At 36.4% G+C, this 568,346-nt stretch overlaps 45 protein-coding genes, 1 non-coding gene and 1 pseudogene across 61 annotated transcripts in view; 23 read left to right on the top strand and 24 right to left on the bottom strand.

The window, feature by feature from the left end:
- LOC148957322 (multiple epidermal growth factor-like domains protein 8) overlaps positions 1-23,821 on the bottom strand; it is a 30,502-nt gene extending 6,681 nt beyond the window's left edge. The window contains exons 1-24 of the mRNA XM_089115603.1: positions 23,089-23,821; positions 22,420-22,583; positions 21,101-21,313; positions 20,621-20,801; positions 18,684-18,772; positions 17,953-18,166; positions 17,132-17,321; positions 16,468-16,616; positions 15,498-15,803; positions 14,389-14,951; positions 13,684-13,872; positions 12,464-12,700; positions 11,397-11,740; positions 10,962-11,192; positions 10,057-10,208; positions 8,972-9,182; positions 7,965-8,526; positions 7,296-7,601; positions 6,518-6,613; positions 6,180-6,354; positions 3,012-3,175; positions 1,599-1,749; positions 600-1,334; positions 1-145 (exon numbers count right to left, since the gene is read on the bottom strand). The exon at positions 1-145 is cut by the window's left edge and continues 101 nt beyond it. Coding sequence (XP_088971729.1) covers positions 1-145; positions 600-1,334; positions 1,599-1,749; positions 3,012-3,175; positions 6,180-6,354; positions 6,518-6,613; positions 7,296-7,601; positions 7,965-8,526; positions 8,972-9,182; positions 10,057-10,208; positions 10,962-11,192; positions 11,397-11,740; positions 12,464-12,700; positions 13,684-13,872; positions 14,389-14,951; positions 15,498-15,803; positions 16,468-16,616; positions 17,132-17,321; positions 17,953-18,166; positions 18,684-18,772; positions 20,621-20,801; positions 21,101-21,313; positions 22,420-22,583; positions 23,089-23,434 — 6,113 coding nt within the window. The 5' untranslated portion in view covers positions 23,435-23,821. The remainder of the gene's footprint in view (positions 146-599; positions 1,335-1,598; positions 1,750-3,011; positions 3,176-6,179; positions 6,355-6,517; positions 6,614-7,295; positions 7,602-7,964; positions 8,527-8,971; positions 9,183-10,056; positions 10,209-10,961; positions 11,193-11,396; positions 11,741-12,463; positions 12,701-13,683; positions 13,873-14,388; positions 14,952-15,497; positions 15,804-16,467; positions 16,617-17,131; positions 17,322-17,952; positions 18,167-18,683; positions 18,773-20,620; positions 20,802-21,100; positions 21,314-22,419; positions 22,584-23,088) is intronic.
- Trnar-ucg (transfer RNA arginine (anticodon UCG)) lies at positions 5,047-5,119 on the top strand. Its single transcript has one exon. It is a non-coding gene; the product is annotated as a tRNA-Arg (tRNA).
- On the top strand, positions 23,804-41,613 carry LOC148957321 (neurocalcin homolog). Of its 3 annotated transcripts, none has more exons than XM_089115613.1 (3): positions 23,804-23,896; positions 39,854-40,143; positions 40,581-41,613. In XM_089115613.1, exons 2-3 carry the CDS (start codon positions 39,903-39,905, stop codon positions 40,895-40,897), a joined length of 558 nt encoding a protein of 185 aa, XP_088971739.1. In that variant the 5' UTR covers positions 23,804-23,896; positions 39,854-39,902; the 3' UTR covers positions 40,898-41,613. The 3 variants fall into 3 exon arrangements, with proteins under 3 accessions (XP_088971739.1, XP_088971737.1, XP_088971736.1); XM_089115611.1 differs by lacking the exon at positions 23,804-23,896 and adding an exon at positions 34,106-34,265 and having other exon boundaries at positions 40,581-41,612; XM_089115610.1 differs by lacking the exon at positions 23,804-23,896 and adding an exon at positions 35,753-35,999 and having other exon boundaries at positions 40,581-41,611.
- A 3,281-nt stretch (positions 41,614-44,894) lies between these two features.
- On the top strand, positions 44,895-51,863 carry LOC135684560 (2-acylglycerol O-acyltransferase 2-A). Its single transcript, XM_065200173.2, has 4 exons — positions 44,895-45,512; positions 48,884-49,103; positions 49,598-49,797; positions 50,733-51,863. Exons 1-4 carry the CDS (start codon positions 45,083-45,085, stop codon positions 50,888-50,890), a joined length of 1,008 nt encoding a protein of 335 aa, XP_065056245.1. The 5' UTR covers positions 44,895-45,082; the 3' UTR covers positions 50,891-51,863.
- Positions 51,864-55,967: 4,104 nt separating this feature from the next.
- LOC148957320 (nucleoside diphosphate kinase 7-like) lies at positions 55,968-64,463 on the top strand. The gene is made up of 14 exons (XM_089115563.1): positions 55,968-56,118; positions 56,259-56,369; positions 57,731-57,835; positions 58,282-58,343; positions 58,797-58,837; positions 59,992-60,061; positions 60,450-60,500; positions 60,786-60,874; positions 61,059-61,124; positions 61,527-61,579; positions 61,898-62,128; positions 62,413-62,514; positions 63,085-63,192; positions 64,326-64,463. The coding sequence occupies exons 1-14, from the start codon at positions 56,116-56,118 to the stop codon at positions 64,356-64,358; spliced, it is 1,125 nt and encodes a 374-aa protein (XP_088971689.1). The 5' UTR covers positions 55,968-56,115; the 3' UTR covers positions 64,359-64,463.
- A 4,699-nt stretch (positions 64,464-69,162) lies between these two features.
- LOC148957319 (uncharacterized) lies at positions 69,163-74,609 on the top strand. The gene is made up of 2 exons (XM_089115536.1): positions 69,163-69,317; positions 73,748-74,609. The coding sequence occupies exon 2, from the start codon at positions 73,797-73,799 to the stop codon at positions 74,607-74,609; it is 813 nt and encodes a 270-aa protein (XP_088971662.1). The 5' UTR covers positions 69,163-69,317; positions 73,748-73,796.
- LOC148957318 (thioredoxin, mitochondrial-like) lies at positions 74,510-80,288 on the bottom strand. Of its 2 annotated transcripts, none has more exons than XM_089115538.1 (4): positions 80,195-80,288; positions 78,516-78,697; positions 77,340-77,463; positions 74,510-75,933 (listed from the first exon to the last, which is right to left on the bottom strand). In XM_089115538.1, the coding sequence occupies exons 2-4, from the start codon at positions 78,695-78,697 to the stop codon at positions 75,820-75,822; spliced, it is 420 nt and encodes a 139-aa protein (XP_088971664.1). In that variant the 5' UTR covers positions 80,195-80,288; the 3' UTR covers positions 74,510-75,819. The 2 variants fall into 2 exon arrangements, with proteins under 2 accessions (XP_088971664.1, XP_088971665.1); XM_089115539.1 differs by having other exon boundaries at positions 80,200-80,267.
- Positions 80,289-80,439: 151 nt separating this feature from the next.
- LOC135684758 (uncharacterized) lies at positions 80,440-81,878 on the top strand. Its single transcript, XM_065200408.2, has 2 exons — positions 80,440-81,070; positions 81,374-81,878. The coding sequence occupies exons 1-2, from the start codon at positions 80,440-80,442 to the stop codon at positions 81,595-81,597; spliced, it is 855 nt and encodes a 284-aa protein (XP_065056480.2). The 3' UTR covers positions 81,598-81,878.
- Positions 81,879-81,975: 97 nt separating this feature from the next.
- Positions 81,976-84,794, bottom strand: LOC148957317 (uncharacterized). Its single transcript, XM_089115535.1, has one exon. The coding sequence runs from the start codon at positions 84,589-84,591 to the stop codon at positions 82,942-82,944; it is 1,650 nt and encodes a 549-aa protein (XP_088971661.1). The 5' UTR covers positions 84,592-84,794; the 3' UTR covers positions 81,976-82,941.
- Positions 84,795-84,954: 160 nt separating this feature from the next.
- On the bottom strand, positions 84,955-87,684 carry LOC148957316 (matrilin-1-like). The gene is made up of 2 exons (XM_089115537.1): positions 87,530-87,684; positions 84,955-87,100 (listed from the first exon to the last, which is right to left on the bottom strand). Exons 1-2 carry the CDS (start codon positions 87,618-87,620, stop codon positions 86,511-86,513), a joined length of 681 nt encoding a protein of 226 aa, XP_088971663.1. The 5' UTR covers positions 87,621-87,684; the 3' UTR covers positions 84,955-86,510.
- Positions 87,685-88,792: 1,108 nt separating this feature from the next.
- LOC148957315 (collagen alpha-5(VI) chain-like) lies at positions 88,793-92,946 on the top strand. The gene is made up of 4 exons (XM_089115615.1): positions 88,793-89,913; positions 91,618-91,653; positions 92,082-92,318; positions 92,774-92,946. Exons 1-4 carry the CDS (start codon positions 89,325-89,327, stop codon positions 92,944-92,946), a joined length of 1,035 nt encoding a protein of 344 aa, XP_088971741.1. The 5' UTR covers positions 88,793-89,324.
- Positions 92,947-92,985: 39 nt separating this feature from the next.
- LOC135684754 (uncharacterized) lies at positions 92,986-98,865 on the bottom strand. Its single transcript, XM_065200403.2, has 7 exons — positions 98,538-98,865; positions 97,227-97,588; positions 96,650-96,893; positions 95,675-96,040; positions 95,172-95,405; positions 94,064-94,247; positions 92,986-93,659 (listed from the first exon to the last, which is right to left on the bottom strand). Exons 1-7 carry the CDS (start codon positions 98,590-98,592, stop codon positions 93,650-93,652), a joined length of 1,455 nt encoding a protein of 484 aa, XP_065056475.2. The 5' UTR covers positions 98,593-98,865; the 3' UTR covers positions 92,986-93,649.
- Positions 98,866-100,893: 2,028 nt separating this feature from the next.
- LOC148957314 (uncharacterized) lies at positions 100,894-105,550 on the bottom strand. Its single transcript, XM_089115572.1, has 6 exons — positions 105,327-105,550; positions 103,555-103,712; positions 102,668-103,013; positions 102,298-102,525; positions 101,460-101,735; positions 100,894-101,182 (listed from the first exon to the last, which is right to left on the bottom strand). The coding sequence occupies exons 1-6, from the start codon at positions 105,394-105,396 to the stop codon at positions 101,133-101,135; spliced, it is 1,128 nt and encodes a 375-aa protein (XP_088971698.1). The 5' UTR covers positions 105,397-105,550; the 3' UTR covers positions 100,894-101,132.
- A 2,026-nt stretch (positions 105,551-107,576) lies between these two features.
- On the top strand, positions 107,577-117,026 carry LOC135684749 (coadhesin). Of its 2 annotated transcripts, none has more exons than XM_065200397.2 (10): positions 107,577-107,729; positions 108,719-108,952; positions 110,541-111,152; positions 111,549-111,719; positions 112,045-112,146; positions 112,615-112,662; positions 112,947-113,090; positions 113,475-113,668; positions 114,290-114,455; positions 115,551-117,026. In XM_065200397.2, exons 1-10 carry the CDS (start codon positions 107,597-107,599, stop codon positions 115,757-115,759), a joined length of 2,013 nt encoding a protein of 670 aa, XP_065056469.2. In that variant the 5' UTR covers positions 107,577-107,596; the 3' UTR covers positions 115,760-117,026. The 2 variants fall into 2 exon arrangements, with proteins under 2 accessions (XP_065056469.2, XP_065056468.2); XM_065200396.2 differs by having other exon boundaries at positions 108,719-109,078.
- Positions 117,027-118,267: 1,241 nt separating this feature from the next.
- LOC148957313 (ubiquitin carboxyl-terminal hydrolase 4-like) lies at positions 118,268-133,816 on the top strand. 2 transcript variants are annotated; one of them, XM_089115565.1, is made up of 21 exons: positions 118,268-118,442; positions 120,196-120,275; positions 121,193-121,444; positions 122,787-122,953; positions 123,548-123,676; positions 123,809-124,089; positions 124,529-124,592; positions 124,838-124,931; positions 125,411-125,471; positions 125,850-125,991; positions 126,789-127,088; positions 127,451-127,524; positions 127,859-127,943; positions 128,380-128,514; positions 129,201-129,341; positions 129,971-130,062; positions 130,429-130,545; positions 131,024-131,175; positions 131,529-131,608; positions 132,203-132,260; positions 132,942-133,816. In XM_089115565.1, exons 2-21 carry the CDS (start codon positions 120,203-120,205, stop codon positions 132,959-132,961), a joined length of 2,517 nt encoding a protein of 838 aa, XP_088971691.1. In that variant the 5' UTR covers positions 118,268-118,442; positions 120,196-120,202; the 3' UTR covers positions 132,962-133,816. The 2 variants fall into 2 exon arrangements, with proteins under 2 accessions (XP_088971691.1, XP_088971693.1); XM_089115567.1 differs by having other exon boundaries at positions 118,268-118,466.
- A 127-nt stretch (positions 133,817-133,943) lies between these two features.
- On the bottom strand, positions 133,944-138,624 carry LOC135684753 (succinate-semialdehyde dehydrogenase, mitochondrial pseudogene; annotated as a pseudogene). Its single transcript, XR_016145250.1, has 2 exons — positions 138,511-138,624; positions 133,944-136,237 (listed from the first exon to the last, which is right to left on the bottom strand). The product of XR_016145250.1 is annotated as a succinate-semialdehyde dehydrogenase, mitochondrial pseudogene (transcript).
- A 36-nt stretch (positions 138,625-138,660) lies between these two features.
- LOC148957312 (uncharacterized) lies at positions 138,661-147,628 on the top strand. Of its 3 annotated transcripts, none has more exons than XM_089115574.1 (15): positions 138,661-138,701; positions 139,241-139,302; positions 139,922-139,989; positions 140,412-140,457; positions 141,271-141,377; positions 141,798-141,841; positions 142,104-142,210; positions 143,489-143,575; positions 144,024-144,095; positions 144,288-144,356; positions 144,889-144,933; positions 145,359-145,450; positions 145,696-145,772; positions 146,139-146,237; positions 146,654-147,628. In XM_089115574.1, the coding sequence occupies exons 1-14, from the start codon at positions 138,671-138,673 to the stop codon at positions 146,198-146,200; spliced, it is 969 nt and encodes a 322-aa protein (XP_088971700.1). In that variant the 5' UTR covers positions 138,661-138,670; the 3' UTR covers positions 146,201-146,237; positions 146,654-147,628. The 3 variants fall into 3 exon arrangements, 2 of the variants coding, with proteins under 2 accessions (XP_088971700.1, XP_088971699.1); XM_089115573.1 differs by having other exon boundaries at positions 144,021-144,095; XR_016145251.1 differs by lacking the exon at positions 146,654-147,628 and having other exon boundaries at positions 144,021-144,095; positions 145,359-145,462; positions 146,139-146,200.
- A 902-nt stretch (positions 147,629-148,530) lies between these two features.
- Positions 148,531-172,036, top strand: LOC148957311 (serine/threonine-protein kinase mig-15-like). The gene is made up of 31 exons (XM_089115564.1): positions 148,531-148,791; positions 150,217-150,282; positions 151,672-151,728; positions 152,226-152,270; positions 152,464-152,544; positions 153,029-153,077; positions 153,430-153,491; positions 153,988-154,151; positions 155,112-155,169; positions 155,768-155,822; positions 156,055-156,136; positions 156,425-156,506; positions 156,858-156,945; positions 157,585-157,666; positions 157,967-158,061; positions 158,184-158,254; positions 158,631-158,977; positions 159,327-159,385; positions 159,704-159,777; positions 160,249-160,344; positions 162,665-162,841; positions 163,473-163,536; positions 164,171-164,236; positions 165,451-165,528; positions 166,140-166,207; positions 167,952-168,021; positions 168,174-168,274; positions 168,981-169,074; positions 169,284-169,499; positions 169,683-169,822; positions 170,267-172,036. Exons 1-31 carry the CDS (start codon positions 148,753-148,755, stop codon positions 170,345-170,347), a joined length of 2,907 nt encoding a protein of 968 aa, XP_088971690.1. The 5' UTR covers positions 148,531-148,752; the 3' UTR covers positions 170,348-172,036.
- A 4,416-nt stretch (positions 172,037-176,452) lies between these two features.
- LOC135684751 (anion exchange protein 3) lies at positions 176,453-189,015 on the bottom strand. Of its 2 annotated transcripts, none has more exons than XM_065200398.2 (2): positions 188,787-189,015; positions 176,453-178,417 (listed from the first exon to the last, which is right to left on the bottom strand). In XM_065200398.2, exons 1-2 carry the CDS (start codon positions 188,847-188,849, stop codon positions 176,528-176,530), a joined length of 1,953 nt encoding a protein of 650 aa, XP_065056470.2. In that variant the 5' UTR covers positions 188,850-189,015; the 3' UTR covers positions 176,453-176,527. The 2 variants fall into 2 exon arrangements, with proteins under 2 accessions (XP_065056470.2, XP_065056471.2); XM_065200399.2 differs by lacking the exon at positions 188,787-189,015 and adding an exon at positions 181,274-181,412.
- A 3,767-nt stretch (positions 189,016-192,782) lies between these two features.
- On the bottom strand, positions 192,783-200,686 carry LOC135684405 (anion exchange protein 3-like). The gene is made up of 3 exons (XM_065199954.2): positions 199,500-200,686; positions 196,306-196,633; positions 192,783-195,682 (listed from the first exon to the last, which is right to left on the bottom strand). Exons 1-3 carry the CDS (start codon positions 200,006-200,008, stop codon positions 193,784-193,786), a joined length of 2,736 nt encoding a protein of 911 aa, XP_065056026.2. The 5' UTR covers positions 200,009-200,686; the 3' UTR covers positions 192,783-193,783.
- A 3,415-nt stretch (positions 200,687-204,101) lies between these two features.
- Positions 204,102-215,291, top strand: LOC148957310 (succinate--CoA ligase [ADP-forming] subunit beta, mitochondrial-like). Its single transcript, XM_089115570.1, has 12 exons — positions 204,102-204,261; positions 207,811-207,991; positions 208,456-208,552; positions 209,934-210,024; positions 210,503-210,574; positions 211,637-211,727; positions 212,072-212,236; positions 212,694-212,855; positions 213,234-213,376; positions 213,965-214,085; positions 214,497-214,585; positions 215,001-215,291. The coding sequence occupies exons 1-12, from the start codon at positions 204,187-204,189 to the stop codon at positions 215,073-215,075; spliced, it is 1,362 nt and encodes a 453-aa protein (XP_088971696.1). The 5' UTR covers positions 204,102-204,186; the 3' UTR covers positions 215,076-215,291.
- A 12,808-nt stretch (positions 215,292-228,099) lies between these two features.
- On the top strand, positions 228,100-233,903 carry LOC135684406 (uncharacterized). Its single transcript, XM_065199956.2, has one exon. The coding sequence runs from the start codon at positions 228,751-228,753 to the stop codon at positions 230,374-230,376; it is 1,626 nt and encodes a 541-aa protein (XP_065056028.2). The 5' UTR covers positions 228,100-228,750; the 3' UTR covers positions 230,377-233,903.
- A 9,319-nt stretch (positions 233,904-243,222) lies between these two features.
- On the bottom strand, positions 243,223-248,789 carry LOC148957309 (succinate-semialdehyde dehydrogenase, mitochondrial-like). 2 transcript variants are annotated; one of them, XM_089115568.1, is made up of 2 exons: positions 248,472-248,789; positions 243,223-246,412 (listed from the first exon to the last, which is right to left on the bottom strand). In XM_089115568.1, exons 1-2 carry the CDS (start codon positions 248,492-248,494, stop codon positions 244,888-244,890), a joined length of 1,548 nt encoding a protein of 515 aa, XP_088971694.1. In that variant the 5' UTR covers positions 248,495-248,789; the 3' UTR covers positions 243,223-244,887. The 2 variants fall into 2 exon arrangements, with proteins under 2 accessions (XP_088971694.1, XP_088971695.1); XM_089115569.1 differs by lacking the exon at positions 248,472-248,789 and adding an exon at positions 247,423-248,211.
- A 3,188-nt stretch (positions 248,790-251,977) lies between these two features.
- Positions 251,978-265,608, top strand: LOC135684393 (tyrosine-protein kinase HTK16). Its single transcript, XM_065199937.2, has 13 exons — positions 251,978-252,663; positions 254,033-254,279; positions 255,305-255,372; positions 256,877-257,014; positions 257,914-258,165; positions 258,724-258,805; positions 260,007-260,131; positions 260,324-260,377; positions 261,599-261,691; positions 262,287-262,472; positions 263,171-263,262; positions 263,585-263,711; positions 264,521-265,608. The coding sequence occupies exons 1-13, from the start codon at positions 252,085-252,087 to the stop codon at positions 264,713-264,715; spliced, it is 2,238 nt and encodes a 745-aa protein (XP_065056009.2). The 5' UTR covers positions 251,978-252,084; the 3' UTR covers positions 264,716-265,608.
- Positions 265,609-266,447: 839 nt separating this feature from the next.
- LOC135684392 (uncharacterized) lies at positions 266,448-278,112 on the bottom strand. Its single transcript, XM_065199936.2, has 12 exons — positions 276,713-278,112; positions 275,801-275,971; positions 275,344-275,517; positions 274,193-274,372; positions 272,494-272,598; positions 271,778-271,873; positions 271,111-271,272; positions 270,630-270,755; positions 270,059-270,146; positions 269,656-269,802; positions 268,434-268,499; positions 266,448-267,648 (listed from the first exon to the last, which is right to left on the bottom strand). Exons 1-12 carry the CDS (start codon positions 278,030-278,032, stop codon positions 267,518-267,520), a joined length of 2,766 nt encoding a protein of 921 aa, XP_065056008.2. The 5' UTR covers positions 278,033-278,112; the 3' UTR covers positions 266,448-267,517.
- Positions 278,113-283,071: 4,959 nt separating this feature from the next.
- Positions 283,072-298,193, bottom strand: LOC148957308 (ankyrin repeat and MYND domain-containing protein 1-like). The gene is made up of 14 exons (XM_089115485.1): positions 297,478-298,193; positions 296,387-296,533; positions 293,133-293,603; positions 292,281-292,596; positions 291,303-291,711; positions 290,808-290,979; positions 289,581-289,760; positions 288,538-288,645; positions 287,720-287,851; positions 287,314-287,421; positions 286,738-286,906; positions 285,610-285,882; positions 284,880-284,990; positions 283,072-283,893 (listed from the first exon to the last, which is right to left on the bottom strand). The coding sequence occupies exons 1-14, from the start codon at positions 297,697-297,699 to the stop codon at positions 283,583-283,585; spliced, it is 3,129 nt and encodes a 1,042-aa protein (XP_088971611.1). The 5' UTR covers positions 297,700-298,193; the 3' UTR covers positions 283,072-283,582.
- Positions 298,194-299,047: 854 nt separating this feature from the next.
- On the bottom strand, positions 299,048-301,658 carry LOC148957307 (DNA-directed RNA polymerases I, II, and III subunit RPABC3-like). Its single transcript, XM_089115488.1, has 3 exons — positions 301,522-301,658; positions 300,724-300,985; positions 299,048-300,174 (listed from the first exon to the last, which is right to left on the bottom strand). Exons 1-3 carry the CDS (start codon positions 301,592-301,594, stop codon positions 300,057-300,059), a joined length of 453 nt encoding a protein of 150 aa, XP_088971614.1. The 5' UTR covers positions 301,595-301,658; the 3' UTR covers positions 299,048-300,056.
- Positions 301,659-301,690: 32 nt separating this feature from the next.
- LOC148957306 (ribosome biogenesis protein BMS1 homolog) lies at positions 301,691-316,765 on the top strand. 2 transcript variants are annotated; one of them, XM_089115484.1, is made up of 25 exons: positions 301,691-302,075; positions 303,074-303,153; positions 303,425-303,613; positions 304,037-304,179; positions 304,731-304,852; positions 305,292-305,437; positions 305,584-305,649; positions 305,999-306,097; positions 306,795-306,829; positions 307,487-307,705; positions 307,754-307,811; positions 308,181-308,268; positions 309,410-309,511; positions 309,783-310,046; positions 311,222-311,408; positions 311,740-311,824; positions 312,069-312,257; positions 312,798-312,978; positions 313,121-313,179; positions 313,345-313,467; positions 314,129-314,224; positions 314,366-314,417; positions 315,381-315,556; positions 315,772-315,930; positions 316,320-316,765. In XM_089115484.1, the coding sequence occupies exons 1-25, from the start codon at positions 301,736-301,738 to the stop codon at positions 316,533-316,535; spliced, it is 3,474 nt and encodes a 1,157-aa protein (XP_088971610.1). In that variant the 5' UTR covers positions 301,691-301,735; the 3' UTR covers positions 316,536-316,765. The 2 variants fall into 2 exon arrangements, with proteins under 2 accessions (XP_088971610.1, XP_088971609.1); XM_089115483.1 differs by having other exon boundaries at positions 307,487-307,811.
- A 112-nt stretch (positions 316,766-316,877) lies between these two features.
- LOC135684326 (protein O-mannosyl-transferase TMTC4) lies at positions 316,878-330,392 on the bottom strand. The gene is made up of 18 exons (XM_065199850.2): positions 329,175-330,392; positions 327,314-327,401; positions 326,795-326,910; positions 325,840-325,938; positions 325,144-325,296; positions 324,324-324,526; positions 323,217-323,391; positions 321,895-321,951; positions 321,529-321,600; positions 321,216-321,295; positions 320,577-320,628; positions 320,415-320,470; positions 320,035-320,098; positions 319,396-319,473; positions 318,682-318,796; positions 318,195-318,307; positions 317,920-317,989; positions 316,878-317,322 (listed from the first exon to the last, which is right to left on the bottom strand). The coding sequence occupies exons 1-18, from the start codon at positions 329,727-329,729 to the stop codon at positions 317,186-317,188; spliced, it is 2,283 nt and encodes a 760-aa protein (XP_065055922.2). The 5' UTR covers positions 329,730-330,392; the 3' UTR covers positions 316,878-317,185.
- A 145-nt stretch (positions 330,393-330,537) lies between these two features.
- LOC135684325 (conserved oligomeric Golgi complex subunit 3) lies at positions 330,538-346,225 on the bottom strand. 2 transcript variants are annotated; one of them, XM_089115486.1, is made up of 24 exons: positions 345,953-346,175; positions 344,988-345,098; positions 344,555-344,616; positions 344,089-344,254; positions 343,425-343,499; positions 342,762-342,851; positions 340,786-340,920; positions 340,505-340,579; positions 339,774-339,817; positions 338,962-339,088; positions 337,789-337,880; positions 337,209-337,314; positions 337,009-337,042; positions 336,335-336,414; positions 335,501-335,578; positions 335,131-335,179; positions 334,461-334,555; positions 333,783-333,872; positions 333,217-333,420; positions 332,994-333,035; positions 332,478-332,652; positions 331,331-331,458; positions 330,942-331,040; positions 330,538-330,695 (listed from the first exon to the last, which is right to left on the bottom strand). In XM_089115486.1, the coding sequence occupies exons 1-24, from the start codon at positions 346,094-346,096 to the stop codon at positions 330,669-330,671; spliced, it is 2,328 nt and encodes a 775-aa protein (XP_088971612.1). In that variant the 5' UTR covers positions 346,097-346,175; the 3' UTR covers positions 330,538-330,668. The 2 variants fall into 2 exon arrangements, with proteins under 2 accessions (XP_088971612.1, XP_065055921.2); XM_065199849.2 differs by lacking the exons at positions 330,538-330,695; positions 330,942-331,040; positions 331,331-331,458 and having other exon boundaries at positions 332,484-332,654; positions 332,995-333,035; positions 345,953-346,225.
- A 1-nt stretch (position 346,226) lies between these two features.
- On the top strand, positions 346,227-350,075 carry LOC135684339 (signal recognition particle 9 kDa protein). The gene is made up of 3 exons (XM_065199867.2): positions 346,227-346,369; positions 348,168-348,236; positions 348,548-350,075. The coding sequence occupies exons 1-3, from the start codon at positions 346,286-346,288 to the stop codon at positions 348,635-348,637; spliced, it is 243 nt and encodes an 80-aa protein (XP_065055939.1). The 5' UTR covers positions 346,227-346,285; the 3' UTR covers positions 348,638-350,075.
- LOC148957305 (soma ferritin-like) lies at positions 349,688-350,778 on the bottom strand. Its single transcript, XM_089115487.1, has 3 exons — positions 350,551-350,778; positions 350,340-350,432; positions 349,688-350,134 (listed from the first exon to the last, which is right to left on the bottom strand). Exons 1-3 carry the CDS (start codon positions 350,653-350,655, stop codon positions 349,814-349,816), a joined length of 519 nt encoding a protein of 172 aa, XP_088971613.1. The 5' UTR covers positions 350,656-350,778; the 3' UTR covers positions 349,688-349,813.
- Positions 350,779-353,145: 2,367 nt separating this feature from the next.
- On the bottom strand, positions 353,146-365,882 carry LOC135684328 (glypican-6). Its single transcript, XM_065199854.2, has 6 exons — positions 365,538-365,882; positions 361,817-361,975; positions 356,969-357,663; positions 356,318-356,466; positions 355,341-355,478; positions 353,146-354,855 (listed from the first exon to the last, which is right to left on the bottom strand). The coding sequence occupies exons 1-6, from the start codon at positions 365,695-365,697 to the stop codon at positions 354,321-354,323; spliced, it is 1,836 nt and encodes a 611-aa protein (XP_065055926.1). The 5' UTR covers positions 365,698-365,882; the 3' UTR covers positions 353,146-354,320.
- A 6,495-nt stretch (positions 365,883-372,377) lies between these two features.
- LOC135684333 (ras-related protein Rab-6A) lies at positions 372,378-387,435 on the bottom strand. Its single transcript, XM_065199859.2, has 7 exons — positions 387,254-387,435; positions 382,477-382,535; positions 381,543-381,596; positions 379,337-379,442; positions 375,569-375,680; positions 373,990-374,083; positions 372,378-372,802 (listed from the first exon to the last, which is right to left on the bottom strand). The coding sequence occupies exons 1-7, from the start codon at positions 387,315-387,317 to the stop codon at positions 372,665-372,667; spliced, it is 627 nt and encodes a 208-aa protein (XP_065055931.1). The 5' UTR covers positions 387,318-387,435; the 3' UTR covers positions 372,378-372,664.
- Positions 387,436-389,427: 1,992 nt separating this feature from the next.
- On the top strand, positions 389,428-408,101 carry LOC148957303 (neo-calmodulin-like). Of its 2 annotated transcripts, none has more exons than XM_089115491.1 (5): positions 389,428-389,660; positions 404,972-404,999; positions 405,834-405,977; positions 406,862-407,110; positions 407,756-408,101. In XM_089115491.1, exons 1-5 carry the CDS (start codon positions 389,562-389,564, stop codon positions 407,845-407,847), a joined length of 612 nt encoding a protein of 203 aa, XP_088971617.1. In that variant the 5' UTR covers positions 389,428-389,561; the 3' UTR covers positions 407,848-408,101. The 2 variants fall into 2 exon arrangements, with proteins under 2 accessions (XP_088971617.1, XP_088971619.1); XM_089115493.1 differs by lacking the exon at positions 389,428-389,660 and adding an exon at positions 404,516-404,623.
- On the bottom strand, positions 389,654-393,240 carry LOC148957304 (uncharacterized). The gene is made up of 2 exons (XM_089115489.1): positions 393,083-393,240; positions 389,654-390,558 (listed from the first exon to the last, which is right to left on the bottom strand). Exons 1-2 carry the CDS (start codon positions 393,107-393,109, stop codon positions 389,707-389,709), a joined length of 879 nt encoding a protein of 292 aa, XP_088971615.1. The 5' UTR covers positions 393,110-393,240; the 3' UTR covers positions 389,654-389,706.
- Positions 408,102-408,165: 64 nt separating the features above from the next.
- On the bottom strand, positions 408,166-415,304 carry LOC148957302 (BOS complex subunit TMEM147-like). The gene is made up of 7 exons (XM_089115490.1): positions 415,125-415,304; positions 413,403-413,472; positions 413,068-413,133; positions 411,192-411,297; positions 410,896-411,011; positions 410,068-410,189; positions 408,166-408,549 (listed from the first exon to the last, which is right to left on the bottom strand). The coding sequence occupies exons 1-7, from the start codon at positions 415,199-415,201 to the stop codon at positions 408,420-408,422; spliced, it is 687 nt and encodes a 228-aa protein (XP_088971616.1). The 5' UTR covers positions 415,202-415,304; the 3' UTR covers positions 408,166-408,419.
- Positions 415,305-415,354: 50 nt separating this feature from the next.
- LOC135684327 (uncharacterized) lies at positions 415,355-426,517 on the top strand. Its single transcript, XM_065199853.2, has 7 exons — positions 415,355-415,552; positions 418,190-418,283; positions 418,869-419,102; positions 420,410-420,542; positions 422,514-422,741; positions 423,387-424,597; positions 425,302-426,517. The coding sequence occupies exons 1-7, from the start codon at positions 415,356-415,358 to the stop codon at positions 425,341-425,343; spliced, it is 2,139 nt and encodes a 712-aa protein (XP_065055925.2). The 5' UTR covers position 415,355; the 3' UTR covers positions 425,344-426,517.
- An 849-nt stretch (positions 426,518-427,366) lies between these two features.
- On the bottom strand, positions 427,367-435,273 carry LOC135684330 (dynein regulatory complex protein 9). The gene is made up of 14 exons (XM_065199856.2): positions 434,929-435,273; positions 434,129-434,266; positions 433,671-433,736; positions 433,459-433,531; positions 433,228-433,294; positions 432,698-432,826; positions 432,304-432,385; positions 431,394-431,489; positions 430,891-430,956; positions 430,477-430,551; positions 429,240-429,323; positions 428,976-429,023; positions 428,001-428,102; positions 427,367-427,603 (listed from the first exon to the last, which is right to left on the bottom strand). The coding sequence occupies exons 2-14, from the start codon at positions 434,249-434,251 to the stop codon at positions 427,478-427,480; spliced, it is 1,137 nt and encodes a 378-aa protein (XP_065055928.1). The 5' UTR covers positions 434,252-434,266; positions 434,929-435,273; the 3' UTR covers positions 427,367-427,477.
- A 1,556-nt stretch (positions 435,274-436,829) lies between these two features.
- LOC148957301 (peroxisomal membrane protein PEX16-like) lies at positions 436,830-439,216 on the top strand. The gene has a single exon (XM_089115508.1). It carries the CDS (start codon positions 436,956-436,958, stop codon positions 438,096-438,098), a length of 1,143 nt encoding a protein of 380 aa, XP_088971634.1. The 5' UTR covers positions 436,830-436,955; the 3' UTR covers positions 438,099-439,216.
- A 551-nt stretch (positions 439,217-439,767) lies between these two features.
- On the top strand, positions 439,768-481,339 carry LOC148957300 (dedicator of cytokinesis protein 9-like). The gene is made up of 55 exons (XM_089115507.1): positions 439,768-439,973; positions 442,410-442,526; positions 444,481-444,570; positions 446,488-446,570; positions 446,952-447,030; positions 447,262-447,363; positions 447,515-447,586; positions 447,841-447,903; positions 448,511-449,143; positions 449,512-449,717; positions 450,667-450,733; positions 451,221-451,276; positions 451,672-451,745; positions 452,300-452,487; positions 453,973-454,131; positions 454,886-455,012; positions 455,668-455,704; positions 455,915-455,984; positions 456,180-456,269; positions 456,686-456,772; positions 457,138-457,253; positions 457,898-457,967; positions 458,396-458,512; positions 458,757-458,846; positions 459,353-459,472; positions 459,890-459,922; positions 460,446-460,529; positions 460,710-460,794; positions 461,461-461,540; positions 461,824-461,928; positions 462,189-462,507; positions 462,751-462,889; positions 463,492-463,545; positions 463,888-464,018; positions 464,246-464,367; positions 464,942-464,986; positions 465,182-465,274; positions 465,745-465,801; positions 466,378-466,422; positions 466,761-466,838; positions 467,493-467,600; positions 468,138-468,215; positions 468,496-468,633; positions 469,036-469,093; positions 469,415-469,530; positions 471,878-472,000; positions 473,000-473,113; positions 473,400-473,537; positions 474,101-474,142; positions 475,746-475,914; positions 476,343-476,419; positions 477,053-477,166; positions 478,401-478,501; positions 479,263-479,398; positions 479,729-481,339. The coding sequence occupies exons 1-55, from the start codon at positions 439,869-439,871 to the stop codon at positions 479,789-479,791; spliced, it is 6,063 nt and encodes a 2,020-aa protein (XP_088971633.1). The 5' UTR covers positions 439,768-439,868; the 3' UTR covers positions 479,792-481,339.
- Positions 481,340-486,592: 5,253 nt separating this feature from the next.
- On the top strand, positions 486,593-499,100 carry LOC148957299 (ankyrin repeat and SAM domain-containing protein 3-like). 3 transcript variants are annotated; one of them, XM_089115543.1, is made up of 14 exons: positions 486,593-487,151; positions 488,868-488,989; positions 489,273-489,354; positions 490,759-490,897; positions 491,740-491,809; positions 492,425-492,534; positions 493,251-493,285; positions 494,203-494,254; positions 494,617-494,641; positions 494,995-495,225; positions 495,759-495,840; positions 496,456-496,503; positions 496,788-496,960; positions 497,679-499,100. In XM_089115543.1, the coding sequence occupies exons 1-14, from the start codon at positions 486,810-486,812 to the stop codon at positions 497,893-497,895; spliced, it is 1,728 nt and encodes a 575-aa protein (XP_088971669.1). In that variant the 5' UTR covers positions 486,593-486,809; the 3' UTR covers positions 497,896-499,100. The 3 variants fall into 3 exon arrangements, with proteins under 3 accessions (XP_088971669.1, XP_088971671.1, XP_088971670.1); XM_089115545.1 differs by having other exon boundaries at positions 486,986-487,119; positions 488,868-488,931; XM_089115544.1 differs by having other exon boundaries at positions 486,986-487,119.
- A 478-nt stretch (positions 499,101-499,578) lies between these two features.
- Positions 499,579-513,075, bottom strand: LOC148957298 (centrosomal AT-AC splicing factor-like). The gene is made up of 15 exons (XM_089115546.1): positions 512,904-513,075; positions 511,985-512,148; positions 510,889-510,987; positions 510,540-510,606; positions 510,144-510,200; positions 508,000-508,079; positions 506,833-506,877; positions 505,637-505,690; positions 503,908-503,977; positions 503,211-503,241; positions 502,044-502,084; positions 501,432-501,483; positions 500,936-501,017; positions 500,196-500,245; positions 499,579-499,827 (listed from the first exon to the last, which is right to left on the bottom strand). The coding sequence occupies exons 1-15, from the start codon at positions 513,018-513,020 to the stop codon at positions 499,760-499,762; spliced, it is 1,077 nt and encodes a 358-aa protein (XP_088971672.1). The 5' UTR covers positions 513,021-513,075; the 3' UTR covers positions 499,579-499,759.
- A 16,713-nt stretch (positions 513,076-529,788) lies between these two features.
- LOC135684380 (ketohexokinase) lies at positions 529,789-532,492 on the top strand. The gene has a single exon (XM_065199924.2). It carries the CDS (start codon positions 529,804-529,806, stop codon positions 530,740-530,742), a length of 939 nt encoding a protein of 312 aa, XP_065055996.2. The 5' UTR covers positions 529,789-529,803; the 3' UTR covers positions 530,743-532,492.
- Positions 532,493-532,641: 149 nt separating this feature from the next.
- Positions 532,642-545,073, bottom strand: LOC148957297 (uncharacterized). The gene is made up of 3 exons (XM_089115509.1): positions 543,993-545,073; positions 535,997-536,051; positions 532,642-534,532 (listed from the first exon to the last, which is right to left on the bottom strand). The coding sequence occupies exons 1-3, from the start codon at positions 544,925-544,927 to the stop codon at positions 534,350-534,352; spliced, it is 1,173 nt and encodes a 390-aa protein (XP_088971635.1). The 5' UTR covers positions 544,928-545,073; the 3' UTR covers positions 532,642-534,349.
- A 1,526-nt stretch (positions 545,074-546,599) lies between these two features.
- On the bottom strand, positions 546,600-561,926 carry LOC135684378 (solute carrier family 9 member D1). The gene is made up of 11 exons (XM_065199921.2): positions 560,377-561,926; positions 559,868-559,960; positions 559,081-559,264; positions 558,153-558,359; positions 557,340-557,457; positions 556,328-556,400; positions 553,842-553,931; positions 552,568-552,628; positions 551,676-551,755; positions 549,772-549,918; positions 546,600-548,818 (listed from the first exon to the last, which is right to left on the bottom strand). Exons 1-11 carry the CDS (start codon positions 561,316-561,318, stop codon positions 548,672-548,674), a joined length of 2,142 nt encoding a protein of 713 aa, XP_065055993.2. The 5' UTR covers positions 561,319-561,926; the 3' UTR covers positions 546,600-548,671.
- A 1,798-nt stretch (positions 561,927-563,724) lies between these two features.
- Positions 563,725-567,841, top strand: LOC135684440 (rhomboid-related protein 4). The gene is made up of 3 exons (XM_065200013.2): positions 563,725-565,544; positions 565,967-566,035; positions 566,182-567,841. Exons 1-3 carry the CDS (start codon positions 564,851-564,853, stop codon positions 566,586-566,588), a joined length of 1,170 nt encoding a protein of 389 aa, XP_065056085.2. The 5' UTR covers positions 563,725-564,850; the 3' UTR covers positions 566,589-567,841.
- Positions 567,842-568,346: the final 505 nt, after the last annotated feature.

Below are 568,346 nucleotides of genomic sequence, written 5' to 3'. Positions count from 1 at the left end.
AGACTACAAGGAGTTGGGCAACTGCGTGTGTCATTGTAAATGAGACCACAGTCTCCAGACATACAGGCAATGTACCTCATGCTTGGCGGGAAACAGAGGTTGAGCTTTTGACTCCAAAAGCAGGACTTGGACCCTCCTTCTTCACCTTAAATGAGCAAAACGAATGTTTTTTTATATTATGCTTTTAGCAGGGGAAAATACTCGGCATGTAGATGTTCATTTCAAAATAATACCTCATCTGACACATTGCTAGAAAAAGCTTGATTCATTCAAACGCAAATCTTAATGTACAAAGCATAACGTGTAACAATTTGATAATGCGACAAAAAATTACAAAAGTGGATTCAAAACATCAAGTAACGATGTTGCTTTACAAACTGATGAATGGAATATTGATGAATGGAAAACTAACAACAATTACCAATGACAACCCAGGAAAGGTATTCCGAACATAGGAATATAACAGCCATTTCATCATTCACAAAAATGCTAAAGAAGAGAAATAAGATTTTCTAGTATAGAAAAAAAAGGAAGATAAGTACGATGGCGATGATGATGATAATACATTGAAAGCTAAAAATTAATGCAAAGAGAAGTACCTTTTGAAGATAAACAAGCACCACAATTTTTGTAGGACGAGCACTTTGCAGGGCATGATCTTGGCGGTGATTTGTCATGAGCAGGAAAAGTTAGTTTGCCATTGTATATTTCCAAAGCAGTGCGAAAGCAGTTCCAAGGAGATAAAGCGCGGGCATCAGCTGTGTAATTCCGACGAACCTCACTTACATAGACGAAGTATTGCGTCCACATACATAGAGATTCAGTTTTGCAGGTTTCACAAGATGCTGCTTCGCATGTGCTGTCAAAACAGTCAACAACGTGCTTCAGCTGCGTATTGGTACAACTATCGTTAGAGTTTCGGCAGCCATGGAAAACACACCAAGTACAGTGTGACTCGCTCGTCCCTGGTATTTTCGAAACACATGCACTACAAGTCTTAAACGATGCGCAATTTACATTCTTCAAAGATGCTTCTGTGCAAGGAACCCCACTTTTAGTATTTGTATTATTGCAGGACAATGGAGGTGTTGTGTCGGTTTTAAAACAGACTCCAATGCCAGACGATTCACACCAGCTGCATCCAAGAAAACCAAGACACTCGCTTTCAATTTTGAACACTTTGCAAGTATCACTTGGTAGTGTGATCTTAACCATTTTGTTCAGCGATTTAACATTGAAGCCTCCAAAATAGTAGAGAGTTTCGTTGATGGCTGTCAGTGACTGTGCTATTGATGGGAAATATACAGTCTGGGATGCTGGCAGACCTAAAGAATCTAAAACACAAGATAGAGATTCACGCAAAACTGAATTAGTTTCCCATATCAGTTATTCTCCGTTATGTAGTTTAGAGAAAATTTGCTCATTAGCTGTACATGTACATGATCTAAGTAAACATAAAAAATATAAGCATGAAATGAAAAAAAGAAAATAACGAATTTAATATTACTTTTTAATTAATGTAAATGAGTTGGAAATAACTAAAAATAACACTTAAATTTAGTTTCTAACTTGAAGGAGTATAATTTTACGACACGTACCATTTAAAGACACCATAAGCCACTGGTTGCATCGAATATTCCACAAAAGTAAATCGTCATTAAAGCCTTTATTATTAACGTCTGAGTAGCCTCCAAGTATGTACATCGTGTCGTTGATGATAGAAGCAGAATGGCCATACAAACTGACAGGCTAAAATGCAAGATTGATTCATAACTACTATTATAATCATGATTACATTGGCTGAGTATGGTGGAGCTGGCAAAAAAGGGCATATCAATTCCAGTTTGATAAATCTGTGTATAATCATAATGTATATGAATCATCATAATGTAAGAGCTCTTGTTTCTTTCGGCACCAAATTTGATGATGCAAATTGACAGATGCAAGATGCAATCTTAATGAGTCGAACTGAGGATGCAATTTGATAGGAAAAGATAGAAACAGACCTTCAAATACTGGAGAATACAAGGGTAAATTTATTTTGATTTCAGAAAGAAATGATACTGTATTTTGTTGCAGTTTTTGAGATTCAAGTGATCCCTTGCTTGGCTTGAAATTTACTAAAAATTAACTGTCTTAAATTACGTAGAAAGAAAGATAGGGCCACTAGGTCTGAATCAACATATGGTATATGTGGGGGGAGGGGGGCTATTAGACTTGCAAATTCAATCGCCAACCTGATTTTGAATAAAACTGTGAACTGATTACATGACCCTATTATTTCAGAGAAAAAGATCAGAAAAGGAAAGAAAAAGAAAATGAAAAGAGAGTAAATTGTTCATCAATTGGGAGATACAAAATTAAAAAATCGTAGATTTTAAGTTAAATATTGAAACAAATTTGGAGTGAAATTCGGAGTAAAACTCGGAGTACCTCGATTTGAAGTAAAATCAAGAAAACATGTACCTTGCGTGTAAATTTTCTGAAGCATATTCTGACAACTAATGGGACCCAATTACCTCCCTTCCTTCCTACCTACCTACCTACCTACCTACCTACCTACCTACCTACCTACCTACCTACCTACCTACCTACCTACCTACCTACCTACCTACCTACCTACCTACCTACCTACCTACCTACCTACCTACCTACCTACCTACCTACCTACCTGCCTACCTACCTACCTACCTACCTACCTACCTACCTACCTACCTACCTACCTACCTACCTACCTACCTACCTACCTACCTACCTACCTACCTACCTACCTACCTACCTACCTACCTACCTACCTACCTACCTACCTACCTTCCTTCCTACCTACCTACCTACCTACCTACCTACCTACCTACCTACCTACCTACCTACCTACCTACCTACCTACCTACCTACCTACCTACCTACCTACCTACCTACCTACCTACCTACCTACCTACCTACCTACCTACCTACCTACTTACCTACCTATCTACATGGGAAACATGGTTTTTCTCAATAGAATTTCATACCTTCGTATTTCTAGTTGGCTGGATTTCATTCCACGAATTTCTCATTAGGTCAAGTGCCCAAAGCCGGTTTGATTCACGTGAACCAGTCAAAGAGAATGCAACGCCACCAAAGACCAATATGTGGTTTGTAGTCGCATCGTAAACTGCACTGTGCGCAAAGATGCCTGTACAGAGATGTATTTAGGTAATCAACAAATGAAGAAAATGTTCCTTTTCATACAGTTTCATGTGCCTACTTCTTTTTTCACCCATTTCGCATTTGACGCTAGGTTTATCATAGTGTAAATGACTATCCATCTTGACTCCATATCAATCTTCTCAATCGCTTATATATTGGGTAAAAAACTTGAAGATTATAACGTATTTTCCAATAACGTCCAATGTGAAACGGGCTTAAATATTTACCGTACATGTATATGTTGTATTTTACTGTGTATGTATTATTATAATCTAGTATCTGCATATGTAGTGTTCTAATTTCATTATTAGTTATATTTAGATACATGTCATATGATGAAATGGGTTTTGGGATTCATATCTACGAGTAAACTATGCAGCTTATGCATGATCATCACATTCACTTGCAAAAAAAATGGTACATTCCGCTGATGCAAATCGACAAAGAAAAATAAGCAAAACTATAAACGATTTGGCAGTCATAAAATTTCAAATCAACTGAAACGTCAACCGACATGCTGGTCACAAAATAAAAATCATCCCAGTCATCGCAGTAACTATAGGCTTATTACAACGTGAAAGTTTGAATAAAAACTCTACGAGTGAAGAAAGCAGAGTAGATCTTGACTGAAGCAAGACCATCATTCAAAGCTTGGTAAATTGGAAGGGTTTTCCAACAGATTTTAATTTCATTTCATTGCAATTTCATTATAAATTTGCCCATAATATATTTTAGCATTAATAGCTACTATATTATCAAATTAATAGAATACACGTTTTGGCCACTGCAAAATTGTGTTGTGGGGAAATTCTAAAAAAGGAACGCTCCCGATAGATGAAACAAACGAGGAGAGAGTCTCCCTATTCAGTTATGAAAATAAAGCAGGCATGATGGTCACAACATTAAAATAAGGAAGCGAATAGTGAAACGCAACAGTCATTTGATAAAATATGGTCTTTGTGCGCTTCACGACATTCTTCCAATCATTGTAAACGAAACTTTCGAAAAGCACAATGATATCGAGACAGGAGTTGGAATTTTATTCTTCCTACCAAAACCAGGAAAAGTTAAAGTTCCTGTCAAGAATTTGAGACCAGTTATATTGCTACCGATGTAGAAAAATGTTGTCAAACATTGTACTAGAAAGAGCAAAGCTAAAAGTAGAGAAATTTCCATCTGAATCACAAAGCGCATATAGACAATATCGTAGTACCTCCAACATAGTTTGGGCACATCAATGGCTCAAAGCTAGAGTTCAAGTATATCAAGAAAATATCTACATAACAGGGATTGACATGAGTAGTGCATTCGACACCATAAAAAGAGATCAGCTGTTGTTTTGTTGGAAGTAGATGTCAGGTTTTGAAGCTAAGGTCACATTTCCGAGCTAGATTTTTAGAAATTTCAATGAGATGATGGTTCCAGGAAAATGCCCCTTTTATATCTTTTGCCCTAGATACAGGTTTATTGCCTATTTTGATTTGAAAATCCGTTGGTTTTATTTATATTTAGAGAGAGTTTTTTCGCATCAGGCCATCAAGCTGTTTATTAACTTTGTTAGAAAGCTTCTCAAAGGATTTAGAAATGTTTGTGTCGTCAGCAAAAAGAAAATATTTTAAGTGTTTCAAAACAGTCGGTAAATCATTAATAAAATGCGATGGTCCTAATGACTCACTTTATATTACTTAAAAATAAGCATCATTTATGAATATTATGAAAAATTATTGCCAAAGGCTGTTTGATTATCGATTGAATAAAAACTAATCGAGAGCATCAGAATTCCCTTTCCCACCTTCCTTACAATATACGAACATCTGCGGATGGTATATTCTATGCATGTCGAGTAGATTATTCATCGGCCGCGTGGCCTAATGGATAAGGCGTCTGACTTCGGATCAGAAGATTGAGGGTTCGAGTCCCTTCGTGGTCGATCTTTTCTCTGGATTCCCAAAAATTTTATTTGTTACTTTTGCACTCAATTAACATTACCAATAACTTTACACTCCGTTTACAAGAACATTTTTTTAATATTCAGGCTTTTGAGAATGTTACTCACCTCATTTTTTAGCAGTTGCCTGATTTAAAATGTTAATAACAAATATATCCAATCCAGGCTCATCAAAACGAAAATTTCTTAAGAATATCGATGCTGGAAAAACTTATAGTATTCTTATTCAAAAAGAGTGTATTAACATATAAGAATGTTTGCTTTGCACGGCTATACGAATTCAAATCTATATTGATATAATTATGATAAGCTATTTGTTTATCAACGTGATTCTGCCAAGAAAACAATCTTAAATCTAGGTTTTTTTGTACAAATTTCGAAATATGCAGGTAGCTATAATAGAAACATTTCCTTCATTTGAGTAGAGCCTTGAATAGTTTTCATCTGCTTGATTTTAGGCCAATAAATAGATGGATCTGCAGTCAGTCATTTTCGTAATGCAATCCCAATGTTTGTGTCTATAAGTATCTGCTGACTATAATTATTTTTCTCTGTTAATTTGAAGAATGTTTTCCCTTCCAAATTGTTTTCAACAGAGACTGTTCGTGATACTCGTTCAACTGTACAATTCATTATTTTTTTTATTTTATCTAGTATGATATGATAGCTTGGGGCCTTACACATGATTTTCATATCAAACTTTTTTTATCTCCTGCAAATGAAAGTGGTAAAAGCTCCTCCTAAAGAAATTCCCCTGCAAACGACATCTTACGTAATCGTAATTCATTTTTATTAAGTATTTTTATGTAATGTGCTAACATTTTATGTAATAATTAGCTGTAATGTAGAGTAGTAACATATTGTATGTAGAGGAATGTTAAGATATAACAACTAAAACTGAAATTTGAACTTTGCTTTAGACAAATATATGAAATTTGGGTTGCAATATTCAATGGAACCATTTTGAAAGAGCATCATACACGTTAAATGAGGATTAAAGGAAAGCTCAGATTTTCTATCGCAAAGAGAATAATTTGAATACCTTTCATGGGAAATTTCTTAATTTTCACCTCTTCCCAGGTCCAGGTTGTGAGGTGAACTGCAAGAACTGATTCATGTATCCCCAATGGGCTCCCCAGGTAGCCACCTATGATATACAATACATCTCTAACCAACGTACAGGTGTGACCATAAACATCAGGAAGAGCTGCAGTTTTCTGGAAAGAGACAGTAGTTACTCAAAATACAGATTCACTGAAAGTTTACTGAAATTTCATAATAATAAAGCAGGTTAATGAGAAAAGGAGGAATAGAGCTGTCAACGTCATTTTCGAGGCTGCGTTGACTTTTTCAAATATTTATCATTAAGTATGAGCAAACCATTTCGGATTTCCATACTCCTCCTTTGATGTCGTATGTCAGCATCTCATTTGACACATTGTACGTGGTTTTCCCGCCATAAATTATCATTTTGCCCTACAAAGAAATACGGGATAATAATTTAGAGAGCAATAATAAACTTTAGCTAAAAGGACAAAAACCCATAATTTAGCACGTTGTCCTCCAGAAATACATAAAAATCCTAATGCTATAACCGGGAAAAATCTAATTTAATCTAATTTTCGAGTGACAATTTCGTAAACAAATTTGATCCAATGCCAGGATAACATATAACGCGTGTTCGTCTTAACATATAATTGTGCGTGTTTGTATTAACATGTAAAAAAAGACACTCGAGAAAAGAGGTTTGTTTGTGAGCATAACTTCGTTAATAGGAGTATCTACATCCCCTGAAACAATTGCCAGGCTCTTCATTACCAATTACAATTCCCTTTGCCTGATAAAACAACAAGTTGGTTTTCTCCCGCTTCGTTTAATAGAAACCCTAATCCATCAACTTAAATGCAGTTAAATGTTAATGATGAGTTCAGTTCTGCATGCTTTCATCAACAAGGAGTTTCTAGCACTTATTCAGGAAGTCATCTTTTACAAGAAGTTTCTACTGCATACCACTAAGGTTTACAGAAAGAAAAAGCTTGCATCTGACGCTATTTGATATTCTCATAATAACTTTGTATAATGATATACAAAAATTTACAAAATTATTCATGAAACATTTATGTTTAATGTTATACGTAAAAGTGCAAGAAAAAGTCACCTTGTAAATCACTCCGCAATGATAATACCTCCCGACAGGCTGATTTGTTAATTGGAGTTTGGCGCATGACTTTTTAACAAGATCAAATGTCCAGATGCTGGGGTCGAAATCGAAATCAAGGCTACGACCACCGTATATGAGCACTCTACTTTGGTACTCTTGGTCTACCAACATTGTATGGCCAAAGCGTGATGGGAGAACATTGTTTTGACATGTCATGTCTTCTAAGAGGAAGGAAGTGTCATTGCGGAGCTGACTGCAACTGGTACCTGCGAAGCCGGGAATGCAAACACATTGTCCAGTCGCCTGCAAATAAGGAGGTTTCACAATAAAAAATATTCAAACAGGACAATTTCCAGACACAGCCTTATATTTGAAGATTTAACGAAGGACCTGTAGGATCATAACTTACTCATGAGCATCTCAAGACAGTATCACTCGCGTATTTTGAGGGCAATAATTCTTGAAAGACATGAAACTGAGCTTGGCATCAGTAATGAGGACCCGGAGAATGCCCAGGGAAACACCCCAAAGGGAAAGTTATTCAAAAAACAGAAAGCTGTTGCATTGCATTATACTTTCCAAGACTTTGCACAACATGTTTTGGAGCAATGCTTGTGGCAAGAAAAACCAGACAGGAAATACAAGGTTTCAAACAAAAAAACTTACATAATCGCAATATCCCTGACTTGTTGCGTTGTTGCAATTTTCAGGGCAGACTTGAATCTGGCAGTCGGCACCAGTCCATCCTGATTTGCAAAGGCATCTGAGGTTACTATGGTGAGATCGGATGCACTCACGATTTCCAGTGCAACTGCTTTCACAAGTATGTACATTGAACGAAGCGTAGAACTTGACCTTTGCCGAAGCAGCAGGCACCCCTTCATATTTAATTGTCATAACACCAGACCGCGCCACAACGGGCTTTGCAATTTGAACGTCATAACCACAAAAAACTGCGATTAATGATGCATTGGGTTTCCCTGGTATGCCATCATACACGTATAAATGAGCATCAATGCAGGACATATCCATATGCTTCATCTGAAGAGTGATGGTGGAATCCATGCGTGAAGGCAAGTTTGAAAAGATGACATCACGCTTAGAGGCGTTCGTAGCCGAAATCATCCAGAGGCAATTTGACCCAGACTCTCCAGAAGCCAAAGTCCCAAATAATTCGTTCTTGATGAATGTTAGCGACGAGCAACCGTGGTAACAAATTCCTCCATTTCTACCAATAAAGAAATTATTACATTAAGAATGTGACTATGTATGTAAGAAAAAAAACCCGCATAGACTTTGGTAAAAAGAACGTCAATGATAAAATTTCGAGAGAGAAGATTGAATTTTCCGAGACTTGTCACTTTCTTCAATGCAGTCACTACATATTTGCAGGAAGCTGCTCAAATTTGAACACATGGTATAGAAAACATAGTAGTAAAATTTTAGAGGACAATTGGAAACAAAATAAATTTAAACACCAGGTCAAAACCCCACCTTTTCTTTGTGTTCTTGATAAGGCTTCAGAAGCTTAAAGAAATTCCCTATAGAAAGGATGAACACTTGCCTGGACTCTGCGTTAAGTACTGGATACTGCCGATTACATAAATCTTGAGTTATGAATGCTCAATATAAATGGCTTAGCTATAATAATAGGCCAAAAAGCTGATACGAACCTTGAATCACCTGAAAGACCAGGTCTACATTTTTCGCACATGTCCCCAGTAGTTTGATCACGGCAAAAGCATTTTCCAGTTCCTTTATCGCATGTGCCTTTATCCAAGTCACCATGATCATTACAAGTACAACGCAGACAACCAGAAGTATTTTTCGGAAATCCATAGGAACCGTTAACGCATTCATCACAATGGCTTCCAGTTGTATAATCTACACGAGGATTAAAAAACAACTTAACATTTCAATAGCAAAAATTTAAATTTTGGTGTCAAAATTTCCTTATAACTACATCAACAGCTGCATCATCGAAATCTACAAAAAAACATGCATTAGGCCAACAAAAGCTACGTAAGAAATGCCTCAGTTGCCAAATTGAGTATTGGCTTTAGCTATCTCTAATTAAAATATGAATCAAAGGTGTATATACGTTCATAAGCAAGTTCGACATAAACTATAACAAGCTTGCAATTTCAAAAAGGCCTATAGCTAATCAAATCTTTTAAATAGTCAAGACAATACATGCATTCAGCAAAATACCAACAAATGTTTATATGATCATACATTAAGTTAAGGACTTCAGTATGAGAAAGATTCTAACAATAAGAAAAATATTTGAAATATATTGGCTCTTGATAGAGTGAACATTAATGGAGAACTATTTGCCTTTATTTGGTCATGTCAGTAAAAGGCTTTGGAGCCTAAAGTGAAGAGAGGAAGGAAAAATCAAGTTTACTAGTTTTAGTTTTGAATAATTTCAGGTTATAGGAGTCAGGGGAGCAGGAAGAAGATAGAGCATTCCAAAGTTGTGTACAAGGAAGGGTATCTGGTATTATGTACATGTCCCAGGGAACCAAGGATCATTTCTCTGACCTCTTATGGGCAATTCAATGTAATAAAGATATTTTGATGCCCAATTCAGAGCTTCGTATCTCAGCTTGTCAGAAAAAGAGTTGAAGCACCGAGGCCGAGACCTTGTGAGATCCAAAGGCTACAAAAGTTATCATGTAGTTGATCTTTGGGTTCCTCTTTGGAGAGGACCTATGGTCAATATAGCGCAGTTAGTGATAGTGATTGCAAGACTTACTGTAGCACTTGTCACAAATTCCAATACCAGTTTTGCAGGTACTGTGTCCATTACATAAGCAATCGGTGGAGCAGTTGACACCTTTCCAACCAAGATCACATTTACATTCATAATCTGATCCACAATAGCCATGTTGGCACTTATGGTAGCAACTACAAAGAAACACCCCTGTGCTCTAAAATGGGTGATGTAAAATACAAAAAAAATTTCTGACAGCTACTTGTAAATGTCAGATATCAAATCAAAAAGCAACTTTTAGGGCGAAAGCGTGGATAATGTAGGGATTTTGACACGATGATGTCATGAACAGTAAAACAATACTAACAAGAAATCCAATTTTTTCCACCTTTCGATGAACCTTTATGCATATAACCTTATTTGAAAAAAACAACCTTAGAGATAATAACATTGTGGTCTGACTGTATCTTACATTTGGTTCAAAGTATCATTTCACTGATAATAGTATTTTGAGCCATCTTTGCTGTCCAGTATTACTTGAACCTCAATTTCTAGCTTTGACAAAGTGTTCGATGGTTTATGGGATAGCAACGGCAATGAATTGATATTTGATATTTGATATGCAAATTTTACAATAAAAAACTATTCAAGAAGCTCCAACGACTTACTTTGCATCTATTAGAAAAGTAAATATATATCCAAGAGATTTGAACTGCCAACAACAATAACAATCCTGGATGCAACTTTGAAAAAAGCTCAGTCGCATACCGGAATAGCCGATATTTGCCTTCTTTCCCAAATTCAAAGATGAAGCACGTGTTTCAAAAGCAGGGACATCAACATTGAATATGAGGGAAAATGCAAAGTCTCAACACCCCCTGTACACGATCTTAGTTAGACTTCTCTTAAAATCTTTACGTGCTGACAATGTTTAAGTGGCTACTCACGTCTTATTGCAGGTAGTTTTCCCATTTCCCGTAAAGCCACGATTGCATTGGCAGTTATAACTACCATCGGTGTTAAAACAAGTAGCATTTACATGGCAGTCATCGAGTTTCAGTCGACATTCATCGGCATCAGGACAACGATCGTACGCCCAGCTAACTGTCTCGTTTACTGGCAACAATACAGAGCAATTCCCGTTGTCCTCTGGACCAGAAAAGTCACCTTGATGACAGCTAGTGGAATAGAAGGATACAAAATATAGCAGTAGAATATGAGGTGTCAAACGCTCGGCGTGCCGTGCACTATGCAAGTCCTAGCAGAAAAAACCTACCGGATTCCACAATTCAAAACCCTTTATTTGCAATATATCAAACTAAATTTCCAAGCTAAGGCCATAGTCATTAATTTAGACTAAAGAAGATTAAAATTCAATGCACCTTCCAGTTAATGGGTTGTTCGTGGTTGAGCACCATCCACAACGATGATGAGCCAAGCATGAGGCACAATTTGTAAAGGTTGAGCAGTTGTAACACTGGTTGCTCCCCAGATTTATGCTATATACATGGCACTGTCCTAGCGGATATCTTGGCATGTGATAAGAAGGTGGAAAGCACTCCTGCTTTTGATGACACCATCTACAGGTATCATCCACCAAACAGCTCGAGCAGGACAACCGACTGTGGCACGGGCTTGGACAATCTGATGGTGTTGTTATTTCACGAGATCCAAGACCTTTTCTTAAACAGCTTTTATCGGTACCAGACCATGAACAGTGCCGATTCTATGGAACAACATAACTTACAGAGCAAGAAAAATAATTACGGATAGCTTATTGGAATATCTTTGATTTGACTCAAACTAAAATAAAAAACTTCACTATCATTAGGAAATCACTAAATTACATGACACAAATCTAAAAATGAAAAAATATTACAAAATAGAACAAAAGAACAAGTGCTAAGGCAAAAAATTCAAAGAATTAAAAGCTGGGCTTCTACAATATAAAAAAAATTACTAGCAACGTGAGTATCGAAATAAAATACGAATCAGAATTTGCCCAATTCTTTAAGCTTCTGCCATTAAAGATATGTTGAAAACTCAACGAACAAAGACGCAAGCTCCAATAACTCTAACGAGCCTTTCATTGGTGCGGCAGAGCATTGTTGATTTGCAAAGATAACTGGTGTAGGCAACCAGGCAACTAGGGAGCTTTACAATCTGCAGGGTCCTATCCCATGCACGATAGGCCCACAAATTCAATGAAGGTATTGAGATAAAATTTGCAACGGTAAATATCTAACATGCCAAATATTTTATTGGTCGGAATTGCATAATTACTTACCCTTTAGTTTTCATATTGAGTATTTCTCAATGATTCCAGTCTAGAAACACTACATCATATATGCATAAATAAATGCATAAATCTTATTTTAAAAATGAAAAAGACTGGAAAAATACCAGCCAATCAAATTTTGGATGCTAAATAAATACAGATAGGGTTTACCTCCAAGCAGTCAATGCAATCATAAAGATCAGAGCAAACAGGACACAACGCCTGGTTGGTAACAAGGTGTGTTAGGTTCGAATAGCTGTCTTTGCACGTGGACCAACTGGATTTTCGAATGCAAGAAGATTGTACCGTGCACCAACCACATGCGGCATCAGTAATGCATGCCATGCACGTGGTGTAGCCAACACAGTTTTCAGAAAAAAACGGGCGCAAGTATTTTGAAGGTATATGCTAAAAGACAAAGCAAACAATGAAAGTCTATACATCATCAACATAAGGAGACTCATAAGAAAATGAGTCTAAAAGAGTTGTTTTGTATCTTGACTACAATAACAGATCAATTGCAAGGCATCTTGTTGAGGCACGCTAGCGACTGTTTCTTACATTGTTAATCTTTGAGCCATTTGCTTAGCAAAGACAAAATTGGGTCCAAACATTAGCATTTAACCTTTCGCTTAGTAATTTGTCAATCTAGTCGAAATGAGGGTAACTTTCACGGGTTGCATCATGGCCATATTCACGCTGAACACGCTCTCGTTAGACACTTTAGTCACCATTATTATTAAAGTTTCTGTCATATAGCAGAAAACCATGTAAAAGAATGGTACTTTTAGGTTACCTTAACAAATAATTTTTGTTGTTACATAACCAAAAGTATAATCATCATAGCACAGGAATAATGCTAAGAGCTATTTTCAAATTCAAAGAAACACAATCATCAACAAAAATTCAGTTCCTGTAGGTAAATGATCGCAAGGGTAACCAAAAACTTCCCCTCGACACTTCATTGATTTAAATTGAAAGTGAAAATCTCTCTTTTAAGCTAAAATTACTTGAAACTTTGCTAGTTTCAGATTAAACACAACATTGTTCAAGAATTTCTTGAAATGTTCTTTTTATTAACGGGTTATGTTAGCGAGATTCTTGGAAGCCTACAGCAAAGCCCTAATAAAGGGCGGGAGAGGCTAAGAAGATAGGGAGGCGAAATCAAGTTTGTAAATTTAAGATTTAAAGGAACAAAGATTATTAGAGTCTGGGAAGCAATTAAAATAAAACTATAAAATGCTATGCAACAGTATCAACAATACGACACAATTCTTTTAGGGAAAAGCTCTATTGTGGTTTCAATATTGTTCTATGAAAGACAGCAACCTATGGTAAAATATTCAGGATGTTACTGGTTTTTATACTTCCACAAAAAAAATTGTACAAACCACGTCTATACTTGTCACATTCCAGAACAATTCCATTTTTCGATTGAAAGATAATTTTGTAGAATTCATTCCACATTGTAAGTAGTAATACGCAGAAAGAGCAGGCGATGGGAAAAGTCTAGTTAAAGTTTTAGACTTTGCAGTGACGATGGTCTGTGACGTACGAATCGAAAAGAAAGCAACCTCTTCCTAAAAACACAGAGGTCAAAATTTTAAACACAATTTCACAATGATTTAAAGTAAGCAGACATAAGAGAGTTAAGAATGTAGAAAATACTCTTTCAATCGATCCCCCGATCTCCACCCACCTTTTCCGAAATAATCAAACAGAGGCTGAAACATTACGCTTAAAGTCTTCTGTAAACTAGACATTTGGGTATTTCTCACTCGTCTCTGGTCACATACCAAGATGACAGCCACCGCTGTACCGCTAAGGATTAATTGGAGAGGGAAATTCTTCTAGCGCATGGTCATTACCCATTGTTTTGCAGTCATACATCATCGATAATAAATATTTACTTCGATGCGTATGCTTTCCAAGTAAGGGAAGGGGTGGAACTCCTGTTCATAAAATTTAGCCGATCAGCTCGAATATCAGAGCTGGCACATAATTTCTCTGCAACTGTTTCGAGCTGCACAACGAAACCTTCTGGAAACGAAATCAGAGAAAATTTTTGTGAACTACAAAGAACCAAGAAAGCTCACCTTGTGCAATGGAGACTGATCTTTTGATACAAAAAGTCTTGCTGATAGGTATATACCGGATACTATAACTTTCCTTGGTTTACTTGCAGATGGATCAGCTTCAAATAAGTAAGGATAAACAAAGCCAGTTATGAAACTCTTCTCGTTATATTTCAGTTGAGATGGCTCATTAATCTTTGTATTATCTAATATAGTAACACTGTCTGGCATTTCAGAATTGAATGGATCACTGTAGCGAGTGTAAGTTATACCAGGAGGCTGGTTATCGATGAAACACTGCTCCAGATCCGTAATAACTTGACCATCGGATCCCCACCATCCAGATAAAGAGCAACTGTCCTTGATCGATGCAGAATAACATTTTCTACTCTGAACACACCATGTGCAGCCTTCAACAGATGTATTTCCAAAGAGTAAGCAGGAATCACACGATGTGTATGCTGCGCAGTGGCTTGTGCAAGAACTCTTATCAAAACGCCCACTACACTTACTTGAGTCTTGAAGTGACAAGCAGGTAAGAGGTTCAAAACACCATCCGCAGGCGGGGTCTGTGTAACAAGAAGCTACAAAAAAAGTTTTCAAAATGATTTAAATCATGTTAGAAAATATCTTCAGCTGTAAAAATAATAGGAATGTTAATACAGATTTCGACGTCATCAATGCCAATGGCACTGTAACCAACAAGAGGTCTGTTACAACCACATTTGTTACTTGATTTAGGCATATATATGCCAGGTACTTTCAAAAGCTGGCACAATCTCTTTAAATGCATATCATCATAATGGCATATGAACTTGAAACAAGAATAAAGCAAAATCTTCAACATGTGTTGACTTTCTTGACGATCAAATAGGACTCATTTTAAAATGCGTAAAAAATACATTTATTTGTGCAAATAGGGAAACTTTACGCAAAGTCAAAAATCTTTACTTCTAAACAAAAATGGCTGAAGGGCAGTATTCACAATGCCGACATGTTTAGAACTGGCCCATTAGTACAAATTAGAATAAAGTGTCAATTTTATTTTGACTGGAGGTGGGATAAAAAGTATTGCTCTGTATTTTGTGCTTCTCAGTAAGCAAAATCCTCATTTTGAAAACTAAACTTACCCTTCTCTGTATGACTCTGGCATTGCTTGCCGTTAACTATAAATCCAGAAGAATTTTTGAAAATAACTGCTTTTGGCAAGCGATAAGCATGTACATCTCCAAACATCACACCATTGAACCCACCGACGACCACCATTGTTTGGTCGTTACGTAGTACAGCGGTGTGGGATATTCGGCCGATTTGAATGCTTCCCGTCTTTGAACTGGCTCCCAATGTTGACGCAGGTACCCATCGATTACATTTAATGTTATAGAACTGAATATCGTTTGAAAAGCACATCTTTGATCTGGTCTGCACGATTCCACCTACAAAAAGGCAAAGAAATTGCACAAGGATCAAGTGGAGATAGCTTCAGAGACAGAAAATTGTAGAGTAAATTTAGAAGACAGTGCCGGACTATTACGTCACTTCGTTATATTCGAAGGCAACCTTTGAACGTATGCCCAATGTTTGTAATTGAACTACTGACGAACACTAAATTGAGGTTTAGCACGCAGTTATTGATAAAACAATGATATCGAAACAGGGCTACTAGCGATCTCTCGAGCTCAAAGACCATCCCTTGAGACAACATTCCCTATATTTTCCCATGAGTGCGCATCTTTCTCTTTCGCTGGGCTCAACAAATTATTTTCGGAGGAGATACGATGTCGTACACGTGCCGAAAAACTGCGGACGTGCGGGCGTGCGGATGTGTTGACAAGTATCAGATGCGAAAACTTTTAATTTCAAATTAATACCTTGTGACTTGTATTGCTGTTTTCTTTCCTTGGTGGTTTTACCATGCGAAGTCGTTCTTGCTACTATATTTTCACGTACGATAGTTTCAACAATAGGTATGATCGTATGCCTGTATGCCTTTTAAGCCCTATTTCTGTGGTTAAACATTAATTCGGCTATGTTGCTGTTTCACAGTAAAGTTTGGAACTAAATGACCTAAATATAGTATCAAACACAGTATTAACTTACCATATACTACCATATAATCTCCAGCCACAACTGCAGAATGAAATGCAGTAGGAAGAGAAGTGGAGCTTCTTTCATCAGGAACTATATCTGTCCACAGGTGATGCACTAAATTGAACGATACTATCCGATTTTGCTTCACTGAATTTCGCCTAAAATGAAAGCCATTTTGGGTTAGCAAATAGATGATCTGAAACGAATACCTAAAGAGATTTGTTACAGAACAAGACACAAGAACTCCAAATATAAAATTTTGTGCGTAATCAGATAAAGAAGCTGACAGTCTTCTTTGGGTATGATGTCATAAAGCAAAACAAAAGCACATTTGTGGTGCCTTGACCAAGGCAAAACTGTTGGTGCCTTGACCATGCTTTGGAAGCAAAATATTTATAAACCAAGTCTATTTTCTGAATCTGGGCCTTTTAATCTATAATTGATATTTCACCATAAATTATCACCTGTGATATCATAATAAAGCAGTACTGTACAAAATGCGTCTTGAAAAGTAGAAATATCCTTTCAAAATTGAAAAAGGTGAAACTGTTCCTTGCACGGCACATTTGGCACTTTTCATGAAAAAAGGGAGATTTTGCCTAATGCCGCCCTCTGGTTATAAAGCCTGTCTGAATGCTAAAAATTGAAATTCTTTAGATATAATACTTCTTACCCAATCGAAGAAGCAACTTCCCCACCATAAATAAGCAGAGAATTCGTCTCTTTGCAATAAACAGACGAATGACCATAAAATCGGTATAAAGAAGGTTTCCCTCCACGAATGTGCATCTTTTGCCAGCCAGACGGTGTCTTTAAATCAAACTTCCAAATATTGGTTGAAAAGGCACCATGCTCAGTACGGCCTAAACATAGAGAAATAGATTATAAAAACATGCAACCGTAATGAATAAGTTGAAATTTTGAGATAATGATACAATTTTATCCTTTTTTATTTCTTACTAAATAATCTGTTTGGTTCTGTGTTCCGCACCCGAGGATCCATTAATCTTTGCTGTGTAGCAGTCCGCAAAAATCAACAATTAACTCGTTGTTTGTCAGTCATTTGAGCGCCTACGCTTTGCTTCAAATTCCTGGATATACGAAGGTAGATTGGTTTTTTATTCATTTAATACATGCATGGGTTTGTTGATGCTTTTATACTTCGATACCCTTTTAAACAAAATGTTATTACTTTAAGACATTTTTAGCATGAATTCAGTTTCTTATTTTATGATTTATTTCATTATTTGCATACAATTTGCATAAACTTAGTTTCTTTTCTTCAGCCTCAAATTAGTTGCAGATATCAATCTGAGAGAAAAGGGAAAAGAAAGAGGCTAGTCGAGAACAAGGATTAAGAGAATTTATTTTGCTGCAGATAAAATAAATGGTAGGCTTTCTCACTGTAAGCATAATTATCGAATTTGACTGCAAAATTGTTTGTGTTTACAGAACACAAGCCGAAAACAACTAAATGCGGGTATAATGCCTTACCACCAAATATATAAAGCTTGTCACCAACAATATTTGCGGTATGTCCTGCGACCTTGTTTGGTTTGTTAATTTCATGTCCAGCTGGTTGACTCCAAAACTTCGAGACGGGGTCAAACACCCATAAATCATTCAGCAACGAACCATTTGCCATTTCTCCGCCAAAAATAACGAGTTTATTCTTGTAAACATCTCCCGCGTGAAGGAATCTCTCCACCTTGAAAAGACAGAGTTTAAACTTTAAATTGGAAGGCCATGAACACAGAATAATATTGATCACGACACAAGGGGTTGTTCAGCCACTGGGATGGCAGAAGAGGTGCCTAGGGGTCTTGTAGTCCTTAAAAGTACCTTGACAACTTATTGGGTTCTCTGAGCTCTCACTCTTAGCAGTAATGAATCAGATGTTGATATTTTCTGTTTGTTGACATGGGCGTAAAATCCATAGGCCAAAAGTAAAATAAACCAGCCATGCTAGTGTAAACAAAGGGCGAAATGATTTGGATCCAATGCATCACTTGAAATCACATGCAGTTTATGCCCTGAATATCCACGCTCACATATAGCAAGAAACAAACAAGTACCGCAAATTTCCTGTTGGTTGTTCGTGCCAGGTTGGGTCACAGCTAAGCTGAAACCAGCGAACATTGTGGCATTGAATGAACGTAGGCCTAAAGGAACAATGTAACATCTAACGCCTAAAGTAACATTTATCATCTAATTAGTAGACTTACTGGCCCTGATGCCGATGTAAAATTGAGCCACGAATTTGATGAGATGTTGTAAAGAAGGACATCGTTGAAAACCTCATTTAGGGAACGACCTACGGATAAAAGTATTAGAATTTAAATAGTAAAAATGTATAGGTAGAGTGAATGAATAATTGGATAAGAAATTTATGTGGGTTTGATTTAAAAGATGTCACCTATGATCTCTTAACAAGACGAGCATCACACCCCTCCCCCCCCCCCCCCTACCACCCTCCAAGTTTGCTCTCCATAGTTTACGCAATGATTCTACAGCTAGCACAATAGTTTTGTATGCTAACGGTTCACGGATAGAGCCAGAAATTTAATGTGGAATTTGGTGCCGTCTTCTTTGTTGTACACCAAGCAGTGGATAGTTATCTAGGCTACACTCTAACTTATGCTGCCCTCTTACTTAGGCTGCCCTCTTACTTAAGCTGCCCACAACTTTATTGAAGTCTACATTATATGAACGATCCATTTAATTTTGTGAGCATTTTCTATTTTCTGGTATGCATATTACTAACGGAGACATGAACTTGATACACATGTCATAGGTATCCGTGTGAATCCCAGTATCAGCACCCTATTCTTTGTATATAATTTCAAATGCTTGGACAAAGAATATCCAAGAAGAACAAACACACTGAAAAGTCCAGGCAACGAGATAAAGATTCAGATTGACTACATCGTTGTGGTTACCAGGTCTGCAGGAGCAGTAAAACATTTTCAAGTGCAGGTCATGTCGCTGCAGTTTGCACATTTGATCTCACTAGAGAAGTCTAACTATAAAGAAAGTCCAAAAAACGTGTAGAAGCTAGACTTCGAGTAGCTGTGCAAGGTGGATATCTGATGCCAGTATTCTGGTCATGTGAGAAAAAAGCTTGACTACCTAAATGATGAATGCAAATAAATTATATTGGGAGACAATTTAAGACATCCTCGTTGAAACAACTCATTGAACTTCTGTCTAATTGAGCAACAAGGATTAATTTTAGGGATTTTACTCATAAGGGCAAGAAGAAGGCTTAACAAAGAAAGCAGATAAGATTGTGACAAGAAAGGGGTGTGATAGCAGAAGGATGCATAATGTGTTGCATTAATTACACCAAGCATTCAATAGAGCACAGTATAAACATGAAAACCAAGACTTGTATGGAAAGGACCTTTGATTATTGCAGAATTTCTACTGGAATCAAACTGCATGAATCAGGGACTTTGAGAGGAGGTATTCAACAAATGAATTTCACAAGGATTCGCAATGTCATTTCAGCTACTACTGAGGATAATTTCAAGAGAAAAAACGGGACTTTGAGCTAGCATGTGAAATATGACAAAAATCAAATATGCAGATGGCACAGTTGTAAAGGCTACTGGAAGTTGTTGACAATGATAAAACGTCTGCCTACCAGTGGTAGTAAAAGAATGTCTGGCCATCCCTTAGAATTAGGAAGGGTCCACAAAAAGTAGGATACAAGATGAAGCAATATCTTGCATACAAGAGTTTGGGAAATATATTACCAGGGGGTGTCTGGTGCATAACAGGAATGACGAGCATATAAATCCTTGCATAATACGGATTTGGATGGCATTTGAAATTAGCACAAAAATCTCTCTTTTTTGCATTATTTCTAAAATCTTGGATGACTAGAAAAGAACTTGATAAAGTTGAGATACCTTATGATAAAGTTAGAAACAAGGCTGCATATTCTGAGTGGTTACCAATAACCATTGATTTATATCCAACTGTGGGCAAGCAAGCATCCTGTTTTCAAAAATTTGAAAATTTCAGCATTGCCTTAACATAATCTATAAATATCCTTCTTCAAGTATTAGGGACATTTTTTGAAACTTCAAACTATTGTCCCACCTCTAAACATTGGTCTAACTAAGCCCTCAGTATATTTTTAATCTTTTTTGCTTACCTCCAAATATTGCAATAGTGTCTGAACCGTTCAGGTATCCCATTACATGATCAGATCGTGGATTGAATTTTGATGATCTTGATGCAAGCAGATGCCAACTATTTAGATCTGCATTTACTTGGGATGGAAGAGAGCAACCCTCTCCAGTAAACCCATGATTGCAGCTGCATTTCTCAAGTCCCTGAAATAACAGACAATCAATCAGAGTCAGAGATAACAAGCAAAGGCCTTCAGATTATCTTAATCAGGTAAACTTTTTCCATTGATAAGAATGCATGCTTCAAAATACAAGGTTTTATGGCAATGTTGCCTGTTAATCAAATATTTATTTTAATTTTTAACCCTTTAGGACTTAATGCACAAGATTTCCAGAGATTTTGTTTCAATGAGTGCTTGAAAAAATCATCAATTCAAAGATTATACAGCTAAATAACAGCTCCTGTCAAAAGGCATTTCAAAGCAGAGATATAACAAACTCACACTATCACATTTGCCTCTGGCTGCTGCTTCATTGCAACTTGAAGGACACCATTTGTCTTTGCAGTCAGCTCCACTGTAACCTGAGCTACAAACACACTTGCCTTTGTCACAAATACCATTTCCCGAACATTTTCCAGGACAATCTGTAACCTCATATGATAACTCAAAGCCATCCTTTCTTTCCGCATAATCAGTCTGAAGTACAACCAAGACCTGAAAATGACATAATGATAGCTTACCTTATGATGATATCTTATCAACATCACATAATGATTATCTTTTCCCTGTAGAGGGACAACAATCATGATGTGTCTTTCTTCACCAAAAAGCAAAAAGTGACATCAAAAGAGAAAAACGAATATAAATTTGTTGATTTAAGTCAGCATGCTCTATTCTAACAAATGATACCAACAATGGCTTATGCTTGTTTAATGTGGATGTAAAAGTCAATGAACTACACCATGTTAAAGAGACAGTTCAATATCATTTTGACAAAACTTCCAAAAGCACTTGTAAATTAAAGGATTAAAACAAAGGATATTATTAGAACCTTCACATATTTTAAAACATAGATTTCTATCAATCTTTCTTTCTGAATGTTTATAAAATTTACATAACAAGCTTCTAAAAGCCAAAGTTGGCAAGGTAATATATCAACAAGATGTCAATTGAAAAACAAAACATTTGTCAAAGGTAAAAGGAAATAACATCAACTTTGTGCCAGATTAAGGAACAATTGTTTGAAAAACTAATTATACTAAAGATAATTTGTTTCAACTTGTCTCAAGTTATCCAAGCGATTGTTATTATGACAATTACAAAAAGGAATAAACACAGCAAATGGAAACTATAGCAGTGGCAAAAATTATGGGGGGCTAGGGCCCCTCCCCAATCAGTGATCTCGTCAAAAAATTCGGGCTCTTGTCGGATAATTGACAAATGTTAAACATGTCAAAATTGCTCCAAGAAATCTTTCTTGATTTCTAAAGGAGCCCGCCCAAAAATCACCTGTTTTCATCAAACTGTGCAGTTTCTTTAAAATTATACACGATCCGAGATGTTATCTTGTTGGAAAATCATAGGCCTGATGCCCCCCCCCCCCCCCAATGAAGGCCTGAATTTCTGCCACTGAACTATAAAATTGTACCAAAGATAGATGGTTTGCATGCTCTTGGTAATTAACATTGACACACAGACTATAATAAGAATGGTTCCATTATACTAAGGACAAATGGTTCCATTATGCTAAATTCTCATTTAGCTATCTTATCATTTTCTGAAATCATTTGTTTGAGATGAATAATGCAAAATATACATACCTCACTTGCAGTAGAAATGATTTCAGGTAGAATGTCATATCCAGAAATGCTAGCAAGAAGTGGTGCCTTGTATGATCCACCATCAAATATATACAAATAGTCATACTGACACTCTAAATTAATACTTTTAGTTTTTATGGTTATTGTCTGGTTCTTGAATGGTGCTAGAAGAGACAGAAAGGTTTCAGTTACATTAGAACTTTTTACAAATTATTCAGTATTGCTAGGAGGGAGCTTTTTGTTGTCATTTTTTTACAGTTTTCTTCCATCAAATCTACAAACTGCCAATCATGAGTCTCATTTTTTGCAATCAAAAGGTCTCATGATATGCACATAATGGTTCTTGATATGTTATTGCTAAAGCAAACATTTAAATGTGTTTAACATGGTTTTGCCATGGTCATTACACAGGGGGTCCCTTCTCCACACTAAAGGTGGTTGACTAATTTCAATCTACCTTTTCTGAAAAATTTCCCCCCTCATAAATTTTGAAAATCATTTCAGGCATATAAATTTATACTCTGTTTGTCTAAAGATGCTAAACAGACGTTCTAACAGGATAACAAACAAATAATAAAGAACCCGATTTCATACAGAAGAGTGGGCATATCTGTTTAACAAAAACAAACGCCAAGACCAGAAACGAATTAGCAAATTAAGCATAGTCACCTCTAATAAGCCATTCGCAGCTAACTTTGTTGCTGTAGAATCCATCGCCGTCTTTGATGGCGCCGCTCAAAGATGTTAATATGGATTTGTGACCAAAACAATGTTGTGCATTCGCAATATCCAAAAATAAAAAAATACAAAACAAAAATAACACCAACATGGTAAATCTCGTGTTCCATGGAAATTTCCAATTGAAAGCTTTTCGATGCCCTCTTGAATCTATTGGTTTTGTTTTGGCTCTGGTATAAGATTCTTTCGGTTGATACATATTATTGGCAAAAAATCCGTGAATTTTCCTAGGTCGAAAATACATGTTGTTGGATTCCGACGCAATCACTTTCAACATTTTCTCAAATTTATCAGTGAACGACTTTCACCCACTTTCTTTTGCATTAAACTGGATTCCCATTTCTGTTGATTGATCAAAACGGTTCACCGTTGTACTCGATTGCATACTTCCATCCGGGTTGCATTATTGTATTTAAATTCAGGACTAAGATTTAGGCCCACCTACACACCAGTCTAACAACAGGGTTGCCAAGCGATTCAAACCAACCATGAAATACAAGAAACCGCAACCATTATCTTCCCTTAACACACCATTTGCTGCAGATTTGCTTCATGAGTAGTGAAAACTGCGTTTATCAAACGAGTTTATAACTATTTTCCAGCAAGATTCCCGTCCTCCATTTTAGCACCAAGGTCAGTTCAGCATATAAAATTTCTTACCGCAAAATAGAAAGCTGCTGCACAGCACAAACATGACACCAATAGCCCAGTGAGAAGGAGGAAGACGGAGGCTGGAATGGTAAATTAATTAATTCAAAAATATTAATTCAACTTCAACCTATCTGTTTATCTTTTGATACATTTAATACATGATAATAAAGTGCCTGAGGACAGAGCTGTACTGTAGACACAATTTGGGGTGTATTTAGGACCGGGTGGTTACTCAGAATGCCATCATCAGGTAACGGTTGTCTCTTTGTTTATGCGTACCCTCTTCTTTTTATAAGAACACGAGCCCCAAAATTAGTAGAAAGTCAAAAGCAAATTAAAAACAAGAACTGAGGCTGAGCTACTGTAAAATGTAATTTGTCTTTCAAAATGTAATTTGAAATACACCTAAAAAGAGTTGCTTTTTGTCATCTAGGGGTGCTTTTGCGGTGAATTTTCAAACCTGTCGGCAAATGAAGGATGTTTCGCACTTTTCCTTGACAAATTAGACCTTAAGACCATTTCGAGTACAATAGCTAGCTATTTCACCACTTACACCCTAATAATCTAAGAACAAATTAAGAACAATCCAGTCTCGGATTTTCGAAAAAATTGAAAACAGCCAGCCTGAATTTCAATTTACTGGTTTTTTTAAAAAAACACAGAATATCTTTGGTTAAGCAATTATTTTTCGGACATAACTCTCTCTCTAATTGGAATCAATAATCAGATAGAACATCACGTGTACCAGAACGCATGTACGATGTATAAACAGGATCAGATACGAAATCACTAACTTCTAGTTTCCTCATGGGTTGATCTAAGTAAAAAGTGAAAATTCTGTTTTAAAAAGGCATCTATACCAGTTGATGATTGTTTATTACACACTTCCATTTCAGCAATAGATCAAACAAGTCCTTTTGGTACTTGGTAGATAATTTTGACTGCTCAAAGTGTTTAATTTACCATTGCTTAAAATAGCAAACAATTTGCCTTTATTGTCTATTTTCTTGTAAGACTGTTCTGCCGTGAAACGACACAAGGGGTGCCCTGTTTCCTATGTTCCACACGTAGGTGCCACCCACCTATGAATTAGTCTAAAATTCTGAGTGGCACACAGATATCATAAAGGAAGCATTGATTTGAACATTTGTTGCAGGCTCTTAACAAAAATGTTATAAATATAACCAAATAGCAAATTTTGAAAACTTTTTATGATCAGAGTCATTTAGTGAGAGTTGGAGGCAGTTTTCTTTCTACCCCTTGAAGGGCCTTTTGTTTCTCAAAAGTCGTAGGTAAGCAGGACAGTGGCTACATGCCTTGAAACCTCATGCCGAAAACGTTGGTTCAAGTGCTGCTGTAAAGTAAAATGCTGTTTTGTGGTAATGACGATGGTTAATGGAAATAAATGATTCAGGCTAAATTCTTTGCGATCTTCAACCAAAAAAGGCTGCTTTGGTAAAGCTTCATAACATAAAAAATAAGACTGTGGATAGAGAAATCTTGAGCAAGATACCAGGAATCCATTTAATCGCTATATGTTAATGCAAACATTTAAGCAGGGTATCATAGAAATTTTCTCATGGGTTGAGGTTTCGTCTGCCAATGTGTATTAACGATTTTAATCCATATTGTTGGTATATTGTGTAAATTGGTTTCTAAATACGGCAGGTTCCGAGCTAAATGTTCGGCAAAACTTCAGAATGACACAACAAATAAACACAGATATAGTTTTCTCAAACGTATATCGTTGTACGACTTGTAGCACTAAGCCTTTCACAAGAGCGAAGTGTACGTGCTCATAATGTTAGCTCTAACTCTTAACTAACTCAGGATTCGTAGAAAACGATATATATATGTTAAACTAGTTCCTTGTACAAATAAAAGATGTAAATGTGCTAATCTTAGGTGTCTACATAAGAGGAAAACAAGCTAGAAAAACAATAGGAATGTGTCTAGATACGTATGTATAAGCTGAGTCAATCCCTAGTGTAGTTCTTAAAATAATACTGTAAAAGAGGGTGGGTTTCTCTAGTGAAAGTGTTCCTACTAGTATACGCAATGCAACAAAGAGTGCGATGCCAGTTGACGCAAAAGAATATGCACAAACAAGTATGACTAACGCTGGGAGAGTGGAAAGGCCGACCTCCACTTGGCCGCGCGTACGGAAGATTTAGGAAACCGAAACCACGTACGTACGTTCAACTGGAGATAGCATGACCACCAGAATCACGAGAACAGCTTTGAAATCCCTTCGAAAATTTGCAAACAGACTTGGCAGTTGTAAATCTTTGAAGAAAGTTGTTGTTAGAAAGTGAAGAAATAGAACGTCATTTATATTCGAAACTTGCCAGAAAAGGACGGTATTGCGTCAGGAAAATTTACCAATAACAAAAAGTTAAAGGCAGGCCCGTCAAAACCGGGGCCCGTCGGAAAGTTAAAGGCAGGCCCGTCGGAAATAATTGTCAAACTGTAGTATGATTCCTTTATAACAGTGTACTGAATGAGAAGGAAAACAATGGGCAGCCCCCCCCCCCTCCCCCAATATGAATTTCGTTCCGACTGCACTGAAAGGTGAATACAATTTGCTTATTCGACAAGCACAAGTGTCGGATACCGAATTATTTTGAATGATGTTTCGAATGTCAGCTTCAAATTTTGAAGAATTATTAAGATATGTTGCTCCTCATTTGATTCGGAAATCAATAAAAAGGAAACCAATTCAGCCTCTCCTGAATGTGTGTGTGTTACATTGCGTTTCCTTGAAAAGGGTGATGCATTCAACACTACCGCTGCCAACTATCGTATGAGCGGAGGTTTTTAGTCAATCTGATTGGATAAATGTCAGTGAACAACAAGCGGCCGCTCTGAAAGTCGCCTTGAGTTCGACTGTCATACGTGCAGAAAACTGTCACGGACGGCCGCCTGACCTGTCAACGTGATTGTCAATCTATTGCCTTTGAGCATGCGCCAATTGAATCGCGTCGTACGCGCGGCCAAGTGGAGGTCGGCCTTAGCTCTTGGAGTAGCGGTATTACATTCCTCCCGGGGCAGGGGAAAGAATCGCCCTTGATTCTTGTGACAATGTAGCCACTGTACGAACTAGCAAGTTTTCTTATTATGTAACGAAGTTTCGAATTCTTTTAAGAGCTCACCACAGTGCAAGTTTTTGATAGGCTCCCACGATGGCTCTAGACTGTCATCTTCCCACTGGATGAGATAGTAGGTGTCGCGTCTCCCTGATCGATTTGTCACTATTTTCTTGTCCAGAATGGCCTTAACTACTAGTTCAGCTGGATCTGTGTCGCTCTCATCATCCAAACAAGCAGATTCCTCCTCCTGGTTGCAATTGTCAATATTTGGGGAGCATCTAGATTAGGCCTATCATCTGCTGAAATAAATGGCATAAGGCGGTTTACGTGAACGGTTTGGATATAATTACGCTCTTCGTTAGCACCGAGGAGATAGTTTCCTGGAGATTTCTTGGCCAGTATACGATATGGGCCGTGCCAATTGTGAGTTAGTTTAGAGGAGAGACCCTTTCTGTTATTCGGGGTGTATAACCAAACCTGTTGTCCTATATCGTACGTTACGTCTTTGGCAGTTTTATCATATTGGCTTTTCTGTCTCTGTTGGGCTAGTTCTATATTGTCGCGTGTAAGTTTCCGTGCGTCTAAGAATCTACCTGCAATTACTCCACGATAATCTTCAGTGTTACAATAAGTCTCTTGTGTTTTCGTTAGGGAGACGTCTATAGGAAGTCTTGGATCTCTTCCATACATAAGATAAATGGAGTCTGGTTTGTACTATAGGCAGTTCTATAGGCAAATAAAGCGTAAGGGGTGAAAAGGTCCCAGTCTCCATGATGTTCTGACACGTACATAGAGATTATGGTGGTAAGTGTATGGTTAAATCGTTCAACTAGTCCGTCGCATTCCGGGTGATAACTTGTGGTGTTAACCTTAGACGTGTTAACCATCTGACAAATACCCTTCACTACTTTAGCTAAGAAGTTCTTACCCCGATCCGATAGCAACTTTACGAGGAGCTGAATGTCGGCACAAGATCTCCTCAACGAATAATTTGGCGGTGGTTGGAGCATCGGCATTTGTGACAGCAAATGCCTCAGGCCATTTGGTAAAATAATCGGTAAAAATTACTACATACTTATTACCACGCTGCGATGTTGGAAACGGGCCTAAAACATCTACAGCCACGCGATCAAACGGCCCTTCTACAGGCAGTGGCTGTAAAGGTGCTTTAGCTAAATTTCGCGGCGTTTTCTTAGTTGCACAGTCTACACAAGAAGCCCACCATTTCTCAATTTCTGTGTACATACCTGTCCAGAAAAAGCGTTGTTTAATTTTTAGGTATGTCTTAGTTAGATGACCAGAAGTTATTTCCTCATGTAAAGATAACATAACCTCATCTTTAAGAGATCTAGGAATTACTAGCTGCTTGGAAACGTTGGTTCTCGACCGTGCTCGACCTCGGTCTAATAAGTAATCTTCGACCGTAGCCATAAGGCGGCGAGCTGAGATGGAACCCTCGGGGATATCCCCCTTTTCGAAATAATTTATAAGGTCTGTCAAAGCAGGGTCTTGGTGTTGGAGCTCTTTGATGCGTTCTAACTGCAAACCTGGCGCATCAATAGCATAAATCAAAGCAGGTAATTCCTCCCTTGGGGGTTCCCTATCCGAAGTCGATTCTGGCATTCTAGACAAAGCATAGACAATCCCGTGTGACTTGCCTGACCTATGCTTGATTGTATATGCATAACTTTGAAGTGTCAAAGACCAACGAGAAAGTCTAGAATGGGGGTCCCTGGCATTATCCAACCATCTTAGGGGGTTATGATCCGTTACTACATCGAAGTCTCTACCATACAAATATGGACGGAAGTACTTGATACCCCAAACCAGGGGCGGATCGAGACATTCTCAACATTCTCAATTTAGAATGTCAGATTTTCCCAGTTTGATTATTCTAAATAAAATGCTAAAAGCAATGAATGAGCTCAGATTTAAGATTCAAGATAAGCATACATCTTTTTATTATGTATTTTAGGTATTTATTTCTACATAATCGTCGTATTTGCTATATTTTACTCCGTTTTGCCTTTGCGAAACATTTTTATATCTTCTCCGATGAAAAACCAAATTCTCCTTCATTGAACCTAGAACCCAGGAGAGTAGTAAGAGGCTGCGCCGCGTCCTGTATCTAGGCATGATTTTTAGAAAGTTTATCGACTGTTGCCATGCATTTTGAGAAGTTCCTTCGCAATTTTAGAAAGTTGCACGCAGTTTCTGCATGCGCACGCAGAGAATTTCAATTCATTTTTGTCACTTAGAAGAGGTCGACCTGAAAGATTTTAACGAGAGGAAAATTCGCCAGAATGACGTATTAAACCCATTCACTTTTAATAGGGTATATCTGGCATATGTTTAACATATATTTTATGAGGTCTTGCCTACGTCGCAGTTTGAGAATCTTGAGAAGTTAGTGGGCTGGTCCACAAAGTAGCTAAATTTGACAGGGAACACCAACTTCACGTGATCAAGAATCCACACTCCACTCCAGACTACAGTGGCTGTGGCAGTGGCAGTGCCTGGTAATGATTTGTGTTTGTGCTTGATTAGAGAATAATTTCACAAGAACCCATTGCAAGTATGGATGTATTGGAAGAATTGAAACAGTTATTGACCGATTGTGCTTTGGATACCATCGAGGAGTATTTTTTTTCGCTGACTAGGGAATGGTTACTTACAAGTCTGCCGGGAGGGCCTAGGCGCCAGAACCAGATCGTAACACACAACCTTCGACATTTATTGTGGCAAAAGAATTCTTTCATTTTGATGGCTGAACCTTGTTGAACGAGAAAGGGTCAGACTTTGAGGTACTGCTGAAAAATTTTATATAGGGGTTCATTTTGTGCTGCTGCTACTGGGCCTAGAGGCTCAGGTGGTAAATTCTGCAAAAAGTTTGTTTTGTTTGCAGACTGGCCCCTCTGGATGCTGGTAAAATACTTAATTTAACACCGATACCTTACCATTGTCTTTCTGTTTTTGTGTAATGTGATTTAAATGTAGAATTCACAAAAATTACACTGTTCTGAATTTAACTAGAACTAGAATATTCATTCAATGATTAAATGGTTGCCTATCTTTGTAATATAATGTTTATGGATACATTTTAGTTTGTTTGAATAGCTATTTAATTTGTTTTAAATAACATGTTATTTATTTGCAAGTTGATTTTCACTTTTGCTGTAATTTAATTTAAAGAACTAGCTGTAAAAAAGTTAAGAGAGATTTTAACAGTTAGAGAAGTCATTACTTTCTTACAGTCTTGTTACTGATATTGTTACCAAGCAGAATAGGATTTGTTGTCACAGCCTTTGGTGAAAAGTTTTATGCTATGGTGGGCTGTTGTGTTCTATTTTGAAACCATTTGACATGTTGCATCTTTGGAAATTTTATGTGGTTAATCATATGAGATACATGGGCCTATTGTCATACACTGCACTCTTGTTTTGGAGATGCATCTCCTTTTCTGTTTTATTGATACTAAGCCAATAACGAACAAGGTTTATTGAGAATGCAACACAGAAGTCAAAATCTTGAGATATATTTATTTGAGCAAGGTGGTACTAGGAACTGGAAATGCTGTCCAATAAAGTATGTTTTACATTAAGTTAGTACACACAGTAAAGGCAGATAGAATCTGTTTTTAATGCATGTTAAAATGCAGTATTTGGTATGATGTAATCTAGTATGGCAGGAGTTGGAGTAATGGAGTAGTCTTTCAACAAGAAAAATGATGAGAAATGCATTTGTTTGCTTATTTTAGCAAGCCTATTACCAGACTAAGTTTTGATGGAATTGTGGTTTGGATAAAAAGCTAATTTTGGTTAACATTCCTGTGGAAGGAAATATTATGAAGGCAAAAAATTATCATTTTCTTTGACAAAAGAAAGTGCATCTGAAAGCTAAGCAAAGGGAAGTTTAGTATAAAGTGTCAGGTCTCAGAAGATTCAAATTTAAATTTGATGGATCTTCTAAATAGACAGTCATCCCAAAGTAATTTTTCTTCCATGTATTTCCAAATGATGAACAACAAATCTGAAACAGATATACAGACTTTGACTTTGATGCAGAAATATTTTACTCTAAAGCAGTGCAATTATCATATGCCAAAAGATATGATGCATTTAAGAGAGTTAGCATCCAGAAAGAAGTTGACTAGCCTTAGCAGTCTACTTTTGTTGCTAGAAAAGGTTTTTGCCCATTTCTTTGTCCAAGTTTCTATGGCTTGTATACTCTGAAAGTGCCTGCATTTTTAGTAATTTCATTGGTCAACTTTCGTTAATAATTCTCTTCTGTGATGAGTCTTGTGCCCTTAAATTTTTATCAATCATTTGGATGTCCACAAAACTACACTTCTTTCTATAAAATTCCACATGTTAAACCATTAGAAAACCAAGCACAATTTGCCACACACATTTTGTCTTGATCTTTGTGTTATTTTTCCCTGCATTACCCAATTTTCAATTACTAGTGTTGCTATGCTTATTAAGTAATTCTTTAATGTTGCATCATTGTTGTTTTTTGGGCAATAATATGAGGGGGCAAGCCTATTTTTTTGATAAGATGACATCACATTTGTCCATTCTTTTTAGAATAAAAGACCTCTGTCTTCCCAAAATGTTGGGGAACAACTACCTCCCTTCATCTCCCCTGGGTGTCTGCCACTTCTTATTGTTTGTTTCAATTTCTCCTCTTAAAATTTCAATAATTTTAATCATTGCATCCATAAAAGACAGAAAACAATTTCTTGGGCGTTTCCGGGAAATGGGCGTGGTCGGTCGGTCATAATGGGTTTTGAGAATGTCAAATTTTTGTCTGGATCCGCCCCTGCCCCAAACTAATGCAAAGCATTCCCTTTCAATGGTTGCGCACTTACGCTCGTGAGGCTTTAAACTACGACTAGCAAAAGCTATGGTCTTTTCGATACCATCTATGTTCTGTGCAAGAATTGCACCCACACCCATATTGCTAGCGTCTGTATAAAGGCAAAATCTCTCTTTAAAGTAAGGGTATGAAAGGATGGGTGATTAAAGTAAAGAGTCCCTTAGACGTTCAAAAGCAACCTGACATACGTCGGTCCATTGAAAATTAACTCCTTTCTTAAGTAAATTATTCAAAGGGCTAGCAATCGAAGCAAAGTCTTTGATAAATCGCCTGCAATACGATATTAACGCAACAAAACTACGCACTTCATTACAGTTACGGGGCACTGGGTATGTCTTAACGACATCCACCTTATTTGGGTTGGGTTTTATTCCATCCCTACCTACAACATGGCCTAAGTATAAGACCTCCGGTTTACAAAAGTGACATTTCTTAGGCTTAAGCTTGAGACCTTCTTTTCTAAAGCGATCGAAGAACGTAAATTCGCTAGGTATTTTTCGAATGATTTAGAATAAACGATTACGTCATTTAAATAGACCATACAGATTTGCCATTGTAAGCCACTTAATACCAATTGCATCATCTTTTGAAACGTATAACTAGCATTGACTGATCCCATGGGCATAACGCGAAACTCAAAATTTGTTTCTTAGTGATGTTGTTTAGCCTTCGAAAATCGACACAAAACCTGGGCGAGCCGTCTTTTTTAGTTAGGGTTGAGACCAAGGACTATTAGTTTCCCTTAATAATTCCCTTTTCTAGCATGTTGTCTATATGTTTATCAATCATACCTAACTGGCTATGAGGAATTCTATACGGACGTTGATAAAGAGGGGGGGGGGGGGGGTGCACCAGTGTCGATGTTGTGTGTGAAACGCTTGGCAAGACCTGCCTTTGTATCAGACTTAACAAACACATCCCTATACTCGGTCAACAATTGCAAAAGTTGTTGCTTTTCATGGCTGGAAATCGAACAGTTATCTAAATCTATTTCATTTATCCACACATCTGAACAGGGATGGCGCCACCGGGGGTGCCTGGGGGGCAGGAGCCCCCCAAAAATTCATTGAACCCCTCCGTCGGCACTTCAATTTTTGAAAAATTTTAACCAATCTCGGCACTTTCATAGCTTCCACTTCGTGATTTTTTTTTATTTTTTTTCATTGTTTGATTTTGTTTCATTTTTTTTCATTTTTTGAACAGGAATTGCCACAGCGGAAATGGTGTTATATTAGATCTTTGTTGGTGGTTCACGCACTGTCGGCACTCTGACATTACAGCCCCCAGCATTTCTTTTCTGGCGCCATCCCTGCATCTGAAAAGGGATTGTTAGTATGGGCGTCACCATTTTGCGACTTAATACGTGTCTCGTCTAGATTTTCTGCCATCCCAACGCATGTTCCTGAAAAAATCTTGACTGGAAAGTCATTAGCATTAAAAATCTTTACCGGAATCTCATTATTCAATACACAAGCAACAGATCTAGCAGGATACAATAAACAATCATTGCTTGCTATTTTGTACCTAGGCTCGACTAGAACAGTACCCTACAACCCATGAGTATAAGCCACGCTAACAAAACTGAAAAACTGAAAAAACCTGATTAGGTACTTAAACCAATAAAATTGACGCTAGATTATATCGTCCGGCATGGGATCATCAAGAAATATTTCTAGATTTCTTGACCTAGTCTTCTACATTGTCACCCTCAAATTCAAGGTGGCAGGAAGTCCTGGCAAGATCTAAATAAAGAAATGTCAGCCACCCTCGTTTATAAGCCGCCCTTGATTATAAACCGCAGCAAAATGTGCCAGAAAATACCGTAAATCCTCGAATAAGCCCCGAATTATTTATTTTTGATATTTTTAGATGGAGGTTTATTCGAGGAGGTGGATTATACGAGGGGGGGCTTATAACATTATTGTAGACATTAAAAATACAGGTTTAAAAGACCTCGTTTATTTAGTAGGAATTTCTTTATGAGCATTTCATTAATCACTACCAAAAGTATGAATTTGTTGTGGTAATTCAATAAAACGTCACAGGCAACCTCAGATGGCAAAAATCATCAGATGGAGGGGTCCAATTCGAGATTTTACAGTAGCAGTGGGGGCTTATTCGAGGGGGCTTATTGACAATTTGTAGTTCTAGGGTGGGGGCCTATTCGAGGGGGGGCTTTTTCGAAGGGGGCCAATTCGAGGATTTACGGTATTTATAAGCCACGGTTTATATTCGAATAAATACGGTAACTCGCCCTATTCATGATACGATTTTATTGTACCGATAAGGTTTTTTGTAATGAAACCAGTACAACAGGTGTCTAGTTTATTTAGCAACTCTCTTTAAAGCATTGCACGCAACAGGTCTTTTATGAAGGCGAAAATGACAATATAATGCTTGGTGTACCATGCAGCTGTCCTACCCATTAGCCTCAGGGTCTTCTCGAAGATATTGAAATAATTAGACTCTGCAGTAACAATATATAAGGAGGTAAGCTCGTTTCTTTACTTTATGAAATAAAAGGCTATTGTCAATTGATACGGTATTCAAATACAAGTCTTCTGGTAGTCATGTTTTCAATGTTTTAAGGGTGAGCAATATTACATAGACATATTTCATGGAAGCAAGCGCAGAATGATTGTCAGACAGCTTGATCTGAAGGGGTATGAATGACAAAAGTTACAACAACAAACATTTTATCTGCTATGCTAAATATACGGATCTATACAGCGCTAATCATTGTATATAAGATTAGAAAGATCGAATGTCGCCATAAGGAATTAATCAAAAATATCCTTTTGTTATTTTTGACGTATAAAATTTACCAAAGGTACATTTACAATACATCAACTGATAATGCTAATGAGAAAATATAGCACTTAAATGTTTCATGGGTAGCATTTAACCCTAATTATCTTTCACAACTCTTAACATCTTAGAATCTAGTAAACAGCTTTTGGAGAGCCTTCGGGTTTGGACAAAAGGAGATCAACAAGTAAAGGGGTAAAACCAAATCATGCCTGAGTTGACAAGCATTCTGCTGCTCTCTGCCATTTCGAGAAAGGAGATGGTGAATGTTATCCTAGCCTTTGTTTCCCTGTTTCAAATCCCTCTTTGGCGTTGCAAAGACTTGCTATACGTCATTGGGAGCCGAACGCCCCCAACGATGAACAGCTCCTAAAAAACGGACAAATCTTTTTTGGCCTAAATTTTTTTAGGATTCAAAGCCTTACAGAAGACACCTCCCGGGAAGACACATCCTTAGTTAAAAATGTCCTGTGAAGTCTATACAAGTTGTCTGTGACAACTAAACATGACCAAACAATGACGCTACAAGTAGGATTTGAGCAGGTGCATTATACCTGGTTTAAAAAAGTTTAATCTTTTCTGCAATGTATCCTGCAGTTTCTTTCATTCTACTCCATGTGGTGCTCTGTTAAAATATGAAAGAGACCGGTGCTTAAAAAAATTTTATTGTGAAGGGTTAGGGATTCCAGGAACGGTTGCAATAAGTCTTCACGGTGGCTTAATGATTGGTCGGCCAATGAGTTTATTCGTTGCTATCTTCTTGTCATCCACAAATGATAAGCAAATGCAGATAACATATCACTTTTAGCGGCCGACATAACATTGTTGTTCCATTCTTAAATGAAAGCCAAACATTATGGGAAGGGAGAATCATGAAAAATCACGAGAATGGAGGATCATGGAAAAGAATTATATATTCTCAATTCAATGATTCCAAATGTCTAGCTTAAAGCTGGATAGCTTGTCTGGATATTTAGAAGATCTCAGAAAATGTTCTGCGTTTATCGTTACTATCTGCATTTGCCCCAATTCTAGGATAAAATTTCCCATTGCCAAGTACAACTTATCATTAAACGTTTCGAAAGCTCGTTTCAACTGCACTTCGCTAACAATTGCATTTTTCAAACAAATAAGAAGAAACTAGAAAGTGTTTGACCTATCTGGATGGGGTCCCATTTAGTGTCTTTGTGGATAAAAAGCCATCAATCGCAAAACAGGCTAATAATCAAAACAAATTTTCTTTGGTAGCTGTTTTTTTTGCAAATTGAAAGACAGCTTGTATTCTTAATGCTAAATTAAATATTTATGCGTGTGATAGTAAAGCATTCGCAGGCTGTAATGGGAGTCCAGTTCGATTGTCACATACCTGCCGACTAGTGTAAAACCAAGTGGCTTGATTGACAGAAAAGCTTCACGGTATGTTCTTACTCTTATACGTTATGCTTATAACTTAATAAACTTTCTGAAACTTAAGCACTATATAAAATTTTTGGACTAGAATTTAGGTAACAATAAAATTTACAAAAATTTCCTATTTCAAATCCTGAAAATGTAAGGTATTCTCAAAATAGGAAGTTGAAAATTTTCGTTTTTAATAAGTTCCCATTTTATTCAAAGCCAGGAAATCTTCTTCTCCTTTGATTTTCAAAGGAAATAAGATTTTGCCAAAGTTGGCCAATACAAAAATGCAATGCTGTCTTCTGAGTTGATAAGATATATTGTTCTTCAAAATCCACATAAAAACTTCCAAGTAAATAGCGCAAGACACATGGTACAAAAGAGTGCAGCTTCTAACAACGTCCTCAATGAATATGAATACGAAAAAGCTTATCCTAGAAAATCACGGTTTTTTGCCGCAACGCTCCATCTTTCTTTTAAGGCGTCTATAAAATAAAATAAAGTAAAACAAGTAGTATAACGGTGAGGACAACGCTGAAATAAACACTGTCCCGTTTTTATCTTATTTGCTACCAATGTAGCAATAAACTGGGGATGAGGGGTAGCAGAGCACACGATTAACAGCACGACCGTAAACACATTCTTTATCTGTAAATTTCTTTGTCAGCGACAAAATGGTTGAAGGCGCTTCTTCAGAGTCTTATACGACGTCAAGCTATGTGCAATGAATAGTGCATACGTCATCCTATACACTCCTTTCGTTTGGGGTTGGAAAGTTTTCTCGAAGCTCTATCATTGAGGTAGAATCTGGGACAATTTGTCTTTTTTCATCACCTGCTCTAGCGATTATTAGTTCAATCCACCTGCAATCTAAGAATGCCGTATTACACAGAGCTTTTATTTGTTTGCACTCGGCTAACAAGCTGTTAAAGGAGCTCATCTAACTCCACCGAAAATATCAATCAATGTTGATATATCTATCAAATCCTATAATACATTCTCAGCAGCACCGAAAAGCTTTCTCGTTTAAATTAATTCATCAAATCACATCAGGTATATCTAGAAATTTAGATATTGCGATATTTTATCATATATCGTCGGGTTTTTTTCCGTCTGTGGGTAGGAAGCAAAAAGATGAAGTGGCGAGAGGGTTCCTCCCAAGGACGGATCTACCGGGGTGGATGTGTAGGGGGTGCGACATCCTTCCAATATTTTTGCATCCATCAGCAAATTTCACTTCGATTCGGTAAAAAGCATCTTTTGGTGGTCAGCAGTAGCCAAAAGTACGCCAAGACGTTACTTTGTTTATCTTCGTGTCTTTCTTTCTTTAAGTAAAAAGCTGAAAATTGAAATTGGGCGTTTTCATCATTATCCATTCACCTAAGAGATGTGGCACCAAAATCCAGTTCTTGTCTACAATCCTGGTCAAAAATAATTGAGACTTTACTAAAAAACCTGATGCAATCTCCTTCTTTTGAAAAATAACTCCCACCACTCCCCTGATTCAATATTGAGTATATGCCTTTGAAGCAAAAATTATAAAACTACAAATCCAACATTGATTTAGGGGAAACGTGGGTTTTTTAAATGGTATTTTAATTGTAATTGTATAGAAATGGAATTTTTAAATTGAAGGTAGTCGACAATTTTTAGCTTAAAAAAGGCACGGGAGAGAAGCAATAAATTCACGATAACTTCCGAAGGTTTTTAATGGCAAGAAATAGTCTAGTACAAGTAGCTAAAATACCTGCCATTGCTTCTTAGAACACCTTGTTTCTATATATTTTTCGTTTCCTTTTCCTAATACTGATACTCCTTCCCTCCCCTTAGAAAATATCATATCGTTGGGAAAGTCCATATCTAGATGAGCTGGAGCCCCTCAGGATTACAAAAATCCTATGTAACATCAGCGTAAATATCAACTTATCTAAGAGCGCTGTTATCGTTTTGGATCTTTAAGAAGCATTGAATATAGCCTAAGATGTCTTTACATTTTATTACACAATTGAATACAAGATAAGCAACCAGGGTCCGTTTGGATGTATCTATCAATAAAACCTAAATTACTTAGAGCACAGTGCACGATCTTGTCAGCCACCAAAACTTTGTTTAATTGAAACAAACTTTCAAAGTCATGTACTGGGAGTCCATGGCTATTTGCAGCCTTGATTGCTTTCGTGAAAGAATTCTATAGAAAATAGCTGTTTTATGTAGGACATGACTCGTGAACAGGCCTATTGCAGGTTTTTCTGAATTGCTGTGTAACGTTCGTTATAGATCTTTTGAAAAATTAGTTGGTGCATTACAATTAAAACAGAATTCATTTACCATAAACATTTAATAGTTTATTGCATGCTGGGCAAAGCCATCTGCTACTGCTCTTGTGACGCGCTTGAAGCGCCTTAAGTGCGAATAATATTCCTTTTCGTGCTTGCGGTTACAAAAGAAACTGTTCTTAAGTTGCAATATCAAAATACAACAGCTCTATGAGGGGCTGCACAGTTTAAAATAAAACATTTTATGATGGACCGCCCTTCACAAATGATAAAAGAATTCCACAGTCAAATGTGCATGTTATCGATGAAATATCTTTAAAAGCAGATGTGGAAACCTAAAAGCAGCTGCAAACGTTCAGGATAGTAATTCGGCTGAAAGAAAGCGGATGCAGATACACTTTTTTTAAGCCGAGATACATATAGCTTTTATTTAAGTATCAGAGACACAATAATCTAATCAAAAAATCCCACAAGCGGCACAGATAGGCCACTTTTAGAGAAATAATTACGATTTGAAGCCACAAATATGTAAATCATAGCACGGTCCGAGACTAAATAAACTGCAGCTCATTGTTGTCGTTGTCGTTTTTAACTGCTAATAATAAAGTTTATAAAATCCATTTCCTTCTTGCGATTATACATTTACGTAATTGCTCTTTGCATTCAATAGAATATGTCCTTGCTAGCAGACGCCAAAATGACATTTATTTGATGGCAAAAATTTATTATCTGAAAAGTTGTGACTTTCCGAAACGAATCAAAACAAGAATTCTCTTCATAGCTATTAACAAAACCATCGACTATCCTTTCTTAAGTCCGGCTACCAGCGTAGACGCAAAGGAACTAGAGCACAAGGTACTAGAGTTTTGATAAGGTTAATTTTAGATTATTGTCCCTAAAAGTTGGTATTCCGCATTATTTAGTGAGAAATCTATTGTCTGACTTCACGTAGAGGAAAGGTAAAGCAAGGCTTGGCTCGCTCTTCAATACATTAATGCCCGTGTGAGTTTTTACAAAAAAATTATTTCAGTTTGACACTACTTTCGTTAGGCAGGTGAAACTTTGAAAAACAGACTGCAATTTTCGTTACGTAGACAACACTGTTGTTACGCAGGCATTGCCTTTCTTTACGTAGATGACTCTGTTGTTACGCAGGCACAACTTATCGTTACGTAAACGACACTGTTGTTACGCAGGCACAACTTTTCGTTACGTAAACGACACTGTTGTTAAGCAGACGTTAGTTTTAGTTACGTAGACGGTACTGTTGTTACGCAGGCATTGCTTTTCTTTACGTAGACGACACTGTTGTTACGCAGACGTCGTTACGTAGATGATACTTTCGTGTTATTGCCAGATGATACTTAAATAAATCGTGCAGCACTTTTATTCACACATCCCTTGGATCGGAAAATGAATAAAAGTACAACGCAAATTTTGATACACCAATGGTAGAAGGTGACAGTTTTCCAAACACTCAACGGCTCAAATTGAAAATTCGAGTGGTATTATCAATTTACACAAGAAAAAGAACAAAAGAACCCTTCATTTTCCTTTATGCTTTTATAAAAGATTTCAATGTTTTATTTTTTTTAGACTACATTTCAAATAGACAGTGGATCAATTTGATTGAAAAAGTTTAAGAATGGGAGGACATCACGCCAAGATACCACCTAAGGAACTCTGTGACCTTTGCAGCAGAACATGTTTTGATGAGAAAGAACTGAAAATGTGGCATGATAAATTCAAGAAAGAATACCCCAGTGGAAGCATTACCAAACAGGACTTCATTAAGCTGTACCGAGATTATTACAAATCAGGGGATGCTAAAAGATTTTCAGAACACGTTTTCAGAGTTTTTGATGCAAACAATGATGGAAGAATTGGTATGAATATCAATTTCTTTACTAATTATTGGTTTAAAATTTATAATCTTAATGAAAAGCTAACAAAAAATTTATTTAAATTAGTTAAATCTACTGTAAAGAAGGGGGTGGGATCACAGAGATGTGATATTATATCATCGGTAGGTGAAAAATAATCATAAGACAAATCCAATGCAAAGAGCCTTCATTCAATTATGCGATTAATTCTGATATTGATACATAACTTAAGCATGTGTGTAGAGGTTCAATTGTTTGCTGACGCATCAGCTAAAAACATTAAGAATACGTAAAACTAAAAAAAGCCACGTTTTCCGTTATTCTTGTTCTTATTTAGTGTCTATTGAGTTCCTGGCCATAGTGCACAGTAATGTTTTCATATATCTAAGATACATTATTAATCAACTTGGCTACTTCTATTCTAATATTTTTCTTCAAAGACTTCAAAGAGTTTGTCTGCGCCCTGTCGGTGACAACACGAGGGTCTCCACAAGAGAAACTACGTTGGGCATTTAGTATCTATGACATTGATGGAAACGGCTGCATAACTGCAAGGGAACTGGTGACAATAATCAAAAGCATAAAATCAATGGCAGACGCTTTAGATGATCAAAATATATCTGATGAGAAGATTTTGGAGATATTTAAGACATTTGATTTAAATAAGGACGGTGTGTTAACGGCAGATGAGTTCATGATAGGTGCAGGTAAAAACCCGCTTTTCATGAAAATGTTGGAAGATTACGTAGCATCATAGCTATCATGTACTCTGAAACATTTTTTCGACTGCAATTTCATACCATACAAGTACTGGTGTTGGTATTCAGCATCAACTTATATACAATTGCGCAACTTTGCATATGATGAATTTTGCTAACAGACTGAAAGGGTATTGTAAAATTGCTTGATATACAGAAGAACAGTCTCTGGCTGACTAGCAGCTCCATAGACAAATTTATCATTCAACCACATTAAGAAAATAAAATATCTTTTAAGACCTTTTTAAATTTGTTTAGAATTAAGAAGCATTTGATCTTATTGCTGTCCGCTGAATACGTTTGATTAAGCTCAATAGCAAATTAATTCTATCTTTCTGTATTTTCTTTGTTATTTACTTTCTCAAAATTAGAATGAATAACATTGATACAATTTCAATCGACAGTTCTATTGTTATATCTCAGTTCAACAACTAAATCAATGTTGCAAGAACGTTCACGCCACGTGTAGCCAAGAATTGATAGCTGAAATATAAACTTTTAGATTATATCATTAACTTTGTCCGTTATACGAATATTGCTTTAAGACTCAGATGTCTTTCCTTCTGACATATATTGCAAATTAAACTGCTCTGATAACAAGCAGAATGAATGGTATGATGTGTCCTGAATTTGGAAAAGGATCCTTGCGTTGTTGTATAGCTTGACCACCTTGCCCATGATATAAAAAGTAATACTGTACTTTCATAAATGTGTTTATAGCTTGCCTACTATTCACATATTTATAGGAACGGTATTGTGTTTTAAGAATTGCCATGGTCCCTATCTTGTTTCTTGTGACTTTACATCGTGGTGATGGCATGATCGATGAGGAGTAGGAATATGGCCTATACGGTTTTGTTTCCGGGGTCTTCAGAATAAAGCAAACTATAAAAAGACTTCATCTTGACGAGCAATTTTGGTATTAGCGGATTCGATTAAACGTATGATATGAACTTTGGATCCTAGATTTGGATTTGCAAATAATTTTCCTTCAACAGAACAGGTACTTTCAAAGACACCTTCAAGGCTGCTGCAATTTTGACTGAGACTTAGATACATTTGCATGAAGATCAGCAGGTTTGAACAGAGTCTCTTAAGGTATTGTGATAAACAGATAAGTCCTGGCAAATCTCTTTCAAAGTAAGCCTTCAAGGTAAGCTCTAAGAAAATAAAAAACTGATGGCAATGAATATGTTTTCAGAAGGATTAAGGAGAATACTATAATATATCGGTGGTAATTCATTTAAGTGATATGTATGATAGTTCAATAATATGATCTCCTGCAACTGACATCTACAGCAGGACATTTGGATGCCGTGCAAATGAATTCGATAAAAAGGCAACTCCCAAATTTCCTTCTCCATGGTTCAATCAAAGATTTGCAAGTGGCTGCTATTGTCTCTCGGGCTCATACAAAAATCAAAAATCCGAGAGACGCAAATAACGCAATAGACGTATTACTGATAATCTTGTTCTTACCAAAGACAATAAACTACAAATCATATCCCCTTTTGTGCTCAGCTTGACTGTCAAAACTTTATATTTTGCTAAACGATAGCTGAGTTGCAGCTGCCTTTGAATCAAAGAGCAGATCTTGTTCAGTTGTTCTATACCTCAAAGTACAAAACGTTTTATGCCAAGCAGCTGAAACCTTGATTAATGGTAATGACTGTAGTTGTGTTGTTTGATATCTGATTACTAGCTAAAAGCATTGATTCAGCATCAATATGCATTGTGACGATAGTATACCAATAATATTCAAACTATATTGAAAAGACTAGAGAATTAATAGCAACCATCGGAATTTCAGCAACCAAAATAGCTGCAATTTTAGCAACCATCGTCTCAAAAATTTTCCCCGGACCCCTTAGAAGGGTTGCCTCCGGTGGGCCTTGCTTTTATCTTCCGTTTAGACCCGAGGCCCAGAAATCCTTTCCGCAACGTTGAGTATAATCATCAGAATGTAATATCAAGAGAAGTGCTATCCAGTCTGTTGTGACACCATATACGGCCAAATCTTCTCTATACAAGAATAGGCTACTCATTAGAATAATTTTTATTCTTATGATGCCTATTTGATGCCACTGCAAGATATAAGGCAGTCTTTATGATGGCCTCGTGTAAGAATTGGTGGTAAAAATACAACAGACTGCAATAAAAAACTTGCAAAAGATTGATAACCTTTTTGATAGAACTTCATTCATTTCATAGGCTAAAAAACATTACAGAATTTCGAAAACATGTAAAGGACATCTAAAATTAAGTCAAACCTGAAGCCGTATATTCACAAACCAAAGCCAGATTGCCGATACATGAAATATCTTTAAGCTATGACTTTGTTCACTAAGGGAATGGCAGAAGTCGAATGATGCAAAATTAAGCTCTAAGAAAGATGGCAATAACAATGAGAGACCAGATTTTTGCTTTAAGGAATAGAGAACAACCTTATTTTGAGGAGAAATAAAAAAATATAAGTTGACAAGGAATTAAGCGAAGTTGTAAAGCTCTCAAATCGCGTATGCTCAAATCATAGAATAAAAAAATTCTTGACCTCACATATTCTCTACTTTGTTAACTCTATCGACTTCGAAATGTAAAAATGAAAAGAAGTCTAAAAGCCAATCAAAACGCCACTTCAAAAGAAAAAAGAGGTGCAACACCCTCAAAAGATTTAATATGTGGAAATTAAAAAAACACAGTCAAATTCTTATATTTTACTTACTAGCCCTTATTGAAATACCTGGACAATTTCTTCTCAAACCTTTAATAAAAGTTCACAATGAACCCATGCCATAAAAAGCACAAAATCGCATTTATATATATATAACAAATAACAATTTCACATATAATGTATCAAGGGCCGAGATTGCAGAGGCTAAGGGCCTTGAGCTCCACTTCAAATTTTTAAAGATACACTAAATCTCAAAAGGTATTTTTGCGAACCTCTTGTTCTATATAATGGTGGAAATCCAAGCCCCCTGCAAATTTCGAAACCTTTCTGTACCCTTTGCCATATAACTTTATGATAAAAAATCTTCACATGAGTGGAAACCAAGGTCTGAAGAATTATACTGGTCATTTACCTATAAATCCACTAACATCGAGACTAGCTGAGCTGGTGTGTCTTGTACATGTCATAGATGTGCAAAACACCTCCGTTCTCCAGCAACAACAGTTAAAAGGATTATAGAAAATAAGAATATGCTGTGATAACAGGTTCTTCAGTTTCTCTCTTATCTGTTTTTGCTGTCTTTGTCCAATTTAAAACGAATTATAAAGCGCATTTTTATTAGCAGATCATCCAGCTTACAATCTTTTATAACATTAACAAAGCTTGCATTATTTTTACCTGAAATTGTCTCACATTATTTTCAGCAGAGGGATGCCACACCCACACCCCCGGTCAAAAAATCCTCCAATTTCCAGCAACCTATCATCAGCTTGTTTGAAGATGTACCAAGGGGCATTCGGAGATTCGGTACCCCCCCCCCCCACACTTTGTCTGTCGGCACTTTAAGGAATTTTGCCGGCCAAAAGAAGCAATTTTTGTACTCACCCTGTAGCTCTTTTTGCAACATGTGTAACGATAATACGTTAACATTTCTGTGATAGCTGAGTTTGCAAAGTATGGCATTGAAGAAAGGCATAAAAACAGCATAAAAGAGTATTCATATTTGACCACATCCTCAAAGAGTGAGACATGCCCTTTTTTGTCGGCAAAATGCACTTCTTTACCCATCTGAAATTTCTTTGGCTTTGCCCCTGGATGTACCGTCTATTGCATAGCTTTATTTCTAAATGTTTAACATTCTTCAATGCAAAATGGTCTGTTTTACAAGTAATGCCCTTTTCCTTGTAGTTTCCCTCTATCAATGTTAATCATACGAAAAATTTGAAACACATTTTTTCGAGGTAAATTCTTTTCAGGGGTTGCTGAACGCTTACCAGGCTCACTCCAGGGACGCTGCACCTTCCAGTTGAATATGATGCTGTTGTTGTTGTTGTCAATATTTAAGGCATCATTGTGGGTCAAGGGTCAGTTGACTGGCCTAACCCTGGAAATATAACATATGTTGGTAAAATGCGCCCCAAGACTTCCTTGAGGAACTTCAGCTGTATCAGCAAAGTTTAAGCATTGTATAAGGATCAAGCAGAGATTCAATCTCATTAAGTTAATTGGCAAAATGCTCCGGTTTTGTCCGCTCACCATACCGTTGCCCAGACGCTTACAAACAGCTGCAGTTTGTTGTGGTGCCCTTTTTATTTTTTTGGGGCATACCATCGGATGCCTACTGTTTCTAGCTATTTTCTTGTCAAGGTTTTGGCTGATTGCTGTCTTATATGCTGTTTGGATGATTTATGACCGACGGGTTTCGTCCCAAGGAGGTAGACGATTGCAATGGTTCAGAAAGCTGTCAATATGGCGTTACCTAAGAGATTACTTCCCTGTCACTCTCGTGAAGACTGCTGATCTCGATCCAAGAAGGAACTATATTTTGGGATATCATCCACATGGTGTTATTGGAGCTGGTGCCTTTGTAAATTTTGGGACTGAAGGAAATAAATTCTCTGAAGTTTTTCCTGGAATCACTCCTTACCTTCTAACATTAAAATGTGAGTGATAATTTCTTTGAAACATCATGCTTAGTGATAAACGATAAAAAAATACATGCATACTTATCCACAAAGGTGCCACTGCCCCCAAATCTGGAATGAAAAGTGTGACACTTTTGGTAGGTCTTGCTGGATAAGTATTCCCAAAACATATTAATCATACACCATTTGTTAGTTACGGCAAATATTCTGAGCCTGCCTGTCTGAGACATACAACATTTTTTGGATAGGCTGAGGCTTCCATCAATTGTTTTTTTGTGTGTTGAAATAATTTGTGTTGTATAAATCACAGATGAGGCAGACTGAAGGTTGACTTGTGAGGAGGAAGAAGCTTTTTAATGATAGGAAATTTACATTGAAATTTAGCAAGCATTATTGTTGTTCTTGAAAAGGGCAAACTTTAGATTAGTGATAAAAGATGGATATTTTCATTGTTACAATTGGATCAGTGCAAAGATCAAGCAGCTGAAACAGAGATTCAAGCAACTTAAAGATAACAATCAGTTTCCTGGGAGAAATTAAAAAACTTCTCTTAGATGCAGCCCCTCACAAAGAAAATCCTCACAAGGAAATTGTTTCCCCCTATTCTAAAGTTTTTGCTCTTCTCCTCATTCTAAAGGTTTTTATCCGGTTATTTTTTTACAACCTGTAGATCTGACAACATCTGAAAGTGATGTTTGCAAACAAAGTTTCTATTATATGTTGACCCTGCCATTATCTCTATTTTAATCACATAGCAAGAGGGTATCTGAGATTTGGACATTGAGGGGGGGGGGGCAAAAAAATTTTTTATGCACATATAGAAATGACCATATTAAAAATAATGTACAGAGGCATCATACAGACATGTACAAACCAACACAGTTATGTGCGAGAGTATTTGATCATAGCCTTTACATGTCACTTTTGTAAATTTTCAGCACCTGTGGGATGTCAAACTAGCCAAATTTTGCTCTGGTTTCTTGTTCACATGCATGTTGCCTCTTTTTCATAGTTTGACTTGGGCAAACCCCTGTAGGGCGTAGGATTTCATTAGCACCATTTTTCTTGAAGAGTTTCCCATGCTTCCCTGTCTTGCTTGTCAGCACCTTATGTTGATTTTCCACATTTCCTCCTAATAGGACAGCTGTTTGACAGTTAGTCAGACAAACCAATGCATTATTAATTTGTTGCTTTATTAAGATTATCATTCTCCGAAAATTTTTTTTTTATTTTTTGTTCAATTTTTGGTCATGTTCTAATCTCCTACCACCATTTGCTACCATCATTTAAACTGTTCTGTCAACGAACAAAGAGCAAAGAGACCTTCTATGGAAAGGGTTATGCTTGAGTCTCTTCAAGATGAAGTAGGGGGGTCAGTTCAAACCTCCTGGCCTCTAGCCCTTCTGACTCCTGACCTACTACAACATCTACATTTTTTCCTTCAAAGCCAACCCAACACAGATTTCACTACTGCAAGTTGGACTTCAAAGCCAACCCAGAGGAACACACCCCAATACAGATTTCATGAAAAAAGAGCTTTATTGGATTACAGATTATCTTTTCCACCGGTCAGTGGTTGTGAATTATGACAGCTATCAATCCAATGCACATGATGTAATTACATGGGTGCCACAACGATCAATTTTGGGTCCCCTTTTATTCATCTTATTTCTTAATGATATCACAGATGTAATAAGTAGTGCAAAAATCATTAAGTATGCTGATGACACAGTGATCTATGTAGCCGATAAAGATATCAAGATAATTAAGTCAAAACTCTCCAAATATATGGATGCCATCTGAAAAGAATCAAATATCTGAATAGAGGAAAAACCAAATCCCTCCTTTTTGGAACATCACAGAGGATAGCTAAACAAAGTGAGACATTCAACTTTATGTTTAGAAGCTCCAACATATCAAATACCACCCATTACAAATATCTTGGCATCCACATAGGCAGCTCATTAAGCCTTATTTCTCATTTTGAGAAATGTTTTAAACGTGCATCAGGCAGACTAATGTTGTTGACAAAACTCAGGGATTACCTTGACATGTCTGCTGCAAAGACCATCTATCGCTCTAATGAAAGATTTGTATCGTTTTTTAATCGTTTTTTAGCAGAACAGTTTTAAGTATATATGTAATGTTTTTATCATCCTTGTAAATAGTTCATAATCAATATCAATGTAACTTTGTTTTTAGCGATTTTCCTATAGTAGGTTAGGTTTCTCTGCTTTTACTTTTTCCATTTAATTTAATCAGGACACACGTTGATAACAATCCCCCGTCCGGTTTTCTAGGATATACAGCATCAACTCATATGTTAGCCAGCACGCTCTCACAAATTTGAATATTTTGTGTTTGAAATATTTTATATTGCTCAAAACAATTATATCTATAAAGACTTCGTAAACGGAGAAAGATTTTCAGCTTACATCGTAGGACTTGAAAATCACCAAAATTACGTAAAAAACGTAAGACTTGCCGGATATGGGTATGTGGTTATAGGGTGAGAAGTGATTTTTTTCTAGATTTGAAATCCATTAGTACGTTATAATACACTCTTTAAAGAATATATTAACCATTGCTAGTTATTAACATTTTTGATGTGGCATACTAGATCATATCAGTCAGAAAATGCTTGTACTCTAATTCGTAATATCCTGCATATACATGAGCTAACAGCCAACACCTTTGGCTGGAGATTGACAAAACGAAAAGAACAGATCAAAAATTATAAAAATAACTGTTGAAAACTATTCTCTTCTATAAGCCCTGTTCCCCCTTGAGCAGCCTTCAAGAAAGATGAAGCAGTTTTTAAAGTTCCGGAAATTCTAAATAAATTGGGAAGCCTTGTACAAGACCGAATACACTTTCTAATAATTTTTTATTTTACCAGTCATAAAGATAGAAAGAGCGAACTACTAGTTTTATGAAACTAATTTGTCAATGAACTTTCAGATACGACTACTCGTTGGGAGCAATAGGTAGAGATGAATTAACTCCAGACTTTTTTCATTTCTTTTGGAATAATGTTTTGGAGAGCAGCACAAGTTTCTTTTTCTTGTCAATGGCATAAGTAGGCAGTCGAGAAGGCTGGCCTGAAAGAATAATTGGTTTTGCATTTAAAGAATTGCAGAAAAGGATGACAAATGACTAGACCTTTGTTTAGTTTTTACTTCTCATTCGTAACATGCACAAACATAAGTCAGGGATGAAAAATTTGGTATTGTGCTTCCGCTGCATTCGTAGCATGTAAGACTCTACACAATGTCCTAATACAGTAATAAAGCCTTGCACGGCAAAGCTTATCTTGTAGTGCCCTGCCTTTCGATTGGAGTCGTTTTGAATTTTCTTTATTTACAAGAAAACATTCTTTCTCTTTTCAGTGTTATTCAAGTTTCCGTTCTTCAGAGACATTTTACTTGCACATGGTATTTGTGATGTTTCTAAAGAGAGCATAACACATTTGTGTACTGGGAAAGAAGGTGGAAATGCTGTGATAATAGTTGTAGGTGGAGCTGCAGAATCTCTAGATGCACATCCTGGAGAGGCCACGTTAACTCTTAAAGATCGAAAAGGCTTTGTAAAGATGGCTTTACTTACAGGGTAAGCATCAGATAACTGCTTCTTCATAAAAATCTCAATCATTCACCTGCAGCCTGTCATTTTTATTTGGGAAACACTTATTTTGATGTGCATTTGTTTCGTTCTAATTGCTGTTTGTTAAGTATTTAGCCAGACAAAATGGAGCCAAATGGCGCCGTTTTTTACTTTTTCTTTTTTAATAATAAGATCAAAAATTTTGGTTCTTAAATGATAACAATAAAATATTTGTCATTTTATTTGTTTAGGTACAATCTTTACACTAGATCTGGAAAAATCCTTCTTATTAATCTCGCTTTAAAGCACTAAATCCTGTCTCTTCCATTTTTTCTGTCATCTGGAGCGTTTGTTTTAAAGAAGCAGCAGGATTTACTCAATATATGAACCCTTCACTTCTTTATCTTATCGTGCTGTTTATAATTTATATTGAAAAAAAATAATTTTATTCATCAGCACTGTCTTATAGCCCCTGATAGCATTCCTATCTTCCAATTTAGCACTGCCCTGGTACCCGTTTTTTCATTTGGTGAAAACGACCTTTACTGCCAAGTTGATAATCCTCAAGGCTCGTGGCTTCGGCGGTTTCAAACAAAGTTTATGAAGATTGTATCCTTTGCACCAGTGCTTTTTCATGGCCGAGGAATATTTCAGTATAATTTTGGATTTTTACCGTACAGACATCCAGTAACTACAGTTGGTGAGTACCACTTCATCAGATACCAAAATATCATCTGTAAAAATACCAGCTGATTTAATGATTGTTAGTCCGTAAACTGACGCCATGACAGTGGCAGACTGTTACCAGCCCAGACTAATAAAAACTTAACGATTTTAAAATCAGACCATCATCTATTCACATTAAATACTCAATTAAAAAGTATTTGCATTCAAAACCCCCACCCTCTCGCTACAACGCTCCGAGGTCCCTCTAGAATGGTGTATTCTCTTAATTTTGCGTCCCTTGATTTCGTTCTCAGTAAAGCAAGCAATATTTTACAGATTAGATTCTTGAAAAGAAGCAATGAACTTTTTTATGTCTCCTAAAATACTGCAATTAATCAACTTTCGATTTTTTAGAATTGAAAAGTGATTATTAAAAAGTAGTTCAACATACATGGCTTACAATGTCTATGCATTAGAGTGGAGGGTGATTTATGTGTTATCCTATTTGAAAACATTTTCAGATAACACGTATGATGTTTAAATGGTGTAAATAAAAAATATTAATTATCAGGAAATATCAGATCAAGAAGGGATATTTATCAAGCAGCTACAAAATCACATTTGTTGAGCCATTCCTATTGTCTGAAAAATGACATTTTGCTACTGTCTGTTTCGAAGATGCCATCTTTAAGTATCGAGTTATCCCTAAAACGGTGATTTTTTACTTTCTTCACAGTAAGTAATCATCTCAAATCATGGCTTTGTTAACAATCATCACATTAAAAGCTATACTGCGATTTTCTCAGATCAAAGTTGGATTAGCCTCAGTACTGCAAGATTTGCAGTCTAAATCTGAGAAAACACGTTGAAGTAGAAGCATCGTTATGCTTTTCATGTTCTTATCACGTGAGAAAATGCACATATGCATGTCTATTTTCGAACTGATTCAATCATATTCTTATTTTGCAGTTGGTGCCCCTATTCCTGTTTATAAGAGAACAAATCCGACGATGGAGGATATAGATAGAATCCACCAGAAATATATTCAAAGATTACAAATCTTGTTCGATAAATACAAACCAAAATATGCTGCAGATCACCCTAATTCTAAGTTAATGATTCATTGACATGTCTGACGTGTCTGATTACGACATGTTGTTATTGTTACTTTACTAAAACAGACGTATTTCTGAGTGAAGATTTGAATACTCTACAATGGTTTGCGTGAATGGAATAAGGCATTTAGTTTTTTTATGCACGAACTGACGTGATTGAATACACAAATTATATAACCGATTTTAGATAGAAATTATACAACTTGGTATCGTTGTCATTGTCAAGAAGGGCACTTGGTATCAAGTTTAGTGTGTTTTTTATAATTAAATATTTGCAAGGTTTCTGTCATTTGACTGGACTGGAGATTATTCCAGGACCAGTCGGTAAACTTGGATACGTTTACTAATGTGGCTAATATACGGATTAACTCTCGCAATATTTACTACGTTGTGTTAGCATGATTTTAACCTTGTTTCGTATTCTGGGAAACACTACAATAGGCCCTAGAAAAATATGACTTTTTACTGTTGTATCGTTGCAGCAGCAATTACTTGGGGAAGGTTTGTTTTGTCACAACAGCATTTTTCTATAGCCTGATAACCAGCCCATTATATATGTGAAAATTGGCTGGTTATCAAGCTGATTCCCCTGGGACAGTTACGTCGTCGTCCAACAAAAGAAATAATTTTCAAGCAAAATGGTTAACAATTATTACGTTTGATCCTTTCAAAACATGTCTAATACTGAAGCTCTGTATAATCTATAAAAATGTTGGGAAATCTATCCCTCTGTGCTTGCCCTGTCCCTCTGTCTCAAAACCTCTTTACTCCTATACTTTAGATTTAGCGTAAAACTGGCAAAGTACCTTCGAAATTTTTCAATAGAATATAATAATATAAGTACTGAATGTAATTCATAGAATTAAATATCAAATTATTCAATGTATTTTGTAACTAAGCGTATATTTTATAATTAATTTGCATTTGAAATGAGATGTCGATACGTATGTTGAGCATTTTGAAATTTTATATGGAATTTGTAAAACGTATCTTACATGTCTCTTCTGAAATCACTGCTAAGCTGTTGAAACCAAATAATTTTTTAAAACACAAGATACGAGGCAAAATAAGTAGACACATGCATTTTCTTAACCAATTTGGTGGAACTGGAATGAAAAATTTATTTTGTACGCTTTTTGTAGTATACAAATGTGATATTGCACAGAAAGATCAACGTTGAATATACTGCTTAAGTTAATTCAGTCAGTTTCAATGCAAACTGCAGCTGTCTAAAATCCTGAAGGTTATCTGACAAAATATACAATAAAACAAGTTGTACCTGTCTAAAAAAGTTTATATTTCTATAATATGTTGAATTCATTTTTATTTTTACAATAAGTTCAAATTGCAATAAAAAATCTCAGCCAACAACCTCGTTATGCTTCACTGATTTTCTATGATGTTCTTTGAGCCTAGGGTTAGCAAGATTTTGCTATGAGGAGATCGTCATAATACTTTGTCACGTAAGAGTACAACCATTCTGCATACTTAGCAGTTATATTCAGGAAATTCGCAACAATCCTATCTTACATAAGTTTCTGAAACCTTTAGTTGGTTTGCAAGTTTTATGACATGAAAAGACTCTCATAGCTAGTTATGCGTCTGCTCAAGTGCGTGAACGGCCCTCGCAGGGACAGATTTCTGCAGACACTTTTCTGCATCGATTTTTATTTTTCTTTATTATTGCTTCTATGGCGCCAGTTTGACACTCAATTGCCAAAATCAAGTTAGCTGTTTATCTTTTTCTCCCTATTTCCTCTTGATGAATCAGATCACTTTCAACTAACTGTTCAATCGTTTTTCTCTGAGCAAACTGTAATGACTTGAAAAACTCAATCGTGTAGAATAAGCTGGCAAAAGCAGGCTCCTTAAAGCTAATGTCGTCGAGCATGGCGTCTGGGAACTATCGCGTTAGTGCAAGTAAGAAAAATAAAGTGAAATGCAGAGTATGTATGTCTGAACTTTTGGAGCAAAATTACAAGGTACACCTTCAAAGAATTCACCCAGAAGAAAATTCTGGCGATTCGCGACAACACAAACAAGCCTCTATTTTTTCAATTTTTGGAGTGAAAGCGGGAAAGAATAGATCGCCCAGACACCGTCACTGATTTAGAACCGGTTGCAAAATGAGCCTTAGATGAAACAGATGATTTATAAGTGTGCCGCTGTGATTTATAAGTGTGATTTATAAGATGATTTATAAGTGATAAAAATAAAGTAAAATGCAGAGTATGTATGTATGACGTTTTGGAGCAAAATTACAAGGTACACCATCAAAGAATTCACTCAGAATAAAATTCCGACGATTTGCGACAACACAAACAAGCCTCTATTTTTTCAATTTTTGGAGTGAAAGCGGGACAGACTAGATCGTTCAGACACCGATTTAGAACCGGTTGCAAAACGAGCCTTAGACGAAACAGATGCTTTATAAGTGTGCCGTTACTTCAGATTCACATTTGGTTTCTTGCTAACAGTATTCTACACTGACAGATGATTCAAACAAAAAGGGTGAATGGTTGGGTTCATCAACCCACACAGAAGGAAGGCAATGAGGGTGTGTATTCGGACTTGCTTATGCAGTTAAACTGAAAGCTTGGGAACATGTCTTCCAAATTCGACGAAATTCATGAAACGATAAGCGATAAAACTAAGGAGAAAGAAAAGCTAACAATAGCCGTCACTCAAATAGTTGATCATCTGCTACCTGAGAGCTTTGCAATGGGCAGTTGTCGTTCATTAGCTGAAATTCTTACAAAATTTAATGAATTTCGCTATGAATAAGAAAAGAAGTTGGTTATTTGCTCTGTGTGCTCTCCACCTGAACAGCACCTACCGCAGCAGCCGATTCGAAGTAAATTTGCTACATTCAGCTACGAAAGTCTTGAAACTCCGATAATATCTGAAGGTGTAATGTCAAAAAAATTTCGAAATTTGAAAACACATCTAAGCTCACATCTGAAATTTGCTAATCACGTCAAGAAAGTCAATACAAGCAAAACTGCTGATGAAGAAGTTGAGAAATATGACAAAAGGGAGCGCTCAGTGGGGAAAAAATTGGCCAGATATGCTACTACCTTTTCAAACTAGGGGAACCTGATATAGATTTTAAGCCACTCGTATACCTCCATTTTGCGAATCAGTCTGATATTGGGGCCATTAACCATTCAAATAACTTTCTTGCAAAAGTTTTGCCGTTTATGTCAAACGAAGTTAAAAATCGCTTGAAGTAATTTCTTGCCTCCCCCTTAGAACAGACAGGGTCAAACGTCATAACGGTGAAGGGGTTACTGAAAGCATTACAGAATGCCTGCAAGAATATGATATCGCACAGCCACAGTATCTTGGAAGGTCATTTGATGGTGCGTATTTCTCTCTTGGCGTTCCCGATCGACTAGATTTCTATTTTGGGCTCAGCGTGGACAAGAAGAAGCACCATGTTGGGATCCTCTCCATAAAAGCCGGACTGCAAGACACCCGCATACGAAAAGATCCACAGTATGCTTGGTTGGTTTCTTGCACAAGAACCATCTGTCAAATTTTTAAGGTATTCAATTTTGGCAAAGAATTTGAGAATTTTTGATGTGGCCAAGCAAATGAAAGAGGAAGGAGAAGTTGACATCAACTTCAAAATGCCCAGTGCCTTTTAGGAAACAAGGTTTGCAAATTATTCCCTTCTTTGCCCTTCTTGGCACTTTGTACGACGATCAGAAAGTGTAAAAGATTCTATTACACCAAAAGTCATCAGTCGTAAGATAAATGCACAACCAAAACTGCCATTTATGTCATGATTATCGCTTTATACTGACATCAAACGGAATAAAATAGTAGTTGAAGTTACATAGAAAAAAACTGATCAATGGCATGATTGTTTAACTTTATTTAAAGAGACAAATCTTAGAACTCTTTTTAATGAAACGAAGATATAATCATGTAGTCACCAACCTTGAAAAAAGCTTTAAATTGAACCAATAAACAGCTTAATTTAAAGTGAAACATTTAAAATATTGGAGAGTCTTTTTACTGAAGATGTCTTTATTTGATGAAACACATTACTTATTGTTTTCTTTTGTACACATTATTTTATATCACTTTCAGCAATTGCCATGCCATCTGCTAAGTTTTACATGCAGTTTAAGCTCATGATAATACTGATATGGTTTTGATATACGTTAATAAGTTGCTATAACACTAAGTGCAACCAGGAAATCAGATTCAAAATTTATCTGTATCTGACCGATATTTGTCAGTATCTGAAGCTACACCCTATTTTATTTGCAGGCACATTTTTTACTCGGCTTTCCGCTCGCAGGCACAATTTTTTAATGAGCCCTATATGCGTTACATGTCTGGGTCCTTTAAAACAAAAACTGTACTTTTGACACATTTAGGTGCAACATAAATTAAATGACCTGAAATATTCTAGGATTGAGATACACTAATTTTTTGTGAGCAACTTACTAAATTTAACACTAATATCTTCGGTAATAAATCTATAATACCGCGTCTAAAGTGAAAATTGAAACAGGCAAAAAATTTGTTGGTTGTGGTCCCGGTTGTGGTACTTATCGAGAAACGACTTTTCCTTTGGTTCGTACTACGGTATAAGAACTAACTACAATACTGTATAGTATAGTAAGCAAATAAATTGAGAACCAGAATGAAAATAAAATAATTTAATTGTTAAACAGTCATTTTAGCAATCAAATCATTTTATTTTTATTTTCATTTTGGTACTCAATTTATTTCTTTCCTATACCTATTATCGTTATTTTGGATGAAGTACCACACGCAACGTACATATTTTTTAAGAACTAACTACTAGACAATCATAAAGAATTCAAAACGTCGACCTTTGTTTTCCTATAAAAATGGGCGTAATTTCTTAAAAAAAGCCTGAAAAACTATTTTCAATATATTCTTCCAAAGTAATCAGTCCTTTGATTATATCAATGATCGAGATCACTTTGAATCGAACAACTTTTCAGAGGAACGAGCCCTGCGCTGCGATGGGAAGGAGCGCCAGACTTAGCAACAGCAGCAATATGTTGTAGCTACGGTACGTATGTAAATTACGGATCGAATTTGGGGCCTCCGATATATTCCTTGTCAAACAGAAATTTGAGTCCGCATTTTATGCAAGCAGTTCTGGAAAAGAGGCAATAAGATTGCCACTTGATGCTTTAGTTTTGTACTTCAGTGATGTTATTTTATTGAATTGACGAAGAAGTCTCACAATGGTATGCAAAAAACAATACATATTTTTAAAGAATTTAAACATCTTTTTCTGTCAGCTCTTAAACTTATTTTTGCTTGTTTAGTACAAAGTTAAGCAACGTAACTTATCAAGCAAAATTAAGTAAGTGTTATTTTCCTACAGGCTAACTATGATGAAAGATATGCCTTCATTGCTGAGTGGTATGATCCAAATGCGGCACTTGTTCGAAGATACCAGTTGCTCTTCTACCCAAAAGACCAGACACTGGAAATGGTAGGACATTGTGTTAAAGTTATAAGTAAAAATATTAGGAAAAACGCAGCAGTTTGATGCCAAAAATATCATCTCTAAATGTTAACTTTGAAGCAACGACAAGCTGTTATGTGATAGCAATTTTTATTTCAAATTTTGAGGTTTTTCAGAATTATCTGTTTAAAATGATTATTCATCCTCAGGCAAGTAATTTAGTTCTATGTTAGAATTAAGCCGACTCAGAGAAACAAGCCAATTTTTATAAAGTCTGGTTCATAATGACAATTACTGTTTACTGGTCTTTCATGAAGTACTTGATGCTGTAAAGGCAGAGTTGTACATAATGTTGCCCGATGATCGCATTAAGCTTTAAACTTGACACCATCCTGTTCTATGCACTAAATGCAAACTTGGTCATAAATATATTTTTTGAAGGAGCAACTTATTGCAATTCTTAAAAAAATTTTTGAAGCAGTTTCACAAAAATAACTCCTATCTAAGAATGTTTGTTCATGAATCAATAATAGCAATGTTTAGTATGAGAGTATTGGAGTTTTTATGAGATCCAGTATATACACAGTTATTTGAGCTAAGTTTTCTGCATGCAAAATCCCCATTTCATAATTGTAAAGTATAATGTTCCTAAATGTATTAGGTCTTTTGCTCTACCTGATTTTCTTTAAGCTCAATGTTTGTATTGTTCTTTATTTTGTTTCTCCTCTCTTTAATATTTTAGATTCATGCAAAATAGACAAATTTTGGCAGCTCTACCTTTACCAATCATTCTGCATTTTGGTTTACCAACCAGAATTTTACAGTAACAGCCCAATAGTAGATTTGATGTATAACATTGAAATTTTGACATGAAACACTAAATCAACATTGTGTGTGCATCTCTACCTACTGGACTGTAGCCACACCATCGAAACAGCAAACTTCTTTCTGTTGAAAGGTGCAAGCAGTATAAATTGCAGAGACTGCAATCTGCTGCAAAATCACCAAATCTGTATGCCAAAATTGACAACATGGTTGAGGCTTTGGTGCTTAAAACCTGTATTAGCTTCCTAAATCAAGGGCAAAAGATCACTTTTAAGTATTGCCTTAAAGACCTGTTTACTGTTTCAATAGTTTTGTTATGTCTTGATGTTCTAAAATATACTAAAATATTTTTCAATAACAACAATTAAAAAGAGTAAATAAATTAAGTAAAAAATGAAATAGTCTGTTGAAAACACAACTGTTTTGAGCATTTACTTGTTATCAAATGTTCATAACATCATGTTTTTAGCAGTCTATTTCATTTCAGTGCTGAAATTGTTTGCTCAGTTAGATGATTGGATACAGAACCACATGCAGCTAACATATTTTGTAATATTTTTCAGTATGACATAAAGAATAGAAGAGTCTTTCTGAAGAGATCAAAGTATGAGTCTATTGCAAGCAAGGACTTGTATATTGGATCCATAGTCAATGTACACTCAAGACAGGTTAGTTGTTCAGTAAGATGAATTGATAAAGCAATTTTAATTATTTTAATTGCTGCTGGATGTTAGTGCTTTCTATGGTTTATTTTTTATCCTTAGTCAGGAGTGACCTAATTGATAACAAAGGTAGAAATTGTAAAATCTAGTTACCTAGCTATGGCTATATCAAACTGTTCACTTCATGTCTCATTTTTGATTCAATGAAGTTATCAAACTGTTACTTTACTTCATGTCTCTTTAATCAAGAAATGTCTTCTAACATATCTTTCATTCAAAATGTGACCTTGATTTCCCTCAGTTTCTTAGCATATTTATTTTTCCATGTGCATAAATCACACCTTTGACACTGTTACCAATTAAAATAATTTTATTCTAGTTCTTATAAATGGTAGAAGCTACATATTGAACATTTCTTTTTAAAGTTTTTCTTGTATATTCTATATTTGCAGCTTTCATTGGTTGAATATGGTGATCAGTACACAAAAAATAAACTTGCCACTGTTCATTCAAAGTATGTCATTCTAAATTTACTGAAATTATTTGAAATAGCATTATAAACTCCTATAAATTGACTTGCATTGTAAATTTACTGAAACTATTTGGAGGACATTATCAACATGTTCAAATCAACTTGCACCAAAATTTTAAGTCACTGTGAAATTTAAGCGGTGCTTTCTGGATCTGTCAAAAAGGCCCGTAATTCTTTGTTCTAATAAAAAGTTTTAAAACAGCAATTGATTTCAAAGGTTTTGCTAAAGCTTGTATCCTTGCAACACTCAAATATATTACATACTTGAAGAAATGTCATCACATAATGTTGCTTTGTATATTTTATTCAAACAAAAGCTTTTTAAGTTGATATGTGTTTGTTAAGCCAAAGTTGATATGTTTGTTTTTGTAATTTTCCAGCTAAGTGTTTCTTTATCACTCACATATACATCACTTTGTTGTTTTTTGATTGAAGGACTTTGGCAATCATCAAACCCGATGCCTTTGCAAGAATGGGTATGCTATCAAAAATCAAATATTTTCATAGAAAGTGCAAAACTTGTTTTCAAATCTGAGGTTTTCTTTTGCCTGCAAGCTTAATATATCTGATATATTTATCAATACTAAATATGTTATGCTATATACATTTATTTGTATCATACTTATACTTAATATACCATAAATCCTCAAATTAGTCCCATGGGGGCTATTTCTTTTGGTTTTTTATGAGGGGTTATTCGAGGGGGAGGCTTATCAAATTATAGTAGACATCAAGAAGACATTATAAAAGAGTGTCCAGCTAAAGCAAGCAACTCTGCAGGGGTTTTCAGAAACATGTGATTTTTAATGTCATCACCCCCTAGCCATTACAGTCGATCTGTTTATCTACCCTGCTACCAGGTTAGCTTTTCATGTGAACAGTTTTGCATTGCAAGAATACTGACCAATCACATGCCATTATTTTGATGTTGCTTGACAAGTTTGGTATACGCAGTTTTTTATATGGACACATTACCTTTAACATTTGATTAATAATCATCAAAAGTTTGAATTTTTTTGGTAATTAAGTAAAACATTTAAGGCAACCTCAGAAGGCAACAATCAACAAATAGAGGGGGCCAATTCGTGGATTTAAAGTGGCTTATTGAAAATTTGTAGTTCTAAGGTGAGGGCTTATTCGAGAAGGGGCTTTTTCAAGGGGGCAATTCGAGGATTTACAGTATTTAAGAAATAACAGGCTCTTTAAATATTCCTGAATTAAATATAAATTTCCTTACATGCCTTTTGAAGTTATAAACTAGATATAATCCTGAAGGTCAATTATTTTTACTTGCTAGCACAAGAAAGTGGAAAAATAGTTGTTGCTGCTTAGTATTAGTTTGTCTTGAATTGACTAACATGGAAGCCAAAATTAATTTATATTTGATTTATATTGATTTATATTTTACTTTATATATTTAATGTTTAATTATAATGTATATAATGTGATTTTTAACTTTCTATGGTATGTATGGCTTTAGAGCTATAAAACGACTTTTTGTAGATATTTTTAAACTTACAGAAAAAATTTTCTGTACCTTTTAGAAATTTACCATCATTTGATGATGTCTATCAGATCTATTTTATCATGCAAATTTTTTCTTAAATCTGAAAGGATGTGTTTTATCCAGGTGAAATCATCAACATCATACAAAGTGAAGAGTTTGTTATTTGTCAAGCAAAGATGGTTCAGCTCTCAAGGTTTTTAACATTAGTGTTTTGAATTTTTTTCTGCCAATGTCTAGCAATTTGTCTTATGCTTTGGTTGTACTTTAGTAGTTATCCTTGTTAATGCCTTTATCGTATTTTTGCTAAAACAAGCCTAATTTGTGAATTCCATAGTTCAAAATCTTCCTTCCTAGAGGGTTTGGAAGTCTTTGACCTTGTTTGTGGCTCAATTTAGCACAGTGGCATTTTCCAGTATATTCTCTTAGATGTTATGTAGACATGGTTTCACAACGATATTATGTAGGCATGGTTTCAGAGAGAAGATGAATATCTTTATTTCTAAAAAAAGGGGAAAATAGCCTACAGATATAAACAATTTGAATTTTTGTTAAATTTCTTATATTTATTATTTTTGCTCTAGGAGAGAAGCAATGGAATTTTATGCAGAACATGAAGGAAAACCATTTTTTGAGTAAGCATTATATCACTATTTAAGTGTGTCCTGTATTCAACTATTTGCAGGGGGTCTCATGAATTGGTCTTCTGCCTCTGTCAATTGAGATTGTACTGTGGTATAAAGCAATCAGAGTCAAGCACTTATCTTGATATTGCTTTAAATTTTTAATGTTTAGGTATTTATTTTGGATTTTATAAATTCAAGCTGCACAGCATATTTGTTGCTTTGTAATATTTTTATCCTTTCTTCTATCCGCTTTTTAATTGCTTTATATTTAACCCAGCAAATTGTCTTTGGCAGGGGCTTGGTAGATTTTATGACCAGTGGGCCAGCTGTTGCTATGGAATTGATGGCGCATGATGCTATTAAAAAGTGGAGATCTTTGCTTGGTTAGTTGGTTCTTTTATGAATTCGAAAGCTTTTATTAATTTGGTAGTCGTAGGCATATTGTATTTCAATGGCTGACAAAATTCGCAGCTCACATTCTTCTCATTATCGTAAGAAAACTACATTAAAGTCGAAAATATTTTTAAATTATAAAGAACTATTATATTTTGTTGATTTACTTTAAAGGGCCAACAAATACACTAAAAGCAAGAGAGGAAGCACCTGGGTCCATTCGCGCCATCTTTGGATCTGGTGAGACCAGATTTTGATATAAATTGTTTGTTCTCTTTAGCACCATAGGACATATTTTGTGTATCTTCAGTCGTTTCGTGTGTATCGTTGTCTTGAGAGTTTCATATACAAAATATAAACAACTTTAAGCTTTTGGTTAACTTGAGGTTGTCTATCTAGCTCAGTTATTTTCCGCAAACTCATTGATTCAAAATAACATGGCAGTGAAAAAGACGCGACAAGCTACATTTCAGAACCATTTTCTTTTAGAGCAAGAGAACGTTGCGTCATTAGCATGTTACTATCTTCATCCCTATCACTGAGGCATTACGCAACACTGTTAATTAAGGTTGTTTGTTTGTCGCTGTCTTTTCAAAAATCTACCTTATCAACAATTCTTCATTCTTTAAATTTGTGTTACAGATGGTACAAGAAACGCCTGTCATGGTTCAGATTCTGGTGCTTCTGCCGAAAGGGTAATCATCCTTAAGCAAAATCTTGGAGCATTTTATTTTTTACTTACTTGCGCGTTTAGATGATTTATGATATAAGGTAAAAAGCATAGATTTTCAGGCCATAGCTTTTTTAAAATCCCTTCAAGAGTGATATCCTTTACAGCATTATGTTCCAGGGAAGATTGAAACGTTGTCGAAAATCATTGAAATTTTTAGAGCTGACAGTATGTACAAAAGTACTTACTGTACATTTCCACGTGGGAATGCAGCTCAAATTCCTATTTCTTCCCTATGCCGAAATCCATCAAGTGATCGTTTCGAATTCTTGTACTCTTTTAGGAGTCGAACTTCTTCTTTGAGTTCAAAAAAGGAAGAAATACTGCCATATTTGGTGATACTACTCTTTGTATCATCAAGCCGCATGCTATAAAAGAACAACTTGCTGGCAAAATCATCACAACTATAATGAATTCAGAATTCAAGATAACCGCATTGAAGATGTGTCATTTGGAGAAGGCAAATGCAGAGGAGTTTTTGGAAATTTACAAAGGAGTTGTCGGTGAATACAGTGTATGTGCCTTGAAGTTTGTTCTCTTCCCTAAGTAAAGCCTGGCAATTTCTCTGTAGTATTTCAATGTAAATTAAACGCCACAAAATTTTTGGTTCATGCTTTTGGCCAAATTTTATCACGAATGTACCATATGGTCCATAGAACCTAAACAACAGCTCTCTACGTGGCCTATTTTGTTCATATCATTCCTGTTGGTTCAAACACCTGACGTTCAAAAACCATCTCAATCTTTGCATAACTTCATTAGAATATTTATGAGCATTTGCCCGGCGTTCTCTTCTAGGAAATGGTGAGTGAGCTTTGCAGTGGCTCCTGCATTGTTATGGAGATCTCCTACCCAGATCAGCCGCAGGAGTTCAGAGAATTTGTAGGACCAGCTGATCCGGTATGTTCACAACACTTGTAACTCCTTTTTTCAAAGTGCGAGGATACATTAATACCGTTATAAAGTTAGTATCAATGTTCATGTTAACTGCACAGTATACATTTTCTTAGCTTAGAGCATTAGATTTTGATACAAAATATCTTTATGATAAAATTGAAATTTTCTAGCTTTATTTTATTACGCAATCTACCAGAGATCTTCGACTGCCTACTCGGGGACCATGAAATTTCTAGGGCATTCTAGGTCTGAGGATTTGAGATTCTGACCTTGAAAGCTCTATAGTCTCGAGCAATGTTTCAAGAAGGGCATTATGTTACCTTTTACATTTGCATGGCAAGAAAATAGAAGTTAGGAGGCCTTTTAAATCCAGAGCCAACATACTAGGTAATTTGGCTTTTGTAATAAGATATTATCAGTTGCTAAGTCAAAGATATTTTAATCCTTGCAGTGTTCTACAAAACCTCTATGGAAGCCCTTAAAAGAGTTGAAAGACAGTAAAAATACAGTCAAGGCACGTTTTTAGTCGAATGCCGATATAAACTGTAAAACTTTGATTCCATTTTCTTGCAGGAAATAGCGAGGCACCTAAGACCAAGAACTCTGAGAGCCCGTTTTGGTATGGATAAGATAAAGAATGCCATCCACTGCACAGATTTGCCAGATGACGGACCCCTTGAGGTATGCATTGTTTCTAGTGTGCTCTTACTACACTTTTCGTAAGAGTAGATGCTTGAATTCAGGATTTCATGAGGATGCCATGCATGTTTGTTAATAGAAGCATTACACAAACCACCGAAATGTACACTGGAACAGATAAATGCCTTTTACCTGCCACACTGTCTGCCAGGGTTTTTTAATGTGCAGTTCAACACAAAATGTGCAGTTCTAAAGAAAAATCTGTACAGTTCTAAAATTTTCCTTTAATAAACAAAAAATTCAGGAAATTGTTGTAGACACAAACAAGCAAAGGTTAAATGATGAAACATAAGAAACTTGTGAAGATGGCGCTAAAATTAAACAAACACCTTTCGGGATATAAAATTAAAGATATAGAAATACATTCGATGGTGAAGAAATTTTATGTTTATGGAAATAGTCGTTATTTCGTTTTTTGAGTCACATTCACGAGACCCGAAATTGACAGCGTCAAAGTAGGAGCCTTGTTAAGCTCTTAAATCGAAGAATATTGAAAAAATAAGAGCCAAATAAATCATGTCGAATTTAAATTTTACAGTTGTGTGGCCAAATGAAATGGGCAAAAAATTAATTGGAGGCAATACATTTACTTCTAAAGTTGTTGTTCAACTGCTATTTATACCTTGCCTTATCGTCATTAATATCGTCCGTCTAATTGGCATAGCTCGAAAAATAAAGACGATATTGAAGTTTTGTAGACACTATATATTACAACGCTTTTAAATGTCGTTCTACAAACATAATTTCGTTTCTTAAAATTCTATTTGGTTGAGTTTGGTTTTCTTGTGATTATATATAACAAAGAACTCAAAATATTTTCAAACATTTGGTTTTCTTCTATAATTTCGTAGCATATTCATTATTTACACACAGTTCCATATTCATTATTTAAACGCATCGCTCCGCAGAGAGAAATGTGCAGCTCTAAATTTTTCTTAAAACACCCTGCTGTCTCCATTTCTCTGGAAACATTTTGTAGCATCTTTAAAGCGCGGTTGTTCATTTTAACAATTTTGTTGCCTGCATGATACAATCACTTGCTATTACAATTTTGATAATTTTTTTTCTATTCACGTAAATATGTCAAAACTAATGATGCGTATAATTTTTTTTAGGTTGAGTACTTCTTCAAGATATTGGACAGTTAGTTTGATGGCGAAAATGGTCAACTATATTGTTAAGTCAATGTAAATATTTCTTTGTAAATAAGACGGTTGTCTTTTACTATAATTCTGTTAAAGCTTGTAGAAGAAGTTGGTCTTTTCTTTCCTATTTATCCTGTTCTTTGAGTATATAATACAAACTTGTTCAAAGAGCTAAACTGTTGTTACTTGCTGCTGTTTTAATTATGCAAAGATTTCGTATTTAAAACCATAAAAAGATACATTGGTTAACATTGTAGAAATTTGAAGATACGAAACATTTGAAGCCCGGGGCAGTTGCATTTTCAAATTGACGGCTGTCCGTTACAATTCGAGGCAATTTAAGTTTATTTTCAGTGATAATATCCATTTTGCTACTATAATTACAATATTATTCAGTTATTTTTCCTCAAGGCAAATAAGAGCTCAATTTGGCCAAGAAGGCACTTTTGTCTAATAGATAGAGACTGATAAGTTAAAAAAACTAACGTAAAGTTTGCTAACAAGTATTAAATAGCAACTCAGAATTTGAATTTGATGATTTGGATGTCTAGGGAAGCAGTTATAATTTTAGAGTGAAAAGACTGATTCTAAATTATGGTTAAAAAGCGCAATGCAAAATCCAAATCTTTGCAGTTTTGTTAACGCTCTTTCACGAAAACATAGCGGAAAAAATTAGAAATGACAACAAGGGTCCTGAAAGAAAGTCAGTTCATTGTGTGTCTGTTTCCATAAATTATATTGAGAGATTTCGATGGATTTTTAAACTTGTGCATGTACATACTCTGAGTAAAGCGCACTTGCTCAGTCTTTGTCATAAATAAAATAAGATTTGCTTTGTAAATCACACGCTTTCAGTATTCTATGCACGTGATTCACACTATTGCCTATCTGGCTTATAAGTTGCTAATAGAGGGTTGAACGAAAATACAATGGCCGCTTCAAGTACAATGCAATTATGTTTTTATTTCAGAACATAAATGTCAAAAGATTTGCTGTTTCTTGTGCGAATTTGTTTCACTCTTTAAGCTTAGTTAACAAAGGCAGGGCTGCCATTTAGCCGTTTTGACAGTCAAAATCCAAACACGAAGTTGGCTAAATAATACAAATTTTTTAGATTTGGTTAAATAATACAAATAAATAATACAGATTTTGCTGATAAATATTTAGATGTTTTGTTAGTTGTTTTGGCCTAAAAGGCATTTAAATACTCCTGGACTTTTATGAATGACATTTTAAAGCTGAAAAAAATTTGTCCGACTTTATCACATGGCTGCTAAAATATCTGATTATTTTGTGGTGATAATTTCTGGTGATAAATTCTGGTAAGAATGGTGATTTTTCACAAGATTACAGTATCAGCAAGTATCCTATCCATTCATCTTGTTGAAGGACTAGTAAATTAAACTGTAGTACTGGCATTGAAAATCTTCACAAATTTCATTCAGTAAGTTCTCAGAACTTTGCATGTTACGATTATCTAGAGTTTTTTCGTTCGCTGAAATACGACATTTCAATAACATTATTGTAGTAGATACGACACCATGATTAATTTCATGAAGATTCAGTCGTTTCTATGCGTTGGCCACATGGTAATAACTTTTCTCTTCTCTACTGTTATTCGCACTTCTGGAATCACCTTTTCGATATATTCGCAGTTTTATTGTGAATTTTGGTGACTCAGCTTCTTCATCTCATCCGGTAAGAGTAATTGACAAGGTCAAATTGAAGATCAGAGGGCAGGAAAAACAATTAATATGCTTGTTCTTCGTACTATAATATTGAAGATGTTGTGCGCAGGTGAGCGTCTATTTCAACGTTATGAAAAAATATTTATCTAAAAACCAAGTGATATTTGCAGGCTCATTGTATGACTGAAAAAAAATCAGGCTAACATTTTGAATATGAAACTTGTTTAGGCCGTAGAATCATCTACAAAAGTTGTTGCAGAATATTAAAAAATTGTAGGTTTCTGAACGATGATGCTTATAGATATTATGTAACAAGAAAATTTTTGTATCTAACGCTGTATAATAGTATAAATGAGAAAGGGACTTGATTATGTATTTAATGACTTCATTTAATACGCAGCTTGCTCAATATTATCTGCATAATTTTTGTATTGTCAGTGCCAATCTAAATTACCGCTAGTTGGTTTGACTCTCTTCTTTGTTTTGGAAGTTCAAAACAATTGTTTTGTCTACATCTATAAAGTCTTTTGCTTGAAAGGGCTGTCTTTAACCAATTATTGAAACTCTTTCAGCTTTAATGACACTTTTATATAGATTGCTAGTAATTTAGCTTTTAATCAACTCAATACTTTTATAAGAATTTGAAAACTTGTATGTCATTGTTAGAAAACAGAAAGAAGAGGTCTATTTTAATCAAAAGCAACTTTCTAAAGTATAGTGGCCCCTAGAGAGCAATTTGATGTTAGACATATGCTTTGTTGCACAAGCAGGCATACAATAGACTGCTTTGGATGGAGTAGAATGGAGTTGCTGCAGGTAAACCATTGTAGAGTTGGCAGTGTAGAGAAAGATAAATAGCAGGCATGCGGTAAACCATTAAATAGACGTGTTCAAGGCCTGTTTTATTTATTGTAAACTTCTCAAGATACACGTGTCATCCTGGAAGTCGGTTTGATATAGCAATCTAGTAGAAACGTTGCGAAAGGTAAAACCAGCGACAAACAGCTCACATTTATCAACAGTTTTACGGACGATTACAAAACAGCTGCGAATCTTATAATCAAAGTCTTCAAATCTTCACTCATTTCTTCCTCTTAAGCCGAAACTATTGGCAATTAAGAAATAACAAAATAAGTTTTATAGCAATTTAAAATGTGCGTTTTAAGCATTCTCGATGCTCTTCTTATGTATCTCTGTTTTCATCTTCAATATGAAGGTGCCTTTCCTTCCAATTCTTTTATGCCATAAGAAAAAATTTCAGCAGTGTTCTTACAAAATTAATTGTTTTGAAAGTTTACAATATTCTTATAAACAATGATTTAGATGAAAATTTTACGATTAAAAGAGCTTTTAAAAGTCTGAATAATTTATGAAAAAGAAAACAAGAGGGGCGATTACATAAAATATTTCTGTTTTCGGATTGACAATAATCCGAGATAGGTACTGAATTTCAAACTGTTTTTTGATGTTTATTTGCCACAAAGCAGCGATGTTGTTATTACGTCATAGATTTTTTCTTCTGAGAAGATTCAACGCTACTCTTTAGTAATAATCCGATTGACAAATGACAGTCTTACCATGTCTACATTATAAAATGTTATCACACATGTTTTCAAATACCTATGGATTTTGAAAATCGTTTGTCGGTAGCTTTCTGAAGAATTCAACGTCTCCTTTATAATTAAAGTCCATTTTAAATTAGTCCTGTTAAAGCAGAGTCAATCGTTTCAAATCTTAAGATTACCATTGGTTTAATTTTGCGTGCACATTTTAAGTTTATCTGATCTGACTCCGCCACTGATTTGCCTCAAGGGTTGATTAGAAACTGGGAAAGTAGGAAGAATAAAGTTCAAGTTGCATTGTTGATGTCAACCTACCGCAAAGTAATGACTTTTTTTTCTTTTAGTGCAGAAAATTTACTAAAGGGACCGAATATGTGCAAACGAATTTCTTCCTATTATTAATGTTCCAGAAATTTTCTGGTCTTCTTCCAAATCTGAATTGGCAACTAGGGAACACAACAAAACTTCTGATATTTTTCTGTTTTAGTGCAGAATTAACGCTCTAACAGACCAATATTTCCACATAGATTTACTTTCTTTCATTACATTGATCTTTAATACCTGAATTTTCAACCTCGATAAATTTCAGGTATAGCCTTGCCATTATCATGCAGATGACATAATTTGCAACGCTTTATGGGGACAATTGTCACATGTTGATGCGCAATCTGCCGTAGGCGGAGAAGGCGGACGATGATGAAGGAATTATTGTTGCTTGATTTTTCATAATTGAAAGAAAAAGATAACTTGTTGTATTATGTAACCTGTTGTCGACAAACCCTACCTTATATAAATCCAAAACTTTCCTCGAAACCAGGTTTGTAGGGTTTACCCAAAACACAATAGACAAGAAAGAAAGCCAACAAGTACAAAGTTCGAAGATCACAATGAAGCTTGCCTTCAATAAAATCATAGCTTGTGAAACTTCTTCTGTTCTAATACACTCATGGGCAGGCAAACTGTCAACAAAATCTTTTTTAAATATGCTATTTTCGAAGCTTTGTTTCTGAAATGATTCTGATGAGTTATGGAACAAAATTGACGTCAAATGATACCACAATTACCCTTCGACTTAATATTGGTAATTCAGCTCCTTCAGGTATGCTGGCTAAATAGTCTTTTGCTTTGCTTGCTTGAAAATATTTACAGAGGCATCTCGGATACCTCCTAATTTTGGTTTTTTTTATGTTTATAACACTGAGAAGATTAACTTCAGGCTTGTTAAATCTTTGAAGTTCATTTTCTTAATTCAGAGATTCAATACGCTTGTAGCCAATGTCAAAGCGATAAGCATTATTTCAATCTAGAAGGGAAAAACGTATTGAGTTATGCTGAAGAAAGGCACCCACATGTACGCTTAAACCCAGGCTGTTTCCGAACTCATTCATTGCTTTGCACATCTGCTGCAAATTATGATTTTCAAATTAGTTATTCCTTAGCTTGTTGAAATCCAATGTTGTCAAAAACTGGTCATTAAAGATCAACACCTTTTCAAAACGCATGAATAATGAAAACAGGTAAAGAGAGACACATCTGTTCCCAGCTTTGCTTATAATATGCAAGATTAATGAATTTCGCCATCAAAAGATCTAATCTACTTTGCCTGCGTGGGTGTAAGTAATGCATAAATAGGTAATAGCAATTTTGCTGTTTGCATTTACCACATTCCTTCACTGGTTCTGGAGCTAACTAAAAGGCAACGTCAAATCAAGGCAAGTATAAAACAAATAAGTATTGCACCTAGTCAAATTACAGTTCTTTAAGATCATTGTAATTATGTTATATCTTCCCTTGGTAACAGAACTAGAGGTAATTTGAAGCATCCACATAGGTAAAGAAAAAGAAACGTTTTCTTAGCGCTCTGAAAGGTATAGGGTATTGTAGAAATCCAGCAACTAACATGCAGAGCTGTTGTACACTGCCAGTCATTCCGTCTAAAATATCACGATGTCATTAAACATCAAGATTAAGAATTGTCTGCGATTTCGCTATCATCTTCATTACAGAGATAGGTCAAGGTAAATGACTAACGATGGAGCAAAAATGACTTTAAACTTCATCAAAACTCAAAGCTGCAGCTGCAAGACAAAAAATTGATTAAGAACATAAGCAATGCAAAAAGGAAGAACATTTCTTCTTGACGGCACACAGGAGCTTTTTTCGTGATGCAAAACGTGGGAGGCTTCTTCCTTTGTGTTCTAATACTAAAAAACGAACTTTCTAAAACTTTTTCGCTAAAGGAATTTCACTATGTTGTACCAGAAGTATTCAATAAATCAAATGAGAACAGGTGAATCGAGGCAAAAGTTATTGACAAGCTATTAGCAAAGCTCTTCATCAAGACGATAATGGGAAACAAAGGACAGCAGATTGTATTATTCATCTTAAAAGAAGTCCTGCCTTTGCTTTAATTGTCGTTTGGAAACAAATTATCGCTAGGTTGGTGGCATTAAAAGGCGCACTGTTACTTATAGCGCAATGAAGAACTCTACGTCTCCTGAATGACATGATTTCTTTTGGATTCTATTTTCAGCATACTAGAAAAATATTAAGGAACAATGAAGTTAAAAAATGTTGGAATCAATTCATTTCTCAAGGAATGTTATTAACAACGAAATGACAACATGAATTTATCCGAAATTCCGTAAACATTGCTGTTAACCGTTGGCAAAAAATGTTGAAATACAAACGATGCGGTTGAATGTAAACAGCAAGGTTCGAATGCGCTTTAGAATGGTACTGTGAGCTTTGCTAAGACTTGTTACGCGTAAAGAATAAGTGCGGCAAAATCTCAATAGAAACTACAAATTCCATTAATTTATCTTGGAAAGATAGGAGGGTATAATCCTTGTCTTGATGTAAACTGGTGTCTGTGATAGTAATAATGCGGACTGAAACAGTGAAAGTGAAAAATGATTGATTTTTGAGAGATAACTTTTCAGAGCACTGATAATCCTTTGTCTTTAGACAACAGCAGGGACACGTTATAAATCAATACAGCAAGTAGAAAAAAATCACCGAAGACCATGTATCTTATTCCATTTTCTTCACTGTTACATAGCCAAATTAGTCACCTATTAAAACTCACCCGGGTCAACGAAGGAAATGCTCCCTAACACAGACGAGAATAACAACCAAAAAAAGAGTTTTTGAGTCTACTATCTCTGTTAGTGTGTATAAGTTTAGCGAATCAAAATTGAATATTGATTTATCTATACGTTCTGATACTTTGTATCAGATATTAAAGCCAACAACTGCTGATCAGGTCACAGCCAGAAGCGGACTGGCCCACCGGGACACCGGGAAATTTCCCGGTGCGCCCTCTGGCCCAAGTTATTTTTTTCAAAAACATGAAAATTTTCAAAAGGCAACTAATCTTCGCAGAGAACTAAAATTGATTACAAACATCAATTGCCCAAAGTACGTTTGCATAAAAAGTTTAGCTTTACCTTTAAGTTGAGCAATATTAAGATTGAATGCAAAGTTTCCCAATCTGCAAATTCTGCAAGATTTTCTGAAAACCTTGTAAAGAACATATTTTGCTTTGATAATGACTTTCAAAAAAGAAAATATTTTAAACATACTAGAAGCTTTTTTGACTGAAACTCCTCAGAGTATAAAACGTCTTGTAATTTTGGTTAGCTTGCAATTTTTTCAAGCAAGTGCACAATATTTGGATTAATTCGATTTCTATTGAGGGGGTAGTAGGGATTTTCACTAGTTATCGATGTGTTGGCTATTGGGTATGGGAACGTTCACATATTATGCAATCAGAGATGGGGAGGGGGGATTTACACAAACGTTATGGTTATTACGGTTATAATGGCCATTTGTTAAAGTTTGTTAAAATAGTTGTTTAGGTAGAAGGGGATTTTTCAAATATTGCCGTTATATGTGCATATTCCTTGTGTTGTCTCTCTTGAATAATAGTCCTTTTTTTTTGAGCCATCAACTATCTCCTCTAAGGACAATACTTCCTGTCCGTGGCAAGCTATTATGTTTAGCAATTCAACTAGCAACTCATAGGCATCCTGGTTTTTGTACGTTAAAACCAGGAGTTTTGCACCAAAAGGAATTATCACTAACTGAAATAAAAAATCCTGACCAATTTTTAAAAAAAATTATACAGAATTTGTTGAGGATTGATACCCTCATGTAAGAACCTTCTAGGAAACTTAATGGAAAGTTAAACCTGCTGTTTTGAAAAAAACTGGTTTCAAATCTACAACTAGCTATTAACGTTTTCCAATCTTTCCTCAAATTTTTATCCCGGCAAGGAACTGTGCCTTTTCTTAAGAAATTATTTATCCTTTTACCATTTCTACGCACAGTTTCTCATAGAGAGGGAGCCTATCAATCTGCAAAATCATCAATTTGCACAAAAAGGATGGCAGCAAGATCTCTTAAAATCCATTGTCCAAGATATGTTATCAGATATCTTTCAGACAAGTCTTCAGTTTAAGCACATGTTCAATACCTGATCATAATTCCGCACGCTGATGAACTGGAATCATATCTTTTGTAAATGATATGTAACTGTGGCGTGGAGGCAGGAGCAACATAGTCATTAGGCTAGCAGGTGCTGAGGCACCCCTTTACATTTCTCAATGATATACTGCAAAACTTTCAAGAAAATTTATGTTACCGTTTGATGAAAACGAAGTCATATTTCGTCAAATTTTTAAAGATTTTGAGATCGAGTTTAATCGAAAAAAATCTCGTCTCCCAGGCCAGAGAAGCTGCTTTCTTTATAAAGTCTTGGAAGGGAGTGTCTCGCTAACTGAAAACGGGCTTTGATTTTTAGTCCAACTTTCAAAATCTATCATTTCATATCATCATTTGGTACATAAAATTGAGGACAATACGTCACTAGATACCTACAAATTTGACCAGCCGTGTAGACGTTTCAAATACAGTCAATTTGACAATGAGTCTTCTTCATGCCAATGCCAATCGTTCCGACATTCTAATTAGGGTGTTTTCAATCGCAAAGGATTTTAAGGATGAATTATGGCAAAATTTTTCCGGGCCCGTTCTACAAGCCCCAAAAATAAGCAACTTTAACACCTATTGGCACCCTTTTGCTTACTTTTCCCTGTGGGTCAAAGGGTAGCCAGCCCGCCACTGGGTCACACAGAACCATTTGACACAGTTTGAGTTTGATTGAGTTGCAATTTGGCTGTTGATGCTACGTTTCATGTTATGAGTGTTGTATCACTTTACTGGGATCCTGCATGACCGCTCCTTGTTAATTGTACGCTACTAATCACTTAAGAATAAAAAAATAGGCCAAATGCTAGCTTTTGTTCGACATCAATTTCTAATTTTTTCTAAAGAGGTCCTCAAGAGGGTCTGTGTTCCCACGTTTTCAAATATTTCTTTAAAAAGTCTTTCAGTTTCCAATAATTTTTCTGTAAAAAACCCTCAAGATCTTGCCAAAACGTTGCCTTGATCTCCGTTAAAACATGAGATGTTCCTGTGTCCAATTAAAAAATAAAGATTTCCTTGTTCCCTATAACCCTTGGAAGATCATTCCTAAATATTAATTTGAGCTGTAAACAATTTTCATCTTTCTATGGACGAAGATGTTACAAAACAAAAGGACAGCCCTATTCTTAGTTTACAGCAATATCCTATACCTATAGGTCCCCGCATGGCTCTGTTCTCATCGTTCCCCCTAAATTCGTACGGTTTTTCCGTCCAACGTCCTTGAGTTCTTAGATTAAGCAGCCCGAATTTTCATTTGGATTCCATGACTCTATTCGTTCATCGTTATAATAACCAATCCAAAAACTGTAGAACTGCCAAGTTACCGAAATTAAAGCTTTTTTAAAAATTCAATTCCATCTTCAGGTCCCATAAATTCTCGGCTGGTCATCTCTGTTTTTTTGTAATGCTTTTAAAATGAAAATTTAAGTCCTATTCCCGCTTAACAGCACCTTTAAGTCTCAACATAGTTAATAGAGATAGGACTTTTTATCTCATCTCTATGGTTGTGTTTGTTGTTGGCGGCAATGGCACTCAAATTATGCATAACCAGCGTAACTACGAAGCTAGTTTGGTTCACTAAATCTGGTGTGTGCTTATTGCATTAAACACTTCATAACAAGGACAGAATAAAATTATAAAGCGTCTTTTCTAGATCTGAGAAGAGTTTTATGAAGTGCTGAGAAGACCAACGGCGAATTACAATGACAAAGAGAGTTTTTCTCTGGACTGCTCCGAGATGCGTCTCAACTGCATTCGAACGCTCGGTAATGGAGCTAGAGAACAGCAAGATATTCCACGAGCCTTACTCGTGGGCTTACTATTTTGGGCCGCAGCGACAAAGCAGTCGGTATGAGAACCAGACTCCTGTTGAAGTGCACAATTACAGGGCCATTGGCAAAAACCTACTCAAAGAATACGACGGTATTGACTTGGTCTTCTCAAAAGATATGGCATACGCTGTTGATAACCATTTCAACGATTTACTCGGCGACGGAATGAGCAGCTTCCAGCACACATTCCTCATACGTGACCCAAAGAAGACAATACCGTCTCTGCACGCTGCATCTGTGAACAAACAGCTAACGGGATGGGACTACTTTGACCCGAAGGAAAGTGGCTTCAGGGAAATGTATGAGCTATACACATTTGTTGTCAAGCACATAGACAAGTGCCCTGTCATAGTTGATGCAGACGATTTGTTGGAAGATCCTGAAGGCATAATGCAGGCATATTGTGAAGGCATTGGCGCCAGGTTTGAGAAGAAAATTCTGGAATGGGAGCCAGGACCAGTGCCAGACTGGGATGTGTGGGCAGGGTGGCATGAAAACGCACTGAAAAGCTCAGGCTTTCAGAAACAGGATCCCAACAAATCCAAGATCGATGCCTCAAAGAAAGGCGAAGAGAAGTTACCAAATGTAGTTATGCAAACGATTGAGCGTTGCATGCCATTTTACGAAGAATTGCACAAAAACAGAATACGGGCAAGCACCGCTAAAAGTCACCAAAGTCGTTGAGGGAATATCAACGTGTGAACAGTGGTGGTTGCTGTGTAAATACAACTTTTTGCCTCGAACTGGTGGAGAGAAAACGAAATATCTTACACGAAATAATCAAGTAATCTAATAGTTAGTTGTACATAATATGAACTGACGCTTTTTAGTTTCAGAATCACCATTACTTTTGTAGGCAAAGCAATATTGTCGGTATCTAATTTGTTTGTAGAATAGAATCAATTGAAAGATAAAAAATGCTTAAGTAAACACTCGTTAACTGGGCTGGAAACACTCTAATGAAAAACTAAAAATGATAGGAATCACAAAAGATATATTTACAATGAACCCAAACTTAACTTAAATTCTTTAATTTTATAAAGATTTCAGAAAACATTTCAATTATGAAATAATTTCAAGAAATATTTCAATTATGATTAAGGAAACATTTGGATTCAGCATCGACAATATACGAACAAATTTTTGTGACCCACTTTTACAATCGTATTTGAATTACTGCAAATTAGAATAACAAAGAAATTTTGAGGTACGAGGTAGGCTTGAAATTTTGAATTTCAAAATCTTTGGTAGCGTATCTTTTACTTGGTCCAGAGTTCTAAGAGTAAAATACGAAGAAAATTTGTGACAGTAGTAATAAGTTCTTGCAATGATTGAAATGTATAGATATAAATCAGAAATTGAATCAAAACTATACAATTTTAATTTTGGATAGATTACTAACAGTTCTTTCTCTAACAACAAAACCTTGAAGTCAATCAGAAAAGAAAAGGAATTAATCTTCAACTGATAAATACATTAACTTCAGCTATAGATTTAAGCAATATTTCTCACATACAATGCTAATGATCAATTTTTACCTCAATTAAATCAGATAAGAAGACACATTGCAGGTAGTATAAAAAAATCTTAGGGGGAAGGCCAAAGGGGGTAAGCTCCCTAGTGAAAAATCACGTGGCAAGGCTACTTCTAGCGCTTGAAATCATAAACCAGAAGCAAATACTATCTAGAAAAATTTGGATATTTCATGAAAAGATGCATATCTGTAAAAGGTGGGATAGAATAAAGAGGTTCTTTTTGCAGAAAGCAGCAATGATTTACGCGACAAGCAATTAATGCTTACAAACAGATGGATTGTTGATGACACTCAAAACTTCACAATATGTCCATCTTCCAATGTTTTTCAGTGAAAACTTTAACAGGTCTTATCTAAAGCTCAAGAAGCCACTTTACCCACAAACTCTTCTATTTTTTCCTTCTCAATAAGACCAACAAATTTATCAGTCAATTTTCCATTTTTGAAGGCAGCAACCGTTGGAACTGACATAACCTAAAAAAGGATTTTTTTGAGATAAAAAATGAAACACAATAGATAGGGGTTTAGCACAGCTTTTTATTGTCTTTTGTAAAATATGTTATCAACTACTATTTAATAGCAAAGTAAACTGTTGGAAAAAAGTTTGTTACAATGAAAGTGACTTTTTATTTACTGCAAAATGAGGCCTGATAAGGTAAAAGCTTCGTTCAAATATTCCTAGCAACTTTGCAACGAAATCAGACATTTTGATGTACAGTCCACCATAAACATTTTGCTACATAAAAAACAGACTCATCTCAAAAATTTTATTTACAGACTGAGCTTACATACAACATTTAGAATCTTCATGGATAGGAAATGATGGTCAAACTCTAACACATTCCTGAGAATTGTGACAGCTTTCTTGACTTTGTTTATTTAAATTTTGGAAAATTGCAATAGCAGGCTTGATTATGCAGGCAGTGCAATAACATTGTTAAAATGTTTTTACAAGCAAAAATAATCCAACAATATAAGAAGTTGACAAATTACAGCTACAGAAGTTTAACATTCCATTCAGGGCCTAAGGGTATTAAATGCCCACAACTGCCTTGTGTTTAGTTTTGTTAATGTATGATGACCATCAGTTTTTAAACAAACTTGTAATAATGATTCCTGACAAATGAAGGTTTGCTTTTATAAGCAGTTTGACATTTCATTCATGAAAACTGCGATAAATTACAGTATTTCTGTAAATTTACACAAAACTAGTTTTTCCTTAAAATTCTCTTCATGGCTCTGATGGGTGAGTCATGTTTCTGTGAAGGTGGCCAATAGCCTGGGCCAATAATCTGGGGAGGGGGCTGGTGAGGGCTTTAGCATATGTTGAAAGAAAACGCCTGGAAAACAGGTTACAGTTGTGAGAAAGAGAATGTTGGCCCAAAACTTGAAAATAAAGAAGAGATCTTGGAAATCAGGCTTGCTACTTAGAAAAATTAAAGACAAGTTTGTAAGGTCAAGCTTCTTAATAGAGAAAAGCTCACAAGTTTTAGAATATTAGCCTGAAACAGTTTTGATCAATTTTTTAACATCAACCATTAATTTGCTCTATTTTCAAAGTGTGCTCTTGAATTTGTAAGCTTAGATGTCATAGCTATGTTTATGAAAGCTAAAAAGGAATACTGTTTTGACAATCATCATAGGAAAAGTGATGCATGAATACACAAAATTTGGAATATATAGTAATTTCATGAAGTCTACAAACCATGTAATGTCAACCCACTTTCTATTGCTGACATACAAGCCAAAAAGTAAACAATGGAAGGCAAAAATGACTTTATTCCAAAAAGATTCTATTGGATAACTGAAATAACAGCTGAGGGATATTGGGCACAACTTGGTATCATTCAGTGAGAGGCCTAAATAAATTGCGTATGTACCTCATATTCCATTGCAATATCCATAAATTCATCAATATCAACTTTTGCAAAGTCAACTTTGTCAGAATAGGATTCCATGACTGAACTAAGCCTTGGTGCTAAGGCCTTGCAAGGTTGACACCAACTGGAGAAAAAAAATATAATTGAAAAACTGGGCAATTTTGAACCACACCATCAATAACACCACACATTTTTTCTATTTGGTACAGAACAGATCATAATTGATAATGACATGAAAAGATATCAATGGCAGCTGGTTAAAAGAGAACTGATACGCAAAAATAAATTTATTTGGCTCATTTGATGCAGAATGTGTCGCTGACTTCAAATCTGCTAAAATTTTTTTCTTAGATTCACAATTTTACTGATATTTGCACTTTTATCTGTCAATTACATCACAGCCAGGATAATCCCACTGCAGTTCTGCTAAAAGCTTAGAGTCTATTTCGTAAATCAAGATTTTTTGACTGCTTCAACCCCTAAGTATCAGTTTCCGAAACCCTTCATGCCCAGTGAAAATGACATTCAAGCTTTCAAGCCCTCTTTAGTATTTACTATCGAGATAGAATTACCGTGTTTGACACATTAAAATAAATTCATACAATGTTACATTGATGATTGGTAACTTGCAATTCCGTTTAGGTCATCATAGGCACTTGAGAGAATTAGCCCCATTAGGCTAGACAGACAAAGCAGTCTGGACAAAGACATCACAAACTGACATGAAATTCTAGTTTTACGATACCTGATCTCATTTAAATTGTAGCAAAAGTAATGTTTTTAACAGAAATTCCATATCAGTTTGTACTTCCAGTATGTTCTTTGCTCATAATATCGTCACTATTGAGCCATTGGACGACGTGGGAGCGCTATATATGTAATAAAACTACAATTCAGAGTCCCAGTCCATTGAAAAAGTCTTGTGCGCCCACTTGTGATGATTTTCGCCTCAAGTCTCAAATTGTCGGAACAACTGTCGTTTGTCAACTTTAGAGGCTTGTATTTCAAAAACGATAACTGTGATTTAAAAATTTTTTTTTGATACCAGAATTTGCTTGTCACAAACTACAATATTAGCAAAATTTATTTTTGCGCGGTAAGTTCTCCTTTTAGAAAGTTTTGTAATTATTCCATAATCAATGGTAATCTTTTTACTAATAACTGAGTACAACTTACGAAGCATGGAAATCAACAACAACTGGTTTGTCTGCTTGCAATATTTTTTCTTCAAATTCTTGTTGACTCTGGACATCAAAGGTTGATTTTCTTGTCAACATTGAAGTGACTTTTGATGCATTACCGGCAATATAATATGGAGAGAAAAATGCTCTATGACTGGACATCAAGCGATACGCCATCTGCAATAAAAATTTAAATGGCATTTACATTAGCAAGCTTATTCTAAGAGTAAAGACTCAACAAAGCTATCTTATTACAGGCTCAAATTATAGGACTAACAAATAGAAATAACATTGTCCACATATCAGCTGCAAAATGTCAAGATTTAAAAATAGGAACAGACTCGTGATAGTATTAATATAAGATGTAATTAGTTATGCAAAGTTCACCAATTCTAATGTCATGCATGACTCATATTATGAAATTATACATTGCTTATTAGTTATGCAAAATTGCTGTTTACAATTTCCTGTGTCTTCGACAGGCTGCATAGTATTTTTATGAGCAGGTAATTATTCCCTTGTGCTTACATTTGCAGGGGAAAAAATTATGTTGCAAAATGGCATGTTAAAAGCTGTAGGAATTTTCTTTTAAATAGCATTTGTAAGTCTTGTGGTAAGGCTGTGCACAAAATTTGCACGAATGTTTGTGCTGCAACTTTGCAGATTAATCTATATTTTAAAATATGTGTGGACGAGATTTGAGGACAAAATTAATTAACAGGGAATGCTTTCCCTGTACATCCCAAACTTTGCAGTCTGGTCTTTGGGCAGGATTTCTAAATAACTTAAGTTCTGAGATGAAGAATAATGAGGTTACAAAACTTTTTTCAAACAGACTGCTTTTTAATTTTCTGTATGCATTTGTAAACAAGCACAAAATAAGCTCTTATCGTTAGCATTTTTATGAAGATGAACTTTATAAAGAAAAAATCTGTGCTGCAACTGAGCAGATTATTCCAAATTTGAAAAAAAATCTTATCAAAATTTCAAATACTGCCAATAGAGTTCTCAAGTGTGACGTCACAAAAAACTATTTGAGAACTTTCAAATTTTGACCACTTAACACGAGAGAACACCATAAAATAGTCCCATATATGCAAAATCAGTTAAATTTGTCAACAATCAGGTGAGCTATGACCAATAGAAGATTTGAAGTTTTCTAACGGGTTATTGTTATTTTGGCTCAGTTCATAAAGTTATAAAATGAGACCAAATTACAGAGGTTTGATGAGACAGGAGTTTGTGCTCATCTGGATATATCTCAGCCAATTCGAAATACCTTTACCTGATTTTGCAGATTCAGAGGTATTCTATGATGCTCTTTCCGCAAATGGGAAAAAATTTCAAAAATTCTAAAAAAAGATTTTTGTGACTTTACAACTCTATGTTTGGTATGTTGCATCAGCTGCTTACAAAAGCAGTCCAAGTTACTTAAAACCCTCAGAAAAGAAACCAGGCAGTTTTGCCAAGAAGTAGTGTGCTAATCTAATAAAGAGCAAGAAATAGTGTCAATAAACAAACAAACAACGAGAATTCAAATCGCTAATAAATTACACCCGGCAGTTGTAGCTAGCATTTTTGGTCTCTCGTCAATCAAGATGCAAAACAAGAATAAAAGGAAAGTTTTGAAGAAACAGAATATGTACGAAGTGGCCATATCATCAAAACATTTACCTTGCCTTAAAGCTTTATGATAAAAACAATTCCTCTACAAAATGTCGCCGTTCAAGAAAGAATCGTGCTTATAAAAGGAAGCCTCTCTTAAAATTTGCGCGAAAAAGAGGATGGTCCTTGACGACAAACAGCAACAACAAGCAACAACCCCAACGTGAACAAAAGAGCATCAGAAAATGAACAATCGGCAAAGTTCCATTTCTTGAACCTTACATTTTGAATCATTTAACTTAATTTTCTTCAGAATGAAAGAGTCTGTTTTTCTGCCAGAATCCACGCTCAGAAATGTCGACGATTACATTGCTTCTGAGATGTACACCATGACAGTTCCACGGACAAAGGGTGGAAAGTATGTTCCAAAATTTACTGTCGATGGGCACGGAAGATGGAGAGAAGTGAAAAATTTGAAGGATGAAGATCAAAGTAGAGATCTTCAAACAAGAAACCTTATCTACCATGAACTCTTACTTCAAGGACCTAACCAATCAGAAAGCTCTAAACGACCACTATCGATGGTAAGGCATAGTTTGGATTCGGCATCTTCAAGTGTGATGAATATGTCGGAGACCCCTTACACTACCCACCCATCGGGGCACTTCAGGCCAACCACAAATGAATCTTTTCGTAGCTACAAACACTTGTCCACCTCTTTGAGATCCAACGTTTTCCCTGGGCTCGGGAAAGAAAAGTGGGAGAGCTCCTCAAAGAAGGAGTTTGTTCCAAAGCAAATCCCAGGCCAATGGCAGAATGAAATTGAAGACTTTGGTGTCAAAAAAGATGCATACATGAAATGGGCGGAGCATGATGTTTACAGACAGAGACTAATGAAGGCTTGGGACAAGTACATCACAGAAGCACCAAAAGTGGAGAGACAAGGTTCTCAGAATAATTTACCTATGAAGTTTTCAATCAGTTTTATAAAGAGAAAGTTTTCTCCACTTTGAGCATGCTAGCAACATATTAAAACTTTAGTTTATAAAGCTTTTGCTAAATGTAAGCAGAAAGTTTTGTACATTTTACTTTTTTGTCATGCAATGTTTTTATATTGGCAAGCATCTTGAAATATACAACAATTTTGATAAAAAACCCTAATGTCCCCAGTAACACTTCTATTACCATAATAAATATACACTCCCTGTTTTATATGGTTAAAATGTTTCTTGGAAAAATCATTTTTAGCACTTCCAAAGGTTGTCAAGGAAGAGAAAAGCAAACCATCGCGAGACGGTGAAACAAAGAAAAAGGCGAAGGGAAAAAAAGAAGCCAAGAAAAGCAAGAAAGAGGATGAAACCCCTACAAAACAAGTCATAAATGAACTCCAACCTACAAGAATTGAAGTACAGCCAGCAAAGTCTGATGATGATTTTTGGGACTTTTATGACAAGCCTTTTGAACAGTCTTAAAAGCTGTATCGGTTCGGGATTTTAACATTTTAGAAAAGAAAATTTTATTTTTATGAAGCAAACACTCAATAGAAAAATTAGACTCCATAAAGTCAATTGTTCAGTGATGATAAGTTTAAAAATTTACTTTTATTCATTATTTGATTCTAAGTGATTGTGGTTCATTAGGAAAAGTGAGTTAAGGGTAGAAAGAACAAATATTAAGACTATAGCTTTTCTTTGATATTTTTGCCATTATTGATGTAGGACTGTTTCTTAGAATGAAAAATCACTTTCAGTGTTGTTTTAGTCATCAGTGGTGTATGCATGGGGGCAATTGGGAGGGGTGTCTGGATCTCCCCACTTTCTAAAGAAATGGTACTCAAGATCTGTCCAAAAATATCAATAAATTGTTAGGGGTTTGTGTAGGCAGATCCAACACATTTTAACAACATTGTGAAAATGCCTATGTGTAATTAATAAAATGTGATCAGCTCTAAAATATTTAAAAAGTTTCCCAAAGTTTTTAGGACATGACTGTAAATACTTTTTTCGGGGACACTGCATCAAGACCCTTTATCGAGGTGCTGTGAATGCCACTGGTAATAATTACACTTGGGTGAATGCAGGGAATGAATTTTGAATTAGCCTTATTGGACATACATGAATATCATTAGGGCTTGTGAGTCCAATCTCATTATTACAAATCTATTTAACTACACAAAAAATATTAGTCTTTGAATACTTTATCCACACGACAGGCTAAGTATAACAGTCATGAAATGTATCAAAACTTTTGGAACTGGTGTATGTATAAATGCCATTATATAAAACAGTGTTAGTTTGTAGCATTTTTAAAAGTACTCATCATTTACATATACAAAGATTTCGCTTTGCACAATATACATTTTTACCCACATCCTCTACATGATTTACAAACACTATCTTGAATTTTTTCACGTCCAGCGCAAAAAACAAAAGGTGTCAAAATTGAGGGGGGGGGGCCTTGGAGCTCTACTGGGAAATTTTTAAAGGGGTTCAGCCACTAATGACAACTTTTGATACAGCAAAAAGCAGTACACTTTTTCTTTTCAAAACGTGAAAAACTGTGCTTTAAGAAGTCGAGATTTTCATTTAAGGTGACCTTTTTTGCTCATTTACTTGTCAGTTTTTGAGATCGAATTCAATCGTTAACCTTTGAAAACTTGAAAACAGAAGGTACATTTATTATGAAAATACGAAAATACTTTTATCTCAAATCCCGAGCCATCTTTGATAAAATCTCGAGCAACCATGAGAAAACAAAAGCTGGCGCCTATCTTGAAGAACCCCTACCAAAGATCCACAGTTCTTAAAGTGAATACATCAACTCTCTGTGTCAAGTACTGAATCGATTTGCTCAGAACGATCAGAGTTTAAGAATCTGTTATTGACGAGATATATTTCCAACAGCTTTAGCGTGTCATCTTTGCCATTGCCAGTGTTTCCTGTCACACCAAATAAGGCAAATTTGCTGTTTCGCTTTTGCATCTTATCGCAAAGATCTCGAATCGTTTGGTCTGCAAAGACTCCTTTTACATGCAGGTGGGAGAGAGTTTCATTGCATTGTTCTAGCAAGCTCTCCAATAGCAGTATTAGCCCGTTCGTTCCAATTTGGTTATTGTCCAATCTAAGGACAGTCAGAGAATGGTTTCCATCCAGTACTGAAACAAAGTGTTTTATTCCTTTCAACGTCACGAAGTTATCAGATAAATCAAGCTGCTTCAGGCTGCGTCCTAGGCAGTTCATTTGTGCAAGGATTTTAATACCTTTATCCGAAATTTCATTACAAGCTATGTCCAGCTTTTCCAATGAATTGTTTCTCATTAGACCTTCAAAAATAAAACTCATTCCTGTGGGACCTAAATTGTTTCCAGCAATATTGAGATCTTTAAGCCCTTTATCCTCAGATAAGAATTCTCCCAGAGTTTTCCCTACCTGAGGCGTAAAACAGTTGAAACTCAAGTCTAGGGTCTGTAAATTGCTGTTGCTATCCTCCAAACTGCTACACAGCAGTTCCAAGTCGGTATCTGTCAGTTTGTTTCTAGATAAAGATAAAACAGTAAGAGTTTTATTAGCATCAAGAAGATTGCCAATGGCTATAATTCCTTTTGAGGAGAATCGGTTGCAGGATAAATTAAGTTGCTCTATGTTTGTGTTTCCACGCAAAATTATTCCAAGGTCCTCAATACCGATGTCATTAAGCAAATTTCCTTCTAAATCGAGTTCAGTTACATCGTTGTTATTCTCGATTGTGTTGCCTATAACTGAGAGAGCATTGCCATCCAAACCGTGATTTCTCAACTTCATGCTTGGTTGCGGGTTATCCTCTAACATTAGCAAATATGTGTGGCTAACAGGGCATAGTTGCTTATTCGTATATTTCGTTTCGATCCCCTCTTCTTCGACTTTTTCCACAGGATATTCGAAATACTTTCGGGTTGCCGAGAGAACTCTTGGCCGTTGCGGCTGCTCACGCTCGATATATAAATTCTTAACATTGTGTATATCTTTGCAAGCCCTGCTTCCAACAAATAGAGATTTCGCTCGGTTTTGAGTATAAATTCCTTTTTCTCCACGAAGTTTGATATCGTTTGTTGAAATATACGGTAACCCCTCCGATGCAGGTCTATCTTGGCTTACCTTTTCCGCGACGAAACGAGTGGTGTTTCGTGGTTTGCTGCGAGAAGCTGCTTGTGTTTTAGGTCGCCGGGCTAGCATCTGTTTACGACTGGAGACATTACTCCTTTGATCCAATTTTTCTACTTCCTCGTACGCCTCTGTGATCTTTTCAACTTTGCCTTTTGACTTGATCAAAATTTTCTGCAAAGACACAACTTTTGATAATTCTGGCCATTTTATTTCAGGCTGGATCTTTCTATCCTTGGCTTCTTTCAGGCTAGTTAGATTTTTATCAGCTCGATGTTTTTGCGAACTATTTGGCACTTCAGAGCGTGGCATTTTCAGAGAAGACATTCAAAAGCTGGCAAAATGCATATTTTACTTGTATGACGTTCACGACATCGCACATTTCTCTCTCACTCAAGTGAATAATCATTCAAGATTTGTTTCCCACCGCAGATATCTTGATTGTATGGGCTTATTAGAGAATTGAATAAGATGCGGCCATGCGGAAAAAGAACGACCTACTTCTTTTATTCTACAACAATCTTATTAAGAAAGCTATCATGGCAACAAAGCGTAACACAACATTGAGAATACTGTTTTGCTTTGCTTTACACAGGCACCTGCAACTATCGTTTCATTTGAAATCATTTTCATTGAGTTTTCAAATAAGAAGATTGATTATATCAATACATTAAATGATAAAGAAATCGCTTTTTTATCAAGGAATAAAATGTCCAGTTCATCGATGAATTTTTAATTTTCTTTTGAATTCAAGATACAAAATTCAATACCTTTGGAAAAGACAAGTAATATTAGATAAAAACAGATCAAAAAACGATCCAAACACACATGCAGCTCTACATGGATCAATTCTGGGCCTTTAATTATTTGGAATGCTCTATAAAAGTTTTAAAAAGAGGCAAGAGGATAGATAGAGACAAAAATTCCTTTAAGATATAATTTCTATCATTTCATGGTCAGGTACTAGGAATTAAAAAGAACAAACAGCTTTACATCAGGTTTGGCTCTTTAAAAAGAATCTTTTTACCGTTTATTATCATAGGTTTTCCAACATTTTTGCCATAGATTCAATGAAACATTTCCTTGCCGCGGTTCCAACAATTTTTTTGAAATCCTTTGAGATTATGACCACATGTGTCTTTAAGAAGATGACAGTAGAACCCAAGCTGAACCCAGCCGCCAACAGTGTTTTTGTTTTTTCTTCACGGTGTATTCTATGATTTTTGAATCTGCCGTTGATCAAACTAGACTAACACATAGAGCCCTAATCACGCTATACGAAAAAACACACAGACTTACATGTTCCATAAGTAATTAAAATATATTTGTACACAGGTGTTCCTGTTATGCATCGGACGATGCCAGTATATTTTTTCTACTTGGCAGTTTGCTGATCAACAGTTTGAGGTACAAAACTTTTTACGCAAAAGGCTTTTCAAATCTAGTTCAAATTGAATACCAATGACCATCATTTGAATCAATAGCAAATTGCTTCTTATTATTAACATCACGTGGATTGGCTCGTGCCCAGTCCTCGCTGTAGGTGTGAAATCAGACACGCGGTCTTTTATGTTAGAATTTTGAGAGTTGTAGTGTGGACATCATCGAGATCAGTCATGTATTTTGTTAAATAGATTTGTTTTGTATATATTTGATTAAAGAAAAGGAATATGTTCTCAATTCTTCAAGAATCTGCGTTTTCAATCTAGTAGTACACAACACTTCTATTCAGTTTCACTGTGACCAAGCACAGCTTCGTTTTATTCCCAGAAGGAAAATTTCTTTTTCACAGGTTTTTTGCATTTGTTGCGTGTAAGTATTTTCTGGTTCTTCCCAGGAAATCTCTGAATACATGAATTTCATCCGAGTGTCGGAATTACAGTGTTGAATGAGTATGTTTATTGCAGAGGATGTCCTTCCTTATATCTTTCGAAGCAATTTTCTGTTCTGTGCGGCACATCTGCCTGCCGCCATTGATTGAGCACAAGGAAAGGAAGTTCAATTATATGGATTATAATTGGGCATATTGTCTTGTTAATCGATCTGAATGTCTGGATCAAAATCGACCTATTGTCTAACGTAAATCATGCTAAATGTCTGAGAATGTTGTGTTATTTTTCTCTGAACTTCTTGCATTGACATTGACTCGTTCTCTTCAAAACATGCTTTTTAATCTGTTTCAAACATATCTGAACAGTGTTTGTATGTTTCGTACCAAGATAAAAAATACGATTGCTGGATACAATTTAACAGGCTCTCCATGCCAATGTTTGAACAGCTCTTGCCAGCTCTGGCATATCATTTAATGTATAGATATGCTCCAATTTCGGATCGCTTACAAGGCTCAAAATGTCCTCTTCGCCAATAAAGCGACCAAATTCTACAACAAAAGTTTTAACATCGTCTTTACGCAGCATTGTGGCTGCTCTTTTGTTAAAAGTAAAACCTTTCTTTCCGAGACGATCCGTTGTTCTTCCATCATAAAATACTATCAAGACCTTGCTGGCCTCCCTCACTCCTTTACTTCTTTGAAAAATATTCGAAGCTTCTTTTAGTGCTTCATCGGTGAATGTCATTCCACTCAGCTGTATTTTATGCAAACCATCAATAACTTTCTGAATTTCTCTGACGTCAGTTTTTTTGTTAAGTTCCTTTGCCACGCGGGGAAGCTCGTCAAACGTCAAAATGCCCAAACGATTTTGTCGTTCTGAAATTGGATTCAGTCCCCGGAGGAGCTCCTTGCAGAATTTGACAACTGTCTCCCAGTCTTGCTTTCTGGTTCTTCCGGAAGCATCCAGTGCCAAAACCACATCCAAAGGACGATGACATTTTAACCCTAGAAAAAATGAGAATCACTCTCTGATGAATCTTCATCTGTCCTTAAATCTTTGATCACGTAGGCTCCAGCAACCCAAGGCGGAGAAGAAATAAAGAATCAAACAATTTGCTGATGATCATATACATTCCCTCTTGGTCTGAATGTCCTATACTAACCAAATCGTTTATTTATCTCTTAGCATACTCCATAGCCATCAATGTTGAAAAGTTGGCAATGCCTTTAAAGCGATTTCTAAGAGAGTGGAAGCAGCTAAAGCTCTTGTTTCATTGACTGGCCGTTTATGCTATCTTACGAGTAATTTCTCAGAAATTTGTACATTTAGCTCAATGCGCAAAAAAACAATTAGTTAAGTTATGAATCTGTTATAAATCTCATAAATGACGCTAAAACTTAAGTATTTTAAAAAAAAGATTTATGTAATCCTACCTTTTGACTTACGGTCATATGGCTGCGAGAAGACGCATCTTTCAAATAAAAGTATTGCAATTAGAGTAGAAATCTTCCACAGCATTACCATCTTTAATGTTTGTCGCAAACATTAGGAAATTATTAAATTCGAGAAGTTATTTTCCTGCAGGTGCTATTATTGTTCTTTTTCTGATCATGTGCAAGAAAATCACTGACCTCCTATTGCTTGCTAATGACCGACTATTTACGATACTGAGGCTGGTCTCAGTTTATCACCTATTGTTGATGTAAAGGCTAAAAAACAATGCTACTCAAATGCAAATACCAACAAATCTCTCTTTATGCAAGTCAACTTTGGGCTCTTGTCACACCATAAACTATTTTGACACTTATTTCCCTTTATGTATGAAGGCATAATGGATTTAACTTTTAAAATTCTGTGTCCTGCCGTCCAAAATTTCGGAGTACCTTCAGGTTGTCTAAATCAATTAACGTCCTTTGACCTTGAAAAACCCACTGCAGGGACTGTTGAAGCTATAGACCCTCCCCCAATAATTTCCGAAATGTACTAAAACCATACAAAAATTCACCCTGCGCTTGATTCTTATCATGTTTACCCCCAAAAGTCACCCCCAAAACGCTTTAGCCCCCTTAATCCGTAATGTTCTCTGCTGTCCTTGAACCACTGCTGTATAATGTGGAACTACGATATGGGCGGTTTAAAGTAGAACTATCTTTGTTTTTGATATGCTTTACGTATCCTATCAGAATCGAGTGCTAGTAAAATAAAAGAATAACAAGTTTTGGAGCACAAGAATTGTTAACATCTATGTGGAATTGTGACGTTATTCAATTCAAGTAGATGTACTGCAAAAATTTCATAAACGGACATTTTCAAGCAATAGACCAATGAAAATCTCCTAAATTTCCTTTCCCATTGTCAAAAGCTTGGGCAAGTAGCTTTTCGCCAGCGAAAAAATCTTTACAGTGGACACCTCCCTTCAACGGACACCTCTCTACAGTGAATATCTCCATAAAACTAACAACTGCACACAGCGAACACATCCTTACAACTGACAGTTCCCTACAACGGCACCTCTCTGCAACGGACAAGCGACACCTATTTTTATCTATGACAGAATCCTACAAACCATCCTATAACAGACAGTATCAATAGCTTTGGTCTCACACGAATCAACTAACCCTATATAAATAAGCTTAAATGACACTCTATTCGATGTAAGGCTGGAAAATATTTAGGCTGGATAGAAGCTTGTTGCCAACTGCATGCTCATTTTTTGCAACAACAAAATCACAAAAACCTCTTGTAGTCTTCATGAGAAAATTTCAATGAAATCAGTTTCTGAATTCAGATTTTGTAAATATTTTACCTAAGCAAAACAAACGTAATCTATCAAAACATTTATCTAGGGTTTATTTGAAATTCTCACTGTGACTATTCAAACTTCACAAGACCAAAATGGCGTATGGCGTCTTCTATGGGATTTCAAGATTTGCCTTATTGCTTTATGTGCTACTTCTTATGAGTGCCAGAAAGGGTTGCCATTGTCGTAAGTAAAAATAACTGTTTTATATAAGAACTGTATCAGCTTGAAATGGGGGAACTTATATACTTAAATATAACATTTGACGTAGCAAATATGCTTGAAAGGGCAACTCTAGTGCAATTCAAGATTGTTAACTGCTGCTAGCCCTAGATGCTGATCTTATGTATTTCTAAAAGTTAAGATTCAACTGCTCATGGGAATGGGATTATGGTCTTTAGAAATTAATTTGTTTCTTTTGATTAGATATGCCATTGGATTTGGTTTTCGCTTTTGATAGTTCCAAAAGCATGAGTCAGGACTATTGGTTCCGGCAAGTTGACCTCGTCGAGAAGCTGTTGCATCAAATCAAGATATCGCATAAAGAAACACATGTTGGAATCATCGACTTTAGTGATCACGTCCATGATCGAGTCAAACTTGTTGATGGGTACCAAGGTGACGTCATTTTCCAGAGACTAGAGAAGCTGAGACTGGAATACGAAGGGGGCTCGCATACCTACACCGACCAGGCATTGCTTGATGCTGCTAATCTTTTCAAGCACAGCCCCTTATCGCGCAATGCTTTGTCTGTACTTGTTATGTTAACAGACGGAAAAATGACTCTTTCTGATCATTTCATTGGAGAATCCAAGGTCAGAGAAAGGGTCTCTGAGTTAAAAGCATTAGGAGTAAAGATATTTTGCATCACATTTGGCGATACACTGTACATTGAAGGCCTACATGCTATAGTGGGGGCGCACAACACTGAGTTTATTTACCAGTCCGAGTCATTTAATGTGTCGCATTTTATTCAAAGACTGCAGCTCGTTCTACCAAAGCAAGAATATGAGCCTGGTAAATCAAAATTAAATATTTCATTAGGACTTATTATTTGTATTGTTACTGTTGGGGTTTTCTTCCTTGCATTTATCATCTTCTCTTCATTTCGAAAATTTCTAAGAAAACAAGCCGTTCAAATAGCAGCAATTCTGCATGCATATTTTGTACAATAGCTGTTTAATCAATGAGTTATTTGAACTTTTCTTTCTTTGAGGAACTAAAGATTCCTGATAAAATTATGAAAGAGGTATAGATAAAAATGAGTCTAAGTTTGCAAAAATATGATAAGTAACATTATGATGATACATTGTCAGATAACATGGAGCTTATATCAGAAGGAAAAGACAAGTGACGGGGAGCAATCCAATACAAGTAGCAAAGGGGGGAGGCCCCGCAAAAGGTGGCCTGAGGACCCTAAATAACTAAACGCTCCTGCTCTATGGACCCTTTAAATTCAAAGCAAGGGCCAAGCTATAGAAGATAAAGATTTTTTAACAAACTTACAAAGTAAGGAGCAGTATTTTATTTACAAAGGCTTAACGAACTTTCTTAGACTTATGGCTCAAGAAGCTGTTTTTCTTACTAGCTTTGTCATATAGGATGATGTCGTAAGAATGTCTCTGTAGTTTAAATATACTACAATTGTTACAAATATATCTGGCGAAATACAATCAGGCTTAAGTTGCTTGCTATTGTCGCTTATCCAAACCAAGCTGGTGACGTCAGTTTAACAAAAACATATTTACCAGTTTCTACGCATCAAACCATGATTTAATGATATAAAACGATTAAACTGTGCTGGTTTAAACTGTGCCTTATATCTACCTGTGCATGCAAAAAAATGCTAGTTTTAGTAAGAACTGTTGTCACCAATCATCTTATGCTTGATAAGAACAAATGAAATATGGAGATAAAGCTGAACGGAGTATAAGATAGCAATGTTTATAAATAACAGTGTCACAAAAGTTTTTTCTCAAAACAAACTTTAATACTTTATATTGATTTACATTCTCACACTTTTTCATGTTAATTTCACTTTACGTAACAATCTGCTTAACCATATGAACAACACATGGCGTGGCACTTTGAACGCTCGCGAACGAGATTTTTGAGAAGCCTCTCCTCCCTACAAAATGTTACAGATTTATTGATTCCTGGCTCCAAATTGATGGCTTTCTAACACCCTTCCAAAAAAAATATACGACTATAAAGAACTTGGTAGTTAAGTAGCCTTGATCCATTCATCGGCTTACGAGCAACATCAAATTGGAAGCGTTAGTCTTGTGTTTTTAAAACTTTTGCTACAATATAACAATCTTTTTGCCAGTTATTTTGCTAAACTTTGATAAATGTTTTAACACCAAGGGGTGCTGCTCAACCACTCCATACGCTTATGAATCTATTTTAGGGATGATCAACTCCTAATAACCTTTTGTTTTTGTTAAGCAGTGGTCAACTCCCAACAAGCTCCGTCGATTTTTCATTTGCTTTTAGAAAGCTCCTCACAATACCTTTGCTGATGACATTTCACGTTCATTTTTCGTCTATGTTAAACACCATTCAATACAAATAAGTTTTTAAACAAAATTAGTAAATTTAATTAGTCAAAATAAGCGCATAGATATTAAAGCTAGAAGATGAAATGTATATTTTTACAAATATTTACTGAAAATCGCAAAGATGATGAAGGACCATCAAATGATTTTGAAATCATTCCAGAAAATCAAAGAAATGATACAAGAAATTTTGAATACGGTAAGATGTTCTAGAATTATATTTCATCTTCTGAAAAGAGGCATTAATTCTATTCATCGAGCTTTTATAACACCCAGACTCGCTCCTTCATTAGCAATTATATTTTTTATGAAAAATAAGCATATAAATTTATTGCCGTTTAAACCAATTCTTGATAATACTGTCTAAGATTCATTTTGAACTCTTTAGTTCATAGAATAAGCATTCTGGTGAAAGTTTTTTATTCAGAAGGTCTTTAAAACCCTGACCTATCTATACTTTCAAGATGTCCGTCTAAAGACAAGAATTATAAGCCTTCTTATTGCCAAGAACGGTGTAGCATAAAATCTTCTCAGGATTTGTTATTCATAGTTTTGCTACAAGTAATTGAGGAGAAGGACCATATAGTCATGATATAACTTAAACAGTTTTTATTAACAATACCTTAGTGGCTGACAAACAATGCAATGAGACGTATCTTCCCATTGGCTGCTTCTATGACCACCAAGTCAGCCCCCGGCCTATGCCAGACCTGATACTTACTGATCGCGATCCGAATCATGCAAATTTTTCTGGTACAGAAATGGATCTTTCCAACTGGAACACATATATCAAGGATGTTGTATGTAGATGTGCGCGCAGGGCAAGGTATCTCAATCTCCCACTGTTTTCAATTCAGTTTTATGGTACGTATTTATCATCTCAATTTGTAAGCTTTCTATTATTGCATATAACATTAATCAATGAATACATTAATACATATGGTGATGAGTAAAGGGCTAGGGATTGGGGGGAGGTGGTTCAAACCACTGCCTTGAAAAAGGATGATGAAGTTTCAGTTTCACACTTTGAATGAACTTGGTGCATTAATTCAATAAAGTTAAGATGCAACTGACTGATATCAAAGCAATTAATTCTGCACCAAAGTTTGATGCTGTTAATATGTCGCAAGGCATATGTAAGAAGGGTATAATAACAAATCTTTCCTTCTCATGTATTTCGATAATATTCCAGGATGATTTTTATCCCGTCTCTGACTCATGATGGTAAACTTTCAGAGACAAAAGTGTTATTTGTTTTTTAATAATCTTTCATATGTAATGGTTGTGGTTAATTTTTGGAGCTCTTTTGACAATTTCAGGTGAATGTCACGGAAAAAGGGTGGAACATGGTTTCGCCAAAGATGGTCCTGCTTTGTCACCAAGAGCCTGTCTAGGAGCGGATTTCAAATCGTGCGGAAACAGTTTAGATAGTGGAGCTATGTGTGTTGGAAAGCAGTTCCATAACTTTGTTTACATGCTAAAAAGTGCTTAGAATATGTTTAGGTGAATGAAGAAGGGAAAGCCAAAGACATATACTGCAAGTAATGATTAAATCCAACGCCGTGGTTTAACAAATTCCATAGAAAAATATTATCAATCGTTAAATGAAACACTCAAATACTGGATAAAATAAAGCTCATTAGAATGATACTAGATTGTAGGTTATTTTGTCTATTTATTTTCCTTTTTCAAACAAATATATCTAATTGCATAGTCGTTTAATAAAAATTGAATGTGATAAAATGAAAATATATTTCAATTTCTCTTGAAATTTATAATGCTTCTTGAAAACAGAATTCAAGATTTTTTTTTCAATCTCTACCTGTCCATTTGCCTATGAGTATCTAAATTCTCATTAATAGATCACCAATAAACATGAGACAAAGAGGTGATGCATACAGCCTTCTATAGAGTCGAAAGAGAGATTTGCGCATAAGTCTTATCTTTTACACAGTTTGTTGCAGCCAACATGATACATTTAGCAGCAGCCTCCTTGACTGATTGCGCCACCTTCAATCTGCATGTCTGATATTAATATATCTTCCGCATTGAAGAGTTGTTCGTCGTTTGGCAGCACTCAGAGTGATGCCTATTGACTGTTTTGCAATTATTCTACACCAGAATACATAATAAAAATAGGAGCAATTCCACATTCTGGTCATCGTCTAGTTATTGCTTGGCTGTTAATCCAACAATCAATCATACCTGGAAGAGAAGGAAACTTTGTTTAGTTCTTTGAATTCTAGACTGATTAGTGCTATACGCAATGATTAAAATGCTATATAATGCATGATTGCTTAGGTACAAGAAGGTACTCCGTGGTTGGGATCGTGGACTATAAATCCAATGGTCTGTGCTTCAAGTCACTGACATGAACAGTCGCTAGCTCTCGGTAATTTTAGGGTGGGGTTCATGAGGTGTGGTCACATTGAGAAAAATGACCAGGACACTCCTCAATAAACATCACTTCTCTGTGCCTTAAACCTAACTTCTTAGTACAAATACAAATAAGAACACATGAATAAAAGAGAATATTAAAAACATTAAAGTAGTAAGAGTTAAGTGGCTAGAGGCTAGAAATGAAAAGGACTAATCAATAGCGAACTTACTCGATTCGAACAATCGATACATGTGAGTCTGAAAGAACAGTGTAAACGAAATTCGTATTGGCCTCTCCTGAACAGAAATTCGAATTTTTTTCGCAGTTGTTTCCCATCTCATCTTTGCATTTTGATGGCTCAGCGTCGCCATCTTCATCGTACCGACCTTCGTCGGGGCCAGAATAGCATTCATCTATCAAAACAATTTAATCCAGTCATCGAGGATCAATAAATATTTCTATCATCTAAATTGAACCAAATGATTCATTGAATACACAACTAGGTTAAAAGCACCATGTCTAGAAGTATTTTGGTGGTCACCGAAATTTGCATTGGTTGGATTATGAGCTATTGTTGACATTTAAAATAGGTAACTCATAGCTAATTCTTAGTGATTTCTCAATTGCTAACACGAACATTTGACTGATGGGACAAGGTGTCCTAAACTGTTGCTTGACCTCTAATTTCACGAAATAATTGACTGGAAAATCTTTTCAGACAACTAAAGTATGTTTTTCCTAGTCATACTCGTTTTCCATCAAAGCTTCCTGACACAAGAACAACCGATTTTGTAGCTTTCTTGCACAGTCAATTGAAGTTTGAAAATTGTCCAGATTTTATTTTGAGGGGGTTTAGCAGCTCACACGATACCAGTTGTGCGGTTATTTATTGGCCATTCGGAGATTGAGAGATTTCTTAAGAGCAGTTTACAGATACATAGGTGGCTTAGGCCATCTTTCAATCAACTTTAGTCAATTAATAAGCATGTGAGTGAAAAAACGTTTACTGATTGGCCAATAATCAATGGGCAGATCAGGGATGGCGTCAGAAAAGAAATGCTGGGGGGCTGTAATGTCAGAGTGCCGACAGTGAGTGAACCACCCATAAAGATGTAATATAACACCATTTTTGCTGTGGTAATTCTAGTTCAAAAAATGAAAAAAAAATTAAAAAAAATCAAACAATGAAAAAAAAATAAAAAAAATCACGAAATTGAAGTTATGAAAGTGCCGACATTGCTTAAGAATCTGTTGGAATCTCTTAACTGCCTTTAAGCCACTTTAGTATCTGTCGATTGCTTTCAATAATTGCTCAACCATGAAGAAGAGAAACGTACTATAATTCTGTATTGAGAATGTCCAGAACTTCATTTCCCTTGTCTTCTTAGCGCACTTGCATATGAACTCGGGTAAAAAATTTTCCCAAGCCTGTTTATCAAATGATGAGCTTCTGATGCCAACATGAAAGTTATTTTCTTTCTCTTCAAGTACTTTAATGGGCAACGGCCTTGGAACCTGGCCTAGATCTCTGTAACATCCCACTTTTGTTAGGTTTACACTGCATTGGTGAGCTGAAAAAGAAGTGAGATGACTTTCATAAGTCGTGTTAAATTTAAGAATCTTCAAGAGAATTAATGTTGCTTGTTCGTTTGCAAGAGCATAAAATTGTTTATTAAACAAATATAAATGAAAACTCTTCACTTCGATCTCTTTCTATTTGATTTTATATGAAACACTATAGCAATATCGGGTAGATAAAAAAGTGAAAATGCATTATGCATCATTCATATTTTAAAAAAAAAGATACAAAAACTTAATAGCTCAAAGAGCAGAAACTGACCAGGTTTTGCTACTTTTTGCGAACTAACATGGTCTTGCGTGTATTGATTCGCGCCTGTTTCTTTGCCTATGCTGAAGTCTTTATTGGAAACAGGCAAATTCGGCAGCGGTTGGGGTGGAGGGTTTTCAGGGTATGATTGCTTGGGGTTGCCAACTGGCTGCTGGAGGTTTTGGTGCCAAGCTCCCTCCTGATACGACGTTTGCTCTTGCGGTTTCAACTCAACGTTCGATGACGTTTGAGTTTCTTTTGCTGGTTGTTGCTGCTGTTGCAAGCCAGCTTTGTTTTCAACTTTAATTATAGTCGTACTCTCTGTTACTTTTGCATCACTCTTTGTTTCATTTGTATTGTTTTGTGTTTGTGCTTTGACTGTGAATCATCAAATAACTGAGTTGTTAAAATTGTAAATCTCATGTATATTTAAGCATGTTTGTTTTAATAAATTGATAAATACTTACAAAATAGGCTATTTGCAAAAAGACCTATTCAAAAATGTAAGCATGGGAATGGCTATGCGATTTAGTAGTACATTTACTTTGCTTTTGGTCTAAAAGCAGTCTAGCAACAGAGACTAAAGCTAAAGATATTCGGTGATAGAGCAAAACAAAAGGTCTGTAGGTATGAGAACAACTTATAGAAAGAAGCACCTTACAATGAATTACCTTGGTCTCTCAAAATTACATTATGGTTTGCAACATAAAAGTGCAGAAGAATGTAATATCAGGCTGAGAATTAAGGAAATAAGAGTTCTTGACAGAAAATTCAAGCAAGAAAATTCGCATTTTGAAAAACAGAATTGAACACTAGGCTGTTTTGACCAAAGAGACATATGACGTATATATCTATTGATACAAATCATACTGAATGTGCATCTAGGATATTAAAAGTTTTCATCATATTGCGATCGTAGATTTCTTATCCAACTGATATTTTTATGTAAATACAATTATGAATTATTACGAGGAAAAGCAAACTTACCGTTGCAAATGGAAGTCGCTAGAGATTGTGTAGCATATGGAACGTTCAAGGAATTTGGCGTGAGGCTAAATCTATGATCATTAAGAGGCTGGCTCGCCATTTTTTTAATTCCATCTTCAACCAAGTCATCTCCTTGGGCAACCACAAATATTTCAACATTTAGAGATGTAAGATCGCCCAATATTTGGTTGAGCTCATCGTATTTTCCACTTGTCAATTCGCCATCTGTTATGAGAACCAGTACCTTTTGAAAATAACGATACAATAAATAGCCATGAAAGAAGACGAAAAATTAAATATGTAGATTTGAATCTCTCAGTAGCAGCTTTGACCCGCCCAACTCCACAATACCGAGCGCATGCTCAGTAGACCCGTTAGCAAATTCCTTATTGCTGCATTTTTTGGTGTTCTGATCTATATGTTTCGTAACAAGTTAAACTTCGAGATGCTGAGTTCTTTTAAAGGATGCAAGAGAAAAAGAAGTTAAGTAATCAATTACTAGCAATACATGTAGCTGAAGGATGGTGATCATGGCCTTTCTTGGCACCTTTGGCGAAATCCCTGTGAGATAGCCTACCTTTGGCACAGGTTCAGCTCTCTTAGAGGCCAGAAATACTCTATAAGCCAGGTTTAATGCCAGGTCCGTGTGTGTCTCTCCATTTTGTGGTCTGGATCTCAATTCTTCCAGGGACTGGTACAATCGACCAAGATTGTTTCCACTATCCAAAGGAATCAAAGCATTTGCGACCATACTGAACTCGATTAGACCAACTCTGACTTGGTCATCCGCTATGTTGAAATTACTAAGAAGCTTTTCACAAAAGTCAATTGTATGGTTCCATACATCGGCAATGCTACCCGAGGAATCAACAACCAACATCAAATCCAACTGTTTGTTGCAAATCTCGATATCATTCTTTCGTGGATTGATAACAGCAGCTGCGCAAAAGATATTTGTATCAGAATGGAATGAGACGTAGCTTAAAACGCTTTCTGTAAGTAAGATCTTAAAACAATATGCTTCTGTATTGAATTTGGTGAAGACTTTAAATCTGCAGTGACAGCAAGAGTCAATGGCCTAAAAATTTACATTTCAATATTAGAAATGCATGAAGAGTTAAAAAGTTCTGGAGGGACCCAACTGTGTTATACTTACTGTCTTCTTCCACAGATCAAAATATTTAAACATTGTATCAGCTGTTAATTTACTGTTTCCAACTCTTACCTTAGAAAGCGAGAGTAGGGTTAAGATAATTAGAGCATCTATTGAAAACGAATGTTAAACATATAAGAAAAGGACTATCATTTTATTATTCGTTGAAAAATTGGGAGTCAAATAGCTCAAAAGGAATGCATATTTACATGTAGAAGACATTATAAAATTTGCATTTTTGAATTTGTTTATGACAGTTTTAATTAGAGAATTTTTAGATAAGCAATTATTGAAACAGATAGAAATTGTTGACAAAGGAATGATTTAAAGAGATCTGTATATGTATTTCAGCAAATATTTTGTATTATTGTTTTAAAAGATTGAGATTCAGATTGGTGTTAACCCTTTCTGTTTTTATTCAATTATGAGTTCATACCAAAAACACACAAAACCGTTTTGTTACGTACTATGGTCTTTTCAGTCCAATAAGCAATGAATTTTAAAAACATTTAAAAACTATAGTTTCGTGAATTCTACATCGTTATGCAATGATTTAGCTGTGATGCGGCCTCAGTTTTACGAAAGGGCCTAAATGCTAAAAAAGAGCAATGGCTGCCATAAAATTGACAATGTGCGCGTTTTAATTACTAAAGAAAATTGTTGTTTTTAGCTTCAGAATTAAAAAATAAGCAAAGAGAAAGCACGTGTAGTAATGGATTATGTTTTTATGCTTACCTTCAGATATTAACAAAGGTATTCCGAAGAGCAGCAACACCGTGGTGTAAGCCATGTTGAATATAAACCTGCTTTGTCTGCAGTAAATTAGCACCAAACTTTCAATTTCTTTTTAAAAATCTCAAAATTAAAATTTTCTGCTCACAGTATATTCCCTGTTCATTGGCTTTTTACCAAGCTGAACGTAAACATTGACGATTTTTTTATGCATGAAATGTTTGATGGCATCAAGCATTTTGATTCGCTGCATTACAAAAATACGTGATGCTCATTGGTCGGATCAGCGTTGTCGAATCTTCGCGTTGTTTCATTGGTCATGCAAAATAGCATTGAAAAGATGTCCTATTTGGTCCTTAAGGGTTGCTCACAAAGGCGTAGTGAAACCAGTTGTGCACAACCTCTTACCTGCTGTGTCTGACCCTGGCTTGTGTTGTGATTATTCATGGGCATTTTCATTACTCTGATTAAATAAAGCCACAGCTAAAGTACTGATAAATTGGAGATTGTAATTAACGAATCAGTGTTTCTTTTATTAGAATACCAGTCACCTCAATGCAAAATTCATAACCAACGAAAATGAAATTCATTTTTCAAAAAGACTAGTCTATTAGCAGACAATACAATACTAAATGCCTTATCTGCTAGCAGTTATTGATTTATTTACGAATTAAAAATTCGTTTTCTTGATTAATGAGACGTATGGAATAGGATCCTTTTAATTAGATTTGTGTAAAATTGCCCTGATGATACATCGACTTTGAGAAAAATAGCCTTTAGCGTTTCATGTCACAAGCATTTTTTCAATTTATCCATAGGAAACCATATTTTTCAGATATAGAGTAAAATTATTTGTGCTTTTTAGCTATTTTAAGTGGCATTTTGAATTATACATACCGGTGAGGTACACGAACGTGCGAGGGGTTATGTTTCAAAAGTAAATTGTGTCTTAAGGTGTACATTGGTTTGTTTCACAATAGGCTGTTACGACATGCATACTAAGAAAACAGTAGCTTGCGCTCAATGCCAGTAACAATTGCTTGGAACACAGAAAAGTTTTTGTTTTATATTTTTCAGTTCTTTTCCAAATATTGCCAATCCCACTCCCACCTACGAGCAATGTTGACATTTTAGGCAAATGTCATATAGGTTACACGAAAGTATGACCGTTCTAATCACCTACGTCGTTTTGTAGTAAACCAACATTGTGGCGAGAAAGAATAGGGGAAGACTGAATTAATGTTCTAAGAACTTTGGCAGGAGTTATAGATGATTGATTTAAGTAGATGTTTCTAAAATGATGTATCAAGTCTAGTAGAAGAACAAGGGGGTATCACACCCCAGATTCAACTATTATGTTTTTATGCAAATATTGTTTTTAAAGGTAAATTTCTTATTCTAAAAAAAAACTGACTAAGATAACTTCAAAAAAGCATTTGTATTGTTTGAATTTGACTTGCAATTGGTTGAAATAGACTTCTTCTTTATTGAATAGATTGCTTATTTTAATATACCCTTTATATTTTAGAAAAAAGGACAAAGTAGCAATCAACAAACAATATTTTGTCCTTAACGCACAAAATGAGTGTTCTCCCTGCACAGCTCCTAAAACCTATAGAATCATATAAAGCTCATAAGAAAAACATAGTTTTCTTAAAATTTTCTTTTGTATTTACTCCAGTTTATTAAATAGCAGTTAAAGCACACGCATTTTTAAATATAATGTTTTTTCTATGCAAATATAATTTTTGGATGCTGCCTTAAAAAATATAGTTGGAAAGCATATTTAAAATCGTATTTTTATAGCACGAGTGTCTGCAACAAGATTCAAATCTATAATTTATTTTGTAAGATTTGATTTCTTTGTTTTCTTTAACTTTTCTTTTGGAGACAGAATTCAACTAGCATCTAAAATGACGTTTGCTTGACGTGTTTGTTGGATACATGATTAGCAAAATTAAACTAACTTTCATTAACGCCATTTGAATTAAGACAGCTTGTTCTTTGTAACTTCACTTGCTAGTAAGAACTTAGATCCAGCACATTGCTCTTGTGTACTATTCTTGACAAGTAGCTTTCAAAGCAAATAAATTAACTCAGGTAGCAAAAATCTTCACACCTGTCAAATTTAGCATGGTTCTTGATTCAACTTGGCTGTTTGTTTAATCTGGAATGCCCTTTTGATGGGCCTAGTATAAAAAACATGTTTTGAAACTAATTCATTAAGGCCCTGTGCTAGATTTTTTATTGACGGTGCCAAAGCCTTAGTTTCTCATAATAGCAAACGCTTAATATTGAGAAAGAAATTGCAAAGTGTTTTTTTGACTAAGCTTTGAAGGGCTCACAAGAAAGACATCCATTTATATTTTTGCACTAAGAAATTTTTCAAAAATTGCTACAAAATTTCGACAACAATCATTAGTATGGGTGTTAATTGAAGATTATTTTATCTACGATAGTCTTCGGGTGATTTCACATGAGAATTGCATTTTCATCTCATAGAGATTCTTCACAATCTTGGAATGAATGACAACTAATCAAGCATTTCTCCTGTGATGGGATACTGGTCGCTCTGCAAGATGGTGTTCCTCTTATCTTTTAAGCGTGCTTCTTGCCATGCTTCTTTCCCTTTCTGCCTTTCTTTCCCTCTGAAATAACAGATTTGGCTTTATCAGAACAGTTGTTTAGCCAATTTGATTTATAAATTAAAATCAATCATAGGGTAAAAATTCATAATGACATTAATTGCAAGATTATCAAGGGCGGCTGTAGAGATCCAGAGGTAGAAAGGAGCAAGGTTAGGAGGGATTTAGGTCTATTAATAAACAGCGAAATGAAATACAAGAAATTGCTAAAAACACGTTACTAATAGCTGTAGCATGTCAGCTTCGTAACCTCCCTCTTCTCAAAGAAAAAAAATCATACTCTTCTTCAATTTTTTGGCAGCTGCCTTCTTCTTTGCTTCTTCCTGCTTCTTCTTTTCAGCTTCTTTCTTCTTCTTCAGTTCTTCCATCTCCTTCTTGGCCTCTTCGGCAGATTTTGTGTGTTCAGGTACATCGATGTAGTAGACGAAGTTAGATCCATTCTTCCCAGCGCAAAGAGAATCTTCCTTGTTGCATTTGTTCATCCCAAAGCCAACACAGTTATCTGATTGTCCGTCTCTGTCGTACTTTGCATCATCCGGGCCAGTCCAGCATTCAGCTTGTGAAAGAGAATTTTAACAGACATTATGTTAGCTAGACAAGTAGACTAAAACTGTAGAAACAAAACCTTAAAAGCAAGTAGTAAACAATGATTGTTGTGAATCTTAAAAGATGGCACGAGAATTGATTCGGGAAAGTGAGTATTCAATCACAAAAAGGAAGGTAGAAAATTGTTGCACTACTTCTTCTTAAATGAAGCAAGAAAATAATGAAACCTAGTAAATGGTATGTAGTAAAAAAGTATATGAGAAGAAGCTGAAATATGATGTGTTTAACTCATGTTTAAGATGAATATTTAATCCTTTTAGATATATGGAAGACATCTTCTCTTTGAAAATTAGTAAAAAGGTTTCACATTGCTAATCAAATCCCATTAAACTTTCTGTAAAAATTATAAAATCTTATTTTGTCACTATTTGTTCATGATGAGAAAAATGATTTATCTATAATGTTTAGTAGAATAATTGCGAATGTATTTTCACGTCTTATTTAATTGTCACTAATCGCTATTCTTCATTACTAGAAGACAGAAGCCTAAAGTATACAAAACCATGTCTTACCGATGTTCTGGATTCCAAAAACAGCATTTCCGCGGTTAAGTGCCTCGTTTGCACATCGACAAGCAAAATCTGGAAGGCCGCTATCAAAGACGGCGGATTTTGTTGTGAGGCTCTTCTTTTGGAATGATGCCATCTTGACGTCTTTCATAACGTAGAGGCCTAATGGTCTTTCTTTTTTCCCTTGATCCTTGAAGCAGCCAACCTTGGTGAACTTCAGATTGCACTTGACTAAAAAATGAAACATCTTTCTTAATAATTTATTCTTAATCAGTGATGAAACTTGCAATTTAATTTGAATTTCAATATGCCGATTGCTCAATAAAAGCTAGCATAAAGCAGAGTGTATTAAAGAGCCACAGTTTTAACATACAGGCTTTTTTGTCGTCTTCCTTCTTATCTTCCTCTTTGTCTTCGTCTTTGCTTTCATTGTTGTCATCCAATTCTTCTTTGTTTTCTTCCTCAGGTTTGGCCGTTTCTTGTTCTTCCTTCTTCACTTGCTCTTGGTTCTCTTCCTTATCTTCTTCTTTCTCCTCCTTCTCCTCCTTCTCCTCCTTCTCCTCCTTGTCTTCCTTATCTTCCTTTTCTTCCTGCTCCTTTTCTTTCTGCTCAGCTGCAGCTACTTCTTCTTTCTGCTCTGCCTCAGCTTCTTGTTGCTCTTCAGCTTTGTCTTCTTGTTGTGCTGCCTTATCTTCTTCAGGTGCAGCTGCTGGTGTATCCTGTAATTTTGATGTTATACTTGGTTACATTATCGCTAGGATTTTTTCGTTTCCTTCAAATTTACGGTGAAAATCATAAAATGGCTCTGACGATTCCTAATTACTCGTAATTACTCGCTTGTTTCTACAAAAACCATAAATACAAGCCACTTATATCAGTTATGTTATATGAATGAATCCGTTTATGATGATGACGGATTGACTATTTCTAATATTTTTTAATTGATTGTTGAAAAATTCTCTAATGGGTCGGTAAGTTTATTTATTCTTTCATAGTCAAAGCAAGGACAGCATTGCTCCATAATAATGCTCCATAACAATGCTTTCATTGATAGATCACTCTTCATGAAGTCCCTCTTAGCTACCCCTCCAAGCCCAGTTACCCCTCCTTTTTCAGCTACCCTATTCCATTACAGCTACCTTCCTCTCAGTCAGGAGTTCCAAGGAATACCATTTCATTAGTATGGTTTGGTACTTCATTCAAAAGTCACTAACTATAGCATTATTTAGTTGCAAAGGATTTAGATCTTCACCCACTTACTTCATCTTTCTTTTCTTCGTTAGCGTTGGCTAATGCAGGATTTGCATCAGTTTTTTCCTCTTCAATTTCCTTTTGTTGCTCTTCGTTGTCAGCATTTTCGGCATGCTCTTGCTGCTCTGCAACCTTGGGTTCAGCTGGTTTTTCGTCTTTCTTATGAGCTGAAGAAGCATGAAATACATTTTAATTTCATATTCGCTAGTTATTATTTTCATCAGTCTGTTTGTTGTAGTAGACTCTAAATATTTACTCTGTCATCGAATATTCTGTACAGCTAAGATTAAAGTTTGTTTTTCATTCTAGCATATTTTCTTGTTTAACTTCACATACTTTTGGGAATCTGTATTGGCCTATCATCTTCCCGAAACAATGGAAGATTTAGAAACTGAAACACAGAAGTTAGCTATTTACTAGAAAACATCTAGTTCTGCCTAAAATCATAATGGCAACATGTTTCGCATAATGAACAGAACCCAGTCGTTGTCTCGCTATACAATTTTAAAATCTGTCGAATTATAAATCATAGACCGTAGGAGTCTGTTTTTGCCAGTAGCAATATTTTATTAAAGCAAGCAGTTCTAGATGACAGGCACCGCGCAGCCAGGGGGTGGCAGGGGCTATAGCCCCCCATCTTTTGCAGTAATAGGCTAGAAAAGTTTTTTCAAGGTTTTCTCTAACGCAACTTTGAGCCAGAATTTCTATAAAAATTGAGAAGAAATAAGCAAGTTTTTTCTAAAAGGGGCTTTTTCCGACGTTTGCGTGGTCTCAAAAACTTTTTTGGTCAGACCCATTACGGCCTCTCAACTTTTAGACTGGTGCGCGGTCCCTGCTATCTGGGTTATCTTAACTACATCCAACCTTAAATTAACGATCCTTTTCCGGAGGTTTATATTCTGAGGTGTGTCAGACAGAGAACTTTTGAATGTCCTTAAAAGTTTCCTTTTCGTAGAGCATTTTTTGAAAATCATTCTAATTGACGTTTCTTTTAGACAATGAATGACCTTAACGTCTACTTGCAAAAAATCTATAGACAATGACGTTTCAATAACCTTAGAGTACTCATGTGGATGACAAAGAAGTAGAGACAAACCCGTCTGATCTCAACACCTGTGGTTGATCAAATAGCCAATGCCTTGCTTAAAAACACCAAACAGACTGTGATTCGTTTACGAGAAACCAGTCGTATACCTGTTCTTTCAAGGCACCTACCTGATTTCATCGGACACCTTATTTCTGGAATAACCGGGTTTCTCAAAACACCGTAATTCTACGAGACTTTTTACCCCAAACTTTCAGGCATTAATGATTATAGGATTGTTCCAAAAATTTGGCACTGATACTTGGCACAAAAGAGAAGAGACATGTCATTCAATAATTTTTTCAACTGCATTGTCTATGAAACAGACAGTGCCAAGAAATTCATTTTTTTCTCTGTAAAATAAATAATATTTTTACTAAGTACATCAGTGCAGTTAAAATAAATATCAAAACTCTATTTTTCCATTCTTCAAATTCGTGATCCATAATTTTTGATAGAGTATTTCAGTTTTGTTGGTCAGAAAAGGAGCATAGTTGTCTTGCATCAGCTTAACCAATGCAGAAATACTATTTTTTTGCAAGTAAATCCTTCAAATAACACAAGAAAAGATTGGAAATAACTTCTATTGTAACAAGCACGAAGTTTTTCTTTAACGATTAATCTTAAATGTTACTTTGTTCTAGAGAAGTTTTAGCGAAAAGGAACAATAAAAGAGAATGCATAATCTAAATCATACCTTTCTTTGCGTCAATGAAACTGGCAGCCAAAAGGCCAACAACCAAGAGAAGAATGAGTGAGCGAGCCATCTTTGAGCCTTAGTTGGGCAAGTGTGGCTTCAGCTTCAAGCAGTTGTCAAAAACGTGTTACCAAAGCCTGTTGGAATCCTTGTGCTCCAACTTTGCCAATCGTTTTGTGGCTAATGCTAAATGATTAATGTGAACAAAGTGACGCAAGGTGTACACTTGAACTGCGCTTGCAACAGGGTAAATGGTCATCCTTTGTCTTTATACGGCCACCAACATCTGTATTTGTCCTTGTGCATAAATAAATCGCAAATAAGAGACAGGTCAGTGCTGCGCAGATTTGTTTACTAGAACGTTTGTGAACAGATGACATATTGGGCATCTTGGACTGAAGAATTTTCATTTTATTCGCTTGTTTTTTATTAGGTAAAATTTTAGTTTGTTGTCACTCGTGAAACAATACTGTTGCTATTGAGTTTCATTCTAATTTTAATCTCGTATACTCTCTCTGCAACGAGCGAAACGATTTCGTAACATTTTAGATCGTATTGCTGTAGCTCAAGTGGATGAAATTTTTATTAGCTTAAAAAATGAGATGTAAGAAGCTTGTTGGTTTCATTTTGCGTCCAATGAATTCGGTAAGATGGATACTAGTATTAGAAAACTGAGAAACGGGCCATGTCAGCAAGACTACATTATCGAAAGTAAATCACCGAAAGCCCTCCTTTGGTTGCTGAAAAAAGTTGCATAAAGAAAACATTGTAGCTTGTGAAAGTTTCAAGTTAAGCGCAGATCAAGGATTGATGGTCATCTTTATTCCAAGAAAATACATATCACTTCTGATTTTAAAAGAGTTTTGAGAATTTCAAGAAAATACATATCACCACAAAAAATTGGAAGTTACTACTTAAAGGTTGATAGGGATCCCAAAAGACATAGGGCTCTAGTATTGTTAGGTGGAGGGATTTACTTTTCACAACACATTGTTTTTTTCAAGTTATGAAAGAAAATTTGGAAAAACAGAAAGAAGGACATAACTAATATTGAAATAATGTGACTAGCAAAACACAACTCTTTTCCGCGGATGTTTATCTGCTGCTGAAAAGGGCTTAAAAAAGGATCCAATTTAATGTCGTTTGCCAGCTAATGTTTGATTGAAATTAAGCAACAGAGTGGACCTTATTTTCTATTGGCTGATTTGTACAAGAAAGTATAATAACTTTGTTATACATTTCAGCAAAAAGCATCGTGATTTAGATTAAAATTAACCAACAGTTTTTTGTTCAAACATTGATTATGGATTCAAAATAATTTAAAAAAAAATGATCACTTAGGATGACCGAAACTGGTCGCCTTTTTGGAGAAATCTTTAGAGAAAAAAAGTTTGCAGGGTAGTTTGATACTGTTTAAGAAAACATTTCTTTGGAACTTGTATACTTTTTAAAATACTTACTATTCTAAAAAAACTTTGTGTTTAATCTACAAATTCTACGGTTAAAGGCGCAACATACACACCTTTTTGACCCTCTGGTGTGAAAGTGATAGAGTTCGTAAGGGATATCTCAATTCCGTAAAGTAGACTCCCGGTATTTCTAAATAGTAGCAAATGTATTGCTATAAGTCACCTTATGAAAATCGTCAAAATATTTTTAGGAATGCTATTATGATTCACATTTAAAATTTAGCTTAGCAGGATGGCTTCATTGTAATGCTACTGTGTAACAGCTAAGTATTTGGTAGATAATTCTGATCATTTCGATTATATTATGGATGAAAAAGAGACAGTGTCTTGATTTTTAAAACATTATCAATTGTTTTCCTGTATTCAACATATCCCTTTGCTCTAGAAATCATTCTATTGACAGTTGTAACTGAGTACAATTTCATCCCCAATGCAATTTCATCTCCAGTGCAATTTTATTTCAACTCTAGTTTTCGCAACAACCAATAAACTGATAACTTCTCAGTGCTGCCTGTTCAGACTGCTCTTTTGGCCTACTCATAAAATTGATGATTTAGAATTAACTATAGTATTGATAAAAAAGTACTAGCCATTGATATCAATTTAAAAAAATGTTCAAACTTCTGCAGCCCCGTTTGAACTATTTAGTGTATCATAAAGAGCAGTTAAGCTTTGCAACTGCCGACGAAATCTAGAAAACCGTGCATCCATGCATGAATGATCTCGAAAAATCTTTTATGGCCACCAGCAAAAAGGTCATGCTGGAGTGAAACGCCTCACAAACAAGAAAATGTTTTCAAAATGGCGGATCAGTTAACATATACTGTAGCTTCTACTTTTTCTACAATTTTTATCTTATTATTGATCATATGTTCAGCACAAGGAAAAGAAGATTCGGTAAAAGCAAAAGCAGATGAGAAGGAGCATGAACCAGGTAGGGAAATATCTTCACAATTCAGTTCTATGTGGTATATAGATATTTTAAGCAATTCATTGTTCTGTAATTCTTTTCGAAAGTTTGAAGAATTATAAATGTCATGGATCATATTAGTTATCTGCTGTACCTAGAAAAACCTGTGCCAGCTTCACGAAAAGTTTAAGCATTGTTAATAGTTTTTGGCTGGAGGTAGCTAGTAGCATTAAAATGAAAGTACAAAAACTTAACAATTTCATTTCTGAACTAAACAATATTTGCCTGTTTTTAATGATAAAATGACTTACAGAATTTCCGAAACAAGAAGTAGCAAGCATTTTAGTACCCTTTGAGCTATAAAATGGTCTACCAACTTACCTTAGCAAAAAGCCTCAGAGGAACTAGAATAAGTTCATATGGGGTTCGTATCAATCTTTTGAAAATGGTTGATTCCTACAGAAAAGATAGTTGAGGAGCGGATACAAGGCTTTGCTTAAAGTATAACCTTTTTATAGCTATAAATTTTAATATGTCTACTATTTTAAATTTGATATCAATGAATTTGTTGCTGCGAATAATGCAAAATTTCATAAATCAAACCTGAATAGTTTGACATTGTAGAATTAAAATAGACTTGAAACACATTTAGGCTTTGTTTTGTTCTTTGAAATTTCAAGAGTGAATTACAAAATAATTACTTTATCAAAAATAAAGAAAATTATAATAAAGTCGTGCATCTTCGCTGTACAATCAAAATAACCATTCGGTTTTGCCCCAGGGCTCTCCGAAACCTCTCGACGGCCCTGATTAAGCGTGAAATTCGGATTAGCAACTTAGAACCTTATATCAAATAGCCTTTTGAGTTTACATCATTTTTAGCTTTTTTGCTTTTTATTTTTGAAAATTTCTGTTTAGATTGAAGGATCGGTATTTTTTGACAATTTCAGGCCAGGGCCGAGTTTTTATGATAATGATGATGATTGATTACTTAGTCTCGTTTCTATACACAGGGATTCAAACTAAAGAATTGTCAAAAGCTAAGGAGCCTGTAGGCCAAACAACTTCGAAATTTAAAGCAGACCCAGCACAAGCCTCTAACAATGGGTCTAAGCAGGAGGACTGGTCTACAGCTCCAGCTGAGAACATTCTCTTTCCAGAGACCTACCTTTCTTCCATCAAGCGGGTGCTCGAAAATACATCAATGCAATCCAATTCGTCCCAACCTATCACAAAGAATGGACTAGGTAAGAAAGTATCTTCAAATGGTGAGAAATCCGTGAAAGGTAGTGTAGATGAAGAGGAAGATGCTGAAGACAACGCAAGCAAAGTTCGCCTGGAAAAGGAACACGAGTCTACTAAAAATAAAACTGGTAGCATTTTTTCTTCAGTGTTCTTCTTCTTCAATTTGCGATCAGATCTCCCCCCTCCCAGGGGCGGATCCAGCCTGCCACAAGCCCCTTTCATAAGGCAGTCAAAATTTTCAAAAAAGTACAAAAATTTCCAGCTGAACCAGGCTAACTTGAGAAGTCTTAATACTTTATACCTTCCCCCTTTTGTGCAACAGTTTTATTTTTGCTGTGGCACAGCAGGGCCCCCAAAAAATCTCGTGCTCGAGTTGCTAAAGAGAGACATGTCAGTTTCATTCCATATTTGGCTACCCTTTTGTAATCTCTCTTATTGGGTGGCTTTTCCAACAATGGTCCGGCTTTGTGAAGCTTTCAAAGTTTTAATGTGCTGCAGCTAGAAAATTATTGTGCTGCTGCACTAATCCATTGTGCAGTGATAGGAACAATGTGCTGCATCCAGAAGTTTGAAATGCAGCGCAAGCCATTGCTGGAATTTTGAGATTCCACACAATTGATTTCCAAGAAATATGATTGATTTGACATCTTACACAATCGTTTGAGTAAAATGTTTCAAAATGTACATATTCATCAGTTGAAACGGTGACAACCTTGTGTAAATGGTTACCAATTTTATCAGTGTAATAATGGGTGGTTCTCTTTTATGATTTCTCAAAGTGGGCTGTTTTGAAAAACTAGAGGGTGTGGCAAAAGAAAATTTTTTGGGGGCTCTGCCCCATGGTCCCTCTTATTTGTGGGGTATTCAGGATTAGTTCTGGATCTGCCCCTGCCCCTTCCTGTCATGTTGCCCCTCTTTACAATTAAAACTGATTCAATTTTACATTCAACAAGCAAATAAAACTAACACAATTCTATAAGTTTTCCATTAACTACAAACACATAATTTGTTGGATACATTACTTTTGTTTGTGAAACTGAGCCAGTTACCTTAGACCTATTACCTCTAAACTAAAACATTTGGATAAATTTTAGACTTTTAATTTTTTAATTTTATGTTGAATGAAGCTAAATGATTCATCTGAGCCAGCAAGGTCAAGCTAGTAAAATATTTATGAAACTTATTGTTTATTCAATATGTTAAATTTGAGTTTATTTGCCATATACTTGTTTGTTGTTGTCTAAAATCTAGCTTTTTAATCAAAGGTATTTATGGCTATAATTATACTAGCTTAAATGCTGTAAAATGTAATCAAATATAACTAGGAATTAAAGTAAAATTGACCAGAAAAAAATAGCACACATATTTCTTTTCTATCCTTTTACATATGTTGTTCTATTCCATCTGTCAAATCCTTTTACTTTTTTAGTTCTATTATTACTTTTTATTTTCACTTGATAATGTCCAATACATTGTTAATAAATTTACCATTTTTTTCTAGTACAATTTTTCTTTTATTCCTAGGTATATTGTATTTATAGCTATTTAGTGAAAAAATCTATTGCTGAATTTATGAGGTTTTTGTTTCAGGTGGCCAGTGCTCAAAGGCTGTTGATCTCATCTTTCTTTTGGATAGTTCAGAAAGTGTAAAGTATGAGAACTGGAATCAAGTTCTCACCTTTGTGAAGCATCTTTGTGACCGATTTTCATTGAGTCTCACCAGACTTGCAATTATTCGCTATGATTCTGAGGCAGAGATTGCCTTGCCTCTCACACATTTTCCAGACACTCTAAGCAGAGATCTTGCGATAGACAACATTTACTATAAAACAGGTGGCACTCGTACTGATGTTGCCCTGGAAAAATGCATTGAAATGCTGCACACTGTAGAGAGAAGAAAGGCAAGCCAGGTTTTAATACTGGTCACTGATGGTCCATCTAATAAACTGGAAATAAATCGAAATAACTTTGTAGAGGGTAAAGATTTGGTGCATGCTCCAGCACAGCTTTTAAAAGAGGAAGGAGTTGCACTCTTTGCAATTGGAATTGAGCCAGACAGCCAAACACCAAAGGAGAGAACTGATATGAAAGAGGAATTGCAAGTGATTGCCTCTGACCCAGTCAAATCTCACATCTTTGTTGCAGATGGATACCGTGAATTGGAAAGAAAAGTAGTATCCATTAGTAAAGCTGCTTGTGTTGGTATGTGCTCAGAACTTTTTGACATTGTTTGCTTGTAAAGATTGGAGTCACCTTAAAATTTATTACAAAAGCAGTGCTACCTTGAAAGGCTATAAATGAAGAACTGATAGCCCATTTATTTGTAGGCAGAACCAACTTTTCTTTTTTCCCATTTGCTTTCAATAAACCAACAAGGGTTTGATCAAATGCAATTTGAGTCAAAAATTGTAGAAACTGCTTTTAGACTGCCAAACACTAAAAAGCCATCATTTTCTATACCAACCTCCTCTCTGAGATATCATTGCAAATAATGTAGATTAAATCAAATTAACTGCTGTTTTGGTTTCTATCTGTTCTGGTTTCGTCCTAAAAGGCCTGGAGTGAATATCTTGTTACTTTAAAACTGTTCTTATGTAGTAAATGGTGGGTGGAGTCTGTGGTCAGAATACAGTCCTTGTAGTGTGACATGTGGCAGTGGCACAAAAGTGAGAATGAGAACTTGCACAAATCCTGTGCCAGAAAACAATGGTGCTGAATGTACTGGGGTACGAGTTGAGACACAAAGCTGTGACATGGGTCCATGTTCAGGTCAGCCAGCTTGAAGTATATATGCAATTTTTATTCCACTACTTTCGTTTCATTTTTTTCAAATTAGTGGGAAGTTGAAAAGGGCAGAATTGTAAATCTTTCACCATCAGAAGAAGGATTTTACTTTTGATCAATATCGAATAATTTTCTTTTAACAAATTCTTTTTTCAAAAGCATTCTATGATTTGCTTTGGGAAAAACTTTAAATGGTCAAAAGCTAGAAAAAACAATTTCCTTATCTACATTTAAGGGTATGAAAACTTTGATGCAACGCTTGAAAACTGATAGATGAAAGAATCTTGAGAAATTGAATTTTACTTTTTAGCTCTCTCATCACAAGTGGGTCAAATTCTTAAACTTTATTCAACTGGAACTACATCCCCACTTGCCCCAGGACAAAGCACCAGTTCTGGTGTGACACAAAATGGTAAATCAATTGTTTTGCTTTTTTCTTTTTGAATAAATAAATTAACAGAGCTAAACTGTGAAATTTTGCTGAAGCCACAAAGCAAAACACCATTGACCTTGGTTTTTTTGTTAATAGGCTGGCCAACAGAAATACTTAATGTCTGTCAGTAGATTTAAAGAAAATTTTTGCAAGTGTTGCTAATTTTGGGAAAGACAAATACATGCACTAAAGCACCAACTGCTTCACAAAGTTTGGTTCCATAGTAGAATAAACATGTGCAATTGTTTAAAATATATTTGAATCCTTACCTTCTACAATTATTTTAATAAAATAATCTTTATTCTAGCAAAGAAACACCCTAAGCTTGTTTACTCACTGCAGAGTTGTTTTTATTTTCTTTTCTAACACCGAAATTTAAAACCAAGGCAAACCAACTGAAGCATCTTTACTATAACTTAAAGTTTTTTAATTGTTATCCCACTACAGGTCAGCAGAATGTTGTGGAAGAAAATCAGCTGAGTTCTAAAAAGTCAGGTTGAAAAATCTCACTTCATTATTTTTCCAATAACTTAGATCTTAGTTCTACCATCGATTTTATTGTACTGTATATGTATATCTTTGTTCAATTAATTTGAATCCATCTATATTAAGTTTTCTTCTATTTTTCTACATAATTTTTTCTAAGTTTTATATTAAGCTGTTCTAAGGAAAAAAATTCTTCTTCTTTTTTCAAATAAATCTCATAGTGAGACTTGAGAATTTTGTTGTTGTTTTTAATCTATTCAAATGTTTTAAGAAATTATTATCGTTTTCTGTAGCCTGTCCTGGAGGGTATGAAGAGATTCCTGTCCAAGATGACCAGTTAACTGCATCTTCCGTCTTTGCTGGGAATAAAACAGAACATGACTCAGAACGAGAATATGCAGCAACAAATTCAAGGATCAACAATTCTGTCAACAAAGGTTAGTGTTAGTTTTTTCATTCTTGTTATTGTACTGGAACCTACTTTATCAAAAGTAATTTATATGATAAAACTGTTTTGCTTGGATTTCCTTTTGGTGTGTTTGAGAGAGATTCAAGTTGTTGGTCGAACCATGTAAGGGGCTCAGAGGCTATGCTTTCAATGCCAGGATTCATGGCATATAGAGGATATTGACCTGCTTTTCTGCTACATACAAGGCGTATTGTTACCCAATAACAAGTTACCATTATGTTATTTGCAGGCGGTAAAATAAATAACACCATACTGCCGAATTTTCATTTTGTTAGATTGCAACATTTATAAAAGCAAACATGACGTTATATTATTTCTAGTCATCATTGAAAATACGAGTTTGACATTGTAGGCTCTTGGTGTGCTGGTCAAAATGTCACTGCTCCAATGGATAGTCAAAATCAGTTTCTGCAAATTGACTTGAAAAAAACGGATTTGATAGGAATGATTGCAACACAGGGTAGTCATTCAATGGATAGATGGGTTAAATCGTACTTTTTAAGATACAGTGAAGATGGGTCACACTGGAATTTTTACAATAACAAGGTATGAAAGGCCATCTTCCTTTCTTCAACCTTTTTGTGACAGATAGAAGGACAACGTTTCAACTTTGTCTTAGGTGTTAACACTCGTTCTTTCAGGGATTCAATGTATCTTTTCTGGGACTTAGGAGGGCAAGATCAAATAACGTATCTTTTATATACAGGTTTGAATAAAGATGAATAATTAGAAAAAGGGAAGCAAGAAGCCATAATCCATATCAAATACCGTAATGTTTCTTTCTGTCCTTTCTCTTCTTTGCAACAACAGAATAATAAGCTACCTGTCCCAAGTAGTGCAGTTCTTGTAAGAATCCCGAAATCCTTCAGACACATAATTTCTCTATTTTAGACCCCTTTTACACTGTCCCATTCATACAAATAATTTCTCTTTTAACAACTACCTTTAAACATCCAATATCAATCGACTTTCAAGCATAGTGTGGACAAAAAGACCGTAATATCTTTTCTATTTCTTATTTTTGCTCAGTCACCCATGCTTATGAGATTTTATGTTTGTTTTACCTTGGTAAGATGTATAATCAAAACCAAAAGTAAATCTAACTCAATGAACATTCAAAATGGTTCTAAAGAACAAGCAGCATCAAAATGGTCTTATTTTTTCCAGACCGCATTGACTGGCAACACAGACCGAGACGGCGTTGTCAAGACAGCCCTCAACCCACCAGTAAGAGGGAGGTTTTTCCAAATCAACCCGCAAGAGTGGAATGAAGAAAATAGCAACCAGTCACTACCTAATATCTGTCTGAGGACAGGTGTTTTCCGTTGCAACGGTAAACTTTATTACTGAATCTGTTATATAAAATAATATAGTGGCAGAACCAAATTATTTCCAGGAAATTCACAGATATGACGATGAAATATCCACCAAAGATTTCTTTATAGCTTTATACCCTTCTATACATTGCTTATACTCAACACTAACTTAGTAAACAATTGCTTTGCAAAAATGTTTTTAGAATCAAGTGAGAGGAATAAGTAGATAAATAGAGCTTATGTGTACATAAGGTCTTTATTAGATGTTTGGTGTTTGGTGTAAGAAGATTGTGATTCCAAAATAATTGACAATACGTATTAAGGGAGAGGCTAGGTGATGCCATAAACAGCTATATTTTAGGTTTTTTCTTTGAAAAGAAATCTAATGTACGAGTTTTTTAAATGTTTTGCGTCATGTTATGAAAATGTGTTTGTTTTCAAAGACATTTGGTAATAGGAATTGAAGTCCAAAGCAACAAGCTACACAGCAAAGCAGGTTAAAGAAGTTTCGAAGGATGAAAGAATTTCGTTTTGTTTTTTGTTCTTCAGTTTTATATCACTAGTCTCACAAATTGGAAGCTCTTCGCGGTAGTAAAGGCATATGCTGCGAAAATAGACATTTTTGTTTACATAATTGTTTTAAGCTTTTCCAGTATTTCGTTTTTTATTTGATACTGTTTATGTTTCCATTTTTGAATCAAAGCTATCTAATATAATTGTTTGATTTTGCATGTTCAAAATAAATGCGACAATGGAAATTTTAGCAATTAGCCTAACTTTTTTCTGCGTAGGTATAGCATTTTAGCTTTCTTGTTACTAGGAAATCCTATCTTTACTCTTCTAAATTGGCCCTTATTATAGCGTCTCCAATTCTCTTTGCTCTTTTCATCAATATTAAAAAAAGCAAAAATGAGTGAGATAGAATAGGGTAGTTCTAGCATCTTTTTGCATTTTTCTGCATTTTGTGAACATTCCTAACTGCAAAAAGTTAAAGGGGGTTCCTAACTGACCTCAATTCCCCCTCTAGCGTACGCCTTTGTTTAACAATTTTAAAATAGCAAAAACAAGCTAGATAACATAGGCTTATTGCTATCTTTTTCTTTGCATTGCAGTAAAAGAAATTCAGAAAAGGAATATTGTGCCTGGAAAGACGAGGAGAGTGCACATGCATATCACAAAACACAGAGGGCAAGAGTTAACGCGGAGAAGTCCCTTCAATGTATCAAATGGTGCCAAAAGGATTTTGAATAAGCTCAGAAGAATGGCAAAACATATTGTTAAGAAAATGAAAAACAGAGCAGGGTCAGTTCCATTAGGCTAACCTACCTTAACTAGTTTAATCGACTTATCAATAAGTAAAGATTTGTGTCATGTAGATAATAACAAATTTTTGGGTCTATTGCAAAGTTTCGATTTACTTAAATCAGCTATTGAATGCCGACGCTCTCTCTGATGATTTGTTGACTAGATCAACTGTTCAACTGATTTTTGTCTTATGTAAAGTTGATATAAGAATGTAATTTCTTCGTGCATCATTGCAGAAAGAAGGTAGTTTTAAAACGTAAACATAGGTTGTCCGCTCAAGAAGATGCTGACACTATCTGTCTAAATGCGTAATAATTTGTGTCTTTACATCTTTGTGTCTGTAAGCTAGTAAAGTCAAACTAAGCCCTGAAAATTTAGCCCCCTTTCTCAAGTTTTGTTCCGTGTAGGCATGGCAACAAATCTCATCATTCGCAACATAGAAAACTCTCATCAAATCTATTGATACAAGGCTTCAACTGTTTTTTAAGATAATTCTAGATTAGGGATAATGTTTCTCAGGGTATTTCCAAGATTTACACCGACAGATTCGTCATTAAGTAACAAAGTAAGGCCTAATATTCCCATGTTCAAATACAATACTGGCATACCGGTTTCTTTATTCAAAGGTAGATCAACAATGGTTTCCATTCTTCAGTTTTCCTCATTAAGCACTGCCTTTATCAACTTGTCTGTAAATTGAGCCCTATTTGGGAAACCCAGGTTTACGAAATGCGACGAAAATCACTTCATAGGACCAGCAGAGGTTGGCTAAATATGAATAATGTTTCAAAATCTGGGCGACAAATTTCAATTGATTATTAGTGACGCAAACTCTATACAGAACTAAGCCTTGTTAAATTATGTATAGATTAGCAAAAAAGAATTTTGAAATTGAGAAAGAAACCACTTTTGCTTTCCTATTGTTAGAAATATGTCGCATCAATTATGAAACAAACTTTCATCTTTTGTCAAAATCTGTTGTTCCTTTGTCGTGATTTACGTTGCATTTTTATACCATAACTTACTGTGTTTTGTGCAGGCAGGTCTGTGAGAGAAAAAATTGCTTGCGCTGTAAGGTTTAGTTTTTTTCACTTCAGAACCCATTTTTCAAGCGAGAAAATTCACAAAATAATTAAGATGTGTATTATTTAGAAATACTATAGTATTTATAAGTAAACTGTTTTCTTTTAATCTTCTATTGTTATTGATTGTATTACATAGCGTGTATTTTTAACATTTTATAGAAGTATATTTATTTTCCGGAAATATAGTAACATTGCATCCATGTTGAGTTTTTTTATTAAATTTACTGTTAAACCTTGTTAAATTTTCGAACATTGAGTTAAGTTGCAATAGCAATACTGTTTTGTAAGATACTAACAAATTTCACATTATCAGACAAAGATAGGTTCCAGGGTTTATCAAAGCACAAATTATTTCTAAAGGTTCACCAACTTGTGGAGTACCTCTTTGCATATTCTGAGAAAAGATTGGGGGTATGTTGGCAGAATCTGGTCTCGAAATGAGCAATGGCTATTTCAAGTCAATTATCCGCTCCTAGACCTACTTTTCTTACTCTCACTTCCCACAGCAGAAAATAGTAGACATTGACAAGCATTTATCAAAGTAAAAGCCAATCAAGCGTGTCGCATTTGCCACCAGCTTTGTTCCAATTTTTAACTTGGCACCAGTTTTTTCATCAGTTGGTCTTATCTGCAATTTTAAATGCTTTATGTCTACAATTTCGACTTCTTCTTGCTGACTAAAGTTGTATCAGAATGTCCAGTTACGTGCAAAGTAAAATTAAAAGCTATTTTGAGACTCGAGCCCTTCCAAGGTCCATAATAGAGAATCTTTATCACAAATGCAAGTTTATAGGGTGTTGCCATTTGTGTGGTCTCTTGGGTGTGGCTTCTAGAAATTGCCTACAGCACAGCCCTGCTTTCACTTTTCTAGAACGGCAGGGCACCCCAGAGAAAAGGGGAACACAGAACAGAAACCATATAGGGAGAAAAGCTTTACAGTGATGATATGATAAAATACGGTGGAATCTTTTTAACATCACGTAAAAGTTTGTGATGAAATGATTTGGTATTTTATGCTATTCTATCTTGCGAAGAAGCTTATCAACTCTTTCTAACTCAGGGGCGGATCTAGAGCAGATTTGAAGGAGGAGCAGTTGGTAGTGGAGGCGCTGAAAAATTTTCAAAAATTGGTTACGAGAGTACGCTGTATACAACAATTTCAGATACCTTTTCAGAATAAACAACATAACTTTGAGGTAACCCTTGAAGCAAATTAACCTATCGGTCCAAGAACCTTTTTCATCTGATTCTCATTCTTCAAAAGGGGCGCACAATTTCCAAAAAAGGGGCACCAGACTTGCTTCAACTCGTTGAGGCAGGGGCAACTGCCCCTAGTTGCCCCCCTTAAATCCGCCACTGACCTAACTAATGATGATTTACAATTAACTTATTTTATTTACTGCTTTCTGCCCTCATCTATCATGCGAAGTCAGAGAGAGGTTGCTGCTGCTGTTCATCCGAAGTTCGCACGTCCGTTTGAAACATATGTTGGATCTGGATCTTGGATCAGGATCTCAGACTCTTGGCCTGCTCATTAAAGCTTGATTCTTCATTTCTACAAAAGGTCACACACCAAGTCACACTGCAGATATCAAGTTTCATATCTTTGGCAAGGTATATCCACTTCGTAAGAACTTTGTAAGTCAATCATAACACAAATATATAAATAAATCATTTCTGCAATAAATTATGTTCTGAAATCCGAAATGGAATCAGTTCTCAAAAATTCAACTTTCTTTCAATATCATTGTCAGTCCATCAAAAAGTAGTAGGAAGGATGCGAATTATTTTCTGCTGAATTATTCGCATATTTTCAGTTGGCCGGTGCGGCAGATATGAATAATAAAACCACAATAGCTAGGTATTTTTAATTCAGGAGTATGTTTACCTTGACTTGAGCTAGTATCCCATGAACAAAATTTTATATCATATTTCTGTTGGGGGAGGGGAGGGGAGAGATTTAACCTTTAAGAACAATTCTTCCTCTTGCAGTCCAGCCGTTTTGCTTCCATGTTGATGTTATCCACTTATGCACCTGCACACAGCTTTTTGTTAGTGTAACATTTTGAACAAAGGCCAAAATATTGATTGTATACAGACCTTCAAATACACCAAAGTAGATCTTCAACATAATGATTGCTACATATTAGTTCAGTCTAATCGTTCGGGCAACCAAACTTGTGAGTTTGGTCATAACATCTACCACTTTCCTTGTTTCGTGAATCTACAGTTTCTATATCTGAGAAAATACTCATTTTAAATGTTTTAAACCTCTTGTGAACATTAATTTCATATAGGAAGGCTTAAAAGTCTACATCCAGAAGTATAAATTGTAAAGAAAAATTGTGACAAATTTATCAAGATATGATTCAAGGCTGATTCAAGGTTTCTACATAACCAAAAATCCTGACAACAATAAAACTGCATTTTCAAACAATGAAGAAACCTCTCTGCAAACTGAAGATATCTGCAAAAGGCCCTAGAGCAGACTCCTTATTCTGAATTTAATCAAATTAAACTAAAGCTTGAATGTTATTTGCATCTGGTTTGTGAAATGAAAAATCAATGAATATAGTTTGAATAACAATAACAAACAAATAATGATGGGTGATGGATGTCTAATGATAAGATTCAAAAGTTACAAAAGTTTTATAATTATGATTATAAAATTACAATATCCAAATCAGAATAGAAATATTATATTTTTAATAAGAAAAAGCTATTATTCATGTTTTTCTTACCAAAGAAAATATTTGCATGCATTCACCAATTTTTTTCTTGAAAAAATCTCCAGCAACTAGCCTTGACACAGATCCAACACCTAAGAGATTTCTAATCCAGAACTACTTGGAAACATGTTTTATAATTGGTTTCAATGTTGTGATCAAAAACAAATTTAGTGGTTAGGAGTTAGATAATACGATTTCATTTAGCAATAAACTTTTCTATATATGCAATTCGCAATCATTAATTATTTTGCGGTACAGAATTTGAAAATGGCTTTGAAAAAAGCAAACATTTTACAACATACTAAAAGCTTTTTCGTCACCAGTTGGTTGAGATTCTCAATCTCCTGTTTAGTGTACCTCTGCTTGAAAAATGTGAACAATTTTTTTGCGGTACAGAATTTGAAAATGGCTTTGAAAAAAGCAAACATTTTACAACATACTAAAAGCTTTTTCGTCACCAGTTGGTTGAGATCTTCAATCTCCTGTTTAGTGTACCTCTGCTTGAAAAATGTGAACAATTTTTTTAGGGGAACATGATATTATCAAATTGGTTATTTGGCCTAATTTTTACTACAGAAATACATGATCTTTGTTTTTCTTTTATCTTCAGGAGATTATTATTTTTTGTTTTTCTTTAGCTGGGACATGAGTAGTACAGACGGAAGCATTGAACAAGAATTGGATGCTGACTTATATGGATCTGGGTCAAAATTTTCTGGTATTGTAGATTCATTATCTGTTACCTTATTTTAGATCTAAGTGTCTGTCAGATAATTGAATAAATATTGGCAAGGTCATTAGTATGATTCTAAAGATTTGATTCCAAAATTATAAAGACAAAGATGGCAAGGATGAAAGTCAAGAACTGCAAGAATGAATGTTGTTGTTGTTGTTGGCCACTGTCAACTCGCTGGCGACTTAGCTATCCCCTGAATGAACAATCACCATTCTGTTCTGTCCATTGCTTTTTCATAGCATTGATATAAGGATATCCCAAATAATTTTTGCAACTCATCTAGCCATCCTGTTTGTTGCCTACATTGTCTTCCTCTCTACCCTTTTTACTGTAATAGCTTCACAAGAAATGTACAGTTCAATGAATGATGCATTGGAAACATGGCTTGCAAATCCATCCATTTTTCAATTTTCTTTCTTTTCAGTTACAACTTACTTAGACCATGTCATTCAAGTTGCTTCATGTGTTGTTGCACAATCAATTAATTCTTGCATGAAAATGAATAATTTTTCCTTTAAGTTCATAAGAAATCTTGTAGTTCTTTATAATTGCTCATCATCTCATAAATTTTGGGAGTATTCATGTAACAAGTTTGTGCCTATAATGCCTGTAACCTTGGGCACAGTTGTTGTGTCAAATTTCTAAACAGATGCTTGGTAGCATAAGTGTTTAGTCCTATGTTTACCTCCTTCCTCCATTCAAAGTTCAAACTTGTGCAATTTTATAGCAGATAAATCATTATTAAGCTAGGGGAATGAGGTTGAAAGCTCAATACAGTCTGTCTAAAGGAAGTATGTTTTTAGCTAAATGTGGTTTTACATTGATCAATTTTGCAGTTTGATTTTATCAACAAATTTCATTTTTTGTTTTCTCTCTTTAATGAATTGATTTTCTTCCAGATGACAGTGGCATTGAAGATTCTTGGAATGAAGAATCATCTACCATGCCATCAACAGCAAGCACAAAAAAACAGGGCGAGGACAACATTGATGAAAATACAAAACTAATTCCTAGTGCTGATGAAAACCCATACCCACCATTCTCCCAACTCACACCACCCAGTGAACAAGGCACAGAAGTATATAGGCCATTTAATATTTATCCAACAACTTCACCAGAATCAACTGACATAGTCAGATGTGATGTTAAAGGTACCTAAAGTTTCATTACCTATTTAGAAAAAAGCAGTGATCACTGTCAATGCATAAATTTTTTTTTGCAGAATTTCCACCTGCAGAATTTAACAATCAACCTAAATAAAGAAACCAACCTAAATAAACAATCAATCAACCTAATTAACAATCAACCTAAATGAAAAAAACCAGAAATTATCAGATCTCCTTTCTGTTTCATTTGAAAATTGATGCCACAAGTTAAAACAGGAAAAATAGGATTTGCAGCCTTACAAAAATGGTCACAACTGTTTTAGTTTTGGTGGAGTTGTCAGTTTATAGTGTCCACTGCAAGCTTTATCCAAAATAATGGAGAGATCCAAAATATTCTGATAATTAGTCTTCAGGTGATCATATCAGCTAGCAGTTTTCAAAATAATGGTATTCAAAAACAGCTATATTCTTGGTCATTTTTGTCTTGACCTGATATGAGTAATCATTTGCCAAGATAAGTCTTGCTAAATAATGGCTAACAAGTTTTGTCCAAATATCAGCAATTGCAAATCTCATCATGTGGATGTAGAACTGCTTATATGAATCAAATTATTTTATTTTGTTGTTATAGAAAAATTTAATGATTTATGCATGATAAATACAAATTGTGTAATTAATGGTCCTTAGATAGCCATTCTTGATTAGAGCAATATTGATTAACTTACTTCAGCTTGAAGTATTAAAACTAATTTAAGCCAACCATGCTACAAATGCTTCAAAGCCTAACAAAGCAAGGTTGACTTTTCCGTTTTTCAAAGTGGTGTCATTTTCAGTTCATCTTAAAAGCACTTTATGTCATGCAAAACAGGGTATAAGAGTTTGGAAGGTAACTAAGATGTGTAAATTTTTGATATCTCAGAATGAAGATCTGGTGAACAAAAATTCCTATTTCATGTTTGATGTGATTGAATTTTCCTATTAAGTAAACAAACTCTTTTGATCTGTAGCACAACAACATTAGTGGCTCTTGGCCCTCAATCTGATGGATGCAGTAACATTCAAGCAAAATGACAGTCTTATCTGTTAAATTCACCAAAATACCTCTTAGTTTAATCTGTGCACATTATACCATTGTACCCTTGCAACATTTGCATGATTAACATTTGTGGAACATTTTTAGGATGGTTTTTTTCGAATTTCTTGTCCAATTGCTGGCTATATATGTCCTATAGTATATCATATGCAAACTTCAAGTATCAAGCAAAAACTTATGGTGTAAATTTTCATTTTCACTTGGAGATCCTTTTTTTCCATCGGGTTCTATGATCTGCTATGTTCTTTGGTTTTCTGTAAGAATTACTTTTAGTGATGTCTTTTTAAATCTTAGATGCCAATGCAGTGGAAGGGGTGTGTGGAATTGAGAACCTCGGCAACACATGTTTTATGAATGCAGGGCTGCAATGCATTTTTGCTTCTACTCTGTTCCAGCAGGCTATGCTCAAGGAAATGTCACTAGGGTCATGCCAGATGAATCCAGAAAATTCTCAATCTGTGGTAATGTCAAAAGCATTTTGCAAATAGTTCCATTTTTTCCTAAATTGTTTATTTTGCAATCATCAAATTGTACAAAATTGTCTAGAAAGGTGCTGATTGTTGATTGCCAGAAAATTTTAATTTTTTTTAAATTTTATCTTGTCCTTGTTTTTTTATTTTTAAATTATATCTTTTCCATCAAATTTTCATTTTTTTTAAATTTTATCTTTTCCTTGTTTTTTTATTTTTAAATTATATCTTTTCCATCAAATTTTCATTTTTTTTAAATTTTATCTTTTCGTGTTTGATTTTGGATACTACCACTTGCTTTCTAGCAATTGAAAATGTAGATTGTATTTATCTCATTGGAATGTGCATGACTCTCTTGAGTCAACTTACTTATTAACCAAAATTGAAGTAGTAATTAATGTTTAACCTTGATTTTGTAACGTGAATTGTGTCTGCTGCTTTGTGATCGAATTAAAAGTTTTTATTATTACCATTCCTGATAAGAAGATGCATAGAAATAATTGTCTTTACTTTGAAGTTATCGGATTTTCTGTATATAGTGATGTATCTGCTAGATTGGTATCATTTGTATTCCTTCGATTGTAGGTACGAATGGTTGACAAATTCCTGGAAATTTTCATGAAACTCATAAGTGGAGAGTATGCTTATTTGTATCCAAGAGACTTTCACAGTGCTTTGACACAGGTCCTACCGTTATTTGGAGATAGAAAGCAGGTAATGTTCTCTGGTGATATAAAGCAGGAGAATCTTCTTTTTATTATCAAATTATCTTTTAAAGCAGAAATCTTAAAGTTACTGATGTTTTTTCAGTGTATTCCGTTCAACAGTAGCTTTATCTTTCCGCAGCACGATTGCCAGGAGTTCGTTTCTTTCTTATTGAACACACTCCACGATGCCTTTAACAGTGTCAGCCCATTGAAAAAGTTTTCGCCGATAAAAGAGATAAGGGAATCGTCCCCCCAGATGTCGAATCTCAGACTGGAAGGCTCTTCGGAATCCGAGAACGACGATGCTCAAGATACGGGAGAAGAAGTTCCTAAAAGAATGAGAATGGATCAACTTGATTCAGAACCAGATTTTGGCGTTGAATGTGATGAGAGACTCAATCCAGCCCAAACTGCTTGGAGGTAGTATTAACGTATTTAAAGTATCCATGCATTTTGAATGATAAACACCAACTTTAACAAGGTGCAGGGAATTCGTGTTATTTAAAGGGTAGCAAACTATCCTTGATTTTGGAAAAGTTGAAGCTGTTTTATTTTGCAAACTTGGGTAAGCATATGATTTTTTAGACATTGGCAAAATTTTGTATTTTTGTCAATGTTTTTCTTTTGTTGCCAGCCATGTTTTAGAAACGTTTTAGGACAAGTTCAAAATCTGGAAGGAAATAGTTGAGAAAATTCCCAGAAAGGAAATATACCTTTAATTGAAATTGTTTCTGTTCTATGGATTTGATGTTACAATCCCAAGCCATCAATGAAAACGCTAGTTTCAACCTGTTGTCTTGTTAGTTCATATATCTATCTATCTATCCGATTTTTTTAATCATAATTAACTCTCTTTCAGAAATTACGTTGAGCAAAACAGATCGTTGATTGTCGATACATTCCAAGGTCAATTTAAAAGCATGGTAAGAAATACTTAGGAATCTTCATCACAGGCATGAATTTTCTGAAAACTATCTACTAATGTTAATGAACAATGACTTGCAAATGCCTAAATGAATTTCTAATGTTCATTTATCCGCATAATGTGCAGAATATTTAATTGTAAACCTTAATTGTTTATTGATGCAGGAAAATAAACGTCTGTTATAATTCTTTCTTCATTTGTTATTGCAAGAATTACTCTAAACGCTTTGAAAATCATTTGCAGGTTACATGTGAAAAATGCCACCATGTCTCGGCCACATTCGAACCTTTCATGCACGTGTCTGTCCCAATTCCACATGCTAATGAGCAGCAAGTCTGTAAATATTGACACCTTTTTTTCTCTTAACTTTTTTCGGTTCTCCTTGAAAAATTTTCCTGATGGTCTAAATGCATTTTAATTTGTGAAAAAGAAAGAAGAAGTATTAATCATTACTTACATTATGTTGCTTTTTAATTGAACTTTGTTAGTTTTCATAATAGTCGAATAATAATTGTATTGATGTGAAATTGGGTGCTTTATCTAGTTTCAAATACCTCAAAAAGGGTTGAGTTAAAAGTAAAAGACAGCTAAGTATGTAATAAGATTTCAGAGTTTGCATCCATGTAAACCACTATTGAGAAAGTGAACCCTGTTGGTTTTGCCTTTACTCTTTGTCTCTGAATGGCTCTGATGAGTAATGGAATACAGTAGCTTTTTATTGTTTTAATCCTCAAGAAAACTTTTGTTTACTACCACCATGAGCTGTAACTATTTATATCAGGTTTTTGATTAAGATAATATTTTCTCATCTTTCAGTGGTAACATGTCGGCTGCAGACACAATGTGTACCAAACAAAACACGCCTTCAAACCCAAAGGTAGGTTTTCACTGTACATTCATGGCTCTCATTGCATATGTCAGCCACTCTGGTTGCTGTGATTTCTTTATTTTTTGGTTTTTTGTTTCTTCGTTTTATACGTTGTATTATTCAAGCTATCACCTAGTACTGTTTTTGTTCAGTCTTTTCCGCTAAACAATGTGAATTAAAGACAAGCTGGCTTAACATGAAGGGATTTATTTTAATAGGAGTGAAGAAAGAAACTTGCCTCCCTGTCTCACTATGCTTTTGTCTCAATACAAGTGCCTTCTCGAACAGGCCCTCTCTCTCTACGTGCGATTCTTTCATGTGACTCCACGTTACTTTGGCGATTGCTTGTTTTCAAGTGCCTGTTTATCTTAGCTGAAATCGTTTCAGATTCGTAGTAACGGTGAGTAAAAATGCAACGGTCGGCAATGTGAAGTACCAGCTCATGAAGGCAATAAAATTTGACCACAAAGTGGAGGAAGAAGACTTGATTATGGCTGAAGTGGCGAATGGAACTTTACTCAGAACACTTGTGAGTCTGCCTAGTTTTATTTATGTGCTTGTGTATGCTTGATATATTCTAAAACAATCTAATATTTGCTGTCGGATAACAGATCTCGTTTATGGACAAGAGTTATTCAAACGAGAAATAGGGGCGAGGTAGGTGAAGGTGAAGTGATATGAAATTCCTATAAATCATTAAACATAACAACGCTTGTTTCTTTAAAGCCAAACATTTTGGTTCTTTTGTCTATTACGAAGCAAACCTTTGCTTTTCCATCTTCTTGGCCGGGCCATTTTGCAATTTTCCTATTAAAAGACACTTAGGCGAAATCGAAGTGTAGTTAAATGCAAGACTGGTGAAATTTATCGGAACCAACATTTTTAGAGTTGCTAGAAAAACATAGACCAAATTAAAAGTTATGAAAGCATTACCAAGAATTTAACTTCAATTAAATGCCATTAATATTACGGCAAAGATAAATTATATCTTAAGTTATTATTTCAGCAAGGGATAAGACAACCGTGAAGCTTTCAATTAATCAAAGTTGCAAACCAAATCCAAATTAAGAATTCCTTATAATTCTTTTTGTTTCCAGTTTTTGCAGAACTTACTCGTGCAATGTTTTCAATATTTTCATTCATTTATTTTCAAGAATAATAGGCAGACAGCTATCTGGTAAATCTAGTAAGACCACCAAACGGTAAAAGGGTGAATAGTATTCATTATCTAACTACTGCATCATTACCTTACCGTAGTTTTACAGCAGAAAAGTTTATCAAGAGCTATTTGCACAAGCATTAAACAGAATTGATCTCTTTTTACAGGTCCCTGATATGGGTCTGCAGTTTCTTAAGCTAAAAGAAAACAAACAGTTGTATGCAATTGAGTGCCTGAAAATGAAACCAGTTGAAAATGATCCTGGTTTAGTTAAAGAAGTAATGGGTGAAGACAGTGGAGGTGTACTGCCACGTGAGGGTCCAACGGGGTGGCACACGTGTGGCATTTGCCTAGAGGACATATTTGATGACGATTTGATGATCCATGGCATCTGCGGTGGGGTTCTCTGTAGTGATTGTTTAGAAGCAACTGCTTGCTATCACTCTGGGAAAAGCTTCCCCTGCCCGGTATGTAACTTGATGCGAAATAGATGCTCTTGAGATATTTGTAAACCAGTTGTCGGAGTGCTATTTAATTCTGTCCACAAACCTAATTTCTTTTAAAGCCGATATTTAAGCATTCATGAATGAATTATAAGCTTGATAAACATATGTACGTAACTTACGTATAAAGAGATGATCCCAAGATATGTAAGCAGAGACTGGATGTCTACTTTTAAAGTCGGTTTGTTGGGTGAATCCACAGATAAAGTTTTTTCGAAGCCATTTCACTAATCGTTGATGAAATGATGGACGGTTTCGAATTATGCCATTTTGCTAGCTCTTTGATTTTATTGTAAAGTATAACCTCACCTTATGCTTTTATGCAGGTTTGCAATGCAACTGTAGACGAGAAGTCTTTCAGTGGTATTACCAAATCCTTAAAAGGTGCAAATGTAAAAAGGCAAGTATCCTTTATTCTCAGACATTAATGAATGTCGTTGATCAAGAGAAGCAATCAAAATTTTTTTTGAATCTGTTAGCTGTTTTTCAATAGTCACTCTATCGCGTGCCATTGGATTTTGCAGTTGTTTATAAATCGAAGGATGTAATTTTCAGGATAGCCAGGGTTGAAGTGGTAAAGAACAGTTAAAGATTTTAATAGATCTTCTTTCAAACTTTTTCGGGCAAAGTGACCCCCATACACCCTGCCTCCAAGTTTTGGATAGTTCCTCATTCAAAAGGCTTCCATGTGCTTTTGCTTTCGACCTGTTATTCAGATCTTCTTCTATTCACAGAACAGTCCTCATTCCAGTACTCATGCGCAACGTCACACAGCCACTGCAACAGGGGCAGGATGCCAACGTGTCTCCAACAGAAAAGGTTGGAAAGTTAGCCAGCTAGAGCTTATTCCATATAGTTCATAATGTTATATTCTGTCTTGCAGCAGATCTCCTTGTAGTTATTTTTTTCAGCTAACCGTGGAAATCCTCTATCAATTTTTCCTACAATATTCTTATTGCATATTGCCTTGTTATCAGGGAAAAAAAGTAGCATGGTATTTTTCATTGTTCATTAATTATAAATTTTTACTTTGATTTGAATGTTTGTCGATTAAAGCTGTATGTTTTATGACGTCTAGCACAACATTCAAGATATAAGAGTGTCTGAAATATTTATCATTGAAATCGTGATATGCTCTTGGCATCCTGCTCATACAGTATTGCCTAGATTTGACTTGTAAGGGTTCAGCATAAAGCTATGTTATTTAATGATCTTATATACAAGTCTGGTAAAGAATTTTTTTAAACCATTGCAGTTTCGTGCACTCGGGCACCCAGCTGTGTTTTTATTCCCGCATACCATTAAGTCCAGTGACATCTGGCAAGAACTGAAGCGAATTGCTCCCAGCGCAGAAGGCTTGGTATTATCTCTCGTTTTAACAGATGCTCAGGTGTGTTTTAATTGTCGTAGCCATCAAGTTTTGCGCCTACCAATTTTCCACTGTCATTTATCTATATAGCTTGAAATTTTGAGAGACGATGAAATAGCATTTCATAACACTAGGACCCTGGAATTTTAGAGCTGGAGAAAGTGACGGTTGCAGTCATGCCTCATCTCATATTTTTCAATGCACTTTGTTTGAAAAACATGTATGTATAAAAATTGATAGACCAAAAATGTTTTCATGTTCATCTGATTAATGGCTTTTTGCACGAATTGTACTTTGCTTGAATTTTGATGCCTGATTATCGCCTTAAGCGTGAAACTCGGAGTAGAAACGTCCTGTTCTTTACACCAAAAAGCGTGTACAGCTCTGCCCGTACGATTTCGAGCACTTTATGACAGACCGGTAAACATTAATTTTCATTACATATGATAAAATTTCATTTCTCGATTGTCTTTTGGATGATAACTTTATCTCTTATCAATTTGTTTTGTTTTATGATTTCTTTAAATACATTTCATGATATATTCATCTGTCTTTCCTGTCGTATCCGTGTAAAGTAGGATTGCATGAAAGACTAGAAGCTTAAAAGTTTAAATAGCATGAAAGGGTATCTGCTTTGACACATTTCTTAGATGCAAGTCCTTTCTGCTTCCTACGATATTTATATATATTATCATTTTCAATCCAAGGGGATGTCTTGTTCTCGATGTGACACCTTTGCAGACTGTACTGGATGCAACATAGAAGATGATGACAAAATTATTCAATTTAAACCAGGGGATCACATAACAATAAGTTTTCAAAAGATTTCTCCAGAACTGCTAAAAGAGGTATTTGTATAACATTCTTGCTTAAGAATAAAATCCATTAAAATCGTTCGTGCATAACTGGTCAAAAGATTGCAATTTGTCACCTATTTGCTCAATTGCATATGCATTTAGGTTCCCAATTACGTTAAAAACACAGTTCGCTAATGATCGCATTATTAAGCGTGAATTTTTGAAAGCGTGTTTGACTAGCTCTGTTTATATGGCAGCAAGCATTCTCTGACAAACCTTTTAAACAATAATTTTCATTAGATGCAAAATTAGTCATATTTTGTTTGTTATGCAAACTTGTTATGTCCTGGTACGTTATGGATAAAAAGCTGTCACTCTGAAAAGGGTCACTTTATTGTGCTTTACATATGCTTTACGGCGATGTTTTGCTTTACATACAGTGAGTGTTATTCAACTTATGGTACAAGCACATCTGATTGTGCTATGGACTGGAAATGTTTGGAGAAATGTTTGGAGAAATTTACGTAAACAAATGCCGAATATAAACGATAGAGTTTCTTGTATATTCCAAGTTGATTAAAAGCTCTTATTCCAGTAATGGCTTTCTTGGTAGTATGACCATTTGTCAAAAATATTATGCAGGGTTATATTAAATCTATGCTTTTCATTTACGGTTGTAGCTTTCTGAAGTGAAAGATGATGTGTCAGTTAGCTCACTCAGAGATGGTGACATGGTCAAACTCGGCGAGTGTTTTGAGTATTTCTGTGAGAGGTATGACGTACACGATGTTAAATTTATTTCAATCAGCGTTGGTTACTGGCTCTGAGTGTGTAGAACAGATTACTGTTGATATACAGGATTCTTTGGAGTCGCAAATGACTTTTTCTTGTTTTCGTTGTCAGAGAATGAGACCAGTGTTAGGCTGTGATGCTCGCAAAATATGAACTTAACTTAAAAGGATTCTTTCTCGTGAAAGTGCTATCAAATCAATGAATGTTGTGCTTAAATTGACCTTCTTTCATTTAGAATCAGTATTTCAGCTTTTGAAAGCAAATTACTGATTTTCAATGATTTATCGCATTTTAATGAAAAATTAGTCCGTTACAGTAACTTATTTGTCCTAACCTGTTTGTTAAGTGAAAATCTTGGTGAAGAAAATCCTTGGTTTTGCCCGAAATGTCGGCGCAACCAAAATGCCACGAAGTGTATTTCCATTTCAAGATGGCCAGAGGTACTGATTGTGCATCTTAAAAGGTAATCTATAATTGTATTTTCTGTCATTAATTTAATTTCGTTTGTTTAGATTTTTCTGTTTCACTTTCAACGCTGGAATATTTCACTATATCAGAACTTATCTATTATGATAATAAATTCAATCAAAAACTCATCATTATTATCTTTAGGGTAGTCAAATTACATTCATTTAAGAACTGTGAATTTTATTGCTTGCTACTCTTGTCATTGGATTTCCTTTAATGCTTAAGAATGTCGGTAATGCTTGCCAGAGATTTAGGAAATTTTCATAAAATTCCTATTTACGAAATGTTATCGTATTTTCGGAATATCAAGAGTTTTAGGCCTATAAAATGTTTCATGCTAGAACCTTAGAAATGCCTGTAAACTTGATATCTATCGTTTTAATAATATGAAATTCAAGGAACAACTATGAATTGTTGTTTTTGTATTTTCTTCTGGAAACAAGTATTATTTGCCTCTATCCTTCTTTTTGCAGATTTTATTTTGAGGGCCTACAAAGTGCAAAAGTGAAGTCACCGGTCGATTTCGAGCTAAACAAGTTCAATTTAGATCTGGTTTGCAGCACAGAAGCTTTATCTAAAGATAGCTGTATCTTTGACCTGACTGGTATTGTCTGCCACAAAGGAAGTATGTTGAAGTTACCGTTTATTTCTTTCGTATGCTATTGAATTTGTGCTGTTTATGTGAAAGACATTTTCCTCAAGAGTATTTTAGCTATTCTACAAACTGCTTTCTTTCATTTCGATGTTTTTGCATTCATAGCAGAAAGACATTTGCAGTATTTATACTAGGCAATATTTATCGTTTGGATGGAAAACCTGATGCACTGCTTATTGTTGTTTTCATCTTGTACAGTATGCCTGTCACTGATTCAAGCCCAGGAATTTGTTAACTGACTTGTGGTCAGAGCTTGTGTTTCGAAGTCAAATTCTAACAAGTTAATTGGTCTTCGTTGTGATAGTCGTTGCCTTTTTCTTTAGGTCTTACCAGTGGTCACTACACTGCTTACTGTAAACATGACAATACATGGTATTTTTTCAATGACGAAACCACCTGTGAGGTGAGTTGGAATATAAAAGTTCGTCTAACAATCTATGATTAGCATTTATAGCCTGATAGTCGATTTTAGGAAAACGAAAGCTTATTTCTAGGTCTTTTGTTATCTACTGCTCCCTTTAAGGATAAAAAATATATCCAAGTTTGAATTGAGCATGAAGCGAAATTCGTATTTTATGCTACAGTTACGGAAATATTTGGTCATTTCTTTGTTTTAAGATAATTAATATAAACAGCTAAAATAACACGACTCCCACCCTTTTTTAGAACATCGAAGAGATAGTGCTTGAAGTGAATAAGAACGAAAATTTGTATAGCCTTATTGCTTCAAATAAAATTAGTCTCCCTACACCAGTGATGTTTGAGAAACCTAAGTAACAAAATGCAGTTTACATATCCAACAAAGCTACAAAGATCTTTATTTTCAAACATTCAGGAATTTGCATTTTTTTTTTTTTGTTAATATCCCTAATGTATTAGACAACAATCAATATTATTTACTCAATTTACTTTCCATTATTTTAAGCTAAATTTTAGTGGTGTTGTTATGCAGTCCGCAATATGTTTGAGTCTGTTTTATGATATGATCAACTTTTAGGCGGATATTTCATCGATCCAGTTAGAGGATATCTATATGCTTTTTTATCAAAGAGCCGGTAAGACATAAAATTTCTTTCTAATTTTACCTTCTTTTAAAGTTATTACTCATTAGTGTTTGTTACTCCTTTACAGAACTGTGCAATGATAAACTAAGCTAAAAAGGTTTTAAGCTTTAGGTGTGTTAAGTATTTAGAACTTAAATTTAGTGTCAGTTTTAAACAATATCATAACTTTCCAAAAATTACTATTTTACAATATATTAAGGACAATTCTGCGCAGACTTTCTTGAGAAAAATTCGATTAATTCTAGACAAGATGAGAGAATTACTTTTATATTCAAAAACAAGATAACGAAAGAGAGCAAGATAAAATATTGTAATGATTTGATAATGCATGTGAAAGTTTGCAAGTTTAGATTGTTTATCCACATTTTCGGCTACATTGTTGCGATTTGATTCTTGGTTTTTAGTTTTGCTTTTCAGTTTTTGCTTTTCAGTTTTTGCTTTTCAATTTTTGCTTTTCGATTTATTCATAAAACATAAAGAAAATAAACATATTTAAATTCCGGCTATTGTAAAAGAAGTAATTTAGCGGTATAGAAGGACGGTGTGTTTGGAAACAATAAACGTTTCTTTGTTATTGGTCATATGTTTATAGATATGACAATCGCGCTCTGCTACACCCGTTGATTCTTTAGTAGGATAGTTCTATGTTGTGGGTTTTTATTTTTCTTTCAGAAGTTGAAAGTGCATCCTAGTGGGTTACTGGAATTACTTGGAGTTGTGCAACAACAGCTGGTTTGTTGAGTTGCTCAACAAAAGGGACGTTTGATTTTAATCAGAAGGACGGAGAAGAACGTCATTGAACAAGCGAGTAATGAATGGGATTGTCAACCAAGTAACGTTACTGACAAACATGATTATCAGTGTTGTTTATAACTATGACGTCATCAAGAACAGCCACCCTGGGAAGAAAGTGATATCCCTTCAAAATCCCACAGTTGTCCATTCATATTATGTAGACAAATGGTATTCTGTCATTAAATGCAAGCACCGTGCCTATTAGGGAACATAATATCTCTCTGAAGTCACTTAACCTGTGATTGATAAAATGTAAAATATTACGAACATGCCAGATTATGTTATAAAATAAAGAGTATTCTGGACGGAGCAACAAACAGGCAAATCTTTGACGTCCCCTGAAAAGTAAGAATTTTCCAACAAGCCCGACATATTTCAGAAAAAGGAGCGTCATCTTGTCACGGTACTACTAGATATATTATCAGTCACTTAGAGTTAACCCGCAACAACGTTGGCAATCACGGGAAATTATCTTGAAAACATCGATGCTTCAATGGACACACCTTGTAAGGATAAAAGCCTAAGTTGGGCACCCTAGAACAAGCCTGCTATGAACAAGCCATAATTGCAGTCTAGGGTAAAAAACCAAAGCCAAGCTTAGACCAGTTACCTACAGAGGTTGATGTAATGTAAATGGATTGATACATTTGTACCAAACAGGCATTATCAATCTAAAACCTTTTATCATCATATAGAATTAATTGTTAAAAAGCAAAAACAGTATCATATCATTAAGCAAAGATTCTTTCAAACCCATGCAGCACTTTAAATGTCAGATTCTTGTAAATCTTTTTAACCAACTTGTAAATGGGTCATTATCAAAATTTTATTCTCCACCAGCATTTTCACATCCAATTTCTATCTTATCATTGATGCTGATACCATGTTCAAATAAAAAGATAGACAAGACAGTTCAGAGTCTGAGATTAGCCTGAGGTGTAATGTGACAAGACAGTGAATTTTCTGAGCTTTTTGATAGAACAGACTTCTATTTCCTATAGAAAAATATTCAAGGGTATGTAGCAGGATGCAGCAACAGACAGGGCTCATAATTACAGGCAGTTTACCTAATTATACTAGGTAAAAAAGGTACCATTTGTGACCATTTGTGAATAAGTCTAATACCTTACCTGCTAAACCACAAGAGCAATATCAATCACCCCTTTCATGAAGGCTTTCTTTATTGTTTGCAATTTTCATAGCCATGAAAACTACACCTAAATAGCCATGATTTGGAGTCAATGGAGGTGTGAGATTTTGCACCAAAGTACATAGGCATCACCAGTGAGAGAAAAGACTTTAATTGCTCACTTTTAAGCATGGCAAGTTATAATTTTATATTGGCATTATATCACAGCCAGGAATATTCCATTACAATTAACATTACTATATTTACTTTATGATAAAAAATGCATGCATTGTAGGCATTTTCAAAATGGTGAACCATTTTGTTTAGTATTATAACAACTATGCATTAATTTTAAGAGATGTGAATTTCTGTATTTGGGATACTGTCTCAAAGTTTGACCAAATGACTTTTTAAAGAAATATTCAAATTAGAATACTGATGGCAACATATTCAAATAAGGGGTGAGAATAGGAAAGGGTCATTATCAAAAGGGGTATACAAATATTAGAAAATAGGATCAAAAAAATTTTGGACTACCTATTTCAGTCCTCCAAGAGAGACAAACTTTAAGTCGAGATATTCATCTATACCATACTTTGATCCTTCCCGGCCAATGCCTGACTCTTTGATTCCACCAAATGGAATCATTTCACTTGAAATAGCACTATCATTTATTCCCAACATCCCTACTTCAATGTTTTCAGACAACCTGAAAACTTGATCCATGTTTTGTGAAAAAACATAACCTGCCAGACCATTTTGTGAGCTATTTGCAAAGCCGATAGCATCTTCTTCAGAATTAAACTTCATTACAGATATAACTGGCCCAAAAGTTTCTTCTTTCATGACAAGCATTGTCTCATCACAGCCATCAATAATACTGGGTTTGTAAAAGTTTGGGCCTAGACGATGTCGTTCACAGCCAACAAGCGGCAGCGCCCCTTTACTGATTGCATCCTGGACATGAGTCTCCACCTTTTTTAAAGCTGCTTCATTTATCAGTGAGCTGACATTTGTATCTTGATCAAACGGATCACCCACAACAAGGCTGTTCACAGCTTTTTTCATTTCTTCAATAAACTTTGGATGAATTTCCTCTTGGACAAGAAAGCGATTAGCAGCAATACATGTTTGACCATTACCTCTAAATTTGGCTAAAAGTGCTGCATTGACAACCTGGCTGATATCTGCAGAGTTGAATATGATGAAAGGGGCATTTCCACCAAGTTCCAATGACAATCGTTTGACATTGGAAGCTGATTTCTTAAGAAGGAGCTTACCAATTGCTGTAGAACCAGTAAAAGAAATCTTGCGTACTGTCTGACTATCACAAAGTTGATCTCCTACCATTGGGGTGCTTTCCCTTGAACATGTAAGTACATTGACAACACCAGGTGGAATGCCACTTTCCTCTGCAATGGCAGCCAAAGCTAAGGCTGTTAATGGAGTTTCCTCTGATGGTTTAATAACTGAAGTACAACCAGCAGCCATGGCAGCTCCTAGTTTTCTGGTAATCATTGCCAATGGAAAGTTCCATGGAGTAATAAGCCCTACAACACCAACTGGCCTTTTCAAAACAAATCTTCTGTTCTTGTTGTTTGCAGCTGGAATCAAATCACCATATATTCTCTTGGATTCTTCACCAAACCACTGCAAAAATGAAGCACCATAATCAACTTCCAGCTTTGTCTCCTTGATGGTTTTACCACATTCTGCTGACATGATCTGTGCCAATGGCTCTTTGTGGCTCATAACATTTTCATGGAACATATTCAAGTGAGCTCCACGCTCTTTTGCACTTAGCATGCTCCAGTCCTTTAAAGAATTAGCTGCTGCGTTGATTGCAAGCTGGACATTTTCTTCTTCAACATCGCCAACATCAATAAGATGCTCACCAGTCGATGGAGAATACACTGGAAAAGTCTTCTTGCATTTCATCCATGTCCCATTAATAAATGGGTCAGATCTGGTAAGTTTGTTGCCGCTGAGAATTTGAGATACAGCTTTCAAGAATTTGCTCATTTTCCACAAGCTGTTTTGTGTCCTGCAAAAGTAAATCAAATTCAATCGAAGTAAATTCTAGAAGTTAATTCTCCCTAAGTTATCATACATACCTTAAAATACATTTACCTATCACACATCAGGTTATTCATAAAAAGTACTTTCTTATCAGAAGAGAAATGCAAGGGGGGGTGGGCTTACCCCCTTTGCCAGGGCGGAATCCATACAACTTACTCCAGAGATGGACTTCACAGTTTCCTTGGCATACTGGCATAAATTTAAGAAAAGTTAATGTGTTGGTGTAAAGGATAATGGATTTGCTACCCGTTTTTGGAACGGTTTATGACATATAAACAGCCATTGTTTGCAAAAATAGCGATTGATAGTTTCCTTTTGATGTTGATATTGACGAAACAATGTTTTGACGTTTCCATTACAATGTAGAACCTTCTGGGCAAGCTCGTAATTTACTTGCCAATATCCGGTGTGAGGTTTACATGAATTCCACGCAGGTGTCTTGATAATGACCAAAATGTTTTGCTATAAATTCATTAGTCCCATTGAAAATCAATTTTAGGACCTGTAACATATAAGTGCACAAGTTCAAATCAATCTTCTTATACTAAATAAAGAGATCTTCTCAATATTTAGCTTTTAAAGTCACTCTTAGACTTTAAAACTACAGTCATACAACTAGGCCTTTCTGTATCTTCTAAACTTAATTTGAAATCTCACATTTCTTCAATCACTAAACACTCCTCTAAAAAACTTGGGTTCCTTTCTAGAGCACATGGATTCTTCTCATCATCAAAACTCTCAAAATTTTAAGTCTCCAATCCCTTTGTCGCTGGAGTATGGCAACTGCTCCAAGGCCAGGGTGCATTCTTTGTGCTTAAACCCGAAGATCTTCAGCATTCACTAAGGTTTTTTGGCGTTCTGTGTGGAATCCATTAAAAGAATTTCTGGGGTATGTTAAATTTTTTGTAAGTTGGCATGCTAAACATGAAGCCAGTTAACATGAAAAAGAATAAAATAAAGAGTAATTTTCTCCATTAATCAATTATCCCTGTCTGGTGTACAATTCACCGTTCTAGGTTGATATCATCAATTCTGTATCTCGCTATCTACAGATCTTTCTAAAACACGCACTTCAGATTTGATATCTTCATCTTGAAATTAGTTTATATTGAGAACTTCATATTGTTTAGACTGTTCGGCCCTGAGTTACTTTGTTTTGAATATTTAGATATATCTTTAGACTTGACCGGAATTTCGCCGCTGAGAAGCTAAATTTTGAAAATGGAGTTATTTGCTGCCTGACGACCCAAACAACATGAAAATTTTTGATCCTGTGATCCATCTTTGGCAGATACTAAGATAAAAAATTGCCCGGAACAGAGAATGTTTACAGCTTCACTTACAGCTCATATTTTTCGCATTCCTGAACAAATGACTCAGTGGACCTTCGGCGTACATTTGACATGAAATGAATCCTGGCTCTCTGGAGATCAGAGAAATGTTTCCAGGTCCTCTGAGACATAAACAAAATACCAGACACCTTCTAGTGCACACCCTTTCCAAGTCTCATTGCCAAACGCTCAAACTTAATCCCACAACTCTTCCTTCCTCCCTAGATCTTATAAACGTTGGAATGCCCTACCCCCTTCCTGTTTCCCAGATTCTTACAACCTGTCATAATTCAAAACAAAATTTAACAAAAACTTGATCTTTCCTCTCTTGCTTCCTAATCCTTTCTCCTTTTCCCTTGCTAGGTCCTAGCTACATATAAGCTCATGAACCTTCCCTTTACATGTGTGAAAAAATGTCAAAATACACTCCTGTAGCCACAGACCTGTCAACTCTCCCGGTTTTGCTGGGAGGTTCCAGGTTTTGCTTGCTTTCTTCTGGTCTCCAGGCTTTTTACGATTTTCTCCCTGTTTTCAGCAGAGGTTTTCTTGAAACAACAATGGTTGAAATTACTTTCTTCGTGACAAACTTTTTTGGTAGTGTTTACAAATGATCGAAAACGTTAAAAACCAACCCATGATAATTGTTGCCATTAACTGTTTGTCCAACATGGCTTTTTGACAGGTATATTGTTTATAAATTCAACAAATTCCAGGGATATCCCTGTTTTGGCCAAATCTCTCTGTTTTTCTCAACAAAAAATCTGAAATCTCCAGGTTTTGAAAATTTTAGGTTGACAAATGACAATGACAGGTCTGTAGCCATCCCAGCTCACGTAACACTGTTCATTATTGTCAGCTTGATTACGATCAGATGATAACGAAAAAGAATTCACACATTTCAACCTACCTGTCTTTTACTGACCTTTACTGAAATAGAACCGATTTTACATTCATATATGTCATGATATTGCAATTTTTATCTGTCTGTGGTAAATGTATACAACGACAACAACAAAACAAGAAAGGAGGATGCAACAGCAACGACAACAGCAACGATAATATCGAAAATGGAAGCAACGAAAAGTTTTACTGAAGACGGTAAGTGAAAGTCAAATTATAAAACCAAAAATAACGCCTTCATTTCACCTTTAATCAATAATTTATTTTATTGCTAACTCGTGATTCTCCATAAACTATCCAGTTTTGGTTCGATAAGTTTTGCGGCTCTGGCTGCTGGCTCTACAAGATCAAGACTTTAGACTCACAGCAATTCACACTAGAAATATATCAACTAACAACTTAAACCGTATAAGAGTTGTTATTGTATGTCTAATCAGATTTGTGTTAAGAACAAAATACCTTGAACTAAAACACAATAAGCTATAATAATCAGCATTAACAAATTGATTAATAATTAGTACAATATTGTAATGATCAGCCAAATCTAAGTATAAGTTTGTACTATGTATAGTTATTTTTATGTATCTGATGTGAAAGAAGTGTGGTAGCTTTGAGTCTGATAGCCAGAGGGACAGTAAAGTAGAGCAGAACATAGCAGAATATTCTTTTTGAGTTTCACAATTGAAGAAAACACAATGTCATTTGCAATATTACATGTTTACTTTATTTGCTTTCAGGTATTACAATATTAGATGGTGGTCTTGCCACAGAACTCCCAAAGATTGGTTTTAACATAGACGTAAATTTGAATACCATTTTCAATAATTTTTTTATACATCGGGTGTTTTAATTACTTTCTAAAAAAGTTACCTGTATTCTTAAAAATTAGCTAACTTTCAAATGCTCAAATGCTAGAATAAAAGACCTTATTTGGGCTCATGAAAAATCAAAGCCAGGTCATGGTGAAACAATGGATGAAAATGAGAAAATATAATATTTGGCATTTCATGAAAATACTGTATATTCCAAGACTGATATACTGACTTTATTTCAAATTAATTTAAGTGCATAAATATGAGCACTGTAGGATGGAGCGAGGGCTCTTAGGCATTGAAGACGCCTTGAAATTCAAGGACTAAATCAAAAACTTTTCATGATTTTAGCCTTTTCATTGTAAACTATCCAAGCCCAGAGAAAAAATTGCACATAACGCCATTCATTCATTTTGCCATGCCATTCATTTTCTTGCAATCATTTGCAAAATTTTGCTATTTTGAGGCATACTTCTGTTATGTTTAAACAAGTTTAGACCATGGGGCAATCTCTGCCTGCTCCCCCTTAAGGCACCATGCACTTGGTTTCAAAGGCCTTGTTAATTATAAGTCCTTATACAGTTATTTTACTTTCTGGTGGTTTAGAATGATCCATTGTGGAGTGCAAGAATTTTAATGAACTCTCCAAGTTCAATAAAAGAAGTTCATAAGAGGTAATTTTAATGGCTATCGGATTAGCATATTTTGGATTCAGTTTACTTGTTTGTTTCATGCCAAATCAAATGGCTAAAAGTCTCTTTGCTTTTTGAATCTTTATTTAGATTTCATTCTTTTTTGAAAAATATTTTCATTTTGTCATTAGCCTTGAGTCATTTTGCAGCAATTGAGCCTCTGTGGCCCCTCTACACATTTATTGCACAGAACTGTGTTTTCCCACCTTGATTTAATGGATGATGCCACAAAGTCCCAGCTTTCTCTGAGTGCTGTATTCAAACAATTTTTGTTACATTTTGATAGTTGATATGTATTGAAAGAAATTAAAGAATTGTTAAGTCATTGTTTTCCTTATTTAGCAAACTAATTTTGCTTCTCAAAAATTATTTTTAATGTACACTTTTATTTTCTTGACTTTTAGGTACCTGGAGGCTGGTTCAGATGTGTTAATAACTTCTTCCTACCAGGTAAATTATTTATCTGATCTGTTTCATAGAAATTTTCCAATAAAACTTATATGTATTTAAATTTCAGGCAACGTATTTGACATTTGCAAGTAACTCTTTATCCTTTTAGTATAATAGTTTTCAAATTTGACAATTTTGTAAGAGTTCATGTCAGTAACTTTCATCACTCATCCAAACAGTACATGTAAAGATAATATACTGGACTCACAAATTTTTATGCAAAGAGTTCATTGATCAGAACAATGAACCAATGACAGAGTGTACTTGATAGAGTGTTAATCCTGACAGAAAAGTTACCTTTTTGGCTACAAATGATGAATGTTGATATTTCTAATGATATATTAATAATATTAAACAGCTTACAATCATCCAGAGAAAGAGTATAAAGATGATGATGATGGCTTTCAAATGTGTTTTTAGTTTGTTGTTTTTGATGTACAGTTGAAAGTTTGTTTGATGAGTAGATTTAGGATGAATTCTGAGAAATAACATTAGGACGTTCACTGCAACCATTGATGTACACAGCCCTAAGGAAAACCATGCACTGTGTGCAGTATTCATACCCTATGTACCCCAAAAAGGAGATAGTGCCCTTATTGGAATAAATAACGTTATTGTTGAGATTGTAATAAAGTGTCTTTCAGCGGCACTGTGATATAATGGATCTGTCTACTCCTGTTCCCACAATGGGAAGGGCTATATTATTCAAATGAGAGGACTTTGGACTCTCCATTCCCCATGCCTGTGCTACTGTCTGAAAAAGGCTTGTTGACAGTAACCATTGTTAAATATGGAAATTATTTTATTTCACAGACAAGTGTTCCTTCATTAATGAAATTTGGGAATTGCTCAAGAGAAGAAGCACTTGGTTACATAAAATTGTCTGTAACTGTTGCCAAAGATGCTTGTGAAGAGTTCTGGTATTACTGGACCTGATCCTCTTATTGCTTAACACAGGGCACTATTTCTTGTCTATCTTTAAGATTTATGCATGATAGAGTACAAACATGGTAGATCTATGATGAACTCAAAAAATTATATCTCTACCTTTTGAAAAAAACAATGTAAATTTAGCTTTTTTCATTCACAGGAATTTTGCTTTGTTGATTTGTGTATTCTGTTTTGATATTTTATTGAGTTGCAGCAGTTAATGCACATCAGTAATGGTTTCTAGCCTGAAACCTGTACTGCATCTTAAAGTTTTTTTGTTTGGCAGAAAATAATAATTTGTTGACTTATATTCAGCAATGCATAGGGTTTAAAGAACAAAACAAATTTTTGATTTTGCAAAAAAATTTGCCAACAGAAGCTCAGTTTTAAACCTGAATCATTTTTTACAGGCGAGGTAATACATGCAAAGAAGATTTATCAGGCTTTAAAAAAGGTCTGTGAAGCTTTTTCTTTTCTCAGCTGCTTAATAAAATTATCACTATTTGATTGCTTTCAGGTTGCATTTTAAATTGTTAAAGTGTTTTCTTTTAAGCATTTTTTGTTGCTCATGATTATTATGATTTTATTTTGAGCAATTTGTCTAACTGTTTATGAAGTTGCCTGATGATCGCATTAAGCATGAAATTTGGGGTTGCAACTTGTTGCATACAATAAACTGTATTTTGCTGTTTGTAATTCTTGTGATTTTTTCGTAGCTTTGAGAAGATTCCCTTTGGTAGCTGGATCCGTTGGACCTTATGGTGCATGTCAACATGATTGTTCTGAATACAATGGGAAGTATGTAGACAGCATGTCTCTTGAGGTGAATTTGATTCATTGAATGTTACTCATAAGGTATCAAGCAAAAAACAACACTGCTCGCTATTAACTGATATGAAGCTCATTCTTCGGCCATTCGATAAAATGTAGCCAATTAAGGGCAATCGACGGATAATGAAGTGGCTTAAGCCTTCTTTCAATCAACTATTGGCCAACCAATAAACATGTAAGAGGTATTTCATTAGTGGACTGGCCAGCTGTAAATGGGAGATGGCTTAAGACACTTTAGTATCTCTCTATTAACTTTAATCGCTCACAAATGTGATGGTTTAGCAGGCAAGCTGGATTCTTATTTGAAAGTGTTCTTCGCTGGCGTTTGTTTCTACAATCTCGGAAAAAATTGCGAAGACAGAATGCAATTTTTGCAATGTTCTCCTTTACGTTACCCCTTGAAATTCGAATCCCTCTTCCACCCGAATCAATGCCGGATTAGTAATTGTATCATTTGTGCTTCAAAACACGCATACAACATTGAATACGAGGAAGAGGAAAAATCGTTTTTCAAAGGGAAGAGAGAACATCAACTTTTCTTGAAGACTCTTTACTATTTTGTCCGGAATGCATCGTCAAAAATGGAACAGTCATTTGGATGTTTGTTTCTCCAATCAATTCATTGCCATGTACTCTCAATCTTCTTTATCTTTGTAATCAAATATGGTGAATTGGTCTCCTTTTGTTTGGTTCGGTTCAGCGTGAACCAACAGAGTATCAACATAGGCTATTTATTAGAAGCTTAGACGAACAGTATCTTTGTTTGTCTTTTTCATGTCGTAAGAAAAGTGTTCATAGAAAATTTAGAGTTTTCAGTTAATTTGAGTCTTACACCTAAAACTACAGGCGAAAATTTTAAACAGTATAGTTTTTCACTGTATAATAGGCTGGTAAATAGTTACTGTTTTCTGGCTACATTCAATGGTGATCAACCAGACCGTTTAATTGTTTGCATTTAATTTGTATTAGTTTCATCCAATTTAGATTTTTAAATCTCCGTTTTTCAACAACTTTCAAATGCTCTAACTTTTTTTATATAGTCTTTTTATCCCTGTCTTTATACTGAACAAAAGTGCTCTAAGTTTACAAGGCTGTTGCCTGTCGCTCTCTTTATTAGGCCAATTGTATTTACTATTTAAAATGTAGGAAAGATTCTCCTTTTGATAAAGACAGTATTTATTTAGAACATGGGATTTGAAAAAGCTCTTAGTATCCATTGAATATAATACAAGCTGTTTGCTAAAAACATTTTAATTGTTCTCTACTTCAGGAACTTATAGAATGGCATCGCCCTCGAATGGTTGCGTTGGTGGAAGCTGGCGTTGATCTACTGGCAATTGAGACGATTCCTGCTTTGGTGAGTCTGGCTATATTTCTAAATGTCTTTCAAGTTGGTCCAATCACCCTTAGCACTAATAGTAGATCTCAGAACTACTGCAAATGCTTTATTGTTTCATGTTCAAAGTATCATCATTCAGCAATCAAAGTTTGTTGAAATTCGAGCAGCCTACATTAAGTTCCATCTTTGCTTTAATATGCTTTAGTCTGTCGTCTAAACCTACTGTTATGAAAACAAAAAAACTGACTAATCATCTTTTTCAAAGATCTCACCCTTTCTCTTTCTGGATTTGCTGCAAAGTAATTGGTGCAAGCCTTTCCATTCAAGTGGCAATCTAAATGAAAAGATTTGTTATCATATTATAGCATATTATTGAATCATATTATTTAGCATATTATTGGATCTTTGGAAAATGACAATGTACCATTTAATGAGTTATTCTAACGCTGTTTTTGTCTTCTAGAAGGAGGCCTTAGCACTGTGCGACTTATTAAAAAGTTTTCCAAGTACAAAAGCATGGATATCATTTTCATGCAAGGTCTCGTTTTTGATTTGACAGTTTTTCAATTTCTTCTTTTTTGAATGGACGTTATATGAACTCTTATATAAAAAACATGACAACATTCTGCTTTGATAAAATGTTAAGCGGATATAATTAGGCAGTAAAAATGTCGATGATAGAGTTGAAAGTTTCGTTTTCTTAAAAGTTTTTTGCTATTGTTTGTTTTAGGACGAACAGACGCTATGTCACGGGGAAAAGTTCACTGAAGCAGTTTCGTCGCTTTCTTCCTTTGATCAGGTACAGCCAATTTTCTACCTTGTGAATGTAATTTACTTCCTTATTTTGAAACGGCTTTGTTTCTCGAGAATTCGTTGATGCATCTCAATGCTTTATTATGTTGTATGAATTTGAAAAAATTATTTAATAGACAGATTCAAAGGTGTGATACGAACTTTTAGGGAATTTGCCCTTTCATTCGACACCCAGGTTAGATGTCACTAAAGCATCCTCTAGAGAAAAGGACAATTTTTCATCGAAAGTTTCACAAAACACTGACTACTTGACTGTTACTTGAAATCAAAAAGTTCTTGAAGAAAGCATGACTATTGTCTTGCCGTCAGAAGCATGCATAGAACTCCTCATTCTCCTCCAATCCGCAGTCTTTCTTCGGCTAGTTGACATTTTAGAAATAACATTGATGGGTTTTCTTGTTCAGAAGTTATAACTGAAAGCAGGGAACTAACGAATATTATCTAAAGCATTTCTACTTCACTATAGAAATTTTACCATCTCATGGCCAATGTTTTCTAATACTTCATAGTTGTTTTAGGTTTTTGGTGTTGGAATCAATTGTACCAAACCTGAATATATAGAGGTAAGTAGAATTTCCAAATTTCTTAACCTTATATTTAGTAGATAAAGAGTTTTTGAATTTAAGTTCTAAATATTTCTCAACAATTTACATATGCTGATGACGTTGCAGCTCGAAAAGTCTTAGATGTTACAGATTAGATTGGACAACTATATCGGTCATGTGCTTGCGTTTTTTTGATTGGTCGATTTCGATCCAGAACTGGGTATATATTTTCTATCGCGTACTTCCTGGCCCTTGTTATACAGTGATGAGTATCAGACGAAAAACTTCTTAATTTGTTGTAAAATGTTTGCTTTTATCAAAGCCATTTTCAAATATTGTACTGTCAAAGAATTTTTCGTAATGGAAGCTGTTGCTTGGTTATTGTAGTATTGTTGATTTGTATTGTGTTTTATTGATCAATGTTTTTACTTTGGTATAATTAGCCTCTACTTAGAGGTTTGCAGAAGAAGCATATTGCAGAGGACAAGGTCAAAGTTGTATACCCAAACAGTGGTGAATCTTGGGACAAAGGAAGGTGAATAGAAAAGTATAAAGCTCTTTTTTTGTCAAGTTTATCATTTGTTGATTTAATTTATTGAGACAATCTTGCTGATCTCTATCCACCAAAAGTTATCTTTTTATAACCATCTGCATTTGTTTGTGTATGATTTTGCTGATCAAAAAGATTTTACCTACCAACTAATGAAAAATTTGGGGGATGTCAAACCCCCTACACCCCCTCATTAGATACTTTCCTTAATATTTGTACTGTCTTTTCAGCTGGCTGGAATCAGATTCACCCAAGAAGCTTTGTCATTATGCTTCTTCTTGGATTGATGCTGGCGGAAAATGGATCGGTAACTATGCTTGCTTTTCAGAGCCTGCAGTATTTGACTGGTAAAGCTCCTATTCGTGCAGGAAGCTGTTAATTTTCCAAAACAGTGCTCGAGTTAGAGTTTTTGTCAATTACTTCTAAAAGACGTATGCACCGAAACTTTTCAGGCAGTGATGGGTTACATAGTATGAATGAATTTGTTCGAAAGTATGAATGAAGCAGTAGATGGTTACTTAGAGTCGAGAGATTTTTCTTTATTTGTCAAGAAACCCAAAGTTTGGGGATACAGCACCCCTCCATGTACCCCCTTTTGCTACACCTTTTTTCACTTTTTACGATATTCATTCAAAAAATGGAAAAATATAGACAGCACATTTTCTTATTCTAGGAGGATGTTGTCGCACTTCTCCAGATGATATAAGGTCTCTGCGAGAATCGTTAAAATCCTGAGCTAGAGCCAAGGTCAGAAGATTTCCCAAGCAGCGAGGTAATCTTCATTAAAAACATTGATAGTTATTATTTGAATCAAAGCTTTCAGAAGCTATATTTTATGGACAGATCTTTGACTTAGAAGCTAGTAAAACTAACAACTCTATAGGTTATCAAGTTTTCACGTTATCAATTTTCTTTGTTTTCCATAGAACAGGAGACTTGAGGTTGATTTGTGGTTAAATATTTCTTCAATTTGGCCACATTTTTTCATTTTTCTTTATCCAGTCTTAGCGTCTCTAGAAGAAGTTTGAAAATTTCGCTAATTGGTTATATTCAAAAATTGGTTAAATGTTACGTCATAAAAATAGTCTAAAGTTTCAAATTATCTTAGCAGATATAATGCTTGCTATTAAAGATACAGTTGATATTCATTTGAATTGACGTAGTTATTTTTGTTTCTGTGTGGTCTAGATCAGCAGGAACATCTTCAGTAGCCAAATGCTGATATTCAGCCTCTTCATCTGTCGAGTTTTGATTGAAGAGAAAGGCCTTGGCGTAGGACACTGCATTTGTTGGAGTGTCGAAACAATGGCGAGAATTGAATTTGCTTGTGAAACTTTTTTTGCTTAAGCTTGTAATTAATCACCTAGATAACTAAACCAGACTAACGAAAGGTAGATGATAAACGTTTGCTTCTATTTCTGGTCACCAAAAATGGCCTAAGGCCAATAGCTGAAATGGTCTATTCCTTTATAACGGGCTATGCTTGAAACGTCGTTGATAACTTCGCTATTTTTTCTGCTACAGTTTTACTTAGATTCCTAGTTACATTATTTGATATTGTACAACACGCTAGCTAGTATAGTGATAGGGATAGTTCGTATAGAAGCGTATTGCATCTCAAACAGAAAAATTTTGCTCTTAAGATTAACACAGATTAGCAACTAATAAACTATTTTAGTAATAATGTTTAGCAATAACGGTTTACGAAAGAGACTTATTATTGAGATTTGGGTATCAGCCAAAGCTTTCTCGGTTAAATTCTATTGGAATACCACGGTATTTTGGTTCACCAAAGTCGGGGGTGGTTTCTCTTGCAGAAAAAAAATTGTTTAGAACAAAAATAAATAAATTTCGCCAGAGGCAGTCACATGGGTAAAATGTAAGGTTGTGTGGTTGTAATAAGTCTGCCATAGTTACTTCATATACATTTCATTAAGCCGTCAACGTTCTAACATTTGAAAAGAAATTCAGAAAAGCTGTAACACTCTTTCAACAGCGCTATAAGCAAATAACAAGGCCACCGAGAGGAGATAATTTTACTGAATACTGCTATTAGTGCGAAGGGCACTGAAATTTGCCCATGCCCTTGAGGCCTATGGGTTCCCATAATGTAAAGAATTCCATTTTAAGAATTGTGCCTAAAAATAGTAAATTGTTTTGAACTTTTGCAAGAGAATAAATATACTAAAATGCGTGCGGTACAATATGATGAACTTTAATAACGATCAATGTAAGTAAATTGTACCAGGAAAATTTTTTTAGAATAATTAACAAATAAATAATTATTTTAAAAAAAATTTTCCTGGTACAATTTACTTACATTGATCGTTTGCAAGAGAATGGCTAGAAAAAATATTCTGAAATGTATTTTAAGCTTATCTTGAGGTCGTGTTCGCAGATATTTTCTGCTCCTTTCGCTCACAGTCTCGTCTTCCAGTTTTTCCAAGGGCCTCCCAGTTAGTAATACGTTTATTTTAACATAAAGGCGATAGAAGACGGGATAAAGGTGAATAGCTTCAACAGGCTTTTCTTTGCTATTCATTACTATTTGAGGGTTAAACTGAAATGTTCTCTGTGCAATATCTCATTCCATATGAAAGACATAAAGATGCGCTTTAGTATGGGTTTTAAGGCTACTCATTTTATCTCTTTCGTCTCAAAATACGACCGCTGGGTTCACACAAAATTGCTCGTAGCCACAGGCTTTAGAAATTGCACTGAAATGTCATAGGATAAATGTTTTAATAAATTTGCCGTGAATTGATTTACTGTTCGTTATAATCGCTATTTAATTGATGTCTAATGATATGAAATTGAATACAAAGCGTATTTTCTTTCGGCTTCCTGCTGCAGATATGTTTTTTATTTGCAATTTTCTTTGCTACATATGTAATTCTTCGTGTTCTCATTTGTACGTCGGTGTAAATTTTGCATTCGCACACGAATTAAAATTTGCAAAAGAATAAGGAATATGAAAGGACGCTCTCTGATAATGAAGAATTCATTTGGGAGGTCTGGGTCGGCTCTTGACCAAAACAATATGCATATCCGGTGGTTGAGCTGAGAAAGAAAGGAAATGATGGTCTGCCAGAAAAGGTGTGGAGCTGCGACGAATTGTTAATACTGTTCTGGTCATGGAAAATGCTTGAATTTTAGTTCAATGGCTGTTTTCTGAATATTATATAAATCATTTCTTTGTGTTCGTAACACTATTTCTTATTTCGTATTTATGACTGTTGGAGCACTATAGCTGGCAGGAAAAGCTGTGCTTAGGCCCATTGTGAAAAATGTCGAGTTTGGACGACATCGACCTGTCTAATTTGAAGGTAAGACCTAAATCTAATCATAATTACTTTTCTTATATAGAAGTTTTGGAAGTACCTGACTGTGGTTATTATTTGCTTATAGACATGCTGAGCATCAATAGCTATGGAGTTTACACTTGAAAATATCAAGCATGGCAATTGAAATATTATACAGACCTTTCTTGATTAGGATTTGCAATGAGAAATTCAAAACATGTGTTTATTTTCGTAATTGTGTCTGCGTTTATCCGCTGTACTGTAAAGTTTATCGATTCGTCAGACTCTAAATAGACATAAATCAACATGCATAAATTGCCATTAAAATTTTGTTTGCAATGGCTTCCAGCAATTTTCAGGACATCGGTTACCGTTGAAAATTGATAACACGTTATTTTTATTGCCATCAAGGCCTTTCATACCAATCTATGAGGGTTTCAGTAAAACACTATTACAAACACGATACTGATCTCTCATTTTATAGCTAGCCAGAGATTAACAAGCAGTGCCAAACTAAGGACTTTTTATCCTAAATGTTTAGCTAAAATTCATTTTTCTCTAGATTTGAAAATTTAAAGTTTACTATCATGTTTATTGATGTAATAGTTATTTGTCAGTAGCTGAAAGTTTAACAGAATATCTCAAACATGTATACAGATTAACTTGTAGAGGGAGTTTTGTAAGAGAAATACATTCTTTATGATAAAAGGATACACCATTTTGGGTATTTTGGGTTTGGTGGTGCCATTAGCCTATTAGGGACAAAATAGCAGATACTGTCTATATCACAATTCTTTTAATAATTGCTTCCTGCCATGGTAAGGCCTCTCTTCATCTCCACTTCATTAAATGTTTGTATAGATTACAAGTCTGTTTACATCAACAAGAGTTTTCATGCGATATCAATCCTACTGTAGCCTCTATTCACCACCAATTTTTAGGAGTTTGCCCTTCTTGACATTTTCAAATAAATACTCAAAACATTTCATTCACAGCAATAATTAACTACTACATTTATATTTAATACTTGAACCACAAATAACAGTTATTTTTTACAAAAAAGGAAAACTACATATAGTAGGTAGTTCAAAGTTTAGTATGTTTGCTGTCGGACATATGAAAAAAACTCACAAGGAGCTATCTAGGTCATATTTTTAGAGAACAAAGAAAAAATTCCTCTGGCATCGTTAACCAAGAATGGTCTATTAAAATATGTATTATGATTATGTTTTTTTAGACTTTGGTCTTTGAACTTTGAATTAACTTTGGTCTATTGAAAGTTTGTCCATCATGTTCTCTTTAACATAAGCAACATAATTTACACAGTGTGTCACTTAATATTTCTGTCTCATTCACCCGGGCTTTTGAAATGTGAAACAAAATGATTACAGATCAGAAGTAGGTAATCCTCTTGAGCATAAATAAAGGTCCATATTTTTTCTTTTTCAGGAGCCTGCAGGCTATTTTGACCTGGTTGAAGTTGTAGGAAATGGAACTTATGGGCAAGTTTACAAGGTAATGTGTAAGATTTCTTGACATTGATTCCACTGAACCAGTCAAATCAAACTATTGAGCATTCTCACAATGCAACATATAGCCTCAAAAGTTACAGAAGAGAAAGATCTAGTCTTGGGAGTCTGAATGTTTTTATCAGTTGTTTACCAAAATTAAAGCATTGGCAGAGCTAGGTCCTCACTTCATCTACTTTTTAGAATCTTTTTCTAAATTTATAAAGGAAAGCTGGTATTTTAAGACATGCAGTAAGACGTGTGGCTCTTGATGGTTAAACAAAGTCCTTCAGGACCTGAGGGGGGATTAGGGTATCAGGGAATTTAGGGTATTTAGCTAAAAAGACTCCAGGAAAATCCTTGATGACCCTGCAAGAAGATGTAAATTGAATAATAGTGACAACATCAATTGTGACATTTGTTGCTAACTTTTTCCTAAGTGTTCTACTTTTCTCTTGTGAGTGGTACATGTTTTGCGAAGGGGGTCAATAGCCTGTGTCAATATTTTGGCGAGGACGATGGTGAGGGGGAAGGGTGATCATCCACGTGAAAAGAAAGGCCTGGCATCAAGTTATATTTCTTCCCTACAATTAATATAGATTTGGATACTTCTCTTTCAACAGTGAGTCAGATTTTTGTAAAAGACAAATTTTGTCATGCTCTGAGAAGTGTCAGGCCAAAAAAGCTTTCAACCAATGATAACACTGTTTTATGCAATCTGGAAGCTTTTGAGCTCTAGAGAGTGGACCATCTCTGACTGAAAATTTTAATCAAGGAAATATAAAAAGAGTGTGTCAGGATTTTGCTCTTTCTAAAATTGTTGATAGACCAGTGTGTCTCTTAAATACCCCGTAGCTGTAAGTAGGTAGCCACACTCATACACTAACTTTTGATTTATAGCTAACAGCAAACTAACAACATTACTGGTTGCTAGTTTTAATAGTATTTAAGTAAATTGACAAATCTTTACTTGCTGTTTGATGTTTTAAACTCTTCTGCTCTCTCCCATTCCTCAACCTTGTCCCAAATAGAACATTTTAAGTTTTGTACTTTAGTCAGTGGAATCATTCTGTAGCCAAAACAATATTTTCTACAAGTATTAAGAACTTACAGATACACAGGTGATCAGTCAATATGGAGGCATTGTAGGTTAAGCCATTTTGTAGAGCTGGATTATTCAAAGTAAATGTCCAGATTGACAGAGGATTAAATTATGACTTAGATATTTAGATAACTAGATTATGTAAAGCGAAGTTTATTTAAGGTTTAAATTTTATATCAAATTTCAAACAATCCAGTAATCTGACAACTGTAAAAAATTGATGATTCATACCTCTTTAAGATTTCAGAGAGTATGGATATTGTTGATCTTATCAGTTTATATCCCCTGATTTAGGGAAGGCACAAAAGAACTGGACAGTTGGCAGCCATCAAGATTATGAGTGTTACGGAGGTTAGTAGTGATTAATCTGTTTTCTTGTTTTTTTTATCTATTTTCTGAGAAATTGTTAAATTGATAGCTTATACATTAGGATATATTCCAAAGTTGTATCTAAAGTATGTGTTCATTTAAGCTATATCAAAGTAATATACTTTTTGGAGTATTGGGAAATGATTTGCCTCTTCAAATGGTGTCATAAAATTCTGCTTAAGTAGAATATTCAATTCTTTTCTTGGACTTTATCTGACATAATGACCTGAAGTAAAATTTCATATTGTCATTGATGGTCCGATATTTGTATGCAGAAATCTCTTCATTTGAATTGAAAAACAACTATTCCCTTTTGCTTCTATCATAAAATAATAACTAATCGCAAATTTTGGAAATAATTATTGGAAATGATTACAAATTTAGTTAACAATAGCCATGATGGCCATGTTTTACAGTTTTGTAACATAATATAGGGGTGTAGAAGAGCATTTCTGATTTGAGTTTTCTCTCATTCACAGGATGAAGAAGAGGAGATCAAGCTTGAGATAAATGTCTTACGCAAGGTATATTTTTACATTTTTGTGTTATTATTAATAGTGAAACATCTGGGTAATTTTTTTGGCCTATGATTGAAGTGGAGCTGATATATTTAGTGCTTCTCTGTTAGATATTGTTTTTTGTTTAAGCCTATTTGTTATTCACTTGTGATTTTAAGTTACTGGATTTTGAGCAAGATTGCATCTTGTTTCATTGCAGTATTCAAATCATCTAAATATTGCCAGATACTATGGCGCTTTTATCAAGAAAATGATGGAAGGGCAAGACGACCAGTTATGGGTGAGTTCAATCATTAAAACCAGAAGTGACATTTGCAATGTCTATTTTTGAAATCAAGCTAATTGGTATTAATTGCTCCTTGTTTAATTACTGCTATGTCCACCAAGAGAGAGTTTTATAGAGTTTGAGGTCCATTTAAATGCCGTTCGATGGCACAAATTAAAGAGTTTTTGAAGGACAGTTTTAACAAATTGTTATGTCTCCATTGATATTCTATAAAACCAAGAAGCACAATGATAATAATGATAGTACAAAAGCTTAGTGGTGTATGTAATGCTATTGCTCCTTGTTTCATTGTGTAGATTCACAGTTATGAAGGTGACAAATTTATCCTACTGGAGTATGTGCAGATACTTTTGAGTCCAAGGCTTTTGTTAATCAATTCATGCTTTGCTTACCATCTTTGTGAAATTGGTTTCTGTTTTTTGGGTTGTCAAAACAAGTTGGTTTAACAGTGCAATAATCATGTAATAATCTTTAACAGCTTGTAATGGAATTTTGTGGAGCTGGATCAGTAACAGATCTTGTTAAAGGTGAGTAGGTCATGATCTGTTTCCCAGTAATGACAAAATAGATTTAGATAAGTTAGAGTGCCAAAGAAAAATCATTACAAAAAAATGTAAATAAATAATCACATATCTGTCTACCATTTTGTTTTCTGTATTTCCTCCAATAATCACCCAGGTCTTTGGCAGTTTTTGGTTTGCACTTATGATAGCAATGCTTGTAAGGGGGTTTGCTTATCAGAAAAGTCACAAAAATTCCAACTTATACTAGAGTAAGTGACATTCTACATTGGGTGAAACTTTCCAAATGTAGTTTAACCAAGAAACATGTTAATCATCTAGAATCTAATTATTCATTACACATCATGTTTTATTTCAGCAACAAAAACAAAATCAGTTAAAGAAGACTGGATTGCATATATTTGTAGAGAAGTTTTGACGGTTTGTAGCATTTCTTTCTATTGTGTTGCTTACATCTGTATCCTTCTTACTTCTTTTTTGAAATTCCGTGCATTCATTTAGTTTAAAGCAGTTCTTGTGTTCTTGTCTCACCCCATTGCTATAGATTTTTCTTGTAAAAGTTTGGGGGATTTATTTCTACATTTAGAAGAATTTTTCTAATAATCCCCAATACGTTTTTTTATAGCCTCAATTATGAGATCATATTTTGTTACTTTTTGTGCAGCTTTACATTGACAAATTCTTATCTGAATGACAAAAATTTCGATTTTTTCCAAGTGGACCACCTTATTTGCCTTTTCTCTCAATATTGATCGAGTTTTGGGCCTAAGCTAAAGTTTAGTTCGGTCCTTTAGAAACCAATAGAACCAATTTTCAAGGTTTTTAATTTCGTATTTGTGGCTTGAAAACGCTTGTCCAGCTCCTGTTTCAGGGGGTTTTCTATTTGAATCTAACAGCAAGGAATTCTTTTTTACAGGGAGTTCAACATCTGCATCAAAATCACGTCATACACAGAGATATAAAAGGACAGAACATTTTGCTGACTGAGAATGCTGAAGTCAAGCTAGTTGATTTCGGAGTAAGCGCGCAGCTTGATCGAACTGTAGGGAGAAGAAACACTTTTATCGGCACGCCGTATTGGTGAGTTTTCATCTTTTGTAAGCAACTGCATGTTATAACAGTCCCTGCAACTACATTCGTTACTTTTCGATCATGCAAGTACTGCGTAAATCTTTGACTCATAAAATCGTAGGACTGCTACCTTCTCTATTTTTCATTTTTTAAAAGTTGCAAATCAGTTTTTAAAGAATGAAAAACCAATTCCTAAATCATTAATTTCTACATGGTAATTATTGTTATGATTTTTGAACTGATTATAATTTAAAGTATTTTGTCAGGTTCTAGTTTTGTATACTTGGTATATTTGCATAGATTCTGTTTATGTGCGTGCCTAGGAGTATAACTCTACTCTGGTATACCATTTCAATTGGATGTTATTGTCAAATAGTGCAATGGTCTTAGATTAATGTGGTCAGGAGTACCACACCTTTGTATCTATCGTGCATCGTATTCACTATCAAGATTGTTAAGTGCCATTGGATAGTAATTCAAGACAACAGTGTTCCTTACGCCTAAACCTTAAGACAGTAGTCTTTACTGGTGAGAAGAGCCGGCTCTTCGAGATCTCAGGCATAGGGATCAGACAGGCGTATGGGCACATTGGAATAGGAATCAGACATAAAAAGAGACGTATGGGAAAATTGAGTACATTTGTCCTGCACTGCTCGTTGCTCAGTACATCGTGAGAAGTATCATTGGATGCAATGCAGTGTAAAAGAAAATAGCAATCGAGTCACTTTTGTTTATTGTTTGGCTCTGTATGTAAGGTATCATTGTACTTTAACCTCTATCTCAACATCAAGCAACAGGAAATAGTAGTAGTTTGAAGAATAGGGAGCTTTCTTGTGAGTTTTCTTGTTGCCTTTTAAGGGATCGATCAAAATATTTGATGATTGAGAAGTGGAAATATCCGGTATTTTAAGGTTCAACATAAATTATTTATAAACATGATTTCAAATTTACCTAATATTCTTTTGTTAGGATGGCACCAGAAGTCATTGTTTGTGATGAGCAACCAGATGCCACATACGACAACAGGGTTCGTATCTCGTATTTCCTTCTTTCTCGTATTCCCTTCAATTCAAGCAGCCTTAGTATCTCGTATTTCCTTTAAATTTTCTACAAATCGATTCAAAGCAAAACTGGCATTCATCATTGAGCCCATCTTTCTCTACTTTGACAATTCCCTTTATGGCCATGTGGCTTCTTGCCTGCAAAGGGATTGTTATCTTCATAGTTGATTGTCAGTTTTTTCATTTTCCTTGATCCTAGAAAATTTTTTGTTTCCGATTTAATTTTTGTTTAGAAGCGAACCATATTTAGCTTGGCAAGCTGTAGATGTAAACAGAAAACTTTTTATCATTTGTTTGAGTGTTATTTTATGCGTAGAGAATTAGTTTTAAGTCTTGTTCACTAAAATTTATTGGTGGACAGCCTTTTGCAAGAAAATTAGCAAAAATGCACTATACAAGGAGCTATATTTTAGGTAGAAATGTGTTACCTATTTTGCTGCTCAGAAAACATTATCTTTTTTAAAGCCTTATGTTCTACTAGTAGATTTTCTATGATACTAAAGTGTTACTTTAGTTTCCAAAATTGTTGTTTGCTAAAGTGTAATTGATTTTAAACTTTTTTAGTGTGACATGTGGTCAGTTGGAATAACAGCAATAGAAATGGCAGAATCCCAGCCTCGTAAGTTTCCAGCTATTTTTAAGTGAAGTTCCAGTGACTCATACAAGTCTGATACCTATGATATCAAATGGCAGTATTATTTGATAAATGACATTTCCTATGATGACATTTTTTCACAATACATTTTGTCTTTGTATTTTTCTAGCCGCTGAGTAACTGATGATGCTTCCTTTTCTGTGATGTTGACCTATCGCCATTTTCATAAAGGCTCTATATAACTCCTTTTTTCTAGCTCTTTGTGATATGCATCCAATGAGAGCCCTCTTCCTTATTCCGAGAAGTGACCCACCTAAACTAAGATCAAAGAGATCATGGTCAGTATTTTAGTGTCTTCCCGTATATCTTCATGGCCATTGTTTGCTATCATTATCAAAACTCTTTGTTGTTACCGAAAGCCTGCAAAACCGTGACGTACAAATAAACTGCCTTTTTATGTATATAGTTTTTTTAGACAAATTGTTATCTTTGAGTATATTTTCTATCATTTGTTCGCATATATAAATCTCGATCTAAATATTTTATTCAAAATTATTCTTTAACATCGTAGATTATGACAATTTTCAACAAATTTTAACATAGTGATACATTCGTTTTCAATCCAGGTCAAGAAAATTTCGTGATTTTGTCACCGTTTGCCTTATCAAGGATTACCTACAAAGGCCTACAGCGGAACAGCTGCTTCAGGTAGAGTCAGTTTCATTCTCAGGATTTGATCACTCATTTTAACAAGTTTGCCAATCGTTTTTGAAGCTGTAAATACTAATTAGTCGTTTGTAAGACTTGTTGAATTTTTGCAATTTTGCTGGTCGCTTAGCTGGGTTATTGTGTAACCATAGATTTCATTAAAAATCAACAAAAAAGATTGTTGGCTTTTTTTGGCAGTAAAAAGTTCAGGACTTTTTGTATTCCTACTTATCAAGTCAACTCAATTACCGTGAATCGTTATCCTCGCCTCAATGTTTCTTACCTAATAATTCTAGAATATGGGGAAAAGATTTCTTTAGAATGGTTTTTGCAGTTTCCTCTTCTTTTCAGCATGACTTTGTTCGTGGCTTCAAACAACAGGAGAGGAAAATTAGGATTGAGATTAAGGATTTCATTGACAGAACAAGAAGGCGAAGAGGTAAATGCTGTTGGATTTATGAAGAAAAAAATATCGTTAAACTGTTTCAAACTGATAAACCCGAGAACCTATGTTTTTTAAATTATTAAAAGTTCTTTTACTAACAATTTTACTTCATTCTTATTCTTCTTCATTCTGATGAGCAATTGATTTCAGCAACCCTAAACAATGACCTTCTTGTTGTTAGCCGAATATCTTGTTCCTTCTGATAAAGTATTTAAGATGCTATGCTTAAAGGCAATCGACAGATGCAAAAGTGGCGTAAGCCATCTGTCAATCAACGTTAGCCAACGAATAAGCGTTTGAGTGGAATCACACTCACTGATTGGTCAATTCTTGTGTTGGCTTAAGCCACTTTAGTATCTGTCGATTGGTCCAATGAATTTTGTTTAATTTAAGGGTTGTTCCAAGAGATTTAGTTCTTGTATTGATTTTTACAATATCAATTTAAACTACTAATTTTTGTTGAGACTTTTCGGTCTTTTCGGTTTGGTCGGAAGCAGTTTGTTCAACACACGCTCTATGTTGTCTCATGTTTCCTGTTTAGTGTTTACAGTGAATGAATCTAGCTTTTTATCGAGGTAATATTTAAGCTTTTTATGGAAGCTGCGGTCGACTATCAAATGTTGATTTTTTCAGGTGAGCTTGAAGATGAATATGGTCCATATGGAAATGAAGGCGATGACTTGGATTTGGCTGCCATTCTTGTAGACGAAGAGCAGTAAGCTTTTTGACCTTTTTTGTGTAGTATCAAAGTTAGCTCTACCTTCTTAATTTTCGTTTTTATGAAATATAAGTTACAGAATACCCTGATTTCGCATTTGAATTCGATAAATCAGAGAAAATTTCGATTTTAAATTGTAACTGATTCCTCTTTTCTTCTAATATTGTAGTCCAACTTGTCATTGCAAGCAACTTTTTTGTTGTTTATTACATATTTTAGTAATGTTAGGTTAATAGTTTCTTGAATTCGTTTCGCAAGTTTACCTATATGAATAAAGTTATGATTATTATTTTTTAGGGGTGACACCTTGATTGAGGGTGCTCCTGGGGCAACGTTACGGCGAAATCTGACAATGATGCAAGGTGGAGAGCCAGCCTCGCCTTCTCCTCGTGGTACGTTCCCGCAATTTTCAGACTAGATTTTCTCTTACTTTTTCATTTTCTGGAAGCTTGCTATTTCAATATGGTACATTCTCTCTCCTTTTTGTTACTTTAATTATTTTTCTTTTTTTCAGATAAAGATTTTGATGCACCACCATTTGCTGCAAAGAACGAAGAAAGTGATCAAACTATCAAAAGAAACAAGGTCTGTTCAGTTCCAAGCTGCATTCATGATGAGGACATTACTCGATCCTTTTGACCCCTTCACCTTAAATCAGAAGTATAGATTGCTATATATTATTGCTGGAGTAACGGGCTGCGTCGAGGATAGTGTATCTATGTGTGATTTATTGTTCTTTTCAATGTTAGCTTCGAGGTTACTTGAACAGAAGTTATCAACCTTCTTCTGTGATTTCTTAACACCATTCATCTTTATTTTATACAGAAATGTCCATTATTGCAGTATTCCAAACTTTTTATTGGGAGAATTCAAGTGTAGCTCTTTTGGGTATAAGAAGAACCTTTTCTTTCTTTTCTGTGAGATTTGTACGTGATGTTTCTTCTTCTTTTCATCCTAATAGATGGAAGAATCAAAATCATCGCAACTACGCGTTCCAGAAGCGCGGCCGGCGCCATCGCCAGTACAGCAGCAAGCTCCAAGAGCACAGGCCTCTAGACAACCACCGCCACAGAGTGACAGTAGGCAGAGTGACAGTAGGCAGAGTGACAGTAGGCAGAGTCACCGGTCTCATCAAAGAGAACAAACTCCGAGACAGGAGGCAACGCCAAAGTACCAGCCTCCGCAGGAACGTCAACCAGTCAGGGCGCAGCCTGCTCCACAGCCTGCTCCACAGCCTCAGAGGGTGGTACAGCAAGAGGCACAAGACGATGGGACACTGCGTCGAGACGTGCTGCAGCCACCGGATTAGTAAGAGCCTTGTTTCGTCAGTTCTTAGTAGGTTGTCCTTAGGAAGTACTCTGACAGTAAGGGGCTTAAACACTCTGATGCCATTGATGAGCAACTGTAATGTGAGTTCTAGAAGGAGCACAAGTGGGTTGTACAAATGTGCAAATAGTATGTTTTTAAGGCAGCTCGTGTACAATGTTTGGTAATATTGTAAAGATCAACGATAGAGTTATGCATAGATGTACAAGAATGAAGGATCGAATTGTACTTTTCCTTACAATTTGCACTGTAATTTATGTCTTTATCCCGTGTAATTTTTGTCTTTTACAATTTCATGTGTGTAAGCTAGATATTCTTTTTCGATTTGCAGTGTTGCGCCTCCATACGAACATTTCGATACTTTGAACAGGCTTGTGAGCGAAATGGAAGGTTGGTTACTGATATCAAATTGTCCTTCATATTGCCGGTTTTAACCTTCGAGTTAAAAGTTAATATATCCCTTCATCTTATTACGTCATTAAGAATTTTATAACAGTTAGTCATGTTTTCCAACTTGTTCTGATTTTAGTTTACTTATTTGGAAGACACTGTTTAGAGGGGCTATTTTTTATGTTCCCTACTTAAATTGAGGTTTAAGAACAAATATACATTGTTATTTGTGTTTGATGACTTGCAAAATCCTATCTTATCTAATTCATCAAGGGAAAGTTGCTGAGATTTTAGAAACATCTTATTTACTTTTCCTAGCTATAAACATGGCTGAGGATAACACGATAAAACAGCAATCGAAACGTCGACAAAAAGACACTGAAGATTCACAGGTAGATTTGCCACTTCTGTTTGTGTAATATAACCGCCCTTCCAATAGCTGAATCAGACCGGACACTGTTCATTATGATGAAGCTTCTCACGTGGTTTTTGAAGTTATTCTTAGACACTGTGGAACATGGTCAGAAAATAACAATAATATTGAATATTTAACATGAAATTTAAACTGGTCTTAATTTGCCTCATTTGTATCCTTGATGTATAAATTCTATGCAACTTTTAGGAATATTTAATGCTTTCTTTTTTATTTTTATGAATATTTATTTTTTTATTTTTGCATCTAATTCATGTCTCATTACACATTTTGCATTCTTTGATATTGTGTTTTTGAAAATAAAATTGTATAAAAAGGAACAAATATATCAAAATTATTTGCAATAAACTCTTGCTTTTGGTGGTTATCAAACCTGAAAGTTCAGGGACCAGATCTTGTTGTTGCCAACTGACTTTATCTTGGTTTCTAGTCCATCACATCTGATAGCAGCCTTGAGGGTTTGATGGCTAGGCCTTTGACGAGCAATTTGCCCGATGTTCTGCCAATGCAACAGCATCATCTTCAGGTACATTATTTATCATTTTTAGTCAGCAGTTTGGTAGCTTATTCTCGCTTATGTAATTGTCAGAAAAATGTCTTTAGTCTCCTCTGATTTAAGGATGTTTGTTTATTTTATTTTTTAGAATTGTCAATGTTATTACTTTTGACTTTTTTCAATATGTTTAACACAACAAGACTTCGTATTACCAGATCAAAACAGCACAACTTGTAAAATTCCTTAAGGAAATTGATAAAGAGAGCTTTTAAATTGGTTATCAACCACTTGCTTATTTCTATGTTTATTTTTTTTTAAAAACCGAAACTCGCTGATGTTCGTATCTTCTTGAATGCCAAACCTTGGCTGCTTGCAAAATGATTTGGAATTCTTTGCAATTCAGATTTTTATTGCTTTGTGTTATGAATACCAACACGTCTGTTCTTCAAGCTAAACACTTTTATTGACAATCCAGTCGCCCTTTTTGGCCATCATTGATAGATAATGCTCCAAACCCTATTACCACAGTGTCTTTCGTCACAGATCAAATCACCTTTCGCCCCAGGATTGACTCCTTTCCAGTCTCCTTGTTTATTCCATCAATATAAACCCACACATAAGAGACCTTGTGGTGCTTTGTTTATGCAACTGTTTAACGTCGCTTCGCTTGATCACCCGGCAGTTCTGCCGACATACATGTGGTTGTTGTTCTATCACATTTAACTATGAAACTTTTGGTTCTAAATGACGTCAAAAGAGACATCATGTAGATAATGAAAAAGGTTTGTAGAAGAACCTTTCGACGTTTCCTGACAGAAAATTGGGTATAAATAAGTATGATGTTTAACATAAATTGCCTTTAGAACTTTCTATGCTTGGTATATGATTCGTTTGACTCTCTCCAGAAAGAATTCTAGAGCACCCTATTCAGTTTTGAATAAACGTGTTTTGCTTTTGCCAGCTTTCCTATGTATGTCTATAGACACGTATAATCTCACATTCAGCTATATTTTCCAGAACCAGACCGAGATTGGGGTATTTTCTTGTACTGGACGAGTTTCTATGAGCCAAAATAATCTTTTGGCTTATTTTCCTGTTGTCAGACACCTAATTCCACTCAGCCATCCGATTTCTTTTAGACTGATGAGGTGTCTGGGGTCTATTTGACTGATGATGAGGTGTATTGACCTGCACATTTGTCATAAATCTGTCTTTATCCCTCTTTTGTCAAGCGTTAAGAGATGACATGCTTGATATATCATGTTAGTCCTTTGGTCCTTTTGTAAACTTGTATCAAGAATTTGCATTAAAATACAAATAGTGGGGTTTCTTTCTTCATTGCACCGAATTAGAAGAATTATTTTCACTTTTGGACTATGAGTACGTATTGAAAATAGATCAGAATATAGAATGACACTGGCCGTTAAGCAGCGGACTGGATTCACAGATGAGCTTTCCGTTTTCTGTCAAATGCGTAAATGGTGAATGGCCAAACTTGAATTTTCACAAGGTAATCTGAATTGGTTGGTAACGGAACAGCTTTGGAGACAGCGCAGTCCCTGGTGTTTGCTAGCCTTTGTCTAAATGAGAAAGACAACATGAGACATGTTCACCGATTGTTCTGGGATTTAAATCATCTATATGCTGCCTACGCACATATTATTGAGACAAACAGGAAACATTTCTCTCAAGTGATGTGATGATAACACTATGAAACGTTAAACCTGAAATTTTTCGTAGCTAGCTACGTAGTGCCAAGCGTCCTTCGTATATCTTGTTTTGTTTTGAAAGTGTTTCAGGCGTCTGCTTCACTTATTCTACTTTTTGTAGGTTTTTTAACATGACCCATTGCTATTAGCTTGTAATCCTTTCAATTTTGTAAAAGAAAATTTCCAATACGCGATGTTGCTATTCCTGAAACTGTCGTAGACATTGGATCGAATTTTGTTTTTAGTTTAGGTTTTGTAGGATAGCATTTTCCTGAGAGCTCGCGCCATCATATTACCGTCAAACTTGATAGTTGCTTCAAGCAGCACTGTTTCCCCCTGAATTTCACTTTTTCATGATTCAATACGATGACTAGCCTATACTACTACTTATCATTTTTTAAAGAATTTTCTACCTTTGAACTGTAAAGGAGCACTTCTCATTGCAATAATACCTTGATTTTCAGCATCCAGATACCTGTTTGGTCTCAGCAACTTGCATTTGTATGCATTTAAGCCTCATTATTACGTATCATTATACTTAAACCACAAGGTATATCGACAAAAAACCGTATTTGCGTTTAATCATATTGTTTAGAAAAGCACAGGATTTCGTTCAACCCTTGAGTTTTGATTCTTTGCAGGCTCGAGGTGTGAGTGCATCGGTTGGAAACCTCTCCACCGATTCATCATCATCTACCCAATCAGATGACAGAAAAAAGGTTGCCAAGCAAGCATCAAGAAGGGCTACTACTCCAGAACCCAACATTTCTGTCAATGTTTCGCCTGAAAGAGCTTCGGTGGCAATCGACGATTCAGCGGTATATAGCTTTTATATTTGGTTTATTTCATTCCAAAGCTCCTCAAACTTCTGATGGTTGCATAATGCACAAACTCACTTGGTTACAACTTAACAATATCTTTTCTGCATACCCTGTTACCATACCCACCCCCCTTGTGAAACTATGCGATTAAACGGTTAATAAGAGCATGTTTTTTGTTGACTTTGACATCTTGAATACCACACAGGCTATTTGCTACTTGGATGGAGACTGTAGTATCCCCACACCACCCTACAGCAACTCTCATAAGGATTGCCAATCAATAAATGCCACCATCCTTTATTGATTCAGTGATTGTAGTACCCTTGACTGCTACGTGACACACAGAAGGCGAGAAAATCTGGTCTCTATGTCAATTAAGTGCCCCCGAAGCAAAAGTTTCGTTTAGCTATGAGCCTTATGCAGTTTATGTGGTTCTTTCTTCCTATTTGTTTTGTTTGTAATTTTGTGACCATTGAGCTAGACATAATTAAGTATGTAAAGATACGCTAATCAAATTTGATATAAGGATCCGGTTTTTTATTTCTGACCTGGTCGTTAAATTGCAATAAATTATATATTTAACTTACGTTGAGAGTCCTTACTAAAATATTCATATTTTCAATTTTAGATGCCACAAATAAAAAAGTACAAGTACAAATTCAGATCTGACATTTTATCAGCCGCTTTATGGGGTGAGTATGTAACCAGATCTGGATTATTAGCGATGGATAATCAAATTCGGAAAAAACACCCTTGATAAACTGAAAAATGTTGTCTTTTGGCCAAGTTCTACCAAAACAAATAATCAGTTTACTTTGAATTGTTGCACACATTGCTAACTTAATACTGTGGTATGGTTTAGTATTTATCCCTGTTTTGTCGTTTTTTCATTGTTAGACAGACCTCTGCAGCACAATGTTTTAACAGCAATAATGTAATACAAAATGAATGGCACAACACCAGTGGAAACCTTTTAAAAAAAATAGTCTGGCACTGGAACTCTTACCAATGTTAGACGTTTTACGTCTGTTAATTCCTCGAACATTTAATGAAACTTAAGAGGAATTTCAACCCTAAGCAGAAGATCAAATTTGTATCAATGCAACAAAATAATCATGTTAAACTATTTAGACAAGATTCCCGTCCCAGGTCATCATTTTCAGAGCATTTTTGTCTCGCAGTAAATATCTTCAGTAGGTATATCAGTTTTTGTATCCTTTAATTGTTTTGTTTTATTTTGTGGATTCTTAACACTTTTGCAACTAAATGATCAACGTCATACGGCCCTTCCTATTTGATGACGTCATCTGCTATCTATTCATGCAGGAGTTAACCTACTGATTGGAACGGATAATGGGCTTTACCTTCTCGACCGTAGCGGCAACGACAAAGGTATTTTGATTAGTTACGGTTTTTTCTAAATACGACCTCAACGGTATGTGAACGACAAGGTACCTTAGATTGATTCATCATTTTAACCATCCAGTCACTGTCTTGAAACATTATGCCTGTTTTCAATGTCGAATTCCGCCATTTCCTTCCCTACTTGAAACAATGTCTGGTTGCTATAAAATGACGAAGTATATTATGAAGTAGGTTTTATCGTTTGACGTGTATGTCAGCTATCAAAATTGTTCATGGGGATTGGGGAACAGAAATAATAGCATATGCGAATAGCAATAGAATACACTCATTTTTTATAAGAAACTGGCTATAAGAAACGAGTACTGGACAGTCACAAAAAATTAAGAAACTTCAGTACTCGAAGCAAAAAAATTAAGAAACTCTTAAATCGTGGCAAAACCGAGAACAACGAAATTTTGTAAAATCCAAGAACATGATTGCCCAGATGGCCTAGAAATTAAGACACAAGGGATAAAAATATACTTCCCACGTCTAAATACAGCATCAGAACGGAAGCGAATCTCTTGACGTGAAAAAAGGTCACGAACATTTCATACCATCATTCATAACATCATAATTAAGAAACTCTTAAGAAACAGTGAGTATTGAAATTTCCAGAACATTAAGAAACTAGAGTACTCAATATCGACCTTTGTTTCTTATAAAAAAATGAGTGTACGATGAAAACTATAAACGAAACTCAAGAGGTCGGATATTCTAGGTATTTCAGCTGAATGCTGGGCTGCAAGGCGTAATTGAAGTAGCCAAAGATTATTTATTTGACTTGCATTTCCTTTGCTTCACTTCCTTTTGTATGCTTGGTATCCAGCATATTCAATATATTTATTCGAAAGATATCATGAGATTACACGTCGGTACCAACATGAAGTTGTTATGAATAAGAAACATATTACATTATTCTAATCGCGAAAATCTTCGTTGCATATGGTTTGAGACAGTCAATCAACTCCATGATATGGCCCCACTGTAGTTTTAGCTATCGGCTACTCGGGGTATCGTTCCCCCTATTGTTGTATAATAGTTTTTGTAAGTAATGTAGCCTTTAGCATGTATTGTAATCTTTTAGTGGAGTGTGTCAAAAAATACATAGCACCAATGACAACGAAGTTCATAAGCCATTATTTATATGACTTGCATTTTCATACATATGATACACATTGATGTTCACTTTCTCATTTCAGTTTTTCCTCTGATTTCAAGACGACGTTTTCATCAAATAGATGTTATCGAGAACTTAAACGTTCTAGTCACGATTAGCGGTGAGAATATTTCTTCAACAACTTTAACGTTTTATCTGATACGCACTTTTCGTGACGCTAAATTGTTCTTGCTGTAGTTTATTAGCACACACCCAAGGGTTTTGGGGGAAGGGGGCAAATGACCACGTCACCAGAATGGGGCCTTGAGTAAGTTGTAAATTTATACGCCTTTTGGTAGGTTGCTAATCATTTCTTTTTGTTAGTCTATCTGCATTATCTAAAATTGTGTTATAGTCTATACTGTATTTTAATCTACCTATTAAGTCATATCAGTCGAGTTTTTACTGTGTCTACGAAATCTAATACTTTTTGATAATGCTTCTTATTCAAATTGCCAAAATGAAATTTTACTTTTCGATGGCAAATTGGATGAGACCTGGTAAGAGTCTAGCCCAAAAATACCTTATAGACTCGTGTCTTCAGTTGAAGGTGGCTAACTAAAAACTTAGATGAAAGTTTCGTAATGAACAGTTCTTTAAAAACATTATTGTTTCAGGAATATCCATTTCACAACAAGTCCCATTTCTGTGAAATGATATCACTGAACAATATGCTTTTCTATGACGTGTGTTCTCTTACTAATATCTTTATCGCATTATTAACATTTTTAGGCAAGCACAACAAGCTGAGAGTTTATTACCTTTCTTATCTAAAGAACAAAATTGTGAAAGGAGAAGAGGTACAATATTTTCCTTATTTGTTGACTTCTTTTGTTCTCATTCCGGTAGAAGGGCTTTTAAACCCAACGTCTTGTATGCATGGCTTTGTGCCAAATACCATAGCCTACTTCATCTAGTTTCAATCCTAAACAAATAAAATTGTAAGAAATGCGTTTACCAAAATGGTTCGTCTTCTCTCATGGACTCCATAACATGTGTGGGGCTAGCAGGTGCTGATTGGTCAAAAGCAAAGAACCAATCAAACGCATCATTCTTCCACTAACGTTGCTTTCGATCCGCAGCTGGGTAGAAAATGTCTAGATGCAATTGCCATTACATTTTCATCGTAGATGCTATAGTACAAGTGGCATGTTTTTTTACAAGAGGCGTGTTTTTTTACAAGTGCCAGTTTTCTTTAAACCAGTATTTACATAGTCTCAACAAGCATTATTTACATATCAACCTAACAAAGATTGTCAGAAATGAAATTTTCAATGCAAGGAAGGCGCCACATTATTCTCATTCTTTAAGCCCACCTATTTGTCACCTGGAGTCTTTCAGCAATTTTTAAAATATTTCAAGTCATCGTTTGTACATCAGTGCATCATATCAACAGGCTAGGTTTTATAGTTTTCGTTGTTCTGCCTACCTTATAATATATAAATAAACCCTTTTTTCATTGACAATATCGAATCAACGGCTTTCGCCTGGGTGCAGACCAAATATTCAATACAAATGGTATATTCGTTGTCTGGCGTGCTTTTTCAACTTTCACTTATGTCACATGTCGAGGAGCTGGGGTGAGAGGTTTCGCGCCATTTTCCGCTCCAAGTCATTGTTCCAAAGCCCTCGACTCTCAATTACTTTGGGGTAGACACTTTACAGTCAATGCGTCTGGTATCTGGTTACTTAACGACTTGAGTTAAAAAAATACCATCCACATCTATACGTTTAGGTTTGAAACGAATGCTTCTTACATGTTTACCTCTTCCATCCACCTTTTAACGGCGTTTAAGGTCATTACACAAAGATACTTTTGAAAACGCTTTCCGAAGTGGATGGTATGAATTTTATGCTTGTAGATGGTCGTAAACGGATACTTTTGTAAACTGTGACACAGTCTCTTGCCAATTTGTATAAAGAGGCTAAAATGACAGTAAGCGTCAAGGTAAAAATATAACCTCATAAGTTTACTCGGTTCAGGACAGTCTTTTGTTATTTTTCTTTTGCTTGGCTTTATTTCTGCATAAATTTCATACATCATAACCAAAATTGCTATAATTAGGTTGCACGCGGAGTATCTGAAAAGAAGATTCAATCTTCTTCAGCTATATTTATTTCTCTATGCAAGAAAGCCATTAACACGACTGCAAAATAAATAAAGACCTTTGTGTGCAAATATCGACATAAATTCAGCTTGCATAGAGAAATACTAATCCTCAGACATATCGACATTAAAAAATAATCTATCAATTCAGTTGAATACATAAACCGAAAGGGTAAAGGTTGTAAGAATGTGGCCTAATTAGTGGCATAAGAGGTAGTTCCTGCATGGGCATCAGGTTCAAGATCATGTGATGTCATTTTCTCGCTTTAAGTCCTTTGGGCGTTAGCGTGTGGACAGGCAAAAACGCTCTGTTAGCGACCAAGTGGATTGTCGTAAACGATCGTAAACGTACAGATGTTGCCTCTTGAAGATAAGATGTAGCTTGGTAGCTTGGTAAGCAACTGTTCATCGCGAAGTTCATGTGAATTTTTTTTCAGTCGGAGAAACAGCGTCAACGACAGTACACAACAGTTGGTGATTTGCAAGGATGCACCCACTATAAACTCGGTAATTCACAAACTTAGTATTCTTTTGGCATAGCTTCTTGATTATTCCATCGATCAACTATAGTAGCTTTCCTCCTTAACTTACCCCCTCAAGGTGATAGACAGCTAATGTAAGGATTGGATCTATATGATATTTTTCTTTTTGCGTTTCAGTGAATTTTCACAGAATCAAGTTTCTTGCAATTGCCGTCGATTTTGCCATCGAGGTTTACGCATGGGCCCCAAAACCGTACCACAAGTTCATGGCATTTAAGGTAAGTTTCAATTCCATTGAATCTGTTTCCGCATAAATACCGTTGTTGCAAAGTGATCGTTTCACCATTGGAGCTTGACGGCAACGCTTTTTAGGTGTTTGTAATCTTATTAACTTTCTTTGTCTGTTTTAGCTATGCTACTTGGATGCATTTCAAACATCTCCTACAATATTTTTTGTCTTGCCAGGGCACGTTGCCTCCCATATCTTCGTAGGCTTCCATTTTTGGTTCAACTGTTGCTAACACAGAATGTAGTGAAAACAATGTCATAGCTCTTGTTATTCTGGAGTACCATAGCTCCTGTTATTTCAAGTTCCTGTCATTTTACATTGGATTTAAGTTGTATCTAAGGACATTACCACGGATTTCATTAAAAGTCCGCCGCTTACTCACCAAACATTTGCCGCCTACTTTTACCCTCACTTTAGTAGGACTACACAATGTGTGCCTTCTATTTCAAAAATCAATGAAAGCCCTTCATTATTGTTTGAAGTGTCTGGTAACAAAGAAGAGTTTTTTTATGTCTAATTGACTATTTCTAGCTATGGATTAAACCAGTTTTATATTCTATGATTTCCTTTCGAAAAAACGAGTCTCTAAACTTTTTACAAGCTAAGCCAGGCTAAAGATGGCCTTGTGCAGTGTCATGTGCACTAAATCAAGTAATATTTGATGATATTTAATCTGAGTATTTACTTCTCTTTAGTCCTTCAGAACGCTGATACATCGTCCTCTTCTGGTTAATATGGCAATAGAGACAGATAATAGCAAGCTTCGAGTTGTATACGCTTCCGAAATAGGTGTGAATGCTTGAATCATTTGATTACCAAACGATCATTTCTTTGTAGTAATTTGCTATTTAGTTACTGAATAAAAGTCTGGACATTTTCGAAACATTGCAAAAATTCTAGGAAATCTAACGGATTTCTCGGAAAATAGCATTTTTTTATTCAATTTGGGTACCAAAAGTAATTTTTGTGCCATGTAATATTCTAATTGCTTGTTTCAGGTTTCCATGGTGTCGATCTAGATTCAGCCTCGGTTTACGACATTCATGTTCCATTACGAGGCGAACCGATTCGGGCACATTCCATTATACCACTCCCTGGAAGCAACGGGCGTACAATTTTGTTGTGCTACGAAGACGAGGGGGCCTATTTCAGTACTGCTGGGAAGAAGGTTAAAGATGCAACCATAAGATGGGGAGAACCGCCTCACTCTGTTGGTAAGACAATTAGACACTTAAATCTTTATCATTTATTTAGCACAAGCTTTTCCTTGCGTCTTTTTGGTACGGTTTGGAACTACAGCTAAATGAATGTTCTTCAGTCTATTTTGGCAACCCTAAACAATAATCGTTACCTTGGATTTCTATTTTTTATCATCATGATTTGTTTTTTCTTTTTAGCTCAAGTTGGTTCCAATCAGATCATGGGCTGGGGCGAAAAGGCTATAGAGGTTCGTAATCTGCAGACTGGAACGCTCGACAGTGTTTTTATGCAGAAAAGAAGGCAGATGTTCCGGTTTTTATGTGAAAGGAATGAAAAGGTAGGAAATAATTGGCATGCTTATTTCCGAAATTCCTTTTGCTAGCCATTATATAGCACACTTGTTTACTTAATGTTGTGTCAATGTTTGACTTGGAATAGAATGAATTCAGAACTCAAGTGACTGAGGCCATCCTCTGTAAATATTTGTATTATTATTATTATTATTATTAATAACAGCTTTGCAGATAAGGCAGTGCTCGCCCGTGTTATTTTTTAGCAATAGTAAATACAAGAAGAATACAAAATTGTAAATGGTTTCTTGACTACATATCCCAATGTTTTAAGAAATGAACTTAAATCTGATGATGTTACTAATCAATTCATTAGCGCCTGGTTGGGGGTGGGCGGAGCAGTAAAAACCATCACCAACATAACCCTCTAGTTCATCGGGTCTTTTTTCTTTTGATATGTCATCTGCTGACGTTCAGATATTTTCTTACAGGTGTTTTTTGCATCGACATCTGGTACTGGCTCTCAAGTGTTCTTCATGACTTTGAGTTCTGAATTCAAGAATTTCGTATAAAGTGACAGACAGGTTAACACGACTGACGAGAGAAGAATAGGTAAGGTTTCCATTGGTTGCATTGAAACGGAGGTGACTGCGATGGAGAGTGGTTGTTGGACGAATGTATGACAAATAAAGATGATCACACAAGATAGAGTTTTACGTAAGCTAGAGACAGAGTTGCAGTGAAATACCTTTATGCTTTTCGAATGCAAGTTATGTTGTGTCTGTCTAGTTCTTTTCACCCTCGATTGAGGTTTCATTACGTAACTACTCAATTGGTCTTTCTGATATAAAGACATTCATTTCTGGCACCTCGATCTGCTTTATGTAGCTAATGAACTTCTCTCTAACAATTCTCAAGAAGAGGAGCTTTGTGCCGTTTAGTCCATTGTTTTAATGAAATGGGTCATTTAGTCCATTGTTTTAATGAGAGACAAACGTAAAGCTCTCTCACCTCTCAAGTGGACCAATACAGACAGGCAAAACCTAGTATCTCGCATTTTGTGATTATTTGCTTTTGTAAATAGAGTAGGTTTACTTTATACTTTGTGTAGTAAGAATCCCTTTAAATATTTAGTAAACAAATCTTAGTTTTATCTGTAAGTTTGCATTGCATACTGTGCTTAATAACTTATAGCATTGTTTTAATCCGATAAACGGGATGGTCGGTGACAAGTGCCTAAGTCATTTCATTAATTATCTTAACGTAAGTTTTAAGTTTAGTCTGACTTGTGTTTATAGCATTTAGTTTTGGTTCCATAGTAATTGTATTGCCCCTAGTAATCTTAGTTTATCCCTTGTAGGTTCCTTGGTCTAGTACTTTAAGTCCAAAAGATCCACAGATATGTATCTAAAGAATCACGCATTCATTTCCAAGCGATATTTCAAAACAATTGCATGACTTCTTCTTTTTATCTAAAAACTTTGCAAAAGTTGCAAATACCGGTTAAAAAGTTTTTGTAAGTGTGAACTAAGTGTGATATAAAAAGGCCTTCGCATTTTCAGTTAACCCGAAGTCTGTGAAGAGATTTTGAGGATAAAATATAATTTATTCATCCTGTTTACAGCATACAACGGTTGAGCTATATCCTGAAAATATCGACACACACTCCATGGTACATCCATCTTCCTTCTGTAAATTATAATCTTAATAATTTGGTCTTTGATAAATTCTTTATGTTTTCTGCGTCGTTATAATCGCTGTTTTGTTAATGTGGTTTCATGAAGATTGAAGACAAGTCAAAGAAATGATGTCATCTTTGCAGACTTTCTCTTCCTGTCACTTTTTTGCATACCGTATTTCCTATAATGAACGTCGCACTTTCAGCCAATCATTTGTAATTTACGCCGCCCTCTGACAAACGCCACTTGCTTTTAAACGCCGCATCTTGAATAGCAGCGTTTATTTCAAAACAGACCAAACAAGAAATAACGAACAGTTAAGGAAGCTATGAAAGTTTTTGTCATAAGACGAGGACTCTGACGGAGACGACAGTGAGATTGACATTCCTTGACACTTTTATATCGCGAACACGCCATTTTGCGAACATTTTTCACAAAATCGTTTTTACATTGTTTTAAGTTTGTTTTTATCTTTTTTGTTGCACTTTTCTTGTTATTTTTCATTTGACACACTTTTCATTTTGTATTAAAAGCCGCCCTCTGATAAACGCAGCATCCAAAAGTAAGAAATGCCACGGCGTTCTTTACTTTCAATTCCGTTTTAGTCAGGGCTGTTAGCCTCAGATTTTGAGAGAGTTATGCAAAATCGCATACCAGCATGAAACTTCGTCCACAAGGGTAGTTTTGGGCGCTGAACAAGATCAGATGCAGACCCCAGCTGAGAAATGCCCCAAAATGCTATTTTTAGACTGTTGTACTTGGTCCCAGGCCCCAAAAGCGTTAATTGTAAAAATACTGCCGCTAGTTGTGATAACAACATGAAAGTTAGAAGAAAAAGGCAGTTTGATATGCTCGAAAAGATAGGATGCAAACCCCAGCTGAGAAATGCCCCCAAATGCTATTTTTAGACTGTTGTACTTGGTCCCAGGCCCCAAAAGCGTTAATTGTAAAAATACTGCTGCTAGTTGTGATAACAACATGAAAGTTAGAAGAAAAAGGCAGTTTGATATGCTCGAAAAGATAGGATGCAGACCCCAGCTGAAAAGTGCCCCCAATTGCTATTTTTAGACTGTTGTACTTGGTCCCAGGCCCCAAAAGCGTTAATTGTAAAAATACTGCCGCTAGTTGTGATAACGACATGAAAGTTAGAAGAAATGGGCAGTTTGATATGCCCAAAAAGATAGGATGCAGACCCCAGCTGAGAAATGCCCCCAAATGCTATTTTCAGACTGTAGTACCTGGTCCCAGGCCCCAAAAGCGTTAATTGTAAAAATACTGCCGCTAGTTGTGATAACAACATGAAAGTTAGAAGAAAAAGGCAGTTTGATATGCTCGAAAAGATAGGATGCAAACCCCAGCTGAGAACTGCCCCTGTGTGCTATTTTTAGACCGCTGTCCTAGGTCCAAGTCCGCGGAAGTGGTTATCCTTATTACTTTGATAAACTCTTTTATTTTGGTTTTCGAAGGAAATTAACATAGGGAATTAAGAATCTTTTTTCATTCTCCTGCAGAATATTGATAAAGGTTTTGTGCAGTCTAGCTTAAATAATTTAAAAAAGTAGTCGAACAGAATTTTAGTGGAAGAAATCTGATACCTTCCTTTTCAAACCCAGTAAATGAACCGGATGTTGTAATGGTTTCATTCCATTTCCTTCAAAAGTTTACTTTCGTGATAGGATCTATTGTCTTGTTTAACAATAGCGATGGGGCCATCGAAATTGCAAACAATTCATATACGTTTTTTTGAGAAATAAGACAATGATACGTGGAAATGTCTAAGAAAATATTTCAACTGGTTAACCCCCATAGCGAGTTGACCAGACCTAGTTCAATGAGCAAAGAAATACTGGAGACAAATTGGGAAAGTTGTTTTTTGCCAAGAAACGACATCAGAGGTACTAGAATGTCCAGCAAGGAAAGGCACTCACTCCGATAAAGGTTCAGGATACAAAAGCATTGCAGAACAGCTTAAAAGGTTTCAGGGCATTGGTGAGCTTCCTTCTTTCCTTGATACAAGGACAGGCTTAACAAGCAACGAGATATTAGCTGGCAATCTTTTGCAAAATGAGGCAAAATTCCATAAGCGTTGCAAAAATAAATATAACGACTACCATTACCAAAGGGTATGTAGGAAAAAAGAAAGAAACAGCTGATGTTGAAATCGCTCAGGCCCCACCTAGCACACGCCAAAGGTACAGCGCAGATAATTTCAAAGTTAGGTGTTTTTTTTGTAAAAAGGATGATTTGGAAGTGAATTTGACAAACGCTCAAACACTCGTGACGCGGTAAAAGAGCTCTTTGATGAAAAACTCTTAGCCAAGTTAAGCGAAGGTGACATGGTAGCAGTTGAGGCCCGATATCACAAGCAATGCCTTGCCGCTCTTTACAACCGTCTGAAAAGCTTTCATCGAACAAAATCTGTTCACGAAACAGAGGACGCTATTAGAAAAAGGGCAGTGTTGGCTGAGATTATTGATTATCTTAGGGACATGGTAGAATCTTCCAAGAATATTTCCGTATTCAAGTTAAGCTGTATCAAAAAGCTCTTTTGCGATCGTCTTGTGGCGCATGGTGCTACTGCAGAAAGTGTAAAGAATGTGCACAGTACTCGTTTGAAGAATGACATCTTACATCACATCCCAGAGCTCAAGGAAGAAAAGCAAGGAAACAATGTTCTCCTAACACCCAAGGAAGAAACCGGAACCGCGATTTATCAGGCATGTCTAGAGAATGACCAGGATGATGGAATTTGCCTTTCTAAAGCTGCCAATATCATTAGAAAACATGTATTTTCGCATAAGATTGAGGACCCTTCCTAATTTCTTGCATCTCAAAAAGCTTCAGTACCCCCATCTCTTGTCACTTTCATCAGTATGCTCATTAGCGGAACACGCATAACTGATTCATTACCTACATCAGCACATAAGGCTTCACTCATGCTGGTATCACAACTAGCAGCAGTATTATTAGGATAAACGCTCTTGGGGCCTGGGACCAAGTATCACAGTCTAAAAATAGCATTTGGGTGCATTTTTCAGCTGGGATCTGCATCCTATCTTTTCGAGCATATCAAACTGTCAATTTCTTCTAATTTTCATGCTGGTATCATAACTAGCAACAGTATTATTAGGAGAAACGCTTTTGAGGTCTGGGACCAAGTATCACAGTCTAAAAATAGAATTTGGGGGCATTTCTCAGCTGGGGTATGCATCCTATCTTTTTTAGCATACCAAACTGTCCCATTTCTTCTAATTTTCATGCTGGTATCACAACTAGCAGCAGTATTTTTACAAAAAACACTTTTGGGGCCTGGGAACAAGTACAACAGTCTAAAAATAGCATTTTGGGGCATTTCTCAGCTGGGGTCTGCATCCTATCTTGTTCAGCGCCCAAAACTACCCTTGAGGACGAAGTTTCATGCTGGTATGCGATTTTGCACAACATTTTGGCTAACAGCCCTGACTATTTTGTCTCGCCTCGATTTGTTTCGTTTCGCTGATTATAAATTTTTTATGATCTTCATAATAATGGAGACTTCTTAAGCTTTACATACCTTTAGATACTTAGCCTGGAGAGATACAGAGTGGGTCACGTGGTGACCCTTTTTTACAAGAATATCAGAGGTCCTTCACATGAGAAATTTCAGGCCGGTTTTAAACTCGGACCGGTTTGAAACTCACGCAGGTCTGAGTTCAGTTAGATATTTCATATCGGCAGGTATGAATCTGTGAACACTATGTTTGCACAAATTCATGGCAACATAAAAACTGGCACCAAATTATTGATTATTTTATTTAAATATCTTATTTTGATTACAAGCAATACTTTAAAAGAGCAATAGGTTAATAAACTTTTGATATTTGAGGCAAACCAGTTATTGGTCGATAGTTCCCCTTTTCAATGGATCAAGCTTTTTAAAGACAGCCGTAACATTTCCTTTATCGGTTTAGAAAGAAATATTTCTTTATTGATAGAATAGTTTAAGAGTTTTTGTAATATATCAGAGAATGATGATAATATTAATTATGATCTCTTTATTTACAGCTGGTTTGCAAGATAGTTAATATACATAGATATTATATCATCATTATTATATACCAGAATGTTTGTTTAGAATCCTGTTAGAGATGCTGTCAATCAGAGATGCCTTATCTTATTTTGTTTTGGCTCTTGTACGTCCTCTTTTATGAGTTTTATACCAAGACGAAAACGGTTTTCTGATGGAATTTCAAGTGGATCTAAAAATCAATCCATAAAGACCATATTATCATTAGATTCGTTAATTCCAATTGTAAGGTTTAAAAAAAGTCCATATAGATTTCTGTTACTTCTTTGTCCTCAGTAATTAGTGTGTTACTTTCCGTCACCGTAACTGTTTACAAAGTATGTAATTTTTTGGAGAAAAGTGGCTTAGCACTTTTCCAAAAATTTTTGATTTATTTTAAATATCTAAGTTTTTGTAATAATTTATTTTGGCATGTCGTGAAAATACTACACAAAATTTACGTTGTTTTCCGAACGCAGAAAAGTTTTCACGACTTTTATCTTTACTATATTTGTTAAACCCGATTTCCATTAGCCGAATTCTTTCGAACGAATCGAAAAGATAGTCGTAGCGATAGAGTAGGACCGTGATCTACTTTCTGCGAGTCGAAATTTTTTCGATGCGAAATTTGAGAACATGACACCACGCATGCTCGCATTTGCGAAAATTCGATTCGCGCGAAAAAAATCGCCTAGTGGAAATCAGCCTGTACGCAGCTTGAAACGGCCGCTTTTCCTAGGGTTTGTTGTCATGAAGGGGCCATCATAGGCACACATATTTTCTCTTGGTGGATGCATCCTCATATTGCGCATGGACGGGGATTCAGCCATTCCTTGTTCATGTTACAGGTTACAAAGCTTTAAAAAAGTGCTAGTAATAATTCCTATGTTCTGTTTCGCGCCATAAATGTATTCATTGAGCGTGAAACGAATCTTGAGAAAACAATAACCAAGTTAGCAGCCTCTCTTGCAACCATCAGATTTTTCTTAAAGCAAATTACATGAAATAAAATCAGTTCCGCTTCAAATTCAAGCTGGCACTGAAACACGACCATTCTCCACCTCTTCTGATACTCCAAGTTCGTCCTCGTCTTCTGTGTTGTCAAGGTTTTCCAACTCTTCTTCGCTGAAGAAAACTCTCAAACACTTTCTTAGAGGAACCAGGCATAGAATCAAAAATGGGAAAATAGCAGCAAGTTTGGTTTCCTTAATAACGGCCAGCAGGACCACGCAACATAGCTGAATCAACGTGAACAAATGAATTTTAAGTGTTCTTACTTTGCGCACTAAGCGTGTGTCGGGTTGCAGTTTATATGGTATTAGAAGCAACTGCATCCGGTGAATGAACTCCATCCTTGAAAGTGATGTAAAGCCAACATAGAGAAACACTCCATATAAAACTGCGGCTGGAATCCGCTCAAGCATTGGTGCCAGCAGGAGGGAGCTTCCAATGAGCACGTGGATAATAATGTTGGTAAATCTCTGTTCTTTTACTTCGACGATGTATGGATGGGTGCCGGGGGCATGGTCGGAACTCAGCACCGTTAAAGTGTGGAAGTTGGACAGTGAATTGACCGGAGATGTGCAGATCCAGGGCAAGCGCAGTAAGGAACCAGCGCCTACTAGAATGGAAACAACAAGCAGATCTAGGTGGTAGCCAAATCCCTTTTTGAATTTATGTTCTTTTTTGTCGAGCATTACCCCTGTTATTCCCGTCTCTATGAAAAGAATAATACTGATCAGAAAGGCTGGGATCACGGCCAAAAAAACGTATCCTATGCCCATTGCCTTGCTCTCTCCGAACGGATTCACAAACCATTTCCTGACAAAAAGGTCCTGTTTTATACTCAATTTTTTTGTGAAATTATCGGACAAGGTGTTGTCAATCAAGACAACGGCGAAAACGGAGAGGATGACTCCAAAATCGCTAATGATGCGACGAATCCTCACCGTGAAGTACATGCTACTGCGCACCTTTCTGATGTATAAAGCGAAGACGAACGTAAGAACTATAAGAATTGTCGTCATAAGTGAATAGCATGGATGCCTCTGATCAGGATTGGCGGCAGTGGAATAATTCTCTTTCACCAAATAAAACGTCGCATTGTCTAGCAGTACAGTCCTGTTCAAAACATGGTCAATATGTAAACAATGTTTTGGTGGAACATATTCCCCCACTGGATGATCAATGAACGTTTTAACTATGAACGATATAGCCTTCTGTATGAATATGATAGACACAAGAGCGGCAAATATTTCTTCTGTGAAACAGGTTACCTGTCGTATCAATCCACAAAGGTCAAAGGCAACGAAAGCCAAGCAAATTATCACTGTCCAAATGCCGATGCAAGCTCTCCATGGCAAAAATTCAAGTTCCATCATGTTTGCTAGCTCGTATATTTTGGATTCCATTATCAACATAGGCCCAGTTGCTCCAACTACCAGCAGAGGTTGTCCAGAAAATAGAGAAAATAGGATACCAGAGATTCCAGTTACTATTATCATCTCGGAAATCCCAATTTGTCCGTTTGTATTCTCAGAGAGCAGACCTCCAAAGGTTATGCATGGTGCTAGTGCAGCGAAATATATGAATAGAACTGCAGCTAAACAATGTACATCAAAGACAGGAACGAGATCACTGATGTAAAACAGCGCTTTGCGTCTAATGTCGTTGTAGAGGCAGCCGAACAATTTACCTGTACGGCTCAGTGGATGTGCCAGGTCCTTTGACCCGATAATCCCGGACTGTAGAGCAAATTTTGCTCCTCTCTTGACTTTGGTAGCTCGTCCTCCCTTCGGGAAATTCTTTCTCCATCTTGACATTGATTGAATGAGACTCTTTTTCGTCCATTCCCCGGCACCCACAACGACACCTTCATCAAGAAATCGATCGATGCCAGAGAGAAGATCTTCCTCTACCTAGAAATCATAATAATAAATAATCCTCAATCAGCATTTGACAAAAGATGATGTGAGGATGGTGAGATTGTGTCCTGGAGTTCTAGAGGTATAAATCACGAGGTGTGATCACTTAATGCTGAAGGACCAGGACATTGCTTGATAAGCACATCTTCTCAAACATGCACTTCATTTTTAACAACCTGCGTTGTAAATGAAGTAACAGCCTCGAGGGACGAATTATTTGTAACGATAAGGGTTCTTGTTATGACGGTGAAGAACCAGGTCGTTGGCTGAGCGATGGGCTAGGCCAAAGGGCCTAAGCCCCACACAAGTAACGCACGATAGATACTACCTCTTTGATGTTATCTCTAATGCTTCGATCAGAAGACTAACTTATATCGTGATCAACACATACAAATAACATAAACGGAATCTAATTAACAGGACAATACGAGCGTCACACTACATGTTGAAAGACAAACACATTTCCATAAAAAGGCGTTCACGAACACAACATGTGACTTTAACAAGCAACGGGAACATTACTAAATTGGTTAAATACGAAAGCCAAACTGTTACATATTGAAGAGTAAAGTCGATAATAAGAAACGTACGTCGTGTTGTTCTATTCACCGAAACCAACTAAACTTTCTAAATAAACACAACAGTATATACAAGCAGCAAACATAGCATGGAAAACACAGCGGGAACAAAACAATGCGAACAAAGGCTTGGATGTTATCACTACAGTACCTCCCGCCTAGAATGCAAGTACGAGAAAGCATTTGGGATAAAAGCTAATAAAACATATGTACGAATGTTCAGGCATGTCCATGTCCATATCTGGCTTGGCCCTCGTTGAAGTATGGATGATGGAGATGATGTGTTTCGGGCAGTTGAACGTTGAGGATGTGCGTCGGTATAGGCGACTTTCAGACAATCTATGCTTATTGTTTGTTGTTTTCCATTAAAATCTATGAGAAAATGTTTGTCAGAGCGCTTGGGCATCATATGGAGGTTGAAACGGCTTTCTAACAGCATCATGGCCAACAAAAAGGTGCGTACATGATGGAAGATTAGCTGGGATGTGGGTGTAAGCTTCTAGTGAACGGGGAGGAGTTGGTTTTAGTTGTTGCATAAAACTTTGTAAACGATCAACAAAAACAGAGGGATCAAGGGCTGTTGCATCAGATGTCGGAAATATGAATTGACCTGGAAGATGAAGTGTGGAGTCATAGACAAGTTGGGCAGGTGAACAGTCGAGATCAGCTTTAATTGTGTACCGAAGTCCGAGGAGGATGAGTGGTAGAATGTCGATTCATCTTGTGGAATCCGGTTGGAAATGCTCAACCATGCAATTGGCGCAAGGGTGGTAAAGCCTGGTTCCAATAAAATCGTAAGAGTCGGGAACGTGTCACCGATCCCTCCTTCCATCTTCCATAACGATCAAAGAAAAAGTGTTCTCATTGATTGGAGAGAAGTTGACAACTGTCGGAAAGCGATGAAATATCTTTGCAACAAATAATCTTGTAAGGTTCGTTGACTTGGGAGAATGAGAACTTTGCTGTTTCTCAATTCTTCATAGCCAGCAGAGGACTTTGCAGATAATGATAGGCAAAACCTGAAAACCATAGGATGGTATCTGATCCCCTTTGTGTTTGCTAAGAAAAGCTTTTTCTGCTGTTCCCAAAACAGTTTCATAAATGGTGTCATTTCAGTGTTCGATTGGACAATAAAAGTCTCTACTTAATTCATAATCAACTGGAACACTTTATTTCAAAAGCTCTGCTTTCATTTGACAATTTCCTTTTGCTGCTGTGCACATTCTATTCTTCGCGCTTGAAGAGTGAGCTTTATTCTCCAAAATCTTGTCTTTGAAATTGGTGCTTTGGTTATTCCAGGTATCATAGATCTTAGTTTTCTTGCTGCCAATGGTAGAACTCTCATTGTCTACTGACTGACAACTTTTGCATTGTTGAACTTCGTTGATGAGCATTTCACAGTGAACAGATCTCCATATAGCCTTGCAAAGATATGGTTGATGTTCCTCTTTCAAAGTTTCAAGGTCTTTGGAATGATAGGCATGATGATATTTGTTGCATTGTTTGTTCTTTGGGCTCCAGAACAAATAGAGGAGCTTCTAACTTGAACCAAGAGGTCTGAAATCTTTATGTTTCTAACCGATCTCTTTTTCATGAAATAAATTTGGTGGTTCTCAGGTAAATACCAGCCAAACACAGATATGCTAAAGGTTGTTTTGCCACCCAAGGCTATCACTGATTATCAAATTATAAGTTGGCAAAAGGAATGGTTCTTCTATAAAATGTATAAGGCATCTGGCTGTCTTGTTGATAACTGAGTATCCATCTGAGGATGCAAGCTTCTTCAAACTTTGTTGCACTTCTCCTAGCGAATTCAAAATGTGCTCAGGTGCACTTGGAAACAAAACAATTTTTCGCTCCTTCCTTATAGTTTTTGTTTCCATCAGTTTCAATGCTCTTCTTTGGCATACAAAGTGAAGTAATTGTACCAAAAATTGGTTTCTTTAATTTTTAGTTTTCATCCTGTTCTTGGTTCACAAATTTTCTTTTTAGAGTGTAAAAGTGAGCCTCTTTTCGTTAAAAGGATCTAGTTTTGAATAAGCAGCCCCCCCTTCAAATAAGCCCTCCCTCTGTAATAAAGGTACTTATTTTTTCATGCTAGGATAGTCTCGCGTGCCAAAATTAATGTGCTATTTATTTGCACGGTCAATCAAAAAACACATGCATCAATTTCATTATTGACTATGGCGAGGCCTGCTCTATAGCATCGTGTTTTTGAAATCATGCTTTAGTACTTTTGTACTTCATTATTTTGGTAGGTTTTAGTACTCACAGATTTTTATTTCCTCAGGTCTGAAGTGCTTCTCGCTCGGGCATTCTTTATTCGCTCTTTGAAATCTTTATCAACAACACGGCCCTTAGTTATTTCATTCAACCAATTTGTTCTCAAGTTCTTGTATTCTTCATTTTTTGCAGCTGGCAACTTGAAAATTCCAACTCCTTTGGTCTTTCTACTTGTACCGCAACCAAAAACTGTGCAGTTATCACCTGGCATCTGCAGAATAATAACGTTTTCATGCTTAGGCCATTTTGAAAATTAACCATTTCGCGAGATTCCTGAGATAAAACGACTGACGTACACTTAGATAGATTTGAATAAGCCAAAAAAGATCAATAAATCGTTTCAAAGTACTTACCGTACAAATAGTGACGGAATGTTTATTCAAAGTCAAGTCCTTGCTTCCAAATTCCCGAAAAAATCCTTATTTGTGCTAAAAATTCCTTCCTAAATGTATGAAAAATCCTTCCGATTTCCTTCTGCCCTATTGCTCAATTTTTTATTGCCCTATTACCTACGTTCGTTCTAGAAATTGTAGGTTTCGACGCCACAATGGTAGTTACATCTCTATGGGTAGCTATCAGCTATGCGGAGGATAATTTATTGAGTACCCTAAATTCTTGCCCCAGGGGGCTTATCAATTTGGACAATATTTAGATTGGGGCCTATTCGAGGGGGGCTTATAAGAGTGGGTGCTTGTAAAAGCAATCTCCAAGTTTCCATACAAATAGCTCGTTTTGTACATTTTCATGATGTTCAAGATCATTAAATTTACAATTTCACTTAATTACTTTTTATATTTTTGCTTCAAAATCATGCATTCAACATTGAATAGGGGGAGGGCAGAAGCTATTTTGCAAAGGAAAGAGAAAATATCAATTTTACTTAAAAAGTTTCAACTATTTTTGTCCCAGATTATAGCCTGTGCTCGTCATCTCGCATCAAATTTGTGTGACGTAATCATTTGATAACTTGGTAAAAATGTAATTTAATAGGTAGGGGATTTTCTCAGACAATCTGAATATCAGCCTAACCGAAAATGGTTTTCCCGAATCTGACTAAAAAGACCACGTAGATTCCAAATCCGAGATATAACTTTTGAAATTTTGACCGGAAGTTGCAGATTTTGATGACGTCATTAAGCAACAATAACCGACAAATTTTACAGTTTAACAGCTTTGTTGTAGTAGTTAGAGCAAAAAGAAATACATATTTACAATCAGCATTCAACCACGAAACGAATGATATCGAACTTGATATAATTTGCACGCATCAGTAATTTGAGTGATGACGTCATCATCTTACTGAACTGTGTTGAACAATAATTATCTTTTGTTATATTGATTCGTATCTACATCCGCTTCCTGTTCCGCAAAAGCGGTTATACATCATGTGACTGTAATGAGTTTAGTGTGTCTCGCTTGCTGAAGTTGTGTTCGCTATTATTATTGAGTTTTGTTATGTTGTCAGATATACACTCGTGATTTCTTTACGCTATTTCTGCGAAACTCGACATAACTTTAAATTAACAGGTTATGGGCCCAGACACTTTTCATAAGTTTTTTCGTCTGTACATGGCTTAGATATTTGCTCCGTACATAAATAAATCAGAGGAAGTCTGTTGGAATATTTCGCTGTAATCATGGCAGCCGAAGACACTGGTTTTAAAGTTGAAAAACTGAATGGAGAGAACTATCATAGCTGGAAGTTCCAGATGAAAATGTACCTTATCGGAAAAGATTTATGGGAATTAGTTACGGGAGAAGAAACCCTGAATGCCGCAGCAAATCCTGAACAGCAAAGGAGATTTCGAAAGAGGGAAAATGTGGCCCTCGCGACAGTGTGCCTGTCTGTTGAAACAAGTTTACAAATTTATGTTCGATCTGCTAAGAATGCTAAAGAAGCTTGGGACAATCTTGAACAACATTTTGAACGAAAATCGCTATCACAAAAAATATTCTACCGCAGGAAGCTATATTCTGCACGAATGGGAAAAGGAGCGAAAATGATCGACCATATAAATTATATTAAAACACTTGCCGAGCATTTGGAAGCAGTGGATGACGAAATAGCTGAAAAAGATTTGGTTATCATTTTAATAAGCAGTCTACCTGAGGAATACAATTATTTGATCACTGCTCTAGAAACAATTGCTGAAGAGAAATTGAGTTGGAACTATGTTCGTGACAGATTAATTCACGAATATGATAAAATGCAGGGCGGAAATGAAGGGACAGTGAGTACTCCAAAAGCTGAGGCGTGCCAAGATGCATTATTTACAAAGAAATTAACAGAACACAAGAAAATAAATAATTGCAAGAAATTTCAATGCCATTATTGCAAAAGGCCCGGACACTTTGCCAGGGATTGCTTTAAAAAGAAAGCTGATGCAAAAAATAACCCCAAGAACGTAACAGCAAGTATGGCAGAAACAAAACAGGAAAATAGCAAGGTAAATGAAGAAACAGCAACTGAGATTGCGTTAGCTGTGGGTAATACTCCATCAGATAAAGATGACTGGTGGATAGACTCGGGGGCATCACAGCACATGACCCCTGTTAAAAAGGGGATGTATGGATATACACCATTCAAGAAACCAATAGAAGTGAAGCTTGCTGATGATACTGTAATTTTTGCTTATGGAAAAGGGGAATTGCAGCTTGTTTTGTATGATGGCAAAGACAAGGTGAATGCAACCCTGAAAGATGTACTTTACGTACCAAAAATACAGAAAAACTTGCTATCTTTGCCTTCTATCACTGACAAAGATGCAGAAGTGCAGTTTAAAGGTCAACATTGCAAGATAATCATCAATGGCAATGTATACAGTATTGGCCACAAGCATGGAAAACTGTATAAATTGAATGTAGATCCCGAGCAATCATGCTGTTTTGGATCAACTGTTGCAAATGATGACAATGCACTTTGGCATTATCGCTATGGACACCTTGGTAATGACAACCTGAAGCTGCTGCACAACAAATCTATGGTAGATGGGCTGAGCTGGAAACCAAATGAGCAAACTGATAGAAAATGTGAAGGCTGTGCCTATGGGAAACAAAGTCGCCAACCATTTTCAAAGAACTGTTCACAGAAGAATACTCAGCCTTTAGAACTCATACACAGTGATGTGTGTGGTCCCATGAATGTCACTTCAGTGGGAGGTTCAAGGTATTTTGTCACCTTCATAGATGACTGTACTCACTACACTACTGTGTACATGCTAAAGAAGAAGAGTGAAGTACTGGATAAATTTAAAGAATTTGTTGAGTCATCTGAAAGACTGATTGGAAAACAAGTAAAGAAGCTTAGATCAGATAATGGAGGCGAATACATTTCAGAAGAATTTGCTGAATATTGCAAAAGTCGTGGAATACTGCACGAAGTCACGGTTCCCTACACACCACAGCAGAATGGCGTTGCTGAACGCATGAACCGAACAATCATAGAAACTGTAAGGTCAATGCTACATCATGGTAATCTTCCATTGAGTTTTTGGGCAGAGGCTGTGTCTACAGCAAATTACATCAGAAACAGAAGCCCAACATCATGTTTGAAAGAGAAAACACCACATGAGTGCTGGTATGATGAGAAACCTGATGTAAGCCATTTCAAAGTATTTGGCTGTAATGCTTTTGTCCATGTGCCAGACCAAAAAAGAAGCAAACTGGACAAAAAGTCTATGCATTGTATCTTTGTTGGTTACCCTTTTGGCTGTAAAGGATACAAGTTGTACAATCCTGAAACAAAGCAGATGATAAGAAGTCGTGATGTCATATTTCTGGAGAATTCCTTCGAACACAAACTGTTTGACAATGAAAAGGGATTAACAGAACTGTTAACTACTGACAAGAAAGATTTATCGTCTGATGCTTTGCATTTCAAGGCCGTACAAGATGCCAACAAGAGTAAAGATAATGAAGAACTTGCAGAGAATCAAGAAGAAGAAAATGCTGTACCAGAAGAACTGCATCAAAGACCTCAAAGAAACAGAGTTGCTCCTGAAAGATTAGGAAGTATAACGGGTGAATGGTGGCAACATGAAGATTTGGACTGTGCAAGTATTGCAGTGCAGGACAGTGAAGAGCCTAAAAGTCTACAAGAAGCATTGAACAGTAAATTCGCAACACAGTGGAAGGACGCCATTGACAGTGAATATGAATCATTAACCAAGAACAACACTTGGGAGCTAGTTGATTTACCACCTGACAAGAATGTTGTTGGCTGCAAATGGATTTTTAAGATCAAGAGGAATGCAGATGGTAGCTTCAATCGATTCAAAGCACGCCTAGTGGCTCAGGGTTTCTCCCAAGAAGAAGGAACTGACTACAATGAAGTGTTTGCACCTGTTGCGAGGTATAACTCAATTCGAGTAGTTCTAGCTGTTGCCAACACATTAGATCTCGAGCTTCACCAAATGGATGTTAAGACTGCTTTCTTAAACGGCATACTCGAGGAAGATATTTACATGGCACAGCCCGCTGGATGCGTTAAAGAGGGCGCAGAAGGAAAGTTTTGCAAGTTAAAGAAAAGTCTGTATGGCCTGAAACAGTCGGCTAGATGCTGGAATATGGAAATCGATAGATTTCTAAAGGATTCTGAGTACAAGCAGAGCAATGCAGATTCATGCATATACACAAAAGTGGTGTCCAGCAATGGAAATCAGGTATCATTTGTGATTCTTTCATTATACGTTGATGATATCCTGATTGCTTCCAATGATAGCCAATTGCTTGTGAAGGAGAAGCAGATGTTATCACAAAGATTTGAAATGCAAGATATGGGACCTGCGATGCAATGTTTAGGAATGCTTATTGAGCGCAGTCGAGAAAATAGAACTCTCTTTGTAAATCAGAAGGCATATCTAGAGAACGTCCTTAAAAGATTTGGTATGACTGACTGTAAGCCAGTCTCTACACCAATGGAACCTGGAAAGGTATACACGAAGCTATCTGATGGTGAAAAAGCGTTTGACAAGAAAGAATATCAAGCAGCAATCGGATCATTAAACTATGCCATGATTGCATCAAGACCAGACATATGTTTTGCTGTAGGAGCTCTGAGTCAGTTCATGTCAAACCCTTCTTTAGATCATTGGCAAGGAGTTAAGAGAATATTCCGTTACCTGAAAGGAACACTTGACTACTGCCTTACGTTTGACGCAAACAACGCAAGTTTAAAGTTACAAGGGTATTCTGATGCAAATTGGGCTGGTGACGTTGATTCAAGACGATCTACTTCAGGATACATGTTTCAACTAGCAGGTTCTACAGTTTCATGGAGAAGTCAACGGCAGAGTGTTGTTGCGCTGTCAACGACAGAAGCTGAGTACATCAGTCTCAGTACAGCTACGCAAGAAGCTATCTGGCTTCGAAGATTGATAGAGAGTTCAGGAATTGAAACATCGGGACCCACAACAATATTCGAAGACAACCAAGGAGCAATCGCTCTATCAAAGAACCAATCCAGCCACTCACGAACAAAGCATATAGATATAAAGTACCACTTTGTTCGAGATGCTGTGGAAAAGAAACAAGTAAATCTAAAGTATTGTCCATCAGAGGAAATGATTGCAGATATCCTTACTAAAGCGCTGCCTAAAGAAAAGTTTGAAAAATTGCGAAACTTGATGGGTCTTAGATTAAAGGACTAAGAGAAGATACTCATCAAGGGGGACTGTTGAACAATAATTATCTTTTGTTATATTGATTCGTATCTACATCCGCTTCCTGTTCCGCAAAAGCGGTTATACATCATGTGACTGTAATGAGTTTAGTGTGTCTCGCTTGCTGAAGTTGTGTTCGCTATTATTATTGAGTTTTGTTATGTTGTCAGATATACACTCGTGATTTCTTTACGCTATTTCTGCGAAACTCGACATAACTTTAAATTAACAAACTGCCGCTAAAGCCTAGTAATTTAAGCCTGAAACTCGTTTTAAAGACTCTTTGCAAAATTAATCCTCAAAATCATTAAGTGCATGGAATAATTTGTTTCATCAACTTGCTTATATACTAGTTATTTGAGTGATGACGTCATCATGTTCATTTTAATTCTACTGCAGTATTCTTACGAAGATTTGGATTCTTCTTAATTGCAATTAACTTACATTTAACTTAAAATAAAAACTACGGTAGAGAACTATAGTTCCCTAGTAAAGAAGTGATTTCAATTAAGTCTAGCAATAATAAATTTAAGCATGACAGGATTTTCATATTTTGAGGGTAATCTGTCAGAGGCTTCGTTGCCACTCTCTGATCCACTTTCTGCAGACTCTCCGAAAAATATAAAATCAAGTTCAGCGTTTGAAAATAAAATATCTACTTTGCGTTCCGTTTCTGAGTCGGTATTCGCATCATTTCACTCCTTTGATTTCATTTTCAATTCTTTAAACATGATAGCCCATTCAGCAATGCTGATTTACAAGGGACCATGCGTCTTTTTAATTGAACCTTTCCTGGTATAGTGGATGAGAAATCTTTGCACATCGAAAGGGTAGATGAATTTGTGTATCATATTTTTAAACAGGGTGCTTCCCAACAATCTTAGCCCTCTTATTTTGCCCCTACCTCCTCGGATTTCATCACCTTAGGGAGCTGTTACTTTTGAATAAAAAGAAAGGGCAGGAAGCATTTCAGATTTTTGGGCAAGATATTTCAGACCCCCCCCCCCTCTCCATTTTCCTTACTAAATACTTCCATGACACACAAAATTTACCCTAAGAAATGTTTCAGATCTTTTCGTTTGCTTCTGCCAAGGTTCCTGCAATAATTTATGTCTCCTCTTTTATTGACGACAGGAACTAGCAGATGCTGCCTAAAATCCTAACCAACATTCAACATAGCTCTGGGGGGGCACGTAAGGTCAAAATAGAACCAGCTCTTCTGGGGGCACCTCTGTTAGCTGCAAGTAGGTACTTAACCACTTTTCTGAAAAAAAATTTGCACGTACCCTATGTGGGGTTCCTACATCTATGGTCTATGGTTTTTCACTTCCATCTCTATGACTGAGCTCAGATTACAGAACGTAATAAGCATGTGCTGATGGTAGTTATGGTAACCAAAAAAGCTCCGGCGCAGCAACCTCAATATTAGCACCCACTCTTTATACTTTTACATCTCTGCTGTATTTATTGAGCATTGCTGAAGTTTTTGACACAAGATTTGCCAGAAATATAACCTCCCGAATTTCTGCCAAGATTCGGTAAAAAGTCGTAACTAATGGAACTTTTGAAAGATTTGAGTAGATTTAGGATCACAAGAAGATTTGCAGGGTTTTTTCGATGTCTAAAGGATTTTCGGATTTTTTGAAGTGAAATGCCCCTCGCTTTTGATGTCTGCCGTCAAAATGTCGCGTACCTCCTGTGCAATTTCAGGCTGGAGAGCGGATATGACATAAGCAAATTTTGTAGCCTGCGAGGTTATATTTCTGGTGAAAAACTGGGCTTCCACTTGTGCAAACCAAACAAGGGGTCGTTAGGCCAAAAAGGTGGAAGTTTATCACTTACCGAAGTAACTGATGCTGGTTCTGAAGTGCTGGTTGACGATGGCGTGTTGGCGTCCGTATTCATGCCAAATTGTTTGTAGGCGAAGAAAAAAATAACGTTACCACCAATTTAACAACCTGTGTTGTTAATAAAATAACAGCCTCGAAGGACGAATTATTGAAGAGCGAAGGTCGTATTCACCGAAACCAACTAGGCTTTTCTAAATAAACACAGCGGTATTTACGAGCAGTGAAGCGTAGCGGGAACAAAGGCTTAGATTTTATCACTACAATTTCGCTGGTGGTTTGAAAGGTGGAATACACTAGGCAATTAATTGACTTTTACTAAAACAGGGAATGGGGAACCGAGGAATCGGGGAACCGGGGAATCGGGGAATATTGAAACCAGTAAGCCAATCTACCAGTTTATGCCTTGTACGAAAGGTCTTTGCGTAAATACTTCATCTCTAAGAATAAAACATACATCAGCGCAATACAGTTGGTTGGATTTCAAGAAATACCAAAACTCCAGCTAAATAATGAAAATTGGCATGCATCCACGGCTGTAGCTTCATACAACTTTTCAATACCTGAAAAATGTTATGAAAAAACGCAGTTACCGTAAATCCTCGAATTAGCCCTTATTTAGTTTTGATATTTTTTGGATGGGGGCTTATTCGAGGGGGGGCATATACGAGGGGGGTAGCCTATAGAATCATTGTTGACATTAAGAAGACATTATTAAAAGACCTCATGTATTTTAGTAGAAACTTCTTCATGAGCTTTTAATCAATTACTACCAAAAGTATGAATTTGTTGTGGTAATTTAATAAAGCGCCATAGGCGACCTCAGATGGCAAAAATCATCAAATTGAGGGATCCAATTTGAGAATTTATAATAGCAGTGGGGGCTTATTCGAGGGGGGGCTTATTGAAAATTTGTAGTTCTAGAGTGGGGCTTATTCGAGGGGGGGGGGCTTTTTCGAGGGGGGGGGGGTAATTCGAGGATTTACGGTATTTTAAGATATATGTTTAAATATGTAGGCGTTTCCTGCTTCTGACGATCAATGCAAATTATAAGATGTACAAGAAAATGTGACCTTCACATTTCGCTACTTCTGAATGCCGACAATCCAAAGTATCAAAAATGTTAAGTACCCTTACTGCATTTTCAAACTGGAACGTATTGTGCTTTCAGCCTTCAATAGGTAGTTCTTCTTTGCTTCTCTTGAAGGCCTCTGAGAGGAGTAGTAGCAATCCAGAGATTTAATATTCACTTTCTTTTATATTCATACCAAAAATATTAATGATTTATAAAACAAAGCTTGTAGAGGCCTGGGCTCCAGTAGTCCATTCTAAAAATAGCATCAAGGGTAATATTTTATTTGCTTCTGTGTTATACTTTTATCGTGTAGACTTGTGTTTAAACCTTTACCTTCATGGTCATTTTAAAAGTTAGTTAACTACGTATGGATGAAATCCAAAATGGAGGACTGGGGTCAAGTATCCCAGTCTAAAAATAGCACTTGGGGACATTTTTCAGCTCGTGTCTGTTCATCATCATTATCAACGTGTCAAATTGCCCCAGCGTAACCATTTTAATGCTCGTACCACAATTTGCACAATTCAACTCAAATACAGTGCTTAGAGCCTAGACTGTGAAGGTAAAACCCAAACTTGAGAACTGGGTTCCAGTACGCCATTCTAAAAAATAGCGTCAAGGAGTAAGATTGTCAATTACATCTTTTCTTATAACTTTTCAGTTTGTTTAAAGAATAGAGAAAGCTAAATTTCATATTCATATAAAAGTAATTATTTATTTAGAGAAGTAATCTTAATATTTATTTATTTAGAGTAATTATTTAGAGAAGAATGCTTAAATAGAGACATGGGTACCAATATTAATCTTTTATTTCCTTTTCTCTTAATATATTTTGATATACGATAATGTACCTAAATCTTTCCTTTTGCATTTTTTTTACAAATCAATAACGAGATATGGAGATTGACCCAATGTGGGGACTGGGGCCAAAAATAGCAGTTGGGGGCATTTTTCGGCTTGTGTCTGTTCGGCATCGTCATCAGCGTGTGAAATTACTACAGTGTACCCATTTTTATGCTGGTATCACGACTTGCACAATTCAAGTCAAATTCTGTGCCAAAAGCCCAGACTATGTCTTTTTGAGCATATCAAACTGCCCATCTCTACCAATCTTGGTATCAGGGTTGGTAGATTCTTTTGGGGCTGGGACCTGGTGAAACTCTAAACATAGCATTTGGGGGGATTTCTCAGCTGGGGTCTACATGCTGCGAAGCATGCGCTGCGAGGGAAATTCATCCCACGGTCACATTACATTGTTTTATGCACTAATGACACATTACAATTCCCTTCAGTATTTGTATTGTAATTAATTTGAATTGTTGCTGAGCTAATGTGTGATCTTGAACGGTAGATGATAATAAATCTTAACACATTAACATTATCTTAATTTTGATTGGTTAATTTATAATCTTAGGTGTGTTCGTTCGTTTAATTAGATTTCGACGATGATATGTTTGAGGGAGTTGTTGGGAAGTTGCTTTAGACCCCGTTTACACTGTGCCAGATAAAATTTATCCCCATAAAACTTGTTCGGATTGATTTGCTTTTACACTGTGCCGCACAAATTTTGTCCACTTTGCTCTCCCGTTACCCTGGGTACCAGACTCACTTTATAAAATAATAGAGAGTCTGGTCTAGTGCGCCCCATTCTCGTTCTGGTGTACTGACATTAACCAATCAGGAGCGAGTGTACAGATTTCTGTACGTCCAAAGGTCACAGCGAAACAATAAACGTAACTCTGGTGTAAAACATTGAACAGAACACAACATAAATAAATGCTAGCGACGGTAACAATTGAGTTTGAAGATGCTGTTAAAACTGTACTCAAAGAATATTTTCCGCATGAAGCACAGAACAGCATTGAAAGCCTTGTTTGTAGAGAGACGAGACACCTTCGCCATATTGCTACCCTGGGTTCCAGAGCGTCAAGTGTAGCAAGTGGGGCATCGAGGAAATAGGGGGTTGCGGGAGAGTGCGGAGGAAGAGAGAAGAGAGGAAGCCGCTCTGGTTCCATCATAGTCAATAGAAAAAAACTACTGAGCCTAGTTTTGGACGAGGACGTGCCATTTTGGTTAAAAATTTAGACCCATATTTCCGCACATATCTGAAAAAATGTGATCCATAATTCCGCAAACATGATGAAAACTTTACCCATAATTCTGCAAAGCAAATAACATTCTTAAAGCATAAATTAATAATCGAACAATTTTTGCATATCCTTTACCCAAAATCTCAATATTACATATTTTTCATCTGTAAATCCCAGTAATTTTGCAATGTTTTCCCAAAGTGATACCCATAATTCTGCATTTTTTCTAAATGGTACCTATAGTTCCGCACATATTTCAAAAACTGATACCGATAATTCCGCACTTTTCAGAAAAAAGTTACCCCTAAATAATGGCACGTCCCCGTACCTTCAAACATGCTAAGATACAACCCCCCCGAGGCTCTCTCACCTCTCCAGTGGACCAATACAGACAGGCAAAAGCTAGTATCTCGCATTTTGTGATTATTTGCTTTTGTAAATAGAGTAGGTTTATTTTATACTTTGTGTAGTAAGAGTCCCTTTAAATATTTAGTATAAAAATCTTAGTTTTATCTGTAAGTTTGCATTGCATACTGTGCTTAATAACTTATAGCCAGGGGCGGACCCAGAGCAAATTTGAAGGAGGGGCAGTTGGTAGTGTGGGCGCGGAAAATTTTTCACAAATTGGTGACGAGAGTACGCTGTATACAACAATTTTAGACCCATTTTCAGAATAAACAACATAACTTTGAAGTAGTCCTTGAAGCAAATTAACCTATCGGTCTCCGAAACTTTATAACCTGATTCTCATTCTTCAAAAGGGGCACACAATTTCCAAAAAAGTGGCACCAGACTTGCTTCAACTCGTCGAGGGAGGGGCAACTGCCCCAACTGCCCCCCCCCCCTTAAATCCGCCACTGCTTATAGCATTGTTTTAATCCGATAAACGGGATGGTCGGTGACAAGTGCCTAAGTCATTTCATTAATTATCTTAACGTAAGTTTTAAGTTTAGTCTGACTTGTGTTTATAGCATTTAGTTTTGGTTCCATAGTAATTGTATTGCCCCTAGTAATCTTAGTTTATCCCTTGTAGGTTCCTTGGTCTAGTACTATAAGTCCAAAAGATCCACAGATATGTATCTAAAGAATCACGCATTCATTTCCAAGCGATATTTCAAAACAATTGCACGACTTCTTCTTTTTATCTAAAACCTTTGCAAAAGATCCTAAATAAAATTTACAAACGAATGGTGGGAGGCCTGCAAGAAAATCAAAGGTCCTTCGCATGAGAAATTTAAGCCGGTTTTAAACTCTCAGAACGGTTTGAAACTAACGCCGGTCAGAGTTCAGTTCGGGTGTGTTGATTTCCTTCGCAGATATTTTATATCGGCTGGTATGAATTTTTTGATACTGTGTTTCCATCATAGAGATATGATTATATGGCCTAGCACTTTTCCAAAGCATTTTTGATTTTTTTTCAATATCTAGGCTCTTGTAATAATTTATTTCGGCATGTCGTGAAATATTATACAAAAATTACGTTGTTTTCGAAATGTAATTAAGTTTCATGACCCTTATTTTTTATACATTTCTTAGGGTGCCTTTCCTATGGTTTGTTGTCATTGACAAAAATATATTTTCTCTTGGTGGATCCGACCTCACATTGCGCATGGACGGGGATTCAACCATTCCTTGTTCATGTTAGAGGTTACAAAGCTTTAAAAAAGTGCTAGCAATAATTCCTATGTTCTGTTTTGCGCCATAAATGTATTCATTGAGCGTGAAACGAATCTTGAAAAAACAGTAACCAAATTAGCAGCCTCTCTTGCAACCATCAGATTTTTCTTAAACCAAATTACATGAAATAAAATCAGTTCCGCTTCAAATTCAAAATGGCACTGAAACATGAGCAATCTCAAACTCCTCTGACACTGCAAGTTCATCCTCGTCTTCTGGGTTGTCAAGGTCTTCCAACTCTTCTTCGCTGAAGAAAACTCTCAAACACTTTCTTAGAGGAACCAGGCATAGAATCAAAAATGGGAAAATAGCAGCAAGTTGGGTTTCCTTAATAACGGCCAGCAGGACCACGCAAAATAGCTGAATCAACGTGAACAAATGAATTTTTAGTGTTTTTACTTTGCGCACAAAGCGTGTGTCAGGATGCAGTTTATACGGTATTAGAAGCAACTGCATCCGGTGAATGAACTCCATCCTTGACAGCGATGTAAAGCCAACATAGAGAAACACTCCATATAAAACTGCTGCTGGAATCCGCTCAAGCATTGGTGCCAGCAGGAGGGAGCTTCCAATGAGCACGTGGATAATAATGTTGGTAAGTCTCTGTTCTTTAACTTCGACGATGTATGGATTGGTGCCGGGGGCATGGTCAGAGCTCAGCACCGTCAACGTGTGGAAGTGGGACAGTGAATTGACCGGAGATGTGCAGATCCAGGGCAAGCGCAGTAAGGAACCAGCGCCTACTAGAATGGAAACAACAAGCAGATCTAGGTGGTAGCCAAATCCCTTTTTGAATTTATGTTCTTTTTTGTCGAGCATTACCCCTGTTATTCCTGTCTCTATGAAAAGAATAATACTGACCAGAAAGGCTGGGATCACGGCCAAAAAAACGTAACCGATGCCCATTGTCGTGCTCTCTCCGAACGGATTTACAAACCATTTCCTGACAAAGTGGTCCTGCTTTATACTTAGTTTTTTCGTGAAATTGTCGGACAAGGTATGGTCAATCAAGACAACGGTGAAAACAGAGAGGATAACTCCAAAATCGCTAATGATGCGACGAATCTTCACCGGGAAATACATGCTACTGCGCACCTTTCTGATGTATAATGCGAAGAAGAACGTAAGAATTATAAGAATCGCCGTCATGAGTGAATAGCATGGATGCCTCTGATCAGGATTGGCGACAGTGGTATAGTTCTCTTTCACCAAATGAAACGTCGCATTGTCTAGCAGTACAGTCCTGTTCAAAACATGGTCAATATGTAAACAATGTTTTGGTGGAACATGTTCCCCCACTGGATGATCAATGAACGTTTGAACTATGAACGATACAGCCTTCTGTATGAATATGAGAGACACAAGTACGGCGAATATTTCTTCTGTGAAACGAGTTACCTGTCGTATCAATCCACACAGGTCAAAGGCAACGAAAGCCAAGCAAATTATCACTGTCCAAATGCCGATGCAAGCTCTCCATGGCAAAAATTCAAGTTCCATCATGTTTGCTAGCTCGTATATTTTGGATTCCATTATCAACATAGGCCCAGTTGCTCCAACTACCAGCAGAGGCTGTCCGGAAAAAAGAGAATATAGGATACCAGAGCTTCCAGTTGCTATTATCATCTCGGAAATCCCAATTTGTCCGTTTGTGTTCTCAGAGAGCAGACCTCCAAAGGTTATGCATGGTGCTAGTGCAGAGAGATATATGAATAGAACTGCAGCTAAACAATGTACATCAAAGACGGGAACGAGATCACTGATGTAAAACCTCACTTTGCGTTTGATGTCGTTGTAGAGACAGCCGAACAATTTACCTGTACGGCTCAGTGGATGTGCCCGGTCCTTTGACCCGACAATCCCGGACTGTATAGCAAATGTTGCTCCTCTCTTGACTTTATCAGCATGGGTAGCTCCTCCTCTATTCGGGAAATTCTTTTCCCATCTGGGCACTGATTGAATGAGATTCTGTTTTGTCCAATCCCCGGCACCCACAACGACACTTTCATCAAGAAATCGATCGATGCCAGAGAGAAGATCTTCCTCTACCTAGAAATCATAATAATAAATAATCATCAATCAGCATTTGACAAAAGACGATTTGAGGATGGTGAAATTGTCGCCGGGAGTTCTAGGGGTATAAATCACAAGGTGTTATCACTTAATGCGGAAGGACCAGGACATTGCTTGATAAGCACATCTTCTCAAACATAATCTTCATCTCGCTGATGGTTTAAGCCATCTTAATCATAGTCTATATCATTCGATACATAAAACAAGCCTTTAAACACTCCAATATTATCTATTCCATAAAGAGATGTAACTACATAGTCAGTCAGTGACGGAAATGGACCTTTTTTGTGGTGAAGTTAGCGTAGCGAATTTTCAGTGCTTCCTGTTAAAACAGCATTTCTCTTCTATTTTCTATCAAATACGAAAATTATCCTTTTATTTGAGGAACGTTCTCTGAGTTATTTCAGTTGCCCCACCACTGTTGTCAGCATGACATGTGGCATCAAAAGTTGGCCTTTGGCGCATTGAAGAAAAGTGTGATTCTACAGATTTTGACCAGATATCAAAATCGATTAAGGTGCCAAATGGTATGTTATGAATCTAGGACACTGAACTGCTAAGATTGTGGAAGCCAAGCAAATTGACCATATGTGACGTACCTCGCAAAAATATGCAAGAGTGAGAAACTGGGAATTGGACATCAGAGTGCCAAGGCAGCGACCGATTTGAAAGTAGTCAGCAATATCTTCATGTGGAGGCCCGGCAATGAAACAGATAAAACGAGCAGGCCATGAAACTTCGTTCAAATTATCGAAATGTGCAGCTTCTTTCAATTTAATGAAGATGGCCATCGGTAGCTTGATGAAGTCGAAAGTAGCTGTAAGTATCGTCGTGACTTCTGTATTTGACGGCAGTTTACTTGTGATGTCAACTAACTTAGCTCTACCACTGCGTGCGGATGAAGAAGATTCATTTTCTTCGATTACACTGGAAAAGAAATATGAAACAGGCATAGAACTATATATCGACCGATTGGTAAATAATCAAGTATCATGCTAGTGTTTTTAAATTGTCAAAAAGTTGTGTATCAAACATGAACTTGCAAAGACTTACAAAGATTAGAAGACGGAGTTGGTGCGGATGACGTTCGCTGTATTAGATCGAAAACATATGTTTCCCTTTCAAAGCTGCTAACTACTTCGTGTATCTAGCAACTAATTCCGATAGATAAAAGTATTCCCAGTGTTACTTAACATTGTCTATTTTCCCTAGCTCTGTGATTGCCGTGTCTTTCTCTTTTTTGTCTCAAAGATTATCGCAAAAGACAAAAATCTTTCGATTGTGACCCTGCACACTACAGATTGTTGTCATAAGAGACAAGAATCTACGTCTTTCACGATAAAAATCTTCTGTATGCGCTAGGCTTAAGCGTAGCATGAAAAATACAGCGGGAAAAAAGCGCTACGACCAAAAGGCTCAAGCCCTGTCCACTTTTATACGGGTATTTTTTAATCCGCAAAATTTTCTTCGCGGAAAGGGGCTCACGTCCACACGCATTTGACGAATTCGTTATCGCATTCACAACTTTTCGAGTTCGCTCTCCAGACTGGAAATTTTTGAATACGTTCTGAATCCGATTAGGGAACAGAGTTGGCAGCGCTCTGGGTCATATAGGGAACGGATTTTGTATGCTTCAATCTACCTTTTACAGATTCTTTTATAATACAACTGCTGTAATTTTAGCGGAATAAATCGCATCGGTTCCTTAAATGCTTAGCATTAAGGCGCGGCTCCTCCGTAGCTAAAGGAGCAACTAGACAAAAACAGCTCGAAAAACATCGTTTTAACTCAAAATAAAAGGCAGATGGGTAAAATCACAAAGAAAAATACGCATTTTTTCATATCAATCCAAATTTTAAACATTCTGCGTAGAGGTTACAAGATTTCTCAAAATAAATCAGCTAAGTGATCGACGCGCTTTGAGTCAATTAGGGAAATCGACATTTGGGGTCAAATAGGGAAGACTTGAATAACAGCAAGGAAAAATGCTAAAAGGTAACGAAGGACACAATCTTATTCGATCTGTTGTTTAAATTCTTTTGCTTGTTAGAAATCAAGTTATATCAGTAGATAAATTCATTTCAGTCAATGAGTCTCACAAATGTATGACCCCGTTCCCTATTTAACCGCGAGGCTGCCAACATGATTGCGCATGCCCTGACGACGTTCACCGGAATTTCGCGAATATGATGATGTCATCACCACACTCCATAAGGGAGGTGATCTTTTATCGGCCCTGGAGACTTGTTGTGCACCTTTACGAATGGTCTTTATGGGCTCGGGCGCACTTGCACTTGAAAGATGATAAAATCGTGACAAACGTAATTCTTATTGTCTTTTAACAATAGGTGTTTATCTGTTATGTAACGTTCCTAGTGCGCCCAGCAAAATTCCTTCTTGTTGAATTTGTCAACTTTCACCTAATCCCAGTGTCAGAAAGAACATCATGGCCCCACAAGGTTGTCGAAACAAAGAGAAATTTATGAAGGTGGCCAAAAATTTGGAACCTAGAGGAAGTTGAAAAATGTTTATAGCCGTCTCTGGTAAAGTTTTGAAAAAACAGAGTTACCAGGAGAAGTGATCAAGACTGGCTGTGTACCCCCATTTAATGTTCCGTCGTTCTAGCTTGAAGCAGGGCATCCTGGAAAAACCAGACCCTAATATTTCGCCCCGGCATATGGAGTTTCATCAGAGCTGTCCGTCGAGCAGCTTGCTACTGTGACCTTGCCTTTATTTGGTGGAATCTCTTATAGTTAAGGGTCCTTTTTGTGTTCAGTACTGAAGGGTTCAGGGGTCCTAGGGTTTTTCCAGGAAGCCTTGTTGGAAAGGCAACCCCCTGGTTCGATTTCACATGATAAGCTGTCACGTGACAGGAACAATTTTGCAATCAAAACCAGTCGAATGCCACACCTTTCTCCCAAAAACTCGAGACCGTACGAGCAAAAGTTATGGTTGTCATGATTATCGCCCGTATATCGCTGTACGAATCCTTTATCGCAATCGATTTTAGCTGTACCCGTTCTATCACGTGTCCATTTTCATACGTCTTTGTTTACTTCACGAAAACGAAAAATAAATGTCAAACCCTCGAAAAACTTCATGATTTTCAAAAGGGTGTTGGACTTAAATCAAAAGCAAACTGAACACCAAAAATTCTTGATAAAAAGAATAGTTTAGCATGAACTACAGGAGCTGTTTTTATAAAATTGTGAAAACCGAAGATGGCGTCTTCTTCGATTGTCCTGACCTAAATTTTCAAAACAGTCATTATCAAGGAACTAATTGTTTGCGGGCAGTACTAGCAAGAGCTATTTCTAGTATATAAAATATCAAAAAGACAACATAATTGATTTTCTATCTCAGGCCCTCCATTAATAATCGATTTACAACATGCCTTGAAGCAGGACGAACTCATGACAACGGACAACGTACGAACTCTTGACAACGGAAATGACCCCGCTGTTTGTCAAAGTGGAAAAAGTTCACCTTGAGTTTCAGGTTTGACAAAGCCCTAGATCCGTCTGAGTCTGATCTCAGTCTAGGCTAGGCGAAGATAATAATTTAACTTCGATACAAGTGTGCCCGAGCCCTATCAGTAGTGGAAAAGAAGCTTGTTAAGTGATTGGGTAAGCAGAAAGAATCTTTATAGTCCATTGTTGGAATGGCCTTTTTTTTACATTTAAATAGTCAAATAATTTTCTTGGTCGTATCAAATAATAACAAAATAATTTTCCACCGCTGGTCTTTACAAGAGTTTTTTGTCTCAGGCAGAAGATTTGAAATAGCAACATACGTTGGCATGTTGTAAACCGATTGCAGCTCCAATGAAACAATCGTATTTCTTCTTGAAGAAGGATATTTTCCACGCACTGCAGACAACCATTTTTGACCAAGATTCGGGGGGTCAGCTTTTTTTCTGACGTGCTTGTGCTTTGCCATAAGAACACTTTCAAGATGACTTGCATTTTCAGGAGCTATAAGATGGCGCTCCAGCATCTTACGAACGATTGTTCTAGATATGGACATCATGCATGAATCCTGCAGTCCAATGCAAACAGATCCATTCCGAAGACATGCCTTGAGCTCGGATACCGCTTTCAGCGATAGCACTGGTACATACGGCTGGCACCATTGGTTTGTCACATTATCGACATCTTCTTCGAATTTTATCCAGCGGGCTCTTTCCACCCACTTGAAACCATTATCAATTCTCGTAAAGCTCTCTAGCTCTACAAAGGAGTGGTGAAGATTCTGTTTCAAAGATTTATCGAATCGGCTGTCTACTTTGGGGACATCTGCCATTATGCCAAAGTATGTCGTTGTTTACGATCCTCACGACATGGTTTGAAAGAAATGAAGGCACGACATGCAAATCGCAATTACGTCAGATCAGTAAACTGTCGTACTCCTTTTGGTGACGTCAAAATTGCAGCTTCATGTTGTGTTGTTGTGTTAACGGTGAATTCATATACGTTAACGTAATCCATGTATCGTCAAAGTAAAACATACAAGACTGGAAACAAATTAAATGAATTCAAAAATGTCAATCCCTTGGAAGTTTGGGAGGAAATCAATAAATTAAACAACTCCAAAAAGACCAGCGTTGGGATTCCCGTTGAAATCGTTGAACTGATATCAGGGTGTTTTTTAAGATATATTAATCCCCCGGTGAACGAAAGCTGGCTTCCGTCTCACCGTTTTTTCATAAAAAAGGCAAACTTTCGCCCAAATAAGTGTAATAGCGCGGTAAAAGCAGTTCCGATTTGTAGAAGCGTGTGCCACAGATCTTGAGCTTCAAAATAAACGGTATAACGCTGTTTGAGGAGTGACTTTCTTCTTCTATTTATCTCAATCCATTCAACTTGGAGATACGTTGACAACCAATCTGAAAATTCATTTGAATTTATTGGCTAATATTGCGACGACCGTCAAAGGTCTGACGAAAGTTGAACTTTTCTACTTTACTTTTCGTCAAGATAAAAGGTTCGTCGCGACGGTACGCTTTTGCCTACTACGCATGAGCTGTTGCGATGACGATCGTCTTAAAAATCGTCTAGTGTAGATCCGCTTTAAGGCACATCTCCCACGAAATTAACTCAAAGCTGAACTTGTAGCGTATGGGTTTGGACTAAACAGTCTATCGCTAACACCGAAAACAACGTGTGAAAGTGGGTTTAAAATTTAGCGAATGCCAGGAGATGTTGTCAGTAGTTCCGCAGGGCTCAGTTCTCCGTACACTCTTCTTTAAAATTTTTGTTAATGAATTCTTTTTAGCTAGGTATTTTCATGTCTGCAACTTTGCAGAACGATAATGCTATCTGTGGATGTGGCAAAGTTTCGGAACAGCGGCGACAAGACTTGAGGATTAAATCTCTAGAGCTCTTGACTTGTTAAAAGGTAAAAGAATGCATGCAAAAGAAGAATTCAAGTGATGTTCCTTAGCCTGAAAAAACGTCGCGAATTTTCTTAGAAATACAAAACAAATTAATTAATGTAGCAAAATCTGTTAAATTACTTGGGATAACTCTTGAAGACGAGCTAAAACTTGACAAGCACGTAAAATCAGATGTGAAAATCTATTTTGAAAAGTCAGTGCATTTCAAGGGTAATATTTGCACACCGTTTTGTTACTTAAGGCCTGGCCAAACGAATCAAGCATCCGTAAAAAATTGCCCAACATTGTTGTACCAGCATTGTTGCACGATGTTTTATGACCTAGTAAAACGAATCAAACAATTGTAAAGTCATCTGTGGCGATCAAGCGCTGCTGCACAGCTTCCTACGGTTAGTTTGTTTTATTTACCGAATTTCAACCTACCGCGCTTGCGTGAGTAAAACAAATGCTTTAAGGGGTGGCCAAACGAACGCAACATTGTTGATCCAACATAAGTAACCAAAAGATGAACACAAGAGAACGAAACATCACAAAACATCGCAAAAGATCGCAAAAGATCGCAAAACATCGCAAATCATCATAAAAGATCGCAAATCATTGTAAAACATCGTTGAACATCGCAAATCATCGTTGAACATCGTAAAACACCGTAAAACGTAGTGGCCAGACAAACAAAACATGTTTTATCCAACAATGTTGGATGATGATTTATGCCGATGTTTGACTCGTTTGGCCATGGCTTTAGGAAGTTCGAAAGATATGCCGCACTTGTAGACGTTAATAGCCGATTTTGCTGTCGTCATCACAACTGACATAAGGTTGTAAGATCACCTTATTCCTTCGGCATTCTGTTCTTTGAGGCTTCAGTAGCTTTACAATTTGGAGTCGAACCAAGGCAACCCGTAGTTGTATACACTTTAACGGTGATGCAGCAATTGTCAACTTTCATTTGATTGGTTACAACAAACAATTGCATGGGTCAGGTTCCTACTGGTTGCATCTAACGCAGCAAAAGCAATCTCGGCTTCTTATTTGATAAATGAAATCTACACTCGCGCTGAATCTTGCAGACGGAAAATACACATTGGCTTATAAGACACTTGCATAGGTCAAGCAAGTGGTGATTGGCTCTTGGGTAAAAAACAAGTTAACGTATTTATTCGATTGTAAGCCGCCCTTGTTTATATACGCCACCCTCGATTATAAGCCACAGCAAATTGGGCTCATAAAAGAATGTGCGCGGCCCTTGCTTATAAGCCGCATCCACCAAATAACAGTGGTGGCGCTAGAAATTCTCCGAAGGAGGGGCTTGACCTTCCGACAGGGGGCTCGGCAATCGGAGTAAAAACATGGAATCCCAGTTGAAAAGGACGCACAAACATTGAGATTACGACAAGATATGAATTCAACAAACAAGAAAGAGCAGATCTTTAAAACGGGATTATTAATTTTTGTGGGGACTCACTTTTTTAACAAAATGTCCCTAAAAGAAAACAGACATATTAAAAAAGCTCTTTGTAGATCTTTTCCCGTGATTTTTCAATATTCCCAACGCTCTAAATTTTTCTGGGTAAGGAAAAAGACATCATTTAATCATTACACAGAATAGGGACCAATTTTACTTAGGTAGGTTAGGTCTTTGCTAGCTTGCAGATGCTCGTGTCGCAATAAACAAGTACACGAAAGTTACTACCTGAGGCGGCACCATGGTTGCCGCAGTTTTGATGATTCCACTTTGCTGGAGAATGTCTCATTTGAGCAATATTTTCTACCTTTATCATGAGGCCCGTAGGCACTGGTGGGGGCAGGGGGGCGATGCCCCCTCTAATAGTTTGCGAAATTGGTGTTTGAAGATCTTATAAGCGCAGCTTGATCTGACAGTATTACGTAAGGCAGGTATAGAAAAAGCTATATTTCTATCCATGCCCCCCCTCCAAACACAGATTAGCAAAAAACTTTACAAACGGTAGCAAAATCTTGCTCCGACAAAATTATAGATTTTCTTCGTATATCTTCCGAGGGGGAGGGGGCTGTAGCCCCCCTGCCCCCCCCCATCTGGCGCCACCACTGTCAAATAATGCAGTGATTCTTGGTTTGAAATGACAGACCAAAAACTGAAAAAAAACCAGATTATGTACATGAACCAAAAAATAGATGATAGAAGCTCAACCTACAATGATTTCGTCCAGATGATAGATAGATACAATGTCTGCAAAAAGTACTTGGAACACCCACCAATTTACGCTGCATTTGATATCTTTCATTCCTTTCATGAAAAAAAATTGCTACTTCCGCCCCCTTCCCCCTAAAACAATGTTGATGATTTAGAGAAATGTCATAAAAGAAGCTCAAAAGAAAGTGCTTCCTAAAAGCCTAACCCGTTTTAATAGTAAACCAACATTGTTCTGTAGGGGATAGGGGGATGATTGATTTTGACCTTGGAAATTGATGTCAGTGTTCCAAGACTTTTGGCAGGCATTGTAGATTCCTGATCGAGTTCCTGATCGTTTGGCTCTACATAATAGCAGCCTTTTTCGTTTGTATGCCAATCGATTCCAAAACTGCTAGAAGATAAGACGACCGTGCTCTGCCAATTATCTTAAACATGTTGCATTATAGAGTTTTGCACAATCTGAATTGTCTAAAAGGTGCTGTCCGATGGCAGTGTCACTAGTTTTTATTGTGTTTTAGACCTATAAGATCGAGGAGACTGTTCCCTTCGAGGATCAGTTCTATTGGAAGGAATATACTGTTTTATCCTATCCCCGAATCTTTGGGTTTGGGCGTCCTACGTAGCCAGTGAGAATAGCGAAACAAACAATAAAAAATATACAGATTGTTACAGGAGATTCAAATGCTATACAAGAACAGAAAAACAAACCAATCTGCAGGGAGGGAATTATTTGGATAAGGAACTCTTTATCTCTCGATAGTCAGCTGCACTTTCAAGCCAAGTCTCCAATGATATATATCATTGGAAGTCTCCTGCTCGGTCTCAAGCGAGGTCTCCTGGAAACGAGGGTCAACGGTTCACTCACTCTACAGACCTGTCACCATTGACAGGGCAAAAAGTTTTGGCATAGAAATGGCCTCTCTGGGACTGAAAATTTGTAGAAGGTGCAGCCAGTTGGCAGACAGAGGCATTTTGAAAACTTTTAAGGTACTTTTTCTGTTTACCTAAGGATAAGGCTCACTTTTCTGTCGATTCTAGGTTTATTCATAGAATCTGGGCGGGAGGCCTAACAGGCCTAACACTTGTCGTCCAAATATATAAATTAACTGGAGTTTTATTTTTCATGTTGTGGCAGGGGGAGCTGCCATTAAATCACTGTTTTGTTCAAAAATTTATTTTGTTTTTAAACCATGTCCAGATTTTAATTGGGAACACGGACTCTTGGGATTTTATAATATATTGCAATAAGTTTTTGTGGCTATTACACTTAGGAGAGGGGGAGGGGTGGGGGGCGGGTGGTTGTGAGGGCAAGCGGTGATTATGCCCTTGGGCCTTAAAGAGTGATTATGCCCTTGGAAAGTCTTTATGTTAACACATGATGCAAGGAAATTTAGAAACAACTTAAGAAAATTAACAATAAATTGAAAGAGAAAAACAATTATGAAGCAAAATGTTGCACTGCCTGTGCAATAAAAAGCACATCTGGTGTTTTTGGAGGCATGTGTGTATAATCGCACCCCTAATGTTGTAAGAATTGCACTCCTTGGCCAGCTTCCCAGATAATTTATTTTCAGATTCCATATTTATTTCCTTTGTTTAAGCCCAAATCTGGCACATCCTTTTCACAGGTTAAAAGTAAGTTACTTCACAAGTCTTGAGTTTTCAGATGCCACAATTCACCATTTCTTGAGCAAGTTTGCATGCTTCTTTGCTTACTTAACTCAACTTTGATTGTCAGTTGCTGTTCTGTTGAAAATGCAAATAATACAGAAACACCTTTCCAACATGATTTATGGGCTTCATGGAAATTAGAAGGCAGGGAAAATTTTTTAAGAGGTTAGAAGTGTGCATACAAAATTATAGGAAGGCGGAAATTGTTTTAAACTAGACATGTGTGGAAAAATCTTTAGCTTATAACTAATTCCCTGTGTATGGTGGATTAAAGGCATTGGGTCATGATAAAAGGCCAGGGTTTACCCAAACGTACCCAAATCTGTCATTATTTTTGTGCCACAATGCTATTGCTTTACCTATAATTGGTCACATGAACTCACCCCATACTAATTAACAAAACAGTGTCCATCAATAGCAAGATGTCAACAACAGATGCCGATATCACAATGTAAGTATAGCGCTCACACTGAAAGCAAATGACCTCCTATAGCAGGCCTCTCCGTAATTGTTTTAGCAGTTTCTTGGCTGTTTGCGCCTTGTAGCATAATTTTTCATCGAGGCATGCAATTCATAACTTTCGGTTTATATTGCAAGGAAAAGCAGAATCATCAGTAAAATGGATGTTACCGCATTCTGAGGGATTTTAAGCTTTGTTTAACCAAAGTAGCATATAACTATTGTCTTTCAAGTGATAGACAGTCACAAAATAAGCTTCAATTATTTTGATCCCAATACATCACAAAAATTTTATCAAAAAATAATATTCTTAGATTAAACATTTGATATATTATGAATAATAATATTATGATAAGTATTTTGCATCATCGGATGACTCAGATGATGTTGATCGGTACACAAGCATTTCTTCTTTGACAGGCCTTTTGCCAACCTGATCAAGGCAAATTTTCCTCCTCCTCTCCAAGTATACTTAAACAGCATGGTTTGCAACCATTTTCCTCCCCAAGGGCGTCCATAGTCGGTCGTTTGAGTTGATTACCATCAAACCTTTCATAGAACTGTTTGCAGTGGTAAGTTGTTTTTCTTCAGTTTTAACCCGACCACATGGTCTTTTCAATTTTTTTGAAAAGTTACAAACTAAACTGGATTGCCCTTCCACTTATCCGCCATTTCAAAAAGCCCACCACTTACAAAATATTGTTATCAATCTCTACATGCATTGATGCTTGAATGAATGACTAAGATAAGAACAAGCAACATTATTGTAGTAACCCGGCTCATTTTCCTGACAGGAAGGTCTGAAACTATTAACATGTTTTTAATTTATAATTATTTCCTGTAATGATAACAGTGGTGATGCACACTTAAAGCGGCTTCATCCTCACACATCAACACTTACTGTGATTGCAAGGCAGTTTTCCATTGATTAACATGTAAATCATGTCATGCGATTCTCTAAAAGGTGAATGCTGTTATTGAAAATTGATTCCTGGAGCAATACGAAAATTTTCTGATGAAAATCAATCTTTACACAATGCAAACAGTTGAGGTGCTCGATATCACTTGTTTCCGAAAAGCAGGCGCGTGGCAAAATGCGTACCTTGTCTCACAATTAAGCCAAACCCCCCGCAGTATTGCGCTCTGGTGCACTCCAAATCCAAAATGAAATGAAAACGGCAACAAGTAAACAGACAAACATTTTGTGTCAGATTGGGAAACTAAATACAATATGAAATAAAAAGTGTTATCGTTTAAACAGGGCCTAAGAATGGTAAATCTAAAGGTGGTAACTCATAGCCTTGATAAGGCGTGCGACAAACTGCATTTCTTGGGAAAACAAATTGGGTGCCAAGGTGTGCCTGTGCAATCGCACACCTTTCCTGAGGATGGCCTGCATAGTTTTTGCTGCTAGAAGCCCAATAACACAGCAAGCAACCATTTACTGTGTTTATTGAATCAGAATCTTTCTTTCTAGACCTTACTTAAAAGAGAGGTCTGCTTAAAGTGGAAAAGCTAATGTGTATCTAAAAAGGGCCTATAAATGGTTGTGTGCCTAACAAAATTTGTTGTGGTTAAAAGAATATCTTGCAAAAATTCTTAGAAGATAGCCTCAATACAATTTGTGATTTTCCTCACAAAAGGCTGAAGTCTTGACAGAATGAATTTAATGACCATACAGCAGTCAAGAGAAAAAGTAAGATTTGCTTGAAAATATGAATTTGAGGATCTCCACAACCCAAGTGGACCTCCAGCCCTGCTTAACCTCTAGAGAACAATTTCTGAAAACTAACTTCACTTCTTAACATGATTGTTGTTTTTGTTATTACTTCATTTTCTGGTTGGGCATCTACATAAATTTTAACACAGGCAACGTACCCCTGGCCAGTCCATAGCACTTTTTTAAAAGTTTGTGTGATCTTCTTAGTCTGCGCTCCAGTCCACAAATGCTGCTATGTTTATGGACTCTGCAATATTGATAAACATTCTGTCCAGACAGAGGGCTGGGTCTAGTTTATGAAATTAATTTTATGCAATGAAACCATTCACACTTTGCAAGAAAAATCTTTTTGAAGAAATATTCACTGAAGCTAAACAGGTTGTAGATGGTGCATGAAGAGTTCAAAGTTTTACAAGGCTGGAACCATTGTCAATTTCAGCTAATTGCATAATTTTTAAGGGTTGCATAAATTACCACCAGATCCTGGTGGAAACTGTGGACAGGATACTCATCAATATTGCGCAGTCCGTAAATGTGGCAGCATTTGTGGATATTCTAGGATCCTTTGTTAAGGATTATCAGCCCATAAAATAAAATGCACCCAGTAGATCAGAAACTTACTATCTTTAATATCCTTTGATTTTCCTCTACCAAAGACACTTCTTTTAATGTTATGCTAATTCTAGGGATCCCTTGGTGGTGCAAATGTGCTGGCATCAAAATGGTCATTTCAGAAACAGCAGCAAAGATCACTGTCTGTTCATGAGTATTTGAGCATGAAAATTCTTGAGGATCTTAACATAAAAGTCCCAAACGGGAAAGTGGCCAAAACTCCAGAAGAAGCTTTCCTTGCTGCCCAGGAATTGCGTAAGTCTGCTGCATGTGTTTACCTATCACCATTATTAGTTTCTTCAATAGCTCTGTCTTATCTAGTTTTGCAATAACTGAACTGTTTGCACTTTTCCTTCATCCGTCTTAAATCCACTCTTCCTCAACACATAATGGACCAGCTATTTGAACTCATTTTTTCCATCACCCTTTTTGATGAGCACCAACTGAATCTACCTTAGTCTTTTATTACTTTGTAACAATATGATATCATTAATAGTTGACAACAGAATATAGTTTTATTTCTATTGTGATTTACCTATTCACTTGCTCTGTGTCATCCAAATTTCTGGTAGATAGAGCATTTGTGAATTGAGGAGCTTGATTATTTTTCTGCAAATTGCCCTTCATAAATCTTATACTAAATTATTAAAAAACAATAGTTTGAGAACTATATTTTCTTTTAGAATTGTATCAGTAAACATTGTATCTTTCTCTTGAAGAATCCAATGATTATGTTGTGAAAGCGCAAGTTTTGGCTGGTGGTAGAGGAAAAGGAGAATTTGAATCTGGACACAAAGGAATCAAGATTGTCTATTCGTATGTTTGATTTGCCATACAACTTTCCTTATAATGTATCTTTCAGCTGATTCTGAATTTTTATGCTAGACAATATTTCAATTGAAAGTTGGCTAATCTATATCTCGTGCTACTGTTCATGAATATTTAGTCCCTTTTTCATTTCTATGTTTTTTTTTAATTTTTGTGTTCACTTTTATTGCTTAATCTAGTTGCTGTTCTGATATTCTGTGTTATTTTTCGAACATTGTTTCCTGCATTTAAGATTAAAAGAAAGAAAGTTTTCCTAATTATTAAAGATGGTTGAAATTTAAAATAAAAAGGCAAATGGAAATGACTGACTTGTACAAAATTATGGTCTCCCCACCAATCATTTCTGTAAAAGCTCATCTTTCTGTAGCCTGCTTAACAGATCATGGTCCTGTTTACATCAGTATGGGGTGGATTCCACTCCAGGTCAGATCAACAGGCTGTAGTAAAAAATCCATGTTTACATAAGCCCAGGTCGTGGTTTCTTTAGATGGTTGACCTCATCTGGATAAGCTTAACTTGTTAGCTCAAATGTAACAATTACCCCAAATTTGCTACTTTGAAATGTTTACACTACCCGGGGTTTAACTGGCTCGACTTCACATCAGAAAACTTCAGAAACCCGTCTCAATTGGTCAACCCTACCGTCAAGAAGGAATGACCCAGGTTGGCTGCTGTTATCATGTAAACGTTTGAAGAGATTTGACCATAGATAGGTTCACCCTCTCCGGAGACAAGCAGAAACACCATGTATCTATGGTAGACGAAGTGCATTGTTCCTGAAGCCTATTGAAGATCAAACGGCAGAAGTGTTTTAGATTGTAAAGAAAGATCAGATATGGGAGCTGGTTAAAATTTTACCAACTTTTTGTTAACATACAGAGCGGAAAAGACATTTCTGGAAAAGCTTTCTTACTGCTTTCTTACATAAATCATCTTCTCCCAGAGTTTTTAGTTTTTTTTCACGTGATGGGACAGAGTTTTGTTGCACAAAAGACAAACCAAATTGATATTTGATTTTGTCTGTGATGCAAGCTAGCTCCATTCATAGTAAATAGAAAAGATCCATTTTACTATGTTCAATTTTAGCCTATCACTTGCTTCTAAACTATATCGCTTTGTAGTCTAGTTTGCAACTGATGTGGAGGCAGTTGCAAGCAGGGGTGTAGTGCTCTTTTTTTGGCCCTGCACTACACCCCTGGTTTCAAGCTGTATAAATACATATGGCTGCAGCGTCTAGCATAACGTGTAGCTCCCATGTCCTTTCTGCCTCCATGTTTTATATTTTCATCAACCTTGACTTTTGTAACAGTATCGAATCTTTGTAGCATGCAAGATAAGTTTGTTTTATTTTTTCTATTTATTTTTGCAGACCAGATGAGGTTAGAGACTATTCAAAGCATATGCTAGGGAAAACCTTAGTAACGAAGCAGACTGGAGAGATGGGCAGACCTTGTAATGAAGTAAGCATTTCTCCTAATAATATCTTTCCGAATAAGTGACATTTTGTTGACCAGCAGTGGATAGTTTAGGCTTACTGTTTGTCTCCAGATTATTCGTTTAAATTTTCTCTACATTACTTGCAGTTTGATACCTTTTCGAATAGGCTTTTCAAATTTACTTTTGCTGTTGGCAATTTTACCATAGTTTTCTGTTACAGTAAAGAAAATTTCTTCATGTAAAGCACAAGTCAGTCTTCTGTTTATTTTCTGACATTATCCGACATTTACACTCTGATTTTGTCAGACGAAAAGTGCTTTATTAAGATATGTCTCTGCATTTTCGCGGTAAGTTCAAACACAAGTTTTAAATACTTTAATTGTTTAATATGACCCATTTTTTTATTTCTTGTTGTGAAGCTTTTCAGGTTCTTGAAATTTCAAGTTGTTTATCAGGGGATTCTAGGGTTTTAATCTTATCATTTCTTTTCTTATACTCAAGATTCTTGTTTGTGAGCGGCTGTACCCAAGAAGAGAGTATTACTTTGCAATCACACAAGACAGGAAAGCAAAGGTGATGACCGTTTGTCTCCATACCTTATCATTTTATGACTCATTGGTGCTTACTGTGATAATGTTTTTGACATTTTCTTATATAATTGTAAGTGGTTTTGAAAAAAGCAATCATTTCACAGCTTACTTAGAGCTTTTTCGTCTGGCACTCCTCAGAGCATAAAACATCAGAATAAGGGTCCGAAAGAACACGATGGAAAATATATACCCAGTTTTGGATCGAAATAGGCCAATCAGAAAAACGCAAGCACATGACCATAAGCATAGTTGTCCAATCAGTGCTGCGTGCCTATAGAAAAATTAGCAATGGAGTCCAAGAGAGAATACGAACTCCTTCTGTCTACACAATAGCAGCCTTTTTCGTTTGTATGTAGATCGATTCCAAAACTGCCAGATGAAAATTGTTTTCCTATTTAATTATACTACACAATTTTGATATTTCACGGAAATTATCAGATTGGGCAATTGGACTATGTTGCCTAGAATTTCTGAGATTTGCAAATTACTTAAGTACTTCTGGTCCTCAGAAATAGACGTTGGGTAGTGACTTAAAGTAAGCAGACATTTATATCCAGAAGCTGATCGAAAAGTAAGGTCTGAGGAGTTTTAGTCATGATCCGAACAGATTTGCGTTCAATGTTTATGCTCTGAAAGTGTCGGACAGAGAGTACTAAGTATGCAATGCTACTCCCGCTATGTAATGATCAATTTTTCTAAAAATATCTTTTAAAGAAAAGTTTAAAATTTCTCGTAAAAAGTTAAAAAATGTTTCTGTTTATACCAATGAAAATTTAACAAATTAATAGATAGTTCCCTTTATTCGTTTCTCTGCTTCCAATTTTCTCTCTCTCCGTCTATAATTTAGCCAGTCTGTCAATCTAATGCATGGTTTAAGAATTGCTTCGAGTTTTCAATTGAAGATAGTAACGTTTTGTTTATTACTATGTGTGTGTTTGTTTGTGTTTGGAAATAAGCTGAGTTTGAAGTTTCTTTATGAAAAATAATCTGTCAGTAACCCCAATGTGAGTTCATGGTTGAATGATATTGGTGCGATTCTTCTCAGGGTCCGCTTATCATTGGCAGCAGCAGCGGTGGGGTGAACATTGAAGAAATGACTGACTCCATCGTAACTGACCCGGTCAATATTGACGATGGTATGTGTACTTCTCCTTTACTCAAACAATTATTCTGGGTTTCATCTGTAACGATAAACAGGACATTACCATATAACCCTCTATAACCCAAGTATCGCAAAGTTTCTCAGCTAAACATAGTTTGTCTTTTGTTACATCATCATAGCAATGGTAAGTTTTATTGTGAGTTTAAAAGATACCTACTTTTTCTTTTAAGATTGTCTGAGTCCCAGTTTCCGCGTGTTAGGCCCAGTTTTCCAAATATCCCCAGGTTTCACTCTGCACATCCCACCAAGATGGATAAAGTTTTCATAAAGCAGTTTTTGATTGATTTGTGTATTACTTGATTTTTAAATTTTTCCTAGGGCTAAGCATGGACCAGGCAATACGATTCGCTTGCCAAATGGGCTTTGGTCCACACTGTGTTGAGCCTGCAGCCGACATTTTTGTCAAATTGTACAATTTATTTATTGAGAAGGATTGCACATTAATTGAAATCAACCCGCTGACAGAGATCTCCTCGGGCGAAGGTATACAGCGAAAATTTTTTGCAGCAACAGTGACAACTCGTAGATTTCACAAATGATGAACTGCGCAGTCTAATATTCATTATGCATTACAAGATTCGTGAAAAATTCGCATAATTCTAATATCATGAATCTTTCTCCATATCTTAATATCAAAGAATACCCATGTTATTCAATGACAGATATAATTGCTTAACTAAAAGATTACAAGATAAATTCTGTTAGTCATGTTTTACGTTTCAATGGTTTTCAACACATGAAAATCTTTTCATTTCTTAAACAGACCTTAATGCTATTTGCATGCTAGGCATTTTTGTTGCCTTGCAATTACATTCACAAATGCCTGGAGTAGCAGCTCTTTAAGTGCACGACCAAGTAATGTCAATCAACGAAGTGTATGTAGTATGAAATAACAGAAGAAACTTGTGTATGTATGTTTGTACTATCTATTGTTTTCCAGTGGTTTGTATGGACGTCAAAATCAATTTCGATGACAACGCCTTGTATCGTCATCCGGAAATCGAAGCACTCAGAGATCCAAGCCAAGAAGATCCAAGGGAGGTTGAGGCATCGCTCAAGCAGTTGAATTACATAGGGCTTCAGGGTACCATTGGATGTTTAGGTTCGAGACGTTTTTGCATCTTTTACGGCGTTTTTTATAACATTGATATATATATATTTGTATTTAAAAAAGAACCATATCAGCTGCTCTTCAATTTCATCGTTGCTGCCTTTGAAATGAGCTACACAACTTTGGAGTTTAAATACTTATTGCTAACAATTGCAGCAAACTTCTATAGATTATCCAAAATTGATTTAGGACTGTCTGAAAATGCATTATGGGATGCTTGCGCAGGGCAGTGGCTCATTGTTAGCAATGAGTTTTAACTATACTCTAATGGCTTTACGTTTTGTTTAAAAGATTCACGCTCCATGGCAAAATTTTATCTCAATTACTATGCATCGTGCATTTTGCTTTATGCTTTTTGTCTTTTTCTAGTAAATGGTGCAGGTCTTGCCATGGCAACAATGGACATTATAAAGTTACATGGTGGATCGCCTGCTAATTTTCTGGATGTTGGCGGAGGAGCAACTGTAGATGCAGTAACGACGGCATTTAGGCTCATTAGCTCAGATAAACATGTAAGCCGTTTTGTGTAATCAAAACAACGATAACTTTGATGATATAAACACCCTAGTTTCAATTATCCTGAACACACTTCTTCAAGCATTTTAATATTTTGTTATCTCAAATTGGCCTTCTTTTTGGTTGACCAGCACCAACTATATGCTCATATATATCAAAATGATAATTAAACCTCGATTATCGTTATTTTACATAAAGAATCGGCTAAAACCATAAATTAAATTGCTAAGGAGTTACCTCACTATCATCGTAATATCTACCAGTTATAAAGATTAATTGCTAAGAATGAACATTTTTTTGGCAATCGTATTCGAAGAAATGTAAAAACATTTTAACAGGGTACGAAAATGTGACTTCATCAAAATACAATTTTTTTTTCAATTTTTGACAATCAGCCCTCATAACTTGAAAGCACACCATTAAATGTTGTTTAGGTTAAAAAATCAGAAAATATGATGCAAATTGACTGAGGTATAGCAAGCAACAATAACTAAGTGTTGCTGTTGTTAATTTCTGTTGGATGCTGTTGATAATTTCTGTTGGACAGATTTTCATTGTCAGTAATCATATCAAACAAAATGCAGGTCAAAGCAATTCTTGTGAACATTTTTGGTGGTATCATGAAATGTGACGTCATCGCTGAAGGTATCATAGAGGCAGCCAAAAGCCTGAAGTTGTCAATACCACTTGTCGTAAGACTGCAGGGTGCGTAGAAAGTATTTTCTCTCGTTAGGATTATATATTTTAGGCATATACGTTTTGGTGTGTTAAGCATGGCAGGAAAGCATACATAGTCCTGCATATATTGGACGGAACACTTTATCGCCGACCGCTATACAGTAATTTTCAGCATTTGAAAGATTGATATACATTTTAACTTTTAAAGTAACAGCTCTTGATTTGGTTACCAGAAAGCTCAACAGTATTAAATGATTCAACAATTCTTCTAGAAATCTGAAAATAAATAACTTTTTAATGTTGACTTGCTCCTAACCGATTGTCCTTGTTATCTGTGTCATTCAACACTGCATTTTGCCATAGATAGGTCAGCCTTTATCAGCTGACCTAACAGAGAAAAGTTTTCTGCGCTTATAACCAACATCCCAACCTCCACAGGTACGAAAGTCGATGATGCCAAGGCACTCATTGCCACCAGTGGACTTCGAATTTTACCTGTAGATAATCTAGAAGATGCTGCAAGATTAGTAAGTATCTTGGTAACATTTTAGCCATTACCTATTGCTCCGTTTTTTTATGTTTTTTTTAGGTTTTCATCCAGATAGGAAACTGTGAGTTTTTGGCACATTCTGGTTTGGGGCCACTGCCTTTAAACAGTGTATGATTATCGCGTGCTGGAAGTTTTATGACTGGCTATGACGTTTATGGAAGTCAAATAGTATCTTCATGGAGACCTCATGGAAATTGTTTCCAAGTAGCCTGGAAGTTAGGGTTCAAATATTTCTCTTGAACTTTAAAATATAAATTATATCTTATCAGGTTGCTTTTTTCCCTAATTATCTACCTTAACAAGTATAGTCAATTTGCAGCAACCCTTCAGCTGAAAGTTTGAGCAAAATTTGCTTCGTTTATTACTTTCATTGGTAATATCATTCTTTGCAGGTTGTTAAACTTGCCAGCATCGTCGAACTCGCACAGGCCGCAGATGTGCATGTCAATTTTGAACTTCCAATCTAATCTTTAAGTTTTCTCAACCCGAAATTCGTGGCAGTTTCATAACGAACATTGACAGTGGCTAATTGGTTAGCTGCTTTATCTTGGCGTGCGATATTTCATATACTGCAGAATGTTACATGGCTTCCAAATTCAGTGTTATCAATGTCAATCAAAACTAGCGAGGTTTGCCTATTGTATGTAATCTTAATTTTATGTACATTCTTGCGATCATCTTCAGGTAATGTTGTCTCAGTGTTTGTTCAGTCTGCAACAGGCGTGCGAAGCTGCCGGAGTCTTTTGTTCAACAGAGTGATCCTTGGTTCTAAGAGAACTTCACGGAGCAGTTATTTTCATCAAAACCTGTTTTTGTTGATTTCGTATTTTTCTTGATGATGGTACTTTGTTCAGGCCCTTCATGAGAATTCCCTTTTTCCGAAATCATTCTGTTCAGAACTCATTTGCAAAAATTGAGGTTCCACTCAACTTGTTTGAAATTTCTACTGCTAATGTTTAAATTTGGTATGTTTAAATTTGTATTCCTCGACCAGCTGAACGAATAAACCAAATATTCTTTGCTGTCTTAGCTTCAATTTTGGGGGAGGGAAAGGAAGTGAGATGCAATAAAAAGATGCTCAAAACTCTAGTGTAGCATCAAGCCCTTTGACAGGCATTTTCTTGATGGCGACTACAAGCTAACATTAACGACGTTTAAGTCTACATACTATTAAGTCTATAGTATAAGTCTATGTCAAGAGGAGTTACATGTTAAGTGCAAGGAAGGCTCAATGGTTAGGGTCACTGACTGCATATCCAAGGTTTGTGGTTCGAGCCCCTGTCATGACCAACTTTAACTCAGAGTAAGGAGAGCCAGCTTGCTGTAGTTCCAGGCGTAGGAATAACGAGGTGTGGTCACATAGAGAGGAAATACCAGGACACTACAAATAATGATCATTTAGGATATGTCTGATTGCTATGTTGCTGAGTTGAGATCTTTCAGTTTTATAACTCTACTCCTCTTCTTCCTTAGGAATCCGGTTTTAGATTATTATTTGTTTCTAAATAACTTAATGTATTTAGACAGACGCTTGGGTGTATAGAACAGGACGATTCAAAGTTGCAGCTCCAAGTTTTACACGTAATGAAATCATCAGCAAACTGTAAAAGACATCTATATTTGTGTAGATGTTTATAGTTGTTTGGCCAGGGTTTGGAGGGACGAGAATAGGAACAGTGAATTGGGAAATTCTATACACCAGACCATAGGCGGTGACTTTCATCAAGACTTGCCATTTAAAAATGAAGAATAAAAAGTTCGTGGATCCTCACCTAAATAATCAAACTTGTTCTGTCTAATTTTCTCGGTGACTGTCTAATTTTCTCGGTCGCTAAGGCATGGACAAGAGTTATAGAGCAATGTGAACGTTTATTCGTTTAATAAATCAGCATGTACTATACAAGAAATAAGAAAACTGTGAGCCTATTTTCATGTGAAAATTCATGTTTATCAGTGGCGGCTCCAGCCCGGGCTGGGACAAAAGGACAAAAAATGGGAGGGACAAAAGGGGATCCGGGACCACGCTCTTGTGGACCACGCCCTTTTCCCGCGAGAAGCATTTTCTTCCTTAGAAACCAAGAACTGCTATTTAATTTACCGATGGTAATGAACACTTTTGCCTGAAACTTAAATAAAAACTTTAGGTGTGTAAAAATCATGAAAAGACCTATGATCAAGTGCTACTAGTAAAATTTTTCAAAAGCTTTACTGTCACGAAATCTTATGCAACGATTTGTTCAAGGTAAAAATAGTTCACAAAAGTTTTTGAAAAGATACCAAGTTTTAATCGATAAACCAAGTTTTTAGCTGTTTATAATTATGGACTATAAGATCAGCTTCCTCGATTGTTTCGAAGAGTTGATAAGTCAATTATGCTGGAAACATCTCTCTCGCTGCATATTAAAAAAAGGTTTTACAGCATTTTAGTAAATAGCAAGAAACAAAGAAAGGTACTCTACAGAATTACTGACAAGTTGATAATTGTACATGGAAAATAATGTTATGGCTTCACACCAAAATCAGCTTCTGACGATCCAGATAATGTATACCCCCCATGTTTTCTCATCAGATTTGCAAGAATCTCAAGGACCAACTTTCTGAAACAGTGGGGGAATCGTCCCCCCATTCCCCCCGTGGCTCCGCCACTGATGTTTATCATTTGACGGCAATTAAGAGTGAAAGATTTGTTTCATAGGCTGATTTTAGCATTTATATTGTAGCATCCTACGAGAAACTATACTTCCCAGCTAAAGGCGATTTCTTTGTGTGGCCAGAATTCTGTTTTAAAATCTTAAGGATATCGAGACCATTTACATTAACAACAAAAAATTTCGTCAGATAAATTTTCGGCGGATAAACTTCGTCGAAAAAAATTTCCGACAACTTTTCAGAATTTCGTCGTGGCAAAATATCGTCGTGGATTTTCAACACAAACATAGCAACATATTACCAAAATCTTAAGAGGCAAAACCATACAGGTTGCTTTATGTTCAATCCCATAGGTACCGACTTCGTGGAGACTTAGGGGCTTGAGTACCCGTTCGGAATTCGGCTCAACCCCACAGGCAGCTTTTTCACACAAAACCGCATGTCAGGAGCACCAAATTAAAGTGGTATATTGCACAATAGGCCATTATTGGGTGGACCGCCGGCCCGCGACACACCGAGCCAGTGGACCGCCGCCCCGCGGCACGCCGAGCCAGTGGACCGCCCCCCGCAACACACCGAGCCAGTGACCCGCATGCCCTCCCCAACCCGAGCTGCAAATTAGCAAAGAACGAACTAACGCCATCCCAAACACACAAAACCCCCCTCGCACAAAACCCCAACACACACGACCTGCCCCCCGCTGAGGCGTGCCCCCAACAGAGGCGTGGCTGCCGCCCAAAAGAGGCTCCCACCAAAAAGAGGCTGTGGCGTGCTCCCTCGCAGAGGCTGAGAGAACCACGCCCTCTGCCATCACAACGTTTTCCCTCAAAAAAATGTGCAAAAAACACTCGCGCTCCTACGCGATTTTTACTCGCACGACTGTCACTGGCGCTAGAGGGCGGGGAGCAGAAAACGGGGAGGAGGAGGCTCCCCGCCCTCTAGCGCCAGTGACAGTCGTGCGAGTAAAAATCGCGTAGGAGCGCGAGTGTTTTTTGCACATTTTTTTGAGGGAAAACGTTGTGATGGCAGAGGGCGTGGTTCTCTCAGCCTCTGCGAGGGAGCACGCCACAGCCTCTTTTTGGTGGGAGCCTCTTTTGGGCGGCAGCCACGCCTCTGTTGGGGGCACGCCTCAGCGGGGGGCAGGTCGTGTGTGTTGGGGTTTTGTGCGAGGGGGGTTTTGTGTGTTTGGGATGGCGTTAGTTCGTTCTTTGCTAATTTGCAGCTCGGGTTGGGGAGGGCATGCGGGTCACTGGCTCGGTGTGTTGCGGGGGGCGGTCCACTGGCTCGGCGTGCCGCGGGGCGGCGGTCCACTGGCTCGGTGTGTCGCGGGCCGGCGGTCCACCCAAGCAAGACCCCGCTTTGGCGGGGTCGCTAAGAAAGGCTAGTTTATTTCTATTTTATAATAATAAATAACAATGACATTAAATAAACTCTTTTAGGAGGATTATAATATATTTCCATAAAGTGATGGAAGTTGTGACATATTTTATGTGATAAATTGTAATTAAGAATTAGAACTCTTTCGCTGGAAGGGTCTGGGCAGTATTGTTTGTTGTTTCTGGTTAGTTTAAAAAATCGTATCAAAAAAGGCCTTTGACCCTTTTGATTCAAAAGTATGAGTAAGGTCTAATGCAGTCATTGCTTTAAATATAAAAAAATTGGAGTTTCGTGTGGACCGTATTTACCGCGCAGGTGTTATTTGATGCATCTAAGCCTTAGCCTAAGAAATCTACTCGATAATGGATATATGAAATCCATCTAAATTCCTATGCTTCGTCAGCGTAGCCAAATTATTTGGTTTAATGTGGGAGCCTTGTTACTGTACTGACTATAAATGTAGGTGAATCCTCCAAGCCTCAATGAATAAATTAATTTGTCAAATAACTGTAATGGAGACGTTGTTTATCAGCAAATATGATTGACATGTCTCTTGTGAGCCAAGAGCCCAGATATCTGGACCTGATGTCATGCACTGCAAGGGCCTGAGTAGCATTGTTCCCTCATGTATAATTAGCAATAATAGATATAATGGCTGTGTATGTGCCAAGAGCCCAGATATCTAGACCTAATGTCATTCACTGCAAGGACCTGGGTAGCATTGTTCCCTCATGTATAATTAGCAATAATAAATGTAACGGCTTTGTCTGTGCCAAGTGCCCAGATATCTGGAGCTAATTTAACGAAGTGCGAGTCGATGTGAAGGATTGCTTTGTCGTTTGCCAAGTGGCCATAAATTTTGAGAGACTTTTTAGAGAGGGTGGTTTATTACTGAGAATACCACGGTTTGTCCTTTTTTAAATGTAGGGAATATCCGCAATATTTCTTTGTTTTATGCTGAATTAAAAAATAATTCTTTATCTTTATAAAAGCTTTTTTAATTTTAATTGGATCAGTGATTATCAGGGTTCTTTATTGTTGGTAATTTTGCGAATCCCTTATTGTTTAATAAAACTTTAAGATATATGCTTTAGTAACTTCGAATTTAATAATATAGGAGGCAGAATTTCGATTAGTCAGGTCCCCATTATGCTTCTTTGGAAGGGCCCTTTGAAGTAGTTTTGGAAATTGGTGGCTAGTTTAGAAAATGTCACTCAATGGCAATTCCCTATTCGAGAAGACAAAATTTTATATTTCCGCCTCATAAGTTTTAACCGCGCCTTAATTGGATTAACAGTAGTAATTTTTCGTAAGGGCGCTAATTTCATGTTTCGGGGTCCTCGTTTGGCATCAGGTGAACAATATCGGAGGGCATTTTAAAAAAAGGGTTGGTTTTGAAACCTCTCACCACGCAACTTTTGGTAAATGACGATTTGATGATTAAAGGATAAAATTTCTATAACCCCTTCCTATTTGTTCAAAGGTAAATCAATTCGCATGATTGGGGTTTATTTTCGTTGAAAAAGTTCAATTGGAATGGAATTTCGAATTCAAGTGGCACTTTTTTGATGGTATATCCTTTCTAACGTAAAATGCTCTTAAAACTGCCAATAAGTGTAGATTATAAGCCAGTGGGCCCGAAGTGATTTGCCCCGCTGTTCTATAGCTTGCCTTCACATTGCAGTCGATAGTGGACGATTTAACTCGAGAGTGTTGTCCGCATGGCTAAATGATCCTCTTTAATGTTGGAGCCACGTTACTGTACGGATTATTGGTACGTGAGTTAAGCAAAACTAATTAATCAACTTGGCAAAAAAGCAATTTCGAAGCCATTCCAAACTGGTCTATGATAATTGCACTGCATACGGGGCAGTCATAGGAGGGCCACCAAGCTTATGGCCCCTTTGGCTTGAATTAAGGGCCTTTCTATGAGTGGATATCGCCCTTCTTCTCAAAAGCGACCGTGAATAGAAGGAATAGCCCTTACGTATCAAAGTAAACATAATCATCATCCAATGTCACGGAGAAATTTTTTTAAAGATAAGCTTTCAGTTTGTTTTCGAAATGACTAAAGGCAATTTTTGCTTCATGAAAATGAAGTCTAGTCATTTTTTATGCCTAAAACAACGCCGGGGCAAGCTATGACGCAGCAAGTTTAGCAAATCAGAAAAGTTGTCTTTCCACAGTGGTTCTTTCAAGAAAGAACGGTTAATGGGTACCTAAGTATCGCTAACGACCCGCACTGACAATCAGGTTGACGCTTAATGATCGCGCCTCATTTGTATAGTTTGATCAAGAAGGGAAAGGTCCTGCATCCTTCGCAATCAAACAAAATGAAATTGTAAAGATAAGCTTCCAATTTGTTTTCGAAACGACTAAGAAAGTTTTTTCCATCATAAAAATGCTGTCAACCGACTTATACTGCGTAAAACAACGGCGGGGCAAGCTATGACGCAGCAAGTTTAGCAAATCGAAAAAGTTGGTTTTTCACCGCGGAGCTTTGCAGAAGGAAAGGTTAATGATCGCTAACGATCCGCACTGACAATCAGGTTGCCACTTAATGATCTCGCATCAATGCTATAGTTTGATTAGGAAGGGAAACATCCTGAATCGTCCGCAACCAAAACAAACTTTCTTGTAAAGTTTCATTTTCGAAAATTTCGGCATTTTTACGTCCGTGTTAACTTCAATCGTATGTTTGGAATGCTCAGTGAAGTGCATGTGGATAGGAAATTCTTGTTGATTTTATTGAGCGGTCAATTCTTTGTTGCAATGATGGGGGATGGCGGGGCCCGTACCCCCACTCGGACAGGATTTGGTTAGCTTAATTTTTCGTTTTCTGTGTGATTTTAATTTAAATCCAACGCCCCTTATAAAAAATCAGGAAGAAGTTTTTCGAGGGTTTGACATTTATTTATTTTAACAAAGATGGCAAAGAGAACGGACACGTGATGTAAAAAGTAGTACAGCTAAATTCGAGCATGATAAGCATGAGCGTCTAGTTCAAACAATGAGATCGCATTCTTAGTACTTATAACGATCAAACTTTCGACCAATCACGGTCGAGCCAGAGCCCCAACACAAAGGATTCGTACAGTGGTGTACTGTACATTACAGTACAGGGCAAAATCATGACAATCATAACTTTTGCTCGTACGGTCTCGAGTTTTTGGGAGAAAGGTGTCGCATTCGAACGGTTTTGATTCCCAAAACTTCGAATCGAAACTTCCATCCAGAAGGGAGAAGCGAGCCGTGACGCAGCACCGTTTTCGTGCCAAAAAAATCGACGGTGATTAGCAGAGCCTTGGCAGAGCAACTCTGCGGAGATAATTGCCCTCCGCACAAAGAGGTGGCGGTTAACGACCTCGCTGACAAAGCCTAACACGCTTAACGACCCGATGTAACCTTTTCTCTGGAAAGGCAATCAGGTCCGCAAGCAAGGCAACTTCCGCCGAAAAAAAGTTTGTTTTGAGGATTTTCGACCAGGAAAACCAAGACAGAGGGAGAAAAGAGGCAAAATCCCAGACTCCCACCGACGGACGGGGTCGAGTGGAGAAAAGAGCGGGACGTTGGCAGGGCGCCTTTAAACCGATCTCACACGAACAGGGGCGAAGTAGCTGCGACCGTGATCACCGTTGCTTGCCCCTTATTTGCATAGTAGCATTTTAGTACATTGAGATCCTTCTCCTGAAATATATTAAGGTTTGCCCCCGCAGCTTATTTCCCTTGGAATAGGCTATGAAAGTGGGGTAAAAAATGATGATGCTTTTAGCATTCAACGAGTATATTTTATAGTATAAGTGTCAATATAAGTATAAGATACGGAAAAAATAAGACCATCTCCAACACGAGAAATGGTTCTCGAAGTTTGCTTCCTGTAGAGTTAAAAATTTGGGCTGAAAAGTGCAAATACCTTAAAAGAATGAACCTCCTAAAAAGACAGAGGTCGAATCCTTTGAAACCGGCGAGAAAACACAGTTAGAACAGTAGCGTAGCCAGAGTGGTAAGATTGGAGGAGGAGGGGTTGGGTTGGACAAAGACGATTTGAGCAAGGAACATTGGGGTCCACACCGTTTTGGACACAAGATAACGCACTTTTCCAACCAAACCAAAGATATTTTTTGCCATTGGGGGTGGTGTCCGCCCCCTCGCTAAGCCACTGAGTTAGAACTATCTTTATAGAACGATGGTGAAAAAGAAGTTAGTTCAAGAACCGACAAGATGATGATGATGATACCTACGATAAAGATAATTATGAAGATGATGTAAATGAATAGAATGACGTAATTGACATCGAATGGTTTAAAAGGATACATAAATTTGAATCTTGACCTCACGTAATAGATTTTCTATGCTAATTCTCAAAAATCTTAATTGCAAAAAAATTCGTCGTGATAAAATTTCGTCTCCTTTTGAATTTAGTCCAAGAACTTTTCGTCAAAATATTTGTCCGAAATTTTTTCACGACGAAATTGTTTGTAGTTAATGTAGTTACTACAAGCCTGGCAATTATTTTCGCAAACAAACAAATCAATTATGTTCTAACAATCAAGGCAGGATCTCTCTATAAGAATGGCTTAAATCAGTGGCGAAGCTAGCCAAAAATTGTTGGTCCTGCTATATGGACAGGGCCACGCCCTTATTCAATAGGAAAAGCCCATGGACAAAAATTCTATTTTGCAGATGAATTTTTTCTTAAATTCAGTAAAAAGCAAATTTTAAATCGATGTCTATCTTTTGAAAAATAAACCCATACTTAAACTTTTCAAACAATTCTATCTTAAATTGTAGTAAGCCTCTACAGCTGAAGTAAAAGTTCAAATTGGTGATAACTAAATTTGACGATAAAAGGGGGGTAGGGGTGGCATTTGAAGTTGCATATAATATATTTGTGGTATTCCAGATTTTGGTCGTATAAACCTGACCAATCTAGATACTCTATTAAAGTAATTTTAATAAACAACAGAGTTTAAAGTCTGTAGTGGCAAGTTCACATATTCTGCAGAACAATTTTTCTGCAGCTTATAAAGAGAGGTACAATCGAATAATGTGTCGCATTATCAATGAAAACAACTTGATTAGATAAACCATTAGACGAGAAAACAATTCAGGTAGAAAAATGCAAATTCCGCTGAAATTGGTTTATTCTCCAACTCAAAACTTTCAATCACACAACAGTAAATTCAATTATGCTTTCATCGTCCTTGTCCAAGTCTAAGAAAGTTCTATTCAGGCCACCATGATATACCGTGCCTCAAACGATCGTACAAAGGGCCGAAATCAGAGTGCCTCATACAGCCAATTCTTGTTGATTGCATTTCTTTCTTGCGAGCTTTGGACTCTGTCTTGTTACAAATAAAATTTATGCAGCTCAACTGAGGCAAGTTTTGCTGTCAATAATAATATCATTGGTATTGCCAAAGCAGCAGAAAATCCGCATTCACATCGCCTCACCATAATACTGGCCTCCTTGCTAGTATCTCATAGCAGAACGAGAATGCACAGGGCAATTCTTGCAGTCCTGCTCTCAGAAATAGCAGGACCAACGGTTTTCAAAACAATGCTCTTTGACCTACGTAGGTGAACCCTCAACCAATCAAATCACAACTACTTACGAAATTCTATCAAAAACAATTTGAAACTTTCTTTTTGCAAAGAAGAAATTGTTTATTGTTTACAGTAAATCTTATCTTTGGAAATTCTTGGTCCTGCTCAGCAGGACCAGCAGGACCTTTGGCTTCGCCACTGGCTTAAATCAGTCTAGAATCTGTCTCTGTCTCAGGAAACTGTTTTTGGTTCAGGATCCAATTTGGCTACATTTTTAGAACCGTGACAAAACGGTCGTAGTTCGCCCTTGTGGAACCGGGATGATTTGCTAACCCTGTGATCGAGACTCCTAACTTGAAAGTCGACCCTATACTTTCAAGTTAGGGGTCTTGGACACAGGCTAATTTTGCTCTGCTATCAGGCAGTTTTGACCCTGGTATGAATGCGAACGAATTTTGTACCGTCACGGTTCCGTTTTTGAAAGGGGCAGTGTAAACGGGTTCTTTGACGGCCAATTACCGGAATATTAGACATTGCTAGTAAATTGGTTAATAGACGAGTCTAAGGGTGCAATTTGTAGGATTCAAAGATGCGAGCTGGTTATAAGCTGTGGTTAAGTGTGTTGTCATCAAAATGCAATGCCAAGCAATATCCAATAGGATACATTTAAAGACATTGGGATTGGATGCATTTAAAGCTAAATATGAAAAATGACTTTGGAAGTGTGTAGGTTGGATAATTTTGTCTAGACATTATTCCATCAAAGGCCGATTCAACAAAATTAATGGGGAAAAATTGTAATCTCTTGACGATATTTTTGCATTGGGAGATCTGGATAAGTGTAATTAGAATCAAGTGGACCTTTTAAATGAGTGTTAATTGGATGAATACATTCATGTTGGTTTGTGACATTATCAAATTACATTTTTGCTTCAAATAACAGCTTCTTGTCTTTCAAATAAATCCACGAGGACTGCGTAATTCGTTTCTGACATAACCCTGATACTTTTGAAAAATTGCATTTTAGAACATAATTCATAGTTCGTTATATCGTGAGTGCGTGGGAACCTGAAAATAATTCGTTATATCGGGAGTTCGTTCAACCGCAAGAAAACGTTTTTTAGGTCTTTTCACAGTTCACGCCTAAAAACCTGCGATGGGGCTGTTTATACTACATCCAACTTCTGTGCACATTTAACACAAAAAACCAAGCTGAATTCAAATAAAAATACTGACTGGTCCTTGAAGATGAAAATCTTTATGTTCCTCTTATAATTTGGGACCAAGAGATTAGCAAAGCTGGTATCACTTTACTCGAAGGCGGGCTGAATGACGTCTTCGATTACTTCACCTTTTTTTTGTCTTCAGCTTCTCCATCTGGGTCTCTCGATAAAAGTTTGTGGTTCCACTCATTGCCAATGTCTCTTATGTAAAAAGGTATTCGGTAGTATCAATGTACTCATTCGCATTAATTTTTGACGCGATCAAACTTTCATCTCGTGCTCTGAGCCTATCAGCCAGGGCTTGTAATGTATTATCAGCATGTTTTGCCAGATGCCAATAATGATTTCCCCCAAGAGAAAGTGATAACTGAACATAACAAATAAATAAATGAAAATAACAGACGAAACAAATGTGAAAAGCTCGTTATATTGAGGGTAATTATGATGAAGGGACCCAACCTTTGGTTCATAATATCGAGAGTTCGTTATTTCCGGGGTTCGTTATACCGAGAGAGTTTGTATGGAGTTAGGTAGAATTCAAGGGACCAGACATATAGTTCGTTATACCGAGAAGTTCGTTATATCCGAAGTTCGTTATTTTGGGATTCCACTGTATTTGCAAACAAGAAACAGCACAAAATCACACGTTAAAGAAACACTAACTTTCTTTGAAAATTTCTTCAAACAAATCATGAAAACTGTTGAAATTATCAACCTACAAAATGAATTTGTTATGCAATATGATTACTGACATAATTCGAATTAGCCTGCGGTCATTCCTTGCTGTTTCCATCACATCACACGATTAAGTTGAATCTTTAAACAATGTGGTTGCCTACCGAGGAAGCAGCGGGGGCTGCACGTACGCTAGATTCGAATACGCTGGCCCTTTTTTATCTCGCGTATGGTCGTGGAATTTTGACCTGCTTCAGCCAAACCAGACCCCCATCTTAACTTCTGACCTGCTTTTTATAAAACATAGCGATGTTACTTAGAAGGTACCCAATAGGTCCCCTGATTCCAAAATTCCTGCTGAAGTCCCGAACAAGCATGCTAACTTCTGAGTAGATTCTTAGAGATGCTTATTAACTTGAAAATTTTATTTTGCACCTTTTTAGAAAATCCTGTTTTCACGTGACCGATGACGTCATTTATGGCATGATTTTAGTGTTTAAATGGTAATATCTGATAATTCTTATAACAACACCTATCGATATTCGACATATGAAAAAAACTTTCATATAATGGAAGAACTCTTAGAGCCAGGGTTTATTTTAACGTGGAGTGATAACCAATTTGTTCAGTGATAAATCGTCAAGCTTGGGTGAGAGCTGGTGCATTTCAATAATTTCAGATACAGTTAGTTTGATGTTAGTTAGTTAGGTGTGGTCATGAAATTTTCAAAGGCAACAACCAAATTTTCGAAAATTTTTTAATTATGCAGCGACAAAAATTCCTCTAAATAAACCCTGCTAAGAGCTCTTTCGATTGATATATACGTTTTAACGATTAGCAGATATCAGCATTTTTGTAACAACGTGACCTTGAAAGATTTCTTTAATTTTCCGTGGCTTTCTTGACCAGGGCAATCGTTGTTGTTATTAAGGTATTTGAATTTTATTATTAATAATCATTATTTTCATCATCATAGATAATTTGGGTAAGACCCAAAGCCCCCTCAAAGGTCTCGTATGACCGTGCTCATGGCCCGTTTTCCTGAACTTGGGACCTCTGTTCTGAAATGTAAATCACCCCTCTTCACAAAGGTAATCGTCATAAGAAAGAGATGTGAACATATTTGAACATGTTAGCCATCGACAAGGACATAGCTCGTGCATCAAGAGGTCTTACTAGTGCCTGCAACCGCAATTATCTTTATGCATAGCTCCTTGAACATCGGTTTCAAATGACAAATACAAATAAATGTAAATAAATGGAGATTTAAATAAATCACCATGCTCCATGCTGCACCAACTGACTCATGAGAGATCAGCTTTGTAAAGTCTGCACGCAGGCTACTTTGTTAGGAGCGGCACAGAAAACACTAAAAACCAGAATAAACATTGAAAGCTTTCAAGGTCATGTCCATCCAAAGAGTTTGAAATCTCTTGGTTTGGGCGTTATGAATTGCCATGTAATCTTCCCTTAAATGTCTTGAAAACTCTCTGTTGCAGCACCCCTTCCTACTTATTTCATTAACAGATTTGCTTTTTGCTGGCATGGCACAATACTGCACCTCTCTACCAGGGGCGGCTGGCATCAGAAATAAATTGTCATTAGTCAGCCAAGCAGTGGTAGGAATTACAGGGGCATTGAAGACATAGAAAGAACAGACCATCCTGGATATAAAAGAGCTCTAAACAATACTTTTAAAAGACTTAATAATATTACCTTCTGAAAATTTCCCAGCAAAAGACCCGGGCAACGAAAATAAGTATTTTTTTTCTTCCCCGCAAATCCATGGGAATGTCTCGTTAACACTGTAACGATCTCTATTAGAAAAGAGAAGTATTTGGGTAGGCCATCGTTTATAGGCCAAACAGTTGTTCATGCATTGGACTACAAGTTGAAATTGCGGGGAAAAACTTTAGAAACAATCCAGTGCCCAGAACAAGTTTGAATTGTGGTAGTTATTTTGTTTGCGATTTTGTTTCACAAAGTAAGCGGCCGGTACCCCGAAATGCGTTATAAAACCGAGGCTAATAACGTGCGAGCTGCGGTGCGAGTAAAGTACAATTGGTTTACTCCATCTCTTTGCTTCATTTCCTGTTTTCTATGACGAATGGTCACATTCACAAGGGAAATGGCGATTCGCGTTATTAGAAACGCAATCCTAACAACGGAGATGTTAGCATATTTAAAGGAAGATTGAAGGCGAAAGAATTTCAATAAAAGTCTATTGACATGCGATGCCTTGAGCACGAAACCAAATCAGGGTGTATGAAAATAAACGATGACGCACACTACAACCCTATAGCATTGAAAAAGTATTGTTATTAGACTACGTAATAACATTGATAACGCTGTAAGCCGCCCCGCCCCTGCCTCTACTCTCCACCATTGCGGTGGAGAGATCACTTGACTGATTAGTGGAGATTCAATTGGCAGCTATTTATTCACTGGCCATATTGCCTCTAATGATAGTGTCTAGTGTCTGCTTTGGCTTGCTTATTCAGTTTCGGATTTGAAGGATTTTGCGCGACGTTCGTGAGCGAGATCTCAACTTCCACCGCCCATCGTTCCATTCGCGAGCACAGATCTTCTTAAGTTCCGTTCTTTGCAGCAAGGTTTCGTATTACAGCAAGGGAGTTGACCGAAAACAGTCCTTTGCAAGCAGTGAAACAGGATGGCGTTGAAACTTCCAGCAATAACTGTTGAACCTTTGATGTTCCTATGCATGCAGTCATTCTTCCTGCATTTGGTTGCACTGCCACAGATTGTTCTTGAGAACGTGTGCTTGAAAAAGCACAATGAAACGAAGTGTGCAGCCATGTACACTGGCTCATTCAAAAAGGAGTATGACACAGTTCAAGAGGAGTCGACCATATGGTTCGGTGCTTTGTTGGTTGCAGCTTCATTTGTGACAGTTTTGTCTCTGCCCGTTGTTGCAACGTTATCAGATGAAGTTGGAAGACGCAAAATCATGAGTTTGTCTCCACTGAGTCAGTTAATCGCGAGCGTTATACTCGTGTGTATACTGAGTGCAGGAATGCGTTTCCCTACATGGCTTTTGGTTCTTGTTGGATTGATACCTACTACAGTGGGTGATGTCAGTGGCCTGTACGTCTTCACATATTCATACATATCAGAGATAACGACAGAAAAAACAAGGACTTTGCGAATTAATCTTTTAGAAGCAGCCTCGATTTTATCTGGTTTTGTATCATCGTTCTCGAGTGGGTTCATTATTGAACGCTTTGGATATGTTGGTATCTATGTCTGTTGCCTAGTAATAGATATTTTAGCTATTATATATCTTCTGTTCTTTGTAAAACCCATTGACAAATTAACCACGAGAAAAGATATGGCTGCGCAGGACAACGTTGAATTGGATTGTCATAACTCAAAGACCAGTTTGGAGGAAACAGAAGCCGCACAAGATGACAATGTAGTGAAGAAAGATGTTGAAAATTGCGATAGTGCAAGAGAAGAGAGTCAAAGTTTGATGGTTGCAAAAATAAGTGACACTGAAAAATGCAAAATCAAGAAAACAAACAGTTCTGCCAACAAAGAAGATTGTGGTAAATCTGCGAGACTTTGTGGTGAAACAGGAGGAAATTTTGCAGCAAAACTTCTTAACATACTGAAGGCCTCAAATCCTATCGGAAATTTGAAGAGAGTTTGCCAAGTCCTGAAACTGTATGGTCAGCTGACATACGGGCTTTTATTGTTCCTTCTTATGATACTTGCAGCTATAACATATTCAGGAGAACTTGCCGTTATTGTTCTTTATTTAAAAACCGACCCCTACTACCTAGATTCAGTAGAAATAGGCTTTTTTCTGGCATTTCAAAGCGGAGCATTGGCTATTCTCGGCCTTGTCGGCTTCAACTTTCTTTTTGCACGTTTCCTTAAACTGAACGATCATACAATTCTTCTAGGGACAGCATTAGCCTACGTGGCCTACTGTCTTCTGCTAGGGTTGGCAAATTCGACTTTGATGCTCTATTTAAGTCAAATAGTACACGCTATGGCTACATTGAATGTTTCCACAATCAGAGCCATGATCTCGAAAGTGACCCCTCCTTCTACAGTTGGCCTTCTCTTTTCGGCAATGCTGATCGTTGAAGTATCTTCCATTATGATCGGTGCGATAGTGGGGCCTTTGGTCTACTATGCTGTTGTGTCGACATACCCTGGTTCCATATTTTTCATAAACGCTGGCTTTATGTTTGCCAGTGCATGTATCTCTCTTTACCTTATCTTGTCAAGACGCAATAAAAACAATCTAAATTCGGCGGCCGAAGTTTAGCATCTTAAATCTTCGCAAGAATGGACCAACACAAGCAGCAAGGCGCTTTTGGGTGTTAAATAAATTGCACTAGGGTCGCGTTCGTAATTAAACAAAACTTATATATGATTATAAAAAGGATTGGGTAATTGATATTTACCCACTCTTAGGGACTTGATAAACAGCCCTCCACTATTTAATTATTTGGTCATTGACCTTGAAGTTTTACCGGGAAAAAAATATTTTTCTTACGTCTATTTTTTGCTTTTTTGTCAATCGATGTTCTCCCTTGCATTTTGCATCTTTATCCCATAGAAAGTTTCATTTCGGTATTATTTTAGATCCTCGATCCCTCCAGTTTTTCCTAGTCCCACACACAATAAACTTTTTCCGACCCCTCTCTCGTTTTTCAGAACCCTGTCTAGAGTAGTAATGAAAATGAATCTATTCACAGAGGTCTCAGATCCCAAGATCGGGTGTACGCTTTTCAATGGTAACAGTGCCAAGGCCCCCTCGGCCCCCGGTATCTCGGTCCTTGCACAGGGCTGTGTGGGGTGTTTGCTGCCTACATTCCTGGATTTCCTCAGCTAGCATTTCATTGAGAATTTAGCTTGCAACTAACTTCATTAATCATGAATTAAATATAATAAAGTATCCTTTGAATGTTTTATCTAATTTCGATTTCGATCCCATCAGTGATAAGATATTGTATATTATGTAGTTCTGTGATATTGAATCGCATTTTGATTGCATTTACCGTAAATATAGAAAACCTTAGCTATATTGCAAACTTCTGTAAAAGAATTTGAATATACATAAACGGCATTCCCTTGTTTGACACTGACTGAGATGACGTTAAATATAAATATAAGCAAAGGCATGGTCAGAAGTGCTGCCACGCCCAACGTATCAGCCTTAGCTTTCCATCGAATTTTTTGGATGTCCCCAACATGTTTCCATGTTACAATTCATATAAATTTCTAAAAACAGTGTTACTCGAAATATAACTAAATCTCTAATCGCGTTTCGGATAAGCTAATGAAGCTAAAGTAAAAGGCAAAAACCTTTGTCCTTTGTTTTTTACATGAAGATTTAGTTTGATTGTGTTGATTGAAGATATATTTCTCGTTTCTGCACAATTTGCACACCTTATGTTGGAATCCTAGTGTTCCCCAATTGAAGATCTTCTTGTGTCAGGATCCATGGATAATTTGTGTTCTGATTGCGATTTATAATACTTAGATATGATTGGATTAATTTTTATTAGATGTTTCTTTACGGTTATTTCATTTTCAATATGTGTTTTACTCTGGCATAGATTTTTCCCGCGTTTTCGCGTTTTTTGTCATATTTCTGTAATAGATTCCAAAGAATTGCAGCGCCAAATTTGAGTATTGTTGAACCTTATTAGGGACAAGTCTTATTACTCATTTTTCTCTTTGTTTCTTTTGGTGATGGTTGATTGTTTAGATTATACTTTGAAGTTATATTTTTTATTAACATAATCTCTTTCTATTATCTTTGCTGCTGCGTTTGCAAAAACTTTGTAGCCAGGCTTTGGGTATATTATGGCTTGTCCTTAATAATGCATTTCTAACTTTCTAATACTAATAATATTTATTTAGCTAACCATTTTATAAAAGCACGATCCTCAAAATTGGTTAACATTATAGAACAAACTAAAAACAAACTGAGGCTGAGGTACTGTAACATGTAATTTTGGGCAAATCTCAAAAACCTTTTCTGCCATCATGGGCAGGGGCGAAAATCCCGGGGGTGTGGGGGTGTGGGGGTGTGAGACCCCCCAATCTAAAAAAAGTTGATTTTGCAGGGCAATCGAAGATGAGGACAAGGTTGGGTCCAAACAAATAATTTAAGTTTTAAATTATGTTCATGACAGGCAGGGCGCGACTGGAGGGTTAGGGGGCTGAAGGCTCCCACTTTGGTCAAGATGAGAATATTGTTACCCTTTTTTCAAATACTTTTAAAAACAGTGTATGAAGTAAAAAGACAATAAACTGCTTAGATGCCAATTTTGTTTGGTCTATTTACTAACTTATTCACGTATATGCCTATTATTCTTTTTTTATTTGCATTAATTCAGCAAATTACTTTCTGTATCATTGCAATGTCTTCATTTTGGACGCGTAAACATGGCCTTCTCGAGACAAGAAACTGCACATTTCTGTTCAGGAAATGAAATTCTCCCAGTCAAAACAAAATCTTTCTCTGTCATTCATATCTATTTGCAATCTGAAACGAAAGGTTACTGTTTCTTTATTTCCCCAACCTCTGTCACCAGAGTTTTAGCATGACACCTCCCCTCCCAATTTTTCCCAATAAACAATAATCAGTTTTTTTCGAGAACCATCGAATATCTTTCCTAAGCAGTAAAGTATTTTGCTAAATTTTAGTCTGGGAGATGCTTCTTAGCCCTTTTACAACGTATGATTTCAAAAGTTTTATTTAACGTCGGACCCAACCATGGTGGGTCTTCCTACCTCACTAAACTTGATTCTTAGCTCCCCCCCCCCCCGGGCTCAATTTCGTGCGCGCCGTCAACATCATGTAGCAAAAATCATATGCCATAATCACAATTTACGCTAACGTAGAGATATGGATATTCCATAGGCAATTTAGTTTCAAATTTGTTTTTATTGCTTAGAAATTTATCCTTGGTAAAACTAATATATAAAGCTAAAATATATAAATGTGCATTGGTAAAGCTTTCACTCGTAACCTATAGACAAATCTTTGCTTCGAGGTCTGCAGGGCACAACTCAGTTTTGCAGGGCAGAAACCCTTTTCACCCCCCCCCCCCCAACCTATTGGCCAAGTTATGCCCCTGATCTTGAGGTTAGGTGCTTTGTCGGTGAATTTACAAATTTTTTTGTAAATTAAGAATGGCTCACTTACTTTGTTGGCAATTGGGGCCTGAACAATCCCCTTGGGCACGATAGCTAGCTATCTCACTGATTAAACGCTTAAAATTTAAGAGCTCATTAAGAACAATCCAGCCTCAAAATTTTTTGAAAAATTAAGATCAGACAGCCTAAACTTCAATTTTGCTGGTTCTTATAAAAAAGATAGTGTATTTACCATAAATCGGTGCCTTTAAATACCGTTGTGGGGTTTGTTGATTCGACCAACTAATTTTGTGCTGGGTTATTAGAGAGGCGGGATTATCAGAAAGGCGGGATTATCAGAGAGGCGGGATTATCAGAGAGGCGAGATTAATTTTTCAACGTTCCAAAGTGTATAACTTCACATTTTTGAGAAAAAAATTTTGACGAAGAAAGCATCTAAAGAACTAGAGAATTCATCTAATGAACAAAATGTAATACTTGCTATATAACAAACACAAATTTTGTTACTGGTGAAGAAATAAGTTCTGAATGTGGAATTTTAACACCCTCATAAAGTCATTTTTGTTTTTTCCCAGCTCCAAACAGTGCCAAAAGCGCACCACCAATCACTGCCAAAATGCCTCCAGTTGTCGCTTTGGCAACATCTGAAAATGGTGCATTATCGACTCCCAAAGCCTCTAACAGATTTATGGCGTAATTTTGGCAATTATTAAATACCTTTTTGTATTCCCCGGCATTTATGAACCTTTGAAAGGTTTCGGTTGCTTTTGCGACAATCGTGGAAGCAGTTGTCACCACTGCCTTGTAGAATTCAAGTTTTGGCACATGTTCGTCCTTGATTGTTCTAGATATGAGAGCAGTTTCTTTTCCACGTCTGGTATCACGAATAACCACTTCAATGGATATGTAGGTCTTCTGATCGTGAGAAAAGACAACTGACATATGATCAGCAAAGGCCTTTTTCAAGGAGTATATTTTATATTCTGCTTCCTGGTTTAATGCAGGGATGGCTTGGAAGTTAGCCAGTCTTTCCCACAGTTCTTGCATGGAATAGACATCCTTCGAACATGTCACGTAGCACTCCTCGCTCATTTTGAAACTGTTTTCTGCAAGCCGATCGAAAGTTCAAGCGAATGAAATATACAAATAAGTAATTGTTTCAGCCACCTGCTTTTTTGTGTTTTTGTTTCCAAGAAATAACTAATGGTGGAAGTTTCTCTATTTCAGACTGGGCTGCCACGCAGAGGTTGCTGGCTTCTCTGCTTGTTAACGCAGGTTCAATAAATGATTAGAGTAAACTGTAAAACCTCTTAAAATGAGGGTTTTACAAACGTGAGTTCTTTGTAGGCAGAAATTCTCAAAAATACGGCAACGGCAGATAAGATCAAAATTCTTCTTTTATGGCAATGATACGACTAACGGCTAACAGCAAGTTCGACAAATAACGACACGGCTTCAAATAACGACACGGCTTCAAATAACGACACGGCTTCAACAGGCACGACAAAACTAGCGGCAGAGCTCCAAGCAGTACGGCAAAACTTTCGACAAGACTACTCCTAACTTATGGAACAACCCTTTATATAACCTAAGCAAACCTTAAAATAATAATTACGTAATACAAAAAACATATTTACAGACGCTGATGCAATCACAGCGCAATGGTGCAATTGTCACGTAATACTGTCCGTAAGGGAACCCTGTGTCGTTACAAAACTCTTAGAGAAAGACAATCTAGACGTTTTCAGTATTTTCTGCTCAACAATGGCGGCGCCAGCCATTAAACTCTGGGGGGGACAAACCAAAAAATTTAAGCCACGTCCTCCTATCAACAGGGAACGCCAATTTTATCCAAAAGGAACGCCTATGACTAGCTTTTGTTTGAAAATTGTCAGTTTGAAAATCATAGGAATACATCACAAAAAGTACGGTGTCAAAATATTACCCCTCCCCCAACATTTTCTCATAGAATTTAGACAAAATACAAAATCGATTCCCCCCAGTCCCCCCCCCCCCCCCCCCCCCGTGGCGCCGCTACTGCTGCTCAACACAACTCAACGTACATCGTGAAAGAATCTCTCTCTACGAATTCCAGCTTGTTTAGACCATTGTTTAAACAGAGTTAATCCCTAATCCCCCGTCGGAAATGGCACCTCAGCCTCATAATAATGTGGCGGCTAAAGGAGTCTGGGCCCTGGTGTCCGGGACTTTGCTGGTAGGCGTTCTAAGTCTAACTCGTGCTCTCTGGTTAGGCTCCCTCTTGGCTCTAAGCTTGCCACAAATGGTTGTTTGCCTTTAAGGAGCGATTAAAACTGAAGTTTCCCTCCCACCCACCCACTGATTCTTACTACCTTTTCTTCCTTCAACCTGGCTGTCATTCTTTTCCCGAACACCTTTTCGTCTTTTGGGCTGGTGCATCAGTCGGGAGAATGTCCTTTAAAATTTAAAATCCGTATTCTCCAGGCAGTATAAGGGCTGGTGCACCTAGCAAGCTCACTTCCTGGAATTTAAGTCAAGATTCAAAGTTTTAGATCAAGTTGTAGGCTAGTTCTGGCTAAGTCCATCCCTTGTCTTGTTGACCCCTCTTCTACCCATTTTAAGTAACATGTTTTTCCAGTGTCTTTTAGAATCGGTTTAATCTGTTTATTGTTGAGGAGGGTAGGATTAACAGCTTTTATAGAAGCAAACAAGGAACTACAAATTTATCCTAGCCAGTCAGAATAAATTTTTACTAGTATTCAAGCCAATAAAAGTTAAGAATATGATTGACGTAGTTAATTCTATTACAATAGCTTGCTTCCAGAAAATTCTGGCTGGATCCATAATCTCCTGTCTCAGCCTCAAAGCGAGGCTTTTACGCAAATTGTAGAGTTTCGCAGTTATGTAACAAAAGCATACACAATAAGAAATAAACGTGTTGATTTAAGAATAATAAATTTAGGAATTTACTAGAATACCGAAGAAAGTGCGATGGGGATTTTACGACAGTCAGGCCCATAGCCAAAGGGTGGCATGGGGTGGCAATGCCACCCCTGGAACATAAAGATGCAAGCTGTTTGCCACTCCGAGAAATTTGCCTTTAAATTTTTTCAAAGTGTCTTTTTCGTCGTTTTATTGGATTGCTATGGCAATTTGAGTCAAGCCAACACTGATAGTTTTTTATATCGGAATTGAAATAGTTTTCCGATGCTAAACAAAAACTTCCCAGGAAAAATTTGAAAATTTTCTGATATATTCCTGCATTGGAGTGAGATGTTCAAATTTGCAAAGTGCATGCTGATGGACATTCTAAAGCCAACAAACATAATTGTGAAGCAGCTTCAATGTAACGATGTAAAAACTCGACTGAGGACCAATGTTTGAGATGGTTGCGGAGTTTTCTCGATTAATGTGGACCTGAAAACAGAGAGGGAATGCAATCCTGCATCCCTGGCATTTGGAAGTAAGATTTTGATAGAAGACGTAACATTTGAAAGTTATTTAGTTTAATGGAAGTTAAGTTGTTTAATTGCTGAAGAAATGTTACAGCCTTTTTTGCTTGTTTCTTACTAACCACCGCCCCCGCCCCCCTTGTACAAACACTTCTCTTAAACCTTGCCTGCATTGGACATTGGGAGTCTGCCACCCCTACTCCACTGACCTGGCTACGGGCTTGTTCCTTGTACCCCCACTTTTTGCTCCTGTCAAATTTTTTTCTGGATCCGCACCTGATAAATTATTTGTTTACAGCAGACATATAACACACAACCAAGATAAAATAATAGCTATTGTCAGAGTCCAGAAAAGTCCTCAACCCTCATCCGGTCAAATTTTCCCCGTCAAAACCTTCATCCAGGGCGTGGCTAGGGAGTGGCTACGGCATGAGGGGCTACAGATGCAATAAATCGAGACAAAGTTATGTGTTTTGGTCGATGGTAATTATCGCATAAGATAAAACTTTGCTAGAATACTAATCACATTACAGCTCAAGAATAATATTTCTTTTTAAATGTCGAATAATAAAATCAATGGAAACATGATATAATATTTACTGAAAAATTTCAAAACCATGGAAGTCAAACATATTCTCTTTTCAGATGTGTTTTCTGGCGGTAAAAGGCCTAAAATTGTTTCGTCTGTTCGTGCCACCATTCGACTCGCGACAGATTCAAAGTATGTTTTAAAAGCGCAACAAAGAAACAAGTGCGAAATAAGTTGTCTTAATTATTTTTTAAGTTCTATTTTACCAAAACCTTCTTCCAAATTTCTATTGTTTATCAAACCTTCCTCCGGTCAATGACCGTGCGACTGTAATGTTTTCTGGAGTCCGACTATTGTATCTATTATTTTATCTTGATCAAACCAAATACTAACAAATCTCCATTTGGATTTTATGTAGGCTTTCTTTCAAACAGTGGATTTTATATCATTTTCCAAGGGTGACTACGTGCACCAGAGAAAGGCAGGGGACACACTTGTGAATAGTGCACCAAAAATTTACTAGATGTACCAGTTTTCCATGTATTTTATATGAGCATACTTTACTCTCACTGCTGGAGGCTTCCTTGTCATTGACGATGCAGTACCGTAAATCCTCAAATTCAATGACTTCAGCCCGGGATGACTTCAACCTAGGACGATTTCAGCCCGGGACGACTTCAACCCTGGACAACTTCAACCCGGGCTGATTTCAGCCCGAAACAACTTCAACCCGGGCTGATTTCAACCTGGGTCGACTTAAACCTGGGCTTATTTCAACCCGGGCTGATTTCAACCCGGGCCGACTTCAACCCGAGCTGACTTCAACCTGGGCTGACTTCAACCTGGGCTGACTTCAGTCAGGCTGATTTCAACCCTGGCCGACTTCAATCTTGGCTGACTTCAACCCATGAAGACTTCAACCCAGGCCGACTTCAACCTGGGCTGACTTCAACCCATGAAGACTTAAACCCGGGATGACTTCAAACCTGGTTGATTTCAACCTGGGCTGACTTCAACCCGGGATAACTTCAACCTAGAATGCCTTCAACCCGGTTTGATTTCAACCCAGGCTGACTTCAACCCAGGACGATTTCAACCTGGGATGACTTCAGCCCGGGCTGGAGTCATCCCAGGTTGTCATGACTTCAAACCAATGTATTGACAATGCTGGAAAGACATTCCTGTAGACAAAAAAAGGTCGTCATCAGTCAAGATGTTTCGTCAGAAACTGAAAACTTTCCTGTTTGAGCTTAACTATTGAATCAGATTATTGATAGTCAATATTTACCCATAGTTTCTTAAAATTTATCTGAAAAGAGGGAGTGCTCTCTCCTCGATTAGCTTAGCTATTGAGAGAGTTTCTCCTTAAGAATTCCCCTTCATACAAATCATTTGGTGTCATGTATCTTTATCCCTTTATGTGTGCTATTGTCTTATTAATCTATATGTAGTTATTGTAAGTTTTTAACTTACAGAGTGTTTGTATGTAATCGAATTTAAAAATGAATGAACTGAATTGAACTGAACAGAACTGAACCCAGGCTGACTTCAACCCGGGCTGATTTCAACCCTGAGCGCAAAAAATCGTACAACTGCAGTTATTTTAAGAGAAAGATACGCCGCATTTTCTCTCAGTCGAATTTAGCAATTTTTTCCGTTACTAACACAAGCATCAATGCCGACAAGAAATGATTTTAACATTGGCTTGTAAAGGTAAGTTCATATTAGTTAATTACGTGGATAAACAACTTTTAAGATTTAAAACTGTATTTTTTTATGCTCCCTCTCCCTAATTATTTTAAGGGTTTGAAAGAGACAGTTTCAAAACTTCATAACTATCGATCGCGGAAAAATTTTTACTGAGTACAACGGCAGCTTTTTCATTAATTTATCAAAGGTTTTGATTTTCAAAAGAAAATTTAGGTTATCTTTCAGCGCATTTTACACGTTAATTTTTCCTTGGGTAGTGGTAAAAACGTCCAAAATAGGCTTAAATCTTGCTGCGAGGCACGTTGGTTGTCATATTCTTGAATTCTCATAATGGGGTAACGAGAGTTTAGGTTGCTCAGCCAATCAAAGTTTTGGAACCTATGCTAGTGCAACACACAATAACATAAACAAGCAAAGTATCAGCAGTGTGACCAGATCTAGCATAATATTATGCTTTTAGCATAACTTTGGCCAGAAATCTTCCTTTAGCATAAAATTTGGCATCGTTGGAAATCTAGCATAATTCTGGCATGATTTTAGAATTTGTTAAGAAAGTGCTTGTCTCCATTGATAAGTGATCCGCTGTCTATCGAAACTGCATGCAAATACATTACATCCACATATGTGGCTAGTACAAGGCAGCAAGGGTTTTTAATCCCTTCTTTATGTGGAGATAGTTGATTTGTTACTGTCTAAGTTGGCAATAATGGTTTCCAGAAATAGCTCTGCCAGTTAAAAAAAAGGGCCATCTTTATTCAACATATACATAACTACATATAGACATATTTTATGATTAATTGATTGCATTAGTTTTCTTTGCTGTTTATATTCATTTTGTAAAGTGAACATATTTTGGCCACTCTTTCTAATTTGCGCATGCGCCAGCCTCCTCTTTTCCAAATACCATAGCCTTGATGTGAAATTTAGCAAAAAGTTTTGTAAATCTAGCATAATTTTATGACAATTTTTGCATAATTCTGAAATTGTGATCTGGTCACACTGAGTTTCAGTCACTTGCAAATTTATAAACAATAATTAATTAATCTTATGGGTATTTCAGATTAGGTTTAAAAGTTTCAAATGGCATGTTATACATCTTAGTTTGGGAACCACAAATAATTTTACTAATTTTAAAAGGTTAGAATCATGAAAAGGATTACCTTACTAACGGTATAAAATCAAATTGCCAGCAGAATTTCTCATTTAGAAGCTGAAGCTGACAGAATAAAATTAACAAAATCATACGCAGTAGGAAATGAAATATCTCATTCAAAAGCAAATCCCTAACACAGTCAAACTACCTACAGGTTGGTGGTAATAACAAAAATATCTAGAACTCTAAAACCAGCATATTCGAATTCATCAAGATAACTATAGTAATGACATTCCATAGAAATGACACATCTTGATGAAAAAAAGTTTTGGAATTTGAATGTAAAAAGTTGCTTTTCAAGTTGCTTTAAAAGAAATGACACATCTTGATGAAAAAAAAGTTTTGGAATTTGAATGTAAAAAGTTGCTTTTCAAGTTGCTTTAAATTGCATTGGTTTTTGTTATTTCAAAAAGCGAAGGCACTTCAATTAAAATTTTATACTCATATTGCAACTCAATTATTAGTAGCCATTTTTTAAAAAGTTTGTTCATAAAGATTTTGAAATTTCTCAGATAAATTGAGATAGGCAACTGAAAGTAAAGACTTTGAAGTGTGACGGTCACACTAGTCACACCAGATGAACAAATAATTGCAGGGGTAAGCAAGTATTTTTGGAATAAAACATTGCCAAGATATAGAATGGCTTAAGGGAATTCGATTATTGTATCACAAGCTTTGGAAAATAATTCTGACTTTAGTAGTCAACTAACTATGTGTGTGACTTTGTTACGCGAGTCGCTATGGAATGGCTGAGAAAATCATTCGTAAGAATGCTACATCATCATTATCAAGATGTACCCGTTTGAACCCTAAAAGTTCTGATTGACAGCCTGCATAAAATTGGCTATTTACCTTAAAAAGCATCACGTATTCTTCAAAATATTATTTGAGTCTGAATCTCTGTCTAAATAACGTCCTCCATCATGAAAAGGAAAACATAGGCAAAACTTAGGCAATGGCATGGTTTCGGTGTCTTAGTCAATATACGCGTATCAAATGAAAGTCAAGGATTCCAAATTATGATATCCGGGAGACCGCAGGGATCCAATGCAGTAACATTCAGGGTATCTGTAAGACTGATGGTTTTTTGAAAGTTCGCACAAGCATCAACCCACCAATCAAATTGTGCGATTTTGCGGCATAGGTGAGATGTATGTTGTGTAAATTCATTTTGCTGCCCACCACCCCGAAGGACCCTTCCCAGTGCAAGACCCGGTATTTTGCATTCAATGTTGCAGACCTGCCAAGTACCACGGTTTTGCCGTGGGACCCACGGTTTTTAAAGAAAGCCCACGATCTCACGGTTGGTCAGGAAATTCTCACGGTTATTCATAAATCAAAAAAATCAAAAAGTTTCTCCCAATTTGCCATCTTTAACGAACAAATGCTAGTGTATCTGCATATTTAGCTCACAGAACTGTTCTGCGATATTCTAACGATGTTGTATCCTAACTTAATGTCAGCTATTTCAGCTGATGAATTATATGAAGAGTTTACAGACTACCAGACACTAAATGATAATGATTTTGAAGAGAGAGCCTGGGAAGAGGCACGTGTTTCTGAAGGAGTGAAGAAAGACATGGATGGTGAAATTTCATTTCATTTTAGAATTGATGTTTTGTGGAGCTATATTGCAGATATGAAAATTCCGGGCTCAAATGCCAAGCGCTTCAAGTTTCTGCCAAAGCTAGCTGAAATCATCTTGATCATCCCTTACAGTAATGCTGAATCGGAAAGACTTTTCAGCATTGTGAAGAAAAACAAATCGTTAGAAAGGTCATCGATGAAACTAGGAGGGACATTGTCGAGTATCCTAGCGATGAAAACAATGTATCCTGAGTCCAACACGCCCTGTTATAGCTGGAAACCCACAGAAGAAGTCTTGGAAAGTTCCAAAAAAGCAACCAACAAATACAATGAAGAACACAAATAGATAGCCTACTTTTCATTTGGAATTCATGTTTCTTTTTAGTTCTTTTAACTTTTTATGATGTGATTGAACCCGTATTAAGACCTTTTTGTGTTTATAAAATCATTAAAAAAGTTGTTTGACTTTTCTCAAGGTTTTTCTACAAAACTCAAGGTTTTTAAAGAAATTTTTAAGAAATCTCAAGGTTTTGCACCCACCAAACTTGGCAGGTCTGATGTTGTTGTGTGGAAAATTTGTGATGAATATCGTGAAGGACATGCGGTTGTTACAGGTAATAAGAAGGTAGCAGTGGCGAGGTATTCAAGTCAAATTTATTTGTACAGCCTGCTTATTACCGTCTTTTTGAAATTTTTTACACACTACCCTTTGCTTTGGTTAAATTTCATCAACAAACCAAGCAACAACAACAGCAACAGATAGTTTGGGTTGATGGCTCAAGGGACTTTCTGAGAGACGTTGTTAGGTTTCAATTAAAAAGCTTGTAGCAATTTCTCATTTCTGAATGCTTAGTTAGGTCCAAATAATTTGACTCTGGTACGAACTCTCTCCTTAGTGTGGTTCTGCCTTCAGATTAATTTCCTGAAGTGATATGATGAAACACCCAAAAAGAAGGTAAGTGCAGCTCTTTTTGCCATTGAGAAAAAGTGGAAGAAATGACGTTGTACTGTTAATTTATGTAACCATGTAATAATATGAATTTATTCAGTCTTTCTTGTCATCTAAACAAATCTTTAAATTGCTAATATGCTTATATTTTGAAATACCTTCATGCCATTTTGCTTTACACTCTTGGAATATTATTTTCCTGGGTTTGATTATTTTCTGATATCAGAGTATATATTTACCTCCTTCCTAATTTCAAAAAGATCAGCAATTCGTTTGACCCCTGCTCTACCTATCTGCTGATATCATATATGAATGTCCCCCAACCCCAAGCATTAAAAGAAGAGAACAGTGACATGGAAAGAAACTTCAATTTTCCTGTTCAAAAGATCATGTATTTTTGGAATGTTTTTTTTTGAATTTGTAGAATTGAATGATATATAGGTTTAATACAGAGATGCCATGGATTACTTCTGTTTAGAAGCCATTTTTATAAAAAACCTTTTATCATGTCTACCATGTCTTCATTCATTACATGATAAATAGTGTAACTTATTTATAAATGTTACTTAAAAGCTTTTTAAGCCAATTTTGTGTTTAATCAACAAAATAATTGGCAGCTAAGGAGAGCCTTTTGTGAACTATCTTTTTCCATTTATGAAAGAGTTGCCTTTGGAGATAAAATAGTTAAATTTTCAAAATTCTGTAGTTTAACATGAACTAACCATATAAGTTGTTAAGATACTTATAGCAGCATCATTGCGGTTAATTGCACCAAAGAGCCAAGACTTCCTTGTAAGGTCAAAGGGTAAATTGTGTTTAGGTGGCCCTCTTTAATTGCAAAAAGGGATCGTTTTCAACTGAATGTTCTCAAAAATGGTTTTACCTACGGTTGTGAAGCAAATGATGTTACTTGTGTTGTATCTAAAAAAGAGAGATCCCATTTTCTCCTCTGCAGAGGCTTAACGGCTGCCTGCTAACTGTTTCACCCCCGTTTTCACCCCCGTTTTCACCCCCGTTTTCACCCCCGTTTTCACCCCCGCTTTCACCCCCGCTTTCACCCTCGTTTTCACCCCTTAGATCCCAGCAGATCACCGCTCACCATCACTTACTTAACCCCTACAAATGTGGATACTTGAAAATAACCACAGCAATTTGTTCGCTTTCAGGTGGCACCTCAAAATTAACCTGGTCCAAAATTTTCACCAGAAAACATAAACCAAGCCAGCGGTTCAGGCCCCCTGAGAGTTTTCGCGACCGTGCCATTCAGATTAGCTTAAAATGCATTTCAGAACCTTTCTCACAGTTGTTCTTCTGCAATAATTTAAAATGTTAAACTATTTTAGAGATACATTGCTACGTCTGATTAATTACGAGTATACGAGTGCCCCTAGACCCTGAGGCCTTGGGACAATTTGCTCTCATTGCCCCCTTGCTCCCCTCTCGGCAGCTTTGATCCTCCAGATATACAGTCCAGTCCAGATATACAAGAGATAAAGAAACAAATCTTTGTCTCAAAAGTTCTTTAACTTGACAATGCTTAAAATTGGATAAGTAGCGATAAATAGCAATTCTACTGTCTAAACTAGACCAAAAGAAGTCTCTAAATGTCTAACTAAAAAAAGATTCTTAACAATTCCAAAGACGTTATACTCGAAAACCATGCATAGGTGCCGACTACGCAGCAAAGGTGGAAATAATTCATTTATACTAACCCTTTTTGAAACAATATTTTTTTCAAAGTTTGAGCCATCCCCGGCAAAAATTAAAGGTCGACCCCCATGTATCCAATCCATTCGTATCTTAACAATAATATAAAACGTTAAAAATCTTATGGGAAAACAAATTTCCGAATGCATTAAACAATAAGTCGTTAATTTTAAAAATAAATTTCTACAAAACCTATCGAAGATAAAATGGTTTTAGTAAGATTATAAATGTAGAATGTAAAAAGTTAAAAACACCCCCCTCCCCCCCCCTCAATTAATTCTCCAATTATTGACTTGAGGGCGAGAGAAGTAAAGTGTACAATTTTGCTTTATGCTATACTTTCCCCGAGAGGGATGAACTTTAGCTAAATATGCTAATTCAAACAATTAGATAAATTGATAAACATTAAGATTGTCCTTTAATGAAAAATATAAATTTGAGTACTGAAGTAAGGACGTATAAATGGTGGGTGTGAAAATACTACAAAGACGGATGAAATATAATTTCAGACAGGCTAATTCAGCCTCCTTAGAGACGTGAACTTATACTCAAAATTGTCATCAACCCATACTTCAGTCCTTCTCTGCCTATCCCTGGCTCTAGAGAGATGACTTCAGTCCTCCAAGAGAGACAAATTTTAAGTCGAGATATTCATCTATACCATACTTTGATCCTTCCCGGCCAATGCCTGACTCCTTGATTCCACCAAATGGAATCATTTCACTTGAAATAGCACCATCGTTTACACCCAACATTCCTACTTCAATGTTTTCAGACAATCTGACAATTTGCGCAATGTCTTGTGAAAAAACATATCCTGCCAAACCATATTTTGAATTGTTTGCAATGCGGATAGCATCTTCTTCAGAATGAAACTTCATCACAGATATAACTGGCCCAAAAGTTTCTTCTTTCATGACAAGCATTGTCTCATCACAGCCATCAATAATACTGGGTTTGTAAAAGTTTGGGCCTAGACGATGTCGTTCACAGCCAACAAGCGGCAGCGCCCCTTTACTGATTGCATCCTGGACATGAGTCTCCACCTTTTTCATACCTTTTTCATTTATTAGTGAGCTGACATCTGTACCTTGATCAAATGGATCACCCACAACAAGGCTTTTCACAGCTTTTGTCATTTCTTGAATGAAGTTTTGGTGAACCCCATCCTGGATAAGGAACCGTGTAGCAGCAATACATGTTTGGCCATTGGCCCTAAATTTGGCAGAGAGTGCTGCCCTGACAACCAGATCGATATCTGCAGAGTTGAATACAATGAAAGGGGCATTTCCACCAAGTTCCAGTGACATTCTTTTGACACTGGAAGCTGACTTCTTAAGAAGGAGCTTACCAATTGCTGTAGAACCAGTAAAAGAAATCTTGCGTACTGTCTGACTATCACAAAGTTGATCTCCTACCATTGGGGTGCTTTCCCTTGAACATGTAAGTACATTGACAACACCAGGTGGAATGCCACTTTCCTTTGCAATGGCAGCCAAAGCTAAGGCTGTTAATGGAGTTTCCTCTGATGGTTTGATGACTGAAGTACAACCAGCAGCCATGGCAGCTCCTAGTTTTCTGGTAATCATTGCCAATGGAAAGTTCCATGGAGTAATAAGCCCTACGACACCAACTGGCCTTTTCAATACAAATCTTCTGCTACTGTTGCTTGGAGCAGGAATCATATCACCATATATTCGCTTGGATTCTTCAGCAAACCACTGTAAAAATGAAGCACCATAATCAACCTCCAGTCTTGTCTTCTTTATTGGTCGTCCACATTCTGCTGACATGATCTGTGCCAATGGCTCTTTGTGAATCATAACATTTTCATAAAACGTATTCAAGAGAGCTCCACGCTCTTTTCCACTTAGCATGCTCCAGTCCTTTAAAGAATTAGCTGCTGCGTCGATTGCAAGCTGGACATGTTCTTCTTCAACATCGCCAACATCAATAAGATGCTCACCAGTCGATGGAGAATACACTGGAAATGTCTTCTTGCATTTCACCCAGGTCCCATTGATAAACGGATCAGATCTTAGTAGCTTGCTGCAGCTCAGAATAGGTGATACTGCTTTCAGTGATTTGCTCATTTTTTCCTGGATACTTTTTACCTGTCTTTCTCTATTAAACAAAAAATTATACCACAGTCACAAGTTAGTTTTAGATTACACATAACAAAAGCAAATTTCAATCAGAATATTACTTGTTGCTGACTAGAGCTATTCCTTACAAGTTTTAAAGACAACGGTACAATGTCAAGTTACAGGGAAATTTAACATCGATTTACCTATATATAAACATTTAAAGGCGCATTAATATGCTTGTATCATTTTAAAAATAGAAAAAGGTTTGAAGTCACGATGGAATAAGAAACAAGATTATTGAAACAAGTTTTGTCTCTAAAATCAATATGGCAGTACATTTTCAATTGCTTTTAGCAATTGGGATTTTCTGTTAAAAGAACCGTCCTTATATCGTTATACTAAGATGAAAATGTATCATTAATTTTTCCAGGAGAAGTAAAAGCTTCAGATTTCTTTTCATGCTAAAAATATAATCCAAGTTGAAAAGGGGGGTAAATTGACAACTATGGTGCTGGTTACCTAGCCTTTGGTGAAACGCGAAAATCGAAAACCTTTTATTTTCGAGACCAAGGCGAAATTGTACGAGTTGTTTTACTGCTGCGCGGGGAATTTTCAGTACAGTTAAAAGAATGAAGAACTACCTTCGCAGTTTCACTTGTTGATTAGCGAAAAGGATCTCATTGACTATATTGATCCTACCAAGGTCGCTTTTAAAAAGAAGCCTTGAAAAAATCTAATAACTTTTCGTAAAACATCATCATATCATAACATAGCTTGCAACCTTCTCGAACCCAAGTGATTGTTCTTAAATTTTTCGAAAATCTGAGGCTGGATTGTTTCTAATTTGTTTTTGAATTTACATGATATAAGCATAACTGGATAACTGGTCAAAAGTTAAGAACAAATTAAGAACAAGCTAAGGCTGAGCTTCTGCAAAATGCAATTTTGAACATCGTTTTTTCTTAAAATCGAGGATTTTTAGCAATGTGTGGGTGCTTTTTCGGTGAATATTCAAATTTGTCAGCAAATTAAGGCTGTCTCACTCACTTTGTTGACAAATGAGGCCTGAAAACCTCCTTAGAGCGAAAAAGCTAGCAATTGCACTGCTTACACTCTCTTAATTTAAGAACAAATTGTAAAATGTTGCTTAAATCGATTGATTCTCAGGACCTTTAAAAAGCAGAGGATGGCCAATAAATGATGCGACGTAAATCGGTTAAATCTTTCCTTCTTTTCTTTCGATAAAATCGTCCCGGCAGCTACATAACTTGCATGCTAACAACGGCATAATGATTAACGCGTGACATGGGCATAATCTTTCTCAAGAACTATCCCAGAGGTCTTCCAAAACTGATATATCTTCTATAAATATTTCAAAACGACGAAGGCGACAAGATCTTTCACAAGCATCTTGCCCCTAAAACGGTGCATGCCTAAACTGCTTTCTCTTGCTGCTACTTTTCCATAATTCTTACTTCCTAAGATAAGGTACGGGGCCCCCATATATACTGAACCAAAAACAATAGACATACGTAAATAAAACGGTGAAAGGAAGTAATCTACTTAGTAATGAGCGGGGTGGGGTAGCGCGATATCCTAAAATACTGGGTTGCTATGACGATCTACTTAACATGCTGATAATTGACGTAGGTATGAAGTTACTCATAATAAGACAAAGATTATCCTAATACACGTGATAGAAAAATGCGGAACGAGCAAGGAAAGTTACAGATAAACAAGAGTGATTCGGTAAGGAAAATTAAACGAATGGACTAGAGAGTAAGGCCTAAAATTAGCAGTATTACAAAATTAAAAACATTCCAGCCTCAGATTTTCGAAAAAATCAAGAACAGTCAGCCTGAATTTAAATTTACTGGTTCTTTTAAAAAAAAGAGTGTATTTCCAAAACGTTAATGATACAATTTTGTCGACGCCGAAAAAAGTCAATTTTCAGAATAAAATTATAAGAAGTAAAAATAGGTTCTAGATCTGCAATGGATAGGGCGTCAGTATAAGAAAATATAGCAATCAAAATGAGAAATTGTATACTTCAAGGAGACAAAGCAAAGCATATGTAATATTTCCTTAAATCTCACTTGAGAGTGCCGGGCAGAAACATGTGAAACAGCAGCTCAGTTCGCGACTTCTTCGATTGGAGTTCAGCACGTAATAAAATAGGCGTATACGATCGTGAACTATTTCTTCTCCAAGATCACGTGACTAGAGTGGGTCACCAAACTTTTTGCAGACTGCAGGCTTCTGTTGTGAGTCAGTTACTGATATAAAATCAATTAACTGAGATCCAATTCACACTTATGCGGATATTTCTCAAACTATTCTCTAAGGGGTTCAAAAACTTTTGGGTCCACACCTAGCGTATTCAAATCGAATCCGGCCATCCCCACACCTTCGGATTCACTGTAGTTTTCACAGGTCTTCCGTTAATATTTTTGTCAGGACATGCACAATCAAGCAGTGTCTCGTCAAACCGTAAAACACGTCCGGATCCGAGCATCAACACGTCGAATTCATAGTGTATTTAAAAGTTTCTATTCCGGAGAGCGAATTCGAGAAACGCGGAGATTTTGATTGAATTCGTGCGAACAGGAAGCCCCATCTTCAAAGAAAATTTGCGGATTCAAGAGTGTCTATTTACGTGTGGACTGGGCAACATTTTACTAATCATCTAGCCTGAGTTCCAGACCCCAAACCCCCAAACATGGAAAGCGTCAAAAGGCACATATTTTTACTAAGAAAAGAGCTATGAGCCTGTGCGTTATTCAAAACCACATTTATGTTTTAAAACGACGAAGTAGCCTTTTGCAGGGCAAATGTTTTCTACCAATGGATCTGCTTTTCTTGTTTTTCTTATATAAATGTAACAAGAAAGAAGGATATGCTTGGAATTTACCTATTCTAAAAGTAAAATGATACAGACTACCAGTGACACGAAATAGAAATTACTAGCGTAAGCCTGGATGTAAAAGATTTCTAAATAGATTCTGATTTTCTTTCACTGTGGACTTAAGTTTTACACCTTTGATCAATATTTGTGTCTATTTGTGTGAGACAAACGTTGCTTGCCAAAAAACTAAGAAAAAATGGTTTAATCCCAACCTGGCGTTGCCACACAGCCTTTTGCTGGGAGAGATCTGGAATCCAGTTATTTGCTAAAAAAGTGTGCCCAAATGAAAGCGGCGTGTGTCAGAACAGAAATACTATTGTACACTACTGTTATAGTCACATCAAATATTGCTTGAAAACTAGTGACTGTAAACCGAGTATGAGACTGTAAACGGGGCTATTTGGGTCTAAATTTGATTGAATAGTTTGGCATATTTGGATCTAAATTTGATCTGACTGTAACCAATAGTGTGACTTTAAGCGTAGTGACTATAAGCAGAGTCGACTGAATACTGTTTTTAATATCTATTTACATTTTGTTGAAACAAGATATGTTTTTCTACTGTTGTCATGAATATGTTGGCATAATTTGGGGCAAAGGGTCTCCCCATTGCGGTGCCTCAAGGGAGGTTAATTATGACTCCCCATTGCGGTGCCAAAAATTTACCATTACATTCTTTTTTATATGAACCAGTAAGTTGTAGTTCAGGCTGGTTGTTCTTAATTGTTTCGAAAATCTGAGGCTGGATTGTTCTTAATTTTTTCTAAAATTATTGAAATATAAGCAGTGCAATTGCTAGCTATTGCGCTCTAGGGAAGTGTTCAGCCTTATATGCCAAAAAAGTGAGTAAGACATCCATTATTTGCTGACAAGCTTGAAAGGTCACCGAAGAAGCACCCCTAGATGGCAAAAAACTCCTCGTTTTTGAGATGAAACATTGTTCAAAATTACATTTTACAGTAGCTCAGCGTCAGCTTGTTCTAAACTTTTTACCAATTTTAAGGCTCGTGTTCTTATTAAATTGTTCTTATATAAAGAGAGTGTAAAGGTAATATGATTAATATCACCCTTTGTTGTATTTTATATGCAGCGGGTTTCCCCATAATGATTTTTGATGGATACCCTCATCTTGAGAAATGTTTGTGTATAGTGATTTTACATCTAGTGTGACGAAATCAGTGGGATGCTGGTGTGCATATCGAAAGTGTGTTGTAAAAGATGAGAGCATGCTCTTTGACTCCAGAATGGAGGGTTGCCCCACTCATTAAAAAACTTTATTTTGCTTGTCTCCCCAAGGTTAGGCAAACACATCAGTGAATTTGTGGATGCAATAATCAAGGGCCTAAGTGATTGCGACGAGAATTATTCTTATGTCACGGAAACCGAGTGCAAAAGTTTTATACAGGGCAAATATGCAACCACCCCCCCCCCCCCCCAACAAAGCCCCCCACCCCCAACGAAAGGTATGAAGTGCCTACGGGCACGACCAAGCTAACGACAAGACTGAAGCTGACTTATAAAACCCCCACCCCCTTTTTTATACCCTTAACAGAAACCTAGAAAAACAATTACGTAATCCACAGAACACATATTTATAGAAGATAAAGCAATCACAGTGCAAGAATGCTATTTTCATTTAATTAAGCCTGTAGCCTGTGTCCTAACAATTGTAAGGCATACACTTCAAATGAGTGAAATATTCAATACTTTGTTATTTTTAATGCTCAAATACGTAATGCTTTTAATCTGCTTTAAGTTCCATATTTTCCAATATTATGTTATGTTGTTGTAGTAGATTCAGGGCCATTTCTGCCTGAATATCTACTATTAAAACTGCCAGTCACATTACATTCAGTGCCAGGCACGTAAATATCTAGGGGTGTTGAGGGTGGGGGGGGGGGGGTAATAGATAATTAAGGTATTTTTCAGTTTAAGTATTTGAAGTGTTAGTATCATTCTGCTTCTTTTGCATGTTAAGGACATTTAACTTGCTACGGACCTGTCCAAAATAGGTTATGCTTTGACCTGTGTAAAAAAACCGAAGCATGCCCAAAACAATTAGCTAAAAACTACAAATTTATTTTATATCTTGTTCTTTTCAATGAAGGTTTCAGAAATTAGGGCTCAAAATTAATTCTGTTGCTATATAAAAGGCAGTTTTTCGTTCTGTATCTCAAAGAAAAGGAATAATGTTTAACATAATAGGCACTGCAATGGCGTGGGTCATGTCTGGGCACATTACACCCCTGGTGTATTGCTATGAAAAGAACAAAGGGACCCTTAAATAACAAAATAACAAAAAATAACAAAAAAGAGGAAAGGAGAATCTTGCAGCCCCTCTGAATCCTCCAACTCTACACATCTGACTACACCTGCTGGACTTGTGAATTTGCTTTCTACCTTAGTGTAGCAATTGCAACTTTACCCACCTGGCCCGAAATAGGTACCTTTAAGTCCCTTTATGCATATATACTGTATTTTAAGTTTTGGGAACACGAAGACTTGCAAGAACCACAAAGTTTATTCCACTAAATACAGTTCTGGTCGTGCTTCCTTTCCACAGTAATGAATGCAGGTACTTAACTTCAAAGAAGTTTCAATTTAAAGGGGGCTATTGCCAATTGGCCCCTTTGCAGCAGTTTATAAACACGGAAGTAGCTCTGTAGCCATCTTGCATTTCTCGTAGCGCAGAAGAGGCTACTCTTCCTATCTATGTCGTGTTTGCAGTAGGCCAGGAAGAAGGACAAGGAGAAAGACGCAAATGATCAAAAAAGCGAAGGGAGAAATACTGTGAGTCTAACAAAATGAGAGCATCTACTGAAACTTTGTATTGGTATCACGGAAGAATAACAAGGGATGCAGCCACCCATATTCTGCTGTCACATGCAAGAAGCAACTACCGCGATGGCTGCTTCCTGGTTCGAGACTGTTCTAGTGCCCCTGGGGACTATGTCATATCAATCCTTGCACACAATCAAGTACTGCACTTCCAAGTCCATTGTACAGGAGATAATCGGTTTTCCATCGATGATGGGCCCATTTTTCATGGGTTAGATACCTTAATTTTACATTACCAAGTCAAATCAGACGGGTTGCCTTGTAGATTAACAACTTTTTCAAGAGGGTCTTTACCACCTCTTCAAGCTTTAAAATATGGAATTGACACTCCATTGCATGTAGCCTGTCTGAATGGAAATGCTTCTGCTGTTACTAAATTACTGTCAGAGATGTCTACTTATCAAGAAGTTAACTCGAGAGACGAAGAAGGAAGGACGCCATTGCATATTGCAAGTTGCAAAGGCTACCAGGATATTATTCTCCTGTTGTTAAATTATGCCGCAGATGTTAGCGCTTCAAGTAGCACCGGAACAACTCCATTACAGGTACAATTAAAACATGTGACCAATGTGAAGTTTTTTTTAATGATTTTTTGTTTGCCTTGCAGGTCTTCTCATGTGTCACGAAAAGTAGCTAACGGGGCAATTGGATGCGATCAGAGCTCTGTATCTTTCATTGCTTCAATCAAAGACGAACTTGCAGCTGATAGGGCACTTATAAACTCTTCAAGACAGCTTTAATGTGATTGTTTATCTTAACTGAAGAATTTTGTTTGAGATACTTTTTCAAGTGCTCAAGTTTGGTGCAAAATTGAAAAATATTTTAAGCAGTTTTGTTGTTTGAAGTATCACATTAACAATGACGCATATAAAGGCTATGGCCTGTTGCTTTTAAGATGTGATGCCAGTTTTATGCCATGCTTTTTAACACATGCTCCAGAGCATTCTGCTTGATAAGATTTCTTACCAAATCTTTGGCAGGCCATGCACTGTGCCAAATATATTTCTAAAATATGCAGTTAGTTTCACTCTGGTCTTCATGCAGGTGCTAAGATTAGATCAATATCATCAAATGCCAAAATTTATGTTAAGCATAATAGCAATGGCAGTGATGGCAATTTATCAGTGGCGGCTCTTGCTAATGGGCATCTGGGGCAATGTCTCCTCAAAAAGATTCAAAGGAAATCTATGATATTCATATTTAATTTTATAGATAGTCTTACTGTGGTTAATTATATAAGTTTGTATCTCTTCTAGAAAAAGCTCCTTGCTATCCCGTCTCGTCCTTAGCCTCGCTTCTGGCCCGCTAGTGCCTTGAGCGATGATGTCATTTTACGGGCAAAGTTTTTTTTGCCCCTTGCCGACATGCGCACAAGCTAATTTTCGACCTCGAGCATTGCGAAACGCAGCCTGTGATTGGCTTATTTGGAGGAATTCGGGGCAAGAAAAATTTTGCCCATAAAATGACATCATCGCTAAACAAAAACCACATCTATATATGCTTTTTCTTCTGCGCTCCATGACGATCAACATCGAACCATGAATACAGTGAAAAATTTGCAAACTCGACCTTTCTATCGATTATCGCAAAGAAATTGACTAGGCTTGTCCTGTCACCCTAAAAGCTATATAATTTTTGTCCCTGCATATTTAGTAGAATTTTGTGCTATCACTATGAAGTAGCAAAAAATTTTAAAACCTGTTTTTCTCTAAAATTACACAGTAGAATAGTAATTTTACAACACTAGTTTTTTTATTGCCTTCATACTCTTTTGTTCATTTTGTTTATTTTGATGGCTACCCAAGTATGGTTTTTAGAACCTGTATTCTGGTCACTTAGCTCAATTACAGAGGTTCAGTGGTTTTGTTTGTTCAACATGCAATGTGTAGTGATTGTTTGTATTTTTGTTGTTAGGAAGCATGTGCTGCAGGCCATGTTGAGGCAGCTAGGTTACTTATCACTCAAGGTAGAGCAGATGTACAGGAAAGATCTCAATCAAATGGATGGGTGCCATTACATGAGGCAGCATTAAGAGGGAACATTGACTGCTGTCATCTTCTTTTATCACATCATGCGTCCATGAATCCACGAACAATGGAGGGAGACACACCAAGAGACCTTGCATTGAGATATAATAGACTTGAAATTGTGGAATTTTTAGGTATGAGTTCCAGTTTTGTAATTCATTGTTTGAAATTAGCCCCTATTCAAGTTATAAATTTGTTATATTGACTTGTTTTATTTTATGTAAGCATTGTTTTATGAAAGATTAACTAGTACTTTTTAACTTCCTTGATCATCAATTTATAGTGTGAGGTGTGTTTGACATTTATAGGAAATTCATTTTGAGATTCTTATCTAGATGGCCAAGAAAGATCTTTAAATCCATGCATTGACTCCAAGAAATTTTGTTATTTTCTTGATTTATTTTAAGATCTAATTTTGTCTCATACCCAATATCCTAAAATCCTTCTATTTAGGGTGTACCAAAATACCAGATTTCCATTAAGTGCTTTAATTTTTGCTGTATGGGGTGTAGTGCTATGAATAATACAAAAAGGTGTGCCCCAGTAGTATGTATCTCTGAAAGCAATACTTTGAAGTAGATTCTTGACAATTGTCAGCATTAGGATGGGACCCCTGGTCCTGCATACTGTCACCTAATCGGACCAGATATGACCATGTTTTTTATGAAGCTGTTCTTCAAATATTATAATTCTAAAAATAGATTGCAAGGTCCACCTTGGTCAGGTATGCAAACACTAATACTTCAATTGATTTTAAAGATTGAATTGCAAATTGGGCTGTTATTGTGAAAAAATTATTTTGACTATTGAAATACAGTATTTGTATCTATGGGCCAAACTTGCTTCATCTTATAACCTAAAGAAAAGTTCTTTGCAACTTTTGAACATTGGTTTTTCCTAATTCAAGGATTAATGCAAAAACCTCCTTAGATCCATGTGTAAAAGATAATCTGAATTTGCCTGTTGGAATTTTGGCCTTTTTTAAGTTTTACGTCTGATGATGTTTTAAGTTTTATGTTTTTTGTTGGTTTTTTGACATATCACCTATTAACTCTAGAGCATGTTATTCATTGATGTGTATCAAAACAATGGTATTGTATCAAGTCTTGTTTGCCAGATACAAAATGACAGTTTTTAATCAACATATATGTCTGTTTAGACAACTTTCCTATGCCACCACCAAGGACAACTCCTAGTCAATGGCTGCATCAGAATCTAGATAGAGTGGTGAGTAATGTCCTATTGCCAACCAATGTAGTTTATGTTGATAACAGGCCTTGCAAGGAAAGGCACTCAAGCTCAACCTGCACCTCCACACGCACCTAGAAAGTTCTAGGATCTTGATTGATTGAGCACCTAGCATGTTATTGATCCCTAAAAATTAAATGCGAGAAACCAAATTTTGTTTTGATGATATTTTATGATTCTCAATCGAGCGCCTAGAAAGCTGAAAGTGCTCATTTTGTCAAGCACCTCACAAGGCCTGGTTGATATAAATACATTTTTTACAATAAAAATTACTTCTTACCGGGTTGTCATAAAGTGCTTGCAACTCTGAGTGTCATGTTTCAATGCTCAACCTTAGATTCTAGTAGTGAAATTCCCAGTGATTTGCCTGTGACCTTATCCTACCGACTTAAACCATGACTTGGATCTTATAACATAATGGGCACATAATTGGAGAATATCATTAAACCCGGATCCTCAAAAACAAGCTGTTGCATTAATATTTTCAAGGTAATGTTAGGAAATAAACCATCATGTGATCCTTTTAAAGAAAACACCCTTAACAACAGTTGTCCAGCAAAAGTACTTAGGCATAATACTCAAGCAATTGGAATGTTGAAGTTTATGTCAAAATATCTGTCTAGTGTCTAGAAGTATGTTAAATAAGTTGTTTAAATCACACGGAAGATCCCCTCTAAACTACAGTGATGATCTATCATATACCTCAAAGAGATGCTTGTTCTGAAAATTATTTGATGGAAAAACTTGAATCTGTGTAGTATTCAGCTGTTCTAGCAGTGTCAATAAAAATTTTCCCTTGGAAGTTAACAAACCAAATTTTAAGTCTCATAATTAAGTTTCTTTTTGAAATATAATGCTTCGATAAAAGTTTGCTTCTCATAGACTAACCCACCCCCTTGTATCTTTAAGTATTTGGGATTACGTATGTGTGTATTTTTTCCCTCTATGTCATGGCTCTGAGGTAGTCATAGTTAAGGCTCCCTGGGGTATCATCTTTGTAGGGTATGTAAATTAGTATGTATTTAATGGTATTTTAGTAACTTGTCATGTAACCATATTGGAATGTATACGAAAAAGTTTCATGTTTGACATACAAAAAGTCATATTGTATCCATCTTATTCCAATGGAAATTTTGGATTGCTTTCTTTCTCCTAAGAAGTGAGGGTCCCACTTGAATTTTCCCAGACCAATTGTGAGAGGTTTATGTAAGAGACGAGAGAGATGAACGTGATATCATACTACAAAGATCGTATTTTATAATGACATTGCAAATCTGCAGCAGATGGTGATAGCATCCTTGATATCTCTTCCTGCTACTGAATTCATCTGTATTTGTTGTCGTGACCATTTCCTATTCATACAGATAGAATGAGTCACTGCTACACATATCTTTCTTGTTTATATGTATAAGTTTGATAGAGTTCTAAGTTTTAAGATTTAAAAAAACTTCTACCCGCATTTGTTTGTGTCTCATTATTATAGGGAGCAGTTGCTATGCTGAGAAAGTATGGCATGGAAGATGGGTTGTTTCTGATTCGCAGCAGTATCAAATGCCATGGATATTATGTTCTCTCGATGGCTGTTGGCGGTAAAGCATATCATTTCCAAATCAAAAGCAGGGTAGGCAATAATCAGAGTTTGTTTCAAGAGCAACCAAGCATTGCATCCTGAGGCAATTAAACTCTGTACTCTCGTGTCAGTGTTGCTGTTTATACAGAAATAGAGTGGCAGAAATTGCGGGGGGCTCTGCAATCCCCCAGTTTGCTACAGCTTAAAAGTTATATCTCTAAAATTGATTTTTTGTCTCGGGAAAAAATAAAAGGCATCTTGAGCAAGAGATACATAATTAAGCAAGATATACTGAAAATGTATACTCTCTAACTACTCAAAAACGTATTTGCTGCCGCAAATGTCTAGATTTCCATATTTTATCTACGATATTTGCGATATTTCACTTTTAGCATATTATATAACTCAAACATAGCATTTTATGGGAAACATAGTACGCTATTATGGTAATTTTATATCTACAAGTAATACATAAGTATGCATATGAAGTATTGGACTCACATCTGTCATTGACCTTGTTTTTAGAAAAATCTATTAAATGCGATCTAGGGTACCTCTACATCAAACTGTCAATGTTTAATTTTTGGTTTTTAACTAGAAGCATTAAACCAATTAAGATATTGTTAAGACTTGAACAGAAAATATCAACTTTATAGGACTAGCCTTTTATTTATTAATCTGTTAATATGCAAAATATTAATGCTTGTGTCATAGGAAAAACATCTTATCAGGTGTTTATTTTTGTCAAAATTAATATGGGCTATTTCTGATTACTTTCTCAATCGTCTAGTGCTTTTGTCATTAAATGAAAGCTTTCTCATGCTATTGGAGGTTTAATTATTTGTCGTATTACGAATTGACAGTCTTTTTTTGTAACTGATGGCCTAACCTATTTTTCGTGGCCAAGAAAATATTCAACCTTCATGGTAGTAATTTTCTTTGTTTCTTAGGCCGATCGTTGGTATTACATAGACGATGGCCCTTTGTTCGAAACTTTACCACACGCAGTGGACCACTATTCGACGCATATGGATGGCTTGCCAGTGCTCCTTCGCGAAGCAGTTCCACCGAGCACAGAAACACGTCCTGCTCAAGCCCCTCCTTCGCGTTCTGGTCCGTGGAATTCGGCAGCTCCAAGAGCCTTTCCAAAACCGCCTGTTGGAAGCAAGCCGCTGCCCATGCCAAGAGCAAATTTAAAACATGTATGTGATTGCCAGTAATTTCTCAAATATGAAATTCTGTGTTTCTCCGCTTACTGCTGTTAATTCGACGGTTCTAAGAGAAATAAGCCTTGCTTGACAAAATCTTCATGTAATGATATTTACTTGCCTTTCAGCAATAGATGTGATTTGTAGAATCTGCAGTGAATAGTGTTTGATTTTTTCATTTTGAAGAAAGATGAATCAAAATTAGTTCTAACTACACTACAGATTATCATGACACTAGACTGCAAAGGAAATTTTCTGTGCTCAAACTTCAGTTTTCAACGCCTACAACGCTCTCGTTAATCTACTACTCGTTAAAGTACTACTCGTTAGTCTAACTCTTTGCATCTCATTCTCCACTATTAAATATATTTTTTTCAGGCAAACATCACTTAGTGATTTTGTTACTTGCTCTTTAAGGAATTTCTCAAGATAATCAATAATCTGGCGCCAATTGTAACTGAGTTTTATAATTTAGCTTTTTATAAAAAAGGGAGAATTGTTTCAAATCTGCTAGATTCAGTGATCAGGTGCCTTTCTTTTCATGTTATGAAGGTAGAGGATGACAATGCTGGCGATTTCAATAGAGCTTCAAGTTGGAAGAACGATGCACCAGCTGTTCCAAACAGAACAAAAGGTATTGAAGCCAAGACTCCAAAATTCACGCCTGTTGATTTTGGAGATATGTGTAAATGGTCGTTAGTAATCACCTAACTCTGAAAAGAATTCTAAAGTAGTAAAATCTTAAGAATCATTACATACCGTAAAAGCTCTATTAAGCCCTCTTCTCTCTCATGCCCGCTCGCTATAAAGCCCCCTCTCTATGAAGCCCCCCTCATTAGCCCCCGATTTCAAACAGAGGGCATTGGGTGGTCTCTTGATGGGTGTGATGCCGATAAGATCGTGTGGATTAAATACGGCCGATGTAAAGATATCCTTGTGCGCCTTAGAAGCCAGTCGGAATTTGTTTAGAAGGTGTCCTTATGGTTATCAATTGATCCTGGTGACTCTGAGAAAGATGAGGACATTATAATTGATTGATTTTAAAAAAAAATCCAAGCTGCTAGCAAAATTTTTTGAGAACATTTGTATGACATTTTCATGACAAAAAATGAATAAGGGCATTTTTATAACATTTTTTACATTGAACTATGAAAAAGCCCCCTCTCTAATAAGCCTTCTCTATTTTTAGCCCCCCTCTAGGACGGAAAAGAAAAAAAAGGCCCCTCCAAGCTTGTTCAGTAATCTAAAAAAGTTTATAGATCGATCAGTCTTGCCTTACTGCCCAAACCTACGCTGGTATCCTTTAAGCAAAGTAAAATGTAATTACGACGTTAAATACAAAATTTAAAGTGGTAATTCTTAAGCTCTACTTAAAGTCTAGAATATTTCCCCTTTTGAGCTTGATAATTTTGTGTTGGTTTATGAGTTGCATCTTGATTGTACTGAAATTTCCACTTAATAAACTGGAATTGTATTGCATATGTTGTATTCTTTGCTACCTACTTTACGAAGGTAGTTTCTGGACACTGAAAAGCTATGCTTATCGAGCAATGTCCTGGTCCTTCCTCTCGCCTGGAATAACAGAGAGCTAGCGACTCTCCTCACTCTGAGAGAAAGTTTGGTCATGTCAGGGACTCGATCCACGGACCCTTGGATCTGTAGTCAGCGACCCTAACCACGGAGCCATTATAGAGTAGTGTGATCTGCGTGGTAACAATCTGATCGGCAAACAGGTTATTGACTCGGGGAAAGAATAGCTGTTTTTCACATTATAACTAACATTTACACCTATAATCCTGATAACTCAAGTTGTGTTTTTTTGTTGCCTGCTTCAGGGTCAGATGAGACAAAGCAACAGACAATAATTACACGGGATTCATTAGAATTGGGAAAAGAGCTCGGGCAAGGTGAATTCGGCTCCGTGTTAATGGGAGTCTGGATAAACCCCAACGGCGAACGGGTATTTTTCTTTGCCTCTTATTTCCTTCAATTGTTTGAAATATCACAACTTTCACTACTTTCGATTCACTGTTTTCTTCCCTTCAGTAACAGCCCTTAATTAAGTTTTTAAACTTTGAAAGTAACTCGTTTTTGGGTTTTTTACACTGAGCTAAGGCGTTAACGGTGATTATCATCTGTTTTAAATTTCCAGGTCTCTGTGGCGTTGAAGACACTACACGAAGATAAGTTAACACAAGGAGAGCAGGTAAAATTCTTGAATGCATTGTATTTACTGTCTGTTACTTGGTCCCACCGATTGAAGCCCTTTTATTTTTGAACAGTAAAATGCTAACTTCATAATTAACAGTTGCATCCTAACAATTAGTTCACCAAATCAGTGTATTTTTTATATTTGGTACTACTTAGCACCTGAAGAATGTTTTGGGACACTGAGAAACTATCCTTGTCTAGCTGTGTCATTGCTGTGTCCTCTTGATTTGGCCCCATCTCTTGATTCCTATGCCTGGAATTAATACGAGATGGTGACTCTCTTCACTCTGAGTGAAGGTGGGATTCTGGCAGTTCGTTGTCTGCGACTTGACCACTGACCCATCCCCACTACATTCCCGAAAGTCGTCTTTTACATGAGTATGTTATTTTTCAATTTGAAGATAGCACAGAAACGTAGCATCCAAAAGTACTTTTCTTCGTCCAAGCATTCTGGACAAGCTCTAATAACTGATTTGATTGATTTAGATACATAGGCCTCTTGATATAAGCCAAATACTCATCCTACTCATATTAAAGAGACCAACTTTCTAGGCAAGGGCCTAATTTTGCTGAGTTGCTGTCTACCGCATTGACCATAGATATCTGCAATTTGTCGTATTACGATTAAAGCTCCTCTGAATGTTGGTACCAGGGATTATCTAATCACTTTTAAGGGTTTTTGACTTGAAAGTCACAAATAGCAGAAGAATCTCCTTATTACAAGGAGAGAGACATTATTTGCTCTGTTTCGTATTGTTTCCTAAAGTTGCGGAGCTCCATATGGGAAGGAAAAGCTGAAATAATGAGGTAATTGGTGGTGTGAATGATGCAATAGGTATAGTTGAGTTTATGTAATTGATTTTGAAAATTTTATTGAAAGAATCCATTAAGTAGGAGGAAGTTATTCTTTTAAAAAGTTTTATTCAAAGAGTCTGTTTGTTCCTTGGTAGTGAATCCTACAGAAAAGTTAGGGTTTGTTACCAGTAGAACAAACTGTCAAACATTTACTTTGATAAAATTCCACAAAGTATGGAGATTGTAGTTGTCTTTTGTTCAGCGCATTATTCGGTGATATTTTGTAAGTATCGTATCGAAAAAGCCAAGAGAGTTTCTGTTATTTCAACTGATGCAAGATTTCTTCGTCGATTAGACATGCGAATTTTATGCACATAAATTTATTCATTAACTTAATTAATGTAATTCATCTCTTCTATAGGAGTTTCTCAGAGAAGCAAGAGTTATGTCCAACTTGAATCACCCTTGTATCGTAAGGCTTTTGGGAGTCTGCCTTGGACCACCGATGATATTGGTATTTGTGGACTTTTTGATAAAATTTTCAACATTTAGACAACATAGCTCTTGTTGATCTAAAATGGAAACAATCTGTTTCGCAAGATTTCTAATAACCAGTCTAAATGTGTCGATTGAGCTAAGACGAAACAGTTGAATGTTTGGATTTTGTGATTTTATGGAAAAAATTTGTGACATAGTTTAACCCTCTCAAGAGTTGTAAACAGTTTTTGTTATATTTCTTACAGTCAACATTGTGCTCGTTCTTTCAGTATCATTGCGTAGTGCAAAACTCTCATGAAGCAACATCGTTAAAAGTACACTCACATGCTTAGAAGCAACACCGTTTTGGTCGCTTTGTTAAATCATCTACAAATTTTCCACCAATTCCAAACTGCCTCTTCCACATAATAGACTTAATATAGCAAGGCAGTATACTCATTGCTTTATTAAAACATGGAACTGAAGCTAGATTGAAATACTTTATATCATTTCATAGATATTTATCTGTTACCAATTGGCTGGATGCATTGTTAATGTTTTTCAAGGTCAAGCCTTCCTGAGCTTAGAAATACCTCTAGTCATTTAGTCATAATTTTTAATCACTGTTTTAGGTTCAAGAGCTTGTGTCTATGGGGGCATTGCTTGATTACCTGATTGATCACCAGTCTGAGATTTCACAAAAGAACTTAAAAGTCTGGGCGGGCCAAATTGCTTGGGGAATGACGTATCTGGAAGAGAGGAGATTTGTTCACAGAGATCTTGCGACGAGAAATATTCTTTTAGGGACCAAAGACCAGGTACTTCGCTCTTATCAGCAATATGGCATTCCTAGTAGATCACTTCAACGTTTTACAGAATGACTTTTTATTATGGCTTTTTCCTCGGGTAAGGTTGTGCCATTTTCAGAGCATTCAATAAGGCGTAGATCCTCTTTTTTCGAGTTATCATATACTATATAAAGAACAATCCGCAAAATATACTAACGTTACGCGCATCAACTCTCGTGTTTCTCTTTTCGGCTTATTGTAACAGCTGCTCGTGAAGAGCATTGCAACTCCTAGGCACACTCTGAGCTTATAGCATTTCAATTGATTGCCAATTCTATGTATTACGTATTGGAAATCTTGCTGATCACTGTATATGATTTGTTTCATATTTAGCATGGCAAATTCCTTGTTTTAGCCCTTGTTCACAAGAATGATTTGACGTATTAGATTTTGTCTTGATAGGGCCTAATTTTTTTATAATGAGAAACGCTTGTGTCATTCATTGTACAAGGGTGGTTTTAAGGGGGGGGGGTCCAGGGGGCCTTGACCCAAGACTCCCCTAATGGTAGTCAGATAGGTCGCCTGCAGCTAAGAGAAAAAATTATAGGACAAAGGGCCTCGCAGGTGTTTCTGGCCTCGGACCCCGCAGCCCCTAAAACCGCCGCTGACATTTTAGGTCGGTGTGCCAATTTGAAATTGACATTTCGTTGTTCCTTTATCTCGTATAGGTTAAAATAAGCGACTTTGGCTTGTCGAGAGCGGTTGGTGCCGGTAGCGACTACTACCAAGCGAAACAAGGTGGCAGGTGGCCAGTTAAATGGTAATTCTTTGAGACAACCTATTGCTGATACTGAGAATAAATTTGATTTTGTAAGAATCGATTTAGATCGATTAGACGAAGGTTTATCTTAGTCGTAAGATTTATCAGGAAAAAAAATAAATATTTGATATATGATGGTGTTGTATATTTCTAGCAGTTGGGCGAGTAAAGTCTTTATATAATGCAACAGGAAAATACATCTAAATTTGCATCATTTGCCATTTCATGTCTTGCGTATCTGCTCTCCTGCCCGATGATTTCATGTCGATGATTTCTTGTGTTGTCTCAGTGCTATTTCTGTTGAAGGCTGACTTTTCTTTAGGTACGCTCCTGAGTCCATAAATTATGGGACATTCTCTCACAAAAGTGACGTTTGGAGCTATGGAGTTACATTGTGGGAGATGTATACTTTTGGCGAGTTACCCTACGGAGATATGGCTGGCGCACAGGTGAATATTTCAATAGTTTCCTTAGTAAGGAGGTTAGAGATCCTCCTCGATTGTTTTCATCGTGAGGTCTTTTCACGGTAGAGGTTACTTCTAAGGGCTTCCAAGCAAGTTCACTTTTTGCTAGAGATTTAGTTGGAATAATATGCAAAACACAAGAGAATTATCCACACGCAGTATTCTTAAAAACTCGAATGCGATTTTGGTAAGATTGGAGGAGTAAATACACTTTTTTAATACAAGCATTTCTGTTGTCAACATGACCTGTATATTAATGAAGTGATTTTTTAGATTTGAACTGTATAAAACCGCTATAAATGCTTGGAATCATTTGGTGTTCAGTATTTGGCGTTTGAAACTGCTGAATGTTTGTCATTAAACGTTTGAAATTGCTAAACATTTTTAGTTTGAAACTGCTGAATGTTTGTCATTTAACGTTTGAAACCGCTAAAAGTTTGTCATTAAACGTTTGTAACTGCTAAACATTTGTGGTTTGAAACTGCTGAATGTGTGTCATTCAGCGTTTGAAGCTGCTAAGCGTTTGTAGTTTGAAACTGCTGAATCTTTTTCATTAAAGTTTGAAACTGCTGAATGTTTGTCATGAAACATTTGAAACTGCCAAAGGTTTGTGTTTTGACGTTTGAAACTGCTGAATGTTTGTCATTCAACCTGCTAAACATTTGATGTTTCACGTTTGAAACTGCTAAACCGTGGTTTTATTCAACGTTTGAAGCTGCTAAACGTTTCATGTCTGATATTTCAAACTGCTTTGCTTAAAAAATCTGTTGCAAGCTGTTAAACTTTCTCCGCAGGTCATTGCGTTTCTCGAGCGTGGCGAACGACTTTCAAAACCGATGGACTGTCCAGAAAAAATTTATCAGATTATGCTAAGTTGCTGGAATGCTGAACCAGTGAATAGGCCGTCATTCAAGAACCTTTATGCAACGTTTATGAAAGACCCTGAGTATGGAACTGTCCAGTCCGGTCGCAACTCTTTGAAGCATTAATCAGATCAATATTCTCTGCAAATAATTAAAATGTTTATAGCATCATATTTTAGATACTTAGGTATGCAAAAATTAATCTACCGTATTCATTCGATATTTTTTGGCACGTTTGGCTGGCGTTTATTATCAAGGACAGTTTTTAAACGTGGGTGGCTTACATTATTTTATCCAGATCTTGTCAATATTCCTGCAACCTTGAAGCCGAGGGTGATAATATAGAAGATGAGAAAGAGATACTTCTGGGTGCTATTGATGGTCCCATACTGGAGAATATTGTTGTTGGTTGAAACGTCCAATGTTTTTTTGGTTCAAGTACAGAATCAGGTTTTTCTCAGTGTATGAATCCGACATTGCAAACCAAGTATCTATGCATGGTTTTTTGGGTGCGGCTCACATTTTTTATGAACTCAATTTGCCGCGGCTTATAAACAAGGGTGGCTTATGAACAAGGGCGGCTTATTATCGAATAAATACGGTATGACTTACGATCGTGGTTCCACGGTATCCAGTCGTCGAGATGTTAATAAATTTAGAGAATCAGAACCCCTTGACATTTAGGTAGTTTATATTCTCGAGAGCCTAGTTAATTTACGAGCTGTGCTGATTAACTCGGAAATACTTGCCTCGGGCGCGAATGGAACTGCAAGCTAGGACTATCCAAGGTTTTCTCTAACTGAATTACGTTTTCAATGATTATAACCCAAATGCATTTTGTATCATTTGTTAAAATTGGTAAAATGTAAACATTTTTAGTAGAAATTGGTACCTCTTCAAATATTGAACTATTGTAAATTGTAGCTGTTTCTTCCTCGTATAATAGTACATTAAGTAAAAATTTATAGTAGGATCTTATGGTAGGAGCATTTATTTTCATAACAAAAATTCAATGTTTTGTGTTCAAGTTTCAATTCAAAGGCTGCTTCATTGTATGCTAGTTTTTCAACAATGGTTGAAAAGACGTTTACCTTCCTGCGAAGAGACTTCAAATTCATCCTTCATTTTTTTCCAATTCTTATCACAAATAGTTCCCAAAGAGCTGATACTCAGAATACTTTCCAAAATATTTGCTGTTTTATTTATCATTAATGTTTTACCCAATAGCAAATTCAAATTTTTTTTTCTTTTGAGTTTTTATAAAACGTTTTCGTACGCAATCTAGTCCATAAATGGAAGTCGGGATGGTTTTAGAATAACACAGTCAACTAGCATTCTGGGTCAATCTTCGTAAGATTTTTGCGTCAAATGGAATTTAGAATTTAATAAGACAGAAAAATAATCTTAACTATTTCCCTTCCTTCTTTTTACACTCGTTTCCCCCTCCTTTAGCTACTCCTTTTTGCATTATTATTCCATTTAGGCCTTTCCTCTTTACAAGTATGATTTCTCCATTCCCTAAAGAAGATATTATTGGTGCAAGAACTTTTTGTAGAATAACTTCTTGCGATTTAGGACCTAAAAATTGTTTGTTTGTGGAAGAGGTTTTTGCGGATTAGACAGACCCTTGTCCCTTAATTTTTCCAAAACTGATTTTTAAGTATGAAAACTTTCCCTTGAATTTTTAAGAAACAGTTTTTGCGATTGACAGCTTTCTGCCAGACATTGTGGGAATAGAAGTTTGTTATTAAAAGATTATGATATTGTAGCTCTTCAAAAATTCTGTTTCTTCTTTCTCAGATCAGCCAAAAAAGTTAAGGAATTTTTATGGTTCACCAATTTTGAAAAAAATTTGCCCCCCCCCCCCCTCTTTTATCTTACTACTTTCTTTTCTTTTTCTTTTCTACCAGTCCTAAAATTATGTTTACTTTTCTTTCTTTCAACACTTCCCTTCTTTTTCTTTTCCTCTTTTTCTTTCCTCCTCTTATCTTCCTCTTTCTGCTTTTCTCTTTCCTTCCTCTTATCCTTCCTTCTGGACAACTGAGCTTCCTGCGAAGCTGTTTCGCGTCTTCCACACATTTTCTCCACCTCTGCTTTTTAATGCCACCTCTTAATAGCCAGAGCAGAACATCACTGTGACAATATGAAGGAGCAACATGGCAGCCATTCATTATAGCTAAATAATTCTACTGGTTCCACCATACATTTGATCCTCCTAAATGAACACACTGCCAAAACCATTCATTTCAGTGAAAAATACATCAGGACGAGGATAGTATCTAATAGCATATGGTTGAAAATATGATCATAATTTAAAGATTTATTACAACACTGTCCTATTATAAATTAAATAAAAAAAACTAAGGAATATTTTAGATACTACGAGAAATAGATTGGCAAAAATGACTTGTGCAATGAAATGAAGTCAGGATTTGTTAAGAGATTGGGATTTTATTTCTTCCTGTAAGTGAATGTCTACAGATCTCATTCTAGCAACTTTTTCGAGCTCGAGGTTCAGCTATACATTTTAGATAGGAATACGATGTATTCAAAATAATTGACCAAGGTAAATAAATTAAAGAAAATTAGAAGCTAATAAAGATATCTTTGTAAGATCTACCCCTGCGAATGCTTGTTCTTAAATTCAACGTTTCTATAAAGTACAAAAATACCGCATAAAAATATCAAATATTAAAATAGCTGCTACATAGAAACCATGAAAATAAAATAAAGTTTTCACATGAAAATAAAAAAATGAGCACTACTGCGAATCATGTATACAATGCCAGAAATACGGCCGTTTTGTTTTTTACTAAGAGCTTGCTAAATACAGACTATAATACAAATTTATAAAATATTATCTTCAATATATTACATTGGGGTTAACCTTTAAATTTGGGGTTAACCTATCAGCTTTAATAGAATTAATCAGTTAAAGAATTTTCTATCTCTGAGAGACTGCGTTCGCCTTAGCCTCAGGCTCCTTCTAATTGCACCTGTTCCAAAATCCTGGAATGGATCCGTTAGAGATTTTCTCCTCCTGTGACCTTTTGTCATTTCTAAATAAGGGTGAAAAAGAAGTCTTGAAAGATAACACTCGAATTTAACAATAACTCTGACCACAAAAGCACATCTTTATAATATGGTTTTATACGGCGAGGACTGGATTAAATGGATTTTGTTCTTTTCAAATTAATAAATGAAGTAGCATTATTGTTTAAAGTGATCGCAAAGAAATTTTGAATTTTTAGTGACATGGTTTCCTTGATAAAATTGGTGCTAGAGCATGGAAGACGACAGAAACTATGTGAAAATTTTAAATTAAATAATGTGTTACCAACAGGCACATATTGGGTGATATATCATGTGTGGAAGCAAAACTGAGTCACCGTAGCAAAGCTGGGTATCAGCATTGTCGACGCCAAGGGTGGTTTGGGGGTTATTAGCCCCTCCCCCTACATTTGTCAAAACATTGTCTACATATTTCTTCTAAAAACGGATTAAAAAACGCTAGGTAGGGGTAATCCATATTTCCTAAAGAAAATTAACCTGGTACAAAGCACTGAAACGAGGCAAAGAGGGCGTGGTCAGTGAGACCCTCCTATTACACTCTCACTCTGCAGTAGCTGGCGCCGCCACTGGGTACCAGGGGAGAAAAATTAAACCTTTTTTATAAAACAGTGTCAGGGAGTATAGGAATCTGTTCAAAACATCATAGCAAGGGGCCATAAAATCATTAGCCCAATAGAAAGGGAGATGTAGAAATTCACAATTATTTGTGCATTCATAAAGGTGTGGGATTAAACAGGAAATCTCTGAAAATTTAAGATAAAGTTTTTCTTACCTAATTTGTTTTTAGACCTTGCTGAAGCCATTGCCGCCCGCCGAATAGACATTGGAACGGTAGTTCCTTGAATAAATCAGGACAAAAAGTGTTAAGTAAAGCAAAATAGCAAGTAAAGTAAAAATAAGCAGAGAGGAAACTCATAAATGATTTTAGTGTTGGAATTTTCACTCTTTCCCAATTTGCTAAAAAAATTGCTTATCACGCAGTTTGGTTTTCTTTTTGGTTTTCATCAATTTTAATAATGTATATAACAATGATCTGGCTACATAGACCGGTATATAGAAATGCCCAACAAACCGGTATATTTTAAGGCATAACTGTTATTTTCATAATATACATCAAGGCATGATTTGACCATGTGACCATGTGACCGGGCCGTCATAGGACATTTTTCATGAATAAAGTCCTGAAGGAATTTTTTTAAAATAAACCCTTTGCAAAAAGCACCTTTGTTTCATTCATGTTCTTCAGTAGAAAAAACACGAAAACGGAAGCAAATGTATCTTATGTATGTGCCTTGTAAAGATTAAAATGGTTTTTCCACGTAAGAACCCTTGGGAATGCTTTTAAAATTCATGTTTGATAGAAGTTAACAGTTTTTCATCATGCCTAGAATCTTTGTTACATTTTTTAGAATTCTTGAATTCTTACAAATTATTGCTATGTTGTATATTTCGCATAACAGTGAGTTTTGATGATTGAAACAAATTTTCTTTTATGCTTTTTGCAAATGTCGTCTTCTCGGAGCTTGGTTATATCTTTTTAAAAATAGTTTGTTCAAAATTTGCATGGATACAAGGACATCCATCATATGATCAATTTTTTAGGCTAATTTTTCAATGTTGTTTATTTTAATGCCTACCCCCAGCACCCAAATACTTTTTCATCTGCATTCTATCAATCTTTAAATTCTGATTGTGAATATTCTCAGCAGTTAGGAGGTTATTATTTTAGCTAAGCCCTGATAAACATACTACCGATTGCTCGAAAGCAAGCTACATTTGCAAAATAATGGAAATAGTGCAAAAGAAGTTAAAAGAAAAATCAATTTATTGGTCAGACAATTTCGATATTTCCCATGGTTCACAAGCGTGATAATTTGAAAAAAGAATAGCATAGACTGGGAGCAAGAGTTATTTTATGTGCCATTAAAATTCACCCAGATAAAAGAGATACAACTGCACATGGACAGGAAAAAATTTTAGTCCTCGTATATTACCACTTTGTTTCATAGATTCAACTATTCTCCTTTCTCGTTTGAAAGCATCGTGCCAACTATCCAACTCAATTTTGCTGCCAGCGCTAAACCAGAATGTGTTATTGCTTGCCAGGCTGCTCACTCTGATGACGTTGGATGACTTTTGTCCTGAAAAAAGTAAAGAAAGATTATAAATTGATATATCTAGCGAAAGTGGTTTCAGATCAAATTACCACCCGAGAGCCAAATTTGGTCGAATATCCACGTGTTAATAAAACTGTCGACGCACTAAATATTCATACAGAAAGAAAGCAAATTGAGCTCTTTGATCTAGATACATCGAATTAGTTTAATGTTAAATAGCATGGTATAGTACAGGCTTTGATAATGGATGTATAATTCATTATAAAACCAATGATGTTACCTGCTACGTCACCAACGATATCCACCCGAGCATCATCTAAGTCGAATCTACTGTAATAAACTAACTGTCGCTGCTTCTTCGATAAATCCTAGAATGAAAATGCGAAGATGTAAACGACACTCAAATGGGAGCACTAATAACGAAAGGGAAGGTTCACAAATTAATTCTTCATCCCCTTTCCATCCATTGCATGCCATCTCAAAAACCAGCTTCCTTTCACCAAACAAGAAATTTTATACATTTTGGGAAAAGTCTTAGGTTAAACGACAAATTGATGACGCAAGACCGACAAACCACTACCTTATATGCGAACGAAACCTTCATTTCACCTTCAAAAAGATGATATCTCCTCCGTCTGATAATAAATATTTACATAGTTCAACTTAAGAAAAAATTAACTTGCTATTTCTCGCAGGCTCGGGGTTTTATGTGCTGTAAAAACTCGCTATCTGTTCCCTAGGCCCTATATCTCTTAGTATAACAAGAATATAGTTCTATTGTTGGTTGGGCCTCATCTTCTGATAGTGACGTCATGTGTCGTATGGCAATGCGAAGAGACTGAAACGCTTACCACTTTGCATAAAACAAGAAGATGATCAAACAAACTCAGGAAAATATTCTCTCTTTTTCCACCAAAAAGGCTTTCTACAACACCAGTCTTGACCTTTTCACAGCTCACTTCCAGAACAGCATCGCCCTACGGAAATAAAATCGTTTTCTTAAGAAAAAAAGTTTTTTTCTGAAGCAGAAAAGCAGAAAATTCACTGTTTTAGTACGGCATGGATAAAAAATCATTTAGTAGCACCGGTCATTTTATGTGACAAAGGCCTGCAGAAAATATCCATAATGGCAGACTTCTGAGCCGCATTAAATTTAGGGTAGCCTTTCTTCGGAATTTGGGGAGATGGTTATAGCCTATGTATACTGGGGGTTTTTATACTGCTCTTGTTAGCTTCGCTTTAGTAAAACTGCAATTGATGGACTATGAGTGATTGCTACTTAACCTAATTCTTTAATCAAAATACGACAAATCAGCGAAATTTTTTGCCAACCTGCCAAGCTTCAACACTCAGCTGCCACTCAGCAATGCTGTTCAAATCTTCAAATTTCTTTTTCCTTTCGTTTATTAAAGATGCAACCTCCTTCATTTCGTGTACTGCTAGCTGTAGATGGCCATAGTCTGGGTGTTCTACGGGGGTGTGCTTCAGTAGTTCCTTGAACAATAAAAAAATCAAATATTGAGAGCATTTGAACAAAATTCCTTCTGACAATTCAATAAAAAACATTGTAGAAAATTAGATACAAAATCAAAAGCATATTGTCTAAAATCAAGGTCGAAATAAAAAAAAATTGAAGAGGAGGTTTCATCGTTAGGTTAAAAATGGTAGAGTTTGACTTGCTGCTGTTGGTTCTTTAAATTTGAAACGAGTGGCTGTAAAAAGAAACAATAAAATCGACTGCTCTTGGTTTTATGCACCTTAACGAAGCTGCATAAGGTACGAAATTTTTCCTTTTGCAAATAATTAGGCTGCATCTACTGACAAGTGAATAATTTCTTGAGCGTTTTTCTACTAAAAATAAGAGCAATGTCATTTCGCTGCCGTTCAAAATTTTAAATGAATTATCAAGGAAAAAGAGAATTTTCTAATGATATACGCTAAAAATTAAAACTTTTTTCCATGCATTTACCATTAAGGATAGATAGCATATAGTTCTTACATTGAGTTGCAAAGGGTACTTGCATATCTTTTGTACCGGAGTGAGCAGGAAAGCGTCAATTGACAATGGGATCATTTGCTGTATCAATCTACAAGACTTAATAGAGATAGAAAGTAAGCATAAGTCTTTCAAACTGCGATAAATGAAATCGTTTATCCAGAGACGGACCCAGGAATACCGCCAGAGAAATGCCTACTCTAAGAAGATTTACAGCCTCTTCAATGGAGCACATCACCCAAAGGCCGAGCCAGGAACACCCACCACCCCAGTCGAAGAAAAATCTCTATTTAATCAGAGTGCGTCATATCGAGAGGGGCCACCCAATCTGTCGGCGAAATGCTGACGGCACTATTGGGATCTGCGAGGAGCAAATCAGCTTAAAAATCCAAGTTTCTCCTGCACCAATCAACCCCCCTTCCCCCCCCCCCCAACTCTCCTTCCTTCCAGACAAGCGCTTGTAAGAGCGAATCCGTTACGTACTGGACAATTAATAACATGAAAATCTTGAAAAATAAGCAATACGAAATAAGTAACTAGAACATTTACTAGTAATTATTAATCATAAATACTTTTGCTGAAATTAATCGCTTCTTTGCCAAATCTCAACCCGTCAGTTTTCTCTCTGCAGCAACAAAGAAATTATGATATTGATAGAGAGGTGGCGTCAACGTACAAATAGCAGAGCAAATGAATACTGGAGAATAGAGGTGGCTTACCTCAAAAAACAATTTGTATCTTTTCTCTCTCTGAAGTCCATGCAAGCGAATATTAGCATTGGGATGATTGTTGCAATATTCAGAATAAAGATCGAAATCGTTTTTCTAAGGCAAATTAGATAAGATATATATCTTAAAATTTTTTAATAAGAAACGATTAATGTTAAAGAAAATCATTAAATTATGTTTCTGTTATGAAATCTGTGGTTCTTCATTGAAATCAATGAACAATGTGGTCTTATTCTTTTGACAGAAACCGCATTTCTTGATAATTATGCAAAATAAAATCTGCACAGCTGCATAACATTATATCAAATTTTGCTGTATGATAAATTCAACTTCAAGTAGAAAGACAAACGATGAAGAGGCAGCAGGGTAAAGTCTCTAAATTCACTATGTCGTTGCGCTTTTGATACTCGTGAATTAAAACCATGATATTGAAAAAATATTATCCCCCTCACTAAGAGTTTAGCAATAGGACAAACTTCAAAGTGGGTAGGGCACAAGTACAAAGGGCATAATGTAGCTAAATGGGGCGCGATTCAAAAAGTTTTAAAAAGAGAACTCCCAAAGAGGGGGACTTTCCATAAATGGACAGAGATGTACCGCTGGTGGTCCCAGCTGTGACATCCTTGCGTTTAGATCTACGCCGTTAACTATTTGGACTACAACTAGGCCCTACAAAACACATTAAAAGCGATGCACTTTGAAAACGCCGAGAATACATTAAAAATAATAGCTAATACAAACAAATGCAAATCTCAGACTATTGCATTTACTTTGAGATTTAGTGCATCAAGGACACTTGAACATACTTGAATGCAATTTTTCTTCCAAGGTTTTTTAAATTTAAGTTTAGTAGAAAGGAAAATGACTATTGTCAACATAATCGATGAAATTTTAATCAAAAGATACATTTGAATCACAGTGGCACCATCGTTTAATTTAAATTCTGATTTGAAAAAGATTCAAAGATATAAGATTGATCTTAGAGCGCCAGTAGTTGACTCGTATGCAAACATTTGTTTTTTGAAAAGTGTTCAATGAGAATTATGGCGCCGGAAGTGCAAATCGCAGGCTTTTGAGAGGAGAAGAGGCGAAGATACATTTGCGAAAAGGGGCGCAATGATTAGAGAGAGGTGGGTACCAAACTGCCTGATCGTTGGCCCTCTCTAATTCAACCCTGCTGGGACATAAATTGGTGGATACTTTTTGGGAGGGTGAAGGTCCAATTATTCCGACTGACAATAAGCCAATTATTATTCTGAACTAAAATTGCACTAACTAAACTTATAAGCCTTTACTTAAAGAACCTTATACGGTTCGATCACTTCCTTTCTGAATTGAGAATATTCTCAGCAATAGTGTTATGATACTCTCTGACGTAAACAAGCATTGGAAAAGTGACTTAGATTTTCCGATTACTCCTAAAATTTAGACTAATCCATGGGATTTTTAAAAGATTGGGGGTTTGACACCCCCTTCCTCACACCCTCGTTATTAACGTGCTTGCATCACTGGATCGGTATAGCCGTATTTCGTTATTATTTGTAGGCGAAGAGGTGCAATATCTCAACTTGTCTTTGGAAGATTGTCGTACAAAAGCTTAAGTTCTTACAGAAAATGCCCTAAACTGACACTCGTGTGACATATGGATAATAAATACTAGAAAAATAAGCAGAAGAAAGTTGTCACTTACATGCGAGATAAAAAGATCTCCAATCTCAGTTTTAAAAAGATCTCTCTTATTAACTCGTCTTCGAAGCTTTTCGAAAAACTCTTCGTGCAGCTTGAGAATATCCTCAATATTGCAGAAAATAATGGCGATGTCATCTTGGCTAAAGAGGTCTGGACGCTTGCGTGACTGTTTCAAGTATCCCTACGGGAAAATCAGCATAGCTTGAAAGCATTGCATCTGCTGTTTTCTTGATACATCTACAGTTACTCCAAGCTCGTCATAAAAAAAGTCAGAAACCAGAATCAAAGGAAAAGCAACCCTTTTTTATAAAAAGACAATTCATTACGCGTCCCCTTTAACCTTAACTGGCATTAGTAAAAACTTTAGCTAGTGGATGAAGAACATAGGGGGCTTGGGGGGGGGCTCAGCCACCGTTGTTGAAATAAAGAGAGATTTTGGGGATGATTTCATATACCAACAGATAATTTTCAACCCAAATGCAAGTATATAGGACGTGGTTATGGGTGTGGTCCTGGGTTTGGCTTCTTGAAACTCCATACGGCACAGCCCCTCTCCCTAATTATTTAGGACAGCAGCCCTGGTGATGAGAATTCAAAAAGTAACTTCTATTCAAACAAAATGTATACCAAATCAAGTCAAATACAAAACTATTTGTTTCTACCTCACCCCAAACTAAAATGCAATGGCTATGTTTCTACAAGAGCAGTCTAGCAGTAAATCATTTTGATACATTTTTACAAGATCTGTTTGAAAAGGTCTTTGGATACAATTTGCATCTGGAAGGCCTGACAAGTTCCAATCACCAAAACCAGTGGCGGACACTTGGGGGGGCGAGGGGGGCGACCGCCCCCCCCCCCAATACTTTATAGGACAATGGTCTTTTGTTCTAAAACAATGGGAAATGTGACATCATCTTATTAAAACAATAGGCTTGCCCTACCCCCCCCCCCCCAATATTCTATCAAGTGTCTGCCCCTGACCAAAACTTTATATGAGCATTGAATCACACAACAAGGAAGCTACCTGCAAATAGCCATCACAGGCTATTTTTGCTAAGAGCAAAGAGACAAAACTTTTCATACTTAAAAGTGATGACACACATACACTATATTTTTCTGCTAGTTAGAAGGCTGAAAAACAATGAAAATTACCTCAGTTACATCTTTGAGTGTTTTCACATAATCTTTTTCTGTAGTTAAGAGCTCATTGATACATTTTGATCTCACTTCACCTTTGCTTCGCATGGTTGCTTGTATTCCCAAGACTGATATTGTGTTATGATTAGCCTTTGGTTCAAGTACTGAAGATTCTTGATCAATCCTTAACTACAAGAGATAATGACATAAATCACCTTAATTGTTACCTCTTTAATCTTATAATCAAAGTTGTGAATTATTTGCTTCACTTTATTCTGTTACCAAACATAGCAGTATCCTTGCTTAGTGATAAAAAATCACCAATTACCTTTCTGGGTGAAAAAGAAATGGACCCCACCAAACATTCTAATCACAAAATATAACAAATCAGCGGAAAAAACTACACTACATTTTGCATGGCATTTTCTGTTTTTAACAATTTTCATGCCAAAGATAGGCTATGGTTACTTACTCTAACATTTGAAGCTGGAAACCACCCTTTGCCATTCCCAGCAGTGCCCCACCACCAACGTTTCTTGCTCATGAAATACACTGCAATAGTCTCCTCTGCTCTGAAACTCAATTCAGACTTTTTTTCACCAGTGTAGTCCCACAATGCTTCACCAAAAGCCAATGGCAGGTCCTGGATGCAAGTTAAAATTCTATTAGACTATGCAGACTGGTAACATTGATCATAAATAGGTAAAAGTTTTAGCTTACACAAATATTCAGTGGTTAAATATAAATGGGTTCTATTTCATACTTTCCAAAAAACCCATCAAAAGTATTCTTTTTCCAACCCTTTGTAATTTAGTTTTCTGTCTCTCACAGCCTGAGATTTCCTATCTAATTAATCACTTCAAAAGTAAAATGTTGATTTCATTTAAAATGGCATTATTTTGCATCCCTTCTCCTTTAGTTATCCAAAAATCTTCCCTATTTATCAATGTCAAGCCTGATTACCTTCCTATCCCTTAGACTGGAAAACTTGACAGCACACATTTTTGACACATTTATGCTTAGAAGAAATATTTTCTAGAGTAACTAAGCTTACTGGAAGCACGTATATCCAGTTGCATTAGCAAATCCATTTGTGATTCTTTTTTATTATTCAGTATAAATATATTTTACAATACACAAGAAAGATTGAATTAAAGGGAAGTGTGTCAGTCTTCCATGCAACCTCTCTTTAACCAGTTTTGAAAACGTTTATGATTTTGGATATATAAGCTTTGAGCATATACTTATACAAATGGTAATTTTAGTCAGGCGTGGGTGCAAAATATCTAGCTACAACATATTGAAGTCAATTAAGTGTGGCTACATATATACACGTTTTATAGCCTTGTCTTTAAACCAAATGAAACAAATTGAAGAACAGCACCTTTGAAGGCAAGCTTAATTGGTCCTCTGGAGCAGAGTCCTGGTCACTGTCATCATCACCATTACCATTATCATTCTGTGCCTCACTTCCTCGCCTTTGACTATCTTCAAGAAAATCTAATGATGAGACGCTTTCATGAACAGAATAAGGTCGTCTGTGAGAAGAGTAAGGTACTGTACGTTGATCATGAAATGGGATGTTTGGAGCAACTTCAGTCTGTGACCGATCTACCTCTAGCATATATGGGCAGCTAACGAATCTTCCAAGTCTTTTGTTTTCAGGGTTGATATCTTTTCTATCCTTGGTTTGAGCAAAACTAGATTTTTTGGTTACATCTCGACTATAAACATATTTCTGTCTTGAATTAACATTAATATTGCTTGAAGAACGTTCGTGGATCCCATGAATTTGATTGTCCAGATCTTGAAAATTGCATACAGTTGAGAAACAGTGTCCATCATAGGCCAGAGGAAGACTTGGATTCTCTTTAAACACGTTAGGAGATGAAAATGTATGCAATCGATTCAGATTTCTCTTTCCAGGATGGGGTGAACGACCATCGTTTGTTCTCACAAAGGACTCGACAGTTTTAGTATTCTCTCTCAACTTAATGTATTGCCTTGACTCAACACTTTTTGCTGATGGAACGCTGCTCGATAAGATATCATTAGAATGGCAAACTACATCTAGGTCCAAATCAGTTGCTTGCAGTATGTCTCTCTTTGAAGAAGACTGTTCTAAACAATCAAATTTCATGAACGAATTTTGCACCTCAGAGACTGGGAAAACCAAAGAAGCTCTAGATCGACGAAATGAACCGTGTTTGTTGTGGACACCAAGTGTTTCTGTTTCCCGAAGACTGTCTATTGAAAGCCTTTTCAAACAAACTAAGTTAGGACTTGATAAAGAGGTGGTTTTGTGATAGGCCAGTTGATTGTAAATTTGGTCACTTCCATCATTGTAAACAATTTCCTCGTTATGTGACGAAGCTTGATTATTTTCATCTTTAGAGACGAAATACGTATTTGTAACTTTATCCTGTGCGGTAGGGCTTGAATTGCAAGCACTTTGCGCCTTGCCCTTTTTGCGCCTGAATAGCAACAACCGTGAAAAAATACTCCTTGGTGCTTCTTCCCTCCCAATGCGAGGTAATACACCGAAACTTTGTCGTGACGACGAGCTTTGGCCAATATCGTTCGATTGTTGCACATTATTACCAGTATCAGAACCATCCAATCGAATCTTCTTTTTCCTTCTAAAACTAAATTTAATATCCATAATTCTTCTTCGGTTTGCCCGACCTCTCTCCGCCTCAACCATGTTTTTAATAGAGAGCGTACAACAACAGCCTTTATGGGAATACCAAAGGTTGCATGACAACTACTAATCTCCTATTATAACAACCTTTTGTTTACACTGAAAGTTCTCAGTAGGGAGACAATCGGCTTTTTCAACCGATTCGTTTTACATTATCCGGCAGACCGCAGTTGACCTTCCTCCATCAGCAATCCATCTTGAGTTTAAATATGTAACATTGTCTAAAAAAACATTGGAGATCGTAAAGCTTTTTTACGCAAAAAAAACAATTCAGGGATAATAGGAGCATCCCTAAAATTCAGGGACGTGCCCCCCTTAGTGAATAAGGGTGATGATCGAACGAAAAATATTTCATTTCATTTCATTTTCATATTAAAATTATTTACCCAGGGTACAAATTCAGTCTAAATACTGTTTTACAATTGACCCTGCAAAAAAAATTACTCACAAAATTAAAACATTATACTGTATACAGTAAAATTTACAATGAAAATAAGAAAAATGATAATGATTAATTCCTATCGGGGCCCTTACGACAAACTTTGCTATACTTAGAAACAGTTTGGCATATGCTCTAAGCCCTTGAGGGTCTTTTCGGAGCTGCAGCACCGCCCCGCCCCTCCCCTACCAAGCCACCCTATCAGCCACACTCTACTTTCAAGTTATGGGTCTGGACCTGCAGCACTGGTTAGCCACATGCACTATAAGAAATGGTCTTACTTATTTTTGCTCATTTTGTTTCCATACAAAATATATTTGCTTTCGCTTCATTTAACATACAAATTTTTAGGGCCCACACCGCCGGGGGGCGGAGGAGCCATACTCCCCACTTTTTTGGTAAGCAATATAAATTCAAGTTCAACTGATAGAACTTGGCCCCTCCAACTTGAAATTCGTGGCGTGGGTCCTGATTTTTGAAAACCAACAAGAGAACTTTCTTCTCAGGTACAAAGTATTTATTGATGCAACATCCTTTTCAATATTTAAAATCTGTAGCAACTCGCATGAAAAACATATCTAATGAATCAACCAGAATATACGACAATTACAAAGAAGGGCAAGGCCCCAGTCATTGAAAGATGCAAATGTAGATTATTGTGTCACACAGTGTCGGACTGGCTCAGATTTTTTAATCGGGCATAAAAAAATGAGGGGGGGGGAGGCTAGGTGGGTGTGGTCTGAAAATTGGGGCGTGGTCAAGTGAACACTTTATCAAAATCGATCAATTTCTAAGCAACAAAATATATGTAGCAGGAATTTGAGCTGTTGATGACAAATGGGTGCAGAGCACTCTAATTGAAATTTAACATTAAATAATGAAAATTCGGTCTAGTTTGGATTTCAGTAATTTTTGCGCAAGATACCTTCTCGTAGAAAACAAAGTTAAAAGTAATAAGACAACTAACCTCAAAGGATAGTAAGTTTAAAATGAAAAAATATCTGAGGTGTGAGGAATCCTCATCCCTACTGAAGTTTAAACTAAAGATGTCAGACCTAATAGCAAACTACAAAGGAAAGAACACTGATTCGCTTTGCAGAGGGTGTGGCTCCCATGAGGAATACATTGAACGCCTTTTGAATTGTCCAAATTTCTATCAAATACCGAAAATGGAAAAGACTTGTTTAGCACCACAGTTCTCAAGGAAACAACAAAACACTACAAATATTTCTGAAACCAAAGGATTTACTAAAATTTCAGACTTGATACGTGCTTACATATGATATTTTTTTTACAAAACTTTAAGGTTTATCATTTCGAAAAACCTTTCCATTCAAATGCTATCAGAAGTTGCATTTCTTTCCTTTGCATTCCAAGAAACCAGTGATCAGTCCTGTCCCTTTTTTGCAACAACATTGACTTCTTTTATGAGAACCACTTGCGACTCAAAGTTTGTTCATCCATTATGTGCAATATGGCAAATTCTTGTCATTTTCTTGACATCTTTTTTATGTCAATTTTTAAATCCATGAGGCAATACCTTTACCCGCTAATGTTTCACACTAAACAGTCAAGTGCAAGCAAAAGCTAGATTATTCGGTAGAAGAATCTTAAGAAGATACAGCAGTCCCCGTTGAAGTATCATTCGCATTGCAGTATCTTAATGCCATGGCTTGGGAAAATAAATAATTAACGCTGAGTTTGTTTTGAAGTCAACTACTGAATCGCAACTCCTTACTTTGTTGCTAGCTTCGACCCTCACCACTGACAAAAATTAAAGTGAACTCTACAACTAATTTTGTGCATAAAAACTGAGCCTGGGTCTATGAAAAATCAAAATTCCAGAAAATTCCATCATATTAAAAGTTCCAATTCCCTATTTGCCTCCCATAACTTACAAAAATCATACTTTTTTAAATTTTGACCCAATCCTATTTACAACCACATGCAATGACGCTATGTTCAACCTCAGTGTTGATGTAATCCATGACGTTTATCATTCGTAATGGGACATTGTAAGGCCTCACATTCCTAAAATGGGGCCCTTCTTCTGCCAAGATGGGCCCTTTTTGCCAGATTTTAGAGGGGGCCCACCGGCCACGGGCCGATGGGCCGGTGGGCCAGTCCGCACTGGTGTCACAGTTCCAGACAGATTAAGCAGAAACGAAATACAATAGTGGCCGAAGTTATTTCAAATTACATTACGAATACAGTCTGCTCTCGATAAGTGGAACCCCAGTCTGCTCTCGATAAGTGGAACCCCGGATAAGTAGAACTTTAGTTTAGTGGAACCAATTTATTCGGTTCCTTGGATTTGCATTAACAAACATCTCTTATTTTATTCGGAAAAGTGGAGCCCTCGATAAGTGGAATTTTCGATAAGTGGAACCATTTTTTGGTCCCATGAGCAATAGTTATTCACATTAGTGGAACGTTTCCAAAAAGAATCATCTTAAGTACATTCGAATCATTTTAATCAATACATTATTTATTCGAAAATCCTTGCGAACATTCGAAATATAACAGCAGTCACATTTCAAAAATGGCAGCTGTGCAGTCTTCGAAATAAAGGCTTGCCTGTTTAACTATAGTCAACAAATACAAGGCTTTAAAAGAAATTGATGCAAACAAATCTATTCCCAAAGTGAATTTATTAGATGCCATGAAAATTCTCACCGTTTGTTGGGAGGACGTAACTGAAGAAACAGTGAAAAAGTGCTTCGCTAAATCTCACATTTTCCCCTCAAGACCAAACAAGCGCACAAGACGATCTAGATGACCCGTTCATTGAATTAAGAAGCGATCTGGAAAAATTTAAATCTCTTGGCGCTGATAGCCTGTGCTCCAGACCCTTAACTTGAAAGTAGTTTCTCTACTTTCAAGTTAGGGGTCTGGAACACAGGCTAGGCGTTGACGAATACCCTGAAGAGGTCTCACTGGAAGAATTTGCAAGTTTTCATGATGAGCCTATGTTATCTGACGAGTCAATCTTTGCAATAGTACGTGAAGTAGAGGAGCCAATCGAAGTAGAGGATGATGAAGAGGATGCCGATCAGTGGCGGAGCCACGGGGGGAATGGGAGGACAAGTCCTTCCCCCCCCCCACTTTCTCAGAAAGTTCGTCCTTGCGATTCTTGCAAACATGATGGAAAAACTTCGTGGAGGGGGGTATGTACGTTATCTAAATCGTCACGTTAAAATGGGAGATAAGAGGTGTTTCCTCCGGAAGAAAATGTTTCAAACAGGGGAAAAAAGGCGTGGTCTAAAGGGCGTGGTCCATGACACACCCTTTGTCCCCCCACTTATCCCAGGCTGGAGCCGCCACTCTGGAATAGCCTACATCAACACAATTAAGAAGTGCCATTGAAACCCTATTAGACTTTTTTATAGAGTCAGATAAGCTTCAACGCTGTACCATGGAAATTTCCAAATTAATTGAAAAGGAATTTTCACAAACTCTAAAACAAGCGTGTATAAAAGATTATTTTGCATAACTACATTGCTTTAAAAACACAATCATATGGAACATAAACACTTATAAAGCCTTTCTTTTGTTCCTTTCCCCCTGTTTTTCATTATTCGTAAATGAACCGTTCTCTAGAGAAATCAGACAAGGAAGAAGTTCGATATGTGGAACTTTTTTTCCGTTTCATGGAGGTTCCACTTATCGAGAGTAGACTGTATATATCTTCAATGATGAATTGGTTTCTTGTTTAAATCATAGGTCTACGCTTTAGAAATGCCCATTTTTTTAGAGAATGCCGTATATTTTTCAAAAGAAAATATTTCAACTGTTTTTATAACGCTTGTTTGCTCATAATGTTTCTATTCCATTTTAAAAATAATAGTTTTGCCATATTGCAAGATTGCGAACAGCTGAGCTTCAAAACAACATTTGATCCAAAGTAAGGCTTTTCACGAAGCATTTAAACAAGTTAATTGTAAGCTTCGACACAAGTTGGAAAGTAGGGTAAGGGGGGGGGGTGGCAATGGCAAGTTAAAGACTCTTAACAAAAGATTTTGCAAAAAAGTCGCGGCTTTGTCCCATGCCTCGGGGGCCCCTTGCATAATGCGACCATTCCAAAAAAGCAGCTACGTCTATAGCCTTACCACTAGCCTGGGTTTAAACTTCTAGTTTGGGGTCTGGAACTCAGGCTAGTGGGAAGGCTGCCTATGTTACAAGAAAATGGGATATTGAGGGTATTGAAAATGGAAGTGATCTTCCACGCAAGCACAGAATAGAGAAAGACTCAGTATAGCTTGTGAGATACAGAGAGTAAAACAATGCTAATAGCCCATTACAGTAATACTAAGCAATAAATATTGTTAATGGCACAGCGATTAATTGAGAGGGGTTTTGTAGCACAACTATCCGTCCGCATCAAATAATTCTAGGTGTCGGGAGGCCTATACCCCCTCTAATCAAGAACAAATTATCTAATCCAGACTCCGTTGGGCAATTGAACCCCAATGAAGTGATAATACTCGGGCAAGCTTGATACTAAGCCCCCCCCCCTAACGTGTACCATCTGCTGCGCCCATACATAATATCATCAAACATTTTATCAAGACACATTTTATAGCATTTGGCAAAAAGACACTTCTGTATGTAGCCATGCTCAGATGGTTAGTTTATATCTAAATTATTCTTCCTTAGGATAAATATGTTATACGTCATACATCGAGCAAAATAACCTTTTCACTTATGCGCACTAAGGGGTCATTCACAAAGGACGTCAATTATGAAGGGGGAAAGGGGGGTTTGGCGAATCCGGATGAATTCGGACATAGGGGGAGAGGGTGTTAACGCAATCAAGACGTCCAGGTTTCAAGATATTGGAACGAGGCATTTCAAGTCTCAGTTTGCATTGACCTTATCGTCAAATAAATCAAATGTATAAATATATTGATGACTGTGGGATCAATTTGGCAATTTTTATATAAAAATTTTCACTTCTGTTTATTATACAACACAAAACAAACAACAAGAATTGAAACGTTCAGGAACTGAGGCAACCAAAGAGAACAAAGAACACGTTTTCACAAATGAATTTCATATAAGAAAAAGCAGACTGTTTCACGCTTCCATTTACAAAACACACTATAAATAAAAATTTAGCTTTTTGGGTGGCTCGATCCATTATAAACTTCTATCGATGACCTTATGCGATGAGATGATGACTTAAGCGAGCTTGTCTTTGCAGAATGTGCCTTGGACGAAGCAATTTTTGACGATGCAGTTCCTTGTCTTTTGACAGACAAAGTATGTCCTGTCTTTGCTAAACCATTCTTTACTGATTTTTCGGTTATTTGGTCACTAATCCTTCTTGATGGACTTTCGGGCTGCAAAGTAGTGCATTCAGCGTCAGTAGTTGGTGTAGCTGTGCCAGCCGCCTCCGCATCGGCAGCGTTTCTGCTACGTCGGCCTAAAACAGTGGATTTTAATAAAAAAATAACGAAACTAGCAATCAATATTGCATTGAAATATAAAAAAAAGTTTGCTTTGATAATGATATTCAGGAACGTACTAACTAGCGGGAGGGGGGGCCAGAGACACCTTTAGGAAGTTACTAAAAGAGCATTTTGATTTGAAACGTGCTTTTATCAATTGTGCAAATGTATTTTTTAATCTTAAAAGGACAATTTTGATATCTGAAATAATCAAATGATGATTTCTTGCCAGAGCATCGATAATCCTCTTACATTCAGGCACGGATAATCTTTTAACATCCTGACTGGTGGGGCAAATGCTTCAACAGAACCAACAAGCTATGGTCCCTTTGAACCAGCATCGCCTTGTTTGAGACTGGGTGTGGTCCATGTGCACTGAAATTTCTGCACACAGTCAAAATCTAAACCAGAATACAGCCACACCAATATATTCAATAGGAATAATTACAGAATGATAGCAAAAAGAAAATATACTGTTTCGTCATTAGGAATAAGTCAAGAGGAAATGTAATTGAGTGACAGAACAAGCACATAGGTCGACCCCGCAACCAGTCTTCTAAAAAATCCTTTTCTTGCACTGACATTAGAAATATAGCCATTAAAGCTGCAAGTATAACTAAACATAGAAGTGCATCTAGAAACAAAGCAACAAATACGATCTAAACGGGAGACTTTCGATGAACAGCTGCTGGAACCAAAAGAGGCAGGCTCTGAAAACGTATTTTTGCTGTAAATCCACATCGTACATGATAAAAAAGACATAGCAAAGACATCCTTGTGAAATTCAACAAACAATGACATACACAACATAGTAAAAATTCAGTTTATGTTAAACCGTTTTAAGCAAAGAAATGGAAAATAATTGAATCCTCTGCTTGTTGAAACGATAAATATTTTTGTTTCCTGGAATTTATCAATATGAACGAAAGTGACATTCAAATACTTCAAGATAATTTTTCACCTGAAAAACGAGCACATTCTTCTTTATGTCGCATGTTCCAAGCTTTGACTTTGCAGTTTTTTGAGCAGTAAAATACCTCCTTACAACGTGTACAGGCTGCAAGTCGCACCCCTTTAAAGGAAAGTTGCATTACAAGATTACATGAATAATCAAAGTATGACCAATCAACTGACCAATCAAATGAAAACTATGGTGTAAAGAGTTCGTTACTTATGAGAGAACAGCCCTTTCAATTTCAAGCTTGCCAAGGAGCTTTTATCGTCAACAATTCAGTAATTTTCAACTTCAGTTTCAACATAAACAAAATTAGTCATTGCGCTGGTCATGAACCAGTATAGTTTGAAAAGCAAGATACAGATCTAAAAACAGCGGCATTAGCACAGCACTAGATCTTCCGTACACAAATATATACACATTTTGATGCCAGATAAGCAGATAATAACCAAATAAGTGCGAGGTTGGCTAAGTGCTTAAGGTCGCTGATTTCAGATCCAACGTCTATGGCTCGAGACCTTGACATGACCAAATCTTTCACTCAGAGTTATGAGGGTTGTCAGCTTTCTGTAGCTTATCGAGAAAAAGATCCAAGACACTGCTTGATAATCACAGCTCCCAAGTGTCCTAGGTGCTAGGTAGCAAATACATACAAACAAATTCAAACAAAGCATCAAGTAACGCTTGGAATACTCTGTGTTACACAACACAAAACAAGGGACTGGACACCACTTACCGAGCAGTCGACCACACTCATAACAGTAACGGAACCTCCTCTTCGCCTCAAGTCTTCGTTGATTGGCTGCATTTGTCTCCAAGGCAGCAAGGGTTTTCGCATCATTTGATTTAACGATTGAAAAGGGCAGTCCACAGTTGGGATCACGCTTGGGTGACCTGTCTCCAGAGTTCTCGCTGGAAACCTTCTTACTAGTCTCTTTTTTTGTAGATGGATTTTTTGCAGAAATGTTTTTACCTAAATCAGCTGTGGCTACATTTTCATCCACTCTTGCTGTAACAGAAATTTTACGTGAAAGAAGTTACGAGAAACACCTTGCAAAATATCAGTATTCTTTTGATGAATTTGATCAAGTATCGGGACAGAAATCAGAAAGATTTCCTCTACTAGGCATTTCAAAGGTGTACCACTGAGATAGCACTTGAAAAGTAAAAAGTTGCTATAAAAAATGTCCCAAGAGGGAATAATCGTAGCATAGAATTCTTGAAAAAACGTTTTCTTTCTTGGCCATCTCTGCCTGTCTTCTGAACATTTTTTCTGATAGCGAAGTTGCAGAACTAGGTGTGATTACAGTCATAAAAAACCTTGAATGTTCAACATGGTTGGGAAATTTTAGGGTCTATATCTATATCTTCCTCCTGTTGCACATCTTTTATTGACATTTTAGAGAGTAGAATTGCCATTATTTCAAAATGCCTACCAACAATTCAATAATTTGTGTTGTAGTTTATATTTTTCATTACATTTCTCTAAAACTTCTACTTCAGCCTTTTTCCCCCTTACTACAATATCGAGAGTTCAGTCAAATACCAAACAAGTAAAGCAACAGAAGGTACTTTCTAATCTCCCATGTCTTTCAATATTTAACCAACATCTTTACCTGGGGGAGAGGGGATGGCTGAATCTAACCTTGAAAACTGACATCAGGGTCCCAAGACTTTTGGCAGGCATTGCAGATTTGGTAGAAAAGCCACCTCTTTCTTGAATACAGAAAAGTAGCTAAACTTGAATGCTCTGATTACATACTTCATACAAGAGAGAACCAAGTCAATGCACAAAGATGTGACATCAAAAAAACGAGGTTTAGTTATGGAACAAAATTGAAGTTAATAGAAAGTTTGCAGTTACCTGCTTCGTTGATGTTCAAAAGCTCAGCTTCAAGCATGCTCCTTTCTCTTTTTAACGCAGCAGTGCGAAGCAAATAGCCAAAATGTTCAAGTAATTCCTTCCGTGTGTTGTGACAAGCTCTTTCATGTGCACTGAGGGCATGGTATGGGGTATGGGCTATTCTTCGATCCTACAATAGGAAAAATTTCACATCCAGTTCGTCTTCATTGAATAAATCCAGCCCTTGCTTGTACTTCAATCTTGTAGAAGGAAAACAACAGAAGTAGAAAAGGAGCCTTGTAAGAGCCCAAAAATGCTTTCTTGTGAGCTTTGATTAGAAAATTTATTTGAAAACAAAACCGACTTTACCCACAAAAACAAGATCTTTCTACCAGCAACAACAACTGGTGAAAATTAACCTCATTTTTTCTTTGCTTCTCTTGTTGAATTGTCGGTTTTTGACTCAAAAGACGGCAATAAAGTTGAGGTTCAATTTCAACCACTCATGCCTTAGAAAGTCCTACAATATTTTCCATCTTTCGTTCCAGCCCCATAAATTCACGAAAGAAATGTACAATTAACGCACGTGATTCATACCTGATTGAACACATGATAAGCATAATCAACAACTGTTCCAGGGGGATACTTGTCCAAGATATGAATAGGAGCCAACAGGTCGGCACCTGCCTTCACCAGTTTATCAATCTTATAGAAGGAAAACAACAGAAGTAGAAAAGGAGCCTTGTAAGAACCCAAAAATAATATAACTGAAAAATTTCAAATCTATTAATCATAACCTTCAACATGCAACACGTTTGTCAACTCCCAACTGCATTACAAAACTTGAAAAAAACGATAACAAGTCATAGTACATAATTGATCAAGATGTTTTGCATTTGAATGTAGAAGAGCAAAGTTATCAAAAATGTTATCAGCCAGTAATCAACAGGATAAATAAAATTTTCGAGCAAAAATGAACTTGAAGAAAATAACTTGAGCATACGACTTTGACTCTATCACTTGGTTGTCTCCTTCTTTCTGCAGTAAATGTTGTTGCTGCGCAAAGTGCAGATCCGACGGCTTTCCCTAGTTTCAAATTTGGATTGGCAGTATGCTTGAGGAGTACATCGACCACCTTGAGAAGAAAAATTGTTTATAATTTGGCGGGCATTGATTTTTATCACAGTTTATGCACATATTCCAACGTCGAAGTGTGCATGAATAGTACAGCTTATTTTGATTCAGAAACATTTATTAAGATTAGATAAAAAAACCAGAAAAGAATAATCTTATGACGAAAATACCAATAGTAACGATAAAAGCAAATTATATTTACAGTAGTGTAGCAATAGTGGCAAGATTGGAGGGACACATGCAAGCAAAACGAGGCTACTCAGAGGGGTCTTGGAGCTTTCACTAGATAAAGTTTTAGACCATGTCTTCTTGGATAGTAGAAAATGTCCCTTTTGAAAAGCATTTTGATATAAGCTGTCAATGGCTCTGTATAAACTTCCTGCGGACAACGAGATGACAAAGATGTCTCACGAAGACACTCTAGAGATTTTGGGTCACATAGAGGAAGGCTGAGGAAACTCGAAGAAAACCTTTTGATTTGCACAGCTAGAGTGCCTGCGCTAGCACAACAAACGTGTTATTGGTGGCAAAACGACTTAACAACACTAAACAGCACTAAAACTTTTGGCTTTGCTTAAAAACACTCAACACGTTTGTCACTAAACAAACTTTTCATTAAACAAACGTTGAGACAAATGGTTAGTGAAATCTTTAGTCGTTTTGCAAGGGCGTTAGTTTCAGACTTACAAAATCATTTCCACTGCAGATTGCCAATGACAAAGGCGAATGGCCATGACACAGCAAATTCGGATTTGCTTTGTGCTTAAGCAAATACAAAGCAACACTCTGTGCATCCTACAAAGAAAGCTTCATCGGTATAATTTCAAATCGACGAATGAATAAAATTTTGTGCTGCATTGATGAATATGGGAATTCTGACGTAGAGACGTTTACTTAGCACATAAAATGTAGAAAACAGTCTTAAAAATGCCGTCATCAGCCAAAATTATCAATGTTGGGTGGGATGTAAATAGGCCTATACAGAGTTGATAATACCAGAAGATCAATGAACCAGTTAAAGAATAAGAAGTCTTTCTGGTGACAGATCTGATGCGAGACTTCCAGGCTACAAAGGCACCTATAATTAATTGTTTCAGCGTTTGCTAAGTTTTGGGAGATTAGATTAAGATTAAACAGGCGATTTTTCATCAGAACACCGAAGCATTACTATCTACGGTTCAAAATATGTTTGGTTATGCATCACTATCTATAAATTGACTGTTTGCTTCGGTTCCCTTTTACTGCAAGCAAGGAACCTTTGAGCTGGTTGGGCACTAATTAAAAAAGATATTTCGCTGAAAGTATAACGTCACAAAATAATTATTTTCAGATATTTTGATTGTTGGCCAAAACACACGAAAGAGCACCATAAAATTCCTCAATAAGAAAAATTGGTTAGATATGGACATTGAAATATCAGATATTAACCAACAATTATTTTGGTTTTGTTCATAAAGCTAATAAATGACAACAAAATATGGAAAGATTTGATGAGAAAACAGCCCGTGCCCACGTGGACATATCTCAGCCAAATTGTAACACATCTAGCTGACTTTTGCACACATTGAGAGAGGTGTGTTATGATGCTCTTTCATGCTCTCACAACATCATCTTATTAGAAACACAATAAAGAAGTGAAAATGCAGTAAAAGTCATCGGTAGAGATGCAAATTATTTGGCAGCCTAAATTGGCCCAAGAAAGTCGACCTAAGAGAAGGATGAGCAATCACCTTATCGTTGTCCTCTCTCGTGCAAACAATGTGCAGAGGCGTCCTTCCGCCTACAGATCCTTTGAACGCCATATCTTCGATATCGGGATCGGCATTGGCCTCTAATAATAACCTCGTTATGTCGACACCTTCGGCGCACGGCAGCGACACTGCTATATGAAGTGGTGCAAGGCAAAGACGCTAAAATACAACAAAACGGCTCGCTAGTAGGCTGGGGAAAATGATTTTGTTGGGACCACTGTTAACCTTTAATCAACTAACCAGATAAAACGATGAGATAGAAACAATCCAGAGAGAAAATTTATTCATGTGATTCTTGCAATATTAAGAGCATTATTTTCGATTCTCGCTTCACTTTTGCTAAAATACCTGATAAATACCTATAAGAAATTTAGCAATGTCTCCTATGTAGAGGTTCAGCTCGGTGGTCAAGTTGTTTTCTTTGCAAAAAGGGATGAAGATGCCATAGTTATACACCAACTTGGTTTTGTAATAGATAAAAAATGAGACTCTGTTAGCATTCTCATGTGTAGAATAGTCAAATTCAAGTTAAAGTATGGAACAGTTTATGCATTTCCATAAAGAGTCTGAACGTGTAAGTGTTAGTGAGGAATCTATCATTGAGTAGATCACCATCGTTGCCTTAATGGATAATGTTTAAAGTTCAAATTTGGATGTAAAAATCTATTTTGGATATCGAACCTCCTTTCCCCGCTTGAAATACGTATCTCATAATGCTGAAAAGATTGTGATCCAAATCAGTAAAGAAAATTTTGAGCAAGATATTTGGGTGGTACATTCAAGTTCAAAGAAGCAGAACATCGTGTAATCTATTGACAGCAGGAAGGAAACAGTGATCTTCAATAATTAGGTGAAAATGGTTTGTTGAGAAAGGCATGAGTGAAAGACGTATTACGGAAAAATACACCATACAGGAGAAAATAGCATCAAAGAAATCGAACAATTGGATTCTTGTTCAGTAGAAGATGAAGAAGAAGAAGAAAGAGAATAAGAACGAAAAGGAAGAAGAAGAAGAAAGAGGAGGAGGAGAAGAAGAAGGAAAGAAAAATAAAGAAGGAAGAAGATGAATTAAGAAAATAAGGGATTGAGAAGAAGTAAGAGCTAGAGGATGAAGAAAGATAAGAGGAGGATAAAGATGAATAAATGAAGAGGATGGAGGAGAACAAGACGAAGGAAGCTGGCAAAAGAGGCTAAAGATGTACTCACATTCTCGTCTAATTTGATGGATGTATCAGCTCCTTTAGCGAGAAGTGCCTCGCAAGCCTTGATATCCGCAGCTTTGACAGCAAAAAATATCACAGGCATCGGCACAGAAGATGAATTTGGGTCGGCCCCTCGGTCCAGCAATAATTTAATGGTTGACTTCAGATGTGGCTTTCTACAAAGATATCATAAAATTCTAAACAGATTCTAAATAAAGCTATTAAGGCTTACAAACAGAAAGTTAAATTTTACATGATCTTTAGGGCCTAGTCTATGCCTTACAGCAGCAATACATAAACGCATTCAATAAAGCGCAGAAGCTTGATTCGACGAGCAGTCATTGAATTCACAAATGCCAAAATCCTTCTTTCGTATTCCTTACCCCACCAATAACGACTTGGCCCCATGGCCCTGTAACATTAATCATTAGAATGTTCCCTTTAATTCACAACAAAACATCAATTTACAATTACTTTTGCAAGCTGAAGAAAAGTCTACCTCTCGCTATTAAGCAGTTTTTCTTTTGCATCCCCAGTGATTGCCTCGATTCCTGGCGCATGTCCAAAACTACTGTCACCGCAGTAAATACTCTCGTTTGATATATTATCTTTACTCATCTTGGCAGCTTCGTTTTCACCCCCAACCTCTTTTGCAACTTGCTCCGCAGCGAGCGCAGGCAATGGCACGGGGTCTAAGTCATCATAAATATTTTGAAAGTCAAAAGGCCTGGCTTTCAGCTCTTTGAAGCTTCGATTTATCATGTCCAGCTCCTCACCTCTGCTGAGCGTCCGCTTAAAATAAGTTAGTTTCCAGTTTTCTTGCGGAATATCTTGGTCTTTTCGATCGTCCGCTCCAAAAGAATCCGTTATGGTGTCTACTTCAGGACATTTTTCATTCACTATTATGCCTAAAAACAACAGAGGGAATATATCACTCAAATACACAATTCAACTCAATTGTAGAAGTAAAAAAAACCCAAAATAAACTTGTGTGAATTCTTGATACTACGTAGAGGAAGAAGATTGTATCGGGTATTGAAGAAAATTGCAGTTCTTTGCTTAAAGATGTATGGTTAAAGAAGCATGTTTAAAGAGGATATGGTTCTATGATTAAGAACAAATTTAATGCTTAGTAGAGACAAGTATTGCACACAACAGCGAACAAAAATTACAAACAAGAAAACTTCAGTACTGCAAATAATGGTGCCTTGCCTTCATAATGGCTTGCCATATTATCACGATTGAAATTATTGTTGATCTGATTTTAAAATTTTTCTAATAAACACGATGTGTCACAAAACATATTCTAGAGTGGCTTTACAGTCTCAGGTTTACCTCGCTCAGTCAGCTTTGTTCGACAACTACTGGGTGCAATTTTCTTTAATTCTAAGAAAACTATAAATTTAAACGTTTATCAAAACGCATTAAAACAAAAAAAAACTTGATGGTCGACAAAAATTGTCTAAAATGAAAATACCTTGGGCTGAATGCAGAGATGCTTTGCTAGGATTTTTTCCTTTGAGTTCATTGCTTGAAGAGCGAAAGGCCCCATGCATTGCTAGAATGGCTTTTCGGTCATTTCGGTGAATAAAGCAACCACGCTGTTTGTCCCATTCTGTACTATTAAATGTGTTTTCCTTTGGAATGTTTTCAGCTATATTGTCAACAAAATCTTGATAGGTATAGAGAAGGACATGACAGGCAGCTAGTGGAGATAACCCTTCAGCATTCAGTATGTTAACGTTTGCACCATAATCAAGCAAACAGTTGATAACATCAGCGTGGCAGTTTACCTAAAAAGGTTGAAGAGGTTTGATTAAGTGTCAGTGGATATTTTAATTCAGATAAATTATCATGCAGAAGTGTTTTAACTGGAGGGGGGGTCGATCTGGAGTAAAATTATGATTTCAAGACAGTGAATTGCTCAATCTGAATGAATATTCATTGGCTGAAATTGTGATCCAAAATGAAAAAATCAAAAAATTTTCATCTAAATACACAGAATCATTAAATTAAAATTTCTTTGGAGATACTTTTGTGACAATGTCTCTCCGAAAAAATTGTTCTTTAGCAACTCCTAGAGGGAATTTAGATTCTAGAAGATCTTGTAGATTCAGGCTGAAATAAGCTGAGAATTCATCCAACCTTTAAAGAATAGGATAATATTGGCATTAAAATTCATTGGGACGTCAGTTGATAAGAGTCTTTAGAAAGGGCCAACGTGTCAATGGCTTATCTTTGAATCAACAGAATTCAAACACAACTTTCAACGTAATCAGGCTAGCAATGCCTTATTATCGTAATTTTCAAAGCTAAGTGAGTTTCTTACAGAGGCAGCCATCATTGCGCCAAAGCCAGTGGCATCCGTTACATCAGGGTGCACATCTCCAGACCTCAACATCTGCTCAATAGCCAAGGTGTCTCTTTTTCGAGCACAATTGATAAATTTTTCTGAAATGATTTCCAATTTGCCCTTTGGACGAAACTCCGATCTCCTATTGTTCAATATGTCTTCATACTGAAATTCTTTTGGCAAGGTGAGTAAAATTTCATCGTCAATTTTCCAAATTGTTTTTTTATTGTTTCGATTTTTCTCCGCTTTTCCTTCTTGGGGTATTCGTCCTTTTTCCGGCGATGCATTAATCGAATGGCGTGAAAAATTTTTGTAAGTGAAAGAGTGTGGCAGGTAACTGCAGATCCTATAAATTTTTTCGTTGATCCAGAGGCCCACATCCTGAGTGTCATCCTCAATGTAGTTTAGAATCCCTGGTCCATGTCGCACGTCATCCACATAAATACCCTAAAATGAAGATCGCAATATGGGCCTACTGCTCAAATAGAAAGTTTCTAGAAGTATTAGATTCAAATTATCATATATTCAATTACATAGATAGGTCATATTTTATGAAAACTGTTAGATTCTGATTCTGCGTAGAGGTTTGAATTTCAAATACAAATTTTCAATGTTTCTCGTTAACCTTCAATACTCATAAAATGTAAAGTATTATGGTGAGAAAAATATGGACAATCGTGAAGATTTCCCCACACTATTCGCCAACAGAAGATTTAGGCAAATGTCTAAATTCTTCCTGGGAGTATTTCTTGCATTTTGTCATTTGTTACATAATGTTATTTGTTTCGATGTCTTCTCAGTTCTGGAGAAGCATAATAAAACAAGTCAGATGCGCACATGGCAGGTTGTTCTCCATTCTGTAACAGCTTTAGACTGTCAAACGACATTCGAGATTTCTCAAAAGTATTTGGATCTGGAAATCTACAGGCAATACCTTTTCTAATTGTCTTCATTACAGAAAATGAAATTTTTATGATTAAAAAGATACAATCAATCAACAATATAAAGTAATAATTTACAAAAAGCCTTCGTTGTGATGAAAATAAAAGCAGACACATGCAGGCAAAGTCTAACGTATCCAACATTTCACACAACATGCAGAACACAAATGTTGGATTAGGTTTTCGATGCACTTAGCAAATCCTCGTTGGGTAATCAAGCATTCGCAAGCTGGTGTTGGGCGAAGTTTGATCGAGATAACAAAATTTTGTTTCCAGATATTGGATGGGATATTTGATGCGTTCGACAGCTGCCTTTTACAATTTGTCCGTGCAGAGGTGATGCTCTTTAATTGAAGTGTTGGAGTGAATGTTGGAAAAAATGATTTTTTCTTTGACCAACTCTTGTTGGATCTGTATTTCAAACCCATACCTATTGTTAACGTCTTTTAATGACTGTAATGACTGTTACGTTTAATGACTGTAAGGTTACTGTGAGGGTTTGAACATAATTTCTTTATTGGGTAGAAGTAATAAGCTACGTCAGAAAATGCTGACAGTCAGCAAAGCCTTGCAAAAAGTCGGTGAAAAATGAATAGAATTTCAAAGACAGCTCGACATACTTTCTGAAAAAAGATTAATTTTGGTGGTTTTGTTTGTTTCACAAAGATTTGAATCGCTGGAAAAGCATGGCTTTTGAGACCACGCCCCCTAACGGAGCATAAAACCTCAAACTGCTAAAAACTAACCCCAATGAAAGCTTCTAAACAACTTTAAAAAGAAGCCTTGTTTGAATAGCATGCTTTGTTTTGAAAATATTTCAATGTACATAAAGCGTATATTTTAAAAATTGCAATAAAAGTGGGATGTGGTGCTTTCCAATGGGTCAAAACTGATTCTGGCTACCTTTGTTCATAGAAGGTATGAGCATTTGCAGCGATGTGCCTAGAAAATTCAGCTTTAAGGGGGGGGGGGGCGGGGCGTTCAGAAAAAAGTGACCAATTACACTTTTTTGGCCAACTATTTCTCCTTAATAAATGTATTAAAAAGGAAATACATTATCACATACACAATAAATGATAAAAAAGTTAGAGCAAATAATGGCGTAAAAGTATAAGGAAATTAAGTTCGCAGAAATAAATTTTTATGCATGAAATAAATTTAAAAATATTCAAAATAAATGTTTGTAGATTTCGCGTTTTTGGGGAATCAATAAGTTTTTTTATGGGAAAAACTACAGCTTCTTTGAGCTCCTCATAAAAAAAATTTGAAATTATAAATATATGCAGTAGTTAGTTATTAGTCTGAAATGTTCAATTGATTGCATCTTATAGCAGTTAGTTATGGCAAGTTATTTGCAATATTACCAAAAAGAAAGCTGAGTAAGACCAGCAATGACCAAAAAATAAATTAATTACGAGTTGAAATTTGGTCAAACTTTCTGATTAACAGTAAGGTCCCCACTGTATGACCAACTTTCTTGGAGACATTGGGGGGCATGGGGGTGTCCCGATCTGCACAACCCTGAGCATTTGTACTTAATAAGAAAATTGATAGTGTCATTAAAAAGTTCGTTTTTGACCTTGTTGTTGCGGTTATAAAATGTTAATTTTGTTGTGTGACATAGCCCAGGACACAGATTGTGAAATAACTTATTAATTAAATTGCTCTGTCAATAGACATGACTAATCAGGGACAAAACTGAAAGAACATTTAGGGAAGTTCAAATTTTCTAAAAAAAATGCTTGTATTTTGGGAGTGGTCATTGACATTCTAATATACATAGCAGATGAAACTAGGTCAGGGTCACAAAGGAGGGTATAAATCACTTTTAGCCAAAATTCCACATCTCAAAACTGTTGATAGATGTTGATGACAAAAAACCAAGGTTTTAAGAGTTCCTTTTTTTATAAGATAACAGATGAAGAATACCAAAATCCTTAAAACTTTGTAAAAAGTTTGTTTTCTGTTTATCATTTTCATAAAAATATGCATCCAGCATGTGTAGAGAATTCTGTCATTCTGTCAAGAAATTGACAATCATATTTTACCACATTTATTAAAGCCTCAAAATAAACAATATGTGCACTTAAACATTCAGAATGATATCATGTTGGCCCAACTTATCCAGGCTAACAGTGAATTGTCAGGATGCCAAATATGTAATAAGTTGGTCCCCACGCATAAAAGGTTGCCCATTGCTGCTTTAAATCAAATATACTACCATATGATTATATGATTGACAAACATATAAGGTCAATAAAAGATAAAATAGCAGTAAGCTTTACAAACCTCGAACACATTTCCACTGACGAGTTTCAACTTTCCATATCCATTTCTTTTGTCTGCCTTGAAACTGCCTTCAAATTGTGATCCATCAGGCCAAAAGTAGCTTCCTTTACCTTCCTTTTTATCATTTATAAATTCACCAATATATATCTATACACAGAAATTATGAAATGCTGATGAAAATAAGATATGACATATCAATGGAAATGATGATCCAAATGATTTTCTATAAGCTGTGACCTCAACTTATTTGGTTACTTAATTATATAGTGTCAATTTTCAGTCAAAACCTTGGTAAACAAGCCTTGCAACCTATTTTCAGATGTGTTGAAATAAAAAAAGAGGACAGTTTGCTAGAAAGAGATGTTCAGGAATGAGAAAGTAGGATGATGGATGCGTATGCCTGAGGGGGGAGGGGCAGCAGGGGCTGTGGCCTCCTTGCCCTTGCAAAATTAGGCATTTCTTGTTGTTTTGCTATTGTTGCCCTCATTGCCTTCTTCGAGTGCAGGCTTTTCTATGCAGGATAGGCCAGCATTTAAGGTAATCTGTTTTTGTTCAAAAGAAGGATCAATGATATTTGGATGCAATTTTAAAATTTAGACATTCTGCTCTCTGGTTCGATTATAGTAGGCAGCTTCTTTTTTAGGGGTGAATTGAGTTGTTTTTGCTTGCACTTGGCCAATCAGATATGCTTACAGACCAGGGATATTTTGGGATAGCAATATTCCAAATATGATTAGAAAAATATGAGGCCAGACCAAATAATGTCAAAAAATTTTTATATTTCTTCACACATAATGTGAGAAGTTAGATAAAAATAATGTGCGAGATTTTTATTTTTCTTTGTCTTTCGGTAAAACAACATTATTGGAAAAATGGTCAACTAAATTGGCAACGGGCTTCAATGAAAGCAAATATGTGATGCTTGAAAATAAAAAGTTATGGCTCATCCCACAGAACAAAATGAAAGGCTTTATTATTAGCTTAGACTATTTAATAGAAATTAATTTAGAATTACGGAGATGTTTAATTAGGCCATGAAACAACGTGGTTTCCAGAAGCAAATGAAAAAATGTGGAGGAAGTCATCATCACCTCTCCATTCGGCCATCTTGCTTCTCCATGACCATGTCGATGTCCATCTTTATATTCACCAGAATAGACAGAACCATCAGACCATTCCTGTGAGCTTTCGTTTTCTCCTTCTTCTTTCCTGCTTCGATGAAAAGTCGATTTGGTCATGCAGGTACTGGGACCAAAACCAATTCGACTCTGGCGTCCATAAGTAAAGTTATCGAGCATGTCACTATATGGCATTTGGATTCGGTATACGCGGATTTTAGACTTTGGTCTCGAATTCTTTAAAGGGTCATCATTCCCTGTGTCATTCTTATAAGGTTTCAACTGCTCATCTGACTTTTACCATTGAAACTGTGTTTTGGGTAAACAAAATGTTCTTTCCCGCCAACAACAACAGCAACAAACTAAGATCGGTGCTAAGCAACTGAGCAAGCGATCAATAACAAAAGAATTTTGGTGTCTTTGGCTTTGCGAATGTCGATCTGACCACAAACGTTTAATCCCTTAGAGAATTACACAGAATTGAATCATAAAATTGAATCTTGACGCAAATATTGTGACTTAAATTTGAAAAATTGAAATTTTTATGTTGAGTATATATCAATTAAAATCTAATTTCTTCTTCCTTGAGCTAGAAACTTTTATTGCCGGTGTCATACGCGTTTTGGTACCCTATGCAAAAGTGTAACATTGTGAAACACAATGTGTTTCAAATCAAGTGATTTCATCATAGTGCGATATTATGATACATTATTATTAACAAATAGAACACAATTCTTTTTTTGTTTAAAATTTCACACTTTTTAATCAAGAAAACTTTGGAGTCGCCATTAATGTTGTACTTTTTTGCATAAACTTAACAAGGGAAATCACAGCACCGCTTCCTGTTAGTACCCCTTTGTTAGAAATAGTTCGATTGTTCTTTACATTCTGAACATTATGAATCAGAACATTTGTGTTCCCTGACCAGGTCGCATGCTAAATCCCTTCATTCGTTTCAGTTCTCTGTTTTTTTAAAAGCTTGGATACGTTTTTGTATAAGCAAAATTGTCATGCGTTTCTGTACCAGGACCGTTTTGCATGCTAAATTCCACCATTCGTTTTGGTTTTGGTTTAAGTGCTTGGGTATGATTTTGCATAACCAAAATTGCCATGCGTTTGAGTACCCAGACCGAAATGCATAAGGTTACCGAAACGCATATGACACCAGCGCACTCAGGTTTTCCACCTGCGCACTTTTCCATATTGCCAGCGCAAAGTCCCTATTTGAATACATTTTGCATCATTAACAATACAAATATCTTAAAAGTGTGTGATTTCAGGCGCAAAGTCTCGCAGTCAGGCATGTGAAATTTCCCCCACAAGAAACAGAGCTTCCAATCTGGGTTGTATAATATTGTCATGTGATAATTTCACATGACTCAAAATAAATATTAAACACACGAGAAACCCTCAAGGTGAGTTCTCAAATATGAGCAAGGTGGAGAGGCCTGGTCATGAGCAACTGAATTTTGACAAATAGTTGATGAAATTTGCAATGCTCATCAAATCATACTTGTTTGCAGCAATTTTCAAATGGTTTTTTGAAAGGGGAGTGCTGTCATAAAATTTTGCATTAGAACTTTGAACTTAAACCAAACAACTTAAAAAAAGGCCATAAAATATTTGTCTAGAATGAACTGAACTCGTCAACCTCTTTTCTTATAAACAAATAAGCTACTTGTAGATCAGATATTGCAATATCAAAGAAAGACATAAAAAATAATAAAAATGTTTAAAAACAAAATTCAGTCACCAAATAAAAAAATTGAAAGGAAAACAAACACAATATTTTCAATCATCTGAGCAGAGAACTTCATGAGTTTCCCACTTAATGGCATTTTAAAATTCAATTAGGCCCCATCAATACTACACAGGTCTTCCTTGTATTACAAACCTAACTTACACATTTTAAGGGAACTCATCTGCTCAACATAGCCAAGATTTTCTGCTGATGGGGGTTGATGTGCCTTAACAGGACTATATCCCTTATCCTTTCTTAGAGTATACCTCCAATCTCTTTATGGTTATTCTAAATTTTTAAATTCTTAATCACTTGTTGTACTGGTTGAGTATTACCGACAAAGCTTTACTAATGCATACTAAGTTTCTATAGCTTCATTCTACATTGACTATGAAACACCTCTTTGCGTCTTAGATCTTTAATATTGCAATAATTGGCTGGAAATGAGTCATTACTTTTCACTGACAGTAAATTGCTACAGGAGCTGAAACAGAAGCAATGGCAAGACAAATCTAAAACTTCTGTCATGGTTACTAAAAACATAGAGCATAAGGTGTCAGTTTTCCAAGAAGGCCTTTTTAGGATAGGATGATCTAATAAATACAAAATTTCATAGCTCTTTCTTTAATACAATATCCATGCAACTTCCAGTTGCCTCTTTCCCATGTACAAATGTAGTAACGAGTCTGCAAACATTTTATTAGGAACAACATTCCATATGCATCACAGAGACAATGTGTCTTTCTTCATTTTGAAAAGCCTTCTCAAAAGCTTCAAGGTTGAAAATCAATTTACAAAAACAATGAAAGTTCTAAAATGCCAGTCTTTTCATGAGCAAATAAACACGTTGATCTACTTCCAATCCATGCAGGTTATTTGCATCACCTTGAAGTCTCATGAGCAACCCACCAAATGAAACATGTGCTGATCTAATGAGAAAATAAATACATTTCATAACATATTCCTTTGAACAAATTTTTAAAGGTTACATTTCAAGTGTAGTTTTCAAGCATAACTGATAAAACACTGATGTACATAGGAGTGGAAAGTTAAAGTGTTCAACACAAGGCTTCTAGGTTGTAAAAAATTGGAAAATACTTAATGTTGGAAATAAATTTTCAAAACAGTTTGCATTATATTGTTTTTAACAGAACAATTAGAAAGCCAATCATTTTTACAAAGTTAAAAGTCAAGTACAGAGCAGTGTGAGCAGATATAATCATTTAAAAGAAACTGAAATATAACTAGAGTGTTTGAGCATTAGGAAGTCTTAGTAAGGAGCTTGCCTGAAATAGTTTGATGACAATATTGCTCAGTCTTTGCTAATAATATTGAAAAAGAATATTGAAATAAATTGAAATGTAAAAATGACCCTTTGTATAAGGCATGAAAAAGTAAAAAAACACTAAAATTAAAGTACAATAAAATTTTGGTTGAGGGAAGTAAAATATATTGGATAAAAAATAGTGAACACATACAAACGATTTGAAGATTCACTCCCAGAATCATCTGCATCAATTCTATATGATTTACCATACATCACATATTCAAATTGGTCTGCTTTTGATGGTCCAGTGTCAGATGGATTATACTCTCCGTCATCAGGCGTCTCATCTACTTTAAGAGTTGTTGTCAATACAACACTAAACTTGTCATTTAAGTCCACTGGATAAATTTGTGTATTCACATCAAGTATCATATCCATCTTGTAACTTTCACTTTCACAATGCAATCTGGAAACTTAAGTTTGTAAAAAAATAAGAAAAAATTCAACACATTACATTCATTGGAAAGAGGATAGGGTTAACCCCCCAAAACAGGTCTCCTTGGCAAGCTAGATTGGTTGCATTTGCATGGCAGCTACATTCATGTTAGAAGTGAATGGAAAATGGCAAGCAAAAAGGCCTTTGAACACAATATCGTTAATACCACGCACGTGCACAAGCAGAACAATAAACAAATTTATGGAGGTTATGAAGATTTCACTGGGCGTGTGCATCTCTCAGCAGAAGAAGAACCAGAGCAAACTGCAATAGAAAGAGTTTTATAAAACAGTGAAAGCAACTGCGTATTGCTTTACCGTGATACTCGTGATTTGACTTTCGTGTAGTCTGCCAATATCACACATAGTTTCAAGTCTGGGCACGTGCATGGACAAAGATTTTTGCGCACACACAAGATGGGATCTAGTAGTCATGTTGCTGATAAAAAAGACGTTAAAAATTTCGAAGTTGAAATATTTTATTCAATGCCAAGACATAACGGTATCAAGCTACCTCTGTCGAACTTTTTTCCTCCTGGATCGATGTCTTTGACAAAGAAAATGTCTTCTAACAGTGATCCCGCCATCTTGTTTCGACCTAAGCCTGCTCAAACGATAAATGAAGAAAAGGCAATTTCCTGCGCAGCGCGGCCTGCCGCTAACAACAACAACAGCTCGCTGAACAAAAACGTGATTGAAAACATGGCGCATGGGGTAAAGCAGTGAAAATGGAAGACGATTCGAAGAAAGCACACAGGAAAAGACAAGCTGGCCCTAAGGCCGAAAAAAGAGCAAAAGGAAAATCGAATCCTGATAAGAAGAATTCAAAGGCATTTGGTTTTCAATCAGTGAAGAAGGCAGCGAGAACTTTTCATCGAAAACAAGACCTTGAGACTAAAAAACAGCATGTGCCAGTTGTCGATAGAACGCCTTTAGAGCCCCCTCCAATAGTTGTAGGGATTGTTGGTCCACCAAAAGTTGGAAAGACAACCCTGATACGTTCACTGATAAAAAATTTCACGCGAGAGAAATTTTCAGATATACGAGGACCTGTTACTTTAGTGTCGGGTAAGCGTTATTTCTCTTTGGTTCTTACTTTGAAATTCCTCCTGATCCCTACATATTACACCATTTTTACCCCTTCAATGGTGGATCCAGGAGCCACGACCCCAGGTCCCTCAGAAGGAGCCCTACACTGGGAATGCACTGGTAATGTGGCTTGGTGCACTGACTGGGAATGTTTTATCTGGGGCTAATGTCTGTGCCGAAAAATTTCATGTTTGATAATAACCGGACCAGGGTGCATTCCATGTACTTAGGCCCGAAGACCTTGGCCTGCCGCACACCCAGGTTTTTTTGGTGTTCGGCATGGAAGCCAATAAACAATTTTTTGGCGTACTTTAAATGTTTGTGAGTTGGCATGCTTAACATGTACATAGTTAATGTAAAACAAAGACTCAAACAACACAGTTTTCTCTAATAATCAGTTTTCTTTGTCTGGCGCAACAATTTTTACAGTTTTACTAACTGCACCTATATTTTCGGCATACCTAAACAAATGCCCAGGTGGACCCAGGTTGACATGGAATGCACCCTGGTAACCGGAATACAGGCCAATTTCTATTCTATGATTTTATCAATAATTGAGGCTCTTCTTGACTCAATGCGCTGGATTCCTGTATGCACAGCATGTTATGGTGCATGCAAGATGCCAACATGGTATCATTGAGGGCACACCTTAAAACTAGATACATTCGTTTTAAATATGGAAAAACTTATAGTTCTGGCACACCTAGCATTTTGGGGCAATTTTCGGGGAATCTGAGTCCCCCCCCCCAGATCTTGTCAAAATTGGTCAAACTGTCTCAGCAAAAAGGCTGGATTCACACTTAAATCTGTGCTGCAACTGCGCAAATTTTTTCAAATTACAAAAATGCTCGGATAGAATTTGAGGAAAGAATTCTCTGTGTTTTGTTAATCATGAAATTCATATCTCTTTTATTGATTAGCTTTTTCCTTATATATATGTAATTTTCTTCCTGAGGAAAGACATCTTTTCTTTATAGGTAAAAAGCAGAGGATCACTTTCATTGAATGCAATAATGATATCTGCTGCATGATTGATATTGCTAAAATGGCAGATTTGGTAAATATGTCTATATATATATTAATTGCAAAAATTCCCGTATAAAATTGTGGAAGAAAAATTCACTTTGTTTTCTACTACAAATCATGTTGACCTTGTAGCCCACATATTAAGCTTGTATGTTGAGATCTTGATGGCCAAAGCTGGATAGCCCACTATTAGAAAGAGTAGGTTTGACATATTAGACTTTTCCATTGAAAATATATACATGTGTAATTGGAGACTTTTTTGCAAAGATTTCTCAGAAATAAATTAGTTTTCAATGTTTCAGGTGCTATTGCTTATTGATGCAAGTTTTGGATTTGAAATGGAAATTTTTGAGTTCTTAAACATAGCACAAGTGCATGGATTCCCTAAGATAATGGGAGTTCTAACACACCTTGATCTCATGAAAAACAACAAATCGCTAAAAAAGATTAAGAAGAAGATGAAGCAGAGATTCTGGACAGAGGTTTACCAGGTTTGTTTAAAATTATGACATCTTCATTTCATGAAAATTTTACCTATTTATATAAAAGCATATTTTTAAAGCATATTTTTGTCTATATCCTTATCTCACTGAAGCTTAGGAAGTCTTTTCTGCAACATATTCTTTTAATGTTTTCTACTAAGCTTTCAGGGTATTTTCTTGTTACTTCTGTTTACTTGTTTTTGAAAACTAAATCCTTGATCAGAGAAGAAGTTTTGCTGTTTTTGAATACTTTAATATGGCATAAGTTTGCTGAGACCTTTCTTTTTGTGGAGTTGATAATTAAAACTATACTCTAGCACCTGTTTTGTTCTACATCTTTTTTTTTAGTTTTATCAAATTAACTTTATAAATGGAAAGTGTATTACTGAAAGCTTCAGATTATAACCACGTGTCTCGTCTAAATTCATATAGGGAGCCAAGCTCTTCAATCTGTCTGGTATCACACATGGAAGTTATTCAAAAACTGAAATACATAATCTTGGGAGATTCATTTCTGTGATGAAATTTAGACCATTAAAGTGGAGAACTACCCATCCTCATATATTTGCAGACAGGTAATGTTTAGAAAGGAATTTTTATTCAGGCTTTTCAGAATATATAGTTCTCTTAACTATTGCTTTTGATTGAAAAATAATACAGTAAACTTCAATGTTTCAAATTTTTCCATTCATTTCAGCAATCTTCAACTTTGTGTAACTTTCTGCCTTTGCTCAAGAAGACCTATTGTTGTCAAACACATTCTTGTCAAATTTCATTCATGATTTGCTTGGTTACCATCTCTCCTGGCAAAGTGTTTTGTTTAATAAAATTTAATAGCAAACTCATTAATTCAACATTGCTGTTAAAATTTTATAATATTTCAAATCTGTAAAAATTTACACACTTGCAGCTTCTTGCAAAATTTTTAAAAAAAGATCAAGTAATTAAATATCAATATTGTGTCAATAACCCAAGAAACATGAAACTGGAATTGGAAAAAAGTAAAAGCAATTTGAAATATATCCAGTGTAATGAATCATGTGAACTGTAAAATATATTCATATTTCTACCATCAAAGTTTTGGTTGCAAGTTCTAATGCCAATTTATATCTCATTGTCCGTACAGGCTGGAAGATTTAACTGACCCAGAGTCCATTCGGCAACAACCAAATGCAGACAGAACAGTCTGTCTATATGGTTATGTTAGAGGAGCTCATTTACGATATAATTCAAAGGTTCACATCATGGGTAAGCTTGTATTCTGACATTCAGAAATAAACAAAGTCTGTCTCTTGACGGTCTATAAGCTTTTGAGCTTTGATACTTCTATTTTAATTCTTAATAGTTATGGATACCTTGATCTGTAAATTACATTTTTTTATTGCTTAGTTGATTATGATAAACAAATGATTAATAATACTTGGCTTATATCAAGTTGCCTTACTTAATCAGGCTTCCAACAGGTAGGAAGTTTTGAAATTTGTCTTAATTTGTACCATTAAGAGTTTCAAACTAGCATTATGGCTATTGTAGTATTGGAAAGTAGTGAAATCCTTTAGAAGAATGGATCTTTTTCTATCACAATACATTTGTGTCATTGAAAGCTTTCCTTCTAAGCACATTGGAGAGCCATGTTATTTTGAAAATATTCATGTTACTGACAACATTAATAAACATCTTTCTACAGGTTGTGGTGATTATAACTTGCGAGAGATAAGCTATCTACCTGATCCATGTCCTTTACCAGAAAAGGAGAAGCGAAGGTCTTTGAATGAGAAGGAACGGCTTGTTTATGCACCAATGTCAGGGGTTGGTGGGGTTGTTTATGACAAGGTAAAGTGACCGTTAGTAGTTTTAGCTTGTGTTTGAATCGTTGCTTATACAGCAAGCTTCCTTTTGAATTTAATTTGTTTATTTTGAGGCTTAAAGGAAAGACACAAGTGTTATTGATATAATGGTTTTTGTTTATCTCATGGTAGGATGCTGTATATATTGATCTTGGGGGCAGCAGAGAGGGCCAAAAGGCTAGAGACAAAACTAACTCGGTAAGACTTCAAGATTAAACTTTGTTTCCAAGAAACTTCTTCATATGAATATTTGCACCTATATAAATTGACACCTATTAAATTGGCACCAATAAAAACATTCCAACCGCTGATGAATTCGCTGAGGATTTTGCTCGAGTGGAAACCAGCCTAAAGATATATTCATTTAGAGTTTAAACTTTAAATGAGCATTAAAGCATACTTCATACAAAATTACCCACATTAATCTAATGAAACAAAGTAAGACATTTCCAGTTGATTACAGTAATAAAAAGTGTTGTTTCGTGTTTTGCTGCTGTCATAAAGTCACATAACTGATATGTCTAAATGAATTTTCTGTTATAAGCAGGATATGCAAGAAGATGACAACGAACTCGTATCATCGTTGCTTGATACTAAATCGACAATAGATGCAAAGATGTCCGCCAGTCGTCTGACTTTGTTTAAGGTTGGTTTACCTTGTTATTATTTGACTTTTGTTTCATCAAAGAAAACCTTATTCCTGGCGAAAAATTTACTCCCATCAAGAGAAAAGTTTGCTGGTTATTGCTGCTTTTTTATGCTTTTTAAAAAGACTGATTTGAAATTGCTCCTTCTATTCTTTGATCGCTTTTTGCGAGTATTGTTTTTTGTTCTTTGATTTGATTAGATCAATTAAAAAATTGTTGAAAGCAATGCAGAAAATGGCCTTAAAAGCAATCTGTCCTCTCAATGATTGGCTAAAGTTAACAATAGCTCATCCCGCCTTAACGGATTGCACTGCTCGCATTGGCTGGCCTAGCTGCGGTAGTGGACGACATTTAAAACTGCGAGCAAAAGGTGGTCGGAAATGGCAAAAAATATTTAATAACTGAAATTGAATGATGATAATGGAAGCATTTCTTTTCCCTTTTGACATATCTGTCGCAGAAACCAAACAGAGAACCACATTTTTTTAGCCACAGCTTCACTACAACAGGAACACAACAATTTGATTCAAAAGCTCTGGAATCAAAGTTGTCACTGATTGGTCTAAATCGTTTAATTATCTATCAAGCTCAGTGGTGCGTGAATTTCACTCCCGTGAAAATAAAATTGAGCACAATAGGGGACAGACTGTCTTTAAACTTATGAAAACTAATTGAATTTTTATCTTGGTGGTTTAGAACTCTCAATCGATGATTTCACAAGATGTTGAAGGGTAAGTTTTATTTATTTCTTGGTACATTCCGGTTATCATAAATTTTAAAGATATTTGCACAATAGTGGTTTTAAATCAACTCTGCTATTTATAATTGGCAACTGATTCGAATGGCTGATTGTTAAAAAAACATATATATGCTACTAGTCAGATTCTAAACAACCCCGAGAAATGCAAATATTTAAGTTTATTTCCATAGATTTTGAGTACGCTGTGGTGTGTAGAACAGGATATTGCGAAGTTGCAACTCTATGCTTAAAGGAATCTTCAGGCAATTAAAAATGCGTCTCGGTGTTGCAACTTAGCTTCTTACGGTTCTAGACACCAAACCGTGTACAGTCCTGTCTTTACTGTTTCCAGTATTTTATGTCAGCCAGATACAGAAAAAAATATTTTAATTAGTATTTTATTCAGACAGCTTTTAAACCACAAACGTCTTTGATAAGCCCTTTCACAGTATAATACAGTCAGTATAAAGTTGCTCAGAAAAACTTCCACTTGTTTCCGTTCAATATGCTATGTTTGATCCGTTGTCTCCCTCTATGGAATGCCAAGTAGCCCAGAGAACATCATTTGAGCCTTAGTTTAATGACTATTGTAGCTTGCCTGAAAAATGCGTTTCGCCATAGTTTTTAGTTGCCATTACTCTATTAACAGGGATCTTAAGTGGACCCTGCCATCGCATGAGACAGTATCATCTGACGACAATCGAATAAGGCGGAAAGTTGTTTTTGATGGAGAAGACGACGGTGATAACGACAAAGAGAACATGGATGAAAAAGATGAGAGTGACGAGGAGAACAGCGACGAGGAGAACAGCGACGAGGAGAGTGAGGGTGTGAGTGGTGACGATAGTGATGGCGGCGAGGATGGCGGCGAGGATGGCGACGAGGATGGCGACGAGGATGGCGGCGAGGATGGCGGTGACGGAGTATATTTCGACGGCGATGAAGATCAGCCTGCTAGTAAAAAGAGTAAAAAGGTATCTTCGTTTTTATTGCAATAAATATAAAGTCAACTCTACGATAAAACGGGTTTTGTATTAATCTCAGTTGTTTGAAAAACGTTTGATGTACCCCGTTTTCAAAAAGCGCATCTGTAGATCTCATCTGGATGGGATCCCGTGTAAACGCCTAGTATCCGGATACATTTGAATCCGATCTGGTCCAGTTCTCGTGTAAACAGGGTCTGAAAGAACAACCCGCGTCCTTTCCTTTAGAAGTATTCCCCTTTTGAGACGGCATCTGAATGGATTTCATCAAGTATTGTTAATCACTGTCGTAAGTCTATGTTCAACATGCGGTAATTTTAGGCATAGAAGAATTTTATAAATTTCATCTTTTTCTGCTAGGAAACGTTTGATGAAGAGATTCAATTTGAAGATGACGAAGAAGACGACGAAGAGGTGGAAATCGATGATTCGAAATTTTCTATGGAAGGTTTGAATAAATAAAGCTTTTCTGTCTTGTAACTTTGTGATATGAAGCAATATATCATCAAGCAACCATCTAATGTGAACCTACATTCCCGTACAGTGGCGGACACTTGGTAGGGGGCAAGGGGGGGGGGGGCGATTGCCCCCCAATACTTTAGAGGACAATGGTCTTCTGTTCTAAAACAATGGGAAATGCGACGTCATCTTATTAAAACTATAGGCTTGCCCCCCCCCCAATATTTGACCAAGTGTCCGCCCCTGTTCCCGTCTTTATCGTAAATGGTTTTGTTAATATAATGCACCGAGTGTTTGCAATGTTATGCCAAAGCAGAATAAGAATTTTGATCGCTGACTTTCCTCATATAGATGAAATAAAAGAATAGAATAAATGATTGAAACAGTAACGTTTTTAGTGTTTAGAGTAGACAATTTAGAAGAAGGGATATGTAGGTAATTAGGTAGCACTGAAAATAATATTTTGTTTTTTGTATTTGTTTCTGCCTAGCAGCGGAAAGTAGTTTTTGCGACAGTGCGAGTATATGATTATTGAGCAGTGATGGTTTCTCTCGAAAAGACAACACCTTCTGACTCCCACGCCTTGTATAACAGAGGGCTGATAACAATCCTCATTCTAAATGAAAGTGTCATCATGCCAGGGACTAGTTTGGTTCTACCTCTGATTGAAGTCACTAAATTTTCATGTAATCTCTTTTAATTGAGGAATAATAATTATTCTTGAAATGAAAGAACCTGTTTGTTTCATCTTCTGTGAATCAGCCTCAGAATATATGCAAAACCAAAGTGCTCTTAAATTATATAATAGAAGTGTCGTTGTATATTGATGAAAAATGCAACCAGAATTGCACAGCGTAAACTAATTTTAAAACATTGTTGTAAGTCTATCTAAAGAGCACAAATTGCCATTTGATACAAGGGTAATACAGGGGTATTTCCCAGATGGTGAACAGATGGGCTCCAAAGCTAAGCTCGGGCGTTGGTTGAAAAATCGCTAAGCATTGCTTCAACCCATCATCTGTTTTATTCGAAATATCCTTTATATAAAATATTTTACAATAATTGTTTATAACCAAAGTATAAAAAAGTCCATCCTGCTTCTTATGTCAGTTTCGACCATTCCATTACAGATCTTGAAAAGTGGAAAGAAAACTTCAAGCGAAGGCTCCTGCCTCAGCTTATGCAAGGACAAAACAAAACAAGGGATTTGAAAGCGCTGATATACAACCAAGGTATGGCTTACTCCACGCTGATTTTGATATCCGAATAGCTCACTGTTCTTGCATGGGTGAAGGTGATATATTTATTTTAAGATAACCATGAATTTACATCACTACAGAGCCTTTTCCAGTTTTTCCAGCATTTACAAAAGTGTGGACTTTCATTTTAAGTGTTAACTTGAAGAATGTAACTTATGCACTTTGTTGAGTGGTTGAGTAAAATCTTAATATACCATACATCCGCTGCAAAGTCTGATTACATCTATTTTTTGTACCATTGTAGATAGAAATATGTCTAAGCAAGGAAGGACTGACGAAGAAGAAGATTCTAATGAGATGGTTGGTGGATTGTTTTCCATTAAGACTCCGGGAAAGAATCTGAATAGCACGATACTGCACCAAAGAGATTGCACGCGTGAGCAATCTTGCGTGCAGTATTCGAATGAAGAAGATCTCCAGATGCTCTATGAGTCGATCAAGAACTGTTTTGTATCTAGGAATTCTTCAGGAGATCGAAAGATGGCGGATGATGAGCTGAACGAAGATGGTAAATATCAACCATTTCATTTGTTATGTAATACATTTGTTATTTGTGATTCTATTTGCGATTACATTCGCTATATATGAGACTATTTGCGATCACTGTTGCTGTTAGTGAGTCTGTTTGTGATTACATTTGCTATAAATGAGACTATTTGGGATCACTATTGTTGTTAGTGAGGCTGTTTGCAATTACATTTGCTATTAGTGGGACTATTTGTGATTACTTTTGCTGTTAGTGAGTCTCTTCGCGATTACATTCACTATATGTGAGACTATTTGCAATCATTGTTACTGTAAGTGAGTCTGTTTGCGATTACATTTGCTATAAGTGAGACTATTTGCGATCACTATTGTTGTTAATGCGGCTCTTTGCAATTACATTTGCTATTAGTGGGACTAATTATGATTACTTTTGCTGTTAGTGAGTCTGTTCGCGATTACATTCACTATATGTGAGACTATTTGCAATCATTGTTACTGTTAGTGAGTCTGTTTGCGATTACATTTGCTATAGGTGAGACTATTTGCGATCACTATTGTTGTTGGTAAGGCTGCTTGCGATTAAATTTGCTGTTAGTGAGACTATTCACGATAACTGTTGCTGTTAGTGAGTCTGTTTGCAATTAACCATATTGTAAGTGAGTATATGAGCGAATACATTTGTTGTTACTGAGTTGTATAAGTATTGCAACAAAACGTTTTTAAATTATGTCCTTCATTTTATCAGCTCTTCAAGTGAAATATCCTTTCAAATAGTAATAGAAAAGAAATGTTTCCAAAAGTTGCAGATGTTTTTAGAAGTAAATCAGGAAAATCTAGTCATCAATTTTCCATTCAATTACAGATATTAATTGGATTTTTCTTAGCTGTATATTTAAAATCATACGTGTGCTTTCTGGCATATTCTTTCAATTTTCATCGCCCAGAATATTGATCCTTTACTACTTATATTATGACACAAAACTTGATTCTCAGTACTGTTAGAAGGTGACAGAACTTCAACATTGCAAGAGCCTTATATCTACGATTCTAGATTTGTAGTTTATGTGTATTCATGAACTTTTCTTCAAATATATAACAATGCAAAGTGCTGGGGTTTTTTGTTCATTGTGACTGTTAATTGGTTAATCGTGATAATTATTATATGTAATTAACTGAGTTTTTTCTGGCTGTTTAAAGATGATGATGAACTGTTTGGCGACTTCGAAGACCTTGAGGCGGGTGATTCACTACCGAATGACGAGCTAAACCAAGATGATGCCGAATCGAGCTCTGGCTCGGATGCCGATGAGAAAATGGATGACGTGGACGAGGATGAAAAACGGCGGGAAGAAAAAATGAATCTGAAAAAGAATTTTGATGCTGAATATCCTTTCATTGTTTACAAAGATGCTACCATGATCCTTTGCCAACACCCTGGTATCAATACCCATTCAACGGGCCAGCATTCTTGTCTCAATTGGTCCTTTTTACAGTTAAAGTCATGTGAATTTAAGTCCGGAAATAAACAATATAACTTTCCACTAGTGTCCTTGTTACGGATATTTTGAACCAGCAGATTATTGCTTATGGTATCTTGCTTTTGTTTCTTTTTACACAGAAATCGCCATTTTGCTATTTTAGTAATTTACACGTAAATAGGTTCTTAGATTCCAGTGCCTCGTGGTTTAAGTGTTATTAAACCTTGACTATGTCAAGTATGACAATGAAACGGACAAAGAAAAGGATGGCGACGCCTCTTACTACGAAGAGCTCAAGAGGGAGCTGAGTCAACAAGGACAGGTCAGTTCCGAACTTCAAAGATCTTCACAATGAAATGTCTAGGGCATTTTTAGTCACTTTCCATGCTAACGGTACCAACGAGACGTCTTGTCTTGGTTCATTAAGGCTACTTTAATAAGTCAGCTTTTGACGAGGGTTCTGTGACAATTTATGTAACAACTTTCTTACCTGCTTGCTATCTTTCTTTCCTGTCTGCACACCGAGAAATTCTTTGTTCCAATGCTATACTTTTATTCCACAACAGCTAAACGCACAAGAATTCCAAGACATGGACGATGATGTTCGTGTACAGTACGAAGGATTTCGTCCGGGGATGTACGTTCGTGTTGAGATCCATTCGATGCCAGCTGAATTTGTTCAGAATTTTGAACCCTCGTATCCGGTTGTCCTTGGTGGTCTCCTGGCAGGGGAAGATAACATCGGATTCATACAGGTATATATTGGAATTGCATTGATGCTGATGCTTCAATGGTTTTTTTAAACTGAAACTTCATATCTATAGGCTAACAGCATGAATTGATTTTTATTTGATAACGTCAAAGAGTAGCTATACTTTTCATGCTCCCACTTGCATAGATTCTGAATATAAATTATTCGATGCGGAAGCCATCCTTAAATTTTAATTAAAATAAAAAATTTCCTCCGAACGAATTTCACCGGCAAACTGGCTATCGTGCTGTCAGAGAATTTCGTTTATGTTATCTTTGGATGTGCTGTGTATTTAGAAAGTATTTTGAAGGAAGAAAGAGACTTGATGTTGATGTACACAAGTCCAGCAAATTGAACAGCTAAAAAATAAGAAGTGTTTATAGTTTATTGGCTCGTTAATTTTTCAGTGATTGAAAAATATTCAGGTCTGGAAAGAACGATCTTTTTGCAATCTTAGTTAGTCTTGCCTTTAGATAACAAATGGCTGTTTCTCATTATGATCATTGATTTGCAGTTGTAACTTGCAACTATTTTGCTTTTTTAGGCGAGATTTAAGAAGCATCGTTGGCACGATAAGATTCTCAAGAATCGAGACCCCATCATAGTGTCCCTCGGTTGGCGAAGATTTCAGACGTTGCCTCTTTATTCTGTGCAAGACCACAATGGGCGACAGAGAGCCCTCAAGTACACGCCGGAACATCTGCATTGTTTAGCTACTTTCTATGGTAAATTTCATTTGTCTTTTGTCCTGTTCTTGTCTTCTTTTAGTAATTTTATCCTTCTTTATCTCAGAGCCTGTTTTTCACCTAACAATATTTGCCTAGCAGTATCATTGTACCAATGTTGAGTCGATAATTTCTTCACCAGGGCCTGTTACACCTCCAAATACAGGGATATTGGCAGTCCAATCTGTGTCCGGATCAAAAGTAAGTTTAGATTTTCTCTTTTGTAAGCTCCATCTCTATACAACTTCTCAAAGAAGCCACTTGAAAAAATTTCTGTTACCCACTTACGTACATCTCTGTCTATAAGATAACGAGCGCGAAGTTTAAGCAAATCAGTTTCTTCCAATGTCATCCATTTTCTTGCAGTCGAAATTTCGGATCAGTGGCACTGGGGTGATTGTTGACCAAGACAAGTCATCTCAGGTTGTGAAAAAGTTGAAGTTGGTTGGCACACCTCTAAAAGTTTTCAAAAACACGGCTTTCGTAAAGGTAGGGTTTTATACCATATTTTATACAATATTTTATACAATATTCCTCTAATTTGGTTTGCTGTTGTGCAATATTTTGGACCTCAAACAACTGTATTGAACATATCGTAGTGTAAAATAGAAAAAATTAATAATGGCTTTGAAAAAGCAAAAAATTTGAGGCGTACTGTTACTTAAGGATGACTCAAAATGTTTGCTTTTTTCAAAGCTATTTTTAAGTTTTGTTCCACCAAAATATTGTTAACTTATTGAAATGTAAACTAAGTCTCAAGGTTAATAAGGCACTTTCTCCGGAATATTTTCAATTTTTAAAGTACAATTTTTTGAGTATGTATTATTTTTGCGTCTAGTTTTAGTCAAGCCTTTTTACTGCTTTGTTTTCTTTCCCGCAGTATTTCGTATTATTAAAATTGTGTTGATCGTCTTGGCGCATAAGGAAGGTCGTGATAAACGTCAGACACTTTCCTTTGTTAAATATTTCCCATGTTGAGTCTAGACATGTATATTCTTTGTTCTGTTTCTAACATTTTCAAGTGTAGTTTTTATTTCTATCGTTATTTTGGCAAAATCTGCGTTTGTGTTCAGCACGTAATCTAAATGCTATTTATTTAGCTAAATATTTTGAGATTCCTTGCTTATTGTACCTACTACACTCATTCCAGGGAATGTTTAATTCGTCTCTTGAAGTTGCTAAATTCGAGGGAGCGGCGATCAGGACTGTCAGTGGAATAAGAGGCCAGATCAAAAAGGCTGTCAAGGTTTGCATTAAATGCTGATAAGCGTTTGTTTCCTTTCATCAAATTTCACAATGATGAATTTGTCTATCCTAACATGATCTTTAGTATCCTCTAGCCTAATATTGATTAGTTTTAAAATTTCACAAATCAATTTACTTTTAGAACGTGGACGGGGCCTTCCGTGCGACATTTGAGGACAAAATTTTGATGAGTGGTAAGTGGTAAAATTTCTAATTTTCAAATAATCATATCCAAATTAAAAAAAGGCTAAAGATATTTTTGCGTTTGATTGTATAACTTCATATCAAGATTAAGAGCTCTAATAAATTCATTGGATTGAAAGACACAACTTCACCCAGACGTGGGACGGACATTTTGGATGGGTGAGGCTGATTCGATTATTTAAAAGTCACCACACAAAAATCTGGTTTTCAAAGTTTTCACCTTTATTTGAAAACATCAAGTTCACTTCATTTGCCAATTAACTTAATAATCGTTGTCGTGTTTATTTGTTGATGTTTTCTGTTGAATATGTGGCTTAGCACGAAATACAAGTATTTGTTTTTCTCAAGTATGTGATAAGTGGATTAAGCCTCTATGGAGGCTCACTAGCATGCATAAATTGGCATGATATTGTGAAGCTTTCTCAAAGTTTAGGGTTTTTTAGAATGGGTGCTTGTATGAGGGTTGGGGTTTGTTAGAAATTATAACTACCTGGGGGGTGGGAGTTAGTATTATAGGGCTTATACAATGGGTGCACTTAGAAGGAGTGCATTGTCTATTTTTCCCAATAAGAGGTAATCCTTGTGTACAAAAGGTTGGAGTGACATATACAACGTACAGAAAAAGTAAACCTAACCTTGTCTGTAGAATAATACAGGTTGCTGAAGGATGCTACAACTGGGCATATGCGAGGCTGTGAAGTTATTGTATTGTCTTGAAAAGTCTGCGTATATGCACGCCCTACAAGGAGTTTGTTAGCTGTTCATCTAAAACTTTTCTATAGCCACTTCTCCACTTGAGTCTTTATCGAAGCACTGTTTATGTGAAACTTTCAGTATAGCATGTTAAGGTATCTTTGTTCTGACTGCTGATTCGCCTTTTTTACTAGCAACTAGTCCTTAACATACTACTGCATTAAGTACCGCGCTTCAACATTTTGTATTCGCTGTTCTAGACATCGTGTTTTGTCGAACTTGGTACCCAGTTGCCTGCCCAAAATATTACAACCCTGTGACGTCATTATTGCTCAGCAAAGACGACAAGAAAAATTGGACTGGTATGCGCACTGTTGGCGAAATAAGACATGAAAGAGGGCTGAAAGTGGACCAGAATAAGGACTCGTTATACAAGGTAACAAATACATGTTTTAAGTTTTACGGGCTGAAGGGTTTAGTCTGAAAAAACTTGATAATTTTTTGCGATCAAATTCTCCTTCCAGTGTGTATTATTGATCAGAAGATTATTTTTACCAATGCTGAAAAATTCTGTTTTAAATCAATGTATTTTCAATTACATTGTACACCGATGGTTTGAAAGGTGTTAACTGATCGCAAATTACATTTTAGCCAATTGAAAGGAAAACAAGGAGGTTCAACCCTCTGCATATTCCACAAAAGCTACAGAAGGACCTGCCTTTCAAGTCCAAACCAAAGTTAGCAAAGAAACAAAATGGTAAAAAGCAAGATAAACTGACAGCGGTAGTAATGGAACCCCATGAAAAGAAGGTGAGCATGGCAATACGTTGTATTACTAGTTTCATGGTATCTTTGCTCAAGGACCCTGCATTGATTTTGAAAATGGCGAAGGGGGTCTAAAGTTCAGAACAAAGTTATCAATTTTTAATAGTGTACCTTACTTAAATGGAGAGGCCGTGACCCTTTGTCTCTCTGGCCTCTTTTGGCACGGCCCAGTGCATAGCCTGCATAAGACTGCTTATAAAGCGGGGGTTTCGGAGCACATATAAAGAAATAGGTGTGCCTTTTGTATATGGTAATGGAAATGTTATGTGATGCAGTTTACCCTGTAAAATTTTGGTTGCAATAAGAGTTGCAAATCATTTACGATTGTAAGCCGACACTCAGAAATCTGATATGTTTCGTTACCATCCCTCTAGGCCTACAATCTAATGAAAGAGCTGCTAACAATTCAGAAGGACAAGGCCAAGAAACAACGTGAGTCGCTTGACAAAAAGAGGAAAGAATTCAAAAAGAAACTTGTAAAGGACAATGCGAGAAGAGATGCAAAAATTAAAGAAAAGAAGAAAAAGATTTACAAAATTCTAGGGCAAGAGCAGAAAAGAAAAGAAAAACTTGCAGCCAAACGTCCCTGAATTACGTTTCATTGGCAGAAAAAATATGCAGCAAAAAAGGATAGAGGAATTTGCCAGCTGAAATGTTTTTTGTCTTGTCCTTGCTATTCTTGTGATAGATTATTTATCATCTGAAATACGAGTGTATGAAACGAAAGAACATTTCAATAAATGGCATAGTAAATTATACTGGTTTCATGTTTTCAGGTATCGTGTAATTCTTTTCGTTGCATTACAGTCTAAACATTTTCTGAGAAGTAAGTTTTTAGATGTCGAAGACCTTCGGTAGTTTGATACCTTTTTACATATAAAAATAAAGTTTTGTTTTTTTTGAGGAAAAACTATTCAGAATATTATTCAGAGTAGTATTGACCAAAGAACTCTGATGAAGGACTATTGCTTTCAGATAAGGGTCCTGCAAGGTTAGACACAATCAAACCAAGTTGCGAAGTTCTTTGAATGCAGTGCAGAGAGTGTCTATAAATTTTAAAATACATAATCGTTTTATATACTACCTAAAATCTTAAATAATAGAGCTAATAAATCTACACATCAGAGCTACAGATTGGTTTTCTTGCAGCGTTTTCTTGCAGCGTTTTCTTGCAGTGTTTTCTTGCAGTGTTTTCTTGCAGTGTTTTCTCGATGCTAAAATATTTAATTTATAGGTTTACTTATCTTTTGTGTGAAAGAGTCTTTTGCAGCTTTTTGTAATTTTTTATTGTTGTTGGGTTGTGTGGATCGATTTGCAGCGACCTCAAATAGAACTCTTCTGCATTTTTAAACCTTTGCCATCGATGATATAGAACAGCTGGAAATGGAATTGTGTATGGATGTTAAATAGACAAAGGTCCCGGTTTTGGTATTTCTACAAAGTCATTTCATCAAATCACAAGTCACCTTATTTTCCAGGTTTGGTGATAGAAAGCTTTTTGAATTCACGATAGAAACAGTGATCTTGTTTTTCAGTCAAAATATATTTTGCTTTGTTTAAGATGCAGCTTAAGTAGATAGATATATTAAACTGAATTACGTTAAATTTTGACCACTGCCACTATTTATTGATGTTTCAAGATTGATGATCGATTTTTGGATACCAAAAATGATAAATTAAAGAGTTTTTATGAAATTACCAGTGGTTCAGTAATTTTTCGAATATTTCAGTTCTAAGTCGTGAGTGTGGCGTTAACTGGCTTGCCTTATGCCAACACCTATGAAAGTGTTTGCATTCTACAAAGTAACCTATGATTTTATATTTTTATTACTTCTATAAATTTTCCCAAAATACTTAAACGGTTTTTAGAGGAAAGGTGAAATAGAAGTAGCATCAAGAAAAGAAATTAAAAAATAAAGACTAAAAGATGATAAGGGCAAAGTAGCTGGAGGAATTGACTTGAAAGAAAAATACCTAAGTTGCCAAAATATGCAGCTTGATTAGGATCCAACTCGATGGCTTGGAGGTAAAGCTTCTCTGCATCCTGAAACAACAAGGAAATTGTCAAGTACCTTCTTAAGAAAGTAAGTATTCAATAAAGACTGTTTTAAGAGACCAGTTTTGGATTCGGCCAGGCATGGCAGCGCTCAGCAGTAGCTTTAGACCGATGTACGACCGATGCGTCTTTTCCTTTGTACAAAGCTAAAGGCAACAGAATGCTGTTTTGAAGGTAAACTAAACCGACATACCTCGAATTTCTCAGCTTTTCCATACACGTTGGCCAGTGTGTACATCAGGCCAGGGCTGCGTGGCATTAATGCGAGGACTTTTTTGCCTAGTTGTAGGGATATGTTGGATTGGCCTAACGGGTAGAAGATAACCGGTGAAAGATTGGCAGAAAAGATGTTGCGTGAAAAATGAGGAACAAGTTTAGCAAGAATCAAAGAATCCGATCATGACTGTAACTAACCCTTAACGAGAATTTTATATAAGAACAATGAAAGAGCATGCTCAGCCCCAGAAGAAAAAGTAGACTGCTTTTCAAATTTTCTAACGTGTTATTATAAAAGGGCACATTTTTTGTGGTCTTAGAACCATTAAAAGCGTGTAGTTACAGAACATTCGAAATCAAAGCTGAATTGGGGACGGTATTAAGAACACCCGAGCCTCAAGTTGTCCAAAAAAGAAAGAATATTAACTTTATCTGGTTCTTAAAAAAGAGAGTAGCAGACCTACCTAGCTCATCGTATAAAAGAATCAGGTTTATCCAAGAACTGGCGTGATCTGGTTTCATTTCAATAACCTTTCTATAAGCAGCAACTGCTTTCTTGAAATCCTTGATTTCCAGGTACTGTTAAAATAGTTAAACACTATCATGAGGTGAAGTGAACACAAGGGAATCGTGCTGAAAAAGTGCAGTAAAGCTTCTGTAGCAGTCACAGCAGGGATTAGACATATAGTCCATAGGAACGAGATTTTTGTTGTTTGCAGTTGACATGTGTTAGGCTATGAGTGAAGAAGTTTTTGAAAAAGTATATGCCCATTGCTTAAGATTGTGCATTATTGCGAAGTTGCATCAAAATGATGGCAATGGAAAACATATCCAGTGCAGTTCTAAGTAATCAAAGTTGAGATAACGAGTACCTGTCAATAAACAAAAAACCTGGCTATGTTCATGACCAAGATCTTTCATCATTGACTTATAAAGTTTTATCCCAAGCTTAACATGCTCTAGGGTTATAAAAAACTCTATGGAATTCCTTGTCTAAAAGTTTTTATCTCCAGCTTAAAATGCTCTAGAGTTATAAATATTGAAATAATACACTTAGAATCCTTGCAAGACCTACTTGCAAATCGGCTGATATTTAGACAATGATATCAGCCTCTGCTAATTATAGTCATATCCACTCTCAATCTAAAATGATTTCAATACAGGAACATTATACAAACCAAATTTCCAAGGTTATAATGGGCATCTGGATAATATTTTCTTAAACTAATTGCATTCGCATAGCACTCTTCAGCTTCCTAAAATGCCAAATATACGAGTGTACCATTCAGTCAAACAACTGTACAATTAGCACTGTACTATTGTCCTTACGTCACAATACGCTTTCAAGAAACAAACAGCATAATAATTTCAATCAATATGGTATTTTATATCCCTATACCATTAATTTTCTCTAAGTTCCTTTTTCACAGTACGAATATAAAATAACCACACGGATATTATTGGTGACATTAACTTTTCGAGAAAGTAAGTTTATCAGAACCTATACACTGTTAATTTTTTATTCGAAAATTCTCGAGGAATGTTGCACCAAAACAAATTTTGGCCTAGAGGAAGTTCAAACATCTTTTAAAAAGAGAGAGGGTTATTCATCGCATTTTAGTTCTTGTAAAAAAACGGCATTGCTTCCAGCCCCACCCTTAGCTATATATAATTATCATGCTCAGGTTGTCCTGTAGTTATGATCAAGAAAATGATGAAAAACTGAAGTTAATCTTTATTTTTAAGAAATACATTATAGAAAAAAGCCGGGTAAAAATATCTTAATAAAAATCAATGTTTTGATTCACTTTGCTTACCTTATATTTTTTCAAATGAGCTTTTGTCACTCCTAGGTTCATCCAACCAGCCGCAAAAGAACGGCTTTAAGAGATGAAAGAGGAAAGCACAATGAAAATCGACCATTATCATAGCAAAACAGTTGTAGCGACAAAAAGGTGTTTAAAATACCAAGTGTTAAGACTACATTATATAGAAACCTTAATTAAACTAGTAGATTCCTAGTGTTAGCCGTAAATGTCACTGCAGCGCAAAAATTGTCTGTGTGGTATGATAGAACACTTCGTCTGTTTAAACTTTTTTAAACAATGATGTTGCAAAAACATTGTGAGTCAAAGAGTCAATCTAGAACTCAAAACGATGGAACTATGATATTTTATAAAGAGAGTAACGCATTTACCTGATGTTGACAGCTTTCGATAAGAGTTTTTCAGCTTCCAAGGGGTGTCCCAATTCCTAGTGTTAACAAAAGGACTAGATAATGATAGATGATGCAGCTGAATTATAAATAGCTAAACAAGAGGGAAATTAATGAAAAGAAGGTGAACGAAGAACGACATACCTGCAACAGATTGCCAAGGTTATTCAGTGGCTGATCATAAAGCGGATTTAGCCTAAAAAATATTTACTTCAATGAAGAACTATATTTCTTTGAAGAAAAGTATACTTTGTACACACTTTGTGACTTTTCTCAAAACCTGCTGTACCAAAACACACGAACCAACCACATTATTATTTGATTGGCCATTGTTTACTGACAATATCTGATAAACGATGATATAGTTCTATTGATTATTAATTGTTAATATAACAATCAAACTATTATATCTTCATTCTGGTACTAAATTGATTTGCTAACTATATTATCGTTATTCTGGATGAAGTACCACACGCAACCGCAACGTACATATTAAATATCTGATAAACTGTATATACACTAATGACAGGAAGCATAAGATCGTCCCATATCCAAAGACAATGATTTTCCACTCTCGCGGCATATATTTCTTCTAACATACAATCCACGCCTAAATGGTTGCAACGCCCTAACTTGAAGGTTTTGAATTATATGGGCAAAGTAAGTCTTAACCTACTATCTTCTCAATGCATCACTGTTTTTGCCAAACTTTTGCCCAAGCTTTGGCAAATTTAAGAACTATTTCAAACGTAAACAATTATTAAAAATTAAGAAGAGGCAAACCTTATGGACTCTCTATAGTATTTGATTGCACTTTCAGTTTCACCTTTCTTCGAAAGTACATGCCCGATATTATAATGAACCTTAAAATAGGACACAAAGATTAGCAAAGTACAAAAGAATACATTCAATAATTATTTTGTTTTTTGAAGGAATATTGTGAACATCTAGTTAGACATTAACATTGAATAAATAAAAATAGAAAATCATTTATTCCATAACAGGAGACTGAAAATTTGGTATCAAAATGCGCGTGAGAGGTCTAGATTAATCTAACAACAGCCACAAACAAAATAATATGCCAATGTATGCTTACTTTTGCATTCAGTGGACAAACATTTTCTGCCGAACGAAAGAGTTTTTCTTCTGACAACCAATCTTGACTTCGCTAAAAAACAATATTAGGTACTCGTTCTTGACAACGACAAATATTCAAAAAAATTAATATTCAAAACGCCTTCTAAGATTTGATCATACAGAACTAATATTTCGTAATGCACTTGTGTTGCTGAATAATAAAGTAGAATAATTTTGATCGACGATATGATAATGATTTGCATCTCAAAGATTTTTTCTTTTCAGTTTTAAGGAGCTTAAATGCATTACAGATAACATCCACCATCTTTTAAGAAACAATGTAATTTCATACAGTTTCTTGCAATTAGCAAACTTGAACACAAACCTGCAAGCACCTCAATGTTGATACAGCTACTAGCAGACAAATGCAGACTCTGATCACCTACGAAAATAAAAAACAGATTTGTGCTTTTCTGCTTGATGATAAATTTTCTGCCCATTTTCGGTCATTATCCGACGTTTACACTCTGAAGAATGTTATACAAAAGTGCTTCAGTAGCATAGGCGTCAAATCTTGATTGGGGAATCCCGCTTTGGCGATTCCTTTCGCAGCCAATCAAGGCTTGACGCCTATGCTTGCTTCAGTATGCAATGCTTTTGCTATTTCGTGTCATCTTCAAATTCAGTCGTATGAGATGAGTTTAATATTGGCAATGTAAGATTTTTATTGTACACGAACAGAAAATCAGTTAAGCTTGTAGCCGGGAACCAAAAGGGTGCCTGAAATCTAGCCGATACCTGCGATGGAACAGTGACAACTTCCTGTACAGTTTTACACAGTAGGAAAAAATCGTGTGAATAAAAATAATTTCGACAACAACCAAATGCATTATTGTTATTTTGAAAGAAAGTGTTTGATCCGTTAATTAGATGTTATTCCAGGCACCGCGGAGAAGAGGGGTGTGGGGCTATAGCCCCACTAATTGCCGAAAATGCAAAAAATTACCAATGAATCCCCAGTCAAGCCACCTCTTTTGGTTTTAGTCCCCCACCCTTTTTAGACCCACCCTTTTTAGACCCCCCACTTTTCTCTACGCTCCGCGGTGCCTGTATACGCATTCTCTATAAGAAAGTATTTCATAAGTAAGTTAGTATTTGGATTGTCAACAACTAAAGAAGTTTCTAGCACTGGATGGTAGACTGTAAAAAATATGAAAATTGAATCTTTGAATGAGCACGATTTGTTTCATTTCAGGCACCATTATTAGCAAAGGAAAAAACACGGCAAACAGTAGTAACATGTAATTGATGAACTGTAGTTAAGGCGAATCCCTCAGAAACTACTTTGTGATATCTGACGTTTATTTCATATTTGGATTAAAAAGATGAAGTTTCGTTAAGATGATATTTTTATGAAAACACAGTGCCAACAATACTGATCGTCAGATTTTATCTTCACCTATCTTCCGACAACTTATGAACCTATATCTAATTGTACCTAGAGTTACTTCAAAGAATCATAAAGAACAAAGCTAAGAAAATGCCAAGAAATTTTGTATTCTCAAACTTGGCCGTCAGTTAAGGAATTGTTAGCACTGAGCTTTGGCCGGACCTCTTTATAAAAACGCGAATAAAGCAAACGTCCTTGTTTTTTCAAAAACCTTTCAACCCAGTTCACACCAAACACATACACAATTTGAAACCCACCTTGTGAAAGTTCCCGTATTCCGAGATGACAACAATGCCCAAAGCAACGAGTCCACAAAACCCAAAACTAGATATGTAAAGATTCCGCTCTGCAATCACAAAACCAACTGTGAAGAAGATATTCGTAGAAGGTAAAAATGGGACGATCGAGAAAGCCATCAGCATAAGCAGTGTTCTAAGGAAAAAGAAAATTAAAGAAGTTTTTTAGATTTATATGTCCCTTTTCAGAAAATTGTTTGTCTATCATTTAATTTGAAACGAATGGTAAAGGGAAAATCGATCTTAGCAAGCAAATGAGATCTATAGCATAGATTCAAAGTTTGAGAAATTTCTTATCAACAGGGCTTCACAAACAGTGTGTAAGAAGGAAGAACCGCAGGATAGGCTGTCCGCCGGATTCTGTGAATCTTGCAATGAGTAATAATACGAAAGATATTCAGGAACAAAGCAATATGACGACGAGAATGCAATGTAACGAGATGAAATTTTCAAAATAAATTTAATTTGATTTAATTTAAATTTAATTTATTTTGAAAATTTTATCTCGTTACATTGGATACTTGTCGTCGTATTGCTTTGTTCATGAATATCCTTCACAAACAGCACATCACAAAAAAGCTACTTGCGTTAGGCCTCATTTAACCAAAGTTGTAGAGATGCATGTCTGGAAGCCTTTTTAAGGAAGATCCTTGTATTTAAAGAAGATCCTTGCTCGCGCTCAACGATTTTTGAGAGTGTAAAATCATCAGATAGGAAGGCAAAAAGTACAAACAAATCAAAGACTTCTTCATTCTGAAACGTCCCCTGTTAACTGGATGGCTACAACATCCTAATAACAGTACGTAAACAAGAAGAATATCCTTAAATAGAAATTGCATTCAGGGAATTAATTAGAAGCCAGCAGCTGTCGAAAGTCCGCCGCTTACTCACCAAACTTTCGCCGTCTACCTTAACTCTCACTTTAGTAAGACTGTACAAACTTTAGTTAACCTATAGACGCCTAATTTCAAAAGTGAGCCTTCTACTTAAAAAAATTATGAAATCCCAGTGCATTTAAAATGACCGGGAGTCATATATGAGGAAGCATTGTTAAAAAAGTTGCGTTACCTTGCAACATGGCAATCGATTAACATCCAACACTTCCACAAAACTGCAAGAATGATTAACCACAAAAGTATTGGCGCCAGGATCCTGTGGTCGGTTGAAGATGTGATAGGGGGAACACAGCCCATTGCCCAGTCAAAACATAGCCAAAATGGGTTTAACAGCAACCACACATTTAGACAATATATGTAGTTGTAATTGATGACCTACAAGAAAGAAGACCAGTCAAAACGTATACCTACACCAAGTAAAGAGTGGCGCAGGTAGGATAATTCATAGGAGGGGCGAGAAATTTGGATTTTCCGATAGAAATCTAATAGCATAACTACATCAGAAATGAAAAGAAAATTGAAGATAAACTCTGGTCATTTATTCCAAGTAAAGTGTCATAAATCATGCTACTTGAATATTTTTTCTGTCTTCTCTTATAAAAAAAAAAGATGGAGTACCATGCCTAATCGAAAAAGATTGTCAATCCTATTCAGAACCGCATAAGAAATCGTTAGTTTAAGCTTTAAATTATTTTCTCTCAAGATGTAACACTTAGACAAAAAGTAGAGAACCATGTTATATTTTTGATAAGATCAGAGGTTTTCCGACAAAATAGTAACCTAACTGTACAGGGCTTTTTTGCCACTGCAAGAAAGGAAAAATTCAAAGGAGGATATGGGAGATATCTTCTTCTAAACTTCTTTAAAACGTTTCTTAAGAACTTCGACTACTGACTAAGATATTAAAAGTAAGATTCATGAAAAGCAGGGTATATTTCGAGAAACAATAACTGAACTGAAGTATATTCCGGAAATGAGGAACAACTCCTTACCCTTGCAAGCACGTTGCTTTGGAAAGCTGAAGGATTGTCACCATGCTGAAACTTTGGAGGGTTCGCTCCCATTACCCGAAATCTCCATGTCATGAAAACTAACACTGTGATAATGATTACTGATACCCGCTTTGCGAATGTTTTCAGCCACAACTGCAAAATTAAGTTGCTCTCGTTGCGTGAAAGGGCTTTTGAAAAAAATTTTAAAAACTAAAACGGGTATGTAACATTATAATGATCAGGGTCATATATAGGGTCACTCTAAAGGCGCTCTTTGCCTGTAAACTGCATTACAATAAATGTTTTGCTTAGCATAATCATAAAGACATGCTACATAATCAAAAAGAAAAGACTAGCAGGCTTCCCGTGTTATTAAAGGAAAGTAACAGATTCACAACTAAGAAATTATTTACAGCTTGGCTCAGAGATGGAAAGGATAAGGCTCCTTGATAAAAGAAACATACACCATAAACTAAGTCCACATCATGTTTCAACAGTTGCCCGATAATCGCATTAAGAAGACCAGACCAGACCTGAAACTCAGAGTAGCAACTCAGAACCGTCCTGTTCTATACACCAAACATTGCCATTCACATTATAGATTAAATCAAGGCGTTTGTTACTTTCCAACTGTTTCTTTATTGTAAAGCATAAATTACACAATTCTTTCATATCAGATCAAACTACTTTACTTACATGGTCTTCCTCAGCAACATTTCCAGTTTTTGTAATCTGCACTAAAGATTTTCTTTTTGTTGCAGTAACTTGCAAAATGTCAAAAATTAAGCATAGTCCCTGAAAAGAAATTAAAAATAAAAAATTTAAGGACTAGGAAAATACCAACTATTTGTATTTTGAATATTTTGTATTCCTATTTTTATTTGTTTCTACCTAGCATCCAAAGGTAGTTTTTAGGACACTGAGAAGCTATGCTTATCGAGCAGTGTCCTGGTCCTTCCTCTTGAGGTGACCACACCTCTTTATTCCTATGCCTAGAATTACAGAGAGCTGGCGACTCTCCTCACTCTGGGTGAGGGTTTGGTCATGTCAGGGACTCAAACCACGGACCCTTGGGTCTGTAGTCAGCACCTCTAACAACTGAGCCATCCTCCCGCATTTGAGCCATCCTCTAACAACTGAGCCGCCAACCTACTACAACAAGCTAGAATAAAGTCCTATTTCCTGATACTTTCTAGCTGCAATCAGCAACTACACCTATCAGACGTTATAGACTTGTAGGTACAAACAATTCGGCAAAACACCATACTGTTGTTGGGTGGATACATTTTTCTAGATTTATCATAAAACACTGTGATTTCACATGCAAAGCAAACAGATATTAATATATAATCAAGATATTGTTTCCACAGGAGCAATAGGCAGTGAACTGTTGTGGGTAGATTTGAACTAAATAAATACTTTTCTGTATTTCAATTATTGACGGCACTGCAGGTGCATGGAAACATATTTTTATGTGGCAAAGGCAATCTCACACAAAAAACCATCACAGACTTCATACAAGAAGGCTCTGAAAGCCACACGTTATAGCTGTATAAAAACCCTATGGTTTTTCATAAGATTTTCTTAATTTCAAAGACATTGGACAGCAGTTTCATGTGATGTAAAGGTTGGTTGCTCAAAATACACTTACTAAGACAGTTATGCCTTGCTCTTTAGAGAGTAGAGAAAGAGCTGCAAAGATAACACATGCACAAAGTGACCCTGGGCACAACTTTTCAGGTAGAGCAGATGCTGTTTGTCTTGAGGCTGCAAAAAACAATTATTAATTATAACATTGATTAAAAAACAAAAAGACAAGGGGTGAAATGATTCTAACTAGAGAATCAGATAAAAACAGCAATAGTTGATAATAAAAGAGGCTGATGTTAACAAAACTCTGTGAGAAGAAACAAATTTTGATCAAAAGTAAGTAATAGTTCATCTAAAGTCTTATGCTTCTTTCAGATTATCTGTTTCTTATCCAGCTAATTGCAACAGTTTAATGAAGATTAATTGACATTAATGAAGAAGCAGTCAAAATACCAAGTTCACATGTAGCAAGAGAAGCATACAAATCTCTGAGTGAAAACATAGGAGTTTGTTAAGTCTTCCCAACATTCCAAAGATGGGCATGGATAAGAAATATTATTTTAAGAAAAACAATCACCACCTGTGGAAAATGTTCTTGTGAAGCAAAGAAATGATAGGAAAAAGAAGAATGTGCAAAGAAGATCAGCTCTCCCAACAATTCCAGCCACCTACAATAGAACAGACATGAAAATTAGTAATATATCTTCAAATATCTTCCTAGCATGCCACACATTCAAAACAAGTCACTTTTATGTGGAAATACACATTACATTGCTAGCAAATTAATTCACAAGTAAACATGGCTTTAGGCAGATACCACAAAAGTGGGGAGCTAAGGGGGCTTTAGCCCCCCAATAATTTCCAAAATGTACTTAAAATCATAAAAATGGCTCTTCTCTTGGTTTTTAGCATGTTTAGACCCCCAAAATGTTTTAGCTCCCTCAATCAGTAATATGCCCCACAGTCCTTGCTTTTGGACTTTGCAGTTTTAGTGGACTTTGAAGAAGCACCAAAATTGATCTCCAATTTATTGGATTGACAAATCCATGCAAGGACAAATACTATCAACATTCAAACATCTTTAGCTTTCAGCAGGTAAAGTTTCCTAAATTACACTGAGACTAATTGGAAATCTGTCAAGATGTCAATCAACTGATTTCGACCAACAGAAAAATTGATTTTTTTCACCAAAGCATAGCTGTATTTCTGCTTACCTTTCTAAATGTTCTTTGATTTTTTTCAAAAGCTCTTTGGGGTTGTAAAATCAATTTTTCTCTGGACCAATTAAGGGTTCACAATATTTCGAAAATGCTAATATGCAGAGTTTGGCAGCAACAACCAAGATATGGGGTGGGGGAGGGGGCTCGGAGGGCCTTGCCATCCCAACATTTTACTTGAATGGTTATTGTTGCACCCCTTTATCAAGGCTGCACCCCCTCTAAAATAAAAGTTGTATCTTGAACCTTCTATCACAGTTCTTAACAAGACTTTAAATGCTCTTAGTCATTTCTGTCTTCCTTTACATGTGAAACATTCTTTTATGAATCATATGGCATATAAATTGATGCATTCCAAACTTGAGCAAAATTTAGTAAATAGGCAATTTCAGCATGAACAACAATGTAGTGTACATTTCAAATGCAGCATTACATTGACCTAATCTATAAATATGCTTTTAGCTTTGCTTTGCTACTGAGAGAGTTCCTCCTTTAAAATAATTTCCCATATATATATATCCCACAGATAATTTGTGTTAAATATCTTATTGTTATAATGATGTTTGATAATAATTGATGTTGCTGTATGTTTAATTAGTACTTTGTGGAAATGTATGTTGTGGAATTTAAAATATAATTTGATTTGATTTGATTTAATTCAAATTCTACTACGTTACTATAAGCTAGTTAGTTATATAAATTATAAAAAAAATCAACTAAATAACGCAACAACAACAAACTTTCAACAAAAGAATTCTTAAGGAGGAGCCTTCAAACCTGAATAATGAATAAATAATGAGCCTGAACCTCAAACTATGCCATACTCTGCAGACTGGGCAAAATCCAAAGAAGTTTAAAATACCCTTTAAGCTTTACAAGCACAAATTTGTTAGCAAAAAAACCTAGCATTTACTAGACTTGACAAGATGTTAAGAAAGTGAGTTCAATCACAAATTATCATGTTTTCCTAATTGACAAGTTGTGGCAGAGTAGGAAACTTTAACAAGATTAAATTTTCTGGCTTGAGTATTTGTTGTTATTTGATTTCCAAATGGGAGATGGCATATTTTATAAACATGCTTAACAACTGTACATGGCAATCTGCATAGAAGTGAATGCAAAAATTAAGTCGATGAAATTCTTGGAAGTTGTCACATTTGTGGAGAAATTGTTAGTGCACCTCATAGTTTGTCAAAAATACCAAAATACCGATACATGACTCACATTTTCTGTGTGAATGGGATGTACTGTAAAAATCAGTGCTGCAAGGAAGCTCGACTTTGGCGAAGTGAAAAGCTTAAAGCCTTCTCTTGAAACTGATATACCACCAAATATAACTGAAAAAACTCTAAGGGCCAATACACAGTTTATTGCATGTAGTGTGATGTTCACAATGTGAAAACCCAATGGATTGTATCCACCAGCCGCCCAGTAGCTAATTCTGAATGTCCAGACAGTGATAGGCCGGTAACTTTTATGACTCGAAGACGAAGTAATATTGTCGCCCCAGAAATCATGTTTGAATATGGAGAAAAATGATGTCTCTAGTCGTACATCACGATTGTTCAAAATAGCTTCATTATCATCAAAAACAAAGTCTCCATTTACACTCCACAGAAAGCAGAATACTGCAAAACTTGCAACAACAGCTGATGCAGTAGTTTGTGTCAGGTCAGGTACAGGAATGTTATTGCACTTCAACACAGTAACGTTTGAAGAGTATTTAAATTCAGAACCAACATCTTGAGTTGAGCTGCTTTTCTTTTTTACTCTCTGCATTATGTAGAACGTCTTTTCTCAACTAGATTGTGATACATATAGTACCTGCAGACGACATGCCTTAGCTCTCAGACGTATTTACACCTGGCTTCATCTTTCTGTTTCTTGGCCTGTAAACAACATAGACGAGCCACCTTAACAGATTGAAAATTTGCGGCACATGCGCAACAATCTAATGCGCATAATCTTGAAATCCTCAATACTTCATTGGAAATCCCTGATAAAAGAGGGCGGGATCGAAATAGACAGGGGGAGTTTAAAAAATTATGCAGAAAAACTTGGAGGATTGGGCTGAAAAAGTGGGGGTTGAAATTAGTGGGGACTGGCATAATCTTCGAGGGTAGAATACTGGAAAGCAAGGATAACAGGGTTATTATGTGTGAAAAAACCAGAAAGAACAAGTGGATCTAGGGCCCAAGAAATTCTCTTGTCCTTTCAAGCCAACTTTGCTTTTCCTCAGTCATATTCTTCAACGCTTTATTTGAGGAAGAACTGAACACTAATCTTGTACCTGCCTATGCTTTCTGGGAAACAAATAAAAGGTGGGGTAACTTCTATCTATCTATCTATTGCTTACTGTACATTAACCTTTAAATAGGTATTGCGTACAATGGGAATGTTCTTGATGGGAATTTTTCTGCAAAAAATTAGCATCCCAGAATTATTTTTAGAGATTTCAGAGCATAATGACAATTGCAACTTTTTCAGTTTCCCAGCTATAAGTTCTCCTCGTGCAAATTCTTGCGAAAAAAATGTACAGCTCAATTTCCTTACATTTTTAATGAGAAGTACAAAATAAAATCCACTGTTTTGAATGAATTTAAATTTTTATATTCTACTGACTTTAAATATTCTAAACTCTTTCTGAGTCGCGTTAATATATTAATTCGGCCCCGACTTTGATCAGTTGCTTGAAAATCGTTAGGGAGTTTCTGCATACTATCGAAATGCCATGAGAAGTGAGACCTGGAAGAAAAAAGACCACGTTAATATAAGCCTTGACAGTAGATAAAAAATTCGTAAATACAGTGTGTAAATCTTGACAAGATTCTTGGATAAAAATATTTCATGCAAGTCGTGAATAATCTTTATTAAATAATAAGGGAAGCCTGCAAGCTTGGATTAGATTCCGCAAATGAAACTGGTTTTTTGTTGGGAATTAAGATTGGGAAAGAAAACAAAGAGCCTAGCATATTTATAATTCTGACAAACCTGTTCTTGCGATGGACATCCGATGATTTGTTGGTCTTCCAAGCTGTAATTTTCTTGCACAAGTTGAGACAGCTGTTTGTACACTTTCAGGACTTTTGTCTGAAATGAAGAAAAAAAAGAGATAGAAGCAAGTTGGTTAATATAGCACTGTACTGATATATACAACGTTGAACTATGGAAAGTATAGCATAGGGAAGATCTGGGAAAGAAAGGACAAAATAAGCATCCGAAAGGGTTAATAATCACCATTTGGTGTTTTAAGGAAGGATAGTTCATACAAACAGGAGAGGGCCACGATATCAGTCATTCTTTCTTTTGTTTATATTCTTTTGTTTATAGATAATTACGCAAAGTCATCTAAAAAAATTAGCGTTTTCCGGACAACTTACCTTAATGGGCTTGAATAAGATATACTCTGTTTCTTTGCTTGCCAAGTACAATGACATACTCTCCATCACCCCCGGCAGTTTCGACTTCAGCATCATGTAAGCCTCGCTGACCACTTTCCGCACGCTCTCTAGCGAAAGAAAAATCTAGTTTTAAGTTGACCGAGTTGGATATGAGCAATGACAATCTCTATGGTGATGACACAAACTACAAAAGTGCCATTCGACATGCATAATTCCTGTTTGTTGGGAGCTGAAGTTGTTTTGGAAAAGATTGTGGTCATGAGTCAATCCGATTATTTTAGGACCCAATGCTGCAAAAACTCTTCAAGCTACAACTTTCTTTCTTTGCAATTAGGCAGCAAATACCGCATTACTGCATTGCAAGTAGGCAGTAAATAACGCATTGCTATTCAAGGTCGTGTGTCCGTACAAGTAGTGTGATTTAAGGGGGCGTAGTTTGGTCTAAACCAATACAAGTAGCTTGAAATCCTGGCCCGATTCGCTCCTCCATGCTATAAAATGCTGCAAAATTGGCCCCCAGCTTGAAAATGTAATCCCTCCCTAACTTAGACCAACAGATAAATTAAAAGGAACGTAAGGGAAATTTTGAACGCAATTGGCGCGAAAACGACCCTACGTGAAAAGCGGCTTGCCTCGTCTTGGATCTCTGGTTGTCTGATTGTTGAGAGTCTGATTGCTGAGAACGTTTTAACACCCCCACTCAACATCAATAAAAGGTCACTGAACATCACCACACAAATATTGAGTGATGTTCAGTGAAATGTTGAGAGCGTTTTAACGGGGCTTAAGATGTTATTTGATAACCCATGTTTTTTACGGTGTTTATTGTTACACTAAGCTCAGTTATATGCCTTTCCTTGAAATCCGATAACATATTATCGTCCTCTTTTATGTATGATGATCCAAGATGATCCACGATGAAGATTTCTTCTGATTATTAATGATGATTCATAATAATTTATGATGATTTATGATGAAGGTTTAGTTCTGATTATTAATGATGATTCAAAATAAATTATGATGATTTATGATGAAGATTCCTTCTGATTATTTATGATGATTTATGACGCTACCTGAGATTCACTATTATCACTACATACTAAGCAGCGATAACAAGAAAGCTAACCTGGTTTTGCAAATGGCTGCTGGTTAATAATTTGGTGCTTGTCCTTGCCTTCCTCTTCAGCCAGCTGTGTCAGAGTGTCCATTTTATCGAGCAGCGAGGTCAGGGGACTGACGAAATTATCAACAGCCGTGCCAATGAATTGTTCACACACATTTTTCAGTTCTGCATCCACTTCCTGCGAAATCAGTAGATTTAAAACAATTTTGTGCGACATTTGCCATCACATGAAAGACAGAATTCTGTTGTGAAGATAAAAATGAACAATTTCTTTGTATACAAAAGATTTTGGGAGAGACGATTAAAGCGACTTGTCTTTAATTCATCAAGGGAATATTTAAAAAGGTAAACAAACATCTAAAACTATAATGCTCTTTATCCGAATTGGGCCTACGGTTCCGTTTATAAGAGTATTACAACCCTACAACAGAAGGAACACGAAGAACAAACCATGATAAGGCACAGATGGGCAACTTTGTTTCAAGAAAGAGAAAAGTAATTTTCCAAAATTTGTCTCACCTTTTTTGAGTCCAAACAGTATTCAGTTAACTGCGGAACGCCCTGGAAAATTAATCAAAAAATAATGTTTTGAAAAAAGTAAAAATAAGACTTTAGATAACTACTTGTCTTTGTGGTGGATAGTTTTCTAAACTTTTTTATCGTACAGTGCTACCAACTGTTTTACTCAGGTCATTTTGTGAAATAACCGATTACTCAAAGATATATTTATCTAACAAATTACCTCAAGAAGAAACTCCAGAATGGCGTTATTTGTACTCAAGCTAAGCAATCTGGTTCCTTTTGATAACAAACCAAAAGCAGCTGTTCTCATCTTTGAAAAATCCAATGCAACCTCTTTGACTGCGAAGTCGACATCAAATGGGGCAATCTGCTCTCTCAAAATCAGTAAATGTTTAATGAAGAACAAAGAACCGTTTATTGCACCCTGAGAAAAAGAAGATTTCGTTACGTTACGTAGATCTCGTTACGTTACGTTCAATACAACTACGGTGTCTCGCACAGAAAGACTTCACTAAAACACGGCGGTGTGAAAATTTATATTGTTTGAGACTCCATACTGATTCAGCTGGAAAACGAATTTACAAAAACGAAAGCTAATAGCCACAACGATTATCTCGTCACTCAAATACGTACAAAACTAATTATAATGACTTTGCAGTGGTTGGCAGTGTAACCACCATTTTGTACGGTCACTCGTGTAAAGCTACTTCATCAGACCGTACAGTCTCGCCAAGTTTTTCAGCAATTACAGAGGGGAGACATTAGAATGTTTGCGCCAACACAAACCTTTCGATCTGCAATTGTTCTGGAGGCACTCTTCAAAGTTGTTATGCAGATTGAAAGGGCTTCTTGGGCAAGTCCTTCAAACGTAGGTTTCTGAGTAAAAAAACAAAGTTTGTCACCAAAACAGCTAAAGATTTATAATCATTTTAGTGCTAAAAGATCATTTATCTGTCAATCTTCGGTTACCGCAAATCCATTACTGTCAGTAATTGTCAGCCTACAGGCTACAACCAAAATGGGATTTCATAAAAAGTAGAATTTACTGACATAGATTTTAATGAAGATAGCTGCCTTCCTATTTCCCTTCAGCCAGGCAATCTTATCAATCAACAGCGAATCATTTTTCCATCAACGAACGATTTGTAGAGACCACGGAGCATATTACAGATTAGGGGGACTGAAAGCTTTTGGGGGGGGGGGCTAAACACGCACAAGGCCAAAAGCAAAATTACTTTTGAAGTGTTCTAAGTACAGTTTTTTAAATTATTGGAGAAGAGCTAAAGTCCCCAGTTTCCAGCTTCCGCAGTCCATTGATTTTACCGACAAGTTAAACCTGAAGGAAGGGGATGTGACTGGCCTACATGTCTCACCAAATACACCCTTGATGGCTGTTTCGAAGATAAATATCGCAATGGAACGATATCCCAAGCTGTTCTACTTATAAAAAATTAATACACTTACTGAAATGCAATTGTAGAGTTTTGACAGGCAAACTAGAGTCCTGCGAACAGTAGGGTACCACATTGCTTGCTGGTCCACCATTGCAATTGTAGAATCTAGAATAAAAAGCACTCCCTATAAAATGGAAATGCCCAAAACAGGCATCGAGAGGAATGTTGTTAAGGATAGGAAATTGCAAACTTTCCATACGTAGAAACAGGCAATAAGAGACAGACCAGATTTTGGGGAGTAATTTGGCTTACATACTAATATCCTGGGTTCCGGAGCGTCACAAAGCCCCATTTCCCTATCCTTCACTTGACGGTCTAGAACCTTACTTTTTCCCTATCCTACTTTTTCGCTAAGTAAAAGACTAAAATCAGCTAAAATTTATTTATATAGATAAACCTTTAGATTATAACGAATACATTGAACGAAAGCCTACAAGTAAAACAACGTCAGGAAAATGATTGCCACAATTGAGGCTACAGGGGGGAATAGCGATGTGACGTAATGAGCCACGACAGCGCAGCGTCAGTTAACTGGCGACCAAATGTTGACAGGCTACCTAACGCCCTATCCGCGACAAAATGTAAAAAGTAAAAAGTAGGTGTTCATATACCAAAACATGTCTAATGCCAAAGAAACAAACTTTTGAGAATAAGTTTAGCATTTAAATAACAATACTGACAAGATTTATTCTCGGCTATATCTTCGACTTTTCCCATCAGATTGCTTGTCTGAAATTAAAAAGATAGTTAATCAATATCTTATAACGAAGGGAAAAAGTAGGTTGATGGCTAGACTATGAGTGATTTAAATAATGGAGCAAATCTGTACGGCAGGTGACTTAAGGGGATTGCTTTAAGATAAGACATTTTATATCTGTGGATTGCCTTTGATAATTCACCTATGGACCAGGAACATAACGATAGATGAGTCTTTGACCATAAAAATAAACAAAAAAGCAGCTACGATTGTTACGTGAAGAACTGGGATTGATTTCAAAATAAAAGCAGCTACGACTGTTATGTGAAGAACTGAAATTGATTTCCAAATACCTCCATCATGAGCTTGTCCGGATATGCTAAGTCTCCTGATGCTGGTTTGTAGTTTCTAATGTCATTTTGCACGTAGGTCTGTGAAAGAAACCTAGTTTTAGTTTTTGGTACCGCAAAGATTGAAAATAGCACCGAAGAGCGGAAATATAGCATATAAAAGTATTTTTCATCCGACCCGACACTACTCAGAGAAAAAACGTGGGATAATGACCATAGAAGAAGAAAATTGATGTTCAAATGCGGATCGAAAGGAAGAATGGCGCGTTTGTTAAAATTACTTTAAAGCTCTCCCGTTATTTTCGGTGCAAATCTTGGTGTAAACTTTCTGCTTCTTTGGACATCTCAAAATGACCAACAGTGAACCTTGCATGCAATTTTTCCGATATGAGCTGCAATACTTCGAAAGTACCTAGAATTGTTTACTTTTGAAAAAGGAATAAAGGAGTAGTTCTTTCTCATAACCACAGTTATAGGTGATCATTTTTCCTACACTATAAAATATCGATACTCGGGAAAATATATCAATTAGAGTCAAATGTTATCAGTTATGATAGTCTTCCATATTGATTCGTGTGATTTGGACTGCGAATAACATATCAGATTTTAAACGAATAAAAATTACGCTACTTGCTTATATCTATGGCATTCTTATCTGAAACTGACCTTTCACCTCATACTGACAGTTTTGTTTCAAAATGACCTTTCCCTTGATGCTTCGAATTATGAAAGTAGATATGAGGGAAATAGCATAAAAAAAGTAGATTTGAGGAAAATGACTTTGAAGCAAAACAAAATGAAGAATGCAAGACAAATGGGAGTTGTGGGCCTAGTCACCTGAGCCCTGTATACGAGCCTCTCTTGCACGTCTTCCAGCAGCTGCGAAACAATAACTTCAAATGCTGATAGCTGGTCCGCTGAAATTAGAATAATGGTCATTCAGTGAAGGCAAAATGACAGTAATAATTTTGTATCTGCTACAATTAAAAAAACCATTCAGAAAGCCGAAACTTAAAAGTACAATATTAGGATTATCGTATACATGTTGATACTCCTTCGTGCAGGCTTTTAAATAAAACATGAATGAAATAAAAAACTTTAAACTCAGCTAGTGAATGCTTGCTTTGAAAGTTAACAAGAAAAAAATATTTCTAGTATTCAACAGGGCAGAAAAATGGTGCGTTGAAATGCAACACAAGTCATTCACAAGACATATCAAATATTCTCTTTCTTTTTATTCAAAAATCTGCCTTGACAGAACTAAATAATTCTCTTCGTAAATTGCTTGTCCAAGTTATGACATAAATTGCTATTCCTGCTCCTATTATCTGACAAAAAGCGTTCATGGTCAATATTCAAAAATGTCAAAACAGAGTCAGAATTTAGTTACAATTTACACTTAACATATGCAATCACAAAGTAAATCCGTGCAGCCAGGAACGATATCATGTTGAGCAACATAAGCTTTCATTGGTAAAACACATTAATAAAATAAAAGATCAGATAATCACCTTTTCTTGCCACATGCTCTTCCAGCATTTCAACCTTCAAAATAAAAAGGCTTATACTTCAACCAATCATTTTATCTAAAGCACCTTGCCTTCTATATCTAATCTATTATCGCCTGACCTGACTTTAGAATCTCTTTGTAGAAATGAATAAACAAGTAATATATGGTATACAGAAGGAAGAAAATGCTAATTGTGAGTACCTTCAATATGTTGCAGAGCTCAGCCAAAGTTTCCATATGTGTCATGTGAATGATCAAGGGTCGAAATGTTTCATAGAGTGCGTTGCAAAATCCTTCAAGCAAAAAACTGCAATGAAATTGGACGTTAATTTAGAATATAATGAATTTCATTTATCATTCAAACAGCAAACAAAATAGAAGAAAACTAGCAAGTCAAACAACTATTAAGTGAGACAACTGGTTCTGAAGAATATTAGTCAACAGAAACATTTATCCTTTATAAAAAAGCTGAAAGCGAAACAGCATTTCATATTTTGTGCTTTTAAACTGTCCATAGACAGGTTGGCAAAATATTCGGAGCAAATGAGTTCTGACCAGTCTTGCATAAAATGATTACCTTGAAACATTCTAAAAATATTAGACCATTTTGCATTATAAATAGAGCTATATATACTACATTAGCTTCAGTAAAAATAATATTACATTTTTTATATACTCTAAAGTATTGGGTTTACATTACAAAACAACTAAACAAAACAAAGACACAAAAGTGCATATAAACCTACGAGAAAAGATCAGCAATCTTAACAGCTTTACTTACTCTAAACCTTCGCTTCTCTTCGTAAAAAATTCAAAATACAACTGGTGTTCATCTTGACAAACGTGAACAAGAAATGAGCAGCCAGACCTAAACTGTAAAGCAACATAAGTTTTAAATAGTTTAGAGCACAAAATTTTAAAAAAGGTATCACCCACCCAAAAGCATCAGCTTCAATCAACAACAAAAACTTTACAGGACATCACGTTTGAATTACAAAGCAGAAATTATAATGCTGTTAAGATGGAAAATCTCAATAACTCTCTAGAAATTATTTTTCTGTTTCCACGAGATATTGTGGGAATTGCCTTTAATATGTTAAGATCTTGTGGCTGGAAAATCAAGAATACACAAATGGGGTATTTTGGACAGTTTTTTGTAGCGAATCGTATAAAATATAGCACAGTGAAGATTCAAAGCATCGAACATAGCATCAAATGACAGTTCCCAATAATGGACACCTACAAGCCACCAATTTTAAATTTTCTATGCTGTGATAAAACTTTGTAGAAGGAACCTCACTACAAAGGACCCTTCCCTACAACGGTCACACCTTTACAACGAGCAACTCTTTACAAAGAATACTTTCCTACAAAAGAGACCTCCTTACAACGGACACTTTCTTACAATTTACACCTCCCTACAATGGACAGTTCCCTTCGATCGACACCATCCTTCGATCGACACCATTTTACAAGGTATACCTCCCTACAAAGGACACATCCCTGCAAAAGACACCTCCCTACAAAAGACACATCCCTACCATGGGCAGTTCCCTTCGACACGGACACTTCCCTTCGAAGGACATTTCCCTTCAATACACCTCCCTACAATGGACACATCCCTTCGATGGATAATTTCGTAAATGGACACCTCTCTACAATAGACAGTTTCCTTCGATGGATAATTCTCTTCGATGGACACTTCCCTTCGATGAACACCTTTCTACAATGTTCACCTCCCTACAATGGGCACTTCCCTTTGATGGACGCTTCCCAACAATGGACAACTAGTTTTCGTTAATATGGTCTACAATCGATAACTATAACATATATTCATTATATGGAAGTTTAATCGCACATTTCATTACGTTACGATATCATTTTTTCCGTAAACGATACGATATAATTTCTCCGTATAAAGACAGTAAGATCTTATGTGAATAGGTCTCCTTACTAGAGTGCATTGATTCCGAGTATGTTGCTTGACCATTCTCTGTACGACACTTGAAATGTACGGCTGGAGCAGCTGAGCTCGGCATTCAAAATAAAGCTGCTGACAGTCCTTAACAAAGGAGTCATATCTAAAACAAAGAAATTAAACTTAAACACAATTAACCTGAACAACTACATTGATACAGATTATATCTTATATCATTTCTGTAGCATTTTCTAGCATATGATAAATTAGCTGTCTTCTCTGAAAAACTTTTCAATCTAACAAAGTGATTAAAAGGACCAAAGTTCAGTTTTATTTGTAAAGGCACATACATTTTCACTTTACTTATCAACAGAGGCTTTGAAAATTAAACATCAACTATAAAATCTGGAGACAAAAAACTCAGGTCCAATTCGTAAAACTTTTATCTTTTATCTCATTTTCAAACATATCTTGCGTTTTATTGCAACAAGTCTTGTCTAGTTAAAGCAAGCCGAATGCAAACTTGTGGTTGCACCCCTCTTTGAATCACGATAAAATATTTTAAAAAAGGACGCTGTTAGAAAAAAGGTTCTAATTTTGTCAGTTATTAGCTAATGCATAACAATAAACATGCCCTTCTGTTCGTCCTCAAGTTAAACCCCCTTAAAAAACTTATTTATCGATGCCATCTACATGTAAACCACGTGACAATTATGAATACAGTAAAGATACGCACACGAGAAAGTACACTTTTCAGTAAAGTCTAAAGATGGGTTATTTTTTAGTGAGTATATTTAGGCATTATAGGCTAAACAGTGCATATCAAAGGATGAAGAAACTACACTTACTCTGCATGGGTCTGCTGTTTTTGCTCAACCTGTTCCATAATATTCTGAAAACAAAGACAGTATCATTATATGCACCAAACATATCTTGATTTTAATAAAACCTTCCTCAGACAATGTCAAGGCTCCATATCAGATGAATTTGCCAATGAAACGTCGATTGCAATTATGAATAATTGTGTTTAGTGGAAATTAAGATAAAAATCGACCGATACCTTTTTCGACATATCATATTATCATCTGTTACGTTTTCACACATATCGACCGTTACGTTTTTCGACATATCATCCGATACGTTTTTCGACATATCATCCGTTACGTTTTTTGGACATATCATCCATTACGTTTTTCGACATATCATCCGTTACGTTTTTTCACATATCATCCGTTACGTTTTTCGACATATCATCCGTTACGTTTTTCGACATATCGACCGTTACGTTTTTCGACATATCATCCGTTACGTTTTTTTCACAAATCGACCGATACGTTTTGATCATGAACCGACAAACATACAATCAAAAAATTTCTTCGACTCGCTTCCAAACAATACTTAAGCAGTTAAGTTTAATTTGCTCTCAAAACCTTGAATTTCAAAAAACTATGAGCAAGTGCAGCATCAAAATGAATGTCATGTTAAATTTAACAAAATCTAAAGAAGTTTGCAATGATTTTGTTGGTGGCTTTTTCACACTGATTGTGCAATTTCTATTTCTGAGACATTAAAAACTTACTTTTATTCTGAAAGCTTGGGCTTTGAATTTGCCATACATCGTAGTATACAGGCCCTCTTGTGCGACTCCAGGATCCTTTGAATGTTAAAAGACAATGACAAAAAAGACATTGAAAGCAAAAACCTGACTTGATCATAACATTATACATAACAACACAAGAAAGAATACAGTAGTCTAAGAAAGTGACAATCTAATGATACAAAACATTTCTAATGACGAAGCTTTCCGATGCAGATTTAGCTGCTAAACATTACAAGCGTGTCTGAAACAGGACAGAATACCTTTTGGAGATGTGCATGTGCCTGATCAGTAGAATTCCGCAGTATTTTGTAAACGAGGTGCTTCAGCATGCTAAGTACTTGATTTAAGCATTGTTTGAATCGCAAAAGGTATGCACCTGAATCTTTAAAATGTGCCTGGAAAAATACAAGTTGAGTGCAAGAAATCACGATGAAGGCAAGCAAGGAAATGCAATTAAACATTGTGTTTGCTACTACGTAGCTTCCGAGGGTAGGCTTTAGGATTCTGAGAAGCTATGCTTATCGAGCAGTGCCCCGGTCCTTCCTCTCAATGTGACCACACCTCATGATTCCTGCGCCTGGAATTGCAGAGAGCTGGAGACTCCCATCACTTAAGTTGGTCATGTCAATCCCTTGGATCTGTAGTCAAAGACTCTTACCATTGAGCCATCTTTGCACTATATAGATCTGAAAAGGTCCGAAAAAGGAGCTACTCTATCTTTTAGTTTAAAGAATGGTCTAGCATTTGAAAACTAGTACTGGGCAGCACAGCTACATTGTAATCGAAAATACTTATTTTTAAATTGTGCTAACGTATATGGTGCCCTTTTATGAAAAGTAAATTTTCTAGATAGAAGGCAACTTTATTATAAAAACCGTTTTATCTGCCTTGTTATTCTTAATACTTGCTACACTTTGCCATGAATGAACATGTGAAATTATTCTGACATAAATGATGTTCCTAAATGTTGCTGTTGGCAACAATACAACGTGGCCAAACTGCTTCAAATGAGAACTTGGGCCATTTGTGAACAAACAGACAATATTCTAGGCCGAAATGAAATGCATAATATGGCTGGAATTATTTATCGCTATTCATATATATTAATGAAGCAATAGATAGTAAACTTAAAGTCTAGACATTTTCTGTATTCACCTGATAAAGATTTATGCTCGAAACGTCGTACCAAATATTCATTTCTTGTACAAAGTCGTTATTTCATTGCATCAAATCTTGTTCATTTTCGACGTACAACACGCACAACTTCATTGATTATCAATTTTCTGTATTTGCCAAAAACCCAAAGCCCTTGCTTCTACCATCAAGATAAACTTTTGGCTCTTGTCACATACAAATTCTCATTTTCTTACGACATACGTTCACTTAGGATAAGGAGATTCGTCAGCTCTCTGCAATTCCAGGCGTAGGAACACGAGGTCACCGCGTAAGGGAGGACTAGGACACTGCTCGATAATCATAGCTTAAAAGTTCCTTAAAACCAATTTCGGAGGCTAGGTAGCAGCAAATACCAATAAAACTTTCATCACAAGGTGTTCTGTAACCATTGAAACATCCATGTAATCTCTAAACCTATTTCGTCTGAAACAAAAGGGCGTCTCCAAGCATCTGATTTGCCACTTCACTTTTACTGTTCCCCCGTTTGACTACTTCATACATTTAATCTGATTTGATTAGCTCCTCTTTTAACCATAAATTCATCCTTTTTGCGATCGAAGTCTTTTTCCTGATCCAATTTGTCAGTTTTTTGGTATAGTGATTTTACTCTCTTCGGATTGCCTTCACTGAAAGGCAGCAAACACTAGTCAAAAAAGTCTGAAAAGAGGCTTATCTCTTAGGAAAGGGAGATTATGAGTCATGGTTTCTGATTGGTCGGTTTACATAATTTACGAAACAACCTTAATCAAAAACGTTTCATCCTGTTTGAAGTCGAAGCACTGGCATATAACTTACTACGCCAGTCATTTACTTTCTCAAGGTGAATGAGGAGTCAATACGCAATTTTACAACAATAGATACAATTAGATGTCTACAGGAACGACATAAAATATTAAGTCTAAGTCATTGCTGTCTACTTCATCATAGTCAATTGACTATGATTTCATCTACTATATACAAACTAAAAGACAAAATCTGTCTAAACGGAATGTAAAACAATAACAACAAAAACAAGAACAGAAATTTGCCTAAAAGCACAACTTTCGTGCAGTTTACTCACATTTCTCTCCATGTACGAGATACATTCGTCTATTCTTGTTAATAGTGGCACAAATGCTTCACCAGTCATAGAAATGGTCCCAGTCATTTTCTGTTCGAAAAAACAAAGTCAGAGGCAGATCAGCAAACACAAATTCCGAATAGGAAAATACATATTTAAAAAATGTCAGGGAACCTGGTTGTATCCTTCTACAGACTTGGGTGTAGTGAAAGAAAACTTGCAAAAAAATAAGAATGTTTTTCTGTTAGGTAGATTTTTACAAACTTGACTGCAAAGTAATTGTTTTGAAGTAAATTAAAAAATTTGTGATGATAAGATAAACAATGAAATAAATACAAAGATAAAACAAAGTAGGTAGCAACATACCTCAACAAAACTAACTATGATTTATGCAACTAATAATATCGATTGTACGCATCTCCTAAATCAATACTGTTATGATTCTTTGCATTCAATTTAACTTTATAGATTTAGCACAGAAGCAAAGATATTTAACATTGAAGCCTGCAGACTTCAGGGAAAAGGGGAATGCTTGTTTTTGTAAACTTTCAGTAAAGATATATTTTACAATATTTAATGTACCTTTGCAATCTTTTTGTCAGATTGAAACAGAGCTTTTCTCTAAAATAAACATAAATGAGTAAGAAAAATTTAACATCATACGTGTTTGACTACTTCAAGTGTACTGAAAAACATCAGACGTTCGGAAATTCCTTCCACTTGGCTGGTAAGTGCTGCCTGAAATACAAAAAACAAGAGGAAACAATGAATATCCAAAAATAACTATTTTGATCATTGTTTAAGGCCTTTCTTTGCTACCCTGACTAGATGGGTTCTGAAAAGTAAGATCTACAGACTAATGTATTTATGAGAACAGCACTATTCCAATTTTACCTATATTTAGGGAAATTTCCTGAACAAAAAATGACTTAATCAACCAGTGACATCAGAAACCTATCAGACTGTCTATCACATATGCCCCAGCTAGTTTCTGCTATTTAACTGACAAATAGAATTTCTTTGCTAGAAACAACTAGCTTACACATTGGAAAATGCTCTTTGTTATATGAGATGGGTAGATGTCAAAACTTATGGTCTAAAAATTCATTGTCAGGCTCAGTTAATTTTGAATGATACCTTAAGTACCCTTATTCCCTCATCCTTTATAGGTTCCTTAGTGTATATGTTTTGAGCAAATGTATTTGCATTCTGTTGCTTACCCCTCCTGAGCCTTGCCCCTAGGCTCTCTATTCTGAAAATTCTGGAAACTTAAAATTGATTATGAGACTACAATAAAATTCAAAATACTGACTTTAATTTCCATTACCTGTTCCTGGATAGACTGCTCACATGCATCATGCAAAGCTCTGGTTTGAGTCAACACGAATGCATACTTCTTTTGAAGATCTTCTAGACCATCAAGAAGAGCTCTTATCTGATCCAGTACTAAATCACATTTTTTACAATATTGATTGAGCTCATTTTGGTGCTCCCTGAAATTAAGAAAATACCTAAATGAAGTAAGAGTTATAATAACAATTAAAAGTTACTCAAAGAATTTAGATATTACATTTGAAAAATGTTCAGCCAATGATGTGTTTAGTCAATAAACTGATTTAACAAAGAAAACTGACAGCTACAAATTGAAAAACAAATTCTGTCAAGGTTAGACCACCTTTTCATATCAAATGTTTAGTTGAATGTGCTTTAATATTTATTTGCAAAACATTTATAGTTAAAAGATAACAAATCAAGATAATTGTAAAGATCCAAATTTCAAGCATCTTATAAACCTGTATGTGTACTCTTGGTCCTCCTCCATTTGTGCTTGGACTTGAGTGAACCATGAAAAGAACTGCAAATACAAATAATAGTTTAATCCAAACATTGTAAAAGAAAACTAAAATAACAGGCTTTTTTAAATGGTCCTTGTTGCTTTTAACTGGAGGTTGATTGCTGCTGCATTATATTTTGCCGCACCTGCTTATTTTTCAAAGAAGAAAAAGAATTGAGAGGAGATTTCATATACAATTTAACTGTACTGAAGTAGTTACTGGCAGAAAAAAATATGAAAATAATCTAGTATATATAATTGAAAGCATTATAAATAGAAGAGTATACATTATGAAGTGAATGTATTTGTAGCTATAGTAACAATAAGCATGGGTGCTAATGGAAACAAACAACAGGTCAAATTTCAATGACCTACAAAATCTATAGCCTGACCTGTTGTGCATTTTGTACTTTTTTCCCTCCCCATTCAAGTCCTGAGATTTCCTTTCCCTCTTTTGTGACTTCCTTTGGTTCCACTTTTTGTTGAGATGCAGCATCTTTAAACTGAAATTAAAGTTGAAGTTAGAATTCGCTTTACTAACACATTTGCAAAATAATTTTTAGTTGGAATTAACAATTTGCAGAAATGCAGCTGATACTCTTAAATTTGATGTCACAAAAACAATAAAGGGCAGCAGTTTCAACAAAAAGCCAATGAGCAATTTTTCTGAAGCATTATCGTTGCCCCAATACTTTCAGTTCAACAGGAGATGTATTACAGTATAGAGGAATCCCCGGGAGGGAGACAACATTGTTTTAGCAACAATGCAAACAGGGATTTCCATTGGCTGCATGTCATAACATAGAGCAAAGGATAATAGAACTATAGGAAAAATATTCTTAGGGAAACATCTTGTGACTTTACATGCAATAGGTTGTTTAGGCTGCTGGCTTTAATGTTGCCAAGACCAGTATTACTATGTTGTAAATGCATTCTCCTGGGGCACTGTAATGCAAATGCTTACAATATACATTATTACTTTAAGAGTAGAATCAAGATTACTTTCTTGCATAGAAAAAGTAGATGAAATGCCAAGCATGAAAAGCGATTGAAAATTTAGGAGGTCCTTCGATGACAGGGGGGCGGATGGGCCAAGTACCACTTTCTTGCAAGACAAAAGAGCTTTTAGCAAATTATTATTATTTGGACAGGTCTTTAATTTGCAAGTACCCCACCCCCTCCCAAGCAGTCAGCACTTTCCAAGTAGCTTCGGAGCCCCTAGCGTAGCGAATATCACCCAGAACTTAATGCATCATATGATGCAAAAAGAAAATTGCAATGACAACTTTTACTCTAGCTGCATTGATTTTAATCAATGTGTAGAGAACAGTAGGTTATTTCGAGATATCAGTCCCACCTTTTCAGGCAATGGCCTCTTGTTAAACGTACTCAGTTCTACGATACTAGCCCTCTGCTTCTCAGTTAGCGGTGCCAAAGGACAGCCCTTTGCATCCCATTGTGAAAGTGACTTCAGATTCTCCTTTGAAATCGTCTGATACATACTGAATTATTTCCTTCACCTAAAAGTTTTACAAAATCGATGTTTTCGTGGCAGCCATCAGCGGAACCTCGATAACAGAACGCGGCTAAGTAAATAGAACAGCTAACAGACTACAACAACAACGACGCTATAACAATCAAGACACTCGTGTCGACTTCTCGTCTCTTTCAATTAATTTCGACGTAAAAAATGACAACCAAAGGACCGTATGTCGAATCTTGGGAAGATTTCGCCAAAAGAGCCGAGCTTCTGTACCTAAACAATCCAGATAAGGTAATTATGGCTTTATTCTAGTTATATCAGCACTCTAATTTTTTGTTATCAGCATTGTTTGTTGCCAGCAACCCAACTTTATATCTAAGAGTAGGGTCACGTCGCAAATTGAGAGATTGGGAATAAGCTGCGACCAAAATACGCCATTTATCAAAACATTTTGCATCCAGTAACTCAACTCAACTGACGATCGAATTATTGATTGATTGATTGATTTTGATTCTTAAGAGAATTGAATTGCATAACAAATAAGATAATTGCTAGTTAAATCAAATGTTTACTTTTAAGATGTTTACCTTCTTAAGAAGTATCTTCCAAAATGAAATTAGTCTAATTTGTATTCCCCAGTTCTTGAAAATATAATGTAGCCATGTATCTGCTGCGATTAAGTTAAACTTTTAACTTTTTGGTAGCTGATTTCTTTTCTATTCACTGTGCTGGCTAGACTGCAGAGTTTTGGTGTGCAAACGGAATGCCTTGCCTGAGCAATAGTTTTTCCTCAAATCCTGTCTCTGCATATTATCAAATTTAGATTGCAGCAAGGATTTTATGTGAATCCCATGCAGTTTCACAATGAGGCTCGGAAATACTATTAAAGAATAAAATCCTGCAGCTTTTAACCCAATATTTCGAAACAATATTTGTTCCTGTGCAAGCATAAGTGGCAAAAGCATTTTAAAATAAAAACTGAACTGAACTGCTAAAAATAATTCCCCATACAAAAATACTTTGCAGTTGGGTTTGCTGGTGAAAGCCCAGTCTGCATTTTTTGTAGAAAGATATTCTCATGTTGTGGCACCTAGATAGTCTTAATTAGTCCATATTCACTATTGTAAAAACTAACATTAAATAACCTACAATACATTGTTGTGGGTCTTTTAGAGAGAGTTTCAAAAGTCTTTTCTCCATGGAACCTGGAATGTCAAATCTAAACATTGTTTTCAAGTTGATACAATACTTTCGCAACTACAAAGCTATATTGTGGCAATTTTGTTTCAAATGGGGAATAACTTCCAGGTGTTTCAAAAGCTGGATTTAAACAGCATTGATTCAAAAGCCTTACTTGATTTTCTTCTCTACAGTAGCCCAACAGGAGGCATCCATAGCATATATTGAAGCGACTAACAGACTAACTGAAGTAGAAACTTGAGGAAAGCTTTATGTATCAGGGCATCAGCATCAGTAACCCAGTGTTTACTTTCTCTCATCGACTCCTCTACTTTAACCTATCTTGTTATCTAATGCCATCATTAATATACCTGTAATCTACCCTAAGTCCATGATTCGCCTGCCCTAAGCTTGCACATGCAAAGCACCTGACAATGGAGATAGTGTCTTTTTTCACAAAGTGTTTTTTTTACATGGTTATTGTTAATGTATTGGCTAAGTGCCGTTCATAGCCAGAACCAGATGTTGTCATGTCTATTTCTACTGTGGACAGCACAGAATATTGTCTTTTGTTAAAAAGAAAAACACTTTCAGATGTTCCTTTGCGCTTTTGCATATGTGCAAGTTTTTTGCAATAACTCAACCATTTAGTACAACAGTTAAACATTGAAATGCAAAAAAGTTGCTTTTTGACAATAAAACTTTTTGATGTGGTGGTTAGCTTAGTAAGTCCAGATGATTTGGAATGGAGTAGCAATTATTTGGCTAGATTGCCCAAGAATGGCTAATCAAGATATCAATAATCACAGGAACACAATATTTGTTATTGTTTTTGGTATAAAATGAATAACATCTCTTGGCAAACTGTATTATTTTAGAATGAAACTGACATTGTTTTGTTTTGTTTTAGATTAGATTTGTTGTCAAGTATAGAAACTGTGATGGAAATCTTGTATTGAAGATAACAGATGACAAAGTTGTGGGTGTCATTTTCAAGTCACATGTTACTTTTCATGTTGTTGTTGTTTAAAATTTTCCTATTCACTTAAATGTTTACTGCAGAGAGACAATCCCCCCCCCTGCATTTTCTTACTGATTGTAAATTTTTTTTCTATTCAGTGAACCCTTCCACTTTAAATTTGAAGGTGTAGCCCTTGCACACTGTTTTAAAACAATGACATTATTGATTTTTACAGTGATTGGATGACAAATTGTTTAATGGCTTCGTCAAATTTGATCTTCTTTGAGAATGAGACTACATGTTTACTTTCAAATATATTTCTCTTTTAGTGCTTGAAATACAGAACAGAGCACGCACAGGATGTAAAGAAACTAGAAAAGTTGAACAGTGTTTTGATGAGGCATATTTGTACAAAATAAACCTGGGGATTTTAGCAATCTAAATTGAGTTGTTAGAACTGTATTTGCTCCATAAATTGTATATTATAACTTTTGCAAAACTATATAGATGCTTGATCTGTTGTCCTTTTTTATAAGCACTTATATGATTGAGTAGAATAGACAGTTGGTTCATGTATTTATTGGTGGCTGATATCAAATGCGCTTCTGGAATAATCCGGCCAACCTCATATATTTTGACAAAATTCCACCCTGATTCCAGCCAACCCTTTTTTTACTATGGTAAGTTTCCAACCCTGCCCTTCTAGTAGATGCTTTTCAGAAAAACCATTCTGTACTGCCTGAAATAACTGTTTAGGAAAACAGCACTTCCTACTGTATTCAGTTTTGACAAAAGAACACCTACCTAAACATTAATTGACTTCAATCTTTTCATATAAGAACAATTTTATAACCACCAGCCTCCAAATGGTTTAAAATGAACAAGTAAAGAACAAGATGAGTTTAGTAATTCTGGTAAGTCCTGAGACTCATTCAAAAATCCAATCTCAAAAAAGAAGTTGCATTGTCCAGATTTTCAACATTTTTAATAAATAAAGGATGGCCCACTCATTTTGTTGGCGTATGGGCGAGAACACACCCCTTGAGAACAAATAGTTGGTTATTGCAATTTTTTGGATATTTGTTTTAAAACTGTTTTGAAAAAAAATGTTGGGACAACTAAGAACAGCTGGTCTAAATTTAAACTTCTTGGTTCCTTTAAAGTGTGTGCATGGCTGCAAGAAAACATCCACACCACCCCTTTTGTTGAAAAAATCCACCAACCCCATTTCTCACACTACAGAAATTTGCTCCTTCCCCTAACTGCTGACTTGCCTTATGTGGTTATGCAGCAAAATTTACTCAGGACCTCATCTTGCACTTACTGATAACTTGCAATCTATCCTATACCCAAAATATCAAAAAATATTGTATGTTTAGATTGCTGAAATTTTAAATCAACTTTAATGTCAAAAGAACCATTTGTGTCATCAAAATTTCAAAGAGAAACAACAAGTAAAAAATTGCAACTTTTGTTTACTTTAGTTCATTCAGTGCATTTGTGTGAAAACTATGTAATACATGTCACAACTTTTCTTTAATCAACAAAAAAGAGTTTTTCTTTCCAAAATCAACGCAAGTTCATGGTTTCAATGTTCATTCACCCAGAGTTTCTTTGTCAAACAAGTATTCACCCAGCCCTGTTCCAACACGTTTGAGGTTGGTGACATGACCTGCAATTTCCTTGATTGACTCAACTTGGTGTGTCAGGAACTTTCCTTCAATGAAATCTGTCATCTGTGCATCGTTGTGGGTGCTAGCCCTTGTATGCAGATCAAGTAAAGATTGGTTCACTTTCTTCTCGAGTGCCAATGCTTCCTCCATTGCCTGGAGCCCTGATCCCCATTCGTCCTTGGAAGGAGTCTTCACATCAGACAACTTTATACGTCCACCTCTTTGGTTCTGGAACTTCATTAGCTACAAAAAGGAAACAATTCATTACTCTGGAAACCATTACAAGTACTTGGTCAGAACCAACTAACACAGGTACAAGTTGGATCGGTGTAGCAATGAACTGATGATTCTGACCTAAGATATTAATGGGGATAACTCGACATCGAAAAAAAAATTTACTTATAATTTAAAAAGCAAAAATACGAGGCCAATTTTAGAGGAAACTTACGATTTCCGCATGCTCGCGTTCCTCGTCAGATGAATGTTTGAAAAACTTTGCAAAGTTTGGGAGAGCAACATCATCTCTGTCGAAGTACTGGGCCTAAAAAGAAAAAGAATTTGAAATAAAGATCGAGACTATCGTTAAATTTCCGACGTGTCAACAAAAACATGGCGGAACAACTATGGCCTAAGTTCGAGTTTACATAATAAAATCTCACCATGGACATGTACACATAGCTAGCGTACAGCTCAAGATTTATCTGCATGTTCACCATGGCTTCGCATTCTTCGTGGTAGTTTTGTCTTACTTGTGAAACTGCCATTTTTAATCTTTGGTTCTTAATTCTTGTACAGTAAAATCTAGATAAATGCAACTTGGCTAGTCCACCCGTTCAAGCACTGTTGAAGCAAGGTCAGACGTTCACCCAAATTTTCTGAATGCGTTTTCAGCGCAACGACGCCAATTATACATAAAATCATGTGACTGATCATATGATATTGTGCAAAGGTACTGATTGGTGAAAGTTCAAAATGATTGGCAGATAGAGAATTTGATTGGCATTCTCGTGACTTCTTCACACTGAAAATAGAACAACCTATGGAATAACGATTCAGCATGACACAGCAAAAAGTATGACAGTCAAGGTTCCCACTTTGAACCTTAATCCGGTGTCAAGGGATACATCAGAGGCCGCAATATGGATCTCAGGTGTGACGTCATAAGAAAAATATATTTTTAGAATTTTTGAATTTCGACAGTACAACCGAAAAAACAAGATGATGCAAAATCAATTAAATAGAAGGTGATTTTGATAGGGAGAGAGCAGCGAGCCTAAACTTCTTCTAAACTAATTTGAAGCACAATCACACCAATGTGTTTGCACACAAAGATGTATTTCATAACTCTCTTTAGGAATTTTACGATTAGGAAGGCTTACTTTTATGATTTAAACTTTCAAAAATTCGGTAAAGGCAAGTCACTAGGTGGTTTCGCAAAATTCCTAAAGAGAGTTATGCCTGTTGATTTTTTTCATTTTGTCAAACAACTTTGGCTCTAAAGTTTAATGTTAAAACAGTCCCTTGGCAGTTTAGTAGTGCATTAATTGCACAATTCGATATGCTTGAATAAGATAAAATGCATATAAACCTTTGAAAATGCTCCTAAAAGCCATTTTATAGGGCAATAACAAAAAACGTGCAAGGGTGTATATACCTTGAGTGAGTGTATGAACTTTATGTTGATGTTGCAACCAGGGGCGAAACTTCACTATTTTCATTAGGGGGGTATGAAGCTTAGATGCCCGACGAAAGGGCGTGGCATGCTTGATGAAAGGGCGTGTCATACATGAGCTTCATTTTTAGAGCACATCGCCTCAAGAGCTGAAGTCATCGGGAAGCCCGTGAGAGGGTCTTTAGACTCAGGCTGTTTGTTTGAAGTCAAGAAGTATGCCTCTAGTTTTTCTGGTGGCTATAAACATTTGTTTCCGAAAAGCAAGCATTTGTAAGGCCTGTCTTTTCTATAAAAGAAAAAAAGTCTTCAATTTCTAAATCACCTAGCTATTAAGAGAGCAATTCGAAAAAGGGGATTGAAGTGGGGTCTCAATTTTATCAAAGTGGAACGTCAAAACACAGGCGGGGGGGGCGGGGGCTTGTCAAGGGAAAATTTAGAAATCACAACAAAAATTTTGTAAAAAGCTCTCTTGTTTTGCAAAAAGTAGGGGGAATGGGTATGCACTGTGCTCATTTTCTTCTCGCATCAAACACACTTTACTTTCCGTCTATACTTTCGCTGTCGATCAATACTTCAGACATGTGCGTGTCGAGCTCGAGACGAAAGCGCTGATCGGTGGACAAAAGACGGAAATGTATAGTACACCCCCCATACCCCCCAGTAGTTTCGCCCCTGATTGCAACCCTCCCCTCCCAACCCTGTCTTGGTATTTCCAGGTTTTTGCTGGCATGTTCAGTCTCTATTTACTTTTCTTCATGTATTAGCTAACGGCCGAGCGGCTTACGGCTTCTAAATGGACGAGCTGTTGCTAGTCGGCGGAAGGAGGCCATTGTCCCTTCTTTTTCAAGCCCCTCAAAAACGGTTGGGGTTTTTATTTATGGCTGTCTTATCGTTTAGGATATCAACAGCACAAAAATAAATGGGCAAAATGATGAGAAAACGCCACCTACAGTTTTGTGGTTGCAAAATGTTAATTATTCTCAGGACCATCTTACCCTTGTTTGCTTACGTTTTACTTGGTAACCTGGAACAAATACCAATTCAGCCTATCGAATTTTGTACTTAAAGCAAACTTCATTATTGTATCATAAAATGCAGAGCACAATTTAACTGCTAAGGAGCATTGTTAATTTGACAAAACGAAATTATTCGATATCGATTTTCAGCTTATATGTCAGATCATATTGATGTTTTATTATGTCTTCCTCAGTTTTGCACGCTCTTTCCAATAGCATCGTCAGATTTGAAAAATCAGAATATCGAAACTCTGCTGACATTGCATTTCTCATGCTGTCAGAATCGTGACTTCTGGTCATTCGTCAGAATGTTCCATCGGAAAGCTTAAAATGATCTGTGGCCTATACTTCTACGATTTAAACTTGTGGTTAAGCTGGTTGCTAAAAGGTTATGAAAGACTCACTGTCTGTCAGGCTATGTTGCCGATTCAAAAATATTGAACATTTATATTTCTGATGACATTACTTTGATTTCACTGATTCAAGGAGTTGATTTAATTCAATCAACAAGGACGGATAGCCACGTCTAATTAAACGGCAGTGAACAACCTATAAAAACAGACAAATTAACCATGTTTTGTCAAGAATCTGTGACAAAACCGATAAAATAATTAGACAGAATTTTATTACACAGGCAAATTAAATACTTGTAACAAAAAATCTAATGGCCTATCCTCTACAGTCAAGTTTAATCCGTTTGATAAAAAACTAACATCCGCTAACTATCGGATAAAAACGTCGAAAGCTATCTGTACATGTCCATTTTATCTATAGAATCGTTTGTTTAAAGAAATTATTTGAAGAATTCAAAGTACCAGGTCAGCAAGAAGTCATAAATCCTTCACACAATATTCGTTGAAATACGTTTTGTTTGTAATTGGAGCGACGAATTGAGTTTCGCAAAAGGAGTGTTGGCGATCATTTCGTTTCAGTGAAAAATTTAGAGGAGAAATGCGAACAGCAAATAGGCTGTTTTTGTTGGTTTGAAACAAGAAACTTATAGTGGTCATTTGTGAAATGCACATGAACATAATTTTAAACTCGAAAACGAGAGAGAGGAATGCACGACTTCTTGTCAATAGAGAGCTTATCTGTGAAACTACTAAAAAACTTTCCATTACAAGCATACAGCCAATATAATAAAAGTTAAGTTTTACAAAAAATGAATATCAATAAAATTTAGACACATAACATCAATCTGAGATCTCTTTCTTTCCAAGCATATGATCAACTTCACGAATACATCTTAAGCGAATGAATTACAGCAAATTTCTTTTTCTGTACCACAGTAATGAAACTCCTTCTAATCTAGGTTAATATGTCCTTGTTCCAAGAATCAATAATTCCTCAATGCTACATTTTTCAGTCACTTCAGGGTAGAACAGCTTTCGGTTAAAAAACCGCCGCAGTAATTGAGATCAATCTAGTAAAGCCAATGTCTTGCGAAACTAACGCAGATTATGGAACAATTCTTTCAAAACTCAAGGGCATAAGTGGGATGCGACATCTACAGCAAAGTGTTTCCCTGTTGAAAAATGCTTAAATACCTTGTCAATGAATTGATTCACAGTAACATCGTGTCACGTACAAGTTTGTAAGTGACTTGTTGATGGCGCAGGTTGGATGAAAGGCTTATCTCCAAAAGGTATGGCATGGAAGGGCTTTTTACAATTCTACAAAAACACATTTAGTTATGAGTTTACTACCAACCATGCTATATTTTCTCTATTATACCTAAAATCTACTGAAATAAAAGGTAAAACGTAAAGAAACCAACAATTGAGCATAGAACACTGAAACTATGCCGTCCCGTGACAAGAGACGAAGTGCTTCCTGGGTATTTGCCACCAACGGATTTGCTGATGTCAGCACTGTTTTCGCTGTTATTCTCGTCTGGTTTTTTGTCATTTTCGTCAATGGTATTTCCCATTGTGGGTGTTGGGGAACTGGGTGGGGTCTTCTTGTCCTCAATAGTGTTGATGACGTCAGTGTAAGTAGCGGGTTGAGTCCGGGTCCATCCCGTGGGTTTGACCCCACTTCCATCACCACCGCCAGACCCACTGCCAGAACCATAACCAGATCCATCCCCACTGCTTTCTTCCAAGTCTATCTGGTTAGAATCAGCACCATTGACAGCTGACAGAATGCGTTGAGTTATTTCTTTCAGTTTGATTACTTGCCTAGTAACTGTAAGATGAGGATCTTTTTTGTCAAGGCTGACTTCTGGGTTTTTGAACATTCCATCAACACCATCCTTCACAACTGGCTTCTTATAACTAATAAAAAGTAATTTAAAACAAAATTAAGAATTATAGATAATACTGATCAAGCGAGAGTTGCTTATTACAACTTACAGCTTAGAAAGTCTCATCTGCACTGTAGGTGTAACTTTTTTACAAGGAAACCTTCTCAATCTCATCGAGCGGAGTAAGAAACCTTCTTAATCGTGGAATCGATTTTTCCTGCATAAGATTCATTCTTAAGAATCAGGTAAATAACGTTCAATGCTCGAAAGTAGGACTCTATCAGATAGCCTAAACAATTTGCAGTGGCCTAAGAAGAGAAACCCTTTCAAAAGAACAACTACCTCTATGTTTAGCTGAGTGTTTAGCTGGGCGATTGGCCGGGCGTTTAGCTGGGCGCTTAACGTTAGGAGAACATGAAAAGGTGCGTGCAATTAAGAAACCTAAATGTGAACACAATCCATATTTCCTTTGTAAGTTTGTAGCATAAAAGATTTTATCAACAGAGTTTAGCATACCTATCAACCGCTTCGCCGTTCCAGCATTTTCCCATATCGTTGTCAGGTGCAGCAAATCCACTTGAGCAGGCGTTGCCCGGTAATGATACCCAGTGATCTTTGAACAGAGCCAGAACTTTCTTTAAATTTGTTATCAATCTAGGATTGAAAGAAGTGAGTAAACATTATGACATCTTGCTGCCACTTACCTTCCTGCAAAGGACAAACATATCCGGTAAAAGCTCTTTTCAACGCCCCGATAATGAATAAAAGTCCAATGGCAAAGTTTGCAATTTAGGAAAGGTTTGGGGCGTTAACAAAGATATGTTCAAACAATGAAAACGTTCACTTTTTGCTGTTCATTAGTATTTGTCCGAAATATGTTAATTTGAATAGTCCGGCGGCGGATATAAAAGAATAATAGGTGAAGAGGCTAAAAATTTCTTGTCGCTTTATTTTGTTCGCTTCCAACGAAAAGTTAATAACGAGTCTTGCATAAATTAAAGTTTATTTCACTCGGGCGTTTGTTAGATGAAGGCATTAAATAGAGCAGGAGTGCAGGCCTCTTTTAGAGGGCGTCAAAAAAGGATAAAGCGCACTGTTTTTCTTCCATGGATAGGCCCTTGATGACAGAGAGGCTACGCTTATAAGAACCGAAGGATTTTTTCGGAGGGATTATTTCCTTTGAGATTGAAAAGGGACGGCGGATAAAACTTCAATACCAATAGTTAAAAATACAACAGAGCAATGACTTCAACAAGATCAGTTATTTTTGTCTAAAGCAACCATGAATTGACTCTAATTATTAGACAGCTTGGAATTAACCCAGTTTCGACTGCTGGCGTGCATGGCAATCTCTTTTATAATGCAAAAACATGAGTACCAACAATTTTTATTGCTATGGAGTCGGCTTTAAAAGGCAGACCTTTCCGACCATAGAACTGTGGTAAGGTTTCTCAGTTTCAGGAAATGTCTGCTATTTTTAATCTAATTCATACCTGTATAAGCTCGTTCCATATGCTGTTGTTGGGCGGAGCGCATCGTTGCCACTATCAAATTTATATGGGTAAGCCATTCCATCTGAAAGGTCTCTTTTCGTCAAAGACTTCAATTCCGAAGGTGGGGGGTTTCCACATTTCTTCATGACCTGTTGATAATAAAGTGAGTAATTTGATATGTAAAATCTTAAAAGCAAAAATTCCATTGTCAAAATCGAATTAGAAAAATTTAAGTCTTATTACAGCTTCTTGGTTAAGACGGCCTTTTATAACTTTTTTGAGTACGTTTCTGAAGAAGCAGAATCCGGATTATACGTATGACCTTGGAACAATAACATGAATAAATATTTATAATCATGAATAATGTATGGTGCCTCCGGATCAGTATAGTCCTCGTAGCAAAAGCAGGATTAGTAGACGAACGATTGCTGAAAGTGCCAATACTGAGTGTCTGCTTTAGTTCGCTTCACATACAGTTGTGAAGAAAGGGAGAAATAGTATTGGTACTATCAAAACAACCGAGGTATCTGATTTGCAAAACCTATGATAAGTTTTTATCAATTTACTTTTTCCAAAGAGCCTATGTATATCAGATTCGATCGAGAAAAGATGACAAAAAGCTTATAAAAATCTGAATGACAAAAAGCTTACATGTGTTGTAATATTTTGTCTGTTGAACTGGAAGAACATGATTCCCTCAGAAATTTTAACACCAAGAGGGTCGATAATTGCTTCCATACTGAAAGGTCCATCTGCCTTTATGGCAAGCTTGTGCAGAGCTGTGACGTATGCGTTCCAAGCAGGACCCACGACTGCTGGGTACGCAGTGCAGCCTTTCATAACATTCATGCAATATTTGTAGCAAGGCTTCACTTTCTCCGCAATTCCAGAACACATTGGGCACTTGGTCATCTTCATGAACGCTTCCGCGCACTTTACATTTGATCTCATGTTTAGCAATTCATCAACAACCCTGCTTCCAACAGAGAGAGCATCTTGTAAAACTTTAGATGCAAGAAAGGACTTCTTTACTTGCAAGCTGATTTTACGGGGTATATCTCCAAATGGCATTAGCACATCTGCAGTTTCTAGCAAGCAGTGTTGGTACACTGCATCGAAATGGAAGCCGGGATTGGAGATCATATAGACTTTCTGGTAAAGCGTTGAGAACCAGTTGTCAACGGTCTGTTTCAGATCCATTTCTTCTTTGCCTGTCATGTAATCGACCAGTTTCGTGAAGAGATGACGGAATATGACTTTGTGGTTTTTATATCTGTCAGAATATGTTCTTGAATACAATGTGTCGAGGTTCTTGTAAGATGTTTCAATTAAACTTTTGTAAAAACCTGCAGGGTAAAAGGGAAGATTTATTACACAATGCAGAAGAAATGTCACGAAATACCTCATATGCAATAGACCATAATGCGAGATTTTAGGCAAGCTGGGGGGAGGGGGTGGTCAGACTGCGATTCGGGGTTCGTTACCTTGGAAATTCTTCATACTTTATCCTAAGAGACCGGGGTAGCATACTTAGCTTGACAAAGGACCATAATTTCTATCAGGTGGATCGTTGAACAAAATACATTCACCACTTAAATTTAAAAACTGCAAAAAATCTATTGGAAGGGACGTATAGGATGCTTAAAATTGAATTTTTGAGGTTAGAGTTATAAAATGACATAGGGTAGGATGGGTGACAGGGCTATAACCCACCAAATCACCAAAATTGTCGTAAAATTTCGGAAAATTTGATAATTTTTGGTAGTTATAGGAAAATTTTATCTTTAGGCCGCCTTAATTTCAAACACCACTGCACCCTCGTACCCGCATATATCATAAAAGGAAAGACTGGGGCAAGTTCCACTGTTCCAAGGAACTCCATTTGCATCTGCATTAGATGAAACGGTTTTAGGCCTTATATGATCAGCATATATAAAGAACAGTGGCTTCACAACAAGACTTAAGTTGATTACAAGAAAAGGAAGCACAACACCTAATCCAGTTCAGCTGATGATTAAATTTGCACAGTAGGACTTAAAAACCATTTCAAAGCGAACAGATTCTATGATAAAGCTCTCATTGTCTAGCTCACTGTGTTTGAAAAATACAAACTCTTGTTTATAACAAGATGAACATAAAGACGACGACAAAATTTTGGTCATCGGAAACCGAAAAGATCTTATGCAAAGCCATCATGGTTCCAATCAGTCTTAGGCCAGTTAATTGGTGACAGAAATTGTCACAGTCTCTTCGTTGTCTGTTCTCTTTTCTGCTTTCTTTTTCACTACTGTTTTTCACTATACAGCGAAAATTACACTATCACTTGTTGTGTATACAGAATTTTATAAAACTGAGGAATTTTGCCAACAAAGAGCCCAGAATGGACACATGCTCCAGAGGCCTGTAAAGTAGGTATTGATTCACTGCGAAAATAACAAAACGGATTAAGAGCACTGCTAACTAGCTGATATTTAAAACGCTTATCAGTTGTTGTTGTGGCATGTTTGCGGTGTGTGTTGGGTTAACTTTGGCTGCCCCAAGATCTTAATAATTAGTGTGAAGAAGAAATTCTTGCACCGCTTACGAGCAACGTCAAGCCGAAATCCATATGACAACGAAAACCAATTAATTATGCATGTTTGACGAATATTAGTGTTGTTCAACATTACATCAGTCCTTGACAATACCTACACAGTCTAGCTGGGTCAAATCCGTGATGACCTAACGAGAATCCGTGCAGCATATGAAATGTAAAAGCTCCGAATGGTTTCGAGTATCAATACTAATAAATAAAAAGTACCTATTCCTGACACCTGATTTACAAGAGGCTATCTACGCAGACAGAAAAGATATGAAAAAATGAAAACATGACTAGGTCATTCGGGTCGCCCATTATCAGTAAAACAATGCTCCCAGAAGGCCATCGCGCTATTTCTCGTTGTGATCATGTGGTCTATTGGTCGACTGTGTATGATTGAGGTATGATTTGATATGGCAAAGAGGGCACCTCAATATTTTGCCTAGGCATTTCGAGAAAAGCCTCTTAACAATTTCTTATTCTTCATTGAAAACCATTGTAACCAGATACATTTTTCTATGTAGGGGGTTAGAGTTTCATTGAATGAAAATCTTGCCTTAAGCTACGTTTAACAGAAGCAATGTTAGAATACTAATTAATGTTAAACAATCCTGCAGACTGCCTAACAATCCGTTTTAGGGAAACTGCCTCACTTTAAACAGGAAATGGGTGGGTCACAGAGTGGTAAAGTGAATTAATCTGCCTTGAGACACCTTTTTGTGTTCTGCAACCTTTTGACCCTAGAGTTTTATCGGCCTTTGACAACACTGACTGGAACACAAATATGACAAAAATTTATGTCGAAAAAAGGAACAAACCAAACATTGACTGGTGGTTTATGTTGGAAGTAATCTGTCTGCTCTTAAATCACCAGAGTAAAAAATACAAACTTGCCAAAACAAAAGAAACATGAACACAAGCATGTTGATACAGCTCTGATTTCTTTAGGGCCATATAGCCTACTTGAAGTGGGATTGTATTACAGTTCTACTTGCAACCGGAAACTATTGCAAGTAAAAGGTCCGGCAAGATAAATAATTTTTTTCTCTGTAATAGACTTACAGGCATCGATTCCACACAAAAATGAAATAAAAAGATATTGCCTTGTAAACAGATTTTGCAACAATCTGATAAAAACACATTAGAGGTTATCAAGGGTCCAATTGAAGCAAGGACCCCAAACCTTTTGCCCCTCCTAACCCACTTCTTGACACTCAGGCTGACTAAGCAAATAAATACTAAAGGACCATAAATTTGTTGCCATTTTTTACAACCAACTAACAGCTTTATAGCCAAAAAAGTCTCACAAACAAGGTCAATTTCAACACTGATTATCAGGGACACATATACTTGGGGTGGAGGTGGAGGGGCTACATACCCTCCAAATATTCTTGTACCCTTCAGTAAATTTTTCTCACATTTGGTAGAAAGAACATATTGTTAGTGAGTAGAAACATAATGATGCAAAATATTTACTGTATTTATCTTCTTATCCTTACAGCTAAAAACTGAATTTTAAAAATGGGAATTTCAATCATTGCTGGTCTATACATGATATGGTAAATTTTGTAAAAAGCTGAAGAGGTTACCACCAATATCAAATCATTATTTAACACCCCCAATCCTTTCCACTTAAATCCATACCTGCTGATTTCTAAGACTTGCTGGAAACACTACCACTGTCTTCACTGTCTTCAAAATCATAACATTTGCATTTTGGAAAATTTCTATTTTTGACTCAAATCAACCAGAATTGCAATAGCTACTGTAAATAAACACACTCTCTTGCAGCACTTCATACTGAAGACAAAAGGCTGTGGAAATATAGCTCATTGAGAAGGAGGTGAGGGCAAATAGGGCTGGCCAAAATGCCAGAGGGCTTCTATGAACATAGAAACAAGTAAATTTGTGACAGTTTGAGTACAGGCCATTAGTGGGGTCAGGGTGACCATTATACAGCGTTGAACAAAAGAGCATTAGCTACATGCGGGCTTGTTATGGCATTCTGACTGCCTACAGGCCTGTTCTGGCATTCTGCAAGCTGAATTTGATTAACTATTCAGAAAACAGATTACGAAGGGTACTATTTACCAGCCTGTTTATAAGGCTCTACATAACATAGACAGAGCAATCTTGTAAAAGGAGATCGAAACATGAAGCAATATTCAGCCATGGCTCATGCTGGCACCACAGGCTTTGAAACTATTACCCTGTCAACCTGAGAAAGGTAGTTGGAGATCCCCATATCAATCACACTGTTTAAAGATGTTATTTTCACATCATGACTCCGTAGAGTTGAAGGAAATAAAATGTTATAAATTTTGTTTATTGAGTAAATGTTTCAAATAAAAATTTCATAAAGATCTTATATAGTTTTTATCTCTTAATGTCTCAGTAAAATTAACTATCAAAGAGATTATTATGTAACTGCTTAGGCTGGGGAATTAGTCTGTTTCTTAAAAGATTATGATTGCCTGCCAAATCACACACACCAGACCATGTCATAAAACACATCTTTACATATTGCACTTAATAGAACAGACTGATTCAAAAAAGACATTTTTTTCTACTGAAATACCCATCAGATTCCCTTGTTCTAATACAAACAAATAAATATACTTTGTTGATCCCAATGGCAATGAATGGTTCACAACTAATTGATCTCAATGGAGTCAACACCTACATTAGTAGCAAAAACAGGCATTTTACCCATCATGGTAATCACAGTTTCAGCGTAATTATTTTGCTATATCTACTAACTCAAAGTAAAGCTCCATGTCAAAATATAAAAAATAAGTGGCAAAATAGTTCAAAGGCCTTTAATTATTTTCAGATTTATACATCTCTGGTAATATATTTACAAGCATTCCCTCTGAATGAAAATATTTATCTGCAATACTATGAAAAGTATTCATACATACCTTTAAAGTTTTGAGATGCATTTAAAAAAGACTCTGAGATGTTGCCATGGAGACTTGAAACCATCTGAAGACGGATCTCCTCACTCAATAGCAAAAGCTTCCTTTCCATTACTTTGGAGCAGCATGTGGTATTTGCAAGACAGATGAATTGACTGTCATCTGAAAAGGTTTTTGAAAAACATTACAATTCTATCATTATTTGAAGAGAGTCACTTGAGATATTTTATCTCTATTTTGTTACATCTAACATTACCTCTTTCAGTAACCAATAAAACTATACACTGACAAGTATCTTAACCCTGAGGAGAACTGATTAAGATATAAAGATGGTCAAATCTTTTATAATAAGATAATAATTGCATGGAATAGGAGAAAATTTTCATTTTTTGCATAAAGGTCATTTTGATATTCACTGGGTCATAACCAAAATTCCTTGACAAAGAACAAATAGTACAGAATTTAAAAGCATTAAGATATTTTTCTATATCAGAAGATGGGTGAGGTCTTAACAAAGATCAAGTATACATAAGATCTCAAGAAACATTTTTCTTGATGATTTAAGATGTTTGGAATTGAGAAATGGAAGCAAAATGTGAAGAAAAAGACAAGCATTGGGAAAGAGTGCAAAAAGGAACAAATTTGAAGGATGTAAGTATAGAGATCAAGAAAAGGTTCTTTATTCAACCACAACCACTTAACTCTTAATTAAGTATCATGTGGCAATTGAACTCTGTTGTTAAAGCAAAGCAAATTGTGAGGGCAAAATTAGGCTGATGGGTATACGATTTGCATATTTTAATGAATGGTGTTGTTAATTCAGTCTAACTTTTCATACCTGAATACTATTTTACAATGTTACCATTTTATCATTCTAGGTCATAATCAGATACTTTGATTGCCTAATGCTTTCGGAGGTGCAAGTGTATATATAACTTTTGGAGTTCCAAATACTATTTATCACTAACTTCCTTGTCTTAGGATGCAACAATTCTTTACCAGCAAAAATTAAAATACGATAAAGACACACATTAGTATCAGGTTAATAGTGAAAAGCACTAACATTACACTAACAGGAACAAAAAAGAATGCTACAAATGCCACAGTAGCTGGATTGAATTCAAATGACTACACAAAAACCAGGCTGAGACTGAACTACCTGCAAAATGTAATTTTGAACACTGTTGTGAAACCCCCTGAAAAAATAACATCTCAAACATGAGGAGTTTTTGCCATTAAGTGTGCTTTTTCAATGAATTTGGAACTAGTCTGTGAATAAAGAATGTCTCACTCATTTTATGGCAAATGAGGCCTGGAAATCACCCTAGAGCACACTAGCTGGCAACTGTACTACTTACACCCTAACAATTTAAGAACAAAAATAGGAACAATCCAGCCTCAAATTTTCAAGAAAAAGTAAAAATTAAGAACAGCCAGTCTAAATTTCGATTTACTGGTTCTTATTAAATGAATGGGCAGAGTTACTAAATAAATTTCAGGACCATAGTGCAGTGAACCCCCTTTAGACTTCAGTGAACCATAGTGCAGTGAACCTGCTACTCGGTAAGAAAACCTGTTTATACAGTAAAACTGTCTGGTAAACATAGCTCAACTTTTTGCAAAGCATAAAAAAAGTCTTACATGAGTTAGAGGAGCATAAATAAAGAAGAAATGGATGACTATGACCAGAGCACTGGAAAGTGGGATTTCCTTTTTTCAAATTTAACATGAAAACTAAAGTAAAGGACAGCAAGATACTTCACAAAATCATCAACAATCAATAACTTCATCAACAATCAATAACTTCACAGCAACATCAATAACCTTTTCAAAATTGATTCTGCTAGATATCACAGAATATGAGTGACCTTCTTGAAACTGGCTAAATTTTCTTACCAAAGTATCCCCCTAATATAATTTTCACTAACATGAATTTCAAAAACACTTCAAGCTTTGTGTTTTTTCTCTGATTTCATATCTTTCTTGAGAGCCAGCTGTTTTGGGCAAAATGCCAAGAAGCTTTTATTGAAATACTGTGTGAAATAAAACACCTTTGGCCCAAATTGGATGTTGGTTTTTAATGTAATTCAGGAAGACTTTTTTAAAATCATGGGAAACACCACTGGTGAACTTCTGTGTTGGTGGCCTAGGAGATATGCCTGTGGCACATATCATGGTTGCAATGTGCCTCATTCTTTTTAAGGAGCAATCAGAATTTCCTTTTCATTTGACAATGATTGAGTATAACTACTAAACAACTACTTAACTTTCCGTATCAAGATTTGCCTACCATGCCTAAATTTTAATAATGCTCTCATTTTGAAAATATGTAGACAGATTGCATTAGGCTTGTCAGCACTGAGATATTTCTGAACTGCTCAGTGTCAAAATAGCCAATCACCAAAACTGTTTATCTTACTTTTAGTATCTTCTTTCACTCTTTCGAATCACTTGCGGTTAAATTCTGTCATTTCCTTAAGTGGAGGTGACATTTCCATATCATTAAGTTTCAAATTTGGCAAGGGAATAGAAAAACTGACGAATTATAACGCTTCTTGAACATTACAAGAAACATGGTGAGAGACATGAGAAAATTTTAATTTTTCATGAATAGTTCAACTTCCTGTTTATTTAAACACAATTGATATTGATGTGCAATTTCTGGAATAATGTCAATTTTCTCTTGTTGAAGAAACAAAATCCTTAATCGCTTAAAATGCATTCATTGTGAACTCAAATCCAAATCATCTGGTCGGTCGTTTCCCTGAAAAATGCCGCCTCACTATTTATAAACTGGCTGAAACTTGTTTCTGTATCTGACAAAACAAATGACAAAAACAATTAAATGCACGTTTAGCTCTCAAACAACTTTTGTTTAAGTATCGCTCTTCACTGTTTCCTTCAAAAGAGCGACAGTCCTTTATCGCACAGCTAGAATCTAGAAACACGACGGCAGTCCCTTCCTCTAGACAAAAAAAGAATGCGCGTGGGATACTCTCCAAGTTGGAAGTCATTTCAACATCGAGTTGCCCAACCTATGGCGCAGACACAGATTGTCGCTGAAGCCTGCAGCGACTCTGATTGCTAAAAGCGCTCTCTAGCTAATGAACACTGTAACGACAATGGCTCCTCTGTAGAGTCAAACATGGCGAGGGAATGGAAAACGGGTGACTAACTCCCTTATAAATTCACAAGGGTTGATACCAAACGCATGCTTACCGGAAAAATGAAACATTAAATGTCATATACGAGGTCCACATTCAAATAGGCCAGATTGCCGCGAAAAGAATTTGGTACTTTATTGCTAAGTGTTTTTGCATTTCGACGATAAAACGGGTGAAAACGGGACACAACCTGAATCAAGAGACGCCTTTGAGTACACGAGGCAATGATACAATTGACTATAAATCAAATAAGACCACTAACAGTAACAGACAAAGAGAAAAAATCTGACCCGCTATCATGTAAGTTTACAAAATCACCTAGGGCTCTTTCTTACATTTGATGACAACACAGGGCAGGTATTCATATGGCAATACAGAACTGGTATGCGGCAAAATCTCCCCAAATTTATTCGCATCCAAAAGCGGATTACGGAACTGACGAGATTCGCTGTAGCGGATGCCCAACGATGAACTTCAAAAGGGGAAGAATACAGCAAGATTCAAACTCGGCTGTCTAACGAAAACAACCGGTTCATATAATAGACTGGTGTACAGCGTACCTGCTTTTGTTGAGTTATCCTCTCCACCAGGTCTTTTAAAAAGTTCCGCAGCAAGACGTCTAGTTACATTACAATCTTTTGAAAACACAACATTGCACCCAGTGAGGACGAACAAGATGGCGAACGCGACCAAAGAAGTAATACGAAAGTTTGGCTCCATAATCTTAAAGCTGTTCGAGAGAATTGACCAAGCTTTCGGATATCAATTTGGCACAATAAACCGTTAAACTATCAAGTGTAACTGAAAAGAAAAAATTGGTACATTTGATGATTAGGCAGGTTTTCTTCCATCCATCTTTCACCTATGCTCAAAATCCGCCGAATAATGGCAACCAGTTCACACTGATCAAAGTCGGCAAACATTGAAGCGCTCTCAGCCAATCAGCATCGAGATGAAAAGCAGATTATGCTAGGAGAATAGAGGGAGGTCGGGGGGTACAAATCCAGTACTGTCATCCAAAATCACTGTTGCAGAACCAACAGATTTTGTGGTCACCACATAAGTTTGCATATTCATGTAGTTTTAAGCATAAAAAACCGAGGGCTTCGATTTAAAAGCTTGTATTTCCTAGTTAAACTTTGATATATCTAGGTTCTCACTTCCTGTAAACATGGAGGCTAGCTTTAAATGGCCTCAAGTTCACCATTGATATATTAGTCATTGCTCAGAAAAAGCATTGAAAACTGTTTTGGATAGCCAACATCAAAACAATTAAATTATTATAGCCACAAAAAGATCTTTTTGTTCGTTGTGGGTGATACAACATTAAACGGGAAGTGCGATATAGTTTAGAACTCGTTGTTAGGAATGCCAGCCGCCCAGTATTGAATCTGTGAAGTTTGGCTTGATTACCTATGTATCGGAATTGCATCATTTTCTAACGTTTCTAATGTATAGTCAACTACGATTGCAGTCTTTTGATACATAGTAAAATATATGATTTTAGGGTACGTAAAAAAATATGAAAAGTACACACATAGTAGGGAAAGACTGCAAAAATTAATAACTGAGTGAGAGTAAAACTCATATTCGAAACTTTTCAAATGAATTTATATAAGTTTTCTCTTTATTTTTAGCATTCACTTAAAAGTTATTTCAACCGTAAACGATAATTTTATGTTTTGAATCTTTTATTAATATTGCAGTTCTAGATGCGTATGAATGGTGACCTCCTTTCATTCCTTAAAAGAATAATAACTAGGCTCAAAGGGGACAATTTTCAGAGCCAAATGATACTGAGGAGCAATAAAAATTAAGATATCATTTCAAAAGGTGTGCTATTTGTTGTTAAAGAAGAATTCCTACTTAAACTTGTGCGTTAAGTTGGTTGAAAAAATTACAATAAACAACAAAGATTGGCTTTCAAAAAAGCAAACATTTTAAAAAATTGAATAAAAAGATTGTTTTTTTAATAATTGATGGCATTTTGTTGACAACATTATATATCAGTCGTGTTAATCCAATATCATATACTTCTTTTATCAATATGTCTAGAGAAAGGCTCCACAGGTCTTTCATGAAAATTAGCACAAATATATGGAGTCATTTCCTTCTTAGTTCATTGAACCGCTCCAAAATTTCAACAGGTGAATGACGGCTTAATGTTAATCCTCCCATAAGGAAATCGGAGCATATCCATTCATTTCCAAGGACAGAATAGGTAGGGGGTTTGTACACACATAGTACGTAGAACCAGGGGCCTAGCTAGCGGGGGTTTGTAGGGGGTGTGATCCCCCAACCCCCCAATACTTCATATTTGTACGGTAAATCTTCAGCTGTTCCACAATATCCCTGGTTTTGTCGGTAGAAGCATCTATCGGTAGGTGAAATAGGATTCAATTCTTCTTCATCTATGTCTTTGTCGGTAAATTTTACTTTTAATGACCCTCCACTCCTTAGTCTGGAAGGTCAAGCGACGCCACTGACTGGAACCCTTCATTTCATAAAAAGAATAACAAGTTTTACCTTTCGTCTATTATAATGATTGTATGTTTAGTTTTCTAGGTTTTGAAAGATTACTTCAAAGCACTCGAAATAGACAAATGCCGCAATAGATTTAGCAACAGAGAGGCCAAGTCAGGTCCCTTTTCCTCTTTCAGGGTGACAGTGGCGTAAAAGTCTAAAATGTTTACTTGCATCCTCAGAACATTTGCCAGTTGATCGCATAGTGGGTTCCGACCAATCAAGGTCCAGTTGAGTCACACAGAACAAGAAACCAACTCAACACATTCACATTGCAGTGGCGGACTGAGAAATGACTCGAACAGATTTACCTTTAATTTTGGATATTTTAGCGTCGGAAAAAAATAAAAACCTGCAAAGATAAGAAACTTGGGAAATTCCCTGCCTTTACCCTACAACTCCCGAAATTCATTTTCTAGAAAAAAAATGGACCCAAAAATATTATATGGGAGTCTTCCATATAATATTTTTGGGCCCGCGCCATCGGGGGGGGGGCGGCGATGGCCCCTCCACTTTTTTGCGAAGCAAATATTCTTAAAGCTGCAGTAAAAGGGGTAAGAAGCCGTGGCCCCCTCCTTTTTTAGCCTTGGCCCCCCTCCACTTTCAAATTCATGGCACGGGCCTGTGTTACCCTATCTCTAGAATGAGGCCCAGCTACAGGGAAGCTTAAACGTTTTTGATACTGATTCTTGCATCAGAAGTACACTTTGTTTTCGCATAGGTTTTAAATCTCCACAGCCTCCTAGCCGACATTAGTTGCTCAGTTCGCAAACTTGCCAGTTTATTTGAAAATGAAGATTATCGAAAAATGTTTTGAAAATTTCCTTATGACTATGAACTGGGGAGCTTATTGTAAACACACTTTTTGTAATGAAAAACTTTGTAATAATTCTCAGTTTTGACATTGTTACATTTTATATTAATAAAGTACTCAAAGAATGACAGAAAATCGTAACAGATGGCATCAGTGTAGAAGGTAAACTCCAATGCAAATTTGTTGTACATAAGCAGGCATAATTTTTTATAAACAAGTAGTAGCAAAGTAAAACTAGCCAATAACATGACGTAGTGATATTGACAGAACTGGCACTGGAAATTGTTGTTTGATTTGATTTCCAAGCCAGAAAGATTGTCAGACTATTACAGGAAATACTTTACTCGGAAATTTGGCAACATTCCTGGTTCAGTAATCGTTAATCCAGCAATCAAGTCCTAAGCACTGATTTTCTTACAGAACGTGTTTACTTCAAGGAGTCCTAAACATATTTGACATACTGTTTCATCTGAAATTGAAACTTCCTTGTACCCTAATTGAGAGTAAAAATTGAAGGAAATGAAGTGGGAGATTTATAAAACCTATTTATAATTTAGCGAATCTTTAACATTTTTAAGTGGAAATCAAAGACTTGATAGATGATAAAGCATTTTGCAAAAATTGGCTGCTTATTATCGCAAAATACTGTATGGCCTAAAAGATTCGAAAGATCTGCGTCGTGGTGACATACGATGACATATGTCTTGGTGCGTGTTGGTAAAAAGATGAAAGCTTGTGTTTCCCTAGGAAAAAGTTTCTAAATATGATTAATCGGGCTTCTGGTTAAGTCAGAGTACAGTTTCCATCTCTTTTTAAAATTAGAGACTTTTGACCAAATGACCTGAAATATGACCATGAAATTAGTTTGCTAACCAATGCTAATGCTTTGGCTTTGTTCTAGAAGTTCAAAATAGAGACCAAGTTACAGTGGTTTACTTCAAGACATTCTTTCAGGTTATTAGAACCAAACTAAAAAATAGAAAGATAGATTTTTGTGACGTCATCAGTTGAGAGTTCATATCTTACTGGTTCTAGTTTTTTGAGTAATACTGCTTGACAAAGGTGCGAAGACTCATGGGCAAGTTATGCATTATGTCTCATTATGTCATGACATGTATCATCACTGAGATGGGCAATTTCTGCAAATTTCTCATGCCGGCTATTTCTGTAATATCCATTGTTAATGACGTCACGGATCAGGGTTACGTTTTCCTCAAACTTATGAGGTTATGGCCGCAGAGCGAGCACTTGGTAGTGGCGCCGCTGCTCCCCAGTGAATAAGATAGATCCGCAAATCGTCGCGCTACTCCCAATGCAATTACGAAGCGCGATAAGGACACCTTGATGAGCGGGTGGGGCTATGAATCACTGAGCTGGTCAATGTGCTTCGTTACTTTACATTTGTATGATATATTTGAATAAAAAAGCCCAAATGTGTACTTGCCTTTCATAAGCTAAAAGCCTTATCTGTATTGCAGCCGAAATGAACAGGAATCAAACAAAACCCATGCATAGTTCCTTTTAAGCACGTGGGCGTGGCGCTGGGGGGCTGGGGGGCTTCAGCCAAGTTACAAAAAATAAAATGAAAACAAAAAATAAAATAAAAAATAAAGATGAAAAGAATAGTCCGATAAATTCTTTTATTGCTCAATTTCTCAAGGAATAGTCGAGGTCTATAGTAGCTCAAAAAATATTAAAGAATTCAATTTTAAGACTGGAATTAATCAATCGTAATAAAAACATACCTTAAAAACAGTAAAATATTTTAAACGGTTGCAAAAAAATGACTACAAGAAATGTTCTGAAATGTATTTTAAGCTAATCTAAAGGGCACGGTTGCAAAAAATTTTCTTTTACATGTACAATCACTGCCAAAAATCCTTTAAACACCCAACACTTTGCGCTGTGCTTTTCTATTTTTTATTTGTTTTCCCGAATACGTCTACTTCCGTCCCCTTTCCCCCCAAACAATGTTGAAAGTAAAGAAAAATATCAAACAAGCCACAAGAAAAAACATGCTCCATAACCCCTTTCATTTTTCTATAGTAAATCAACATTGTTCCTAGGGAGAGAGGGGGATGGCTGAATTTGCCTTTGAAAACCTACGTTAGTGTTCCAAGACTTTTGGCAATGATTGTACCTATGGCCTCCGATAACCTCGCGGCAGCCTTTCCAATGTATCTCATAACGAGTGCCCCATAAAATCATAGGCATGAATTATCGTGAAGCATTTTAGTTCAAATCTCAAAAGTTAGTTTTTAGTCTAATAATGCTATCAACTCGAGCCCCCCCCCCCCACGTTTAATTTCTTGGCGCCGCCCCTGAAGCAGTGATAAATTCAAAATGGGGTGTTACCTAAGCATGTTAAAACGACTCCTAGATAAATTATTTTTCCTTGACATAGAGATCAATACTGATAGGAAGAAGAAGATCCGCAATTTCATGAATAGGATAGAAAAGTGGTGTTTTAGAGTTTTCAATAAGAGAGGGGATTAGCCTATAAAGTAATGGACCTACTTTCCACTTTCATACGAGACTCCTAGAAATAAAAGGGAATTGGAGTGCTTGAAGTTTTTAATCTCTGTCATGGAGAGTTGATTGATTCTACTGTTTACTACTCAGGGTCAATTTTATCAAAGCCCTGTTCGATTTCCTGTTGTGTGCGATCAAAAGCAGCGGCCAATTTCGGAAAACACAATTTTTTGTAAGAAACAGTGAATTCAAGTTCAGGCTGACTGTTCTAATATTTTTTCGAAAATCTAAGGCTGGATTGTTCTCAATTTGTTCTTAAATCATTAGGGTGTAAGTAGTGCGATTGCTAGCTTTTCGCTCTAAGGAGGTAGGTGTTCAGGCCTCATTTGCCAACAAGGTGAAAGAGACAACCTTCTTAGGGCAAAAAGTTTGAATATTCACCGAAAAAGCATCCACATATGGATAAAAATCCTCGTTTTTGAGATAAGACGTAGTTCAAAATTGCATTTTACAGTAGCTCAGCCTCAGCTTGTTTTTATTTGTTCTCAGCTTTTGGCCAATTTTGAGGCTCGTGTTCTTATAAAATTGTTCTTCAAAAAAAGAGTATAGCAGCTCCAGTGCATCAGAACTCTCTGAAGCCCGTGTCTCAGTTTTTCGTTTTCCAATCATTAGCAAGCTCGTCTCGAGTTATAAGCCACAAGGTCGTCTTTTTAGTCAGAATGTAGGAAAAATCCAGACTCCTTGTTTGGTACCTTTTGGCACATTTACGCACCTCTGTTTCGTATCTTCTTCGTCCAAGTATTCCTACAATATCCATGCTGAGATTTTGGTTGATGTCATGTAATTGTATAATAGATAAAGAGACGACTGTCATTTTATCATGAGGAGCATAATACCAGTTAAAAGTACGCGAGGCTTCATGGAAAGGAAATTATTTACACAGACAAACAAGGATTCTTTATTGAAACAAATGAGGTTTTTTATTCCATATAGCCAAAGATTCCTCAGAGACGGCTTGTTCCTCGGTTCTTGAGAAGGTTTGAATTTGTGAAGATATGAAAGGTTAAAATGAAATTCTGCCTGCACGAAGTTTTAAGGCAGTGAGTCATGATAAAATGGATTGGGTATACCTAAGTGCCAAAATCTGCTGAGTCATGATTTTCATGACTGCGATGCTATTGGTTGACCTGGAACTGATCACATGAACTCACCTCGTACTGATTGACAAAACAATTTTCATCAATAGCAAGTTGTCAACAACGGATGCAAATATCACATGAAACAGCAGCGATCACGCCGAAACAAAATGACCCCCTATAGAGAAGGCCTATTTACCATGACTCAATGCCTTTAAGTGGCTTGAGACATTTGTCAATCAAAACAAGCCAATCATAGACGTGAATGGTATTACGCTCATTGATTGGTCAGTTATGATTGACAGATTGCTTGAGCCATTTCGGTATCTGTCGATTGTCTGTAACAGTCAGATTAAATAATATCATAAATTAACTACGACTAAATTATTTTTTATAAACTATGACTCCTCCGTTCAAACTACAAAACAGGGTAGCATAAATCAACGAGTTTAAAATTAGCATATGAAAATTTTTCTTTCTACATTGGAATTCACAAAAGTCAATTAATTTAGTTTCTACGCAACTTAAAAAAATAATTTCTATAAATTTTTATCAACAACTAACTGTTTTAATCTATCGTTCAGAATTAGATAAGGGTCTTTCCATAGGTCTGACCGCGGATACTGACCTGGGAGGACCAACAACCAGTCAACAGACCCCAATTACGCCCGGAGCCTCCAACAATTCAATCAAGTCGGTCAAGTCAAAACCGGGATATTGTCTCCTTTTTCACTTGAAAACATTAGCAGCTACACCAAGACTCTTCTCTGGCCTCTTGACTTGTTGGGATTGTCTTTGGCTCTATGATCTGTGATTTCGACTGTTCTTGCCGTTTGTCTTCCTTGAGCCCGGGTAGCGATCCAGCGACTTTCCGGAATAACTGCAATGATAATAATTTCCGGAATATCGACGGAAAGGTAAGCTAACATTGGTTTGGATTGTCAAAAACTGGCCTAATGCACTGTAGTACACTTTACTATATTTGTATCTATTCAGATATGAATAAACATGTGTAGTTGCAATGTAAAACTGCTATATCATAGCCTATAGTCTCTGGCACCGCAAAATGTGAAGATAGCAGGGAAAAGCAGTTATATGACGCATGTTTTGTTTATGTTATATTGTATTTAGATATGATCGACGATGCATACATATAAAACTGAAAACTGAAATAAAGGCCTTGAAATTTCTTGGCAAATATTTATCTTATTATTTCGGAAGGGCTAGTTGTTTCGCTTGAAATCTCCTCAAACAAGCCTACTCAGTGAGCTCCAGTTTGAGTTCTTCGTGTCTCGTGGTAGTATCGACATCGTTGTGAATACCATAGCTCATTACGCTGACTCATTACGAGGGCGTCTCCATTGGCTTTTCCAACTCGCAAATCAACCCAAAAGAATCAGGGGTCATAGGGTCATATAACAAGGTTTGAAAAAATATGTAAAGGTAAAAGCTTGGCAAAGCTATGACGTCACAAACCTATTTTTAGCATTTTTGGATTTTGAACATACTGCCGAAAAGAAGCGTAAAAGACAAAATCTGCTCAATAAATCTGTAGCAGATTCAACTGATTTAGAGGATTAGTCGGTATGAGGTCAAAATTGAAAAATACTAAAGATGTATCTATATGACTTCATCAGTTTGTCATTTTATCCCTTCTGCATCGTAGACTTCAAGAAATGGGTATAAAAATTCATGTACTAGCGGGTACACCCTGACAAAAAGTGCAATCCTTGCCACTGCCATTCAGCATCGAAGGAATGAGTTCGACTGGTGTAGCTTACTTCGCGTGGGCGCTATGATGATTCTATCTTCATCTGTGGCGCCAGAGGAATGTTAATGTTAAGGCCGAGAAGAAAGAGACTCCTCAAGTTCTGAATGTGGCAGAATGTAATCATCTGTCTGCTGATAATTAAAATTAAAATTTTGGCAGACAGTGTACAGTCAATTTTACAGAATGAATAAGTGATGGTGACACGTTAAGTTTCTAACAACACGAATAATTACCCACTATTTCAATAGTATCCAAGTTACAGTACGTCATCCGCAACATGCTTTGACCATACATACCTGTTTGACATTGTGTCCGTTTTTGGCACTCGTTTCTATAAACATTACTTCCAGTTCTCGTGCTTTCCGTTCCCCCATTTCTGTCGAAATACGTCTAAAATGAAAGGAAATCAATATATATCAAATACACTCCCTTTTATAAGAAAATTTTTATAAGAACACGAGCCTAAAAAATTACCAAAAGTTAAGAACAAATTAAGAACAAGCTGAGACAGAACTAGTGTAAACGCAATTTTGAACAATGTTTCATCTCAAAAACGAGGAGTTTTTTGCCATCTATGGGTGCTTTTTCGGTGAATTTTCATATTTGTCGGCAAATAAAGAATGTCTCACTTACATTATTGGCAAACGATGCCTGAACACCTCCCTAGAGCGCAATAGCTAGCGATTGCACTGCTCATACCGTGACAATTTAAGAAAAAATTAAGAACAATCTAGCCTCCAATTTTCGAAAAAATTAAGAACCGCCATAACTTCAATTTTAAGCCAGCCTTATTAAGTCGGCCTTAAATTCAATTTACTTGTTCTTAAAAAAAGAAGTGTGTATCGTAAGGAAGTAACACCAATGTAGGAAGGTGGTCAGAAATCCAGAGAAAAAACGAAAAGCTACCATCCTAAGAATACGGTGATGACACTTCATACCCCCTTTCCCAGTTCAACGTAGAAATCTCTGCTACTTAAATACATACGCACCAACTTTGAATGGGGGGAGGGGGTAGAGAATGGACTATATATACATGTTACCGTGCACTTGTTTAGGGGTTGTCTCGACAGCTCTGTCCAAGGTAGGACCACTAGGAGCAACTAATTCGACAAATAGGTATCTTTGAAAGCGGCACGTCCTGCAATTTAAGCCGCTTCGACCAAACTATATATCACTCTAAAGGTCCTAAATTGTAATATTTTATTATGAAAAGCAGCTTGCCTAAGGCACATCGAAGAGCATATCGATTGGAGGAAACATTCCCCACGCCCATTATTATAAAGCTTTCTTTATAAACTTAATCACATAGATCCCTCCTCCCGTTATGTGTTCCAATGATAATATCGACAGTTGATAACATCAATAGTTGAAACCATCATACCGTAAATCCTCGAATTAGCCACTTCGGGGGTTATTTATTTTCAGTATTTTAGGATGGGGGATTATTCGAGGGGGGATTTTACGAGGGGGGGGGGTTATAAAATTATAGTAGACATCAAGAAGATGTTAATAAAATACCTCGTATACTTTAGTAAGAATTTCGTTATTAATTGAATTACTATTTGTAAATAATCAATTACTATTTGTAGTCCTAGGGTGGGGGCTTATTCGGGGTCGGCTTTTTCAAGGGGGGCCAATGCGAGGATTTACGGCATAACATGCCATAGACACCTACAACAATCACAAAATCGCTCTCTACAAAAATTTTCTTGACAAGTTGAAGAGTCTTTGTATTATTAGAAGGGGCACATTTTTGTCTTCCAGTTCACTTTCTGAATATTACGTCTCCTGTCCTATTTCGGTTCTTACGTCCCATCCCAGGATGATAGAACAAAATTAATTTTTCATGATTGACGTAGAGAATTGTCAGTTTACCTCTTTTCAGTGAGATCAGTCTTGTTGCCTACCAGCATAATAACGACCTCAAGACCCCTTTCAGCCCTGACTTCCTCAATCCACCTGTCCGTTTGCTCGAATGAATTTGTGCCTGAAAAGAGCATTAGGTTTAAAACAGGGTCAGTGACTGTGAGGCAGTAGCGAAACAGCAAGCAGACTAGATAGACACTACCCAAGGTTGTGCTTCAACCTCGTTATGATTAAAGATTACCCTTGTGATGCTAAATTAACACAGACGATTAACAAAAAATGGGAGTTTGATGACAACTATAATTAACGTTCAGGTTGGCCACAAGGCCAAAAGTTTGGCATCTCTGAAATTATCAGAAACCACAAGTTATGTTCCTCTCAACGCTCGTAGACATGCAACAGAATGACGTCACTGCATCCATTTAGTTTTTCTACATGCATCGAATTGCAAGGCTGAACCGAGCTTACTGAAGCGACTCCCAGATAACGTAACCCTCGATAAGCAAACTATGACCTTTGCAGCCACTTGACTAGTTAAATCCTGACAGAATTTACTTCTGAAAAGATGTTTCCGGATTAGCAGGTTTATTCAGCAGGTTTACGATCAAGATTACAAACTTCGACGAGTTCGTGACTTGTAGTTACATGTTTTCAATTCTGTGATTCTAGGAAACTCCAAAAGATGCTAGAACAAAGGTAAAATACCTTACCTTTGGACAAAAGGCTAAAGTATATTTCGGCAGGGGAGTACATACTGAAGACACAAAAGAGAGTGTTCGGGATGAATATCCTACTTTGTTTTACGAATGAAAAACCATAATTTGTCTTAACTGGCACTGAACTGTTGCTGGAGGGGGGGGGGGGAGGTTCGGGGAAGGGTGTTTCTCTAATTCACACAGGTCTGGTCCATAAAATAAGTCACTGAGGACAGATAGAGTATTCTCCCACAGTTGTGGTTACAGTTGTAGTTGGTCAGGTATCTAAAATTCTGCTCACTTTAAGACTAAAATTTGGCCGTTCATATTTATCCCATACGCTACACGCGTTTTTTAAGCTTGGGAATCAGTATTAATTTTCTTAATTTTTTGGGCAGATGATTGGAAGTCTCCTTCCTGGCAACAGCAGAACATGAACTTCTAGCTTGAAATAAAAACGATGCTGAAAATCTTTATTCAATTATCATAGAGATATGCACGATACTAGATAACGCTTGCAAATCCATTTGCACTGAGACCAATACGCTGGGTTAAATTGTCTTTCCAGTCCACCAAAGAAAACAGAACTAGGCTCAATCGCTGGCCTTGAAGAACACCACGCCAGCTCAATAAGATGTTTTGCTATGAATGATTCGAATGGGAAGAATGTGACAACATATTTCCTGTGGGCGTTGATAAGAATTATTGAAAATTTGCGTCATCTAACCAAGAATCGTTATAACATGTCTGGAATGTGGGACTGTAGCCCTCTTCAGTATCGAGAAGTCATTTTCTACAGCATCAATAAACGGGTTGATAAGAAAAAGAAAGTGATATTTGTGCCCATTGACAACTGACACTATTCTCCTTGACGCTCCATCTCAAGCGTGATAGATAGAATTTTGAAACTGGATATAGGCCCATTGGTGTATATATCCTTATATGACAACTCCAATTAACGGTCTCGTTCGGCACGTTTTACAAAATTTACTCCTGTTTAATCTTCGTTTAGAATTTAGCATCTAAAATTTAGTTCAAGGTAAAGTTTGAAATTTGCACAAAAAGACTGAAAACAAAAATAATTCGGGGAATAATTTTACACCCCTGACCCAGGGCCGGCGAAACCAGGGGGCCGGGGGGGGGGCATGGCCCCCCACTTTTCTGTAGAGCTGAAGAATAATTTTAGGCAAAAGTGGAAATAAATGTAGTATGATTCTGTAAGTAACTTTGCCTAGTATTCTCTTTAATGTGTCCTTAGCTTTATCTTGGTTGCTATGTCTTTACCATAGAAGACATACATAAAAATGAATATGGGAATTAGATCGAAGAAATCGGTCATTGTCTAAGTTTTACAACGAATAAGAGCTTGGCTTAGCAAATAGATCGAGGAACCTAGTCCAGAATAACTTGGTGCCGGCACAAATTGACGGAGTTTCGTTTTTTCCATTGCCTAAACTTGGCACACAAGGTCTATTTGTAAACGAAAACTTTCTCAGAAACATTTCAAAAAGAGAGAAATCAGCAGTTGTAGGAAAAGAAACAGCTGGAAAGAACTTTTTTGAGGATATGAGAAATAAGGTAACGGCAGATTTGTTCTTAAAAAGTATCATCAAGAAAACTTCAGAGTTTGATCGTTTGGATAATCCATTCCTACTAAGAAAGAGAAAACATCGACGCAATTATAAATTCTATTTAAACTCATTTTGGCAAGCCCAGTTTGAAGGTTTTCAAATTTTTGTTAAAGCACTGCACATCCGAAAAAGTTAAGATCAGATGTTACAAAGTTATATCTTAACTGTATAAAATTGCTTAACTTCTTATTTTTAGTTGATAGTTGTTCTGTTGATATTTCAACGTTAATGTTTTTTATTAATCCGTGTTTCATTTATTTTTGTCCCCCATCTTATTTCGGGTACTTTGAAAATCTAAAAAAGGTTTCATTACGAGCTATATGATAGGGGTTATTCGAAAACTTTGCTAAACTTTTCTATTTCAAGTCAACATCACAATAGACGCGACTATGCGACACTTTCAGTCAAAATTCATTTTAGATACAGTTTCTGGCCATCCCTAAGACACCATAATTCTAAAATTATTCTTGCCGCCAACCATGGTTGGCGGCCTTTCCTAAGCCCTTTCAAGACTTTGATATTTTGGCCCCTCCACTTTCAAATACGTTTCGCCGGCCCTGTGACCACTTCTAAAGAACTTGTTTTCTTACTATAGAAAGCATCACGAGAGCTTGAAATTTTATCTAGAATGAATTATAGGTGCTAAATCTGAAACTGAGTTCAACGTCTGTGTGTTAGGAATAGAAAAAAATTTGCTAGTTTCAAAACGAGGCTGCTTTCTTGAAGTGGTGGTTTAACTTTCCCGTGCAGGGAACATACATTTGTCAGCTTAACCTCACTTATTAAATGCGTATCTTGGAGTGATTTGATGTTTACGTTCTTATACTATTGGTTTTTTATAATTGCTCTTCAAAATTGCCTGGCACTTCATAATTCTATATCTTCTGTGTTTTCGGATTCACCCAATTTTTGTCGCAATTGTGTTGAATTTCTTACATCTACATAACAAAATAGAAGCTGTTCTTCATTTGAAAAAGAAACGTTTTGGAAATTAGTGTGAGCGAAAGTTTGGAGAAGGGGTGCTCTACACAGACTGGTAAACTATTATGGCGGTTTGTCATCATCATCTATGATGCCACAACCTTAATATTATACGTCAGCGAAAAAGTGAGGGGGGCTAAAGCCTCCCAGCTCCCATCCCACACCGGCCCCGGCGTGGTACTTGTTATATGACCAAATGGTAAGTGACCAAAATACCACTTTTCAGCCTACATGTTCTTATGGAAGCAGGTCAAAATACGTGCTGGATTTTTCTGTATACATATGACTTTGCGTCCATTCTTATTCAGTCTGCTGAAAACTAAGGCAGTAGTCTGGTGGTCTGCGTACGAATTACACCACACAGAAAACCGCAAACGAAACAGTATCAAAAGTTAATTTCCATTAATAAAGAAAACAAAGAAAATTGAACGCAAAGGAAGTGCGCCTGTTTGGTATAAGGATCTACTTACTGGAAATATCGTAAACAACTATAGCAGCGGATGAATCTCTTATGTAGCTCGGAATTAGACTTCGGAATCTTTCTTGCCCGGCCGTGTCCCAAATCTGTAACCGAACCTAAAACAAAATTCATCGGCTGTCAATTTGTGAGAAATTAATCAGCAATGACCCCTCTGAAGCAGTGGTGGCGCCAGAAATCTTCCGACAGAGGGGCTAAAATGACTAAAATAAGCAGTTTTCGTACGTTATTTTGTCAAATTTGCTCCGACAATAACCTAAAATTTCCTCCGATGGGGGGGGGGGGGGGCTAGATGCTTCCGACGGAGGGGCTGTAGCCCCCCTAGCCCTCCTGGCGCCACCACTGCTCTGAAGAGAGCAGCCCTGTTCCACAAACTGGTGATTCTATAAGGATTTCGAAGGGATAACATACCAGCCATTCGTCCTTCTGATGTCTCACAAATCTTTTCAAGTGCTAGATTCTTAGCCTGAGGTGCTGACCCAGGTCAGACAAGGTAAGGGCCCTATGAACTGAAAGCTTTGTCGTGAATTGATTGTTTGGTCAAATAAATTTGAAAAAATAAGCAAAATCGATAAAAAGAAGGAAATAGAAAAAAATGTAATTATTTTCGTTTTTACAGGGTAGATTCTGAAAATGACAGTGACAAGCAAACATTATTTTCTCTCGTATAACAAAACTCGTTTTCAAATATCCTTTTTTTGTCACAATTTCTTTACAAAATATTGTCTAAAGTACTTGGTTAATTTTTTTGCAGAGACTTATCGAAAGAATGTTTCAAAAATCAAATAATTAAGAACAATCTTCGTGGGTTTTTTGCCATACCAAATGGTTACTTTACGATCAACTTATTACCAACCCACACTAACTAACACAAAGTAATACTAAGACCGCCCTATTCCTTACTGAGCCACAATGTTCTTGTAAACCTTAAATTTGATTCTCTAATAATTACTAGACGAAACAATGGAGAAGTTATCTTAGGGAATGAAAAAGTAGAAAACACATTCAAAGGTTTAAGAACTTTGAAAAAAAACTTAGATATACTTTTGCTTAAGTTTTAGTCTAGCTATAATTCTTTACTTTTAGCCTCGCTATAGCCTCGAAGCCTTATAAACTAATGAAATAAATGAAAAAATTAAAGGATCAAACTCGAGGTGTAGCATGAAAGGTAAGAATTTTCTGCTTTCAAGTGTTTTGCTGTTGTCAGCACTTTTTTACAACATGGGACTCAAATTATAAAGTCTTAACAATTTCGACATCAGGTGGGGTTATAAGACAGTACTTAATTTGTTTACACAAAGAGATCAGTATAAGATTTAACTGCGAATGGGGGGCGTGGGGCAGCAATCAAAATGACCTTACAGTGAAAACAGTTTGATCTCCAAAGATAGGGCCACCCACAGTTTTTATGAACATTGGAACAAATCATTTTTTTATTAGTTTGTAGTTGGTAATTGGCCCACCCAGATATGGTCAAATTCGAATACAGAATTATCGAAATTTCTGTCTCCCCTAAAGTAACATGCCGAGTATTATGCAACGGGGGTATTCGTTAAAACATTTCTGAAAATATCATTTAAACACAAACCAATCTCATTTGTTGTCGTTTTACCACCTTTAATTTATGGGTCCTGAACAACTTCAGCGTCTCGGTTATAGAAAAAATCCAAAATTTTAAAGAGCATTGTCTTGATGCGGCAGAAAATTAACTTTTTAGAAAGGGGTACGTTGAATTTCTGTTTCTCAGCTCAAAATACGAAATTCTGGGAATTTTCCGAGTCATATTATTTCATAAGTGTTTCCTTGATGTGCAGGAGTTGAAAAAATTGAGATTTATATTTTTCCGTTTCCCAGGTCAAAAATAAGGATTTTCTAGGAATTTTCCGAGCCATATTGAATGGGGGAAGGGTCTGTAAAGCTGGGTTTTACTGGTGTGCTGGGGGTGTCACTCGAGAAAATTGGCAACAGTAAAAGTAGTAATTCTTTAAAAAAATACACGAATGCTGCGTTTCCAATAGTTAAAGAATACCGACCAAAATTAAAGAGACAAGGAAATTAAGAAGTAGGATTCTTAGGTTCTTGACAAAGTTAGAGTACAATTTCGAAGCAATATAGGGCACATACTTAAAAATGAAGCCTTAAAAATGAATTTTAAATTATACTCGCTGCCTTCAAAAGGAATTTTACATAATACTTACTGTTCTATCCTCTAGGTACATTGTTTTTGACAAAAAGTCGATCCCAATTGTAGCCTATGAGACAAAAAAACCCTAAAGTGAATATGGCCTAGGCAACAGAAACGAGATCTTTTAGTCGGTAAAATACATAAGCAAGAGCAATAAAAAGTCATAGAAAGCTGGCCCACCCAACAATATTATCCAGTTTTAATCTTTCCTTTTAGTTCAATTTAAATTGTCTTAATTCTCTAACAAGAGGTCAAATCAAAATCAAATTTACTTTTAATTTGATTCTTATTTTAGCCAATAAAGACATAAATTCTGGAAACAATCCTTGTAATATTTTGGCAACAAAAGTGACCGTTCTGAATAACCATTGTTACCAATGAAACTAGAAACAAGCCTTTCTCATTGATAAGTGATATCGGTTTCGGAGTAAGTGTATTTGTATTTGTTGCTACCTAGCATCCGAAGGTAGTTTTCAGGACACTGAGAAGCTATGCGAATCGAGCAGTGTCCTGGTCCTTCCTCTCGATGTGACCACACCTCGTGATTCCTACGCCTGGAATTACAGAGAGCTGGCGACTCTCCCCACTCTGGGTGAAAGTTTGGTCATGCCAGAGACTCGAACCACGGACCCTTGGGTCTGTAGTCAGCGCCTCTAACAACTGAGCCTTCCTCGCACCTAAGTAAGTGTCTTGGAAGCAAACACAGAGTAGCCTGTATTCCAGACCCCTAACTTGAAAGTTATGGGGCCTGGACACAGGCTAAGGCAGAGACAATGCTTTATTCGCGATAAACATAACAGAGAAACGATAAAATCTGGATCCAAAACCTGATAGCGAATTTGATTTTGGCAATTCATTTTATACATCAGTGAGATCGCCAATAAGTTGAACAAATTTAAAGATAATATTATGAAACCAACGTATAAGCGATGATATTAATAAATTACCTGGTAGGTGCTATCAAAACTGTCATACATAAACCTTGTGATGAGTGACGTTTTGCCAACTATAATAGAAATCAAATAATCACATCAGCATCATCATACAATCATATTATGGGATAAAATTGTTTATTCAAAATTTGCAAAAAATGACGGCTGCATTATAAGATTATTAGGTTATATTGCCGTTCTAAAACGAATTTTTGAAAATAAAATGCTATTACCAAGCAAATTATTTTAAACCCTGAGCTTCAATGTGCTGCAAGGATCAAAATTTGGGACTTTGATATCAAGAACAATTAATGATGGAATTTGTTTCTCTTGTCCTCGCTATGTTTCTATGTGTTTGTGAAGCTGAGAGAACGAAGCCATGTCAAAATGGAATAAAGGCATTTTAAGAAATTCTATAAACTTTTTAGTGTTTCAAATAAAATTCCACGTTTTTAACCCTTTCAACTATTTACAGGATTCACTGAAGGAAATATCTGGTTTTGAATCTGTGTCTCATTATTCATGAAGCAATACATTTCTAAGTTAGGTTTTCAAATTTCAATCCTTTGAGAATACTATTAGGCCTTTCTTGACCAGTTACACACAATAAGTTACGTCATACATTTGAAACATAGCTAGAAAAATAGTTCTGACCTACTGACTCATCCAGTTCATTCAGACTTGTCAAAAAGAAAACATAAAGGAAACTGACTTCCAAAACTAAAGCTAGCCTAACCTTATGTCAATATTTATGTCTTTAACAACAACAAGGCATTGCTGTTAGGAGAGTTAACAGAGTACTTCTTCCCAAGAATTAGGATTCTTGAATCACAGTTGCTGTCTGAAAATGCTTTTGCTTAAACCAACTTTTAGAATGTACTGATGATATGATTTAGAATAATTAATTTTGAACAATATATATATATTTGTCAAATGCCCTACTTTGTCAAATTTCTGGAAAACTAGACATACAAGAAACTTCAAGCGATTCAAATTTCTTAATCCTCATCAGATATTACATTACAATGTAAAAAGCCGCTAAATTTAGGAACATAAGCAAAAACATGGCTATAAAAATAATAACAAATACAAATTTTCTAGCTTTATAAAAAAATGCTATGCATTGCTATGTAGTTTTAAGAGTAGCTTGAGTAAATTCAATAATTTCATGAAACCGTAACACTTTTGATTATTCAATAAACTTTATTTGACACTAAACAGTTTGATCTTGTAATTTTCTTTCTAAATTTCTTTGCTATGCAAATGTGAATCTAAAAAATTGAATTTGTTTGGAGATCTCTAAAAAATTTCCAAAGTCCTGCGTGTTTGCCGTTTTTTGGCTATACAACTCTTTGTAGATTATGCTATTATTTGTAGGAAAATTGTAAGAATCCCATGCTTTTATAGCTCTGATTCAAAAGTTGTGACAAAGTGTTTTTTTTCAACTTTTAACGACATTATTGGGATACAAAGGCCTAGATTATTTTAAAAAAAGACTGCTCATATCTGAACAAGGTTCCGTTGCAAACCCGAATAGCCCAATGCCATAGTTCCTTCATCAAATTTTGTCTTAATACTTTCTTAAAGTAAGTGTAGCTTAATCAAATGATAGAAACCTATTGTGTTGTTTGCTACCTAGCTTCTGAAGCTAGATTCAGGACTCTGAAACCTCACTTTGGGAGAAAGTTTGGTCATTCTGGGACTGGAACCATGGACCCTTGGGTGTGTAGTCAGTGACCCTTACCACTGAGCCATCCTTGCAACATAAATCCTAACAACTTAATACAAAAACTCTGACAACTGAAAATCTATTCAAGTGAGAGGACACATTTGCTCCTTACTAGCAACTTTTAAACAAAAAATAATAGAAATTTCAATCCATCTAGAGTGCACAATTGAGTTGAATGCACACTTGCCAACCTGAGATTTTGTTATGATAATATAGTTAGCAAATAAATTTAGTACCAGAATGAAAATATCATAATAGTTTGATTGTTAAAAACACAATGTTTTGATTTTGTTGTTGTTCTCCTGAGAAATCATTGAAAAGGAACATTTTCTGCAACAAGGCTTGGCATATAGATGAGGGAGGGAGAAATTTTATGCTTGCCTTTATGTAAGCCTTTTGTCAATTGCCCTTCAAATTGAGCTTATTTTCAGTCCTGATTTTCAAGGAAACAAAATGGTGCCCTGTCAATAAATTCAAATTCATCCACAATCATGGACTGGAAAAAGACCAAAGGGAAATAAACCTTTAGAGGCCCAAAAATTTTGTGCATTTGGTACACTTTGCCATTGGAGGTCTGCAGTATAATAAGACATGAATTAAAAGAATGCATCAAAAACTCACTCTGCAGCAATGGATATTTATGTTAAGATGTGAATTACTTTAGTTAAAAGTCCTACATATTTTTGTATCATTTATCACTTAGCATCATCGATCATGGCAATTTTAGGGGGGGGGGGGGAGTTTACAGTTGGTTGGAAGATGCAATGGTAACATTGTCCTGAGGTCTGGTTAAGGCTGCCACCATTTGGTGGCAAGGAAAATTTCGACAATTTGACATTCTAAGGATGACTGGAAAATGGATCTAGTGTATAAACGACATTTGTACCTTGGTTGGTTTAGAACCAAAAAAAACCTCAGACAATATTTAAGAACCTGCTATTGTGATTATGCTACATAAATTTTGCTAGAATTGGACAGCGTTTGAAAGGTCTTGCAAAGTTTTGAATGATATATTTAGTGCAATGTGTTTATATCAGTACAACAGTAAGATATCAACAGAAAAAAAATTAAGCTTCATAAAGTTGAGGTATTATTTTGCAAAATCAAATCCTAAAAAGATTCTCTAATCCAACCTTTTTTAAGTCAATCTAATCAGCCATCTCTTTTAAGTAAACCCAACCTTACTCATTCCCACCTTAACCATCTAGATCCTCTCTTACATAATTGAGGGACCCTATGTCTTCCTTACCTTTCTCCCAAATCTCCCAAACCCTCTCCCTTCCATAGCAACGCCTAACCCTAACCAGCTTGTCCCATCAATCTTGATGCTTCCATATACAGACCTTGTAGGAAAATGTATTAAGGGGCTCTATTTCACACCTCTGCATTAAATTTCCATTTGCAAAAACTTGCATTTTTTTCTTAATGAAAATGAGTCAAACGATAGAGTCCAAATGGAAACCATGTATTTTAAAATATCATCACAATTTCAAAAGATTTAACTCTTAAAACTGATTTTATAAGTTTGTATTTACGATGCATAGAAAGTAGCTTTTGTATTTAAAAATGTTATATTCTTGTAGACATGGCCTTATGAGAAACCAGATATAAATTCTAGTCATCAAAAGATTAGTGGTATAAACTCTTGTGTAAATCTTAAAAACCAAAATATTTCCACCATTTGAGAGGATTGTTTATACTATACCAACATTATTTTCAAGCAATATTTTGCTTCTGTGCAATATCATTTTACATTTTCAGACTCTCATTAAATTGCTCTCCATGTCCATATTTAGGTGCACTTTAGGTGTTCCCACTCATTTGACACTGCATATACATAACAACACAATGAGTAGCCTATGTAGATGGCTATATTTCTAACCACATCAAGCCAGTTCCATCAATCTTGATGCTTCCATCAACATAACAACACTGCAATGAGTACCCTATGTAGATGGCTATATTTCTAACCTTGTCCAGCCCATTTCTTAAATTTTGATGCTTCCATATACCTAACAACACTGCAATAAGCACCCCATGTCAATGGCTATATTTGGTAAACTAGTTCATTTTCATATTAGTTAGTTTTTTCTGTTAGCAGCTGTGATCCTTGATAATGGAATGTTAAGAATGCCCACGGCCATACCAAATTATATCCTTTCAATCCCTTCAGGGTTTCTGGCTGATGACCTGCTTATCTATATAAACCCTCACATCTTTCTATATCCTAGACTCAAGCTTTTTCCGCTACGGACTTGGTCCTGTTGAAACAGCACTTTTTATGAAGGGCCCATGTATTATTAAGACTATAATAAAGTCATCCTTTGACAAGGGCCTATCATGTAATTTCCCAGTATCCTGGTGGGCCAGTCTGCAACTGTTCATCCAAAATAAAATGAGAATCTGAAAACCTTTTATTTCTATTTCTTTTATTGCAATGGATTAAAAAACGCTGGATAAAGGTAGATCAGATTTCCTAAGGAAAGTTAACTAGGTACAAATCACTAAAACGAGGCAAAAGAGGCGTGGTCCCCCTGGCCGCGCCCATTACCCTCCCATTCTATAATAGCTGGCGCCGCCACTGTTTGGCGTTTTAAATTCGTGCCAGAAGGTGTGTCAATCTCGACAGGCTTTTCCGGTCTGCAAACTTCTGAAAAAATCGACATTTATTGCGAAGTGCATTGGGATTCCATGGTATAACATAGGCCCACCCATCCTTCTCGTTTAGATTCACCTGTTGTTGTTTTTCCTGCACCTAAAGCTGTGATGTACAACCGTCACTATGGTCTGAGGAATCGCATATTATAGTTGGCCTAAATTTCGATATCTTGTTACTGTACCTATTTTAAATTTATTGTTATCTGGTTACTGAACCTCTTTTAAATTTTGAACATGTATTAAAAGTAACAATTACGTCTTCAATTAACTTCAACGCAAATAATTGTCACAGGTGTATATTATAAGCTGGGTGTGTACCTATCATGTATTGGCATCTATATCAAAAACAGACTAATAAAAAAATTTTCAGATGGTCCGATCCGACGTGAAAAAGATTAAACTTACCACTTTGCTCGCCAAGAAAAACAAGCTTGAATTTTCGCAAAGGATTTTCAAAGTCCGCTGCCATTATAGAATTAATTTCAGGTGTATTAACGGTTGCAGTTTTGCAAAAACTTTACGCCTGCAAATGTGGACCCTTCGGCGTTCAGCGATGTTGCTTCACGCGGCATTATAACTTCGTTTTGAATAAGAGGCTAAGATTTATAACTATTTTCTTGCCCTGCTGTCTAGTTTCCATACTGCTCGACCTGATGACGTAATTAGTTTATCCTAAACCTAACCCTAAACCTAAACCTAACCCTAACCCTTAGCCTAACCCTTTACTTGAAATAATTAATCATACTAATTTATGACTATTAACCATGCTTATTTACGACTATCAGGTCGAGCAGTATGGAAACTAGACAATTCCTTCTTCCACCTCCTAGGCTCCCATAGGGGGGATGTTTTTGCTATGTCAAAGATTGAAATAAAAGAAAATTTCATATATGCTTATATAAACATTGATAATTACCTGTATTTTCATGTAGATAAATCTACATGATACGTAAACGATACGTAAGGAGGAAAAACCGAAACAAATACAAAAAGTCGTCCATAGCCAATTTAAAGGGCAATTAGCTGCGAGGGCAAATTTGGTTTATTCGAAGAAGAGGATAAAAGCCTATTGTTTAAAACAATGGAAAGTCACTGGGGCTGAAGGGGTGATTGCCCCCTAGTTAGTATGTTAAAAGGCCTTGAAGTCGCCATGATCCATTGCAACTGAAACAGTTCTTAAACAAAGATGCTGAAGTGAATTGTTTTTATTATTGTCAGCAGATACCGAGCAACCCTGAAAGAGATCTTAAATATAGTAATTTTGGGCAGACATCACCAAGCATGTTGAAAATTTGCATATATAATCCTTAGATTTTCTTGCATTGGGTCTCTTTACATCCAGAATTGGCGCAAAATCCATCAAAATCACGGCCAATGATGGATACTTTGAAAGAAAAATGCTCCCACATTGGTCCTCGCTTAGGCTAGTCAGTGTTCCACGCTACTTGTTTCAGGTAGGGGATCTGGAGCACTAGCTATGTTTAGGCAAACTTTGGTAAATACAAACTTCTGACAGCTTGAAGAAAATGTTACTTTCCCTTGCAAATTGGAATTATTATTGGTTGACTCTATCATACCATATTTAAAGATATTTTACAGAGTAACAATTAATTTGGAACAACCCAGTTATGGATCGTGGGTAATACGCATGGTCCACAGCGCCGGTTTTTAGAATGCTTAAGGCTAAAAACTACTCAAAAGAATGCGACACCCCCCCCCCCCTCCTGTTTTTTCGGTAAATTTGTTTTGATTCGGTAACAAGCAGTTTATGGTAGTCAGTAGAAGCAAAATGAAACAAAAATAACTTAATTCGTTTTCTTTATCTTAAAGCTAAAAACTGAATTTTAGAAATGGGCATTTCCATCATTTTCCAGTCACCTGAAGGATATGGCCAAAATTCTAATCATTATATAACATTCCCCAAATTCTTTCTGCTTAAATCTGTCCCTGCACCTGCCCGAGGGAATTTTCAAAGGGGGCCTATGCCAACCCTGGCAGCTTTTAACTGAACAAAAAGCAGTATGACATCTTAATTTAAGAAACGGTAAGTAAAATCGGAGTCCAAGTAGTCAAGAATTTTTATCAAAAAGACCAAAAGCAGGTTCACTGGTCAATTGTTGAGATCGAATTTTACCCCTAACATTTTAGGAATTATAGGCACCATTTTCCTTAAAATAATTTCCATTTCAAACTTTGACTCGCCCATATGAAAATCAGGATAAGGCGCCTATAGCAACAGTTCTAAACAATGTTAATTATTTGAGTTTAATAATTAACTCAAACTAAAAAGCAAAGATTAATGTTTTGTAAGTTAAAAGTCAATTAAGACAGAAAGTTTATGGTTTCTTCATTGAAGTTTACAAAATTTATGTTCATGCTTTATCAGGGTGGCTTTTACTATTTAGTTTGATTGTAAATGTTTCGAGCTTGTAAAAACATTGCATTAATCTCACTAAAACGTTAAGCAATAAACAGACCCACAAGTACGATTTTTGAACAAGCTAAATTCTTTTAAATCCAACAGATTATTTCACACAATAAAATTCAACAGTTCAACGAGCATTTGTAAAACAGTTTTTGCAAGTTTCTTGCATTAAATAACTGTCTGACAGTTAAAAGGGCTGGACACGAAATGCTGTTAAAAGAAAGCTGTTAACCCGAACAAGCATATTCTTGATGCAAATAAACACGCAACACTGACTGAGATAAATGAATGTACACAATGATTGCTGGCTCAATCTCCAAGGTGAAAACGTTCCACCAAGGGCACCACAGCTACGAACGACGAACGAACAAGCCACAAAGGATGACGGTAATTCTAACTCACATATAAGTACTATTTTCTCTATCACTTCTAACTACATTTCATGTGCTTCTTTCATCTGAATATGGTCTGTGTTTTGAAAATCAAATGAGATATTTTCATCTTCGAAATGGTCACTAATGTCAGCGTGGCTAAATTTAGAATACGACATTGTATCGTTGTCAATCTCCTTCTTAACCTTGAATCCATCTCCAAAGGTAAATTTTTTTGATTGATATTTGTCATTAGTATATAAATTCCGATTTTTTTCTGACATTTCATCTCCGTGTCTGTCTTTAGCAAAAGTATTCCTCTGATAGACATATGACCAGCTTTTACGTCTATGACAGTCCTTTGGACGAGTTAGCCTGTTCGTCTTGTATGATGTACTATAAACTGTCGAATCACCGTACTTTGCACTAGCTTTTCTCATACTTTGAAGGTCAGATGTTAAAAAAGCTTTCTTCATCTGGATCCTTAAATTTTTCCTACTTTTTATTCTTGACATGTTCATAGCATTATGGCTTGGGAGGAATTTCCCTCCTTCATTGAACGTGTTACGTTCAAGTTCTCCAAAATTATCTTCGCAATCATTTGGTTCTTGTTCTTGAAACAAATCTTGACTCTGCGCAGTTACTCCATCTCCTGACATCCCAATATCAAAACTACTCGTGGCATTGGAAGAGACCACCACACCGGGTTGAAAAATACCCCCTGGATAGATCTCTATCACAGTACTTCTCTTTGATGTTGGCTGTACTGGACGGTCCAACGTGTGCACCATGGCAATCTTTGGTAAATCATCGACGTCATATGCGACTCCATAATGCTCCTCGGTCGGCGAAGAGTCAACAAAATCCCTTGTTGGCTCATAGGATTCTACTCTAAAATTCGATTTAGTAAATTTCTACGAAAGACAATAAAGAGCAAAATATCAGTGAATTAAATTACACCAAATTTGTGTGACAGGGTCAAGACTTTCAGCAATTAGATACTATAGGAAATCACTTAGATCTAATTGAAAGCATATTCAGGAGCTAAGAACTGCAAAGCATGTCACATTAAAGGTGTCTTCCACATAATAAATCAAATCCTATTCATCAGAAGTAGCGATTTTGACCGATGACGTTGGTTTATGGCTCATCCCTAAAGTAATGTTTAGCAAGTTATCAAAAGAATTAGAAACATGCATTGACACTGAATGCTGCTCTCTAATTTTGTTCAGACCCGTATAAACTAGGGGCTTAGGCTGCAGATTGTGCTTTTGATAAACAGTGGGGCAGGGGCGCCGGAACCGGTTGGCACCAGAGGCAAGTGCACCTAGCTTTTTGAAAGATGTCACTTTTCTTAGAAGCACCCTCCCTAGAAATTTTTTAAAACTGTCCCTTTTTCTGGACCCTAGTACCCCCTCGTACTAGTGCCCCTCCACCTTAGAAATGCCTCCAGCGTCCCAGCACTGGGTTTAAAGGCTGGGAAATAGGCAATTGGCACACTAAGTTGACCATTACGAGCCAAATGTTTGGGGAAAGGAATTGATCGAGCCGTTAAAAATCCCAAGGTCTCCTTTTTCTTTTAGGGCGAACATGTTAATGCGTTGAATGTTTAGAAGAAAATGTTAGGGGGGGGGGGGAGTTATACGAATGACAAGTCTTTTGTATATACCGATCGATATAAGAGAAAAAGGAAGTCTTTTTGTAGAAGAATGAGAAAAAGATCCAATCCAGATTGGCAGTTAACGAAATGTTGCGGATAAAACTGACCTAGAAGAACTAGTTGAACTGTTCAAGCTCACGAATTATTGCCAACCTCAATCACTTTTGCAATTACATCACTCCAGCTTAAATCATTTACTTTCTAGACAACTAAAGTCTTGCATCAAAGGGTTTGGTCTAAGCAAGTGGTTTACGAGAAAAAGACATGGCCCTGAGATTTCTTCTGCACTCACTTTCACGATAGTGCCAAAATTTCTACAGCAACTAAAGAAAGTCCCTATTGAAACAGTCAGATCAGTTTTTTGAGAAATAAGGAAATAAGAAGTAGGAATTCAGCCTACGTTTATGATGGCTATCAAAACAGATTGTAGCGTAGCATGAACTTCAGTGTAAGGAAGGCTGATGTTACACCTTTTCGGTCAAAGTGTAGATTTTTGTGTATACATCTAGTTTTCAAACAGAAGATTAGTGCTTCTTATGTTTTCTATATTTTCTTTATTAGGGTTAGTTCTTCGAAAGAGAGCTCACTCCAGTGACGTAACGGGCTTAATTACTTTAAGCTCAAAAACAAAGGGCCCAAAACTTTACGACCCCCAGCAAAACCTTTTCTATGTAATATTACTTTGAAGCTTGTACTCTGGATACGAAAAGAGGTTACAAGGCCCAAACGAATTGAAAAAGTCTGTTGATTAACATGTTATATTGTTTTACTAATAATCATAAATGAGGAGCCTGGAGCTGATGGAGCTGAAGAGTCCCTATGGGCCCTGGCTACCTTTGTTACATCATTGCTTATATTCTATGATCACATTTCCAGTCAATGATAAAAGCATATGAGCCAATAAATTCTTATTAAAATATTATAGTCATAATTGATATTCATTTATAATTGAAATGAAAAAAGGCCCCCATTACTCTTCAAAACTCGTCGGATTCAGTACACGGTTATAAAAAATTAGCGATCCCCCTGGCCTCCCCACATGATGATCCTGACCATAAAAAAGCCTCTTTATGGTGCTGAGTATTTGACGTTACATCAAGGACCGCATCTATTGGTGGTAGGGCTTCCGACGAAAGGGGGGCGGGGGGTTCAAGGCCTTCTCACTTTTTTGCAAAACAATAGAGCTTTTTTCAGAATCTTTTGTTATGATTGTTAAATTTTCTCCCCCCCCCCTCCACTTTCCAGCCTGCGTTGCAGCCCATGAATATTTATATCCTCCACCCACACACGAATATATTGAGCGCTGAGACATTAAATAAAGATAATCTCTAGAGAATTCAGTCCTATACCCCATTTTGCCCCCTCTCTTTAAGAAATTTGCCCTGGTTAAAGCCCTGCAAATAAACACTAGCAATAATAGCTTTCATTTCAGCTGCTGTTAGGAAAAGTATCTTAACATAACTACATATAAGACGAGTTTAATGTATTATATATAGTGCTACAAGATAGTTTCAAAAGGAATTTATAAAGAATTACACGATTTGGCAATTGGGTAACTTTCAGGGTAATTAAGAATTTTGTATTGTCTAGGAGTTTAGCCTGGCATTGTCTAGTTTTAAAATCTATTTGATATTTAAAACAGGATTCAAACTTACGTCAAGATTGTGGACCTTTTTACATTTGAATATCTGTCTACATGAAACAGTATGAAACACATGCAACCAAACACCGACACAATCGAGGGTGTGTTTGAAGACTAAAACAACCTCATATCCTACCTGTTTCTTCTTAACAGTCTTCACCATTTTGACTTCACTCTAAACCTGCAAAACTCGAACTCATGATGAAATTCTCATTCAATGATATGATGAAGCAAAATTTCTACTGCTATGTAGGCATGAACCAAAACCTGGTCTGTAGAGCCTATGGAAAGAGCCATGCATTTGACCAACAGTATATCAAAGGCCAGTGTACGAAGACTGCGCTTTTAAACAAAGGGAACGGAATACATCAAAACCATCGGGGCTTCAGAAGATTTTTAAATATGTCACAGCGCTATCCTTAACAAGAGAAAATTAATCCAGTGAAGGCAGCAGGTTCTGTATCACAGGATTGTAAAGGGCCCGCAGTTACTATCACTCACATCGGTTGCTTTTCATCTTCAAGTATTACGAGTAACTAAGACCTCACCGCCTTTACTTCGTTTTGCTGCAATGACTTTGTAGTGGTTCGAAGGCTATCTTATAAAATACACAATGTATAAAGACAATAATAGGCTCATATCTTTGCAAAGGTTAGAGTACTTTATGAGCAACTCAAAATTAAAATTTTCTATAGACTTTATAAGAAATATTTTAGCAAAACTGCTCTCGGTGGTAATAAGACGACGCTGATATTTACATCCTGATTAGCTGATTGAAAGGAGTGAACGTTTCGAGTGATTAATTGATTATTGATTGATCTTTGATGATGAAGCTGATGATTGCTATGATTATTTTATAGATGTATCTTACATCTTAGATTTCATAGATCATTTCGAATTCAATCTAGACATAAATGCATTAAGACACAACAAATTATGCTCCTCTGGTATTTGAATCTTTCTTTTTACAGCAACACAAATCTTTTTTGGTCATTCTTTCCATAAGCTTTCTTGTCACCATTAGAACCTCCAACTCATAAAATCATAAAATCAAATGTATGATTCTCTTTTTATCGATCAGCACTGCAAATACTATCTTATCTCCAAGCATTTCAACATAGCCATTCGTACTACATCTTTTGCTGCAAAATTTACTGCAGACAAGTACAAAACTACATTCTTTTTCTTTCTCTGTTTTGCTTGGTTCTCATTCTTTGCAATTACAAATGTTATAGCAGGGTCAGCGAAACGTGTTTGAAAGTGGATGTGCCAAAAAATCAAGGTTATGAAAGGTTTTAGGAAAGGCAACCATTTTTTGGGGCATGAAAATTTTAGAAATATGATATTTAAGGTATGGCCAGAAACAGTATCTAAAGTGAAAACATTTTCAAGCTTTCTTTTTTCAATGTGTCGCTTAATTTTGTCTAGTGTGATGTTGACATGTAATAGGAAATGTTCTGCAACTTTTGGGAATAACTTTTAATTGTAGCTCGTAATCAAGCATTTTTAGATTTGAAATGGAGCCAAAATGAAATGGAGGAGAAAATAAATGAATCAAGCTTTAACAAAACCATCAACATTGAAATATCAAAAGAATCACTGTTAATTCAAAATGAAAGATTATGCAACAAAAATTCTATATTTCTCATATTCTCACAAATTTTCTTTCCAGCAGTTACTTTTCCTTCAACAGTTTTTGAGAAACTTTCCCCCAACAAATAGATCTTGGGAGCGAAGTTTAGGCTATAGAAAAAACGAGACTCCATAATTTGGTGCACGCAACAAAGTCTTCCTGAATCAGTTTTCTCGATCTATTCCCTAGCTGTTACTCGTTGTACCACTTGGACAATGAGCGACTTTTTTGACCAAATTCCCATTTTCATTTTTCTGTTTGTCTTCTTTGGTAAATACATAGTTACCAAGCTTAATCTAAGGACATTTTTAAAACATTACTAGCACACTTACTTACAGAATGGTAGATTAGATTTCTTTCCACTTTGCCTAAAAAATTATTTTGCTCTGCGGAAAAGTAGAGGGACCATGGCCCCCCTCCCGCCCCCTTGTTTCGCCGGCCCTGTATAGTCTTGCATTGTAAAGCCAGGCTAGCCAGTTGCATTACACTTATAAAATTTGTTATTTTAGTAAAGTTTGCAAAAAGTAAAAAGCATTGGATAGCAATGCTTTAAAAAGCTTGGAATTTATACTTCAAAATAAGCCAGCTATTGTGCTGATCTTCGGCTTTAAAACGTTCAGTAAGCTACCGCTTTAATTGTTCTAGTATTTGTGACGGAAGGTTATAGAGCGAGTAAGACTTTATAAAAAGCATAGTAAATTATTTGATCAAAAGTAAGAACAAAATAAAGAAGTTGAAAGACACATCTATGGGACACAACGATAAAACCTAAGTAATTGTTAGTAATATAATTCCAGTTAATTTCAAGACCAATAAAATGGTTAAATAACCCCATTTTTTTTAATAAAGCAAATAATTGAAGAGCAGATTATAACTTACAAGGTTTCAATTTTCAAACAATCTTTAAGAAACCCGGACCTGTCACTTCTTTTTAATAAACTACAGACAACAATGTAACGGACAACCATCAAACTAGAGCTATTATCCGGTCGATTAATGGAGGGTCAAGCTGAAATCAAACGGCAATCTTTATACTCCGAGTTATTAAAGGCTTTATAAACATTTTATCGCCTAAGACCCTTTTCCTTGCTTCAGTCCAGAGCGTATTTGACGAGGATATGTTATTTTAAGCTGGATGATAAAGTTAACTGATTAATGTTTAACATTCAAAGGAGTGAATGTGAATGCAAATTAAATTCACTGTTGTTATACATAAACATCTTAATAGAAACATGCAGTTTATACCCGTCAAAGCAAAGATTTAGAGGGATTGAGCCTTTTAGATGAATGCGATATGTAATTCTATAATAAATATTTGCTTTGTGCGGTACAAAGTTCTGCGAGGTACCTTTTGTCTTATGACATTTCAAAGATATTCTTCCAAGGCAATTTTCTTGAATGATCCTTAATCAATCCTAAATCAATCAGTGAATGCGAATGATTGTTAATTCATCCTAGCTAACTTTTACAGCTATGATGTTTCTAAAAAGTGCATTTGACAGCGTTCATTACTGTAACGATAATATCTAAGAGAATTTGCAGCATTAGGAATGCTACGACAGGGTTTAACAGTGTAATCACTTTGTAAAAGAAAGTTTACCGTCGTAAACATGAAATCCAAACTTTCAACAACTGTAATCATGAGATGACCAAGAGTTGAGATGTAATCATGGGATGACCATTGTAAAGAGGATAATTACGAAAGCTTACAATATTAAACACGAGGTTGCAAAAGTTTACAATCGTAGCCATGAGATGACCAAGAGTATACCATTGTAAAGAGGATAATTACGAAAGCTTACAATATTAAACACGGAGTTGCGAAAGCTTACAATTGTAGCCATGAAATGACCAAGTGTTTACCATTGTAAAGAGGATAGTTACGAAAGCTTACAATATTAAACACGGAGTTGCGAAAGCTTACAATTGTAGCCATGAGCTGACGAAAAGTTTACCGTTGTAAAGAGGATAATTACAAAAGCTTACCATATTAAACACGGAGTTGCGAAAGCTTACAATTGTAGCCATGAGCTGACGAAAAGTTTACCGTTGTAAAGAGGATAATTACGAAAGCTTACAATATTAAACACGAGGTTGCAAAAGTTTACAATTGTAGCCATGAGATGACCAAGAGTATACCATTGTAAAGAGGATAATTACGAAAGCTTACAATATTAAACACGAGGTTGCAAAAGTTTACAATTGTAGCCATGAGATGACCAAGAGTATACCATTGTAAAGAGGATAATTACGAAAGCTTACAATATTAAACACGGAGTTGCGAAAGCTTACAATTGTAGCCATGAGATGACCAAGAGTTTACCATTGTAAAGAGGATAATTACGAAAGCTTACAATATTAAACACGAGATTGCAAAAGTTTACAATTGTAGCCATGAGATGACCAAGTGTTTACCATTGTAAAGAGGATAATTACAAAAGCTTACAATATTAAACACGGAGTTGCGAAAGCTTACAATTGTAGCCATGAAATGACCAAGTGTTTACCATTGTAAAGAGGATAGTTACGAAAGCTTACAATATTAAACACGGAGTTGCGAAAGCTTACAATTGTAGCCATGAGATGACCAAGAGTTTACCATTGTAAAGAGGATAATTACAAAAGCTTACAATATTAAACACGGAGTTGCGAAAGTTTACAATTGTAGCCATGAGCTGACGAAAAGTTTACCGTTGTAAAGAGGATAATTACGAAGGCTTACCATATTAAATACGAGGTTGCAAAAGTTTACAATTGTAGCCATGAGATGACCAAGAGTTTACCATTGTAAAGAGGATAATTACCAGGGGCGGATCCAGGATTTTTGGTGACTATAGCTCAAATCTTTTGGGATCGCAACCACGCCCTCCTTGCTTGCGGGACACGCTCACTATATGGGCAAATGATAAACCATGTGTGTTTATAGTTGCTTCGTATTCATAAATATTCCTTCGAACATCCTTTTTATATTTCCAGGGACGCCAGAGAAGAGGGTGTGGGGGTACAACCGCCCCTGTCGCCCTTTGGCAGAAGGGGCAAGGGTTGTTTTTAATAAAGTTCCCTTGAAACTGGCCAATTGTAATAATCAGAGAGATTCGTATGAAATTCTGAACTTCTCAAAACATGTAAAATAATTCCTTGTGCCGAAAGTTAGCCAATGTTGAAGATACCTACAGATAATAAAATTGCAGTTACGTATGCATTTGTAGAAGCTGAGAATTATCTTTCAAAAGCCTTTTTACTCAAGCCTGCCCCCCCCCCCCTCTTGCCGCTTGGTCGTTCCGCCGTCCCTGTCTATTCCCTAGTAGGTCCTTGCCTTTGAAGCTACATTACAGGGGACCCAGGATGTGAAAACGAGCAATAGTCTACTGTTGCTTTACAGGGGACAGAGAGCGGAGAAATACCGTGGATACTCATATTCTATTGGTTAAAAGGCCATTTTCAAACCTTACTATAGCTTGACTATAGCTCGCGCCAAAAATTATAGTACGGGTTTCATTGTCTTCGATGCCTTTTCCAGAGCAAATCCCCAGACCGACTATAGCTCGGAATATCCACTGTAGCTCAATTCTGGTTGGTTACTGTCAACAAAGAACGAAACTTCTGATTCGTCTAAGTTTTAATATTAGACCATTCTGCGCGCAGTGTTTTATATCTTATCTGGAGAGGCATTGTGATGACACATTGCCAGCAGTGCATGTTTGTTAATCGCATTTGATAACCTATACCGCTGCTTTCAAATGTGAATTCCGAAAATCAAACACTGAGATTTTGACTATAGCTCGAGCTACAGTTGCTATAGTCTGGATCCGCTCCTGATTACAAAAGCTTACAATGTTAAACACGAAGTTGCGAAAGTTTAAAATTGTAACCATAAGCTGACGAAGAGTTTACCGTTGTACGAAAGCTTATTATATCACACACGAGGTCGCGAAAGTCTAAAATTGTAACCATTATGTGAAAGGGTTAGTTAGAATTACTGTGATGTGAAAAAGGAGATTCCACTTTAAAAAAGAGATTAAAATGACTTTAAGTTGTAAACACGATACAATAGAGAGTTAACCCTTGTCAACATGAAAGAACAGCGAGATAACTTTATAAACTAAAATGCAGAAGGTATACATAACTACCGTGACACATTTCGCGTTTTTCATCTGGGGAAAGCCTTAAAACCAATGATGAAAATTCGAAGAAACTCAGACATCTAGTATGCTTGTAATGGAGACCTCTATGGCTGAGACATTCTCACTTATTTTATTTATTTCATCTAAGTTTTCATTTGCTGAATAACATCTTTACTAGCAGGTATTCATTGAGTTTTCCTCATTTCTATCATCGATATATTTTGGTCACCGATTCCGACAGTTTAAGGCTGGATTCTATTGAATCAGCGGTCTGTAACCAGAGAGCTGAATTTTCAGTGAGTGCATTTTATAATGATCTTAGGGAAGCATATGGACATCAGAAGAGAGCCACACCTCATCACACGTGCTATAGCGTTAGAAATATACTGGGGAGAACGCAGAATAAAGCTTCGCAGAAGCTGTAGTTGCGAAGCCACTTTACAATGAATACTAAACAGATTTTGCTCTGCGCTGCGATAGATGTTTGCAGTAATTAGCAACCATGTATGAGAAGCCCGAATTCAATGAAGGCTATTAGGCCATCATTGCAAACGATGAAAACAAGCCCTGGGAAGATGTGAAATTCTTGTATAAGTCTAGATGTAAATATGATTCAAGGGGAACTCGGATGAAAACAGAAACAAACGGCAGCAGTGATTCACTCAGGTAGTGCTATAGTGGCTCTCAGTGCAGCAGCTAAACATAAGATTGTGGATCGATTCGTAGAAGCTGCTGTTGAATTTCCTCGTGCCTATACAAGTCAGTAAAAGTCTTCAGTCCACCCAAAAGACCTAAAGCGATCTCTACAAACCAAGAGTTATAAACAACACTTTGGTTAATATGACATGAAGATTAGAAACAGAATGTGTAGCCCAAGTGCCTCTTTTGGTGAGCTTGAAGATCAACTCTCATCAATAGTCAGGCACATGGTCTACAGAGCTGTTCCTCTATCTGCTCTTCCTTGTCGAACTGAAAACTGGACAACTAATGGAAGATAAGTGGGGAAGCTCAATGCTTACATGATGAGACAGCCAAATGATGTCATAGTAATACTGTATCGTGTGAAGATAAGTTAAAAACATGGAAATTCGTGCTCGCACTGATTACACCAGCCATGATCGACATCCTCATAGGCGTAGGAAGCATTTGGGATGTGAGGGCTGCAGCCCCCCTTATCAAGCGAAATTTGTCACATTTCAACCCCTATTTGGCTAGTTTGATCTCAATCTCAATGAATCAATAAAATTCCTGCACAGATAGTGAGAAATAGGCAATTTTAGATTTCATGACGTCATCAAAATGACGAATCAACATGTATTCGAAAATTGAAACTTAATCTTTCGTCAAAAAACGTCAGCCAAAGTATGAAATATGATGTTAAAAGGATCATAATGTTTGTATAAAATAGAATCCATTCCCACGGTTGGGAAATTTTCATATTTGAAAAGCATCAACGCATCAGCTTCAGTATCGATTTCCAAAAGTAGTGCAAAGAATAATGCGCAAAGTAAAATGTTAACAAGCCTATGCAACTTCTAAAAGATCGTCTCCTCCTAATTTCATCTAGTTGTATTCAGTGGCGAAGCTAACCAAGAGCAGGTGGTCCTCCCCAACCGGGGTCTGGCCTAGCCCCTAGAAAAATCGCCTCAAGCGACGCCCTAAAGGCCCTCGGAAAAGGGGGAAACGCCCTTTTGGATATGTTGAAATCAAGATTGCAGTGAAGCATTTTTCACTGCCACATTTTGAAAAAGGGGGATATGGGTTTGGATCCTTTCAAGTTCCTCCTGCCTTACATTGAAGAAGTCAAAAGAGCATCACAAAAATTATTTCCAAAAAAAGTAATATTTGAAAATGTTTTCAGTAATTGAAAATTTTGAAATCATTAACTAAAAAGTAATTGCTTGTACAAATAGGCATATGCAGTTGTAATACATACTGGAAACAAGTAAAAATATTTTGCCATTATGTTGTTATTTAAAAAAGTAGAAATATTTTGTCACAACATGGATAGGTCTGATGCACGGTAGATAGGGTCCTGAATTAATTGGCTTTGAATATCAGAGGAGGCCCTCTGACATTTTGCCAGTGCAATACAATCTGAGTCACAGAGTACAAAAGCTCCAAGTAATTAACATTGTTTTCCTTTTCATCCTTTTCAAGGCGTCCTTTTCATCGGGACCTCTGAGTTGTATGGTAGTTTCCTGTTAAGGCAGGAGGACGAACTGCTGAAATTAAATTTAAGCAAGCCCTTTTTTCTGTCATACACACTCCATCTCCCCTCCATCTCGACTATCCTGGTACAAAAAAACGAAGATTCTCTATCGGCGGCGGTGGCAAACTTTTTCTACTGTTTATAATAGGCTTTTGAATATGACTTCCTTTGCTCTCTGCAGTCTGAGAGAAAACTACACTCTTTTTTATATAAGAACACACTTTATAAGAACACTGAGGCTCGATTTGCCCAAAAAATAAGAACAAGGCTTGAACATGCTCAGCTTCAGATAAAAAATTTAAGAAAAAGACAATTCACATTTTGAAATTCATGTCATGTCAACAGAACAAAACTATGCAATTTATAAACATAACAACATTTTTCAATTCTAGTCCGGAAATGTTGCTGCAAAATTACTTCTATACCATCTATGCCAACTTTGATGGGTTTGTCCCTAAACACTAGCAGACATTGCTTTATTATTAAACTTTACCTAGTTAAACGTCTTAAAAACTATATACAGTATGTAACTTCTCTAATATTTGCAAAGAACCACTCTTAAATAAGAACAATTTTAAGAACATTTGAGCCTAAAGTTATCAAAAAGTTAAGAACATCGAGGTTCGGCAAAAATTATCTGGTTTTTATAAAAAAAAGAGTGTATATGCATGTCAGGTTTCTCGCGATGTCTGTGATATTCCTTACTTGAACAGTAAATAGGACAAGCAGATTGACTCTAAACAATTTGATTTCCATAGGTACTACTCGGGGTACCACTCGTCTTGAAACGATCGATTCTGGTATAAATCAATCGATGACAGTGTAGTCCTTTCCTGTCCGAAGTTTCTAGCCATATGATAGCATTTTGAGATTCAGTGGGCCTAGGCTGAGTGGGCCCGGGTTGAGTCAGCCCGGGCTGACTGGGCCCGGGTTAATTGAACCCGGGTTGATTGAAGTTAGGCTGATTAACCCCAGGTTGAATGGCCCTAGGGTGAATCAGCCCAAGCTAAGTGGGCCCCGGTTGAATCAGCCCAGGCTGAAAAGGCCTGGGCTAAGTCTGCCTGGGTTGAGTGGGCCCTGGGAAAGGTGGGCCAGAGATGAGTCAGCCCAGGCTGAGTGGGCCCGGTTTGAGTCAGCCCAGGCTGAGTTGACCCAGGTTGTGTCAGCCCGGGCTGAGTGGGCCTGGTCTGAGTCAGCCCGGGCTAAGTGGGCCCAGGTTGAGTCAGCCCAGGCTGAGTGGGCCCGGAACGGAGAATTCGCACACAGAATATTTCAGTTTGAAGTGTTGGTAATGATAATAATCTTATTCAAAGTTGGTCTATTTACGATAGTAATGTAATAACTAATTTACACCAACTATTTACAAAAATAACTTTACCAACAATGAAACAAATTTACAGTTCTGTTTATTTACAAATCCTGCAATTACACTTATCACCAAACCAATGCTTGATCGCAGAGCGATGAATTGTGGGACAATAAATTGTGTTGAAGTAAAAGCGATGAATTGTGGGACGTCTTCTATTGTGTTTTAGACAATCATGATCATAAAGCATGGATTGACTGGATTGAGCTCATTGAGCTTCTCCAGCCCAGCGTTGATTCCACATTGCAGCGTCCATCTTGAGACCTCGCCGTGTTATATGAGACTAGAGAACAATCATGTTGGTTTCAGTTCAACTTGCTTTTTGATAGCAAAATTCAAAGTAACCGTTGAAACAAAAACTTGCATCATTCATAAGTGACGTTAAACATTTTTGCCGTGGTATTAAGCGTATGTAACGAAGAATCCATTGTTCACTTATTTTTCTAGGCCTGTTGTATCTTAGAATATTTAAGATTTTAATGATTAATGCGTAATTTAAGGCGCAGCACTGTGCTATTGCTAGCTTTTTCGCTCTAAGAAGGTGTCCAGGCCTCATTTGCCAACAGAGTGAGTGAGACAGCCTTAAGTTGCTGACAAATTTGAATATTCACCGAAAAAGCACCCACACATCGCTAAAAATCCTCGATTTTGAGAAAAAACGTTGTTCAAAATTGCATTTTGCAGAAGCTCAGCCTCAGCTTGTTCTTAATTTGTTCTTAACTTTTGACCAGTTTTGAGGCTCGTGTTCTTATAAAATTGTTCTTATAAAAAAAAAGAGTGTACTGCCATTGTTTTCTTCTATTGTGAGGCAGGTTTCTTTGCTCAATGCTACGTTTTGACGTAAACATGGTGGCCGGATTTTTTGTCCGGCGAAACGACATTCTCAACAATATTCAAGCGCGCTTTTCCATTGAAGTCAACCAATAGGAAATCTGATGATTTACCGTAATGCCTCGAATAAGCGCCCGGGCGCTTATTTATTTTTTGAGGCTCCAAGATGGGCGCTTATTTGAGGGGGGCGCTTAATCAAGGGGGCGCTTATTTAAAAAATAGATTTGGAAGAGACTAAAAAAATGAATGTGTTTTCTATTGAAGCATGTTATTATGATGGAAAGGCAAAAAAATGAGAATGAAAACAACAACAAACTGTGTCGGTCATTCAATCTTTCTTGGTGAATTGCATTCCAATTATGTTGTCGTCGAAAATTCGATTAAGCGCCCGTTTCTGAAGGTTGAAGGATGGGCGCTTATTCAAGGGTGGCGCTTCTTCAATAATTTCACCTCTAGGGTGGGCGCTTATTCGAGGGGGGCGCTTATCTGAGGGGGGCGCTTGCTCGAGGCATTACGGTACTTGTAAAATGGCTTGGACAGTACTGTCAGGGTCTGGAGGCAATTAAATAGATGATTTAGTTTTTATCTTTTGGTTATAATATTTTCAGGTTTTTAATATGTAACCTTTCCCTCCGTACATGTCCCGTTTAGCAACGTCCTTCACCTATGTGATCGCCTCTTTTGAAAAACTGGTATGTTCTCTTATTGAAGGGAGATAGCCACATAACTGTGGGTCCTTCAAAAGCCCTTTCGGATGCCGTCAAAAGCCTTCAAAAGCTAATGCTTTTGACTTTGTCAACCTTTAGCATTAAAAATGTTGTATCTCAGCCAGTCAATCGCCAAACGATGGAAAAACAAGGTTACAACTTTTAAACCGGGGACTTATAAAACCGTCTTTCCATTTTGCATTTGACTTGATTCTAATGAATCCCAACCCTTTGGATTATTACATCCAGTCTCGATATTGATTATGCTCTCAACAAAAATGATTTTTATTTGGTTTTCTTGTGCAGTGTGTGGTATTAGGTAAAATTAATGAAAAGATGTCACATAGCAAAAACTAACAAAGTTGCATATATCTTTAATTATGTATTCTCCAAGTAATTGAATTCTAACAAGAACTGAGCTTTTCAAATCTTGGGAACTTTGATTTAAATCTTTTCAAAAATTTTGTTGATATTGAGAGAATTAGGAGACTGTCTTAAAATGCTGTTTGCTCTTGACCACAATTAATAACATCGATTTGTTGTAGATGTTTTTCAACCCACCGGTGTTTGTAGATCAATAAGAACTCATCGTTCTATTTAGAATTAGCACAATTTGTAATGAATAATGCATAGAAAGGATACTTAGGTAATCTTTACGCTTTCAACAGCTGGTTTTCGATCAACACTTAAGAATTTCTTTCTAAAGAAGTCACTTCTTAAATCACGGATGCTTTTACTACACAGCGAGGGAATTCTGGTTCCAGTCAGAATTGAGGGTGAAAAATATTTGACGAGAATAAAATGGTAGTATTTTCATTATTAATGATGCAGCTTTGACTGTTTTTCTTATTATTATTATCATTATTATTTTTAAAAAGGAAAGAAAACTGAGTTCACCCTAATTAGCTATACAATGTTGATGTTTTTGATTATATCAAATATTTAATGAATGTTTTTTATATATAAGCATTATATAATGTTTGCCTCATGAAAGCACACTTTGAATGGTGTTCTTTTGATAATATTTTGTTTTAAGATTCAATGATATTTATTCAGGTTGGCAGTTGCTATCATGTCTCATATTTTATTTCTTGCGTTATATTTATTTTATTAATGAACGGATTAATTTCCAATTTTATTATTTTTTGTTAGGAAAAGCTAGCTGATGAACAGATTGAGGGTGAGTACAGTATTAAATTTTTAACAAAGGAATTATTAAAGGACAATTGGAATGTGTGATGTCAAGTTGGAAGTATGGAGTCGGGTAGAGTACTGTTACCCTTGGTACCAGAGCTTCAAAAGAAGCAAAAGTAGAGGGGGAAAGGGTAATTGATACCATTGGCAAAGGAAAAGGCAATCTTATCCAACCTTTTTTGTTTTATGAGGCTCTGATACTCAAGATAAGGTATCAGACAGTTAAGGAAACCCCATGGACCCCACGGTCATTGATAAATTGTTAGTAACGAATAACCAAATGTCTTTCCCCACTTACTTTAGAATATACTAGCATTCGATCGTTTTGGGCAAAGATAATTGGACTGCACTCAGATTGTCTCGAGAACTGCCTTACGGGGTTGGGGTGCAGTAGATGTGTTAATTGACATAAGGGTATTTTGCAAGAAATCACTTTAATACGACATTGCCAGTGCTTTCGAAACAGGGGAGGTTTGGGAAGGCTAGGTTTATAATTTTCTAGCACTGTTTCATCTTTTCATAGCATTAAGCAGAAAATAACGGATCCCCGTACCCTTTTTATGCCCTCCCCAAATTTTCAAATTGTTACCTTGATGGGATTGTTATGTGGCGTTAATCTTAAAATGTATTTAAAGCATTCTACGGGAAAAGCGAAACTTTTCTTAAACTCAGTTGCAGGTTTTTTAGTTTCGTATTTTCATCTTTACATTAGCAAGACCAAATCATACTGTATTTTATAAACAAAACTAATTCGCTGCTTTGATGTTTTAAACTTAATCAACAAAAAAATTATTTTTGAGTATGACCATTCTTCACACAGAATTTCGAGATGCATTCTCGTCCTTCGATAAAGACGGAAATGGATATATTACAACAAAGGAACTGGCAGCAATTCTGCGGTCATTGGGTCTAAATCCAACAGAACACGAGCTTTGTTCAATAATCAATGAAGTTGATTTTGACGGTACGTTCATAAAGTAAACATTAAAAGTGGTAAAATGCTGTTTCTATCAATATGATAAAATGCAATTATACAAATATCTTAACCAATAGAACAATGAATTTCTAATGTAGTAGTTGTAAAGAATGTGTATAAGCATTTTTATGTCCATAGACTCGAGAAACTCGAGAAACTCGCGAAAGGCCAGCACTATTATTGGCAACGTGGATTATTAAAAGAGGCTACTATATTGGTTTGTTACCATAAATGTCGTCTGGAAGCTTTATCCTGCACATATATTTATGAGGCGCAAATTGCATAAAAAAAAATAATATCATCTTTTTTTAACTTGAGTTAAACAAATGATTAACTACACGAAACCACAATGATCTCTTTTTATATAGAAATTTAACAATTCCTTTAAACTATAACAAGAATCGAAAATAGATGAAAAAAGAAAAGACTGAATCTTTAGAAATCGACGGTTTAAACGATAAGATAGTTTTGGATAAATAAAAGACTGAAATCTCAAACAAGGCCAACACGAATAGGCATAAACAAATGAAATCAGCTGCAAGTAACAGGAATGCAAGAAACAGCTTCGACTTGTGTAGAAATATAGACAATACGTAGGGACAATCAAAACTTGGAGGGGCACGACTTATCGCAAGGCACTTATCTTCGTCACCTGTCACCAATTAGAGCTGTCACGGTGACAATGAAAATTCAACTAAAAAGGACACAACTTCTCCCCAGTTCCTACCTCTATGAACTCAGACCTTGATAGATAGGTTTTGGGGCGGCTAGATATAGAAAATTGCTCAACGAATTAAATCCATGAATAACTGGGGACAGCACATAGGACTGTTGTTGAATTCTTTGGCTCACAAATGGACACGTTTTTACAGGAAATGGTAAGATAGATTTCCCAGAGTTTGTTAATATGATGGTATTGCAAGGGGATCAGATGGCATGGAAAGAAAAGGACTTGAAGGAGGCTTTTAGGACATTTGATTCTGATGACAAGGGATTCATGCATGCAGCAGAGTTAAAGTATGTACTCATGCGAATGGACGATCCAACGGTTACTGACGAAGATATCAAAGAAATGCTTGCAGATACAGGCTTGAATATTAACCGCAAAATAACATTCAAGGGTAAGTGCACGGTAGCTGTCTATCCACATCGTATGGCAAGCAGTTGTCTGATAAAAAGTTACCTTATGTGGCATTCAGAGAGCGAGGGTGACTGAATGAAGTGTTTGAAAATCTGCGGTAATTAAGTATGTTTCCTTGGGTATTAAAGGTTCAAATAACAAGAGGTGTGAGATAGAAGATAGTAGGGATTGTGTGGAAAGGTCATATTCTTAGAAATAAAGTAAATCAAGGCAGAAAACTCTCTATAACAATTAGGGACATCGCTAATTAGGTTGAATGTATGACGTAAATTTGCTAACAAGGGGCGTGGAGGTCATAATTTGCCGCCATGGAGTGTTGCGTCCCAGTTAGGTTCAGTAAACACTTTAAAGGTTACTGGGGGATTGTGCAAGATAACATAACATGAAAACCGTATTGTTTATGTAATCAAGTCAACGAGAAGATTCAGCTTACAAAAAGCCCAAAAAGCCATCGCTATTAAAACTAAATAAAACATTTATCTATTCTCAGAAAAGAAGATACCTTGCCTTTACCCAAATTTTTTAAAGCGATATTCCAAAGAAATATATACATCACTTAGAGATTAAAATATACTCAAAGATAGAACAAATGATATATTAAAAAACAATTGTTTTATTTTTGTAGAGTTCAAAAGCATGGCAAAACCTGAGATCAAGATAAAAGCTCCCAAACCTGATGAAACGAGTGGAAAAGACAAAATAATCAAACTATTTTAGAAAAGGAATCTAAGACAGATTGTAATGCGGCTTTGCTCGTAGGCAGCCAAGTTGAAGAAATTAAGCAATGGACAAAATCAGCAACAGTATAACAAGGGATTGAACACAATAATGGAGTACTCGAATGTTTATAAAGTAAATTCTTATGGACATAAAATAATGACAGGGCAATAGTCATGAAGAAATTATATGAGGATGTTTAATTTGTATATAAAGTAAGACAGTAATCAGACATCCTATAGATGTAGCAGAGAGTTAGAGTTTTTAATTGGTCAGATGAATCTCTTGAGAAATGCACGCGCATAGAATACTACATGCTTCAACCAGAACCTTTTCATATGACGCATTTCAAGACTGTTAGTTGCGAGAAAATACAAAACACTAGAGAGAAAAATGTTTTTCAATGTTCTTGATTATCAGAAGGTAGCTTCAATCTAAAACCGCAAGTAATTGTGATTACGTGGCTCTTCTCCATGCCCTTTTTCACTGTAAATGTAGATTTTGTCAGGCAGGATATTCCCAGTCTTCAGTGAATAGCAGTTTGTCGAGGCTTGCAGACCAAAATAGTCGTATTAGTATGTCTTAAATGTCTTGACGAGACCCAGGTACAACTGCAATGCCAAAGTACCCACTACTCCTGTATAAACTGCCTTGAGAGCTAGCAATGTCCAGGATGTAATGCCGAAAAGATAGCTGACCAATCTGAAAAAAAATATCCAAAAATGACAAAGTGACTTTATGAGAGCTTTCAAATTCAGTCCCACGCTAGGTCTACTCTTAGAAGGATAAGGGGGGGGGCTGGTTTCCGGCAATAAACAGTCCCAAAAATTTAATCCTATCAGTTGCTTTAAGCACCTAGGCCATCCTTAAGAGATTTTCAGTTAATTCTTAAAAAAGCTTGGTAGATGGCGGAGGTGAAGAGCCTTATTGAGTCACAGGAATATTCGTAAACTCTGGGAAAATGTGTGCTTTTTATATCAAAATCACCGTACCAATCAGAGTGTGACTCTACACTCAACACTGAAGATAGACTGCATAACTGACGTCATATCTAAACACAAAAAGCAACTAAAATGTATAGCTTAGGCGACTGGTACTTCTGATTGAATCAAATTCGTTTTGCGGCGACTAATTTCAAGAAAACATCGATTCTCCAACTTTGGTGATCGCCACATTTCTTAAAATCTGGTCAAAAGCAAGGAACGTCGTATTTTGAAGCCACTATCGATTCCTAAATATGAAGCACTTGAACACTTTATCATTACCGCTTACTAGGCTGCAAATTAATATTTGATAGGCTTCCACTTTTGCGTACGTAGTTTAATTGTGATAGATTTAGTCGTGTCCACAATTATGTAAAAAAATCGATCGAAACACAGAATTAATCAAACTTCAAGGTTACAACACCAGTGCCCAATTAGGCTTTAATTCTCAAAGCTACAGAACGCAGGTTAAAGTCACATGATCTAATTAAGTTTCAGTTTGAGATCAGTCACTTTCTTTAACGTAAAAAATTTCATTCCAAGTAAATGATCCATTAGGTTTACCGTCCATTGCTTCCTACGTATATCACCAAAATTCTATTAACTTGCAGTAACACAATAGAATGATGAATCAAGACCAGGTATTTGCAGTGGCTTGACTTTTAATAACTAGAGGGTCACAACTGTCAGGTTTACGATGGCTTTAAACTTATTGAAACATGAGTCCTAGCAAACTAAAATGACCGACACGATTTATGAAGTGGGGACATTCATGACGCGAAATCAATTAAATAAAGTAACCAATTCAGGGGAATTTCAGTTTAACCGTAAGAAAATATCAAATTCAAAATTTCTAGAGAGCTAAATCATAGCACAGGACCCCCTTTTGTGATAAGTACACTTTTAATCAATGCAAAGTTCATTTCTAGATGCTAATGTAAAAGGGGTTTTAAAGCATTTTTTGTAAGCTCCAAAACAGAGAAAAAACCTATTTGAAACTTTATTAACTTTGAGAGTTAATGAACAATGATAGAAATCACTAGAAATGTGCTTGAAAAAAGTTTACATAATCAAAAATGAATGACTTTAGCATTAAATAAGCAATGCATTCTGTTGCTTAATATCAGCTAAATAATTTCAAATGCGTGAATTTTCCATATGAGCAGTGATTTCTGACGCTATGTAGCCTTTACTTATAACATTATATTGCCAAAAACAAGAATATAAATTTACTCACTCCAAAACTAATGGCCTGTAAGATGCAAGACCAAGCAATAAAAACACAATAGGCAAGTAGGCTTTTTGTAGGTCTGTTCTATTGAGCAGCCAAATGAGTGTTGCAATACCAATGTAGTGTACCTTAAAAATGAATATCACATCATCACATCGGATATTCATAAAGATAGCAGAGCAAAGAAAATTGCTGGAAATGGTTACAATAACAAGATATATTGAATAATAACTAAAAATAATCAAATTAATTATGAATAGAAATGGAAAATATTAGAAAGTAACTTCAAATAACCAGAAAATGAAGTTCACTTTAATATAATAATATCTACTTTTGCTGGTTTTTTGTTTGTGATTTTAATAGGATTAGAAATATGTATGTGCATTGCATTAAATTATTATTTGTACCAAAATGATTAATAGTTGAACTATGTTTATACAAATCAACTGCCACAAATATCAATACACTATTGTTTAACTACAATATACTAAGTTCAACCCATGTTTTATACTTTATATGTTACTTTTTATAAGATATATTCAAACAGAAAAGAGTTCTGCAAAGAAGAAACACTGGTGATGGAAATATATGATTAAAACATTGAAATCAAAATGGTTTCACCCAGTTTAAAATATGTATCACAAGTTTCAGATTCCTACTTTAACTCAACAGTTATCATTTAAGAAATTTTTTATTTAAGAAGTAATCTTGAACACAATTATTAAAACAAAACACCAAACTAGCAAATTGTTAATGTACAAGGAAAAATACCACAACTACAGTAAATGACTTGTAGAGGAAGATGACAATCAAATACAAAATTTTTATTCATACCAGATTAACATTGCATTCTAAACTCATCTGTGTATATTTCCAATCAAATTCAATTCCTTTAGCACCAACCCAAAGTGGAACTAATTTTGTAGTCAAGAATTCAGCACTTGCCCATCCTAGAAAAACAAAGTTTCACATTATGGCAAATAATACATCTTAGCAAATTATCCAGGCAAAGTTGATAATGTAAAATAAATTAATTGTTTGCATTCATAAAAAAAAGATTAATACAAAATACTTTGCTATTTATAATTTATGAATTTTGATTCATTAGGTTGAAAAATAGTTATATATACCTAAACCAGCTACAAGAACTTTCAACTCTCCTCTTCCTGGAATTTTGCTCATTATCATATGGAAACCAACAAGATCAGCAAGATCCATTGTTGACTTCATTGTTTCCTGTGAAAAACATGAATAAAGTAAAACATCCATTAACAGACAAAAAAACAGAGAAAAATAGAAACAGCTTGCAGAAACATCTTCAGCCAAGGATTCCCTGCAACGGAAAATAATTTTGGCCCCACTGTTGTCCACAATCAGATAGCTTTGAAATTTTATGTGTCATTTAGAACGCACAGCAAAAAAGTGTAAACAAAAGACAATGTTTTTTTAAATTTCAAATTTCCAAGTTTTTTTAAATTTTGTCTAATTATAGTTAAAAAGAGCAATGAACTCTCAAAAGGAGTTTTTAGTGATTCCTAGGAAATAGAATTTATGATATGGTGATGTGGTACTATAGGAAAGTGTTAAGAATGTCATGGACAAATAGAGTCACAAATGAAGAAGTTTTAAAGAGAGTTTGAAAAAAAAGCACACTTATAAAGAAGATAAGAAAAAGACAGCTTGAATTATTTGGTCATGTCATGAGAAATGAAAACCTAGAATATCTTATTATCACCATAAAGATGGAAGGCAAGAGTAGCAGAGGGCATCAACAAATTACTCCATGAACAGCCTAAGTAGTTGGATAGTCAAGCAAATGCCGGAAAGAAAGCACAGGTGATGGTACAAGCCTTGATGACAGCTAGGAAAGAAAGAATACATTGGAAGACCATGATCACCAATGCCATTAAGCAGTCCTTGTAATATTAGGCATGCGATCGCACATGCGGTTTCCATTACTCCAATATTCTGTTACTCCGTTATTAAAACGATAACGTGGGTGTTTCCATTTCTCCATATTTGTCCGTTATCATTTCCTTAGCTTGAGTTCTTTTTGAAAGTGAGATTGAATGACTTCGTTTTTGAATGCCTCTGTCTTCGCTGTTCCCAATAAAATGATGTGTATTCATATGATTCCATTTTCGGATAACTTCACTTTGAACAGCCTTTTTGAATAACTTCAGTTTGGTATCAAATGACACCATTTTTGAGCGTATTGATGAAACTCAAATTTGAAAACAGATTCACTCGAATCTGTTCTCATACGGAAACGGAGTAATGGCAACAGAGCCTAAAAAACTTGTATCCTCTTTGTTAAACTATTTTGTTTTCAAGAAACTTCTTCTAAAATTCCATAAAACCTTTTTGGTTTTACGAAAACCTCATACGCTTTTTCAAGCAGTGATACACACATCCTTATACAAAGATGACATCAGGTCTTCATAAAAATCATAAGGTCTCAATTTTATTGATCGCATGTCATCGCACGCCTAAACTTCTCAAGGCGTGCAATTACCAGCATGCTGCCAAATTTAATATTACCAGGACTGATTAAGTAACATGGCACTTTCACAGACAGGCAGGAAACAAAAGGAAATACAGCTTCAATGGCCTGTTGATATGTGCAAACCTATCACAACTTTCAGCCTATAAGCTGACAGGTGACTCGACCTTCCAATACAAAGGATCACAATTTCCATCATGTGTTTATATGAAAAATGCTCAACGTGGCACAAACAATCTCCTGTTCTCAGCTTGCTAGATCTCACCTCTTGAGATGAAATTTTCCCGAAAACATAAAACTGGCTGGAAGGTTGGATGCAACTTTTATCAATGTGCATGCATTTACACTTTGTAATGAAAATGATCTGTTTTGTTATCTGGTAAACCTGAGATGTGGAATAAAAAGAAGCCAAAAGCTGGGAGGTGGGATATTATTTGAATGTAAACAAGAAAAAATTACCTCCCATATAAACAGGCCCTTAAAAAAGATTTTGAAATACTTACACCAATGATATCAATTTGATCCACAGGCACATCTGACATGGGAAAGAAACTTGCAAGAACTAACATCTAAAAATATAATGAAATGGAGAACTTCAAAACCAACATGATGATCAGCATCTGCTTATTAAACAATTTGGTGCATCAAATTTTAAGAAAATTATGCAATCTTATTTCAATGAAAGTGAACCATACATGGCATACACCTTTAAAATGTAAAAATTCAATATCTTAAAACATTCATAGCTAAACTAGAGAATTCATGTTTAACTGATAAAATCACATTTTCTACAATCTTAGTAGACAGATGAACGCAATAAAAATGCTAGATAATTAACCTTGCAAAGTTGTGTGATAAAATATGCTCCTCCTGCCTTCATACATTTCCAGAAAGAGCTATATTCTGATCTAAAATGGAGAATCGATGCTATGGCATTAAATCAAAAGAAAATTTGAGTGTATAGAAAATTGCTGTACCTACAGTTATTCTCTGACAATAAAAAATTAGTCAAACAATCACACTTCATAACTTGTGACTCCCAAATGGCTTAAAAATGACACATCTCTCTATGAATGCATGTAAAATCATAGGAATTATCGCTGTGGTGCAATCTGCCATATACTATGCCAATTCCTTTTTGTTCTTTTCTTATTAATTTTCTTTTCCGGCAACTCTGTCCACTATATTCATAAAGGGCTAAACTAAATCTAAAATTGCTAATAGAAACATTGTATCTTAATGAATTTATTTAATCATAAAGAACTGTTAATTTGGGAATAGTATATTAACACAAAGATCTTCTGCTAATCAAACTTATATGTACAGTTTACCTATTCATGATATTTTGAATAATTTACTGGTATCCTTCTAAAAAAAAACAAGGTTATTGTCCCGGATGGAAAAATTGCATATTCTAAGATCAGACATCAATATGTCTCATTCTGGATCGCTTGGGCTCCTACCTAACTCGCTATGTCTGTAGAATACAGCAGATTCAACAAGATCTCTGTGTGCAAGAGCAAGTATGCACTTTCATATAAGTGTACACTTAAATTACATACATTAGAGAATGAAACAATTCTAGAGCTTAAGGATATAAACCTAGAAGTGAAAACAAACAGAAAATAAGAATATGTAAACGACTGATAGTTTTTGCTATCAAACCAATGCAAGATTATGTTGGTCTTGAGGAAATTTAATTCTTCATTTGCCCTAAGAATAAAGGACACACCCATGTCATGGCCAAATATAAAAATGCCACAGTCTCAAAATGTGCAGGGACCCAGGCTGGAAAACTTGCATATACTCACAGCCACGCTGGACTTCTTGTGCGAGTACCTCAGGCCTCTAGTGACCCAAAATATATGTATATAATGTGCATCGTTGCTTGCAGCTCAAATGCTTCCACTTGCAGGACACATAATGTGCCAGTGGTCGCAGTGATGGGTTGGCAAAATAATACATGTTTGCCAATCTGGGCAGGGTAATTTTTAGTAAAAATATCACAGGTGTGCACCTGCCATACTCTGCAGTCAGGATGTCATTAACAAATATATTTAAGTCATATGCACATAGGAGGAGCATGAGCAACATTACTCACAGCTCAAAAGCCATCGCTTGGAGGTGGCAGCTGATAATGTGCTGTTGTTGCTGCTATGGGTAGACAAAATTGTGACATTTTCTAACCTTGATTTGTCAAATTCTGTCAGGGGCTAGATGATTGATAAAAAGATGCTTGGAGACTGGCGCACACATTATTTACGTGCATACCCTATGGCCAGACACAATGTGATATATGGGTAAGAAACCTGGAGGGGACTAATGGTTCGCCTTGGCCTGGGTTCAAATCATCTAGTTCTCAATTGGCTCTCTTTTGCATACATGTTGATAACCTCCCACTCTGGTCTGGTCTATCTGTCAGTATTTGGTAGATGTAGATAGATGCAGATTTTGAGATGACTTCTTAATTGACTTTGTGAAAAAGGCAAAATTTTTGAAGAGTATTATATTAAGATTATCATATCACCACATCTTTATGCTCTTTGCAAGTCATACTTACAATCCTGATGACCAGTACAAAATGAAATATGGTCCACAGCTAAGTGCCAAGCAGTTTCCAAAGTGAAACAACGTCATTTTTTAAGACTTTTAAAACGTGGTCGATTTTGACTGTTATGAGAATCTTTTCTTAGGCCACAGCTGCATACAACTTGGCTGACCCGACGTCACTGTGCCTCGTATTCGGCAAATTTGCGCAATCTTGTGCTCCCACGCAGGCAGTGAAGTTCCAATGTCTAACTTTGTGGGCTCGTCACACAGATGCAAAATGGCGAACAGGAAAAAGCAGGAGGATAAACATCTCAAGATACTACGGGAACTTGTAGGACAGCCTCCAAATAAAAAATGTTTCGATTGTGGTCAACGAGGGCCTACCTATGTTAATATGACTATAGGAGCTTTTGTTTGCACTTCATGTAGCGGGTTGCTGTAAGTACAGTACAAATACTTGTCAAATACCTAACAACCTTTGACTCACTCACTTCCTAAATCATTCCTTCCCGGGGCTAGGCCATTTTCGGGCTAAATTGTTTTGTCACCCAGAGTAAAATTTTCTGGTTAATATTGTAAGGTGGCGTTAAGCAAGTATTTTGTGCAGTGGTATTTTTAAAAAAAGGCCCCGGCTGCCTTTTTTGAAGCGCTAAAGGAAGATTCCCAGATTTCGTCATCATAGTAGAAATACTAGGTTTGAATTTGTGAGGGCATCTGTTGCACCAATATTCGACAATATCGAAGGTATTCGAAAGTAGATATATGCAATAATTTTTCCAGTTGTTGCGTGATCTTCATTTTTTTGTTAATTTTAGCAGAGTTTTGAGAGGCCTACGCCAAATTTGTGCCAGTAAATGAGATTATAGATTGTCAAGGTTAAAGAGCATAGTTCTTTTCATTGAATCTTTGCAATATGACTGAACGCATGAACCAAATAACCAAGGTGATGGTATTTTGCACAAATACTTCACCAATAAAATTGTCATTGGTTTTATGAATACAAAGGCCAAATTAAAGAAAAATGTTTGATAAATTAAGGACATGTGAAAACTTGTACGAGGAGCTTCAAATGTCACTTTTGAGGACTAGTTCCCAGTTCCACTATACCCTTTTCATTTCCAGGGTAGCGAATAGCAAGCCTTATGAAAGATAAGTCTTTCAAATTTTAATTGGTTTGGCAACCACATTTGAAACATCTTGTCATATTGCACTGGACAATGAGTAGGAACAGTAGCATAGGGAGGAAGTCAAGGGGGGGGGGCAGCTGCTCAGTGCTCAGAAAGTTTGTATCTGAGAAAAGTGCAAATCTGCAATAAAATTAGTACCTCAGGAGGGGGAGGGGGTGATATTTTCAGAGAAAGGTAAAATGTTTTAAACAATCGCAAGAAAACAACTGCAGTGAATATTCTGAAATGTATTTTATGCTAATCTTATGGTTGTTGTCACAAAAATTTTCTGCTTGCGGAGGAGCTTTGTGTGTCCCTATTAGGAGTGTTTCTCAGTTCCTTCACATTCTTTAGTCATTCTTGATAACATAAATAAATATGATTATGCTGAAATGCTTGAATCTTTAATAGCTAGATACTGAAATGCTTGTCAAGAGTTTGCCCCTAGGAAAATTGACTTAGTTTCAAGTATTTGAATGCAGTTTATTATTTTTAGATATTTGCTTACAACTTTGAAATGACAGATTTTGTGCTTAGAGAATCCTCACCTGTACATAGAGCTTCCTTGCTTGACCTGATATGCTTGCAAGAAGAAATTTGTGCACTTTGTTGCAAACAGGACAAATTCCCAGCACTGTGTATAATTTTTGATACAGTTTTCCCTTTAATAAAGTGTTGGTTGAGGGTGGCTATGTTAAATTGAATATCAATGAATAATGTTTTTCAGAGATTTGATGGTGATTTTTTAAAATGTGCTTGCAGATTTTATTTGGTTGCAGGATTTGCATCTTGGCAAGGCCAGTTGCTAGGGTTAGGGGGTAAAAATAACTTCCTGATTGTCAGGATAATTAAGTCAGATTATTATGTGATAAATTTTAATGTAACAGTGACAAATCTTGACAACTTTTTGACTGTTTGTGAGCTTTATTCTACAAATGAATTGATTGATTAGTTAATTGTTCAATGTTTCTCAGTTTAAAGCAGGGGTGTCCAACATATGGCCTGCAAGGGCACATTCTATGACCATTGTTAAGACCATAACTTTTTAATAATTTGCCCTCTTTGCTATGCCTATTGAGTGTCATTTACTATAATGATTTTATATATTATCTCATTAGGCATACCTTTATAATTATTAGGCATACTTTCTCATCATTAGCTAACTGATTTAATCTGAAACTCAGATTTTTTCTCTTATGAAGCTAAACTAGTCACAACCGTAATAGAAACTTACAGACAAACATTTACATGACATTCTTTACAAGTCAACCACCAGTTTAATGTGTGATGTGAATAAACTTCTGAAAACAGAAGATGTAACATTTATATTGATAATTTTTTCTTACAATTGTTTATGTAACTTTTCATTTGATTTTTCATGTAATCCATTTACTGTTCACAAAAAAATTTGCCAGTAATTTACATGGTTATCCATCTTGCCCACCTGTGACATAAGGTTTTGTCTTTGGCTCAGAAATTTAGTTGGACCACCTTGGTCCAAAGCATTTAAAATGACATTAAGCTAATGATTTGATTGATGTTTTGATTCTCAGGAGTTTTTACACTGGAATCTTTCAGTTAATTGCTGTATTTCCTTGAAAATTTGCTGACCTTCGAAAATAAGCTGATTCGAAAATGAGCAAAAAATGTTAGAAAATACAGGAAAAATAGGCCGACCTTGAAAATGAGCCAAGACACAGTGAAGCCATTGCATTCCTTTAAGACACACTCCTTTAAGACAGTCAAACATACGTTTGAGTCAAATCATTTAAATTTACTGGCAAATTGTTTGAAAAATTTGTTCAAATATTTTTTTCTCTTTTCAGAAAATACTTTGAAAATAAGCCCATTCAAAAGTAGGGTTAAATTAAAGTTAAATTAAAGTTAACTGTGAATTTTTACATTTTAGGAGAGGGCTTAATCCACCGCATAGAATAAAATCAATATCGATGGCTACTTTTTCTGCCACTGAAATAGAATTTCTTCAAATGCATGGCAATGAGGTCTGTTGGTGTTACTGTTTTTTCAATTTTCCAAATCTGGGAAACATTTTGCATGCATGGTTCAAAGCATGCCATATTTGGTAATCATTTCCTGACATGAATCAATGATCTATGTTTTGTTCATGTTTTCTTTCAAACTTGCTTGATTTTGTAATATTTTGGTAATCTGAAAAGAGTAAAAGAAATATAAAGATTATATACTGTAGAATACTGTTGTTTCCTTTAACTTGCAAACTGTTGTACTCATCAGGATGAGAAATATCAGAATTTTTCTAGTTAATTATAGTTTTGAATTTTAAAATTACATTTCTAAGTGTTAATTTTTCAATTTTAAACAATGTTTAGGAAAGTTGTCATAATGTCTATCCTGTTGTGCCTATTTGACCACTGGTGATGCATCTAATTGTCCAGCATCTAATTGTCCAACAGTATTAGTTCTTATTTTGCTTTTGCTTGCTTCAGCCAAGCACAACATGAACTTTGTTTTACGCAAACTTTTGTGCTTTTTATTGTTTATTGTCTGTCAAAACATATTTTGGTGATAATTTTTAACTTCACCTTAAAAGTTTTATTACTGATTGACAGGTCTGTAGAAGTAAATGGCTAGCACTTTGTGATTCAACTCATCATGCAGAACCAGAATCTAAAGATGAACAAAAAGTGAAGGATTATCTTGTCAAAAAATATGAAAGAAAAGTTTGGTACAGTAGCCAACCAAAACAAAAAGCTGCACCACAGAGCCTTCCAGAAGTGAAACCATTAAAGAACCTGGTTGGAGAGAAAGTTGATGATATTCCTGTTAGCACATCTATTGGAACTGTATGTATTGAAGGGGGGGTTTTAAACCAGGCCTGGCCGTTTGAATTTTTGTTAGTGAGATGTTAATTGCTCCCTGATCTGCTTAGGCGAGCTAAATCAGTAACACATAGAATGTACTTCAAAGGCAGTCGGCAGATGGCTTAAGTCCCTTTAGTATCTGTTGATTGCCTTTAGAAAGCCTTGATGTCAAGGAGTATGCTGTTTTACCTCTTTCAATTTATATATGCTTAAACCGTAGCTCGGGCACCCCTTTGCTTAAAGAATTTAAAAGAACAGATTCTTTCAGTTTCGTGTCAAGCTTGCACAACGCAAAAATAGCAATTTTCTTACCAAAGAAGCTTTTTGTCACTATTCATAATGTAAAACGTCAAGAGTATAAAGTGAAAACGAACTCTTTCTGTCTAGACAATACCGGCCTTTTCATGGATTCTAAAACTGCTAGAAAGAATAACGATCAGGCTTTACCAATAATCTGAAACATGTCGCCATTATAGTTTTTAGTGCAGATCGATAGTGGAATTGCATGTTTTAGTTGTCTTCTTGATCTGCAAGACTGAGTAGGCGATTCTCTTTAAGGGAGAGTTTTGTTGCTGGAAGGGACCTGCTGTTTTATTTCTATCCCCCAATCGACAATTCTTAGCAATTTCTGCGACCTTCCTACCAAGAGTATGCCTGTTTTCATAAGATTGAAAGGTTGTAAGCTCTGCAAATTTACCTTTCACTTCACTATTATTTTCTAAATTGATTGAAGTTCGTGGCTATCACAACAATTACAAAAAATGCAGCGACAGGAGAAATCGCTTATACGAAAGTAAACCAATTAACCCTCGTAAGTTTTACAGGGTTCTGTGACTATGAAAAGGGCAAATAAATGGACATTTTTGCGGAGCGATTTTTCCTTCATGTTCTGTTTAGGAGTGTAATTCACCGCTCGCCTTAAATTGCGAGGGGAGCGTGAGCTGTCGCTCGCTTCAAACGGCCAGGCCTAGATTTTTATAGTTTAAACGTGGTAATTTTGATATGCTCTTCCATCTGACATGATCTGACAGCTTACGATCTTTATGCAGTAATTTTAGCTGTAACAAAAAGGCATCTATTTGTAAACAGTTTTGGTAGGTAAATGATATGGGAAGTCAGCAATCAACGAAATTGGAATGAATGACATAAACGTTTAGACATAAAAGAAATTGAAAATAGACATGAAAGTCCTGCCTAGTTATACGATCATAATTTTGTGACCTTATGCCAGTGATGATAGTCAGATTAATAAACTGCAAGAGTAAACACTTTAAAATTTTATTTTCTAGCCAACTCATCAGAGTCATCAACCACCTATTGCAATACCTCGTGATCCACCAAAGAAAAGTGTTCCAACTTCAGGATTTGATCTTCTTGGAGATCTCGGTAGTGACCCATTTGGAACAAGTACAGGTTCTCAAAGTATGTCTAGATAATTTCTTAAGATAACAAGAGGACACTTTCATTTTTCTGCAATTTCTTATAAGACCTTCGCTTACATGAAAATCATTACCAACTATAGTTGCAAAATCATATTATTCAAGTTCAAAAGTTGGCAACCCCATGATTTGACTACCTGCCTAAATTATCAATGATGCTGCTAGATTCTTTCCACCTCCTCTCTTACAATGTTGAAAGTGTTTATAAACTTCAAAACGTCAGACAAAACACATGGGAAGGACAATAGTCACAACAACAGAACATTCTTCAGCACCGTGTTGAACGTGAAAAATCTTTGTGGAATTTCAGAGTTTCAGCCACCAGTCACCAAAATTATTACTTTTACCAAATCTGGTCGTTGCTTGCTTTGTCTCAAATTTTGACCAAGCGCCACTGTTCCATTTAATGTGATGCAACTCAGGTAGGGCCTGCCCTGATTACAGAAGAAACATTTTTGTAGTTTGGAAGCTGTCCCACATTCTTGTATAGCATCCAAGGATAAATGCATATGAAGGGGCTAAGCTTGTTCTCGCTGTTTTCTAAGATGGCTTTTTATCTCTACAACCACACCACATTGACCCTTTCCATTCATAGTCCCCGCTGCATCAGATATGCCTACCTATAGTGCAGTCGTTGAAGTGATGAACCAGGAACAAATTAGTAGAAAAGCAAAAGGTACATCATTTTACGTAGAATTTTTTCCTCTATAACGTATCCAAAATCGCCTAAAATCCAATTTGAGGAAACATTTCTCTAGAACTTTTAAAAACATGAGCTTTTTGACCATATGCACAATATCATCTGCCAAGAGATTCTGCAAAATATGAATAGCTTGTAACAATTCAAGGCGTCGATTCTGAATTTGGAAGCTAAACACATATGCGAGTGGACAATTGAGAAAAAATTGAGGGGGCCTGCACCACGGAGAGGCCGAAGGGGCCGGAGAGGCCATGGCCCCCTACTTTTTTGGTAAGCAAAAATATTTCCATGTCCTGTTTTGAAGCCCTAAATTCAAGTTCAATGTATAGAGCTTGGCCACTGGCCCCTTCACTTAAAATTCGTGACGTGGGTCCTGAGTATAGGCTGCCATATTTGATCCAGAGAGTGCCAGTTTCTAGAAAGTGAGCCGTTCATTTGTACCAATTATCTGGAAATAATGATCTGTGTTGATATCGAAGTCACAAAAGGACATTACATTTTTTGCTGATATGTCCCCAAATACCCAAAATAGCCCCTCCCACGAGTAAATTGCGAGTAAAATAAATAAAGTGTCCCTCGCTTATGGTGCATTAATGAATTTAATATTTTGGCATTCAAAAACTGCCTGCCGGTTATAAAATTCCCGCCCATGTTTTTAAGGAAATCAGAAAATAACTGATTTCTTCCTTTATTAGCCCTCTTTTTTCAGGCCTAGAATAGGAAAATTTTTCCTTACGTAAATCTACAATTTCATAAGAAAAACAGATTTCTTTCTTTTCTGTACAGATGCCCTCAGTTGTGCTACAAGTATTTGATTATCAAATGTGGCCTCGTATATCATATAAACCTCTTTAAAACTTTTTCCCAACGGTCGATTTTCGGCGATTTTGAGTATGTTATAGAGGAAAACATTCTGCACTGGATGGTGGAAAATTCTCTTTTCTACCATTTTTTCCCGGTTGACCTTGAATTGAACGCTCCACGACCTCACTACTAGAGCATAAGCTCCTGAAAAAGCCTAGCTTTTTGCTTATAATTAATATATTATGTTATTATTTAGATAAAGGTGCACTAGGTCTTTAAAAAGATGAGTTTTGGTGCATATGAAGCTCTATTTCCGACACTTATTGGATTACAAAACACTGAAAAATGACCCAGTGCTGATCAAAATTATAACCATTGTTAGAGAATAGTCAAAATATTGATTAGTAATCTGATTTGTAATCTAATATTAATTTTTCACCAATTTGCCAGATTCTACTCAAGGCTTCGCAGCTTTCGACCAAGCGCCTTCACAGGAGCCCTTTGGATCACAGTCATCTTCGTTCGCCAATTTTTCGCAGCCTCCTGGAGCCACCCCAGCGACAGACCCATTCGGACCGCCAGCAGCTGCCTCCTCCTCTTTGTCTTTTGATGCATTTGGTCAAAGCTCGACACAACAATCCACAAAAGCATCTAATGGTTTTCCAGATTTTTCTAAAGGTAATTTGTAAATACTTGCTCAAAAGAAAGACAATATAGAATTTGTGATAAAGAGTTTGTATAAACTGTGCAACGCAACGACAAAAATCTTAAATTGCCATTTTTGCCTATATTTGGAACGCTTCACGAATTTTTTAAAAGTAGAATTAAATGATAAAAATATTTCGTCCCAGCAAACATGGGCTCACTAGATTGACTGTCATATAATGCGGATTACTATGGGCTAGTTGTTGCAGAGTGCTTGATTCTGCGATGGCAGAGCTGTAGACTCTTGCCATGTAAAGCAATTTTGAACCGTCTTTTTTTAAACCCATTTTCTTTACACTATGGGATGTCTATCACATGAAACATGTGAATGCATTCACATGGAATTACGGCCATGTATATAAGCGTTTTGAACAGATGAAGTCTGATTTTCTTTGGTAATCAGAGTTTCTTATAGATTTTAGTGTTCTGTATTTTGAAGATAGTATTCTGTAGGCATTTATCTACGATGTTTTATACCAGACCACAATGTCTGAATTTCAGTCTCACAATGCATTGCCAGTTATGGATCCAGTTGCCGGACAATCTATTTGATTGCATAAATGTTCAATCCTCGTTTTAGGTTAATAAAATTCACTGCAATAACTTTTTAATTTTTAGGCGGACAATCTGCCTCAGATCCCTACAAAGCATTGTCAGAACTTGATGACGTTTTTCGAACGAGCAACACTCAAAGCGTCTTCAGCTCATCGACGACCGGTCAGAATGCACTGGGAATCACTGCTAACCAGCACCCCAATCCCTTCATGAGCCCGGCTACTGGAACCAGTGGTATAGCCATGTTTCAACAGCAGCAGCAAATGGCCCAAAATCCCTTCGATACAAAAGGTGCCAATTCGCAAAACCAGTCGGGTGGTTGGGGTACACCCCTTTCAACGCAACAGGCAAAACAAGGGGGGTTTCCTGTGTCAGAAATGCCTGTGGGTAGCGGCAGTATGGCGTTTTCCAGCAGTCAGGGTGGATTTGGTGGAACAAATACCGGCTTTAGTAACACTCAGTCAGGATTTGGAACAGCATCAGGTCAATTCATGACTAACCAACAGAGTATGTTTGGAGCTGTGCAACAAGGAACCCCTCAGGGGCAACAGCAGAACGTGGCCGGACAGTCGCAAGGCTTTGGAGGTCAGCAAAATACCTTTAGGGACAAAACGCAAGCATTTGGGAGGCCCCAACAGAATGCGTTCGGAAATGCTCAACAGCAACCCTTTGGAGGGGGACAACAAAATGCATTTGGAGGCAAGCAGCAAGGTCCCTTTGGTGTACAACAGCAACAACAAACACCTTACAGCACAGGACAGTCTTTAAGCGGGCAACAAGGTGGAGCACAGTTCTTTGGCGCACAACAAGGTTTTGGTGGACAACAGGGTTTTGGTGGACAACAAGGTTTTGGTGGACAAGGTTTTAGCGGACAACAAGGTTTTAGCGGCCAGCAAGCTTTTAGCGGACAGCAAGGAGGACCTTTTGGGTCAAACCAAGGACAGCAAGTTCAAGGGCGCCCGGCTGCGGGCGGAGGACAGCAAACATTTGTAGGGCAACAACCATTTGGGGGCCAGTCGCAAGGATTCGGAGCTCAGCAGCAAGCGTTTGGAGGCCAACAACAAGGGTTTGGGGGCCAACAACAGGCGTTTGCGGGCCAACAACAAGGGTTTGGGGGCCAACAACAAGGGTTTGGGGGCCAACAACAAGCTTTTGGTAATCAACAGCAGTTTGGTGGTGACAGTGCTGGTTTATTTGGGGTGCAACAGCCTCAGCAAAAGCAATTTGGAACTTGGAACCCGTCAAGTAATGCAGGCGCAGGCTCATTTGGAATGGTGAGAAAAGCTCTTAGCAGTATTATGTAAATTGTGTTGTCAGTCAGACGCCTTCTTTTGTTTTCTCACATTTCTCACATCACTCGTTAAATTTAATATCTTGGTACTGTTGAAATTGTGGCGCTCTGAATGGAATAAGAGCACAAGCAATTAGGCGGTTTTGTATCTTGTGACGTATTTTTGTGTTGAAGAAATGTTAGTTTTGTTGGTTGGAAGCACGATTTGAAATCTAGTATATGGAAGATGCAAATTTGAGAAGATTTATAGAGTTGCTCGTAATATCCAAAATGAAATAATAACAAAGCCTGTTTCGTGAATAGCCCACTCTTCAGGAGAGTGAGTTATTCAAATCGTGCATAATTTACTCTTCTCCTGAAGAATGAGTTATTCACGAAACAGGCTTGTAGAGATAAAACATGTAGTTTTATTTTCTCCAACTCTATGCTATATTACGCTCTACGTGCAAATGTATTGTGCACTGTGCTACGGAACTCTCAGCAGACGAATTTCTATATTTAAATATATCTCTTATTCATATTTCAATCTCTTTAACATATGTGTACGATTTTGGGTAATCTCATCAAACGCTTTTTGGAATTGAATGCCACGACAGAATGAGTCTTTAGTTCCCTTTCTAGAACGTTAAACGTTCGGTATTCTAACTTTTCATTTCATTTTATTCCTTTCAACTTTTCCATCTTCAGCCAAGTATGAACCAGCAAAAATCAACCAACCCCTTCATGTGAACTATGGCACGTGGACACTACAATTAACGGCCTGTGGCTGTGAAGCTTCTGTTTCAAAGATGGTGTTTACTTCTTCGGATGAATGTGTAAGAATTATCAATGGTCTAACTCATTGTTTATTTTAAGCATAGCAACGAGCAAAACTGGTAGCAAAAGCCTAACATGAAAACGAGCTATTGTCTGGGTCCTGTCAAAGATTGTCTGGCATCAAGTTATGTCTCAACCCTATTCATATCTGACTGCGTTTCGAATATGCGTATTATTAAAGCCGGATGATAGAAAAAGCTTGATAAAACAGCTATAAATACACTTGCAATTGGAAAATGTTATTTCAAGGTAGAAACGGCTGGCAACGCTTTTAGAAAATATATTGGCTTATAGAATCGCTCTTAATGTTCAGAAGCAACAGAATAGACCTTTAGATTGGCTTCGATATACGATGATACTATAAGTCTAGAAAAGGGTAGGGCCGTTTTATTATGTAAATCAAATGGCAGGATGTGATTCAAATCTAGCTATAGTATTCCCAATTGAGAAAAATACGACTGTATTTCATGTAAAAATTTACTGAAATGTCTTAGGTCTTTGTGAATTTTTCCAGGCTAGCTTGTTGGCTTAACTATGATAACACGTTAAGCAGTCATTTCAGTAATCATTGGCTTGTTATTTGTTAAATGCTGCCACCCAGTCAGTCAATCTAGAATCCCCTTATCTTCGTTCTAATGATTTGTTTAAAGAGTGATTCTACTGTTAATTTCAATAACTATTGACGATATTTGTTAATACCCCATCTGGCTGCAATATTCATTTTGAATTATCAAGACCGTGTATCTTAATCTTGCGCCAATGTATCTTTTCCCCTTACTTTCTGTTAGTCTATCAGAATCGTTTTTGTACATTTTCCATTTCTTTGGCCCTCAAAGAAGCTTAATAGTAATTATCTCGGTAGAAATTAACGACCCAGGGGCGTAGTTGGATCTAAATTTTTCTGCGAATTTCCGAATTAGAATTTCAAACCAATCTGGTGCCTTAAGGGGTATAGCCCCCTGCCCCCGCCATTGCGCTCCTGTAGCAGTGTTGTATCGAGACAATATGTATCTGTGAAAACCATTTTGCAGTTTAGAATGTGTATCTTTTGGTAATTTCTTGTAGAAGTGTTTAGTTGTTCTTGTAACTTAATTGTTTCTGTGTTGTTTTAAATCTGTACTTTCATCAGGACTGTCTGTGTGTTTAACAAGAAACTCTGTTTAGAATTCTGCAATCGAAATTCGATTCATTGTTTTCAACCTTTATACAGAAGTATACAGAAGCCCTTAGAGCTGTATCTGTTTGATCAAAGTCAATTGACTATGGTTTGATTATGAGCAGGAAATGACCCCTTATATTCGTGTATGTCCTAGTTTTCACAAGATGGTGAGAACATGCATTTTAGTTGTTGAATTCACAATCAGGTATATCCCCATACCCTAAATTTGCCATCATTGAAAGATTGATTGATAAAGTCGTGTGGTATTGTAAGGTGTGCTTTATGTCTATCTTCAGCATAATATTTAAGTTGGAGCAACCAGCAAACGCTTTCAGATTCAAGGTATTGAACAGCTACGACTTAAAATATGAGTCTAGGGGAAATGTTACTGTCAATATTGAAGAAATATTCAAAAGGACAATACAAAGTTGTAGATTGACTCGAAACAATTATGACGCATTTTCGAGCATCGGGTGGCAAGAAAGTCAAGTTTTAAAACTGGGCCAGCAAATAACTTTAAATTTATGTTAAACTGGATCCGGAAATTCTATCACCCTGCGCTCTTTACGTGGCCTTTGGACATTCGAGATGTTTAATGTTTGAATGTCGTTTAAACGTAAAATCGTTTTTTTATACTAAACAACTAAGCCATGTAAGGAATTAAAAAAAATTATTTGTTTCGAAACTATGATTTGTAAAATTATGAAGTCAACGCGGTTATTGAAAGGAAAGATGACTGCTCGAGAAAGAAAGAAATAGGCCATGAATGTAAATCAGTCTAGCCATTGGTTTTAATTCCCAGCATAAATTATTGAAGAGACAATATCACAAATAATAACGGAAGTTTTAATTAAAAATATATGTACAAATTAGCGTCGATTCGTTTGATTACTTCTTTTTCTTCTTTCCACCTTTTTTACCGGATTTCTTTCCCTTTTTCCCTTTCTTTTTCTTCTTTTTGCTGTATGGGCCGAGCTGACGACGCACCATGACACCACGCCACCATGACTGTATCTGCAAGGAGATGTTCTTTTTCACAATTTTGATGCAGGTCATACACTAGCTCAGTTGCGTGCTTAAATAAAATGCAATTTACTCACCTAGAGGAGTCATTCAAAAAACCGAATGTCGTTTATTTTATCGGGAATTTTAGGGGAAACACCATTACTCGCAAATTTACATATCGCACTTCTTGTTCAGGAGCTCTAGCGATGGCCCTGGACACAACTTGTTCAAATTATCAGGCAGTGCATTATTAATACCTGGCCTAAAAAGAACATTATTTGTTCAAATTAGGGATAATTGAATCAACTGGCATTCGGATCATCCGAGTTTATCTGATAATAAAATAAACCCATCAAGAAGAAATTGTCAACGGTTTCCAGAACCTGAGAAATTAAATTGTTTTTACCTTTGTACAAGCTCTTTGCTCTTCCAGTTCTTGCTCAGCCTTTTTTCTTTCAATTTCCTTTTCCCGTCTATCTTCCATGACAACTTTGTCGTACTCATTATACTGTTAGTGAAACAAAATTTAGTTTAGGAAACTCAATTTACGTTTCAAGATACATGATAACTCTTCACAAATTAGTTAAGAGCTGAAAAATAGGGCCTGCCTTGCTTTCAAACCTGTCAAACAACATTTCAAAAGGTGCTAGATAATTGTTATTTACTAAAATTGCAAGAGAACTGAAATCTTCGTAGATCATATACTTAACTGAACCAATTGAGAGGAGTTGTCAAGTGTATTTTACACTTCCTAATTTTGCAGAAGCACCGACGTATGGGTATTTCTTAGAGGGGTTTACCCATCTTTCCCTGCTTTTTTACGCAAAACAGATTGTTGGGAAACAAAAAGGGAGCACATTCTCTCCATTCAAGAAAGTGCAAACAATAATTCTTCTAGCAGTTGATAATTTTTGGATGCATTTACTCGTCAATTGTTGAGATTGCAATGAATCATTAACAATTTAAAAATGTTTTAACATGAAGCCCAGTTATCAAAATATTTTCATTTATAACAATTAGCTACCCAAGTAAGGTAAGAAGTCAGCAACTATGTGCAGAAAATTTACTTTCCAGTCAACTTAAGAATGATAAAGCAAGCGAAATAGGCAAAATTGCCAACATATATGCCGGACTTCTCACAAAGGATGGGGCCGGGAGCTTTTCTCAAAATCTTTTGTTATAATTGTTAAAATTTCCCTTGGTCCCTCACTTCCCAACCTGCGTCGGATCCCATGTTATGAAGATCTTTTTTAGGATCGAAGAATCTAATCAAACTTGATAGCTTGCATAGTAGAGCTCTTAGAAAAAGCAATTGACTTTGATTGTTGAAATGAAAAAGTGGGATGCAAAAGATAAATCATAATTATCTTGCTGTGCTGACCTTCAAAGTGAGCTCTTGTAAACGTGCCAGATCGTGAGATTTGTTGGCCTAAAGGAGAAACAAGAACAGGTGCAATTTACAATCAGGTACAATCTGGTGTACACTATAGCAAACAGCAAGTCGACTAAAAACATCTCAAAATGTGAAAAATTCTAGTACAATGCTATGTTTAACCTATCGCCCTAAATTCTTGTGCGTAAATGTTTTATGAATACACTTTCAGTCTAAATTAACCAGTCATTTCATAAATTTTTGTGTACATACTTTAAGAACATCAAGCTCGTGCTGTTTTGCTTCTACATCTTTGTCATATTTTTCCATCCAATATTCCAATTTTTCTTCTAGCATCTGCAAACGGAAAAAAATAGTCTAATTTATGTCTGAATATTATTAAATTCATTTTGAGCAATTAAAAAGCTAACAGACTTCGCTAACACTATTTTAAAGAGTCCCTTTTGTGTCTTTTCCAACGAGATTGTAAACTTAAACTTTCCAACTACTGTTGATTTTCATTACAGCTTTGTCACAAACACAGGCAAGATTCGCGCTGAATTTTAAAAGCCAGATGAGTCACAAGGAGGTCACCGAACCAGCCTCTAGCTGGGGCGGATCCAGAGGACATTTGAAGGAGGGGCAGTTGGTAGTGGGGGCGCTGAAAAATGTTCAAAAATTGGTGACGAGGCTACGCTGTACACAACAATTCCAGACCCTAACTACTGACGGAAGGCTCTCTAGTCACGTTCTAAAGAAAATTTTCACAATAATTGTGCCAAACAGCTTCCAAAAAGGGGCACTAGACTTGCTTTAGCTCGGTAATGAAGGGATAACTGCCCCTAGTTGCCTAGCCTGCGCCGCAGACCCAATCCTCCAAAGAGAATTGGGTCTGCGGCGCAGGCTACCAGTTGCCCCGCCCCCCTTAAATTCGCCACGGCCTTTAGAATAATGAGCTGGTTATCAAGCTACCGAACTCTTATTCCTCCCGTTTGAAATTTTTTAAAACAAAGCTTTCGTTACACTCCCAAATAAACAGATAAAACACGGGACAAGGTCGGGATAACACCATGGTTTGAGCTGGGCATTAATATAAGATACACTTTGGGCGTTAACGGCGAGGGAGGAAGTAAGATGTACAGAGCGCTTTTGGTGACACAAAGAAGAGAGTTATCAAAGGCTAACACTACATAGCAGACTTGAGGTACCACGATACAGCTAATGAAGTAAAGAGTCATGACATCAAATTATGCACAAGTACAGAAAATGAGCTTATTCAAATTTCTGCAAGAAAAATAATTTTGAAAACGGGCATAAGGATCACATTAAGGATCGAAAAAGATTGTATTTTCTGAAGTCGACTTATTTTATAAAATCGCCAATAATGAGATCAATTAGCTTTCTTTTTTCACTGGCAACTTCCATCTAATACAGCTGGACCACAAGATCTTCTTTTCACACAAAATGCGTTCAAAAAAATGAAATTAACGTAATTTCTTATCCAGTTTACCGCATAATGCTGTCTTAAAAATGATTCGATTTCGTTGTTCACACGTGCTTCTTCATCCACTTTTTGCTTTAAGACCTGCAAAATGAAATCATGTTTATGTGGATTAGCTGTCTGAAAAATGGAAAAAATAGAATAAAAAACCGCAAAAAATAATACAATCTTAGAAGTAATCAGCTCTGATACGTAAGTCAAGGAGCATAGTAATTTGTCATATTTAACGTTTACAAATTGAAAAGGAATATGATTAATAATATGATTATCGAGACTTAAATGTAGTTGATCATAACGAAATTCAAGCAAACGAAAGGCAAAAGATGTTACGCTTAGCCTGAGATTTTTTACCAAATCTAACAGTAAAACACCATTGAGTAAGGATGATCAGCCGAAAATAATGAATTTCTTACAGCAACATACCTCTATCTCTTCTTTTAACTCAGATTCAGTTTTCTGACACTGCTTTTGTGCACAGCTCACCCGAACCTATATAAACATCAAATAGAAAACTCATAAAAAAGCACTTAATGATGAATATCTCTAAAAAATAGCACAGAAAATTACTCCAAACATAAGCAAAAGAGCTTTGGGACAGATTCAAAGAAAATAACGAAGTTCTTATGATAATACCTTTACAGCAGTACTGTATTGTGTTTAATAAGAAACCAAAACATGCATTGAATCATAAGTGTGATGTGAGTCAGTCGCCAGCAACCTTGCAAAGTTCCAAGATCATTTAAAGCCTCAATTTTACTACACCTTTACCAAAACCAAACTTTGGTATGTTGTTACCAAATAAGCCCCCAGCCATAGTAAGGCTAGTAAGTGGGTATAGACAGCATGAACTACCAGCAAATGCCATTGACTTTGGATCAATGTTACATTCCAAAAAGTGAGCGATTTCAAAGAGCAAAAAGTCAAACCTCTGCATCCTTCTTTATATATTTTGTTTCCATGCTTGTCTTTGCTTTAGTTTCCTGCAGCTGATCTTTCAGGTGTGCAATCATTTCTTTGCGCTTCTAAAATGACAGAGTAATAAAAATGGTTTTACAAAGAAAATCCACATAATAGTGTGCTAAATTTTAAGAAATAGCAAAAACATGGTAAAGAAATACAATAGAGAAAATGGTAAAAAAACGTCATAGAAATCTACAATGCTAGTAAAGAGTAATAGCAAAATTAACCAGAAAGCACTGCATATAGGACTCTATAGAGAGAGCAAATTTATAAATCTTACTAATGCAGCTTGCAAGTCTTTAAGACAGGTCTTAGCTCAAGACATTTCTTCATTATTATCATCATTATCATCATCATCATCAAGGTATGGAGGACCTTGGCTGTACATTTTTGGGGAACTATTTTTACACAAAGCCCTAATGTTACACAGGATTTGGGTAGATGTAGAATTTGGGTAGAGGTGCCCTAAACTATTTATTTATTCATTATTCATATATTTATAAATCATTATTTATAACCACCATTCACGAGACTGTCTTGCCCAAAGGAATACCACAAGGTGATATGTTTTTAACATCATCAAATAGCCTGGTTTTATATTTTTTTTAGGTTTTATCTAACTCTGTCAGCTGAAACCAAGACATGGCTTTATAATGAAATTATTTTCATATGATAGATTTAGATAACCATTCCCAATTAAATCATCAAGATTTTGTCATGTTTTGACAGCATTGTTGCAGATTCATCAAAAATCCATTATGCAACCAGGAATATGTACTTCTCTTTTAAATATGAATCCACCGGTTTATTACCACAGTGTCTCACAGGAACTTAAGGCCTAATCTAAAACTGTTATTTTAAATATAACCCAGTTACCTGAACTTCAATTTCTTTTTCTTTTTTGACTTCCAAAAGTTGCTTTTGCAAATTTCTAACTTTCTTTCGACTTTGCTCTTCCCTGCAAAGTCAAAGCAGCTGGCAATCAGATAGTCACACTGCAACAATCTTGGCAGATTGAAAATACAACTTCATATAAGTGAGTTAATTTGTTGTGCTATGCATAGCTAAAGAGAAAAGTCACCAGTTTATTTGCTTAGATGAATAAGTTAAAGACAATTCCTCTAGAAAATTAAATGCTTTTTCAACTGAGAATCATATTCCCAGACTTTGTACAGATTATTAAGGGGTGGATAAGAGCAAGACTTTATTGTGTGTAGATAACACATAAAGTTTTTAGACACATGCTGTTTTTAAATTTTTAAACACTCACTTAATGATAATATCTTGCAACTCTGTTTTCTTCCTCTTTTCTTCACTGACAGCATTAACAAGAGTGGAGAAAGTCTGCTCTTCCTTTATTTCGTTGAGGGTTTCATTCAAAATGTCAAGAAGAAATTTTCTACAGGCAAATATTAATAGAGATCAAAATAAAAAGTAAAGAATTACATTTAAAATGAAAATCCTATCTGGAATTCTACCACATATATCTGGAAATTGTTAGCTATTTCACCCTCAAACAAAACAAAGTTTGTTAAGGTAATACCTTGAAAATTTTCAAATGTAAAAATGATATTTTATTGTATGGGCTTTGTTGTGTCACCAGGGAGGTCAGAAGCATTTCAAGGCTTGAGGGACATAGGGTGGGAGGGGCACCATGTTACCAAAAGGGGACAGTATTACAAAAGATTTACTTCTCAGGAAAAGGCGTTATGCCAAAGTTGAAGGGGCATGTACCCTTGGTATACCCCTGGCCAGGGGCATCACCCCATGTTTGTTTAAAGGAGTCTTAAAAAGCATTACCTATCAGACTGTATTTTCTGCAGTGTGTCATTTGCACCAGTGGCCTGGCGAAAACTTCTGCTCAGAGCTATTCAAAAAAAGGATAAGATGTTTTTAAGAAAACAAAAGAAACTTTTGATGCAAAGGCTGGAAATTTCATAAAATTTGATGCTCTCATATGATAATAAGAATTGAGACACAAAACTATCAATGAAGGTTTAACATTTCTTATCATGATAAAATACTGCATACCTTTAGTGTGATTTTGCAAAGCCTTTGAAACATTTTCCAGTTCTTGTGATTTTGGGGCTTTGCTTGAAACCAACTGGGAAAAATGATTAACAAGCATAATTAATAACGATTTCAAAGATAAACAACCATTAAGATATCAACAAAAATGTTTACCAATTGCAAGAAAGTCATCAATGATGATGAGCCATTTTAAATAGTTAAGCAATACTTACAGTCTCATACTTTCTTTCAAGCTCTTCTTGGCCTTCAATTAGCCCAAGTATATCATTGCTAACAAGCTGAAAAACAATAATACATGATCATATAAATAACTAATGAAATAATAATTCATGCAAATACCCTCAAGAATAGAATTTTTAATATTGCTGTTAACTGCATGTTAGCAGAAGTACAATTTTTGCCCAAAGGTTCATTTATATATGCAGAATTGATGAAATATTGAACAATAACAAAATAAATTGAGAAATTGTCACATTCCTCTAGCCCTCCAAAATTTAAATCCTAGTGTGTACCATTTTATCCCAAAGAAATACATTTTTACTTGAAATTAATATCAAATCATATTGTTAAAGATATTAACATACAATATACAAACTTGTGCAGATCAAGGAATGGTCATAGACACCCCAATGTACCTTGATTGCAGTCATGATACTTAGATATAAATTACCTGTCCTCTGTGATTTTCTGAAGAGACTGGTATTATGCTCCCAAGGATAGCCAACTGGTCAACACAGTCTTCCAGAACTGCAGACACATGAATTGTGTCCAAAGCTGAAAGTTTGTAGTCCATCTTACCTCTCACAAGCTGAATGAAAATAAATGAATTGTGCGGATAAAGTAATATCAGAAGGTAAAAAATAGAGACTGACTGATGACACTAGGTCTGAGTTTGAATAATGTAATTTATCCTGGAGCTAGTGGCTAGTGGAACAGGATTAAATGCTCCTAATACTCCCCATGCCTGTGCTAAAGACATTATTATCGAAAATTCTTATATTAATCAATATAAATTTGAATTGTTTCCATTTCAAATTGCACATACAAAAGGCTATAACATGTTATTTGTCAAGACATGCTAACTTTATTAATTATTTTGGAATTCAGCGATGTAACTATAATAGCCATACCTATATGTAAAACTTTATGTAGAATAATATAATAGAATAAATCAATTTTATATCGATGTCAAACAATGAAACTTGACTAGAGAGTTTATGCAGAGGTGGCTTTGATATTTCGTTATAAGTAATATTTCTTCAGGTGCACCATAGGAGATCTCCTTGTGTCCAAGACCATGGCAGAAATAGTCAAATCTTTCGTAGACTAGATTGGCCTAACTGGTTTGCAAAATCGATATGGGCGCTGAAGAAAATTATGTCAGCTTAGATATGTCTCAAACAAGCTAAAATTCACTAGCATAAAATGCAGCAGAAATCCAGATTAGTCTAAAATCGTTGATTAACTTACTCGGTATGATCACATAGTAGTCGTGCTTTTATTCTCGTAAAGTATCGTGTCCAACTAGGCCTAGGAGTAGCCATAACAACAACTGCACACATCAACAACATTTGACGCTCACAGGAAGACTGAATCGAGCGCTCTTTGTTTGACGTCAGTTATGAAAAGCAATATTACCTCCAACAGTACATTTGTCCTTATCTTGCCATATATCTGTCAATTCGTAACACCTTTAAGGTATTTCACGATGCACTTTCAATCTTTCTTAGGTAATGGAATCAAAATTCAACAATTCTCGAGAAAGATTTTGTGAAGTCATCACTTATAAAATAGTTTGGTTTTCTGGACTAGCCTCCCCACGAAAGTTGGTCATTGTGTGTGTGGTATGTACATTATCTAGTGGGGGGAGTGGTATGTACATTATCTAGATCTTCAGAAGCTGATTTTTGTGTGAAGCCATAACATTATTTTCCATGTACAATTGTCATCTTGTCAGCAATTTCGTAGATTACCGTCCTTTGCCTTCTTTTAATAAGCAGCAAGAGAGATATTTCCAACAAAATTGATTTATCAATTTCTCGAAAACAATTTGCCATCAAATCGAGGAAGCTGATCTTATATTCAATAATATTACACTAAAATCAATCTAATCATTGATCAGTGGCATCTTCTAGCACGTTTTATCCATTAAACTTCTATTTCATTATTTCTTGCACTCTGAGCATTATACCGATACTCGGTCCTGCTCAGTATCGATGTAGATGTAGATGTAGATGTAAAAAACTTGGTTTATCGATTAGAACATTGCATCCCCTCAAAAGCTGTTGTGAACTAGTTGTACCTTAAACAGGTCGTTGCATTAGATTTTGTGAAAGTGTTGCTTTTGAAAGTTTTTACTAGTAGCACTCGTTTGAAGATCTTTTCATGATTTTTACACACGTAAAATTTCTAATTTCAAAACTCTGGAATTAAGTTTCAGGCAATAGTGTTCATTGCCAACGGTCAATTAAATGACAGATCTTTGGGCTCAAGGGATGTTTCCTAAGGAAGAAAATACTTCTCACGGGAAAGAGCGTGGTCCCGGACCCCTTTTTTCCCTCTCTTTTGTTCCTCCCATTTAAATTAAATCAGCTTCTGCAACTTGCATCTCTCGAATGTAATAATGAAATGTTCAACAGAAGTCTTTCATAGCTCATTGCATAGAATGTCTTCGAAATTACGAAGGAGGTTCAGAACTTTTTGGTCGTAAATGTATAAGTTGAAGTAACGACTTCTTCTAAAGTTATGATTTTAAAAAGAAGAAACAGTGAATTGAAGCAACGAGAAATCGAATTTGTAAAGTGTTTTAAAATGTCGACCATTGTTTCTTATAAAATATCTACACAAAGCATGATTATAGTAGCTATTGTAGCACCTATTTTAATAATCATAGTGGCTATTTCAATAGATTTTATAACAAGAGAAAGGAAACTTGCAGTTCAAAAAACGTTCACATGAGATCATTTACTTCATATAAAAATTGGTGCATTGCTGTGAAAAGAATAGATGGCGACTCTAGTAAGAAATGATCAAAATATAGGACTAGCAGGTTACATTTGCTTTCTATAAGATGTCCAGCATGTTTTATTGAGCTTGAATATATTCTTCACTTTTTCAAACCTGATATGGTTCAGGGAAATTTTGAAAAATATAGGTATGTCGTGCGATATTTCAAACAGTCAAATGCTGAGGAATGTGATACAAATATGCTAGCTGAGGCTGATCAATATTCTTGTAATATTCTATATAACTGGATGATTCTTAGCCTAAATATTCTTGTAATAAATATTCTTATAAAATAAAGGGAATGTAATTGTTTTGTACAACACTGGCACACACCCTGTTGATGTCGCAGTCGAAAACCTCGTTTTGGTTGCAACAGAACGATGATCTCATGGCTTCTCATGCACAATGCTTGTGCGACAGAATCTGTGATTGTGCCGCCAAAACTCTGGAAGATGGCGTCGTAAGGTGGAGATAAAGGCATTGCTGTAGTGATGAAGACTTTAGCCAAGGCACAACCTGCCATAATATCAACCTACGAGCTTTTGAAGAAGAAACTTAACGATTTTTCGGAAAGCTATAAACGTATGGTTGTGGAAGACCCGGCAAAGGTTGCCACGTTTGAGTCGACACTTAATTTGATTTCATTCGTCCTCCCGGGTAACATTCGGTCATCAGATATTGTATCAGAGCTGGTTTATTTTGCTACAAAGATGTTGGCACTAATTCACGATATTATTTACAGGCGGGAGCTGAGTGTCATGCACAAGTTTCTTTGGACTGAGAAAACGTACTTAGAGTCGGTCCTAACTGTTTTGGAATACATGGCTCCATTTCTTGAGTTAGGGGCTGGGCGCTTGTGGGGTGAATCTGGGAAGTGGTTGGTTGTATTCTGTTTCCAGACACTAAAAGCTGCTTTGAAGACAATTTTATTGTTTGTTTATGACACTGGTATCCAGCATTCGCCATCTTTATTATTTATTAAAGAAAAAATTAAAATAGACCAGAAAGAAATAGATAAAAAGCTCACAGCTGTTAATGAGAATATGCCTCAGCAAGATAGGGATATGGAAAAGGCATGGCAAGATGCCAAAACAGACACAGAGGACAGTAAATGCGATGTCTGGAGAGGAAAAAGATCAGGAAGAACAATCAGGTCCTTGAAGTCATCACCCCCTAAAGGGTTTAGAGATTGGAAAGTCCCAAAGAAAATAGAAAAAGAGAGTGAAAGTGTTGATTACTACAAAGCAGAAAGCAAGCTGACATACACTGAGAAGTTAGCAGAGCTTGCTTATATTTTAAGGCCACTTTGTCATCTGTCAAGTATGTTTGTGTGTGGCGAAAAGTCATGGAAACCATGGTTGTTGTCAATGGCAGTTGACTTGAGTAGTATACATCATTTAAACTCAAAGAAAGTTATAAAAGATATTGAAAAAGATGAAATTTTTAGAAGGAAAGCAGCATTATTGATGTATATTCTTCGATCTCCTTTTTATGACAAATATTCCAAGGCAAAGATCTTAAAGTGTCTTAGAGTTCTAGGAGAATTAATTCCTGGAATGAAAATGATTGCCCAACCACTGCAAGAGTATCTGCCAATGTGGCAACAGATTTATTCACATAGCTGGTATAGCTAAAACATAATCTTTGTATCCAGAATGCATTTTCTTTAACAGTGAACACAATTTGCTAAGTTTGACATTTATGTATTGATAGTTTGCTCCTTTAAAAGCATCCATGTCCCAAATTAAGCCTAATTAATTTGCCAATTCATGGGGAGACAGATTGCCTTTAAAGTGCAAGTTATTTAGTTAGATGGAGTTTTCAAGTGAACTTCACAAAAAATTTGCAAATTAGATCTGAATGCTATTTCTTTAGATCATCATCATATAATAGCTATACTTGCTGCATATGATTTTTTTTGCTATAACTAATTTATAGGTTTCAATTTGAGATAATCGATTCCCTGCGGTTAGTATTTTTCATCAGTGCTTCCCTTGAAAGTATACTATTTCAAGCATCTGTGGCTTAGTCTGAAGTCACTTCAAACCATTGTCTCAAGCTAGAACTTTTTGCTTTAAGTAATTCAAATAAGACCCAAATGAACTTCTAAATGGAACAATAGAAACAACAATGTTATCATTAAAACTACTAACTGCAATTATTGTAATAAGTTGGTTTCTTTTCTCCAAAACCTTACTGCATGATTGAGGGAGGGGATTTCATTCAACACACAGAAAGGACTTCAATGTTGGAGAGGGGGCTTCTTAACCGGTAGCAAAAGATAGAATTGTCAGAAATAAGTAGTTAGGTTGTATATAGAAGTATTCTGTATTGAGTGATGTGTTGTTTATGTATTTGTTGCATACTCTGTATATTATTTTGATTTATTTTTTTTGTAATGTATTTTAATTAAAGGTATACTCTGTGCTACTTTTTGCCACTTATCTCTTCATTGAATGTTCAAGCCAATAAAACAACTGGATGGCAAATGAGTTGAATATTTGCCAAATTTGAACTTTTAAATTCAACTCAAAAGTCTAGATATAGCTTAATGTGCACATTTTGTTTGAGTGGAATCTAGTGAAATCAGGGTTGCAAAAACCTAATTGCTTAAAGTAGAACCTTTCAAATTCTTTCTCCAATTTGACACACTACAAGCTTGAATGTAAAAATAAGAAGACCCACGTCATTAAACAATTTATACAAGCAGTGATGTCAATAGATATCAAGTAGAGGTGTGTTGTTCCAAGGTTGTACCTTTTCATTGAACAATTTGGTTTGCTTTAGGTTAGAAATTGAGAACGTCTGATTCAATGATTTAGATCCCAAAAGATTTGGCAAATCTGTTAGAAGTTTCGCATTGTATGAAATTATTGGAGGTATATGGCCCTCAGATGCTATGCCCTTATGCTTTGAAGACTAGCAGTGGCAGTTATTATGGAGAATGAGGGGGGGGGGCAAGATACCATATTTTCGGGAAAAGTTCAAAGCTAATTTAGTCACACCATTTACCTATTATCATCTACATACTCTGTAATCGCCACCAAAACTGGAATAAAGTAAAAAAAGTTTGATTATGAATTCAACAAATATTACAAAAATTCATAAAGCGTGAAATGTTCGAATTAAAAGAAATACTAATGGTAGTAATGAAGAAAAACAATCAGGCAAGAATGAATGTACCACGGCAGCATCTTTATGCCGTACAGGCATACTGTCTGCACCGTGTATCTCATACGACACCACTGTGAGGCACCCTATGGCAATTGGTTCGGTCCCCTTGTGACCGAGTCTCGGTACACATTGTCTGCATGTAAATAAGTTGATCAAGGGTTACACACGACCAGTAAAATGGAGTAGTTCACGGTAAAGTCTTCGAAGTAACAATGGTCTCACATTGAATCATGTCTGAAAAGAAAGAGAAAAGGTCGAAGCGGGAGGGGACTCTCAGTAATGTGTGCATCCTTATTGATGATAGCTCTACCGAAGTTGAGACCAAGCCGCTCAAGGTACATAATTTCCATGTGTTTGTATTTTCGTGTAGATTGATTTGAAGTTATTATGAAAACTACCTAGTGCCTTGAGTGACAACGACATCGATTTCCATGTTGTTTTCAATTATCAATGTAGGCCTGTAAACGGTTACTGCCGGGAGAGTTATTTGTATTTTATGTTACCTAGAGTACAAGACAGTTTTGCCGAGCGGCCTACTTTCAATATTTGCACAAGAGAGCTAGAGGTGTGAATATATAACTTTAGGGCGGGCCTCATTTTTCCAAAATTTTGTTGATAAAGGTGTGGGTTCATTTTACTTGCCAGACGTTCCTTCCTTAGTCCAGGGTCTATCAGTTTTATCTCATAGTGGTATTCACAGCGCACCGGCAATTCTTTTGGTTTCTAAAACGATCATTTCCGACAACCCGTAATGACGTTTTAATAAATTTAGGCACATATCAATGTGTTGCTGCCAAGTCACTAGGATTTAGTACTTCGTTTAAATCAGAGTCGGATGACACTGACCTGCTATAGTCAGTTCTTAGTTATCCACTAGAATGTTTTTGTATTAAATTTGTTTAGTGAAAAATAAATTAACTTTTGAAGCTTAATAATGTTTTCTCACAAAAACAATTATATATCCCCTTAAAATGAAATTTAGCTAAGAATTCAACATTCATTCAAGCTTTATGAAATTGAGGTATAATAATACTGTAATGATATTTTGGGTATTTAAGTTTTTATATTTATATATATACTTATGAAATATAAAAAAATGAAGTTGAACTACTAAATTGAATTAAATTAAATATTCAATGTGAATGACTTTTATCAACAGAAAATAATTTAAATGCCCAACAAAATAATTTTTGAAAATGTGTTGCTAATAGATTAAGGTTTGAAAACTAGGAAATAAATTAAATGCTCTTCATTTTGTTATCGATAGACCCAAGTAATACATTTATTTATAAATCTTCTAATCCTAAAATATTGACTAGGACCAGACAAAAAGGTAGTGCCATTCCTGGTTCGGATATTTCCTGAGTGTGTTGCCTATTATAAGGGGTGCAAAAGCAGCAAAACCTTGCAAGAAGGCTGCCAAACGCTGTAATCCACAGTGAAATTAAGGACAAAGATGCGGTCACAATGGCAGTAAGTGCCATGGCATAAAAGCAAAATGCTCAATTACAAGTAAAAGGGAGTAACTGTATGGCAAGTTTTTTTGGTTCCCACTCTGATTGAGAGAACAATCTGTTGCGTTGGTCCAAACCTTCATTGTATAATTGATTGGAAATGCACTCAGATCCTAAAACCAAAACCAAAATGTTGATTGTGCACACCTATTTACATGAAAATTTACTGTTTTTCTCAAGATATTCCATCATTATTTTAGAAATCTCTTTTAAAATCTAGAAATTCAGAAATCAAATAATTATCATTTTTGTTAATGATGTTCATTATAATCATAATCATGAACATCTATCATCATCAAAGACACTGCATAGTTTTTGATTTTATAATGAGTTCAACTTTGTTTGCTATAAAAGTTTGATAAAAAACAAGGCATTATGCTTAAACAAGTCAATGTTTGTTTCTAAGTCTACCCTTTTACTTATTCTTCAGAGATGCATTGCTTGCTCATCAATATTGTATGATACAAATATTGATCTTTGATGCTAATGTCCTAAAACATAAGCAAACAAAATTGTTTGTGCAAAGAGAATACAAGTTTCTGTTCTAATCACACATAATTGGAAAATGCTGGATGGATGAATGCGACAGGGCTCTGGTCTGCTTACCTAATCACCAGACTTATCCCCCATCATCTTGTGGTGATATTGGTTTCCTGCCATGTGTGTCAAGGCAATATCTTATCATATGCATAGATATGTCTGTGCTTTTCATCATGAAAAAACTTTACTGCCTAGTATAAATAATATATTTTAATCCAATAACATCAGTACACCACTGCTCTTTTTGTATTTTTTATCCTTATGCAATTTGAATTGTAAGTTTTCATGCAAGGTGAACATAAGATACTTTTAGTATAGTTAAGCTGGATATGACTAGTGTATATATAAGATGGATTGGCATAATGGGAGAAAAGCCCCTCACATGGCATGAAACTGCAGTTTGTCACAATAATTGATTTAAGCAGCAATTTCTTGCTATGTTTATAATAGAGGTGTTTACGTCACAAAAATCTGTTTTTAGAATTTTGAATTTGGATCCCATAAGCTGAAAAAGTATCAATAAATGTCCCTAAAAGTGCAAAATCCAAAATAAACTTAATAAAATGATAGGATTGTTGATACTGTGTCTGTAAGTGTTCATCAATCTATTTCTTCCCAATTGGCTGTTGGAAAACAATGCCATGCAACGCCTGTTCCTAACGCCATCTTATAAAATCTGTCTATATTCACATTGCATGCAATTTAATTCTACAATAGGAAATAGTCTCTGGCATCCAACCAAACAGCTATGAAGATGAGCTGGTTCAGAAAAAAGCCGAAATCCAAAGGGACAAACACAGTGACATGCTCTTGTTCCCAGAAGATGACGTCATCGTAAGTTTCTAATAGAATTTTTCAGTTTGTGAAATACAATGCAATCTACATACCGTAAAACCTCTATTAAGCCCCTGGGGGCTTATTTATTTTTTCAGTCCTAGAGGGGGGGGCTTAAAAGAGAGGGGACTTATAAGAGAGAGGGGGCTTATTAAAAATTTGAAGTAAAAAATGTTTTAAAAATGCCCTTGTCTATTTTTCTGTAATGGAAACGTCATACAAATGTTCTCAGAAAATTTCGCTAGCTGCTTTGAAAGTCTAATTAATGAATTATAAGGCCCTCATCTTCATCAGAATCACCAGGATCAATTGATAACCTTGGGACATCTTCTAAACAAATTTCAACTGACTTGTCAGGCGCACAAGTAGCCACTAAAGGCGCGTGTTTTCCTTGTTTGACAATAAAGGCTAAGGGGGGGGCTTGATAGAGAGTGGGGACTTATTTTAATTTTTTGCCTGATAAGGAGGGGCTAAATAGAGAGAGGAGGCTTGATAGAGCGAGGGGGCTTAATAGAGCGAGGGGGGCTTAAAATAGCTTTTACGCTATATCACGCATATGTTAGACCAGAATTATATTGTAGGAAGGTGCCCATGGGAGGAAGGTGTCTGTAGTGAGGTTTCTTTTGGTAGGAAACATCTTACAGTGAGACGTCAATTTATGGGAGGCTTTCGTCATAGTGAGGTTCGATTGCATGGAGATATCTTTTTGAGGGAGGCCACTGTCGCAGTGAGATGTCCATTGTAGGGAGCTGTCCATTGTAGGGACCTGTCGAGGCTCTTATAGATTGCAGGACCGTGACCAAGGGAAAGAAATGTTGAGACAGACCTTTTGTCTGTAGTTTAAAGTTTTCCGTTAATCAAGGTTATATCCTACTTAGAAACCTATTGAAGACATTAAATTTCGTTTTAACCGTTTTTAAAGATTTAGAAAAACCGCAGCGACTGACAACGGAATATTTTGATGTTAAAACTGATAGTAGCAACCTGAAATTATCTTGTTCTACATGCCCAGTGAGCTGCAGCGAAAATGTTTTCGTTTGTAATGACACAGCTATGCTTTGTGCGTTTTCAGTGGCGTCGCGTGACCATTCTCGCTGGGGGGGGGGGGGGTGGGGTTGTAAGAGATGCAAAACCATATTTTACCGAAAGAAATTCTTTTGTTACATTAATATTTTGTTTGATTTAATTCTACCGACGAGTTCTCTGAAAGTTGGGAGGTGTACACCCCCCACACCCCCTGCACGCTACGCCCCTGTGCACGCCTCTCTTCTTCCTATATTGCCAGTAAAGTTTATTTTTGTGTCCATCACTGAATACTTTTGGGACATTACCTTTCGTACATGGACCCATTAAGCTGAAAAATCGTACAATTTAGATTCCCAAAGTTCGGATTTAAAATGCCCACTTACTTCTGGACTGCATTCTTATTGTCCCCATGAATTCAGTTTTTATTATTTTGTGAATATTTTGCGGGAAACTCTTGAATTCAGCATATGAAGTGCGATCCTGTCTTTGTTTCCAACAAATGCATCTTGGTGAATTGAGGTTTCATTGGCATACCCTCAACCAGTTAATTTCAATACTTGTCTACGATTTACGGAAGCAGATAGAATTCCGGAAATGTCATTGCTCCTGGACCATCCAAAATAATGGTTGTACGTTGGAGTCTTGTAATATATTTGTTTTGCTTTGAATTCTGTGCAAGAGTAATACCGCAGCTGGAATCATAAAGCAAATTATACACAACGAAAGAGATTGGAGAAGATGCCATTAATCCAAGACTGTCCCCCGAATGTTGCCTGCTTTTTCCTAAACGACTTCGCAAAGTATACCTCGGATGCACCAAATGTATGCTCTTCGTTTGCTTGTTTCTTTACAGTGAATCGTATTTTAGTTTTCCTTGCTGATTTAAGCAGTCTGCTATGGTGAAATGGTTGATATTTCTTTTTCAAAGGTTTATGAAATTCCACGAGAGTTACGAACAGAGTATTCCACCGTTTCATCGCAAGCCAGAAATGAATCGAACAGTCTCTTTGTTAAAGAGGTAGGTGCCTTTTTTGAGGTATGTTATTCGGGAACTAGCCTTAAATTAGTCATATATTTGTTCATTTATGGCAGAAAAATAGATGTTCTTTTCTTTAACAAGGAAATCTTACTGGTCCAGGTGTAACGCGATTTCCTTGATCAAATATTTGAATAAATTGGTAAACAGCGTTTTCGTGAAAAATAGTGTGGTTTTCCTCAGCATTTATAACTGTCCCTTCTTAAGTTTTAGATTGCTAACTCCAATATGGCAACCTATCGGAGATGGATCGATTACTAACTCCATATCGATTTATAAAAGTTGCCACAAGGTTCTGGATCTTTGGTTTTTTTGGTCTCATATATAGAGAATTGCTAGGCCGTGCTTCAAAGGCAATGAATATTCTGAGCTCATTGCGTATAATGTGATTCAGTAGTGTAGTTTAGTAAGTAGTGTGTTAATATGGTATGGCCTAAAGGTTTATCTTGAGTATAAAACTAAGTATAGTTGTAAGCGATCTTTACTCTATAGTTTTGAAAGGGGGTGTGTCTTGGTATTGATAATAATCAAATGGGTATTGGTAAAAGTCATAATAACGTTGATAAGGGAATTTGATAGCATATGATGAATTGACCACAATATCAGTCAAGTCAGACAATGGATATTAATTACTGTATCAATCAGTTTGGTCTTGAATTACCGAAGGCAGAAATGAAAAACTGAGAAACAGATTGGGTCACTGATATTAATGTAACCGTAAATCGATGGCTAATGCTGCCAGGATATAGTTGACTGGGTGTGATTGTGACCTTCTTGAAATCCCTCTCAAACCAACTTGGATTTATTACGGAACTAGGAAGGTCAAATTTATTTTAAAAACTAAGCGTGACTCGCTTGAAACTCGGACTTTCAGCAGAGAAACGTTCTGTTCGACAAATCAAAGCATGCAAAAAATCTCTGTTGTCCTCAGAAGCAGTTCATTTGTTCGATGAATGAGGCCATTGTAGATGATTCTTTAAGCAAATCCTCTATGAAGATCAAGATAGAACAGATCTTGTTTACCATTGGCTCAATACCTAGTACTTTAGATACCTACAGATTTGACGATGTTAATATTTCTTTTGTTGAATGCTTTGATATGAAAATACCGGATCTTTCGTTTGGCCTAATGCTATAATAGACTTTTTGTTGCAAATCATCCATTTTCTATTGTCGGTTTTGAATATTTTGTATCGGAAAAACAGACGTGATCTTCAAAGGAAATCATGAATTTATTTGAAAATCAAATCTTCGTAGATTTTCTGTGTTGTTTGAAAAATCTATTTTACAATCTTTTTTGTTTGCATCAGTCGTTGATTATAAAATAAGTAATTTAGTCATTAACGTCTTCTATACACGCTTGATAATGTGGCGACCAAGCCAGCCATGAGAGAGGTTAAGGGACAGGGGGGGGGGGCGTGAAGAGTTAAAGAGGTTCCTATGAAATTTGAATACAATTTTACGTTCTGCTGCCAATAAGCTAGAAATGAATGCTCTAATATTTTCATACCCAAGAATTAAAATGTCGGAAAGCTTTATCTGCTATCGAGCTATGGGCTGGCATCGACATCGTCTGGAAATGTGTTCGATTTTCTACCCAGGCCCCAAAAAAGTTTGGCCTGAGCCTGAGATTTACTTCTTGAAAGATTCATCAAAACAAAACGTTTTTTAATATTGGAAAACTATTTTTTTTAAAGAGAATTAAGATTTATCGAATCTAAAGCAAGAAAGAGATAATTTCAAAGCAACGACAAGGATAATAAAGCACCAAGTATCTCATCAGCTTGAAATTAAGGATGTAAGGAAAAGAGAGATATGTGCATATTAGTTCAAGAAAGTGATAAAGAAAAACCGTGTCTTTGCCCTGATTTTTGATGAGAAATTTTTCTTTTCTTCCAGTGTATCAAAGCCTATACACAGGATTGGTTTGTTATTGAAAATCAATACGAACAGTACTCTGGGAGCTATCACCAGCTGCCATGGTAAGATGAACTTTTTATTATACCATCCACAATAGGAATCGTGATGTCTAAGAGATGAAGTGCTCCTACAAGAGTTTTGAAATTGCTTCATTTGAATCTCAAAGTATCCACCGTCTTAGTTCTTTTAAATTTAAAAACTGTTGTCCATCTTGAGATTCTCGTCTAGACCCTTAAAATGATGACAAATTCTTACAGTTAAGAGTTGAGTTCATTAAAAACACTTTTAAAGGTATGATTTTGTTGCACTTCAATTAGTAAATGATTTCTCTATGGCTGGTTATAAGAAACTTGGTTTCGAGTTTTCTCTGTTATTCATCGATCAATTTCCTCCTTCTTTCTCTGCTCGTGCCCAATCACTGTTATCTTTTTTTCTACCCGCAGCAAACAAGATGTCATGAAGATCTTAAACAGCCAGATATTTGAGATCGACATCGAAGAATCAGAAGTTGATGGGGCTCAGGTAGTTTTCCCTTTTAGCTTTCTTTCAATTTGAAGACTGAATTTGGAAACCAGATATTTACGTTTTTCAATCTTAGAAATGTTTTTTTTTTAAAACGAAGAATGCTGTTTCATAGAATAAGGGCAAATAATGATCCTATATAAGTAAGTGAATGATAACTGAGTCTTTCAACTTTCCTGGAGATTTTTTCTTTGAATGAAAATATAATTAAATCATCAATATCTTATATAGGACTCAAACCTAGTTTCTCAAAGGGAGAAAGGAATTTTCAAAGAAGGATACCTGACAAAGGCGCCTTTCCACACCGAGGGCAATTCCATGTATGGATCCAAAGTAAGTGATGTTATTATTTCTTTTTTATCTATACTTTGATATCACAGAACATTGGACCTGGAACTGAATTCATTTTCACCACCGACCTGATATGCTTTATTTTTCTTTCCTAGTTTTGAAATATTAATCTAAAGTCTTTGAATTTTCCTAGACCTACAAAAGACGTTGGTTTACCCTCAAGCAAGTTTCCAGTGATGGCTCATATCTCCTTGAATACAAAAAGGTGCTTTTTGCTTTTCTCTTTTCGAGCAACTAATGATTTTAGAATTTTCATAAACTTTGTACCCGTGACCTAGTTAGACTTACTCCATGAGCCTCAGTTTTGCTACTGCCTCGCTCAACTGTTGCAGCGTTCGTAAAGTGAGGCAGTAGCGAAACAGAGGCTTACAGAGTAAGTCTACCCATGATTTGCTATATCATTTTGTTATTGTCGATGCACAGGACTGCTTTCATAACATTTGATCAACTTTTTTGTAGGATGAAGCAAGCACTATGGCTAAAGGAACGCTCTACTTGGATTCATGCAGCCACATAACCAAAGTAAAGATCTCTTTAATTCATTTTGACCTCTTGATTGGATTAGTCACTTTGAGATTAGGGGAACAAATTTTACCATCTTATGAAAATTATACCTATGCTTAATTTATATCCTGCGAAGGTAATTCTTGCCAATATTTAGCTTCAAAGTATAGTGATGCAAGTCAGGTTATTTTCTGTCTATTATTTCAGCTAGTAGAAATTGCTTGTCTTTTTCTGTCTGCTGACCAGTGCTCAGCATTGTACAGATGCCACTGCCTCAAGTTTTACAAAGCTTTCATGATTCTCTTTATTAAGCAAATAACGAGTGTTGTCATGCAAAATCTGTTCTTTGCATTGAACGCCTTGTGAAAATTGCTTTCAAATAACGGACGCCTCCCTGGGCAATAGCCCAGGTCCCAGAATTGGCTATTTATATTTTCTTCTAACTGGGGAGAAAAATAAGCCTTTTTTGCCAAGCGGAAAATGCATACCCTTTTCATTCGTTACAAAAATCTGCTGTCTACAAATCCACCAAAATTCCCAGTAAATGTGCTAAAATTTTTTGAATTTCTGTTTTTGTTTGTTATTCATTATAGCGTAATTCCCCTCCATTAATTCCCCTCTGCAGGGCCTCAAAGGCAGAATGCATGGATTTGAGCTACACATTCAGGACAAGGTCTACGGGTTGGCGGCAGACAGCAGTGCTGAGATGAACTCGTGGGTGGCAGCCCTGTGTAAAGCCACTGGTATAGACATCGGCCAAGAGAAGGCGCTCAGGTCGTTTTTCGGAGGCCGAAAGGTGCAAGCGAAGCATTCAAATTTTAAAGAGAGCCTACGACAAAGTAATCATCCGTTGCTACTCGAATACGCTCATGAATCGGATAACTCAAATGCGAAACGAAGAAAAGAGATTCGAAATAAATTGTTCCCGATTTACTCTGATTTGGGCGGGAAGTTTGACGTTAACGACAACATTGAAGAAGCAGCGCATCCTTTCAAAGATTGCACTACCACACGCTTCATTGTAAATTGCCAAAGCCTACAATTTCGACTGGCAATTTTACATGAGGACGGGCGCAGCATCGAGTGTGAGCCGTTCTTTACAACATGGTGTTTGTTCGATGTTAGAGAAGGGAGAAAACTTTCCGAGGATTTTTGCTGTGATTTGAATGATCCATTTCTGAAAGAGATGTTGACTCCGATAGGAGGCTCGCCAAATGAACTGCTAAAGGAAGATTCCAAAGTCATGTTCCCTAAACAGGTATTCTCCTAAATGGCAACTAATCGTTTAGATATAAGAGAATAATCCATTTATTGATATAAGTCTTAGATTTAGCTATTGTCATTGTCACGAATTAATATGTTTTTGCAACACAAGCTTTGATGAAAGCTATAGGGAAAATATTTCAAAGGTATTTCGGTCATTTCCTGTGCACCATTGTATCACCTCCCCCGATATCACTGCGCCTCCCTCGCCATCATAATACAGTGAATCTCTTCCCATGACTGTTTATTTGGCTAATTCTTCTCCCCCACCTCATGTCACGAAATACTGACCCATTTACAACTATGAATGCAAGGAGGCAGTGATATGTCACAAATTTCTTATTGATTGTTTGTTTCTTGTAGGCCATATACTCTGTGACGTCACCGCACTCAGAAGTTTACCTTATCGTGAGGATAACAAAGATTTTGCAAGGAGGAATAAGCCAGTGTGTAGAACCCTATATGAAAACGACTGACAACAACAAAGCTGCATTGAAGATACAGCGACATGCAGCTGCTAGTTGTAAAAGACTTGGCAAGTATATGATGCCGTTTGGATGGGCGATGAGGTTTGTATAGGATACCACTTGGTTGATGTAGTGACCTTTTCGCGTGGTGAGCCTGCTTTTCACATGATCTTCACTTAGGGTAAGGAGAGTCGTCAGCTCTTTGCTTTTCCACGCATAGGAATCACGAGGTATAATCACATCGAAAGCAGGACCAGGGCACTTCTCGATAAACACAGCTTTTCAGTGTCCTAAAACTACATTCGGAAGCTTGGTAGTAGCAAATACAATATGATCTATTTCAATACACCCGTTTCAAAATAACGCTGTCGTCGATCTTTAGGTGTACCTACGACCGCCGGTCTACCTTACTTGTTATAAAGGATTACGGTTGCTCGAATATCAACAGTGCTCAAAAGATCTATTAGATAAAGTCTTTAAATTTACTAATATCACTGAGTGTAGATACGTTGCTGCCTGACCCAGTGGGAGATACCTCTTATCGATTGAGGAGCAAATGCGAAAGAAGACTTGGTTTACAGCTGCGAGGTCTCTTCTTACACTCGTAGATCTCAACCTCCATTTTTCCCTTTTAATACCCTCCACCTGATTTTCTCACCTCAGCTGCCTCGCTGGTGTACATTATTCTGAGAGCCTTTGGGATAAATTTGCCCTGATATCCTCGCACTCAAACTATAGAACAAGAAACTGCAAGGACATCCAAATTCCAAGATATAAAAAGGCTTCCTCTATTCAGCTCTTACTGCGGGGAACAGCATCCCTATTTCAATCAGGGAACTGCTGCCTACCCTCCCGCAGTTCAAAAGAAAATTAAAATCACATTTCAAGACTCCCTGAATGAGCAGCAAATAGGCCCTAACAATTTATTGTATTTTGGTTGAAACTTAATTGAATTAGTTTTTTTATATGCTGAAGGGATTTTTTTGTGGATAAATAATTTACTATAAATATGAATATGAATGATGCATTCTCAATTGTTTCTTTGTTTTAGGCCTCTGTTCAAAAACAGGGAGGGAGAAATCGATACCACTGCTGAATTCTCTGCAATATATAAGCAGGTAAGCTCTAAAGGTGTTTTCGGGCTTATTATGGTCCGGTAAAACTCAACGACCGGCCGGTAGCAAAGGTGGTTGGTTTCAGATCATGGGACTTGCTGTTGGAACCGCTGCTCTCCTTAAACTTCGCCATGTTATTAGATTTGCAAGCTACCGTAGGGAGAACAGGGTAGTGTCGCTTGAAAAGGATGGACCAGTGCATTTTTTGATCTAAGCATTGCTTCTAGGTTTCGTCAAGCATTATTTAGATACAGCTACGGATTGATGGTAACAAATACCATCTAAATAATCATTATGGTGCAAAGAATAACATAGTTTTTCAGATTAAGAAGAACAATTTCATTTTCAGACGAGAGTGACCTTATTTTTCTAATGGTTGTTGCATCTTGTTATGTTGTATTTGGCAGGATGTCCGCTAATTTCGTTTTTTCTCTCCAAAATAGCTTCTCTTTCCTTCTTTGTATTAACATTTTACGAATGTCTTTGTCAGGAGACGACAAAACTCGCCGATGAGGACTTTATGAAGCTTATAACAGACGTCAAAGCGTATGTTACTTTATCACAATTTTGCATTCACACACTTCGCTAACTTCTACTAAACACTGTATTTCTTTCATTTTATTAATATGATTGGCGACGATTAAACTCCAAATAGCAATTCCTCTCCTGTCGTTTATGATTGTTTATATTATAGTTTATTAGTTCTCTGTCACGAGAATTCCATAAAGAGTCATCTTGCTAATTGCTCGTTCTTAGTAAAGTTGTTTTTAGCTTATGCCAGTTTCAATTTTACTACCAGTATTGTAAGTTATCACTTTTCAATAAATGAAATTCGCCAATTCTTTCGGTAGCTTCCATATGAAAAGCTAAAAATTGATTGTGCAAGGCATTGATCTTACTCCGGTCATTGATCTTAAATTAAAATCTGGATTATTTTTTAGGGACAAGACGAAACAGCAGATTATCCCAGGCCAAATTAAATGTGCTGTTAGTCAACAGAATGTCAACCAACCAAGTAAGACTCGTGAATTTGACTACCCCAATTCTACGTTGTTCCAATCATGACATTTCATTGATTTCCTGAACACGGTCATCTAGTCATGATGCTGAACCGTGCTTGTTTGAGTTTGACAATATTGGGTGCAAAGTACACCTGAGCATGCGTAGCTCGACTGGCACATTTTGTTCTTTGATATGTAGGAGTACTGTGGAACGAGATCTGAGACACCGGCGCTACTATGCTGCATTTCTGGAAGGGTTACTAGAAAGAACCCACTTGCTTTTAAAGTCACTGAAATGAAACCCTTTTCTTAGAAAAATTGTATGATTTCTTATAAGTCCAAAAATTTAGGATTTACAAAATTTCAAATAATTAACCACATTTTTTTCTACTGTCTTCATATTTGTGATGTGTTTGTTGTTGGCATGAAGGTATACAAGTTAAGGCATCAATTGCTTTGTGCTTGTTGTAGGCTTTTGTCCTACTAATTTATGTTTTTTGGAACACTTTCACCTCCTTATAGACCATGTTAGTAGCAGTACACTGAAATCTCGCTGTCTTTCTTTAAGACTGCTTCACACCATCACACGTTCCTTTGAAACCGTTCTCTCGATCCAACGACATTCCTAGCAGTTTGGAGGTGCAGGAAATCATCTCAGACAGACCTGATGTTGCCAGCCCGTTCACGACATACCTCAATCATTTTTACGTGTATCCAGTTTCATTGAATTACAGCAACCAAAAGACCTTCTCAAAGGTAGGCTTCATTAGAGATAAAATGGGTAAGATATCATCATCTCACAGGCTGGATGTGATCATTGCTGAAGTTATAATTTTCATAATACTTAATACAGATATCACAAAATGTATCATATTATTTCCATTTGGGAGCCCGTTAAATTTGTATCTAATTAAAATAACATCAGTTTAAAGGACTGAAATTTAATTGTTAATTTTTATCTTCATGATTGAAAGGAACAGCAAAATATTACGATTTGCGTGAAGCATTTCTTTTTTAAAGTATTCTTCCAGAAGCAGCCATCTTGCTTTATATTAGATTTATAAGATTATAAAGTATGAGTCCACTATGAATGGAATAAATAGTGACATCTGAGTGATATGAATGGGATAAATAGTGACGTCTAAGTGCTATGAATGGGATAAATAGTGACATCTGGGTGATATGAATGGGATAAATAGTGACATCTGAGTGATATGAATGGGATAAATAGTGACATCTGAGTGATATGAATGGATAAATAGTGACATCTGAGTGATATGAATGGGATAAATAATGACATCAGAGTGATATGAATGGGATAAATAATGACATCTGAGTGATATGAATGGGATAAATAATGACATTAGAGTGATATGAATGGGATAAATAGTGACATCTGAGTGATATGAATGGGATAAATAGTGACACCTGAGTGATATGAATGGGATAAATAGTGACATCTGAGTGATATGAATGGGATAAATAGTGACATCTGAGTGATATGAATGGGATAAATAATGACATCAGAGTGATATGAATGGGATAAATAATGACATCTGAGTGATATGAATGGGATAAATAATGACATCAGAGTGATATGAATGGGATAAATAGTGACATCTGAGTGATATGAATGGGATAAATAGTGACATCTGAGTGATATGAATGGGATAAATAATGACATCAGAGTGATATGAATGGGATAAATAGTGACATCTGAGTGATATGAATGGGATAAATAGTGACACCTGAGTGATATGAATGGGATAAATAGTGACATCTGAGTGATATGAATGGGATAAATAATGACATCTGAGTGATATGAATGGGATAAATAGTGACATCTGAGTGATATGAATGGGATAAATAGTGACATCTGACTGATATGAATGGGATAAATAGTGACATCAGAGTGATGTGAATGGGATAAATAGTGACGTCTAAGTGCTATGAATGGGATAAATAGTGACATCTGGGAGATATGAATGGGATAAATAGTGACATCTGAGTGATATGAATGGGATAAATAGTGACGTCTAAGTGCTATGAATGGGATAAATAGTGACATCTGAGTAACATATACCAGAAACCCATTCTCGCACAGAAACCAGGTATTGTTTTGGCCCTTTGTCAATCGCAATGAAAGGCCAATTCCTATGGGAAGACGTTAATCACATGATAGTTAATAAACATTTGCTCATGTTTTTCGTTTAATGGTGTTTGCCAATATTTTATTCATAGGCTCGAAACCTGGCCATAAAAATAGAATTTAAAGAATCCGACGAACTGATCGCAAAGCCCTTGAAAAGCATTTACAACAAGGATGGCTCCTGCACAATGACAACGTCTTTAATAACTCCGATTCTTTATCACAACACGACACCTACGTTCTATGAAGAGGTTAGTACCTGCGCAAGGACTACATACCTCACTGAACGATACTTTATTTTCTTCTGAGCTCAATATTTAATAATAGAAAAAGATTTACAATACAGTTGTATATAGCTTGCGGTTTTCCAATTGGTGAAAAACACTTAACCGATCAACGAATTCATCCTGTCACGTTACTTTCGATCTGCATCTAAAAATAGATTTCCGCTACTTTTTGGCAATTTTCCGACGTCACTACTCTGGGGTTTATTAGACTAAAATTTTTTTGGTATGCTATTTGCTTCTTTTCCATTAAAGCGCGCTAATAACGTAGAGAGTAACGGTAGGAAATCATTATATATTTCACTGAACAAATTTCTTGAGCGGTATTTCATAGAATTATATGACGCGATTTAACTAGCCTTAACCTTATTTGCCTCTCTTTCAATCTGTTTCTTCTATTGAGTCGCGTTGACTTTGCATGGCAAGGTGATCTCCAAATTTGCTAGAGAACTGTGTTATTCTGAAATAAAAATAGCAAAGTGTTTCTTATAATAAATCGAGTCTTGGTGCTCCTTGCTCTTTTGATGAATTTGGGCTTTTTTGTTTGGTTTCTCAGGTTCTAGCCCTGTTATGATTTAAACATAAATTTATAGATTTCTTCTGTAGCACGTGTTCAAGCGTTCAAGTGACTCATTTTAGTTTTTATTAAGGTTTTGGAAAAATGTGTATGATCTCATGAATATTAGAATAATGAAATGATAACATGTTGTTTCCTTCACAGGCAAAAATTCTCCTTCCAACACACATACACAACAAGCATCACATTTTGTTTACAATTTACCACGTGAGTGTCGAACAACCAAAACATGATTCACACATGAAGAAAAAGCAAGATGTTGAAACCCCAGGTCCGTTGCTTTGTCTATTAAATCTTTCAAATCGTAATTTTCGCCATAATTTGGCAGTTTGTGGATTTACACAGTGAAATTTTGTGCTGTACATGATATTTGCGAGCTATCAATTCAGGTAACGGCAAACATTTAAAGTACTGGTCTCTTTTAAATAGGGACAAAGCTACATTAAATACAAACATTTTCACTGTGACAAACTTTCGGACAAATATTTTGAGCCACTTCAGCAAGAAATATTTCTTAACATTGTCTCATTTTCAGCAGTCAGAGAGTCTTCCAAGTTTCTTGAAAGCTCAATAACAATATTGAAAATTATGAATCAATAACCTGATGTGGTTTGGTGTGAAAAATCCAAAAAACTGGTCAACTTTAGTCGGAAAATATTTTCGCCGAAGTTTATTATCCGAAGTTTTATCCGCTGAAGATTTTTGTTGTTTATCTATTTGAACGATCAACTGGGGAGTTAGACATATTTCTGTTTTCAATTATTCAAAGTGTAAGGGTTGTTTCCTTTGTAAGCGTTGGGTGAAGATGGTAGTTTTTTTATATTATCTAGCTAAATCCTTTATCCTTACCACGATATTAAGTTTATTTTTGATAATCATTTTATTCGCAATTTGCCATTATTTATCATAAGCCCATTTATTTTTAGCTGGTTATGCATGGATGAAAGTCCTTGAGAACGGCATGTAAGTGGTAATTAATTATCAGAACAAAATTGAAACTCATCTGTTCTGCTTGATTTATGTTTTTGAGTTTATTTCAATTAAGATTAGAAACTGGGCATTTCTCCCAAGATATCTTGTTTGATTTAGAAAGGTACTAATGGTGACTTAAACTTCTGTCGTAGAAAACCCTTTTGCTGACTTTTTGTAGCAAAAAATATGTTTATTTTCTAGCGTTCGAGGTGATCGGACAGAATTGGCCGTTGCTTCGTTCTTACCCGAGAACTATTTGTCAGTCGAAAAGGTTAGATGTGGCATTTTATCAATATATCTTCCATGTTTTCATCGCAGTCTTAGGCTTTATAAATTTACTTTGTCAAAAAAACGTAAATCGTCTTTAATAAGACTCCTTTGAATGTTCTATGCATTCTGTCAGAACGTCGCTGATTTAGGATATGCACATTGATGAACAATAAAAACATTCATACTTTTATTTCAGAATGGAGGTACAGAAATCAAATGGGTAGATGGCAAAGGTTCGCAAGTGTTCAAAATCAACACAAGGCTGGTTTCGACCGTGTACACACAGGTACCAAAATTTTGGCCTTACCAAAATCCTGAAAAGACTCTTTCGCTTTTTCATTGATCCCTTCTTTAGGGCTTCTTATATTGTTGAGATTTCCACGTCATTGAAACTTAGCGCCATATTTGTATTTTTATATCATTTTATTTTAGTTAGATTTTTCTTCAAACAACTACTTGTTTGAAGAAAAATTTTGAAACTAAGGGATAAAACTCAGCCATGACTAAACTTTCAGTTTAAATGGGCAGAGTCCCTTTCACTTAGTGATGTAGTAATAACAGGTTGTGATCACATTGCTGAACAGCATTGTCCTTCAATGTCCAAAAGGTATTATTTATACCTGGAATTTGGCAGAAATGCCTGGAATTGTCTGGTTTTTTTAATGCAGAACATTGAGCATCAAAATTTGTATTTTTCTAAAGGATCAACACATCAACAATTTCTTTGCTCACTGGCAGCTGTCTCACGATCGCCCTGGATCAGAAACGGAAACTTCAAGGCTATTGAAGGTTTTTTGAGTACTTATGCGTTATCTCTTTGTCCATTACGTTTTCATAGAAGAAGAGCAGTCAAAATATATTTATATCGAATGGTAAAAAGGTTAGAAATCGTGAAAGTTGTAATGTCTACATATTAACTGGGTTTATCCGGGTTTTCTTTTGGTGTTTGGGAAGATTTTGCTCTGACTATTTAGGCAAAAAAAACTATATTGGAGTGCCTAAATGTGCCCTGTTCCGTATTGTTTTATATATGAAGTAATCGATTTTCAGATATTTTCAGAGTCAGTTTCAATTAGAAGTTTGGTCAGAATGAGTGATTTTGTATTGAAGTATTTTTGTGTGGCCAGATGAAAGCAAATTTTTCTCTTTGACAGTTAATGCATGCAATAGATGTCACTACCGTTGTTCGATTTTTGCCGGTCATTCTCAATCAGCTCTTTGACGTGTTGCTAAGTGTCAGGAATGACGATGTCTCAGTCAATGTTATCCGGTAAGTGTACAAATGAGTGTGATGCTTTAGTTATCATAAGAAGTAACAGAAAAAATATTGCATGTTATAGGCGAAAATGCTAGTTTTGTCGTCCGCTTGAGAGCTGCGCGTCTGTGGGGCGAGGTGTGCTCAGAGTATAAGTGGAAATCACCCAGTATTGAGGTGGACACAAAACAGTAAGCATCGCATGAAGACACTGCCAAGCTCAACAACCAGATCACTTATTAGGCTGAGCACATGGGGTACAGCGTGGCGAAAAAAATCACTATATACTCTAAATATCATCCTTTTTTATCAATTTATAAACATCATGGGTACTGTTACGTTGTACGTGGGATCTTGTTTTAAACCTCGGAACAACAGGCTCTTCGCGGTTTTTTTAACGTTGATTAAGTTGTTTTTCATTGCCTACTCAATTTTACAAAGTTAAGGCATCCAATTTTCAAGATCAAATTTTTCTTGCTTTAGTTTCCCTGTTAAGAAGGTTTTGTTAGGGGACAATTCTTTATGTCTCGTTTACTTCTGGACAGGGCTAGGAATATAGATAGATATATTTACCCACGTGTTGTTAGAAGTTGGCGAAAACTCAACCATTAAAAACTGTTTTCTGTGCATTTAACGATGTATTATTTTTCTCTCTAAAGGACCCTGATAAGGTTGATTTCTCAAATCCACGAGGTTGACAAAGAATCTTTGCTTAAATCATATGTAAAGGTAATCTAGGCATTTTGTCACATAATGTTTTTGTGATTGGCGTTTTATTAAAAGAAAATATTTTATGAGATACAATTGCATTGGAATTTCTTCTGGAAAATTAAGAACTTTTTGTATGCATCGCATATTTAATCTCCTATCCACACTTGGCTAAACTTGGCAAGAGGTATTTGACAATGATGTAAAGTTAGTGGGTGTAAAAAACTTGTCTGACTTGCTTTTGTAAAATGAAAAATAAAAAAGTACCAGCCTTGTTAGTTGTTTTAGAATATTCTCTAATCTCCTTTGGGCTGTTTCAATTTTGCCAAACTTTGGTAATTTGATAGGAGTGTTTATAGTGTCAATGCTTCTTGAGCCAAAATTGTTACAGCTAATTCGTAATTGTTTTTCATGAGAGAATCAATGTTCTGTTTTTTTGTTTGTTTTAGTATTCATTTAGATCAAGAGATGACCGGCAGAAAACGATTCATGAAGAAATGGCGAAGCATTTGAGGTTCTATTTGAAGCCTGGAAGTGATCCTGCTATTATCGACTGTATTTTGCAGGTACTTAGACAACTGTTGTCTCTATATTTCTCTATAAGCTGCCAACGGGTAGTACCATCACTGCCATAAGTTGCTGGAATACCCATTATGATGCTGGACCAGATTTTATTCGTTTTCTGACTTTCCCAAGTTCGAAAACCAATTTTTACACAATAGGTTTTTTCTAGTAGCTGCTCGTTACTTTTTGGTTTATTTCAAACATCTGGTTATAAGTTTATTTGCTTACAGATATAATATTTTTCAGCGTGGATGGTTCTTTTTCGATGTTATTGTTAAGAGTATGGCTCAGGCCCACCTCATGAATGGTGAGCAAAACGGCAACAGACGAAAACAGGTATAGATGTCGTTTTCTTTAGGGTCGAATGATCAACTTTCATCAACCCATGTATCACTTACTTAAATGATTCTGTGCTTGATGGGAAATTATTGGTATTAACTAGGTTCATTGTTTTGTCAACGATTTATCATTGCTTGAAGTGCCAAATAACTATGTTTGTTCTCAAGGCTGCCGAAAGATATGCTGGTGATTGCATCAAACATCAAACTCAGAATTGTCTTGTTCTACACATAAAACGTTGTTTTCCATTCTATAAATTGAGTTACAGAAGTAAAAAGTTGAGCTGGAACAAAATTTTTAGCAGCAAAAAGGCAACCATTCTTAAGTTTGTTGAAACGTGGAGATATTATAAACTTGTTTGGAATTGTATGAATATTGTTTCTTCACAGTACGTTAAAAGTTTTTATTTTGCAGCCCCTTATATTATTTGACAGCTATTAATCATGCGATTTGTAATTGTTGTTAGCAACGAAAAAGATGTGTTAATAGTTTTTTTGTTACAGATCTTTGACGTCAGAGAGGGAAGGTACTCTGCTGAGTATCATACGAGTTTGGAGAACCTTCTTCAACTTTTTGTTGTCCAACTCGTCAAAAAAAGACAAGACAAATTTCAAGTCTCAAAGGTAACACACCATGTGCATCCATCAATTCTACTTTTTATTTCATTCCGCTGTTTTTTTTACTTCAAAAAATAAATTTACTACTTTACTTCAGTCATATGTTTTATAAGTAAACTCATGTTAGCCATATTTTTTTGCAGTGAGCTAACATCTTGCTTATTAAATGATTCAATATAGTTTTACATGCATTCAGATAATGATTTGAGATGGGAAACCTGTTTTCTATTGGAAGATACTTGTACAAGACACTTGTTACAAAAATATTTTCACTAGAACGTTCAAAGCTTTGAAATTCTGATGGCTTCAACATGCAAATATAAGACAACTGTAAATATTTGTATCATTAAGCATTACCAAGAAGCTGAAAGTTTTTAGTTTGAATTTTACATTTGATAATACTTTTAAGAAATCTCGTTTCAGGACGCAAATTCGAGTTTGGCTAGGTTTATCAAAGTAAGTTTCACGTTTTTCTATCTTGTTTTAAAGGATTCATATCTAAAACCTGCGTTATATTGTGTCTAATTTGGAGACACTCCAATGACCCTGTTTATCTATTTGTTTTGAAAATAATGAAGTTCTGTAAATTGTAAAGAGGCATTCAGTATCTTAAACTGTAATTCCGCATCAACGCACTTCAAGATCAGGCAAAGACATTTTTAGATTTAAAGTTTAAATTTTGATTGATCTGCAAAGACTAAAGAAGATCTAGTAACGAGTGCAATGATGTCACCATGAAATACCTTTCAAGCATTTTCTTCCAAGTATCCGGTCATTTGTATATATCCTTCTGAATCTCCCTGGCTTCATGTTTATTGATAAAAAACGAAGGAAACACTCCCTTCACAAGCCCTGTTGGCTGTGGTAATGACAAGTTTCTTTGCTTCTTCTGGAAAATACTCTCAACCATGTAGCAATTTTCCACAGAATTTTGAGCAGTTGCTTCTTTGTAGTAATTCACTTTTTTATTTCTTTTTAGAAATGTTTCACTCACATGGACAGAGGGTTCGTTTTTAACATGGTGAATTATGTAAAAGAACAGTTCAAATCTCCTGATCCTCAGGTACTGGAAGATTTGAAATTCATTTAACCTATTAAATGTTTATTCAGTTTATTTTATTTTATTATTTGTAGTTTAAAATTCAGGTCTACAGTATGAGAGGGTTTTTCTTATTACTTAAGAAACTGATTATCATATTTTTGTGTACAAAATAGTACAGCCTTGTATCGTCTTTTTCTACAGATGTTTGAGCTAAAATTCGATTTCCTGCGAGCAATTTCAGAGCATGAGCACTATGTGGCATTGAACATGCCACTTGATATTAGAGGTATTACATTTTTTCTTGCATTTAGGTAATTTTGGTATCGCTCATTTAGATTTGCGTACTCTTGTCCAAGCTAGACTACTTTTTTGATTCACAGTGTGATCGTGTGATGCATCAGAATGCCATCAATGTTTAAATTAAATGAGAATGTACCTAGCACGTAGTCTTGTGGTGCTTGGGTGAGATTTCACTGTTAAACAAAGGGCTTTTCACGTACGGTAATCCACGCACGTCGCTAAGTGAGACAGTCCTTAAACTTAATCAAGTATTCCAATTCTTATATCCTCGTTTTCTTATCAAATACTCTCACATATGATTAGCTACAAGGTCAAATGAGTATAGATTTTACTCAAGTGAAGATAAAACTGAGTACAATAGGAAAAAGGCTGCCTTTAAAATATACACTTTTGGTGGTCAGAAAGATTTCACTACAGTAGTGAAAATTGCTAAATTTAAGGTTAATAAAGGCTGAATCTCTTTCGTCCTTGAATCTCATCGCAAGTATTTTTCTCGTTGATTGACAATCCAGGATGCTTAATACTTGAAATTCAGTTTTTGCTTTACTAAGTTGATGAAAGTATCATTTCAACCAGACTGAATACCCATGTTTATAGTAGCGACGTTTTCTAAGGTGTCATTATACAAATTTGTTTTTTTTATCCTTTTTAGCTCTTGGTGGAGTACACGAAAGCACAATTAATGACACCTACTGCAAGAAGCACTTTGTTGTCGGCTTAATATTGAAAGAGGTATTCGCCCTTTCTTGGTTTGAAATCTCTGAACTTCTAATTACTTTTGCTTTTACTACGTGAATTTGTTACAGTGCTGTTAAAATGTTTATTCGTTTTTCCCCTATTTAAAACCTTTAAAATTCAGCAGGCTTTCAAATTTGTGCAAGGTTTCCTGAATCTGAAAACCTGTAAATGTTATGGGCTTTGCCCAGCTGAAATTATATCATTAACAACTATAAGAGCAACACACACTATTTTTAATGCATGTTTTGTGTCTAATACGTTATGCTGTTGATAACAGATTGCATCAGCCCTGAATGAAGGAAAAACAGTGCGAGGATATGCAATCAGGCTGATCAGAAACTTGTTAGCCAAACATGAACTAGACGACAGATATCAAGTTGGGGTGAGAAACTTTTAGCATTCGATGTTTCGATATTATTGTATTGCGTTGTCTTTTTCTAAAAATTATTCCCTTTCTACTTCCAAACACAGGTTTATCATATTTATAATCTTAGTAAGAGGATCGTCATAAGAAAGAATATATTTTCCTCCAAAACAATTTTGCTAATGCCCTTCACCAGATAGTGAGGCTTGCCAACAACCAAATGATGGACTGTAATTTCTTGCCTTCAAATATTTACTGTCACTGTTATACGTTTCTAGGAAAAACAAGCAAGAATCGCTGCACTTTACATCCCTTTCCTGACAACTATCCTTGAGCATGCATTTCGGTTCCATAAAAATCTTGATCGTCCATTTATTGACGATGGCCTCCTATCCACACGTCAGCACGTTGTCAGCCCCAGTGGAGGCAGAGCTTCACCTGCTCCATCTAGAAACTCAATGATGGGCACGCCCGTCAATCAAGCTGGAAACTCTTATGATTCAGGGGGTAAAAACCACAACTTTTTGCCATTTGATGAGGATGAGAAAAGAGAGCTCCTTCTGTGCATGATATTTTTGCTGAAAAAGTTGAGTCCAGGTATTGTAACTTGTGTTTTATGATTCTTTTTTATATGCGTAAAACCTTTTCTCCACATTTGATTTTAGACTTCGCCCTTCTGGCTTAACAGAAGAAGCTGAATATTCGTGCATGCGTTTCTTCGAATTTTTTTTAAAGTTTTCGAAATGGCTCTGATCTAGAAATGTCTTCCCTCTTATTGCAGTGCTCCTCCTATGTACGTGTTTCAGAGTTTTGCTAGTTTATTGAATATTTTGGTTTTAGGCATGGTTGTTGATTGGTGGCGGGATATTCTAACCACTGTTGTGAAAAGAGCCCACTGGACACCAACTGCACTGTATTATGTACATGATAAAAGTTTCGCCAAATTTTTAGCAGTTATTGACTTTTTCGATGTCATAGAGTGAGTTTTCTCTGTTATTCAAAATATTCAAATCTTTTCTCCATCTGATGGTGATTCTTACTCGTTTGCTGCTTTTCAAAGCTCCAGCATGTGAAGGCCTGCTTCAATAAGGCTAGATTAAATTTGACGGATTTGCACATCCGCAGATCAAATCTTTCCCTTCAACCGTGAAAAGATGTCGGTCTGTTTCATCACTTTCGTTTTTAAAAAGAAGCTAAACTCAGAAAGAGTGAGAATTTGTAGCATTTCAAATAAATAGAACGAAAACTAGACAAGGTGATAAGGTTGCTATGTAGCTAGTGACTTGCCACTTCTGTTTCATTTTTTGCGTTGTTTATCACAGAAGTTGATTACAAACCTATCAGAATGAAATACTGTAGACGTTTATACAGACAACATATTCCTATATCCTTTTTCTATGTCATCTAAATATTTTATCAGTCTGTAGTAGATTTGTGCCAAGATTTGTATGTTCGTCCTGTCTTTAAAATTAGACTGTATTTGGCTGTGGAAATCTATCTTTGATTCCTTCAGCAGTTTTATTGCTTTAAAGGTATCTTTTCATTAAGGATCAGGGTTAAAGTTTGGTTTTGTCCTTTCAGATGCTGCCTACAATCATTTTCATATCAAGGGCGAAAGGCAATATCAGATACAAGGTATGACTCGTTGCAATTGTTTGCTAACAAGCTTGCACATGTTTCATGAAATAACTTCGTTTTAAGGCATTCACTGGTAAATCTTCTAGTTTACGCCTCTAGCATCAATTAAGCTCGTGCTCCCAAAATGGGCGTTGAATAATGGAAGTCATTAAATGGCGATTCTATTATTTTAGCAAGAAAAAAGGTAAGGACTCTCTGCAGATCCCCTGAAAGTGAAACGACGAAAAAACAGTTGTATGTTTAGGCAAAAAACTGTTACAAACATATAGTCATTTGGCTGTTGCTTGCTTTGGTTCCTGATTAAACTCTTTCCAACAACTTTGCAATTTTGTGTTGCAGTACTTCCCCGGAAAGTACCAAGCACTTTCTTGAAAGTAAATACCGAACGGTTACAAGTATCCATCAAGTGATTTCTCCAGGCCACACAAAATCTGCCAGCGAAGGAAGAATTGAATTGAATGGCTTGAAATGTAAGTAAATTTTTGTTCCGGTTTTCTTGAATTACGCATCTGTTTTAAAACTTGAGCGTTTTGAACTCCAAAAACAATTTGTTTTTTGAAGAAATGTCCTCTGGAGTTTCATATCGTTGAAGTATATCTCCTCGCCTCCGTGATATCTCTTCCTTTACCACATGTTTCCGTGTTACCATGTATGTAGACCTAGCTAAAATATATAATGGCATTTATCGTGGTTTTAGCTCTAGCTAGAGAATACTCGGAGAATGACCACGAGAGGAGGATTATGCTCGATGCAAACTTTGCCAACGAAGTTGCTTTGGTCGTTCTTGACACAGTTGAGCTGTTTTGTGCTAATTTCAAGGTAAGCCATACTGATAAATGTTTGTGAATTGCAAATATCTACATTGGATGACAGTGATTACATGAATCACAGTTGTGGAGGAAGTGTTATTAATCTAAGGTTACTTGAGCTAACTCAGAATGGAGTTGGGGCAGATTTGGGAAGTGCCGCATTTTAGGGTTAATTTAAACTCTGAATCACAGGCGATGTCGTCCCTAAACTTACAAATTTTCTGTAATTGACCCAAACTAATTTAAATATATCTTGGATTTTCCTACATTTTTTCGTGTTTCCTTATTCTTGTTAGATTATGATAATGTTTTCTCGTGCGCCCATCCCAATATACATACAATTAAAGTCGAGTGTGAGGAGCACAGCAGCTTTAATACTTCCGGAGAATATAACAAGTTCTTCGCACTTCTTACCATTTGTAATTGAACTCAATGCGTCTTAAGAAGATCGACAAGAGCCTGAAGTTCAATGCTGGTATGGAATGTATCACGTTCATTTTGTATTAAGTGAAATTCTTTTTTTAGCAATATTCCTTAGACAATCTTGCATTGACCAGTTAAAAGAAAATTATTTATTTTTCCAGTTTCATCTTGAACAAGATGCTGGTGATAACATTCTTATGAAAAAGGTAATTTTTTTCCCTTGCTCTCGCAGCCTTGATTTTTCCCTCAGTCGCAATTTTCTCTACATGATGTACCTCTGCCTACGCTGCCTCGATATCTTTCATCAATATATTTTTCTGCTCCTCTGATTTTTAAGTGTATCCTTATTACGAAATATTTTAAAAGATTTTTGACTCAATGTCAACCATTGTTTTGTTTAGATTTTCAATGTACTCATGGGTTTCCTGAGAACCAACCAATCAGAGTACGTCCTCAAACACGTGTTCGCGTCATTGCGAAGTTTTATTCACAAGGCAAGTCATGATTTGCAAATCGTTAAACTGCATGAAACGACAGAAATTCTCTGTAAAGACAGAAAATCTTAAAACTGTTGTGTACGAATGTTTTTTTAAATGATCTTCATATGGTACGGTTCACACGTCGTTGATGATTTCTCATTTTATTTGATGCATGCAGACTATTAAGAAAGTTATTTTAATTTATTTAATGCAAGTAATTAAAAATTTTGTAGAACCGTTTCAATTAACCAAAATACGCCAGTGTCAACCACGAAGTTTTGTTTCCCAAGCAATTAAATCGTTTTTTAATCCAGCTAGTTCTACCACTTTCTACACAGCTAACCTGCTAACCTTTCGTAAATCCCTATTTATATTCAGTTTCAACTCGACTGCGATTCTCAAGTTAGATGATTTTGTTGATAAACAGTTTTTCTCATCATTTAGTACTTTTGAGTTTTCATCGTTTGAATCTTCTCTTTCAATAGTTCCCCAGCGCATTGTTCAAAGGAAGTGCCAACCTGTGTGGAGTACTTTGCTACGAAGTATGTGCTCGTCATCTTTCCAAAACATTATCAGTTTTTTTTCGACTGCTTACAAAGAGATATCACTCAACTGCATTTTACAACAACCTCAATACATTATACAGTCCTTAATAAACGGTGTTGTGGTTTTGCCTCCCCTCCCCTTCCCAGTTTAGCGTTGATATCTCTATTGTGTCAATACATTCGCTCCAAATTTAATGGAAGCAAAGTGGGGGCTGCACGTTGTCGTACGTGTGCGTGCTACACCCTTTGCGTTTAGGTTTTTGCCTCCAATGTTGTGTCTCGGATAACTGATTAGCCATTATCAGCATATAAATGAAGCTTTTGAATTGCGTATGGCAGTGCAGTTTCAAATAAAATTGATATGTGTATTCATTAGACAATCAATAGTCAAGATGGCAAGGAAAAACAGAGTTGTATTTGCGCCTGAATACGTTAAGAAGCAATAGAAGTTAATGTTTAGAATAAAGATACATGCAGGCCTGCCATATAATCAAGATTTGGTGTCATTTAAGCTATTATCACAATGCCATCTATAAGCAGTTTAAAATTATAACCCTATATTCGATTTTGCAGATTCTCAAGATGTGCAACTCAAAGATCGAGACAGTTCGCACCCAGGTAGGTATCACTTTGTCGGGAGTCTCTCTTCGATAAATCATGAATATACCCTCCCCCCTTTGTTTCTTTCTTGTATGTTGTGCGATTTAAGGCTTTTTAATGCAACAGTAGCTTCATGCAGAACCAATAGGATGTTTTGGCAGCTACAACATACAGATTTACAAAAGTTTTTGACTTCCAGAAAAAATTACGATGCTCAACTCCAAACTCAACGTAGTTTCTAATACATTCAATTCTATTAATTTCCTCTGTATAACAACTTTTAGGTTTAGTTTGATATTACACGTTCGTAAAAACTTTTGTCTCTTCCAGCTCGCTAACGAAAATTTGTTCCTTAGGCCTGTTGCTTCATGTATTTGTTGATGAGGTATAATTATGAATTCAGTGGCACTGGCTGTGTTCGAGTCCATTTGCAGGTATGTCACCGAGTTTGCAAGACTTTACCTTCCTTTTTCAATGAAGATAATAAATCTGTAACTGAATCTTTGAGTAAATGTGAGTTGTAGCTAATAAGCTAAATTCGTCAGAACAGTTGAATCTATCCTACGTAAGATCAGTTGATCGATTCTACCATAAAGATGGTGCTCACAAACTCTCTTTTATCTCGAAAGAAAACCACTAAAGAAGGAACAAACTGAGATTGGTTAAAAAATTTTTTAATGTGAACTTGTTTTTTAATAAATATGCCTTTTGTTGGAAGTTTGTTCAAAAATGAAAACGTGGAATCGAGTAAGCAAGAATTGTTAGAAACGTATCTATGAGCTGAACCAAATTTTTTAAAAAAACTTTTAGGTCTGCATTTGCTCTAGGTTAATAAAGCGGAACATGTATGAGTGATTTTAAGCTAGCTATTTATACAGTTAATATTGATGTCAATATACAGTTATTGTTAGCGTATTGACGCGACGATATCATTTGCGTTAGATTTCAATTATTATTTCGGTATAGTATACTAATACTCCTTTCCATGCAGATCGTTTCTGTGTCTATGTCCGTTGTCTCAATCAGGCACCATCAATAACAATTTGAATATGTCATTAATGATTGAATCAACATGTGTGCTTTCACAGGTGATTGTCGCTGTATCCAAGCTCATCGCATCTGGGATGAACCGCTCGGCAATGAATAGCTCACTCAATATCGTCAAGAATTACGCCGTTGATGACAAAGGCATGAAGGTATGACAAAATTTCGAATGTTTTGATCAGTTCTAAGCAAGTATTAAGTATTTGTTTAACAAGATGATGTCCCATAGTTGTGAAGTGTAGTCTAGTTGCGTCAGTCAGTCCCCCAGCTCCTCTGCAAATAATCCTGATAAATGAACTTCATTTTTGCATTGTACTCAAAAAGCTTTTATTTATGCTTTCTCTAAAGCAGGAAATAATTCTCTGTGTGGGTTAGTCAAACCTGCTTTGTTAACACCTTTCAACTTTGGTCGAAAAGGTGTCTCGTGAATTTCACGAACCTTGTTTCTAAGATATATTAGATTTCGATAAGGCCTATTTATATAGATGAACTTCTTTGATTCGGCTGTTTAATAAATAAAAAAATTGCAAGCATTATGCATATACTTGTGACTTTTAGTTTTATTTTATTAAGACTTCATGCAGACCTGCTTAAAGTGACAACTGCTAATGACTTAATATATTCCTCATAATGAATGTAGTAACAATGTCTTTTTAAAAGCTCTCTTAATCTCTTGTTGTTCAAATCAGAGCACAGAATTTCCTGCTGAAGTCAGAGATTTGATAAAGAAAGTGCACACAGTTCTTCAAGCTACAGAAAAAATGAAGGTACGTATCATTTATTTTCATTTTCAATTCATTTAACCTAAGGCTGCTTTAAAAATTTTTTTATTTACTGTACAAATATGATATGATCAGCCTCTTTTTGAAGTCACCCATGCATGCTCATACCTCATACTGATGTTAATACATGCTGAGGATATCTTCAGATTTCAAGGTTGCTTTATAATCTTTAGCAGTTTTTTAGTTTCTTCACATTTTCTAGCGTGAGCGCAAGCATCTTTGACGTTTTGGAATTATTTTTAATTTGATAAAAAATTTATCTTAGGAACATGAAGATGATATGGAAGTGCTTGTTGACTTGGAATACAGTTTGGCAAAATCGTATTCAAGCACTCCTGAGCTGCGACAAACATGGCTTCAAAGCATGGCAGAATTACACGAGAAGAATGGAGATTATTCAGAGGTACCTCAGCATTTACAAAATTAATTAACATCTTGTACAAACATAGTTCTAAATGGTCTTAAACCTTTATGCGTTTTATGTCTTTTTGTGCCTTTTCTGTCTTCAGTCTTTGGTTCAACTTTAAGTTTGAACCAACACTCTATATTTTCCCATGAAAGCATCATTAACTTCACCTGCATTTCTTTTAAGTACTTGATGCTAATGTAGTTTCTCGAGTCTCTTTCCCAATGTTTGATCTAAACGTATGTTTTCTCAAATGATAGAAAATGTATTTATCAAAACTTTGCTTTACAAGTACTATTTCTTTTCCTCGCAACTTGCTTCAATCTTCGACCCCTGTAATCAGATAAATCCTCTTTCATTTTCTTTTATAAATGAATATTTAATTTGTTGCATTGATAGGCTGCAATGTGCTTTGTACACGCTGCTGCCTTAGTTGCAGAGTACCTGAAAAGAAAAGGTAATTATAATCATTTAGAATGTTTTGCAACGTTTAAAAACATTTCTTTGATACTCTATGTTATCCTTAAACGAATCTTCATTTTTGATTTCATCATATTTTTTTGCAGATTTAACAATGCCTTATAAGTTACCCTATTACAATGCAAAGAATATTTGAATCTTGCATTAGCTACATTTTTATATCAAATCTTTTTAGAAAGTCAACATTTTATTCATAAATAAATAGAAGATACAAAAACAGTCAAGTTCAATTAGTATAAGGAACATTTTATGAATGGAATGTCTCTGATTTTAATGGCCGTCTTTAAAAATTTTCAAGGCTCATATGTTGATGGGTGCTCTGCCTTCAGGGCAATCTCCCCTAACCTCGTTCCTGATGAATGTGCGATGAAAAATGACGATGAAGGCAATTCTGATGAAGTCAGGTACAGCAAGGTAGGGATAATCGGAGTTTCTTTCGAAACTGTAAACGAGCAAATAAGAACGCAAAACTAGTCTTGATTCTGGCTCGATGACTTTGTATTTTTCCCTACCTGTGTATCACGTAGAGTTGAAAAGCTACCGCAATCTCAGAAGAGCAATAAAGGAATAAGAGGGATATACATACATTAGTAGATATGTTCACTTACGTGACAAAAGTATTAGGACGATCGCCTCAAAGCAAATGTGGTTAACCCTTTGCTCAAAAAACAACATAGAAAATCGGTGGAACATAACGAGATTGCTGTTTGAGATTTTCAATTGCAATTTTACCCAATTGTAAAAATAAAGATATATTTAATAAATTGTAAAAGAGAACTTTTTTTAGACAAGTGCAATTTGCTTTATCTTATATTTTGTCGGATTTCCTCCAGGAATCTGGCAGCCGCCATTTGCACTGGAACTCAATGAATTAATTTTGCAAAGAAATATCTTCCGATATAGTAGGAAATCTTATAAAAATTCTAGAAGAGTTTATTTTTGGTCTTAGAGGATTTCATTTCTTGGATTTTTACACTACACTACCAGGACAAAAGTATTGCAACACCCTAATCAAAATGGCATCAAAAAAATTTGAAGTTTTGTAAACTTTTAACTTTACGCTGAAATATTCCCCTCAAAAATAAGCATAATCATTCTAAACCAGGAATCAAATTCTTCGAAATTTATTGAGAATTTCGAAAAACTTAGAGTTACAATATTAACGTAAGAAATTTTACAGTTATAAGAAAAAATATCTGCAGTGGTAAATTCAAGATATTGACAAGATAAGGAGCGAGTAGTTGTGATAAAACTTCGTTTAACTGGTCTCTCGACTCTTAAGATTTTGCAACTTTTTATAGAAAATGATAGCAAAATAGTGAAAGTTTAGGAAACAACAAATGAAGTTATTAGCTCTGACTCTTTTAGCCTCGAAATTCTCCAATAAAACTTGGATAATTTTTTTGGTACATTTAGGCCTATATAAATTAGTAAATCATGAACTAGCGACGTGCGAGTTAATGCAGTGAAACATGTCAAAATAATGCATAACAGTTTCTTTGGTGGAATCAAATTAATGCTAGGAAAATGAGGAAGGCAGTTTTTATCATAAAAAGCAATACATCCCTGTTACAAGGCCTTTTTTACTCAAATTTACCTGAAAATCTGCGAACTCTATGTCCTTCCTCGGCGTGATCCGCCATTAATCGCCTTCGCAGGTGTTGCAATACTTTTGTCCTGGTAGTGTAGTTGTTTTCAATTACATCAAGGCTTTGACTTTGACGGGGTTATTGAAAGACCATGATGTTATTATTTTTGAAATTTTTTTTGTCACAATTGCAGCACAACTATGTTTATTGTCCTACTTAAAAATAAATGGTCTTTGCAAATAATCATTACTTGTTTCTGTACTTGCCTGGGGATTTTCCACAAATAACTGGACAAAATATTCAGCATTGATTGACTTCGCTCATAACGCCAGCTTGCCGACGCCATTAGGCCTAACCAATAGTCGGCCCGCCCTGGCCTACCATTCTTTTAATTTTAATTGGCATTGTTAACTTATTGTTTTTGTAAATAACATTGTAGACGTGCTGCAACCAAACTTTCTTGCAGTTTTAGCAAACAAATGACTCGCTAGACCCAAATATTTTATTGCTTCTCGTTCTCTTTCTGGTCGTTTTTGTGTTTTCGACATTGAAATTGAAACATTGATATTTTCCATTTCTCCCTGACATTTTGTTACTTTTCTATCATAGAAAGGAAGGAAATAAATTGAATTTGTTAGGAATCGCGTTTTTGCTGAAACCATTTCTAGAATCCCCCCAAAACAGTAAGATTTGTTCAATCAATGTTAGAATGCTAATATTGGAGCCGCCATTTTGTTATTCATAGACCTAATTATTTTGTCACGTAAGGATAGAGACGTAACTTGAGGGTTTTTTCAATTAAAAGTCAAGCACATTGCGTTCTTGAAAAAAGCTGAATGACGATATTTTAAAGGGAAAATTTTCGCAGCAGCCGTCTTACATCATAAATCCTAAAACTCAAAAATTAATCAATGGTTATGCTGTTTAAAAACATTCCTGTGAAGTGTTTTGAAACTGAAATTAAAATTTTAATCATTATTCTTTTTCTTTGAGAATTAGCCAGAATTTCACCTCAGTTTGCTGTGACAGGAAAATTTCAAAAACGAACTTTTACAGAATCCCAGGCACAATAAGGAACAGATATCCATCTACGTTTACGTGGAAGCTCAGGATTTTATTTTCAAGATATGAAAAAAATATATTTGAATAAGTATCAATTTTGAATTTTTCAGGAAAATTTGATCAGCTTATTGGAGAATGGAATCGAGCGTTTGAAAAGGGCCGAGCGCTATGAAGTGATGGGCATTGTTTATAAAATCGCCATCCCACTTTACGAGGAGGAGAGAGATTTTACGGTTAGTAGAGATCCTGTCTCGTAATTAGAAGTGACTAGTTAATTAAAAGTGTAAATAATTGTTTAAAGGATAAATGATTCGTGTATGGAGTAAATATTGTGTCTTAGAAGTGAGTGGTTCGTTTATGGAATAAATGGTTCGTTTATGGAACAAATGGTTTGTTTATGAAATAGATGGTTCGTTTATGGAATAAATGGTTCATTTGTGGAATAAATGGTTCGTTTATGGAATAAATGGTTCGTTTATGGAACAAATGATTCGTTTGTGGAACAAATGGTTCGTTTATGGAACAAACATTTCATTTATGGAATAGATGGTTCTTTTATGGAATAAATGGTTCGTTTATGGAATAAATGATTCGTTTATGGAATAAATGGTTCGTTTATGGAACAAATGGTTTGTTTATGAAATAGATGGTTCGTTTATGGAATAAATGGTTCGTTTATGGAATAAATGATTCGTTTATTGAATAAATGTTTCGTTTATGGAACAAACATTTCGTTTATGGAATAGATGGTTCGGTTATGGAATAAATGTTTCGTTTATGGAATAAATGTTTTGTTTATTGAACAGATGATTCGTTTATGGAATAAATGATTCGTTTATTGAATAAATATTTTGTTTATGGAACAAACATTTCGTTTATGGAATAAATGGTTCGTTTATGGAATAAATGTTTCGTTTATGGAATAAATGTTTTGTTTATTGAACAGATGATTCGTTTATGGAATAAATGATTCGTTTATGGAATAAATGTTTCGTTTATGGAACAAACATTTCGTTTATGGAATAGATGGTTCGTTTATGGAACAACTGGTTCGTTTACGTTACCCAGCAACTCAATGATTGAACTACATTGTATATGAAATAATATGTTTATAAACTATGTTACGTCATTGTTTAAGTTATTTTTCAGTTAAGAATATTAGCGATTGTATTTGCTTATGATTTTATTTTCCATGTGTTGTTCTTGAAAAAATTGTATGTTATACTTTGCAGCGCCTTGCTTTGGCTTACGACTCTCTAAAGTGTGCTTACGAGAAAATCGTCGAAGTAATGGCATCTGGAAAGCGACTATTAGGAAGATTTTATCGCGTGGCCTTTTTTGGAAGGGTCTGTTTCTATCACCTTGTTTACATTTGCAAAACTCAGACGAGCTGAATCTAACACAGGCGTGCTAGCTCCGCCCTGAGGCGTTGGTTATTGAATTGCTCGTTTTCTTTGATTCCTTGTCTAGCTGTAGAATAGTTCATTAGGTCCTTTGTTAAAGTGCAAGAAATATTTTTAAATGCAATTCATACTGGATTTGTGCAAAATTATTGGTATTTTAGTACTGCTTTTAGAAAAAGCATGCACATGGCTATCCCAGGGAAAATGACGTCTTTTTCGTTCTTTGAAGGCATTCAAGGATGATGACGGCAAAGAATACATTTACAAAGAGCCAAAACTTACTTCACTTCCGGAAATAAGCGAGCGTTTGGAAACCAAATATCAAAATAAATACGGAAATGTTAAAATATTACAAGACTCTTCGAAGGTGAGGTGCCTTCAATTATTGTTATTTGAAATGCCTGTTCCGTTTTATCTTTGTCCTAGCAACGGAGAATCGCAGTTGATCAAGGCCACTTCTTGTCAAGACGTTTCACAACACTTACATTTTCAACTGGACTCTCTTCTTATCAATCTTATGTGCATTTGTAAAATATTCAAGCTCTTTACAGCACATGCAAATTGGTTTTGTGCGACAGAAGAATTGTGCAGTTATTGCCGTATATGTAAGAGACAATATATTTGGACACTTTTCTCATCCCTTTCTTAAGAGCTTCGAATTTTTGGTTTTGAAAAGAATCAAGAATAAAATCCCCCCCCCCCCCCCCTAGTTCTTTAACTCCACCTGCACCGTGAAACAGTAGCAAAGACATACAAACGTCATTATTGTACATCAAAATATAGATAAATAAATAAATATAGATAAGTAAAAGATAAATAAATGAAATTGGATAAGTGAGCCTTTTAGAACCCCCTCCCCTCCCCTCTCCTTTTTTGAACTCCCCTCTACCCTACATATTACCAGCACATCCACATTCTTCCTCCCGACAGGTGAAAGCAGAGGAGCTCAATCCAGCAGTCAACTACATTCAAGTAAGTTATATGCTAGATTATCTCCTGGCGGTCTCACTTGGTTATGTGTGGTTACACCCAATTTTTATAAGAGCAATTTTATAAGAGCACGCGCTTAAAAATTTGTCAAAAGTTAAGAACAATTTAAGAACAAGCTAAGGCTGAACTACTGTAAAATTCACTTTTGAAAAACATTTAAAAAACGAGGATTTTTAGCCATGTGTTTTTTTTCGGTGGACTTTCAAACTTGTCGGCAAATCAAAGATGTTCCATTCACTTAGTTGGCAAGTGAGGCCTGAATACCCCCCTAGAGCGCAATGGCTAGCAACTCCACTGCTTACACCTTAACAATTTTGAAACCAAAATAGGAACAATCCAGCCTCAGATTTTCGAAAAAATTAAGAACAGGCAGCCTGAACTTCAATACAGTGATACAGTGAAAACTTTTAATACAGTGAAAAGAACTGAAGAATAAGGGTAAATAAAATGCGACATACTGTTTTGAAAGATGAGAAAATATGTATTCACAATTTGCTGCTGCATTTAGTTTCATCCTTGAATTTTGTCATTATTGAAATTTCAGAGAGAAGGCTGTGTTGAGTCACACACATGATTTGCATTTGATTGACATGGCAAATCCGTTGACGTCATTGTTACAATGCATGTCACTACAAGTTTATCAACATTATTTTAGAACCCCTTTGTAGGGTATATTTGAAGCGCTTTTACGTGACGTTCAATTCGTTTGCCAAAATTTTCTGACGGTATACATATAAAACAAGTGAAAAATTTAATTTTTCTTGACACGATTCTGCTTCCAGCAACTCTTTAGATTAATCTTTTCCCTTTCTGTATATTTATGACAAGTTTATTTGCTGTAATAGAGAACATTTTCACCTGTAATAAAAATGAATCAGCTTCTAAGCTCGGCAAAGAATTTCACCGTTGGTCTGAGCACGTCGTAATTTTGGTGGTTGTTTCACTTTTAACTTGATTTCCTTGTTTGATCCAATTCTTTTTTTATCAACTGGATCCTTCGTCGTTCAATCCTCGAAAACGCTCAACTTCTGCTCACATTTTTTAAAATTGGTGTAAACGAAAACTGATTGATAGGGATGCAAAATCCATTTTAATTTTTAATTTTACATCTTTAGTGTACTTCTTCTCGGGCGACTGCACTTTAGCGACCCACTTTTTGTTCCCTGGTCGGAAGTTGAATTGAATTACAAATCTTTCGATCTAGCAAGATTTCTGAACAATCGAAAGTTCGAATCTCACAGGCTCAGCCAGTTAAGGATTCACTCTCGCACAATTGCAGCTATACATCAGTTTCAAAATCAGTTTGGATGACCTCGCTCTTTGATTCTTTTAGCTGCCTTTTAATTCATCATAGATTGATTCATTTTACTCCATATCCAGTTATAAACAAATGTCTTGGTTTCTGAAAATCTTCATTCTCTTTTGCTCGCGTCATCGTTGCTAGGCAGTAGCGATTCAATTCAACTTTCGGCCAGGACACAGAAAAGTGGGTCGCTAAACTGCAGTCTAGCCCTTCTTCTAAATTTGAATTTTGTAGTTTATTGTAATGTCTCTTTCTATTTATCTTGTTTCGAATCTTTTATAGCTAACATTTGTCAGACCGTATTTTGACGAGGATGAGCTTCAAAGGCGACCAACTGATTTTGAGCGGGAAAACAATATTCGGCGGTTTGTTTTCGAAACCCCATTCACGTTATCAGGAAAAGCCCATGGCGCGCTGTCTGAGCAACATAAGCGCAAGACAATTCTGACAAGTATGGCGTTTTCATCTTGATTTCCATATTTTTGAATGCTGTTTTCGGTCCTTGCTATACTGTCAAAAGAATATATTTTGAATTTGAAAATATCCATTGCAAAAACTCCATAGAATTGATTATTTCTCCATGGAAAAGCAAAGTAGCACCATTTTCCCTTGGTTCCAACTTTTAAAATTATTTTTGATCAGATCGTCCCTTGCCCAACGATACTAACATCTGATATTGATTTAGCATAACCTCTTTGATACGAATGATATCCTATGATATCTTTTATTTTTCTGCTCCATTGTATCTTTTGCTTAGCTGAGGCTCAATAAAAAGTAGTTTATTTAACTGCAAAATTATTTGCAATTCTTCGTATAAACGGAACTTCTGCTGCATGAATAATTAAGGTCTTTTTCCAATAAAAGTTTTTGTCTTTTTAGCATCTCACTGTTTTCCTTATGTCAAGAAACGAATTTTAGTTGTTCAGCAAGAAATGTACGAGTTGTCTCCTTTAGAGGTGAGATGAATTTCTATCTTTTTCCATTGTATTTACGTCAAATCTCATGTTTTTAAGTAAAACATCGCGAAGACAATAAAAGAAAGTCCCATGTGTTAAGTAATTTTTTAGTGTGCTAATATTTTTTGGTATGGTCTTAAACAGTTACGATATGGTCGCATTAAGTCTAAAACTTTGATTTGCTTTGATTTGATTTGCAAAAAGGCAATTCCTGTTCAAAGTACACATCAAAGCGTGCCCAGCTCGACTTGTTGGACATCGAGTACTGTATTTAAAGACAGGTAGACAACGATCTTCTTTAGTTTTTGCACAATCATTGCCAAAAGTACTTGGAACATCTAGCAATTTGCGTTGTGTTTTTATGTTTTTCAATTCGTTTCCCGGATACTCCTATTTCTGCACCCCCTTCCCCCCTAAACAATGTTGATAATTTAGAAAAATAGCAAAGATGTCACAGAAAAAGCGTACTTCCTAATCTCCATCGTCATTCTATAGTGAACTAACATTGTTCAAAGGGAGGAAGAGAATAGCTGAATTTACCATGGTAAACTGACGTTAGTGTACCAAGACTTTGGCAAGGATTGTAGCTTGCTCTTTCGCATTTTCAATCTGTTCTCATAATTCCCGTTATAGGTAGCTATTGAGGAAATGCAGACTCGTTTGAAGGAGCTTGATCACGTGATCAACTTGAACCCACCCGACATGAAGAAGCTACAGCTTAAGCTTCAAGGAAGTGTCAGCGTGCAGGTATTAAGGTTTTGTTTGCCTCCCAAGTTCTAGAAAGCTTCGTTTGATGTCTCCTTTTAGCTTTGCGAATTTTATTTGAAGCAAAGCCTTGGGTTGCCAAAATAAAGCGAAGTTGGGCTCAGTTGATGAGGTTGAGATAGGCGGTTTTCCTTCAATTAGGTGACTTGTTCAATTTAAGCGATATTTTATTTAGGCAGCGATCGAGTGAGCATGTTTTCGCAAGGGAAATGCCAGGTCCTGTATTTTGCTTCATATATAAACAGTTTATACACTGAAGGGACGTTGACCTGAACCAATTTCCCTGTGCTATTTTTTCTCTTTTCTGAAATGAAGGGTCTCAAGAGAGTATCTTCTTGCCATTGATATAAGAAGCATTTTTACCATATACTCTTTAAAAAGGAAACATTTTTCCCGACTATTTTCTATTTTTCCCAAATTAAGGCAGCCTTTCCACTAGTCCGGGTTAAAACAAAACCGGGTTAAAGTTATCCGTTTTTAAAGTGAGTCAATGAAAACGGTAATTTTCTTCGACCCCCATACGTACGCAGAGTTGTAAGAGAAATCAGTATGTGCATCAACAGTCCTTCAATTTCCATCCCTGTAGGCCAATGGAAGCACGTGATTTTTGGCGCCATCTCAATTCTTAAACATTGCTGTTGTTTCAAGTGGGTCAGAAGTTATCCGAGTTTCGGCGTTTCCATTAACTCGCAGGTGGATCAAAAGATACCTGGCTTAAAACTGACCCACTCTGAGACCCGTTTCCGAACCTATCCGTTTTTCAAGTGGGTTAGTGGGAACGCGACGAAGAAACGGATAACTTTTAACCCGTTTTTGTTTTAACCCGGGCTAGTGGAAAGGCTGCTTGCGTACTTCTCTACAAAGGCGTTTATTTTGAAGTATTCTAAGCCCTCCTTAGCGGTTCTCACCAATTGGAATCCTTGATCATTTCTATGTTATACGTTTGATCTTGGCGTCCCTTGTTGCTTACATATTAAGTTTGGTCTTGCTCATTAATACACATACGAATGTTCCAATATTTATAGCTTTACTCTGGAAAAAGCTAAACAGAGTCATGGTCCATGTTTTTGGCAATCCTTTGAACTGAAAAGCGAATTTCTGGTCTGAAGTTTATGTTATTACATTCTCCGTTTCTAGAAACGGAAATCATATTCCTTTTGCTCGTACATTTACCGTTTGATTATAATGTATTCTAATTATTACATTTTTTGCTAAGGTCAACGCTGGTCCTCTGGCCTACGCTACAACATTTTTGTCAAGCTCAGTCGTGAAAGAGTACCCCGCGAAACATATTGAGACGCTCAAATCAGTTTATCGGTAACTATCGACTTCAGTTTGATCATCCTTTGAGCTTTCGTAATATTCTGAATCTTACCCGTCTATTTTTACCAAAACTCGTTAGGGCTTGTTATTTGCGAGGAGAAATCACTCTTTGAAAATATCGTATACATTTCGTGGAAATCCTATTGTTTTATCTGAAATTTTTTGAAAATCCTTTTGTTTTCGTGGAAATCTCGTGCACTTTTTGCAAGAGAGAATTGGCCGTCAGTAAATCTGGTAGGTACAGAACCGAGCTTTCGATGGTTTAGCGCGAAGAATTTAACCGGAATGCTCTACGGATATTGTAAAACAAAGTTCAAAAATGTTTGTGACAACTATTTCGCCACAGCAATGCAAAAATCCCCATCATTTATTGCTCCATCATTATTTCTACAGGCCCAGCAAGATAAAAGAATTTTTGTAGAAGTCAAATAATGGCAGCTGTCTTTCTTAACCCTTTTTGGAATTTTCACTTTCCTTCTCCCAATTTGCCCACTCTGACATTATAATCAAAATTAGAATATACTAAATAGACTCAAAGAGAGCACTACACTTTCAGAATCTGCCAAATTACCTTGTTTGGGAATTATCGATGAACTACTAGACATCAACTCTTTTCATAATTTGTGGCCATATTTTCTTTTCCCAGTATTTTCTACATTCGCTGTCACTTGCTTTGGTCTCTTCCAGTTTTGTTGTTTGTTGTGTTGCGATCTTTTTGACTGCCAACTTTTCACGAACGATTCATTTATTCACAGAGACTTTGTTACATTTTGTGGACGAGCGCTGGAACTGAATGCAGCGCTAATTAAACCGGATCAAACAATGTACCAAGACGACCTTAGAAGCAAATACGAGATGCTACAGGAGAAACTGGCCCTGTTTGTTGGCATGGTTCGTTAACGGCTTACTTCTTGTACTCTTTTGGCAGAATAGGAAATTTTAGGGAAAAAATTTGCGAGTCTATTGTAGATTCCTTCAGAAAATAAATTTATTCCTACATTCCCAAAATTACCGGTATTTATAAGATGACTACACAAACATTGCATCGAATGATAATGAAATTTCAAGAAAGTTTTTGGCTTTTGGGCCAAGTAATATAACATTTGTTTTTAAAGATAACATAACTGATTGATTTCAAAGAAATTGGATTTGGTTTCTTTGTTTTGTCTTCAAAGCTTGTGTCAAAGTCTTTCAGCTAATCCGGGTTTTTTGTTCCAACAGACTGGCTCTATGGATTCGCTGATGTCCGGTTTCAGACAAAGCTATGCGGATTCAGACGTATAAGTAACCGGCATTGTCGAGAGAAAGTGCCGGGGCATTTCCAGTACCATAAAACAACGATGTCAACGCAGAAATAAATCTAATCAATAATTTATTAGATTGATGTGAATTTCCTTCGATTTTAACACAGCAAAATTTTGTGTTTTAAGTAAACCATAGATTGCCACCAAAGTTGAACAGGCGATGGCAAAGCTAAGCCCTTCAGTTTCCTAAAATCGTGGATGCTTGTTTCATCATGGCCAAAAGAATGAAAGAATACACCAATTCGACTTACGACCTCATTTTGAAAAATTCTTTAAAATTGTTTGTAAAAAATGTCTGACCTTAGATTCGGATTTAGAGCAATGATTTTAGTGTACTTGGAAGTTTTCATTTTATGACGACAAGAAGATAAAAAATTTATAAGGGATTTGATCGTGATTGGCGACTAGTGGGGGGTGGGGGTAAAGAAGTTTCACCAAGAAAGATTTTTGCGGTCAAATCCCTTAAAAGTTTTTAAGCTTCATTTCTCCTTAAAATCTAATATACAAGCACAAACAATATAAAAAACTGTATCCGGCCTAAAATTATGGTGATGAAACCAAATCTGAGCTTAAAAAATTTATGTATTTAGATTTGGAGAAATTTCCAAAACGATTCCGTAAGTTGAGTTGGTGTATGCAGTTTGTTTTTAGCTACATTGCTTTTCTCAATGATCATTTATTGGTATTCTTGAGCTGTAAGAACAGATGCATCTATTTCACATTTTCAGTATCTCACTGACTAATCTCTTAGAACAAGAGAGGACTAATATTTTAGAATCAAGTCCTTGTTTCCAGTGTACTTTGACCTTCCAGATCGGGATGATGGGTCGAGGGTTATTAAAAGTAAACGATATAAATGAACTTTTTTACATTCTTTAAGGTGATTTTACTGTCAGGTCTTTAGCAGATCGCTCATGAAAAACTAGAGAGCCATCACCCCCCTGTCAGGGACAATCGTTACTTGCTTCTTCAAGCCCTTGCCATTTGAGATTATATTTTAGGATAATTAATTATTAATATGGGAAAACGTTTACTTTTTAAAAGGAGTATTTCTTATAGTATTGTAAAGGGTATATTTCTTTAGCATACATAGGATATTAGAAAGAAAGAAGGGGCATTTCGAGTGGAAACATTTTTTAACATTAAAGCATATGGACTCGTGATTTAACAAGTTGATGTATTTCTTTTTTTTATCTAACCATTTTATTGTTTGTATAAAGAGAAAAGGCATTTCTCTCCAATCGTCTTATTCGATATGTTTTATTGGTATTTAAAAATATCAAGCAGAGAATATAATTATTTCTAGCAAGTTTTTTGAGGAGCATAAGACATTTATGTGACGTCACGTTAAATTACCTAGATCTTGATTTCTCACGTCGTGGTTTCTAATGTTTCGGCATTTTTGGTGAAATCCATCATATATTTACGAAGGTAATTTGGCAATTTGCCAAGATCAGTCTTATGATTTAGGCTCAGGACATTTCTTTTACGCGTGGTGAGTAATTAAAATTAGTGTTGAGAGAACTGGCATTTTTGTTTTCTTTTGTCATTTCTTAAAGCAGAGAATCAAACATGAAGAAAAAAGCTGATTGTATTCTGGGTGCCAGAGCCTCTAAGAAGTGCAAAGGAACATGTGAAGAAAATATACCAGTATAAAAAAAGGAATGAACCCCCTCGCCTCTCGCTTTATGATGCCCTGGTACCCAGGGTAAGTTAACAGGTGCCTTGGATACCCTCTTGTAGAATTCATCATTTACAGATCTTTCCACAAGAATTCCTGGCGGGAAAATTTCGGACAATTCTTTGGTACGAACATTTAATCATCCGAATGTTTATTTGTTGAAAATTGTACCATCATTAATACAATCAGTAACATTTTTTATAATTTGAAGCTGCGTTTGAATTTTACAATAGGTACACATGCCGAAAACATTTCTTCCTATTTTCCCATGGGTCTTCGTGACAACAGTTGAATACGAAGATTTTTAATTACTCATGGCAAAAGACTATTGGGGATTCAATCCGTTCATTCATCTCAGCATACTACGATCTCAGTCATCGATTATGATAACAGAAATTCTTTCCAGAGTATTAGGATAATTATCGTCTTCATTAGTCTTATTATAATGTTTGTTATCATCACCATGATCATAATTATAGTCATTGTTTTTATAAAAGAAGCTCTAATAGCATTTCCACCCGCTTGAGATTGCTGTCAATGGATTTGCTAAAACGTTCTCAGGCAGCAAATTCAAAGAGTGGTAGAGTAAAGGGAATAAAAGTGTGACGTTATAAAAAATCTATTTTTAAAATTCCTTAATTTCGACCAATGCTATGAAAGCAACAAAAACTACCTCTTAACGTCCAAAATTAGTTTAATACTTTCAAGATTGGGCAAGATATGGTCAGTTAAAAAAGACTTACTGTTATAATTTCAAGAAATTGTTATCTATCAAAACATTTTACTTCCATTCTAACCTGGTTCATAAAGTTATGAAACAAGACCAAATTTCAGTGATGGGATGGGGAAAGATTCTCTGCTCATGTTGCCATATCTCAGCCAATTTGTAATAAAGGTTATGTGATCCAAAATTTGACAATTATATTTCTATGACATCATTACTTTGGAACTTTTGCAAGGCAAGCTAATGCAGTAGGTGATGGCTATCTAATTGGGTTTTGTACAACTATCTCAATTTGGCAAGAAGGAATTTTCTGCACTCCAAACTTTATGGGCCTCTCAAAGTTCCACAATTATTTTTGAATCACTTTAGAGAACACTGACCTAACTATTTCTTTACATTTTGGCTTGCCAATTAATTTTTTCTCATGACGATTGAGAGCCAGAAATTTTCATGGAAGCATTGATAAAGAAACCAGGGGTCCAGGGGCACATGCCCCCTAATGTTTGGCCAAACTTAATGCGAGCCCCCTTTGTGTTTTGTGATGCAAGCCCACTTTCAAGATTGTCTTTGAGTTAGAAACCTGAAATATAGGATTCAAAATATTTCAATACATCAATATCGAGACAACATTGCAAAAACTCTTGTCGAAGCAACTGCAAGGCATAATGTAACTACCTCATTAGAAAAGAGAAATGATATAAAGACAAAGTTGAGTTGTCAGTTTTGCTACAAATGTTACTCTTGCCAAAACTATATCAATTGTTAGGAAAATAATTACACCATCTACAAAATGACTAATATACACAGGTAACAAAATATAGAGCTCTGTAAAAAATTTGCTATGCATGGTACAATCAAATTTTGTTGATCTTAAAAACGGAGTTTTGGCAGGTTTCCTATAAAAAATCATTTCTGTATGAACAGCAATAATGGTTGGTATAGCAGGAGCTAAGTCAAACCAGTCCAGGGTATATGATGCAATACAAAATACTTATATACACACGCATAAAGATATGCTGTTTGGGGGATTTTCGTTGCAGTTTTATGGGTACTTTAAAGTCCTTGGCTGTACATTTTCTAAATAAAAAAACCAGTCTGCAAAAAAATTCATCAAAAAACTAAATGTCAACAGGATTCTTATAGCAAAACTTTTCACTTCTTCAAAAATACAATGCAACTCGATAAGATTCATAATGATGGTAGACATCACAATGGGAAATTTGTATAAAGTTCTCTTTTATACAAACTTTTACTCCAAATTATGCATTCAGAATAGTATATTTTATTAGATATACAGCTGATTGGACATAGCATAGTGCCAAGATGATTTTGAAGGGTATAAATTTCTAAAATTGTTAGGTTGGGTTCATTAAAATAAGATTAACTAAGATTATAATACAAAAAATATAGGTCGTTTGAAATCATATGTCAGATATTGATGTCAAAAATTATGTAAGAAATTTGCAACTTCACTGGAAAATCGTATTAGAATTCTGGAGCCAATAAGTATACTGGATATTGGGCAATTCTAGCGATTTTTAGCTCTGCAAAAGTACTCTGCAAAATTGCAGACAAAAAGACCTTTGAAACTGTGTTTTCAGACATGCTACTACCTAGTGCCTTCCAAATTAACAGTATTTCAAGGTTAGCATCACATTACTACACAATAAATGTTAATAATCAACAACAGAACAACCAAAAACGGAAACTTGCTTTTACTAAAGTAGAAGCCTGATACAGGCCCTAGAAATTCTCAATCGAAATTAACAAAATTATAAGTACTAAAATGAAGTTAAAATTCTATTAAAGTTTATATACTACAAAATATTACTCATTTCTAATTTATTGCAAAACCTTTGGTACAAAATTCTATATACTTCGTTTTACGCTAAGCTTTCTCTATCGAATTCACAATTCCATTTATTTGTTGCTTCGGTGTCATACCTGTTGCCCTAAAGTACTCGCACTACCACTTTTCGACCTTGTTGATCGTCTTTGAGTCGGTTTTGTTCCACCAGTCTTTCTTTTATTTACCTTTATTGGATTACCCACTAACGTATGATCTTTTTTGGCTGTTTTGCTTTTCCTTTTTTGCTCGACTGTTGCCCTCCCCTGCTTTTTGCCTTCGTGACGTCCTGTGGGCCTAGTTTGAAGTTGGGCAACTCTGCTGCTGCCTACTTTTTTCCATTTGTAGTTCCCTCTGAGTGGAAATCCATCTTGGAAATTGAAGTTGTACTTCGAAGTGTAATGTTCTGCCATTGAACTTTGCTCATTGTCGAGATCTCGCTGGATTTGCTCATGATTTACTTGCCAAAGAGCCCTACAAACGTTCTTGTTCACTTTCCTCGATCGAAGTTCGAGAATATCTTGATTTTCATTCTCTTCTGTAGTAACCATTGTTATAATGCCTCCTTGGATTGTCAATAACAAAATAAGGAAGAGACTTTGCAAAATTGTGCGCAAACCAGACCAGCATCCGAGTATTTGTAACGATGTAGTAACATAGTAAACGAAGCTCCCGCCATTCACATCAGCTGTTCACAAATGGAGGCTGTTGTGAAAACCGTTCGTCGTTGATAACCGTTGAGACGCGTTTGGGCGGGCCCATGACGTATTTCAAATCAGCAGCCTCTGCAGAGGGCATGCTGCGCAGCGGCCGCAAAATTGAGTGCCTGCAACTGATGGGTGAAAAATTAATTTAATTTTTTTACTTTTCCGCGGTAAAAACTTCGGAGGAAAATTTTGTAAGAAGTTAACCCCGGAAATAAAAAATAAGCTACCTTAGCGGCAGTACGTGTTGCTTCTGGTCTTTTCCCTAAAGTTTATGAACCGAGCAAAAAAAACAGTGATCCGTTGGCCATACCTTACCCAATTTTTGACATATTGAGCTGATTTTTCGCTTTCATTTGGATAGGAAACAAGTACCCAAATAAATGAATTGCATGTTCAATATGAATCTATTTTATAATTTCTCTTGTTCTCAAATGAATTATAGTTTAACGTCTACGCACAATTTCCAAAATAGAACACGATTTATCTGAAAGATAGAAGACGCACGGGAAAAGATAAATGCAGAAAAGCCGGATTTCTCTCGCGTTATACTAATTTCAAGAGCGTATTATATGTATCAGTTTTATTTTTGCAATTACGCATTTATTTCTTCTCTACCAAGTTCACGAACTTTACCCTCTATAAATCGTATTTTTACCTAGAATAATTACACTGAACTTGACATTACCTCTTACTTGTTGCACATCCTTTTTGCAAACTAGAACAAAAACTTATTTCTATCTTCTATCCCATTTTCAGAGCCATAGAAACGCTACCAGGGACAGTTTTTTGTGAAGATTGCAACTACCGTTTTGTGAAAGGGAAATTTTACAGGCTTTTCCTCCGTGAAACCTAGTATTGAAATCAAAACATTAGAGAATCTCAAATTCAAAATTTTAAATAAGGCCTAAAATTTTGTCTTACATGGTTAAAAACCGCTATCTAATGCCAGTAAGCTCTCTAAAACAACTTAGTAAACAATTATTTCAGAAAAATTGATATTTTAGGGACTTGGTACCGGATTGTCCTATTTTACCATTTGTCTATTTTCTGCGGCTCTGGGCAACCGCTGATGGAAATTTGTGCCTAAGCAGACGTGTAGTGACTATTGTCTAAACGTAATCATGTCTTCCATTGTGTCACTGTCATTAACACTTCCATCGTCTTTGTATCCACGTAACGTAATAAACAATACATTTGTAGCGTCCCCTCGTTTTATGTGTATACGCCCTAAATTATAGTCAGTCGGTAAATTCATCAAGACGCAACGGCCACGCAAAATCGTCTCTTGCTGGCTCCGTGTTTCCTGCACGTTAAATCAGACATGAAAACGACAGCAACAACAAAAGCAAAATTAAATATTATTAATTAAAATAATTAAATATATAGGAACATCGTCAATCAGGGTTCCTATGGACGTGGTCTTAAAAGCTTATCCTCAGGGTGTAAGCCCATTTGCTCCTGCTACTACTCCATTCAAATTTTTATCTGGACTCACGCCTGGTGGATTTTCCCGAGCTGAAATAGAACCACGCCCAAAACCACGCCCAAAACCATGCCCATCACATGTGCGTGCAAGAGTACACAGTTTTGAAAGTATGAGAACTCTTGGGATTTGTGTCTATCAGTACTAAGTTTCTTGATTTTATTGTTATTTACAACTTTTGTGATTTATTTTCATGTTGTTAGCAGAAGATTACCTTGCAATTAATTGAATGCTGAAATATTATTGTGTCTTATGGCACTGTGGCACTGATCAGTGGTCTGTGGTCATCACTGGTGGTCTCAGACACAATTGTTGTTGTCGTTGTTCAAACAGTAATCGTTGTTGTTGCTAAATGATTAAAATTCTCTTCATTTCATAAGATCCTCTCAGAAATAAAGATTGGTAAGAAGCTTGGTTTAAGAAATTTTTGTCCAAACAATATCAAGGGAACTGAAGTCTTTGGCTGAGATTTTAACCTTAAAATAGGTCAATTAAAGTCACTGGAAGGACACTGAACAGTTTAGATTGTTGATATCTAGATAGCTAGCTACTTCAACATGACAACAGGTGAAGAGGACCATGACCCACTGGAACGGGCCCTGATTGAAAGCCTCGAAAAAGACGAAGAAGTCCCTCTCGATTTGTACACAGCATGTCTAATAGGTGATTTTATTACAGTGCGCCAGCTAATACAATCTGGAGCCGAACTGGACAGGAAGAATAAAAATGGTGGCTGGACTCCTCTGATGTATGCTGCGTATGTTGGGAGGGATACCATAGTTAATTTGCTACTTGAAGCAGGTGCAGATGTGAAAATAGGTACACCAAAAACTGGCACAACTGCCCTCATGTTAGCATCGGCTTGTGGTAATGAATCCATAGCATATTTTCTTTTACAGGTTAGATATCATTTATCATTTGTTTGGTGTTTTCAACCCATGTATTATTGCTGCATTCTATCAAGGGGTGCATTGCCCCCTCTTTCATAGCATCATATTCCTGCTATGTAAATAAATGAAAAATTTTAAAGCACGTAACTAGGGGTGAGAATAGTTCAGTGCGATGCCCCTTATGGGCTTTACTGATTATTGTAATAGATGTAGATGTAGTTGTGGCTAGAAGTGCTGACTACAGATCCAAGGGCCCATTGTTTGAGTCCCTGATACAGTAGAATCCCGTTATAGCATACTCGGTTATTACGTACTTTCGGATGTAACATACTGGTGTGCTTGGTCCTGGCAAAAGGTGTGCTTGGTTTTAACCAATTTTTACTTACCCTCATTACAACATACTTCGGATAAAACATACTTAATACGCTGGTCCCTTAAAGTACGTTATAACCGGATTATACTGTATGATCAAACTTTCACCTAGAGTCAGGTGAGTCACAAGCTCTCTGTAATTCCAGGCATAGAAAACACAAGATGTAGTTACTTCTAGAGGAAGGACCAACACACTACTTGATAAGCACAGCCTCTCAGTGTCCTAAAAACTACCTTGGGATGCTAGAGCAAAAACAAAAGAATAAAAAGGTGGATATGACATCAATTGGAGCTAGGGTGCACTTTTTTAATGGAGATAGATTTCACCCCTTTAATGTTGGCTCAAACTTAATTTACATCTAAACGTGACAAGACATTGTTTATGAGAAACAGTTATGTCAAAGCTGCCCTAAATGCTTCCATTTTTGGAACAGCCAGCTTTGAACACATTTGTTTTTTGAATGGTATTGTTTTTCATTTTGCTATTCGAAACTATAAGGATTTATTTTTTTTACAAAATAAGATCATACATACAAATATCTAAGGGGTTTATTGTTTAAGAATCAGTTTCTGGAAGAGGGTGGTCAATTTCCTTTTGTTCTCATCTTTTTTCTTTTTGACACAATTTGTTTTCACAGGCCTCAGGCAAGGGGCTGGTATTAAACTTAGTTAATATCAGCAATCAGATGTATTTCTGTGCCCTTCTGAATTCTGAAATATCAATTACAAGCAGCTTTTCAAAAAGGGGCTGTGTCCCTTCCTCTTTTTCTAGGTAATTCTAAAATATCATAGCTAATTTCTTTATGGATCAAATTTTTGATTAAACCAATATTACTTTTTGACATTTGCATGCATGTGTGACCTCAATAGTCCTCCTGATAGCTGAAAACTCAATAAATGCTGACAAAATTTTGCTACTTTAAATTCTTTATTTTTAAGATTTTTTGCCCTAGAAAACCCTAGGAAAAATGGAAAGGTAAAAAGAAATTAATATTGAGGAGGCATGCAAACAAAAACAACTGAATCTTAATTTTGTATTTATTTGTATGTTTAGCAAGCAGAAATTGACATAAGGCCTGGGCACACTTGTATCTGCATTTCTATGGTCATGAGTTGGTTCTGCTTCAAGGCAGGACAATAGAACCTTTGAGGGATTAGGCGAAAGTTGACAAATTGGGCGCACTAGAAATGCTAGCAGATTAGCACCTATTGTTAGAAGACTACAGGGATTATGTTTGTCACGATTTGTCATGTTTCAAGTGATAGTGTGTCCGAGCCCATAATTTGCATCTATAATGAAATAAATTAATCAAAATTTCAAGGATTTTCTGTAGACTTGAGTTTCTTTTTCAGCAAGGGGCATGCGTAAATAAAAGAGACAGAAAAGGCCAGACTGCCCTTTTTCATGCTGTTGAAGGTGGGCATATTAATGTTGTCAAGCTTTTGCTGGACTGTGAAGCAGATATTGAATCAAGGTAGGGCCTTCAAGGCAAAGAAGTTATCAAGTTTTCAACTTTGTGAAGAATTCAGATTCAAGGTTTAGCTTTTATGAAGTGTTTTGTTGGTTTTACTCTCAATTTAGTTAGCAGCATGACAATTTCCACAGTTGTCCTGAATTCTTATCAACATCATCAGAAGAAATTGTTTCAAAACAAATCAAAATTTGCCAAAGCAATCAGATAGAAACAAACCCATGCCTTTTTTGCTGTCATTTAGGGTTGTTTGTCAAAACTTGAAAATAAACATTTTTACTTTCAGACAGTCTCAGACGCATTTGACACCACTTATGGTTGCAGCCATCGAGGGTCATGCAGTCATATTTAGCATGCTCATTGAGTATGTAAGTATCATTGCTGGTTATTCATAACAGAGTCTTGTTTCAATGCGATTTGAATATGCATTCAATTTTAAAGAGCATCCATTGATTTGTTTTAGAAACGAACTAATGTGCTTAGACAATAAGTCGTAATTGTTTTATGTTGGTGCCGTGATCCGGGAACCACTGCACAAAGGGCAACAATGGTCTTCTGTGGAAGATACTTCAATCCACTATGCATAGTTGGTTTCCATGGATACTTGGTTATTACAATACTATGTTAAAGAATGGGGATATATTGGCTGAAGTTGCAGATAAAAGCCAAACAAAAATATGCGACGTAGTTAATCGGAAATTCCTGTAAATTATGGAAAATTATACCCGAATACGCTGAGTCGTTATTTTTGTGGTGCGTACCCTTCCTTGCTATAGAGATGGATTGATAACATGAGCTTGCCTCAGACTGATTTTGTAAAAGATTCTGTCAACAAAAAGCGAGGGGCAAATCACTCTATGAAAATCTCGTACACCTTTTGCGAAAATCCTATTGTTTTATCTAAAAATCCCTAGAAATCGTTTTGTTTTAGGGAAAATCTCGTACGCTGTTTGCAAGAGTGAATCGCCCCTCGACAAAAAGCTGTAAAGAACAGTTGGCGAAATCATGTGAAACTAGTAGTACTGTGATCACCAAAACCCCATATAGTGGACGCATGTGTACCTTGACTTGTGCCTACAATAAAATATAAATGAACGACTTAAACAATAAGGGAACCCGAGGACATGCCAGAGATCTTGGCCGAATTGATTTTTTAAGCGGGGTTCAAGCCCTAAACCCTATAGATCCCATTTTTAACATGGCCGTCACAGAATAGAGGTGAAGTGTAGAGGCAACGTAAGTACATTTTGACTGGGGAGGGTGAGGGTGCATATGAAATTTTTTAGCTTGATGAGAAGCTCAGGATTTTTGCAAAGTGACTGGCAAGATAAGATCTTAGAATATTGGGGACACTGTCCTATACGCTTCCCTCTGCAATAGCGTAAGGGATCCGCAAAAGAAGATGGAACGCTTACGGCTACCGAAAATGCCGCCTTCATGTAGCCAGGAGCCGCAAAACAAGAAAAATTAATGTATATGGCTTATGTATACGCTGTTCTGTCCCTTTCTCCTGTTGGGCCTTTTTGCTTGCCTCCCGCTAGTTACGAAGAAGGATTTCCAGCTAGTCTTTTTCGATTTCTTCTTTGGACCGGTCAATGAATACTGCAATTCCTATAGCTAAAGGAAAGATTTAGGGCCAATCTCATGCATTTGTATTATGTTGCTCAGTCTGATGGTTATCTTTATACTTAGGCTGTTGTTTGAGTTTTCCATAGCTTTTTATCGTTCCTTTTCTTTAAATGGTCATGTTATACTGGTTCTAATTTCTGCAGGGAGCAGATCTAAACGCGAAATCCCAGTTTGGTGAGACTGCCGTCAGCCTGGCTCACAGCTTTGGTAACATAACCATCATCAACATTGTTGAAAACATGTGCCAGAAAACAGACACAGCCAACTTGAGAGGAGAACCAGGTATGCGAGGATACTGCAAATTTAGTGCTGGGTGTAAGGGCTTTAGTGTAAGAAAGAAAATCTTTTGCCGTTGAGAGTTGAAAAGGGTGATGTAGAGCCTTTTAATTGTAATAAAGATTAGAAAGATACCCGATGAGCTACAATTGGCCTAGCCAATCAGTGAGCGTGATACCACTCATAAGCTTATTGATTGGCTAATTTTGATTGACAGCTGGCATCTATCGATTGCTATTGACAGTATTCTTATTCTTTTTTTATTTATCTTGTTTTACCTTGGTACTACACTCATGTTCAAACTTATTAGAAAAAGTAATTGACTTGGTAATTTGGCAATACACTAAGGATCTGGTACGCACATTTCAAAAATTTCAAAATGTTTTGTTAAAAACGTTTTTTTTTATTGTCAACTGTGAAAAGATGTTTTCTAGCCTTTGAAAGTCATGAGCTTGGAAACATTCGAGACGTTTTTCTTGTGACCAGTGGTTAAATATTTGTGTTGGCAACGGCCACTAGTTGCTTGTGTAGAAAAGTGTTTCATAAGAATCAAAGAGCAATAAAAGAAATTAAATTATGTTTTTGTGTTTATGCTCTGCTTCCATGACTAGTGGACTTTTGAAGTCATGGACGATAGTCATTTTTTCATTTCCCTCAAATGTGTCTTTTTATCTAAATTTGTCAATCTACTGTCCAAAGCGAGTTCAGCTCTGCCAGTACGGCATAGAGTGCTAAACCACAAACCGTTAATCTGCAATCTTCATTAACTTACGATACAAATTGTAAAACAAGTATAATCTTTTAGAAGTAGAAAGTTACGTGATCTCTTTTTTAAAATGTTGCTTTAGGGCTATTTGCAAGTGACAGTGGCATTAGAGACGGCCCAGAAAAAATTGCAAGGCTTACTAGAGAGGCGAGGTATGGTTAGGCTCTTTCAAGTTTCTTGCTGTAACAGCCCTCTCGAGGATTTTAAATTTTTAAGGAATACATCAACATATTGTCATTGCTTTTAGCGGCATCAAAATGTTATCTGTATTTTTTTATATTGGAGCTTAATGTTTTGTTACATTAATCAGTCAAATTTCATTCAAGTCTTAATGTCTTTTTATTGAAGTATTAGCTTGTCCTATCGTTCGTTTGTTTTTTGCATCAGTCTTATTCTAAATCAATTGGTATTACCACTCGCAAAATAGCTTGTTTTTAGTTTTATTGCAAAGACCAAGCATTCATTTAAGACGTTTCGTCGATTTTAATTTCAAATCTCTTTCTGATTATACCTAGATCATTCTGTAGTTTTCCAGAGTTTCAAATTAGCATCTTTGTCGCTAAATGCTTTCGATCAACAGAAACATGCGGCTATAAATATGGGGAAGGAAGCAATGTCATTGATGTACATTCGCCTTCAGGCCTTCGGAGAATTAATTAACTAAGCTGGTCTCATTGCTTTGTAGAGGCGGGCCCTTGAATTTATTTTACCTTAGAAACTCTGGATTGGAAACTAGATTGGAAATCCTCATAAAATTTTTATTACAGAGCCGCAGCAAGCCTTGAGAACAAAAACCAAAACGTCAGAGGCCGTGACATGGTTGCCCCCATCGATGCCAGGGACTACGAGCCTGTAGAAGCGTCCTGGTCTCATTCAGGTAAGATAGGGGAGTCTCAATTGCCTGGTTTATGTGACGTCATTCACTGCTGCTATCCACTTCAATTGATTAAGGACGCCGAAACAATACAAGGGGAGAGGGCGACAGGCTTAAGGAAAAGGGCGTTTGAAGAAATGATTTGCAGCTCTCGATCTGCTGTAGGCATCTTTAAAATGGGCTAATTTCTGGAACATGAACAGTCTGTACACTTTTTGAGAAGTTTCATCTTTACTGCAACATGAAAAACAATTGAATTACCTCGACAATAAGAAAGTCAAATAACTTTCCTTGAAAATTATGAATGCCAATGTCAAGGGTAGTGTTAATTGATATTTTTGCATTGTTTGTAAAAAAAGCAATTCATTAGGTAAATATAGCTGAAAAATCTTTAAAAGACAAATTCTAAAGAAAACTTTTGCAGAAAAAACTAAAATTTTCGGAATGTGTTTTGTTTTTGGGGGAGGGGGAGGGGAGGGGAAAGGGGGGAAGGGAGAGGGGGAGGAGAGTGAATTTATAAGCGAATCATGCTGTTCACATGCAAAATATTTCCTCCAATATTTATCAGATACGAAGCTTTGGGTATTGACTTTTTGTTGCTTTACAACTTTTTCCTGCAATCTAAATCATTAATTGAACCAATATTTGTTTTCGCTGCATCTTTTAGTCTTTATGTAAACCCTCGTGCATGTTTTCTAATGCATTACTGATTTTTTTAGAATTTTCGGCTCTAGAAAAAGAAATGGCTGATATGGTAATTAAAAATTTTTTCTGTGTTCTAAATCTCATTGTTCGTATTAATCCGCTATTTTAATTTTTTTTGCATATTTCTTTATTTTTCCCTTTTATGTATTTTACTTTTCTATATATTTAATACTTCCTCCTGTGTACTTTATTCTCTCACCGATTTTAAAACTTAATTAGATACAATATTATATCACCTTTATGCTATCTTACTAGCTACTAGACATGAAGTAATAGCGTTTTATCATGGAATCTTTACCATAGAGCCATCGATAATAATATCCTTAGCTCTTTTAATTCAGAATTGCAATTTTAAAGTTAATGAGAATTAAGCAAGTGGGATGTCGTATCCTTCCAACTGTGTAAGAGCTCTCTTGAGTCATATTTGCAGAACAGGCACATTTCTACAGAAACACAGTAAATCAATGTAATGTCTTCAGACTTTTGAGCTAGGTGTTACAGGGTCAAAAGCTCTTACCTTAAAGGCGTATTTTGATGATTAATTTGGTTGGAGGTGCCTGGCAGATACGATTGTTGGGAGAGGGGTACTCATTGTTGTGTGATTCTGTGATTTTGAAAGCGTCTTTACGTATCCAAAAGTAAGTCATTAAGGTTCCCTATTGGTAAAATTGGCGTCTTCTATAGGTAAAATGGCGTTTTTGTACTGTAAAAAGGGTGACCCCTAACTTTTTTATTCACCCCCCCCCCTCACTCTACAGTCCAGTGGCTGGCACCCCCCCTTGTTACCAAAGTCTGAGAATCGTATGTCCATATACTTTTTCAAACAATAAATCTGCGAGGACTAATGTCTTGTTTTCTTTTATGATTCTGAGTTGAATGTTTCTTATGGCCTAAGATCGTTCGTAGTTGGCAGACTAACGGTGACTGAAGTGCACGTTATCAACCAATACTTTTCCTGCCTTTTAGGCGTTAGCTGACAAAAATTCGGGGACAGAGAAGCCGACATCAAGTGACAATGGTGAGGATATTTTTGTGAATGCTTTCCTGTGAAGAATGAAAATCGATATGAAAGGCCTAATTTGAAAAACCAGAAAAAGCTCTGGCAATAATAGAAGACTGAGTTTACAAAATGCACCGATGTAGTTCCAAAACAGCCGCAAAAGTTTTTAGGTTTTAAGAAACTATGATGCAGCAGTTTCTAACATTAAAAATTGAAAAATTGATTTAGCAGTATAGATTACTAAATACATACACACTGTGCAAAAAGTTTATGTTAAATTTAAAAGAAAGTTTATAAGAAAGCTGCACTACATGCGAAAAACTCGTGAGAGCTTTTTAGTCACTAGCCATGGTAAACATGATTATCCTTTCTTTTTACAGGAATAAAAGGCGATATTTCTCAGACGTAAGTATACAAATATTTTGATGAAATTTAACCCTGGTGAAACTGATTAATTTTAAATATTTAAGCCGCCTAGCCATAGAATAACAATTATAGATAGATAACAACTATTTCAATATGTTGTTGTTAATGAATTTGATATTTCAAATCCACCATTTAGCCTTTCAATTGTTTTTTTGCCCTTCAAATTTTACAAAATTTTATCTTCTGATTCTGTGCTATAAGGGAAAACTCAATTGTAAAGTTACCAGTATTTGTTTTATTTAACTTTAGAATTTAAAAAGAAATAGAATACAAATTGAATCAATTTTTAGACCAAATCTGTTTTGCTGAAACAGCCTCTTGTTCCATTGCAGCATCGTGATACCCTCGAGAAAGAAACGGGTTAGCCGGATTTGCTACGAGCCTCCCAAACACCAAGTTTGGTCACCTAGTCAGGATCAGGGGAAAACAAACACGGAATCGTTAGCTGATGTTCTCGAGAACTTAAAGCTCTCAAAATATTACCCATGTTTTGAGAAGGAGGACATCGATATGGATACTTTTCTCACTCTAACAGATGAAGAATTAAAGCACATTGGCATCGAGTAAGGCATTTTTACTAAAAAGGTAGTTTTAGGAAACTGAGAAACTGTGCTTATCGAACTGTGTCCTGGTCATTCCTCTTGATGCAACTACATTTCGTTATTCCTTCCCTCACTCTAATTGACCTGCTATAGCAGGTACTCGAACCCAGACCCCTGGATCTGAAGCCCAGGAACCCAGCAACAGAGTCTTCCTAAATTATTTTCATATATTGTTAGAGGACACAAAAAGGAGTCGAAAGGTGCATGGGTATATTTCCCTCCCGAGTTTATTGTTTTATCTATTCTTATTTTCAAACTTCTGGATTGCAGCTGCTCTCTTGCGCCATCCACATATTCCCGCCACAAGACGTCATCTGACTGAGCACTGTGTTATATGCCTAGTGTCGTCATCTAGTATCATCTTCTAAATATCAACAGTAATTCAGTAGATTATCAAAATTTCCTTAGTCATTGTACTCTTGCAATGAATCTGCCTCTGATTCCGAACCATTGTCCCTTCTTTGTTGCTAACTGAGTTTAATATTTTTTCATAGTAAACTGGGGCCAAGAAAGAAATTACTAACCTTTATATCAAAAAATTCGAGACAAAGGAACAACGATGATGCAGGCAATACGGTAAGAATTGCGAAATAATAACAGGCATAACTTGCTCGAGCTACATGATGCCTTCCACTTTAAACCCGAATCGAAACATCATCGATCAATTGGGTTTCAAGTCGGCAATTTATTCAAAATGCAAAGAACACTGTTATTTGTTATCAATACCCCCATTTGTCCATTGAACATGGTCAGTTTCGAGGGTGTTAAGAACAATGTCAAAAACCATATGGGATTTCGCCAATATTCTAGATAGAAGATTAAACAGAGACACTGTAAAACCTCGATTTGACGGAAATTTTTAATACCAGGATTGTCCGTTGCAGGGATGTAGGGAGCTGTCCGATGTAGGGAGCTGTCCGATGTAGGGAGATGTCCGATGAAGAGAGTGTCTGGTGACTAGAGATAACTTGTACAATGATAGAATAAGTGTTTTGGGACAAAAGTATTTGTTCTGTTTTGCAATGGCCCTCGTTGCGAGGATGTCAATCTAGGTTTTACTGTTTATGAATCAATTTTTTTTTCCTGTAGTTTTCAGAATTCAAAGAATCGAAGTTATAATTGAAGTCATCTTAAAGTTTCACTATGGATTTAGTTTCTCTTAATTTCTATCTTAAACATCTGTCGTTTTAGGACGGAGAGCAGGCCACAAATGCAGACGCTGAAACTGCGATTCAGCAGGTATTTTAAGTTTGAATAGCGATTCAGTTGACCGCTGAGGCTGGCTAATTCATATTATACCCAGGGACTTCAGATCGAGGGTGTGCATCGAATTTAGTACCCTCTTAAAGATTTCGATAAAAACTTTTGACCCTCCTTTTAATTATATTTTGCCCTTGACATTAGCATACTGAAACAAATTTAGTCCACCCTTTCTCTTTCAATTCTTGATGTGTTCCGCGGTCCCAGAATGTACCTCAGACCAGTTTACAAGCAATGCAGTGATTACATATCCTTTCTCCCAGGCGCATGCGTACGTGGAGTATTTGCAAGCACAAGTCTACACAGAGAAGCAAGGAAGACACGAACTTGAGTCATATTTCGTTGCAGAGAGGGGTCGTCTCGATCAGATTCATAAAAGCTCAAAACAAATTAAGAATACTTTAAACGAAATTTTATCGTTGGTGGAGAGCTTAAGGTTTGTATCAGTTAGCATCTGTAGGCACATAAAAGAGTTGATTTCCTGGCACGTGACAAATACCAGGCATCTGGAAGTGATTCTGACTGGCCTGATCGCATCCGGCTTTTCGATTGGTTCTTTGTTGACGAATGTGTCGAGTTGATGCCAGATTTCATTCACATGCCTGAACACAGTTCTGCGCATGTCCCTGCACCTGAAAAACAGATCTGTGCAGATCCCCATTCCGACATTTAACTTTTAACGCCCAGATTTTGTCTACCCTTGCTAATTTGTTTTGTTCTACTTAGCTAACTGCAGGTTAGATGCCATGGAAATGGAAGCTTGTTTTAGAATGATTCAAACTTCAATATTTCACGAGAAGCGACTTTTCGAGCCGCACTTTCGGTAACTGGATGCGTACCACGAAATTAAGGGTGGTCTGTCGTTAAATCAACTTATACTATGATAGCCCTAAAAAGGATGTATATTTCAAAATTTCAGGGACCTCTTGGTCGGGGGTCCTGTTTCGAAAAATTGAATGATCCGGGCATTTTTCATTTCCCCACGCCTCCTGCAAGTGTAAGTTGAGACTTTTTGCCCCCAGTTAGCCTAAAGTTCCTCCTTTGAGAGTTTTGTTCATCTACTATCACCAATGATAAATACGGCCCTGCCTGGCTGTTTAAATAAAAATATTACCCTTAGCTTCCCACAATTCAATGTAATCTGTCTTTCGTAGAACGAATAGCAAGACCACCTCCGAACATCTAAATTCACTTTACAAAGATTTATCATCGGATCAAAAAGCTGCTAGAAAATTGGTAGAGGAGTTGTTGGAAATGCAAGGACAATCGCTTAATATTTCGAGTAAAATAACATCGCATATCTCGTTCAGTTTCCGCACTAACCAGTTTGTTATTGGCCTTTGTACGAAAGACCATTCTGTTGAGAGCTGATCTATTCCTCGATTTTAAATTTATATTTGTAGTCATCACATAAATTTTATCTAAATTTTAGATATACCTGGGTGTTTACGACTGTGAACTCACCTAGACAAGAAACTATTTATTCCAGAAATGTGTTTTGATACAGTTGATTCCTGTTAAGTCGGAACTTCAAGGGGGGAGGATAAACAGAATAGTCAAACTTAGCCGATGTCCGACTTATCTGGAGAACGAAGTTTGATTTGTATAAGGTAGAAATATCAAAATCCGAGGTATCTGGGATACAACTCAACGGGATTCAATTGTATAAAGATAACGACGATAGATTTCAGGAAGAAATCTTGATAGAATAATTTTTCGTAAAAAAGTCTTTGATAATATTATAGTAACCTCTTATTTGTCATTTTCCTTTGAACTAACATTTCGTAAAAGAATTTTTTATACAATTCTCTTGCTAAACCCTGAAAGCCTTCGAATGACCAAACTCAGTCACGAGATTAAATCTGCGAAGGGTTTGGGGACAATTGCCCCTCTTGCCCTGCCATTGTTTAAACCAAAGGCCATTGTCCTTCTCTTTTTATAAGAAAAGGCTTGCCACCACACCCCCCTCCCCCAGCTGATTTCGAAAAGTATCGAATATGTGTTGATTTTTGTTCAAATTTTTATACCACTTATGATAACTCTTACTTCAGACCTAAGTTATTCCTTTTGTAAATTACCACGCTTGGAAACCAGGGAAATTTCGAAATCGTCTGCAATCCACATTCAGTACTAAATAAGTCGGTTTTTCTTCTAATTTCTTTTCACTATTTCTATTATTTTGCCCAGTTCTTGTATGAGGCATTTTTGATTGACTTTACAACTTTTTCAAACCTGTTTCCTTGCTTTCGAGCAATTAGTAGCAATTTATGAAAATTAGATCTCCCTTAAAAATCACCGATTTGGTGGGCAGATTTAATGTACCCTTTTAGCCAGATCATTGTTGTACACATTTATTAAGAATGATTAATTAAATTCAGTGAAACAGTAAAAATTTGCTTTTAGCTTGCATTCTGACAGTCTTAGTTTTTATTCTCCAGCAGTAAATGAATTTTTCTACATCCCTAAGGCAACAATATTTATTTGGGATTAATAAGAAAACGTTTTAAATGAAGTTAGTTCTTTATTCCTAGACAGTATATTTAATTTGTCAAAATAAATTTCTATATAGTGCCTAATTTAAGGGGAAAGCCTTCTTGAATATTTTCTGTTGTCGGATGTGATAGCCTTACATGGTAACAAAGACAATTTCATATAAACTGATTCAGCAAAGGTGGAAAATGCCTTTTGCCTTTTTCATAAAGCTATAGCATTACTTACATTCTTCTAAGATTGCTTAACTTTTACCAGTTTCCAAAGGCTCTATGCTTGTTACTATGCAGAGAACCTATATAAAAAATGCCATAAACAATATATATAAAAACGATGCTATCCGCCCAAATGAAATTTTCTATGAATTGGAGAAATCACATACTTTTTTTGATATGAGAAAGTTTTTAGTAAGATTTGCTTGGTTTTAAAACGGAATAGCCTTCAATATTTTCAAAAAACATTTTTGATAGAAAAGTAGACTTAACGGCCCAAAAAGTTTCAAATTTGGTTTATAGGTTGAAGCTGATCATGAAACGATGTGAACAAAGAATAGTCAAAGCGAGGTACTTCGGCTGTTTCCTTATATTATTTCACAAACAAATAATAAAGAATGTTCGAAGTAAATTTTACATTAACTTTAACAAGAAACACCAAGAATTTATTTACATTTAAAAAATTATATAGCAAGTATCATGCTACTAACAATCAAATATTTAAATAAAATATCTGTCTTCGTTCAAAGCAATTAACGTTGACCCTGTCCTCTAAAGCATATCTTTCTTAGTCTTCTGTTTTTCTTTCCGATACTCTCTCCTGAAACGATCAAATTTACATGACAAAAGATGTTCAAGCTTCAATAATTCATATCTTTAAAAATTCGTGCATGAAAGAAGCTTTTGTTTTAAAAACGTTACAAAAAACACCAAGAGCAAGCATGAGGCCGTCAGCTCGTCGCCATTCGACTATCCCGTACATTCGGTCTGAATAACAAGTTCTAGCAAAGCAAGTTCTCTGGTTCCCCCCCGCTGATGTAAACAATGTTTTCACGATTCACACGACTTTGTTTAGATGAAAATTTTACAACTGACATTAATATTGATTTAAAATATTCAAATTCTCACATTAAAGCTCATAATTCATGCATTAAAAACGCCTATTTCGACAGAAATGCTGTAAAATACCTTGACTGCCATCTCGGGCCTGAATTCCAAACTCTTCGAAAGACGGCAACCTTCAATGAAAATAAGGAGCATTAGTTTTAAATCATTTAATTTACCTATCATTAATACATCTTACTGACACTCGCAAGCTCCAAAAGTATTGATTCCCGAGACAGATTTGATCCCAAAAACATTGGGATATCTTAAGTACATCGATTCCATTCAGCATCTTGTGTGCGAGCACCCCTCCACAGCAGGCGAGTCTTCCTGGCGAACAGTGATCACCTCAGAGTATCTCCTTGTAGGATGGTTGGTAGATCATCACCCTGATACTCAATGTTGCTATGTGTAATTGTATATGAAATTGCCGTAGTATGTCATGTAATATAATATATTTTGTTGAAATAAGCCTATCATTCCGAATCTTTGGTCACATGTGGAAGTCTAATAAAAGGAGGGAAAAGGAGGAAAAAAGAAGAAAAAAAGAGAAAGAGATGATGACAAAAACGCAAGAAAGAAAAATAGAAGAAATAAAATTAAGAAAGAGATGAAATAAACATTCTCACGTTTTATGCCCTAAGGAGTGTCAGACGAAAAAGCTCATAGCCAAAAAATGTTTGCTTTTACAAAGCCATTTTCAGATAAAATAAAGCGAAAACAAAGAGATAGAAGAAGGATATCAAAGAAAGAAGAAGAAAGAAAATGAAGATAAGAGAGAAAGAAAGAGAGAGAGAAAAAGACGATAAAAATGCTCGACTCACCAGTTATCTGACGTCTCTGCAGAGTGATCAAAATTTGCACCGACGCTTTTAAAATTCGATTTTTTCTTTTGTTTTTTCTCGGCTAAAAACAATCATTAACGTTAACTAATTATATTTTACTTTCTGCCTCAAACGGACCAAGCAAGAAATGGTTAAAATAACAGTATAAAATTATTACATTATTACTTGGAGTGACATGAGGGAGAGTCACTATATCATTACCCCAGGTAAAGCTTGGAGTTGAAGCTGAGAACCGTCCTGCCCTCAACACAAAGCGTGATTATATGATACCTTGTTGTACGAAATAAAGAAAAGTCCGAAGGTCCAAGGTTAGGTACCACAGATTTCAAACATTAAATGAAAACTGATGGACACGTTGATTTATTGAAAGTATTTCACCAATCTTCAGAAAAGGAAAGTATCGGTAAGATCTTTACAACTGAGAACTCAAATAAAAAGAAGATAGCCGTGAAATAAAACACAAAGACTGATTCACCATGACGTAAAAATTCTTGGTAAGATGGTCCAATGGCAGGTTCAGATGAAGGCTGCAAGGAAAAGAGGCAAGGTTAAATGATCTTGCAAGATGTCATTTTCATATAATTTTGTTTCATATAATTTCGATCGCTAGTGGTGAGGATGGTCTTTTCATACCTGGAATGCCAGTAAACAACAAACTTTTTGATACTTTAAGCGTATTTTTCCAAGGGCAAATTGAGTAATGTGTTGAGGTGTATGTCAAGTGAACAATTTATTGATAAGCATTGCAATGGAGAATCGCTTGCAATGGGGAATCGCATGAAATTTAATAACGACTAGCAAATCAAACAGATTAACAGTAAAACCTGCATTTTATAGACACTCGTGTGACTAGAAACACTGTCTGTTTTAAAGAAATGTCTGTTGCTTTGAGATTTCATCGAAAAAATTTTATCGCAGAGAAGATATTTTACAAAAAAACCATTTGTAACAAAAATTTGAAGGCGTTCGCGGTTTTAAAGTTTCTGCTGTTTGGAGATGTCCGCTATTACGGGGTAGCCGTTATTAAAAGGTGACTATTAACGGAGGTCTTAATGTTTGACAAACACATTCAAACAAAGAGGAGAACCTGGTTTGAGTCATCATCTTGCAGCCAAGGTGGAACAGCCCCTGAATAACAAGATAAGGTGTAGCCAAGAATATGAGCTCGCAAATTGAAACTATACGAGGGTAAGTGGGAGAAATAAAAAAATAAATATTACACAACTTGACAAAGTCAACTTGGGTTTAATATTCAAAATCGTCACAGGGTGCCCCTTAAAAAGTTTCCTTGATAAAGTGTTTTTCTACACGTCCAAGTCATTGCCCATCGATTATTAGGCATTGAGCTGTAAAAACATTTTCTTTTTCATTTTAGAGGAAGTTCTCAAACATGATCAAACACGTTTTAAAATGTACTTTTTGTCACAATACAATTAAATGTAAAAATAGGTTACTGATCATTGATTTCAAGCACGTTTTTACAACGCAAATTTCATTTCATTTATTCGATTAGTCGACTGTTATGTACAGGTTTGTATTTTAATTACGAAGAAAACGGAACAAATAAAAACATTACCTTACTTATAAACAAAGTAAATAATACCTATTAAAATCCAATGTCTATGAAAGGATCGCATAATACAAAGAAAATATTTAAAATGCTGAAAGTGGAGTTATTATAATTAATTTCATGGAAACGATCAACCGTTACCGCCATTTTGTGTTTGCAGAGACGCCTAGATAAAGAAACGAGCGTTTCCACCATATTGCCAGGCCCGCTAATTATTCTAAAACTTTGAAGCTTGATTTTTTTATAATTTGTTCTTGAACTATATTCTATATGTTTTGAAAAGGAGATTTTGGGTCCCCCGACGTAAAAATCCTAACTTCCCCCATGAGTGCAGGTTTTATTTTTTAAAAACAAAAGATATACCTTGCCATTAAAAAATAGTCTACAATATTTCAATTCCAATGTTTCGATAGGCCATGCCAAAAATTTAAAAGCGTAGAAATAGACATAACGTAGACAAACGTTGTTCAAATTACATTTTCAGTACCTCAGCCACAGTTTGTTTTTAACATGATCTTAATTTTTGACCAATTTTTTAGGCTTCTGTTCTAATAAAATGACTCTTACAAAAAGAGTAATTGAAAGAAAGATAAAATTTGTCACCTTAAAAATCTAATATTCAAAGCTAGAATTCAAAACTGAAATTCAATAAGAAAATAAAAAATTCATTTGTTTGTCGCTTACCAGTATGAATGTTTCCGACTAATTTACCAGCCTTTAATAAAAAGAAAATGCACTAGATATGAAAATGAAAACAAAAATGAAAACATGAATGAAAATATAAATACCAAAACAAGGTGCGTGTTGTTACAACAGGGAAGCAAAAATATGTCATGGCAAAAGCACTCGTGCTGAACCAGATGAAATATATATTAACTTTATATGGCTTTGAAAAAAGCAAACATTTAGTAAACTAAAGCTTTTCGTCTGACACTCTTCAGAGTTTAAAACGTCAGAACATAGATTGAAAACTCTACGCTAAGAAATATATATACCCAGTTGTGGATCGAAATAGGCCAATCAGAAATGATTGATTGAGAAATTTTTAAAAGGCAGTCTTTTAAAATGAAGCATTGCTAAATTACTTTTACGAAAATAACATCTTCATCTTTGTTTGGCAAAGTAGCCTCCTTTCCCCGCCCCCCAAACATGTACGGTTTGTTGAAACAGAAATCAAACGGGCAACATTGGAGCGCTAAAAGCCATAAAAATTATTTGGAGGAAAGAGAAGGATGCTATTAAAATTTAGTTAAGTGCACTAATGAAGTGTACCAATACTTTAAGATAGGGATTTTCTAAAGGGAAACTTTTCCTTAATTATAAATAAAATAATATGCTTGAAGCAAATAAATTTCAAGAAATTCTTGGAGCAAATACTTGCATTTTTGGAGGGAGTTACCGACGACAACGTTGGCAGAAAAGAGCTGGTCCGATAAATATGTTCCGAATCTGTTTAAGAAAAAAATTATTAGACACTTGTTAACTATCTTGCATTTAATGCAATTATAGCAAGCTAAGGTGGCCTACACTCAGAAACGGATTCAGGCGGCAAAAATTGGGGGGGGGGGGGGTGTTAGATAATCATTGGATTTCGGTGCCACACCCCTAAGGTAGCCTGTGTTCCAGACCCCTAACTTGAAGGCGACTGGAAAATGATGGAAACGTTAATAAAGTAAATTTGCATCATATTATTACTACTAAGTGATGTCATACGCCCTAAATACATTTATTTGTGTGAAACTTTTAGGGTGAGCACTATTTTTTATAAGAATATTATAATTTTGTCCAATCTCAATATTTCCAAGAACTTTTGAGCCTGAACATATTTTTAAAATATTCTTGTTTTTTCAAATCCAATATGGTTTCTGAGGAAAATAGCTAAAGCAATTTCATGTCACTGCGAGGAATTGGTCGAACAAAAAACAAAATTTAAGCAACTTTAACAAAAAAAATTTTCTTAACAATCATAAAGTTTCAAACAACAACATAAAGTTCTACAAAAAAATATGAACACTAAAGTCAATTCAACCTAGCAACATTATTTCGACCCCATCGATGCATATTAAGTTTGGTTTGCACGAATGATATGTAGTTTGCACATTAAAAAACCATACAAACATGTTTTAGAGTGTGTTAAAGAGGGGCAAGGAGATTTGTTCATCCTTGTTTATTGAGTAGTCGATCAGGTTTTAAAGCAGCGGTTAATTGTGAACCCTTTTTAGTAGTACCTTGCTTTAACACTGACAATCAGTTATCTCCTTGTTGACAAATACGGAGGAACTATCTTTTTGACATGGTATGGCATCTGCTAGGGTTTACTGCTAAACTTTTATTTCAATGAAGAAAAAAATTTAATTAAACAAAAATTTAATTGTATTAATATGAAGTGATTGCTTGCAACATTTGTAAAGGCCATTCTTAAATGTGTCTGTTGATTTTATTTGGTTGATATGAGGGTTCGCGCATATTGATTAATTTAGTTCCTTACAACAAATTCGTTAATTAAGAGTTGGCTGCCTAATAGTATCTACAAAAAATTGCTAATTAAAGCTATTTACTATTTGTGGCAAATATCGGTGTAAACATTCAATTACAATAAATAACAGATATAAATATTAAATAAACTTGAAGCTAGCTGATTAAAATGTTGTGTGTAACCATCAGTTTCAATTCGAACATTTTGTATTCTTTGATATCTATTTTGCATGGCTGCGAAAAGCTCGCTTTATTTAAGGCAGGTGGAGTGTGTTTCCAAAACTCCTTTGACTGCAAATCTGATCTTATTAGCGCCAAACCTGCTTGTTTCGATCATTGGCAGATGTTTTTTTATCTATTTCTTCAAATATATTTTCCATGAAAGTAGGAATGTAGGTCATCATAGTTTTGAATATTTCGATCAACAACAGTTGCAGATTGCTTTAATGAATGGGTCACCGATAGATCTATATTCAATACGTAGCTCATTGTAATTAGATTCAAAATCTTGGAATGGAGTTCTAATAGCTATGACAGAGCAACACATGGCAAGGGCGGTCGCAACGTCGCAAATTTAGAGAGTCAATGCACTAAAAGTTAATCTTTCACAGTATATCAATTGAATATACTTAACTTCTTCGCGAAATTTTCTTCCTTTTGACACCTTGGTGAGATCTCTCCTCCTAAATCTTAAAAGCAAATTGCAATTAAGAAGCGACTTCTGTTAAATGCTCGACATTGATATAGGGGGAGGGGTCATGTTGAATAAGAAATGAATTGAATTTGTGAAGCAGTCTCAAGAGGTTTGGCCAGGATTGCAGAATAGCGGAACTGTGACACCTGCCAATCATCAGACTTCAGCAAGTAAAAAAAGCCTAGTGATGATTCAATTTTCAAAAGATGGTTCTCTCGATCTACTGAGCATTCAAGAGGTTCTTTGGCTCCACTAAACAGTCACTCACAACAACAAACGGAGGTATAAAGAACACCGGCAAATCAGGAAAGGGAAGATCCTTAGCAAAGCAAGAAAGGGAAGACCCTCAGCAAAGCAAGAAAGGGAAGATCTTCAGCAAAACAAGAAAGAGAAGACCCTCAGCAAAGCAAGAAAGGGAAGATCTTCAGCAAAGCAAGAAAGGGAAGATCTTCAGCAAAACAAGAAAGAGAAGACCCTCAGCAAAGCAAGAAAGGGAAGATCATCAGCAAAGCAAGAAAGGAAAGATCTTCAGCAAAACAAGAAAGGGAAGACCCTCAGCAAAGCACGAAAGGGAAGATCTTCAGCAAAGCAAGAAAGGGAAGATCCTCAGCAAAGCAAGAAAGGGAAGATCCTTAGCAAAGCAAGAAAGGGAAGATCATCAGCAAAGCAAGGAAGAAAGAGAAGATCTACAGCAAAACAAGAAAGGGAAGACCCTCAGCAAAGCACGAAAGGGAAGATCTTCAGCAAAGCAAGAAAGGGAAGATCCTCAGCAAAGCAAGAAAGGGAAGATCCTTAGCAAAGCAAGAAAGGGAAGATCATCAGCAAAGCAAGGAAGAAAGAGAAAGACCCTCAGCAAAGCAAGAAAGTCAATAAACTGGTAAGGAAATTTCTTTAGACAAATACATTCTTAAGACTTGGTACACTACATATAAATTTTAAACATTTTCTAATGCAACCCCTCTCTCCAAACAACGGACTGTCGCGACTATTACAACAAGTGTAAAACAGGTAACTTCTAATTTGAGTAACTGGACGAAGCATTTAAAGAGTAAAAAGCAGTCAGTAAAATGTGAAGCCGGTTGCAAGAAAACCCAGATAGTGACAAAATATCAAGAAAAAGTGGAATTCAATACCAACCCTTGCTTGACAATTCCACCTCTCCACACTCGTTTTCCATCATGCCTGCGGGAAAAAACAATTTTTTTAGATGGTTTCATCTGCAGTCAGGCACTTTTAAGGAAATCAGGCGCGTTTACAATAACCACGAAAAATACAAAAGGACATTGCTACTTAATAGACTATCACAGTATCTTGATGTCAATATCCACAAAATCATATACAGAAGCAAACGGTATATGACATGGGTCATCCAAATAAGATTTTTTTCTTATTCGTTATCTTGTCTTCCTTTAAGCTATCTTAGCTACTTGAACAGTAACTTCCTTGGCATCGTATCATACCTAATTTTGCATGCTGAATTATAATCAAGGGTTTAAAGCCAAATTTCCAGACATACTTTTTAGCTGAGGATGATATAAGATCCTATCGAAACGTTCTTCTTATCAAACAAGAGTTAATCTTAAGATATTTGAACGTCTATTGAATTATCTAATGTCAACTGGATATTTTGCCTGAACTGAACCTGCTCTGTCTCCTAAAATGATCGGCGCATCTACCCTTATCGTTTGTTCATATCATTATAACCACGTTTATAAGGAAAGCTACGATTGTGAACACAAACATTTTTAATTTTCTACTTTCTAAGAATTTAAAACTTTCGAACGAAAGACTTTTCGCACAAAGCTAGATTTCAGTCAGCTACAATATCAGACAACATTTTCAGACCTTAATGTGAGTTCTAAACTGGTCCGGCTAATCAACAGGTACCCTTGGATTAAGATTAGAAGCTGGCATAACTAACGTTACATTCAAATAAAATTTTGGCTTTTGTCTCTCTGTAAAGCAACCAACTCCCATACTAAGGGGGGGGGGGGGCGGGGGTGGTTGGGTAGAGGGTCATCAAAAGAAAAATCTACCGATTATGACATTTACCAAATGAAGAAAAATTTAGGTGTAATTTCACCTACTAATAGGCGATTTTACCGACAAACTAACGATTTTGTGGGAAAACTGAAGGCTTAACCGACCAGCTCGTAATGAATTTGGGGATTCATACCCCCTTCACCCCTACACCCCTGCTAGCTACGCCCCTGATCACATGGAAAACATGCTGGAACACACGGATCACATGGTAAACAGAAGATAGAATCAAAAGAAAAATTTGGAATAATACTCAATACAAACCAGCCAGTGTGGTTTTGCATGACCCCATGCGAATTTAAGACTGTTCTTCCTTCACAGGAACTTGAGCTGCTTGGCTGTTTCTACCATTTGATAAAGAAACTCTACAATGACTGACTCTACGGTTTATTGACGCTTAGCAAATACACATACAAGACTGTTGATTGATTTATGAAGTTTCTAACCCTTGGTAATTGAACGAAAGGGTGAAAGGCTGTAACTAAGAAAAAAATTTCGACTGGCAGGAATAGCGTTTTTTAAAGATCCTCGTATTACATTTTCAGCTCGATGTTAATAAGAGACACTTCTTTGACGATGAAAAAAATTCAACTAGTACTTTGCCACCCTTATTTAATATATAACTAGCTTTTAATGGCAACTAGTTTCAACCTGTCATTTGTGGGAGGGGGGGGGGGGGATAGGGCGGTTCGGAATTGAAAGTCCGAACTTCACGCCCAGGACAGTCACAAGTTGCCTGACGTATGCCTTACGCGAGGATTTCAAAACAACAACTCAGGGCCATCCTGCTCTAGATATCAAATTGAATAACTCTAACGGTTCCGAACCAGGTTGCACCCTAGTTTAGAGATCGCAGAAGCTTGGGGCTGAGGGTGGTTAACCCTGGCAATAACCCCCAAAATGCACTTCAAACCATAAAACAAATCACCTTGCCCCTCGCTTTTGACATGTTGAAATTTGAGTCCCCTAGAAAGCTTTAGCCCTCTAATCCGTTTATACTTCGCTGTCTCTGCCCTGGTTCAAACTTGGAAGCAAACTGACGATCGAGCACACTCAATTTTCATCTTCGATGCAATTTCAATAAAGAAGCGTCCAAAATCTTATTTAAAATGCTTCTTTCGCTGCTGTTACCGAATGGGCTTAGGTGTCTAAAATTTATTTGTGTTAAATGATTTTTCTTGGTCGCAATCTTATTCAATAATATAAAGACTAGAGGTGTTTCTCTGCCAGTCTTGCAGTTTAGATTTTATACATGATAGCCTGTGATTTGCATAGCATTTTTAGCAGGTGCTCAGGCCAGCTTGAATTACAAAAAAGTCCATCATAGCCTACGTAAGCTGAGACAAAGCCAGATACAATCAAATAAATAGCAGCCATACCTATGATTCTTAATTCTACATATCACAATTTTACGAGTATTTAAACATTCTAACTCAATAGGATCTTTGGATTTTGCTGACCGTTAATTAAACTTGATGTATTCAAAAGAGCCAGCTGCAGTGTAACGGATTGAAAAATAGCTGGATTTGTCAATTCAAGCTTCCTCGCCCTAAACATATTTTAAGATTTCACAATGACTGCTGATGAGACATATCAGTCTAAATATGCTAAAATAAATTAGACTTAAAGATGCACAAGGCCAATTTCTCCAAAAGTATTTATGATGCTCTATAATTTTGAACTGTAAAAGACATTTATAAAGAATCGTTTAAAGGCATCATTTATAAAGAAATAGGAACGGTTTTGATGAATCCAAGCTGTCCTGGAAATATGTGAAATGAGTTAAGCTGGTAGTCATGTGTAGCGAATAATGGCTGTTGACTGAATTAAAATAACAATTCGGGCGAAATTCGATGAGATTGTGTTAGACCTTCTTGTCTGCAAGACAAACGAAATTTCTAGAGGTTTTTGTCATAGTTACCAGAAAACGACAAGCAATTAGAGAACGGTAAGATGCCTCATAAACAAAAAAACCACATTGCTGCTATCATGATTGCATTGGGGGCATTCTTAATGGTGACGCCTCCAAACCAATTTGTAACAGGCGTTGTAAAGCTGTGATCGAATATAAAGTTGGACAAGAATTGGCAACTTCACAAAAAAGCAAATTTTGTGATTCACGCAAGTCACGATGGTTGTCAAAACTGTAGACACAAAGATACCTTTATCGGTACCTTTCTAATCGGTACCTTTGTAAAAGGAATTAAGTTTTTGTTGGCGTTGGGTTGAGGTTACTTGAAAGAATAAATGCCGGTAATGAATGGTCATGTAAGGAAATCATTCGGAAGGAAATGTTCCTTACTCACCTATCATTGTGACAAGAAAGAATCAGTAATGAAATATTAAGCCAAATAATGAAAAGTAGCAGGTAGCTATTTTCACGAATGGATACTGTTTATTCATCACACCTGATCTGAAACTATTTTCAATCTTTCAGCTTCCCTTGATCTGATTTCCTCAGCAGCCTAAACATAGAAACAAAAGATACAAAGAACATCTCCACAAGGCAAACTTTTCTGAAGTTCTTCTCGAGTCTATGCTTGCAAGGCAAAACATGGAATGTTAGCTTTTGATAAAACCATTTTAAATAGATTGGCAGGACAATAAGCAGTTTGGTTTTCTAACGTTGGGACAAACAGCTACTGCCGCTGCCCTGGATGTGCCATCTCAAGAACATTAAAGGGTGGAAGACAGTTAAGACTGCTTCTAACTTTACTTTAAAAATACACAAAGGTGTAGACAAAATGGAAGGGGAAAATGAAGAAAACAAAAAACTTTCTTAGAAAGAACAATTAATTGCAAACCTGCATGTGAGATAGATCCTCTTCTTGTGCAAAATTGTCCAGTGCTTTTTTGCATCTTCCTTTGTAACTAAAGAAAATATTAGATTACTTTGGTAAATTGCAGTACAAGTGACAAAAAAGTGCTTGGGTTTTGCAGCCCTTCTTCATAAGTTGATATGTCTTACCTTTCTCACATACAATAATTTACTCACATACATGAATCTACAAATGCCAGACTATACACGCAAGCTACCAAAAAAAGATACAGTGGGAATTTTGCTCAACTTTTGTGTCTGCAATTTCCAAATGGTAATGTAATTTTAGTTTTTGAATACACTTGTACATAACACAATGTAAAATAATACAATACGTCACATAATCTTCTTCTGAGATAAGAAAATCTTTTTTCAGATTGGTATCTCCTCCATTCAATTTCCAGAAATTGTGTGTCTTTTTTGTATGTGCAGAACTAGAATTGCAAGAGAAATGATATCATAGAATGTTTTGAGCAAATAATGACAAAAGCTGTGCACAACTTTGTTCAAATAAGCTCAGTATTTTTGACAGAGAGCCCCAAAAGAGAACTAGTTGGACCTGATAAAAGTATTTGGCAGGAAATCCACGATACAGTGCTGGGTCTACCTAGTTGTTAAAGCACAGTAACAAAACTTAAATATACCAGTGCCTCATAGAATGGTACACTGCTTAAGAAAACACAATTAAATCTTAATGAATGACACATTTTCACAATCCTTCTTTCAGCTAAATGGATTGCAGACAAATATGTTTTTTCCAATTTTTTATTGTTTAATGAGCCTCATAAAGTTCAACTTTCAAAATTTTTTTAGATGTCTTTGCAGTTGTACTGCAGCATGTATACCTGTTACTACTGTTTAACATTTACTGAAATTGTTGGTTTTTGCATGTTTTTTCTTATATTAAAAGTGTTTCAACTATAGAAAACATGTTTCAATACCATTTTGCAACAGAGTCTTTTTTTTGCAATGCATAGCAGATAATTGAAGGGGGGAAAGCTGTTCAAAGTTGACATGTACCAAAATGATTATACAAATTTTTCATTTCCAAGAACCACATAAACAGTAACAATAACCCAGCACCATATGGAAACAATTCTGTAAAAACTGACAGTTGCAAATCTTGTCTATGCCATCTTCCCTAAATACCTTTTTCTTGCCAAGTTGGGTCCAAAGATATTTAAACTTGCTCACTGTACTTTCCTGTGTAATTTCTTACGGAGACTAACAGGTTAAAAATATATCAACTATGTTTTAATTCCACAAAATGGGTTTTTGATGCTTAATAAGCTTTTGAAAAGTTCTACATTGCACTCTTTTTTCTCTATATAGAGGGAGTAAAGTCCAGTTTGACCATAAAATATACGTATATGAAACAGTCAATGGCTTGAAAGTACCTTGTCACAATTCATATGAAATTAAAACCATTACCTTGCAAAATGTTCAAAGACACCTCCAAACTTTATTGAAAATGTTCTGTTTGTGACATGTTTAGGAATTTTCATTTCACAAAAATGACACCAAAAAGATGCACTTGGTTCCAATTCCCCACTGATAACCTCAGGAAAATTCAAATATTTTTTGCATTCTTTTACCTGCAAAAGTGATACAAAATATAGGAGAAACGAACAAAAAGTCACAGTGCACCAAAAAACAATGTTACTATACAATAATTAGACTATTTTCTGGGCTTTTATTTTTTAAATTGTTTCAGGAAGGTAATCAGGATTCTTGTGAGGATGCTAGAAAAGTATTAAGGATCAGTATCAAGAGCAGGTCATTGCCAGGGTGGAATCCATGTGAAACTCACGCCGGACATATGCCAATAAACAATAAAAAGACAATGGGAAAGCATTAGTCTATGCCGGATATATCCAGCATAAGCTACATGGATTCCACACTGGGGTCATTGGCAGAGGAGTATTGCAGCATTAAGATGTTATGCTTCCTAAAATGCTTGGGCACAGTGTTATACCACCTACTAAAGCAAACAGTTTACATACTTTATTTTTTATGGTCAGCCACATAAAATTGTTATCTGCGCTATTTGCAACTGCACAATTTTCAAGGACATTAAACAGCTCCCCCGCCAATCGTTAAAAGATTCTGGTTACCCAGACATTGTTAAGGTTTTTCTAAAAGCAGCTTACATTTGCGCTGAGAATGGTGGCACTGTAGTTTTTTGGCATGTTGCTCTTAATAAGGGATTTCCCTTTTGCACTTGGCACTCACAACAAAGCATAAAGTCTTCGTCTGGCGCATGAAAAGTGAACATTCCATCCAAACTGCACTGCTCTAATGGCGAGCAAGCATATCAACAATACAACATGCGCAAAGAAAAGCAACTCACTTTCGATCCAAATTTCTTTACCAGGCTGTTGAATAATGCAGCATGCTTTGCGCTGTATTTGTGTTTTTTTCCATGTTCGCAATGCAGTTTGCACACTTTGCAATAGTTCAGTTCCATAAGCCGGTCGAACAAATGATTTTACTGCTCTTTAATTTAGGCCTAATCGCTGCTGTTGTCGTTGCTGTTGCAGTTCCTTTTGTCGTTGTTGTTGCAATACCTTTGTCGGGTACTGCAATCAAATGAAATTGGAACAAAAGGCAACAAAATGTTTTGTTCTAATTTTATTTCAAATAAAATAACATGTTGCAGTACTGAATCTCTTTAAAAAAGAGAGGGCCACCTCACCATTATCCTTGTGATAAGGACTTTAGTTTGCCCTTTGTCTGATAAATTTTATTGGCTTATTAAAAGGGCATAGGTGGATCAGCACACCGACACCTTTTATCAATGTAATCAGAGATGTAGGAACAAAGAGTGCAATAAGGGCACATCCTGAAACTTTTGAAAAAGTTCCCTTTTCCAAAGGAAACCTCTTTGAGAATGTGCCCCCTTTTTCTGCTACACATGGTGCCCCTTCTCACTTGTGCCCCTCCAACTTTCTTATTCTTCCAGTTTTCCTGAATGTAACTAACCAGAAAAGATCCAAGCATTAAATAAAGTTAGTCAATATATCTTTGAAATGATAAACATGATTAAAGCATCATTTAAAATAATGTAACAATCCACTATCTATTTACTTAGAAGTAACAATTATAACAACGATTGAAATATTGTGACATAATCTTAGTGGTTCGATAAATATAGAAATATGCTAAAATTCAGAATAGTACAAAGAGTTGAATCATAGGATATTATCGATATTTCCATGACACATTCTTCTTGGTATTTCACTGGGATCATATCCATTGGGCATTGACAGAGGGGCTAAAAATGTATAGTCTACGCCTTTGGTACTGTCAGAAAACGTCCTTTTACTAACAGGGAACGCCTTATTTGCCAATTGGCGTTTCCTTTGACAAACTGTTGGCTACCTAAAGGCAGTTTCAAATCATTGAATCCCCTTCTCCTAAGCAGGGGCGTACCTTGACGATTTGGATTGGAGAGGGGGGTGTAAACGGGTGAATTTACCGCCAAAAATTCAACTCTTGCTAGTCAATGTATAACTTATTCTTCAGTTATATATTGTGAATTTTAACTGTTTTATCAATATGATCTTGTCAATAACGAGCAAATGAGATCCTTCCACGTGCTATCAAGATATGCATCTACCGGCAATCCATAACATTTACCAACCATCCATAAAATTTACCGACCAACTTTCCAAAATTCCCTGTTCTACATTGTTTCATCGAATTTACACGAAATACAAAATCGATTCTGCAAAGATCCATCACTGTTTATAACCCGTTTACAAGAATCTTACTAGCAGAGGCTCTGAACTTCCAGAGCTCGAAGAAACTTTACAGAACTTTTATTTTGCGTATCATCACATCACACCAGTATTAAAGTCTTATGTAGATTTTATTGTGTTCAGTGATAATCATTTGAATGTAACGGTATTAAGCCTTCCCTGCTCTCAACCCTCTCTAAACTAAAGTGATTAAGACTTTAACTAAAGTGATTAAGATAGTTTTATAAATTTAGGTGTTCTCTTCTCACTTGAACTGTCCAGCTTGATCAAATATTTTTTCTTTTTAGATTAATCTGCTATCAACCAAAAGGGTCGACTCTCAGACGATTTTCCACAATGAATGGTACAAGTAACATGAGCAGCCCGGGACCACAGATGGTATGCCACGGTTTGACGACCATTGCATTCAAACTCACAGCGTCAGTAAGATTCACTGCCATCTCGTCAGTGGTGCTCAACATCATTTTAATCTTTCTGTCGGTGATAGGGAATGGCATTGTCGTTTACACCATCATCTTCACAAAAGCTTTGCAAAAAGTCTCGTTCGTCTTGGTTGGCTATGTCTCCTTTCTTTGGCTACTTAACAGCTTGTCCACTACTGTCTTGCTTACTGTCGTTCGTATTCAAGACTTGCTACAGGTTCATAACTGCTCTCTCAAACTGGCTGCATCCTTTTCTGCTTATTTTTACGAGGATTGTGCTATATCGGCGTAATCGCTTCTTTCGTCGACAAATACATTTCTGTTAAGCTTCCTAGAAGACGGGAAAAGTTACCTTTGGCGATAATTTATTCTATTGCTGTTGGTATCTTGAATATCGTATGGTTTTCATTTATCCTTAAACTGTTTACAAAACAGGGTGACCTCCCATATCTCACAAGTTTTATCGGCGGAACAACAGGGATATGGTTTCTGCTTTTGATCTTCTTTTACATAGAAACATTTATCAGGCTTCGCAACTTAAGCGTGTTGGTGCAAGCATCGTAGCAGCCCTTGGAGACAGACAACGTGAGAAAACAGAAGAAGAAGATAGAAGACGTGTTAAGAATTTGCTCATGCTGGTATCTATCCATACTATTCCATTGCTGGGGAAAATTTGCTGCACCATAGCGAGGGCGAAAACAGACGATGGTTTGTTAGTTGCGTATCACTGCCATCGATGGACTGGACTCCTGTTTGCAACAAATGCAGCCATTAACCCGATATTCTACATTCTTCGAGTCAAAGCTATCAAAGCTGAAGTTTTGAAGATGATTGGCTGGTCAAGCTCTTCAACAGTTGTTGAAAGTATCCAGAGGGTGGAAGACGAAAATTCAATAGAAATCAAAGAAGAGACGCAGTAACTGTTCGTGTGCCACAATCTCACTCCTGTTCTGCTTATTTATTCGTGGGTACGCCCGTTAATGGATGGCTTCCAGGGGAGAACTAGAATAACATTCCTTACCGGGAAATCAACCTCTATGGGTCCAAAGAAGCTTGAATTTCGCATATTTGGTTTAATTTACAATTGTGTGCTGTAGTATAGTGAAACATTAATTAAAGGAATGCATCTAGACTTCACTATGCAACAATGGAAATTTACAGGCATTTTTTCGTTCAAGATGTGGATTACCTTAGTGGAAAGGTTCCCATATTTTAGCATCCCTTGTCACTTAAAAGCATAACAACGATCATAAGGGAGGTCACAATTGGGAGGGTGAAAGTTTAGAGTGGGTTGGAAGTTGCAAGAAGTAGCCTTGTTCATGTTCATAGGTTTAGTTGGCGACAAAAAAAATTTGAAATTTGGCATTTTAGGAATGAGCGGAAAATGGATCTAGTGTATTAAAACATTTTATCTCGAACCTTGGTCGATTTAAAACCAAGAACATTCCCAGGCAATGTTCATGAACTTGTTATTATTATTATACTCCATTATTTTTGCTTAAATTCAACATGACATTTGAAAGGTCTTGCAAAGTTGTAGAACAAAAATTAAAGTACTAGTAATGAACACAGTTTAACAGTGCTGCAACGAGTACCCTATGTCAATAGCTACATTTTGTAAAACAATATATATTTCATATTTGTCTTTTTTTGTTAGCAACCATGGTCCTTGATGAAGGATTACGTAGGGTGCACATGAGAAACGGCCATACCAAATAAAATCCTTAAATGTCCCTCAGGGGTTTCTGGCTGATGACTTGCACCCACTATCACCCTTGCTATCATTCCCAAACTGGGATTGAGGCTGTTACCAGCTAGTAGTTTTATCTTTTATTCAACATCTTTAAGTTGTTGTTGTTTCCTTTCTTTCCTTTTACGCCTTTATACAACTGTTCGATTCGATTCTTTAGAGGCTTAGGGTACCAAGGATACAAGATCTTATACTTCTTAGTTTGACCATATGGGTCTTTAAACTTTTTTGATTGATTCTTCGGGCTTTGGCCCGTTGAAACATTACTTTTCATGAAGGGCCACATCCATTGTAAAGACCACAATACAGTCATCTTTTGGCAGGGGCCCACCGGGAATTTTCCTGGTAGCCCGGTCGTCCAGTCCGCCACTGGTTATTTCCTATTCTCTTCTCTACACCGAGGCTTAAACATTTTTGTATATCACTTATGTATCGCCAACCTGCTTGTTGACATAAACGATCTGTTCCAGGTAGAGAATGATCTATGATCTTATGCCCTCGATAAAGGAAAATGAAATTACCGAACGCTGTTTAAAATTGGTCTTGCTGCTCTAGGTGCCTCGTCTAGCCTTAAAAATAGTTTTGGATATCTTTATCATTTAAGGTTTCAATTTGGACCCTCCAACAGGCGCCCAGTAAAATCCAACTAGCCTGTGGGTGGACTGTTTTTTTCAATGGTCGGGAAGACCTACCACGAGAGCAATCGGCCCTCTCGCCCTTCTCTAGCACCACCCCTCAGGAGTCACGACCCCTTTTTTGTTATCTACTGTATGCATAGTGCTAGGACATGATGTGTCCATACGATACAATGGACACATCTCGGAACATTTACGTCACCCCATGGTGATGCATTTCGTAGTTATTGTTTTTTGTTTGTGTAGCGGGTAGTGTAATAGGTATAAGTATAAAAGGGGTGGTGTTATTTGCTGAATTAAATATTGTTGTAATTTTTGCCTTGCTATTTAGAGTTATGCCGTTAATTAGCCAACTTGGGGTTTTTAGTCATTAGTCAAAAAAGTGCTGTAAAAAAAGATTTGGAGGTTTGGTCATTGCCGTTTTTTTATGTGTTTCTGCCCATTTGAACTCATACCTTGCAATAGTGTGGTCGTAGCTCGAGCAAACCATTAAATTCAGCAGTCTTTCTCTTGGCTTGCAGAAAATAGTCGGCATAGATGGTTTAAAACTATTAAGAGACGAGACGGTGTCTGTTTAGTCTCAACTGAAAGGCTGTTCAACAACTTTCTCCGAAGACTATTTGTTATAACTCGGTCTGTATTTGTTATAATAAAATCTGGAAATACCTTTAACGGGAGCAAGGAGCATGCATCATTGGCTTTGCAATGATCTCAGTAAAAAATTTTCTGAATCTGACCCTACTTTGCAGGACCTTCAAGAGGCGAGGAGGGATAGCAAGGCTAGTTACTAGAGGACCCGGAGAACGGGGCCTGTGAGAAGTTTGGCATGTTCTTTTTCTTTGTTGTCAGTTTTCTATAGAGAACATTTCTAAGCCTTCGGGCCAATTTAAATTCGAAATATATTCGTGAATGTTATTGATTCATTTTACTGTGGACCTAAAATTTTAATTTTTAACAGTGAACAGGGGGGGGGGGGGTGGGTGCAATTCAATCTAATTCAGCGTTTTATCCGTGCATAGAAAGGTTTATGTAAAACCTCTTAAAAGGTGGGTTTTACAAACGTGAGTTCGTTCTAGGCAGAAATGCTCAAAAATATGGCAACGGCGGATAAGATCAAAATTCTTCTCTTTACGGCAATGATACGACTCACGGCTAACAACAAGTTAGACAAATAACGACACGGCTTCAACAGGCACGACAAAACTAGCGGCAGAGCTCCAAGCAGTACGGCAAAACTTTCGACAAGACTACTCCTAACATATGAAACAACCCTTTACATAATCTAAGCAAACCTTAAAATAATAATTACGTAATACAAAAACATATTTACAGACTCTGGTGCAATCACAGCGCAATGGTGCAATTGTCACGTGATACTGTCCGTAAGGGAACCCTGTGTCGTTACATTTAGCATAAGTATGACAGGGCGAGGTCCAAAAATCTTCCCGGACCCTGCTTCTCGATTATTCGCTAGACCATCTTAAGAGAAAATTGTTGTTGCGTAGTATTTTGGAGTTTTTTTCACTTATAAGGGCATATAATGAGATTAATATCAGTCAGGTTTCTACAAGGCCAGTGAAATTTATTTGAAGATGAAGAGGCAAAAAGTGCAAGTGTTGAGATTGTAGAATGGTTTCGAAAAGCCCGCTACCATGACTGGCGCCAAGAAGAATTTCGATTTGGTATTCTGGGGATGGCCAGAAACTGCATCTAAGATACATTCTGATCAGGGGCAGTCTGGCGTCAAAATCACAGGGTGGCTAGAAAACTCAAGGGCGGGAAAAATTGAGCCACACCCACTAAAAATGTTGCTTAGAATACGATTGATTCAATAAAAATTGATAATAAAGCAATACGCTAAACAGCAGCAGTACATCGACTTTAATTCGTAAATTCGGACCCAATTGGATCCATACCTTTTCATCTCTTGTAAACAGGCTTTAAAATTCCATGTAGAGTTAAGAATAAAGATCAAAACTTATTTAAATTCTCAGAGTTTCAACTCTTTTCGAAGAAGTGCAAATGAATCAGCAAGTTGGCCAATGACTTGCTCGTAATCAAGTGGAAAGTTTTCTCTTTTTTTGAAATTATCAGTAGCGCTGAATGATCTTTCAAAGGAAACTTGAGTGCAGCTAAGTGTCATCAAGCATTTATACGCGTTGTAGAGGGAAGGGTATGCTGCTAGGTGCATGTTATATTCACTAATTTTTTTATAGAAACCAGTACTCGGGCCAAGTCAGCCCAGATCAACCTTGGCTAGGTAACTTTGTGTTCGCACTACAAAAAATATTACCTGGGTTCACTCTACCCCCTACCCAGGCTGAAACAATGTTCGATAGTAAAGTGTGGACAAGACATTTGACATTCATGACAGGGTCATACATAAATGATATCACCTATAATTTAAAGATTTTTAGGCCCCCTGCCCCCCTGTGTCACCATCTCTCGGAACCCCTCTATTATATTGCCAATGACGTCACTCCTCACACTACCCCCCCCCCCAGCCCTTCGCTATACATTCATTTAAGGAGAGCAAAGCAAAAAAGCACAATTTCTTTTTTATCAAAAAATTTGCAGATCTAATGTTGCGAAAATTATATTTTTGATAAGTTGCGAACATTAAAACAACTCTGAAAGGTACCTTCTTAAGCCTGCCTCGCTTGGGATTTCTCCAGCTCCGAATTTCCAGGAAAATCCTTTATTTATGCTTCTTTTTATGCAAATTTTCGTCCATAATTTTGATTCACGTTTTATTTAAGTAATCGAGAAAATCAACAAAACCCGGCCCGATTTACGCTACAAAATCGAAGGCCCGGTTTACACTACAAAAAGCTACCCGGGTTCAACCTGTGTTGAGTTCACCCAGGGTAAACTCTCTTCAATTTGTATTCTAAACGGAAAGTGGGTCTAAACTTGGTTTCCAAACGCAATTGTGAGTCAGCCCGGATTGAGTCAACTGCCAACTCTGATTCTTTCTTGAATAATTTTGAAAGGTTTGCTGCCGAACGTTACCTTTCTTTTCACTTACATTTTTTACCTCCCCTTCCTTTCTTTTCCTGCTTTCTCCCATTGTTTCTACTGATTTCCTTCTCATTTCTTCAGCTTTTTCCATTTCTGCTGTTTTACTTCCATTTCTGTGTCAAAACGTTTGTACAATGCAACCTCTTCATTTAAGAGAAACTTTACAAAAATTTTACACCTGAAAGAACAAAGGACAAATGAAATAAGGGATATGAATGATTGAATATAAAAATTAATAAGCGGGGGGGGGTCCAAATAAGCTCCTGTTGGGTCGGAAAAAAGTCGAAAAATTAATAAGCGTCCCCCCCTTTTATTAAGGACCTTAGAGTACAGTATTGATTTCCAAAATGTGCAGTATTGAATCTTTGGATTTGTGAAAATGTCTTTTTGCGGCTATCCCAGATTCCTGCTTTGTTCATAAAATGTGAATTTTCCTCGTCACTTTGATATAGAGTTCATGTATTGTGATTTTTGTATAACCATCGGAAAGACTCTCTTATCAAAACTTAAAACAAATCGAAATTCCCAGAACCAAAAACAAAACGTCTCCTGTAAATGTCAGCATTGCTGTAGATTTCGTAATTTGATCTTGTCGAAGATAAAACATTCAGTAATAATTTATCAGTTGCCCTATGATGCCATGGGCATCTAGCAGAAGCTCACTTAACTTAACTAAAAGAAAGATAAAGAGCCTAATGAAACTTTTTTGTTGTACTGTCCAGACAAAACATGAGATAGTGACTCCGTTTACAAGAGATAAATGACTATGTTTCTATTCAGGTTTTGTAGCTTCTGTTTGTTTTGTTGCTGTTTTGAAATGTTATTATTGATTGTGTATATAATCTTATATCTGTTTGTGATTTCTCCGTCATAGCCTATACACGTGTTCAAAATTCGGGCAATTTCCTTGCTACACTTGCATGGCTAAGATACCTGGGGGTTGCAGGGGTTTGAACTGATTGCAACAAAAAAATTTACTATAAAAAAATATGATTATAAATGTGCAGTATTGAAAATTCTTAAAAATGTGCAGTATTGAAAACTTCTTGAAATAGGCCCTGGCTTTTTCCTTGGACCATCAAATATTCCTTAATAGTTAAGTCTGCTCTAGGAATGATAAAGGATAAAATTTTTTAAACGTCCTGTGACAGCCTATTTAATTTTGCATTTCAACTAAGAACTCAAAGGCATCTTGATTTTGTATTTGAAGCGCTAAAACCTCTGCGTTTTGTACAAAAAAGAAATTTTGTCCAACTTTATTCAAAAGTCGTGTCTAGTGACAAACTAATGACCAGCTGTGCCCCCCCTCCCCCTTCTCCTTGATTGGAACTTGGCAGAAACACCTCAAACTTGGAATTCTACAGAAAGAGCCTGGAAAATATGAAACTCCTACAAGTATTAATGGAAGATTAAGCCGTATGTTTCGAAAATAACTTATGAGAGTATTCTAATATTTCCTCAAACTTAAGTAATTTTCGTTACTGAATAATATGTGTTTTTTTAAGAGATTCTTTGTCCTTTTTACCATGTCTTTCTCATACAGAAGGAGCCCATCAATCTGCAAAATTATCAATTTGCACAAACGGGTAGCATGAGGATCACTTAGAACCCATTTTTCAAATTGATGTTGTCAGATAACTTTCTGAAAAGTCAATAGTTTTATAAGCACATGTTCAATGCCTGACCATAATTACGCATAATTGTACGGGCATCATACTAGGCTAGTAGGAACTAAAGTCCCTCTTTATTTTTTCAAAGAAACGCTCTAATACTTTCAAAAATTCATAAATTACCGTTTGATGAAAATGAAGTCATTATTTTGCTAAATTTCAGAAGATAGCATGTTTAATCGAAAATAATCTCGTCTCCTACGCTGGAAAGAGAAGTTGCTTTCTTTGAAAAATTTTAGAAAATAGTGGCGCGCTAACTGAAAAATGGCTTTAGGCTTTGGGCTTTAGTCTAACTGCCAAAATCTGCAAACCACTTTACATCATTTGACACCTAAATATTTTGACACCCTTTCAAAGTTTCAAATACAGTCAATTTGACTGAGAATCTTCTTCCCAAAGCAAATTGTGAAAAAAAGACATTAAATTTCGGCATTTTCTGAATCTCCAAATAGCGTGATTTAAAATCTTTTTCCGGGGACGAGCCCCCGTTTTGCTTGCAATATAATTCCTCATTCCGTCATACATTGCATGAGGTTTTAAGAATGAATTATGACATAAATATACTAATTTGATAACGGGCTATGCTCAAAACGTCGTTTATTAATTCGTTAACTTTTTCAAGTATTACTCCTAGTTTAATTGAATTATGACATAGTTTGAAGTAAACTGATTCCCAGCTAGACAAATTGGAGACACAATTTGCTTACCTGATATCTGTCCTGGCCGTGTGCAAATTTTTGAGCCATTCGATTAGTTCCTTGGGTACAAAATAGCTTTTTCGTCCTGTATGTAGAGGAGTTGTAAGTCCGTAGAAAACGAAATTTTACTGATCGCACTTGCAAGGTACACTCGTAAAACGCAGTGAAGTCACTTGAAGCTTTAAGATGAATAAGCCTGTTTGAATAAACACAGTCATACATTGGAAACATGCATGCGCCATGCGGTATTGTAAATGAGACATGCGACCACAACCGCAAAGCAACGATCATCAGCTTAACAGGTCAAGAGATTTTCAGACCTCAACTACTAGTTTTGATAAAGAAGTTATGGAAACTTCCCTTTACATTTAATTCTTTGCATTTTCAAAACTTCTGCTAGTTTCAAACATAGTTATAATTGTGTGCTTTAAAAGTTCGGCTCTAGGGTTGAAGAAATCGAAAAATGGTTTCATCCAGAAAACGTCTACCGTAACCTTAGAGTCTAACAGAAAGCACAAGCTGTGCTAAAAGATGAAGAAAAAATTGACACCTTTTTCAATTCGCAACCTTATTACGCATGCGCAGTAGAAAAGCTAACCGGGCTCAACCCTCTTTCGCGTTTACAATACATTGTTTAAAACCAATAGAGTCAGGGCCGAGTCAGCCCGGGCCGAGTCAGCCCGGGCCGAGTCAGCCCGGGCCGAGTCAGCCCGGGCCGAGTCAGCCCGGGCCGAGTCAGCCCGGGCCGAGTCAGCCCGGGCCGAGTCAGCCCGGGCCGAGTCAGCCCGGGCCGAGTCAGCCCGGGCCGAGTCAGCCCGGGCCGAGTCAGCCCGGGCCGAGTCAGCCCGGGCCGAGTCAGCCCGGGCCGAGTCAGCCCGGGCCGAGTCAGCCCGGGCCGAGTCAGCCCGGGCCGAGTCAGCCCGGGCCGAGTCAGCCCGGGCCGAGTCAGCCCGGGCCGAGTCAGCCCGGGCCGAGTCAGCCCGGGCCGAGTCAGCCCGGGCCGAGTCAGCCCGGGCCGAGTCAGCCCGGGCCGAGTCAGCCCGGGCCGAGTCAGCCCGGGCCGAGTCAGCCCGGGCCGAGTCAGCCCGGGCCGAGTCAGCCCGGGCCGAGTCAGCCCGGGCCGAGTCAGCCCGGGCCGAGTCAGCCCGGGCCGAGTCAGCCCGGGCCGAGTCAGCCCGGGCCGAGTCAGCCCGGGCCGAGTCAGCCCGGGCCGAGTCAGCCCGGGCCGAGTCAGCCCGGGCCGAGTCAGCCCGGGCCGAGTCAGCCCGGGCCGAGTCAGCCCGGGCCGAGTCAGCCCGGGCCGAGTCAGCCCGGGCCGAGTCAGCCCGGGCCGAGTCAGCCCGGGCCGAGTCAGCCCGGGCCGAGTCAGCCCGGGCCGAGTCAGCCCGGGCCGAGTCAGCCCGGGCCGAGTCAGCCCGGGCCGAGTCAGCCCGGGCCGAGTCAGCCCGGGCCGAGTCAGCCCGGGCCGAGTCAGCCCGGGCCGAGTCAGCCCGGGCCGAGTCAGCCCGGGCCGAGTCAGCCCGGGCCGAGTCAGCCCGGGCCGAGTCAGCCCGGGCCGAGTCAGCCCGGGCCGAGTCAGCCCGGGTAAAGTCAGCCCGGGTAAAGTCAGCCCGGGTAAAGTCAGCCCGGGTAAAGTCAGCCCGGGCCGAGTCAGCCCGGGCCGAGTCAGCCCGGGCCGAGTCAGCCCGGGCCGAGTCAGCCCGGGCCGAGTCAGCCCGGGCCGAGTCAGCCCGGGCCGAGTCAGCCCGGGCCGAGTCAGCCCGGGCCGAGTCAGCCCGGGCCGAGTCAGCCCGGGCCGAGTCAGCCCGGGCCGAGTCAGCCCGGGCCGAGTCAGCCCGGGCCGAGTCAGCCCGGGCCGAGTCAGCCCGGGCCGAGTCAGCCCGGGCCGAGTCAGCCCGGGCCGAGTCAGCCCGGGCCGAGTCAGCCCGGGCCGAGTCAGCCCGGGCCGAGTCAGCCCGGGCCGAGTCAGCCCGGGCCGAGTCAGCCCGGGCCGAGTCAGCCCGGGCCGAGTCAGCCCGGGCCGAGTCAGCCCGGGCCGAGTCAGCCCGGGCCGAGTCAGCCCGGGCCGAGTCAGCCCGGGCCGAGTCAGCCCGGGCCGAGTCAGCCCGGGCCGAGTCAGCCCGGGCCGAGTCAGCCCGGGCCGAGTCAGCCCGGGCCGAGTCAGCCCGGGCCGAGTCAGCCCGGGCCGAGTCAGCCCGGGCCGAGTCAGCCCGGGCCGAGTCAGCCCGGGCCGAGTCAGCCCGGGCCGAGTCAGCCCGGGCCGAGTCAGCCCGGGCCGAGTCAGCCCGGGCCGAGTCAGCCCGGGCCGAGTCAGCCCGGGCCGAGTCAGCCCGGGCCGAGTCAGCCCGGGCCGAGTCAGCCCGGGCCGAGTCAGCCCGGGCCGAGTCAGCCCGGGCCGAGTCAGCCCGGGCCGAGTCAGCCCGGGCCGATTCAGCCCGGGCCGAGTCAGCCCGGGCCGAGTCAGCCCGGGCCGAGTCAGCCCGGGCCGAGTCAGCCCGGGCCGAGTCAGCCCGGGCCGAGTCAGCCCGGGCCGAGTCAGCCCGGGCCGAGTCAGCCCGGGCCGAGTCAGCCCGGGTAAAGTCAGCCCGGGTAAAGTCAGCCCGGGTAAAGTCAGCCCGGGCCGAGTCAGCCCGGGCCGAGTCAGCCCGGGTAAAGTCAGCCCGGGTAAAGTCAGCCCGGGTAAAGTCAGCCCGGGTAAAGTCAGCCCGGGTAAAGTCAGCCCGGGTAAAGTCAGCCCGGGTAAAGTCAGCCCGGGTAAAGTCAGCCCAGATCAACCTTGGCTAGGTAACTTTGTATTCGCACTACAGAAAATATTACTTGGGCTCACTCTACCCCCTACCCAGGCTGAAACAAAGTTCGATAGTATAGTGTAGACAAGACATTTGACATTCATGACAGGGGTCATACATAAATGATGTCACCTATAATTTAAAGATTTTTAGGCCCCCTGTCCCCCTGTGTCACCATCTCTCTGAACCCCTCTATTATATTGCCAATGAAGACACTTCTCACACTTCCCCCCCCCCCCCCCGACCTTCACTATACATTCATTTGAAATGTAGAGCAAAGGAAAAGAGCATAATTTCTTTTTTACAGAAAAATTTTGTAGATCTAAAGTTGCGGAAATTATATTTTTAAAAAGTTGCGAACATTAAACAACTCTGAAAGGTACCTTCTTATGTCTGCCTAGTTCAGGATTTCTCCAGGCTCCGAATTCCCAGGAATATCCTTTATTTATGCTTCTTTTTATGCAAATTTTTGTCCATAGTTTCAATTCACGTTTTATTTAAGTAATCAAGAAAATCAACAAAACTGATTTCTCTACGATATTCGTTGCTTCGGTGTTTAGTCTATAGAAACTAATAACTCTTACAAATCTGAACGCGTTTTAAAGATATGGTGAATTTTTTTGGCAGCTACTGCGATCGTAGAAACTCACAGCGCTGACCTACAGCTAAAATTTCACTGTACCCAAGACAGGAAAAGATTGAATGGTGTAACCTGTTGTTTAGAATGCATTGAGCATTTTCTGTCTACGCAAAATTGAACTGATAGAATGACTGATAATACATTTAGAAAACTACAATATGAGTAGAAGGAAGAAATAGTGTTCAAAATAGCTCGGAAAAGTGGAACAAAATTCACTTGAACTCTTCGTCCGACGCTTAATAATGAAAGCAAGTGAAATTATTTCCAATCGAAAGCCCGGTTTACACTACAAAAAGCTACCCGGGTTCAACCTGTGTTGAGTTCACCCAGGGTAAACTCTCTTCAATTTGTATTCTAAATGGAAAGTGGGTCTAAACTTGGTTTCCAAACGCAATTGTAAGTCAGCCCGGATTGAGTCAACTGCCAACTCTGATTCTTTCTTGAATAATTTTGAAAGGTTTGCTGCCGAACGTTATGAACGTTACAGAACTAAAATTGATTACAACCATCAATTGACCACTCGAAAGAACGTTTACATAAAAAGTTCGCCGTGGTTATTGTTTCGGCGTCATAGATTTTATAGCTTAGTTAGCTTTACCATTAAATTGAGAAAAACTGTTGCAATGATTTATCAAATTTCCACCAGTTTTTTGCCAATTCCTCATAATTGTACAATTTATTGAACAGTTTTCCGATATCTTCAAAAACGCCCAAGACCTATGATTAACCAAGACTTATGACTAACGCAAATTAGTTTCTTCACTTATGACTAATGCGAATTATTTCAAATGCCTGATATCGAATAGCTGAGAGGGTCCCACTTTTGAAGCATTAACTGAGTACAATCCTATGCTCTTTCCATTCAGAATGGTTGTATCTGGATAAGATTATCGATGCGTTGGCACTTGGGTATGGGAACGTTCACATATTACCTAATCAAAGATGGAGGGAGGGGGTTCACACAAATTTTTACGGTCATAATGATCAATAAATGATGTAAATTAGATGATAATTTAGGGGAAAGAGGATTTTTCCAATATTGCCTATATTTTGTTATGTAATTTGTGCATGTTCTTTTCTTGAATGATAATGCTCTTTCCAGGGCCTATTTCAGTGTGCAGTATTACAAACTTTGTTCAGTATTAATTTAAAAACGTACAGTATTGATTTCCAAAATGTGCAGTATTGAATCTTTGGATTTGTGAAAATGTCTTTTTGCGGCTATCCCAGATTCCTGCTTTGTTCATAAAATGTGAATTTTCCTCGTCACTTTGATATAGAGTTCATGTATTGTGATTTTTGTATAACCATCGGAAAGACTCTCTTATCAAAACTTAAAACAAATCGAAATTCCCAGAACCAAAAACAAAACATCTCCTGTAAATGTCAGCATTGCTGTAAATTTCGTAATTTGATCTTGTCGAAGATAAAACATTCAGTAATAATTTATCAGTTGCCCTATGATGCTCTGGGCATCTAGCAGAAGCTCACTTAAAGAAAGATAAAGAGCCTAATAGAACTTTTTAGTTAATATATCACCTTTCTTCAAACAGACCCAACAACCTCTGTAATGTATCGGTCGTAAAAATCGGTATTACAGACCACTATATGACATACGGTATCAGAAAATTAAACGTTAGAGTTCATGTCAATGACGTGAAATTTAAGACAGAGTCACGCAGTTTGAAAAATTATGACCGTGACTCTTTCCTTAACGACTTGCGAAATATTGACTGGGAGATGGCTATGTCATGTAGATCGGATGACCCTAATAGGATGGCTAGCAATTTCTACGATCTCTTTCTCGTTGTCTTGGATGTGCATGCCCTGTTGAAAAAAAGACCGCTAAGACGGGGCATGCACATGTACCATGGATTTCCTCAAGCTTCAAGAATTTGATGTGCGAGAGAGACCGTATTAAGAGACGGGCTGAGAGAGATCCAGCTCTTTGGCCAAGATATAAGCAGCTTCAAAACCAGGGGCGGTCTGGCGTCAAAATTGCAGGGTGGCTAGAAAACTCAAGTGCCCGGTTTAGGGCGTGGCGGGAAAAATTGAGCCACACCCACTAAAAATGTGGCTTAGAATACGATTGATTCAATAAAAATTGATAATAAAGCAATACGCTAAACAGCAACAGTATATCGACTTTAATTCGTAAATTCGGACCCAATTGGATCCATACCTTTTCATCTCGTGTAAACAGGCTTTAAAATCCCATGTAGAGTTAAGAATCAAGATCAAAACTTATTTAAAGTCTCAGAGTTTCAACTCTTTTCAAAGAAGTGCAAATGAATCAGCAAATTGGCCAATGAATGCGCAGGGTATGCACAGTTGGCAAGCTTTTACCCTTTTGATAAAGGGTGTCGATTTCGACTTTGGGGTCCTTTCTCTCTTTGTGATTCCCCACCTTGAAAGTCACAGTTTTTCTCTCCATATGTTTCTTCTCTAGGAGCTTGTTCCTTGAGATAATCTGTTTTCAGGATCTGCTGGTAGCAATTTGCAAATGCCAGTAATTCTGACATTCTATGAACTTGAAATCTTGAAAAAAGGCTCTTCCTGATACAGATCTCTGTAACCAGATGATAGTGATGTCATCTCTCTTCTGAATTTCCTGTTTTGAATTTTACGTTATTTTCATTTACTGAAGCCCCCTCCCAATAATTGCAGCCTAAGCCTTATGTCTTGTATAACAGTGTACTAAGTGGAAATAAAAACAATGAGCAGCCGCCCCCCCCCTTCAATATGGATTTCGTTCCCACAGCACTGTCTCTGACAGTCAGATACCCTGGGCCTCAGAGCCACATAAATTAGAGAGCGGAAATAGAAGATAAGAGTGCGCTCATTCGCTTCTCTGCTTGGCATTCTGTTTACGCGCTCGAAATTTTGTGGCTCTGGGACCCAGGGTACACGTAAGATTGAACACATGGCTGAAATAACGGAAACCAGGGTTTGGGTGGTTTGAAGCGCATGTACTGGACTTAAATCGCAATATAATCAGTCTAGGGCATTAAGTATTTGACATTAAGTTAAAAATTTTCTCCAACGCGGAAAGGCCCGTAAATTTTTTGTACACAGGGCCCGGGTGGCGATCGCCACTTTACCACCCGGGCCAGACCGCCCCTGATTCTGATCGAAGGAAAATCCGGGGCAATGTTTTCGAGCTTTTTCTTATCACTATGTCTCATAGTTCTTCTCTTTCTTGGCCGTACAGGGTCGTCAATAAACTCAGGCTTCGAAGCTTTCCCGACAATACTTTCAGAGAACAAATCTGCCGATTCTTGGTATTTCAAAACATTCAAAATTTTATTTCTAGCAGTTTACTTTCCTTCGTCAGCTGATGTTTTCTTCTTTTGTAACCAATTGACAGTTTGTCGGTTAATAACTGAAAATTGAAGCAGGTTGAGGTCATAGAAAAACGATAAGCGCGCCAGAAAGTTCGCTCTGGTGAATTTCATTATGACGAGGTCGAAATACTTTATATTGCTTAATTTAAACAAACAAATGATAAAAACGCATAGCAAGACATGAAAATCACGGAAACTACGCAAGACTTACACAAAAATCGTTAGCCTGGGTGCCAGAGCCTCAGTGAGTGGGTAAGCAGTCGTAGTAACCACTGGTACTGAAATGAAAAGTTGTAAGACTTGACAGAAATGAAAATTTGAACGGTAACGACAATGATAAGGAAAGATTATAAAAGAATATTGAAATGCAAGTCAGACAACTTTTCTTTCTAACTTTGCCCAGAAAATTTGACACTTCAGAAAAGAAGGAGAATGGTCCTTGCCTCGTGGCTTCGCCCACCCTGTTCTATGGTTTTTGTTTTGGGGGAGTGGCAGCCTCGTGTCCGTTAGTGTGACAATCATGGCAGCAGCTACAAGAACAGGAGGGAGCATGAAGGCTGCTTTGGTTTTTGGGTTAACGACATTAGATATAGTAAACATTTGTCAGACTTTCCCAGAAGAGGACGAGGATGTTCGAGTGCTGAACCAATATTGGCAGAAAGGTGGAAATGCAGCCAATACATCTGAGGTGCTGGCTCAGTTAGGCCTCGAGGCCCATCTGTTCAGTGCTTTCGCTGTGGACAATGCAATGTCCGATTTCGCAAAAAACTCCCTAGATAATAGCAATGTGGTTACCAAGCACTGTGTCGCTCTTAAAAGTAGTGGATTCCCAACATCTTGTTGTATAGTTTCAAAATCTACAGGTTCGAGAACTATTCTCCATGGAAGGAATGACATGCCTGAGTTGACCCTCGAACACTTTAAAATGATTGACTTCGCATCTGGGTACAGTTGGGTGCATTTTGAGGGGAGGGGTTTCCCCCATTTAAAAGACATGGTTCACGAGGCAGTAAGAATTAGAAAGGATCGAGGGTTGAGTTTTAAGATATCAATCGAGTTTGAAAAGCCGCAAAGACATGATTTTCTTATTTCATCTGGTATTGCAGAAGCTGCAGATGTTTTATTTATAAGCAAAGATTTTGCAAAACGATTAGGTTTCAGCGACGCAAAGGATGCCATTCTGAATGCTAAAAATAAACTTTCATTGAATCATGATTTGACTGTGATTTGCCCGTGGGGTGAAAGTGGGGCATCTGCAATTGATGAGTTTGGGAACACCTTTCACTCTGACTCTTTTCCTCCTGTGAATGTCATTGATACACTTGGTGCAGGGGATACATTCATAGCTGGAATTATCTTTTCCATGTCTACAGGCAGCTCAGTAGGTGAAGCTTTAGTCTTTGGCTGTCAACTTGCTGGCAAGAAATGTGGACAATATGGATTTAAAGACCTGATCTGATCTGGTGCACTCTCTCTACAAGTTTGTTGCAGGCTGCTAGATTGAGAAAACCATAAAGACAATTATGAATTTCAAATTACGAATTTCAAAAATTTTCTATCAAAATTCTATCAAAACTGATGAACGTCAAATTTGACTTTGATTATTGTAATCAATGTATTATATTTTGTCGAGGGAGCAATTAGTTTGCAATTTGATTAATTGTGGTACTGTGAATTAGCGATCAAGTAGATTGCTAAAAACATCAAACACCAAAAGGGCATTTGTTTGTATGCTGCAAAACCTTAGAGTAACCATCATTGGTGGTGAAATTATGTCTTTAGTGTCAGCCTTCCTTGATATTTTGAAAAAAAGGCCACTAATTATGCAATTTGAATTAATGCCTAGCACTGTAAAAGGTGGTATTTGAAAGAGAAAGGAATGATAGGGGTTTTTATGCTTTATTGAAATACATAGACATTTTGACCTTTATAAAACCGTCTAGTTAAATACCATGGAGTTTGATTTATTTGTTATTTGAACTGATGGTGCCATAATGTGTCCTACAAGGTAATAATAGACCAGAACAGAGTTTCCTTTCGGGTAGGGTAGACACCTTTTTGTTTTTGTTCTTCTGTCATAGTAACATTTGGAAAGGGAAAGTAGAAAAATATTTGCAAAATACATTTGATTTAACATGTTAAGACTGACATTTATGCAACAAGGATATCACAAAGAGTTCATTTTTGAGGGACTTCTTGCTGCTCATCTCTGCAGAAATTGATGCTACCAGGGAAGTAAACTGAAATCAGGTTGACAAAACAAATTTAGATTTTAAAAGCAAAATGAAATATGAATATGAAACCGGTCAAACAGATAAACCTTGAAATTCAAAAAACCAGAATTAAGGTGTTAGCTAGTGCTGAATAAACTAAGGTATATATACAACTGTGGAATATAGGTCTTTTGGTTCTTTCTATTTGCAACATATGTAACTAATTTGTTTTAGCGGTATTTCATAGTGTTCTTTTACCTTCTTTTGTCAAAAATTAGGATTTTCATGGTGGTGCCCTTTGGAAGGGCTTTGAGAAAAAGGTTGATTGCCAATTATCTATTATACATCATCTGCAATCAGTGGCAGTTTTAAGAGGGGGGGGGGGTTCAGGGCCCCAGGGCTTGTGCTTATGGTAGCGAAAAGAGGCCCCACAGTCCCTAGAACCGCCACTATCTGCAATGTGTGTAGGTGAACTCAAATCCTGCAGATACCAGAAAAGTGGCTCAATGCATTTGAAAGTATTGATGTTATTGAATCCAGGCCACATCTTTTAATTGCTTTTTGGGGGTTTAAAGTTTTTGCACATTGACCAGGGAAGGGCTGAATATTTTTCTGCCACGGGCAACAGGTTTACATACTTCCCTTTATTTGGAAAACATCCAAAGTGTCTAAAAAAGGGAATAAACAAATATACATCTACAAATAAACATCTAATCATTCTGAAACTGATCTTTGTTACCAGACATTCCATACAACTATGTCCATTGATACAGCCAAGCTTCAATGTAAATTGAATGGAATTAAAATTATCATTAGCAAAATAACAGATAGTGAACTCAAGTTCATCGATTCTCTTTGGAGACTTGCATGACAGCAAGCATGAACATGATAGGCGGTCAAGGAGCCCTCCAGTCCCGTTGTTGTACCCCTAAACAGTCTTGCTGGTGGCTTTTCTGGAGCCTGGGGCAAAAAAACGATTGATTCTGAGATAAGGCCATCAGAACAGTGATTTGGAGTACCTTACAGCTCAGGTCATGGGGTAACCCCCCTGCACCCCCTCAGCAGGCCGGCCCCTGAACATCTCAATGCACTTGAAAGTCCCAGACCCAACACTTTAAGAAAACAGCAAACAAGATGAAGAAAAATAAATTCAAGATGTCAAAAAATTATCATAGAGAAGCGTTGGAATTATCGCATGCACTGCGTTGGCAGACTGGAAATGGCTTACCTAAATCATGCCTAATGAACATGGCCTACAGTTGTGGGTATAAAAACACTATTTTCACAGACATATATGCCGACGAATGAATGGATAGTTTATTGATAAAACAATCAGTTTCATCAATTCTTGCTTGGAAAACAAACCAGTGACGGCTTATAAACAGGATTAACAACAAATTTATATATATTTATATATATAATTCATACGACCGAGAAATGAACAATAATTATGCAGTTAACCATTATACGGTAAGGAAACGCCAGCAAATACCTCGAGACATCAGACCACTAAAACAAAGGCCTCCAGGGAATATAATTCAAAACGAAACCCTTTTATGGGGTCTGAGAGTCACTCCTCCCATTTAAGCGCAGTTTTACGCGCTAGTATGAGCGGGGAATAAAGAATGATTGACATCTAGACGGGGAGGGGGGGGGGGCGGACGTCACGTTATAAAATGAAATTTTGCGAAGAAAACGTAGAAGTAAAGCCAATTAAGGCAGTTTGGAAATGAGGTTAAATGTAGTGGTTTGGAGACTGGTAGTTATGCCATTTTATGAAGTTCATGTTTCTTTGTGAATGAAACACAGTTAGCAAGTGGATGAACACTCGTTGATGATCTTATGGTAAGGCGTATCTTTACAGCATTTCAGAGAAAATAAAATTGGAATTCTGGTCAAATTAGAGATTTTAAACTGCGTGTTTCGGATTATAAGCGTTTTAAATCAAATTCACATAAACTGAACATGGTGCAACAAAATATCACTTTTAAGGGTAATTAACGAATACTTTTCGAAAAACAAACGGTTATTTGTAGGCAAACAGAGAAAGACAGAATTAAATTAAATTTCAAAAATTGTGCTTCAAAATACTTGGCTACAACTAGCAGTTAAATTCAAAATGTAATTCCACTATGATTCTACATCTTAAATCTCTGTTGAAAATCTATCATCCAAACTCGAGAATGAATGCATTCAGGCAAGAAAATTTACAGAGACAGCGATAAACACGAAAGCACGGCAATCAACGAACAGACCTGCGTACGAGGCTGACAGTTCACTGACTGGTTTGCTTGGCAAAACAATCTCGTGCTGATTCTTGAATAGAAATATGGCGATGTCTAAAATAGAAATGATGCCTAAAACTGACATCAGATAAAATGTCTGAATGAAACAAATGACCCCAAGAAAGATTTGGTTTCATGTCTCATGGCAGAAATAATAACGTGGACTGAAATAGTTTTTGTCTTAATTTGGATCATCAAGCATTTCAAAAAAGGTTAAAAAGTTGTAAAACCAACAGAAATGCTTGATAATAGCAATAAAATTTCCCAAGGCCTTTTTGAAATATTATAGACCTGACCAATGAATCATAAACGGACAAAATACTAGATTAACCATTGAGACACAGGTCTTCGTGTGTAATTGGCATTGCGACAAGTTCCCATGCCGCATTGGAGCAAACCAGTCAGGAATGCTTAGGTACCATATTACAATATGTGGGCTATATGAAACGGTACACTGACTCTAGTTTCAATTTCAGCGTTTACATAACTGAGTTAAATACATCGCCACCCACAATAATACAATGCTGATATTTGTTTACAATTTTGTTGCGCTTGACATTCACCTATGCTATGATGAATCTTTGGTTTCACTATCCTTATCTTGCTGTAACAACCGCTTTAGACGCTCGTTTTCTTCTTTCAGCCGTTGATTTTCGTCAGTCCATGTTGATACAGTCTCTTTTAGTGTCTCTACATCCTTCAATGTCTCCACAACACTTTCAAGAGTCGATTGGATGGTTGTGATTTGCGTCTGAAATTAAAAACAAAGTCAGTCTCTTCAATGCAAAAACTGTTAAAAAAGCTTCAGGACGTAGAGTCGGGTAGAACATTTATTAGCACAAGGAGAATAGTAGATAGGCTGCAAGGAACAAAAAACGCTTAGATTTCGGAAGAGTTTTTAATTCGTTAGGCAATCAAATAGCTTCCAGAAATAGCGGTAGTACTCATGCATTGTCATGCTGCAAATGACATGCTATACTCCGGCTTTTTGGCATCCGGCAGGATATACACTTACGTGACAAAAGTATTAGAACGATGTATAACAAAATGGCGACTCCAAAACTAGCATTCTAACACTGATTGAACAAATCCAACTGTTTTGGCGGGATTCTAGAAGTGGCGTCAGCAAAAATGCAATTCCTAACAAATTCAATTTATTTCCTTCCTTTCTATGAAAGAAAGATCATAAAATGTCAAAGAGAAATGGAAAATATCAATGTTTTATTTTCAATGCCGAAAATACAAAAACGACCAGAAAGAGAACGCGCAGCAATAAAAAAAATTGGTTTTAGCGTGTCATTTGTTTGCTGAAACTGCAATAAAGTTTGGTTGCAGCAAGTCTACAACGCATATTATTTACAAGTACAATAAGTTAACAAGGCCGACTAAAAGTCAAAGAATGGTAGGCCACAACTGCTTGGGCCTAATGGCGTCGGCAAGCTGGCGTTATGAGCGAAGTCAATCAATGCTGAGTATTTTGTCCAATTATTTGTGGAAAGCCCCCAGGCAAGTACAGAAACAAGTAATGATTATTTTCAAAGACCATTTATTTTTAAGTAGGACAATGAACCTAGTTATGCTGCAATTATGACAAAAATTTCCAAAACAATAACATCATGGTCTTTCAATTAGCTTAGAGGCAATCGTCCTAATACTTTTGTCACGTGTATTAACTTGAGGTTCTAGAGGGTAAGACGAGCAATAGGTAAAAGAGAGACAGCCACATCTTTCAGGGAGGCTTGAAAATAAACTAGTCCAGGAATATAAACGGCATTTTGCTAAAATCAAAAGCTGATTGAGACGTTAGAGGTCGACATAAAGAAGAACGCTTCGGTTTTATAACACATTGAAGGTTTGTCAAAAAACGCAGCAAATATTATAGCGGCCTTCAAGTTCTTTAGTTCTCCTTGATAGTAGTTCTTGTAAAAGATCGGTGATAGGGCTTAATAGAGAGGGGGGCTTAATACAGAGGGGAAGTGCTTGAAAGGGAGAAGGCTAAATGAACATGTTGCAGTATCAGCTGACCCGAATCATACGAGAGGCCTGTTCTTAAAGCAATTATTGCCTTTTTTGTCTCTCCCCCTGGACACGAGATAGGCTAACTCGCTGCAAAGGACAGGGACACCCTTGCAACAAAATGCAACTTATGATGCGACAGTTCCACGTCACAGTGTTGTTCACGTTAATTAAAAGCAAGCTCAAGAGTGTTTCTTACCAATGCTTCTTGGATAGACAATGGTGCGGTTGCAGACGCTCCTCTTTTTTGATTGCTGAAACAAAATGAGAGACTTTGAAAGAAACCTTTAATCAGAAAAAATATACATATGTCGTTTATCATTGTTATCTGATGTTCAAGTTAAGCGTGAAATTCAAACTTGCAACTAGAGTGTGTGTCAACCGGCAAAAGCTTTTTCATATATCGTTCTTCACTACGTTGTGTAATGGTATTCCATTGTTTGTTAACATAAATTGAAGAAAACTCTTTTTGCAGTTCAAATGTAAAAAACTGCAGATTCATAGCAAACAAGAAAAATCTTTTATAGAGGAAGATGTAGCACTTAAGAGTTGGAAAAAAACAAACATCTCGTTGATGCAAAATTGTATGCAAAATCAAACACCTCGTTGATAATCCCCCCTCTGAAGACCTTGATACTAGAGTGACGCAGTTCAAATTGCCTGGCAGCCAAAGGAATACGGCTGGGGCTGCTTAGCACTTTGATACGAAGCTATCCAAAACATCTTGGAGTGTCGCCCTGGACGGGTGTTTTAGAAACGGATGATTCTACTGGATGTGAAATCGTGCGGTTGAGGATGGGATTTGAAAATAATTGGAATGCAAATAAATAAATAAATAAATAAATAAATGAATAAATGAATAAATGAATAAATGAATAAATAAATAAATAAAAATTGGCAAAAACATCAATAAATGATATAGCAATTCGCTTTCAAGGTCATTAAGAAACGCTTACTAGGCGTTCTAAACGACAAAGAGCATGTGATAACTTCAGGACCAACTAAACCGATTCCATCAGGAGGAACTACTAGGATCAAAGTTGGCCTAACAATTGATTGGCCAAAGTGCGTGCTAGGATACTTTCATATGTGAATATATGTTAAGCATGTAAATCAGTCTACGGGTTATAGAACGACAAGAAACAACACAAAATAATGCGCAAAAATAAAATTGACCTACGAAGGTAAATTCTTTTCTCCAGAAGAGTAAACAAATCCATTCATGTTGCAAAATACTGTTTCTGCGTGCTCGTTTTAAAATAATCAAACTCAAACTTAATTGTTAGGAGAAGCTTGACACATCGTTAGTTCTATAACTTTTGCAAAATAAAAGGAAACAAAAATAAAAGACAAAAAGATCGCAACATACGACTTCTCGAGACAAATGCGATCACCTCTCTGGCTCGCTCCAATCTAGCCGTTCGCAGTTCAATCACTACAGAGAACAGTGGTTACGCATGCAAGTGTCAGTACCTTTGGCCCGATCGTACTTAAACAGTCTATCGGGCGGGATCTCTTCATAATGCAGTATAAATCCAAGTTTCGCTCACTACTTTACTTATAGCAGGCAAAGACCAATTCTTCTGCAAGATAAGTTACGGCTATTTGAGAAAAAAATCCTTATCTTCAGCTGGGAAGGTATTAGAATCTGGCTCAAGTTGATTACTTATGTTAATACAATTAATCTGGGTGTGTCTAATAAGAAGTAAATTCTTTTGACAAAACAAGGATGCAGAATTTTGCTTGATTTAACTTAAGTACATGCTGGTGAAGGTCAAATAGTCTTTTAATGTAACTGAATTTTATACACACTTAGATCTTTGTATCAGAGTTACATACCAAAAGAGGTTTATCACAGATGAGAGCCTTAAAATCAATAAAACGTGGAAAAGCTATTGTAACATGGACTACGTGCCTAGACCACAGGTGGGATCAAAACATAGGAGCTAACACTTAATTTTTAGCATTCTTATACCCCCAAAAAACACTTACCACCCCCCTCCCCCAATATGTAATATGTTTCGCGGTCACTGCATTCTTTACTTTGTTTGCAAGGCGAAATTCGGAGGACTGACGTGAAAAGGTTGCTTCAAATTACTAGCCTTGGGATCTAGTGGAAAGTCAAACAAAATGTAGGCATGCGCTGGCTATTTAGCAGCAGCTTCAATGTTTTTGATTTTGCTGTTTAAGGGACGGTATAGATAGACGAACGCAGTGAAAAACTGGGGATTGTTGGTGAAGCATTGGATCGCATGACGTAATCAATTAGGAGCTTTTAATCCCTTCTCAGAAAGTTAGTATTGAAGGATACAACATGCTACAAAAATTTTGTGCACATGGTTCCTGTTTTTATAATCATCTGATTTTGCATTATGAGGCATATGAATCTCTCAAGGTGTGCTTTGCCTCTTTTTCAACCAGCTTGTGTTCTGCCTCGGATGACTATTTAGACTAAACCGACTTCGCCATTTTAACTTTTCTTTCAAGATGCAGTAAGAAACAGCACATGAATCAAATGGTATTCTCATCGTCCAGTGAAGTGCAACCTAATCCAACTTCACCTGAAAATGGCATCTTGACCCTAAATCAGTCGCAGGTTATTGTAGGTTGCAAAATGAAAATTGGAACAGGTCGCATGCCGGTTTCAACATGCTTCCTTTTGGCCCCATCATGTTTGTGCAACAAGTTGAATGAGCTTGCATACGAATATGTTCAACAACAGTGGGCCCGTAGAGCCTGAGCTGCCCAAAGGCTTTGTATTTGTCGAAAACTGCCGGGCTATATCCGAGCCATCTGCTGGCTGGTCAGTGGGTTCTTCGGGTGGTAGCGTGGAGATCAGTCTCCAGAATGAAGTTTGGCTATCGAAAAAAATGAGACTCGCTGCGGGAACACTCCAAGCAACCAAGAAAAATGAAAGACTTTTTACTAGAATTAGACTGGTCTTTTGAAAGAACCCACCAAAAGAAACGTGGGGCGTCACGTTATCTTCAATAAGATAAGTGGTGTACAAAGACAGAAAGCAAGAAAAGTTTGTAGATAAAAGTTGTCAGCGTTTATGAAAAGATTTCATCATATCCATTATCAGAGGAAGAGTAAAGATTAAATAATGATCGCAAAACTATTATGATAATATATATGATATGTATAAGATGGCCATGTATATGATAATAGGGAAAGCAAGAAGGATCGCCAACCTTTTATAAGAGAAGTCGTTGTTTGATAAAGTTTCATTTCTGACAGTTTGAACTACCCAACCTTTTCGATGTGCATGCAATATGACATGGAAAAGGCAATTTCAAGAAATAAATGTAATGTAGTCATCAACAAATCTGCTCTAGCAAATACGCTTATCTTGAAAGCCCGTGTTGGAGGCTGTCTTCACATATACTTAACCAATATGAGGGGCGATTTACAACAAGGATTCGCAGGGGAAACGAGTGGAATGGCCCGTCAAAGGTTGAATAACCAATTGGAATCAAGAATCTTAGATTATAAATCTTAGCTTATAAACAGAGTTCCAGCTTTACAAATCGGAATTCAGATTCATAAAAAGGAATTCGTATCGAATGTAAAATCTCCGCGATAAAAAGCATCTTATCTTGCATCCAAGGGCTTGTATTTCAAGGATATCATTCACTGAATAAAATCAAATTAATTTCAGCGATATAATAGATATTATTTTATCTTCGTCACAGGTATCCAGATGCAACTTATCATTGCTTAAACAACATAACATCTCATATCATGGAGAAAATCTGTGCTTAAAGGCAATCTGTCTCGTTGTGGATTGGTTAACGAGAACAATAGCTGGAACAATAGTCTAAACACGATTCCAGCGCTCCGTCATATTTTTTACAATGCGGTAAATTAAAGGGGGACTGGAAACAATAAAAAATTCCCTTTGTCCTTAGATAATCAACGTCGTGACAGATTGCCTTTAAAAAAAGGTACAGGAATGCCAAAACATGATGTGGGCCTGAAAAAACATGACTTTGTCAAGTTCTAGTGACAATGCAATAGATAAGATGAATCAATAAAACAGGACTGAACAGAAGATCCTTATAAAATATGATTCATTCTACAACAAGAGACAGTTGAAGGCCATGTTTACATCGTTGCAGACAATTCGCAAGATCAATAAGTTGTCAACAAAGTCTGGAAGCATCTGGTTTTTCACTGGTCTGGTCAGCTGCAGCCCTTGCCTCTAAGATCAGGCTACAATGAGTGCAAATGTTATAAAATATAATTAAAAAATAACACAAATGCCATAGCATTTCAATGCAGAAATTTAATTACTTTATTGCAAATGAAGAGAACGAATGCAGAATATGGGCAGAAATTGATAGGCTGTACTTCAGAAATAATTTTCCAGGTAAGATTCCAGAGGAAAAATATTGGAAAAAAGGGTGTAAAAAGCAGGTATCTCTTAAATGGTCTCACAGAAAGTTGTTAGGATCAAAGAATAAACAACACTAATGCCACCAGCAACTTTTTCGATTAAAGCTTGAAAAGATAAGTTGATGCAGAAGGTCTATACTAACAATTCTGCAGCTAAACAAAGTGATCTTTTTTTAAGTAAAATATTATCATTTGTATACATACCAAATACTAACCACTAGTTTCAACCTCAAATTTTATGAACACCCTTATATATCTGACAAAGATAAAGAAAATCAAACAGAGATATGGGCTTCTCAAAAGAGAATATGGGTAACAATGAAACGTCAGAGGTCTAGGGCTTCCTAGACTTCTTAAAGCAAAGAGCAACTTGAAGAGAACATGTTTAAATGTTGCTGCATTAAGCAATTATAAACTGTGGTTCTGCATATCCATTAATTTTCATTTCTTGGCTAGCAAGTCAAGGGACGCAAACAAAATACACCTCTGACTAAAATATACATAAAAAGGAACAACTGGCTCTTTGAAATGTTTGGTTGGAGCTTTCTAAAAGCAAAGTTGAAAAAGATGGAAAAATCGATGAAAGAATTTTAGTGAAGTAAAGAAAAGTACAACAATAACAGCCATAATCAATTTTTTTCTGATGGAAATATTCCTTGTCCAATACAGCACAATAACAAATATAGGTAAATGCATAAGGAAAAAACATTTTCTTCATCCTTGCAAGCCTTTTGACACCCTCTTGTATTTCAATATATCTGTAAGATAAGACAGGCTGCCTCTTTAAGAACTTTTCTTTGACAAACTGGTCTTGATTCTGAGCTAAAGATTTTCCTGTAAAAATTTCCTTAGAAGTTTTTCATCATGGAATAAAGGAAGTAGACGAGGTTAATTTTGAGGTAGGTACCACCTGAAAGCGGATAAATTGCTGTGGTTCTTTTAAAGTACCCACCAATGTAGGGGTTCAGAAAAGAGATGGTGAACGGCGATCTGCTGGGACCTAAGGGGGGAAAACTGGGGTGAAAAGTTAGCACTCAGAGGTAATGCCTCTGCCGAAGAGAAAATGGGAAATTTCCATTTTGGATACAACATAAGTTACAGTTCAAAACAGCAAGTAAGACCATTTTTGAGTACATTCAGTTGAAAACGTTCCCTTTTTGTAATTCAAACGGGTCACCTGATCACCATTTACCCTGACATTATAAGGAGGCATTGACTCTTTGTTGCAATAAATCCCAAAAATGCTGTTATGAGTGTTTTAACAACTTCAATGGTTGGTTCCTTTTAAATTATAGAATTTCTTATGCTGGCTATCAAAATGGTTTTATGTATATTTCAATGTAACATAACTATGCGTGAGATGTGTTGATGGACGTCCTCAACTTATAATGCAGTCAAGGCCATTCGTAAATAGGGTTTTGCATCAGATAGGTCTACAGTATCGACATGGACATTAAATCGAGCAGAACAGGCCAAAAGCACAGATTGTTGGCCAATTTGACCAATGCATCAGCTATGCACAAGTCACTTCATCCTTCACAGATGTTGAAAAAATGGATAGGAACATCGCCAAAGTTCAGAAAGAAGAGTATTTGAACCCCATTTGATGTGAGTTTACACAAGATGAAGTTCTGAAGTACCTGTTTTCAGGTGGTAACTACCTCAAAATTAGTCTGGTCTAAAGAGCATTCTTCACCAACCTTACTGTTTTTATCATTTTAAGCTTAAATTGGCAAAAATTATATGTTCATTGATGAATACTATCTTCAAATAAACTTCAAGTAGTTATGCTGCATGGGTGATCAAGCCACTTCACATTAAAATGAAGCTATCGACCCTTGCAGGAATGGTGTTTTGAAGTGAGAGTTGATCACTGAAGCTCAAGGTTACTCAAAAAAGTAGCACAGGCTAGTTTCATATAGGAGCTATTTTTTCCATTATTTTATAAAGGACTGACATATATACTGACAGGGTCAAAATTACTTCTGATTATTTATCACAGTAGCTACTTTTGAGCCCTAAACATGTCCTATTCTTATTTTTTATGGACAATTTTGGCATGAAGGGTGCTGTTTCTACTTAGAAATCAATAGTATTTTGCATATATTTGACACCCAGCTTCCCAAGGAATTATAATCTCAATTCCTACCTTGTTGAGGTAGAAATCAGGCCAGAAAATGTATACTGGAAAATTATGGGTTTTCTTGAGTTAATATGTAAAATGTGATTCATACAACCTTCCATATTCAATAAAAAACATGGAATTTGCATGGAATGAATTTCAAGTGAAGATTTTCATTGCATCACAATGTGTCATCCATCAATGAAACAGACATAACCATGATAAATATTTGTAAGTCAATGGTGTTGATTTTAATGGCAAACTAAAACTAGGCATGCAACATTGGTCAAATAGATTTCCTGAAAAATTTAAGACCTACTGAAACTTGTGCATTAACCCAACTGAAAATTAAGCATGAGGGTTACAACAAGAGTTTCTAAACAATGCATTTTACAAATGCTCAAAAGAGGTATGATGGTTGCATCAAATCTGAAACTCAGAGTTCTGAGTTAGATTGTCTTACAACATAAAGTGACTTGTATGCAGTGTATGTCAGTTCTCTGAAAGATATCAGGTAAGCACAACCAATTTTTGCACAATTTCTACATGAAAATATCTTTGTGACATTCAAATGGAATTCAAACAGATATTTTACATAACAGATATGGTAAATTTGATGTACACTGTGCAATGTAATTTTTTGGTGTGCAGCACTACACTGACCTTATTTGTGCATCTGCCATACTCAGAAGACAGGTCTGTTTATATGGCATCAAGCAATAAACAATGATACTTCATCAATTGTAATTACATATAAATACGCTCATTTTTTATAAGAAACAGGTTATTAGAAATGGTAGGTTCAATTTTTTACAAAGTTAAGAAACAACCCTACCCAAACTGAAAAAAGCTAAGAAATCTTTATAATTTGCAGTTTTAATTTTCCAAGTTGACAATTGAAACAGTCTTGACATTGAACATTGCTGTATATTGCAACACTACACTCCATATGCAGTTTGCATTCATTCTCAGTAAATTTCACACTCTAGGAGTTTCCATTTAAAAATTTGTTTTGACTTCAACTTGACATTGATGAAGTTCAATGAACTTGACTGTTACAGATCTCAACAGAGTTAGTCATTCTAGGAAAACAAAATTCCTTGATCACTTTGTTAGTTTATCTCTGATGAATGTGAGTGAACTATTTACTTTACCTTGGAAGCATGTTTAAAAAATTCATTACCTAAGAAACTTAAAAAACATATAAGAAACTTTTGATAGCAAAATGGCCAGAAAATATAAGAAACTACCTACCAGCACCGGACCTTAATTTCTTATAAAAAATATCTGTAGTTCATTTCCAGGGTTGCAGAGGGGATGTAAAGATATTGCCCTTGAAAATGTTTAAGTTCCCTCTCTTCTGAAACACATATCAAAACAGGTCTTTTCACCATTGAAAGGTACTGAGTTAAAAATTGCTTGAACCTGTTTACCAACTAGTGTGTTGCATACCTTCTGTGAACAACATATAAACAATGTTTGATGAGCATGTTTTTGTTGCTTTTAAGAAGAATTTGTCAGGGTGTTGGAGAGAGTAATAATTTTCTTTTTTAGACCAGATAACTTGCTGGAATTAAACTTGCTGGAATTGAAATTAAACAGATAATGTAACCATAAATAGCATGGTTCACAAATACAGATATATACGATTTGAAAAATGGTAGAGGAAACTTACCTTTGGGCAAATTCCCTGAGAGTGTCAGCACGTGTCTCCAACTCAGCTAGAACAGCTCCTGGGCCAGTAGCTAGGCCACTTAGTTCTTCTCTGTTATCCAGCACACTTTCAGGATTCGGATTTTTCGATACTTTGTTATGACTTCCATTTTGACTAAGTTCTACAGGTACATATTGGTCCGTTCCTTGTTTTATGTTTTCTTGCTTACTGAAGACAAGACTTTGACTAAAATGCTCTCTACTTTCAGATACCTGAGGGTTTATAGAGTTGTTTCCTCCTAAAGATATTCTGGGTTCAGATACATTTCGATCTAATTTACTTTCCGACATAAATTCCTGACATGCCCATCTACCTCTTTTATAAGGTTCAGCCCTGGCAACTTTTACAATTTTAAATCTAGATGTTTGGCTTACACTGCTAGATTGAATTTGTGTTGCTTCACTTCCGTTTGCATTAGCGGCAGGGATCCTTTCCCCAATGTCCCCAACCGATTCTTCGGGAGTCAAGGAAAGACGACTTGTGTCTGTCAACTCCGTTGGACTCGACACTTCATGGATCTCTGACAAAGTTTCGTCCAATTCTAAATCTTCAATTTCATTACCGACACTGTCCCCTCTGTTGTCCGTATTCTCAACATTGGTAATTTCGAAAAGGCTCTTCTTAGGCCTACTTCCCTCAGGACCATTAGCAACCTTCGCTTCGGTATACATATCCCCTCTATCCTGTAATACTTGCGCATTACTTTGCCCACTTCCAACTGACCCAAATAAAAGTGGTTCATTACTTGAAGATGTTTGAAAAGCAGATTCTCTCAGGTGCAGTTTGTCGACCGGGTTCGCCATTGACAACTTGTGCCTCCTTTTTCGAAGCTGCCTTTCAAGAAAGAGTAGGCATTTCACGAAGTACTTTGATGCGAATAAACCTGTATTATCCATAAGGCTTTCTCCAAATCGTATCCATAACTATTTCACCTGAACTGAAGCTGGATATTATTCACACGCCTCCCTTTCCTTTCAAGTATTTCGTCCGCCACATTGGGTAGGTTAGGCTCACGGCGAGCATGCACTTCTACGTACAGGATTCCGGGGGGTAAAAACCCTTTTGCACACTGATGTACTTCAGAGTCCAGGCATGAAAAAGTAACACAACATTTGCAGAAAACATATGAGGTGGTAGAAAGACAACAAAGGTGAAAATGTATATTTAAATTGAAGTTTGCAGATTAATAAGCTGAAATTAAAGGAAAAAAGTGCTACCGCACCAACATTTTTCTTTATGGTTTTGAAGTGTTAATATCTTTGAGTTTCCATTTTTCAAGTCAGAAACTTGATTTTGGGGAAAAAATTGTCTTAGTTATTTAAAAGCAAAAAATTCTGGGATATATTGCTTCAGCCCCCTACCCACTAACTTCATTTTGAATTTTTCAAAAAAAGGCACCACCAAACAATTGACTATCATTTTCTTTGAAAATTCGGATAAAACTTCGAAAACAAGACTTCTTGCTAGAAAATTATATCCGTTAGGAAGTTTGTATTGTGGATACCATGGAGTAATGACGTCAGTCGAATATGCATTGTCATTATTGGATGGTAAATTCGGTCTCTCGTTTTCTTCAATTTCTCTTGAATGTAAGAATTAAACAGTAACAAAATTAAGAAAAAATTTTCATCAATGCTCGATCAACTCAATGTATTCGAAAATTAGGCTTTTTTGAAACTATATGCTCTCATTATTTGTACATAAAAGTTCACAGGCAGCTAGGGTTGGTGTTAGTTGCGTCTGCATACCCCCCGTTATTCACTGGGCTAAGCCCAGATCCTAATGCGCACGCATCCCGCGAGTCATGGTCAAGGGTAACCTCATCATGATATTACAACGGAAATATTTCAGACAGAGACAATGCCACGTCGTCACAAAGAAATTTAGTTATTTTGAGCAGTTGATTAATAAACATGTTACAATTGACATGATATCAACAAATTAGAAGTTGAGAAATTTTCTTCAAATATCAAAAACGTTTTTGAGCCTTTTTAAGAATTCAAAAACGAAGAATGGGCAATTATTTTTTCGTTATTCCAGCGTGAGGGTAATTACCCCTCACCATAATTTCAAAGGAAAAGATTTCAAAAAAATAATAATAAAATTTGTTTAAATAATCAATTTGACGGTTTTCTAACAAGCTAACTTTTCATTGTTGGTAAACAGCTTCTTATAAATATAATGTGTATTGAGTTTCACAGTTTCAGTCTTTGTGAAACCTGTTTAAAACAGATAGAAACAATCGTTCAGCGACATCAATAGGAATGAAATTACATTTTTTCAATCAACAGTACGTATCAAGCAGGATTAAATCTATCTTGGTATTTTTAAGAGTAAAATCAACAAAAAGTTTCGCAAATTATGGTTTTTACATCGAAGGCTTGAGGAAAGTAACAATGAACAGTTTCTACAATCTTGGACACAGCTATAGTAACATTCACATGTAGTCCAACATCTACCTCCCCCCCCCCCTCCCCCGCATTCAAAGCTTCTGTATGTGTACTTCAATAGCAGTGATATCAAAATAGGACTGAGGGGGATGTGCAAAATTTCAACACTGTCTGTAATTGTTGAAGATTCGATTCGAAATTCAAAAACTTTGAATTTTTATTTTCTAGGTTCAAATCAAATCTTTCAATTGTTGAACAACAACACCTCTAAACATTGGTATACTAAGAACCAACATATAGAGAAAGTCACGTTGACAATGAATAAGTTCAATCATAAGCCAGAAATTCTGAAAATTCTGAATATTCTGTAAGTCATATCGACATGCTAAATTCTTTTTGTTCCGGCTATCAATTTAGACAACAAAAGGCATCTAAGATGCTCATAGCCGATGTTGATGAAGGATACTCTAAGGGGGTCAGTCCCCGGTTTAGCGAGTACATATAATCGTCCCCTAACTGGGTGTCAACAACCCGATCTCATGCGCCCCTACCCTGGGCGCCAGACTCACTATATAGTCAACAAAGTCAGGAAGCATATGGTATTCACTGGTCTGGTCAGCTGCAGCCCTTGCCTATCTCATATATAAAGTGAGTCCGGTACCCAGGGCAATGCCCCCCTTGATAAAATAAGTATTTCAGATAATGTTAGCGTTAAAAATATTCAACATTTACAGCTTGTAACTCAAAATATTTTACTCCACATAAAGAAACTCAGGACCTAGGCATTTTAAAACACATCGTCCAAATTTAAGCCCCATCTCATATTTCTGTCGAGTTTTACTTCTAGAAGAAACTTTGCTTAACAATGCCTAAGCGCGAAAGAAGGGAAGATGCGGTTTTAAAAATCACATAAAAACTTTTATACCATGAAGATTTTAATTGTCTTGAAAGAATAGGCAAGTTTTGAAACAAGCCTTCAGGACAAAGGAAAAACGTTAACAACTATTAAGATATACTAGTTGATCCCGTACCGTTCGAATTTTTTCATAACATGTTTCCTATCAAATATACAACTTTATTGCTTTTCTAGTTGGAAAAATTTGAACGTTAATCAATCATTTACAGTTAGTTCATAACATAATATTACTAGTTTTAAATATAACTCGAGTTTGCTGTTAGACTATGTTTTTGTAGCAAATTACAGCCTGGTTGTAATAAGTGGCTTTAGGCAATCACGACCCACGCATCGTTCTTTCAAGGAAAAATAAGACGTGTTGCCATTTTCTCGGCAGAAAGGCAAATAGATTTCCAGGGATGGTAATGTATTTTAGAACCAAGCTGCTATTTTCTCTTCTTAGCTCTGCCACTTAGCTCTTGATAAAAATTTAATAGTGCCTTGCTCCAATTTGAAAAACTTGATAATGGTGCAAAATTTCTATACATTCTGTTAAACTGAAGACAGCATATAAATTGAATTCTGGTTAATGCAACTGGTTCCTACGCTATCTTGCAACTTTGTGCAGTACTATAATTACTGATGGCGCATTGGTGTCTGCAACAGTTCCCTTAGGCCGGGTTGGAGTCGTTCTGTTACGGTGACTCCAATTGATAGGCTTGTATGAATCTTTATACCCGCATATTTTTGCATCATAAAAAGCCCAGGCAACTTGTCCTGGCTCTCTGACTAAAATTGGATTTTAGTAGTTAAATTCAAACTCCCTTGACAGAACCTCGGAGCTACGAAAAGAAACCTCGTTCATGCGATAATTAATTCTGGGCTTTTTTACGTAATGATTCTGTGATGTCTTCGAATTTTTCTTCTGAACCCAGATCGTAATAAAAAATGGTAAAAGGTTCAAGGTTCGTAAATATGAGCAAAAATGTATTTCATCTTCTGAAAAAGCAACCTTTCGCCCGTTAGTAAAACCAGGCAGTAAAAACATAAAACAAACTAATGGCTTAAGTAAACTAATGGCCATAGTGTCATAACGAATAAAACCCAACTGCTATTTTCATTTTAAGAAAAAAATATTTTCTTAAAAATTTAGTAAGTTTAGTAATAAATTTAGTAAGTAAGTACGATATTTCGACAAAAGCGTAAAAATCACGATATCCTACAACGGTTCTGCCAATAGATTTAAAATAAATGCTTCATAGAATAAATTAATGCAAAATTTACAAGTTTATGATAACGTAAATATATTGTACCATTGATAAGAGACCCGATTGATAAATTATGAAAATATATTTTCAAAATGACTTGCGGAGAAATGGAATGAATTGTAAAATCCGGCTCAGAAAAGGGGTCTGCCAGGAAGCTTTCGAAGTCATAATCTTCCAGAAAAATGGTCCGACTACTAGGCTAAGCATCGTTACTGACAAAATCACGAGGTACACCTGCAAGAAGGGATGATCGGGTTGAAGACGAGATTAATCTATTAAAAGTACATTCAAATGCTAAGCTTGAAAATCAGGAATTACTTAAATATGTTAAAAGAGCAAGATTTATGGGAATGTTGCGTATCTTGATGCAGCAAAATGGCTCCGATTACTCAAAAAATAGTGGCAAAGCAATGGGAGAAGTTTGCCAACAGTTACCACAATAACTAAAGAAATATGTAAAAATAAGCTTAACCGAATTCTTTTTTAAGATGAAATAGCCTGTGGCTTTTTGAGGCTATAAAAAATTTCAAGATAAATAGAAATCTGTTTATGTTATAAATTCGGATTAACTTTTTACATCTACATGGAATATTGTACAGGCTGTGAGTAATAACACCGAAAAACAAACCACAACCTGTCATAACAGCCTCGATTCCCGCTTGAGACTAGCTTGGCAAGTTGTTACTACACCCTCAGCCTCATTTTGAGACAAGCTTGGAAACTTGTCACAACAGTTGAACTCCAGCTTGAGGGAAGCTATTCTACTTTCTTTGTATTCAACTTCTTTAATTCACAGTTTAGTTTCTGTGTTATTTCTATTTCATTTTGTTAGCAGGGCACCCCTCCATAATAATTAACTCGTCATAAATTAAGTTTTTCCAATGTATAACAACTAATCTAATCAAGCAGGGAAGTTCTAAATTTTACCGAAAGCTTTACACAAAACCAGGAGCTTTTTGAGAAATTTTAGGATTGCTTTAGGCAGTTTCACTTTTACAGATTTCATATTTCTTTTCTACATCCATCCTTGTTCAAGAAATTTAGCAGATCTCAAATAAACTTGCCGTTTTTGAGAGTCTGTACATTCTTTAAATAGGCTTTGTAAAACAAGCCATTCGTTTATCAAAAAAAGTTGGTACCAAGCAGCATGAATAAAACAGCAAATCTAAAAATGAACAAACTCTTACTTCTCTGGATATCAGCGCAAATCTTCGGGCTCTGCTGCTGAGCACAAACGAGAATTCACTGATTTGTAGAAGACCAGAAGCAACAAACCATTTTGACTGACTCCCCTCAGGCAACAGATATCCCAAAACGACGGATGCCACAGAAAACTGAAAAAGATTAAAACATGGTATAACATCGATTGGTTTACTTTCCTCTTTAGAAAATCGCTGAAGTCGCATCTACTTTAATCTTTTCCTTCAGTATAGCCATGGATAGAGTCTTGTTGAAAAATCTATGGCATTTCAAACAATAAAGAAACATCATTCCACGATTTCAAGATTGCTCAACGGACTGCAGTGGCGTACCCAAGGGGGGAATAGGGGGGTCCGGACCCCCCACTTTTCTAAAATATGATCCTCGAGATTTGTCCAAAAATGATGATGTAAAACTCGTTGTAAGGTGTAGTATACTGTATGCTTGTGTCAATAACAATTGTAAAATACTTTGCTATTTACCGTAGCTAACATTAATCAAATAATAGGGGGAAATTTTGCAAAAAGGGCGTTTCCCCGCATTTGCGATTGTCTGAAGGGCGTGGTTCAAAAAATTCTGGGGGCTCCGCCCCAGGCCCCCCTACTACTACAGACCTGGGTACGCCACTGACGGACTGTAAGGGCATCTCGAGCCAAACTTGCATTTGTCTTTTTTCGTTACGCTAAAGGAATTAAGTCGTCTGATCATGAAATTGTAATATATCGTAAAATATTTTTCATAGTTTGTCAGTTACAGCCGGTTGTATTTCGAAAATGGAGCGGAATTAAGAGGAAAGGAATTTTCGGATTTGTAAACACTGTGACGTAAACTGATATCCGCATGGCATCGTTTTCTTATGTAAAGCGAACATAAATACGTGTAATGATAAGAAGTTACAGTTTTGTTGCATTCGAGGATATGTTTTATAGTTTCCAAATGTAAATGTCAAACTCGCGGTTGTTTTGCAATACAGGAAAAAGTAAACAAAATACTCATATTAGTTCAAGCAGAAATACAGGAGGGAAAAATCGAAAGGCCTCGGCCATAGTCAGTAGGTCACAATGTCGATCAGAGCGATCAACCGAAACTGACAAACATCGAATTTTAGTATCTATAGGGTTATCAATAAGGTATAATTTAAACTTATTAGTTTATTCTGTAGATTTGATTAAGACGCAGTGATGGTCTTCTAAAGTTACTTTAAAGGCTCTCGTGCAACCGGCATCCTTGGCGGCAGCTGTCTTGAGAAATTGATTGTGTTTTGTATTTTCCTGTAGTACAATATTAGGCCGTTTTTAAAAATATAGTCGCAAAGCATGATGATTGCGCAAGAGCTCTATGAATGCATAATTTCAGAGTAAACAAGGAATTTACGCGCAAGAGCCGAAGATTGTGATGTCACAGTGTCACCAAATTCATCAGCCTTTGTTCCGTTTCTTCTCAGAAAGGGGCAATTTTTCAGCCTTAAAACTTGATAAATTAAGGAGATAGCAATTTTATCATACTACACGCAGCAAAAACATGCTCTAAAGACCAAAGATTTTCTAGCTGGGGTGGCCCTTAAAAATAATTCTTGAAACGACCTAAACAATTAAAGACATAATATTCGATGCAAGGACCAAAAAGAAAGGCTTCTTAATATTTTTTTCAAAAAAAGCTTCAAGTCAAATTAGTGAAGATAATTGTGATTTCGTGCGTAGAAAAAAAGGCATAATGAAAATCAGTGTTTCTCGGTCTGTCAGTGAGTGCTCGATGCCGTATATAGAAAGAGCTGTACACGCAATTTGGTATATAGAAAAGGAAGGTTCTAAGTAGCTACTCCGAGTTTCACGCTCACCGCGATCATCAGGCAACTTCGGAAAAAAGATAAATGTATATGTATATGTACTACCTTGAAGAGAACAACCATTGCTGTTATTGGAATCATAATTGCGATTTCTGACAACACAAAAGCTGGAAAAACGTGAAGACCTGAAATAAAAGGAATGTATCAGAAAAATATTTACTTGATGGAACACTGGTCATTGATGGAATTTTTGAAAGCTTAGTGTATTTCCTCTACTCCTGTGACCTATTTCTATCAAAAATTGACGAATCGCAGATGCTAATAACACAGCAAATTGAATAATTGGAAGAATAAGAAGAATTTTCCAGCTGTTTGTTCAAGATAAAGGATTTGTCTGGTAGAAGATTACATTTATCATCTTAAACATTTGGCAGGTTTATTGTTTTGTGAAATGGATCAGATTGGTCAGAATACCCCGGTCAATCAGGTAAAAGACCAATCAAACGGCGAGTTGAGGCGCAATGAGACTTGCCGCTTGATTTCTGCCAGTGGCTAGAGACAAAGAATTTGAACTCCCCGCCAACAGCACAGGCTAACTGGCATTGTGCTCTTGGGTACAATATCTTCACTAATCCTTAAAGTATCCGCACTAACACTAATATCAAATATTGAAAGAATGAATTTTGTCAAGTCCTAAGGTTTAAATTATGCGGTTTGTTTACTATATTGGATTAGATGAAAAAGAATCAAAGAGAAATACTCAGTTCCTATAGCTGAAATAACACTTGATTAGACAATAGTAGATAAACTAAAAATTATTTATTATAACTGGTAAAAGATGGACCTTTTCCCTCAAATCTCAGCGTCCCACATAAAAGAACATTCCCACTTGATTTCTGTTACGTCAGAAAACAAAACTGCATCTTGCTTGACTTTTACTTTAAATAATAACTTCAAACCAATTAAAAGCAGCACGTAGATATTTAATAATACTGACCAATCGATGCAAAGAAGATGCACGAAAAAAAGTCTCGGATTGCCTCAATATACGAAGATGCCTGCAAAAGAATGGCAGTCTGGAAATTTGGAGCCTTTCCAATAACTATTCCTTCACACAATCACCCTTCTTCTTTTCTCTAAACAATCGCCTTTGCTCAACCGATCACCCCTCTCTCTTCCTCTTATTAACGACGATTTCAGGGCAATAGGAAGCGGGGACTGCAATACCCCTGTAATTGCCCAACTATGTGCCATCTTCCTCGCAACAAAGTATTTGATGGGAAACAGTACGCTTAAATTATACTTCAAATAATAAGAATTGTATGATGTGGGGCATTTATGCCATTATAATGTTCTTCGTGTGATTTGTTCTTCATAGTTAACAAAACTATCAATATTATCTGTTGGGTAAAGGGGAGCGTGAAATAGTAGTTTTCGGGAACGATACACCAAGAGATTATTGAGAGTGTTAAGTTCATTTCTGGCTTTACAACGGGAAATTATTTCTAATATAGAGACCAATCAAGGGTCCCAAAGGCTGGCACTCAATATACTAACAGGAAGGGAGGTCAGTGCAATTTACAAAACCGCAATCATTCAGATTATATTGAAATTAATCCTAAAAAATTTGCTTTCCATCGGCTACAAATCTGAGAACTTGAACTTCAAAAAACGAAAAGAAGCGTGTCCCTCAGTACGTTTCAATAATATGTTACTATAATATATTAAATTCAGTTAAATAAAATAAATCATACATTATGTAAAATTCCATTACAAACCATTACAATACCTACAATTTTTTCTCATAAATCCATTTATTTTTTACCTATAAATGCTATGGGTTCCAAAATGTCTGATGGAATCCATTATGCTTTAATGTTAAGTAACCTCCCACAAAGGGATCCTTGTCATTTTCAATGGTTAAAGTTATTGTTTATACGTATGAGGTAAGTTTAAACAATAACGAAAAGGCATCGAAGTTGAGCACCTGCCTAGTTTAGATTTTTTCCTTTAGTCCAAACAAATAGTGCAGCTCAGTAGCTGGAAGTTTAAAGTATTCAAAATTGATCTAGGAAATCAAATAACAGACAAAAAACAAAAAGATTTGATGTGTGCCTTGGTCCTTGTTGTATTTGACTAGGGCAGGCAAAATATCCTGTGTGCAGTCTGTTTTCTTGGCTTAATAAAAAACAACCGACGAAAGCTTTGTTTTGAAAACTCCATTATTTTAAGACTCAAAGCAACGAATTTCCAATACTCCCTCCATTTTACCTGTTTACAAATTTGATCTCCTTGACTACTAATTACTGCACCACATATAAAACAGCCAAGTTCCATAGAAATGCCAAGGTGATCTGTTACCTACGAAAAATAATTTCAAGGCAGTCCTTTTCGTTTAGCGCGTGCGATCGCACCCGCACACGCCTGCACACGCGCAAGTTAAATTGCGCGTGCTTTTGACCACACGCGCAAACAGGTGTTTTTGCAGTTTTCTGTTAAAGGGCCTCTCTAGCCAAATTTTGCACTTGCATTTTATTGGCAATTTTTATAAAGAAGTTGAGCCTGCTGATCAAGAATTCGTTATTTGTTTTTCGATATTTTTTTACAGTTTGTGAGATATAAGCTCTTGCATTTCGATAATTTAATTTAATTAACCGACAAAAATTTTTGGTTTGGTGACACTGTGACACAATTTTGACGTCACAGTGTATTTCGGATAGTCTCGCCTCAAACCGAATCGAACGACGGCGATTCGCAAATTGAACACTGCAAGTGATGATACTTTCAGTTCTGTTCCGCCAGCTTTTAGTTTGAGCATTTCAGACACCAATTCTGAAGCCTTTAGTTGTTCATCGTTTCTGGAGAACAACTGAAGTGACAATTTCTATTAATTATACGCAAGGGAAGAGCTGGAACAGGAACTGGAACTGGATGCAGTTATCAACGCGTGACCATGAGTCCTTCACCCTTCGGTGGAAGATATACGAAATTCATGGCGAACGAGAGCCGCACATTGTGACGTCAGAATGTCACCAAACTGATTCGGCTTTTGTCGTTTTTTTTCTCGGAAAGGTGCAACTTTAAAGCCTTACAACTTCTAAACTAATTGGAATTTTTCAAAAACAATGACTTTGTCATAATACACGCACCAGATGCTAACTTTTAAGTCATTAAAAAATTTTTTTTTGCTGGAGAGGCCCTTTAACATCAATTTCCCATGGTCTCATGATTGTTTATCCTTTCCCTTGTTACTTGATTCGCACTTTTGACCCCAATATGATTTTTCCAATTTTCGGAAGTGATGTTTGGCTTTTGACTGAGTGCTCCATTCAACTTAGCGTCTCGTCTTTCAGCTAAGTCGCCATTAGCATGTTAAGTGTAATAACTGATTTCCTGTCAAAACGTAATTAGGCCCTGAATACAAGTAGCTGCTGGAAACAATTTTTACTTGCTCTTGTAACTTTGGAGAGTTACGACGACTTTTAAAAGATGGCTGCTAAGGGCAACAAAATCTGTTATGTATTGATTAATTTTGAGTTTTGCTCTTGCACGTATTCGAGTGGCTTTTTCCTTCTTGCTCCTTTTACCAATTTTATCAGGTTTGTACTTCAAATTTTCTTACAAGTGCGATCGCACGCGCAAATTTGTTTACATGTGCGATTTGCCACACACGCGTAATTTTGCTCACGAAAAGGACTGTCAAGGCAGCTGTTTATATAATCGATTGCAATCGGCAGTCTTTAATCAGAGGTAGCTGCTGACAACAACTTGTAAAAGGGCTGACAACAACAGCTAAAACTTGTCATCCCCATTCATAACTTTAATCAAGCAAGAAAGTACTTTACGGGGAACAAGAGCCTTGATTGGTCTTTGCTCGGTCTTTGCGCAAAAAGGGGTTTATTTTTCAGCCCTATTACTTGAAAAATAACAGGAATTTAGTAACGAAAACAACTTTATGATATTAAGAGAAAAGAAATTTTAACTCATTAGACTTAATACACACAAACGGCCGCGGGTTGATTATAAGGAGGTATATTGGGGGATTGGTCGAAATCGGAAAGAAGCTGCATCAAAATGAAAGACTGAGTTGCATCAAACGCTGCTCGGTAAGAATAGCTCCTCAGTGTCTTAAAACTTAAAATCCTCAACCAAATAAGCTGAAGCAATGCAACATTAGAATTCAAAAGTTTAAACGCTTTAACTATCTACGCCGATAATCAGCGTTGCTACTTAAGTATGCAACCCATACAATGTTGATCACTTAAACGATGCATTTACATAACCTATCCAGATGAGATTTTTCACGAAAATAATTGAATATTGAAATCAAGCAAAATTTTTATTCATGGGGGACAATTGTTTTAAGTTTGTGCAGGTGTTCTTAAAATCAAGGCAAAAATTGTACCTTCGGATGCTAAGCAGAAAAAGAAAGAAAAGAAAACATCTTGTTTGAAAATGTTACTAATAAGCTAAAAAAAGAAAAAAACGAACAGAAGTTTTTAGGCATTTTAGGTAATCTTTTTGCCAATTCTGTTGCAAATTGACAGTCGTTATAAGGCATTAACGCAAAGATAAAATGTAATGTAGACCCTAATTGTAACGTCACACTGACCATAAATTATGGGTAAGAAACTTTTAAGCTTCCAGTCACCGAATCTTTTGAACACACAACTGTAGGTAACAAATATTTTCCATCACTGCTGCCCAAGATTTTACAGATTTTTCACAGATCCAAGGTAAAACCTGGCAAAACTTACCAATAACATTGAAAACACAATTGTTATCGTTCCAACAACACCAACCTCGTTTTTTCCAATATAATTTAACAATCTAGAATTGAAGAAATAAAAACGAAAGTTCAGCTGATGAAAAGTAAGTAGCAAACTATATAAAAAGGTTAGTTTGAAGAAATTATTCAAAACTGTAGCTGAAGATCATTTTACTGTAGCCAAAGACTACTAAAAGAGTTGATTATTTCTGCTTGCTTGATCTATCGAATTATTGAAAGCTACAAAACTGGTAAACTCACTCTCTAAGTCTACATCTTTCCACAGAAAGATGATTTTAATGAAAATTAGGATAATTGGAAATTTAATTGCAGTGTTGATTGCAGCTCTTTGCAGGTTATTGACTGGATAAGCCAACAAAAGGTAAACAATGATGAGTGACAGAATGAACAATATTGATTCAAAGCAATGATTGAAATAACTGTAAATAAAGGCCTGATCTGTCAATAAAAGCTTCTGATGTGAGAGGATTTCATCATTTACAATGCCTGCCAAAAGTACTTGGAACACCCACCAATTCACGCTGCATTTGATATCTTTCATTCCTTTCATGAAAAGAAATTGCTACTTCCGCCCCCTTCCCCCTCAAACAATGTTGATGATTTAGAGAAATATAATAAAAGAAGCACAAAAAAAAATGCTTCCTAAAATCCTAACCTGTTTGATAGTAAACCAACATTGTTCCGAGGGGGAGAGGGGGATGATTGGTTTTGACCTTGGAAATTGATGTCAGTGTTCCAAGACTTTTGGCAGGCATTGTAGGAGGGAGGTGCTCAGTTTGACATTTGATTGAATCTAGATAGAGCTAGAATGTACAAAAAATTGGCTCAAATGAAAACACAACCAACCCTACAAATGGAGCTGCAGAATTATTAGCACTTAGGCTTTGTTTAAACTGTAGTTTTACACAAAAGCATATATGTATTTAAGTTATTTAGTTACTACATAATTGACTGATGTCTTTAGAGCATTGCAGACTAACCTAAAATATCTTGAGATGAAATGTGTTGCTAAAAATCCACTAATAAATGTTATGAGCAAAATTGCCAGTATGAGTTCTAACGATGACCAAAATGTTGTTAAGATGCTGTCGACAATGTCTATGGATAAAATGAAGATGATTGATTATCACAAATTCAGAAAATCTTGTGTAGATTTATGTGATATTATTGAAATTGATATTGAATTCTTACATGTTAGTTAACAGCAATATTTATTAAATTATAAGCTTCATTTGTGTAAAAGCCACCTTTAATTATAAGCCTTAGCAAAAACACACAAATAATAATTATAAACCCCACTATAATCAAACATATATGGTAGTTTCAGAAAGGCTGCACAATAGGGATAATTTTGTATGCAATTAATGTACATTATATCATTCATTTTACAGTAAATGTCTGACGTTTTAACAACACCATAATATGACATGTGTTTTAATAATAAAACTAAAATATCATTATATAAACACTGATACATTACAAAAGCAAATATTTTTTGTGTAATTTTGAAAAATAAGTTTGAAAATCAAGTATCTGTTAAGTAAGCTAAGGATCTGCAAATTTAAGTTGGTATGTTACGACTAACAAAAATGCCCTTTTAACTGCAAAAACGGCACTGCTAATTTGGGGGAGCCCAAAGTCATAGGTATTTCCAGTTGAATTGACAACATTTACGTTAAATTTGCACCAGATAAAAGATTTAGAGATAAAATGAAAATGTTCTGTATTCTGAACAAATTGACAGAGCAATAGGTAAAACAAAATATAATTTCTAATCAATAAGATAAATAAACCTTTTGATCCAGCATGACTTGCACCATGTAGCCAGTAATGAATCACACCCTGATTTGGTAGTATAACAAATGAGGTTTTACTTTGCTCAAAATGCCCTGCCAGAATGGGCAATATCCCCATGACTAAACCAATCTGCACATCTTGCATGAGAAATATGCCAGCCAGAATATTCAAGTAATCTTCGCCACTTTCAAGGGTTAGATGGTCTATGAAATGGCAATATAACATTTAAGTTTGCATATTCTCATCATCAATTGAAATTAGAATACATTTGAAATGGATGAGTTAACTAGATGCAATTGCAAAAATCAACATTCCAAGACATAAGTTTGATAAAATTGCAAAATAGACAATCTAGAAAAGCAACAACAAAATGCCAGAGTTGCAGCTTACAGAATATGAATGGAAAAATGTGTCTTCCTTTCAACAGCCGAGAAATTTACAGGATTTCATAAAGAAATATTAATTTAGCATGAAAAAAGAAAGTTTATAGAAATCAAAATACTTATTTCAAATTAGATTGAAAATTCAGACAAGTCTGATACAGATTTCCAGTTTTATGACTTGAATATATCTATGTTGGACTGTAGCTTACAGATGTTGAAATTTCTTTGCAAGATTACCAGCTCTGCAATTATACTCCTTGAATCTTGCAGAAGATATTATCAGTGGATTATGACTTTAAACATATTTACTGGCTGAAAAACAAAATGAAATGAAAAAACTTTGGTTGAAATTATGCAAAAATGAGTCCACACAACTTTATTCAGCAAATACAGTATTAAAAACTCCCCAGTCTTGTAATTTTTTACTACAGACAGCATCATTTTTGATCAATTATATGAGGTTTTTGGCATTTTCCTTTCTAACAACAAACACTCTTTAGAGCATAAAAGGAACTGTTTATCATTAAAATGAATTAAATACCTCTGTTTTGGTTACTGTTGACTGCCATTATCTTACTCATTATTGGTGTACTGGACATTGAAAGGCAAGTTGCAACAAACAGGCTTTGACGAGGATTGATGCCAAACATTGTTCCAATCACCAATCCAATGGTATTGAGCAAAAGTGCAATAATAATAGCTGCAGTGAAGGAAGTTCTCCACACCTAAAATACAATAGAGCTTCATCTGAAAAAATGTTGCACAAAACGAAACTTCTTGGAGAAGTTTAAGTGGTCCAAGGGACACTTAGCACCATCTGGAGGGTAGGGAGGGGGCTCTAAATGAGTGGCAGAATTTACTATGGTAGTTTGTCACAATTATCTTTGATGCCAAAACCATGATATCATACTTTAGCCAAAAAGTTGGGGAGGGGGGCTACAGCTACAGGCTCTTGCCCGCATTGGCCCATAAACAGCTTCAAAAACAATATGACCAAAAGCCTACTAATAGAAGTTAATTATCGGAACATAATTTTCTGAAACTAACCAGAAATGACTGGTTGATTTTTATTGCATTACATAGATTTCATTACATGACTATCATGTCTTTCCAAAATATCAAAATTTAAGATTATCATGTCATACCATTTTCTAAAACTGGGTTACTGACAAGTTTTTACTTTTTACAGCCTTGTGTTTCCAGATTTCCCCTCACAGGAATGTTCAGAAAACGCATTATCTCTTGCTGCTGGACAATAGGAATCAAAATTGCTGTCTAGAAACAATATTTTCATCCAATCACAACAACTAAGTAATGCAAGGGGGTACCTGCTTAATTTTCTCAAAAGAAAATTCCAATCCAAGCACAAACAGTATGAAGAAAACACCAAACTCTCCAAGTGTTTCAATCTGTACAATGCACTGAAAAGTAGAAACTGAAATCATATTTTGACATAATTCCAGAAAAAAACCACTGATAAGGCAAAATTTTTAAGATGAATTTTACATGTTTACAAGACAAAGGTCTTGGGAAAAAGTCTTTATTAATGAACTCCTTGTAAAATATGCCTGCAAATTAAAAGAATTGAATTAAGAAAAGGGCATTAACAACCAGAGAAATTGCCAATAACAAGCAGAAGATAACTGCAGTTATTAAAATACTTTTTTAATTTTCAGTATGTTTGCTTTCAGGGTTATTTCCTTCTGATCAAGAAAAGCTAGTCACTATTGAGGGCAAGTGTTACTCTGAATTGAATTGTAAGTTATTAGTTATATTGAAAGTTGTATCTAAAGTGCTTAGCAGATTGGCTGGACAAACAATGACAAGTTTTACTTACTCGTAAAAAGTTTATTCCAGAGGGACCAAGCACAATTCCCGTTAATATGAATGCAACAAGGTTTGGCAGCTTTAGCCAGCTACACGGAATACTGAAAGCTAAAGAGAATATTATTATATAAATAATATCTTTCATCAAGTTACTATCAACATGGGTGACTGTACCATCCTTTGGTTTGGAAAGGACATACTGATTATTCTGGGAGTCAATCAGCATTGTAACACTGTTGCTGTCAGTGGAAGTTTGTGAATCGTCCTCATCAAGACGTAAAACTGTCTCAATTCCATATTTCTTGGTTTTTGATCTGTATTTCTTGTGAAATGAACCATCATCTAATTGAAGTTCCAATTTATCAGCAGCACTAGCAATATCAGCCAATAAAGTATCAATAAATTTTCTTATGGGTGTATTCTGCTTTGATACATTGTCAAAACCCTTTTTCTTCAGTTCAGAAATTTCGTCTTTTTCAGCTTGCAGGATATCATTGAGTTCCTGCTCTTCTTCTAATGTTGCTTTTTTCAGTTCCTCTAATCTTTGTTTGCTAGTCCTCTCTAAGTTCCGCAAAGACTTATAATCACCTTTCAATACCCGCTGCAAACTATGTATTGACTCATATAAAAGAGTCTCTGTTTCATTTATTTCTTTTCTAAACAAATTAATGGCTCTGATTTGACGCTCCCTTGTTGCTTTGTGGATACCCTTGTCTTCCTGTACTCCTTTCAGAGCATTTTTTAGCTTCAGTTCTATGCGATGTTTGAGAATAAAGAGTTGATTCAAACCAAGAACTGTACAAGGATCCTCTAAAGGCACTTTTTGTGGGTTTCTGTTCTTTATAACCACTGAATTCTTAACATGTTGATCACCTGATTTCCTGATGCCAATCTTCTCCCCGCTTGTTGCATTGAAAATAGCGGCAAGAATTATCAGTATAAGTATACCCATGCTTGGTAGGTATCAATGATCCCCTAAGTTAAATGCAAAGATGCATATGAAGTGCGAGCTCCCGTTTACAGGACATTCCGACTACACCTCGAGTTTCCACGTTCAAAGATTCCGGCACCACAGTGGCATTTTATGTCTAGGCCACATCGCAGCCTCCCTTACATTTTCGCGCTACATTTTATCGTCGCTGAGCAACCACGTGTCAAAGGGGTTCCTCTTTTTTGAGAATCGACAATTAAAAAAACGTGGAAAAACGAACGAAACACAAAGAGATAAGAAGAGCATAAATGTGAAAATGCAAGAAAAAGAGAAGATTCTCTTCGTTTGTAAGATGGTTTGAAAATTAACCCAAATGAACTATATTTTTTATAAGAAATTGAATAATCAACAACCTAATACTAGGATGGCCAAGAATTTAGAAACTTTGGTACTAGGCTTAAGATAAATTAAGAAATATTCATTTTTAAAGAAAGAGTCCATCGACTGTAGGCTTTCCAAGATGATCACCTAACGCATCTGATGATTTAGAATTTAGAAGACAACACATATTTTGAGAGATAAATTTTTATCTTCTTGGGTTTTTTCGTGATGATTTGCGTTTATATTCTTCAAAAAATAATCAGCTTTTAAACATGCAATTATGCATAATATGCAATTTTAGGTCCCGATATAAGAAACAAACTAAGAAACATTTAGTAAGCTGAATCCCAAGTTAAGAAACGTTTAGTACTTAGTGATGATCCAAGCTTTTTATAAAGAACGTGCAACAGGGGGAGGGGTAGGAATTAATGGGGAGGGGCATTTTTGTCTATTCATAAACCAAATCATATTATTTTGAACATAGCTTCGGTGCAGCGTAGACGTAAATGAAACTCCACATCGTTGATCTCAGTGGCGGAGCCACGGGGGGGGGGGGGGAATGGGGGGACTAGTCCCCCCACTTTTTCAGAAAGTTGATCCTTGAGATTTTTGCAAACCCGATGAGAAAACCTCAGGGGGGGTATGTACGTTATCTAGATCGTCACATGTAAATGACATTTCTTGGGAGACAACAGGTGTTTCCTCTCGAAGAAAAAGTTTCAAACAGGGGAAAGGGCGTGGTCCAAAAGGGCGTGGTCCCTGGAGCCGCCACTGGTTGATCTTATCTTTAAATATATACAAAACGTGACTATATACAACTATAACGTAGCCGTAACTTGTTAGCCCATCATAATCTTATAGCATGACTTTATCGTAACATCACTACTTCAAAAGCTTTACCTTACAATAAAGTTCGTGAATATAACACGTAAGAAAACTGGGCCAAGTAAGAATCCCCCAAAATGGCGTGGGCTGCAAAATGTACTGACTTCACAATAGATATGCAAAGTGCAGAAAAAACAACCTCAAACCTACAGACAGCGAGACAACGCAGTTATAACTGAATGTGTCAAACACAAATGTTAAAGTATTATCAATGATTTCTTCCCCTGGTTTTCCTTGGAGAACAGTAAAAAAAGATAAGCGGGGGATGGTCATAAGAAGAGCGGGAGAGTTGGGCATATTTTCGGAAAAAAATAAGTGGGGGGACCACCATTCAGGACAGAAGAGTACGTTGGTCAGAACTGGTACCAAAATCTTCTGCATTTCGTGTGTTCTTTGGCATTCTTTCACGTCTCCGCCCCCATTTTATTAGCGCACTGATTTCTCTGCATTCAGATCCACCATGCCACCATAGCGGCACAGAATAGCGGTATAATGGCATGGTAAAAATAAAAAAAATTCAGTCAGAGTCAGGATAGCCTGCGTCACAGACCATCACCACCCCACCAAGGAGGAGAGTGGGGATGCTATGTGACGCAGGCTAAGTCAGGGGGTTTCGTATTGTCAATGGTTGCTGAGTAGACCAACAAGTAAACCCTTTACTACCCTCTGTTGGGCTGGGGGGCTGGAGGGCTGGGGGGCTGGGGGCTGGAGCCCCCAATAATTGTCAAACTGTAGTGTGTTTCCTTTATAACAGTGCAGTGAATGAGAAGGAAAACAATGGGCAGCCCCCACCCCAATATAAATTTCGTTCCGACGTCACTGCGAATTGGTTGTGAAATAAACGTCTTTTACGTTTCAAGATGTAAAATGCGAACCAACAAGCTCATAAAATACTCTGTGAAGCTCACTTGAAAGAATTGTGGGTATCTCTTGATTGCTGGCTTTTGATCTTTCGCAACTTTTCTTTGCTCTTACGTTTGTACGTACACCTCGCGGTACACCTCGCGGTACACCTCGCGGTACACCTCGCGGTACACCTCGCGGTACACCTTGCGTGTTGAAATATGTCTCTTAAACATTACGTCTACCGTGTCTCTTGAAACTTCATGGCCTTTGCACAATTTAGATTCAATCTCTTCGAAGGGTTTGAATAGCTATCCCAATTAACACAAGGGAAAAGCATTTTAAATCAAACGACGTGAAATTGGAGATTTCTCACGGCACACCAGATAATATCTCACGGCAGACCAATGTGACACCGCACAGTGGTTGAAAAAAGGAGTTTTACTTAGTCAAGACTTACTATTTTTAAAACCAGCGGTTCTCACATCCCCATTGGTGTGGTTGCTCTTGTCAAGAGTAGAATTATAAAACTTAATAAAGAAAAAATAACCAGCACTTGAATGTGTGGTGTTTTAAATTTTCCTTAGAATAACTCCTGACCTCTACCAAATGTTTTCTTCATAGTTCTATCGTATCCCCTCTAAAGAAGGACCCTCGGTACCCTGCCCTGAGTACCTGACTCACTCCAGATAAAATAAAAGTTAGTCTCCTATCTTATAGGGAATGAGTCTGGTACCCAGGGTAGATCCTCGGAAGAGAGGGACTGGGGCAAAATTGTCCAGACTTTTATATTTTCTTCAAAATAGTATACTGAATGGGTAGCAATTGAACTGGTGCCACAGTACCAAGCAAAATCCGTATGTTGTTGGTTGCAATGCCACCAAACAAGGAACGTAGAGCATAATTCAAATTGAGGGAGCTAAAACGCTTTGGGGGCTAAACGTATTAAAAACCAAGACAAGGGCGATTTTTTGTATGGTTTAAAGTACAATTTGAAAATTATTGGGGGGCTTTTTTGCATCGTTCTACTGAGCAGGTGGATGTTGCAAGCTAGCATTTTGCTTCGTTCGCGCTTTCTCTTATTGCATCATTGCAAGCAATTGCATGACGTAATGCTTTATTTTTACCTCGTACCTACACGTGTAATGGAGAGAGAGGCTAATAGAATCTAAATACAAGAATAAATTGTGTGTGCAGGGAAGAAAGATTGCAATTAATTTGAAAGTTGCGTATATATAAATGCTGCTCAAGGTTGGTGATAAACATATTCATAGGAAACTGCGTTTGTTAAGAAGCTAAAGCTAACAGTATTTTAAAGGTCGCAATTAACCTTGGAAGAGAGAGAGAAGCATTTAGGCCATTTCAGCCCGAATAAGCTCTAAAAGAGTGCAAGAGAAAGTTTTGCCTGTTAGTCATCGGAATAAAAGAATAAGCATCGTGCAAAATGGTGATGAGACGGCAAGGAGGTCTTGGATTTGGAGTTTTACTCCTTGCGTCGGAAGTTTACCGTACTGGGTTAGGGAACATTCCTCCTGTAACCCTTGGTTTCCTGGCTTTCAACTGCGCCATATACATGAAGATTCTCCGGGTTGTCCAGCACGTAAGCGAAGCATGCGTGAGTTATAAATTTGTCTGGAAGATGAAGCAATATCGCAGGCTTTTTTTTGCTTCATTTTTTCATCTTGATGATATGCATCTGTACTTCAACATGGTTTCGTTCCTTTGGAAAGGAAGAACACTTGAGAGAAAGTATGGCAGTCGAAAATTCTGCATAATCATTATGGTTTTTGCAATTGTATCACAGATCGTTATGCTATTCATCAACCGTATATTTTCAGTGTTGCTATGGGATCCCTCCTATCTCACTAGCTGTGCTGCAGGGTTTTCTGCTGTTATCTTTGGTCTTAAGGTGCTCACAACAGACAACATGTGGCATGAATCTGTGAGAGTTGTTGGGCTCCCGGTCACTGTTCCAGCTCAGTTTGCTTGCTGGGTGGAGTTGGTGCTGATTCAACTCCTGGTACCAAATGCCTCATTTACTGGTCATCTTGCTGGGATATTGACAGGTTTTGCATACCTGTATGGTCCTTTGGCCCATTTGGTTAACATCATTGACAATATTTTAGGAAATTTCATAGGTAAGGAATTTGAGAAAAGTTGTCTTTAATGTTATTTGGTTTTGCATGGGGAAAGCTGTTGGCAGCAGGACTAGTAGAATTGTAAATTAATTCTGTCATTCAATTGTGTTCAATGATGTTTGCTGGCAAGGGACAATCAACCTATTTTGATGTGTTGGGTGTGGGATATCCAATTCCTAGCTATTGAGATATAGGGTAGCCAAGGGGAAATACAGTAGCAGGGTTGCAGAATAGGGAATATTCCAAGTGCATCTTGTATATGTTGAAAACAGATGGGATGGTGAAATGAATTGTTAGGTATTCAAATGCTTGCCAGAAATGTTCTATGCTTTGTTGAAAGTGGGAAATGTGTTTTGATATTTGACAAATGAATTTTGTAATTTTTAACAATTATTCTTTAATGTTTTTTATCCTTTATTTAGGCCAAGAGGCAACAAGAGTGGGTGCTAGCAACAGAAGCACTTCCTATTCATACAGATCTGGTCCATCAGGTACAATATATACATTGTTTTTATTCCATGCAGCTCAGTGATGTATAGTATCTATCTGTGATACAAAGATTTTCAACTTCAACCTCAAAACAGGTTTCTATATTGTTTACTAGCAAACATATTTACCTGTGTCTTTAACTTTTTAGGGTACCAAAATAGATACACAAGAAACCAACAGACAGAAAATATTGATGAAAGGGAGGAATGGGAACTTAGGGAGGCCATAAGAAGGAGCTTGGAAGAGAGAAGCTTCACTGGCTCTGATCCCTATGCACGAAGGAGCAACTCTGAAGACCAATCTTGTCCCACATATGGTTGGCACATCCCTGGTGTTTACACTCAAGAGCATGATGCAAACAGAAGGAGACCTTGGGGCATGCAACCTGGTGAAGCCAGCAATTTACCCTACCCTACTGGGCCACCACCCGGTGATAATGATGGGTCAGGAAGGCTCTACCCAGACCTGCAAATGTATCCAGAGGCACCACATCAAAGCAGGAGCGAACCAACAGCACCTCCTTTAGAGAATTCTGGTCTATTTGACGTTGATTAGTAAAAATTTTTTAACAGCAACAGGGACACTTTGCAACCACCTAGTTGAGTAATTAAGCACTTAAAGTATAATGGTTTAATTCAATCAGATTAAATGCTTGCAAGAAAGTTGTCCAATATAATATGTAGCATAAATCTAATTTGAACATGGGCACCACTAGGTTGGACAGGCCCCATGGCAAAATGCCCTTAATTTGCACCGAAGATCCCAAAAATATTTTGGATCATGCCCTGTTTTTTTTCCTGGAAACATGCTTGCTCTGAAATTGAAGGCTGAAATGGGCTTATTATGTTGCTTTGTGGCATGGTTAAAATGTTCATCTTTTCTAAATCTTTCTCATAAACCGTCCACTTCGGGTTCTGTTTGTACAAAATAGGTATGAATGCAGTGTTACAAATTAAGACAAAAAAATTAGTTAAATAGACAACTTCCTGGCCCTTCTTGTTCAAACTGTTAATTTTCAAAAACTTTACAATACCAGTTTAAGAGCTTTTTGAGGCAAAAGTGCTGACAAAATCACTAAAGTCGATCTTTTTTAGCAACATCACTTTTAATACCTCAAACACAGCTAAGTTATTCAGTAAGCCATAATTTCTTGTTGTGATGGATCCACTTTGCTATCATCCCCGAGTAAACCATCATCCCTGAATTCAAGATTGTTGAAAAGAAGTTTTAAACATAAACAAAACAGAATAAAATTCAAATACTTCAATACTGGATGACAGGCACTTTGGGGCTCTTATGGAATGAAGCCTTACCTGGGATGATGCATTATCATTAAAAAAGAAAAAAAACACCTTATTTTGGGGCTGATCCCACCTATCAATGCAACTGAATTTGAAGCTTTTATTGTTTTGGATTTGATCTTGGAACAAATTTTTTGAGACTCGCTACATTTTTGTGGCAAACGTTGCAAAATAGTAACTGTAAAACTAATGCTCCTCATAATTCCGTACTTTTATGCAATTTGATGAAGTATTTGAAAAAACTCTCAAAATATTATTATGCAACTTGTAATGAAATCCTCAAAAATAGAGATCCTACACGGTGTTTTCTTGGATTTGCTATTTTCAGGCTTGAAAATTGCATCGGTTTGTTTGATAGTTTTCAGTTAATTAGCACAAACAATGGTGTGCCTAAACTCATTTCTTTCTGCAACAGTGTTATTAATTGATTAGTTGCAACATTTATGATTTATTACTGTATTATATGTAAAACACTTATTTTTACCAATAAAGGTTTATTGCGAAAGGTGGGAGAATTTTGTCTAGTGGGTTTATCACCTCTCTGTTTTAACAACTTTGTCTACGTTTCACATTTAAAAGAAAATTGCCTTCTCTGGGAAATATCCCCCAACTTCCTTTCGAATGTTTTCAAAAATAACATATTTCATTGTCAGTGGCGTAGCTAGCCAAATAGCAATGGTCATGCCCTCCCCTCAAATTTAAAAAAAATATGGGTGTGGCCAAATTTTACCACGCCCAATTTTTTAGTTGATCAATGAGTTCCTTTTGGAAATTTTAATTTTAAGGCTTGTGACTTATAAAAAAAATTTGATTAACTTTTGGAATGAGCTTTTCTTATTTCATAGCAATCACCTTGTTACACCATGAAATGACCTTTATCTTATAGCTGTGACACTGTTTTGGTTTGTTGGTAATTTATACAGACAGAGTTCTGACAATTTCCAAACAGAACTGTACAAAAGACATTAAAAAACATTAGTTTAGTATAGTAGATAAATTTAGCTTAAATCAA

This window comes from Rhopilema esculentum, unplaced genomic scaffold (genome assembly GCF_057945365.1).
Source record: "Rhopilema esculentum isolate cy_ngs unplaced genomic scaffold, ASM5794536v1 HiC_scaffold_34, whole genome shotgun sequence".
NCBI lineage: Eukaryota > Metazoa > Cnidaria > Scyphozoa > Rhizostomeae > Rhizostomatidae > Rhopilema > Rhopilema esculentum.
The sequence above is the reverse complement of the archived record's forward strand: the minus strand, read 5'-3'. Positions and strand labels throughout refer to the sequence as shown.

What these genes read in the sequence shown, in the direction of transcription:
- LOC148957321 (XM_089115613.1), top strand. Translation starts at nt 39,903, where the DNA reads ATGGGAGGACATCACGCCAAGATACCACCTAAGGAACTCTGTGACCTT. An exon ending in AAACAATGATGGAAGAATTG is followed by an intron (nt 40,144 to 40,580) that starts GTATGAATATCA and finishes TTTTCTTCAAAG; the next exon opens with ACTTCAAAGAGTTTGTCTGC.
- LOC135684560 (XM_065200173.2), top strand. Translation starts at nt 45,083, where the DNA reads ATGCTCCGGTTTTGTCCGCTCACCATACCGTTGCCCAGACGCTTACAA. An exon ending in TTACCTTCTAACATTAAAAT is followed by an intron (nt 45,513 to 48,883) that starts GTGAGTGATAAT and finishes TTCTCTTTTCAG; the next exon opens with TGTTATTCAAGTTTCCGTTC. An exon ending in ACATCCAGTAACTACAGTTG is followed by an intron (nt 49,798 to 50,732) that starts GTGAGTACCACT and finishes CTTATTTTGCAG; the next exon opens with TTGGTGCCCCTATTCCTGTT.
- LOC148957320 (XM_089115563.1), top strand. An exon ending in AAGACCAGACACTGGAAATG is followed by an intron (nt 56,370 to 57,730) that starts GTAGGACATTGT and finishes AATATTTTTCAG; the next exon opens with TATGACATAAAGAATAGAAG. An exon ending in CGATGCCTTTGCAAGAATGG is followed by an intron (nt 58,838 to 59,991) that starts GTATGCTATCAA and finishes TGTTTTATCCAG; the next exon opens with GTGAAATCATCAACATCATA.
- LOC148957319 (XM_089115536.1), top strand. Translation starts at nt 73,797, where the DNA reads ATGACAAAGAGAGTTTTTCTCTGGACTGCTCCGAGATGCGTCTCAACT.
- LOC148957318 (XM_089115538.1), bottom strand. Translation starts at nt 78,697, where the DNA reads ATGGCGTATCGCTTGATGTCCAGTCATAGAGCATTTTTCTCTCCATAT. An exon ending in GTTGTTGATTTCCATGCTTC is followed by an intron (nt 77,464 to 78,515) that starts GTAAGTTGTACT and finishes TTTTTTCTCCAG; the next exon opens with TTGGTGTCAACCTTGCAAGG. An exon ending in ATATTGCAATGGAATATGAG is followed by an intron (nt 75,934 to 77,339) that starts GTACATACGCAA and finishes ATCCTTTTTTAG; the next exon opens with GTTATGTCAGTTCCAACGGT.
- LOC135684758 (XM_065200408.2), top strand. Translation starts at nt 80,440, where the DNA reads ATGAAAGAGTCTGTTTTTCTGCCAGAATCCACGCTCAGAAATGTCGAC. An exon ending in ACCAAAAGTGGAGAGACAAG is followed by an intron (nt 81,071 to 81,373) that starts GTTCTCAGAATA and finishes AATCATTTTTAG; the next exon opens with CACTTCCAAAGGTTGTCAAG.
- LOC148957317 (XM_089115535.1), bottom strand. Translation starts at nt 84,591, where the DNA reads ATGTCTTCTCTGAAAATGCCACGCTCTGAAGTGCCAAATAGTTCGCAA.
- LOC148957316 (XM_089115537.1), bottom strand. Translation starts at nt 87,620, where the DNA reads ATGGTAATGCTGTGGAAGATTTCTACTCTAATTGCAATACTTTTATTT. An exon ending in ATATGACCGTAAGTCAAAAG is followed by an intron (nt 87,101 to 87,529) that starts GTAGGATTACAT and finishes CATTTTTTCTAG; the next exon opens with GGTTAAAATGTCATCGTCCT.
- LOC148957315 (XM_089115615.1), top strand. Translation starts at nt 89,325, where the DNA reads ATGCCATTGGATTTGGTTTTCGCTTTTGATAGTTCCAAAAGCATGAGT. An exon ending in AAAGCAAGAATATGAGCCTG is followed by an intron (nt 89,914 to 91,617) that starts GTAAATCAAAAT and finishes AAATCATTCCAG; the next exon opens with AAAATCAAAGAAATGATACA. An exon ending in TACAAGAAATTTTGAATACG is followed by an intron (nt 91,654 to 92,081) that starts GTAAGATGTTCT and finishes ACAATACCTTAG; the next exon opens with TGGCTGACAAACAATGCAAT.
- LOC135684754 (XM_065200403.2), bottom strand. Translation starts at nt 98,592, where the DNA reads ATGGCTTACACCACGGTGTTGCTGCTCTTCGGAATACCTTTGTTAATA. An exon ending in AGCGACTTCCATTTGCAACG is followed by an intron (nt 96,041 to 96,649) that starts GTAAGTTTGCTT and finishes GATGATTCACAG; the next exon opens with TCAAAGCACAAACACAAAAC. An exon ending in GCAAAAAGTAGCAAAACCTG is followed by an intron (nt 95,406 to 95,674) that starts GTCAGTTTCTGC and finishes CTTCTTTTTCAG; the next exon opens with CTCACCAATGCAGTGTAAAC.
- LOC148957314 (XM_089115572.1), bottom strand. Translation starts at nt 105,396, where the DNA reads ATGGCTCGCTCACTCATTCTTCTCTTGGTTGTTGGCCTTTTGGCTGCC. An exon ending in ACGAAGAAAAGAAAGATGAA is followed by an intron (nt 103,014 to 103,554) that starts GTAAGTGGGTGA and finishes TCAAAATTACAG; the next exon opens with GATACACCAGCAGCTGCACC. An exon ending in GGAAGACGACAAAAAAGCCT is followed by an intron (nt 102,526 to 102,667) that starts GTATGTTAAAAC and finishes TTCATTTTTTAG; the next exon opens with TCAAGTGCAATCTGAAGTTC.
- LOC135684749 (XM_065200396.2), top strand. Translation starts at nt 107,597, where the DNA reads ATGGCGGATCAGTTAACATATACTGTAGCTTCTACTTTTTCTACAATT. An exon ending in TAGTAAAGCTGCTTGTGTTG is followed by an intron (nt 111,153 to 111,548) that starts GTATGTGCTCAG and finishes GTTCTTATGTAG; the next exon opens with TAAATGGTGGGTGGAGTCTG. An exon ending in TTCTGGTGTGACACAAAATG is followed by an intron (nt 112,147 to 112,614) that starts GTAAATCAATTG and finishes ATCCCACTACAG; the next exon opens with GTCAGCAGAATGTTGTGGAA.
- LOC148957313 (XM_089115565.1), top strand. Translation starts at nt 120,203, where the DNA reads ATGAGTAGTACAGACGGAAGCATTGAACAAGAATTGGATGCTGACTTA. An exon ending in TATTTGGAGATAGAAAGCAG is followed by an intron (nt 123,677 to 123,808) that starts GTAATGTTCTCT and finishes ATCTTTCCGCAG; the next exon opens with CACGATTGCCAGGAGTTCGT. An exon ending in AAAGGTGCAAATGTAAAAAG is followed by an intron (nt 127,525 to 127,858) that starts GCAAGTATCCTT and finishes TTCTATTCACAG; the next exon opens with AACAGTCCTCATTCCAGTAC.
- LOC148957312 (XM_089115573.1), top strand. Translation starts at nt 138,671, where the DNA reads ATGGAAGCAACGAAAAGTTTTACTGAAGACG. An exon ending in CGCTTTCTTCCTTTGATCAG is followed by an intron (nt 144,357 to 144,888) that starts GTACAGCCAATT and finishes TAGTTGTTTTAG; the next exon opens with GTTTTTGGTGTTGGAATCAA. An exon ending in TGCTGGCGGAAAATGGATCG is followed by an intron (nt 145,773 to 146,138) that starts GTAACTATGCTT and finishes TTCTTATTCTAG; the next exon opens with GAGGATGTTGTCGCACTTCT.
- LOC148957311 (XM_089115564.1), top strand. Translation starts at nt 148,753, where the DNA reads ATGTCGAGTTTGGACGACATCGACCTGTCTAATTTGAAG. An exon ending in CAGCGGAACAGCTGCTTCAG is followed by an intron (nt 156,507 to 156,857) that starts GTAGAGTCAGTT and finishes TCTTCTTTTCAG; the next exon opens with CATGACTTTGTTCGTGGCTT. An exon ending in AAATTGTGAAAGGAGAAGAG is followed by an intron (nt 166,208 to 167,951) that starts GTACAATATTTT and finishes ATTTTTTTTCAG; the next exon opens with TCGGAGAAACAGCGTCAACG.
- LOC135684751 (XM_065200398.2), bottom strand. Translation starts at nt 188,849, where the DNA reads ATGAATACGGACGCCAACACGCCATCGTCAACCAGCACTTCAGAACCA. An exon ending in AACCAGCATCAGTTACTTCG is followed by an intron (nt 178,418 to 188,786) that starts GTAAGTGATAAA and finishes TATGATTTCTAG; the next exon opens with GTAGAGGAAGATCTTCTCTC.
- LOC135684405 (XM_065199954.2), bottom strand. Translation starts at nt 200,008, where the DNA reads ATGGCAGATGTCCCCAAAGTAGACAGCCGATTCGATAAATCTTTGAAA. An exon ending in TCGGTTTACAACATGCCAAC is followed by an intron (nt 196,634 to 199,499) that starts GTATGTTGCTAT and finishes TTTCTTTTCCAG; the next exon opens with TGTAATCGAAGAAAATGAAT. An exon ending in CTCTTGCATATTTTTGCGAG is followed by an intron (nt 195,683 to 196,305) that starts GTACGTCACATA and finishes TATGATTTCTAG; the next exon opens with GTAGAGGAAGATCTTCTCTC.
- LOC148957310 (XM_089115570.1), top strand. Translation starts at nt 204,187, where the DNA reads ATGGCCTCTCTGGGACTGAAAATTTGTAGAAGGTGCAGCCAGTTGGCA. An exon ending in GGAATCAAGATTGTCTATTC is followed by an intron (nt 208,553 to 209,933) that starts GTATGTTTGATT and finishes TTATTTTTGCAG; the next exon opens with ACCAGATGAGGTTAGAGACT. An exon ending in GGGTACCATTGGATGTTTAG is followed by an intron (nt 212,856 to 213,233) that starts GTTCGAGACGTT and finishes GTCTTTTTCTAG; the next exon opens with TAAATGGTGCAGGTCTTGCC.
- LOC135684406 (XM_065199956.2), top strand. Translation starts at nt 228,751, where the DNA reads ATGGCGTTGAAACTTCCAGCAATAACTGTTGAACCTTTGATGTTCCTA.
- LOC148957309 (XM_089115568.1), bottom strand. Translation starts at nt 248,494, where the DNA reads ATGTTTCTGCCCGGCACTCTCAA. An exon ending in TTTCTGCCCGGCACTCTCAA is followed by an intron (nt 246,413 to 248,471) that starts GTGAGATTTAAG and finishes TTTGTTTAATAG; the next exon opens with AGAAAGACAGGTAAAAAGTA.
- LOC135684393 (XM_065199937.2), top strand. Translation starts at nt 252,085, where the DNA reads ATGAGAGCATCTACTGAAACTTTGTATTGGTATCACGGAAGAATAACA. An exon ending in CAAGAGCAAATTTAAAACAT is followed by an intron (nt 258,166 to 258,723) that starts GTATGTGATTGC and finishes CATGTTATGAAG; the next exon opens with GTAGAGGATGACAATGCTGG. An exon ending in GGCAGGTGGCCAGTTAAATG is followed by an intron (nt 263,263 to 263,584) that starts GTAATTCTTTGA and finishes ACTTTTCTTTAG; the next exon opens with GTACGCTCCTGAGTCCATAA.
- LOC135684392 (XM_065199936.2), bottom strand. Translation starts at nt 278,032, where the DNA reads ATGGTTGAGGCGGAGAGAGGTCGGGCAAACCGAAGAAGAATTATGGAT. An exon ending in AGTACCCTTTGCAACTCAAT is followed by an intron (nt 271,273 to 271,777) that starts GTAAGAACTATA and finishes TTATTGTTCAAG; the next exon opens with GAACTACTGAAGCACACCCC. An exon ending in TTCTTGTTTTATGCAAAGTG is followed by an intron (nt 270,147 to 270,629) that starts GTAAGCGTTTCA and finishes TTTTCATTCTAG; the next exon opens with GATTTATCGAAGAAGCAGCG.
- LOC148957308 (XM_089115485.1), bottom strand. Translation starts at nt 297,699, where the DNA reads ATGCCATATAGTGACATGCTCGATAACTTTACTTATGGACGCCAGAGT. An exon ending in GCGCAATGATGGCTGCCTCT is followed by an intron (nt 292,597 to 293,132) that starts GTAAGAAACTCA and finishes CAACCTTTTTAG; the next exon opens with GTAAACTGCCACGCTGATGT. An exon ending in TTTGAACATCAACGAAGCAG is followed by an intron (nt 285,883 to 286,737) that starts GTAACTGCAAAC and finishes TTTCTGTTACAG; the next exon opens with CAAGAGTGGATGAAAATGTA.
- LOC148957307 (XM_089115488.1), bottom strand. Translation starts at nt 301,594, where the DNA reads ATGGCGGGATCACTGTTAGAAGACATTTTCTTTGTCAAAGACATCGAT. An exon ending in AGGAAAAAAGTTCGACAGAG is followed by an intron (nt 300,986 to 301,521) that starts GTAGCTTGATAC and finishes TACAAACTTAAG; the next exon opens with TTTCCAGATTGCATTGTGAA. An exon ending in AGTGAATCTTCAAATCGTTT is followed by an intron (nt 300,175 to 300,723) that starts GTATGTGTTCAC and finishes TTTTCTCATTAG; the next exon opens with ATCAGCACATGTTTCATTTG.
- LOC148957306 (XM_089115483.1), top strand. Translation starts at nt 301,736, where the DNA reads ATGGAAGACGATTCGAAGAAAGCACACAGGAAAAGACAAGCTGGCCCT. An exon ending in ATAACATCGGATTCATACAG is followed by an intron (nt 312,258 to 312,797) that starts GTATATATTGGA and finishes TTGCTTTTTTAG; the next exon opens with GCGAGATTTAAGAAGCATCG. An exon ending in TGGAACCCCATGAAAAGAAG is followed by an intron (nt 315,931 to 316,319) that starts GTGAGCATGGCA and finishes CCATCCCTCTAG; the next exon opens with GCCTACAATCTAATGAAAGA.
- LOC135684326 (XM_065199850.2), bottom strand. Translation starts at nt 329,729, where the DNA reads ATGCAGAGAGTAAAAAAGAAAAGCAGCTCAACTCAAGATGTTGGTTCT. An exon ending in CTCATTTGAAAAAATATAAG is followed by an intron (nt 319,474 to 320,034) that starts GTAAGCAAAGTG and finishes TTGGCATTTTAG; the next exon opens with GAAGCTGAAGAGTGCTATGC. An exon ending in TGCATATTTTGGCAACTTAG is followed by an intron (nt 317,323 to 317,919) that starts GTATTTTTCTTT and finishes TTCCATTTCCAG; the next exon opens with CTGTTCTATATCATCGATGG.
- LOC135684325 (XM_089115486.1), bottom strand. Translation starts at nt 346,096, where the DNA reads ATGTATCAGACGATTTCAAAGGAGAATCTGAAGTCACTTTCACAATGG. An exon ending in TCTCGTACATGGAGAGAAAT is followed by an intron (nt 340,921 to 342,761) that starts GTGAGTAAACTG and finishes GTATTTTTCCAG; the next exon opens with GCACATTTTAAAGATTCAGG. An exon ending in ACTGTTTGGACTCAAAAAAG is followed by an intron (nt 332,653 to 332,993) that starts GTGAGACAAATT and finishes CTGATTTCGCAG; the next exon opens with GAAGTGGATGCAGAACTGAA.
- LOC135684339 (XM_065199867.2), top strand. Translation starts at nt 346,286, where the DNA reads ATGACAACCAAAGGACCGTATGTCGAATCTTGGGAAGATTTCGCCAAA. An exon ending in ACCTAAACAATCCAGATAAG is followed by an intron (nt 346,370 to 348,167) that starts GTAATTATGGCT and finishes GTTTTGTTTTAG; the next exon opens with ATTAGATTTGTTGTCAAGTA. An exon ending in AGATAACAGATGACAAAGTT is followed by an intron (nt 348,237 to 348,547) that starts GTGGGTGTCATT and finishes TTTCTCTTTTAG; the next exon opens with TGCTTGAAATACAGAACAGA.
- LOC148957305 (XM_089115487.1), bottom strand. Translation starts at nt 350,655, where the DNA reads ATGGCAGTTTCACAAGTAAGACAAAACTACCACGAAGAATGCGAAGCC. An exon ending in GCTATGTGTACATGTCCATG is followed by an intron (nt 350,433 to 350,550) that starts GTGAGATTTTAT and finishes TTTTCTTTTTAG; the next exon opens with GCCCAGTACTTCGACAGAGA. An exon ending in AACGCGAGCATGCGGAAATC is followed by an intron (nt 350,135 to 350,339) that starts GTAAGTTTCCTC and finishes TCCTTTTTGTAG; the next exon opens with CTAATGAAGTTCCAGAACCA.
- LOC135684328 (XM_065199854.2), bottom strand. Translation starts at nt 365,697, where the DNA reads ATGGAGCCAAACTTTCGTATTACTTCTTTGGTCGCGTTCGCCATCTTG. An exon ending in GACAAAATATTACAACACAT is followed by an intron (nt 356,467 to 356,968) that starts GTAAGCTTTTTG and finishes TATTATCAACAG; the next exon opens with GTCATGAAGAAATGTGGAAA. An exon ending in AACGGCGAAGCGGTTGATAG is followed by an intron (nt 354,856 to 355,340) that starts GTATGCTAAACT and finishes ACTTTTTATTAG; the next exon opens with TTATAAGAAGCCAGTTGTGA.
- LOC135684333 (XM_065199859.2), bottom strand. Translation starts at nt 387,317, where the DNA reads ATGGCAGCGGACTTTGAAAATCCTTTGCGAAAATTCAAGCTTGTTTTT. An exon ending in AGTTGTTTACGATATTTCCA is followed by an intron (nt 375,681 to 379,336) that starts GTAAGTAGATCC and finishes TGCTCTTTTCAG; the next exon opens with GCACAAATTCATTCGAGCAA. An exon ending in ACTGATCTCACTGAAAAGAG is followed by an intron (nt 374,084 to 375,568) that starts GTAAACTGACAA and finishes CTTTCATTTTAG; the next exon opens with ACGTATTTCGACAGAAATGG.
- LOC148957303 (XM_089115491.1), top strand. Translation starts at nt 389,562, where the DNA reads ATGTACACAATGATTGCTGGCTCAATCTCCAAGGTGAAAACGTTCCAC. An exon ending in AGCTGATGAACAGATTGAGG is followed by an intron (nt 405,000 to 405,833) that starts GTGAGTACAGTA and finishes TTCTTCACACAG; the next exon opens with AATTTCGAGATGCATTCTCG. An exon ending in CCGCAAAATAACATTCAAGG is followed by an intron (nt 407,111 to 407,755) that starts GTAAGTGCACGG and finishes TTATTTTTGTAG; the next exon opens with AGTTCAAAAGCATGGCAAAA.
- LOC148957304 (XM_089115489.1), bottom strand. Translation starts at nt 393,109, where the DNA reads ATGGTGAAGACTGTTAAGAAGAAACAG. An exon ending in AGACTGTTAAGAAGAAACAG is followed by an intron (nt 390,559 to 393,082) that starts GTAGGATATGAG and finishes TGTCTTTCGTAG; the next exon opens with AAATTTACTAAATCGAATTT.
- LOC148957302 (XM_089115490.1), bottom strand. Translation starts at nt 415,201, where the DNA reads ATGACGTTGTTTCACTTTGGAAACTGCTTGGCACTTAGCTGTGGACCA. An exon ending in TTATCACACAACTTTGCAAG is followed by an intron (nt 413,134 to 413,402) that starts GTTAATTATCTA and finishes TTATATTTTTAG; the next exon opens with ATGTTAGTTCTTGCAAGTTT. An exon ending in TAGAATGCAATGTTAATCTG is followed by an intron (nt 410,190 to 410,895) that starts GTATGAATAAAA and finishes TTCATTTTTAAG; the next exon opens with GTACACTACATTGGTATTGC.
- LOC135684327 (XM_065199853.2), top strand. Translation starts at nt 415,356, where the DNA reads ATGTCTAACTTTGTGGGCTCGTCACACAGATGCAAAATGGCGAACAGG. An exon ending in TTAGCACATCTATTGGAACT is followed by an intron (nt 419,103 to 420,409) that starts GTATGTATTGAA and finishes TTTATTTTCTAG; the next exon opens with CCAACTCATCAGAGTCATCA. An exon ending in AACAAGTACAGGTTCTCAAA is followed by an intron (nt 420,543 to 422,513) that starts GTATGTCTAGAT and finishes CCAATTTGCCAG; the next exon opens with ATTCTACTCAAGGCTTCGCA.
- LOC135684330 (XM_065199856.2), bottom strand. Translation starts at nt 434,251, where the DNA reads ATGGACTACAAACTTTCAGCTTTGGACACAATTCATGTGTCTGCAGTT. An exon ending in TTGAAAGAAAGTATGAGACT is followed by an intron (nt 433,532 to 433,670) that starts GTAAGTATTGCT and finishes CATTTTTCCCAG; the next exon opens with TTGGTTTCAAGCAAAGCCCC. An exon ending in TTTGCAAAATCACACTAAAG is followed by an intron (nt 433,295 to 433,458) that starts GTATGCAGTATT and finishes TTTTTTGAATAG; the next exon opens with CTCTGAGCAGAAGTTTTCGC.
- LOC148957301 (XM_089115508.1), top strand. Translation starts at nt 436,956, where the DNA reads ATGAAGACTTTAGCCAAGGCACAACCTGCCATAATATCAACCTACGAG.
- LOC148957300 (XM_089115507.1), top strand. Translation starts at nt 439,869, where the DNA reads ATGTCTGAAAAGAAAGAGAAAAGGTCGAAGCGGGAGGGGACTCTCAGT. An exon ending in TTATCGACTGTATTTTGCAG is followed by an intron (nt 458,513 to 458,756) that starts GTACTTAGACAA and finishes AATATTTTTCAG; the next exon opens with CGTGGATGGTTCTTTTTCGA. An exon ending in CATGCCACTTGATATTAGAG is followed by an intron (nt 460,795 to 461,460) that starts GTATTACATTTT and finishes TATCCTTTTTAG; the next exon opens with CTCTTGGTGGAGTACACGAA.
- LOC148957299 (XM_089115543.1), top strand. Translation starts at nt 486,810, where the DNA reads ATGACAACAGGTGAAGAGGACCATGACCCACTGGAACGGGCCCTGATT. An exon ending in AAAGGCGATATTTCTCAGAC is followed by an intron (nt 494,642 to 494,994) that starts GTAAGTATACAA and finishes GTTCCATTGCAG; the next exon opens with CATCGTGATACCCTCGAGAA. An exon ending in CTGAAACTGCGATTCAGCAG is followed by an intron (nt 496,504 to 496,787) that starts GTATTTTAAGTT and finishes CCTTTCTCCCAG; the next exon opens with GCGCATGCGTACGTGGAGTA.
- LOC148957298 (XM_089115546.1), bottom strand. Translation starts at nt 513,020, where the DNA reads ATGGAACTGAACTATTGCAAAGTGTGCAAACTGCATTGCGAACATGGA. An exon ending in AGGATCTATCTCACATGCAG is followed by an intron (nt 510,201 to 510,539) that starts GTTTGCAATTAA and finishes TTCTATGTTTAG; the next exon opens with GCTGCTGAGGAAATCAGATC. An exon ending in CCAAGAATTTTTACGTCATG is followed by an intron (nt 501,018 to 501,431) that starts GTGAATCAGTCT and finishes GATTGTTTTTAG; the next exon opens with CCGAGAAAAAACAAAAGAAA.
- LOC135684380 (XM_065199924.2), top strand. Translation starts at nt 529,804, where the DNA reads ATGGCAGCAGCTACAAGAACAGGAGGGAGCATGAAGGCTGCTTTGGTT.
- LOC148957297 (XM_089115509.1), bottom strand. Translation starts at nt 544,927, where the DNA reads ATGGATAATACAGGTTTATTCGCATCAAAGTACTTCGTGAAATGCCTA. An exon ending in CTCAGGGAATTTGCCCAAAG is followed by an intron (nt 536,052 to 543,992) that starts GTAAGTTTCCTC and finishes ATTTTGTTTCAG; the next exon opens with CAATCAAAAAAGAGGAGCGT. An exon ending in TGTCTATCCAAGAAGCATTG is followed by an intron (nt 534,533 to 535,996) that starts GTAAGAAACACT and finishes TTTTAATTTCAG; the next exon opens with ACGCAAATCACAACCATCCA.
- LOC135684378 (XM_065199921.2), bottom strand. Translation starts at nt 561,318, where the DNA reads ATGGGTATACTTATACTGATAATTCTTGCCGCTATTTTCAATGCAACA. An exon ending in CATCTTCTTTGCATCGATTG is followed by an intron (nt 551,756 to 552,567) that starts GTCAGTATTATT and finishes CTTTTATTTCAG; the next exon opens with GTCTTCACGTTTTTCCAGCT. An exon ending in TTGCGCTGATATCCAGAGAA is followed by an intron (nt 548,819 to 549,771) that starts GTAAGAGTTTGT and finishes CCCTTCTTGCAG; the next exon opens with GTGTACCTCGTGATTTTGTC.
- LOC135684440 (XM_065200013.2), top strand. Translation starts at nt 564,851, where the DNA reads ATGGTGATGAGACGGCAAGGAGGTCTTGGATTTGGAGTTTTACTCCTT. An exon ending in TATTTTAGGAAATTTCATAG is followed by an intron (nt 565,545 to 565,966) that starts GTAAGGAATTTG and finishes TCCTTTATTTAG; the next exon opens with GCCAAGAGGCAACAAGAGTG. An exon ending in ATACAGATCTGGTCCATCAG is followed by an intron (nt 566,036 to 566,181) that starts GTACAATATATA and finishes TTAACTTTTTAG; the next exon opens with GGTACCAAAATAGATACACA.